General features: G+C 40.7%; 4 protein-coding genes and 1 long non-coding RNA gene across 12 annotated transcripts in view; 3 read left to right on the top strand and 2 right to left on the bottom strand.

Moving 5' to 3' along the window:
• lnx1 (ligand of numb-protein X 1) overlaps positions 1 to 77,047 on the top strand; it is a 220,510-nt gene extending 143,463 nt beyond the window's left edge. For all 6 annotated transcript variants that reach the window (XM_072569430.1, XM_072569412.1, XM_072569388.1 and 3 more), the window contains 9 exons: positions 4,296 to 4,570; positions 7,093 to 7,239; positions 15,222 to 15,424; positions 22,516 to 22,875; positions 29,964 to 30,092; positions 45,077 to 45,254; positions 47,451 to 47,682; positions 61,767 to 61,925; positions 76,549 to 77,047. In XM_072569430.1, coding sequence (XP_072425531.1) covers positions 4,296 to 4,570; positions 7,093 to 7,239; positions 15,222 to 15,424; positions 22,516 to 22,875; positions 29,964 to 30,092; positions 45,077 to 45,254; positions 47,451 to 47,682; positions 61,767 to 61,925; positions 76,549 to 76,684 — 1,819 coding nt within the window. In that variant the 3' untranslated portion in view covers positions 76,685 to 77,047. The remainder of the gene's footprint in view (positions 1 to 4,295; positions 4,571 to 7,092; positions 7,240 to 15,221; positions 15,425 to 22,515; positions 22,876 to 29,963; positions 30,093 to 45,076; positions 45,255 to 47,450; positions 47,683 to 61,766; positions 61,926 to 76,548) is intronic.
• Positions 77,048 to 77,331: 284 nt separating this feature from the next.
• Positions 77,332 to 186,760, bottom strand: fip1l1a (FIP1 like 1a (S. cerevisiae)). Of its 3 annotated transcripts, none has more exons than XM_072569454.1 (16): positions 186,543 to 186,760; positions 186,374 to 186,419; positions 166,259 to 166,319; positions 158,905 to 159,011; positions 155,007 to 155,065; positions 148,651 to 148,761; positions 148,243 to 148,373; positions 143,031 to 143,140; positions 141,305 to 141,410; positions 131,331 to 131,496; positions 125,001 to 125,027; positions 124,273 to 124,324; positions 103,142 to 103,197; positions 101,514 to 101,757; positions 80,631 to 80,786; positions 77,332 to 77,947 (listed from the first exon to the last, which is right to left on the bottom strand). In XM_072569454.1, the coding sequence occupies exons 1-16, from the start codon at positions 186,628 to 186,630 to the stop codon at positions 77,803 to 77,805; spliced, it is 1,665 nt and encodes a 554-aa protein (XP_072425555.1). In that variant the 5' UTR covers positions 186,631 to 186,760; the 3' UTR covers positions 77,332 to 77,802. The 3 variants fall into 3 exon arrangements, with proteins under 3 accessions (XP_072425555.1, XP_072425563.1, XP_072425545.1); XM_072569462.1 differs by having other exon boundaries at positions 77,332 to 77,950; positions 141,305 to 141,407; XM_072569444.1 differs by having other exon boundaries at positions 77,332 to 77,950; positions 186,543 to 186,759.
• An 8,052-nt stretch (positions 186,761 to 194,812) lies between these two features.
• scfd2 (sec1 family domain containing 2) lies at positions 194,813 to 517,758 on the top strand. The gene is made up of 9 exons (XM_072569353.1): positions 194,813 to 195,707; positions 204,097 to 204,265; positions 253,220 to 253,347; positions 262,699 to 262,874; positions 338,298 to 338,547; positions 482,289 to 482,434; positions 503,953 to 504,087; positions 507,184 to 507,303; positions 517,262 to 517,758. Exons 1-9 carry the CDS (start codon positions 194,873 to 194,875, stop codon positions 517,352 to 517,354), a joined length of 2,052 nt encoding a protein of 683 aa, XP_072425454.1. The 5' UTR covers positions 194,813 to 194,872; the 3' UTR covers positions 517,355 to 517,758.
• A 3,994-nt stretch (positions 517,759 to 521,752) lies between these two features.
• rasl11b (RAS-like, family 11, member B) lies at positions 521,753 to 527,443 on the bottom strand. The gene is made up of 4 exons (XM_072569367.1): positions 527,300 to 527,443; positions 526,882 to 526,938; positions 526,658 to 526,734; positions 521,753 to 523,400 (listed from the first exon to the last, which is right to left on the bottom strand). The coding sequence occupies exons 1-4, from the start codon at positions 527,412 to 527,414 to the stop codon at positions 522,933 to 522,935; spliced, it is 717 nt and encodes a 238-aa protein (XP_072425468.1). The 5' UTR covers positions 527,415 to 527,443; the 3' UTR covers positions 521,753 to 522,932.
• Positions 527,287 to 564,805, top strand: LOC140476570 (uncharacterized). Its single transcript, XR_011960515.1, has 2 exons — positions 527,287 to 527,427; positions 564,208 to 564,805. It is a non-coding gene; the product is annotated as an uncharacterized lncRNA (long non-coding RNA).
• The last annotated feature ends 11,911 nt before the right edge of the window (positions 564,806 to 576,716 follow it).

Here is a 576,716-nt window from a genome sequence, read left to right as displayed (position 1 = left end):
TGGTCTGGTCTGCGTGTGACTCCAGAACCACAGCAATGTGGCTGATTTTTAACTGCCTTCTAGCCAATTAGGGATAGGCAATAAATACTGGCCTAGCCAGAAACGCCCACAACCGAATAATTTATTCAATTGAATAAATGTTTCTGAGCCAGATTCCCACCCCCAGCAGCACAGCTAGTGCTCACTACTTCCGGGGTCACAGCCAGAACCGGAAAGATACCAATCAGTCAGGGGTACGAGAGACTTAACAATCAGCCTCCGCAAGGAATTGGCAACAATTTGCACCCAGTAGTCGCTGGGAACTATCGCATTCCTGGAAGTGATCACATGGTTTGATACCAGTTGTCCATCCAGCAGACAGTCCAACACTATGATGACTGCATTCATCCCCAGGTATCAGTTGTAGAAGTGGCACAATTCAGTGAAGCATTTCTTAGTGAAGGACAATCACCTCCATACATACTGATGGTCTGGCTGAATAATATCCCTTGAACACCTGTGGGGGGGGCTTTGTGTCCTACTGGCCTCTGCCAACTCCCTTTTTCAGCAGTTTGTCTGTGTATCCTCTGTTTATTCTGTTAACCATATTATATCCTAAGGAATGCCTATCAGTACACCATGACTGGGAGCAGTGGGTTTGTGCAGAAGTCTTCAAGTTAGGACCAGCTCCATTAGTACCTGTCACAGCACCCCCTGTAGGTTTTAGCAACTTTTAAGGAACATTAACCAGGGTCCTAGAATTTTCCCTGATCTTTGGATTAGCAGTCTAGCCATAATGTCACAAGGCCATCATCTCCCCCTTCATTAGAGAGAGATATCTGGTTTAACCTGATGGTCACCATACATCAGACAAGGGGAGAGGTTGAGAAGGACAGGCCTTCACAGTAATCTCAGTTGGTGTAGGAATTGAAACCAAACTGTTCGTATTTCTCTGCGTCGTTGCCAGCCATCCAGCCAACTGAGCTAATTAATCCCCTTAGTGCGCAGAATACAGACAAATCATCAAAGCTGATTTGTGCGCCTAAAGAATGAACTGTCTTGATAATCACCATGATTCATTTAGCCTCTGGGCACTTTCCCAATTACAAATGGCAATGATAGTTCGGCCAAATGCTAAATTAGCAACAGATCCTTCTTATGGGTAGGTGTTACTATTGACAGCGCAGTAAGAAGCTAAAATGTGCAGGTAGAATTTTAGTGTAGTTGCCATTTACAGCATGCAGTTTGAGTGCTAAGTTTCAGAATTTACTGAATGATAAGAGGGAGAAACTGCAGGAGCATTTAATTTTTAAATAATCATGAAATGAATCAGTCCCACACCACTGCACTTTCCCATTGCTAGGTAATTTTTCTCCAAGTATTCATCCACTTTCCCTTAAATGTTTTAGTCTGTTTGCACCACCCTTTCACCTTTGTTTTTTTTTCCCCCATCGTGCCGTCTTTGATTCATTTTCCAATGATCTTAAATCTGTGTCCTTAGCCATTGGAAACAGTTTCCTCTTATAAACTCTGTCAAAATCATTTATAATTTTTATCAACTCTATTATATTGCCTTAACTTGTTCAGCTCTGAAGAAAGCAATGCCAGATTCTCTTGACTTTGCACAAAACAGCACTTTGCAGGAGGTAGTGAGTGATGAAGATGATGGATGGAGTACCAGTCAAACAGGCTGCTTTTGTCCTGGATGGCATTGAGTTTCTGCTGACTGTTGTTGGTGGTGTGCTTATCCAGGCAACTGGAATCAGTTCCATCACTCTCCTGACTTTGTGCCATGTAGATGGCTGAGAGACTTTGTCAGGAGATGAGATAGTTGCTGCAGGATTCCTAGCTCAGGACCTGCTCTTATTGTCGCATTTATATGTCATGTCTAGTTCAGCTCTGGTCAATCATAATCTTGATATGTTCATGTTGGGGGACTCAGCAATGATAATGCTGTGGAATGTTAAGAGAGGGACTTCTTTCATTGGAGTGTAGGAGATTGAGAGGTGACCTTAAAGAAGCTTATAAAATCATGAGGGATATAGGTAGGATTAGTGGTAGCTGTCTTTTCCCTGGAATGGGAAATTTCAGAACTGGGGGGGGGGGAACATCTTTTAAGGTGAGAGGAGAGACAAACTTTTTACACCAAGGGTTGTTTGTGTACGGGATGAACCTTTGGAGGAAGTAGTGGTTGTGGGTATAATTACAAGACAACTGGATTAGTAAATGAATAGGAAAGATTTGGAGGGATATGAGCCAGGAGCAGGCAAGTGGGACTAGTTTAGTTTGGGATTATGTTTGACATGGATTGGTTGGAACCAAGACTCTGATTCCATGCTGTACGACTCTGAGATGATTAGATTCTGTCATAAGAGATGATCATTGCCTGGGTCTTGTATGGCTTAGATATGATTTACCAATGATCAGTGCTTCTAATAATACTTCATCTGAAGCCTAATCAATGTTGTTCAAAAGGTTTCATGGAATTTCCTTGCTTTTGTTCTCTCCACATCTATTAATAATGTTAAGGCTCTCATGCTTTTTAACATCTCATCCATTTGTCATGCTATCAAAGATTTGTATTGATTCCCCACAGAACTTTCTGTTCCTGTATGCTTTTAGATTGCAGTACATATGTTGTACATGATATATTTTGTATTTTCTGGGTTTTACTGTTTCAGCCCCACTGCCTGCCTTTATTGTTCTAACCAAAATGTATCACTTCACGGGGATTCAAAATGTATCACTCCATATTGGTCTCACTGGCTATTCTTTCTGGAATTCCTTACTTTTGTTAAGATTCTCACATGGGATGTCTCCTAAGATAGCAAGTAATAAAAGGAAAGATTCATCACAAAAAGACAGAGTACACAATCAAAATGTTTCCTGGAGAACATACATTGTAGTTTATTCTCCTTTTTTATTGTTTATTGTCATTTTATTCTCCACAGGGATCCCTTAAATGTGGTCACTAAAGAAAAATGGCTCAAGTGAATGAAGTATAGGCTGATTGACAAATGATGCATGAAGCTAGTGGTGTTTCCTGGTAGCTGTGCATAGGAACCAAGCACCAGAATGTTCACCAACAATTGGTGGAGATGATGAGGAAGAATAGAATGATCAAAGAAAGAGTACAAATAACTGAAAGTAAGAGTTAATGATGAGACAAAGTAACAGTGGAAAGAAGTCATAAAGAAATTAATCTCAAAGCTACCAGCCACAAGGGAAGGGGTTATTCAAACAAACACAGAGAAACATTAATATATTTGATAATATGTTCATGTTCTGTAAGTATTTGCATCTTTTCTGTGCCACCATGTATGAACTGTTTAAAAATCAGATTAAGGTGTAGATTTTGTTGTTTGTTACTCGTTCTTTAGCTCCATTTGTTTTTTGGATCTGAAATTTTCTGGCAACTTACTGCTCAGAATACTTAATGATTTTGTTCTTTAGTAAACCATTAGCAAGTGTACAATCCATTATAAAAGTAATGATCTTCTGAGATTTTAATCTTCTATACTTCACAAGTCCAATAAGTATGTATTAATATTGTCTGGCTGTCTGTGTGCATGCATGTATGTATCTGATTGTGACGTCATATTGATAGAGTTTAAATTTGATATCGCAAATAGACACGAAACATCCATCGAGTATAATAGTCATACTCTGTTTCTTCATATTTCATAATTTTACTGTTAAAGGTACTTACCTTTTTTTTAGTTCTATTTTCCATTTAGAACTATATTTCTTTTATGTACTTCACATTAGCCTCTGATAGGTTTCTTGAAATTTGTTTTGTGTCACACTCCTTGGTGTTTTAACCAGGATGTGAATATCTCATATTAATGATGAAAATTACTAAATGCCCTCCTGGAAGATAGTTTTGAGTCATGAACTTTGGTAACAACTAAAGCATTTGCATAATTTGGAAGTTATTCTGATGGCTATGGGATAAGACCGCCTTACTGAATTGCCGGAATTGCCACAATCAAGATAGGAATCCCTGCAACCAAAGTTTAAATGTACTAATGCCCACATCAGAATGGCAACATGATTACATATTCCTGAGCTATCAATCTGCTTGTAAATTGAATTAAATCACTTGTTAGGATAAGTTTTGTGAGATTTAATAAAGTGCACAATTTGAGTGGGAGCTCAGAATTTGGTGCACAAGCTGACAGATAACTTATGAATCATATAAAGGAAATAGACATTTCAGAAGCAAATCAAAGTATCTGTTTTGTTTAAGTTATTTTTCAAGTGTGACAAGTTTGCCATTATTTTACCTGTTTATGAAAATCTGAGTTTTATTTCAGGTGCAAAGGAGCAATCCAATGTGGGCTGTTAGGAGTATGCAAGAGACATTCACGAGAAGATTCTTCAACAAGTGAGACAGACTTCGACCCTGGGGCTGCTGCGGATCACAATGACATGGCCACACCAGTGCTTTCTCCACAACTGTCAGCATCTGCAGCTGTAGTCTTAAAGACGAATGACCCAGTTCCAATAAATCCAGAATCTGTTGCAAATACAGAGGACAGCCAGTCAGAAAGCAATTCCAGTATCCACAGCAAGAATAGTGTCAAAAAACGTAAGTATACTTTTAAACATTGCAATGGTTTTTGGGGGTTTGTGAAATGAACAAAACAAAAAGTGGGTTGAAAGATGGGGGTGAGTTAACGTGTTGGGTGTGGACCAATGAGAAAGGCTGGCTGGCCGATTGACTCGCCGAGTTACTTGCCTTTCAGAGGGAATAAGAAAGACAATTATAATTGGCACCAGGATCGCTGAAACCCCAATCATCAAGTTTCTTGGTGTTACCAATGACCAGAAACTGACCTGGGCCAGCATTATAAATACTGTGGTTTACAAAAGCAAGTCATAAGACCATTAGACTCACAACCCTCTGTGAGAAAAAAATCCTCCTCATCTCAGACTTAAATTTGCAGCACTTTACTCTGAGACAATGCACTCTGGCCCTAGATTCTCACACAAGGTAAACATCCTCTCAGAATTTACTCCGTGAAGGCTAATCCTATCTGGTTCAATGAAACCACCTCTCATTCTTGTAAACTCTAGTGAGTAGAGTCAGTGTCTAGGAATTCTGTGAAGTATAATTCACCACCTGACTCCACAAAGCCTGCTTACCATCCACAAGGCACAAGTCAGCAGTGCAGTGAAATGCAGCCCATTTGCCTGCATGAGTGCAACTCCAAGAGGAATGACACCATTCAGGAAAAGCAGCCTGCTTGATTGGCATCTTCCCTACCATCTTTAACATTCACACCCTTCACCATATAGTGACAGCAGTGCGTACCAGCTCCAAGATGCATCACAGTAACATATCAAGGCTTCTCTGACAGCACCTTCCAAATCCACAATCTTTACCACTTCCAAGGCCAGGGGCAGCAGGTACCTTTGAACCCCACCATGTGGACTTTCCCCTTCAGGTTACTCACCATCCTGACATGGAAACCTATCATTATTCCTTCACTGTTGCTGAGGATAAATCCTGGATTTCCCTCCCTGAGGGCATTGTGTGTCTACCTGCAGCAAATGGATTGCAGCAGTTCAAGAAGAGACCTTACCATCACATTTTTAGGGGCAATTTGGGGTGGGTAATAAATGCTGGCCCAACCACTAATTCTCACATCCATGACTGATTTTAAAAAGTATAGGTTGGCCTTATTCTAAAATTGGGACATTATTCTCAATTTACGCAAGTAAAAGAAGACAAAGTATATATTTTGTGCACCTACCTTTTTTTAATATATTATTTCATTTCATCTATTAGGATGCCTATATGACATCCAAAAAGCAAAGCATGTCATTCAGCTCAAACTGATGAATGAGATTGATATATCTTAACCTTCTCCTCATGTACCCAGCATCACAAATGTTAATTTTCAGCTGGTAGTGAGAAATGGCTGAAGGAGCTGGCTTACAAAGCTGACAATATTCCAGTAGTTGTACTGAAGAGGTATCCAGGAACAATCCATGCCCTGAGCCAAAATGTTCCAGAACAGATACAATACTAACCCGATAATGTAGACAATTTTCCAGATACTTCCTGTCACAAAAAGTAGGACAGATCTAATCTAGTCTATTACTGCCCCACCAGCCTTCTCTGATCATCAGAAAGTGTTGGTGTCCACCTCAGTCAGAGCTGTTGAGGGAGCAATCCACCGCAGCTGCCTCCTGAGTTCCACAGCACCTCAGATGTCAGTTTTTGGCCAATTTGCTTCATTCCATGTGAAATCAAGTAAAGGCTAGTTGCCATGAAGGCCATGAGCCCTTGCAATATCCTGGCAATAGTATTCAAGATATAGTCCAGAGTGAGCCAAGGTCCCAGCCGGGTTATTCCTGTACAGCTACAATGCTGTCGTTTACCAAATGATGTAGAAAACTGTCTTGTACCTCCTGTACATGAAAAGTAGGGCCATTGAACCAGACAGTAACTGACCTAATAATGGGAGAGGTCATTACTAGTATTATTTAGCTGCATTGATCAGCAATAACCTACTCACTGATGCTCAGGGTGACTCAGGGCCTGATGTCATTACAGCCTTGGGTCAGACATAGACATAAACACTAAATTCCAGATGTGAGGGAAGAGTGACAGCCCTTGACGTCAACACAACTTTGGATTGACTGTGGAATCAAGGAGGTCTATTGTAAACTGGAGAGAATGGGCATCAGGGGCAAAAGTGTCTGCTTCTTGGAGTAATACCTGCACACAGGAAGATGGTTGTGGTTGTTGGAAATCAGTCAATTCAGCTCCAAGACACACTGAGAAACTCCTGCAGAGATATGTCCTAGGCTCAATCATCCTCAGCTGCTTCATCAATGACCCCCTCCACTACCCTCCCCCTGCTACCCACACCTACACACCCCCCCACCTAAAATATTATGTAACTGCATGAAACCACATTCTGTCTAAGTTAGTCTTTATTAAAACACATGTCCATATCATAGGTATGTAATATATAATTTGCTGATTATACAACAACCAAAGTAATGTTTATTTATCTTTTTGTAACCTGCATGTTCTGTCCTTTGTTGGTTTACAATATAATGAATTATATAATGTCCTAAATTTCCATTTTCTCCCAGGCCAACCTTTAGAACGCACTCCTTTGAGAAGCAGATCCTTTAAAAAGCTGAATCGTGCTTTCAGCTACCTCCGTAGAGCCAATGGTCCAAATCCAGTTGAGAGTGATCCTAGAGAGGATATTCAGACTGCTGTATTTCATGAGGAAGGTAAAAGAAAGACTTTCGATTTGATTCCTTCATGCCAGTGATGGTGGACAGAAAGGCAGAGGTGCATGTTAAATCATCTCGAGAAACAACTTAATATTAGTAAATAGAGTAGAAATCCACGGCACAAATGGAGACTCAGCAGTAAAATGAAAAAAACTTGCATTTCAAGAAGTATTAGAAAGTTACCAAGTATTTACCGTGCAGAGACAAGCCTGTGGACACAACAGGTAACTGCCTGTGTTTATGCCCTACACAGACTTGCCCCTTCTTCATCGACAGCTTATCCTCCTCCTCCTTTCTTCCTGATGAACCCCTCCACCTTCCCCTTAGGGACATCTTTGCTATTTCTCTCTCTTGGTCTTTGTGGTAATGAGATCTACATTCTAAACATTCTGAGTAAAAGCATTTCTTCTAAATGTTTTGTTATGTCTCACAGTCAGTACATGCTTGTCGTATCAACATTGTATCATAGTATGTGACCTGATGGTATAAAGGTCTCAGATCCCTCTTAATTCAGGGCACTTGGAGCATGGCGCTCTGTTGAAAACACACTGTTATCTTCAACCCAACAGTTTCATGCTGGCCCAGACAGTAAGGGCTGGATTTTCCCATTTTTAAAAAACTAATAGAGTCATAGAGATGTACACCAACTCGTCCATGATGACCGGATATTCCAACCCAATCTAATTCTACCTGCCAGCACCTGGCCCATATCCCTCCAAACCCTTCCTATTCATATACCCATCCAGATGCCTTTTAAATGTTGCAGTTGTACCAGCCTCCTCCACTTCCACTGGCAGCTCATTCCATACACATACCAACCTCTGCGTGAAAAAGTTGCCCCTTACGTCTCTTTTTATATCTTTCACCCTAAACCTATGTCCTCCAATTCTGGACTCCCAAATCCCAAGGAAAAGACTTTGCCTATTTACCCTATCTATGCCTCTCATGATTTTATAAACCTCCATGAGGTCACCCCTCAGCCTCCAACGCTCCAGGGATTCATTTCTCCAATTCAATAAGATGCATGATTCACGGTCCATCATGGCTGCTGTCAATTATTTTTCTCCTACAGTCTTCCAGGTGTCGTCTTGTTAATTAGGCAGGCAGTCTGTTAGGGACCCATCTGGTGAGATTGTACAGCAGGGAAGGTGAGCATTCGTGCTCTCTGCAATGTTCAATATTTAAACCCCAGACACCCCTTCCTTGCCAAACCAACCCCGCCCACCTCCCCCGTCCTTCATGCCCTCTTCTGTGGTGTCCCTCTCAAATGACCTTTCAGCCTCACCCCATTTCCATTTAACCCCTTTAGATATTTTGTAATATCCTCAATTTATCCCGAGTCCAGGATTTGTAAACTGCAATTTGGTTATTCCCCAGGCATCATCTTGTGCAAGGGTGGGATTCATAGTGACTTGTGTAACACCATGACTACTACCAAACCACCACCCCCCCCCCCCCCCCCCCCCAACTACCCTCCCATTGCCCCACACCCCACAGCTCCCTGTCGCCTACTATCTTGTACCACAACACCCAAGCCTCCATCTACACTTGCCCCTATTCCCTGCAATCATTCCCTCAGTGGCCAGTCCAGACTTGAGCTTCTACGTTCCTAAGGACTACATGAAATACATCCTGATGAGTCCAAACCATTCCACCCTCGCTCCCAGGACTGATGTGACCCAACAGGGCAAAAGCGAGGACTGCAGATGCTGGAGATCAGAGTCTAGATTAATGTGGTGATGGAAAAGCACAGCAGGTCAGACAGCATCCAAGGAACAGGAAAATTGAAGTTTCGGGCAAAAGCCTTTTCCTGATGAAGGGCTTTTGCCCGAAACTTCAATTTTCCTGTTCCTCGGATGCTGTCTGACCTGCTGTGCTTTTCCATCACCACATTAATCTAGAAACTATTATGTGACCCAACAACAGACTGACTTGGCAGAGCAGTCCCATAGGAAAGCATCCCAACTTCCAGACCGATATCTCCACATCATCCCAAATGATCAACCTGTAATCCTCAAACTAGTTATACTTGACCTGCAGGACTGACTCGGACTGAACTCCAGGACTGCAAGAATGCTCATCTATGGACTCTGCTTGAAGCAAGTGCCTGAATGACTGTAGCTAACCCTGTGGACTGGAATCCGATAAGCCATTAACTGACTGCAATGATATCCCTGATTGACTGTAGACTCCTCAGCCTGACTAAGGATTGCTCCCTTTGACTCTCTTGCACAGCCTTTTAGTTGAATCATATGCATGGTGTTTGCTACATAAGCACGTGCTGTAGATGTGTCTTTAATGTACTGTGGAGCCATGCCAAAACATAAGGCTCTAGTCAGACCACATTTGGAGTATTGTGTGCAGTTTTGGGCCCCATATCTCAGGAAGGATGTACTGGCCCTGGAACATGTTCAGAGGAGGTTCACAAGAATGGTCTCAGGAATGAAAAGCTTAACATATGAGGACTCTGTGTCTATGCTTGATGGAGTTTAGAAGGATATGGGGTGATCTAATTGAAGCATACAGAATACTGAATGGCCTGGACAGAGTGGATGCTGGGAAGATGTTTCCATTGATAGGAGAGACTAGGACCCCAGGGCACAGTCTCGGAGTAAAGGGGAGACCTTTTAGAACAGAGATAAGGAAAGATTTGTTCAGCTAGGGAGTGGTGAATCTGTGGAATTCATTGCCACAGAAGGCTGTGGAGGCCAGGTCATTGAGACTGAGATAGATAGATTCTTGAGTATCAAGGGGATCAAGGGTTACAGGGAGAAAGCGAGAGAATGGAGCTGAGAAACATATCAGTCATGATTGAATGGTGGAGCAGACTCAATGGGCTGAAAGGCCTAATTTCTGCTCCTAAGTCTTATGGTCTTACATCTTTGCCCTTGAGTGTTCAGGGCTTCAGTATGTGATAAGCTGCCTACCCTTCCCTCTGTGCTTAAAAGCAATGCGAGCTACAGTCTGGCCGCCTTTAAATCAGCTCAAAGTGTGTGAGCGCTAAGCAATGAAGTTAAGAACTTTAAATTGTCGATACATGGTATATGTGTCTGTGTCCCTGCACATAAAGTGACCTGGCATTAATATACAAGTCATAAGTGACTCTCTCCTAAAGGTCTAGCAATTGGGCTAAAAGAAGCTGTGGTGATATGGTGAGGCTGGTGGTTTGTCAGTTCAGCTTACATTGATGCAGGTGGAAAGGATGGTGTCCAGGGTGCATGCAGTGACATTGTAATGAAGACTGAGTTGATTGAAGGTAGAGAGAAGCAACTGGTGAACTGTTGCTGCCTCCAGGTATCTGCTGTGTTGGGAATTGGCACCCTTCGATCTTCGATGCAGAGGAGAACTGGGGACTGTGTAAAAATAGGTGAGCTGCTAATAAGGTATAAATGTATGGAAATGACATAGTCAGCACTCATTAATAAGATTCTGAACTTTTTAAAAACTTAAGGAAAAAATTATAAATATTTTCTCAATCTTTTTCATTTTTGCCCATGATTTTGCAACAACCTCATCTTGTGGATATGGAAGTTCTCATCCTTTGTGACTGTGAATCTAATGTTTGTATATAACGAAGAGCCAGTATAAATGTTCTGTTGGATTCTTCAATACCACATTTCCTGTGTCTACATTCTTATGTTATCAGAGATAAATACAGCATTGCCGCATCAGGTAAAGATACCCTGCTGGTGGGAAACCACGTAAATTCCCTGTTGGATGTATCTGTGATTGTTTTCTATTTTGTAGCCTGGTATACTACACTGCCACCAAAGCTCACTTACCTCCAATTGTTCCATCACTGAGGAACAATGGCATTGGATCCCTGTCCAATGAACATTTCCATTCAGCTAGTGAGATAAGGAAGACAGAGGTAAAAACAATGACTGCAGATGCTGGAAACCAGATTCTGGATTAGTGGTGCTGGAAGAGCACAGCAGTACAGGCAGCATCCAAGGATCAGCGAAATCGACATTTTGGGCAAAAGCCCTTCATCAGGAATAAAGGCAGTGAGCCTGAAGCGTGGAGAGATAAGCTAAAGGAGGGTGGGGGTGGGGAGAAAGTAGCATAGAGTACAATGGGTGAGTGGGGGAGGGGATGAAGGTGCATATCATTTATTGTATCCGTTGCTCCCGATGCGGTCTCCTCTACATTGGGGAGACTGGACGCCTCCTAGCAGAGCGCTTTAGGGAACATCTCTGGGACACTCGCACCAATCAACCACACCGCCCCTTGGCCCAACATTTCAAATCCCCCTCCCACTCTGCTGAGGACATGGAGGTCCTGGGCCTCCTTCACCGCCACTCTCTCACCACCAGACGCCTGGAGGAAGAACGCCTCATCTTCCGCCTCAGAACACTTCAGCCCCAGGGCATCGATGTGGACTTCAACAGTTTCCTCATTTCCCCTTCCCTCACCTCACCCTAGTTCCAAACTTCCAGCTCAGCACTGTCCCCATGACTCGTCCGGACGTGTCCAACCTGCCTATCTCCTTTTCCACCTATCCACTCCACCCTCTTCTCCCTGACCTATTACCTTCATCCCCTCCCCCACTCACCCATTGTACTCTATGCTACTTTCTCCACATCCCCACCCTCCTTTAGCTTATCTCTCCACGCTTCAGGCTCCCTGCCTTTATTCCTGATGAAGAGCTTTTGCCCGAAACGTCGATTTCGCTGCTCCATGGATGCTGCCTGAACTGCTGTGCTCTTCCAGCACCACTAATCCAGATAATGAAGACATCCATGCCTGCATGTTGTAAGATCTGAACACAGACTAGATATGTAGCAGATAGAATTGTGTAAGTCAAGTGTTAACTGTTATCCATCCCCAACTGGGAAGAATCTAACCACCTCCCCTGGCCAGTCAATGACATTCACTGATATGCCCACTATCAACATTCTGGAAGCTTTCATTGACCAGAAAGCTAAGTGGACCTGCCTCCCACAAGCGGTGACTATAAGATCAGGTCAGAAGCCAGAAGTCCTGAGTTGAGAAATGCATGTTCTGACTCCTCAAACCTGTTCACCATCTACAAAGCACAAGTCAGGAGGGTGATGGAATACTCTCCATGCTCCGCAACTCCAAAAAGACTTGGTGTGCCATGCTCCAGGACAAAGCAGCACTTACTTGATGCCCCATCAACCAAACTAAGCATTCACTCCGTTCCTACTGGATAGTGGCTGAATTGTGTACCATCCACATGATACAATGCAGCAACTCATCACAGCTCCTTCAACAGCAACATTCACATTTTTAACTTTAATTCCCTGGACGAACAAGGGCAGCAGATCCATGGGAGCCCACTATCTGCAAATTGACCTGCAACTCATGCACTTGCTACTTGGAAAGATATTGTCATTCTTTCATGGCTGAGTTGAAATCCTAAAACTTCCAAGCTAACAATGTGTTGGTGTACCTACTCTGCACGGATTGGTGTGATTCAAGAAGACAGCCCAGCATTACCTTGTTCAGAACAAATAGAAAGTGGTAATATACACTGAACTAGTCAGTGATCCCTGTTTCCCAGGAGCAAATAAGACAAAACATACATAGTTTGGATCTCACTAGCAACTGGGAAATTCTCCTTTTATTACCTTTTTCAACTCTCATCACATATTTCATACGCCTGAAAACCCCTCTCAGTTCTTCTCTGGAGAAAAGTGTCCTAATTTGTTCAGTCTTTCCAATTATTGTACCCTCTTCATTGCAGTATCATTCTATTAATTGGTTTTGTACCTTCTCCAAACCTTTATTCAACTATTTAAACATAGAAACCAGATCTGTTGTCAGTACTCCAACTGTTGTCAATCCAGTGTTCTATACAAATTTAACAACTTCTCTGTTTTCAACTTGATTCTTTAGAATTGAAACCTCATGCCTTTTATAAATGGTCTTGACATACCTCATACCTTTAACCATTTCTGTGTTACTACCCATTGTGTTCCTCCACCACATTTCAACCTTTATTTTCCAAGCAGAGTGTATGTATCCTTCCAACCTCCCACTTGTTTGTTTTGAAGGTCATTTGCCATTTTGCAATTAACTCTCCCTCACCCCCATACTAAGTACCTTCCACATGTTTTGAAATCTTGACTTCTGAGTCTAAACTCGTGTAACTATTAAGCAACTGTGCTTGTTTCACTGTTGTGGAACACAGCTGACCTACATAGCATCATTCATAACCTCATGCTGTTGCAAACAACATTACAGCTAATTAAATACTTCAGAGGTCCAGACACTGTCATGTAAGAGATTTGACAGCCTCTTTGCATTAGCCAGCTTCCACAAACAGCAGTGAGTTTTTAAAGATGTTGGTTACAGGATAAATATTGTCAAAGATGTTGCCAGGACTGTAGGGTTTGAGCTATAGGCAGAGGCTGAATGGACAGGGCTATTTTCCCTGTTGCGTCAGAGGCTGAGGGATGACCTCATAGAGGTTTATACAATCATGAGGAGCATGGATAGGGTAAATAGACATGGTCTTTTCCCAGGGGTGGGGAAGTTTAAAACTAGAGGGCATAGGTTGAGGGTGAGAGCAGTAAAAGGAACCAAAGGGGCAACTTTTTCACAGAGGGTGGTGCGGATATAGAATAAGCTGCCAGAGGAAGTGGTGGCGGCTTACAAAATTTAAAAGGCATCTGGATGAGTGTATGAATAGGAAGGGTTGAGAAGGATATGGGCCAAATGCTGGTAAATGGGACTAGATTAATTTAGGATATCTGGTCGGCATAGACAAGTTGGACCAAAGGGTCTATTTCTGTGCTGTGTATCTCTATAACTCTATAACTCCTCTGCTTCTCTTTTAAAATAATGGAATAATTGCTCAAGAAGTTGGATAGAGCCTTGGTTTTATATCTGAAAGGTAGCTCCTCTTCCAATGCAGCATTTCCTTGGCACTGCAGTGGGATATCAGTTAGGATTGTCACGCTTGAGTTTCTCGAATCTAACTTGAATGTGCTACCTTCTGATTCCGGTGTGAGATTACTGCTGACTGAATTGGTATGATGCCCAATTCCATCTTGCATTTCGTATATTTTTATTTAATTAATGGTTCAAGGTCAAGTTGGCTCCTGGGCAAACTGCTCCAGAGGGAGCTTCTCACTATCCACATCTGTCTATGGCCATCTGCTGCCATCTGTTACTCTTCCTGCACCTAAAGCATCTCTTCTTCTGTTTCAGTTCTCCTCATTCTAATACCAGATGCATGGTAGTCCAAATGTCAAGTTATTAGTTTAAACTATTAGTTTAAATGTCTATGTTATGAGACTTAACATCATATTCAGTTGGTTTTCAATTATCTAGCATATCTTTGTTGGACTGATAACAGCCTCTCTCTTCCTTATTTATGGAGATCAATACGTTGCACAGTTCTCTTGGTGTGGTCTCACAAAAGCTGTATAAAATTATAGAAAGGCTGCTTTGTTCTTTTATTCCAATCCCTTGAAATAAATATTTCATCCAGTCACCCAAAGTTAGGTTGTCCTGCCCAAGCAGCCAAGTTTGCAGTGTGGGTAGTGAAGCATGAACAGAGATGTCCAACAGAGACCTGCTGGGTTCCTGTGGAGTCAAATTGTAATAATCATTTGATTCTCTCCAATTCAGGTGGTGCGTGATGAGAGGAGTCTTGTGTAGAGCGTAAACTCTGGCATGGAGCTATTGAACCAAAGGCTCGTTTCTGTGGGCCAGTTGCTTGGTCATTGCTGAATTGAGGGTCTATTGCGTGATGACCTTACCACACGCAGTTGGTTAATCCAGTCTTGCATATTTAATGTTACATACCTCCAAACAATAAACCCATTTTTGTAGAAAATGCAAAATTTGTGACAGTCCTATGGTTTAGCTTAGTCACAACACTGATATTTCACTCAAACATATTGTGAACTAGTGTGCTGAAGGTCATGTTCGCGATGCAAGATAATAAATGAGATAAAACAAAGGCAGACTGAGACGCTCAATCTTGTTTGTTCTTATGCTTCCAGTATTTCCCAGACGACATCATTTAATTCCCGATGGTGAAGTTACAAGTATCAAGATTAATCGTTGTAATGCAAATGAAAGCCTTGGCATTGCTATAGTGGGAGGATGTGAAACTCCTTTGGACAATATTATCATTCAAGACATTTATCGAGATGGTGTCATTGCTAAAGACGGCAGACTTTTACCAGGGGACATGATTCTTGAGGTACTGCACATTGTGACTCTAAGAATCAATTGGATACTCCTTTCTTTAGGTTCTTTGTAGTATGTGTTTTGCAAACCAGAGAATGACATTCGTCGAACTGTCTGTTCATCCCCTGATTTCCAATGTTCGGTAAACTGGCTGGACTTGGGATGACTAGTGTTTATAGTGCGACTGACTTCCTGTTTGAAATCATTTTTTGTTTACCCTTCTCATTTCCTGATGATCCAGTTAACACTAGGATCTTACCGAAGAAAAATACTTTGGATGCTGGAAATAAGAAAAAATAGAAAATGCTGGAAATATTCATCCAGTTAGGATGCATTTGTGGTGAAGTAAAGTAAGTTAACATTTGAGACTGATGACATTTCATCAGAATTGCAGCTTTTCAGCAGCGAAGATGTGGGAGAGAGTGAGGAAAGATTCAAAGGGGTTAAATTTTGTATAAATTTTGTTAAATTTTGCAGGCTGATGGTCAAAGACCAGATGAGTAGTAATAGAAAAAGTAAAGAAACAAAAATGTATCCAGACAAGGTATAAATGAGACAATCCAATGCACTGACAGCTGCCATCCCAAAACAGAATGGGGGAGAAAGGTTGCAAACTGAAATTGTTGAATTCATTTGAGTCTATTAAGCTGTAAAGTGCCTAATTAAAAGCTAGCTGACTGGATTTTCAATGCAGGGTAAGGGACCCAAAGCCTGGATAGTTTCCAGGCTCTGACCCTGCCCTCAAGTAGCACTGTGCTCGTGAAACAAACTTGGAATTCAGATGACACTATTGGCCAAGAGGTGAAATGGCATCCAATCAGAGGTGACAACTGCCTCGGAGAGGCGGGACTGCCTGCTTGATGTCACAGCAAAGTAGATAGGCGCCATGATAAGAGCTTTCACTGCATTGCCAGTTATAGCAGACAACTCCTGGGAAGGCCATTAGGGAGTTCAGATGAATGAGGAGGGATCTCATAGAGACTTATACAACTCTAACAGGACTAGACAGAGTAGATGCAGGGAGGATATTCCCGATGGTAGTTACATCCAGAGCTTGGGGTCACAGTCTGAGGATTTGGGGTGAACTGTTTAGGATGAAGATGAGGAGACATTTCTTCACCCAAAGAGTGGTGAACCTGTGGAATTCATTACCACGGGAAGTAGTTGATGCCCAAACATTGAATGTGTTCAAGAGGCGACTAGATATAGCACTCGGGGCGAATGGGATCAAAGGTTACCGGGAGAAAAGCAGGATTAGGCAATTGAGTTGGATGATCAGCCATGATCGTGATGATGAATGGCGGAGCAGGCTCGAAGAGCCAAATGGCTTCCTGCTGTTCTGATCTTTTATGTTTCTATAAAATGGAGGAACAAAAGTAGGCAATTTGGCAGTCGAGTCTGCACTGCCATTCAATAAAATCATGGCTGATCTGAAAACCTTCACTGAAACCTTCACTGAAAACCTTCCTGCCTTTTCTTGATAATCTTTGATTCCATGTCGGGATACCAACAATTCTGTTAGGAAGGGAAATCCAGGATTTTGACGTAACAGCAGTGATGGCGTATCTTAGAAAAATTTTCAGGTTGTGCTGTTCCCACATATCTGCAGCTCTTGTTGTTGTTGGAGGAGCCTTGGTGCATTCCTGCAGTGTATCCTGTAAATGGTACTCATTTCTTAGGGGTATTGGGTGGCTGTCAGTCAAATGTTGTTCGGGCCTTATCCGTTCAGGCAATTGGAGAGTATTCCATCACACTCATGCCTTGTGCAATGTAGGTGATGGACAAGCATTGAGAAGATGGGATAATTGCTTCAGAATTCCCAATTTTTGATTTGTGTGTTGCATCTCCAAAGGTATATACAAAGATACTGTTCATCAAATTACAGAAACCCTACAGTGTGAAAAGAGACCATTCGGACCTTCGAGTTCTGCAATGACCTTTGGAAGGGCATCCCACCCAGATGTAGACCCCCAGCCTATCCCCATAACACCACATATTCCATGGCTAATCCAGTTTAGCTTGCACATCCTGGGTAACTTATCATAGCCAATCCAGCTAACTACATCTTTGGACTGTGGGAAGAAACCAGAGCACCTGGAAGAAACCTGGGGACAGACACGTGGAGGATGTGCAAACTCCCCACAGACAGTCACCCAAGCCTAGAATCGATCCTGGATCCTTGCTATCGTGCTGCCCCTATTGGGAAGGAGATGGCTTGGAATGCTCAGTGCAGTTGAGGAGCAAACCAGGATGTTGTGGAAGGTAAAGCCCAATGGAACAGAACAAAGATAAATTGGGAAAATGGAATATAGTTCTTTCAGGAAATGGGGAGAGAAGAGTGTAATCAGAGTCACTAGATTTATAATATTGAATGGTAATCTATCTATGAAAATGGCCATAGAGATGTTGAGAAAGAAAGGGCAAAATTGGAGACGGACTGTGTGAAGATGATGGAGGTTTGGAAGTTGACAACTTCTGAATTGGATTAGTAGTGCTGGAAGAGCACAGCAGTTCAGGCAGCATCCGAGGAGCAGTAAAATCAACATTTCGGGCAAAAGCCTTTCATCAGGAATACAGGCAGAGAGCCCAGGGCATCAATGTGGACTTCAACAGTTTCCTCATTTCCCCTTCTCCCACCTCACCCCAGTTCCAAACTTACAGCTCTGCACTGTCCCCATGACTTGTCCTACCTGCCTATCTTCTTTTCCACCTATCCACTCCACCCTCTTTCCCTCCCCCACCTGACCTATCACCTTCATCCCCTCCCCCACTCACCTATTGTACTCTATGCTACTTTCTCCCTACCCCCACCCTCCTCTTACTTATTTCTCCACCCCTCAGGCTCTCTGCCTGTATTCCTGATGAAGGGCTTTTGCCCGAAACGTCGATTTTACTGCTCCTCGGATGCTGCCTGAACCTGAACTGCTGTCCTCTTCCAGCACCACTAATCCAGAATCTGGTTTCCAGCATCTGCAGTCATTGTTTTTACCTAACTTCTGTATTGGATATTTCAGAAATTTCCCTTCCAAAGCTATCTTCATTCAATATTTTCTTCAATATTGTCTATCACCAGCCTTAACAAATGCAATGTGGGCATCAGTAATAAAGGTCTTGGGTACATCACCTCCTAAGCCACTATCCTATTGCATCTCCCTGCTGCTGGAAGACAACTTCAGTTTCATGCTCCAGCACCAGAATTTTGTTTGGTCAACATCTGTAACATACATGGGCAGCAAAATCCTCTGAGGTCAAACTAACGTATCTGTACAGTAGAGAAAGAATGTGAGTCTGGCCTCTAAATGCAGCGCAGTCAAAACATTTGGATATACAACACCTACAGTTGGGCAAAAGTGAGGATTGCAGATGCTGCAGATTAGAGTCGAGAGAGTGATGCTGGAAAAGCACAGCAGGTCAGGCAGCATCCAAGGGAGCAGGAGAATCAATGTTTTGAGCAAAAGCCCTTGATCAGGATTACCAGTTCTCCTGCTCCTCGGATGCTGCCTGACCTGCTGTGCTTTTCCAGCACCATACCATCTACAGTTGTACAATCCATGAAATCCGCATCCGGATTTTGTTTTAGCATAATGCAAATTTTCAAAATCCATTTCGGGTCAAGATTCTTCCTGGCACTTTTTAAATTTGTTAAGCATCTGTTTGGCCTTGAAGATTTACAAATTCTTGACCTTGAGGTGGCTGGGCATTGCTGGTGCCTGTAGTAAGTTTAACATTAGGCAGCAAAGAAAGTTGGCAGAGATCCAGTGTGTAGGAGAATAGACAGGATTGTAAAAGGTACCTTCGTGTTTCAGACCAAAACAGTCTTTTGGTACAATCTCACTTTGTTAGACATCTTAACAAAATCCAAAGCCATAGTTGAGGGTCATGAGGACAACTACAGTCCCAGGCTGAATGCGTAATTGTAATGAATTTTTTTAATCCTCCAGGGAGCAATGAGTAAGAAGGAAAATCTTTACTGAACGTTACCATTTCCTGAAAGCAGATATGAAACCAAGGAGCAACACTAATATTTCACTGACAGTGAACATTATTTTAATTTCTTCTACTCTCCAATAAACATTTCTCTTTGTACGTCCCTTCCTGCAGTTCATAAAATAGTAATTTTCTTTAGGGGTCAGTCAGAGCATAGTCCTACTCTTGATGGATATTGCACTTGGATATGTGGGACCTCATTTCTTAATTTGTGGATGACTTAACATTTGGAAATAGTGTAAGGAGAATGATAGACATAGGCAGGCTGATAAAATGGGTTAACAACTAGAAAGGTCAAACTATAGAACTGTGGGGAAAGGGCAGTGGAGTGGGACTAGCAAAAGTTATTCTTGCATTCATTCAATAGACTAAAATGACCTCTGCTTGTCCTGTCAGCATTCCATGACACTGTTGTTTGATTCTTTGTGTTTTGTGGGATGTAGCACATCATTAATGTGTTATTTACTCCAGGCCGTATTATAGCACAAAAAAAGTTGAGAGGAAGCAGGCTTACTAGGACATGACTGAAGACAGTCCTCATGTTCAATTAGACTTTTTGTTTGAATAAACATTCTCTCTAACTACTGTTCATTGAAGAAACACTCACTTCAGAAGGAAGTCAGTGTCTGAAAAGTTTTAATGTGATACATTGTTTCTTTGTTGAAAATAACAATGGAAATGTTGAATATGTTTTTAAAATCGTTTTTCACATGTGCCTTCCCCTTCTTCATATACTCCTGCAAATGATTTCTCTACTGTGCTACTCCCCCATGCTGTATAATTGGAAGGAGTAAATGTGGAGACTTCCTAAAGTGAAGGACTTGTTCTTGTGATTAAGCTGGGTCGTATCTTGACATGTTCCAGACCTAAACAGTTTTGCTTTTGTGCCAGGAGTAATTCATTCTCTTCCTGCTTGCATTGCTAGGCAGATAACAGTCAAGAAATGAAAGGGGCGTTGAGAGCTGTACAATTACTGTACTCACATTTCTATGCACAAATCTTCTAAGAATGCCACTGAAATGGATTACTTAGCTGGTTGTTCATCCCATTGATATTTTTGGGATCTCGCTGAGGGTAAATTGGATTGTGTAGCCAGCTTTGCAACGAGAGTAACTCTAGGATGAATCTTCATCCGGGCTTCAGAAAACCTGACCTGTACATGAGTGATTTCACATGCCATTTTAATCTTTACACACAAAGGACAGACTAAAACCACACTTTACAATCTGCAGTGAAGTGTGGGTGTGAGCATGTATGTGAGGGTGCAACAGTTAGAAGGTCCACCTCAGTTGTCCAGCACATGGGCCATGCACCCAATATTGTTTAAAGGCAGGTCTGGCAGCGTCTGTGGAAAGTGAAGCAGTGTTAAAGTTTGGAGTCCACTGAATCTTCTTTGGATGTCTGCTGTACTGAATTTGAAACGTTAACTCTGTTTCTGTCTCCACATGTGCTGCTAAACCTGCGGAATTTCTCCAGCACTTCGTTTTTATTTTAGATTTCCAGCTTCCAAAGTATTTTGTTTTTAATTGTTTCAAGGTCCTTTAACCTCCCCTCTCACCTCCCTCAATCCTGCTGTCTACCCCCATACTTACTCTGTACTGCTTCAATATCCTCCATAAAAGGAAAAAGGAGTTTGTGATCCTGTAAGTGCCAGTTGGGTTTATAAACAAACAAGAAACTTTGTCCAAGGCTCATTCTGATTCTTATGTGCTCCTAAAGATTTCAATAGTTTCAAGACCACCTGTTGAGCCGAAGCTTTTGAAACCAAGGCAGGCATTCATTTTACAGCAACTACCATAACAAAAGCTTCAGTGATAAAAGAGGCATCTACAAGGGAACGGGAGAGAAATGTTTTATATGTAGCTTTCAGAATGCTCCAAATTCCAAAGCAGACTTTCCATTTCTTGCCCAAAATCTAAAACCTGACATGCTTTTAATGGACTTTCAAAGCCAGATAAAAAATAGTATGAGAGTAGCAATTAATTTTTATTCCTACTTTCAAATTGAGACTGACCTCAGTGGAGTGGGGGGAGAGGGGTGTATTTTCAAGCCACAAAAAGAGATGGCATGCCGGGAGAATACGGAGAATATGGAGGGAATCTGATTTCCTCCCAAAAAATATCAAAGTGTGGCCATTCACACAGCAATCTGTGCATCTGCGCCCAGGTGAATATTCGGGCCTATATGTAAAAAGTAATCAACTGGCTGGGAAATACTTAGGAATAACCTGAGGAAGCTAAATGTATAATCACCCAGAATTTCTGCTATAGTTATCCTGCCTGGCTATTGTCAAATTGGTGGAAGGTCAACAGAAACCATCAAAATGACAAACCACTGTTGCTACTATTTCTGTAGGCTTCCTCTTAAAGTTAATACTAAGAGTTTAGGGCCACCTACAGATATCTATATAAGCAGTATATTTCATTCTTATGAGAGAACGAGATCATAGCCTCATTTTGGTTCTGCCGTACCACAGAGTTCTCTGAATAGGTCCCCCGAGGGAATTTTAACTGAGTTGGACCCACTTGTAAGATGCCAGTTTCTTGAACATATTTAGTCTTGATTAGAATATTGTTGTGGTGAATGTTGTATTTATTTAATGTCACGTGTTGACAATGCTTCTTACCCCTTCCCTTTCCATCTCTGCGTATTTCTTTGTGGGTCATAATTGTGAAAAAATTATGAAATGTTTCTAATGCAACACTGGAAGGCTGTTGGATTTTGAAGGATATTCCTTCCATTGCTGATCTAGTCAGGGGCTTGATCCCAGCACCTCTGCCCCTGGCCTTTTCCATATGGGACTGCTTTCAGGCTGCATAGTGCAGCTCGAAGCAAAAAGCCAAAGGCAAGCTTGGACTTGTGATTAGTAATGCACACTTCTACCAAGGTGCTGACTGGGAGACCAGCACCCCTGTTACAGTTGGTACATTTTCTCAATGTGTATATTTGAATGCACATCCTGTTAATTTTACATACAGCTTTTGAAACACTTCCTACACATTTTATTACTATCACTCCATTTATACATTAGCTCCAGCTTGCCACCAATGTGCTGTAGATAACATTTTCTCAGGTTTCCACATCTTAATTGATTTTTCCCCTTTTTTTTTCCACCAGGTAAATGGTACTGACTTGAGCAACGTCCCTCACAACTATGCCCTCGCGATATTAAAACAGCCCTGCCATATCCTGCTGCTGAGTGTGCTCAGGGAACAGCTTTTTAAGTGCAGAAGCATCATTGATCGTAACTGCTCTCGAGACGACAGCTTCCACGTTATTCTCCATAAGAGTGCTGATCAACCTCTGGGAATAAAGCTGGTCCGCAGGGCTGACGAAGCTGGGGTTTTTATCTGTAGCTTACTTGACGGAGGTCTAGCAGCCCAAGATGGCCAGCTCCAGGTGAACGACAGAGTGCTGGCTGTCAATGGACATGATCTCCGCCGTGTGTCTCCAGAAGTTGCAGCACATTACATACAGGTTAGTTTAATTAACACAATTATTTATAGCTGCTGTGACCGATCGTTTACTGCAAAGCTAGGAATGTCATCCAGGATAGTAGAAGGTGAACTAGCTGGACCTTGCTCGGTTTTGCATGGTAATAGTCAATAACTCACATGAAAGGTTGGTTTGTAGTTGCTAATTCAACACGTTTTTTTTTAAATGTCCTAAGATTTGTCTGTAATAAGTCATTCTGATTTAAGTGAGATGATTTGGATGAACTTGGGAATAACATGGTCTTGCATCTGATTCGTGGTTAGCATTCTTTGTGTGAATCTGAAGGCCATGGTTTCAGTTTCAAAGATGATACTGAGGCTGTGCTGCACTATCAGAGGTACTTTCTTTTAGATGAATCATTTCAAGTGTTGACCTCATAGGTGAATGGAAAATGTCCTGTGTTTGTTTTTGAAGGTGGTCTAGTAAGTTCCCCTGAATATCTTGACTTGCTGCAAGTAAAACCATTTGAAACAAATAGATTATTTGTCAACTTATCTGAATCCTGTTGTTGGCCTTTGAGATTTATAAATCAACTGTTGTTTTTGCCCTTGGTTACAGCAGTGACTAAACTTAAAAAGTAGTGCATTTCCTGTTTGGTCTTTTGGGAAGTCCTAATGTAATGAAGCACACTACATAAGGCTAATGTCTCCGTAATTAATGATTTGATAAGAGAGCCAACAGTTGCAATAAGTAATAAATTGAGGAGCTAATAAAACCTGGAAATCTTGGAAATATTGGACAGATTAGGTAGCGTCAGTGGAAAGGGTAAGGTAGGATTAAAGCCGCTAATCTTTTATTGAAAGTATAAGACATTACAGTTGAACAATTTAAAACAAGGATCAAAACCAATGTAAAGAGATTCTTTGTCTGTGATTAGATTGCAAAGAACAGAACCAGATGAAATCAGTACCTGACAATTGGATGCCAGAGTTGTTGGGTAAGGAAGGTGTGATCAACCATGTCCTTGGCTGCAGAATAGTCAAGATGGATGAGGACATAACATTTAGACTTTGATGTGAGGGTTTTCCATACTGTGGCAGCAGGAAACCTGATCAGAGAGAATCAATGAAGAGTTCCAGGAAAATTGGACATGCAATAGTTTGCAAGGATGATGCAATCAGAGGTTGCATTTTTGAGGAGAGCGATGAAAATGGCAGATGACCGGAGAGAAGGGTTGGAATCAAAACCGATTTAATCATTCAAATATTGACAGTATTGTTGATGAATGGACAGCTGTCAACACTATTTAGCTTTCTCCTGAACATCAGTCTCCTTGTTACACTTAACCATAAACATTGCATATATTATGCGAATGTCTTTCCTGTTGAAATTGGGCAATTAACCTTCATATTGACTAGGCAGCAGAGATTTCAGTGAGATAATAAGAAAGGGCAGATGGATCTACAGCTGTTAGACCACAATGTAATGGTTTTGATACTTCTGCAGGTATCAATATCAGAGACCTGAACAAGACTGCCACCTGCTTAGACCTTGAAATTAGGACAAAACATTTGGTCCTGAAAACAGTTGCATGTATACAGTCTTAGATTTAAATTTAGATTTTAGATTTTATTGTCACAGGTACTCAAGTACAGGAGTACAGTGAAAAGTGTATTAGGTTGCCACACACGGAACCATCTTAGGCACCTAGATACAAAAACACTTGGGTACAATGTTGTAAGAGAAACAAGAGTTAAAAAGGTAAGCATTATTTCGTAGAATATTTAAAATAAAGAAATATGGTAATAGCTAACATTAAAGTCTTTCTTAGTTTAACCTAGGAGAATAAAGGAATAAGTTAAAAATTCAACAATCTTTGATCAGTCCTCTGCTTATCTTGCTGTTTGGGAGACCTCAGCTGTCTGTTCCTGTCACTGCTGCTGGAACTGCCATCTCTCTGATCTCCCCCAGTACCTCAGAAACACGCCCGGGCATGATCCACTCACACGCCGAAACACTGCCAGGAGCCGCTAAGAGACCAGGCTGACATACTGGCAAGAGATCAGGGTGAGAGCCACAGAGAGATCGGACCGGGCTCTGCCACGTGCCATGGAGAGACCGAGCCGGGCTCCGCCACGAACCATGGAGAGACCGGGCCGGGCTCCGCCACGAACCATGGAGAGACCGGGCCGGGCTCCGCCACGAACCATGGAGAGACCGGGCCGGGCTCCGCCACGTGTCATGGAGAGACCGGGTCGGGCTCCGCCACGCGCCATGGAGAGACTGGGTCGGGCTCCGCCACGTGCCATGGAGAGACCGGGCCGGGCTCCGCCACGCACCATGGAGAGACCGGGCCGGGCGGGGCTCCGCCATGTGCCATGGAGAGACCGGGCCGGGCGGGGCTCCGCCATGTGCCATGGAGAGGCCGGGCCAGGCTCCGCCACGCGCCATGGAGAGACCGGGCCGGGCCGGGCTCCACCACGTGTCATGGAGAGACCGGGCCGGGACCCATCCACGAGCCGCAGGAGTCCAGGCTGGGACCCACCAAGGAGGAGCTGAACACCAAGAAGTGGCAGAAAAAGAGAAGGAAATGAGAAATAAATAGAAGGAGTAGAGGAGCTCCAGTTGTAGCACCTTATTAAGCACAGTCAAAACAGCAGAAAGTCACTGGCTTTCTGTAGGAATGACAGTTATTTTTGGAGAGACTTAGCATTGAAATAGGTACCTGCTGTAGGTGAATATAGACATTCAGGATAAATTGCACATCTTCTTTGGATGAGCTTTTTAATTTTTATGGACTCCCAGAAATTTAGAGCACAGAGGAGGCCATTTGGCCTATTGTGCTCGCATTGGTCAACAAAGATCTAACTACAGTAATCCCATGTTCCAGCTTTTGGCCCATAGTGCTGGAGACTATAGCAACACAGGTAAATACGTAAATGTTGCCTAAATCTGATGAGAGTTTCTGCCTTAACCATACTTTCAGGCAGTAAGTTCCAGACCCTCAGACCCATCTGAATGAAAATAATTTGTATCTTGAATCTATGTTTGCTGGTTGTTGACTCTCTCTACTAATCGAAAAAAGAGCCTTCCTATTCATGCCCTTCATAATCTTATTCACCTCCATCAGGTTCCCCCTCAACCTTCATTGCTCCAAATAAAACAACACCAGTTTTGCAATCTTTCCGCGTAACTCAGACCCTCCAGCCCAGGTAGCATCCTGGCAAATCTCTTCTGCACCCTCCTTTAGTACAATCACATCCAATAATGTGGTGACCAGAACTACACACAGTACCCCAGTTTGAACCTTACCAGCATCCACTCCAACATAACTTTCTTGCTCTTATATTCTGTGAATCAGCCCTTAAAGGCATGTATTCCATATGACTACTTATCTACCTGCCCTGCTACTTCAGGAATTGATGGATATGCAGACCCAGGTCCCTCTGATCTTCAGTACTTTCCATGGTCCTCCTGTTCAGAGCGTAATCTTTTGCTTTGTTAGCCATCCACAAGTACATTACCTCACACTTCTCTTGTTTGAATTCCATTCATCACTGCTGTGCCTCCCTGACTAATCTGTCGATATCCTCCTCACTATTTACCACAAACTGTGTCACCTGCCAATGATCATGCCCCCTTCATTTGTGTCCAAATTATTAATGTACACCATAAACAGCAAGGGCCCCAACTCTGAGCCCTATGGAATGCTAACAGAAACAGACTTTCACTCTCTGCTTTGTGCCTCAGCCAGTTTTGGATACAGCGTACCACTTTGTTTTGTGACCCATGGGCTCTTATTTTCTTCACCTGTCTGTCATGAAGGAAACCTAGATGGTGTACTATAAACTGGCTCCTTAATTAGGCAAATTGCGTTATAATCAAATTTAATCTTCAAAACTGTTCATAACCGCTATCTGAGCCTTCATATTAAGCTATTCCAAGCCAGTCAACAATTATCCAAAAAGAAAACCTCTTTAAAGTTTTGATACTGAACAGACTCAAAACAGATGCTGTCATTTTAATTATTGAGATTAGCTTTGCAATATAAACACATACTGCCCAAGTCCACGTATTAATCTGCACAGTTCCAATTTTTTCTTGTTTGCAATTTTGTTTATTTGGCAAGTTAAGTTAGGCTGCAATGCTTTTTTTTATATAAAAAGCTCAAATTGTAAGAGTTGTTAACTTTTACCCACCTCTACTCAAGTAACTGCACAGCAAAGAAAATCATTGACCTGACATAGATCTGCTTTACAGCTCCTGAGTCTAGCCATCAATTCAATTTTATTATACTCTTGTTACATTACTCAGTAGTAATTCATTTGTCTGAACCATCAGGATCTATTTAAAAGGTAGGAATGGATTACTTTAGAAAGTGGTTTTAGAAATTGGGGATTTGTTGGTAATTGATCTATTGAAGCAGATAAAATCCTTTTAAAGTTTAACAACAGAAAATTTAAAACAGAATTTATGATGCGCAATATTTTTAAAAATATAATGTTTAATGGCTTTTTTCAGAAGTATCTCATCTACCAGATTGATTGATTGTTCAAAAGACTTATAAATGATAGTTTCACTGATTTCTGATTAAAATAGAACATAGAACATAGAACATAGAACAATACAGCGCAGTACAGGCCCTTCGGCCCTCGATGTTGCGCCGATCAAAGCCCACCTAACCTACACTAACCCACTATCCTCCATATACCTATCCAATGCCCGCTTAAATACCCATAAAGAGGGAGAGTCCACTACTGCTACTGGCAGGGCATTCCATGATCTTACGACTCGCTGAGTGAAGAACCTACCCCTAACATCAGTCCTATATCTACCCCCCCTTAATTTAAAGCTATGCCCCCTTGTAATAGCTGACTCCATACGCGGAAAAAGGTTCTCACTGTCAACCCTATCTAACCCCCTAATCATCTTGTACACCTCTATCAAATCACCCCTAAACCTTCTTTTCTCCAAAGAAAACAACCCCAAGTGCCTCAGCCTTTCCTCATAGGATCTTCCTACCATACCAGGCAACATCCTGGTAAACTTCCTCTGCACCCGTTCCAGTGCCTCCACATCCTTCCTATAGTATGGCGACCAAAACTGCACACAATATTCCAGAAGCGGCCGCACCAGAGTCTTATACAACTGCAGCATGACCTCAGGACTCCGGAACTCAATTCCTCTACCAATAAAAGCCAGTACGCCATATGCCTTCTTCACTGCACTATTTACCTGGGTGGCAACTTTCAGAGATCTGTGTACATGGACACCAAGATCCCTCTGCTCTTCCACACTACCAAGTAGTCTACCATTAGCCCAGTAATCCATCTTTTTATTACTCTTACCAAAGTGAATCACTTCACACTTAGCTACATTGAACTCCATTTGCCACCTTTCTGCCCAGCTCTGCAGCTTCTCTATATCCCGCTGTAACCTGCCATATCCTTCCTCACTGTCTACAACTCCTCCGACTTTCGTATCATCCGCAAACTTGCTCACCCAACCTTCTAACCCTTCCTCCAGGTCATTTATAAAAATGACAAACAGCAATGGTCCCAAAACAGATCCTTGCGGAACACCACTAGTGACGGCACTCCAAGATGAATCTTTGCCATCAACTACTACCCTCTGTCTTCTTCCAGAGAGCCAATTCCTAATCCAAACCTCCAACTCACCCTCAATGCCATATCTCTGTATTTTCTGCAGTAGCCTACCATGGGGGACCTTATCAAACGCCTTACTAAAATCCATATATACTACATCTACCGCTTTCCCCTCATCTACCTCCTTCGTCACCTTCTCAAAGAATTCAATAAGGTTTGTGAGGCACGACCTGCCCTTCACAAAACCATGCTGACTATCCTTGATCACATCATTCTTATCCAGATGTGCATAAATCCTATCCCTTATAATTCTCTCTAAGACTTTGCCCACAACAGAAGTGAGACTCACTGGCCTATAGTTACTAGGATTATCCCTACTCCCCTTCTTGAACAAGGGAACCACGTTTGCTAGCCTCCAGTCCTCTGGCACTACTCCTGTAGACAAAGAGGACACAAAAATCAAGGCCAATGGCTCTGCAATCTCCTCCCTTGCTTCCCAGAGAATCCTAGGATAAATGCAATCAGGCCCAGGGGACTTATCTATTTTCACCCTTGCCAGAATTTCCAACACCTCTTCTCTACATATCTCAAAGCCATCCATTCTACTTATTCGTGCCTCAGTATTCATATCGACAACAATGTCCTGTTCCTGAGTGAATACTGACGAAAAGTATTCATTCAGCGCCTCCCCAATCTCTTCAGCCTCCACACGCAACTTCCCATTACTATCCTTGATTGGACCTATTCCTTCCCTAGTCATTCTTTTATTCCTAACATACCTATAGAAAGCCTTAGGGTTTTCCCTAATCCTACCAACTAAGGACCTTTCATGTCCCCTCCTTGCTGCTCTTAGCTCTCTCTTCAGGTCCTTCCGGGCTACCTTATAACTCTCAATCGCCCCTATTGAACCTTCACGCCTCATCTTAACAAAGGCCGCCCTCTTCCATTTAACAAGGGATTCCAACTCCTTATTAAACCACGGCTCCTTCACACGACCCTTTCCTCCCTGCCTGATAGGTACGTACTTATCAAGGACACTCAATAGTTGCTCCTTGAACAAGTTCCACATATCAATGTGGAGATGCTTCATATGTTCAGACTCTCTGTAAATAATTTTGTTTTCTTGTGAGGTCTGAGCTATCTTGCCCACCTTCTGATTAATTTTTGGTATTCATTTTATAATTATTATTTTTAAATCAAATATATCAATTACAGCATGGTTCAATTATTTTGGCTTTTATCAAGTAATTTGGGCTGACATCCAAATGTGGAAACAGCAGTAAATCACCATATTGTAACTATAGTTTTCAAGTGAAATAGCACAATAAATTTGCTGTGGGCAGTGTGTCGGAGCAAATATATTTAAATTTTTGCACATGTAAATAGAACTCGAGCAATCCCATTTTATACTGATGTTCGGTAAGTTCTATTTCTTTACTTGAAGGTGATACATGGAAATTTTGGTGTAGAATTTGTTTGCTAATTCCCATTCCATTTGATTTGTATTTGCACATTATAATTTAGGTAAGCGAGGATCGAGTTCATTTTGTTGTATCACGAAAGACCCGGGAACAGACCCCTGATATCTTGCAAGAGAGTGCCTGGAACAGCAGCATTCAAGTCAGCCCTGCAGTAAGAAACAGACACAACAAGGTAAGGGCAGGGATATCTTATAGCACATCGTGATAATGTTGAAATCATTGAATTGACTTGTTACTATACTGTATAATGGCAACTGAAATATACCTTGCATCATCAAATCAAATAGGTTATATATTGAGAAGAAAGCATTAGTAATGGAACCAGTGCCATCTAGGACAAAGGATCAGATTTTTTTTTCAGTGTTTGGAGATAAAGCCATGTTTGGCAGGATGTAGGTGGCACCCTTGGGCAGGATTGTACATCTGTAACAGAATCTGGTTTTCCATTTAAGTCAATGGATCGACAACTGGAGAAGCTGTGTTCCAGAAAGGTCATCAAGTTTCCTCCTTATGAGCTGCCAATGTAATGCATTGTGCCAAATGTTATTCCAGATAGATGATTGGTTCGGTGACATTGAATGCACAATCATTCAGACACCCACGCCAATGTTTTGGGGAGGGGTGTTCAAATCCCAGTAAAATAGCTGGTGGAATTTAATTGACAGTATCAGTATTTGAAAGACTCAGTAATGTTGACCATGATGACTATCTTCAATTGTCATAAAAACCCATCTGGTTCACCAACACTTTATAGAAATCTGCTATCATTACCCAGTTTGGTGTACATGTAACTCCAGACCCACAGCGATGTGTTCACTTTTACCATGCCCTGTGAAATGCCTTATCAAGACACTCAGTTAAAAAGCAGCTTGAAATGGGCAACAGATGGTGGCCTCATCACCAACCCCCCACTTTCCACGATAGAGAAGTGCTGTTGAGGATGTTTTGCATCATGATATTCTATTATACTGCACCTACTGAGGTGTTGCAGAACAAAAGAGCAAGAATAAACCATCTGACCCTTGACCCTGTTTCACCATTCAATATGATCAAGATTTATCTTCTGCTTGAACACCATTTTCCCTCTGTCTCAGATCTGTTAATTTATCCACAGATCAAAAATCTCTCCATTCCAGACTTGAATATATTCAGTGAGTATTCACAAACCTCTGGGATATAGAATTTCAAAGGGTTCACCATAACTTAGCTCATCTCAATCCTAACTAAATCCATATCCTGAGAGAGTGCCCCAGTGTTCTAAATGTCCAGCTTAGAGTGAGTGTGCTGTCAAGTCACTTCAGAATGTTACATAGTGAGCCTTAGTACATCCTATATTTTAATATTAGTAATACTGGAACAGACATTATTCTTCCCTGTTTTCATCGGGGCCAGAAAAGTACTCTCATTGGACTTGTAACGGTCCATTTCTCTTCTATTCCCACTTACAAGGATACAACTGAGAATGAAGCTAAATATAAAATCGTCAGAGGAAGATGAAAGCAAGTAAGAGTAGCAAAGAGGGATAGTGAAAAGATCTGTGCTTAACTCAGCAAGTTTAAGGACAGCATCAAACTGAAGGAATGAGCACCAAGGTACAAAGAATGGTAGAGAATGACTAAAAGTTTAATTAAGACAAATAAATTATAACACAAGAGGAAACTAATGAAAAATGTAAAATCAGATAGCATGAGTTTCTATAGATGCTTAAAAAATAACACAGTAAGTAAAGTGAGTGTTGGTTTTCGAGAAGGGGAGAATGGTGAATTAATAATAGATAAATAAAGAAATGACAGGTATAACTAATGAATATTTTGTTTTAGTGTTCATTTTAGAGGATAGAAAATATTTCCAGTAACAACTGCAAATTAGGAGTTGGAAAGGGGGGAGAAACTTAATGAAATTTCAATCACCAGATACTGAATAAACTGATGGAGCTGAGGGCATAGAAGCCTCCAAGACCAGATAGGGTCATAAAAGAGATGGCAAATGAAGTAGAATATATGTTGATAATTTTGCAAAATTTGTTAGATTCTAGCAAAATTCCAACAGACTGGAAATGAGGAGATATAATTATTCTATTCAAGAAGAGAAGCAGCAAACTCTAGGCCAGTTAATTTGACATCTGTCATGGGGGAGGTGTTAGAATTGATCATTAAGCAGATTTTGACTGGGCACTTGGAATAGCTCAAGAAAATCAGGATGGTACAAATGGTTTTGTAAAAGGGAAATAATGTTTAAACAATTTTTTGGAATTTGTTGAAGGAATAATACGTTCTGTGGATAAAGTGGAGCCTGTATATAATGTACTTTGATGTCCAAAAGGCATTTGATGTGGTTCCACATGAAAGGTTATTGTGTGGAGTAGAAACTCGTGATGTAGAAGGTAGTATACTAATGTGGATAGAGAATTGGTTGGCTAGCATTAAACAGAATGTATGTATAAGTGGGTGTTTGAATGGATCCTTCAGGAGTCTGTGATGGTCCCAACTTCTTATTAATTTTATAATTGATTTAATGATATGGTTTGCGAAATTGGCAGATGATATAGATAGGTAGGAAAATATATTGTGAGGGTGGCATGATAAAGATGCAGATGGATATAGATATGTTTAGTAAGTGGGCAAAAATCTGACAGATGGAGTATAATGAGAAGATGTGGGGAAATGTGAAGTTCTTTGCTTTGGCAGGAAGAATTTTAAAAACCATTATTTAATCAGAGATTGACTGCAGATTTCCAAGCTGTAGAGCCATTTAGGTATTTTAGTACATAAGTCCCAAGCAGTTAGTAAGCAGCTACAGCAAGTGATTAAGAAAGCGAGTGGAATGCTTTCTTTTAATATGAAAAGAGTTGAACTTAAAGATGGTATGACTCAATATACAATGCATTGATGAGACCACATCTCTCATACTGAGCACAGTTTCAGTCTCCATATTCAATGAGGGATTTAATTGGTTTGGAGGTGAATCAGAGGAGATTTACCAGATTGAGACATGGAATGAGCAGGTTGTCTTTATGGGAAATATTGGACAGGCAACTTAGAAGCAAGAGGGGGGTTTTGTAGTTTTGAAGTTTGTAATGATCTTGACAAGGTGAACATGACAAGGATGTTCACTGTCATGAATGACCCACCGCATCTCCTCCACTTCCCGCTCCTCCGCCCTTGAACCCCGCCCCTCCAATCGCCACCAGGACAGAACCCCACTAGTCCTCACCTACCACCCCACAACCTCCAGATACATCGTATCATCCTTCATCATTTCCGCCACCTCCAAACAGACCCCACCACCAAGGATATATTTCCCTCCCCTCCCCTATCAACATTCCGGAAGGACCACTCCTTCCGATACTCCCTCGTCAGGTCCACACCCCCCACCAACCCAACCTCCACTTCTGGCACCTTCCCCTGCAACCGCAAGAAATGCAAAACCTGCACCCACACCTTCCCCCTTACTTCCCTTCAAGGCCCCAAGGGATCCTTCCATAACCCTCACGACTTCACCTGCACCTCCACACACATCATTTACTGCATCTGCTGCATCCGGTGTGGCCTCCTCTACATTGGGGAGACAGGCCGCCTACTTGCGGAACGTTTCAGAGAACACCTCAGGGACACCCGCATCAACCAACCCAACTGCCCCGTGGCTGAACACTTTAACTCCCCCTCCCACTCCGCCAAGGACATGCAGGTCCTTCGCCTCCTCCATTGCCAGACCATGGCAACACGACACCTGGAGGAAGAGCACCTCATCTTCCGCCTAGGAACCCTCCAACCACAAGAGATGAATGCAGATATCTCCAGCTTCCTCATTTCCCCTCCCCCCACCTTATCTCAGTCCCAACCCTCAGACTCAGCACCGCCTTCTTGACCTGTAATCTTCTTCCCGAATTCTCCGCCCCCACCCCCTCTCCGGCCTATCGCCCTCACTCTCACCTCCTTCCACCTATCGCATTCCCAATGCTCCTCCCTACCTTTTATCTTAGCCTGCTTAGCACACTTTCCTCATTCCTGAAGAAGGGCTTATGCCCGAAACGTCGATTCTCCTCCTTTGATGCTGCCTGACCTGCTGCGCTTTTCCAGCAACACATTTTTAAGCTCTGATCTCCAGCATCTGCAGTCCTCATTTTCTCCCTGTCATGAGTGATTGCAAATCCAGGAGAGACAGTTTCCAAATTAGGACCATCCTTTTAGGACAGAGAAGAGGTTTTGTTTTAAGTGAGTTGTAAGAGTTTGGAACTCTCTGCCTCAGAAGATGGTGGAGGTGGTGTCAATGAATGTTTTTAAGACAAAGTTGAATAAATTCTTGTTGAACAGCGGACTCGGTGGTTATCTGGATAGATGGGAATGTGGAACTCAGAACAGGAGCAGATCAACTGTGATCTTATTAAATAGTGGAGCAGGTTGAAAGCCCAAATGGCCTATATCTGTTCCAGGTTTGTATGTTTGTAAGACTGGCAGTTAACAAAAGAGGGAGTCTACAGGATTTCTATAGGCACTTAAATAGTTAAAAGGTAGTGAAAGGAGGAGAGGGACTGATTAGGGACCAAAAAGGGAATTTACAAATGGTGGCAGGGAGCAGAGTTGAGATAGTAAATGAATATTTGGTATCTATCTTTACCAAGAAACAGATGTTACCCATACCATGGTGTGAAAGAAAAGAAATCATATGGTGGTGATTTGGAGATGGTATTGGCTCAACTCTTGCTGCTTAGAGTTGGCAAGGCACTTGAGCTACCTGGGATACATCAAAGAATACTGAAGGAAAGGAGAGTGAAAATTGCTGAGGCAATAGCAATAATCTGTCAATCTTCCTGAGAGTCTGGGATAGAACCAGAGGACTGGAAGATTGCAATTGTGCACTCGTTCAGAACAGTTGTAAAGATAACCCTAACAATTACAGACGAGTCAGATTAGCTTCTCCAGGGGTGAAACTTTTAGAAACAATCATTTGGGAAAGAATCACATCAAGGGCAAAAATAACTTCACATGTTAATTAGGGAGAGCCAGCATGGATTTTGTGAGGGAACAATTATGTTTAACTAACTTGATGTAGTTTATTTTTGACAAACAGAGAGGGCTGATGATGCTGATGTTGCTGATGTGATGTACATTAGCTTGTGAAAGATGTTTAATGCCACACAACAGGCTTATAGAATAAATGGGTAAAGCAACTTGGGCAATGTAGTGATTAGTGCAGTGTCAGCCAGGTGGATCTCATAGAATCTGAGTTCCCTGACCGAGGCTGTTAACCCAGTCCAATTGGGGAGTCCTAGCTGATAGATAAAAACAGGTTCTGTTCACTCTAGAAGCTGGCTCTGAGCTAGCTGGGTCAGTGTCTTGTCCTATACGTGTGCAAATAAAGGGTGACTTGGTGACTGGATATTGTTATTTCAGTGGTGATGAGAGGAAAACATGCCCCTAAAGAGATTATGGATAAAACTAGATTAGTGATATATATCAGTTGTCACTTCCAAAAGTACAATGGATTTCTGAATATCTGGTCTGCTTTGCGACAAACTAATAGAATGGAGATCCAACCCCTGAAGGTCCTGACCTTTTTTTTAACAAAAAGGGTTAAATTCCCATTTATCTGTCGGGGCAGTGCCCCACACTGAGCATCTTGGATTGAATTATGTTTGGCTTCTCTCACAAAATCTGTGATAATGGAGTAGCAGTGGCAGATCCTGGGAGGAGTCTTTCCAGTGACGCTGAGTTATACTTTCCTGGAATTCCTTTTTTGAGTTGTGTGCGAATTTCCACAAGCTTGGGAATAATAGATACGTTTCCCCAGATGGTTTTGTTTCAATTATGCAATTCTGTGGGCTACATTGTTCCTGTTAGAGACATTAGGAAAATTACACTTCATTCACAACAGAATAATCCCTGGTACAAGAGGACCTATAAAAACAAAAAAACAAAGAAAAAAGACTGCTAAATTTAATTTTAATTTGAAAATCTATGAAGGGATTTTTATTCTGTAATTGCTATGCTTCTAACCAAAGACAACACAAAATAAATATTCAGAACGTGGGGCAACTGGGGGATAATACAGTAATGAAGTGCTTATTAGACTAAATATCTGCAAATATTTATCTCCTAGAGAACAAGTAGGTCAGTTAAAGCTGATGTCTATCGTAGGAAAGTACTTACCGAGGTTAGAGTTGCCGGAAAAGTGATTTAGGCAGTGATATAAAAACGTCAGTGAAGAGTAGCGGAGTGTACTCGGATGTATTTCAGAATAAACAATGTCTGCTGTGGGCCTGGGTTTTATCAGTGATTATTCAACTTTCAACTGAATGTTTACAAAATGATTTTCACATTTCCATTCCATTTGATTCTGGAGATAAAATAGTCGGTGCTCAGTAATATCCGCAATAAGTGCGAGGTCATGAAAACGTCTAAACCACTGACTTTATAAAATGTCCACCAACTTGAAGGATGCCTGGGGAAATTGTTCAGTCTTTTGATTTTGAGTACACATGAAGCCTAAGCATTTGCAGATCGATACAGTATTGTAATAAAACAAAGAACTGCAAATGCCCTTTAGAACATTAATTGTTTTTTCTCCACAGATGCTGCCAGACTTGCTGAATTTCTCCAGCACTTTCTGTTTTTGCAGCAAGACAGCATTGATGTTGATTCTGAATCAGAAGCTTATGAGTTCATATTCCCCAAAACAGGGATGAATACATAATCTAGGCTGACACTACAGTAGTTAACTAAGTAGTGCTGGATGTTGAATGTTAAACTTATAGGGGTAGATGCTAAGACTATGTACTTTAACTACATCTTCAGTTATCAGGATCTAAATGGAATTTCCTCTATTTGTGATCCCTGCAGTTCTATTGATATACTGTACCTTGTTACAAAGTTGTGGACAGTTTTAGCTGTCCACTAAGAGCTTTTCTTAAAAAAAAATTTCATGGGATGTGGGTGTCACTAGCAAGGCCAGTGCTTGTCACCCATTCATAAGTGCAGAAGCTCATATTGATCACATTGCTGCCATCTGATAATAAAAATGTAGATCAGACCAGCTAAAGAAGGCAGATTTCCTTCCCTAAAGGAATTTAGTGAACGAGATGGACTTTTACAATAAATAATGATAGTTTCCTGATCACAGTTACCAAGTTTAGCTTTTAATTCTAGATTTATTAGATGAATTGAAGATTCACCAGACTGGAATCAAGTCCCAAAAGTATTCACCTCAGCCTCTACATTCCTAGTCTATTAACTTTACCATTATGACACTGTCTTCTTTTGAATTGACATGATTCAAATCTCTAAGCTGCAAGGTTCATTTCCAGACGTTTTGTTACCCTACTAGGTAACATCTTCAGTGGGCCTCAGGTGAAGCAATGCTGAAAATTCCTGCTTTCTATTTATACGTTTGGGTTTGTTTAGGGGTTGGTGATGTTATTTCCTGTGGTGAAGTCACTTCCTGTTCCTTTTCTCAGGGGGTGGTAGATGGGGTCTAACACTGTTGATAGAGTTCAGGTTGGAATGTCATGCTTCTAGGAATCCTCATGCGTGTCTTTGTTTGGCTTGCCCTAGGATGGGTGTGTTGTCCCAGTCAAAGTGGTGTCCTTCCTCATCTGTATCTATCAACAAACACATCGAGTTAGACCCCATCTACCACCCTCTGAGAAATCTCCCCACAGAGATGGTGGATTTTATCTATACAAGTTGGAAGGCTAATATTTGGCCCAAGCCTCTGTATTTTCATATTCTTTTGAACAGGTCAGAATGCCAACTACCAAAACATCATTTCTCATTTTAAAGGCCTGCACTTTTCTTTGTAAAGATAGACAGCCCCTCAATCATTCTGAAAATGACAGCAGAGACCTAATTCCAGATGCCCAGCCCTCTGAGCATAGCACCTATCATTTTCACAGGAGGGTGAGTGAGGGCAGGTTATGGTTTGCATGGAATGATTTATAGAATGATCTAACGGTGTATCTGCCTCAGGTTGTTCTGCTCTTCACTTGTTTCAATCACCACATCGACAACGTGACACATTGAGCCAAGCCTTCTGCCCAGCCAGGCCCCAAGAGCCAGCAGTTGTAACATTGTTTGCAGCTTCTCCCACCAGGAGTCAATAAGATTCATGTGTGTACATGCACGCACATGCACACACACCAAATAAACGTCCAAAATCTACCCGTATCAGATTTGTAGAGTTAGGAATTGTCCTGACTCTGCGGTCCTGACTCAAAAACAAAAATTCAGAGTATAGTATCAGCTAGATAGACATTCAGATATAAACTAATTTTATTGCAGAGATTGTGTTTCAATACAGAGATAGATGTTTATTTCTCTGGACTGTGAGGAACTTGCATGGTGTGTTTGGGGAATCTAAACAGTTTCTGATTGGTCTGTTCATAGCACAGAATTTAGTGGAAACTGAACACAAATTGGGTTTAATTGAATAATTAAGAAGGATTATAGCTTGTGGGGAATGAAACAAAAATAATTGTGTTGGTTAGTCTTCTGAAGTTGGAATTTCAATTTTCTTTTTGCTTGGCATGGCGCTATGAACTGTCCCTAACAGATGTTTATACAACATATTAAACACATCTACTTTGAAATTAGCACGTATCTCAAGTTAGGAATGGTTCTGGAGCATGAAAGCTTCATATTGTGGGAACCTTCAGTTCTGCAGAGAGGGTTGTACTTATTCAGAAACCCACTCCAATGCACGTCACAACTGAATGGCAGGCTGTTTCGTGAGGCAGGAACATTGAAGATGGATAATTTCAGACCCATGCCCAATTGGGCATTTACTCCTGTAAATGCAGATCCAAGGTCATGTTCAGGATGGGTAAAATGGCCAATGTATCATTATAGTGTTTGGTGAAACACACCCTGCCCCCCAAACTCCCAGCACTCTTAGAGAGGTCTCTTTACCCTTGAAACAGCAACATGTATAGCCCAGTGTCAAGAATCAAATGTAAAGTCACCATAGTTCCAGAGGACCATAGGATTGATGACTGGTGGTGAATTTAAACTGAATGTCACCCATGCCTCAGGTGAGGGGCAGGATTGAGAAGGGGAGACCTTCATGATCACCTCAGCTGGTGCAGGAATTGAACCTGCGCTGTTAGCTTCACTCTGCATTACAAACCAGCCATCCAGCCAACTGAGCTAGCCCCAGAAAATTGCAATGTTAAATACTGGTAGCAAACAGAAACAAAAATATTAAGTGTTCCAAACAAAAAGAACAGACGCATAGTAAGCATCAGTCAGAGTGGAAGCATTCAGTCAAAATGTAACAAAAATCACAAAATCTGATGACTGTAATGACCATAATTCCTATTTACCTTTCCGAGGACATGCCCCACGACCCCTGCTCCAACTGTGCACCTGTCAATCCCTCACATTCCTGTTTTAAATTTAGGTGAATTACAGTTTTTTGGCTTGAAACTTTATTTTTAATGTGCATTTTAATGATTTGATTAGGTAGGGTACAAGTTTAAATTCTGAAATGACATGACAGCTGAAAATACAGTGAAGAGTGAGGAGGATAGTAACTGAACTCAGGAGGACATGGGCAGACAGCAACTGAAAAAGAGAAAGTGAAGTAATAGATTTGGGCACGGGATATAGGTGATCAATATAAACTGTAAAATCATACAGGTTTAAAGGGTTACAGGAATAGAGTGACAAATCTCTGAAACTGACAGGACAAGTTGAGAAGGTTGTTTGAAAAAAAATATGGGATCTTGTTTTTATTATAAGAAATGACGTATACAAAAACAAGAAGGCCATGCTGAAGCTTCTTGAAACACTAGTTAGACCTGAGCAGGACTATTATGTCCAATATTATGTCCAGTTCTGGATATCACAGTTTAGTACATTGAGGCCTAGGAAAGGGTAGAAAAGAGATTTTTAAGAGTGGTATGGTAATGACAGACTTCAAAAATTATGTTCAGAGACTGGAGAAGCCAGAGTTGTTCTTAGCACAGAGAAAGGTTAAGGGTTAATTTAATTTAGTAATTCAAAATAAGCTTACAAGAAGTGCTGTATGAGGTGGCCACAAAATCTAACTGCCGACTGACTAGTTCCACACAGAGGCAGTCTTACAGATACTAATGAGTGAAGTCTGACAGGAGCTAACTGTTAACCTGTTTGTGGTATATACCTTCTAACACGGAGAAACTATTTCCAGTGGTATAAGTGTCATTAACCAGAGAGAACAGGTTTAATGTAAATTGCCAAAAGAACCAGAGGGCCATGAAACCTTTTTCTTTCCAAAGTGATCAGTGGTGATCTAGAATGCACTACCAGAAAGCATGGTGGAAATGGATTCAGCAGCAACTTTCAAAGGAGAAATTATAAATACTTGGAGAAGATGTAGAGCTATGGGGAAATACAGAGCTGTTTGGATAGTGTGTGGGACTGTTTGGATAGTTCCACTGAAGATCTGGTACAGGCACAATGGGCTAAAAGGCCACCTTTGGTGTTGTACCATTCCATCATTGAGTGAACAGCTTTCTTTGATGCTTTCGGTTGAGTGAAGAATGCTGAATCAGTCCAGTTTAACAGAATAATTCAAGAAGTGGGAGTAACCTGCTATGCACCACCAGTGACTGCTTCAGGGTGCTAAACTTGATTCATCATTTACATTCATCAGCAGTTAAGTTCCTTTGTCAGATTTGTGGGTATGACTCAGTTTTGGATGTAATCAATCTCACATGTACAAACCTCATGAGGACTGACGTTATGTGATGGGCATTCCTCCATACCACGGCTGTCAGAGGCAGCACTGTGAAGGCTCAGCTAGGTTATTGGGATTACTGTCTTAACAGGATTAAAGTATTGCCTTTTTTTTGTCTAGTTATGTATATTTATAAATATTGATAGCAGTGAGCTTTTTCTGATATGATTTATAGCTTGGGTTGCACATCTGTATTAAACTACTCCAATATCGTCAGTCTTTTGGGAGAATGTCTATTGCGAGTTGGTATCTGTACTTTCTTCATATATGGATGAGGTTACTTACTTCCCAATTTTCTATTACTTTTTCTCCCCACTTTTCCTGAGGGTCTCCAACAATTACTGCTATTCCAGTAGCTCTGGAAACCATTCCCAAATGGCTGGTGTTGATGTATAAACCTTGACATCTGTTGGAATTGTTTGTGTAAGTGACCAGTGATTTTCTTCGACATCCTCTCGGCACAGCTCCATCGTTTATTATTGGATAATAACCAGCAAAGGGATCTAGGTTTGATTTATTTTTCAATATTCTAGTCTAGCAGTGCTGAGGCTATTTGTAGAGCCCAAGGATCGGATTTTCTGCTTGGGATTGGGGACCAAAGGTAAGGATGAGATCTGACCATGGACGAGTTGGACCGAAGGGTCTGTTTCCTTGCTGTATGATTCTATGACTGTATGTCGGGAAAAGTCACTTGATTTATGTTTTTGGAGAGTTACACAATTAATGGCCAGTGGGTGGGCTTGCTATATAATTAAGGATGGAAAACTCCCAAGACAGTAGAGCCGCCATTGATGGCACATTGGCATTCCAAGGTGGAGCTACCAAAACCAGTGGAGGGAAAGGGCATCTCCGAATGGCTGTTTCCCAATTAGAGTTAACCTCCTCTCCCTGGCTTAGTCTCGGCTGCCAGATTGGATCTTGCCCTCTGACTGGGAAATTCCAGTCAAATGGGAGAAAGACTCTTGTAGGCCTGATAATTCCTTCAGTTGGCTATACACTGCTTACAGGCAGGCAGCTTTTTCGCACAAACTTCTTGGAAATGGCTTGGAGGGGTTCTTTAGAGCTGGTAATCAGCAAGCTGGCTGGTGATGTGGAATTTCAAAACCTCCCCCATATCAGTCCTTTTCCCCAGTGACCTTTGGAAATCTTGTCCCAAGTGTGAGGTCTTATGATCTCTGTGACATTGTTCAGTACCAAATAGTGCATCTGTTCACTAGCTTATAGGAAGCTGTTCCAGTAATTTAATGATTTAAAATCTATCAGTCATTATGATATGACATGCAACTTGAATAGCTGATCTTTAAAAGACAATATTCATTATTAAACATTTTCCCTGTGTTCTACACTGGTCATGTCAGCAGTTTTGGCTTAATCTGCTCTGCAGCTCTCCAGGAACTTTCATAGAAAGACAAATGGACGACACAAACATTGCATACTGATGAGAAAGAGACTGAGGGCAGAATCTTAGGCTTTTTTTGGAGTTATGTCAAGTTTTTTTGGAGGGATTTCTGCTTCAAGGCTGCGCGAGCTATATCTCACCAAACTCTCCTCATTAACTAACTATCCTGCTGCTATGGTATCTCTCTCGTTCGATTCGAGACCCCTTTTATGATATGTTGTTCCCGGAATACCTCGCCACTCAGTATTCCCTGATCCTTGTCTTATTTTGAAAAGATCGTTTGGGCCCTGAATGACCACTGGCATTCCGAAGCTGTGCTGATTGGTGACAGATACAGTGCAGAGATGTTGGAGAAAGGGGAAGATGGCACTGTGATTCTCCCACAGGAATTTGTAGTTCCTGGTGGAGAAGCTGGTGCTGTGGTGGGGCCCCCTCTTCCCGGAGGACCGGCAGACGAGGCCACACCAGACTGGTCCCACAGTCACCACTCGGGTCAGTGCAGCCTCAGTGCTGTGGAGGAATGACCTGGAGTGCCCCAAAACTGTCCATGCCCACCTCCACTCTGCCAGGATAAGTGCCCCACTCTTCTATCTGCCACTCACACTCACTCCATCTCTGATACTGCGCCCACCTCTTGTCAAGGCTGAAGCCAATACTTACAATATCTTTCCTCACTTGTTCTCATTTGCCCCAAGCTTCCCAGGCAACTAACCCTTCATACCCTTTACACTGTCTACTCACTATCTGGGTACACCTCACCACTTATGACTACCTGCATCAGCATTAACGTCCATGCTACCCTCTTTCATAGGATTCTTGGAATGCCCGATACCATGCTCCTGACCAGCTCCAAGCAGGAGGAGACCCGGTGGTGTCAGCAGGCAGGGAGCAGGAACAGGCAGCTCTGGGAGATGCTGTGGCCTTGGTTCCCCAGAGACTGTAGCAGTGCAACTAAGTTTGGGAGACCCTGCTACTGCCTCGAACATGTCACCATCGTGCCCTGCACCACCCCCTCCCACGCGCATGCACCCACACACACACACGCACGCACCCACACACACACGTACACCCACACACCAGATTGGCAGTTGCAGTGAGAGTCAGGTCTCTCACCTTTGGGTCCACTGGAGGAGAACACAGACCTGCACTCCATTGTCCCAGCTATTGGTCTTCACAAGGTACCAAAGGCACAAGGGGACAGAGAAGCTACTGCAGGAGGCACCCATCTGAAGGTCCTTGCAAGGACATTTCTCAGGGCATTGCAGTCGTGGCTGAACTGGGTTCACTTGTATCTGGTGAGAAGGCCCTCAGCATGTCAGGGCTGTCCTGATACACCCTCCCGCCCCCAGGCATTGCTCCAATGAACCTTCATGGATAATGGGCTTCCCAGCTCAGTAGCCCCTCCCCACCTCATCCAGGGAAGCCTGTACAACATAGAGACACAGTGGAGGGAAAGGAAAAGAAAACTTATTGAGGATACTTTAGGAGCACACATACAATGTGCTGTCACATTTATATAATTGTGATTTATTTTTGTACTCCAGCTGTTTGACTCTGTGTAGCCCCCAAAATAGTGTAGTACCAGGATGATGCCTAACTACACATCCATATAGGATGTACCATGAGTCAATAGTAGAGCCTACTGCACTACGTGGATGCAAAATGAACAAGGCATATCTATAGGGCTGTATGTTCTACTGATCCCATTGCTTCTCATCCTGAAACATTTTCCTGACCTTTGTGTGTGAAGGTGTTGCTGCAAGTGAAGTGGTCAGCAATGTCTGGGGAAGTAGGTGGACAGCGCTGCACACAGTCAATGCATTAGGATGGCCAGCTGTGAGTGACCCCTCAGGTCTGGGTCCTGTATAGTGTTCCCTCCCTCACCATGTCCACACAGAGTCTGCCCACAGCTATTTTCCTTCCCATTGCAACTTCTGAATCCCAGCACAATGGAAGAAGACAATGAGTGCTCTTGACCCCCACCCCTGTGTATTGGTGAGGACATACGATCCACCACACATTCAAGGGGCTGGCCAGGAGGCTGGGGGCTTGGCTGGTGAAGGGTCATGTAGTCAACTTGGGTGGGGACCTAGGGAGTTCACATGAAGGGTTACCAGGAAGGGGATCCGGATCAGGTGTGTTTATACACTGTTTCCTGCTTGAAATCAGGGTGTGGCTGACTCAGGACAAAACCCCCTCCCACATTGTCCTGTCCTTTTTCCATGCTTTACTCTCACTTCCCTTTACAAGGCTCTATCTTTCACATTTGGCTTCCCTCTCTTGCCTCTATCCTGCAGCCTTCAACCCTTAGGAATAGATTCCTGAGTCTGCTTTCAACAGCACTGGCTATGTTTCCACCCTCTTTCCTCTTCCTCCTTTGGGATGTATGGGACTGATTGATCACGGTCCACCCCCTTGAGTGAAGAAAGTAGACATCCCTGGACAAGAAGTGGCCTGAGCCCAGTCCATCTCCCCGACGGTGTCAGTGCTACACCCGGACCATCAGATATGGAACCATTGCCTGCCTGCAAAGGCACAGACCTCACCAGGTATCTGCTCTGACTTTTGAGATCTTGCTTGTGAACACATATGGTAAGCTAGGGAGCTTAATAGTAAGAAGGTGAGTTGTGTTAATAAAGTGTTAAACGAGCCCTTAATTGGCAGCCCACTTCTGTCCAGTATGAAACCACCCTCCCTGCTCCGAACAGGCATAAAAGATGTCGCAAGTTGCTCCTGAGATCGATACAGACTTCGTGAGACATCTCATGCAATTTTACCACAAATCTCACCATTGCCCACATCATTCAGGCTCATACAAGATATTGCCCAGATGTGTTACATTGAATAAGTGCAGAAAAAATATATTTACATGTGTAATATGCAAAAAGAAGTAAGTATATTAAAGTAATTATTCCTAAACTAATATTTTTTTAAAAAAGAATAAGGACGTAAGATCGGGTTAAGTTAAAACTGCTACTCCTGGAAGCAACCTAGACATTTTAGCACAATACATAACAGCATTTTGTCTGTGATTTTATTCCTAGAATTTTGTTCATGCCTTCACGTGCCATGAAAAGATCATCAGTGTTAGCAAGGGAGCTCACGAGACCTTGGGGATGACAGTATCAGGAGGTCTACTGAGCAAAGGCTGGGATCTCCCGATCTATGTTGCAAATGTACATCCTGATGGCTGCTTGGGGAATGATGGCAGAATAAAGAAGGGTAACTAAGAGCCTGTTGTAAATTATTTATACAGTCAAATGTTTTATACCATTCAGGAATTGTGTGCTCAATTAGTATTTTCTATACAGCAATAAATATGTGGCTGCTACATTCTTGACACTATGGTTTAAATGAATTGTTTTACATTTCCTTTAAAATCACCAAAGTTTTCCTTCAATACAATTTTGATAACAGCAGGGTTTCAGTCCAGCTAGTACTTTGCCCTTCCCCATCCCCCTCCCCGTCCCCCTCACCCAAAGTGAACCTGTCCATTTTGAGAACAGGAGCTTTACACCATTGCGATCTTCTATCCCCATTGGGAACTTGGAAGGAATCAATCTATCTTAAAATTTTCAGGAATGATGTGACTAAATTGAACTGCTCCCAAAATGCTGTTAGAATATGACTGAGGAAGAGTAGAAATTGCAACCTGTTCCTAAAATGTATGCATTAAATTACATTGGCTGGAATTTCGGATCTCTGTCCCTAAATCTGACCCCTAACTATGACCTTGCTATGGTATTTTGAGGCTTATTCATCTCAGTGTCACCAATTTCTTAAAAGCATAAGAAATATGAGAAGAAGCAGACCATTTGGCCCAATGAGTCTCCATTGCCATTCAATAAGATGTGATGTAATTATGGCCTTAACATTCCTTACCCACCTATCTCTCTGTACTCCCCTTGCCAATTAAAAATCTGCTTAACTTAGCCTTAAATATATTCAATGACCCAGCCTCCACTGTAGTCTGTGTCAGACAATTCAAAAGACTGATAATGCCGGAGAGACATAATTTTTTCTGACATTCAACTTATGTGGGAGATCCATAACTTTTAAATTGTGCCTCCTGGTTCAAGATTTCCCCAGTGCATCTTTTCACATCCAACCTGTCAAGCCCCTCAGAAATTTCCAAGTGTAAGAATCTTCCAATAAAATTACTTCTCATTCTGTAATGTGTACACGAGGAGAAAGGACTGCAGATGCTGGAAAAATGTGACACTGGAAAAGCACAGCGGGTCAGGCAACATCTGAGGAGCAGGAGAATCGATGGTTCGGGAATGATGAAGGGCTTATACCCAAAGCATCGATTCTCCTGCTTCTCGGATGCTCCCTGACCTGCTATGCTTTTCCAGCGCCACATTTTTGACTGTAATGAGTTCATGCCTAACGTGTCCTCCTGAGACAACCCCTTCACCCCAGGAATCAGCCTGAACCGCTCCTAATGTGAGAATGCCCCTTCTGAAGTAAGGAAGACAAACTATTCATAGAACTCCAGGTGTGGTCTCACCATTGCCCTGTCCAATCGTAGCAAGATATTCCCATTTTTATACCCTATCTCCCAGATTTATCAGCATGTCCATTAGTTGGAGAAATACAAAGTAATCAACTTTGCATTGGATAGACCTAACATTTGTGTTTAGATTAGCATAAGAAGTTCAAATTCCAAACATGCAAATTTATGTTTATGTTCTGTGACATCGTCAGAAGGACTATGGTTGCTTTGTTCATCTCTTAGGGAATGAATCTATTCTTGTATTTTGCTTGTTGATGGAAGGACCACAATAGAGGCCGTCCAGTGAACAAGTCGAGGTTGAACAGTATTTAGCACTGCTGCCTCACAGAGCCAGAGACTCGGGTTCAATTCCCGCCTCAGGCAACTGTGTGGAGTTTGCACATTCTCCCCGTGTCTGCGTGGGTTTCCTCTGGGTGCTCTGGTTTCCTCCCACAGTCCAAAAATGTGCAGGTTAGGTGAATTGGCCCGTAGTGTGAGGTGCAGGGGTAAATGTAAGGGAATGGGTCTTGATGGGTTGCGCTTCATTGGGTCGGTGTGGACTTGTTGGGCCGAAGGGCCTGTTTCCACACTGTAACTAAGTAATCTAATCTAATCAGAATGCTGCAGTTCACTTTCTGATGATAGGATCAAGAGTGGGTCAACTGCCCACCTTCAGTAAGGTCCAAGTAACCAGGAAAGGGAAGAAATATGGTGTTTAGTTATTACTGGTTTACTGTTGAAAAGACCACCTTAACAAGAATGGTAAAGTTTGGAATTTTGCTGGGCATTGCTGAGCAAACTATGCAACATTAAATGTAAAGAGTTATTAGCCTCATAAAGAATGTATTATTGAAGCAGATGTAATGTCATTTGAAAGGTATAAAATGAATTTCAAGATTATTTTTTATTTTGTTTGCTCATAGGTGACATTCTGATGGACATCAATGGCATTGAGCTAACTGGCTTGACACAAAGTGAAGCTGTGTCCATAATAAAGAATAGTGCTGCCTCCTCTTCGGTTGTTTTCAAAGCTTTAGAACTTAGGGTGGCAGAAAAAGACAATGTCCACAGTCAAATGCCTCGCAACACCAATCAAGACACACACTCTGAAGATGACTGGTCACCATCATGGAATATGTGGCTCGGACTGCCTCGGTAAGCTTATCTTGTGATATTTGTGCAAACTTCCACCACTCATTGTCAGGCCAAATGCTTTACCCAAAGAAACGCATGGGCCTGGATTTTCATTTTCGAAATGAGTAGTTTCGAATTGGGAAATTCCTGGTTTTATTGGATCTACATTGGTAGAAAGACCTCTGAATGGAACATAATTCACTCCAGTACAAGGAGGATGATGTGAGGAGGATAGAGTTAGGGCTACCATCCTCCCGTACGGAAGGCAGGTTGGAGGTGGCTACGGTGCTGGGGGAGTTAAGTATTGAATCAAAAAAATGCAGCACTGGAAAAGCACAGCAGGTGCAGCATCCAAAGTACAAGAGAATCGACATTTCGGGCATAAGCTCTTCGTCAGGAATGGAGGAGGGGTGCCAAAGGGGGCTGAGAGATAAATGGGCAGGGTGGGGGTGGGGCTGGGGAAAGGTAGCTTGGAAGGCAATAGGTAGACGCAGGTGGGGTTAATGATGATAGGTCAGAGCGGGGGGTGGAGTGGATAGGTGGGAAGGAAGGTGGACAATTGGGAGAAGTTCAAGAGGATGCTGTAAAGTTGGGGGGGTTGGATCTGGGATAAGATGGGGGGAGGAAAAATTGTGGATACTGGTGAAATCAACATTGATGCTGTATGGTTGAAGAGTTAAGTATTGAGGCAGGCCAGTTAAAAGGTGCACCTTAGCTCTATGGGACCTTATTCAGTTTTGTCAAAGACTATTAGACTCTCTGCTCCCCCAGTGCTAACACCCTTGATACACCCCCTCCCTTACCTCATTAACTCTTCGAAGTTACATGCCTGCATCGCCGCACCCCCAAAATGCTCTCATTCACACAGTACTATAATAAGGCTTGGATCTTGAACCTTTAAAAACGTCATGTGGGTCCTGGTTGCAGAGGTTCTGCCCCATTTCAAAAGATGCAATTTTTGGTAGTAGGGGAAAGAAATTTTTGCATTGAATTGAATTTAGATAGCTGTGCAAAGTTCAAGCTGAGTCAATTTTGTCTGTTGTATGGGCGTTAACCCTTGATGTTGGAAACGTGACTTGATGGAACAGACATAAACAGTTGGAAGGGCTGATAAGATTGTATTAATGTCATGATCTGAAATTGTCTAAGTGCCCTGTTGCTTAAACTTTAAAGGAAGTTTGAGTTCAGCTGTAATGCTTCACTGCAAACATTGAGTCAGTGATTTGAGTCATTTGTCGGCGGAAGATGCTTTGGGGAGATGCCGATCTTGACGAACACTGACTCACTGCTGTCTCAGCCAGTTTTCTTCACTAAATCATCCGTGTTTCAAATTAAAGGAACAATTATCAAGCTCTACCCACAAGGCAGTGCTACAAGAACAAATATCAGAAATGATAGGAAGAGAGGGAAGCAACTAAATTGAAATTAAGTTTGAGGGGGAAATAAAGCCCACCAACCCCTGCAGTACCCATGCCTCTCTAACGGCTTTGCTGTTGTTGGTGGATAGTGCATACTCCCTCTCCAAGGACCTCTGAGTGCGAACCTAGCTGCTGAAGAGGGGCAGGCAATTAGGAACTGCAATTTTGGTAAAACAAACCAGGAGCAGGAGTTATATAATTTAAGATAGGGTCCTGGATAGTGTTGTGGAACAGAGAGATCAAGGGATTCAGGTACATAATTCTTTGAAATGTGTGTCACAGGTAGACAGGGTGGTTCAGATGGTGTTTACCATGCTTACCTTCATTGCTCAAACACTTGAGTAGAGGAGTTGAGACTACATGTTGAAGTTGTACAGGATGCTGGTGAGGCCTTCACTGTATGGAGGTCTGGTCGCCTTGCTATAGGGAGAATATTATTAAATTGGAGAGGAATAGAAATGGTTTTGAGGGATATGGCCCAAACACAGGCAAATGGGGCTAGTCTAGTTTGGGAACATGTTCAGCATGAACTAGTTGGACAACAGATCTGCTTCCATGCTGAATTACTCTGACTTTAATCCCCTCCACAGTCCACCCTGGACCTATTGATTCTCCTTTGATCAAGTCCAGGAGCAGGTCAACAAGAATTCTCCTTGACTTGACCCCTTCCACACTGGCATTGAATTGAATTGAATTTATTGTCGCATGTACTGAGACACAGTGAAAAGCTTTGTCTTGCGAGCAATACAGGCAGATCACAGAGTTAAGTAGCATAGATGAGTAAATAATAAGTAAACAGCGGCAAAAACATAAATACAGGCGAATGTTAGGAGTTTGTGAGTCCATTCAGTATTCTAAGAACAGTAGGGTAGAAACTGTTTCGAGACTGGCTGGTGCGTGTGTTCAGGCTTCTGTACCTTCTCCCCGATGACAGAGGTTGTAGAAAAACATTGCCAGGGTGAGATAGATCTTTGAGAATGCTGGTGGCCTTTCCTCGACAGCGGGCCTGGTAGATAGATTCGATACATGGGAGGCTGGCCTTTATGATTGTCCAGGCCGAGTTCACCACTCTTTGTAACTGTCTCCAATCTTACATACAGACAGAAATGCCCAAAGATTTATAAATACATGAAGGACAAAGTGGTAACTACAGAGAGATTAGAGCCCATTAAAGATCAGCAAGCCACTTATGTGTGGAACTGCAGGAGATGGGCGAGATACTAAACAAGTATGTTGCGTCAGTGTTCACTATGAAGAAGGATATAGAAGATAGAGGACGTGGGGAAATAAATAGGGACATCTTGAAAAATGTCCATATTACAGAGGAGGAGGTGCTTGACATCTTAAAATGCATAAAGGTGGATAAATCCCCAAGACCTGATCAGGTGTACCCTAGAATTCTGTGGGAAGCTAGGGAAATTATTGTTGGGCTCCTTGCTGAGATGTTTGTATCATTGGTAGCCACAGGTGAAGTGCCAGAAGACTGGAGGTTGGCAAACGTGTTGCCAGTTACTTAAGAACAGTGGGAAGGAAAAGCCAGGAAACTATAGACCAGTGGGCAAGTTGTTGCAGGGAATCCTGAGGGACAGGATGTACTTGTATTTGAAAAGGCAAGGACTGATTAGGGATAGTCAACATGGCTTTGTGCATGGGAAATCATGTCTCACAAACTTGATTGTGGTTTTTGAAGAAGTAACAAAGAGGATTGATGAGAGAAGAGCAGAGCGGTGGATGTGAACTATATAGACATGACGTTCAACAAGGTTCCTCATAGTAGACTAGTTAGCAAGGTTAGATCACATGGAATACAGGGAGAACTAGCTACTTGGATACAGAATTGGCTCGACAGTGGTGGAGGAAGGTTGCTTTTCAGACAGGCGGCCTGTGACCAGAGTTGTGCTACAAGCATCAGTGCTGCGTCCACTGTTTTTCAAGGATTTGGATGTGAACATAGGAGATATAGTTACCAAGTTTGCAGGTGACACCAAAATTGGAGGTATAGTGGACAGAGAAGAAAGTTATCTCAGAGTACAATAGGATTTTGATCAGATGGGCCAATGGGCCGAGAAGTGGCTGATGCAGTTTATGTTAGATAAATGCGAGATGCTGCAGTTTGGAAAGGCAAATCAGGCAAACTAACTTAATGGGAAGGCCGTAGGGAGTGTTGCTGAACAAAGAGATCTTAGAGTGCAGGTTCATAACTCCTTGAAAGTAGATCGCAGGTAGATAGGACAGTGAAGAAGGTGTTTGGTATGCTTTCTTTTATTGGTCAGAGTATTGAGCAGAGGAGTTGGGAGGTCATGTTGTGGCTGTGCAGGACATTGGTTAGACCACTTTTGGAATATTGTATGCAATAATGGTCTCCCTCCTATAGGAAGCATGTTGTGAAACTTGAAAGGGTTCAGAAATGATTTACAAGGATATTGCCAGGGTTGGAGGACTTGAGCTAAAGGGAGAGGCTGAATAGGTTTGGGCTGTTTTATCTGGAGCGTCGGAGGCTGAGGGGTGACCTTTTAGAGGTTTACAAAATCATGAGGGGCATGGATAGGGTAAATAAATGATGTCTTTTCCCTGGGGTAGGGGAGTCCAGAACTAGAGGGCATAGGTTTGAGGTGAGAGGGGAAAGATTTAAAATGGGCAACGTTTTCATACATAGGGTGGTACATGAATGGAATGAACTGCCAGAGGCTGGTACAATTACAACATTTAAAAGACATCTGGATGGGTAAATGAATAGGAAGGGTTCAGAGGGATATGGGCCAAATGCTGACAAATGAGATTAGATTATTTTAGGATTTATTCACCTTTTAGGTCAGCATGGATGAATTAGACCAAAGGATCTGTTTCCGTGCAGTATACTTCTATGGTTCTATTAGAAGTGTGGGGCTGAACTGCAACCAAAAGAACAAAATATTTTTCAAATAACTAAAAAGGGATAGTCTCAGTCAGTAAAATCAAATATTATCTTAATCACTTAATGATTGTAAGTTAGGGGATTGTCATCCATTCGATAGGATAGTGAAAAAGGCGTTTGGTATGCTTTCCTTTATTGGTCAGAGTATTGAGTACAGGAGTTGGGAGGTCAAGTTGCGGCTGTACAGGACATTGGTTAGGCCACTTTTGGAATATTGCGTGCAATTCTGGTCTCCATCTTATCGGAAAGGTGTTGTGAAACTTGAAAGGGTTCAGATAAGATTTACGAGGAAGTTGCCACGGTTGGAGGATTTGACCTATAGGGAGAGGTTGAATAGGCTGGGGCTGCTTTCCCTGGAGGCTGAGTGGTGACGTTATAGAGGTTTATGAAATCGTGAGGGGCAAGTCTATTTTGGAGTCCAGAACTAGAGGGCATAGGTTTAGGGTGAGAGGGGAAAGATATAAAAGAGACCTAAGGGGCAACTTTTTCACACAGAGGGTGGTACTTGTATGGAATGAGCTGCTAGAGGAAGTGATGGAGGCTGGTACAATTGCAACATTTAAGAGGTATTTGGATGGGTGTATGAATAGGACTGGTTTGGAGGGATATGGGTCAGGTGCTGGCAGGTGGGACTAGATTGGGTTGGGATATCTGGTCGGCATGGACAGGTTGGACCAAACGGTTTGTTTCCATTCTGTATATCTCTATGAGTCTAATAAGATATGAAAGCAAGAAAACTGTAGAAACAGAAATCTTTGTATAGAGCTCATGCTAAATTTCCTTCCTTAAATGTTGACTTTGAACATTTTCATTTTTGTGCAAGCTCCCCAATTGATTCAGATTAGTCTTTAAATATTTTAGCAGCACCTTGGTGATTGTAGTCACTATTTAATATTTGCTGTTTACTGCATAGCATTCTACATTCCAATAAATGTTTACACAAATAAATAACTTCTAATCTCTCTTGCAGGAAGATGACTGTCACAATTTTGTTTGAACTCCACTCTGAAGGCAGATAAAATCCCTCGTTTTTTTTGTTAATAAACACTTGCTTCATCAAGTATGAGTTAGTCATAAAGCAAACAATCTGCACAAGGATAACAAACACTCTTTACTACTATCACAGTTGTAAAGGTGCTTCAAAGTGAAATACATTTGGAACTGCTTCTATTCTTTTGTACCCTCCATACATTCTGATTTGTGTACAGGTAGTTCTTTTACAACACAATGGCTGTGTTTTTTTTAGATTAGATTATCTACAGTGTGGAAACAGGCCCTTCGGCCCAACAAGTCCACACCGACCCTCCGAAGAGTGACCCTCCCAGACCCATTTCCCTCTGACTAATGCACCTAACACTATGGGCAATTTAGCATGGCTAATTCATCTGACCTACACATCTTTGGATTGTGGGAGGAAACCCACGCAGACATAGACAGTGTGCAAACTCCACACAGACAGTTGCCCGAGGCTGGAATCGAACCTGGTGCTGTGAGGCAACAGTGCTAACCACTGAGCCACCGTGCCACCGTAACACAGCTGTTCTTGTACAGCCCCACATTATAGAAAAATTGCACTTTAGAAACACCGCTTAAAGTTTTGGTGATGTAATCGCACTGCAGCTAATGCATGTTTTAAAAGGTCACACTTTAGAAACAATGTCCCCAATTTGTCAATTGCATTTCAATGAATTTGCATTAATGAAATGTGTGTTATAGTAGAACGACCTGTAATTGAATGTGAGCCAAATACAATAATTAAAATGCAAATATGAACAAATTACAATGAAACAAATAACCCATTCATTGTCAGCATACATCTTTCATGCTCAATTTTCAGAGCACTTAAATAAGCTTTGGGTATGTTTACAAAGTTTCCCATAATTTTAAAAGATCAATTTAGCATTTTGTAAATCTGGTTTAACATCATGTTTAGTCAAGACCCAAGCAGTGGCAGATTGCCTGTCCAATATTATCCCCTGATGGATTCTGCAGTTACTGTAATGTTACGGTAGAAATTCTGACAGTTCTTGTGGAGCGATGGTAATATCCCTACCTCTGGGCCAGAAGGTCTGTGTTAAGTCCCACCTCCTCCACAGGTATGTAATAATATCTCTAAACAGGTTGATTAGCAAATATCTACAATAGAAATTTAGGTGCTCAAAGGCACAATTTAAATCTATGCATGTGATCATGCACTTAAATTTTAATTGAAACTACCGTTTTTGTAAACTTAGTCTGTAATTCACAGTCAAAGTTTTAAAATAAGCAGCTGAGTCATCTAATTGCAGTTTAAAGTCTAAAAATATCGGAGTGTGTGCAGTTGGTAAAATGTTCCTTTCTTTCACTAAACCCGCAAGATAATTAGAACTTAGTGAATTAAACAATTTTCTGGAAATGACTTTGTTGTTTTCAGTTTACTTGATACTTGGTTTTGTCACCTTATCTAGCATTATTTTCAACCTTTCAAACCAACATGATTCAACAGCATGCTGATGTTCTAAGAATTTATGCCAATGTGATGGAAGCCATATTTTATCTGGGAATTCAAGACACTCATGAAACAGACTGGTTCTTCTGTCTAACTCTTAACAAAGGAGGCATTAAGAATGGCTAGCTCCAGGCAACAATATGGCTGTTGAAAATAAAATAAATCTTTTGAGGTTAATGATGTGTTAACTGGAAACTCTATGAAAATATTTTTAGAAAAATAAATGACACATGTTAAACTATAGTAACAATCTAATATATTTAAAGAAAAGGGGCCTGCCACCCTTGCCCTACTTGGCCTATATATGACTCAAATCCTCAGAATGCCCGAAGGGAAACCAGGAATGGGCCATAAATGCTGTCTTGCTGGTGTCAGCTACATTTGGAAAACAAATTAAGAAAACAAAAATGTTGTTTTGTAGGATGCTGAGTGCCATTCTGATTTTTATGGCAAACATTAATGTAAAATATTGCAACCTCATTTAACAGTTGACAAGCTCCAAGTGAAATGTTTTAGATGCACATTCTTAATCTACACCTAGATTGAAGTGATCCATGATATAGAGATAAGAAACATGTAAAAGTCAAGACTCAGATGCGCTAAATGTTGTTTCATAGAAAGAGTTATTACCCTATTAACCAAAAAGATGTGGAAAATAGAAGGATGGTGTGCAAGGATCATTTGAATAATGCAGTTAAACATCTGCACTGATAATGTGGACAATATAGGTGGCAACAACTCGGATGTAATTATTTTTCAGTGAGGACTTGGGCTAATGTTGATGGTATATTTATTTGCACAAATATATACCTTGACATGTCAGATTAAATCTGTACGTTTTACAGTTCCTCTGTAGACATTCATGATCTTTGTGAACTTCTGCAGCAAGACCTGCTAACACCTTCAGCAATGGAGAAGGCTTTGTCAGTTATAATTTCAACCATAAACATTTATGTAACACAGTTCCACGTTACAACAACAGGGAGTTGTTAAATTTCTCAACCTGTAGTTCAAACCCAAATGATAAATACCTTTTCACTTGGGCTCTTTATCATCAGTTATCCTTAAAGAAGCGTCAAGGAAAGACTTGTTTTCTAATTCATGGATACCCTATTATTAATCACAAACATGTAGCCACAGTGTACAATGTCACCCCTTTCAAGAACTTAAGTGTGTTCCATTCCATGTGTAACTTTTACTTGACTAAATTTGTCAAATGTAAGTAACAGAACCTGTCATGCTGGCAATTGCCTGGACACGTGTGGTTCCATTGTTGATTACAGGAACTGCAGCTGTGTTAATGAAGTGAAGAATGATATATGAAAGCAGATAGTGTCACCAAGTTCTTGACTAAGCACAGCATTATTATCTTTAATTGTTAGTTCAGAAGTGTGGGATTGTTCAAGTGAAGCTCTCCAGGGCAGCAAAGATGTCCAAAATTACATATCATGACACAGTAGGGGACACTCAGTCACGTGATTATGATGTTGCATTGCATACTGATCTGCCATTGGAACCTTACCATGGAGTGAACAGTAAGACCACATCAATCAATGACCCATGATTACCCAGGCAACATATCCACCCAATCTGCCAGAATGATAAAGGCAGTCTGTAATATAATACATTTACTTAAATGCACAATTAAACTAAAATAGGTAAAGCAAAGTTGTTTCCAAGTTTTAATAACCAGGTCAAATAAATAATTCAATAAAAACTGAAAGAACTGTGGATGCTGGAAATCAGAAACAAAAACAAAGTTGCTGGAAATGCTCAGCAGGTCTTGCAGAATCTGTGCAGAGAAATCAGAGTTAACATTTTGGGTCCATTGACCCTTCCTCTGAATTGAACCCAAAACATTAACTCTGATTTCTCTCCACAGATGCTGCCAAACCTGCTGAGCTTTTCTATCAATTTATTTTTGTTTCAAATAAAGCATTATCTTCTTTGTCTTCTGCTTGTAACATGGCTTCGCAGAAATTTCAAGCAACCTGTATTATTTATTGACCTAAAAAATTAGACCCAATACTTAAGTTGGGCCTGAGTTAGTTTAGGATAACCTCCTTGTTTTTAACTTGATGGACTGGAACTTGCAAGCCACTCAGGTAGGAAAGCAGATAAGCAAACCAGTAAAACAGGCTAAATAAACATAGAGACCTGCAGATGGTGTAAATCTGAAACAAATGGAGAGTGCTGGAAAATCCTATATGTACTATGTTAACCAGTTGTCTCACCTTCAAATATTTGTGCACAAGCAATATCTGATCTATATATTAATACATTAGAAAGAAGTGCAGTTCCTGGAAATCTGAAATGAACAAGAACAGAAATTGTTGGAGAAACTCAACAGGTCTGGCAACATTTGTGGGCAGAAAGCAGTGTTAACATTTCGAGTCCAGTGGCCCTTCTTCAGAACATCTTTTATGTTCTCGCACCCATTTTAAAAATGATTCCACATGTATTGTTTCTCCTCATTCTTCCTACCAAAATGTATCAACATTTATTTTCCTGCATCGAGCTTAGTTTGCCATGTATTCACCCATGCTGCCAGTCACCTGTATCCTTATGCTCTTTACTTCCAGTAATTAACATCCACCAAAGAAGTTGTGATGCTAACGCTGTTTCTTGGAGAAGTGCACTTTTCTCCAATTCAATAAAATGGCCATTCTAATCCTGAACCTATTTTGTATTCTTGTATGTTGAAGAAGTCAAATGCTAATGTTGCCCCCTTAGTCCCTGGCTTTAGTTTTGTTAACAAGCCTAATGAGTGGTACATTCTAAAACACCTTTGGGAAGTCCATATAAATAGCAAGAACAGCATCACCCTCGCCCATCTTCCCTGTTAGCTCATCGATTATTTCAGTACATTTAGTCAAACATGGTTTACCCTTATCAAATCAGCACTTTCCTTTATTAGCCCATCTTTATTCACATGGCTGATAATTATATCTTAAATTATCATTTGTAAAACCTTCCCCTACCACTAATGTTAAATTGACTGGCCCGTAATTGCTAGGTTTATCCTTCTCCTCTTCTTTGAATTGGAGTATAACATTTGTAATTTTCCAGGCATTGGGACAATCTATGTATCTCAGAAGGATTTGAAAGTTGTTGCCTCCAAATTTACTTCATTTCTCTCAGCATATCATCTGAAATGGGTGGCCTATTTCCATTTTAGTACTTCCTAACTAACTTCCTGGTACTTCCTCTATCTATTTTCAACTCATCTCATATCCTTAAAAACATTAATCTTTGTTTACTGTAGCTTTAACAAAGTCCTCTCCCTTAATAAAGATAAAATTAAAGTTACTACGGTCCTACCAGACCATGCGACTGCTGTCTCAGTAGAGAGAGAGGTGACTGATGGTGGGTCATCACCCCTGAGGAGAGTTCTTCACAGTAACCTCAGGTGGTGCAGGAATTGAACCCACACTTTGGCATCACATTGCTTTGGTAATGCTGATGTAACAGATATATTTGGTATTCCAACCATGCATTCTGCTCCTCTGGCAAACCTTCAATATTCAAGGAGCAGGAAAATCGACGTTTCGGGCAGGCACCCTTCATCAGGAATCCTGCCCGAAATGTCGATTTTTCTGCTCCTCCGATGCTGCCTGACCTGCTGTGCTTTTCCAGCACCACTCTAATCTTGTCTCTGATCTCCAGCATCTGCAGTCCTCACTTTCACTAAACCTTTAATATGTCTAAAGATGATCTGAAGTCACACTTTTATTTTTGCCACATCCCAAGCAAACAGTCCATATTGGTGCATGTAAAACTGCTCTCTCCATTCATCATTTAAATCAATGCTTTATTCAGTGAAGATCCTATCCTGTGCTCATTTTGAGAGCAGCTCTATCTTATGGCTAGCTTTCACAAGAAATTCGTTTGAGGTTTCTGGCTGACTTTTAGTGATAAATCTAATTTCATATCATGGTTCCCATTCTGGATCTATGTTTAGCTTTACTTTTGACTTTGTTTAAGTTAAAGATAAACCATCATCAGGAATTAATCCAAGCCAGAAAACGAGACTAGTTCAAGCTCATTGGATCACTATCAACTAGTTTATCTTCCCTGGTGTTTCATGTCATGTGTAAGACTATGGACTGGATTTGGTCACCATGTAAGGGACAAATCCACATCAACGGTCAAATATGCTGATTGGGGGAGCATGGATTCCCATTTTCTCACCTGAGTTCTCCTGATGCAGGAAACATAGTAGCTGATGACCCAAAATTCACTCAAAGGTTCAGATTTTTAAATATTCGTCAGAATTTTGAATTTTCCTGATGGTGGGATCATCAATGAGGGAGGAGGGTTCCTCAAGGCAGTAAGAAATATGTCAGACTAAAATATTTCAATCAAATGCTGCCTTGGTATCAAGGGGCAGTCACTTTCATCTCATCTGGAGTTCAGCTCTTTTGTCCATGTTTGAACCATAGTTATAATGAGGTCAAGAGCAAGGTGTCCCTGTCAGAATCTACACTTGGAAAGTTGGTACTTGATGAACCCTTCCAATACTTTACTCATGATTGATAATATGTTTTTTTTGTTTTTGTTCAATCTGCATCATCATCTGCCTGGACTGTCATGTCAGTGAGTGATAGATACTGACACTGATGACAGAGTGAGTACACCCTCTGCACCAGCAATCATGGCTAAAAATTAATTTGATTATCTGAAGAAGGGTCACTAGACTCAATATTAATTTGGTGCAGAGGGTGTACTCACTCTGTCATCAGTGTCAGTATCTATCACTCACTGACATGACAGTTCAGGCAAATGATGATGCAGATGCTGTCAGACCTGTTAAGTTTCGCCAGCAGTTTGTTTATATTTGATTCAGACCTTCAGCGTCCATAGTCCTTTGCTTTATTTTATCGATTAATATTTAGAGATTAGCAATTGATAAGTACTTCACAACATCTGTTTTTAACAGGCTTTCTATCTGTGAACAAAAGACCGCAGAACAACAAAAGTCATGTCAAAAAGGCTTAGGGGTCGGTGAGATTTTTTTAAGGGGGAATTTGTCTAGGTGCAGAATGCAGGAAATTCACCATTAACATCACCTACTGATGTGCAGATGGTGGTGTGTTCATTATTAGTATTATTATGTACAGATGAATGTAAACTAAATAGGTTTATTCACAATGACCTCTCACTGTGTTCATTTTATGTGAATTAGAGTTGTTTTAATTATTTGTATCAAATGTTTCCTTGGTTGCTTCAAAAAGAATGGAAGCAAATGAATAATAAATGAACATTCACTTCTCATTACAAAAGGATACTACTGTTATAACATTGGATTATGCCACTGTATAATTCAATATTGTTACAAAGATTCATATGATATTATTTGAGATCTTTGTTCAAAAGTGGAGGAAAATGGATTTTAGTTCTCAGTTGTGCTAAAATCTGACCAGTCTTTTTCACGGTCAAAAAGTAATTTTAAACATTGAGAGTTCAAACAGCATTTACAAGAAGTAATGTGATTTAAGTTAAATGATTATTAAGCCACCTGGGGAGATAATTGTTAAGATATTTGCTGACTTGAGTTTTACAACACATAGGGAGAGAGAGAGAGGCCAGAAGCAGATTCAGTCAGGGAAAAGTTGTGCATAACAGCAGAGATAGTGGTGACAAGTACTGATTTGTTGAGAAGTCAGCGAGGAGATAGCTTCTGAAACAGAAGGCTAAGGAAGTGTCAGAGAGGATGAACCCCTACAAGGCTGTTGAAGACCATGAGTATGGGGAACCCATGTTAAATAATGTGAGCTAATAGTTCGTTTTAATAGCCTAGGGAGGCTAAAGAAATTAGCATTGAATGAATGCAGAAATATGCCAGAAGGAAGCGTATTATTACCAGGCCAGCTGAGCAAGAAGCTTTAACATGTACATATTGGTATGAAGGTGTACCTTTAAAAGAGAGTAGAAGCTGGCACAGACCTAGAGAGGCACAGAGTGTGCTACAAAATTTAAAAATGTAACATTTGGTTGTGAAACAAATACTCCAACTGTGTTGCCACGGTACACAACAAATTTGGATTTAGCCAATCAATTTAACTTATTTCTCAAGTCACCAAAATCCAACCAGATTTGAATTTTAATGTTTTGATGATATTAAATCAATGAGACGATATGATGTTTTGGAGTATATAAAATTGGAGGTATTTTGAACAGTTAGCTAGAGTGGCAAGGAGCACCATTGAAAGTACGGTCTGCACAGCCTCTCTGTGAAAGGTACCTTTTCATATGAAATTTGTGAAGCAGAAGACCAAAGAAAAGACCCAGGAAAGTACAGACAAAGATATCAAGGCAACAGTGAACTGGCTGGTTTTGAAATTTGATTTTTTTTGTGTAAACTTAATCGGGGGGGGGGGGGGTTCTATTGGATAAGTACATTGTTGTAGAGTGGGAGGTAGACAAAGGGGAATTACTGTGCAGTTGTTATTTAATGTTCTTGTGCTTCTTGGAGTTAAAGAATAAATTGTTAATTTTTTTTACACAGAAGAATTTTTGTAGTCCTTGGTCACTCATACTTTAACAGATTACGAGGTGAGGTTGATCTTCAGCATCTACAGTCCTCACTTTTTGCCAAGCTTTTCTGTAGGTCTGGTTCAAATGAGCAGACAGGTTTACCCTGTGTGGTAACAATATTTGTGGTTCTTCACTGATGTTTGAATGCCTGCTGGGGTAAAAGGGATCAATTTTTCATTTTACTGTTTGTAATGCGATGGTTTTCTGCAGTTTTTATTTCTTTTCACTAATAAACTTTTATGTACTTTATTGAAAGGACATTTCAGAGACTGAGCTCATAGTAGAGAAAAATAAAACTTGTCAAATTTATATTATACTAGGTTTCAATCTGGAGTCTGACTTGTGCACGGTTGCCATAGACTGGAACCATAAAGTGTGTACTGTATACCCCAAATGGAAGTTGCTCAGAAGGAACAGTCAGCCCCATTTTGCTCAAGCGAATGCCTAAAAAAATTCAACATCTGTAGCAAAGAATTAATAAACATAATTATTCAAAGATACTTTTCCATTAACCTTGTAAATTAACATCGTTATTAGAGTTAACCTGTTAATGGATTCAACAGGGCACTGGGACTAGATTGGGTTGGGATATCTGGTTGGCGTGGACCACAGGGTCTGTTTCCGTACTGTACATCTCTATGACTCTATGAAAGGCTGTACAATTGACCAAGGAATTGGAGTTACATTTTAACTTAATTTCAACTTATTTAATTTAAATTTCAGTTAATTTCATTTTGTGACATTCTAGGTACCTTTTTTGGTGCAAAGACATTGGACTAAGGAGAAATACATCGGGCAGTCTGGGATTGAGCATCGTAGGTGGATACGAGGAAAACCATGGCAGCCAACCATTTTTCATAAAGTCCATTGTTGATGGAATGCCAGCTTACAATGATGGAAGACTAAGGTATCAAACAGGAGTTGTTGGTCATTATGCACTTAATAGTAGTTTCTGAACTTTAGCTACTGGTTGTATATCATATCTGGAAAAGATTGGCAGTTCTGATTCTATTGAATTTGAGCATGTTTTAATTGACTTGATTGCTGATCTGTTAGCAAAAAAGGAGTTTTAAAACGTACATAGATCTCAAAAATCAGCATGGATTCATTGAAGAATGAAGTATCAATTCTGTAAATAATTACAAAGCATAGCCACCCAGAAAAATAAATGAACAACATTGAGTAATAGAAATAGTGTAATGTTTTGTGTTTGAGAATCACAGATATCCAGGCTTTATTGTAGCCAGGATGGAGAGCCTCTCCACTGTGGCAAATATGCTGGAAATTGCCAGGACCCACAAATTCCATTCCCAAATATTGCTCTTCTTAGTTCTATAGGGTTGGGTTGTTGTCCACAGCAAATTTAAATGACCACTTGCATCCAATGAAATGGAGATTTTGTGTAGAATCTGGAATGTGGCTATTAGAGCTGGTCAAAGCAGGTTTGCTCCCAGTGCTCTTGTTTTGGTTGGTCATGGTAACCCTTTTGGAGAGCTTGGATATCTCAATGAATATGGTCTCTTTTTTGGGGGGTGTGGTGGAAATCTTTACTTTTGCAGAAAGTAAGTAAAAGTTGTGAATGACAGCAACGCACCCTCTTATTTTGATTTCTTCCACACAGACTGCTCAGGTCTGTGTGTGGCAGGGACTTCTGAAATCAGAAGTCAATGCTGGAAAATGCCAGTCACTGTGTACAGACTCGCAGAACAGCTCCGTAGCTTTGAGGAAACATTGAATTACAGTTATTTATTTCTCAACAGTCATTTCCAATACAGAAGTTTAAGTAACAGACCCTTCTTTAAAACATATTTCTTATTGTTTTATATTCATTCTCCTATATGTCTGGGTAATGTGGATTTTTAAAATTCATTCTTGGAATCCTAACATCAGTCTTTATACCCTGACGGGCAGAGTTTATCTTGTGATTTTTAAAAAAAAAGTAATAATAGCCTAAGCCAATAACAACTACATTGTCAAGGGGAAATTAGGGATGGACAATAAATGCTGACAATAAATTCTCAACGTCCACATCCCATGAACAAATAAAAACAAAATGGTCACTTTTCTGACTGTAAAGTGCACTCTCAAACTGTTGATGAGGTAAGGCAACTTCAGTCATTCTGGTACATGCAAGCAAATGTACATTTCAACCAAAGGGAGATGTGGATTGGGTTTTAAATCAACCAAATCTGATGTATATGATAGAATCCCTACTATGTGGAAGCAGGCCATTCAGCTCATCGAGTCCACACCAAAGTGCATCCCAACCAGATATCCCTATAACCCCACATTTCCCATGGATAACCTACCTAACCTACACATCCCTGGTCACTGTGGGCAATTTAGCATGGCCAATCCACCTAACCTGCATGTCCTTAGATTGTGGGAGGAAACTGAAGCACCTGGAGGAAACCCACACAGACACAGGGAGAATGTGCAAACTCCACACAAACTCCTGAGGCTGGAATCAAACCTGCTGTGAGGCAGCAGTGCTAACCACTGAGCTACTGGGCCACTGTATCTTGATTAACAGTTAATAATAGATTTGGTACAGGCATCATTGTCTTGCATTATTTCATTGCCAAACACTTCTTTATGAAACTTGGTCATATTTATGACACCAGTCTAGTAATGTGATATATTAAGTATGTAATTTTACATGATCACTCTTAAATTGGCTGTCTCTTCAGGATCATACTTTTTCTCCCCAGGGAAAGAGAACATAAAAGTTAAGAAGCCTCAAGTTAAATAGGAAAACAAACCTGAATGTAGTTGATAATTTAACTAAGTGTTATGTACTTATGCAGCACAGGATACATTGGTACACTTGATTCTGAACTCTGCACTTGTATTAATTTATGTAAATAAAAAGGTAGGAAATGGACAAGGGGAGAATATAACCACCCTTACACTGTGACTACCTGTCCTGTATTCAATAGTTAGAAAGGTTTAAACACTTGATAGATATAAGGTAAACTGCCAGTCCATAGAAGTAAAGTATGTTAACACATATTTGTAGACAGGGGACAGGCAGCTGCTCTCTTCAAATGGAAAGTGGTCTTCCATTATTGTTTGTCCAAAGTGAAGACTTACCCAACATTTCAACTAGCGAGCAGAATGTTGCCATCACAAGCAGAGACCAATGTACTCTGTACCAACTATCCATTCATACTCTGGTATCAATGAACTGTACTCAACTGACATGGATTTTATGTTTTTCTCTGTCCATTTCTACTGTTCATCTCTCAGTGGTTGCTTTTAATAAACTCTTTGGGTCCCAAATTCCTCTGTGCTGCAGTTTCTGCAGTCTTTCTCCGTCTAAATGATATAAATTTCTTCTATTCTTTTGACCAAAGTGCATAACCTAACAATTTCCCACATTATATTCCATCTGCCAAATTGTTGTCCTCTCATTTAACCTGTCTATATCACTTTGTAGAACTGTGTCATCATCAGCATTTGCCTTCTCACTTATTTTTCTGTGAGCTGCAAATTCAATGGTTCATTTGGTTCTGTCATTCAAGCCATTGATAAATACTGTAACTAATTGTGGACCCAGCATCATTCCTTTGGCATGCCAGTAGTTGCACCTTGCCATCCTAAAAGTGCCCCCTTTACACCAACTCTACCTTCTATTAGCCAAGCATCTGTCCATCTAGATACAAAACTCCCTACACCACCTTATTTCGTAGCCTTACGTGTAGTACCTTATCAAATGCCTTTTGATATAATACATTTGGATTTCCAACTGGTTCCCCTTTAACTATCCACCTTGTACCCTCCTCAAATAATTCATAAATTTGTCAGGCATTATTTCCCCATAATGAAGCCATGTGTATTCTGCTTGATTATATTACATATTTCTAAATTCTCTGCTATTACATTCTTTATAATGTTAAGATCTTCTCACTAACAGATGTTAAGCTAACTGGCCTTTAGGCATCTCTTTTTGTCTCCCTTCCTTTTTGAATAAGAGTGTTACATTGACAGTTTTCATTTCTCCAGGACTTTTCCAGATTTTCAGGATTCTTGGCAGATTACTGCTTCCTGGAAATTCCTTTAAAATTAAGCTCATCAGATTGAGGTGATTTATTGGCTTTTCACCCTATTAGTTTCTCCAGTACTATTACGATGTTTATCCCCCCCCCCCCCCCCACTTTAGTCCCTTGTTGTAATATTTCTGGAATGCTATTAATGTCCTTTACCATGAAGATTGATACAAAATATTTGTTCAACTCCTCTGCTACATTCCAGCTTTATTTCCTCAGCCTCATTGTCAAAGGGGCCTATATTTACTTTAGCCTCTCTCTTCCTTTTATATACTTAAAGGCACTCTACTGTCCATTTTTATATTACTTGCTGGTTTCCCTTTGTTTTCTCCTCTTTGTTAATGTAACATCATCTTTCGTTGGCTTTTTGAACTATCCCAGCCTTTTGGCTTAACAATAATCTCTGCAACATTCCATTTTTTTTAGATTTGATATTATTCATGACTTCCCTGGTTAACCATGGTTGGTTTATCCTCTTCCTAGAATAATTGTTCCTCATTGGAATATAGCTTTGCAGTGATTCATGAACTATTTTCTTAGACATTTGACATTTTGTCAGTCATCTTTACTGTTGAACTCCTTTCCCAGTCCACTCCAGTTCTACTCTTGCCCCTATATAATTTTACATTTGTTGCGTTCAATAGAGGCTCCCAGCTTCATTCCTGATGAAGGGCTTTTACCTGAAATGTCAATTTCCTGCTCCTCGGATACTGCTAACCTGCTGTGCTTTTCCAGCACTCTTGACTCTAATCTCCAGCTTCTGCAGTACTCACTTTCGCACAGTTGTTTCTTACTCAAGTTTCTCACTCTCAAACTGAAATGATAAATTATACCATATTATGGTCATTGTTTCCAAAGAGATTGTTTATTTAACATGCCTGATTACACATTACCAGGTTCAAAATAGCTTGATCCCTGATTAGATCGGCAACATATTGTGCGTGGAACTGGCCCAAGTAAACTCTGAATTCTCTCGGTGGCTATCTTTGCCAATTTGATTTTTGAAATCTCCATTAAGATGAAAGTCACCTATGATTAGTGTACTGCCTTTATTTTCTTAAACGTGGCCTCATTATCTCCTGATTGATTTTCTGTCCCACCATATAATTACCATGAGGGATCTATAGACTTCTGCTACCAGTGTCGTCATCTTGTTGTTTGTAGACGAATGTATTAATATTTTAGTAAGAATCTAATGCTAAGAACCATCTAGTTACCTATAAATTAATTTAGTAGAAATGTATTTTTAATTAAGTAGTTGCTGGGGGTAAAAATGGCAGTCAGTGGGGTAGTGTGCTTCTCCTGTGGAGTGTGGGAAACGTCTGCAGGAAGTGTGTCCAATTCCAGCGCTGTCAGACTACATGGATCAGTTGGAGCGGCAGTTGGACACACTTAGAAGCATGCAAGAGGTGGAAAGCAACATAGATAGGGGTTGGGGTTGGGGGCGGGGAGGGTCACACCTAAGGACGTTCTTGAAAGAGAGGGCCAGAGGTTGTGGTACACATTGGTACTAACAACATGGGCAGGAAGAGGGGGACAAGGTCCTGCAAAGGGACTTCAGCGAGTTAAGTTGTAAGTTGAAAATCAGGAACTCGAGGGTTGTTATCATGGGAATACTCCTTGTGCCACATGACAGTGAGGCGAGGAATAGGAAGGTAGTACAGTTTAATACTTAGCAGAAGCCCTCCTCCTTGTATCAGCTTTTTAGCTATGTGGATTGTTGGGATGTGCTGGGCAGGTGGGACCTGTGCAAGAGGACTGGTTGGAGGAGCACCAATATGCTGGTGTTACTCGGGAGGGTTTAAACTAGTGTGCCAGTAGTACAGGAACCAAAGCACTATGTCGGCAAGTGAAATGACTGAGGAGGAGTTAGAGACTAAGGCCAGAAATGCCAAAAGGAATAATAAACAGGGAGAGGTTACTGAACACAACAGGATTGGCAGTCTGAAGTCTATTTGTTTTTAACTTGAGGAGGATAACGTAAGGCAGGTGAACATAGCTATATTTATTAATCCAAGCTCTGTGTTGTTGTAGTTTTTACAGAGACTTGGTTGAGAGAGGAATAAGTAGAAAGTGAGGACTGCAGATGCTGGAAAGTTGGTGTTGAAAAGTGTGGTGCTGGAAAAGCACAGCAGATCAGGTGGCATTCCAAGAAGCAGGACAGTCGACGTATCAGGATGAAAGACCTATGTCCAAAATGACAACTTTCCTGCTCTTCGGATGCTGCCTGCCCTGCTGTGCTTTTCCAGTGTCACACTTTTCAACTGAGAGGGACAAGTCTGGCAGCTTAACATTCTGGGATTTAGGTATTTCAGACGAGCTGGATAGGAGTTGCATTATTGATTAGGCAGAATATCACAGCTGTATTGAGGAAAGGACAACTTGGAGGGCTCAGCCAGGAAGGCATCTTGTCTCTGATAGGATTATACTGCAGGCCTCCAAACAGCCACAGGTAAATAGAGGAACAGGTACGTGGACAGGTTTTGGAAAAATGTGAAAATGACAGGGCGTTGTGTTGGATGATTGTAACTTCCTCTACATTGACTGGGACTCGCTTAGCACCAGGGACTTGGAGGGAGCCGGGGTGGGGAAGCTGTTCGTTAGGCAAGACCAAGAGGGTTTCTTGAAGCAATATGTAAATGTCCAACCGGGGAAGGGGGCCATACAAGAGCCGGTATTCAGGAATAAGCCTGCCAGGTGATCCATGTTGTTGGGGGAGCTTTTTGAGATTAATGACCATAATTCCATAAATTTTAAATTACCTATGATAAGAGTAGTCTTCAAGTGATGCAGTTTGGAAGGTAAAATGCAAGAGGAAGAATACAGTAAATGCCGAACCTTCAAAAACGGGGATCGAGAGCATACAGGTCCACAGTTCCCTGAAGGTGGCAACAGAAGATAAGGTGGTCAAGAAGGCGTATGACATGCTTACCTTCATCAGTTGGGGTATGAAGTATATTGGCAAGTCATATGACCTAACTGACAGCGATGACTAGAGGCCCGACGGAAAGGTAAATTTTAAAAGATGTAAAAGCTTACTTCAGGAGGTCAGCGTTCTTCACTTTTTATCAGAGACAGTTGGAGTGGAAGGAGCAAGGACCAGAGGCCTGACAGGAAAGTAAATTTTTGAAAGATATAAAGGTTTACCTTGTAAATAAGCAGAGCGCACACTGAGCAGGAGCAGGCACAGGAGTGCTGGATGAGTGAGCCTTTTATATTTGGGTAATTGTTTTACCCGAAACACTATTCAGGTAGTGTCCCCCACCTGTCGTCCTCCTTCTCCTCTAACCAAAAAATGTTTCTATATGCCAATTGGTAAGGTGACTGGTTTCTTTATTTCTTTTTTATTTAATTTTTCAGTAGTATCGTTGGGAATTTAGAATAGTGGGAATGAAGGTTAGGGCAGTTGAATGTTCCTCCTGCAGAATTTGGGAGGTAAGGGTCACTAGTAGTGTCCCTGCTGACTGCATCTGTGGGAAGTGCACCCAACTCCAGCTCTTCGAAAATAGCGCTAGGGAACTGGAGCTGGAGTTGGATGAACATCAGACATTCAGGAGGTGGAGGGGGCTATTGAGAGGAGTTACAAGGAGGTAGTCACACCTCAGGTACAAGAAGAAGGTAGATGGGTTACCATCAGGTGATGGAAAGGGAACGGGCAGGCAGCGCAGGAAAGCCGTTTTAAATACTGTTCGGGGGGAATGACTTACCAGGGATAAGCAATGGGGCACAGGTCTCTGGAACAGTCTATCCCTGTTGCTTAGAAGGGAAGAGGAAGAGGAGCAGAGCATTAGGCACTGGGGATTCCATAGTTAGGGGGACATATAGGAGGTTCTGTGGGAATGAGAGAGACTCACGGTTGGTGTGTTGCCTGCCAGGTGCCAGGGTTCGTGATGACTCTGATCGTGTTTTTGGGATCCTTGAGGGGGAGGGGGAACAGCCCCAAGTCATGGTCCAAATAGGTAGGAAGAGAGATGGGGATTTAAAGCAGAAAGTCAGGGAGCGAGGGTGGAAATTTCGAGCTAGAACAAACAAAGTAGTTATCTCTGGTTTGTTGCCCGTGCCTTGTGCTAACGAAGCAAGGAATAGGGAGAGAGGAGTTGAACATGTGGCTACAGGGATGGTGCAGGAAAGAGGGTTTTGGACTCCTGGATAATTGGGGCTCTTTCTGGGATACGGGGGACCACTACAAACAGGATGATTTTCACTTGAACCAGATGGGTGAATGCTCTTTGGGTGGGTTTAAATTAATTCAGCAGGGGAGTGGGAACAGACATTGTAGCTCAAGTATACGGGAGGATGATAGTAGTGAAGTCAGAACTAAGATTTCAAGATCGCAAGAAGGTGGTTTAAATTGTGTCTATTTCAACACTAGAGGCATCTGGAATAAGGTGGGTGACCTTGCAGCATGGGTTGGTACCTGGGATTTTGATGCTGTGGCCATTTGAGAGACATGGGTAGAACAGGGACAGGAATGGTTATTGCAGGTTCCAGGATTTAGATGTTTTAGTAAAAACAGAGAAAACGGTAAAAGAGGGGGTGTTGTGGCATTGTTAGTCAAGGACAGTATTACAGTTGCAGAAAGGATGTTTGAGGACTCGTCTACCGAGGTAGTATGGGCTGAGATTAGAAACAGGAAAGGAGAGGTTACCCTGTTGGGAGTTTTCTATAGACCTCCAAATAATATGTAGAGGATAGGATAGCAAAGATGATCCTCAATAGGAGCAAGAGTGACAGAGTAGTTGTTATGGGGTCTTTAACTTTCCAAATATTGACTGGGAATTTTATAGTTCAGGTACTTCAGATGGGTCAGTTTTTGTCCAGTGGGTACAGCAGGGTTTCCTGACACAGTATGTATACAGGCCAACAAGGGGCGAGGCCGCATTAGATTTGGTACTGAGTAATGAACCCAGCCAGGTGTTAGATTTGGAAGTAGGTGAGCACTTTGGTGATAGTGACCACAATTCAGTTGTGGTTACTTTAGTGATGGAAAGGGATAGATATATACCGCAGAGCAAGAGTTACAGCTGGAGGAAAGACAATTATGATGCAATTAATGCTGAAAATGTGTTGCTGGAAAAGCGCAGCAGGTCAGGCAGCATCCAAGGAACAGGAGAATCGACATTTCGGACATCAGCCCTTCTTCAGGATGCAATTAGGCAAGATTTAGGATACATAGGATGGGGAAGGAAACTGCAAGGGATGGGCACAATTGAAATGTGGAGTTTATTCAAGGCCCAGCTACTGGGGTCCTTGATAAGTAGGTACCGGTCAGGCAGGGAAGAAGTTGTCGAGCGTGGGGGCCGTGGTTTACTAAGGAAGGTGAATCTCTCTTCAAGAGGAAAAACAAGGCTTATGTTAGGATGAGGTGTGATGGCTCAGTTCGGGCGCTTGAAAGTTACAGATTAATCAGGAAAAACCTAAAGAGATAGCTAAGAAAATCCAGGAGGGGACATGAGAAATCATTGGCGGATAGGATCAAGGAAGACCATAATGGTGTTCCATAGCTGTATCAGGAATAATAGAATGCTTGATTGGCTCTAATCTTACTCTAGTCATAGTAGTGGGAAGTTGTGTGTAGAGTCAGAGGAGATAGGGGAAGTGCTAAATACTTTTTCCAGTGTGAATACTGTCAAAAAGACAATATGGTTGAGGACAATTTTGAGAATCAGGCTACTTGACTAGATGAGATTAAGGTGCATAAGGAGGAGGTGATAAGAATTCTGGATTATGTAAAAATAGATAAGTCCCCTGGGCTGGATGAGTTTTATCCCAGGATTCTCTAGGAAATTTTAGATCAGCGAGCCTTACTTCGGTTGTGGGTAATGTGTTGAAAAGGATTATAACAGATAGGAATTATAAATATCAAGAGAAGAATAAGTTGATTAGGGATAGTCAGCACGGTTTTGTGAAGGGTAGGTTGTGCCTCACAAACCTTAGAGTTCTTTGAGAAGGTGACCAAACTGGTAGATGAGGGTAAAGCTGTTGATGTGGTGTATATGGATTTCAGTAAGGCGTTTGATAAGGTTCCCCACGGTAGGCTATTGTACAAAATACTGAGATATGGGATTGATGATGATTTAGCTGTTTGACTAGCTGAAAGAAAACAGAGGGTGACCGTTGATGGGAAGTATTCATCCTGGAGTTCATTTACTAGTGGGGTACACAAGAATCTATTTTGGGTCCATTGTTGTTTGTCATTTTTATAAATGACCTGGATGAGGGCATAAAAGGATGGGTTAGTAAATTTGTGGATGACACGAAGGTCAGTAGAGTTGTGGATAGTGAGAAGGATGCTGTAGATTACAGGGAGACTGCAGAGCTGGACTGAGAGGTAGCAAATGGAGAAAAGTGTGAGGCGATTCACTTTGGATGGACCAACAGGAATGCAGAGTAATGGTAAGATCCTTGGTGTCCCGGTACATAGATCACTGAAAGTTGCTACCCAGGTTTATAGGCTGTTAAGAAGGCATAGAGTGTGTTAGGTTTTATTAGTAGAGGGATTGAGTTTCAGAACCATGAGGTCATTCTGCAGCTGTACAAAACTCTGCTGGGGCCACATTTGGAGTATTGCATACAGTTCTGGTCACTGCATTATAGGAAGGATGTGGAAGCTTTGGAAAGGGTTCAGAGGAGAGTTACTAGGATGTTGCCTGGTATGGAGGTACGGTCTTATGAGGAAAGGCTGAGGGACTTAAGGCTGTTTTTGTTAGATAGAAGGTTGAGAGGCAACTTAATTGAGACACAAGATAATCACAGGGTTAAATAGGTTGGACAGTGAGAGCCTTTTTCCTCGGATGGCGATGGTTAGCACGAGGGGACATAGCTTTATATCGAGGGGTGATAGATATGGGTCAGACGTCAGAAGTAGTTTCTTTACTCAGTAGTAGTGGCATGGAACGCACTGCCTGCAAGAGTAACAGACTTGCCAACATTAAGTGCATTTAAATGGTCATTGGATAGGCATATGGACAAGAATGGAATAGTGAAGGTTAAATGGGCTTCAGATTGGTTCCACAGGTCAATGCAACATTTGGAATATTGTAGACAGTTCTGGTCACCACACTACGAGGATGTGGAGGCTTTGGAGCAGGTACAGAAAAGGTTTACCAGGATGTTGCGTGGCTTTCAAGATATTAGCTACAAAGAAAGATCGGACAAACTTGGTTTACTGAAGGATGAGAGGCGACTTGATAGAAGTTTACAAAATTATCAGAGCGATAGAATGGTTTGTCAGAATCTTTTTTCCAGGGGAGAAATGTCAAATACCAGAGATGGGTTTTAAGGGAAAGGGGGAAAATTCAAAGGGGATGTGAGAGGTATGCTTTCTTTTTGAACTCAGAAGGTGGTAAGTGCCTGGAATGCACTGGCAGAAGAGATTGTAGAAGCAGATATGTTTAAAAGGCATCTTGGTAGGTACATGAACAGACAGGGAATAGAGGGGTATGGACTGCATTAAGGTAACAGTTTTTTACTTGATGTCTTTATAAAGAGATGGCTCAGGCTTGGTGGGCTGAAGGGCCTGTCCCTACGCTATACTGTTTTTTTTCTGTTATTTTTTACCTTGATCCATATGGATGCAATATCATCCAATGCCTGTTTATTTCTTGCAATCACAGACTCTATCTTGTATTAACATCTACCTCACTAACCTTCTTTGCTGCTACTCCTTTTGAAAAGTCAATACAATAGAATATTTTGGTCCTAGCTTTGATCTCCTTCTATATCTCCTATAACTTTGATTACATGGTCATAGTCACGAGCCTGTATTTGTGCTGATAATTCACTTACTTATTTTGTTCTAAATACTATCTGCATTTAAGAGATATTCCTTTTGTATTTTTAAATTTCTGAGCATTGTCCCTTGTTTCCCCAAACCTGTCTCACCTACAATTCAGACTCCTATCCTTGATCACAGTTTGAAGTTTCTAATTCAAAGGGGTGTGGCCGCCTATTGAATCAATGTCCAGGTAACTTTCCCCACCGTGAAGTGGTGCAGTGTCAGCAGCTTGGAGCAGAAGTTGTTTTAGCTGCAAGTGATGTGTTGACTGTCAAACACCTTGGAGGCCAGCAGCTTCCCATATGATGCAGCATCACTCGACTTGTCATCCCTATTTTGTTAATTAAATCACTCTAGGATTCCTGCTCTATGTACTTGAATAATACCAATTCTGAACACTTGATTGTACTTTTTCCTGTTCGTTCCACACTAATATCAGTATCAAACCTAGCAAGCCCTTCTTAAAAAAAACTGAACCCAAGCACAAACTGAAGACTCTTATTTTCAGACTTCAGCAGAAAAGTGTCATAAATTCTACTCATCAGGCAAAACAGCCAAAACCCCTCTCTTTCTACTCCTGAAGATGCTCAACTCCAACACAATGGTGAAGGTTACATTCCAGTGCTAAATTGCAGTAAGTTGCCTAATAATTATATGTACCTGACATATGGCAGGAAGGCAATGGCCTAGTGGTGATACAGTTAGACCACTAATCCAGAAACTCCTTAAAAGGCATCGGTTCAAATTCAGCCACTGTAGATGGAATTAAGAATCTATTGATGACCATGTATCCCATCTAGGAAGGAAATCTGCTGTCTTCGCCTGGTCTGGATTCCATGTGACTTCACACCCACAGTAATGTGATTTACTCTCAACTGCAGTCTTGAAAGACAGAGCAAGCCGTTCAGGCACTACAAAGTCTCAACAAAGCAATAAAACCAGATAGACCACTGGCATTCACCTTGGAAATAGAAAAAAAAAGCACTGTAACCCTGCAAAGTCCTCTTTACTAACATGTGGGGGCTAGTACCAGAATTGGGAGAACTGTCCAATCCCTCCAATCGCAACAAGGACAGAACCCCCCCCACCCCACCAGTCCTCACCTTCCAACCTACTAACCTTCGTATAAACCGTATCATCCGCTGACATTTCTGCCACCTCCAAATGGAACCCACCACCAGGGATATATTTCCCTCCCCACCCCCTTCCGCAAAGGCTATTCCCTCTGTGACTATCTGGTCGTGGCATTGCCCCCCAACAACCCACCCTCCCCTCTTGGTACCTTCCCCTGCCACTGCAGGAATTGCAAAATCTGTGTCCACACCTCGCCCGTCACCTCCATCCAAGGCCCCAAAGGAGCCTTCCACATCCATCAAAGTTCCACCTGCACATCCACCAATATCATTTATTGTATCCGTTGCTCCCGATGCGGTCTCCTCTACATTGGGGAGACTGGATGCCTTCTTGCAGAGCGATTTAGGGAACATCTCCAGGAGACCCGCACCAATTAGCCCACTGCCTTGTGGCTTAACATTTCAACTCCCCCTCCCACTCTGACGAGGACATGCAGGTCCTGGGCCTCCTCCACCACTGCTCCCTCACCACCTGACGCCTGGAGGAAGAACACCTCATCTTCCGCCTCGGAACACTTCAACCCCAGGGCATCAATGTGGACTTCACCAATTTCCTCATTTCTTCTCCCCCCACCTTACCCCTGTTACAATCTTCCAGCTCAGCACCATCCTCATGACCCGTCCTACCTGTTAATCTTCCTTCCCACCTATCCACTCCACCCTCCTCTCTAACATATCACCTTCATCCCCACCCCCATCTACCTATTGTACTCTTTGCTACCTTGTCCCCAGCCGCATCCCCTTCACATTTATCTCTCCACCCTGAAGGCTCCCTGCCTTCAGCCCTGCTGAAGGGTTTTTGCCTGAAATGTCGTTTTTCCTGCTCCTCAGATGCTGCCTGGCCTGCTGTGCTTTTCCAGCACCATTCTAATCCAAACCCTGTCTCACAGACTAGTCAGGCAATAGCCTGACATAGTCATACTCATGGAATGATACCTTACAGACAGCTCACCACCACCTTTGCAATGACAAGTAGGGACAGGTAATAAATGCTGGTCAGCCAGCAATGTCCACATCCCAATGGTGAATTTTTAAAAAACCTACTTACATATCCCTCTGCAGACTGTGTCAACTTCACCACTTGCCTTCCCATCTATTCGTCATTGACAAATTTGGCTATTGTACATTCACTTTCCTCAGCCAAGTTATTAATATATACTAGGTATAATTGTGGCACACCATTCATTTTCATATGAATGGGTGAGATATTTGGAAGAAACTGAAATGTTTAAAAGTTAAGACTCAATGGAGCTGTTTTAGATACAAGGCTATGAAGTGTACAGTGGGAGAGTAATTTCTTCTGCACAGATTTGTATCTAAGGTGTAGACTAGTTTTCTAGGTCTTTAAGAAAAAATATTGTCATAAATACCATACAAACGCAAAGGTACTGGAGATGTCATCTGACATTGCTTATTTAGAGAAGGATAAGTTCTGTCAGGTAAAAGGAAAACAAAATAAATTAACACCCTTCATACTCACAGAACATTCCAAAGTGTTTCACAGCAAATATATTAAATTTAAAAAAATACAATGGCCATTCAGAAGGAAAAAGTTGGAAGGAAATGTTAAATTTGTATCTAAAATGAGGTAATTAATCTAACTCAGCAGCATCCATACTTAACCTTAATTCAGCTTAACAGCACTCAGCACCTTTGAGAAATTGAATGTGTGCATTTATTAACATGATCACCACGTGATTTTATAGTTGGAATTTTAATCATCACTATTTACACCCCTTTACTAAACCTCATGAGTTTAGACTGGCAACATTCCAAATATCCATGCAACGCCTCACAGAATGGAAACTATAATCATGATTAAGTCCAAGCGGCCTGTCTAACAATTAGAACAGTGAAATGCTGAAATGAAAGAGGGGTACACAGTAGAACGTAGATGGATTCTCAACACTGTTGTAGTACCTCCAGCACTGAAGGTGTAAAGTAGTAATATCTTCCCCCTTGCCTGTTATTCTATTTATCCATAAACAAAGCATCTCAACATATAATAGATGGATTTCAACTAAACTTAGTAGACAGAGAGACTCAAGGAAGATTGATGTATTTTTAAGCAGCATGCAGATCTAAATCCTGGAACTATTTAAAAGATCCGTTAACATTATGAAATAGGGTAAATTGCTTTATATTGAAGATTATATTGTGGGTTGTATTATCTAGAATGTTGTCTCAACCGCTGTGCCAGATATTGTCATTGCTCTCAAAATAATATGTTGTTGGAAAGACCTTGTCACAGAGATGGAAATGGAAATGGAAGAATATTTTTTTAAACACAAGTTACAGAGCATCAGCCAAACCAGGACAATGTTTAAGGACTAGCTACATAATAAAGAATTAATGGTGTGGTAGAGATATGCACGAGTGCTCTCTTCAAGCATTTGCTTTAAGGCACATACACCTAATTTGACAACCTAGAAAATTTACCTCCTTATCAGAACTGGAAACATATGTACTATGGGGAAACAATATCCACTGAAATTGTTGGTTTGTGACTGATTTGGTTAATTACTATAAATTTATTTAAAGTGCATGACTCATACTGTTTTGTCATTACAGGTGTGGAGATATGATTTTGGCCATCAATGGAAAGAGTACGTCAGGAATTAGTCATCCATGTCTAGTGAAGATGCTCAAGGAAGCGAGAGGAAAGGTTATACTCACCGTGGTGTCCTGGCCTGGCAGCCACCTATAGATTAGGTTATACCAACTTGTCATGAAAAGAACTACATAAAAGGCTACTAATTCAGCATAGAAGCAAAAACACTGAAATGGCTTTATATATCTCTGATAAGTTATAAAGCTTACTTCGCATTTTCTGAAGTTGCTTTGATATTTAAATTATATTTTCTGAAAAAAAAAAGTCTTAGTTTAAGCACTCATAGGCGTTGGATATTTAAAATTGATTAAGGAACTCAAATGCATCTTGTTCATCCAATTTTAATCGAGTTGAAAAGGGATTGAAATATACACAAGTTTTGGTGAATAGATTTTCTTAAACGGATACTTCAAATGTTATAGCAAACTTTCAGTAAAATCAGATGTCAATGACCAATAATGAGTATGTTTCTTATTTACAAAAAAAAAGTTGAAAGAATACCTTGAGTAAATCGTACCACATCTTAATTAACTTTTTAGAAATATCTGAAGTACCTGTGCTGCAAATATGGTGGCTATAATCAACTTGTACTTTCAGGAAACAAGTTCAGATATTCATTGATGCTTATTTAGTACTGACTCCTCAGTTCAACAGAACAGGTGCATTACATACATTAAGTCAGAGAGATTTCAGATACATACTGAACTAATGGAGGTAAAAGAAGTGTGCCCAAAAACAGGAAGTGCAATATCTTCATATTTACTTAATCAGCTTGCATGAAATAAAAAAAATACTATTATGACTAGATACAGACCCCACACAAATATATCTGGAGAAAATAAGAATCCAGCAAGGACAAATAACAAGTATACTTAATAACTGGTACTGTAAAAGAGAAGTGTCCTGTGTAGAATCTTCAGGAATACTAAGTCTCCTATTTACAGTTGTTAAAAGTACAACGACCAGCTTTTAAACAAAAAAACAAATTTTATTAATCTTCAATAAACTAATACAAGCATTGTAATTATGTTTTAATAACATAGTAGATGCTAAAAAGCACCAACACTTCAACAGTCCTTTGAAATAATTATGAATTTCTGACTTCTGCAGAAATTCTATTTAGTAGATCACCATTACCTGAATGAATTTCAAGCATTTCCAATATTTTCCATTCCAATCTCAGCATTATAACCAATAGGTAAGAAACCAGAGATTTAATTACTGCTAGCAGCCTCACTGGGCTCTGGTTCCTGGGAAATTTCCTCACTGGCTTCTTTATCTTCCTTGCTTCGTTTAGATTTCTTGTGTTTATGTCGTTTATGGCCATCCACCTCTTCACTATCATGGCGTCGTCTGCTGCTGCTATGGAAGAGCAATTGTTACTGTCACTGGTCTGTTATAAGCAACATCTATTTCCCAAATCACTTTTCACAGATCAAAATCTCTCCAAGATGTTAGGATAGCTTTTCAAATCCACAGATTTCAGATTACAAACAAAAAAATTTAGAACTGGACGGTGTGGAACATGGTTCAAACTAAGTAATTGATTGAATAAAATACAAATTCAAGCTACAAGTCAGGAAAATTTTCACAGGTTTACAAGCAATTAGAAAATCTTGTCATATTGCCTACGATTTTCTCAGACATACTACACAACTTTGGGGAATTAATCAATGTAATGGAGTATAAGTGGCCTTTTGATGGGGAACCTGGATTCAAATTTAGCTCTCGCAAACAGTTGAAAGGCACTCTTGCTGCTTAAATTCATCTTCACTGCAGTGAGCTTGGGCACTCTGTGATCCAATTCTTCTTGAAGAATCCATCAACCATGTAGAATTAATTTTGAAAACTACCACTTTATTCATTAGTTTTGGTAGGAAATGAAGAAATGGTGCAATTTTATAGTTGTGTGCTTTAGCAAGGCTCGGACTCAGCCAGGATGTTTGGTTCAGACAAACATATGAACCTACAAAAAGAAACAATTAGGAGCAGAAGTAGGCTATTTGGTCCCTCTAACCTATTCCTCCATTGAACAAGCTGTTTGAGGCCACAAACCAATGCCACATTCCCAATTACCCCAAAAACCTTAGGTTCCCCTAGTAGTCAAAAATCTTCCTCTTCCTTAAAAATATCAACTCACCCTGCTATCTGGGGTAAAAGAATTTCCAAAGACTCAAGACTCTCAGAAAATACTTTTCTCAATCTCAGTTTCAAAACTGTATTCCCTAGTCTGTCTCTCCCACAAGGGTAAACATCCTTTCAGCATCCACCCTGTCAAGTGCTCTCAAGACCTGTAGGTCTCAATAAGATCACCTCCTATTCATTTAATCTCCACTAGATACAGCCTAACCTGTCCAACATTTCCTCAATGTAATCCCTATCCTAGACATCAATCAAGTAAATCTTCCCCAAATTGCTTTCAATAAATCTGCATCCTTTTTTCAAATAAGGAATATAAACTGTGAATATGGCTTAACCAATGCTCTGTACAAGTGTAGCAAAACATCTATATTCTAATATTCCATAATATTCTATTCCTCCAGCGAAAGTGGACAAGCTCACATTTTCCTCTTATATTTCATCTACCAAATTTCCTCTGATGACCTAACGTATCTGTAAGTACCCTTTGCAGACTTTAGACCCTGTTCATATTGATCTTTCTTACCTATCTTTGCATCAAATAGCAAATTTAGTGACATATATTTGGTTTCTTATCCAAGTCATTTATATCCAAGATATAAATGCGGCGGGGGGAGGGGGGGGGGGGGGGGGGGGGGGGTGTGTGCATTTATTGGGACAAAATATAATTGGGGTGGCACGGTGGCTCAGTGGTTGGCAATGCAGCCTCACAGCACCAGGGACCCAGGTTCAATTCCAGCTTCAGGTGACTGTGTGGAGTTTGCACATTCTCCCTGCGTCTGCGTGGCTTTCCTCCGGGTGCTCCGGTTTCCTGCTACAGTCCAAAGATGTGTAGGTCAGGTGAATTAGCCATGCTAAATTGCCCATAGTGTTAGGTGCATTAGTCAGAGGGAAATGGATCTGAGTTTGTTACTCTTCAGAGGGTCAGCATGGACTTGTTGGGCCAAATGGCCTATTTCCACACAGTAGAGAATCTAATTTAATAAGTTGTAAGTGGTGGAGGCCCAAAGACTGATCCCTAGCACTCCAATCTAAAAACTAACCTGTGCTTCCTTTAAGCCAATTAATCCTTTCTACACATCCTCTTAATTTACTCCTTAAGATCATGAACACTTGCAATGCAGCCTCACAGCACCAGGGACCCAGGTTCAATTCCAGCTTCAGGTGACTGTGTGGAGTTTGCACATTCTCCCTGCGTCTGCGTGGCTCTGATGTGACACTACCTTCAATACCTTCAAGACATAAGGGCAATATTACTATGGGTTCCTCTTTGTCTATGCTGCTTATAACTTTCTCAAACAACTCCAACAAATTGGTCAAACATACCTTCCGTTTCCCAAAACTGTACTAGTTCTGCATTAAGATTTTCTAAGTGCTTTGCTATAACCTCATTACTAATAGATTCTAGCATTTTTGCATAACACATTTTAGAAAGCATAAAACTACAAAGGTAGCTAAACTGTTTCCATCCTTTCTTGAATGGGGGAGTAACATTTGCCTTGTACCAATCTGGTGGTGCATTTCTGGAATTTGAAAAATTAAAACCAATGCACATACATTCTCAGTAGCCCCCTCTTCTGATTCTCTGAATTGTTTTAATTCTAACAATTTTCTTCGTGTCTTTCCCTGGTAACTGTCATTATAATAAGTTCATTTTCACCTTCTGGTATTGTGACTGGTTTAACAATCCTTCAAGTGGGAAGGGTTTAGCTTTGTCACCAACATCCCTCGCCTTTATCAGCACAAAAATAATGGTAGGCCAGATGTGAATCTGTATTTTAGCATCATGGTTGCTGTTTCATCCCTTGATGCATCATAACACAGTGGTGTAAAAGGAGTATGGCTTTATTTTAAAGAAAATAAAAATATACGTAGCTTTACTAGAAACAATAAATTTTGTCACCTTCGGGAAGATTTGTGTCTCCCTTCTTCTTTGTCCCGGTGTCGGCGCTCTTTATGCCGATCCTCTTTGTCCCTGCTGACCTTGTCCCGATGATGGTAATCACGATCATAGCTTTTATCAGATGAATAATCTCTGTGCCTATATCGACCTTCATCACTGTGGGTGGAGGAATGAACAAAGATTAAAATCTTGATATAATTACTATTTTCTTGATATAATTACAATGATGACAAGATTCTTCCTCTTAAATATATTAGATGTACCTCCCTATTCATCGAACATTGTACAAATGTCCCTATTGAAGTATCTTCCGATTTCTATCAAACATATTTACTATTCATTCCACAACTGGCTAAATTACATCTCTACTTTTATTGTGCAGAAATACTTTGTATTCATCAAAATTTGCACAGACAGGAAAGACCATCAGTGAAGGGTTAGATTCAAAGTTTGCAGATGACATGAAACTCGGAAGAATTATAAACTGAGGCCAACAGTGTAAAACTCGGAAAGGACATTGACAAGGTTGGTGGAGTAGATGGAAAAGTGACAGATGAGGTCTAAGCAGAGAAGTGTGAGGCTACACACTTAGATTGGAAGAACATGGAGATAATATGTGGTACCATTCTAAAGGGGGTGCAGGAGCAGAGGGATCTGAGTGTATACGTACACAGATTATTGAAGATGGCAGGATAGGTGGACAGCATAGAGTATCCTCAGTTTTATTAATGAAGGCACAGCGCACAATACCAAGGGGGTGATGTTGAACTTGTTTCAGACCCTTGCTACAGAGTAGATAGGTCAGTAAAAGGAACAAGAATAGATTTAAAGTGATGTACAAAAAGGTAATAAGGGTGAGGTAAGTAAACACATTTCCACACAGCAAATGGTTAGGGATTGGAATGCACTGCTTGGAAACGTGGTAAAAGCTGATTCGGTAGACGCATTCGAGAGAGAATTGGATGATTATTTGGAGAAAAAGTGTGCAAGAATTTGGGGATAAAGCAGAAGACTGACACTAAGTAATGATGATTGTTTTAAAAGCTGGTACAGGTACAGTGACCTAAATGGACGTTTTCTGCATCATAACAATTCTGTGATTCACAATTCAGGCTTTTAGGAGGACCAAAAATTATTTGCTGATGTGATAAAAACATTTCAGGTGGATTAAGCTATTCTTGAGAGTAATTCAAACAATTATTTGTAGTAGAGTTAATGGGAAATAACAAAAGGTAAGAAAGTCACACATTGTGTGTTACATTGGAAGACAACACCCACCTTTGCAAAATTCCACCAACTCGTCATAACCACTCTTTCAATTACCAAGCAATTTAGATCCAGTCCATTAAACCCATTTGTAACTTCACAATTTTTGTTAAAGAGAGAAAAATCTGTTGGGCTGCACCTTGTGCCTTTTTCCTAAAAGGCAAAAGGTACGGGGTCTTCTCTAAAACTTATTTTTGGGTTACCTTAAGTCTTTTTCATCATTTTAATGTATGATAATTTGGTGATTCAAAACTAAGTTACTGAAGCCAATAGAGAAACAAAATGAAGCACATTTCCACTACATGCTAACAGTACTACTGCACTGCAAATAACAAAAACATAAATACAATGAACAAAAGGAGTAAATGGTAAAGCCTGAATTTCAGATGGGGATGCAACATTTTGAAAGTAATAAATGCATTTAAAAAAATTTTTAAAATAACAATGAAATATAGCATTCCCTAGAGTCCTGATGGGCAACTCTGGTCAAAGTGCTTCAATTCCAGAAACAGTCCAGAGACTATGATTCATAGAAAGTAAAACATGTTTCAGACATCAAGAATGTTGAGTGTTTGAAGGAAACGAACTTGTAAGAGCTGACTCTTACATGTGGCTGAGAGCATTCACAAGCATGTAAAGCTGCCAGAAAGCTTTAAGAATGCCAGAAGTAGTAAACAGCATTGACACTCAATGAAAAGGCATATTCTCACAATTAGCAAAATTGAAGCCTACATACATTTCCTATTAGAAATGCTTTGGCTAAAATGTAGTCATTAATTCATTTATCAAACATTAGATCATCACTGCTGAAAGGAAACCAAAAATTTACTGATTATGGAACATCTTAATGCTGGCAACAGAACAACATTTCAACTTTCTCTGGAGGAATATAAACTCACTTAGTATGGTTTTACAAAGTAGGCAGAAGAAAATATTTAAATCATTCACAGGGACAGAAAATCTCAGAACACAACGTCAAATTATAATAGTCTAAGTTTAGTTTAAAAAAAAATTTTTTTTTAAAACTAAATGGTCTCAGGCTATTATCATTCCTGATTTAATATGCATAATGAAGGAAGATTAGAGATTGTGAACCATAGAACCTATTCTATATGCATCTACTTGCAATAAATGGTAATGGAAGAATTCTGATCAAAAATATTTTGTGGATAGATTACTTTCATGTCATGACCTAAACAAACTGTTTTTTGATGTCAGAGATTTTCAAAAACTACTATTTTTGCAGTCAGAAGTAAAGCAAAATATGTGGAAGCTGAAAATCTGAGGGGAAAGATTTAAAAGAGACCAAAGAGGCAACTTTTTCCATGCAGATGGTGGTGCTTGTATGGAACGAGCTGCCAGAAGAAATGCTGGAGGCTGGTACAATTATAACATTTAAAAGGCATCTGGCTGGGTACATGAATAGGAAGGGTTTAGAGGAATATGGGTCAAATACTGGTAAATGGGACTAGATTTATTTAGGATATCTGGTTGGCATGGACGAGTTGGACCGAAGGATCTGTTTCTGTGCTGCACATCTCTATGACCATCTCAGAGATGCAAAGACACAAACAAGAGAGAGGTAAAAGCTGAAGTGAACACAAGTTAAAAGTAAGCAGGAAGAGAGAAGCAAAGTTTTATTTCTGTCTTGTATTGATGAGTAGCAATTTGCAATTGGTTTTTCACCTACAGTGATAGTACACTCAAAAGTTTGAGAACCTTGTTTTACAAGTGTACTTTTTGTTCAGTTGACTGGTATCAGGCAAGGCCCCCAGTGAAACTACAAGGACCTCCTCTCAACCACCAACTGCACAAATTAAAGGACAGACCATTCCTATCCAAAAGTTAACAGCTGGTAAATTTCAGAAACTGTAAACACAGTGCCACCAGTTGCAGAGAGGTTCAAGCAACTGTCATTCTCCATGGTAACATGGGTTTGTGCTAAAGATTTAAGGATGAGGAAGCAATGGGAGACTGCTGAGCTAACCTTCTGTGACTATAAGATGGAGATGCTAACTGGACAATGTGGTAGCATGATACCACTTTGGAGCTTTACCACTTCTGTAATCTAAAAAGACACAAGTTTATTAATTGTCTTAATAATCCATTGAAGTACATAAAGGTAAAGGTAAAGTCACTATAGTACCCAGAGGAACACAGGACTGCTGTCTCAGTAGAAAGAGATGACTGGTGATGGTTTAACCCGAAGGCCACAGTGTGTTAGGCAAGATTTAAGATTGAGAAGATGACCTCATGGTGACCTCAGTCAATATAGGAATTGAACGTGCGCTGCTGGTGTCATTCTGCATCACAAACCTGCTGTCCAGATAACTGAACTAACCAACGTACAACTGCACTGAAGCAACTTACTGTATGACATATAAAATAAAAATATTGCACATATCGAAACATAGGTTTGTACCTACCCTTACTTTCACCTATTTCAAATGGATTTTCAGAATACAAATAGTAAACTTATCTTTTTAGGTTACGGAACAGGGAAACTACTGCTCAGAAGTGTTTGCAGCAGTACTTCCTCTGACATAATTGCTTAAGATGCAAATAACTTACCAAAATTGCAATATGTTTAAATAATACTAGTGATATTTTCAGCTGAACTCAAGTTCTTCTTTTTTGTTTAACCTTTTCATCCTTTTCCAAATCTTTTCTCAATTTATTTACATGTATGTCAACAAGATGTTTTCCTTCTTCCCACTATGGTTTCTGAAGCTGTTATCAAGGATTTAATCAGTATCTTGATCAAGTTACCACTCCTTGGTTTGGACCTAGGTGACAGACACTAGTTAGTTCAGCACCAATGCAATGGTATAAACTGCTCTTTCCAATGTGACGGTATCAGCTCTACCTTCAGTGAGAGGGATACATTTTCATTTAAACTCAATTCTCTCAGTTTAGAATTTTTATTTAATGCCTTAACATTCTGCAAGGCAATTAGGGATAAGCAAGAAAATGTTGGCCCAGCTCGTGACACCCAATTCATATAAACAAATAAAAAAGTTAACTGGCTAAGACATGGCTATATATACAGTAATTTCTGTGGGATGCAACTTGGTGACTGACAGCAGTTTGAAAATGATTGAGCAATTTGACTTTGAGAATTTCTCTTATCACTTATGCATCATGAGCTCTGGAATACCCCAGTGACCTATCCTTTGGCCTCTATTTCTTATCTACATGCTGTCCTTCCATAATAACACCTGAAACTCTGTCAGGGTACACATTAAGATAGACAACACAAAGTTCTTCTCATTACCTCCAGTATCAAATTTGTCATGCTCTTTATCAATGAGCAGAAATTTTCTCCAACTAAATGATGGGAAGAACAAAGCAATTAACTTCAATACCAACCATAACATCTAGCCACCAACACTAGACTGTTTGCACCCTGGTACCCTATAATGTATTCACTCCATCACCCAGGTTGCCTATATTCAAAACTGTAGCATCGCCTTTGTTCATTCCCGTTCACTTTCCTGCTGCTGAAATTTTGTCCATAGTTCTGCTTCCCTTACCAGCCTTGCAAACTTACGTCTAGAAACTGGAGACCGTTGAGTTGCAAAACTGTCAGCAGAGCTTCTCAGGAAAAACTTAAATGTGGAGAGAAAGCACCATTAACATTTCAGGTCCAGTGATCCTTCTTCAGAACTTCTCTGGACCTTAAATGTTAATTCTGCTTTCTCTCCGCACATGTTGCCAGACCTGCTGAGTTTATCCAGCAATTTCTGTTATTTCTCATTTCCAGCATTTGCAGTTTTTTTTTAAGCAGAGGTTTTTCAGTGTTATTCACCCAACACTCATGTGCTTGCTGATCTACATTGGTTTCAAATCAGGCAATGCCTCAATTTTAAAATGTTTATTCTGGTTTTTAAATGCTTCATGGCCACAAATCATTTGACATCTGTAACCGCCATTAGTATTACAACCCTCAGATCTCTGCACTCGTTCTTCCGGCCACTGCACCTCAGACATTTTTCTTCCGCGATGGTTTCACCATTCAAGATATCAAAGGGTATGGTATAGGGATAAAGCAGAAATGGGGTACGGAGTTGAATGATCAGCCACGATCATGTTGAATGGTGAAGCAGGCTTGATGGGCTGAATGGTCTACTCCTGATCCTATTTTCCATGTTTCGATGAGCTTGGAATAAACTACACCACTCCTCCTCCTTTGAGACACTCGTTAAAATCAAGTTTTAGTGACCTGTTTGAATATCCCTTCTTGTTGCTCATTACCAAACTGCGTTTGTAAATTACTCCCATGAAATGCTTTGAATGGTTTAATATAAAAAGTGCCATACAATTATAGGTTATGATGTTGACGTTTTTGTGACTTTATAACACCTGTGGCGAGACTATTGTCGCAAAATAACCAAATTTACTGAATGCTTCCTCTGGAACAAATTGCAAGAACAAAAGCAGAAATTGAAAAATGTTCTGAAAGAGGATCAATGGACCCAAAATGTTAACTCTGATTTCTATCCTCTGCCAGACCTGCTGAGATTTTACAGCAATTTCCATCTTTGTTTCAGCTTTCCAGCATCCACAGTTCTTCTGGTTTTAAAAAAAGATTAACAGCAAGATTTCACTTTGTGTAACTTCTTTAATACAATCAGAACCAGCGCATAAGAATGAACAACAAATGGATGAACAACAGAATCAATAAATTTCCCATTAAATAGAATCATAGAGACGTATAGCACGGAAACAGATCCTTTTGGTCCAACTCGTCCATGCCGACCAAATATCCTAACCTAACCTCGTCCCATTTGCCAGCACTTGGCCCATATCCCTCTAAACCCTTTCTATTCACATACCCATCCAGATGCCTTTTAAATGTTGTATTTGTACCAGCCTCCACCACTTCCTCTGGCAGCTCATTCCATACACGTACCATTCTCTGTGTGAAAAAGTTGTCCCTTAGGTCTCTTATATTTTTCTCCCTCTCATTCTATGCCCTCTAGTTCTGGACTCCCCCAACCTAGGGAAAAGACTTTGTCTATTTATCCTATTCATGCCCCTCATGATTTTATAAACGTCTATGAGGTCACCCCTCAGCATCCGATGCTCCAGGGAAAACAGGTGAAAGTGAGGACTGCAGATGCTGGAGATCAGATTCCTGAAATGTTGATGTTCCTGCTCTTTGGATGCTGTCTGACCTGCTGTGCTTTTCCAGCACCACTCTAATCTTGACTCCAGGGAAAACAGCCCTAGCCTGTTCATCCTATAGCTCAAATCCTCCAACCCTGGCAACATCCTTGTAAATCTTTTCTGTACCCTTTCAAGTTTCACAACATCTTTCTAATAAGAAGGAGACCAGAATTGCACGCAATATTCCAACAGTGGCCTAACCAATATCCTGTACACTACCTCCCAACTCCTGTACTCAATACTCTGACCAATAAAGGAAAGCATAACAAACGCCTTTTTCACTATCCTATCTACATGCAACTCCACTTTCAAGGAGCTATGAACCTGCACTCCAAGGTCTCTTTGTTCAGCAACACTCCCTCGGACCTTACCATTAAATGTATAGGTCCTGCTAAGATTTGCTTTCCCAAACTGCAGCACCTCACATTTATCTAAATTAAACTCCATCTGACACTCCTCGGCCCATTGGCCCATCTGATCAAGATCCCGTTGTAATTGGAGGTAACCTTCTTCATTGTCCACTACACCTCCAATTTTGGTGTCATCTGCAAACTTTGTAACTATACTTCTTATGCTCGCATCCAAATCATTTATATAAATGAAGAATAGTGGTGGACCCAGTACGAATCCTTTTGGCACTCCACTAGTCACAAGCCTCCAGTCTGAAAAACAACTGTTCTCCACCACCCTCTGCCTTCTACCTTTGAGCCAGTTCTGTATCCAAAATGGCGAGTTCTCCCTGCTAACCAGTCTCCCATTGAGAACCTTGTCGAACACTTTACTGAAGTCCATATGGATCTTATCAACTGCTCTGCCCTCATCAATCTTCTTTGTTACTTTTTAAAAAAAAGTCAATCAATTTTGTGGGACATGATTTCCCATGCATGAAGCCATGTTGACTATCCTGAATCAGTCCTTGCCTTTCCAAATACATGTGCATCCTGTCCCTCAGGATTCCCTCCAACAACTTGCCCACCATCGACGTCAGGCTTACTGGTCTATAATTCCCTGGCTTGTCCTTACCACCTTTCTTAAATAGTGGCATCACATTAGCCAATCTCCAGTCTTCCAGCACCTCACCTGTGACTATCAATGAAACAAATATCTCAGCAAAGGGCCCAGCTATCACTTCCCTAGCTTCCCACAGAGTTCTAGGGTACACCTGAGCAGGTCCTGGGGATTTATCCACTTTTATGCGTTTCAAGACATCCAGCACTTCCTCCTCTGTAATCTGGACATTTTTCAAGATGTCACCATTTATTTCCCTACACTCTATATCTTCCAAGATATGCAAAGTAATGAATGCTAAACAAGATTCCAATGGAAGAAGCCAGGAAATCTGATTTTCCCGAATATTTCTGAGAATGTAACTGCAAAACTTGAACTCTCAATTGGGAAACTGAAGTTTTGCCTGTGCCCAACTAAGTTCCCCTGTGCACCGTTCTAAAAGCTCGAAGTAGGCCTGGAAGATTCTGATCCCTCATTCATACTTTCATTATTTCCAGCCTCTATTCATACATGTCCATGCACCTCTGGACCCATTAGGAATTGCAGTCAAGCAATGTCTTGATATAAACTTCTAATACTGGTCTTCAAATCACTCCGAAGCTCTCTAATTTCCTCAAACTGTACCCTTTCCACCGTATGTATGCTCCTGAATTTTGATTTCTTGTGAACTCCAATTTTACGAGCTCCATCACTGGTTGGTATGTCTTCAACTGCCTAGGGCCCAAACTCTGTCATACCCTCCCTTTGCCTCTCTATCTCCCTTTACTCCTTCAAAACCTTTTTGATCAAGATTTTGGTCATTAATCTTATGTACCTCAATGTCATATTAGATTTTTAGTGCCCTGTGGAGTGTTTAAAAATGTTCATTACATTAAAGGTGTTATATAAATATAAGCTGTTTTGATGATGAACCGCAGTGATTTTGCTGCCAATCAATAATGGAAAGTAATTTCAATAAAGTACTAAAATATTGTGGTGGAGAAAATTAAGTACACACAGTCCTTGTTATCGGTGGGGGTTAGGGGTGTGGACTTCCTGAGAATAACAAAAATATTCAAAACCACTCCGATGTACCAAAGAGAACTGGGCAATGTTTTTTGGGACAGAGCAAGACAGGGAAACAGAGAGAAAAAAGGCACATGGGGCTGACCTTGCAAATACACTGATCGTCAGGTAGAAACTCAGCACATAATAAATGTAACTAAAAAGATCTCACCTTCATCTTGGAATTAATTACATTGAATGCATACTAGAATACAGACAATAGCTTTTTTTTTGAAAAAAGCAATATTTTGAGAAATATTTAGAAAACACTCACTGGTTTTCTTAGCTGGAATATCAATATACTGCGAGGACAATTGTCTTAGTATCTCTTAACTCTGCTAACGGAATTGAACATGCAGGAACAGTCCAAATTGGGAGACTCTTTTCGTTGCAAAGTGTGTAATAGGAAGTTTACCTTGTGTATTCAGTTATGCTTTCACAAACAATACACAAAGAAATGTTATGTGCAACACTGATTCTATTTCCCAGCATTTCTAGGTTGCAAAACACAATTTTGACAGAACTGTCTGAAGGGATAATTGGGGCTGCTTTTGTAATCCATTAACTTGAAGCACCAACAGCCACACAGAACAGGACTGCATTACAACATTTAGTCTTTTTGCTGCAATGTTGGAGAATGAAGCGAAGTTCAAACCTTATTGTGCCTCAGAAATAAGACATCAATGTCTATGAGAAGCCCTCAACTCTCACTGTCCAACTATTTTCTCACCTACCCCTCTCTGTCCCCCATTGCGTCTTGCTACAATTTCAAAAAGCCAGTACTGTGAAATGAGCAGGGTGCACGCACAAGGCAATAATGTCCAAAATTTTAACAGGTCAAAGTGAAGTCGAAGTTCCTGGGAATATTCTCGATGAATGCATCTGTTCTGACAGCAGCTCAATGTGGGCTCTGAATTAACCTGTTCCAAAAAACAACTAAGTCTGCCGTCTTCGCAGCTTGCAAACAGACCATTTGCAGCTCAGTGCTATGAATCAGTCACATTAATACCATGCATATGGGGTGAAGGTATGTAAAGTGTACATATCAGTCAGGACCACAATGCACCTCCACCATTCACACTTTCATTGCCTATAGGCAGAAAATTTCAAACGGTACATACTCCATCTAAGTGCTGTCGCTACCTTCATGAACAAGAAAGCACTGGGGTATGGAGTGATTCACAGAAAACTTTAATCTTTCACATTGAAATAAATGATATGCGGTATAATTAATTTGAACTCATTATAAGTGTTATAATTTATATATGAAAATGTAGCATCTAGACCCATCAACTCTGAATTTCCGCTTCCAGTTTAAAGGTAATCCCTTTTTCTCCAGAGAACCTGACCCCCCTCAGTTAACAGGAGCACTTAACACACTAGATGCCATCTCAGCCCAAAGAACAGTGTTCCCTTGCTCGTATCTCCTTAATACCAATTCCAATTGTATTTACTGCCTAACATTCACTTTACACAGAATCAAGCTCTATGATATAGCTCAACGGGAAAATCATAGTTTGGTACAAGATCAGTAATTCTAAAGTTGCAGCATGTAACATGAAGTCAACAACATTTTGCAGCTTCCTATCTTCACACTTGCACTGTAAGCCAGAGGCTTAGCTCATTTTTAAATGGCTTATTGTGGGCCTTTCAAATGTTCTTAGAAATTGCTGTGAGAAACCATCAGTGTTCAGTTAATAAAAGAGCATTATGCCACTTCAAAAATATTTTTTGATAAAATAAGGTAAGTTTTTTTTTGCCATGGGATATGGTCATCATGAGGAAGGCCAGCATTTGTTCTCCAACTACCCTTGAACTGAGTGACCTTGCTTCACCATTTCAGAGAAGAACCAAGAGTCAAACTTCATTGCTGTAGGTCTGGAGTCACATTTAGACTAGACCAGATAAGAATGGACTTTTCTTTCCTGAATCAGACAAGTTTTACAACTGATGGCAGTAATAGTGCCCATGAAACTGAGCTAGCTTCCAAACCCAGATTTATTAACAGAGTTAAAATTCTAATCAATGCTGTGGTGGGATTTGAACCTAATTCCCCATAGAATTTGTCTGGACCTCTGTGTTATGGGTCCAATGATATTACCACTCAAACCTGACCCCCTCCCCTCTTAAGTCTACCACAGTCTTCATTAAAAACAAAATTATCTGTACTTCAAATTCATGTTACTCACCTTTGTTCTGCATCCCTTGATGCATTTATAAAATAAAACCCAGATTTTTAAAAGAAAATTGACACCACATCCACAATCTTGAGTGTGAACAGCTGCTAGATTTTTTGAAACTTCCCTTTGTATGAAAAATGTCTAATGATTTCAATACTGAACAATCTAGTTCCAACTTTAAGGTTATGTCCCTTTGTCTTGGATTCTTCCACCAAGAAAATAACTATTTTATTGACCTTCATTGAATCACCTTATGGAGGCTCAAATATTCTGATCAGCATTACTGCATGTGACACTGATAGGTCAGAGATCTGCACTTTGATATGGCAATGTTTAAAGGGATCTGACTTCCACTATATCATGCAGAAGAATTGCCACAGTGCAATAATTGATGTACAGATCCACAAAGAGGATCAGTGTAGAAAATACAAATACTTTATACTGCTGCAGCTGCTGTACAGTAAGTTTAAAAGGTCAGTTTCTGAAAGTTAGTGAATGGATAGACAGATGGGTGGATAAGGGGGAGGTAGTTGAGCTTGAGTTGAAGAAGTGGAGGGGGGGTCAGAGGAGGGTGATAGTTAGGCCAACTTTGGCCTTGTGGGACAGTGGAGGAAGATTGGGATAGTCTGATTGGGTAGGGGGCACAGAGTTGTGTAGTTATCCACATGTCATGCTAGGTTTTAATTTATCCAATCTTTCTCAGGAAGCTATCCAGATAATTGCACAAAACTGTCCAAAGTTTCCAACTTTGTTTCAGAATCATGAACATTTGCGGAGGGTCTTAGGCAGCAGGAGCACTGCCCATTGGAATGTGAAACCTCCAGGGCAATTCTCACATATGTCCCTGCACCAAGGCTTCCACAGGTTCCCAATGCACATCTTCAGACATACATTCAGAATCCCAACTCCCATACTCAATGTTCTCAGCAATGAAAGTTTTAAGGCAAGAGGGGAATAATTTAAAAATAACCCAAGGGGTAGCTTCTTCCACACAAAGGCTGGTGCCTGTATGGGAATGAGCTGCAAGAGGAAAGTTGTGCCAGGTACAATTACAACATTTAAAATGCATTTGAATGGATATATGAATAGGAAGGGATTAGAGGGATTTGGGCCAAATGCTGGCAAACAAACTATGTCAGAGCTGACGAGTTGGACCAAAGGATCTGTTTCTGTGCTGTATGATTCTATAATACAGGAACAGCCTGTATTAATACCACCATAACAAGTTTCTTTGTCAATGATTGCACAGTGCCATCACCAGTAACCGCACCATTAAAAGATCATATGACTACTGAGCATAGTACCTGTTGATATAAAATCCTGTTGGACAAGTCTTGCAAATGTAAACACTTCCTGATGTCATACTTCAGTAATGACACATGAGGAATCAATTACTTTGACGTTTTCTCACAGTTGAGAATCCACTTTACTTCAAGGCTTCTGTTTGCCTTGTTTCAGCTTGGTTTTTCTTCCGGCACATCAGTTCTCCCAAATATAATGCTGAATTTTCAAACTCTGTCAGTACTGCTGAAGCCATGTGCATTCTGCTTTCAAGCATAAAACTCTCAATTTTTGTGTGTTGAAAACAGTGTAATTCTTTTCCTTAGAAAGTTTGTTAGAACTTTGCTTGGATGAGAATAATGCTTTACACTTCTCTTTTTAGATATTTAGCCACACTAAAGCTTTTTCATCACTTGGCTGAAGCTTCAGGTTACCAGCCCAGGTAAAGAAATGGTATTTAAATTTTATCAACACAGCAGATAAAGAAAGGAAATGTTAATAGATTGGTTCAATAAAAATTCTAGAAGAATGAGAAATAGAAGAGAGAGAGAGAGAAATGAAACAGGAGCACATTTGGGATAAAGAACAAAAAACATTATAAAATAATGTAGTCCACATCTCCCACCAACTAAATTACAGCAGCAGTCTCTTAAGCCAAACATAAAGTGATTAATATCTGAACTCACTGACTGTATTCCCCTTTGGCGCCCCCCACAAGAGTGCTGTGCATCTCAAACTTTCCCACTTGTATTTTGAACACTGCTGTGTCAAACCCCAATTGTGTGTAATGTGACAGGATAACCACAAGTTCATAAAAAGCCAACATTGCTTTTGGTGTTCAGTAGTAATTTTAACTGCTTACTTTGAATTAGAGTTTTCCTAAAATAGTTGAGAAACACAAAATCAATTTTGGTTTTACTCCAAAAACAAACTGTTCAATTTGAGATTTAAACATTTTATCATCAACTGCGGGGCTGGATTTTGCCATGGACTTCAGGGCCACTACACTGAGAGCAAACACGGCCTCACAATGATACATGCTAGCACACTGTACCCCTAATTCCATCCTGGGCGATGCAAACTGTCCCACCTGTCCTGATGCAACTCCCTCTATTTTCGTCACCACATTGTTACCCATCCTGCCATCACAGCAAGGGGAAAATTCAGCAGTATGGTATGGAAAACTAGTGTTTTGTCAGGCAGTAATCCTAATAGACCATTTGTGAACATTATTGAGGTTTCTAAACATTATGCCTTAGAAAAAAGTAAATCTGACCATAATCCAATAAAAAAAATCAGAAAAAGTCAGAAAAACACCTTTGGGCCATTAATGTAGTCATCTAAAGGCAGAAATAAACTTGCTTGAGACGGGATCTGTTTTCTAAGATTTTGAATACCTACCAAAAAAAATTACAGAGCCTCAAGTCTGTATCATGAATCTCATGTATTATCCTTAAAATGCCTTGAATCCTGTGCTCTTTTTCCTAGTGTGCTCTCTTCAGTAGAAGTAGATGATATCCTGAAGTTTTTAATATTAATCTTCCTATTTTACCTGACATCTGGAGCTCTTTTCCACCTTTTCTCTTATTTCCAACTCAGCTTTTACAAATTAAGGGCCTCTTACGTTTCTTCCCCAAGACATGTGGCAGCAGCTCTGGCACAGATGGTAAATAATTCAACTTCATCCAAATTGAGCCCTCCTCCCCCATTTAGAATAATTTTGGCATCAGCACAGAGACTTTTTCTGGGCTGGTAGTCATTAAAATTCATTTTGGCCAGCTATCAGTGACCAGCCCTCCTCCTGGCCCCTGCAAGTTACCCGACAAGCAGATGTCCTACATGCTCTAGTTCATTATGCTTTCACAGTATAATTTGTAACACACGCATACACAAACACACACACACACACACACACACAGAGCAGCTTTCTTTATGGCTCCACAGTAAAAATTACAAAATGCCCTCACACACTATCTGTATACCCAAAAAACACACCTAACGGCTGCAACCATTCAAATCAAACTGTATAGACGTGTAAATGTTTATTCTGAATCTAAACCAGACCAGATTCCCTGCGAATTTTCTGCATATTCTTCAAGTTCCTGATACAGGAAATGATATAATGATAGTATTCTGCTCATATATCCCACAATTACATATACAAAACTGTGAAAAACAAAATGAGAATTAAAAAGCCCAAGCGTAGGGAGAGGAGTAAACAAGTCTGTAATCAAAATGAGTTTTAATAATGTGAACATTCACAGATGCCAGCACCTCTATGTATATAACACAATAACAATTCTGGAAGTTGAATGGAAACACATTGCACCAGATGGCTGAAGACTTTGAGTCATAGGGCTGTATATTTCTCCATCACCTCTGACACTGTTTAAAAATTGTCCCAACATTGGTTGCTGGACAGAATACTCCATTTCAGGTGAGAAGTAAAAGAAGTGCTACGTTACTGCATACCCGGCAAGTCCATCTCTTCATTAACAGCACCATCTGAATTCATTATTTTATGACTGCAATATCATGAAACAGTTCTTTTTAAAAAAAAGAATGAGAAATACTGTTGATAAAAAGATTTCAATAGGATAAATTGAAAAAAAATTCCTATGGTCATAGACACTGGTACAAGGAGCAATAATCATAAAAAAAATTATAAGTAGGCTATTATTGGGAGCGAAATCAGGCAGCAAGTCTCAGAGTAAACAATACTGAAAATCAGGAACTCTCTTCTCAGCAAAGATTGTGGATGCTAAGTCTACTGAAAGTTTTCAGTCACGTTTTTGTTTGGTATGTTCATGAAAAAAGTATTGAATAAGATTAAACTAAACAGAACTGAAAAGTTACTTGGTAGTAAAGAAGTTCAATTTTAGTGAAAAACAGTCCTGTTGGAAACTTTTCATCTTGAATTTATCAAGGCAGACACAATAATGCCAAAGGGGAAGGAGCTTCATTCCAAAAGATTACAATATTTGAACATGTTCTTTGAGCTTGAAGAATGGGTACAATTGTCTTCTCATACAATCTCTGTGGCAACATCTTAACTAGCATCAATGTGCCAAGCAATCAATACCCTTTCTTTGTAAAGCATATGATGTTGCTCCTTTTGAGAGCTGGTATTCTTGCAACTAACCTGATCTGATAAATGCAAGATGAAATGTTTTGACCGTATGAATCTGTTTTCAGGAGTAATGATAGAATGGAAGAACAGACTTGCGTGATTGAATGATATACATCTTTTCATACACTTAGCACGAATTGAATTCTATCCATAAAGTAGTTGTATTCAATTTCAGGAGTTAGGTGCTCATATCAAGAACTTGAGCAAATATTAAGCATATGAGGGAGCATGGCACTATTCGAGGTGCAGTGAGACAATAAAGCTGAGAGTCAGTCTGCTTGCTCAGGTGAATACACAAGATTCCATGGTATTATTTTAAAGAATAGTGGAGTTCTCCTGGTCTCCAGCCAAAGTTTGTCCCTCAATACCAAAAACAGATGATTTGGTCATCATAAAATTGCTGTTTATGGGAGCATGCCTCGTGCAAATCTGCTACCACATTTACACATAACAGCGACTACAGTCTTTTAAAAAAAAAAGATTGGCTGCCAATGGTTTCGGGACATCTGTGGTTGTGAAAAGCATTTTTTATATTTATTCATGGGACATGGGTGTCACTGTCAGATCATCATTTATTGCCCATCCCTATTGCCCTTGAAGGTCGGGGTGAAATGCCTTTTTGAACTAGAGCAGTCCATTTGGTGCAGACTTGCAATGCTGGGAGAAAGTGAGGACTGCGGATGCTGGAGATCAGAGTCAAGAGTGTGGTGCTGGAAAAGCACAGCAGGTCAGGCAGCATCTGAGGAGCAGGAGAATCGACATTTCAGGCACAAGCCTTTCATACTGTTGTGGATGGAGTTCCAGGATTTTAATCCAATACATGAAAGGGTTTCTTTCAAGGATGCTCTGATTCACTTGAAAATTTGAAATGTTAAAACAAATGCACATTGATTTCGTACCCAGTAATGATTAGGTCAATATACTTGGGGACATTAGAATAGGGCTTGGAGATGTCATGGCAGTGCTCCTATCTCTGGGCCAGAAGGTCCAGCTTCAATTCCCAGGATGCGATGGGCATGGACTAAGTCATAACACATCCAACCAGATTGATTTAATAAAAAAACAGCAAACATATGTTAAAGATTCATATATTACTTAACTACCTCAAGTAGGAAAATCATCTTCAGTGTAAATATATCATTTTTATACCAACATCTCTCCCTAATTTGTTGTTTTTAAAACAAACAAGTATTTCCTCAGCTATCCAATTACATTTATAAATTAATTACCCCCAGAAACAAAAGTAGTTAGCTCGAAATTGTGCAGAAATGGAGCAGCAATTAAACTACAGATACAAGTCTTACTTTCAAAAGATTTGTTCGTGGCATGTCAGTGTTACTGCTAAAACTATTATGTATTATCTCTTCTTAATGGCTGCAAGAAGAGTCGCAGAATCATAGAGATGTATAGCACGTAAACAGACCCTTGGGTCCAACTTGTCCATGCTGACCAGATATCCAACCTAATCTAGTCCCATTTGCCAGCATGTGGCCCATATCCCTCTAACCTCTGACTATTCATATACCCATCCAGATGCCTTTTAAATGCTGTAATTGTACCAGCCTCCACCACTTCCTCTGGCAGCTCATTTCACACACACACCACCCTTTGTGTGAAAACATTGCCCCTTAGGTCCTTTTTATATCTTTCCCCTCTCACCATATCCCTCTAGTTCTTGACTCCCGCATCTCAGGGAAAAAGACCTTGTCTATTTACCCTATCCATGCCCCTCATGATTTTATAAACCTCTATAAAAGGTCACCCCTCAGCCTCTCCCTATAGCTCAAACCCTCCAACCTTGGCAACATCTTTGTAAATCTTTTCTGAACCCTACCAAGTTTCACAACATTCTTCCGACAAGAAAGAGACTAGACCACACAATATTACAAAAGTGGCCTAACCAACATCCTGTACAGCCACAACATGACCTCCCAACTCCTATACTCAATGCTCTGACCAATAAAGGAAAGCGCCTTCTTCACTATCCTATCTACCTGCGACTCCACTTTCAAGGAACTATAACCTGCACTCCAAGGTCTCTTTGTTCAGCAACACTCCCTAGGATCTTACCATTAAGTGTATATGTCCTACTAAGATTTCCTTTTCCAAAATGCAGCACCTCACATTTATCTAAATTAAACTCCATCTGCCACTCCTCAGCCCATTGGACAAACTGATCAAGATCCAATTGTACACTCAGGTAACCTTCTTCACTGTCCACTACACCTCCAATTTTGGTGTCATCTGCAAACTTACTAACTATACTTCCTATGTTCACATCCAAATCATTTATAGAGATGATGAAAAGCAGTGGACCCAGCACCGATCCTTGTGGCACACTGCCGGTCATATACCTCCAGTCTGAACAGCAACCCTCCACCACCATCCCGTGTCTGTATCTAAATGGGTAGTTCTCCCTGTATTCCAAGAAATCTAACCTTGCTAACCAGTCTCCCATGAGGAACCTTGTTGAATACCTTACTGAAGTCCATATAGATAATATCAACTGCTCTGCCCTCATCAATTCTTTTTGTTATTTCTTCAAAAAACACAATCAAGTTTGTGAGACATGATTTCCCACGCACAAAGCCATGTTGACTATCCCTAATGAGTCCTTGCCTTTCCAAACACATGTAAATCCTGTTCCTCAGGGTTCCCTCCAACAACCTATCCACCATCCATGTCAGGCTTACCGGTCTATAGCTCCCCGGCCTTTCCTTACCACCTTTCTTAAACAGTGGCACTACATCAGCCAACCTTCAGTCTTCCGGCACCTCACCTGTGACTATCAATGAACCAAATATCTCAGCAAGGGGCCCCAAGCAATCACATCCCTAGCTTCCCACAGGGTTCTAGGGTACACCTGGTCAGGCCCGGGGGATTAATCCACCTTTATGTGTTTCAAGACAATTTGCACCACCTTCTCTGCCATATAGATATTTTACAAGGTGTCACCATTGGTTTCCCCACATTCTATATCTTCCATGTCCTTTTCCACAGTAAGCACTGATGCAAAATGCTCGTTTAGCATTTCCCCTATCGCTTGTGGCTCCACACTTCGGCTGCCTTACTGATCTTTGATGGGCCCTATTCTCTCCCTAGTTATCCTATCATCCTTACTGTATTCGTAAAAACCCTTTGGATTCTCTTTAACGCGATTTGCCAAAGCTATCTGATGTTCCCTTTTTTATCCTCCTGATTTCATTCTTAAGTATACGCCTACTCCCTTTTCTGCTCTCATGATTCATTCAATCCCTCCCGTTTATACCTGACATATGCTTCCTTCATTTTCTTAACCAAAACCTCAATTTCCTGAGTTATCCAGCATTCCCTAAACCTACCAGCCTTTCATTTCACCCTAACAAGAATATACTGTCTCTGGCCTCTAGTTATCTCATTTCTGAAGACTTCCCATTTTCCAGTTGTCCCTTTACCTGGGAACATCTGCACCCAATCAGCTTTTGAAAGTTCCTGCCTAATACCGTCAAAATTAGCTTTCCTCCAACTTACAACTTCAACTTTTAGATCTGGTCAATCCTTTTCCATCACTATTTTAAAACTAATAGAATTATGGTTGCTGGCCCCAAAGTGCTCCCCCACTGACACCTCAGTCACCTGCCCTACCTTATTCCCCAACAGTACATCAAGTTTTGCACCTTCGCTAGTAGGTAGAAGGGTAGTGATCATCTTGTGAAAATACATCATTCATTCACCTTTTAATTTTGATCTTCCCCTCTAATTTTCTGCCTGTAATCTTAACAGAAATTGTTTAATTTAATACATCATGTCTGTATCAGCGAAAAGTAGGTCATTTAATCTCTCAAACTGGTTCTTCTGCCATTCTAAATCAGAATATAGCTGACATATACAGTGACTTGGCTGCTTGGATTCAGAATTGGTTTGCCCATCGCAGGCAGAGGGTAGTGGCAGAAGGGTGTTTTTCTGGCTGGAGGTCTCTGACTAGCACAGGGATCCATACTGGGACCTCAGCTGTCTATAATATATATAAATGACTTGGATGAAAATGTCGATGGATAGGTTAGTAGGTTACCAGATGATACAAAGATCAGTAGATTTGTGGATAGTATAGAAGTTTGTCAAAGGATACGGCAGAGAAATGACAGATGGAGTTTAATCTGGGTAACTGTGAGGTGCTGCACTTTGGGAGTTCAAATGTTAAGGAAAATTATACTGTTAATGGCAGGACCCTGAACAGCAGTGATGTACAGAAAGATCTTGGGATTCAGGTCTGTAGCTCCCTGAAAGTGGCCACACAAGTAGATGGGGGTGGTAACAAAAGTGTATGGTATGCTTGTCTTTATTGGGTGGGAAATTGAATACAAGAGTCAGGGATATCATGTTGCAGCTTTATAAGACTTTAGTTCAATTCTACTTGCCAAATTACAGGAAGGATGTGGAGACTTTGGAGAAGGTGCAGAAGAAGTTTACTAGGATGCTATAAAAACAGAAGTCACTGGAAAAGCTCAACAGGTCTAGCAGCATCTGTGGAGTGAAATCAGAGTTAATGTTTCGGAAAGGGTCAGCAGACCCAAAATGTTAATTCTGATTCCTCTTCACAAATGCTCCCAGACTTACTGATCTTTTCCAGCAACATCTGTTTTAGTTTCTGATTTACACCATCCGCAGTTCTTTTATTTACTAGGATGCTGCCTGGATTAGAGGCTATGAGCTATAAGGAGAGACCAGAAGAAGTCAGCTGTTGTCTCTGGAGTGACAGAGGCTGAGGGGAGACTTAATAAGTCTACAAAATTATAAGATGTGTAGATAGGGTTGACGGTCAGAAACTACATCCCAGAGTTGAAATGTTTAATACTAGGGGGCATACATTTAAGTTTCCAGAGAGAGGGCAAGTTCAAAGCAGATCTGAGGGGCAAATTTTTTCCCCTCTACACAGAATGGTAGGAGTCTGGAACATGCTGCCAGGGATGCTGGTCAAGGCAGATATGATAGGGGAGTTTAAGAGAATATGCAAGAAGTAGAGGCACATGGAGCAAGGGCAGGCAGAAGGGATTAGTTTAATTTGACATCATGTTTGGCACAACATCGTGGGCAGAAGGGTCTGTTCTTGTGCTGCACTGTTCTATGTACTCCTACTCTAGTTCGTCTTCCACTGCTCATCATCTTCTAGTACTCTTATCTAACCAAAAAGCCTCCTAAAGGTATTATTGATGCCAATCCATGAGCAGTGAAATATAATGGTGCAGCCAAATAAAACAGGATCTGTCAGCTTGACACTTCAGTGGAATAAGAATTCTACTGTTGAACCATCTCAGTGAAATCTATATTTTAACCATACATTCACTAGGAGCTTCGGTGCTATTTTAATTATATTGTTGCATCTGCATTTATCTTATTAAATACCAAGACCTTTTAAGAAGTGGGTGCATTTCACATGCCAATGTTAGTTATTTGTGACATAAAATAGTACTACTTCATTGGACGCTGTAGCCTAATCATAAGTGTAGAGCATCAACACCCCTACTCTATACCAATCAACAGCTTCCTACAAGCCATTAGGTCAGGTCTGATGTTTAGCAGTGAATACTTTTCTAAAAAGTCCAAGTAAAACTACTCATTTACTAGCATGCCCAAACTAAATTGGAATGAAGTACAATTTAACAAAATCATACTAAAACTGTATATTAAAAAAAAATTCTCTTTCCTTAGTAACAAACATGCAAGTTAGAAGCTAACAATGTGTACGTTAATGGTACACAGTAAATAGTTACACTATAAAACAATATAGCCACAAACGTTCCAACTTTTTCTTTTGAAGTAACTCACCCATTATAAACACTTGAACTCGGACTGCGGTCACGCTCTCGGTCATGGTCCCGTTCTCTGTCCCGATCTCGTTCTCTCTCCCTTGTGCGCTCTCGTTCCCGATCACGATCCCTGTCCCTCTCTCTCCGTGGGTAATAATCCCAATGCGATTGCTGTTGCTGTGATGGTTGCTTGTTGTTGTTATCAATTAAAGTACTCCAGGAGGATGAAACTGGGATATTGGGATACGTCAGATTAGCATAATCTGAAGGGCAGAGGTGTGAAATAAGAAATATGGTGCAATATTACTACTTTCCACTGTCTATCAAACAATATGAAATGACATATTGACAAAGATAATAACCACAAAACTGTGCCAAATTTATTGACCCAATGCTTGCATTAGTGGTACAGCTATCAAAAAAGCTAAAAGCTTGCCTATTTCACTCTGTAGATTTTGAATTGTCTGGTGAATGTTAATTGCTTATAATCTCTATGGCTTGTAAAATTAATTTTAAAACAAGTGTAGAATTCTTTTGCCTCAGACTTTAATTTTTTGAAAATTAACCTAGAATTACAATGGATATTCAGTCTGAGCTGATACTAAAGCTCCATTTAAACCTCCTGCATCATTGCTCATCTAAACCCAACAGTACCATATTCTCCACGTTTGTCCATCTTTTCCTTAAATGCATTGAATATTATCTACTTCACCAACTCCATGTGATCACACCTTCTACATGTCTCTACAGGTTGCCACTCTGTATAGGTGACTTTGAATGATCATATGGAAACCAAAGCATATTATTTTTGCTTAATAATTATTCTAAATTTCAGTGTAAAAGCCTGTACACATAGTACATCCACTCAATGAATAGCTTGCATTGTTTGTCTGCTCTTGCCTGCAAAATTTGGACCAACAAATCCAATAATATGTGGGTTAGCACTATGGTAAATGAAGATCATGTTTGTAAAAGTTCAATTATAAATTAACGTCCTTAAGGGAAAGAAAACTGCCATCTCCATCTGTTTGTATTTATATGTATGACCTCTGAAGTAGCCGAGAAAACCACTGTAGAAAAGGTCAGCTAAACTCGTCATTACATTCACAGGCAAAGAGTGAATATGAATAGACAATAGATACAGCCTTGCCATCAACACCCATTTCCAGCAAACAATTTTATAGTCTACATGTAATAACAAAGCCATTAAGCAAAAGATGGTGCAGATCCTAAAATGTAAACAGTCAGTTTTCAATATACTTTGTCCACTTCCCTTAAATCAATCCTTCATCTAATTTGTTGTGATGAAAATAATGCTGATTTTAAAATTTTACGTATCACAACAGGTATCGTGACTAACCATTAATGAAAGGAAAAATTAGCAACAAACAAGTGTAAATTTTTGGATCGTTTTAATAGGTCTTCTAAGCCAACAGTTACATCATCGCCATTTCGCACTGAAACTAAGAAAAATACGTCAATGAAAAAAATTTTGGATCAAATGAAAAAAAATATAGAAAGATGTCACATCTGCATTCACTAATTTGCAAAAGAAAAATATCTAAACATAAATGACTGGAATGTTCAGAAGTATTTTCTTTAACTAACTCAAAATGTTTACAAGGCAAAGTAACAGGCAACACTTACCATTGCTTGCATAACCAAATGCAGCAGTAGTACGGTTGTTGTATGTTGGAGGTCCACTAGAAGTCACAAGACATAAATATTTTAATGACTGAAGTGTCACCTATGCCACAAGAAAATAGAGATGCAACTGAACATTCAAAACAGCGATAGATTAATCACTGGATAAAATGCCATCCTTACTAAAAGTACTGACATGGGAACTCAGTCGCAGAATCAGACGAACAAACCTCTCACCTTGAGTGTGGTCAAAAACCTGCTTTGTAAATGGCCATATGAAACATGCTTAAGTAGTATTAACTTAGCTTCTAATGGGCACAACCTAACCCACCACATTCCCCACAATTTGGCATCAGTTATGACATTGGAAATTTCTTCTGGGAGATACAGTGGTGCATGTTGCATAGGCATGAGTCAGTCCTATCTGAAGTTACACGTCACAACCATTGCTACAGCACAGTGAGGGAGTCTCAGGGGAGAGAAAGTTACTGATCAACTCTCTCAGTATTCACTTTGACTGGTGAAGTACAGTTGCCCACGTGTTATGTTGAAAGATGAGATGCTATTTATAATGGTTTTGTAGTTTGCATTTGGCTATGTAGTCTTGATCTCAAAGCATTCAAACAGTAATTGAGAGATAAAAACAAGAAGGACCCAATTTCAACTTAAATTGCGGACAGGTTTTAAATGAGTAAAATTCTTGTTCAAAGTCAAAACGTTGAATGGAGATCCAGGATATTCAACCAGCCTTGGGTTCGGCAAGAGCAACTCAGCTAGTTCCACTTTCACAATAGCCCAATTTACTCTTGTTCAATTCCATTTTGAAACACACAAATGAATCTGATTACTTCACATCACAGATCCTAGCTATTGCTGTTTGATAAAACTTTATCATGTTGCTATCAATTTTCTCGTCATGCAACTTATTATGAGTATTTGACTTTTAAAATCAATGGAATGTGTTTCTCTACCTTGTTAGCACTCAGCATTTCTCTCACCACTTACCATCAGATCTTTGTTTGCCTATCCCTTTTTTCTCTCCCTGGGCTCTCTCTTCATGTACTGGATTAGTGGTGCTGGAAGAGCACAGCAGTTCAGGCAGCATCCAACGAGCAGCGAAATCGACGTTTTATTCCTGATGAAGGGCTTTTGCCCGAAACGTCGATTTCGCTGCTCGTTGGATGCTGCCTGAACTGCTGTGCTCTTCCAGCACCACTAATTCAGTATTTGGTTTTCAGCATCTGCAGTCATTGTTTTTACCTTCTCTCTTCATGTATTCTACTCAACAGTTCACCACTCTCCCTGACCATCATCAGTACAAACACTCTTTCCAATCCATTTTCTCTTTTTATGAAGAGTCATCTGACTCAAAACTTTAAATTTGTTATTCATTCCACAGATGCTGCAAGACCTGCTGAGTTTTAGATTTCCAGCGTCCATTGTTCTTTGTTTTTGTCCAGATCCCTAAATGATTTTGAACAGCTTTGTCAAACTTTATCCCAACTTCTCCAAGGAGAAAAAAACCCACCAGTTCCACGAATGTATTCACTTAAATGACATGCTCTTAGTCCCTAGGATATTCCTGTTAAGATTTTCCACTCCATCTCTAAAGTCTTCACATTCTTCCGAAAATGTGCTGCCCACAATTGCATAAAATCCTCTAGTTGAGGTAAACCATTACTCCAGATGAGTTCATAGTAATTTCTTTACTTTTGTACTAGATGCTGCTATGTTGAAACCACTTTCCATAATCTGTGCACATATACACACACTCTAAAATTTTAATTTTTCAACTCTAATCCTCTTTCCTACCAAAACGTCCCACTTCAGATTTCTCTTCATTGAACTTCATTTACACATGCCCATCTTTCTACCAGTCTATTCTCTGTTGAGATCTATTATCCTCCTCTCAATTCACTATGTTTCAGGCCATATGAAAAATTTGAAATTACATGCTGTATATGCAAGATTAAAATATTAACAGATCAAGAAAAGCATGACCTCTGAAGAACGGCGATGAATGGGGGGAGGGGGCTACATGGTCTACTCTGGCACTCTGGCTCCTATGAACCTTACTTTACATCCTAAAGTAAATTATTGACTATTATTCTGTTTTCTGCCATTCAGCCAATCTTGCTCCTGCAGCTTTATTCCAGTAGCTTCAATTTTTAAAATCATTTGACACTTTCCCATAGACTCTTATAAATCATGTATATCACATCAACAGCACAACACTTACTCAAGAAAAGCTCATGATAGATATTGCCCATTTCTGTGGTATAGATGCTAGGCAATCCTAATGCAAACAAAATCTCTACCGTTATCCAATCTGTTTCCTACCTGCAAATTACTTGCATGGAGTTGTATGTAATAGGAAACCATTGAATCATTTCAAATAATGGAATCAATATCACAGTAAAATAAAATATGGAAGTAAGTAATGAGTGAACCATGATGTGAACAAGTTACAAGCAGTTAATTTTAGCACTGTTTTGGAAATGGGGAAGGTTTTATAAAATGCAAACCACTTAACATAGCAACAAGATAGTTTGTTTCTTTGAAAGAAATTCTGCCAAATTTTGCTCTTCCTCCAGGCAGCATGGTGTACTTCAACAGCCTCGGGTCACTATCTGACAGTGCAACTGTGCTTTGACATCCACACATACGGTCTTCCAGAAAGAGCTCGATTATCATGAAGGATGGGAACCCTGGATCATATTCTCTTTCCTGAACTAAGAGTATTGATAGCAATTATTGAGTCCTGACATCTCAACTGAGGCAAAGACCACACGTCAAACCTGAGGCATTCCTGTTGTGTATGACTGGATATTATTGGGAGAGTAAGCAAGATTCTACCTTATGAGCTCAATGATGTTACCCAGCATTTCAATCTCCATCATTAGTTACTTAAAAGGACTCTCCAATGAAAAGAACAGCTAGCACATATATCACACCTTTCACTCTCAGTACAGCCAATGAAATACTTTTGAAGTCTAAGTACGATTATGACATTGGAAGACAAAGATTTGAAAAATGTTTCTTTGAAAGAAAGAAAGTGGGGAAATTGGCTTTTTAAATACACCTTTTTATAAATATCTGCAATTAAAAGGTGGGCTCATAAGTTAAAATAAATTCAATTTTAGGGACAATTGACTTTTAGTATAAATAGGTTTTAGGTGTGTAACAGGCAAAGATTCCTTACCAGAGCAGTATTTTTCTGGACCGTTTGATGTGACTGGCTTTAATTTAGAACTCAAGGTGCAGTTGGACTTAGAAACCCACGCACTGAAGAATTGGCAGGTTACCTTGCTCACTGCCTAACGGGTTGGCAAAATGCCAACTGTTCATTGAATACTTCCATATATCCTTCCGGTAGAATATTTATGTAGGTAAACTCATCCAAGAAATTCAAGTTTTAAACAGGTGGACCATTAATCCATTGTTCTATAAATATACTGTTAAATCAGATTCACATTTACTAGAGTCTGCACTCCAGCAGTAGCCAACATATGAGGATGGCACATGCATGAAAAGCAGCAAACAGGCTAGACATGAGTGATAGTTTTATTCTTGTTTCTAATGAAAGACAAAAGGATTCGCCATGACCAAGCTTCTAAATGCAGGAGTGCAAGATAAATTTCTTCATAAATGGCTCACTCATTTTGATACTGATTATAGCAATAATAGTGAATTAAATTTAAATTTAATTTGTTTCACTGTTTTGTTATCTTCTGTGCGTGTCAATCATGAGGTAATCCAGTTTCTCAATAGCTTTTACAATCAACAGCTCTGGGTTATTTCTGCTAACAAAGAACAATGTGGGTAGTAAGGGTGCAGTTAGGTATGGAGTAGTGTTTCAAACCCCATCACCTCAATCTGAAGCAAATACCCAGCTGGATGGCAACCCAGTATTCAGAGGTCTCTTCGATTCACTTGCTAGGGCTATCTAGAGTGGACTCAGAATCATACATTTGACTCAGAAGTGGAAGTTTTCCAACTGAGCCAACTCTCACTTCCAAATCAGTAACCTGCAAGCACAAATTTAGCATTACTAAAAGAATGAATGAAATAATTCAGTAAACTATCTTGGTGCAAAGACTTAGGACATGAAACACTATTAGAAACAGAGTTGAAATACATAAAAAAGGTAAATAAACATTTAAAGGGGAAGTGCAAAATATATATCTAAAGCACAAGAACACTCAATCAAATAACTCCTTCAGAGAGCTAATATGAGTATGTTAAACTGAATGGTCATTTCCTGTGTTGTATAATACTATGATTTTAAAGTACTCCATTAAAAAAAAGAGAAGTATGCATAAACACATGAGAATCATTTGCTCCGATATCACCAAAACAGAATCTAACACGTTCCATGAGGAAGGGGTAAGTAGTACTTGGGTCAGAGAATGTGGCAGTGCATTGGTCGTGAAGAAAATATCATAACCAAGAGGTGAAAATCATATTAGCTTTCCATTGGTCCCTGAATAATTTCAAATGGAGAAATTTGGCCAACAAAACAAAAGATTAGTGGCAGAGAAGACAGGAACATAAAAATACAGTGGAGATTAAAATTAAAAACTAAACCAGTGGGGAAAACAATGGTAGATGCATTTCAGTGGAGGTATGATTCAGCTTCAAGGAAATTTAGGGATTTGTGCAAACACATCATTGAAAAGTAGAAGTCAGGTATGAAAATAATCAAAAAAGTTCATGAAATGTTAGTCTTTACAACTAGTGGGTTAAAATGTAAATTTAAAAAAGGAGGGAGTATTGGTTCAGCTGTACAAAGCCCTAAATTGAACAAATCTCGCGCACAGTGTAGAGTTCTGGACACTGTACCTTAAAAATGATCGACTGTCCTTAAATTCGGAATAAAGTACATACGTTTCAAGTCAGAGCCATGCCATTTGGAGGTGTAATGAAATAAAGTTGTGCAAAGTGAACAGGAAAGTGGAACTCGCTTCCATAAATGCAGATGCTAGCTCAGAGATCAATAAACTTTTAGTCATGACCAAGGGTATTAAGGAACATGGATGAAGTTAGGATATGGATCAGCCATGATCTCACCTGAATTGCAGACCAGACCTGAGAAGTTGAATGGTATACTCCTGTTCCTATGAAGGAAGGTTTGCGCCTTACGGTATTTTACCATTTGGCAGACTGAGCATGATGTGCAAAAACATGGCACAAAGACTGAAAAAGCAATTCAGCATTTAAATTAAGAGAGACTGCAGAGCTTAGTGGTGCAGAGGAATCTGGTGTCATGGAACATGAAACTAAAACTTAATATACAGGTACAGCAGGTGATTAAAAAGGCAAATAAATAAATATTATTTATTGTAAGGGAAATCACAGAATCATGGAATCCCTGCAGGCCATATTCAGCCCACTAAGTCCACACTGACCCTTCAAAGAGTATCCCACCCAGATCCACTCCCCTACCCTATCCCTGCAACCCTGCATTTTCCATGGCTAGGGTTTAGATCAGAGTAGTGCTGGAAAAGCACAGGTCAGGCAGCATCCGAGGAGCAGGAAAATCGACGTTTCGGGCAAAAGCCCTTCTTCAGATATAGAGGCAGGAAGCCTCCAGGGTGGAGAGATAATTGGGGGGGGGGGGGGGTGCTGGGGAGAAGGTAGCAAAGAGTACAATAGGTGAATGGGGATGGGGATGGGGATGGAGGGGATAGGTCAGAGGGGAAGATGGAGCGGATAGATGGGAAGGAGGGTTGGCTGGTAGGACAGGTCATGAGGACAGTGTTGAGCTGGAATAGGTGAATGGGGGTGACGTCACCGCCCCACTGCCCGTGGCCCAACATTTCAACTCCCTCTGCCACTCTGCTGAGAACATGCAGGTCCTGGGCTTCCTCCACCGCCACTCCCTCACCACCCGATGCCTGGAAGAAGAATGCCTTATCTTCTGCCTTGGAACTTCAACCCACGGGCATCAATACGGACTTCGCCAGTTTCCTCATTTACCCTCCCCCCATCTTACCCCAGTTAGCCCCTCCCAGGACTACAGGACATTCTATTGCAGTTTACCATGAATTAAGTACTTCTGAAATGTATTCATTATTAAAATACAGGAAAAGGAGCAGTGAAAAACATATAGTAAGTTCCCACAAATAGCAACATGATAACGATCAGGTAATGTCATTCTAGTGATGCTGATTGAGGGATAAACACTGGCCAGGGATAGTTCCCTTGCACTTATTTCTGTAAACCTTTTCTGCAAAGAAGATCCAAATGCAGTAAATCATAGTAATTACGAGTGAAATACAGAAAAACTAAGTGCATGCTCTGGGAATGTGAAGCAAATTGGGAATTCAGTGCAGAGGCAAAGAGGTGCTTTTTACTTTTTGTTATGCGGTTTATGGTTTGCAAAACTATATTTTATAATAATTAGGATGAGGGAATAAGGGCCCTCGAGTAATTGATGTTAAACATCTCACAGGCAAGCCATGACAGGAGAGCTTAAAACCATGATATACTCTTTTCCTGCTTTACATAGGAAGCTGGCAACCTTTCCAGTGCCCAGGACCAGCATGTGAGTAGGCAATGTCTGCAGGAACAGCTCCTGGAAGACCAGGTTTCTGAGCTGGAGCAGCAGCTGGGGTGACTGTGGAACTTCAGCAAAGTGGAGCGTATCAAGGACAGTACATGTGGTCACACTGCAGACAAAGACTTTGAAGGCAGAAAGGTGACCATCGGGCAGAGTAAGATGACTCAGCAGGCAGTGCAGGAATCTCCTGTGACTATTCCATGCAGAACAGGTGTACCACTTTGATACTTTTGAGGGGAATGACCTCTCGGGGAAGCAGCAGCAGCCAAATTTGTTGCACCTCTGTTGGTTTTGTTGCACAAGAGAGGAGTAAAAGTTGTGGGAATGGAATAGTTATAGGGGATTCGACCATACAGGAAACAGACAGGAGCTTTTGGGGCTCCAAACAAGACTTCAGGATATTCAGGAAGGAGAAAGTGAACAGCTAGTGGTTATGGGACACACTGGTATAACAATATAGTTTAAAAGAAAGGATTAAGTTCTATAAGCAGAACATAGGAAGGAAGTTGAAAAGGTAGGACCTTAAAAGTAACGATCTTAGGATTACACCAAGTGCCAAGTTCTAAGCAGAGCAGAAACAGCAGGAACATATCTGATAGAATCATAACTGACAAGATGGTGTGAGGGGAGTGTTTCAGATTCCTGGGGCATTGGAACAGATTCTGCGGGAAGGTGGAACCTGTAAAAACTGGACAGGTTACAAGTGAACAGGACAGTATTAGGCAAGAACTTTCAAAAGCTGACTGGGGGCAGATATTTGCAGGCAAAGAGATGGCTGGAAAATGGGAAGCCTTCAGAAAAGAGATAATGAGAGTCCAGAGAAAGTATATCCCTGTTCGGGTGAAAGGAAAGGCTGGTAGGTGGAGCGAATGGTGGATGACTAGAGAAATTGAGGAGGAGAAAGTGAGGGCTGCAGATGCTGGAGACCAGAGTTGAAAAGTGTGGTGCTGGAAAAGCGCAGCAGGTCAGTCAGCATCCGAGGAGCAGGAAAATCGACATTTTGGGCATAAGCCCTGCTTCAGGAAGAAGGGCTTACACCCGGAACGTCGATTTTTCCTGCTACTCAGATGCTGACTGACCTGCTGCGCTTTTCCAGCGCCACACTTTTCAACTCTAGAGAAATTGAGGGCTTGGTTAAGAAAAAGAAGGAAGCATACATCAGGTATAGGCAGGAGAAATTGAGTGAATCCTTAGAAGAGTATAAAGGCAGTAGGGGTATACCTAAGAGGGAAATCAGGAAGGCAAAAAGGGGACATGATATAGCTTTGGCAAATAGGGTTAAGGAGAATCCAAAGGGTTTTTACAAATATATTAAGGACAAAAGGGTAACTAGGGACAGAATAGGGCCCCTCAAAGATTTGCAAGGCAACCTTTGTGTGGAACCGCAGGAGATGGGGGAAGATACTAAACGAGTATTTTGCACTAGAGGGCATAGGTTTAGGGTGAGAGGGGAAAGATATAAAAGAGACTAGGGGCAAATTTTTCATACAAAGAGTGGTACATGTATGGAATGAGCTGTCAGAGGAAGTGGTGGAGGCTGGTACAATTCCAACATTTAAAAGGCATCTGGATGGGTATATGAATAGGAAGGGTTTGGAGGGATATGGGCCGGGTGCTGGCAGGTGCGACTAGATTAGGTTGGGATATCTGGTCGGCATGGATGGGTTGAACCGAAGGGTCTGTTTCCATGCTACACATCTCTATGACAATGGGATCTTGATCAGATGGTCAATGGACTGAGGAGTGGCAGATGGAGGTTAATTTAGATAAATGCGAGGTGCTGCATTTTGGGAAAGCAAATCTTAGCAGGACATATACACTTAATAAAAGCAAATTACTGCGGATGCTGGAATCTGAAACCAAAAGAGAAAATGCTGGAAAATCTCAGCAGGTCTGGCAGCATCTGTAAGGAGAGAAAAGAGCTGATGTTTCAAGTCTAACTGACCCTTTGTCAAAGCTAAAAAAAGGGGGAAATAGGGAGGTATTTATACTAGGCTGAGAGAAGGTGAGTCATGGCTCCAGAAGCAAAGGTAGCAATAAAGAGGTGATAATGACAGTGCAGAGAGAGATTATAGGGAGATTAGGAGCTGTGAATGACCAAGTCTGAAGCCAGTGCTATGTGACAAAATATGTGGGGGATGGGTGAAGCAGAGGCAAAATGGAAAACAGGGGACAAGGATAGCAAAGGGGGAAAGAGGAGAGGAAAAGGGTGACAAGAGAGTGGGGAGCGAGAGAAAGAGAGACAATCAAGAAATAAGAGGTACAGAACAGTGAAAAAAAATATAAAAAATAAAATAAATGAAATAAAATTACGGAGCAGAATGAAAACAGAGGGGTCGAGAGGGAATAATCATCTGAAGTTGTTGAATTTGATGTTGAGGCCGGCAGGCTGTAACATGCTTAGTTGGAAGATGAGAGGCTGTTCCTCCAGTTTGCATTGAGCTTCACTGGAACAGTGCAGCAGGCCAAGGACAGACATGTGGGCATGGGAGCAGGATTGCGTGTTGACGTGGCAAGCCACATGAAGGTGCAGGGCCTGACTGGATGCAGACGTTGCTCCCAATGTGGTCTCCTCTATATCGGAGAGACAAAACGCCGACTGGGTGATCGCTTTGCTGACCTTAGAGTGCAGGTTCATAGCTCCTTGAAAGTGGAGTCACAGGTAGATAGGATAGTGAAGAAGGCATTTAGTATGCTTTCCTTTATTGGTCAGAGCATTAAGTATAGGATTTGGGAGGTCATGTTGCGGCTGCACAGGATGTTGCTTAATCCGCTTTTGAAAGATTGCGTGAAATTCCGGTGTCCTTCATATCAGAAGGAGGTTGTGAAGCTTGCAAGGGTTCAGAAAAGATTTACAAGGATGTTGCCAGGGTTGGAGGATTTGAGCTATAGGGGAGCCTGAATAGACTGGGGCTGTTTTCCCTGGAGCGAAGGCTGAGAGGTGACCTCAGAAGTTTATTAAATCATGAGGGGCATGGATAGGATAAATAGACAAAGTCTTTTATTTGGGGTGGGTGAGTCCAGAACTAGAGGGCTTAGGTTTAGGATGAGAGAGAAAAGATATAAACGGGACCTAAGGGGTAACTTTTTCATGCAGAGGGTGGTGAGTATATGGAATGAGCTGTTCGAGGAATAGTGGAGGCTGGCACAATTGCAATATTTAAAAGGCATTTGGATAGGGTTATAAATAGGAAGGGTTTAGAGGCATATGGGTCAAGTGCTGGCAAACGAGACTGGATTCGGTTGGGATATCTGGTTAGCATGGACGAGTTGGACCAAAGGGTCTGTTTCCACGCTGTACATCTCTGTGACTGTGACTGGGACTGATATCCTGGGATGAGTATTTGCTAGAGTAGTTGAGGAGGCTTTCAACTAAAATGATAGGGGATTGGAACCTATGCAAGGAGTCAAAGGAAGGGGTATCAAGGACAAGAACGAAAGACAGAAAAAAGACAATAATACAAGTAATAGGCAGAGAAATCAAGGGCCAGGATCAAACAAGGACATAGTGAAAACTAATGTGAATGGATCAAGTAATGTTAAAAAGACAAGTTTTCACTTAATTGTGAATACTTTGTGCTTTATGGCACCACACTTAAATAGCGACTAATGAATCTAAAGGACCCATTAGATACCACCAGCAAAACTAACGTTATTTACAATATGCCATGCAAGAACTGTAAAAAAACACTACATCGGACAAACTAGCAGGAAACTTGCCACCATGATACATGAATACCAACTGCCTACTAAATAACACAATCCACTATCACTAGTTTCCATACATACAGACAAAGGAGGACACCACTTTGACTGGGACAACACACACATCGTCGGACAGGAGATACAAAGACACGCACGAGAATTCTTAGAGGCATGGCATTCTACCCAGAACTCAATCAATAAAAACATCTACCTTCCCTTGAAAAAAAAAGAACCAGAAATGACATCACCCACCTTAAGAAATCAAGACCTGTAAATAGAGAGGTGGGACATACCATCAGCTCTTCAGTGGAGACTCTCACTGATGATGTTACCTAGTGTGGTGACGACACATCTGAAAACAAACCTTCCAGCTCAGCAAGCTAACTTACTTAGTTCTTATAGACTGGAGGGTAATTAATCTAATCCCTCTATGTAAGAAGGGAGACAGAGAGAGAAAAACCAGGAATTGTAGACCAGTCAGCCTGACACTGATAGTGGGAAAAATGCGAGAGTCAAGATTAGAGTGGTGCTGGAAAAGCACAGCAGGTCAGGCAGAATCTGAGGAGCAGGAAAACCAATGTTTCAGGCAAAAGCCTTTCATCAGGAGGCTTTTGCCAGAAACGTTGATTTTCCTGCTCCTCAGATGCTGCCTGACCTGCTGCGCTTTTTCAGCACTGCTCTAATCTTGACTCTAATTACAAGCATCTGCAGTACCCACTTCTGCCTGGAAAAATGCTAGAGTCCATTATAAAAGAATGAATAACTGACCATTTGGAAAGCATTGGCAGGATCAAACAAGAGAATAGATTTACAAAAGGGAAATCATGTTTGAAAAATCTACTGGAATTCTTCGAGGATGTAATCCATAGAGATGATGAGGGAGAGTCAGTGGATGTGGTTGATTATTCAGACTTTCAAAGGGCTTTTGATGAAGTCCCACAGAAGAGATTAATGTATAAAATTAAAGCACATGGGAATGGGAGTAATGGACTGAGATGGATAGAAAATTGGTTGAGACAGGAAAAGAAAATAGGAATAAACAGGTCTTTTTCCAAATGGTTTTGCCAGTGACAAGAGGAGTACAGCATGGAGCTCTCCGACCCCAGCTATTCACAATATACATTAATGATTTGGTTGATGGAACTAAACACCATATCTTCAAATTTGCAGATGAGGCAAAGCTGAGTGGGAGTATGAATTGTGAGGAGGGTGCAGAGATGTTTCAGTATGATTTGGACAAGCTGAATGAGTGGGCAAACATATTGTGGATACATAAATGTGAGGTTATCCACATGGGAGTAAAAACAGGAAGGTAAATTATTATTTGAATGTCTGTAAATAGCAAAAGGAGAATTTGCAACAAGACCAGAGCCAGTCACTGAAGGTATATGTACAGCAGGCAGTCAAGATGGTAAATGGAAGTTGGCCTTCAGAGTGACAGGATTTACGTATGGAGCAGAGATGTCTTGCTGCAAATATACAGAGCCTTGGTGAGACCATAGTCCTGGAATACATTGTGCAGGTTTGGTCACCTTATCTGAGGAAGAATGTTCTTGCTATAGAGGGAGTGCAGTGAAGGTTAATAAGACTGATTCCTGGGATGGCAGAATTTACGTAGGAGAAGTTGAAATGGTTAGGATTACATTCACTGCAGTTCAGAAGAAGGGGATCTCATGGAAACCCTATAAAATTCTAACAAGACTAGACAGGGTAGATGCAGAGGAGTCCAGAAATATGGCACATAATCTAAGGATACTTGGAAAACCATTTAGGACTGAGATGAGGAAAGATTTCTTCAGCCAGAGAGTGGTGAGCCAGTGAAATTCACTACCACAGAATGCAGTTGAGGCCAACATTGTATGATTTCAAGGAAGAGTTAGATATAGCACCTGGAAGTGAAGGAGTGAAAGGATATTGGGGGGGGGGGGGGGGGGGGGTGGTAGAAAACCGGAAAAGGCGGAGTTGGATAATCAGCCAATATCATAATGAATAGCAGAGCAGACCCAGAGGAGATTGGCTACTTCTGTCTCCATAGTCTATATTTCTATGATATAAAAACAGGCCTGTGTGTTTCTTGCTTCACGAAATTTTTGGATAACTGCAAGAATATAAATCGCCAACAATGCATTTTGACAGAAATTGAGGTTAATGTCATGTAGTGTCAAAGTCTGATTTTTGCTTTTTCATAGTCATTACAATTGTTTGCAAAAGTGCAACAGTGTCGGCAGGTTATGAACACCCAATAGCTTTAAATTATGTATTTCTAGGGTCAGTATGTAGATGGTGAGAAAAGTACTTTATTCTGACCAGCAGTTAAAATAATTTGTACGCTTCAAAATTTTTCTATTTGTTCAAAGGCATAGTTGATCGAAATTTCCTTGCTGATGCTACATATTTCTGATCTTAGCAGCAATTTTGAAATTCTGGTTTTAAAAAAAACTGCTGACTGCACAGTGGCATAATCTGATGTTGAAAAACTACATTCAACAAAGAAGACATTTATTGAAATCTGGCTCAACCATATCAATGTAAATTTTACATGTACAAACACGGAACTCAGTAGCTTTTATAAGAGATACTCAACACTTTGGCATCACATTATGTGCATTGAAGAAATGTGATCTAAAATCGTTCCCCCTTGAAGGACAGGAAACCTACTCAGTATGAACAACTGAGGTTTAAATTTAAATTGTCTGGAAAGAAAAAGTCAAATATAATTTTCCTAACTACTAGGTTGAGAGGTTTGGATCTTATTTAGAAAAATACAAGTTTAAGATTAGCTTGTTTACATAAGTGATTCACGTAATGCCTTCTGTTCTGAATCACACGATTAAAATATGTAGTCTTTTAGGAGCTGTGACATTTAATCTTGTACAAATATCAAAGATGAAAACAATGCTGGAATGTGTAACAAAAACAGTCAAATTAAAATTGACTTAGGAGAAGATTTGATGAGTCCCTTGGTAAGGTGCTTGAACTATGAAAAATATACCACATTATACTAAAGATATAGAGCTACAAAGCTAAAATTATATCTAGGGAACAGAAAACTAACAGAATTGATGTTTTCTGCACAGGACAATAGTGTATCCATGACTCTTTCATTTTCCATTTGCAAGTGGGCGTGATTTTAAAAAGTCTGATGAAACCAAGTTAGAGCATGGGATTGTAGGCTTGTGGAAGAAGCAGAATTTTGAGAAAAAGAATAGTGAAAGAAAGCATATCAAACAAATCTATATCAAAGCATAGTGCAATCCTTAATCTGGAGGGAAAGAGACACCCAAGTTGTCAATCAAATAAAAAAGATTCTGACTGTTATCACATTGTTGTTTGTGGGGATTTGTTGTGTGAAACATGGCTGCTGTTTTTCTGACACTATAACAAAGAAAACATTTCAAAGTTGTTAATTTACTGTAAATCATACAGATTGGTCTGTAGTCCTGAAGGGAAAGATATAACTGCAAGTCTGTGTCTCATAATGTAAATAAAATAAAGTTTAAAGACAATTTGCACTTCTGTAATTATTAATAATCTTGAGTGAGAAATTAGTGCAATAGACTCTTAGAATGTGGAATTTAGCTTCAGTGAGCATTGCTGATGGGAAAAATAAGATTGTCCATCTGAATTAATAAAGGATGTCAGTTTTTAGTAGAATTAGGGTGTAGAGTTGAGCAGGGCAGTGTAGGTTTTCACACTATTATTAAGGAACCGAGTCAGTGTATTTTTAATGGGTGAGGAAGTGAGAGATTTGATCATCAGACATCCCTACACATTTCCATCAAACAGAACAAAAGAAAATTGTAGAGGTTTCAAATGAACATTGAAGTGGGGTGGCACGAGCAAGGAGATAAAAAGTGCACAAAGGGTTGAGAGAGCCATAATGTTTGTTAGGTTTAGAATGCAGATACGTAAGCACAGAGCATGATAAATAAAGTTGCTGAGCTGCAGCTGTGAATAACCACAAGGGAATATGATGTGGCATTAACTTTCTTGTTAAAAGACAGTACACGTAAGCCATCACTCGAAGTTAGCTTTAGGAAACAGAAATGAGCAAGTGAAGGGATATCAGTGGGAGAACATTTGGGAGGTAGTGATTACAGTTCAGCTGGACCAAGACAAACCAAGAATATTTATTTTTTAAAAATTATGCAAAGACCAATTAAACTCTTTTTAAACAAAAATGTGCATAGCTGGCTGGATCAGTATTTACTGCCTACCTGTAATTGACCAGAAGGCAGCTGACAGCCTGTCTCTTTGTTGGCTACGTAGAACAGTCCATCTTCCGTAGTTACACCAGCACCACTCCCCACCTCTTCCTCCGCTACACTGATGACTGCATCGGCACAATCTCGTGCTCCCGCGAGGAGGTTAGCAGTTTATCAACTTCACCAACACATTCCACCCCGACCTTAAATTCACCTGGACCATATCTGATGCCTCCCTCCCTTCTTGGGCCTCTCCATCTCCATTAATGATGACCGACTTGACACTGACCTTTTTTTTTACAAACCCACTGACTCCCACAGCTACCTGGATTACACCTCTTCCCACCCTACCTCCTGCAAAAATGCCATCCTCTATTCCCAATTCCTCTGCCATATCTGCTCCCAGGAAGACCAGTTCCACCACAGAACACACCATAGATAGTTTTACATAGAACATTACAGCGCAGTACAGGCCCTTCGGCCCTCGATGTTGCGCCAACCTGTCATACCAATCTGAAGCCCATCTAACCTACACTATTCCATTTACGTCCATATGCTTGTCCAATGGCGACTTAAATGTACTTAAACTTGGCGAATCTACTACCATTGCAGGCAAAGCATTCCGTACCCTTACTACTCTCTGAGTAAAGAAACTACCTCTGACATCTGTCTTATACCTATCTCGCTTCAATTTAAAGCTATGCCCCCACGTGCTCACGGTCACCATACTTGGAAAAAGGCTCTCCCTGTCCACCCTATCTAACCCTCTGATTATCTTGTATGTCTCTATTAAGTCACCTCTCAACCTTCTTCTCTCTAACGAAAACAGCCTCAAGTCCTTCAGCCTTTCCTCGTAAGACCTTCCATCCATACCAGGCAACATCCTAGTAAATCTCCATTGCACCCTTTCCAAAGCTTCCACATCCTTCTTATAATGCGGTGACTAGAACTGCATACAATACTCCAAGTGCAGCCGCACCAGAGTTTTGTACAGCGGTAGCATAACCCCATGGTTCCGGAACTCGATCCCTCTATTAATAAAAGCTAAAACACTGTATGCCTTCTTAACAACCCTGTCAACCTGGGTGGCAACTTTCAAGGATCTGTGTACCTGGACACAGAGATCTCTCTGCTCATCTACACTACCAAGAATCTTACCATTAGCCCAGTAGTTTGCATTCCGGTTACTCCGACCAAAGTGAATCACCTCACACTTGTCCGCATTAAACTCCATTTGCCACCTCTCAGCCCAGCTCTGCAGCTTATCTATGTCTCTCTGTAACCTAAAACATCCACAACTCCACTGACCTTAGTGTCGTCTGCAAATTTACTAACCCACCCTTCTACGCCCTCATCCAGGTCATTTATAAAAATGACGAACAGCAGTGGACCCAACACCGACCCTTGTGGTACACCACTGGTAACTGGACTCCAGGATGAACATTTCCCATCAACCACCACCCTGTCTTCTTTCAGTAAGTCAATTACTGACCCAAACTGCTATATCTCCCACAATCTCATTCTTACGCATTTTGTACAAACCTTATTGAACGCCTTGCTGAAATCCATATAACCACATCAATTGGTTTATACTCATCTACCTGTTCGGTCACCTTCTCAAAGAACTCAATAGGGTTTGTGAGGCACGACCTACCAGATGACCTCCTTCTTTAGAGATCTCAATTTCCCTTCTCACGTGGTTGAAGATGCCCTCCAACGCATCTCATCCACACCCCGCACCTCCGCCTTCAAACCCACCCCTCCAACCGTAACAAGGACAGAACCCCCCGGTCCTCACCTTCCACCCTACCAACCTTCGCATTAACTGCGTCATCCGCCGACATTTCCGCCACCTCCAAACGGACCCCACAACCAGGGATAGATTTCCCTCCCCACCCCTTTCCAGTTTCCACAAAGACCGTTCCCTCCATAACTACCTGGTCAGGTCCACACCCCCCAACAACCCACCCTCCCTTCCTAACACTTTCCCCTGCCACCGCAGGAATTGCAAAACCTGCGCCCACACCTCCTCCCCCCACCACTATCCAAGGCCACAAAGGAGCCTTTCACATCCAGAGTTTCACCTGCACATCCACTAATGTCATTTATTGTATCTGTTGCTCCCTATGCGGTCTCCTCTACATTGGGGAGACTGGATGCCTCCTGGCAGAGAGCTTCAGGGAACATTTCTGGGACACCTGCACCAATCAACCCCACTGCCCTGTGACCCAACATTTCAACTCCCCCTCCCATTCTGCCAAGGACATGCAGGTCCTGGGCCTCCTCCACCGCTGCTCCTTCACCACCTGATGCCTGGAGGAAGAATGCCTCATCTTCTGCCTCGGAACGCTTCAACCCCAGGGCATCAATGTGGACTTCACCAGTTTCCTCATTTCCCCTCCCCCTACCTTACCCCAGTTACAACCTTCCAGCTCAGCAATGTCCTCATGACCTGTCCTACCTGCCTATCTCCCTTCCCACCTATCTGCTCCACCCTCCCCTCTGACCTATCACCTCCATCCCCACCCCCATTCACCTACTGTACTCTATGCTACCTTCTTCCCAGCTCCTCCTCCCACCCCCCTTTCCCCCCACCATTTATCTCTCCACCCTGGAGGCTTCCTGCCTCTATTCCTGATGAAGGACTTTTGCCTGAAACATCGATTTTCCTGCTCCCCAGATGCTGCCTGACCTGCTGTGCACTTCCGGCACCACTCTGATCTAAACTCTGGTTTCCAGCATCTGCAGTCCTCACTTTTGTCTAATCAACTACATTGCTGAGAGTCTGAAATCACACAGGCCAGACAAGCTAAGGAAAGCAGTTTCCTTCCCTAAAAGGATATTAGTGAACCAGGTGGGTATTTTTCACAACAATGGGAAGGCAATGGTCTAGTGGTACTATTGCTAGATTATTAATCCAGTAACATTAGCATTATGCCACCACTGCCCCAATGAAGCATTTGATAAATGTGCCACACAACAGATTTGAGTGTAACAGGAGACAAAGAGTACTTATATATTTTTTTTAAAAATGGAGGATGATTTGTAATGAAGTTCATCAGATGTTCCGACCATATTCTTCTTGATATAAATTCACAACCTATACCTTTTATCACAATCTGAAGGTAATACTAAGCTTATAAATAATGTTAACCATGAGGAGGGCAATGTACAGTTTCAAACCTAGGCTAATGCTCTGAGGACATCAGGTTCAGATCCTGCCATGGCAGATGGTGAAGTTTGAATGCAATAAAATCTGGAATAATTTAGAGATCAAAGAAGTGTAAAACAAAATGAGAATCAGCAAGTGAGAGTATGGAAGGGGAAAAAAAAACAAAAGCCACACTTTGCAGTAGATATGCAGATGACGCTAAATGACTAAAGGAGTAATGATGCAAGGAAAAAAGAAAATAGAGGAGTTGAAAATGACATCAATAACTGCTAGCGAAAAAAAATACAGGAGCAAATATCATGGTCTGTAACTGTTGAATGAAGTCTGGAGTCTAAATCGCTGTAAGCCATGAAGTACCTAACTGAAGAATGAAGTGCTGTTCCTCAAGCTTCCTTTGAGCTTCATTATACCATTTCAGAGATTGATAGAGTGCAGAGAATAAAATGATAAGCAACCAGAAACTGGATATCTGTAGTATGGACTATATGGATGAGTGTGCAAAACGATCATCCCATGTGATGGTTTTCAGTAAGTTTCTCATGACTTGTGTCTATCTCCCTCAAACACGTTGAACAGCAATCTAACATTTGCAACCCTCCAGCCACACAGTCTCAGAGCTTTACAGCATGAAAACAGGTCGTTTGGCCCAACTTGTTCAGGCTTCCCAGTTTTCACAATTAAACTAGTCCCATTAGTCTGTATTTAGGCCATATCCATCCACGTACCTGTCCAAATATTTCTTAAATGACAAAACTGTACTAGCCTCCACCATTACCTCTGGCAGCTGTTCCAGACATTCACCATCCTGTGTGTGAAAAAATTGCAACCCCTCCCTCCCTCCACCAACCCACAGACCCTTTTGTATCTCTCTGTTCTCACCTTAAACCTATTTCTTCCAGTTTTAGTCTCCCTGACCATGGGAAAAAGTTGTTGGCTTTCTAGCTTATCTGCACCTTTCATGATTTTATAGATCTCTAAAAGGTCACCCCTCAGTCTGCTATGCTCCAGGGAAAAAAAGTCTCACCCTATCCAGCCTCTTTTTATAACTCAAACCTTCCAGTCCAAGTTGCATTCTCGTAAGTCTTTTCTGCATCTTTCTATTTTCATAATATCCTTTCTATAATAGGGTGACCACAACTGCACACACCACTCCAAAATGTGGCCTCAGCAACATCTAGTACAGCAGCAACAAGATGCTCCAACTCCTATAGTTAATGCTCTGACTGATGAAAGCAAGCACGCTAAAAGCCTTCTTCACCATCTTGTCTGTTTATGACTCCACATTCAAGGAGCTATGAACCTGTACCTGCAAATCTCTTTGTTCTCTAACACTCTCCAGAGATTGTGTAAGACCCAACAAAATGCAATTTATCTAAATTAAACTCCATTTCCCATTTCTCAGCCCACTGGGCCAGTTGACTAAGATCTCACTGCATTCCCAGATAATCATCTTCACTGCCCACTATTCCACCAATCTTGGTGTCATCCACAAAGTTACTAAGCATACCTCCTAAGTTCTCATCCAAATTACTTGCATAAATGAAGAATAACACCGATCCCTGTGGCACACCGCTGGTGATAGGCCTTCAGTTTGAAAAACAATCCTGGACCAGCACCCTCGGCCTTCTACCGTCAAACCAAATTTGTATCCAATTGGCTAGTTCTCCCTGGAACCCGAGAGATTTAACCTTACTCAACAGCCCACCATGCTGTAACTTGTCAAAGGCCTTGCTAAAGTCCACGGAAACAACAATGCCTTCTACTTTTTTAGTCACCCTTTTAAAAAACTCAATCAAATTTGTGAGATACGATTTCCCAAAAAGCCATGGTGATTGTCCCAAATGTATTCTTGCCTCCAAATGCCTGTAGATCTGGCTCTCAGAATGCCCTCTAACAACTTACCCACCACAGATGTTAGGCTCACCAATCTGTAGCTTGCAAACATTTCTTTTCTGCAACATTTCTTATACAGTGGCACAACATAAGCAACTGTCCAATCTTCCGGCACTTCACCCATGGCTGTTAATGTTACAAATATCTCTGCTAGCCTCCCACAAAGTCCTGGGATACACTTCATCAGGTCCAGAGCATTTAGTGATGTTAAAATGCATTTTAAGACTTCTAGCACTTCTTCTTCAAGATATTATTATTTATCTCCCCAAGCTCCCAAGCATCCATGCCTTTCTTGATGGTAAATACTGATGAGAAAGATTCATTTAGGATCTTGCCCATTTCTTGTGGTTTTGCACATAGAAGACTTTATTGATATTTAAGAGGCCCTATTCTGTCACTAGTTACTCTTTTGCCCTTCATGTACTTGTATAACTTAACTGGATTCTCCTTTACCTTATATGACAAACTATCTCATGCCCCCTTTTAGCCATTCTGATTTCTCTCTCAAGTGTACTCTGACACCCTCTATATTCCGCAAGGAATTCAGTCGAGCCCAGCTACCTATACATATCACATGGTGCTTTTTCTTGACCAGGACCTCAATAACTCGAGTCATAATGAGTTGTAATTCACTAGGAGGTGGGGGTAGAATAAAAGCCAAATTAACTCTGACAAAAAATCTAAAATAAACTTGCGATGCAAACCCAGCCACTATCATGTTGTTTTACCTTATCTCCACTTGTTTCTTCTGAGTAGACTATAAGTTCATGCATAGGGACTTGGTTTATTCATTTGATTATTTTATACTGAAGTCTATTTTACACTCATCAATTTGACCTTTGCACACTGTGTGACCAAGCAAAATATTCATATTTGAAAATTAGCTTTCCACGAATGGTCACAGATCATGGAAAATGATGCAAGTATTATGGTCTTTTTTAAAATTAAAGTAGCCCTGTCACACTGTTTCAATATCCAATGTAGATGAAAAGTCTGCGATTGTTGCTTCTGCTTTTTCAATTATTTCTTTCAGCAACCTTGAATCCATTCCTCTAGACCAAGCTACTTACTAATTTCCTTTTATGTCACTAACTTTAACACACTTTCGGTATGAATTTCTACCTAACTGACAATCTATCACACCCCTCTTTCAGCATATAATCCATTTCATTTCTGAGGACATGCAAAGTATTCATTTTACACTTTAGCTCTGCCCTTTGCCTCTACTTGAAGATTTGCTTTTGAAATCTTAACAGGCCCAGGTAACAGGACAGTTATGAACTGTGACCAATGAATGTATCTTTCGGACTGTGACAGTATAAACATTGGTGACCCCCAAGAGTGACTATGTGTTTTTATTTCCCTCATATCCATTTGTAAACGATGCAAAATACAAACAGGATTGTAAACAACTTCGTAAGGATAGATGAAGATTTTGAAGCAATAAACTGAGCAAATACTTCCTAGGTATTACAAAATTGGTAACATGGGAGACAGGACTCAAAAGCAGAAAAGAAGCAGTCAATTATTTGTAAAATGTATGTGCAAAGCAAAATGGTACTTAAATTTGCTCAAAATTATCGTTTTATAATGTTACCTTTCTAATGGCACAAGTGAAGGTGGTGGAGCGCCAGGTGGAGGCAGGAAGCCTGAAACAAACATTTAATTCTTAAGTATATTCTTAAGCATTCCAATTTACAAGCAAGTTATAACACCAGCTCCACAAATGTACCACTTGCCTATTTAATGGCAAAAAAGCTTTGGATTTTCAATATTCCATGATTTTAGTAGAATCCTTGAATAAAGAAATATTGGACTTGTACTGACGGTTTTCCATTGGCTTTATTTTCACAGTCATAACTATTGCTTGAAATTAGACCATAAAACAATTAAACTTCGGAGCAGAATTAGGCCATTTAGCCCATCATGGCTGCTCTACCTTTCGATCATGGCAGATTTGTTTCTAAACCCCAATCTCCTGCTTTCGCCCAGTAACCCTTGATCCCCTTACTAATCAAGAATCAGTCCGTCTTAAATTCACTCAATGACTTGGCCTCCACAGCCCTCTGCAGCAATGAGTTCCACAGATTCACCACCCTCTGGCTGAAGAAATTCTTCATCCCAGTTCTAATCAGAACCATTTGTCAAATACCAATATGGACATAATGCACTGAATTAAAGCCCAATTGCTTCCTGAAGTTTCCATGCCAACACAAAATGGTGTAAATATAATTACAGTTGGCATGGGTACTATTATATTCTATATTCTACTTTTATACACAAACTTAACGATAAAACTACTATTTATAGTAATATGAAGCATACCTGGTGGTGGTGTCGTTAAAGGCATTCCTAGAAAGAAATATATTAAGTTAGTAACTCCATAAAGCACATCATTAGGTTTTATTTTGTACAGTACATCTAAAAGCTGGGTGCAGGTGGCAAATTGGATTTCTTGTTCTTTCAAATCCAGCCTAAACTGATGAGACCAAGATCATCTTCAACTAAATTCAATGGGCACGAAAACAAAAAAACACATTTAAAATGTCAAGCATTGGTAAACTAACTCAGTCATCAACATGGACTGAACTTTAAATGGTAACAGCAAGCTCTCTTCCAAGATCAAATTCAAGGCACATTGTTGGACAGTGCAGAGGAGGCATTGCTCTGTTTTTAATCTGTGCCACACTTTGGGAATGCTAATAAATCTTAGAAATTCACAGTGTGTAAAGAGGTCACTTGGCCCATTATGACCAGGCTACTGGAAAGTAGCTAGGTAAAAACAATGACTGCAGATGCTGGAAACCAGATTCTGGATTAGTGGTGCTGGAAGAGCACAGCAGTTCAGGCAGCATCCAAGTAGCTTCGAAATCGACGTTTCGGGCATGAGCCTGAAGCGTGGGGAGATAAGATAGAGGAGGGTGGGGGTGGGGAGAGAGTAGCATAGAGTACGATGGGTGAGTGGGGGAGGGGATGAAGGTGATAGGTCAGGGAGGAGAGGGTGGAGTGGATAGGTGGAAAAAGGAGATAGGCAGGTAGGACAAGTCCGGACGAGTCATGGGGACAGTGCTGAGCTGGAAGTTTAGAACTAGGGTGAGGTGGGGGAAGGGGAAAATGAGGAAACTGTTGAAATCCACATTGATGCCCTGGGGTTGAAGTGCTCCAAGGCGGAAGATGAGGCGTTCTTCCTCCAGGCGTCTGGTGGTGGGGGAGCGGCGGTGAAGGAGGCCCAGGACCTCCATGTCCTTGGCAGAGTGGGAGGGGGAGTTGAAATGTTGGGCCACGGGGCGGTGTGGTTGATTGGTGCGGGTGTCCCGGAGATGTTCCCTAAAGCGCTCTGCTAGGAGGCGCCCAGTCTCCCCAATGTAGAGGAGACCGCATCGGGAGCAACAGATACAATAAATGATATTAGTGGATGTGCAAGTAAAACTTTGATGGATGTGGAAGGCTCCTTTAGGGCCTTGGATAGAGGTGAGGGAGGAGGTGTGGGCGCAGGTGTTACACGCCCCCCCCCCCCCTACAACCCACCGTCCCATCCTGGCACTTTCCCCTGCCACCACAGGAACTGTAAAACCTGCGCCCACACCTCCTCCCTCACCTCTATCCAAGGCCCTAAAGGAGCCTTCCACATCCAAAGTTTTACTTGCACATCCACTAATATCATTTATTGTATCCGTTGCTCCCGATGTGGTCTCCTCTACATTGGGGAGACTGGGCGCCTCCTAGCAGAGTGCTTTACGGAACATCTCCGGGACACCCGCTCCAATCAACCACACCGCCCCGTGGCCCAACATTTCAACTCCCCCTCCCACTCTGCCGAGGACATGGAGGTCCTGGGCCTCCTTCACCGCCACTCCCTCACCACCCGACGCCTGGAGGAAGAACGCCTCATCTTCCGCCTCGGAACACTTCAACCCCAGGGCATCAATGTGGACTTCAACAGTTTCCTCATTTCCCCTTCCCCCACCTCACCCTAGTTCTAAACTTCCAGCTCAGCACTGTCCCCATGACTTGTCCAGACTTGTCCTACCTGCCTATCTCCTTTTCCACCCTCTCCTCCCTGACCTATCACCTTCATCCCCTCTCCCACTGTACTCTGTCTACTTTCTCCCCACGCCCACCCTCCTCTAGCTTATTTCTCCACGCTTCAGGCTCACTGCCTTTATTCCTGATGAAGGGCTTTTGCCCGAAACGTCTACTTCGAAGCTACTTGGATGCTGCCTGAACTGCTGTGCTCTTCCAGCACCACTAATCCAGATACTGAAAGTAGCTACTCTACTTTGCAACATCTTGGTGTGCAGCCATGTAGGTTTAGGCACTTCAAGTGCACATCCAAAAAAAAAAAGTGTTACTGATAGAGAAACAAACGTCTTTCAGGCAGTGAGTTCTGGTTCCGGCTCCTTTCGGGTATGAAAAAAATCTCCTCGAATCTCATCTGAACCCCTTAACCTGAATTGATGTGCCGTGGTTTTGGGGCCCTCGCACTCAAGATATCTAGGACTTCCCATCCACTGACAGATTTGTGGGGGACGGAGGGAAGAGAGGTTTGGGAGAGAGAAAGAGGTGGGGGGAGGGGGGGGAAAAAGAGAGAGAGAGGGACAGAGGGAGAGAGAGAGAGCGCGTGAGAAAAAGAAAGAGATGGGGGGGGAGTGAGAGAGAGGAAGAGGTGGGGGCGAGCGGTAAAGAGGTTGGGGGAGCGCGAAAGAGGTGGGTGGGGGGGAGCGCGAAAGAGGTGGGGGGGGAGCGTGAAAGAGGTGGGGGGGGTGAGAAAGAGGTGTGGGTGGGTGCGAGGTGGAAGAAGAGTGAGACACTGAGACAAGCGCTCACATACCTTTCCTAAAAATAGCTTTTGTGATGCAAGTATCACTGGCACATATCGCTCACCCTTAATTATCCCGAAGGTGGTGGTACTGAGCCATCCTTTTCACCTTTTTCACAGTTTGTGATGAATAAACCTGCAGTCTGTCAAACCACTATAGAGAATGGTTTCAGAGGGCGCCTAGGGGTCAACCACATTACTGTGCGAATGGAGTCAAGTGTAGACCAGACTGGATGAAGGTTGCAGGTTTGGTACCCCAAAAGACATTGGTGAACCACAGAGATCATCATGGCAATCTGGCAGTTTTATGACCATATTAATGAGACTAGTGTTTTATTTCAGATTTATTTTCATTAATTATTTGAATTTAATTCCCCCTGGAGTTGATGCAGTAGGATTCAGATCCCCACAGCATTAGTCCGGACCTCTGGATTACTACCACTATGTTTATAATTTTTGCCTGCCATCTGAAGAGTTGGTGGAAAATACTTCAGTGATAATATGTGAAGAGCATTAATAGGCTGGAGGTGGGACTTCTGCACCTTGCTTGGGATGTGGTCCTTCCTCAGGGAGCTGCTGGTCAGCCTAATTGCCCAGTAATTCTGTCGTCCGAGCAAGGCCCAGACTCCAAAAGGGTCCTGACAGTCCAGGACCAGGTAAACATGAGGTCTTATCATGGGGAGGACAGTAGGAAACAGCTGCAGGTGGGGAGGACCTGATGTGCAAAAGGGTTCCTTAGTGGAGATGTTAACCCCTTTCTGCCAGATGCCTGAGTACGGTCACCTACCTAAGACCATTCGGAATGTTTTTTGTTAAACATACCTCAATAACCACATGCAAAATGGTTAGTAAGAGTCGGTCCCAAGTTATTGTTCCTCTTGGAACCAGAAAGCCACTCTGCATATTAGTAGGAAGCCTACTGTTACTGAAGCTCTGTGATGTTTTTGCCATCGTAAGACAGCTAGCCAATATCACCACCTCGGTTGACATTACAGATGTCACTTAGGCAAGTAGTAGATGATTGCCTGGTGTTCACTGTACAACTCCTCAAGGGCACAAAAGTTGAGGCAGAAGGTAGATGTACACACAAAATATGAATAACAAGACATTGTTTGAGACATAGACATGCTCTTCCTTTAACAACGTACTGTAAATACACGGACTAGCTACAGTTATTCTGAAACTCAACATCACAAATGCTTAAAAATAATAAAAGAAAGAAATACCACAAGCAACACAAACATACGTGCTTTTCCAAAGCAGCTTGTGTCACTATTCAAAACTTAACCTTTATGGATCAATGGAACTAAAATACTGTTTGAAATATGAAATTGCAATCAGTTTCAAATGTTCAGCATCAGAGGCCAGCCATCTGTGAACAATTTATTATTTCTTTCAAAGGGTGCCAGATGTGCATCTTTCATACTGTAGCAGCAGGTACAAAAACTTTTATTAAAGGGCTCTACTCTCAAAACTATTTACTTGACCTTTTCTCGGATTCAGAAATGAAGCAGATTATTAGTTACTGAAATCTTCAATTTAACTAATTTCTTAGAAAGAAAAATATCGGTTAAAATAGTAGTAAAAAATATATAATTGTACTGCGGCACAGTGCATTCTGTTTAAAGGTTGAGAAAGCTTTAGCTTGAGATGTGAAGGAGACTAACTTTGTGCTCACGAAGATACATTTTTTTTCCTGTCTGGATACACTTAATGCAATTTCCAGGTTGGCGTTTGTGTTAATAAGCAACTTTTTTTTTTAAAAGCCTTGAAACAAATTGTTTCAATAACCCCTTTCAACGCAGCCAATCAAAACTGATTTTTATGGCCAACAATCATGTGTTATCTTTCACTTTAACTGTGCAGCATGCACTTAAAACCAATATTCAGTGAAGAACTAAAGGGGGAAAGTCCCCACGCTTGCTCAACTCCCCAAAAACCTCAAGTGACACAGGCTTTCCTGAGTACTTTAAAAATGGGCCAATGCTTCAATGGAAGATTGGACAAGTAAAATAAGTGCACATATTCTTTTGTAGCTGAAGTTCAGAATATTGTACTATGTATCCAAATTAAGTTGGCATAAATTCCATGACTGTGAAAATGAACTTCATTCATGAACTTATTCCTATTAATTTATTCAGTAAACACAGACTAATTGGATTTTACAATTTGGTGGAATTAAGAGGGCATAACATTTTCAAAGACATTCAGTACTGATGCGCTCTGCACCCGCAGTCCTCAACCAGACTAAGCATTACTGAGATAAAAGACAAATATCGGCAACAAGTCATTGTAGAAATATTGCAACCCAAACTGGGATGGATTTACTCAACAGAATCCATATAATGCAATAAACTTGCAGAAATATCCACTCCTGATGGTTTTGAAGTTGAAAGCTTGCAATAGAGAAGATCAATGTAATATCTTTAAATTTAGGGAAAGGGACACTACTTGCAAAGTTACAGAAATTCAACTTACACAACAGCAAAACAGAACAGTACAACATAATAAAACAATCCAATATGGTTGAAAAATACAATTCTTTCTTGAAAAATTGTAAAACATACACAAAATCAAAACAAGTACATTAAAATACTTGCTAAAACTGGGACAAACTATAAAGTTAATAAAATAAAAAGTTTGATTAAGTGGTGCTGTATTTAATATAGATTTCAAAGAGTGTTCCACAGGATGTTTTATATTTGTAGTGATTTAAAGATTTTGGCATGGGAATACTATTCATAGGTAACAGCAGTCTTTTTCATTGAACCCAACAGATTGTAAGTTCTATTTTAGAAACTGCTTTGAAGATGAAGCGTTGGAAAGAGCACAATTAAAATACAACTAGGCATAAGCCAAATCTACACAACTTAACGACAGATGCCAATTTGGAGCGTCAGGTTCCTAAGTTTGACTAAATATAGGGTGCATTAAATTAAGGTGCACTTTTTCCTTTGAAAAATGCAATCTTAGCATTCTTCCTACCTTTTATGTTTCCAAGGTTATTAAAAAGGAAATAACCTATTTCTTGCCTTAGGTCAATAAACAGTACATGTGCAATCATAAAAATCACATTCTCTATTGCTCTTTCGGTTGAAGTTCAAGAAAATCTATAATCAAAAACAATGCTATAAAAATACTGGCTAAAATTGTAGAGAGTTCACGAAGTCTGCATAGCACCATACATTTGCTCTTATTGAGTACAACAATTATCAACAAACATTGTCAAATTATGAACCTTTTCTTGAAGGAGAAAATAAGTAAAAAGAAGGTGCAAAGTGCTTTCCATATAAAATTAGTTGGCATATCATAGTGACGCAAAATGGTTTTTAACTTATTCCTTTTGTTTTGGAATGATATTATTCAATTTTTTTTAAAAGCAAGATACTGAAATCATATAAAAGACAAAAGAAGAATTTTGACCACCCACTCCCATCCATATTCTTTGGATACCAGATTGTCATGAAACTGGGCTAGGAACCCCAGTCATTTTTTTCCCACCCAGTATGAAGACCATTTTTGGACTGGAGACTAGCTGAATTGGAAGTAAGTAAAATTAGAGTATATTAACCAAATAGCATGGGGAGATCAAGCAGGTTACATCATAAATACTTTTCTTTTTTTGCCTTGAAGCATTAAAAAGGACTTTCACCAGTGTTGCATCACAATTATTTTTGATTCAAACTAATACTGAGGTTAAATCCCACATACAATACTCATGGCAAAATTAAGATCCAAAAAGTTCAGACTTCAGAGTTATATGCAGAAAAGAAACAAAGTAAACACTAAACTGAAAATGCCTATTTCCATGTGAAAAAGAACAGCTGAATTCTGACCTGGTGGATGAAGAATTGGAGGCCCAGTATTGACAGGAGGTGGTGGTGGCAAGAATGGAGGAGGTGGCCCAGTCAGATGAGGTGGAGGTGCTCCTGGAGGTATAAACGGAGGACGTTTTGAAGAGGTATTGTTATTAAATTCGGATACTGGATGGTCTCCAAGAACCTTTTGGAGAAAAGAAAACAACAAAATTCAGAAATAGATGCAACAGGGTTATGGTAAGCCCAGAAGTAAGCCATTGGTATTATTGTCAACTATTTGATTAAACAAATTTGACTAAGCTAGTTGGTTAGTTATCAAGGCGAGCTGAAGGGATCGAACTGAAGAGTTCAGTGAAGCATGCTTCAATTTTGACACCTCTTGTTATTTTGAAAGTACAAGATTTTTAATTGAAGCTCCCATATTGATGCTGCAACTCTGTGAAGTGCCTTGATTACCAACTTAATTTAGCTACAAAATACAGTCAGCTCTATACTATTTTTAGCATTTTATTAAAAATTAAACTGATAAGGGTAATGAATGATGTGGTTAGAAGTAAAATCACTCGGAAGGACAGAATTTAATAGGTTAATATCACTAATGACTGCTACTATCAGGGAGAAAAATGGCAAGTAGTTAAAACCCACAAATTATTCATGGATGAATTACTAGTATGAGATAATGATTACATTAGTTCAAAAGGAGAGGCTGTTAAAGTTACCAATAAAGTAGAAAGCCTCAGAATTGGTGTATTTTAGAATTTAGCAAAGAAAGGCCAAGAAACTATTAAGAAAAAAAAAATGAAATTGACTACAAAGAACAATCAAAACGGACAGTAAAGGTTTCTAATGGGATGTTAAAAAAGGAAAGAGATTAGCAAGGACAAATTTGTTTCAACTACAGGCAGAATCATGTGACTTAATAAAAGAAATAGCAGAGAATCTAAACTAAAACTTTATTTTTGTCTTCAGAGGAAGACACAACCTCACAGGAATACTAGAAATCAAAGGGTATGCAAGAACGAGGAATTGAAAGAAATCAATATTAATAAAATGAAGTAGTACTGGAGAAAATAACGGGATTAAAGGTTGAAAATATCCCCTGAACTTGGAGTGTTGAAAGATGCAACTACACACAGAAGATGATCACCAGAAGGATTCTATAGAATTGTGAATAGTTTTGACAGCAACATATTTTGGAAAGGAGAGAGAAGGAAAGTGGAATTAAAGACCTTTATGCTTGATATCAGCAGCAGGGAAAATACTAAAAACCTATTATGAAGGATGTGATAACTGGACACTTTGAAAATAATGGTAGGTTTGGGTAGAATCAATGTGGATTTATGAAAACAATCACATTGTAATGATTGTAATGAAGTCAGCCAGATGGACATCAAAATATCAACACCCTGATTGGGGCTGTTAATCTTGTCCAATCAGGGAGTCCTAGAGGACAGACATAAATAAAAGAGAATGTCAGAAATGCTGCTCACTCAGAATTGGTTGTGGAAAGAACTGGATCAGTGTCAAGGAGTAAATAAAGAGTGACTTGGTGACAGGATACCAGCCTCTGTGGAGTTATTTCAATATTTAACTCGACTGTTGACTTTTTGGGGGATGTAACTAGCAAAATAGACGAGGGGGAGCCAACAGGTGTGGCTGTAAACATGCATGGTCAATATGAGGCAGTGTTCGCCTGAGTGAGCCAGGGAGTGAGTATATTTAGGCATTTTGTTCAAAGTTAGAATTCAGTGCACAGCATGAAAGATGTGGTTCAGATAAGATTTACAGCAAGAAGTAAAGTGTGTTGAGTGGGGACTTTAGTGAAGGTGGGAAGGAGATAATTTAACATTCCAGTCTTTGCTTTATTAAGTTCATTGGTTGGCAAAAAACTATTAGGGACTGTCTTTTAACAGCTGTAAATTAGAACACCACATTACTAGGAGTAAAGGTAGGTCAGGGTCAATAAAATAAAATAGTATAAATAAGCCAAAGCAGAATAAAGTTAAGAAGGAAATAAAGTTAACACATGGTATGCAACTTGGTCAATGGGAATGCATAGCCTGTATTATGTGGAAATCATAGCATCAGAAGATACAGAAGAGGTCCTTTGGCCCACGGAGTCTGCACTGACTACTCCAAATCGACACTAATCAGCAGTTGGCCCATAGCCTTGAATGTCACGACACTTCAAATACTTTTTAAAAGGTTGTGAGGTTTCCCGCCTCAACTATGCTCGCAGGCAGTATCCAAGACGACCATGTGCTTGCCAGCTGCAGGAACCTGAAGTCAAGATTTCAGAAGTCAAACCTGGCAAGTGTGCTGGTCCCTTAAGGGAGTATAGTCAAAGTCATTTTTTTGTTACACAATAAGTAGCCTGGCTGCACAGGAAAGGAGGTCAAAGAAATGAATTACAATAATGATAGAGTATCCTTCGGTTGGGGAAACAGGCATTTGTGTGGCCACAGAGATAACACTAGAATAATATGTTGCCTCTCTGGTGCCAGGGTCAAAAGGTGTCAGAGAGTGGCTGCAGGTCATTCTTCTGGAAGACGATGTGTGGACGATCAATGTCCACACATATACGAATCAATAAAGTAGAGGTTATACTCATGCAGTCAGAAATTTGATTTTAGAAAAATCAATCAGGACCTCAAAAGCAGTAATATCCAGACTACTCCCAATGCCATGTACAAATGACAACAAAAACAGATGAATGCATTGATGGAAAGGTGGTGTGGAAGTGGGGAGTTTTAGATTCCTCAAATACTGGGTCTGGCTCTGGGGAAGATAGCAAACTTATTTGAGAAATAAAGAGGACCTATGATGGTTGTTAACATAAAGAGATTCCCAATGTCTTGTACCATTTGAATGTCTACAGAAGATTAGCAAAAAACAAATTAAGACTGATGAGGGATCAAAAAGGGAATAGTTTATAGATGCAAGGAACATGGCAAACATATTAAAGGAATAGTTTGCATTTGTCTTCACCAAGGAGATATATGCTACCCAAGCCATGATTAAAGGAGGAAACTCTGTTACTACAAAGGCTCAAAATTGATAAAGTAGCAGTGCTTGTTACAAGGAAATTGTGGGGGCATGAACCACCAAACTTTCAATCTTATCTAAATTCAGGGAAAGTGTCAGAAGACTACAGGATGACAAACATTATGCTCCTGTTCATGAAAGGTTGTAAGGATTGGTCCAGTATTACAGACTAGTTTAACTAGTGGTTAGGATGTTTCTAGAAACAATTAATATGGGGCTATATGATAGCATTGTCAATGACCCCTTTCAACACTTTGCTAATGATCGAGAGTACATGGATAGGCGGAAACTGGCTAGGTGAGTTTATCCTTTTTTGTGCACAGGATATTTTAATTTGGGTAATCTATCACTGTCAAGTAGATGTCAGTTTCAGAGCTTTACTGGAACAACTTGCTAGAGGCCTGGCTAGCTCTGGATCAAAATCTTCAGTACTACTGCAAGAATGCTGTTAGCACCCACAGCCGTTACAGTATCCAGTGCCTTCAGCCATTTCTCAATATCACATGGAGTGAATCAAATTTGTTGAAGACTAGCATCTGGTTATCAGGGATCACTTCTGGCTGTGATGAGTAATACAGTAATTATGGGCAACTTCAATTTACATATGGACTGAGTGAATCTAATTAGTAGTAATTCTGTGGAGAATGAATTGTTAGCATTTGTACAAGATGGGTTTCTGCAGCCGTACATAGAGGAATTGAGATATTGGGTTATTTTACATTTACTGTTATAACTAGATTAGATTAGATTTCCTACAGAATGGATACAGGCCCAAGCCCACATAGACTCTCCAAATAGTTACCCACCCAGACCATTCCCCTCCCCTATATTTACCCCTGAAGAAGGGCTGATGCCCAAAACGTCGATTCTCCTGTTCCTTGGATGCTGCCTGACCTGCTGCGCTTTTCCAGCAACACATTTTCAGCTCAGTACACAGTTCACCCAGGTTACCCTGTCTGGAGCTTTCTCAGCTTACATGATGATGAATAATTGGGGAGGTATTGAATCAAAACCCGTTGAGTAGCTGTTAACTAACACTTAAGGGCCTTAATTGCTGGTAAGTCAAAATTATCTGCAATGGAACTTCTTGCCCAGCCCTTATTCAGTGTGGAGGAGAGAAGAAAGGGGGTTGCAGCCATACAGGATTAAATCACCCAAATTATTCTTATTTTCAACACTTCTCTTGCCACATCCAGGAAGCAGTAGCTTTACTGTTTCTGTCAGTTTTTATAGAGGAAGACAGAAAATCTTTCAAAAGTATTTGGGAACAAAGGAACTTAAGATAAGGAGGAAGGGAAAGACATTTAGTAGATATTTAGTTAAATAGATTGAAGTCTGATAAATTTCCTGAAACCTGCTACATTCTAGAGTGTTGAAGGAGGTGACCATTGAGATAATGGATGGATTTGTCGTCTTCAAACAAAATGCTCAGAAATTGCAACATAACCCTGCTATTTAAGCAGGGAAGAGTTGATAGGGAGAGAAAAAAACAGGTCTGAGTGGAGTCAACATTGATTTTTTTTATAGAATCCCTTAAGCGTGGAAATAGGTCCTTTGGCCCAACAAGTCCACACCAACCTTCCAAAGAGTAATCCACCCAGACCCATTCCCCTACCCTATTATCCTATATTTACCCCTGACTAATGCACCTAACACTATGGGCAATTTAGCTTGGCCAATTCACCTAACCTGCACATCTTTGGATTGGGGGGGGGGGGGGGGGGGGGGTGGGAGACTTTAAATATCTGGAGGAACCCCACACAGATACGGGGAAAATGTGCAAACTCCACACAGACAGTTGCTGGAGGCTGGAATCGAACCAGAGTCCCTCTCCCTTTGAAGCGCCATTGCTAACCACTGAGCCACCATGCCACTCCTTCTGAAAGGGGTATCATGGTGGTCTAACCTGTTGGAATTTATTGAGGATGTTTCTTGTTGGATAGACAAGAGGAAGATTAGAAGATGAGGTGTTTTCAGATTGTTATAAAGCCTTCTTCAAAAGGTCCCACACCAGGAGCCTAGTAACCAAAATTGGAACAGGTGGAATGGAGGAATATACTGCTACAGATTTGGTTAACAGAGAAAGTAGGAGCAGATGGGTCATTTTCAAGATGACAAGCTGGTAAAAGTGGGGTACTGCAAAAATAAATCAGTGCTTAGTCTACATATGTTCACAATCTATTAAAATGATTTTGATGTGGGTATCAAATGTAATATTTCCAAAATTGTTGTTGACACAAAACTAGATGGAAATGAGAGTTGTGAGGACAATGCAAGGCAGCTTCAAGGGAATTTATTCAGTCTAAGTGAATGGGCAAGAACATGGCAGGTGGAATATAAATGTGAATGAGTGCAAGGTTATATACTTTGAGAGAAAGAAAACTGGTATTTCTTAGATGGAGACGGGTTTGAAATGTCCAAAGGGCCCGAGATGTTGTTTTTCCTAATCAACCTATTCAGACATGTAATTACACACCCCTGGAGCAGCTGAGACTTGAACCCAGGCCACCTGGTTCAAAAGTAGGGACATTAACACTGCACCACAAGAGCCCCATCCCTGGGTGTCCTTCCTTTCATTTAACCTATTTTTCTAATCAACCTGTTCAGCAATGTTATTATACACCGTTGGAGCAAGTGGGACTTAAACTGGGTCCTCCTGGTCCAGGAGTAGTGACTCTACCACTGCACCACAAGAGCTCCTTCTCTGGGTGTTCTTGTTCATGAGTCACTATGAGCTGCAGGGGCAGCGAGCAATTAGGAATGCAAATTGTTCTTTGGTGTTCATCACAAGGGAATTTCGGTACACAAGTAAAATGCTTTGCTGTTTTTGTATGGAGCCCTGGTGATACAGCACCTAGAATATTGCACATAGTTTTGGTCTCTTATCAAAGAAGGGATACACTTGCCGTAGAGGGATTGCAGCAGAGGTGTATCAGGCTAATTCCTGGGATTGTCTTATAAAGGAAGATTGAGGAATTTAGATCAGTATTCCCTAAAGTTTTAAAGAATCAAGAGGTCGGCTAAGATTACATTTTTTTCCTCTGATAAAAGTCTACATCCCAGGACAGAGTCTCAGATTAAGGGACAAGTCATCTAAAACAGACGAGTGTGGAGTTCTTCACTCACAGCATAATGACTTATTAGACTTCTCTATCTCAGAGGGCTGTGGAAGCTCCGTCATTGAACAGGCTCAAAATTGAGATCGACAGATTTCTAGAACTAGTGACATTAAGGGACAGTGGGGAATAGTGGCACAGCAGCAGATGATGATCAGCCATGATCTGGTTCAATGGCCAGGCAGGCTCAACAGATTGACTGGTCTATTTCCACTCCTATTTCTCTGTTCTTCTATCAATGATTTGGATAGTGAGACCAAATATAGCAATTACAAGTTTGCTGATAGGAACTGTTGGAATGCAAGTGGTGAGAAGGATGCAAGGAGGCTTCAAGAGAATTTAGACAAGCTAAGCAAGTGGGTAAGAATATGACACTCGAATCATGCAGGAAAATGTTAAGCTATTCCTTTTGGTAGGAAATTCAAAAATGAAAGGTAATTCTTAAATAAAAACAGATTGCAAAGTTTTGACATCCAAAAGGGATCGGATTGTCCTTGTTCATAAGTCACTGAAAACATACATGCAAATACAGCAAACAATTAGAAAGGTAACTGTTAGGCTTCGGTGAGACTGCACCTGGGATACTGCGTACAGTTTTGGTTTTGTTACCCCAGCTAGGATACAATTGCCTAATAGGAGAGCAAGAAAGTCTCAGACAAACAAAAACAGAAGCGGCTGGAAAAGCTCAGCAGGTCTGGCACCATCGGTGAAGAGAAATCACAGTTAAAGTTTCAAGTCCAGTGACCCTTCCTAAGAATTGGGTGGAATAGAAAAGAAAATTGGAACAGAAATCCCGGAGAGAGGAGCAGAACTTCTTCAAGGTGGGCATGCCTACAAGGGAAATGGCAGTGAATTAAATACTAATTAAAAACTGAAAGAACTGCAGATGCTGTAAAGCACAAACAAAAACATGAATTGTTGGAAAATCTCAGCAGTTCTGAGTAAGGGTCGCTGGACCTGAAGCTTTAACTCTGATTTCTCTTCACAGAAGCTGCGAGACCTGCTGAGCTTTTCCATCAACTTCTGTTTTAGCTTGACTTACAACATCTGCAGTTCTTTTGGTTTTTAGTTCAGCTCAGACTAACCCCTGGGATGATGGATTATCCTAGGAGGAGAGATTATGTGAACAGGGCATACATTCCTAGCATGAAGAATTAGTGATGACCTCACTGAAGCATACTTTTTTTTTCCCCCCCAACAAGGCTCAACAGAGTCGATGGAGATACGATATTTCCTCTAGCTGTGAGGGCAGCGCAGTGTAGAATGGGGGTGGAAGGGTGGGAATCACACAGTCTTAGTAGTAGAGCATTTAGGATTGAGGAGAGGAGGAATTTCTACACTTCAAGTTATTTGTGAATCTCTGGAATTTGCTATCTCAGAGGATGATTCAGTCAGTGAGTCTGCTCAAGATTGAGATGGATAGAATTTTAGATACTATTGACATTAAGGGACATTGGGACAACACAGGAAAATAGCATTGAGGTTGAAGATCAGCCATAATCTTATTGAATGGTGGAGGAAGCTCGGGGGGCAAATAGCCTCCTCCTATTTTCTATACTCCTATAAATAGAGATAAATAGATTTGATCTATTAGCAATTATTGTCATACGGTAGGATAGTGACAAAGCTTTGAATTTAAATATTCAACAGTACATGAATTTTAGAAAAGGTGGACAAATGGACAAGGAAGTGGCGCAGTCCTGGCAATAAAACAGGAGGTAAAACACAGTAGTGAATAAAAAAGGACATTGGCCCAGAAAATCAGGATATAGAACCTATTTGTTTAGAGCTAAGAAGTAGCTACTGGGATGCCTTGAGCAACAAACAATGAGTGCTTGTCAGTGTAACAAGAAATTAGAGGTCTTAAATCTTCAATTAGAACATAGACAAGATAAATTGACAAAGTCGCCTGACAGACAAGTTTCATGGAATGCGGTCGAGACAGCTCCTTGAAATATAATTCCAGAACACTACCCAGGACCATTTTAGACTCAGAACTTTATGATGGGATAGAGTTTAGTAATTTTCTGCAATCCTCTTGGGAAAGAAAGGATCCTAACAACAGGATAGATCTCTACATTAAGTCCAAGAAAGATGTAAAGTACAAATCTACAGTTGATATCAATTACAGATCTTGAAAACACAACCCACAATTTTCAAAATGGGAGAAGTAACGACTAAAGCTCAATTCGCCTGACCACACAAAACCTGGAGCAGAAGTAGATTACTCAGCCCTTGAGCTTGTTTCACCACGCAATAAAGATCATGGCAGTTTGTGGGGAAGACACAAGCAGCTTGCAAAGGTATATGGACTGGTTAACTGGTTGAGCAAGTGGCAGCAGAGGGAGTACACTGTGGGAAATTTTAAATTACTCACTTTGGCAAGAGGACTGGAAAAACAAATTGTTTTCCAACAAGGTGAAACTAATAAATGTTAGCATATAAAAGGCTTGGTACCCATATGGGCATTTCACAGAATTAGCAGAGAATCCCTAAGCAATTAGGCCAACATATCAGTTATCTTTCCATCGTAAGACAGCTGAAGTACAAGGCAAGGAAATCTTGCTCTAATTGGTCAATACTGAGATCACACATGGAGTACTGCATATAGTTTTAATTTTCGCACCCAAGGAAGAACATACTTTCCTTTGCCAGGTACAATGAAGGATCAATATATTGATTCCTTGGAGGAGAGCTGTTTTGTGAATCAAGACTGGGCAGAATATCCTTATATTCTCTCAGAGCTACCAGCTCTGAGGAGGAGTCATTGGATTCAAAACATTAATTCCATTTTCCTATCCACAGATAGGACTGAGTTGAGGAGGAACATTGTTTACTGAGGCTTGTGAACTGTCCACCAAGGCTCAGTCATTTAAAAAACCTAAAAGATTCTTGGACACAAGGAAAATTAAGTGGTAATGAGATGGAATAGGCACTTGCAAGTGATGTAGAAAGTCAGTCAAGATCCACTGATTAGGAGAGCAGACTCAAGGGGTGGTATTGCCTATTGCTGTTGCTATTTCTTGTAAAATTTCTGTAACCCACTACATCTATCATATTTAACTAGATTCAGATTTGATCCCTTGATAGTGTCAGCTAAAGTAAGGTGGAAGGAAGCTCATAAAAAGGAGCATAAATACCAGCACAGACTAGTTGGATTCGATGGAATTTCCCACCCCCATCTCCAAATGCTGTGAAATTGTAGCTAACATGTTGAGCGGAGTTGCAGTTGCGATATTTCTGAAATTTAATAAGATTTAATAATAATCCCTACCCAAACTCTGCATCAAATTACTCCAAAACCTGCCTCTTCTCACTCTTCATCTCATTTACCCCACTCCAATACAAAAACTATACTTCCAAGTTTCAACTTGATAGCAAATAGTATCAAACATAGACTCCTTGCTTGCTCTACTTCAGCAGACTTTTAAAAAATCTTTTGTATAATTGTTAAGAAGTTATTGCATGAAGTTACAAGGTTAAGTATACTAAAGAATCAAATTACAATCAGGAGACCTACAGAACTGTGTCCATTAAACTCCATTCCAGAGACTTGCAACAAATTGCAAACTTTCCTATTTGTTATCACCAACAATACCATCAGCATCTACCACTTATAACAAAAATAATCAAATAAAACAACATTCAATTTTGTTGAAACGTTTTACAAATTTGACTGTTGACATAGCAAAATTTTGAACAGCTTCATCCATTGCATTATGAAAATTCAACATCGCCTCCACCCCATCATCAGAAATAAGTTTCACTAACACTATAAAATAGTTCAAGTGGCTCGATTGCTGGATTATATGTGCAAACTACTTGACAAACCTGAATGGCATTTTCATCTGCTCCACCCCTGTCTCGACGTCGGCCCTCCACACGAGCAATGGTAATTAACTGACCTCCAATTACCTCTATGGACCCAGACAACCTTCTGAAAAACAGATTATAGTTTAAAGTAGTGCAACAAATATATCCTAGTTGTTTCCTAAACAATCAAATACTGGTAACTTAAAATTTTATCCAAAACAATTACCCCAAACATATGATCAAGGAAAATAAACGCTTGATTTGAGGCTCATAACAAATTCAAGAGTTATTAAAAGATAAGCTACACTAAATATTTTTATCAGTAAAGTTCATTCAATCAAAACATGAAAGGAGAAAGAATGTATTTCCAAACATAATAAATATTACATTCACCAGAAGTAATCCAGCTTTCTACAAACCACTGAAATTGCCTTTTGCAATGGTATCACTAACATTTATTGCAGATATTAATTACCTTTTCAAAATTATTTTCTGATCACTAATTTCCTGATCACTGTTAGTGCAATAACTTGCAATGATAGTGATGTTAATATGGTAAAACATCTCAAGGTGCTACACAAGCATCAAACAACAAATAAGTTGCTATTCAATAAACTGTTGCACAATAACAAAAACTCCTAGATAAGGCATATAGAGGGGAAGGAAATAGAAATACTCAGACAAATTAGTCATGTTTTAGAGAACCTTACTTTCTTTCAGCAACATTGAAATTTCCATTTACATTATAAATTAAATTTTATGTTGAGTGAAGGATACCCATGAATTACAGTAACATTTTCTAATAGAAAAAGATCACCAATTCAAAAGATGAATAAAAGCAATGGTTCAGCAAGAAATGGTTGAAAGAAATCTACAATAATTAATTTTTAAAATTCAGGAACAATTGTTTTGCCGGTTGTGGTGTAGGAAGCCTATACTCCAAATGGTGAGTTAAGTAGCCCCAAATATTGGACCTCAGATGTCACTGCAATATTGAAAAAGTGTTGTGAAAAAAAGAAGCCAAGGATTTTGACGCAACAGGGAAACATACACCTAAGTCAACTATATTCCACTATCCTAATTTGTCTATCTTTGTTCTGTTCCATTAGACTTTACCTCTCCTAACATCCAGGTTCACTTGTCAACTACATTGAACATCCCAAGCCACTTCCTTTTCAATAGGGGCAGCATGGTGGCTCACTAGTTGGCACTGCTACCTCACAGCGCCAGGGTCTTGGGGTTGATTCCATGATTCTGTCTGGAGTTTGCACATTCTTCTATTGTCTGAGAGTGTTTCCTCGGGGTAATCCGGTTTCCTCCCACAGTCCAAAAACGTGTAGGTTAGGTGGACTGGCTACCATTACCCATACTGTCTAGGCTAGATGCAATAGTCTTGGGAAATGCAGGGTTTCATGGGACAGGGTGGGATGCTCGTTGGAGGATTAGTGTGACCTTGACAGGCCAAATGGTCTGCCACATTGTAGGGATTCTATAATTCTAAGGATGTCTCTAACAGTTGAAATTCACCCCCTCAAAAACAGTAGGGCTCATTCTTAACCACAAATATGTCACCTTAAGAGCCTGCAGTTCAAAATGTTTTCTCCAGACCCAATCCAAATTTTGAAACACATTTCAAGGAGTTATTGTCCTAAAGTTTTATATTGGTTATCCTTTACATATTGAAAATAACTGCTAAATGGAAAAGTGAAACGTCTACTAGATCTGCCTTTGGTTAAATTCTGACCTGTTGGGTGGAGGTCCTGCCCGGAAACGATTTGGTGGAGAAGGGAAATCCATCTTAGGGGGTGGCACCTCTGGTTCTTTCTCAGGATTTCCTGTTCTGCCCTGTTGTACCTGAAAAATTTTAAAAAGTTGCACCATTATTGACATTGTAAAGAAGTCCCCAACATCCATATCAAGCAAGATGGAGAAAGTTATTTAAAAAAAAATGTATGCAGAATAAAATATGAAATGTTTGGCAGATAAAGTTCATTATGACAACTCTGAGACCATAATTTCTAAATCTGAGAAAGATAAGCAAAGTATTTCATAGGCAAGAAACACATCAGCTTTGGAGAAGCAAAAGAACTTCAATATCCATATGAACCAACCTCAAAACGTTTGCACAAACACAAGTATAAACAAAGCTAATTAAATATTGATCTTGAACTTTTAATATACAAAATAAAGGGAGGAATTGATGCTTCATTTATTGTCCTTGTCAAAACTCATTCAAATAAGTGCATTCAATTCTGGGCACTGAACATAGCAAAGTGCTATTGATCATGGAGAGACACTGAGCAAATAGACATACAGGTTGTCCTGCTATAACGCGCATTTCATCAACGCAAATTGGCTGTAACATGATTGACAAATAGGGGATGTTGTTTCTAAAGCATGAACTTTTAAAACAAGAGTTGTCTATAATGCGATTGCCTCACCAACATGAAGTGCTATTTTTATTGTGCGATTTTATATAGTACTCTGTCACACAAGAACAAAACCATAGATATGATTGTATAAAAAAAATTTCCTCTGTCAGGAGTCCCACAACTTACAAAATAGAGAAATAAGCCATTCTTCCCCTTGAGCCAACACTACTATTAAAGATCATGGATCATCTTCTGCCTCAGTTAGGTCTTCCTGCACTGTTCCCCTTAACTTCTACTCCCTTAGTATCCAAACATCTATTACCTCAGTCTTGAACATACTCAGTAACTGAGCACCCACAATTTGAGAATCCTGAAGATCAGCAACCATTCGAATGAAGATATTTCTTGTCATCTCCATCCTAACTGGATGATTTACGAGTCTGAAATTATGGCCTCTCATTCTAGATTCAGTCAAGGAAGCATCCTCCCAGTATCTATTGTGTCAAGTCTCTGAAAAAGTGTTAGATCTTTCAAAGAGATAATTTTTCATTCTCCTAAAGTTCAATGCATACAAGCCTTGTCTATTCAAACTGTCCCAGAAAAATATAAATATTCATGCTGGGAATCAGGCAAATGAATCTTCACTGTACGCCATCGTCAGGAAGGAGACTAAACCTGCATACATACCACATCATGGGATAGGGCTGTATAAAATTTGCGGCAAGATTTTGTTACTTTTATATTCCACCTCCTTTGCAATGAAGACTAAAATACCATTTGTTTGTGATTTGTATACCAGGCGATGCAAACTCTTGTCAAATATTACATTCTTCAGTCTCTCACCTCTTAAGGGATAGTCAGCATGGCTTTGTGTGTGGGAAATCGTGTCTCACAAATTTGACTGAGTTTTTTTTTGAGGACATAACCACTAAGATAGATGAGGGCAGAACAGCAAACATTGTCTACATGGACTTTAGTAAAGCCTTTGACAAGGTTCTGCATGATAGATTGGTTTGGAAAGTTAGATCATATGGAATTCAGGGAGAGATTGCCAATTGGATACAAAATGAACTTGATGGTAGGAGACAGAGATTAGTTTATATTCCTTATAGAATGGAAACAGGCCCTTTGGCCCAACAAATCCACACCAACCCAGAGTAACCCACCCAGACCCATTACCCTACCCTATACTTATCTCCTGACTAATGCATCTAACACCAAGGGCAATTTAGCATGGTGGATGTAGTGGTGATAGAAAGTTATTTTTTGGACTGGAGACCTGTAACTAATGGTGTTCTGTAAGAATTGGTGCTGACTCCACCTTTGTTTGTAATTCATATAAAAAAACTTGGACAAGAATTTAGGAGGCATGGTTATTAAGTTTCCAGATGACACCAAAATTGGTGGTATAGTTGACAGTGAAGAAGTCTCTCCAAGAATACAAATGGATCTTGATCAATTGGGCCAATGGACTGAGGAATGACAGATGGAACTTAATTTAGATAAATGCTAGGTATTGCATTTTGGTACAACAAAAAAGGGTAGATTGGGCCCTGGGTAGTGTTGTCGAACAGACCTCGAGGTTCTGGTACATAATTCTTTGTAGGTTGTGTCACAGACAGACAGGTTAGTTAAGATGTTTAGCATGCTTGCCATCATTGCTCAGGCCACTGAGTCGAGGAGTCTGGAGGTTATGCTCAGGCTGTACAGGACACTGGTGAGGTCACTTTTGGAGTACTGTGTTCAGTTCTGATCACCTTGTGATAGGAAGGAAAGATTTATCAAGATGTTGCCAGGACTGGAGGGTTTGAGTCGTAAGGGAAAGCTGGATAGGCCGGGACTTTCATCGCTGGAGTGTAGGAGGTGGAGGGTTGACCTTCATAGAATCATAGAACCCCTACAGTGTGGGTGCATGCCATTCGTCCCATCAAGTTCAGACTGACTCTCCAAAAAGTATCCCAGCCAGACCCACATTCCCCCTACATTATCCCTGCAACCCTGCATTTCCTGTGGCCAATCCACCTCACCTGCACACTTTTGGACTGTAGAGGAAGCCAAAGCACCCAGAGAAAACTCGCACAGACATGGGAAGAACGTCTGTGTAGAGTTTGCACAGTCACCGAGGCTGGAATCGGACTTGGCGCAGTGAAGCAGCAGTGCTAACTACTGAGCCATGATGCGAACCTTATAGAGGTTTCTAAAATCATGAGGGGCATAGATAAGGTGAATAGCAAAGGTCTTTTCACGAGGGAGGGGAAGTTCAAAAGTAGGAGGCATATTTTTAAGGTGAGAGAAGAAAGGTGAGGAGCAACGTTTTCCACATAGAGGATGGTTTTGAGGTGGAATGAACTGCCAAAGGGAGTGGTAAATGCAGGTTTAGTTACAATATTGAGAAGACATTTGGACAGGTGCATAAATAGGAAAAGGTTTAGAGGGATATGGACCAAATGTAGGCAAGTGCAACTACTTCAGTTTGGAAATCTTGGTCGGGGTCTGTTTCCAGGCTCTGTGACTATATGAGCCATAAAATATACCCTGCTTCACAATCTGTCTGATCAGATAGGTAACTTCACATTTCCTCACATTACATTTCATTTGACATTTTTGCCCACTCACTTAACCTGACAAGTCCTTTTGCAGTCCGTCTTCCTTATAGATTAGGTGAAGTGCAATTTTGTATCTTTGCAAAATTGGATTTTTACATTCAGCATCCTCACTGAAGTGACTGATAAAAATTGTAAGTAGATGATTATAAATAGATCACCAAATTACTCACTCAACCAGCTGGTTAGCCAATCCCAAAAAGATTGTTATTCTAGTCCAATAACCAATCCTCAATCCATACTAGTGTTATGCCTATTCCCAAGATCCCTAACTTTGTATAATAAACTCATCATATGTTTTCCAAAAGTCCAATACTTCTTGAAAATCAAGATCTTACCCACATTAACTACATCCAAAAAAAAGCTAACAGCTTTGTCAAACGATTTCCCTTTAATAAATATAGGTGTTGACTCTGTCAATTCATATTATGAGTTTCACCTGACCTGTTACGATTCTCTTAATAGATTATAACATTTTTCTGACAACGGATGTCAGGCCAACAAACACACAGATTCTAATTTCCTCTCTGCTTCAGTCTCTTTCCCCCTTTAAATGGGTGATTCTTTCGATATTTTGCTTTGGTTCCACCTTCCCACTTTTCTGGCTCTAGCTACTGTCTATTCATGGTGAATGTGCACAAGTCCCTTTAGACTGGTCTCTTTGTAGGGTATGTGAAACATTCTTTGTTCCGATTCTACTCTGGGCTCCCTCCCGTAAATCCTTCTCTAATAGATGATGATGTCATTGGTGCGACTCCCTGCTCTCCTCCCGAGTTGGAAAATTAAATCAGTTTTGTTTCCAACGTCTATCCTTCTCTTGCCTTTACCTGGTCCCGTTTAGACCCTGCCTTTCCCTTCCCGACTTTTCAATATCCATTTCAGGGAACAGACTGTCCATCGATATCCATTACAAACCCACTGACTCTCACCGTCACCTCGACTACATTTCCTCACTCCTATTTCCTGCAAGAATTCCATTCTCCCAGTTTCATCGTTGCATCTCTTCCACTGCAATGCTTCCATCATGTTATCTATTCCACTCCCTCCTCATCCACCTTATCAACTGATAACAACAGCATTTACTAGCTTCTTTCAGCTCTGAAGCAGTGTCTTGAAAGCAAAAAATGCTGCAGATCACAGGCGGGTCAGCAGCATCCATGGAGAGACAGCAAGCTAATGTTTCGAGTCTAGTTGACTCTTTATGGATGCTGCTTGACCTGCTGTGACCTCCAGCATTTTTTGTTTTCAGTACAGATTCCAGCATCTGCAGTAATTTGCTCCTGAAGCAGTGTCTTATTGAACTGGAAATGATAATTGTGTTCCCCTCTCCACAGATGCAGTCAAGAGTGTTGGATTTCTCCTGCACTCTAGTAAAAACAGAGAAATTTTCCTTCCCCATCAAATCTGTCGGTTGACTTTTCAGTTCCAGTCAGGTGAGCTGAAAAGTCTTTTTCTTTGACTCTCACCTGTTCGACTTTCTCAGCTTTGAATAACAAAGGTGAAACCCCATCACAGAGGTAATCTATTCCCTGAAGTGCTCCGAACAAACTCCCTTTTCTAGGAGAAACTATCCTTCGAACTTCAGTCAGGTGTTTTGATAACTGAATTCAAAAGCTTTTAATTAAATCTTACAAAACAACTTGCTCATCCTAGCTCTTGGATTTTTTTTCCCTTTCTGGACATAAACCCCACAATATAAACAAACTTCCTGTAAGACTCTAGGGGGCATTTAGTGCTCTGCTCTCTGACACATTATGGTTTAAAATCATGGTTCTGAAAGGACCTAATTAATTATTTAATCCCATCACAAAAATAGACCAAACACATATGCCCTGTGGGGGAGGCAGTGAAGGGCTGTGGGGCAGTGCTGGGATGAGGATGACAGAACGATTTTTTTAATGTGTGGTGAACAGTATTTTAACTGTTTGTCATGCACATTTTTCACGCACACTTCAGAATTGTAATCTCAGTGAATACTAACTGTAATTCTGTTTGTAGTTGAGGCAAGAGGAAGGGGTTCAAGACCCATTCTCAGTCGCTTCTGTTTCTCACAATAAGCTTTCCAAGTCTCCTCATTGAACCCATAATTGAAGTAATCAGAAAGATCAGCACCTTAAACAGAGGGAAAACACTGCATGAGCAAATAGCACTATAATTACAATAATTACTTATTGTCAACTATTTTCTTTCATATGCACAGATTTTGAACTAAATGAACATAAACAATACTTTTTGTATGTTAACAATTTAATAACAAATTTCCAAATTCTTACAAATTTGAAACAATAATAATAGCATCAATACTTTGAGAACAAAGACATCTGGTTTTAATACATATATTTAAATATTAGGTTGACGAGAGAATCACTTGGTAATAACAATGCCATACCTGGTTTCCTCCAAGGTTTATCTTCAAAAGAATCCAAGTCTATTTCCAAAGCTGGCATTCCATTGATGTCACCAGGGGCATCAAGGTCAACACCCTTTCCAGCTTTTGTCCCTAGGAAATAACATTTTAAAGCTTGACATAAGTAACATTAACAAAGTTGAAAACAAAAAACATTTCAATAATGAGACCATTTTTCCCATCTGCTATTGAATTCTAAATCAGTTGCAGTTTTTTTCCAGTCTAAAGAATGCAGAGAAAAATCAAATTAAAAAAAAATTCAAAAAGGAACTACTTTATTTACTCACTAACTATCAAGTGATTTGGATATTGTTCACTCAAATAGCTTAAAAATGTCATAAAATAAATACTTCATAGCTTTCAACTCTCTGCAATTGATAAAAAACAAAAACATTCCAAAGCACTAGAGTTATAGTATGGAAATAGATCCTTTGGTCCAACTCATCCACGCTGGTCACACATCCCTATGTGACCCAGTCTCATTTGCCAGCATGTGGCCCATATCCCTCTAAACTCTTCCTATTCATATATCCACGCAGGCGCCTTGCAAATGTTGTAACTGGACCCACCTCAACAACTTCCTCTGGCAGCTCATTGTACACACGCACCACCCTCTGCGTGAAAAAGTTACCCCTCGAGTTTTTTGTAAATCTTCCCCCCCTTACTTTAAACCTATGCCCTCTAGTTTTGGATTCCACCACCCTAGGAAAAAGACCTTAGCTATTTGCCCTATCCTGGCTCATGATTGCATGAACCTCTATAAAGTCACCCCTCAGCTTCTGATATTCCAGGGGGAAAAAAAAAGTCCCAGCCTATTCAGCCTCTCCCTATAGCTTAAACCTTCCGGTCCTAGCAACATCCCTGGAAATCTGCATTGCACCCTCTCAGGTTTAACTACTTTCCTATGAAGGGCAACCATGATTGAACACAGTATTCTAAAAGTGGCCTCATAAATGTCCTGTACAGCCTTAAAAGTGACATCCCAACTCCTTTAATCCATGTTCTGACATATGAAGGCAAGTGTGTCATATGCCTCTTCACCACCCTGTCCACCTGCAATTCCCCTTTCAAGGAATTATGCACCTGCATCCTAGGTCTCTTTGTTCAACCACATTCCCAGGGCACTTCCATTAAATGTATGAGTCCTGCCCTGGTTTGCCTTAGCAAAATGCAACACCTCACTTTCATCTAAATTAAATTCCATCTGTCACTCTTCAGCCCATTGGCTGATCAAGATCCTATTGTACTTGGGAGATATTGTGTTATAGGTTATTTTTACTAACTCACTCACCAGCTCACTATATTCATTAACACTAGGTTCCCATTCATTCAAAACTCTTTACCAACTAGTTGTTTACTATAACACAGTTTCATTCATAAACTGTGTTTTGTAGTATATTATTACAACATTGACTAAAATTAAAATTAAAGTATCCCTTTCAACCCATTCACCTTAAACCTTTATCAGGCCTATTACCACATCAAAAGCGATGTCTAAATAGGTGTCAATATCATAAACAATACCATCTCCATCAAGTCTCCACAAAACATCACAATATTAATCAGCCAATTAATTAATGCCTCTCTGACCTAAATAGGATTACACAACACCGTACAGTTTCCCCAATTAGTATGAACTTGTTGAAAACCTTTTAACAGGGCCACTATCCCCTTAACTAACAATTATTTGGAGGTGCCGGTGCTAGACTGGTGTGGACAGTTAAAAAAAAATCACACAACGCCAGGTTAAAGTTCAACAGGTTTATTTGGAAGCAGTAGCTTTCAAGGCACTGCCTCTTCATCAGATGATTGTTCTGATGAAGAGGCAGTGCCGCGAAAGCGACTGCTTCCAAATAAACCTGTTGGACTATTACCTGGCGTTAAGATTTTTAACCTTAACTAACAAAACAGCGCTTCCATGGAACTGCATGAATGAATTAAACTCACACCGGCAAATAGTAAACAAATCTCACAACCCAGCTGCACTCGTCAGTTTGATATACTTTATTCTTTTATTAACTACATGTACAATTTCTAACTTATTTACAGTACATAGGCCTCATATTTTTACTAACATTTACTGACTTGGACAAAAGGACCGACACCTTTTAATTACGCAAGCAGACCAGACAGAACTCTTCATTAATCCTATCAGGAGTAACAGCTAGCATTGAGCAAGTGTTTAGGCCATCTCCTGTTTCCTCAAACCTTTGTCACTACAGATAAAACAATGTAACACCATAGTGATGGAACTTTAATATATGTAAGAACTGGTTATAAAGAGGCTACTGTGAGAACCGTATTTTGGGATTGTATTGCCACCTTGAACTTGTGCTACTGCGGTCGCTGAATAAAGAAGCTATTTTCACCAGTTAGCGATTTCGGACATTATTTCAACTTGATCCCACAACGGACATAATCTTCTTCACTGTCATCAATTATTTTGGTGTTTTCTGCAAACTTACTAACCATGTCTCCTATATTCAGATCCAAATAGTTTATATACATGACAAAAAGCTGTGAACCTAGCACCAATCCTGTGGCACACTACTGGTCATAGGGTTCCAGTCCAAAAGTTAACCCTCTATCACCTCTGACTCTTACCTTGAAGCCATTTTCGTATTTAATTGGCTAGCTCCCCCTGGAGCCCATGTGATTGAACCTTACTGACCAGTCTTCCAATCAGGACCTTATCAAACACTTTGCTGAAGTCCATCTAGGCCATGTTTCCCACGGTACCTTCAATCTTCTTTGCCACCTCTTCAAAAAGAACCTCACTCAAGTTAGTGAGATGCCACTTCCCATGCACAAATCCATGCTGACTACCCATCATTGGTCCTTGCCTTTCCAAATGCAGGTAAATCCTGTTCTTTAGAATCCCTCCAACAACTTACCCACCACTGATCTAAGGCTCACTGGTCTATAGTTCCCTGGCTTTTCCTTACAGCCTTCCTTAAATAATGGGACTTAAATAATGGGACCACATTAGCAAACCTCTAGCTTTCTGGCACCACATATATGTCTATTAATGATAAAAGTATCTCAGCCAGGGACCCATCAATCTCTTCCCTAGCTTCCAACAATGTTCTGGGAAACACCTGATCACTTCCCAGGGATTTATCTACCTTTATCTGTTATAAGACTGCCAGCACCTCCTCTTGTGTAATTTGATGTCTTTTCCCCAATTTAGTTCAACAAGATCCCAAGTCATTCTCTGCAGTAAATATTAATGCAAAATATTTGTTTAGTATCTCACCCAACTCCTGGACTTCCACACAGAGAAAGCCACATTGACCTTTAAGGAACCCTAGTCTCTCTCCAGTCACGTTTTTGTGCTTAAGGTATTTATAAAATCTCTTTGGAATTTTGTTAATTCTATTGGACGAAGCTATCTCATGGCCCCCTTGTGCCTTCCTGATTTCCATCTCAAGTATACTCCTACTGCCCTTATACTGCTCTAGCTATTCACTCTATTCCAGCAGCTTATAGCTGCTTTTTGCCTCTCTTTTTGTGACCAGGACCTCAGTTTCTCTAGTCATCCAGCATTCACTACACCTACCAGCCTTACCCTCCACACTAACAGGAACGTAATGCCTCTGAACTCTCATTTTTAAAAGGTCTCCCAATTCCCAATCATCCTTTTGCCTGTGAATAACCTCCCCCAACCAACTTTTGAAAGCTCTTATCTAATAGCATGAGAATTAGCCTTACTCCAATTTAGAACTTTAACTTATTGGTCAGTTCGACCCTTTTCCATAATTGTATTAGTCTTAAAATAATTATGATCATAAACCCCAAAGTTCTCCCCTACTGATACTTCAGTCACTTGCCCAAAAGAAGGTCAAGTATTGCTTTTCCTCGAGTAGGTACATCTACAAGCTGAAGAAGAAAGTTTTCTTGTTCACACTTAAATTCATCTCCACCCAAGTCTGTAACACTATGACAGTCCCAGACTATGTTTAGAAAGTTAACATTCCCTTTCATTACGACCCTATTTTCCTTATAGATAGATATTGGAAATCTCCTTACATCTTGTTTCCCAAATTTCCCACTGACTAATGAAGGGAGCATATAATGCAATCCCAAAAAAGGTGATCATCTCTTCCTTATTTTCAAGTTTCACTCATTTAACTTCACTGGATGATCCCCGAGAAATATCCTCCCCAAGATAGTCATAATGTTCTCCCTAATCAAAATCGCTACTGGCCCTCCTCTCTTGCCTCCCTTTCTATCCTTCCTTTGGCATCTATACCCTGGAATGTTTAACTGCCTGTCCTGACCATCCCCGAGTCACGTTACTGTAATAGCTATGACATTCCAGTCACATATTCCAAACCATGCCACAATCGCTATCACTTGGGTTCCCACCCACCTCCCCACCACTTGACTAGTTTAAAAACTCCTGACTGGCCCTTGCAAATTTCCCATTGAGGATACTGGTCCTGCTCCAATTCAGGTAGAATTCATCCCTCTTATTCAGGTCACTTCAATCCCTGAAGAGATCCCAATGGTCAAAAAATGTGAATCCGTGCCCACTGCACCAACTCCTCAGTCACTAATTCATCCGCTCTGTTCTCCTATTCCCACTCTTGATAGCACATGGCACCAGTACTGGCCCAGATGTTACTACTCTCAAGGTCCTACTTTTTAACCTCTTGCCTTGTTTTCTATATTTTCTCTGCACAACATTTTGCCTTTCCCTACCTATGCCAGTGGTATCAATGTGTGCAATGACCTCCTGCTGGTCTCCCCTTCCAGAATATTCTGCACCCTCTCAAGAGACATCCTTGACTCAGACACCCAGGGAGGCAACACAAAATCCTGATGTTTCACTGACAGCCACCCAAACATCTGTCTGTGCCCCAGACAAGAGAGTTCACTATTATAATTGATCACTTGGAAGGTGACATACCCCTCATTACAGTAGAGCCAGTCACGGTACCAGAAACTTGGCCATCAGTACTATACTCCTCTGACAGGCTAGCCTCCTCTACAGTATCCAAAATAGGATGTCTGTTTGAAATGGGGACACCCACAGGGGACTTCTACAGTACCAGATTACCTCTCCTAGCAGTCAACCATTTATCTGACCGTATCTGCCGTGTCTCCACCTTCCTGAAAGGGCAATTCATACCTCCTTGTTCTCAAACTCCTCACTACCTCTAAATGCCATTCCAACCAATCCATGTGATCCGATAGGATTCACAATCGAACATGTCCTGCAGACATAGTCTCCAGGAACATTCAAAATCTCTCTCATCTCCCACATCTGACAGGAACAGCATATTAAAAGCCATTGCTGTCCCTTTTAACAATCTACAGACCCAGAAATTACCTAAAAACAAACAACTGCTTTGCTCAAAACACATCAGCATTAGCACAATATAAATCTGGTCTTTTATGAGAAGGACACACACAAAGAAAAACAGCTTGTGGTAAGTGACGAGTGAAGGTAGTTGCACAGGCTTTAAAGTTATTTGTTGTTTTGACAAGTTCTATCAGTGATGTAAAAGAATACTGGAAAAGCTGCAATGTATAAGACTTGGGCTACGTCCTGACCAGTACAATTTGAAAAACTAATCTTCAGGTGAAGTACTAAATGTATAAAATATTTTTAGTGATATCCAATCACTGTGTTCACAAATTAGAAGTGCACCAATCAGAATATTGCACAAAATTAACCTGGTGTCCAAACTGGCATTTAGTACCAACTCACTTTAGTCTCTATCAAGCAAATTACAACAAAGATAGTAGAGAACTACATGCTGCATGGGGGCCCAAATGGAAACTGTGAACCAGGTAATGAAAAATATACAGTTAAAATAAATTCACACCAAGGAGAAGATTTTTTGTCCTTATAACTTAGGTAACAATTTTTTTTGGTCAAAATACTCTGATATATTAATGACCTCACTGGCTTTTTTCTTTTTATGATTAATTTGACCTCAGCATCACTAAATACTTTGTCATTATGCTCACGGGACTACATAAGTTGTTCGTTTTCAAATGCCACACTGTAATGTTCGCGAAATCAACAAAGATAACTTATTTACATCAGGATTTACAAGTTCAACACTAAAGTAAATCAACTTAAATCCAAAAAATCCAGAATTCAAATGTGGAATATAGTGTTGATTTTCAAGAAGCAACCACAATTCTGAAAAATGACCAACTGAGGTTATGTACTTCTCCACTGGGTGGAAAGAGGACAGGAAAGAATAAGGATCTTTGCCAAGCCACTCTTAATAACTGCTTAGCTGACAGTTTATGCTGTTACTCTTTCACTTGGCTGCAATTTAGAGTAACTCATGGACAAAAAAGTAGATAATGTTTCTTACCTGACCCATAAAGTCTTCCTGAGGACTTAATATTAAGATTTACAGGTGTTACTCCATAGCTATTGGACAGAAAATATATTTCAGTTAGGACTTCACATGCTTGCTTAATATTCTTTACTTGAATTTGATTCAAAATTTTTGTTTAGTTTAGCAAATATTCAATTTCAGATTTTACATTGCATTAATTATTCATGTAAATAAGCATTAAAGTTCCTGTTTATGAATTTCAATATAAAGTTTTTAATGAATGTGACACACAAAGGAACCACAATTATTTGCAGCCTTTCTGAGCATGTTTCCAAGTAAACACCAGCTGTGATGGCCTTGCTGCATATCAATAAGTATTTATTTGTAGAATAGGTCACACTGAGTCAGAACTTTGGCTTACAAAGTGAAGGGAAAAGATTTTGTCAGTTCCATCTGGAAATGAGCCTAAAATTCAAATCAGGCCTGAAACATTACCACTGGTTTTAAAATGGAATTTGAAAGGTGGCCCAAGAACATGATTTGACCACTATTTTGATTTGGGTATTGCTGAAAAGATGATCCATTTTGTTGAAGGTTTTAATCTTAAAATGCAAGACAAAAATCCACAGTTATTCAACTCAACAAGAGGTGACAACCATTCACCGTTTCATTACCAAGTGTCCTGACCAGAATCAACCTGCCTGGTTTGAAATTTAAACAAAGCCTGGCTGTAACTGTCAATCAGCATTAATGGTACATTCTCTCTCCATATCAATGAACCTATGATGGTCCACTTGCCAATGAATCAGGATGTTACTTCATACAGTATAACTGTTGGTTTTCTTCTAGAATGGGTATCCTTATGAAATGTACTGTTGCAAAGCTCTCACTCAACATGTTAAATAAGAGCAAAGCAAATCAGTTATCCTTGAACTACCCTTACCAAGTTCATTATCAACATCTTGGAGGTTTACTGAGGTTTCACTGCACTTCTTATGAGCACAATGGCAACTAGCACATTTCTTGATCTTTTATCTTATCTTTTAGCTATAAGGTTCACATCAAGTTTGTGATGAAAGAGTCATTAATCGTTGTGTAGGTGTACACGCTCATCATGAGCCAGGAGAGAACAGCTTTCCGAAATAGGTGCCCGAGCAATGAATTCAACACGGAGCCCTGATACACTGTTAGAATTAGCAATTCAGCAGCTCACCAAAGTAAGGAAAGATTACTCATTTCCATCTTAAATAGGTTACCACTTATTCAGAGATAATACCTTCTGGTCCTAGGCTCTCCAGCGAGGGGAGACAACCTTGTTGCACCTACCTTGTCAAGCTCCCCAAGCTTTTTATGTTTCAATAAATATCTCCTCTCATTCTTCTAAGCTCCATTGAGTACAAGCAAAATTACATACCCAGAATCTTCCTAGTGAATCTTTTCTGGATTGCTTCCAATCCCAGTATAGGGAGCCCTCGACTTACAAAAACTCACACTCTCAAACTCGATATCCTACAGGGGTAAAATTTTAAGATCCAACATATGAACATATCCTGTACTTAAAAATGCCCTGCATGGTGTCCATTCTTGCTGACAAATCGGACCCAACAAAGGGATTGCCTGTATATATTTCCTTAGTCTTCTTGAAACTCTGTAGTCCTTGGGGTGTAAGAACATTCACAATGTTCTTCGAATGAAATTCAAAGATTTTGACCCACCCACAGAGAAGGAACAGCAATATAACTCCAAGTCAGGAAAATGTGGCTTGGAGGAAAACTTTCAAGTGATAACTTCCCATGCATCTGCTCAGCTTATCCTTCTAGATAGTAGGTTTGGGGCATACTGACAAATAAGGTTAGTGAGTTACTACAATGCATCTTATTAATGATGCACACGGCAATCACTGTGCATTGGTGTCAAAGGATTGAACATTGAATGGACTGCCAATTGAGCAGGTTGCTTTGTCTGGGTTAGTACTAAGCTTCTTCAGTATCATTGGTGCTGCACTGATCCTAGTAAGTGGGGAGCATTCCATCATTCTCCAAAGGCTTTAGTGAGTTAGGAAGCAACTTATCATTTGATTTCCCAATCTCCGCCTTGCTGCTATAACCATAGTTTTAAAATTGCTGTTCCAGTTCAGTTTCTGGTCAATGATAACCCCCAACATATTGACAGTGAGGATTCAATAATGGACAGTAATACCAGTGAATGTCAAGTGGACAATGATTAGATTCTTTTGTTGTGAACAGTCATTGCCTATCTTGGATAGTATATTGACATGGAACTCGGCTGATTGAAATTCAGAAGAGGGATAGGCGATTGTCATTCTTCAGAAGAATGGGAGGTGATGTTTCCCCTGATGGGAGATTCTAGAAACAGGCAACATTGTCTCAGAATCAGAGGGTGCCAATTTTAGACTGAGATGAGGAGGAATTTCTTCTCTTAGAACAGTCTTTAGAATGTCTTGCCACAAAGAGCTGTGGGGCAGAGATGTGACACATATTTAGGGCTGAGGTTCAGAGATTCTTCATCAGGAGAGGAATCAGGAATTAGGGGGAAGGAGCAGGAATGTAGATGCAAAGAGTGTCAGATCAGCTCTACTTTTAATGAATGGAAGAGCAGGCTCAAGGGGTGAATGGCCTATTCTGTTCCTATTTCTTATGGTATTAAATCAAAGCCCAAATGTTTTAAGATTAAGATTAGATTCCCTCTAGTGTGGAAACAGGTCCTTCAGCCCAACAAGTCCACACCAACCCTCTGAAGTAACCCACCCAGACCCATTTCCCTCTGACTAATGCACCTAACACTATGGGCAATTTAGCATGGCCAATTCACCTGACCTGCACATCTTTGGATTGTGGGAGGAAACCAGAGGACCTGGAGGAAACCCATACAGACATGGTGAGAATGTGAAAACTCCACACAGACAGTCGTCCAAGGCTGGAATTGAACCTGGGACCCTGGCACTGTGCTAAACACTGAGCCACCATGCCGCCCTTGTGACTATTATTTCTAGACTGCCCCAGAAGAGGAAACATCTGTTCAAAGTCTTCCTTATCAATCCCATTTAACATTTTGTAGACCTAAATCAAACCCCCCTCATTTTTCTGAACTCTAGTTTCTTGTACGACAGCCCTTTCATGTCTGGAATCAATCTGGTGAACCTCCTCAGATCTGCCTCTACTGACCCTAATATAAAATAGACAACATCCACCCTGACCCCAATATGGAAGAGTAGACAACATCCCTCCCAGACCCCAATATATAACAGGAGAGAGTATCCCTCCAGATAAAGGAAGGATGTGGTCCATGCTTTGCTGCATAGGGACACGAAACTTCATTCTGAAGAGTCACGAATGGTACTGAAAATTGTACAATCATCAGCAAACATCCCCACTTCTGACCTTATGATGGAGGGAAGGTCATTGATGAAGCAGCGGAAGATGGTTGGGTCAAGGACACCACCCTGAGTAACTCCAGCAGAGATATCCTGGAGCTAACAGATGACTGACCTCTAACAAACATTACTGTTTCTTTCTGCCAACTATGACTCCAACCAGCGTAGGGTGTTCTTCTGATTCCAGTTTCTCAAGGGTTTCTTGATGCAATTGGGTCCAATGCCATCTTGATTTCAAAAGAGGGGTTCAAAGCCACTGACCTCTCAGAGAAATTTAGAAAGGGCAATAAATGAGGATTTATCAATGTCACACATCTAAAGATAAATGTCCTGGTCACCACTATAAACTGAAATAAGAATTCTAAAGGGCTAGATTGTGTGAAATAAACATGATTTCTTTTAAAACTGCTCTCGTAGTTCCTGCTCAGAATTGTAAATAGAACAAATCCTATAAAGTAATCAAAAGCAGATTTACTCATCCCAAGGTACAAAGACTGTAAAATATTTACACTGAAATGATTAAACATAGGAACCTACGTATACTGTGGTGCTCCAGTTTTAATATCACCAATGGTTACTTGAACGTCATCATCATCGTCATCACTATCACTGTCACTTTCATCCTCCCCTTCAGCTGCAGGATTCTAAAACACAAAGATTTGAATTGCTTACAAAACCATACTCAATGTCAAGCATAGCATTACCAAACTTCCTTTCTCCGACTGCAAACATAAGTGGGCAATAGAAAAACATATCCATTGTTAAAGCTAAAGGTTCTACTTACTTATGGAGGGAAGGTGTGTTGCGTAGGCTGAAGGATATTAAGGTGGACAAATCCCCAGGACCGATTGGGATCTATCCCAGGTTGCTGAGGGAAGCGAGAGAAGAAATAGCTCGGGCCCTGACAGATTTCTTTGTAGCATCCTTAAACACAGGTAGAGTGCCGGAGGACTGGAGGGTTGCTCACGTTGCACTCCCTGCACAAAAAGGGTAGTAGGGATATTCCGGGTAACTACAGACCAGTGAGCCTGATGTCAGTGGTGGGAAAGTTGCTGGAGAAGGTACTAAGGGATAAAATCTATCTATAGTTGGAAAAGAATGGGCTTATCAGTGATAGGCAACATGGTTTTGTGTGGGGGAAATTATGCCGTACCAACTTTATAAAGTTCTTTGAGGAAGTGACCAAGTTGATAAAGGAAGGAAGGGCTGTAGATGTCATGTACATGGACTTTAGTGAGGTGTTTGATCAGGTTCCCCATAGTTAACTAATGGAGAAAGTGAAGTCACATGATGTGCAGGGTGTTCTAGCTAGGTGGATAAAGAACTGGTTGAACAACTGGAGACAGAAAGTAGTAGTTGAAGCGAGTTTCTCGAAATGGAGAAAGGTGACCAGTGATGTTCCACAGAAATCAGTGCTGGGGCCACTTTTGTTTCTAATATATATATAAAATCTGGAAGAGGGCATTGGTGGTCTGATCAGTAAGTTTTCAGATGACACAAAGATTGGTGGAGTAGCAGAAAGCATAGGAGACTGTCTAAGAATACATGAGAATATAGATAAACTAGAGAGTTGGGCAGAGAAGTGGCAGAGTTCAATCCAGCCAAATGTGAGGTGATGCATTTTGGGAAGTCTAATTCTACAGCAAACTATACAGTAAATGGAAGAGCTTTGGGAAAAGTTGATGAGCAGAGAGATCTGGGAGTGCAGGTCCATTGTACCCTGAAGGAGGCTGCACAGGTGGATAGAGTGGTCAAGGCGGCATACGGTATGCTTGCCTTTATCGGACGGGGTGTAGAGTATAAGAGCTGGCAGGTCATGTTAAAATTGTACAAGACTTTGGTTCGGCCGCATTTAGAATACATTTCTGGTCGCCACGTTACCAAATGAATGTGGACGCTTTGGAGAGGGTGCAGAGAAGGTTTATGAGGATGTTGCCTGTTATGGAAGGTGCTAGCTATGAACACAGGTTGAGTAGGTTAGGATTGTTTTCATTAGAAAAAAGGAGATTGAGGTGGACCTGATTGACATCTACAGAATCATGAAGGACATAGACAGGGTGGGTAGAGATAAACTTTTTCCCAGGGTGAGGGATTCAATAACGAGAGGTCACGCGTTCAAGGTGAGAGGAGAAAAGTTTAGAGGGATATATACACACTGAAAGTACTTTACACAGAGGGTGGTAGGTGCCTGGAATATGTTGCCAGCAGAGGTAGGAGAGACAGGCAAGGTAGATTCATTTAAGGTGCGTCTGGACAGATGCATGAGTAGGTGGGGAGCAGAGGGATATAGATCCTTAGGAATTGGGCAATAGGTTTATACAGTGGATTCAGATCAGCACAGGCTTGGAGGGCCGAAGGGCCTGCTCCTGGGCTGTAAATTTTCTTCGTTCTTTTTTTAATTTCAAAACATCAGTCACAATGTTAACTTTGTAACTACAGTAATTCAACAGGTCGACTGGTACATTACTGAAGAATGAAGATAGGACTAAGAGCTCCCTAACTCAGTCGTTTTCAACCAGTGTGGTATGTCATAAGGACTGCCCTCAGTGTGTCTTGAAACTTGTTGCAAAGGTAATGAAAACCTTAAACAATATTCAATCCATGAAATCATGGTCATTGAAATTACCTTTGTTCATTATCGCGTGTGCAGAGATAGGAGCTGAACACCAGAGTTTGCTCTAACTCACGAGTTGCAATGGTTCTTGCAGGGGGAAGGTGATATCCCACATTTACAAGCTCCAAAGAAATCTGACAGAGTTTTTTTATCAATGCACAAATGACTTACAAAAAGAGTTAATATCTAATGACTACTGCCTGTCTAAGCTGGCATATCTCACAGATGTTTTCAGCCATCTGAAAGAAGTAAATACTAAAATGAAGGGGAAGAACAAGATGATCCTGTCCATATAAACATCAAAGGTTTCAGGTCAAAACTAGGCCTTCAGCAAGAGACCATGGCAGGGGATTCACTGGAAACGTTTCCACGAGCACCATCAGTTACAGAACCAGATTCTAAAATTATTCCAAGGTCCTATGCATGGAGATTGATGTTGACTTCTGCTTCTGGAAGTAGCTGCTGCTCAAGGACCTCAGATTCAACGAAAATGTTTAAAAACAGTGCACAGAGCCTATGGATGGCCCACCTAATGCAGTTAAACTTTAGAGAGACTTTCTTTACGTGTTTTGGTTGACTGGGGTATCAGAGGGTCTCTGATCATGCTTTTGCTGCACTGTTGCCATTTTAGCTAAAATACCTCTGGGAGGCACTCATGAAACAAAGTAACAGAACCGATGCTTGTTCGGTGGAGCAAGGTTTACTGGTGGCCCTCTTATAAATTCCTCCCTGGATCAAACAGCTCTGTGCAGATCTGAAAGCCTAGGATTCCCAATAACCCAGGAAATTTCAACTTATTCTACTTCTCTCTGATCCTTTACATATATGTTCAATTATTTAATAAAAAAAAAGGACTTCTAAAAATATTGTTAGAAATATGAAATGTCATCTGCAAAATTCTGTGGAACAGATTTAGGGTTGTGAATAGGTAGAAATAGTAGGAGTTCAACAGATTTTGAATATTCGCAGTCAATGACAACTTGTTTTTGGTGGATTTAAACCATTTAAACATTTGATCCTTTCGCTTTGTGCACTATGTTGTAAACCTCTCTACTAAGTCTGTAGCCATCGTAAATGCAACTAAACGCGACTCTTATGAGCAGGAATCAACTCAGCTGAAAAAAGGTAGATATGCTGTGGAACTGTTTGTTGAATTAAAATGTTTCAGCACCACTGCCCAAACCTGACAACTATTTTATGCAAATAAATGCAAAATAAAAGTTAAAAATCTGAAATAAAAATTGAAGGATAGTGTTTGGTCAAGAAATGTCAACCTGTTTCTCTCTGTACAGATGCCAGACTGGCAGAGTTTCTGCAGAATTTTCTGTTTACGTAGCAATTTTATGCAAATCACTGAACAGTTAACTTTTAACCCCCCCACACACTACACAAAATATCCAAACTTTTAGAGATACAAAGAAATATCTTCACTGGGGCAGGGTCTTCAACTGTTAGCCAATTCTAGGTTTTCCGAATGAGAATAATTTCCTTTTTTGTATTGAACTACCTCAGCAACATGGAACACTAGACATAAACTTAAGCCTGTTGTACATTTTAAAACAAAGCACAATAAATCAAATTATTTTAGAATATGATGTGACTGAAGTCTATCAACTAGAAGCATAATATTGCTTTTCAACTTTAAGAACCTGGGACTAAATACATCCCAAACTAATAGAATAAATATTTCCTCTCACTGCACAGGAGTTTTACCGAAATGAGTTTCAGACATCTCAAGTTAACTCAATGAGAGTGTCAAACCTAAATTAATTATTCATAACTTGTTTAAGGAAGCTGGATAATAGCTAGTCAAACAGAAACACAGTCGCATCAACTTACAAATATTAAATGTCTTTCAAATGGAAAAGTCACAAGATGCTTCACAAATTTAAAGGTAGCATAATGGCCAAAAGTTTTTTTTAAATTCTCTCGAGTCATGGATATGACTTGCTGGCATTTATTGTCCATCCCTCATTTGCCCTTGAACAACTGGTTTGCTGGGCCATTTCAGCGGGCAGTTGAAAGTGAACCACACACTGTTGTCGGCCAGACCAGGTGAGGATGGCAGATTTCTTTCCCTGAACGGAATTGCAATGGTTTCTCTGACAATTGCAATGGCTTCATAGCTGTCATTAGATTTCTAATTCCAGACATTTTGTTGAATTCAAATTCTACTATCTGCCACAGCGCATTCAAACTCAGATTCCCAGAACATTCGCCGAGTTTCTGGATTTTTAGTTTAGCAAGAATATCACTGAGCTATCGCTTCCCCTTGGGTTAGAACATGAAATGTTAAGGAGCATGTCAAAAAATGAAAAAAAAAGTGAAGAAATAAATGGAAGGAATTCCACAGCTTAAGTAGCTGAAGGCACAGTCCTGAGGTCAAGGAATTAAAACCAGAGAAGCCAATGCAGGATTCTGGAGGAGGTGACAGATTTAGGGAGAGATGGGCCAAGCTAAAAGAAGAGAATGAAAATAAAAAGCAGAATGTTGAAGTCTAGGCATTGCTAAGCCAAAAATCAATGTAAAGAGAGGAAAGGGGTGATGGGCAAACAGGATCTGTAAAAGCTAAAACATGTAGCAGAGATTTTAATTTCGTTAAATTTACAAAGGTTGCAAGGCAGAAATCTCGCAACAAGAGAGCATGGAATGGTCGACTCTACACATGATAAAGGCATGAATGAGAAATTTAGCAGATGATCTGAGCAGCAGTTCAGGTGGACAATGTTACCAAGGTTGAGGTTGGCTGTGTTGGTGAAGTCACATGCTCTGAGGTAAATCTAAAAGTGTTTTTTAAGAAAATCCCCGGTCATCCTACCATAGCCTTCAAATATATAGGCTGTACAGGATGTTGGTTAGGCCATTTTTAGAATTCTGCGAGCAAATCTGGCCTCTTGAAAGGGTTCAGAAAAGATTTACAAAAAGGCTGTTGCCAGGGTTGGAAGGGTTTGAGCTAAAAGGGAGAGGCTGAATAGGCTGCGGCTATTTTCCCTGAGGCATCAGAGGCTGAGGGGTGACCTTTTAGAGGTCTATAAAATCATGAGAGGTATGGATAGGGTAAATAAATATGTTCCCTGGGGTGGGAAGTCCAAAGCTAGAGGGCATAGGTTTAAGGTGAGAGGGGAAGATTTAAAAGAGGGCAGCTTTTTCACGTAAAGGGTAGTGTGTGTATGGACTAAGCTGCCAGAGGAAGTGGTAGAGGCTGGTACAATTACAACATTTAAAGGCATCTTGATGGGTTTAGAATGGAAAGGGTTGAGATGAATATGTGGCAAATAGGACCAGATTAATTTAGAATATCTGGTCAGCATAGACAAGTTGGACCGACCCGAAACATTAACTCTGATTTCTCTCCACAAATGCTGCCAGACCTGCTGAGCTTTCCCAGCAACTTCTGTTTTTGTGATTGCTAATGAGAGCAGTTTGTCAGATTCATCAGAAACATCATAAATCATGAAATTTAAGCAGTAAAGAGAAATCAATAATGTCTGAAGCCTTTTAGAAGTCTAAAAGGTATGCCTCTGACAGGTTCTTTTTCTACAAATTAGCAGAGACAATTTGTATCCATATAGCACCATTAATGTAATAAAACATTCCATGGCATTAGACAGGAGACAATATGAAATGAAAAGTATAGCAATAAGCAACATAATTAGTTGCTTATTGCAACAAAGATTTGGTCAAAGCAGGCAGTTTTAAGGTGTATCGTCAAAAAGAAGAGGGCAGTAGAGGGATTTAAGGAGGGAATTCCAGAGATTAAGACATTGACAGATGAAGCAATATTCACCAGTGATGGAGTGATTCAAACCAGGAATGCACAAGAGGCCAACATTAGTGCAGTGCAGCTGTCTCAGAGGATTATAGGGCGGAGGAGATTTTAAAGATAGGAATGGGTATGGTGAGGCAAAATTTGAAAATCCTAAAGACTGCAGCAGTCCAATAAAGCAGCTCTTTCTCAATGGATGATCAATAAACACTGGAGAGAGCAAGATGACGAGCGAGTGAGATGGAGATTACCAGGAAGTTGTTAAAATTAACATATCTTGTCCCTTGTCAAATTGCAACTGACACTACAACCTTGCGCCATGCCTCTGTAGTATTTTCAAAAGCCGATTATAAAAAGAAAGAAAAGCTTTTGTATTTCAAATAAAGAGGTTGAGCTTACTCAAGATTTTAAACCAGGCAAAAGTTCAACAGGCTTTCATTAATAAAATGAATTTGTTATTAATAGAATAATATTAACAATAAAGAAAAACTGCAGACAATGCAACTGGGACTTTGGAATTACTTTCCTACAATCTGCAAAGTCCTGATCATAAAAGATTTTTAGAAAGTCCCGCCCACAGTAGTAATGCCAAATTGAACGGCACTCCTAGCAAAGACAGTAATCAACATAAAATGAATACTTATGCTACTGGGGTTTCTAGCACTCACCAACTGACTGTGATCAAGGGAGGTCCAACTGAAGCACTCAAGAAGGGCTTATATTATTACTTGTAAAGGTTAAATGTATAGGTCTCCAGGGGAAAACATGGAGAATAACATCAGATTAAATTGCTCATTTGGACAGCCAGCAAAGACAGAATAGACTGCACATACGTCCAACTATGTTGAAGCTGTTTTGTGATTCCATCCTATTCCATGTAAACATTTGCAGAATAAATTTGTTGAATTCTAAAACCTTGATTCTACACAATAAACAATAAAACTAAAAAGTTACACAATCATACATTGCCTTAAGAAAATTAGTTCTTTGTTTCTGATTCTGTACTTCCAGGGCAGAATGTCCTTTCCTTACACTTGCCATACAACTTATCCTAACCAGAATATACCAATCTAGAATAACAATGATCTCTGATGAATTCACTTGAATCGGATTGCCATGGCAGCAAGTATGATGTTTGCTGACCTGAATAAACAATCCTTCAATATAAAGATGCCAGTTCAGACACTCGAAAACTTAATACGTTGTGACAACATAGTCCGCCTATGTGTTTAACACATTAGCTTGAATTTAACAACACAATGTGATCCATGTAAATACAGCAAAAAAAGTCTAGAAAACATGACATATCATACAGACAGGAATGAAGTAAGGTACAAAACCCAAAAATATTCTCATTCAAGTGTTATATTCCTCACAGCAGTCAACTGATAGCTGAAAAAACAGTTGCTTTAAACAGACCAACAACTGGTGTTTCTCATTTCTTCAAAACCAATATTTTCTTGAGCCCATTATATCATCTACTTTGATATTCCCAAGTCAACTGCACTCACCGCTCTCATCACTCCATTCCCCCGAGTTTCTTCCATCGAGTCTGGAGCAGGTGCATCGACACTAAAGAGAGATAAATTATTAATATTTTAAGATATGTTACAAGTGAAAGAGCAGAACCTTTCAAACTCGACAAAGCACTAAAGTAAAAAGAAATGGACACCATTTTACAACCATGAACATAGATCAGATGGATAATTTTCATTCAGAAAATAACACTTTTGATGAAACAAAGATTAAAAATTGGTAAAATGTCTGAACCGAGTGTGTCAAAATACATGCTTTTCAAAAGGTATACTTTGATTTTTGAAGGAACATATGCTATAAATGAGTGCACCTGCTCATCTATCACTCACAAGTCAGAAAATTGTGTAACCTAGACGTTGTAATGTTAATACACGAGCTATCAAGGCTGACCAAGAGCTGTTTTGTAGAAGATGACGTTTCTTTAAGAGGAAACAGTCGAGAGTTTCACTGTCACGACCACCGCAAAATATCAGTATTCATTATTACTCTACTGAAACTAACAGCCACTTTGACAGTAATTTCTAGGCTTCTGCAAATGCCCAAATTTCTGTAGAGAAAATGAAACTTTCATAGGGTGCACCGATAGAGGAATCGAACGATGGCAATAACCCATAATCATCAATTGGCAAAAACCTCCAGTTTTACACAATTAGCCTCACTGTGAAATACTTTCAGAAAGTTACAATCCATGAATGAGGTGTAAGTTAGTTTTCAATGGCACATCAACTGCATAATTACCTCCCTAAATACCCTGACAGTCCTGAAAAGCAAACATCATATATTCATCGAGAGTCAAATTTCTCCCTGATGTTAAAAAATTAGACAGTTCAATTTGTCTTTAAACAAGCCTGTTTATTTTAGCTTCTTTCTTCAATTATTTCATTTTCTGAAATTTTAATTTGCAGTATAAGACTTTAAATACTTGTAACTTCCTTGCAATGTATAAAAACCTTGAGTCGATGGAAGCATACCTGCTTATTGACATGATTCCTGCTGCTCGCCAAGGCATCCCTTTGATTGGATACTAGATTTAAACTGTTGTTAGGAAAGGGGTAATTCTCATCAGAGGGATTGCTAGATCCTTGTGGACAGTTTTCTTCAAGGTCAGCAGTGAGACCCTTGGCTTTGTTGCCAATCACAAGATCAGGTCATTAAGCAAAAGCTCTCACCACCTATTCAGGCAGACAGAGAAGATCCTATATCATTATTTGAAGTGGTACCTTGACCAATGTTTCTCCTTTGAATGATGCGAGTAGAAAAAGATGAACTGGTTCTTTATCCAGGCTCACCGAATAAGCATCATATTGGACTCCAAACCTTAATCCTACTTCTCTCTGCACAGATACTGCCAAACTGATGGTGTTTTCCAATACTTTGCTTTTATAACTAGTTATTTATTTTCTTTGCTGCCTTTTGGGATCTGGTTATATTGTTATTGCGCATGAGAACAGCAAATGCATTTTGAAATAATTCACTAACATAGAACACCTCAGACCATCCCCAAGGACACGATAACACACAAATTCTGGTCTGTCTTTGTTTTGTTACTCAAGGAAAGAGCAGGTGCCAGCTTTTGAATCCCAACTCCCCACAACAGATAGATCTTGCCTTTTAAAGCAGCTGACATTTCAAAGTAGGTTGCTGCAGTGCACTCCCTTGATAACCTAATGCCTAGTGGAATATAGAAATAAAACAAACAAGCTAGTAAGCCCCCAGTTCAGTTCCCACTCTGTGCTATGTTAGCCAGTCTCAGCTATGTTTGGCATACCAAAGAGGTGATGGTGAGGAGAGAAATTATTAAGAGGTTTTAGACTGCTATTTTATAACCCAACACCGATAACTGAGTCAAGTACAATGCTGCCACTCAATGTCTCGGTTCACAATTCCGTACAGAGGAGAAAATAGATTTCCGAAATGGACAAATTAAAAAGAGAGAGAAATTGTTGAGAAATGTAGAGAAATACAAACACTGGTGTAAGTACAAGTAGGGTGGTGTAGTAGCTCAGCGGTTAGCATCACAGCCTCAGTGTTAGCAATCCGGGTTCGATTCCACCCTTGGCAACTGTCTGTGTGGAGTTTGCACAATCTCCCAGTGTCTGGCGAGGGTTGCCTCTGGGTAGTCCAGTTTCCTCCCACAGTCCAAAGATTGGACAGCACGGTGGCTCAGGGGTTAGCAATGCTGCCTCACAGCGCCAGGGTCCCAGGTTTGATTCCAGCCTTGGGCGACTGTCTGTGCGGAGATTGCACATTATCCCTGTGTCTGCGTTTCCCCCGGATAAGTGGTGCTGGAAGAGCACAGCAGTTCAGGCAGCATCCAAGGAGCTTCGAAATCGACGTTTCGGGCAAAAGCCCTTCATCAGGAATAAAGGCAGTGAGCCTGAAGCATGGAGAGATAAGCTGGAGGAGGGTGGGGGTGGGGGTGGGGAGAAAGTAGCATAGAGCACAATGGGTGAGTGGGGGAAGGGATGAAGATGATAGGTCAGGGAGAGGGTGGAGTGGATAGATGGAAAAGGAGATAGGCAGGTAGGACAAGTCTGGACAAGTCATGGGGGCAGTGCTGAGCTGGAAGTTTAGAACTAGGGTGAGGTGGGGGAAGGGGAAATGAGGAAACTGTTGAAGTCCACATTGATGCCCTGGGGTGAAGTGTTCTGAGGCGGAAGATGAGGCGTTTTTCCTCCAGGCGGCTGGTGGTGAGGGAGCGGCGGTGAAGGAGGCCCAGGACCTCCATGTCCTCGGCAGAGTGGGAGGGGGAGTTGAAATGTTGGGCCACAGGGCGGTGTGGTTGATTGGTGCGGGTGTCGCGGAGATGTTCCCTAAAGCGCTCTGCTAGGAGGTGCCCAGTCTCCCCAATGTAGAGGAGACGCATAGGGAGCAACGGATACAATAAATGATATTAGTGGATGTGCAAGTAAAACTTTGATGGATGTGGAAGGCTCCTTTAGGGCCTTGGATAGAGGAGGTGGTGTGGGCGCAGGTTTTACAGTTCCTGCAGTGGCAGGGGAAAGTGCCAGGATGGGCCTCCTTCACTGCCGCTCCCTCACCACCAGACGCCTGGAGGAAGAACGCCTCAACTTCCGCCTCGGAACACTTCACCCCAGGGCATCAATGAGGACTTCAACAGTTTCCTCATTTCCCCTTCCCCCACCTCACCCTTGTTCCAAACTTCCAGCTCAGCACTGTCCCCATGACTTGTCCAGACCTGTCCTACCTGCCTATCTCCTTTTCCACCTATCCACTCCATCCTCTCCTCCCTGACCTATCACCTTCATCCCCTCCCCCACTCACCCATTGTACTCTATGCTACTTTCTCCCCACCCCCACCCTCCTCTAGCTTATCTCTCCACGCTTCAGGCTCACTGCCTTTATTCCTGATGAAGGGCTTTTGCCCGAAACGTCGATTTCGAAGCTCCTCGGATGCTGCCTGAACTGCTGTGCTCTTTCAGCACCACTAATCTGATTTCCAGCATCTGTAGTCATTGTTTTTACCTCGTTTCCTCCGGATACTCCAGTTTCCTCCCAGATTCCAAAGATGTGCAGGTCAGGTGAATTGGCTATGCTAAATTGTGGATTAGTGGTGCTGGATGAGCACAGCAGTTCAGGTAGCATCCAAGTAGCTTCGAAATCGACGTTTCGGGCAAAAGCCCTTCATGCTAAATTGTCCATAGTTGTTCGGTGCATTAGTCAGAAAAGGGTGGGTTACTCTTCGGAGGGTTGGTGTGGACTTATTGGGCCAAAGGGCCTGTTTCCACACTGTAGGGAATCTAATGCAATGTGCGAGTTAGGTGGATTGGCCACGCTAAATTGCCCATAGTGTCCAGGGGTGTGCAGGTTAGATGGACTGGCCAGGGTTATGGGGGAGGGGGGGTGGGGATCTAGGAGGGAGGCTTTTCAGAGAGATGGTGCAGACTTGATAGAATCTCTACAGTGTGAAAGCCTATGATTCTAAAGTACACACAAATAAGAAACGCCAAATATTCCACATTAGAAAGTGAATTAAGATTCTGACAAGAGTGGTGTTGTGGATGAACAATATCCAAAGAAATATGGATATTCTGGACTTTCTTTTGCAACCAGAAAAAAAACAGCTTCAAAAACTTTTATTCCTTTAAACAAAATAAAATTCATTAGTAATTGACTCTTGTCCTGTACTTGGAACAATTAGCCAGATTTTATTCATCTAAATTTTATAAAATTGAAGTCATGTAATAAGTATTCAAGATAGCATTGGAGTGTGGCAACATTTTGCGAGCTACCCACAGCAGATGTTATTCTTATATATCTCAATCACCCTGCTCTTCGAAAACCCAATTCTAAGTCTCTCTGAGTACCTTCTCTGCAGCCATAACATTGTATTCTTCGCTCTGTTCTATTACCCTATGCACTCTGTATGGCATGATCTGCCTGTACTGCATGCAAAACGAAACTTTTCATTGTACTTAGGTATGTGACAATGATAAATCAAAACAAATAGTTGAACCTCCATTCCTATATCACTGAACTATTAAGTGCTTACTCTTCATCTGCACTGATTTCATGATTTTCTCTTCAAAAATACTGATCCACTTTTTATTACAAATTTTGCTTCAAATCAGGTTCTGGCAGATCATTCAATATTCTCAGAACCTGAGTACTTTTTGCTAAATCTCTTTTTTTTAGGGATGATTTAAATTTATGCCCTTGAATTAACTCACTGTCCACTGGAGATGGTTCGTAAATGGACAAGTACTATTTAAACTTGCCCATTCAGAATGCTTAAATCTCCCCTGCTCCAGTTAAAAGTTCCCAATTTCTATGGTCATTCCTAACTATTAAGAGTTCTCATTCCAGTATCTTTATTGGATACAAAATTGGCTTCATCATTGAAGACAGAAGGTAGTTGTTGTGGTTCTGTTCGCCGAGCTGGGAATTTGTCTTGCAGACGTTTCGTCCCCTGTCTAGGTGACATCCTCAGTGCTTGGGACCCTCCTGTGAAGCGCTTCTGTGCTGTTTCCTCCGGCATTTATAGTGGCCTGTCTCTGCCGCTTCCGGGTGTCAGTTCGAGCTGTCTGCTGTAGTGGCCGGTATATTGGGTCCAGGTCGATGTGTTTGTTGACAGAATCTGTGGATGAGTGCCATGCCTCTAGGAATTCCCTGGCTGTTCTCTGTTTGGCTTGCCCTATAATGGTAGTGTTGTCCCAGTCGAATTAATGTTGCTTGTCGTCTGCGTGTGTGGCTACTAAGGATAGCTGGTCGTGTCGTTTCGTGGCTAGTTGGTGTTCGTGTATATGGATCGTTAACTGTCTTCCTGTTTGTCCGATGTCGTGTTTTGCGCAGTCCTTGCATGGGATTTTGTACACTACATTAATTTTGCTCATGTTGGATATCGGGTCCTTCGTTCTGGTGAGTTGTTGTCTGAGCGTGGCTGTTGGTTTGTGTGCTGTTATGAGTCCTAGTGGTCGCAGTAGTCTGGCTGTCAGTTCAGAAATGCTCCTGATGTATGGTAGTGTGGCTAGTCCTTTGGGTTGCGGCATGTCCTCGTTCCGTTGTCTCTCCCTTAGGCATCTGTTGATAAAATTGTGAGGGTATCCGTTTTTGGCGAATACCTTGTATAGGTGTTCCTCTTCTTCTTTTTGTAGTTCTGGTGTGCTGCAGTGTGTTGTGGTCCTTTTGAATAGTGTCCTGATGCAACTTCGTTTGTGTGTGGTGGGGTGGTTGCTTTCATAGTTTAGGACTTGGTCTGTGTGTGTGTGGCTTTCCTGTAAACCTTTGTGGTGAATTCTCCGTTCGGTGTTCTCTGTACCATCACATCTAGGAATGGGAGTTGGTTGTCCTTTTCTTCTTCTCTAGTGAATCGGATTCCTGGGAGTGTGGCGTTGATGATCTGGTGTGTGTTCTCTATTTCTGTGTTTAATTATTACAAAGGTGTCATCCACGTATCTGACCCAGAGTTTGGGCTGAATTTGTGGTAAGACTGTTTGTTCTAACCTTTGCATTACCGCTTCTGCTATGAGTCCAGAGATGGGTGAGCCCATGGGTGTTCCGTTGATTTGTTCGTATATTTGGTTGTTGAATGTGAAGTGTGTTGTGAGGCACAAGTCCAGTAGTTTAAGTATGCCGTCTTTGTTGATAGGTTCAACATCTTGTTGTCTGTTATGTCTGTCCAGCAGGTTGGCTATTGTTTCTTTGGCTAGGGTTTTGTCGATGGAGGTGAACAGTGCCGTTACATCGAATGAGACCATAGTTTCTTCCTTGTCTATGTGTATATATTTCTGATGACGTCCAAGAATTCCTGTGTCGATTGTATAGATTGTCTGGATCCGCTGATCAGGTGTTTCAGTTTCTCCTGAGGTTCTTTGGCCAGTTTGTGTAATGGTGTCCCTGGTAGTGATACTATGGGTCTGGGTGGGATGTCTGGTTTGTGCACTTTGGGTAGTCCATAGAATCTGGGGGTGTTGTTGCTTTCAGGTTTCATTCTTTGTAGGTCAGACTCGGTTATCTGTCCGTTTTTTTGTAGATTCCTCAGTGTGTTTTTTATCCTATTGGTGAGCTGTGGGGTGGGGTCAAACTCCCTCTTTTGGTAGGTGTTGGTATCTGCAAGTAGCTGTTGTGCTTTTTGGATGTACTCTGCTTTGGTCTGCTCAGACAACAACTCACCAGAACGAAGGACCCGATACCCAACATGAGCAAAACCAATGTAGTGTACAAAATCCCATGCAAGGACTGCACAAAACACGACATCGGACAAACAGGAAGACAGTTAACGATCCATATACACGAACACCAACTAGCCACGAAACGACACAACCAGCTATCCTTAGTAGCCACACACACAGACGACAAGCAACATGAATTCGACTGGGACAACATTACCATTATAGGGCAAGCCAAACAGAGAACAGCCAGGGAATTCCTAGAGGCATGGCACTCATCCACAGATTCTGTCAACAAACACATCGACCTGGACCCAATATACCGGCCACTACAGCAGACAGCTCGAACTGACAACCGAAAGCGGCAGAGACAGGCCAGTATAAATGCCGGAGGAAACAGTACAGAAGCGCTTCACAGGAGGCTCCCAAGCACTGAGGATGTCACCTAGACAGGGGACGAAACATCTGCAAGACAAATTCTCAGCTTGGCGAACAGAACCACAACAACGAGCATTCGAGCTACAAATCTTCTCCCAAACTTTGAACAGAAGGTAGTTATGGAGGGGTATTTTTCTGACTGGAAGTCTGAGACCAGTGATATTCTGCAAGGATCACTGATGGGACCTGTGCTGTTATATTCATAAATAAAATTATACATATTAAAACGATTTGGATGAAATGTGTAGACTGTCTGATTAACAAATCTGCAGACAAAAATTGGTGGAGTTGTGGATAATGAGGAAAGTTGTCAAAGAATGCAGCAGGATACAGATCAGTTGGTGCGTTGGGCAAACGGCACATGGAGTTTAATTCTGACAAGTATGACTTGCTGCATTTTGAGGAAATATAACAGGAAAGTAAATGGCAGCTCCCTTAGGAGCATTAATATGCAGAGGTAATTTGTAAACCAAGTCCATAGCTCCCTTAAAGTGGCAAAGTAAGTGGAGAAGGTGGTAAAAGACGGCACATGGCACATTTGCCTTAATTGTAAGGGGTAGAGGATAAATGTTGGCAAGTTATGTTGCAGCTGTCTAAAACTTTAGTTAGGCCGTATTTAGAGTGCAGTTCTGGTCACCACACTACAGGGAGGATGTGGAAGCTTTGGAGAAGGTGCAAAAGGGTCAGAGATGTACGGCACAGAAACAGACCCGTCGGTCCAACTTGTCCATGCTGACCAGATATCCCAACCTAATCTAGTCCCATTTGACAGCATTTGGCCCATATCCCTCTTACCTGTGCCTATTCATATACCCATCCAGATGCCTTTGAAATGCTGTAATTGTACCAGCCTCCACCACTTCCTCTGGCAGCTCATTCCATACATGCACCATGCTCTGCGTGAAAAAGTTGTCCCTTAGGTCCCTTTTATATCTTTCCCCTCTCACCTTAAACCTGTGCCCTCTAGTTCTGGACTCCCCCGTCCCAGGGAAAAGACCTTGTCTATTTACCCAATCCATGCCCCTCATGATTTTATAAACCTCTATAAAGGTCACCCTTCAGCCTTAGATGCTCCAGGGAAAACAGCCCCAGCCTATTCAGCCTTTTCCCATAGCTCAAATCCTCCAACCTTGACAACATCTTTGTAAATCTTTTCTGAACCCTTTCAAGTTTCACAACATCCTTCCGATAGGCTCATGTTGAGCTGACAGCCGCAACATAGCATCCCAACTCCTGTATTCAATGCTCTGACCAATAAAGGAAAGCATACCAAACAGCTCCTTCACTATCCGATCTGCTGTGACTCTACTTTCAAGGAGTTATGAACGTGCACTCCAAGGTCTTTTTGTTCAACAACAGTCCCGAGGACCTTACCATTAAGTGTATAAGTCCTGCTCTGATTTCCTTTTCCAAAATGTAGCACCTCACATTTGTCTAAATTAAACTCCATCTGCCACTCCTCAGCCCATTGGACAAACTGATCAAGATCCCGTTGTAATCGGAGGTAACCTTCTTCGCTGCCCACTACATGTCCAATGTTAGTATCATCTGCAAACTCACTAACTATACTTCCTATGTTCACATCCAAATCATTTATATAAATGAAAAAAAGTATTGGACCCAGCACCGATCCTTGTGGAACACAGCTGGGCACAGACCTCAGTCTGAAAAGCAACCCTCCACCACCATCCTGCGTCTTCTACTTTTGAGCCAGTTCTGTATCTAAATGGGCAGTTCTCCTTTTATTCCATGAGATCTAACCTTGCTAATCAGTCTCCCATAAGGAATCTTGTCAAATACCTGATTGAAGTCTATATAGATCACGTCAAAGGCTCTGCCCTCATCAATCCTCTTTGTTACTTCTTCAAAAAACTCATTCAAGTTTATGAGACATAATTTCCCATGCACAAAGCCATGCTGAATATGCCTGATCAGTCCTTGCCTTTCCAAATACATGTAAATCCATTCCCTCCAACAACCTACCCACCATCCATGTCAGGTTTACTGGTCTATAGCTCTCAGCTTTTCCTTACCATCTTTCTTAAACAGTGACACTACGTCAGCCAACCTTCAGTTTTCCGGCACCTCACCTGTGACTATCAATGATCCAAATATCTCAGCAAGGGGCCCAGTTTCCCTAGCTTCCCACAGAGTTCTAGGGTACAGCTGATCAGGCCCTGGGCACTTATCCACCTTTATGCGTTTCAAGACATCCAGCACCTCCTTCTCTGTAATATGGACATTTTTCTCACAATTATCCAGATTAAACTCCATCTGCTATTTCTCTGCCCCTTTCATGTGACAATCTTCTACATATCCACAAATCTACTGATCTTTGTATCATCTGCTAACTTACTAACCTCCATTTTCATCCAAGTCATTTATACATATTATAGACAGCTGAGGTCCCAGTATAGATTCCTGTGCTAGTCAGAGACCTCCAGCCAGAAAAACATCCTACTGCCACTACCCTCTGCCTGCGATGGGCAAACCAATTCTGAATCCAAGCATCCAAGTCACTGTATATGTCAGCTATATTCTGATTTAGAATGGAAGAAGAACCAGTTTGAGAGATTAAATGACCTACTTTTCGCTGATACAGACATGATGTGTTAAATTAAACAATTTCTGTGAAGATTACAGGCAGAAAATTAGAGGGGAAATTCGAAATTAACAGGTGAATGAATGATGTATTTTCACAAGATGATCACTACCCTTCTACCTACTAAAGAAGGTGCAAAACTTGACCTACTGTTGGGGAATAAGGTAGGGCAGGTGACTGAGGTGTCAGTGGGGGAGCACTTTGGGGCCAGCGACCATAATTCTATTAGTTTTAAAATAGTGATGGAAAAGGATAGACCAGATCTAAAAGTTGAAGTTCTAAATTGGAGGAAAGCTAATTTTGACGGTATTAGGCAGGAACTTTCAAAAGCTGATTGGGTGCAGATGTTCCCAGGTAAAGGGACAACTGGAAAATGGGAAGTCTTCAGAAATGAGATAACTAGAGGCCAGAGACAGTATATTCTTGTTAGGGTGAAAGGAAAGGCTGGTAGGTTTAGGGAATGCTGGATAGCTCAGGAAATTGAGGTTTTGGTTAAGAAAACGAAGGAAGCATATGTTAGGTATAAACGGGAGGGATTGAATGAATCATGAGAGCAGAAAAAGCCATGAGAGCACGGTGGTACAGTGATTAGCACTGCTGCCTCACAGCACCAGAGACCCGGGTTCAATTCCCGCTTCAGGCGACTGACTGTGTGGAGTTTGCACGTTCTCCCCGTGTCTGCGTGGGTTTCCTCCGGGTGCTCCGGTTTCCTCCCACAGTCCAAAGGTGTGCAGGTCAGGTGAATTGGCCATGCTAAATTGCCCATAGTGTTAGGTAAGGGGTAGATGTAGGGGTATAGGTGGGTTGCGCTTCGGCGGGGCGGTGCGGACTTGTTGGGCCGAAGGGCCTGTTTCCACACTGTAAGTAATCTAATCTAATCTAATCTAATCTAATCTAATCTAATCTAATCTAATCTAATCTAAAAGGGAGTAGGAGTATACTTAAGAATGAAATCAGGAGGATAAAAAAGGGGACATCAGATAGCTTTGGCAAAGCGCGTTAAAGAGAATCCAAAGGGTTTTACGAGTACAGTAAGGATGATAAGATAACTAGGGAGAGAATAGGGCCCATCAAAGATCAGAAAGGCAGCCGAAGTGTGGAGCCACAAGAGATAGGGGAAATGCTAAATGAGTATTTTGCATCAGTGTTTACTGGGGAGAAGGACATGGCAGATATAGAGACTTACCAGGATTTTGCCTGAATTAGAGGGTATTAGCTATAAGGACAGGTTGGACAAACTTAGATTATTTTTACTACAGCAGAGGCTCAGGGATGCCCTGATAGAAATATACAAAATTAAAAGAAGCATGAATAGGCTGCATAGTTGAAGTCTTTTTCCTAGGATATAAATGTCAAACACTATGGAATATAGTCAAGTTGTGGAGGTGCCGGTGTTAGACTGGGATGGCTAAAGTTTAAATCAGACTTGAAAAGTGTGGCACTGGAGAAGCGCAACAGGTCAGGCAGCATCTGAGGAGTAGCAGAGTCGGTGTTTCGGGCATCAGCCCTTCATCAGGAATGTGACATTCCTGATGAAGGGCTGATGCCTGAAACACCGACTCTCCTGCTCCTCGGACGCTGCCTGACCTGCTGTGCTTTTCCAGTGCCACACTTTTCGACTCTGACTCTCCAGCACCTGCAGTCCTCACTTTCTCCTGGATAACAGTTAAAAATCACACAACACCAAGTTATTGTCCAACAGGTTTATTTGGAAGTACGTACAAGCTTTTGGAGTGCTGCTCCTTCATCAGGTAACTAGTGGGGCAGGAGCATAGTACACAGAATTTATAGCAAAAGATCAAAGTATCATACAACTGATGTGATGTATTGAACAAACCTAGACTGCTGTTAAGTCTTTAATCATTTAGAATGGGGATCCAGGTTTCGATTGATTAATATGTAAATTTAGATTAGATTAGATTAGATTCGATTCGATTCCCTACAGTGTGGAAACAGGCCCTTCAGCCCAACAAGTCCACACCGACCCTCCGAAGAGTAACCCACTCAGACCTATTTCCCTCTGACTGATGCACCTAACACTGTGGGCAATTTTGCATGGCCAATTCGCCTGACCTGCACATCTTTGTGACTGTGGGAGCAAACTGGAGCATCTGGAGGAAACCCACGCAGACACAGGGAGAATGTGCAAACTCCACACAGACAGTCATTCGAGGCTGGAATTGGACCTGGGACCCTGGTGCTGTGAGGCAGTGCTAACCACTGAGGGCATAGTCCCGAGATAATTTTAGGTTTCATTAAAAAAAGGTGACCCTTCAGCTCAGACAATGCATTATATTGCGTGCAATTCTGGTCTCCTCCCTCTTGGAAGGATTTTGTGAAACTTTAAAGGATTCAGAAAAGATTTAAAAGGATGTTGCCAGGGTTGGAGGATTTGAGCTATTGGGAAAGGCTGAATAGGTTGGCGCTGTTTTCACTGGAGCGAAGGCTGAGGGGTAACCTTAGAGGTTTATAAAATCATGAGGGGCCTGGATAGGGTAAATAGACAAAGTCTTTTCCATGGGTTAGCGGAGTCCAAAGCCACAGGGCATAGGTTTAGGGTGAGAGGAGAAAGATATAAAAGGGACCTAAAGGGCAACTTTTTCACGCAGAGGGTGGTGCATGTATGGAATGAGCTGCCAGAGGAAGTGATGGAGGCTGCTGAAGTTACAACATTTAAAAGGCATCTGGATGGGTATATGAATAGGAAGGGTTTAGAGGGATATGGTCCAAGTATTGGCAAATGGGACTAGAGGAGATATTAGATTCTCCACAGTATGGAAACAGGCCCTTTGGCCCAACAAGTCCACACCGACCCTCTGAACAGTAACCCATCCAGTCCCATTCCCCTACCATATATTTACCCCTGACTAATGCACCTAACACTATGGGCAATTTAGCGTGGCCAATTCACCTGACCTGCACATCTTTTGGATTGTTGGGATATCTGGTAGGCATGGACTGACGGGTCTGTTTCCGTGTTGTACGTCTCTATGACTCTGAGGTTAGAATCTGTCTGTATTTCAACCTTTAGTCAGCTGGTTCTATTTCCAAAGTAGGAATTAAATAAAATGTCACATTAACTGACAGCCTACAGATTGTGCTTTTTAAACAAAATAGAATGTACCCGCAAACACAAATCAGCAAATGCAAATTCACCCCATAGACTTATGGGAGTGTGAGAGAGAGCATGAAAGAGAGGAGTGGGAGGGAAAATGTGTGCATGCTTGATAGAATGTGTGCATAGGTGTGACAGAATATATGACCATGAGGGGGTGTGCATAAGTGGGAGTGTGGGATGGCGTGCATGTGTCCGAGAGACAGCATGTGTGCATGAGAGAGAGTCTGTGTGATCGTGTGAGAACAGGAGCATGCTTGATAGAATGTGCACAGGTGTGACAGAATATATGCCTGGAGGGGGTGTGCACATGATTGGGAGTGATGTGTGTGCGCGCGCGAGAGAGAGTGTATAGTGTAGTGGGGTCACCTGCAGCGTGACATGAACCCAAGACCTCAGTTGAGGCTGTTTTTATGGGTACCGAACTTGGCTTTCAGCCCCTGCTCGGCTGAGATGTCACTTTTTTAAAAATATAAAACCTTAAGTTCTCTTGGAACTGTGACTTAAAAGAAGTTTTGGGATTTACATATTTCTCAATCGAAACCTGCATCCCCATTCTATGTGATCAAAAACTGAATAGCAATCTAGGTTTATTCAATATATCGAATTAGTTGTATGACACTTTGCCCTCTTACTATAAATTCTGTGTCCTATGATCCTACCTCACTAGCTATCTGATGAAGGAGCAGCGCTCCAAAAACTTGTACTTCCAAGTATTGCGTCATTTTTAACCAGGAACTCTAGGTTTAAGGTGAGCGGGAGGAATTTTGAAGGAAATAAAGTTGTAGACTCATTAGGCACAGAATCAGACCTTTCAGTCCAACTCGTCCATACAAACCAAGTTTCCTAATCTAACCTAGTCCCACTCACCTGCATTTGATCCATATCCCTCTAAATCATTCCTATTCATGTATTTGTCCAAATGTCTTTTAAATGTTCTAATTGTACCTGCCTTTACCATTTCCTCTGGCAGTTCATTCCACATACGAACCACACACTGAAAAAGTTACCCATCAGGTCCCTTTTCAATCTTTCTCCTTTCACTTCAAAAATCTGCCCCCTTATTTTGAACTCCCCAAGCCTAAGGAAAAGACCTTTGCTGTTCACCTGATCAACGCCCATCATGATTTTATAACCCTCTATAAAAGGTCAACCCTCAATCCCTTTCACTCCAATGAAAAATGTTCCAGTCCAGTCTCTCCTTATAACTCAAACCCTCCAGTCCCGGCAGCAACCTGGTAAATCTTTTCTTCACTCTGTCCAATTTGATAGCAGGGACAACCAGAACTGTACACATTACTCCAAAAGTGGACCCACCCACATTCTGTACAATCTTATCATGACATCCAAACTCCTATATTCAATGGTCTGAGCAAAGAAGGCAAGTGTGCTAAATGCCTTCTTAACATGAGTGGCCTAATTCTGCTCCAAAATACTATGGTTCCATGGTGAGGGAACCAGCGAGAGAGAAACATCTACTTAATCGAATCCTCAATCTGACTGTCAGAGATGCTTTAGTTATTGACAGGATGGACAGGAGTGATTACTGCACAGTCTTTGTGGACATCATGTCTTCACATTGAGAATACCCTTCAGCGTATTGTGGGGTAAAACTGTGGCATTCCATAGGACAGATGTCAAACAGATCTAACAAGTGAAAACCGGGTAGTCATGAAGTGCTGTGGGCTTTCAATCACAATCTGTGCCTCATGGGCTGCAATATCCTCCACTTGACTAGTGCCATCAGATCAACTTTGGTTCAACACACAGTGCAGGAAGGAATACCAGGATCAGCATCAGGTGCACTTAAAAATGAGATGACAACCTAGTAAAGCTTTACAAGATTACTTGAGAGCCAAATATAAAAAATAATATTAAGTAAAAACAGAAATTGCTGGAAAAACTCAGGTCTGGCAGTAACTGTAGGGAAAAAAAAAGAGTACAGTCAACATCTCAAGTCCAATGATCCTTCATCAGAAGATTCATTATGAAGAGAGTCACTGGACTAGGAACATCAACCCTGCCTTCCTACCAAAGAGGATGTGAGACCTGGTGAGTTTCTCCAGCAATTGTGACCTTTGTTTCAAGTTTTTTCATAAAAAAACAAAGCACTGAGGTTGGTAGGTGCCTGAAACATGCTGTCAAGGTGGCAGATACAGATCTAATAGCAACAGTTAAGGTGTATTTAAATAGACAGATGAACAGGTGGGATACAGACCAGGAGAAAAGTAGATGGGATGAGTTTTGAATGGCATCATGGTCAGCATAGGCATGGTGAGCCAAAGGGCCTGTTCCTATGTTGGACTGTTCAATGCTCATGTTTAAAGCTTTACTCTGTTTTTAATGAAGTTGTTCAAAATTGAACAAATAATTTTAACAGTGACATAACGCATTGTTTGTATAGATTTAAATATTCTTCTTTGCCTCTACCAATAGAGCAGACTTTCACTTTCTTGCTGAAATGTTTTTAATTAGATGACAAGTGCTGATAAAGTTCTCCATCTAATTCCTTTCAAAGTTTAACTATTTAGCATAAAGACACTAAAAAAAACTTAAAATATATGCTCACTCCAAAAACGTACTACCTCTCATTTTTCTGCATTAGAGTTCATTTGACACAAAAACAGGATTGCTGCACAAGGTTAGCAGGTCTGATGTCAACTTTGAATTCTTGCCACAGATGCTGCCAGTCCTGCTGAGCTTTTCTAGCAATTTCTGTTTTAGTTCCTAATTTCCAACATCTGCAGTTCTTTTGGCTTTTATTTAGAATTCATTTGCCTTTTCATTGACCAACGTATTAAACTATCTTTAACCTCCCTCTTGCAATTTAAGGTGTAGTGCATATATATATATATGTTGGGATTTGGATTTTAAAATTAAAACAGTAAGATGTTGGTCAGTTCTATGAAGTTAAATGTTTTTTAAATAAAAGGTCAGAAAATAATTGAGAGCAATGTTGGCACCAGGCCTTCATCTTTCCACATTAAAAGGGCAATATAAATGCATTTACAAACTGACATTGAACTGCTTTATTTATGCTTCACTCTGTGACGTCACAATTAAATATATCTTCACAGCGATTAAAATGACTACTTTTCATGATTACTCAGTCGGCAAATGAGCTACGCAAAATTTAACAGAGCCACACCATTCAATTCACACTTATCATCTAATCTCAATTGAAACTCCCGGAAATATTAAACAAATTGGCCTTAACAGCCCTGGGTTAACTTCAAAAATATTACTCAGGTTCCAACTATTAATCACAAAGCAAGCAGGTACATGTGATTGCTGAGATTTGGAAGGGGATAGCTATTATATTGGACACCAATAGTCATTGCAAATTAAACACTGGTGCAAGGGTGGCCAGAATTACAGAACTGTAAACCAGCACAATTGAAAAACAAAAGACAATTAGGAAAGAAACTACTTGAAATTGTGATTAATCTGAGATCTATAGATTGTGGAAACTGGAAAGCAATTTGGCATAATGGAATCACATACAATTGTTTACCAACATTTTATGCCTGGGAATTTCAGAATTTCATGTTTCTCTATTGTTTCATTTAACAACTACATATTGTCCACTGATTAAGAGGTAATAAGAAGCCATTATACAAGAAGCTCACCAGTATTAGGCAGAGTGGCTGTCGACTCAGTACAATTGGGACTTTGGATTGAAGAAAAGGAAAACATAATCACCAGATTGTTCATTACTGCTAAGTGATTGTGGGCATCACAAAAAGATGAAACAAGCTTTTGTGCATTGTTTCATGGTGAAAATCCTGTGCACAGTCCCCAGGTGGACTCACAAAAGGTGAAGTACCAGAACACAATTATTCTTAGAATACCTACAAGGTTGAGGCTTTAAAAGATAGAAAATTAAATCACAACAACACAAGCTCATTCAAAATAGACAAGGAAGGATAACCTACCAGTTGATAATATTAAGGATAATACGTAACCTTTGCAACTTGCCTGCAACTTTGATATACAATCCACCTCCAACGCCTCAATCCAGCTGGGTGGGATTATTCTCACCCGGTTTCTTCTTATCTACCCAAATCACCGTCAGAAAATCATCTGTAACAGCTCCAGCATCATTACCTCTAATAACCACCAAGAACCATTCCTTGGTTCCGTCTAGCTTATCTACATGTTGTCCCTCAGTAACATCATCCAAAAGCATTGCATTAGTTTTCAAATGTCTTTTCCCTGGGTTGGGGGTATCCAGAACTAGAGGGTATAGGTTTCAGGTGAGAGGGGAAAGATTTAAAAGGGACCTAAGGGCAACTTCTTCATGCAAATGGTGGTGCGTATATGGACTGAGCTGCCAGAGGAAGTGGTGGAGGCTGGTACATATACAATGTTTAAAAGGCATCTGGATGTGTACATGAATAGGCAGGGTTCGAAGGATATGGGCTAATTGATGGCAAATGGGATTAGATTAATTTAGGATATCTGGTCTGCATGGACGAATTGGACCCAAGGGTCTGTTGCCGTGCTGCAAGTCTCTGTCACTCGAAATAAAAAAAGACTCTGACGACATTAACTCTCTTGACCCCTCTACTGTTAGTACAATATCAGCAGTTTATTTACGGGTAGAAATGTCCTCTAGTTAAACATTGGAAAAACTGGAACTATTGCCTTTGGACCCTGCTCCAAATTCTGTTCCATTGTTGCCAACTCTATTCCTACCACTCTGAAGAAGTGTCACTGTACCGAAATGGTAACTCTGCTTTGTCTCCACAGATGCTGCCATACCTGCAGCGTTTTTTCAACAATTTCTATTTTTGTCCATCTCTCTCCCTGGCAAGTCTGAAATTAAGGCAATTTGTTTGCAACATGAGTGTCATATTCAATTCAAAATGAACTCCCAATCTCTCATTCATACCATTGCCAAGACAGGGTACTTCCATCTCCAACTTCACCACTCAGGCAATGTTGTAACCTGCATTCATGCCTTCTATACTTCTAGATTCAACTACAGAACACATCTCTAACTGTTCTCCCACATTCTATCCTTCCTAAGCTCAAGGTTATCCAGAACTCTATTAGGGTGAGAGGGGAAAGATATAAGGGCGGCATGGTGGTTCACTGGTTAGCACTGCTGCCTCACAGCTTCAGGGACTCAGGTTTGAGCCCAGTCTCGGGTGACTGCGTGTGGAGTTTGCACACTCTCCTTGGGTCTACGTAGGCTTCCTCTGGCTGCTCCAGTTTCCTCCCACAATCCAAAGATGTGCAGGTTAGGTGAATTGGTGATGCTAAATTGCCCATACTGTTCAGGGATGTGTAGGTTAAGTGCATTAGTCAGGGTAAATGTAGAGTAATCGGGTAGGGGAATGGGTCTGAGTAGATTATTCTTTAGAGGGTTGTTGTGGACTTGTTGGGCCGAAGGGACAGTTTCCATACTGTCAAGATCCTGATTCTTATAAATGGGACCTAAGGGGCAACTTTTTGATGCAGACGGTTGTGCATGTATGGAATGAGCTGCCAGTGGAAGTGGCAGAGGCTAGTACAACTGCAGCTTTTAAAAGGTTCTGGATGGGTATATGTGTAGGAAGGGTTTACAGAGATCTGGGTCTAGTGCTGGAAAATGGGACTAGAATAGGTTACGATAGGATAGATGAGTTGGACTGAAGGGTCTGTTTCTATACTGTACTTCTCTATGAGGAGAAAGTAAGGACTGCAAATGCTGGAGATCAGAGTCAAGAGTGTGTTGCTAGAAAAGCACAGCAGGTCAGGCAGCATCCAAGGAGCAATAGAATCGATGTTTCAGGCATAAGCCCTTCATCAGGAAGGCCTTCTCTATGACTCAACTTGCACCATCTAATTTTTCTATCATCTTTGCTTACCATTCATTTGTCATCAAGTAATGTTTGATTGAAAGGTTTTCATACTTGTTTTCAGATTCCTTCATGTCCCTACCTATATCCTCCAAAACATTTGCATTCCTGTAACGGTGACCTCTTATTCAAACACAATTTTAATCTCTTCACTATTCATCTCTGCTCCTTCAGCTGCCAAAGCCCCAAGCTCTAGAGTACAGAGGATGAGACAAACCTTGGTGTGCATGTCCAAAGATCCTTGAAGGCAGCAGGACAGGTAGCCATGAAGGTTAAGACAACATAGAGATATTGGCCTTTATTAATTAAGGCAATGAGCACAACAGCAAGGATGCAATCACGGATCTGTATGTAATATTAGTTAGGCCACAGTGGAGTTCTGTGTGCAGTTCTGATGGCCAATATACCATCTGAAAGATGTGATTATATTGGAGAGGAACAGATGACATTCACAAGGATATTGGCTGGGTTGGAGCAAGTGAGTTATGACAAGAATCTAGATAGGGACAAAACCCACTCTTTAAGCAGAGAAGGTTGTTGTGGTGGTGGTGCTTATTGACCTATACACAATTATAAGGGTCATAGTTCAGGTAGATAGGGAGAATATTTTTCCCCTTAGTAAAAGGATCAATACCAGGATGGTGGGTACCTGAAATTAACTGCATAAAAGGATGGTAGAGACAGAAGACCTCAAGATATTTAAGTATTTTGATGAGCACTTGAATTGCCAAAATAAGGTTATTGAACAAGTGCTGAAAATTGGGATTAGAGCAAATACGTACTTTCTGACCAGCATGAAAGGCCTTCTTCCATGCTGAAAAAACTGTCACTTGAGATACGATGACATTAACATCAATATTTGTGACTCTGCTCCAAGACCCTACAATAAAAAAAACTACTTTACAGTCAAGCATTTCATTTGGACAGAAATCTTGATACAAATACAAAAAGCCACAAAACCTGAGAGCAGAAGTAGACCATTTGTTGCACTGATCCCAACTCCATTTCCCTACTTTTCTACATAACTTTTAATTCCCTCACTAATCAAAACGTTATCCTTCACAGATTTGAATACACTTAACAACCCAGCCACCTACAGTGAAGAATTCGACTACATGGAGTGAAAAATCGTCATCTGTTTACGGAGGTGATCCCTGAGATTATGTCCTCTGGTCCCTGACTCTCTCACAGTAGGACACAATCGCTCAGTATCTATCCTACCAAACCTTCTGAGAATCTCTCATCACCCCGAGCTGGTAAAAAAACATGCCTTGAATTCTGTACAAACTGATCAACCAAATCACAGACTGAAAGCAGGGGAACTTTATCAATGATCTGAAAGCAGTATTGAAGGGTAAAGGACCTCATCAAAATGTAAATAACCCACAGAGTGGGAGCGAGGAGAAGGCAGGCCAGGCGGCTGAGAGCTTGAGAACCCTCACTGACATGAAATCGCTCACCTGTCAACCGGCGCGGCCTCTTCCTGTTTGTTTGGGTCGTTTTCATCTGAAATCAAAACGGAACATCGGTTGAGAAAGCAGACCGAGGTAAAGACGGTGAGCAGCGGCCGGGCTGACTGACAGTGACATACCGGAGCCAGCTGTGTTACCCCTGGGCCCACACACTCACCTCCGTACAGCCAGTGCTCTTCATCCTCCCCGAGCCCTGCACTGCCCGAGCCGGCCTCCTTCGGCATGTTCTCCGCATCCGCTGACATGCTGCTAACCGCCCGCCCGCCTGCCTGTCCGGGGAAAGGGATTTGATGTCACCGTACACTGGGCCCAACTCCTGATGCGCACATTCACTCCCTGACCTGACCTTTAACCCAGGAAATAACCCCGGAGCCGCTACCTCTGACCCGGAAACCGGCGTCTGGCACTAACCCCTCAGTCTTGCTGCTGCTTGGAGTTAAGGGAAGAGAAGGTCAGCAGAGGAGTGAGACACACTGCGTACAAGCAATATTCAGAACTCTTACAACGGTTCAACACGTTTTGGTTTGTGACTCATTAGAAATTTGGACTTTAAAAATACGTTCCAAAAACAAAATACTCCGAATATGAAATAAAAACAGAAAATGCTCAGGTCTGGCACTATCTATGGGGAGAGAAACAAATCGCTTTCCAGACTTGCTGAGTGTTCCCTACATTTTCTGTTCTTTTCTTAAAATACGTTGTTGGATAACGGACACAAGTTGTAGAACAGATTATGCCGGAAGGACTGGTTATTTAGGCACCACACATAACATATTTAAAAATCTTATTATTTTGCACCTTTCACATTCGTGTTGTGAAAGCTTTATACTGAGAGAAAAACCTTTGTTGCACATCACTGTTGCAGTGTAGGAAACATAGACAAGTTATACAGTTTTTTGATTAGATTAGATTCCCTACAGTGTGGAAACAGGCCCTTCAGCCCAACCAGTCCACACTGACCTTCCAGAGAGTAACCCACCCAGTCCCATTTCCCTCTGACTAATACACCTAACACTATGGACAATTTAGCATGACCAATCCACCCTAACCTGCACATCTTTGGACTGTGGGAGGAAACCCTCGCAGACACTGGGAGAATGTGCAAACTCCACACAGACAGTCACCTGAGGCTGGAATCGAACCTGGGACCCTGGTGCTGTGAGGCTACCCTGATTAAAGACTTGCCTGGAATAGTGATTTTGGTTCAAGGATGTACAATAAATAGACACCTGAGAATTGCAATGCTTTAGTGTCTTGAACCTTTTCTGTCCACCTAACTGAACAGACAAGGCCTCAGTTTTGCATCCCATTGAAAAAATGTCACCTCCAACAGCATTGTATTTACTTTCATTTAAAATTATGATCTCAAATGGTGTTTGAAAATAAAGACTCAGGCAAGAATACAAGGAAAGGTTTATAAAGATTTTAGTGTGTGTTAATCTAAAGCATGATAACATATATCTTTCACAGCCCCTTGCAGACTAATGATTTCTATCATCTAGAAAGACAAGAGCAGTGGATGCATGTGACTATCACTTGCAATTTCCTCTCTAAACTACAATCTATCCTGATGTGAAATTATATCTCCATCCCTTCACCTGTGCACTAACCTTCACCTGTGCACTAACCTACACCAAACGAACTGTAGTGGTACAAAAAGGCAGCTTTCCTTCATTTCAAAAGCGATTGTGCTTGACTTGTTTGTAACATTAATGCTCCGTGAGATAATTGAAAAATTCATTTCACAACTTTGTTACACATAATTGAAGTAACTTATGAAACTCAACATAGAAACAAGAAAAAATATTATTTATATATTTGAACATTATAGAACAGTACAGCACAGAACAGGCCCTTCAGCCCACTATGTTGTGCTGACCATTGATCCTCATGTAAAGTAAACCTAATGTACGAACCCTCAAATTTCTGTGACCATATGCATGTCCAGCAGTCTCTTAAATATCCCCAATGACCTCGCTTCCACAACTGCTGCTGACAACGCATTCCATGTTCCCACAACTCTCTGCAAAAAGAACCCACCTCTGACATCCCCTCTATACTTTCCGCCAAACAGCTTAAAACTATGACCCCTTGTTTTAACAATTTCTGCCCTGGGAAAAAGTCTCTGGCTATCAACTCTATCTATGCCTCTCATTATCTTGTATACCTCAATTAGGTCCCCTCTCTTCCTTTTTTTCCCAATGAAAAAAGTCCAAGCTCAGATTCTGGATTAGTGGTGCTGGAAGAGCACAGCAGTTCAGGCAGCATCCAAGTAGCTTCGAAATCGACGTTTCGGGCAAAAGCCAAGCTCAGTCAACCTCTCTTCGTAAGATTAGCCCTCCATTCCAGCAGCATCCTGGTAAACCTCCTCTGAACCCTCTCCAAAGCATCCACATCTTTCCTATAATAGGGCGACCAGACCTGGACGCAGTATTCCAAGTGCGGTCTCACCAAAGTTTTATAGAGCTGCAACAAAATCTCACGGCTCTTAAATTCAATCCCCCTGTTAATGAAAGCCAAAACACCATATGCTTTCTTAACAACCCTGTCCACTTGGGTGGCAATTGTAAGGGATCTATGTACCTGCACACCAAGATCCCACTGTTCCTCCACACTGCCAAGAATCCTGTCTTTAATCCTGTACTCAACTTTCAAGTTCGACCTTCCAGAATGTATCACTTCGCATTTATCCAGGTTGAACTCCATCTGCCACCTCTCAGCCCATCTCTGCATCCTGTCAATGTCACGCTGCAGCCTACAACAGCCCTCTATACTGTCAACGACACCTCCAACCTTTGTGTCATCTGCAAATTTGCTTACTCATCCTTCAATCTCCTCATCCAAGTCATTAATAAAAATTACAAAGAGTAGAGGCCCAAGAACAGAGCTCTGTGGGACACCACTCACCACTGACTTCCAGGCAGAATATTTTCCTTCCACTACCACTCGCTGTCTTCTGTCGACCAGCCAATTCTGTATCCAGACAGCTAAATTTCCCTGTATCTCATTCCCCCTGACCTTCTGAATGAGCCTATCATGGGAAACCTTATCAAATGCCTTACTGAAGTCCATATACACCACATCCTTTGCTTGGCCCTCATCAACTTGTCTAGTAACATCCTCAAAGAACTCAGTAAGATTTGTGAGGCATGACCTGCCCCTCACAAAGCCGTGCTGACTGTATTTAATCAAGCCATGCTCTTCCAGATGGTCATAAATCCTATCCCTCAGAACCCTTTCTAACACCTTGCATTATCTGCATCACTGATTCCAGTTTTGTGCTAGGTAAATTAGAATCAAAGATTGTTGGTCACATTGAGCAAATGGCTGTCCTTAAAGACTAGATCATCCATGATCTTATTGACTGGTGGAGCAGGCTTGAAGGACAGAATGGTTTGCCTCTGCTCCTATTTTATATGTGCATTGATAGTTCAGGTAGAGTGGAGATGCATTTATTCCCATAGAGGAAAAAGGCAGAGGAAACAAAACCAGAGTTCCCTGGATAATGGAAATAAAAAAGCAAGATGAAACAAAAATTGCAGAGGCATTAACTATGGTCTTTCAATCTTCTTTAAGTATGGGGATGGTTCCAGACGACAGAAGAGTAGTGACCCCTTTGAAAAGAAGACGCAAGAATAAATTCTGCTAGTTACAGTCTAGTCAGTTTAAGCTCAGGGTTGAGAAACCTTCTCATTAAGAAATATCAGCATAATTTTTAAAGTTGTTTTAAACTGAGTTTTGTGATAAGATAACATCATATCTTTCTTGATGGGGATTATGTAGTTTGTGTGTGCATTATATACAACCTTACAAAAGTGCCACATAATAAGCTTGTCTGGAAAGTTAAACTCATGGAATAATCGGCACAAAGTGGTTTCATAGATACAAAATTGGAGGATAGTAGGGATTAGTTGTTTGTCGGAATGAAGGCGGATATGTAATGGAGGGTCCCCAGGGATTGACTTTAGGACAATTGATTTTCTTGATCTGTATTAATGACTTAGCTGTTTGCAGAAGCCCTCAACCTGGAATGATAGTGAACTGTGAGGATGGCGACAGTGATTGTTCTCAAGTGTCTTCAAACCACCATTGTGTAAGGCATCTGAATAACTGTGGTACTATAATTAAAACAAAGATGGTTTTGCAAGCTATTTTCTGACCATATTAAATGGCTTTGCATCCTACTCAGTGATACAGAAACATCATTTTCCAAAACATGTCAAATAGATAATGTGACAATGGTGACAAGATGGTCACTCGAGAGGAAACGGCATTTCAGCTCCAGAGCATGTTAGTTCATTTAACAATAGAAATAATGTGTAAGACCCTTTTTAGTTGTGCAAGCATATGACTCACCTCCTGACTCCCTAGAGCCTGTCCACCATTGATAAGACACAAATTCGTTCTGTGACAGAAACTTCCCACTTGCCTCATGAATGCATCTCCAAAGACACTGAAGAAGCTTGCTAGGAGTAAGCGGCCCACTTGGTTGGCATCTCGTCTACAAACTTTCCCATCATCACTATGCTCAATAGCAACAGTGTGTACTATCTATAACATGTGTTGCAGAAATTTATCAAGAATCCTTTGATAGCACTTTCCAAACCTTCTAACAGATAGAAAGGGCAGCAGATCCATGGAAACACCAACACCAGCACGTTCCCTTCCAGGCCACTCACTATCCTGACTTGGAACGATTTCACCACTTCTTAAGTGTCACTGCATCAAAAACCTGGAAGACCCAATCTAACAGTGTGAGGGTGTAACAACCAAATGGATTGCAGAAATACATCACCTTCTCCAGGACAACTCGTGATGGGTAATAAATGCTGGCAGAGCCAGCGATGCGCACATCCAATGAATGAATAAAAAAAATTCTAAAAATATTGATGGTGTTTTTATATTGTATTGTAACATTGTTCAATGATGAATGAGAAGGGCTGTTTTGTATTAAGCAAAGCAGACATCAGCAGCATCACTTAATGGGCTAAAGTGGAGCTTCCCAAATCTTTTCTGCCAGCCATCTATTTGGAGGACTGAAATTCGTCAAGACTCCAAATCAGAGTTGTGAGAATGAGGTGAGTCATCAGTTTGTGGGCACATGTTGGCATCAAAATAAGTTCTTCAGAACGCCAGGTTAGCACACGTTTATTTATAAAGTGGAAAAGTATAATAAAGCACTTTCAGTGCTCTCCAGAGTGTTAAATCAAAATAGCAATCCAACAACCTTTTATAGTGTACTTCTTGTTAAAATCACATGAATATGACATTAAAAAATAACCTTTACTGCAGTAATCCATGTTAAAGAGAACAAAATAGTTGCACAATATTTCTCACTACTGTGTTCCACGTCAGAACTAAACAAAATAGCAGAATAGGTTAAAATAAAGCAAAATAACAGCATAAAAATTGGGAAAGAAACCAAATTCAACCAAGTGCATTGGGGAGTGTTGCCCAAGTGGGTGTAAGAGCTACTTGCAGACAGGTTCCATCAGGGAGCTGATGTCAGGCATCAAGAATAGTGCAAGGAGTCAGCTGCAACCAGGCTGCATTGAGGATTGGGAAAAGTAGCTTGATGTAGTTACTAGGAGTCTCTGACAAAACTGTTAAAGCAGCAGGAAAGAAATAAATAAAGAAATAAAGAAAACTCACTGATTCTGGAACATTCCTGATAGGTTAGTGATGGCTATTGTTCAGAATACAGTAGTGCCTCGACATACGAATGACCCCATTCACGAACAAATCGGTTTATGAACAGGATTGTATGTAAAATTTTGCTTCAATGTACATATGAAATTCAAGGTACAAACGAAGGTACGAATGCAAAAAGCCCGTGTGCGACCGCGTGGTTTCATTGTTCTGCTTTGCTATGCGCTTGTTGAACGCAAAAGCTCTCGGGCCCCACGTGATTTCTTTCAGTTTGTCTTTGGCGCGCGCACTGTGAACAGCGTTCGTTGCTACGTCCAAGCATTCTTATGCTCTCCGAACAATGGGAAAGATTGATTCAGTTCGCAAACGTTTTGGTTCGCGAACCGGGTCCTGGAACGGATTAAGCTCATAAGTCGAGGCACTACTGTAATAGCAGTTATTGGCTTATGAGCCTGTCAATGGCGATGGTCTGCATAGATTGCCTGCTCTGGGTAGTGACCGTTGGGGCAATGGTTCACAGCGCCAGGGACCTGGGTTTGATTCCTGCCTCGGGTGACTGTGTGGACTTTGCACATTCTCCCTGTGTTTGCGTGGGTTTCCTCTGGGTGCTCCGGTTTCTTCCCACAATCCAAAGATGCGCAGGTCAGGTGAATTGCCCATGCTAAGTTGCCCATAGTGTTAGGTGCATTAGTCAGGGGTAAATGTAGGGGAATGGTTCTGAGTGGATTACTGTTTGGAGGGTCGGTGTGGACTTATTGGGCCAAATGGCCTGTTTCCACACTGTAGGGAATCTAACCTAATCTAATCTAATCCCATCTGACAGCCAACAAGCCAAGCTCAAATAGTTTGTGCTTCTACAACTGCTGTACCCCAGCTGCACTCCAATCTGCCTTTAGAGATTACAAGGTCTTGACCTCCAAATTTCATCAACCAATCTCACTGGCAGACACAATGCATGATTTGGGAAGCCTTGGATTAAGTGGAATTAGTTCCTCTACAGACCAATTGTGAAGTTGTTCAACAGCAGCTGGAAAGCAGAATTCAGGGCGAATACCATGTTTTTTTGGAACTTCAGGATGTTGTCATATTTAAAATTAAATTCCACTGTCAATGTTTCTTCAGCTGCCATTGACAATCACAGCCAGAAATATGATGGCACCTTAGCAACTCTAGCATGCACGCACATGCAGTCAGAAACCTCACCAGCAATCTTGACACATTGTTTACAATTTGACCTGAGGTTCCATGTCCAGGAAAAAAAATAATTAATCCTGTTTTGTGGAAAACTTGAGATGCCATTTGTGTGATCAAACACATGTGGGAAATCTGATGTATTTGTGTGCTTATGAGGTGTGTTCTGGATATTGGTAAGGCAGAATAAAGTTGACATGGTCTTGATATTTCCCAACTGAGGAAAAGCTGTGGTACACTGCTCCTCCCATGAATGAGGGAGCTCATGAACAGGAGATGCTCTGCAATCATCAGAGAATCCCAACAGAGTGAAGCAGGCTATTCATACCATACTGAATCCATACCAACCTCCAAAGGGCATCTTACCCAGACCCAACCTCCACCCTATCCCCACATTTCCACTGGCCAATCCACCCAGCCTGCAAATCCCCAGGTCACAAGGGGGCAATTTAGCATGACCAATCCACCTAACCTACACATCCTTGGAGTATGGAAGGAAACCAGAGCACCTGCAGAATGTCCAAACTCCACAGTCACCAGAGGCTGGAATTGAACATAGGTCCTTGGTGCTGTGAGGTAGCAGTGCTAACCACTGCGCCATCCCAATACAGAAGAGTTCAGTGGTAGTAAACCATCTCTAAAAGAGCCAAAGTGGAACATTGGTGAAGTTGATCACAAAGCCACTACAGATGCAAAATATGTTTCAACTCCTCTTTCATGATGACTTTGGTAACATTACCTTCGATGCAAAGGTAGATGTAAAATACTCATTTAGTACTTCAGCCAGATCTTCAGGCATAAATCCTCCCACTTTCCTTTTGATAGTCCTTTCAACATAATATGAGGTAAAAACAATAACTGCAGATGCTGGAAACCAAATACTGGATTAGTGGTGCTGGAAGAGCACAGCAGTTCAGGCAGCATCCAACGAGCAGTGAAATCGACGTTTCGGGCAAAAGCCCTTCATCAGGAAACGTCGATTTCACTGCTCGTTGGATGCTGCCTGAACTGCTGTGCTCTTCCAGCACCACTAATCCAGTATTTGCTTTCAACATAATATGCCTACTGAAAACCTATGGTTTCCTTTTCATGTTCAATGCCTGTTCCTTTGCTTCTTTTTCTCTACATCTAAAATAATGAATATCATTCTGTGTAAAACAGCTCACAACACGTCAATAATGTTACTCGCCTTATTTCACAGTGTGAGTGGATTCTTTAAGATTATTCCAGATTCAGATATGCATATTTGCCAAAAACCTAACAATTTCTTCTTTTGGCCATACCCTAATGTTTCATTGAAATCCATTCATTGGTATTCTTTAATGAGTTGTTTACAAATAGGGATGAAAACATTAATTCCTCCTCCCACCTTCACCACAGATTCAACAGCAAGTAACACATGTTTAGAAGGTAATGAACCAGAAGTGTTGACATGAAGAGCACTTCTACCTGCCACAGGTAACACTCACCCCGCCCCTCGGAATAGACAAGATCGAAATAACACATGCGCACTAAGATACACCCTGTCCAGGGAGCTCACATTGGATAAGACGTCATAATCGGGCGTCTAAAGCTGTGAACGTCATCTTTAAGCGACCGGTTTGTGGCTGGTCGAAAGTTTCATGTTGTTGTGACCAGAGGGTTAACATGAGTGATGGAGCCAACGCGGACACGGGCATGGGGCCAGGGCTGGCTCTCGCCGACCGCAGCTGGGGAAAGGTGTGCACCAAAGTCAAGAAGGCGGTGGTGTTTATGGACGCGGCGTGTGCCGAGAGTTTACACTGGGCTGGCGGAATGGACAGGCTGCTCCAAGCTGGAGCCCTGAACGTCAAAGAGTTCAGCAGCTTCGAAGCGGGGGCTTCGGGTCAGCTCAAAGCCGTATTCGTGGTGAGCACTTTGCTGAGGGGACGCACAGCCGACGTGATCCGCGACATTGTAACCCTCAGCTCCTTCCAGTATTGTGTGGTGATTACTGCGGTTAGTCACTCTGTCCATCTGTTTGCCAACAATATGATGGTCGATATGGAGCAGGAACTGGTCTTCGAAGAATTCGGGGACCTGCTGTCCCAGTGGATGGGTAACATGAATTACACTGGCGAAGTCATGCACCTGCCCATACTAATCGCGCCCATTGCTCCCCACCTTTGCATCACTGCAGCCTATTCGTCTTTGTTTTCGTTCGTGCCTCAGGATCTGAAGCTGATCAACAAAAACAGACCCGACAAGAAGAAGTTCGGGAGCCTGAACGACATCGACTTTCAGTCTTTGCCCTTTGAACTTCAGATTCAAATCCGATCACTGGTTTCAACTTTGAATTCTATGTTAGAACTTTTGCAACTCAAGGAAGACTGCTTTGCAGTTGGTCCTACCAGCAGAATAATTGCAGGGGAACTTGCCAATTGTCCACAAGCAAAACACAGAAGAAAAACTGCTCAACATAAAGCATCTATCGTTTTTTTAGATCGTACACTTGATCTCTCAGGTACGCTATCCATTTGTTTACCTACAGTATGGGTGTGATATCTCTCATTTCAAGAAATCGTACAGTGTATTGTTTGCAACCTGGATTGAATATTTATTGGTTATTTATTGCCCTGGATTGGTTATTTATTGCCAATAACTTTTTAGTTGTGAATTTCTTTGTCATTTATTCACAGAATGTGGGTATCACTGACCAGACAGCATTTAGTACGCATCTCAAGGGGCAGTTAAGAGTCACCCACATTACTGTTGTCTGACAATTGCCAATGGTTTAATGGTCATCATTAGTCTTGAATTTGTCACATAACACTGTAGCTAAGGGTAGTAGTGTGACTGTAGTAATTATGTAAGAAATAATTAAACTTTATACTTGGGTAAATTTGAAAAAAGCATATTAATCAGTCATCTAATTTTTCTTTCTTCCATCATTCTGTATTATTTTCCACATTTAACGAGACTGTGTAAGGCTGTGTATTTTTCTGAAGTAATCATGGTGAATGTAGGAGTATTATTTGCTGCTGGGCACATACTTAATATTGTTATAATATATCCAGATGCCCAAATATTTCTATGAATTGTAATCATTAATTAGTGGTAATGATCCTTATGTCATCTTTGTGAAATGTGTGTTGCTCAGTTTTGGGAAGAAGTTTGTACTTCTGTACTGTTATGTTAGCTTTCATTTATGTAGTGCCTTTGATGTAATAAATTGCCCCATGCAATCTTTTTGCTAAGCTGTATGCATATGCAGCCACTTGGCAAACAGAAAGCTAGCATGGAAGACATTGCCTGGAGGATTTTGTACTGAACAAATTCAGAAATTGCTGCAAGGTTCAGCAGGTCTGGCAGCATTTGTGGCTTCTGGTCATGAACTTAAAGCACCATGCATAGCAACACATTTTCAAAGGAGTAATTGGTTCGGAGGGGGTTCACAAGGGCATTGAAAAGCAAAACAAGAGACAAAGCCACAAAAGCAGATTATGTAGATGGCCAATAGCTTCATTAAGAGGTATGTCTGAGTCTCTTAAAGCAAACAAGGGCAGGACTTGTGCAATTAAAAGCAGGATATTGGGTGTGTTGTGGAACAGAGGTTCAGGTACATTATTCTTTGAGATTTGCATCACAACGATGGGGTGGCTAAGAAGGCATTTAGCACGCTTGCTGTCATTGTTCAGACCATTGAGTATCAGAGTTGAGATAAGATGTTGAGATTGTACTGTGTCCAGTTCTGGTCCTCTGTTATAGAAAGGATATTGTTAAGCTGGAGAGAGTTCAGAAGAGATTTACCAGGATATTGCCAGGAATGGTGGGTTTGGGTTATAAGGAGAGGCTGGATAGGTAAGGACATTTTTTTTCACTGATGCATAGGAGATTGAAGGGTAACCTTATAGAGATTTAGAAAATCCTGAGGGGCATTGATAAGGTGACTGGTAGGGGGCTTTTCCCTAGGGGGGAGATTTCAAGACTAGGGGACATATTTTTAAGGTGAGTGGACAAACTTTTTAAAACAGACAAGGAGCAACTATTTTGCAGAGAGAGTGGTTTGTTTGTGGAATGAACTTCCAGAGGAAGTGGTAGATGTGGGTACAGATACAGTATTTAAGAGACATTTGGATAAGTAAATGAGTAAGAAATGTTTGAAGATTTATGGGCCAAGTGCAGGCAGGTGGGATGAATTTAGTTTGGGATTGTGGTCGGCATGTGCTGGTCAGACTGAATAGTCTGTTTCTGTGCTGTATGCCTCAATGACTCTTAAAGAAAAAAGTGAAAATCAGACAGTTCAGCATTGAAATTCTAGCTATCAGAAAGATGTTGTGAAACTTGAAAGGGTTCAGGAAAGATTTACAAGGAAGTTGCCAGGGTTGGAGGATTTGAGCTACAAGAAGAGGCTGGGGCTGTTTTCCCTGGAGCGTCGGAGGCTGAGGGGTGACCTTATAGAGGTTTACAAAATTGAGGGGCATGGATAGGATAAATAGGCAAAACCTTTTCCCTGGGGTCGGGGAGTCCAGAACTGGAGGGCATAGGTTTAGGGTGAGAGGGAAAAGATATAAAAGGGACCTAACGGGCAGCGTTTTCACGCAGAGGGTGGTACGTGTATGGAATAAGCTGCCAGAGGATGTGGTGGAGGCTGGTATAATTGCAACATTTAAGAGGCATTTGGATGGGTATATGAATAGGAAGGGTTTGGAGGGATATGGGCCAGGTGCTGGCAGGTGAGACTAGATTGGGTTGGGATATCTGGTCGGCATGAACAGGTTGGACCGAAGGGTCTGTTTCCATGCTGTACATCTCTATGACCTAGGGTCGCAGGCATCTAAAGGCACAGACACCAATAATGGAGCAATTGCAATTGAGTGCAGAATTCAATGACTTTATAAATCTTTAAAGGGTTGTGGGCCTGGGGTAGCTTACAGAGATAGGGAGAGACCAAACAGTAAATGAGATTTAAAACCAGATCAGAATTTAGAAATAAAGGCGTTGCTTACCTGGAAGCTATTACAGATCAGTGAGCACAAACATGGTGAATAATTAAGACATGGTGTAAATAAGGATGCAGGCAGCAAAGTCTAGATAGGGTAGAATTTGGGAGATCACTAGGAATGTGTTGAAAAATCAAGTCTGGGGGAAACAAAGGCATGGAGGATGCTTCGGTAGCAGATAAGCTGTGACAGGCTGAAGTTCTACAAGGATTCCAAAGAGGTAATGGATGGTTTCAGTGATGGTGCAGATAGGCATTGAACCTTTATTCAAGTCAGCTATGGCTTTGAACTTGCAAGCAATCTAGATCCATTTGTAGTACGTGTACAGCATGTAGGATGCTATTTGACCCACTATATCTGTAATGGTTCTGTTCAATGGCAACTCAGCTATCCATACCTCTCACTCTTGCTCTCTCTCTTTATCCAGATGTCTCATACAGTTGTCACCAGAGAGGGATAAACCAGACGTGATGGAGTAGAGTTTGTGGAAGTTTAGAGATCTGAGAAAGGAGATGTTGAGCTAAAGCTTGCAGCCGTTAAAGCCCATGAGAAAACCATTGCTGGATTTTCAGATGAGGTGGGATGGGGGGGAAGCAAGAAGATTCCTCTATTATGATGAAATAAATTTGAACAGATTTGTATTTGCTGTCCTCCCACGCTGAGTGATGATGAAGCAGTGTTTGAGGAGCATGGTCTGATCAACTGTGTCAAAGGTTGAAGAGGGTCAGTAAGAATGATGTCTTTGACAACAATCACCTGATGAAGGAGCTTTGCTCCGAAAGCTAGTGTGCTTCCAATTAAACTTGTTGGTCTATAACCTGGTGTTGTGATTTTTAACTTTGACAACAAAGGATGTCTTTGTCTCAGACATAGGGTGTCATTTTTAACTTGGAACAGTTTTAATATTGAGCAGGGATCGAACCCTAGTTGGAAGAATTCAGCTGTGGAGATCTGTGGAAGATGGGCCTCCATTTTGGAGGTGACAAAACGTTCAAGGGCATTTGAAGGAATGTTAGAAATGAGTCTGTAGTTTGTATGGGTAGTGGATTAAGTGAGGGGAGACAGATGCTAGCTTGGGGTAAAGCAAGGGCTTCAGAGGAAGATCAGTCAGGTGGCTGGGAGAAGGGAAGCAGTAGAACTGCTAGGATATTTGGTTAAGAATAATCAGCGATAACCATTTCTCATGAAATTTCAAATGCTATCCTTCTGCTTTCAGAACTGTCGACAGTATGAGCATTTGAATGAGGAGCAGAAGTGGGCTATTTGGATCCTCAAACCTGCTCTGCTATAAGTAAGGTCATGGCTGATCAGTTTGTGTTTTGAATTCCACATTCACATCTAATTCCTTGCCCAATAAAAGTACATCGACCTCAGCAGTAAAATATCCAGTGACTCTGCCTTCTGAGGCAGAGCTCCAAAATGGCATGACATTCTGAGAGAAAAAAGTCTCCTCATCTTTGTTCTATAGGTATGCCACCTAATTTTTCAACAGTGCCTTTTAGTTCTGCTCTCATTTACAAATGGAAACACTTGGTTTTTCAACATCCGTCTTGTCAAAACCATTTAGGACATTGTACATTTTAATCAAATTACCCCTCACTCTTCTGAATGCCATTGAAAAAAAGCTTAATCTGTCCAGCCTTTCATTGAATATTATGTAAAAGGATGATATGGCAAACATTGAAGGAGCGTTCATTCCTTTCTGTGCAAAAGTGAAACAGGAAGGGTGACCAAACCATGGCTTACAAGGGAAATTACCCTTAATATTGAATGCATGGAAGTGGCATACAAGTTGATTTGGGGAAAAAAAAGCAACAGACCTGGAAGAGGGTGTTGATGGATGGTTGTTTATTGGAATGGAGGCTTGTGACCAGCAATGTTCTGCAGGGATCAGTGCTGAGTCCTCTATTGTTTGTCAGTTAGATAAATGATTTGGATGAGAATTTAGGAAGCATGGTTAGTAAGTTTGTGGATGAGTAGTAAAATGAAGAAGGTTATCTAAGATTACAAAGGGATCTTGTTCAATTGGGCCAGTGGGCTGAGGAATGGCAGATGAAGTTTAATTTAGGTAAATGTGAGGTGTTACGTTTTGCAGGACATACAGGGTCAGGACTTAGACAGTTCATGGGAGGGCCCTCGGTGGTGGTGTGGAACAGAGAGACTAAGGGGTTCAGATACATAGCTCAATGAAAGTTGCATCATGGGTAGACGATGTAAAGAAGGCATTTGACACGCTTGCCTTCATTGTTCAGACATTGAGTATCGGAGTTGGGACGTCAAGCTGCAGTTATACAGAATGTTGGTGAGGCCACTTTTGCAGGGATGTGAGCCAAACACACACTGTGATAAACTGCTGCACTCCTCCATCACTTGTTACACTTCCTTACTCCTCCATGACACCTTCCCTTTTACCTTCTACCTTCTCACTGTCCAAGGTCCCAAATGCACCTTCCAGATGAAGTAACATTTTATTTATACTTATTAAATCTAAACTACTGTGGCATGGTGGCTCAATGGTTAGCACTGCTCCCGCACAGCGCCAGGGAGCCAGGTTTGATTCCAACCTTGGGTGACTGTCTATGTGGAGTTTGCATGTCCTCTCCGTGTCTGCGTGGGTTTCCTTCGGGTGCTCTGGTTTCCTCCCACAGTCCAAAGATGTGCAGGTCAGGTGAATAGGCCATTCTAAATTGCCCGTAGTGTTAGGTACATTAGTCAGAGGGAAATGGGTCTGGGTGAGTTACTCTTCAGAGGGCCGGTGTGGACTTGTTGGGCTGAAGGGCCTGTTTCCACACTGTAGGGAATCTAATCTACTGTTTTCATTGCTGACAACGTGGTTTCCTTTTGCATTGGTGAGTCCAAAAATAGATTGGCTGACCCTTTGGTACTTCTCCACTCTGTCCTTGGGAATGACTCTGACTTTTTGGTTTTTTGCCATTTTATTAAACCATCTTGCTCTCATGCTATCATTAATAATCCCTTTGTCTAGATGTAGGTTTGCTCACTGAGCTGGAAGTTCATTTTCAGACGTTTCGTCACCATATTAGGTAACATCTTCAGTGGACCTCAGACGAAGCAGTGTACATGATTCCTGCTCTCTATTTATATGTTTGGGTTTCTTTGGGTTGGTGATGTCATTTCCTATGGTGATGTCATTTCCTGTTCTTTTTCTCAATGGGTGGTAAATCAGGTCCACGTCAATGAGTTTGTTGATAGAGTTTTGGTTGGAATGGCATGCTTCTAGGAATTCTTGTGCGTGTCTCTGTTTGGCTTGACCTACAATGGATTCCAACGAGCCACCACACACTGCAGCACAGAGGAACTAAGCAGAGCAGAGGAATATCACCTATACAGTGTATTCAAAAGGAATGGGTACCCAATGAACGCAGTCCGCAGATTTCTTAGCAACAAACCCAATAAGCAGACAAAATGCATCCAGAAACCCTCACTACTCTCTCCTACATCAAAGACATCTCGGAAATGACTGCCAAACTACTCAGACCCCTTGGCATCATGGTAGCCCACAAACCCACCAACACACTAAAACAGCAGATAATGAACTTGAAAGACCCTATACAGACAACAAGCAAACCTGATGTCATGTACAAAATACCATGCAAGGACTGTAACAAACACTATATTGGACAAACAGGCAGAAAACTAGCCACCAGGATACATGAACATCAATTAGCCACAAAAAGATATGATTCACTTTCACTAGTATCCTTACTTATGGATGAGGAAGGACATCACTTCAACTGGCACAATACATCCATCCTAGGACAAGCCAAACGGAGACACGCACGAGAAGTCCTAGAAGCATGGCATTCCAACCTGAACTGTATCAACAAACACATTGACTTGGACCCGATTTATCACCCCCGAGGGGGAAAAAAAACAGGAAATGACATCATAGGAAATGACATCCCCAATGCAAAGAAACCCAAACATATAAATAGAAAGCAGGAATCATCTACAGTGCTTCGTCTGGAGGCTCATTGAAAATGTTACCTAGTATGGTGATGAAACATCTGAAAATGAACCTTCCAGCTCAGCGAGCAAGCCTAGATCCAGAACCTCTACCTGAGCTACAAATCTTCTCAAAGCTCGCTAATCCCTTTTGTCTTTTTCACCGGGCCTCCCTACTATCTGCTCCCTTCACTCTTCTCTGACCTGTCTAAAATGTCTTTTTAAAAAAAAACAATTTTCTAACCTTCATGTTCTGAAGAAGAGGTATACTGAATTAAAAACATTTATTCCATTGTGAAACTTGAAAGGGTTCAGAAAAGATTTACAAGGATATTGCTAGGGTTGGAGGATTTGAGATACAGAGAGAGGCTGAATAGGCTGGGGCTGTTTTCCCTGGACCGCCGGAGGCCGAGGGGTGACCTTATGGAGGTTTACAAAATTATGAGGGGCTTGGATAGGATAAATAGACAAAGTCTTTTCCCTGGGGTCAGGGAGTCCAGAACTGGAGGGCATAGGTTTAGGGTGAGAGGGGAAAGATATAAAAGAGACCTAAGGGGCAACTTTTTCACGCAGAGGGTGGTACGTGTCTGGATTGAGCTGCCAGAGGATGTGGTGGAGGCTGGTACAATTGCAACATTTAAGAGGCATTTGGATGGGTATATGAATAGGAAGGGTTTAGAGGGATACGGGCCAGGTGCTGGCAGGTGGGACTAGATTGGGTTGGGATATCTGGTCGGCATGAACAGGTTGGACCGAAGGGTCTGTTTCCATGCTGTACATCTCTATGACTCTGTGACTCTCCATGTTGCCACCTCCAGCATTTTGTGCTTGTTTTAGATTTCCAGCGTCTACAGTATTTTGCTTTTAAAGTTGTCCGTTTTTTTTGGTTTCTATACTCAATCAACACGATAGACGTCTAGGTTTTTACTTGATCTGTGATATTTTGGAGTAAGGAATGCACTTACGTAATTAATAATATCTGAAATCCTCAGTTTAGTAAAGCTGCTTCACATCGCTTTTCTTTGCAGTTCTTAATTCTCAAGCTTGAGTTTATGCTTGAATGTGTATTAGCTTGTTTTAAATCTTGCTATTAAGTATCTGTCCTAGGTTAGTCAAAGTACTGACATGCCTATTTGAGAATAGGTGGCATTTTCTGATCTTTAGATTGGATGAAAACTACTTCTTATTTTATGTTGTTAAGAACAAAGGACTAAAATTATATAGTTATTTCATTTTGTTGATTGCGTTATCTTATGGAAAACTTGTCCAGCACACCTAGAATAAACAGATTCCAATGTATTTTCTTTGAAATGGCATTAATAGACATATTTTGTAGAAGCTAAAGTTTTGTTGCTCAAAATAAAGTTTAATAGTTACAAATGCTTTTATCTACTTTTTAGGTTAAACTTTTTAAGGCAACTGTCTTTCTGTGTTATATTACAGCTATTTTACACACTGCCCACCCCCAATGTTCTTGCATAACCATGGGGCCATGAAGCTGTTCCAATTTTTCTTTAGTCTCTCCAATATCTTGAGCCATTAGTTGCAACCTTGTGGTTACCTGGCTGATATTGTCATGCAACTCAGAACAGAAATCAAATCTTGATTGTTCCTCGTCTGTACTACTCAACCACTTGCTGAACCATTTGATATAATGTAAATTATTTGCTTGTTAATTCTTCGTGTTGTAATCTTCCCAATTAATAACTGGGTTGGTGGAGCTTCTAACTGAATCTAGAATGTCACAAAGCATTTAAAGGCACTTTTGAGATTCTAGTGATTTGCATTAATGAATTATCTTACTCTAAGTGGTTTCTGCAATTGTTGACAGGGAATGGATACTTAATAAAGATCAAAAATTTGGCTTAATACTTTCCTACTTGTCTCTGTGGGAAACAGAATTAAGTTTTATAAAGACAACTAAACAATCTTATTTTTCTACAGGTTCTGTCGCTCATCATGGTGACTGTTTAGTTGAGAAAATACTTGGCCTACTGCCTAAATTTCCAGGGCTCACCAGTGATGTGAAAGTGAATATGATGGATCTAACATCTGTCCAAAGTAATGAAGATACCCAGAATATGATTGCTCCAGGATGCTTAGCTCAACCCAAGTAAGACGTTTTTTTAAAAACACATACTGGAGTTCTATGCTGCAGAAATATTTTGAATGTCAGTGTCAAAACATTGCATCTTATCATTTGAATGTGTTCTAGTTCTCAATGATAATAGATTTCCTTGCCAAGCAAAGCTGTAAATAATTTACTAAATTATCAAGTCCATTTTACTATTGTTTCTGCCTTTATTTTTATTTTTATACAGTGTAGTTTCCATGATAAAATTAAGATTGAATGTTGAAATCAAAGATTTTGGAATATTTTCAACTGCATTTGAAACTTGTGAACTATTAATGCTTACAATATATTCTGTATTTGGTTTGGTTATTATTCTTGGTGGCAAAAGGAAAAGTAATGAAGTTAATTGCACATGAGCTAACCTAAAACTAATAAAAAGAATGTAACTTGTGAATCATGTGATGGGCCAATAACATAGTTTATGATTTGTGGTATAAATGAGAGTATACATAGAGAAAATTGGACTAGCATTGTTAATTTGAGTGGTAATGGGGGATAGTCCCAGTTCATAGAGGACTTTAGCATAGAAAAAGATGCTTCCCATCCATCAAGTCTGTACTTGTCAAAAAAAACCCACCTGACTATTCTAATCCAGTCTTCCAGCACTTGGCCCCTAGCCTTGTATGCTTAGGCTTTGGAGGTGTACATCTAAATGCTTAGAGTCATAGAGATGTACAGCACAGAAACAGACCTTTCTGTACAACCTGTCCGTGCCGACCAGATATCTTGAATTACTCGAGTCCTATTTGCCAGCACTTGGCCCATTTCCCTCTTAAACCCTTCCAATTCATATTCCCATCCAGATGCCTTTTAAATGTTGTAATTGTACTAGCCTCCACCACTTCCTCCATAAAGCTAACAAATAGGAGAGGATGGCTTCTTGAATATTTCTGCCTCTACCACCCTGACAGGGGGTGAGTTCTAGCCTAAGCATACAAGGCTAGGGGCCAAGTGCTGGAAGACTGGATTAGAATAGTCAGGTGGGTTTTTTTTTGACAAGTACAGACTTGATGGATGGGAAGCATCTTTTTCTATGCTGAAGACCTCTGAGTGAAAATGTTTTCCCCTCAGATCTCTGAATTTCCAACCCCTTACCTTAAATCTATGCCCCAGTCATTGATCTGTTCTCTAAGGGGAAAAGTTTCTTCCTGTCTATGCTCCTCCTAATTAGAATATATCTCAATCATGTCCCCCCCCCTCGGTCATCTTTACTTGAGGAAAACATCCCCAATCTGTGCAATCCTATCTTATAACTAAAACTCACCAACTCAGGCAACATCTTGGTAAGTCTTGCCTGCGTCCTTCTTATAATGTTGATTCCAGAACTACACACAAGACTTTAGTTGTTGCCAAACCAACTTTTTCGTACAATTCCAGCAAAATCTCTTTGCTCTTAGACAGTTTGCCTCAACTAATAAGGGCAAGTATGCCATATGCCACCTTTAACCACTTTATCTATGTGTCTGGCTATCTGTAGGGAACAGTGAACATGCATGTCAAGGTCCTGCTGATAGTCAGTCCTACCATTAGATTAGATTAGATTAGATTAGATTAGATTACTTACAGTGTGGAAACAGGCCCTTCGGCCCAACAAGTCCACACTGCCCCACCGAAGCGTAACCCACCCATACCCCTACATCTACATCTACCCCTTACCTAACACTACGGGCAATTTAGCATGGCCAATTCACCTGATCTGCACATCTTTGGACTGTGGGAGGAAACCGGAGCACCCGGAGGAAACCCACGCAGACACTGGGAGAACGTGCAAACTCCACACAGTCAGTCGCCTGAGGTGGGAATTGAACCCGGGTTTCCGGCGCTGTGAGGCAGCAGTGCTAACCACTGTGCCACCGTGCCGCCCACTATTTATTTATATATTCACTTGCCTTGTTTGAGCTGCCCAAGTGCATCAACTCTTACTTATCTGGATTGAATTCCATTTTCCATTGATCAGCCTGTCAATATTCTCCGATAAACTAATGCTATCCTCCTCACTACTTATCATCCCATCAATTTTTGTATCATGTACAAACTTACTGATTAATCTTTCTAGTTCAAGTCTAAATCATTTGTGTATACAACAGCAAGGGCTCCAACCCTGATCCATGTGGGACCTAACTGGACACAGGCTTCTAGTCACAAAAACATGCCTCAATTATCACCCTGTGCTTTCTGCCAATTGGCACACGCTGGGTCAAACTTGCCAAATTTCCTTGGATTCCAAGAGCTTTTATCTCCACAATCAGTCTCTCACGTGGGCCTTTATCAAAGCCTTGCTGAACTCCAAGTAGTTTATGTCGAATGCGTTGCCCTCATTGACATACCTACTTACCTCTTTGAAAAGTTCAATCAAGTTGTTCAGAGATGATCTCTCTTTAGTAAAGCAATGCTGACTGTTCTTGATTAATCCCCACTTCTCCAAGTGCAGATTAATTCTGTCCTTCAAAATTGCTTCGAACAGTTTGCCAACAATTGGCATCAGACTGGTCTGTAGTTTATCTTTTACTTCTTGAATAATGGTACCACATTGGCTGTCTTCCATCCTCTGGCACCTGTCCTGTGATCAGGGAATAAGTGAAAGTTATTGTCAGTGCCCCTGGTATTTCCAGTCTTGCTTCACTTAATAGCTCGACAGTTGAATTTGTTCTTATTGGCTGATGGAGTCAGGTTGTTTTTTATTTTCCAGTTGAGGGATTTCCTTCCTGAATCATTTGGGTAAGTTGCACAAGTGGCTTTGGTATGAGACTGGCAAATGATTGATGATTAGTGGAATCAACAGAATAAATCTATTGTCAGAGATTTGAACTTAAATAGAGTCAGAAAGTCCTAGAGATGCACAGCATGGAAACAGACCCTTCAGTCCAACTCGTACATGTCGACCAGATATCCAAAGTTAATTGAGTCCCATTTGCCAGCACTTGGTTCATATTCCTCTAAACCCTTTCTATTCATATACCCATCCAGGTGCCTTTTTAAATGTTGTAATTGTACCAGTCTCCATTACTTCCTCTGACAGCTCATTCCATACCTGCACCACCATTTGAATGAAAAAGTTGCCCCTTAAGTCCCTTCTCAAATCTTTCCTCTCTCACCATAAACCTATGCCCTCTAGTTCTGGACTCCCCCAGCCCAGGGACAAGACTTTGTCTATCTACCCTATCCATGCCCCTCACACAATACACACAATACAGAACAACCTCTGTTAACCAAACAGCAATTATCCGAATTTCGGATTATCTGAACAAGATCTCAAGGTCCCATAAAAACGTTACATCAAAGAGGTGTTACCGACACCACCTCCAGTTGCCATTAATGAAGCTATTGACAGTTTTACAACTATTCGTGGAGTGATAGATACATAACAATAATACTAATAGTATTCACCTTGGTTGCTGTTGTGAGCAATTGTTGGTGGGTAACAGTCGCCAGGACTAGGGTGCTTTATTCACAAGGTAACAGTTGCCATAACTAAAGCTGCTGACGCCCACTCGGGTGCACACATGCTCTCCCACCTGCACTCCATCCGTGAGCCATCCAACTGCCTGATGGTAAGACATGGGCCGTCAGCATCATCACACATAGCACTGTGGCTGCGTGGCACTCTTTGATTACCTTTTGATCCTTGCACAATTTCAGAAGGCCTTGAATGTGAATCCTGCTTCGTACCTACTTTTGTTTTGTTTCCTGACATTAATTATCTTGATCTGTCTTCTCAACCTTTCTCTGTCCTTTATCTCTACCTTTGCAGCACAATCCGTTATCCAAATAAAAAAACTCCCTGCCTGACTCATTCAGATAATAAAGATTGTTCTGTATTCCAAAAGTGGCTGAACCACTATGCCCTGTATAGCCACAACGTGATCTCTCAACTCCTATACTCAATGCTCTGACCAATAAAGGAGAGCATACTATATGCCTCCTTCAACCTATCTATCTGTGACTCCACTTTCAAGGAGCTATGAACCTGCACTCCATGGTCTCTTTGTTTAGCAAAACTCCCTAGAACCTTACCATTAAATGTGTAAGCCCTGCCCTGATTTGCCTTTCCAAAAGCACCTTACCTTTGCCTAAATTAAACTCCATCTGCCACTCCTCAGTCCATTGGTCCATCTGATCAACATCCCATTGTACTCTGAGGTAACTTTCGTTGTCCACTACTTTGAGCCAGTTCTGTATCCAAATGGCTAGTTCTTCCTGTATTCCATGTGATCTGACCTTGCTAACTAGTGTCCCACGAGGAACCTTGTCGAACGTCTTACTAACGACCGTGTAGATCATGTCAACCACTCTGCCCTCATCAATGCTTTTTGTTACTCAATCAAGTTAGTGAGACATGATTTCCCACGCACAAAGCCATGCTGACTATCCCTAAACAGTCCTTGCCTTTCCAAATCCATGTACATTCTGTCCCTCAGGATTCCCTACAACAACACACTCACCATTGATGTCTGGCTTTTCCTTACTACCTTTCTTGAACAGTGGCACCACGTTAGCCAACCTCCAGTCTTCCGACACCTCTCCTGTGACTATCAATGATCCAAATATCTCAGCAAGGGGCCCAGCAATCACTTCCCTAGCTTTCCACAGAGTTCTAGGGTACACCTGATCAGGCCCTGGGGATTTATCCACCTTTAATGTGTTTCAAGGCATCCAGCACCACCACCTCTGTAATATGGACATTTTTCAAGATGTCACCATCTATTTCTCCATATTTTAGATCTTCCATGCCCTTCTCCATAGTAAATACTGATGCAAAATACTCGTTTAACATCTTCTGCGGTCCCACACATAGACAGCCTTGCTGATCTTTGAGGGAGCCTATTCTTTCTCTAGTTCCACTTTGTCCATAATGATTATATCAAATCCTTTTGGATTCTCCATAACCCTATATCTCATGTCCCCTTTTTATCCTCCTGAATTCCCTCTTAAGTATGCACCTACTGCCTTTATACTCTAATGATTCACTCGATCTATACTGTCTGTTCCTGACATGTGCTTTCTTCTTTTTCTTGACCACAACCTCTATTTCTCTAGTCATGCACGTTCCCTACACCTATCAGCCTTGCCTTTCAACCTAACAGGAACATACTATCTCTAGACTCTTGTTATCTCATTTTTGAAGGCTTCCCATTTTCCAGTCATCCCTTTACCTGCAAATATCCATATCCAATTAACTTTTGAAAGTTCTTACCCAACACTGTCAAAGTTGGTCTTTCTCCAGTTTAGAACTTTAACTTTTAGATCTGGTCCATCCTTTTCCATCACTATTTTAAAACTAATCGAATTATGTTCACTAACCCCAAAGTGCTCCCCCACTGTCACCTCAATCACCTGTCCAGCCTTATTTCCCAAGATTAGGTCAAGTTTTGGACTTTCTCCAGTAGGTACATTCACATACGGTTGTCAGTTCCAGCTGTCCGCTGCAGTGGCCGGTATATTGGGTCCAGGTCGATGTGTTTGTTGATATGCTGGACTCTTAGCAGAAGCGGTAATGCAAAGATTAGAACAAACAGTCTTACCGCAAATTCAACCCAAACTCTGGGTCAGATATGTGGATGACACCTTTGTAATAATTAAAAACACAGAAATAGAGAACACACACCGGATCATCAACGCCACACTCACAGGAACCAGATTCACTAGAGAGGAAGAAAAGGACAACCAACTCCCATTCCTAGACGTGATGGTACAGAGAACACCGAACGGAGAATTCACCACAAAGGTCTACAGGAAAGCCACACACACAGACCAAGTCTACGAAACTACTAAACTACGAAAGCAACCACCCCAACACACACAAAAGAAGTTGCATCAAAAGGGCCACAACACACTGCAGTACGCCAGAACACCTCTATTCGCCAAAATAGGATACCCCTGCATTTTCATCAACAGATGCCTAAGGGAAAGACAACGGAATGCGGACATGCCAAAACCCAAAGGACTAGCCACACTACCATACATCAAGAACATTTCTGAACTGACAGCCAGACTACTGCGACCACTAGGACCCATAACAGCACACAAACCAACAGCCACTCTCAGACAACAACTCACCAGGACGAAGGACCCGATATCCAGCATGAGCAAAACCACGTAGTGTACAAAATCCCATGCAAAGACTGCACAAGACACTACATAGGACAAACAGGAAGACAGCTAATGATCCATATCCATGAACACCAACTAGCCACGAAATGACACGACCAGCTATCCTTAGTAGCCACACACGCAGATGACAAGCAACATGAGTTCGACTGGGACAACACTACTATTATAGGACAAGCTAAACAGAGAACAGCCAGGGAATTCTTAGAGGCATGGCACTCATCCACAGATTCTGTCAACAAACACATCGACCTGGACCTAATATACCGGCCACTGCAGTGGACAACTGGTAGTGGCAAAGACAAACCATTACAAATGCCGGAGGAAACAGCACAGAAGCGCTTTACAGGAGGCTCCCATGCCTCCTGAGGATGTCACCTATACAGGGGACAAAACGTCTGCAACACTAATTCCCGGCTCAGCGAACAGAACCACAACTCTCCCTAATCTCCCACATCTGACAGGAAGAGTACTTTACTCCACTAAAGGCCATCTTTGCACCTTAACAATCTATAGAAAATAGCACCGTCTTACTGCTCTAAAGAAATACTGCTCCAGGCTAACTGAGTACCTATGTTTTATGTTTTTAAAATTTAATCAAGAGACAAATCTCAATAAAACATAACAAAAAAAGCTCACTATTTTTAAAACAAAAGACAGCAAGGTTACACTTCAAGACCATGCACTTATCTACACCTGTGCTGTGAGCTCTTTCACACAGGGTCCTCCAAGGTCAGCTAAATTTCACTGTTTGTTCATTTTTCTTAGACACACTTTGATATCCAGCAATACTTGAACTCAAACAGCAAAGGCAGGCACTTGCGCTCTGTCTGGTAAAAACAATGACTGCAGATGCTCTAAACCAAATACTGGATTAGTGGTGCTGGAAGAGCACAGCAGTTCAGGCAGCATCCAACGAGCAGTGAAATCGACGTTTCGGACAAAAGCCCTTCATCGGGAATAAAGCTGATGAAGGGCTTTTGTCCGAAACGTCGATTTCGCTGCTCGTTGGATGCTGCCTGAACTGCTGTGCTCTTCCAGCACCACTAATCCAGTACTTGCGCTCTGTCTGTCTGTCTGTCTCTTTTTTTTTTCTCTGTCTTTTTCTTTCTCTCTTTTTCTTTCTCTCTCTGATATGGTCACAGCCTTTGTTCTCTTTCTCAACTGCCATTGTTTTGATCTTTTTTACCACAAATTTCCAAACCAACACTTATAAAACAGTAATTATTGTTCCTAGAATTCAAGGAAATCACTTCCAACACTGAAATACTTCAAAAACAAAAGGAGCAGCTCTTAAGTCACAATTTTTCCCATCCTCCATTTTGGATTACCCAGAATCCATGTTTTAAAAGTCCAACTACCTCAGGGATATCTATCAAGGGGATAGTAACTTGTCTGTTCATGGACAATATGAGCAAGTGTAGGCCATGTGGCCCATCAACCCTGCTCGGCATTATAAAGATCAAGACCAATCCTCTTTGGTGGTGGTGGAGTAGGGTTCCTGAGCTAGGGCTTTTTCTTTTCTCTTTTTTTTGTTTTTTGTTTCTACTTAGCTCTTGTCTTGAGCTTGGATGGCATCTGTGAGAAACTCCAACATGGATTCAAATGAGCCCAGCGTGTAAATCATGATGAGTGAGCCCTTACTTAGTTTTCGACAATGGGACCTGGGCATTTGAATTGGCAGCTGCTACATTGGCAGAGGTGATGGTTAGCAAGGTAGACTCAGCAGCAAAAGATGGTGCCTGAGGGTCAGTGACTTTGCTGTTGTTGTTTGGATCCACCACCTGTGGCAGCAGAAGGGCATCAAAGCGATATTGAAATGGACACAATGATGAGAGATATGACTCTGATGTTAGTTGGTCTGGTGCAGGTGATCGGGAGGCAGTGGCGGAGCAGAATTGGCCCAGTGGCAAAAGATGGCGCCTGAAGAATGGTGACTTCAATATTAGTTCATTCTGGTCTGGATGGTGGCTTTGGCAGTGGAAAAGGGATGGGGCGCAGACATTGGTGACGATGAACTGGTTCAGGACTGATGGACTCTCTTTAAGTTATATCTTTCATTATTTTCTTGTCCTTAAAACTCTTCCAATATGGCACCTGATTGTGGTGATAATGAGAAAACCTTTTCACGGTATTTTACTGTTTTTCTCACTGTAAAATACACTTAACATAAAATCATGCATTTAAAATCATTCATTCGTTCATACTCCCGCTCTATGCACACCCATTGACAACTTTATTGTGTTGAAATCTCTCTCTATTTATTTTCTGATTATATCCAGTGAATTGGCCAACCAAAATTGTCTTTGTTTGCCTTTGGCCAACCCTACACTGTGTGAGTAGCACTTAATGGCTAGTGCTCTCTCGTAAGTTGATCACTTGTACAAACAGTGACTACGAGAATAGGTAATAGGTAATGCATTTTCCAGTCAACGACATCATAAGAACAAATAAATCAATGTATTGTTTTCAGCTTTGTCACTCAGTGTCAGCATTTCCAGTTTAAGATTCTGCCATAATAGTCACTTAAATATTTCAAAACTTATTCCAGATTTTAGAAAAAAAATCAGAAAATGATCTGAGTAGAAGTGCAATTCATTCTCTGTACTGTGCACTACAAAGCAACAAAGATCAAGAATCTTCATGATCTTTTCACTTTTTATTGTCTCTGTCGTTTTCCTGAAATGAAACTCCGTCACATGTTGCTATTTGACTGACTTGAAAAGTATCACTGTCATCCTTGCAGTTCACAAATACTTCCAACTTTGGTGTCATTTCAAAATTTTTAAATCCAATCTACTCATTCAAGCCTGGATTATTGATGTAGATTGAAAGAAGCAATTATTCTAGCCTTGACTCTTTGGAAACCCCAGTAATGCTGTCTTTCAGTTGAAAAACAGCCTTTTGCCACCATTATCTGTTCCTTTTCCTTTTCTTTCAGTCAATTTTGTTTCTGCACTTCTGTTGTCCATTTTATTCCATGCACTTCAACTGTTCTAACAAACCTGTGTGTGGAACTTCATCAAGTGCCTTTTGGAAGACCATGTATACCACATCACCTTTGTATTCATGTCTTCTATGTATTTATAGCCCTAGATTCAAGTCTGATGTCCAAAGTTTAATGTATGAAGAAATATTAGAAAAATTAGAATTATATTTCTTGTAATTTAAACAATTTGGTACTATTTTGATTAAATTTTCAATTTATAGGAACAACAGTGTTGTGATCAATGGTACAAGAGTCGGTTAGCTCAGTTAGCTGGGTTGCTGGTTTGTGATACAGAGTAGTGCTAACAGCATGGGTTCAATTTCCACACTGAATGATGTTACCATAAACGACACTCAACCTTTTCCCCTCACCCTCAGGTTGTGGTGACCCTCAGGTTGAACAACCGCCAGTGGCCTCTCTCCAATGAGAGGGCAGCCTTATGGTCTAGTAAGACGATGATGACTTTACATTTGAGAGACAGTTGACCCTGAGGCCTTAACATGTGCTCTGGAGACAGAAGATCAAAGTTCCCCAATGTCGATATTGTAGCTTAAATAAGGTCATTAATAAGTCTGGAATTAAAAGCTGGTCTCCATAATGATGATCCTAAGCCGATCATATTGTTGTAAAACCCCATCTGTTTCATGATTGTCCTTTTTAAGACAAATACATTTATTATCTTTACCTGTTATGACCATCATCAGCCAAGACAGTGTAAATGAAAAAGGCATCCCCTGTACAGCTGATCTCCAAAGTCGTCCTGTATGGTGTCCAGTAGCCCAATGATCCACTTTAACAACTACCTTCTGTCATTTTATTTTGCGGGTTCCTATCTTTTAGCAGTTGCCCCAAATATTTTCTTGGTCAATCAGAAAGACAGACCTACTAGAGGTGGGAACACAGTGGTATGTTGTCAGGAAGGAGTGGCCCTGGGAGTCCTTGACATTGTCTATATGTGCCATGACGTCTAATCGCATCCAGTCAAGTAAGTGTAAAACAAATCTCATGTTTCCACCTTCCCTTAACTGAAGAATCCATTCTCCTTCATGTTAAACACAATTTGGAAGAAGCACTAAAAGTAACAAGGATGGAAGATGGACTTTGGGTGTGTAACTTCAACATCCATCACGAGTGATTTGGCAAAACGATCACTGGCTGAGCAGGCTAAGTCCTGTAGGGCACTTCTGTCAGTGGCAGGTGGTGAGAAAACCAGCATGAAGGAAAATACTTACATTACCTCAAACTCACCAAATTACCTTTTAAATATGTATCTGCCCTTAACAGAATTAGAAGAAGTGAACCCGATATATTGCGGAGACAAAGTCTCTATTCTTACACACCACTCTTCTCCTCTAAACCTCTTGAAATAAAGACCAACATGCCTTTAGCCAGTTCTGAGGAATAGTCACTTGACCCAAAACATTAACTCTGATTTTTCTCCACAGATGCTATCAGACCTGTTCAGCTTTCCCAGCAAATCTGGTTTTGTTCCGTTAGTCTTCCTGATTACCTGCTGCAGCTGGGTGCTAGGTTTGTGTTGCAACTTTCTACGGTTTTTCTCCATTTAAATAATGCTCTGAGCTTTTAATCTCCCTTCCAAAATGAACAACTTCACATATTCCATCATTATACACCATTGCAAACTTTTTGCCCATTTAGTTAAACTAAAAAAAAATCACTGTGTAAACTGTTTGTACGAGTCGGATGTGTTTTTAAACAACATTTGGCAGTGGGTACATGATTGACTTTTAAGTTAGCATTTCCAATTTTTTTCTATTTAATTCAAATTTTACCACCTTACACGGTGGCATTCTGAATAAACAATCCAGTGACATTATCATTACCAACTCCCATATTTCACCACAGGAGCACATCCTGTCTCAGGGCCAATGTTTTCTTATGGACAAGTCAATAACTGATATCCAAGTCTCCAATCATCGAACTACACTGTCAACAACTTAGACTGCCCCTTGGAAATAATGGCAATTCAATGACAATTGCCTTTTTCTTTAATTTGGATGTTGGCATCATTGGCTAGGTCAGCATTTATTGCCATTCTTAATTGTGCAGACGGCAGTTAAGAGTCAGCCACGTTGCTGGGGGTTTGGAGTCACATGTAGACCAGAACATGTAAGGATGGCCAACTTCCTTTCCTGAAGGACATCAGTGAAGCAGGTGGGTTTTCCAGACAATTGGCAATGAATTCTTAGTCATCATTAGGCTCTTAATTTCTGATCAACTTTTTAAATTGAATCCAAATTCAATTGGATTGGATTAATTGGTGGCTAGGTGGTTAGAACTGCTGCCCCACAACACCAGGGGCCTGAGTTAGATTCTAGCCTTTGGTTATGTTTGGAGTGGAGTTTGTGTGTTCTCCCATGAGTTTCTACTGGGTGCTCTCCAAAGTTGTGCAGGTTAAGGGGATTGGCCATGGGAAGTGGAGGGTTGTGGGGGTGGGTCTGGTTGGGATGCTTTACAGAAAGTTAATGTGGACTTGATGGGCTGAATGGCCTGTTTCCGCACTGTAGGGATTCAATGCAAGCCCCATCTCACACTGAGCTTACCTTTAGTTTCTTGTATCCAAGAGATCCCGATCTTTCTGGACAAGACCTTCAGCGAGGTTATTACACCATTCGTACCAGAAGAGAGCAGACGATGAGGAAGGCAGCAGGGAGACAGGTGCAAGAGACCCCGGGGGAAGTACCTGTCAGGAACAAGTTGAATCTTTTGGAAACAGTAGAGACAGATTACACTGCCAGTCCGTGAGGCGGCCAGGTCTGTCAATCAAAAGTTGGCGTGGAGATAGAGCGGAAGAGTTGGACATCACACAGAGCTGTGGTAATAGGGCACTCCATAGTGACAGGAACTGACCGGGGTTTTTGTGGCAGCAGATGGGATTTAAGGATGGTGTGTTGCCTTCCTGGTGCCAGGGTTAAAGACATCACAGACGGAGTGCAGGAAATCCTCAAGGACGAAGGTGAAGAGCCAGAGGTGGTGGTACATGTCGGCACAAATGATGTCGGGAAGAAGAGGAGGAACATACTACAGCGCGACTTCGGAGAACTAGGAAGAAGGATGAAAAGCAGGACGTCCAAGGTGGTTATCTCCAGTTTGCTTCCAGTTCCTCAGGCTGGTGAGGCCAGAAACAGGGAGATAATGGACTTGAACGTGTGGCTGGGGAACTGGTGCAGGAAGCAAGGATTTAAATTCTTGGATCACTAGAGTATGTTTTGTGGTAAGCATAAATTCTACAAGAGAGACGGTTTGCACCTTAATGGGTTAGGGGCCAGCATTCTGGCAGGCAGGCTTGCTACTGCAACACAGCTACGTTTAAACTAAGTAGCGGGGGGAGGGAGGGGACAAACTGGATGTTTAAGAAGGAAATTGGAGGGAAAGTTAGAACAAGGGAAGTCCAGAAAGACAACTGTATCAATGAGGCAGAAAACTCAGAAAGGGATCATGCTGTAAGGTTGAGTGAAATAGGCGTTGATGGGAAGGGTGAGCGCAGTAACAAATCAAAAATACTATACATGAATGCATGAAGCATTAGAAATAAAATGGATGATCTTGAGGCTCTTTTGGAAATTGACAGATACGATATTGTGGGGATAACGGAGACATGGCTTCAAGTGGACAGGGCGTGGGAAATGAATATTCAGGGCTACACGTGCTATCGTAAGGACAGACTGATGGGCAGAGGGGGTGGGGTGGCCATGTTGGTAAGGGATGATATTCAGTCCCTTGCACGGGGGTACCTAGAATCAGGGGATGTAGAGTCAGTGTGGATAGAGCTGAGAAATACTAAGGGTAAAAAGACCCTCTTGGGAGTTATCTACAGGCCACAAAAAAGTGGTCTGGATGTCGGATGTAAGTTAAATCAGGAGCTGAAATTGGCCTGTCGCAAAGATGTTACTACAGTTGTTATGGGGGATTTCAACATGCAGGTAGACTGGGAGAATCAGGGTGGTATTGGACCTCAAGAAAGAGACTTTGTGGAGTGCCTCAGAGATGGATTCTTAGAACAGCTGGTGCTGGAGCCGACCAGGGAGAAGGCAATTCTGGATCTGGTATTGTGTACCGAACCAGAATTGGTCAGGGACCTCGAAGTGCAGGAGCCATTGGGAAGTTTTGACCATAGTACAATAAGCTTCAGTCTGCAATTTGAGAGGGAGAGGGTACAATTGGAAGTGACGATATTTCTGTGTAATAAAGGGAACTATGGAGCTATGAGGGAGGAGCTGGCCAAAGTTCAATGCTGCAATACCTTAGCAGGGATGATGTTGGAGGAACAATGGCAGATATTTCTGTGTATAATGCAGAAGATGCAGGATCAGTTCATTCCAAAAAGGAAGAAAGATCCTAGGAGGAGGCATGGGTGGCTGTGGCTGACGAGGGAAGTTAAGAAACATATAAAGTTAAAAGGGAAAAAATATAGCATAGCAAAGATACGTGGGAAATCGGAAGACTGGGAAGCTTTTAAAGAACAACAGAGGATTACTAAGAAGGAAATACGCAGAGAAAAAATGAGGTATGAAGGTAAACTGGCCAATAATATAAAGGAGGATAGTAAAAGTGTTTTTAGGTATGTGAAAGGCAAAAAAAATGGTTAAGACTAAAATTGGGCCCTTGAAGACAGAAACAGGGGAATATATTACGGGGAACAAAGAAATGGCAGAAGAATTGAATTGATACTTCAGATCTGTGTTCACTGGGGAAGACACAAGCAATCTCCCTGAGGTAACAGTGGCTGAAGGACCTGAACTGAAGGGAATTTATATTTGCCAGGAATTGGTGTTGGAGAGACTGTTAGGTCTGAAGGTTGATAAGTCCCCGGGGCCTGATGGTCTACATCACAGGGTACTGAAGGAGGTGGCTTGAGAAATTGTGGATGCGTTGGTGATTATTTTCCAGAGTTCAATAGATTCGGGGTCGGTTCCTGAGGATTGGAGGATGGCTAATGTTGTACCACTTTTAAAGAAAGGTGGGAGAGAGAAAGCAGGAAATTACAGACCAGTTAGTCTGACCTCCGTGGTGGGAAAGATGCTGGAGTCTATTATAAAGGATGAAATTACAACACATCTGGATAGTAGTAACAGGATAGGACAGAGTCAGCATGGATTTATGAAGGGGAAATCATGCTTGACTAACCTTCTGGAAGTTTTTGAGAATGTAACTCTGAAGATGGACGAGGGAGATCCAGTGGATGTAGTGTACCTGGACTTTCAGAAAGCTTTTGATAAAGTCCCACATAGGAGGTTAGTGAGTAAAATTAGGGCGCATGGTATTGGGGGAAAAGTACTAACTTGGATTGAAAGTTGGTTGGCTGACAGGAAACAAAGAGGAGTGATAAATTGCTCCATTTCGGAATGGCAGGCAGTGACCTGTGGGGTACCGCAGGGACCAATGCTGGGACCGCAGCTTTTTACAATCTGTTAATGATATAGAAGATGGTATTAGTAATAACATTAGCAAATTTGCTGATGATACTAAGCTGGGTGGCAGGGTGAAATTTGAGGAGGATGTTAGGAGATTACAGGGTGACCTGGACAGGTTAAGTGAGTGGTCAGATGTGTGGCAGATGCAGTTTAATGTGGATAAATGTATGGTTATCCACTTTGGTGGCAAGAACAGGAAGGTGGATTACTACCTAAAAGGAATCAATTTAGGTAAAGGGGTAGTACAGAGAGATCTGGGTGTTCTTGTACACCAGTCAATGAAGGTAAGCATGCAGGTACAGCAGGTAGTGAAGAAGGCTAATAGCATGCTGGCCTTCATAACAAGAGGGATTGAGTATAGAAGCAAAGAGGTTCTTCTGAAGCTGTACAGGGTCCTGGTGAGACCACACCTGGAGTACTGTGTGCAGTTCTGGTCTCCAAATTTGAGGAAAGACATTCTGGCTTTAAAGGGAGTGCAGCGTAGGTTCACGAGGTCAATTCCTGGAATGGTGGGATTACCTTACACTGAAAGACTGGAGTGACTGGGCTTGTATACCCTTGAGTTTAGAAGACTGAGAGGGGATCTAATTGAGACATATAAGATTATTAAAGGATTGGACACTCTGGAGGCAGGAAACATGTTTCCTCTGGGTGAGTGCTGAACCAGAGGACACAGCTTAAAAATACGGGGTAGACCATTTAGGACGGAGATGAGGAGAAACGTCTTCACCCAGAGAGTGGTGGCTGTGTGGAATGCTCTGCCCCAGAGGGCAGTGGAGGCCCAGTCTCTGGATTCATTTAAGAAAGTTGGATAGGGCTCTCGAAGATTGTGGAATCAAGGGTTATGGAGATACGGCAGGAACAGGGTACTGATTAAGGATAATCAGCCGTGATCATCTTGAATGGTGGTGCAGACTCGAAGGGCAGAATGGCCTACTCCTGCACCTATTTCTATTATCTATTGTCTATTGTATGGCATTTCCACCATACTAAATTCAGAATGTTGGCAATATATCTAGCATTCCAAACTGGGTGTCAATAAGCATCAGTGTATTAGCTAGAGCATTACTTCTTTTCAAGTACAATATTTTATTTTCATTATTGAATATATCCCTCATTCTATCATTATCGTGAAGCCAAGGAATCAATCCTATTTCAATGCGAAGTGCAAATAAATCGGTCAGGAGCCGCACAACCACTCTTAAAACCATGAGGTACCAAACTGGTGAAGCTACAACACAGAACTACAGGCATGCTGTTCTGAAAATTTGAAGTATTACAAATATCTTGGGTCACCGTTTGCATGTTTTGGTATAACTTTTAATTTAGGGTGTTAAACTGTTAACTGTAAGATAAATGGAAAATTCTAATTGAGAAATTGATAATCCTGTAGTGAACTTAATTCAAACAAGCTCGCAATTAACTGTCCAGTTACTGTGTTTACCTTACACGGTCAGAAGGAGCTGCGAAGATACTTGAAGACTGAGTTTCGTATTTCTCGTTATCTGGGTTGCAACCCAGTTATTTCCCATTCCCAAGTTCAGTGGTAAAGCCAAATGCATTGTGTTCATTTAATGCTTGAATCATGACCACTGCTTCTGTGTAAATCCTTTTGTACTCTAATTGGCTCTCACCACCTTTTTTATGCTTTTTTTTTCTATTTACATGACTATTAAAGACTTTGGGATTCTCTTAGCTGCTCGTGTCTTTTCATACTCATTCTTTGTTTCAGGTAAAACCATCACCAGCCATTTCGCTGTAATCCAGTCTCTGGATTCATTTAAGAAAGAATTGGATAGAGCTCTTAAAGATAGTGGAGTCAAGGGTTATGGAGATCAGGCTGGAACAGGATACTGATTGGGAAAGATCAGCCATGATCATATTGAATGGTGGTGCAGGCTCGAAGGGCTGAATGGCCTACTCCTGCATCTATTGTCTATTGTCTATTGTAATGAGAGTGCAGCCATATGGTCTGGTAGAAATATAGCATCTTTACTTTGTATTTTCTATCCCCTTTTTTAATGACATTTTTTCCTCCAAATTTCTAGATCTCTTGTCATCCAGCATGCTTTGGATTTTTTGGGTTTGCACATTGAGGATTTGCTCTGTCTTTCCCGTTTTTTTTGAAGTAATATGCTGTGACTGAACTCCTCTTAGATGTTGGTGAAAGTGAGAACTGGAGATCAGAGTCAAGAGTGTGCATCCGAGGAGCAGGAATTGAATCCTCTTTGATATTACCCATTGTTCACCTACCATTTTTGTACCAACTTTAGACTCCTGTTTATTTGTCCTGCATCCATTCTTAGCTTATTGAAGTTGACTTCCTCATTCTTTGGGTTATTCATTTATCCATTTCCTAGTCACCCTAAGCCTCATGAGGAATTGAAGCATTCAAAAGGATTGTTTGGATAGAGATAATTGTAAGGATATGTGAAAAAAACAGGAGATTGGCAGTAGGTAATGATGGTCATTTCAAGAACTAATGCAGATACAATGGGCTGAATGGTCTTTTTCTGTGCCATGATATGGTTATCAGCTTCCCTAAATTTTCTATCAATTTTTGGCCTACCGCGTACTCATTGTTAGCTTTCTCAATGAATGTGAAACATTCAGTTGTAGAGAATTCTCCTGAATATGGTCTAGGAAGTGTTGTCCCCCTCTACCTTTACACAACTACTATCTCAGGCTACATTTGGGTAAATAAATTCCCCCATTACAATTTCTCTTTAATTTTTAAATCTCTCTGTATTTTGTTGCAAATTTGTTGCTGTGTATTGTTACCACTGGTTGCTGACCTGTTGGCTACACTTGGCTTTGGAATTCTACCTTTTTTTCGCCTGTGGCTCAACCCATATTGATTCTGTCCTTGACCTCCATGATACATACATCCATTTTCTCCAGCACAGCAATGCGGTCCTTAATTATGCCACTTGTATCCACTTTGTCCCTTTCCATATTTCTTGAACACCTTGTATCTAGGAATATTTAAATCTAGGAATATTTAACATCTAGTCCTCCCTTCCTTTGCACAGGTCTCTGTTATAGCCACAACATCATATTTCCATATGGCAATCTGCGCCTGTAATCCCCAATCTTTCTTACTATACTCTGTGTGAATTTGCATCCATACATGATAATGCTGGTTGAGACTTTGTACCCTTCCTTTAGTCTGACCCCACCTATTACCTGACTGTTTTCTCGTGCTATCGCGCTCCTAGTATAGTGTCCAACTTTGATATTCCTCTCTGATATTGTATCCTTGTTACCACATTCCTTTTGAAAATTTCAGGTTAAATTGGCTTTAACTTTCCCCAGACCATTAGAAACCACCTTACAACGAACCAAGTCTCAGTTCTGATCAGGAAACTGTCTGGCTTTCTATCTCTCCAGGGGAAGCCCCTGTGTCCTGAGAATCTAGTGCCCTTCTATTTACTATAAATATTTAGCCACATGTTTATCTGTCTTATCCTCCAATTTTTAACTCCCCTCTGTATGGTACTGGGAGTAATCTAGTGATTACAGTGGTGGGTGAATTTTCAACTAAGAACCCTAAATTCTGACTGCAGAAACATCCCCTTCTTTCAATCTACCTCACTGGTCATACAAGTTGACCACTGGCGGTTGTTCACCATTTTCACTTCAGGGTGCTCTGCAATCACTCACTGACATCCTTGATTTTGGCACTACGGAGACAATGCACCATACGGGACTTATGTCTGTGCCCACAAACATGCCTCCTTTTCTGAGAACATGTCATCTTTCACGATTGGTCTTCCAAACTTCTTTGTTTCCCACCAGCACACCAACCTAATGCTGCTGAGCCACTTGTGGGTGATGTCAACTTGGCTCTAGTCATTCTCCTCAATGGTTGGAGAGTGAGGTATAGTCTGGAGACTGTACAACGTGACTAGCGTCTTTGACTGTATAGTGGTCACATAATTTGTCTATCCCTGCATTTCCTTAAGCTGCAGTGTGACCACTTATATAAACATACCATCCACGTGTCACAAATGCCCATAACAATGCCAACTGCAACTTGAGTTCCAAATCTGTGAACTCGAGCTGCTACAACAGAAGGCACTTGCTGCATAATTGGTTATCCAGTAGGAAGTGTCCTGGGGTTCCCAAAATGAGCCCTATGGAATTTGGAGCAGCCTTGATACTTTTGCTACTATGTTTATTTAAATATCTAGTTACTGCTAATAAACCTTTTTACAGCTAGGACCAAAATGCTTGACCAAAACTAGTATGCCTTGCTATCCATAAATCCAACTAATATTGATAAATTTTGCTACACTTGATACAAATTACTATTGGTAATAAAGCTTATGTAAAAATACAAAATATGACCTACCGCCTATTCTGTTGATATTGATATTATGATTTTGATTTTTTAAAAAAAATCTGTTTGTTTATACTCCATTGCTAAACAGCAATACTCACCACCTCCCTTCTGGTGTCACTGCGATTATCTTTCAAAATGCCTCTTCTGCCTGGTCCCTGGTAGCACCAATAATTCTTGCTGCTGAAGGACTGAGTGCTCACTGCCTGATGCAGCTTTTTATCTTTACCACTGGTCTTGCTATTTCTTGCTTCTCACTGACCATAGTCTGCCAAAAAGAAAGCCTTTTAGGCTCTTGTTAGAGTCTTTTCAGAAAATTATAATTGAACCTGCCTCTGCCATGTCATTGAGGAGAAAGTGAGGACTGCAGATGCTGGAGATCAGAGCTGAAAATGTGTTGCTGGAAAAGCGCAGCAGGTCAGGCAGCATCCAAGGAACAGGAGAATCGACGTTTCGGGTATCAGCCCTTCAGGAAAGAAGAAGGGCTGATGCCCGAAACGTCAATTCTCCTGTTCCTTGGATGTTGCCTGACCTGCTGCGCTTTTCCAGCAACACATTTTCAGCTCTGCCATGTCATTCCCTTGTCAGGCAGTGCATTCCAAATTGCAGCTTATAGCTTGCAATTTGGGTTTTTCTTCATGATACCTTCTTAACAAGCTCTTCTGTCCTAGCCATTCGAACAAGCCTATTGTCAATTACATTGCTTTTCCATTACAATTAATGTTTCATATTTATCTATTTGAGATATTTTGTTTAAGTCTTGTTTCAATGGCTACTTTGGAAAAAGTGCTAATTCTAATACCAATTTATTTTGGAAATTGGCTGAAATGTTTCTTTTGATCTTTTTCTTTTCATTTTCATTTTTCAATATTGTTATCATAGAATCCCTGTTATGTGCAGTTGTGTCTAAATTCCAGGGATTTGATTTGACTGCATTGACTAGTTTCTTGGACTGTGTACAGTGATCACATATTTTGTCTATCCCTGCATTTCCTTAAGCTGCATTCAGTTAGTGACTGTGGGATAGACTGATAAAATATTGTACATCAGATGTTTCAGGAGTGTGCATTGTAACTTAGTGCTGCCTTGGATATGTCTGACACTGAAGTTTGGTCCGTGATAAAATATATTTATCCGGAGAATGCTAGAAAGTATAGTAATCTTATATCTTTATAACAAAGAGAGCAATTACATTTGTTTTTAAATGTTTCATGAAGGTTATGAAAATCAGTAGGATATATTTTGATCAATTAATTTTGATTTCCTTTCTCCCATGTGCAATTTATACAGTGATCAGAGTTGTAATGCTCAAATAGTCATATTGTAAATGCAGCCTATTCCTAAACCGCAGGTCTTGCCAGAGGAATGTACTTCCTGTTATTTTCCTAAATATCAAGATCTGACCCATTGAGTGTTTTGTGACTTATCTAGTGAAATAACCCAGAGTCCCATATACAAAATAACAAAAACATTCTTTTCAACAGAACTTAATACTAGTTTTAGTGCAAATACTTGACACAGTTGATTGGCATTTCTCCAAAATAACTTAACTGAGTGAGGGGGAGGAAAGGAGGTTTCTGGCATGTTTTTCTTTGCAGTCCTACACTGGCTCTCAACTTGTCTCCTCTTATATCCTCGTGGCTCCGATGCTTTCTTTGCATTTGTTCCTGGGTGTCATTAGAATGCAGGTACAAGTCGACCTTGTATATAAGTGTTGTTACCAAGATACCCAGTATACATGGAAAAGTGGTCATAATGAGATTAAACCTTTTCTGCAGCAGGAATCAACTTCCAGAGGCCTTCAGTTTTAAGGATATTGATTTTACTCAAAAGGTAGCTGTATATTAGAACCATCTGTAAAAGCAAGTTAGTGAGTGAAACTGTGGAATTTATTAGCACGCAGTGTATTGTGAAAGGAGTCTTGACATGCTGAGAGTTATCCTTCCATTTGACAACCAAATTCATAATAAGTTAGGGAGATCCAAAGGGAAAATAGTTGCTTGTGTAAAAAGACTGTAAGCGCTTTGCTTGGGCACTGTCTGTTTGGATTTCTACCTGGCTTTAAAAGAATAATAGGCAAAAGGGACTGAGTTTGACTACGGTGCCTGGATTGGTTAAGTAGATGAGTTAGTCAAAGGTTGACAGTGACTAAGTAGAAAGTGACGACTGGAGATCAGAGTTGAGAGTGTGGTGCTGGAAAAGCACAGCAGGCCAGGCAGCATCCTGATGAAGGGCTTATACCTGAAGTGTCGATTCCCCTGCTTCTTGGATGCTGCCTGACATGCTGTGCTTTTCCAGCACCATGTTTGCAACTAAGATTTGTTTGAACTGAAGTAAATGGCACCTTCAATCTCTTTCACTGAAACCCATTTTTTTAAGTGGATTTTAGTGGATGATTTAAATTTTTATCAGTTATGGCACATCTTAAGTGCAAAGGAGAGGTAATTTTGCTTCTGCAAAGCTTGAACAAAATACTGTTATTGAAATGTTGTTGTGTCTAGATTGTGTGGGCTTGATTTGGCTTGACTGATGAGTCAATTCAATTGGTGGATAAATGATATGAATTAACACATTTCTCAATACTTTTAAAGATTGTTGAAACTGAAACATGTCTTCATAAAATTCACCGAATTTGTATCCATTTCCACATGATGGAAAAGAGATGGAAGAAAAAGTACGTGCTATTGGGAGTGTTTACATATATTTCAGGATTGCACAGCTTCATGTGTAGTGAATCTAAGAACAGGATAACTGATCAATAAGTGATTCAAAAACATCACCAAACAAATGCAGAAAATGTCATCTCTAAGTCTGTGTGCGTTTTCACTTCTGTGATATTATTCAACTGTTTCAACTCCTCCATTGCTGAAATCCTCATTCATGCATTAATTACCTTGTGACTTGACTATTCCAACACACTCTTCGCTGTTTTCCCACATCATACAGTTCTTTTCTCCAAAGCCCGTTCACCTGTCATTGGTGAAGAGTATGATAGAACAGTCTCTACTTGTCTGGATGAGTGCAGCTCCAATAACACTCAAGAAGCTTGATACCATCCAGGACAAAGCTCGATTGGGACTACATTGGTAAACATTCACTCCCTTCCCCAAATTGTTGGTTTTAATGTTCTCATCCTTGTTTTTGTATCTCATCATGGTCTTATTCTCCCTTTTTTCTGCAATTTCCTCGAACCTCACAACCCTCTGAGCTGTCTGTATTCTAACTTAGGCCTTTATGCTTTTCAAATTACAACTGCTCCATCATTAAAGGGTGTGCCTTTAGTTGCCTGAACTCTAAGCTTTGAATTTCACTTCATCTCTTTATCCCACTTTTCTTCTTCTTTTCTTGCACTTATTGCAGATTATTGACAACACTTTTGGTCATCAGATTTAATATCTCCTTCAATTCTTCTGAAGAACCTCTGGACTCAAAACATTAAGTCTGCCTCTCTCTCGAGTAAAGTATATATACTGGTTTGTTTTCCTATGGACCACCTAGGTCATCAATTTCAAATCATTTTGAAATCTTTTAGTTTGAAGATTATTTTGAGAAGTAAAATTGTTCCCATTTCCCCTCTTGGTTTATTCCACAAAGAAAAAGAAGTAAAACATTGTCATGAAAATGTTCTAATTGATAAATTGTTTTGGGGAGGAGGCAGTGACTTAAAAACCAAAATTATTCTGTTTTTCCACTTAGTTTCTTTCTTTATATAGCTATGATTTTGTTTTTACAAATGGCCTAAGTCTCTTGAATATCAAAACATGGATCTTTCTTTTCTGCTGTGAATAAGCTAAAGTAGCCCAAAGGACACAGGTAGGCTTGAATTGTTATTGAATGGGAGAATATGTTGAATACGCACATTCTCCTCCCATCCCCTCAAAATGGAGCAATGCATGAGAGCTAAAACTAATGATGTGGAATTATATAGAAATAAAACAATATACAGCAGTGAAGTGCAATGTAGTACTTTTGTATACTCTTGTTTAGAAAGCTTCTACTTTGATTCTCTTGACAATTAGAATCTTATTTGGGTGAAAGTCAAGTGTCTCTTCACATCTTGTGATGACAATAAGACCAAAAGACACAGGATTGGAAGTAAGGCCATTCGGTCCATCGAGTCCACTCCTCCATTCAATCATAGCTCGGCATTTCAATGCCACTTAACTGCACTCTCCCCATATCCCTTAATTCCTTGCGAGATTACATTCCAACCCTCTTGAGGTAAATGCAGCTAAAACATCAGACTTTCGCATAGTTGTACAGATTCTTTAGATAGAGTTAAAAGTACAAAAGGAGGCCATTTGGCCCTCCTTGTCTATGATGGCTCTTTCAAAGAGCCATTCCATTTATCCCATGCCCCCATGGTTTCCTATGGTTCTGTAATTTTCTTTCTCTAGTAACTTATCCAATTCCAATTTTGAAATTTATTATTGAATCCACTTCAATTTCTTGTTTAATTAAATTTATTTTAGATTAGAACAGCTCACTGTGCAACAAAAATAAAGTACTGCAGTTGCTGGAAATCTGAAATAAAAATAAGTCTGACAGCAACTATGGCGAGAGAAGCAGTTATTGTTTCGAGTCCAAAATCACTACTTCTGAGCCTATATTTTCTGTGACCGCACAATAGCACACTTCGATTTCATGGAAACCAATAAATCAGGCAATTCTCTTTGTCTGGTCCTCATCTCCACTCCAAGTGTCACAGACTTCTGAAGAAGAGTCACATAAGACTTGAAACATTAACTCTGTGTTTCTTCCCCCACAGATTCTGCCAGGCTAACTGAATTTCTCCAGCATTTTCTATTTTTAACACAATATCTCAATATATTCAACTCTTTTATCTCTTACTCATTGTTTCTTGCTTTGTCGTTGAGTCTTTCCTCCACTGGAAGCGTTTCTTCCTGATGTACTTTATTGAAACTGTCCACATCCAGACTGATCTAGTGATGGGTAAGAAATAGAAGGGGACAGTTAGTAAGTAAATTTGGGGTAACACCAAAATTGGTAGTAGAGTGGACAGTAAGGAGGTTATCTAACAGCACCATGGGATCTTGATCAACTGGGCCAGTGGGCTGAAGAATGGCAAGTGGAGTTTAATTCAGACATATGTGAGGTGTTGCATTTTGGTAAGACAAAGCAGTGCAAGACTTGGGTAATTAATGGTAGGACCCTGGGGATGTTATAGAACAAAGACTTAGGAGTGCAGGTACATCACTCCTTGAAAGTGGTGTGACAGGTTGTTGGTCATGAAGACGACATTTGGCACGCTTGCCTTCATTGGTCAGAGTATTGAACACATGGGTTGGGATGTCATATGGCTGTACAAGGCATTGGTAAGTCTATATTTTGAGTACTGTATATAACTCTGGTCGTCCTACTATAGGAAGGATGTTCGTAAATTGGGAAGGGTGCAGAAAAGATTTACAAGGCATGTTACTGAGACTGAAAGGTTTGAGTTACGAGAAAAGGCTGGATAGAGTCTGAGAGATGTACAGCATAGAAACAGACCCTTTGGTCCAACTTTTCTATGCAGACCAGATATCCTAAATTAATCTATTCCCATTTTCCAGCACTTGGCCCATATCCCTCCAAACCTTTCCTATTCATATACCCATCCAGACACTTTTTAAAAATGCTTTAATTGTACCAGCCTCCACCATGTCCTCTGGCAGCTCATTACATACAGGCACTACCCTCTGCATGAAAAAGTTGCCCCTTAGGTCCCTTTTTAAATCTTTCCCCTCTCTCACCCTAAACCTATTCCCACTAGTTCTGGTCTCCCCCAGTCCCCCACCCCAAGGAAAGGGCCATGTCTATTTACCTTATCCATACTGCTCATGATTTCATAAACCTCTATAAGGTCACCCCTCAGCCTCAGGCACTCCAGCAAAAAATAGCCCCAGCCTGTTCAGCCTCTCCTTATCGTTCAAATCCTCCAACCCTGGCAACATCCTTGTTAATGTTTTCTGAATCCTTTGAAGTTTCACAACATTGTATCTATAGGAGAGAGACCAGAATTTCTGTGATTTTGTTTTCCCTGGAGTGCTTGAGACTGAGTGGTGACCTTATAGAGGTTTTATAAAATCATGAGGGACGCAGATAGGGTGAATAGTCAAGGTCTGTTCAACAGGATAGGGGAGTCCCAAACTAGTGGATATAGCTTTAAGGTGAGAAGGGAAACATTTAAAAGGGACTTGAGGAGCAATGTTTTCAGACACAGGGTGATACACATATGTAATGAGCTGCAGAGGATGTGTTGAGACTGATACATTTACAATATAAAAAGAGATTTGGTACATGATACATTGATAGAAAAGTTTTGGAGGGATATGAGCCAATTGCAGGAAAATGGGACTGGTTGAGTTTAGGAAACTGGATCGGCATGGGCAAGTGGGGCTGAAGGGTCGGTTTCCATGCCATATGGATCTATGACTCTAGTTTTGCAGTTCCTGACTTGTGATTCGTGTATGATATAGCAAAGAGGTATCAACAGTCCTTGGAAATTTTAATTGTTAGGAGTGGGGAATGTTTGAAAGTTCAGACACTGAGATAATTTGCTGCTGCTTCACTAATTAACCATAATCATCAAATGCAGCAAAGATCGTGGATTGTAGAAAGGTTCACAATAATCTGTATGCTTTACCAGTGCTTGATAATTTATCATCTGACTAATCCAACAATTGTGTTGATATATTCAAGATTTATCACACTGGAAACAATGCCCTGTTTGGTCTCTGATGTGTACTGAATTTAATTTATTTGAGGTGGATTAAAAGGTTTGAAACTTTACAAAACTGCTTCTATGCTACGTGGAATAAGTGTGACCATTATGTCAGTTTATTATCATTTGATGTTCACACTTCAGACATCAGTCCCGTGCCTGCAGAATAAAATAAATCCACATTCCTGAATTCCTTGTTCACGATTGAGCAGAATATCTTGCCCCAACTTCCTGCCAGATACTGTGCTTAATATCTCTTCCTGATGGGGTCTCAGTTGCTGCAGAACTCGTGGAACCAGACTAGTTTTAGTTATTTGAAAACGGGCAACGTGGTAGCTCTGCTGCCTCACACTGCCAGGGACACTGTTCACTTCCAGCCCTGGGGTGCCTATTTGGGAGTTTGCACATTCTCTCTGTGTCTGCTATGGTTTCCTATGCAAAAATGTATAGGTATAGTGGAATGGCCATGCAAAATTTCTCCGTAGTATCTAGCAATGTTAAGAACATGTGGATTAGCCACTATAAATGCAGGTTTACAGGGATGGGGTGGAGAGGTGGGTCTGGGTGAGATGCTTTTCAGTGAGTCGGTGCAGACTCGAGGCCAAATGACCTCTTTCTGCACTGTAGGGATTCTATGATTCTAACATATTATGTGGACAGAAATGTGTGGGTTTTCAGTACTTTGAACTGAAGCAACTGAAAAAGCCCTAGAGACCATGTTAAATTATGTAAACAGAGAACCAGCCTATTTTAATGCCACTATAATGTAGGAAATAATATTGTTTAACTTTAGTAAACAATAGTTTGTTCATTGTAGCTCATGATATAAACTTCTGCAAGAAGTCTGTTTAGCCGAAGTGATTTTTCAGAATACAAAAAAGGCAATTGGCAATTTTAGTATTATAGTTTAATAAAACCAAAGTGATATCCCAAGCGGTTACATTTCATAAGTGGGCTTTTCGAAAAAATTTGTTCAAGTTACTAATTCCAGTGTTTTATCCAAAATTTAAGTACAAGAGTTTGAAGATATTTCTATTCAATGTAGCTTTATGCTGACATTGATTTGTAGGTGTTGGAGTTATTTTGCAAAACACTTAGCCTGGGATGCCAAACAGCAATACAAAATGCCTTCACTTAAACATGCGTAAGGGCGATTTTACTGAAACTCTGTGATTGAGCTAATTTAGAGTATAATTCTATTTAAAATAATTTTTCACTGGAAATGATAGTTTTCACTGGACATGCACAGTTCAGTGCTGAAGGAAATAACAAAAGACATATATGTTAATTGTATAAGATGTTGTTTCTTCTTTCCAGGTTGAATTCTCACTGAGCTGGGAGAGATTCTAGTCATGTAAGATTATCCAAAATAATTTGTATTCAGACTAAATTCAAAGATTTTTTTTCGAAACTTGCAGTGGTTTTTGATAATTTTTTTTCTCATCTATTCACATTTCTGTTTACTGAACAAAAACTAAAAATTACAATTGCCTTGTTTTGTGTCGTTTTATCCAAGAGCTTGATTTCAATCGACTGTCATGTATTTGGTATTGGTGTTGGGGAATGATTCCACAACTTGAAGTAGTTAACACCTAATTTAAATCATTCTTTACATTTTGTTCTATCCTTTTATTGTAATTTGGTTTACTTGCATGAATTCTATGTAGCTTCTTTTTTTCCCTAATACAAATTTTCCTGTTGTTCCAACGTTGTTAGCCTGCTCTTAAATAGGATTGCTTACGTTATTTTGGACAGAACCAGGCTATTGAAACCAAGCAGTTCGTAATAGTTGTGTTTATGCCCTACCGGAAGCTTCTGCTACCTTTTTTCCATCTAAATCAGCTGTCATAACCATATATGTGAGGAAGGAGTACATGTCTAGTTTCCACATAATTATGTTTTTATTTACTTTGTTCTGAATTCCTCACGAGATTATTTTGCTGACTATCTGTATTGATACTGTCTAGTTATGTTCATCCCTACAAGGGAAATCATTCTCTCTGTATCAACTCTCTTATCAGAGCCTTATAATTTTAGATGCCTCTATTTGGTGATTCCTCAGCTCTATTTTCAATACTCTGCCCTTTAATCTTTCCCTGATATGGATACCTACACATTTCTGGTGTTATCCCTGGAAACCTTCTCTGCCCCCTGTCTCAAATTATTTTTAGAATGTAGTGACCAGAACTGCATGTTGTATTCTAAAGTGTGGTCTAAACCACAGATTTAGCTTAACTTCCCTTCATTTAAGTATTTATTTAAATATAAGTTTTAAAACACGAGAACCAAGTGCTTTTTTTCCAGGGCAGTGTCCATGAAAATGTGTGACTTGGGGGGTGGTCACTGAGCTGGGAGAGAGTACTTTCTACTTGTAACCAAGAATGTGCTGAATACATGTTTGAAAACTGAGCTTGGAACAGAAGAAGATCTGATTTTGGATGTTTAACTGAATTAGGGCTTCTGGGGGATTGCTGATACCTTTTGAGAAATTGTAAAGAACTTCTCACATTTCCTGAATTGACTAAGGGTGTTTCAAGTGTTTCCTTTGCTCTTCTAGGAAATGGGGCAGAGAGAAAAGACAGGATGAGGATAATTAAATGAGTCCAATGAGAATAGGACAAGTGCTATGGGCTCATGACCTACACTTCACCAAAGTACACAACATGACATTATTTCACGATACATACAATGAAAAAGGGTTAGAAACCTTCTTTCAGCTATCCAGTTTGATGTTCAGTTAAGCCCCAATTCTGATTTTTGCTTTGTTTATTTTCCAACTGCAGCAAGGATGGCAAATAAACCTGCATCACGCCACTCTGTGGGCAGTAGTGAGAGTTAGTAAAGTTAGACTACTGACTTCCCTTTTCTTCAGGTGTTCCTTAGACTGGAAATTTTACAAATCAAAATGCTGTGAGTAAATAATGTTTTTCTTTAAAAATAGATTAATAATGCTGTCAATTTCTTTTGCAAGGTTGTGGCAGATTATTCTGCCAATAGGAAAAGGCTGTTGCCATTCACCTCATGCACATTCGTTCCGTGGTTTTCACAATAGATTTCCATTAATTCATGTGTTTTGAACAAGATTAGCATCTGTTACAAGGAACTTGTGGTATCTGCAGAGGTAAAGCAGCAAAGATCTCTTGAACAAATCATACCAAAGAATCTTAAGACATGAGGAGTGAAGATGATAACAATATATTTCAGTTGTCGTTCAAGGTGAAATTACAGTTTGCTGTATCCAGAAGGTGCTAAAGGTAAAGAAAGGAAGAGACGTACCAAGAATGCACAATGGAAAAGACGAACTTCTTCTTTTTCACAAATCTGCAATGTTAATTATTTTAGTGAAGGAGATTTTTTTCATGTCAATTTTTCATGGTCAGAGTTTATTCAGAAATTACCCTCATTTTCACTATTTCCAAACTCGCTACTTCTGAATGTACTAGCCTGAATATTTCCAACTTTAAATGCAGAATTAAACCAGTGGGCAAGCTGTTATAATGTTTCAGTGGTGAATCTGTGAACAAAGGCCACCAAGAACATACTGTAATGGAGCAGGGTATTCTGACAGCAACTTATGCATTTCCGCATTGAATTGTCCATATTTTGTCGTCATACGTTGCTGTCAGATTTATCCTAAATTAGTGGCAAATGCAATTAATCCTGCCTTTTTTTAATGCAGGATAATGAGCGCCAGGAAAAATATATTGCACAGTTTTTCAGGAACTGTCACCTGTCAAATGCTAATAATTTCAGCAGAGGTGACAGCTGTGTTTCAAGTGATGAAAAGATAGGATGATAGAATCCTTTAGAATCTACAGCACACAGTGCTGTCACACTGGGTTAATTCTGCTGACTGTAATGCATGTAAACCTCCATCCCTTTTACTTCATCTAAACCTATTCACATATCCTTCTTTATCTTCTTTGTCATGTATTTATCGAGCTTCACTTTTTCTTAATAAAAATATATTATAAAGAAAAAAATAGATTTTTAAATATTACAACAAATACAAAACAATGCAATTCAAAACAGTACAAAACTAAACCCAAATAATAAAAAAAATTCCCTGACCCACCCTCCTATATGAATGTATAAACATATATAGAGAAGTATAAAATTTAAAAAAAACCTAAACTAGCTATTTAACTAACTAAATAAATACCTAACAACAAACAAATAGTAATAACTCAGCCCAGCCAAACAAAACACTCATATATTCACCGTTCCTCCTCCCTGAATATTGGACACATGAAACACAATCGTTACGGCTATATAAAAGCCCTTGTTAGTGTGGCAGATAAATCTGTGTCCAGGTATTTCAAAAAGGGTAGCCATGTCTTGTAAAAATTCTCAGTTTTGTGGTGTACCATATTTGTGAGAAAATCCAGGGGAACATGCTCCATAACAATCTTCCGCCAACCCGACAGGCCTGGGGGGTTCTCTGATATCCAACCTAGCAAGATATTCTTCCTTGCACAGAATGTAAGAATATTGAAAAGGTTTTTCCTTTTGCAAGTCTGCAGGAAATGCAATGGGTAGGCCCAAAAGGAGTGAAATAGGGTCCTTCTCCGCCCCTACACCTAAAATCCTCTCCATTGCACCCACCACAGCGCTCCAATATGTTTGAAGCCTGTCACAAGACCAAAGACAATGGGTAAGAGTACCCGTACTGACCTTGCATTACAGTCAGCAGAATTAACCCAGTGTGACAGCACTTGGGTGCTGTAGATTCTAAAGGATTGTATCATCCTATCTTTTTATCATTTGTAAACAGCAAACTGATAAGTTGAATATCCCCCTGGTTTAAATTTTGACAAACTGTCTGGGGCTAAGTGGACCCTGTGGAGAATCTTCAACTGTAAAGCATGGGTCCTATTGCAAACTGATATCTTCCTTGCATTCTCCCAAATATCTTCCCATGCCTCTGAAGAAACTTCAACACCCAGGTCTCTTTCCCACATCTTGCAGAGTCGATCAGACTCCTCTGAGGTGGCACCCCCCAACTGGTGAAATAGAGTACTGACAGAGAGTGTACTCTTAGCCCTTAGTACCCCTCTTTCTATGTCAGATTTGTAGGGATCAGTTAAAAGTGTGGTCTTTTTTTGAATAAAATCCCTAACTTGAAAAAAACGAAAGAGGTCTCTATTAGGTAACTTGTACTTCTGTACTAACCGATCGAAGGACATCATTACATCTCCCGCAAATAAATCACCCATGCAAGATATACCCCTAGCTGCCCAGCGTTTAAATCCTGAATTTATCATACCTGGTGGAAAACTCGGCATACCCACTAAAGGTGTAAACAAAGATGTTTTGCCAATATTACCTTCCCTCTGCCGAATTGCCCTCCATGCTTTAACAGTATTGATGACTTGGGTTATGGCAATATTCCCTAACTGTCCTCACCTTGTCCAAAAACAGCAAACCGGTAAGGGGGCACCTTGCCTGGGAGACTTTGATATCTAGCCATAGTGAAAGAGGGTCCCCACAAACCCAATCACTTACGTAGGTCAAAAGCGAGCTAAATTGGTAATTTTTAATGTCCGGAAGGTCTACTCCCCCCCCCCCCCCCCCCCCCCCCCCCCAATCTGTGAGGCAACTGCAGTTTGGCTAATTTAATGAGGGGCCGTTTACGGTGCCAGATAAAGGAGCTGAACCAACTGTTCAGTTTCCTGAGTGTTTGTTTATTAAAAATCAAGGGGAGCATCTGTATAGGGTACAGCAAACGAGGGAGAATATTCATCTTTATAAGCGCTATCTGACTCAACCATGAGACTGGAAGTGCCTCACATCTTCGGAGATCTTGTTTAATTTTTTCAAATAATTGAGTACAATTGGCTTTGAACAGCAAATCCAGAACTGAAGTAATGAATATGACCAAATACACACAACCCCCCGTGACCACCTAAATGGGAATCTATAGTCACTCTCAAGACCTAACTCTTTCGTAAGACCACCCATAGGCATAGCCTGTGATTTAGCAAAATTAATCTTATACCCTGAAAAAGCGCCAAATGTGTGAATGCATTGGATCAGGCAAGGCACTGAGACTGCTGGATTTGTCAAGAAAATTAGAACATCATCTGCATACAGCGAGATCTTATGTAATTTTGACCCCACTTCTGGAGCTGATATATTGAGATCCCCATGCCTCTGCCAATGGTTCAATCACCAACGTAAAAAGTAATGGTGAAAGGGGACAGCCCTGCCGGCTGCCCCTAGAAATATTAAAATTGCTTGATCGTACCCTGTTGGTAAAGACTGCAGCGAGAGGTACACTGTAGAGAACCTTTATTCATCATATGAAAACTTCGCCCAGACCAAACCGGTCTAGAGTATAGGACTCCACTTGGCCAAATGCCTTCTCTGCATCTAAAGAAATCACCAATCCCTGTATTGACTGCTGTTGGCATGCTTGAAATACGTTAAGCAGCCTCCTAACGTTATTGGAGGATCTGCGACCCTTTATGAAGCCCGTCTGATCCTCTTTAATAATAGAGGGGAACACAGTCTCCAGCCTTAACGCAAGAGCCTTAGAGAGGATCTTAAAGTCCACATTTAAGAGCGAGATGGGCCTGTATGATGCACAGTCTTCCGGATCCTTTCCTTTTTTAAGGAGAAGTGAAATATTGGCCTCTCTGAGATGATGAGAGGCAAACATGACTATATGAATCGTTAAACATATTTAGCATTGGGCCTGACAGTATACTTATAAATTCCTTATAGAATTCACTGGGAAGTCCATCAGGACCGGGAACCTTTCCACTCTGAAGCTGCCTCACAGCTTCCTGCACTTCTTGCTCTGATAATGGGGCATTGAGAAAGGACTGTTGTTTGGGAGTCACACCCGGGAGCTTCAGATCTCTAAAAACGGATTCCATTTTGGCCTGCCCCTCCTCACAATTCTCAGACTGATATAACTTAGAGTCGAATCTCTGGGACACCACATTAATCTTTTTAGAATCACATATTAGGTTCCCAGACCCTTCCCTAATCGTTGTAATGGTTTGTGGGGCACTTCTCTTTCTGGCAAGGTATGCGAAGTATTTGCCTGGCTTGTCACCATGTATAACCTTTGCTTTGCAAAAGCCAGCTCCTTCGTTGCCGTCTGTGTGAGCACAGAATTTAGTGTAGACCGCAGTGCCGTAATCCTCTGTAGTTTGACCAACGAGGGTCTGTCAAAATGGATCTTCTCAGCTGCCTTCAACCGTGCTTCAAGAAGACGTTGCTGCTCACCCTTCTGCTGCTTCCTACTGGTGGAATATGAAATAACTAACCCTCTGGCATAAGCTTTGGCAGTTTCCCAGAGAACAGATGAGCTATCAACCGAGTTGATGTCTAGGAATGCCTGAAATTCCCTAGAGAAATACTCCACAAACTTGCTGTCCATGAGAATAAAGGGGTCCATTTGCCAGTACCTGGAATCCACTGTAACATCCTTAATTTTAACCATGAGGTACAGTGGAGCATGATCAGAGATGGCAATATTACCAATTGTACAGGATGCCACCAGATCCAGGGTTACCGAAGGGGTCAGAAAAAAAAAATCAATCCTCGTGTGACATCTATGCGGATTGGAGAAAAACGTGAAATCCCTACCTGTAGGGTGGAGACACCTCCAAATGTCCACCAACCCTAATTCCCCACACAGACCCAATAACTGTTTAGTTTGTGCAGAGGGTATCGAGGGACCTTTACGCAACCTGTCTACTGTGGGGTCCATGAGGCAGTTAAAATCTCCCCCTATAATGATGTGCCAAGACTTGAGACTTATAAGTTTTTAGAAAAAGCATCTACCAAAGATTTAAGAGGATGAGCTGGGGGAAAATAAACATTTAACATGCCATATTCTTCCCCATTTATCAAGGCTTTAAGAATTACAAACCTCCTGTATGTGTCTTTAACACATTCCAACTATTTAAATGAGAGATTTTTCCTGACCAATATAGCCACTCCCCTACTTCTGGTATTAAATGATGAAAAATAAACTTGGTCAAAGCCATTCTGCTGTAATTTTAGATGCTCCTTGTCATCCAAATGTGTCTCCTGTAACAAAGCAATATCCACCTTCTCCTTTCCTAAGACTCAAGAGTACCTTCTTCCTCTTAATTGGTGAGTGACTTCCCTTGATAATCCAGGTACACCATTTAATCAAATCATTAGCCATAATCTTCTACAATTACATTTACATTCCAGAGAGGAGGAACCCGAACCACAAATTGCTGAGCCTTAGTGTCGCATGGTCCACCAAATATAAAAACTACATAAACTAAAACCACTACATTAACAAACATACGAAATTATTAAAAATAAAAAAAACAACAAAAGCCACAAAACAAACCAACATATAAAGCACCAATAGCGCTGAATAGGAGAACTCACCCCCTGCCTGGAGGGGGGTAACTACCTGCCCCGAACTGCCCATAAATAGGCATCTAACCATCTCAACCACCTTCACTTCTCCCAGGTAGAGCCGCATTGCAAGCACAAGCTAAAAAGAATAAACACCCTATAGAATATCAATATGAATAAAAAAAATTCTTTCATTTAAAAAAAGGGGAAATAAATGCCCCACCCATCCTTTGGTATGTCCTAACTTAGAAATTTAAAATGTGCATCTTAACCACATCTTTAAATGTTTCTTGGGGCTCCACAATCTTTCCAACGCCCCAAGAAATCTGATGACCTGGGTTGGGTGGGTTAAAGGACCGTCCTGTTCCTGCTGCGATGCGAAGCTCTGCAGTGTGATCTTCTCAGATCACCACCATCTTAGATCCCCCATCAAGCTTCACTTTTAAGATATTTATGCTGTTTGCCTTAACTACTTGGCAAATCTAAACACTCAGTCCAGTAAGTTTACCCTAAATTCTTTAATGGATTAGCAACAACCTTGTGGTTGTCATCCCTTTTGATTTGGATTCCACATGTGGAAACATATTCTTTCTGCCAATCCTTCATAATTTAAATGATTGGAATTTAATCACTTTGCAGCCTTACATTTACTGAAGATCCAAACAGAGAAACTATTTCAAAGGATCCAAATACACAGAATAGAGGCATCATCTTAAAGTTAGAGCTGAATCATTTAAGAGTTAAATAAGGAGGCATTTATTTCTATAAAGGGTAGAGTAAATCCAGAATATATGCCCTGAAAAGACGGTGTAATTTTAAATGTTCACTTTTAAGACTTATGGAGAAGAATATGTGGGCGGCACGGTGGCCCAGTGGTTAGCACTGCTGCCTCACAGCGCCACTGACCCGGGTTCATTTCCCACCTCGGGCAACTGTCTGTGTGGAGTTTGCACAGTCTTCCCATGTCTGTGTGGGTTTCCTCCGGGTGCTCAGGTTTCCTCGCACAGTCCAAAGATGTGCAGGTTCGGTGAATTGGCCATGCGAAATTGCCCGTAGTGTAAGAGGAATGGGTCTGGGTGGGTTGCTCTTCAGAGGGTCGGTGTGGACTTGTTGGGCCGAAGGGCCTGTCTCCACACTCTAAGTAATCTAATCTAAGTAATATTATGAGATATGGTCTAAAGATGGCTGAATGGAATTGATGTTCAGATCAGCTATTAGAATAGAATTGTGGGACGGATTCTATACTGAATGGTTCTCTCCTGTTCTAATGTCACCTTAGTCCACGATGCCAGTAATGTACTTCCTTTTGAATAATGTCACATTTGCAAACATAACTTCCATTGTGGGCATAAAATACAGCATTCTGCTTTAAAAAGGTTAGACTATCATATCATACTATGCACAATGTCCCAATGCTGATTTTTCTAGCTAAAAGAGAAAAAAAATTGTCTCTACTGAGTGAATGTCTAAACGAAGCTGGCACTGCAGTATTTAGACATTTTTCTTAAAATAAATTAATGAACAAGTGTAATGAATATTTACAATTGATCCTAAAATCTGGACCAGAAATTATGCTCTCAGTGCGAGAGATCAAGCAGTATTTCATAAAGGATGCTTTACTCAGGTGTATAACATTAGCTAATAATGAGTAATGCGACACAAATGTAATTACTCCATTATTCCCCATGGAGTACAGTAGAGCAACACATTCTAATTGAATTTGCTGAATTCTTCGTCCCATTGTGAGTTCTGTATTCCCCACCTGCGAGGAAGAGGTGTTAACCAGCCATCCCAGCTTGAGTGGTATTTTTGGAAGTATTCCTACCCTCTTGTTCAAATGGAGCAAAGAACCATTCAAGAGCCAGAGACCAGGTCCTTTTTCTAATGCTGTATAGTAATGCCATAATTTTACAGCTATGATAAATGAGCATCGTCAAAATTCGTTTAATTGTCAGGCCACAGTGTTAGTGTATCAGAAGCTCGTTATTTTTAAATCCTTTTATTCTGTGCTGGAATTGCTTCAAATTGAGATTGTCTCAGAATGTTTGAGTCAAATAAATTTAGCAGCCCAACGTAGAAAAAATAACTTACATTTCTACTGACAGCAAACATTTTCAAATAATACAGTAATAAAGTTTTTATTCAGTAAACTCATCTGTTCACCAAACTAAATGCTATTGCACTGCTAATGCAGAGAAATGCAGCCTCTCTGTGCGAAACTGAATGGGAGATGTTCTTTTTGCTTAGAGTAGCCTTTCAGTGAAGTAGTCAGGATGAGGAAATTATCACCAACTTTACATATCTGGGCCCCTTTCGTGCATGTAAATCAACTAGGAGATATTTGAAAACTTCAGTTACTGCCAAAATATGCAGACTGAGTTGAGTCTGCAGTCGACTGCTGCTCTGCTATAGTGTCCCAAGGTATTGAAAGAGAAACAATAAATAGTTGTTTTAACTTGGATGTCACATTTGCTATTGCAAATAAAAAGTGTTCTTGTGTTAGTCTAAGGTGATGAAACACTGCTAGATAATTACAAGAAGGCATTATATGTCTGCACATCTATATAATCTTATAGAGAATGTCTTTATTGAACATCTGTGAAGCTAACTTTTGAACACATTTCAGTGTCCAGTTGAGTAAATCTTTTTTTTACTCAACATTTAACTTCTTTGTTGGAAACTCCAGGAACATGCAGATTTAATGTAACATAAGCAAGTGAACCTCTGAACACATAGACCATTCAAGTTGAGTGGCGTCATGCATAATATTTTTCAGCTGTTTACCTGGATTTGCAAGAGAGAGTAATCCTATGTTGTACACTGGAGGATTCAGAAAATTAATCCTTTTGATTACCTAGGAATTTGACTTGCTTGACCAATTGCAAACAATGGCACTATGAAATGAAAATATATAGCAGATCTGCCCTGATCTGAATTAAGAAAGACTGGTCAACATTACATACTTAAAAAAAACACTCTTTCCCAAAGAGTTAACTCTTCAAATGTACATAATCTTGAGTTTCAGTGTAGTTCCTGTGCATTTTATTCGTGTTTCTGTTTATTACTGTATCACTGACTAGCATTTTAAATGAGAAAGAACAGAAAGACTTGCATTTATATCGTCCTTTTCGAGACAATTGGATATCTGCGCGTTACAGGTCATGATGTACTTTATGAATTCTGTTGAAGTGTGCAAATCATGCCAGCTAATTTATGCTCAGTAAACTCTCAAGTAGAAAGGTGATAACGATCAGCTAATCTGCTCCTTGGCATTTTGACAAAGAGATAAATATTGATATAATAAACTTTTGGTCAGGGTTTCAGGGCAACTCCCCTCCTGTTCATCAGAATTATGCCATGAGAACTTTCACATGTATGTACACAGGCAACAGAGGTCTTGGAAATAGTCAATAAGTGTGGAGCTGGAAAAGCACAGCCAATCAGGCAGCATCCGAGGAACAGGAGAGTCGATGTTTCGAGTATAAACTCTTCATCTGGAAGGGCTGGAGTGGAAGGTCGCCAGGAACGCTATTGGTAGATGGAGGTGGAGGATGATGATAGGTTGGAGCAGATGGGAGACCAACTAGGTGGGAAGGAAACTGGTGAAATAGACGTTGATCTCCCTTCCCCCACCTTTTTTTTATCCCAAATCCAAACTTCCGACTCAGCACCACCCTCTTGAATTGTCCTACCTGCTCCACCCTCTGCTCAAACCTATTGCCATCACCCTTCCACACCTCCATCTACCAATCGTGTTCCTAGATACCAGCCTCCTCCCAGTAATCTCTCAGCCCCTTTAGGTACCCCACCACCACTACAACATTCCAGATGAAGAGCTTATTGCTTGAAACATTGGCTCTCTTGCTCCTCAGATGTTGCCCTAGCCTTGCTGTGCTTTTCCAGCACCATATTTTTGACTCTGGTCTCCAGCACCTGCAGTCCTCACTTTCATCTAATACTTAACAAATATATTGGTCTGGATTTTCAGTCAGCAGTGAATGACTGACTCACTCATTCATCATAAAGCTTAGAACTTCCTGCAGAATATGTATGGTCCTTTACACAGTGATTTGTGATTTTCAAATACAAATTACAATACGGTGCCCTCTATATGAGATCCAGATCCTGTATTATTATGGCAAGCAATAATATGTCTATTCAACTAATGAGATTGAAGAATTCTTACTGATAATTCCTGATTTCAACTCTTGGTGTATGCCAGGATAATCGATGTAAAATATTTAACAGAAAACTAAATGAAGAGAATTGAAAAAAAATGACATCAAGTCAGAAAAATTGCATGCAAAGAAAAACACAACTAAATTAATTAAAACATTTTAATAAATTTCCAATGATAATGAAGATAAGAAGGAGCGAGATGCAACACTTAGAAAAGTGGAAATCTGATGCCAGAGATTTTTTTCGTGAGTAAATAAGACTTATTCCTGTCTCCTTTCAAGTAACATATCCCTAAGAGGGTGAAGGTAATCATTAGATTTATGTTCACATGATTATGTTTGACAAGTTACTTCATTGGTTTGCCATTACATTTTGCTAGCTGAACAGGAAACTATCCTACTCTGCTATTATGTGCATTGCAAGAATTTACAGGCTGATCAGTTTGGTTAGCTATGTTATGAATGCATTTTTTGTGACCATCAAGTCCTAAAGTAGGACTTGAACCCAGAGCTTCTGGTCCAGAGGTAGTGATGCTGTCACTGTGCCACAAGATCTCTCTTAAGACTTCCCACACCATTAAAAATTAATTTGTACTTGACTAGAAAGGTTCTAATCTTTTCTGGGATGTCAACTGGGTATCTGGCAGGCAGGAACAAATTCAGGTCCTTCTGTGTAGTTGACTGTCCTCTGTCTTTGAGAGATAATATTAGATCAAAGCTTGTGGAGAAGCAGAATAACTCACATAGCGACTTGCTGATTTGTATGTTGAAACTTTATTTTTAAAAAAATTCTTGGGTTACAAGTGTTGCTGTGGGGCAAGTGGTCATTACCAGTTACTAATTAGCCTTGAGAAGGTATGGCACAATGGCATAGTGGTTAGCCTGATGCCTCACAGCGTGAGGAACCCAGGTTCAGTTCCTGGGTGACTGAATGGTGTTTGCAAGGTCGCCCTGTGTCTCTGTGGGTTTCATCCAGGTGCTTCAGTTTCCTCCCACAGTACAAAAATGTGCGGGTTAAGTGAATTGGCCTTGTTAAATTGCCCATCGTGTCCAGGGATGTGCAGGCCTGGTGGATTAGTCATGAGAAATGCAAGGCGACTGGGATAGAGTAGGGAACTTGGGTGGGATGCTGTTCAGAGGGTTGGTGCAGACTCTATGGGCCAAATGGCCTACTTCCACATTGTCTGGTTCTATGATGAAGATGGTGCTGAACTGTGTGTTCTTGAACTGCTGCAGTACATGTAGTGTACCAAGTAGGTGTATCCATGTACTGTTAAGGCAGAAGATGCAGAATTTTATCCACTATCAACAAATTAATTATGATATAGTTCCAAGGAAGGATGTTGAGATACTTCAAGGAAAACTTGCGAATATAGTGTTCCCACATATTTGCTGCCCTAATCTTTTTCTTGGTGTGAGAAGTCAAGGATTTGGAAGATGCTGTTGAAGAAGCTTTGCTAAGTTGCCACAGTGCACCTTGAGGACTGTAGTAGGTGTACATATGCGTTTTGTCTGATCTACTCCTTAACAGTGAAGAATTCTGATAATCTGACCATTATTCTTGCTGCAAAATCTGAGCCAAGAGCAAAAGATTTTCTGTAGTGTTTAATTAATTTCTATAGAGGTAAAAATGATATTTGGTTTAGTGAATGACAGAAATGGCCCTTTGATGCTGCTGACTTATTCACTGAGTAAGGCAACAGTTATTTTCACAGCTGGTTTCCTGTAGATTTTGAATATATGAGATCCGAGTCATTTCCATAAACCTTTGGCCTACACTTAATGTATGTGTGTTGTTGCCATAATGCAGGCCTGACTGTCTTATCTACATAAACTGCTTTGACCATGGCCAAGACCAGAATCCATGTCCTGTGGAAAATTCCACATTGAGTTGTAAGCAAAGTAGATAACTATTGCATGCAGGCCAATGTTTTTTCTTATAGCATTTCCAGGCCTTTCAGTTATCTTGGTGCTGGATAGAGTGATATTTTATTGCTGATAACACACAAACCTCAAATTAATTGTTCATACAACCATGTCTGTACATCTAAGCTTCATATTGCATTACTTTGATACCTCCGGAGTCTCATTAGAGTTAATTCCAGAAATGTGTTTGGGATGAGCATTTACACTCTAGAGAACCTGCAATTGTACAATTAGAAACCACACTGGTGGAGGGGTTGTAGAGCAGAACAGTATCCTGATGACAGAATTATGAATGAGTCAAAGTTACTAACTTGAAATTTGCATTCCCTTTAATCTCTTGAATTCTATGCTTTTTGTGTCATAGCTGTATTGAATGTGTTTGCCACAAGCCACATGTACCTAATTGGGAATTCAGATGGGAATAAATATATATTTTTTGGTTGCTAAATATAAAATGAGTAATGGACGTAGTCACTGAGCTTGTGATCGCAATACTCCTCAATGGATGCAGATGTTCTTTAATCATATTGTGGATTAGCTGATGATAATTATTGCATAAAAAGTAATTTGTGCATGTTGTGTGCTTTTACATTTAATCACCTCAACTCCTTTTTGCTTGTGCATCCCACATTCTTGCCACTCTAAATCAAGACATTTCTGTTGAGCTACTTGGTGGATTTACTGTATTAGGTATATATTTGCCTATTAGAAAGTCATGGTACCACAAGATCCCACTAGCTCCTTACTGCATTGTTCATCATTTGATCAATACAAAATACACTTAAACCAATTACAAATTGATTTGAATGTAAATCTAAAAATAATTATTTTTTAAAACATTGGTTGATCTCTCAAATTCTAGCTGTAGTCTCCTTTTTAATGAATATTAACAACCTTTTTTGACATATTTAACCAGTGTCCCAGTTACTGTGCAAAATGCAAGTTTACTATGACTTGGATAGAATCCCTATGGTGCGGAAACTGTCCATTTGGCCCATCAAGCCTACACTGCCCCTCCAAAAGGCATCCCACCCAGACCCACACCTTATCCTATCCCTACAATCCTGTATTTCCCGCGGCTAATTCACTTAGCCTACACATCCCTGGACATGATGGATAATTTAGCATGGCCAATCCACCAAATATGCACATCTTTGGAATGTGAGAGGAAACCAGAGCGCCCGGAGGAAACCCACACAGACATGGGGAGAATGTGCCAATTCAACACAGACAGTCGCCTAGGGGTAGAATCAAACTCGGGTGCTTGGTGCTGTGAGGCCGCAGTGTTAACCACTGCCCACAGCATTGTTTCTGAAAATTTAATTCGTCTGTTTTGGTCTATTCTGTCAACAGTTCTGAGATTAACTTGAAGTAGAGTTTTTGAAAAAAAATTAAAATTAACAACTAATTGCAAACAAATTTTTAATGGTATGATCACTTCAAACTTGCAATTTTACTGATTCAAAAGGTGTTGTAAGAGTTAGACAGTCATGTCCATAAATTGCTCAAATGTGTGATAATTGGAGGGAAAGTAAGTATTTCTAGTACTACATATACTGAGAATGGAATGCATTTTTGAAGTTGGATAAAGATGAGTTAGTTTAAGCAGAAGTGAATTTGATTTATCTTCGAGACTTGTATTGAAAAGAAGGAAACCAGGTTATACTTGAACTGTTTGATATGGATTAGGATGGGGTATTATGTTCCATTGTACTTGCCTACTTGATTTGATTGGCTCATAAATATTTGTAAAACTGTATCCCTTTTCAATTCATAAGGAACATTGTTCCCAAAGCAATAAAAGCTAATGATTGCAGCTGCAAACTGCTGGAATTTCTTTTATTGCTGTTAAAATTTCCTGAAGATGAATGTTTTTTTGAATGAATGAATTGGAAAGTATAGAACCTATTTTAAATTGGAATTGCAATCTTAAGTGGACTAGATGGGTGCTTTGATCATCTTGTTATACTAGAATATTAGTGTCTGATTTAGATGTAGTGGAATAAATACCCAAGAACAAAGCAGAACACCATTTGCTTTTCAGCAATGCCTCCAATAGTAGAAACACCATCTGTTGTCAGCTCGTGTATCAAAATTGTAATAATCTTTGGATCAAATTCCATAATTCCCTTTTGGAAAGTATTATGGCCTTGTTGGGCTCAAAGCAAAGATAATATATAACTTGAGTATTGCTGGGAAAAAACACATTGTGTTGAAGCTTTTTGTCTTGCACTTATCAGGGCCTTTAGCAAGAATACCAGTTCAAAAATAAAATCAATACTTATGCTGCTTGGGAGGAGAGTGCTGCTTGGTTAGCCGTTTAGCTTTAGTAAAGGCATTGGCGTGGAGAATGCACTAATTGGCGCTTAATGATGTCAACAATCTTAAACATGGTTGACTCTGGTCAGGGCATTACCCTGAGACACAAGCCAGTGAATGGCACCTACATTAAGTCAAAACAGACACAGTGCGTGTAAACTTTCTTTCTGTCTGCAAAAAGCATTCTGTGGATTTGTACACAGTCTATATGCAGCAAGAAATAATCTGCTCTAGGTAACAATGATCCCACAGGGGATGTGCCATATTTCAGCATCAGGTCAGAAGAGTGAACAAGTGGCTCAGGTTCGACTTGAGGTTGCTGATGAGGCCAATTTGTTTCTTGCTTGGAACTGTAGGACTGCCAGTGTGTATACTGAACAGTGAAGCAAAGTATGTGGTAGACAGTTCGTGGGAACCCCTCTGGCTGATTTCTCAATGAGGACATCAACTGTTTCCTTTCAAGCATGAATTTGAGCACCATTAAGACATGTAGGTTATTCTCACATCAGATTGAGAAAAAAGTTTTAAGGAGATTTCAGTTATCTATAAGAATAATAGGGTGGTTGTGGTAGGGGATTTTAACTTTCCAAACATCAACAGGGACTGCCATAGTGCTAAGGGTTTAGATGGAGAGAAATTTAAGTGTGTACAAGAAATTTTTCTGAGTCAGTATGTAGGTGTACCTAGTAGAGAAGGTGCAAAATGTAACCTACTCTTAGGAAATAAGGCAGGGTGGGTGACTGAGGTGTCAGTGGGGGAGCACTTTCGGGCCAGCAACCATAATTCTATTAGTTTCAAAATAGTAATGGAAAAGGACAGACCAGATCTAACAGTTGACATTCTAAATTGGAGGAAGGCTAATTCTGGGCAAAGGTATTCAGCAAGAACTTTCAAAAGCTGATTGGTGGCAAATTTTCGCAGATAAACGGATGGCTAGAAAATGGGAAGCCTTCAGAAATGAGATAACTAGAGTCCAGAGAGAGTGTATTCCTATTAGGGTGAAAGGAAAGGATGCTAGGTGTAGGGAATGCTGGATGACGAGAAGTTGAGGGTTTGGTTAAGAAAAAGAACGAACCTTGTGTCAGGTATAGAAGGAGAGATCGAGTGAATCCTTAGAGTATAATGGCAATGGGAGTATACTTAAGAGGGCAAAAAGGGGATATGAGATAGCTTTGGCAAATAGGCTCATGGAGAATCCAAAGGGTTTTTACAAATACATTAAGAACAAAAGGGTAACTCAGGAGCAAATAGGGTCCCTCATGAATCAGCAAGACAGCCTTTGTGCAGAGCAGCAGGTAGAAAGAGCAAAGAAAATTTACAGCCTCGGAACAAGCCCTTCGGCCCTCCAAGCCTAAGCCAATCCAAATGTACTGTCTAAACCTGTCGGTCAATTCCTCAGCATCTGTATTCCTCTGCTCCGCACCTACTCATGCATCTGTCCAAACTCATCTTAAATGAATCTACCGTGCCTGCCTGTACCACTTCTGCTGGCAATGCATTCCAAACGCCCACCACCCTCTGTGTGAAGTACTTGCCGTGTGTATCCCCCTTAAACCTTCCACCTCTCACCTTGAAAGCGTGATCTCTTGTTATTGATTCCTTCACCCTTGAAAAAGTTTCTCTCTATCCACCCTGTTTATACCCTTCATGATTTTGTAAACCTCAATCAGGTCCCCCCTCAATCTCCTTTTTTCTAATGAAAATAAACCTAACCTATTCAACCTCTCTTCATAGTTAGCATCTTCCACACCAGGCAACATCCTCATAAACTTTCTCTGCACCCTCTCCAAAGCGTCCACATCCTTTTGGTAATGGAGATGGGGAGATACTAAAGGAGTATTTTGCATCAGTGTTTACTTTAGAGAAGGACATGGAAGATATAAAATGTGGTGAAATCTTGAAAAATGTCCAGGTTACAGAGGAGGAAGTGTTGAATGTCTTGACACGCATAAAGGTGGATAGATCCACAGGACTTGATCAGGTGTACCCTAGAACTCTGTGGGAAGCTAGGGAAGTGATTGTAGGGACCCTTGCTGAGATATTTGTATCATCGATAGTCACAGGTGAGGTGCCAGAAAACTGGAGGTTGGCTAATGTGGCAGTATTATTTAACAAAGGTGATAAGAACAAGCCAGGAACTATAAACCGGTGAGCGTGATGAAGGTGGTGGGAAAGTTGTTGGAGGGAATCCTGATGGACAGGATTTACACTTATTAGGATAGGCAAGGACAGATTAGGGATAGGCTTTGTGCGTGGAAAATCATGTCTCAAGAACTTGAGTTTTTTTAAGAAGTAACAATGAGGATTGATGAGGGCAGAGTGGTGGACATGATCTATATGGACTTCAGTAAGGCGTTAGACATGGGAGACTGGTTAGCAAGGTTAGGTCTCGTGGAATACAGGTAGAGCTAGCCATTTGGATAAAGAACTGGCTCGAAGGTAGAAGACAGAGGGTGGTGGTGGAGGGTTGTTTTTAAGGCTGGAGGCTTGTGACCATGGAGTAGTGGAGTGCCACAAGGATCAGTGCTGGGTGCACTACTGTTCTTCATTTATATAAATGATTTGGATGTGAGCATAGGAGGTATAGTTAGTAAGCTTGCGGATGACATCAAAATTGGAGGTGTCGTGGACAGCGAAGAGGGTTACCTCAGATTACAACGGGATCTTGACCAGATGGGCCAATGGGCTGAGAAGTGGCAGATGGAGTTTAATTTAGATAAATGTGAGATGCTGCATTTTGGGAAAGCAAATCTTAGCAGCACTTTACACTTAATGGTAAGGTCGTAGGGAGTGTTGCTGAACAAAGAGACCTGGGAGTGCAGGTTCACAGCTCCTTGAAAGTGGAGTCGCAGGTAGTTAGGATAGTGAAGAAAGTGTTTGGTATGCTTTCCTTTATTGGTCAGAGTATTGAGTACAGGAGTTGGGAGGTCATGTTGCAATTGTACAGGACATTGGTTAGATCACAGTTGGAATATTGTGTGCAATTCTGGTCTCCTTCCTCTCGGAAAGATGTTGTGAAACTTGAAAGGGTTCAGAAAAGATTTACAAGGATGTTGCCAGGATTGGAGGATTTGAGCTATAGGGAGAGGCTGAACAGGCTGGGGCTGTTTTCCCTGGAGTGTCGGAGGCTGAAGGGTGACCTTATAGAGGTTTACAAAATTATGAGGGGCAAGGATAGGATAAATAGACAAATTCTTTTCCTTGGGGTGGGAGAGTCCAGAACTAGAAGGCACAAGTTTAGGGTGAGAGGGGAAAGATATAAAAGAGACCTAAGGGGCAACATTTTCACACAGAGGAAGGTGCGTGTATGTAATGAGCTGCCAGAGGAAGTGGTGGAGGCTAGTGCAATTGCAACATTTAAAAGGCATTCTGGATGGGTATATGAATAGTCAGGGTTTGGAGGGAAATCGGCCAAGTGCTGGCAGGTGGGACTAGATTGGGTTGGGATATCTGGTCGGCATGGATGACTTGGACTGAAGGGTCTGTTTCTGTGCTGTACATCTCTATGAACTGTGGAATCAAACATAGCTAATTAGTGATACAAATATTGGAAATATGCAAGGAATAGGAGTCGCGATGCCATTCCATTAAGAACATGCTTGTCATGGAAACAATGAAGATATTTGAAAGAGCTTAGCCTTGTGGGGTCCCATGACACTACCATCTGTTCAGGCATACATGGTGTTTTTAAAACAGAACTCAGATTTGTGACTTGCTGAGTTCACTGGTTCAACAAATACTGATTCACACAATGGTGGCAGGTTTGGATCACCATGATATAGTGCAGCAGTGCAAATGCTGATAGTTTCTTTGAACAATATATTGGTGAATAGGCTAGCAAAGTCAAATGAGCATATGGAAACTACATGACTATTAATAGATAAGTCCTGTATGCTCTTTGTAAATGTGAAATAATCCTTCAACATCTAAATGGGTAAATTTGTTAACATTATTTGTAGCAATTCACCTAACAATCTGGCCAGTCCAGGATGCTAAGTGAAGTAAAAACAGTTCCACAATCTTCAACTCTTATTGAAGATGGTGATGGTTTGGAGAATTGCAAATGCTTCAACCTAGTTCAAAAGGTCATGTAAGTATCAGTAACCTCGTAACTTCAGACTGTTAGGCACCAGAGTTTCAAAACGTTGGTTAATCAGCATTGCCTTAAACCCAATTTTCCCTTGGCACGTAGCCATCACTATTTGCCAAGCTCCATTAGAGCTCAAGCATTCCCACCAAGCCCTACTTAACACAAGTCAGTCCGGTTTTTAAGAAGGAATTTACTCATGATGTGGATGGCACTGGCTGGCCAGCACTTATTGGCCATCCCTAGCTGTCCTTGAATTGAGTGGTATGCTGGGTCATTTGAGAATCAACCTCAGTGCTGGGTCATTTAACTTTAGGGATTGGAAAGCTGTTAGATACAATAACCTGGGACAAAATTCAAGGTGAACTTGGACAAATGTGTACTAACTAAGAATAAAGGCAAATCATATTTAATGACCTTGAGGGCTGATTAGAGAAAAAAACAAGAAAAATCCTGGAATAACTCAGCAAATCTGGCAGCATTTTGGAGAGAAAGCAGAGTTAATGTTTCAGGTCCAGTCACCCTTCTTCAGAACTGATTGTAGCTACATAAATGTCATCATATATGCTGAAGAAGGGGTGGGGAAGGGTGAAGGACTCAATACAGTGTAATAGATGGAGATGGAGCCCAGAGAGAGAGAACAGCAATTGGGCAGACAAAAGAATGGGTAAATGTCAGCCTGGGGAATCATAAGCTGCTAATGGGGACCATTAGTGGCTGACAATGGGTTGATTACAGCCCATATAATGACGAGGAGGCTGTGGTGTGGGAATTAGGGTAAAGAAACAGGAGAAGGTGCTCGGGCCCTAAAATTATTGAACTCGATATTGAGTCCTGAAAGCTACAGAGTACCCAAGTGGAGAATAAGATGCTGTTCTTCCAGCTTGCTCTGAGCTTTGCTGGAGCACTGCAGCAAGCCCAAGATGTTGGGCCAGGGAATATGGTGGTGTGTTGAAGTGACAGATAACAGGAAACTCAGGGGACATTATATACAGTGGACAATTTTGCATTTCTGCCATGTTATTTTCCATTTGCTAGACCTTTGTGTACTCACTTAATCTAACTCGTCTATTTTTCATCATCAGCAATCAATCTCTAATGAGTATGATTATCCACCGAAGAAATTCCATGTCACTGGCCTAAGGTTCTATTGGTGATTGCATCGCTGTTGAACCTAATCCTAGAGCTGCATCTCCACGCATTTGGCAGGTGTTTATGGGAGGTGGTAGTCATCCTTGGCTTTGAGATTACTGGCATTCCTGCATCCAGTTCTTTTTCTGTAATTCTTTTTGCTGATGGATGTTCTTGAAGAATTTTGTCCCTTCATATAGGAGGTTCCTCAAAGTCAGTTTGTTCTGAATGTGGATCTCCACGTGTTGACATCTATATTGCATTTCTCGGGGGAAACCTTCAGACTTCCTTGGTCCTCCTCTCATTTGTGTGCCATCATTGCACTAGATGGTAGTGCAACAATACCAAATTCTCCAGTTTATCTAGGAATACAGGTTTTCAATTTTTACTCTGTTTTGTGTCTATTACCAAATCACCATATTACTCAAATTCAATGAGCTCCCAGTTTGTGGCTAAGTTTGCTACTCTACATAGAGTCATACAGCATGAATTTAGATTCTTTGGTTCAACTTGTCAGCACCAACTAGATACCCCAATCTAACCTCGTCCCATTTGCCAGCATTTGTCCCATAATCCCTCTTATACCCTTCCTATTCATATACCCATCCAGATGATTTTTAACCATTGTAATTGTACCACCTCCACCTCTTCCTCTAGCAGCTTGTTCCATACACGTATCACCCTCTGCATGAAAACGTTGACTTGTAAATTAACCTCCATGTATTAATCAAATAGATTTGCTGTAAGAGCACTGTGTTATTTTACAGAGTTTCTTAAAGCAGTGACTCTATGAAATAAACAGATTGAGGTCCACCAAATGGCTGAACTCACTGGAATAGTTTTGTCTTTTCAGTTAACAGTTGCAAATGATAACATTCTAGAATGTGGTGAATGTAAAATGGGTGGAGGCTTTGACCATCACATTTCAGCAGAAAGCTGGAAAAGGTCTTAGTGTCCTCTGTCTTTAATTATGGCAGGATTTGAATTCAAACTCCCAGTTTCCCCACCTGGCATATTCCTAATCTTTGCCAAGATTAAATATGGAGTCAAGGTGCTTTTCCACGAAGTGAAAAATGCCTTGTGTTGCCTTTGAGCAGCTCTGTCTGTGAGTTGAAGTGGTGTTGCCAGAGCCCTGTGGGCATTTCATCTGCCAGCTGGCTTTTAATAAAGTCATAAGGGACAAGAAATGACTGAGTGAAAACATTTCTTTTCACATAATAGAAATAGGTAGAGCAGAAATAACAGTTGCAATACGTATGAAAATATATTTGTGTCTTCTAATTTTTCTACTTCATGTACTTTGCGCAGATATTTCATTTTAACTTTTGTTATTTTACTGCAGTGACCCTTCAGCCAAAGCTCTATGGGAGTCCATGCTAAACATGAAACAAAAAGAGGCTGTGATGGAAGTGCGGAGGCACCTAGTGGAAGCAGCTAGCAAGGAGAATCTCCCCATAAAGATGAGCTTGGGTAATGCAAGCAACTAATTTATTCTTTTTTCCTTCAGCTGAATTGTCTAGTAGCCTCATTATCTTTCTATTTCTGAACTTGGACACCACACCTACCTTATTGTTTTTATCCCACACTTGTTTGCAAATTACGTTCAAATGGATGAGGTTCATTTTGAATAGCTATCAACCGAAAATTATGTTGCCTTTCTTGTAAATTGGGTTTATGTGTTTGTCAATTTAAATATGTAGATACATTTTCTGTGGAACCAAATTCAAACATTTGACTGACAACTAATGTTTATGTCAGCGCTCTTCTGCTAAAGTAGAACATAACTTCCCGCAGTTGCAATGCAACACTACAATGGGGATGTTCTCCTTTTGCACCTTGATCCTCGATCCCATTCCTCTTCAACAATTGATTTTGTGAATATTCTTTTCATCCCTTTTGATGTATTCACATATTTGCAATGCACATCAGCTGATACTCCCATTACAAATATAGTGGCATTGAAAATAAGCAGATTTAATTGGAATGGTTTCAGTTTCACTTGAGATATTCTTTAGATTGGAATGTACCTTTTTATTGTCACACTATTCTAATTGGAAATCATGTCATTGTTGTCTTTTGTCTTTGTCTCTGTAAATAGCCCAGCAAAACATCTTTTAAGTTTGTGTTTAGTGGTTTGATTCTCTGCTAACATTTTAGCTTCATGAATACACACTGCCCTCTTGAGGAAGCTGGAGATAAAATTATGAGAAAGGGAAAAAAAATGACAAGTTGTTTGTATATGTGGCAAGGAAGTAATCAAAAGCATGTGTGAGATATCTATGACTGTTTGTGATTCAATGCACTGTATAGCGTTTGGTATTCATAGAACATTCTGTTGCTTTTCATTTTTTTGTTATGACCCATTAACCTTCTTATTATGTCATAGCTGATATGAATAAATAAGAAAGCACTAATAATATGCTGATGTTTTTGAGGTCGAGCTGAAGAAGCCCCTGGGATTGGCCCAACAAGGAGCCTTAATGTCTCGCTCCCACGGTGGCTTCATATGACTGTGCTCAAAAACAAAGAATACGTTTTAAAATAGTGCATTTAAGATAAGTTTAGCAAAGTTTTCATCAAGTTTGTTCCTTGCAGGAGAGCTGACAATAAGTTTTCTGATAATACCAAAGGAATTATGAATCACTATAGAACTGCTTTTTTCAACAGAATTTCTCCGCATTTAATGCAAAATGCTGCTAGTCAGCTGCTTAAGTTTAAAATCTGCTGTTTATTGATAAATGATTCAATCTTTTGCAACCCGCACATGATCAGTTTGCTTACCAAGTTCAATAAAATCTGCGTGTTTTCTTTCTGACATTGCTGGTATTCAGCTACAGTGATTTATTACGTGACGTCTTTTCACAATTTTAATGAATATTTGGTATTTGTTCCATTTTGATGAGGACTGGTGTTACTGTACTGATATGTGACCTTTACATATATTGCAACATTTTAGGGAGAGACAGGGGTTGGGAAAACAGTTTTGAGTCCTGGAGTTTAGCTCTCTATCCTTTTTGGCATTTGTGTAATCATTCCTTAAAAAAAATCTATTATCGTTTATACATGTGCAATGTAGTAACTCAATATGCCAAACATGACTCATGCAAGATTTCTAGTTTTGGTTAAAATGTGATCTTTTTTGCTTTTTGTATAAATATATAGCTTCATATATTTGAATTGACTTATAATCTGTATGATTGTTATTCTTCATATCAGTCCAAGTATGTAATAAACTTTGAAGTGAAATATCAGCCATGCAGCTGGATGCTATTTTAAAAGTCATTTTAAACACTTGTTTTTCCAAGTCCTTACTTCACTACATTCATAAAACCTTAGCCAATATTGGAAGCAGGGTGTCTTTTTAGGTTATGGATTGAGTTTCTCATTTACACGTTATGATCATCATCCTGTTAGAAACATTTTGTGTTGCAGAAAAGCAATTATTCTCTTTCACTCTCTCTTCACTGAGTCTTTTTTCACCCAGAAGTGCAGCTAATAGATGGTAAGAATATATAACTGATGTACAGAAATTTGGCCTAGAATAAGGCCAAGCGATGCCTTTTCCCAATCTGATTGTTGGCTCCCCTATCAGCTAATTCTGATGCTAAATCCTTGTCCTTTACCTGTGCCATTATTTTCGTATTTATCTAATCATTCTTTGAATATTATTATTGGCTCTGTTCCAGCAACCATTTGTGGTGAAGCATTTCAGATTCCATATATATGAAAATATTCCTTCAAACTCTGCTTTATGCAACGACTACTCATGCTGTTTATGCAACTGACCTACGATCTGCCAACCCACAAAAATCAGATTTTGTAATTTACCACCTCAAATTCTTGTTATTTCAACAGTTCTCCTATTTTCCCACACCCTGCTGCCCAGCTTGTTCTTTTTTTCTGGTGAATACAACCCTTTTTAGTTCTCCTTGTAACTTGATCCCTGCATCTCCAGTTTTGCACTGTACCTTTCTCCATGGTTTCAGTCCTCTTTGATTCAGTGACCAAAACTGCAGAAGGTACTTTGAGGCTAAACAAGTACTCGTATGTTATTAATGTATCACTTTTATATTTAGTGCTACTAAAAGTAACTTCAATTTTGCCTTTTGTGATTTAATTTACTGTCTGAAATTCTGTTTTTGAAGTTGTATGTATTTGTTTGATATGTTCATATTCCTCAACGGTTGTACATTTTGCTACTTGAACATATTTCCATTGGGTTTTATTTTTAAAGAAATTATTTTATATTCATGAATGTTTCTGTTCCTGCTTCATTCCTACTGTATGCCATGCAATTAGTTGGCATGATGAGAAAATATTGGTGAAAATTCCTTAACTGTTCAGATTATTTTACACATAGATATTAAACAACAGTTCCCGGGTTATGTCACTTTATTCATGCTAATTAATGAACTATCCATTAATTCTGTTTTTAGCCATCAGTCTACCTCTTGTCTATACCCAAAGGCCTGTCAATTGTTTTAGTCTTTGCAACAGATATCTTATATTTATGTAGCTCAAAAGCATTCATATATCAGATATTGTACACTTTTTTTTCTCAATTTTAATTTATTTGTAATAATAGTGAGAGCGGAAGTATCATATTTAGTCACTTGAATTCAGTCACTGTTCCTTCATTCTCTAAAATTATGGCTAATCTGTACTTCACCTCCATTCATCTGTTTTTACTCCATAGTTCTTCACATGACAGAAATCTGTCAACTTTCCGTTGAAAATTTAAGTTGACTCAGACACAGCTCACTTTTTCTGGGAGTCATGTACCAGATTTCCACCATCATTTTAGTTGAGAAGCATTTACTGATTTCACTCCTAAATGGCTTAATTCTAATTTTAACATTATCCTTCTCTAGATTCCCTCAGAGGAAAATCTTTCTCTGGGTGTGGCATGTTGAATTCCATATTCATTTTAGACACCGAATAGATCAGCCTTCAACACACTGAACTGGAAGGGATAAAAACCACATTTATACAACTTGGTGTCACCCTACAGATGTTAGCTTGAATAATTCAAATGTAGATGGAATAGCTTTATAAAATTACATTTTGGATTGTGATTGCTAGCACTAGTTAACAACTCCACTATCACATCTTGCCATCACCATAATGCAAGAAAAATGATTAAGTGAAACAAACAGAAAATGCCAGGTAAACTCAGGAGGTCTGGCAGCATCTGTGGAGAGACAGAGTTAACATTGAAGAATAAACAAAGCCGTTCTTTTGTCCTCAGCCAGCAGCATCTCTGCCCCTACATAAAGCAATAATTTAATTAGGGTTAAACAAAAAAATTGGAAGATTTCTGCCTTACCATGACGAGGAAGGAGTTCAGAGAAGGTTTACTCGGCTAATACCTGGAATGAGCCTTTCAAGGGGAAAGGCTGGACAGTCTAGGCATGTAACCTCTGGACTTTACAAGTATCAGAGGGAGTGGACAGCTGCATGTTGCGATTGGAGGGGGTGAGGAGGGTGGACAGGTTGAGGTGGTTAAGCTGTGGTGTCATTCCGCTAAGTCTGTATTGTATCCCAGGGTCTGTACTCTTTTCTGAGACACACAGGTGCTATGAATGGTGCCTAAACAAGGGTCGAACTTGGTTTGTCCCTAAACTCTTTCCTGAGTGTTCGCCATCATCCAAAATCATGTAATTAATCTCTTTGCCTTCTACTTGTAAAAAGGCCAATTAATCTATCTCTTTCGCACAATCTGTGCACACAAAGAATTCTGTATGCCATTAATCCTTTTAATAGTGTTCTTTTTCACACTTTTTAAATATTGTTGGCTCCTAATTTGCTGATGTTTTCCTTTGGCATAAATACAAAATTTGCATTTATTCAGCACATGTAGAGTAGAAAGTGTTCCTGGTTTCTACACCGAGCATTTGAAGAAAAAGATAAAATCAATGAAAGGTATTGCAGAGCAAACGCTGAGACATGATGCAAGAACTGGGAGCAGTGACAAAAACTTAAGTAAACTGGGGTAGTTTGGGAAGATGGGAAAGAGAATCGAAGGCTAGAGGAAAATGTAGAAATTGAGCAGAGTGAGGCTGTCAGGGCAAAAGAAGATTGCAAGAAATTTTAAAATATTTAAAATGATTAGAGGGGCAAGAGTGGACATGATGGTGCTGTTGGGGTAGGAGTGGCCCCTTCTCTCACCTCCAACATGCTCCATCTACCTGGACACCTCGTGCTGACTTGTTACCCTCCCTGAACCTATTCATTCCTAACTGCCGCAGTGATATAAACCACCTCAACCTGTCCACCCTCCTCACCCCCTCCAATCGCAACATGCAGCTGTCCACTCCCTCTGATACTTGTAAAGTCCAGAGGTTACATGCCTAGACTGTCCAGCCTTTCCCCTTGAAAGGCTCATTCCAGGTATTAGCCGAGTAAACCTTCTCTGAACTCCTTCCTCGTCATGGTAAGGCAGAAATCTTCCAATTTTTTTGTTTAACCCTAATTAAATTATTGCTTTATGTAGGGGCAGAGATGCTGCTGGCTGAGGACAAAAGAACGGCTTTGTTTATTCTTCAATGTTAACTCTGTCTCTCCACAGATGCTGCCAGACCTCCTGAGTTTACCTGGCATTTTCTGTTTGTTTCACTTAATCATTTTTCTTGCATTATGGTGATGGCAAGATGTGATAGTGGAGTTGTTAACTAGTGCTAGCAATCACAATCCAAAATGTAATTTTATAAAGCTATTCCATCTACATTTGAATTATTCAAGCTAACATCTGTAGGGTGACTGGTGAGCTCCAAATTCTTATTCCAAAGGATTAAAGCCTTAATGATCAGTGAGTTTAGCATTGCTGGTGTACTCTGGAGCTACTGCCCTATGAGTATGTGAGCCATGCCATCTTTATTACAAGTAGTTGTCATTCAGTGTCATAGCCCTGCAATGCACTGGTGGTAGCATTTGCCTTAAATATTATAAACTGAGGGCAGATGAATTAGCTGTCATTTTGCCTGCAGACTACAGCAGGATGTCTTCACTGCTGCAGCTAAAGAAACTGGCTCACCACCATATTCTCAGGGATACTGACCTTGCCCGTGATGATCAAATGCTGTGAGATTAGAATTTTGTTAAAAACCTCTTTTCTCACAAAGATGAGCATTTTGTGTTTGCAGCCAGCAGACACAGACCTGTAGTTTCTAATGTGTTGTGTCACTGGGCTGGAAGTCGAGCTCGGCTATTACTGAAGCCACCACAAATGTGAAAATTTGATTTAAAGCATCCAAATTGCGCAATTCTACCTAACTCTCATTCGGGTTAAAAGAATATGTATATCAGGTTCTTCATTAATAAGAATTTGACAATTGTAATTAACTGTTTCTAATCAATGCCATGAAAGAAATATGAATTGCTCATTTATAACTCTGTTTCTTACAAACTCTATACCTTTCTTTAAAATTGCCATACATGTGTCAAAATGAGAAGACAAAACGCTGATATTGTGGGTGGGGAGGACAGTTGTCAAGCACAGTCCTGGTTCCAGTCTAGATCACAGATATCAATGAGTTGTTTTCTTTCGGATTTCTTTTGACTCCTCCAAATGTTTTGTTAATTATGTGATGTTGATCTTGATCTTTCATTCACTGGCTGTGGATTTGCCTTTTCACTGCTTCTGCAGGTAGTTGTACACCTTTTTCCTTTCAACATCAGAATTCACAGGGAAATGGTGATTTAGAACAGCTACCAGATGATTTTCTGTTACTTCTCCAAACTGGAGGGAGTAAAGATTTAGGTGCTTTTTCTTCACAGCATGGAAGCTTCTGCTTATTTGACTACACTCCCTCTCATGCAGGCTATGGTCACATGTCTAGAAACAGGTTAAGTAATTGTTAGTATGCTAAGCCCACAAGTTCTAGTTTGGATTGTTTTTCCATCAAAAGACTGTTTCTGGTCAAAAGCGCCCTGAGCACGCACACCGTCATTCACACAGTCACAAAGTCTTGTACATGCAGGACTTTCTCTCTCTCACACAGACACCGACACAGACACAGACACACACACCTATGAGTCAGTCACACAGAGTCACCCTTTCTCTCACATACACATGCATATAGTCTCACAAACACTCACAGAAAAACACATGATGCCATTTAATCTAGAATGCTCCGTCACTGTGACTCCTAAGCCAACATTGTCAATAAAAGTCACAATAACAAGTTTTTAAACAGTGAACAATTTCTTCTAGTTTCCTTCATTTGAGGCGGTATCGTTTCCCGTTTTTCTTTCCAATGCAGAAAAGAAATCTTTATTGCAATGTAGATGGACCTAGCAGGTTGAGACCCTGCAGAATCCCCAATGTAGCAAACTCTGAGGGGATTGCCTAGGAAATTAAAAATTCTGATAGGCAGTTCCCATGTCTTTATAGTATCAATTTATGCATTTACATGCTGCTGAACATGTAAATCACAGAATACAGCAACAACTGTGAAATTGGGGCATCATGTCGCATTTCCGAAGAAGTTGTAATCGGAATTACCTGTCAGAAATTTGGAGCTTTATGTGAATAGAAAACGTAGGAGCATGTATAAAATCCATCTTATGCTGTCTTTAAAGATTCCATTTTAAAGGGACACTGCAGGTGCCAAATCCTTCAGTAAAAATCATAATCTACTTATGCACATATTGGGAAATTGTTTTAATGTCGTTTGGAATAAATTGGGTCAATGATTGGACTTAATGTGCAACAGTTGTCATTTGAGGATGAAGTAAGGATCAATTCAGGATAATTAGAATTGAACAATAATTAGATTTGGAATATATCACTCTTCAATTTTATCTTCCTCCACTATCCTTTAACTAACAAACATTTTGCTCTATAACTTGGAACCTGCAGTTAGCAACAAAGAACTGTGCCGAGGGAACAATGCAACATTAAAAAGGTGAAAGTTACAGAGTCATACAGCATGGAAACAGACTCTTTGGTCCAACTCGTCTGTGCCAATCAGACTTCCCAAGCTGACCTAGTCTCATTTGCCAGCATTTGGCCTAAATCTCTGTAAACCCTTTCTATTCATATACCCATCCAGATGCCTTTTTCAATGTTGTAATTGTACCAGCTCCCACTACTTCCTCCGGCAGCTCAGTCTGTACCTGCAGCATCCTCTGCTTGAAAAAGCTATCCTTTTAAATCTTTTCCCCTCTCACCTTAAACCTATGTTCTCTCGTTTTGGATTTCTGCACCCTGGGAAAAAGACCTTCACTATTCACCTCCATGCCCCTCATGATTCCATAAACCTCTAAGGCTACCCCTCATGCTCTGACAGTCCAAGAGAAAAAGTCTCAGCCTACTGAGCATCTCCCTATAGTTCAAACCCTCTAAACCTGGCAACATCCTTGTAAATCAGTTTTGCATCCTCTTGCAGTTAGAAGGGCAACCAGAATTGAATGCAGTATTCTAAACGTGGCCTTGCTAATTGTCTTGTATGGCTGCAATGTGACGTCCCAATCGTACACTCTGTTCTGACCAATGAAGTCAAGTGTGTCAAACATAGTCTTCACCACCCTCTCTGTAGCTTCATTTTCAAGGAAATGCACACCACTCCTTGGTCTCTTTGTTCACCAACACTCCCCAGGGCCCTACCATTAACTAAGTCCTGTCTTGGTTTGCCTTACCAAAATGCAATACCTCACAGTGATCTAAATTAACTTCATCTGCCATTCTTCACCCAATTGCCCATCTGATCAAGGTCCCATTGTACTCTGACATAATCTTCTTCATTGTCCACTGCTATTTTGATGTCATCTGGAAACTTATATTCACATCCAAATCATTTATATAAATTACAAACAACACCAGACCTCGCACCAAATCTTGTGCCACGTTGCTGGTCCAGTCTGAAAAGCAACACTGTACTCTCTTCTCCTACCTTCAAGCCAATTTTGCATCCACTTGGTTAGCTCCCCGGCTCCCTTACTAACCATACTAACCAGTCTACCGTGCATGGAAAATTCTTGTTAAACAAGGGAATCTGGGGTAGGTAGTAACGCAAACCAATCAGCCATGATCTTATTGGTGCAGCAGGCTGAAGAAGCCAAAAGGCCTACTTATGCTCTTAATTCACTCTTATTTTAGTTGAAGGTGCATTGGTTTAGCTCAGTTGGCTGGATCGTTGATTTACAGAGCAGTGTGATGCCAACAGCGTGGGTTCAGTTCCCATCACTGGTTTGAGGTTACCATGAAGGACTCTCCTTCTCAACCTCTTCCCTCGCCTGGAGGCCTAAATCACCACCAGTCACTTCTCTATAATGAGAGAGCAGCCTCTTTGGTCTGGTAAGACGATTTTAGTTCATCACCCATTTGCCTTTTTCTAAGATGGATGTTAAAGTTTCCATGACACTATTTGAAGAAGAACCTGACATTTTTCAAATGTCCTGGCAAACAATTGTACTTGCGACAGCAGATTGGGTTCATTTAATATTTTTATGTGACAGCTTGCTGCGTCTACAAAATAAGTGATACTCTTCAAAAAGTAGCACACTTTGTCCAGATGAGGAAATAACTTGTTCTTCTGCATCCTCAGCACATCATAGCCTTTGCATTTTGTTTGACCATGTATGATGATAGTATTTCCAGTAAATTTGCCAAGGTATTGTGGTTGCGCAAATGGTATTCTAGCTTTTACAGTTAGGTATTGGAAATCACAGGATATTCACAGTTTTAAGTACTTAAATTCTTGATCTAAGTTTTTTAATTCTATTATAGGCATCATTTCAATGGAGGCCAACTGACTAAAGATGTGCCAAATTAACTTTAAATTTACCTTTGATTGTTTCCATGCATTTATTTTTCTCCAGGTAGAGTCACACCTGAACAGCTTAACTCCTATGTCCAGTTATTTAAAATAAATTTGAAAGCTTTGGAAAATCACTGTGAACTCTTGCAACTTACCATGGCAACAGTGCAGACTTTGGGACATCCAAGCTACTCAAAATGGGACAATTTCCTTGCTTTTGAAAGGCTGCTGTTACAGGTATGTTGTTGTTCACACTTTTTTTTTCTTTCATGCCTGTTTCAATGTTTCCTACACCATGAAATTAAATTGAAAAGATGAGTCTGGTATGCAATTTAGAAAGGTCTTGGCATAGGATGGAAAACTTTGGCTCAAGAATATCCAGCGACTTCACCATTTGAGGTTTATGGCTGAGAATTTAATTAGACTACAGGTCTTTCTGGTATAATGCATGTTTTGTTAGCACAAATTGGCCATAACACAATTGACGAATTATGAACCATGTTTGGGTAACGTGAACTTTCTACTGAACGAGTGTAGCAATCTTCTACAGTGTAATTTGTGTAGCAGTTTTCCACAGCACGATTTTCTCTAGCATGGGGTTTCAAAGGGATGCAACTGTTGTGTTATAGCAGAATGACTTGTATGGTTATTTCATAATCAGACCTTGTATATGCATAATGGACACCCAATACAGAGCCAACTCCTTCAACTGAATAACAAAAAAATAGTTGTAAGAGTTTGAAGCTACTGCATTGATCTGGTGTACCAATATTACAATATTTCACAATTTATATTCAGTGATCAAATCGATGGTTATCCACTCCCAGAGTCCCATCTGTGCTTTGTTAATATAAATGTAATGGGATAGTTACACGAAAGAAGAAAATTTAGTTGGAAAGTGAAAGCAAAGTATGTGTTTAATAGATAGCTTTGATTGAGTGGTGACAGTGTGATCTCTTTCAGAAGTGCTAACGCAAGTGTTACAAAACAGTGGTGAACCTCTTTTGTAATTAAACTAAACACCCAGCAATACTCACCTCCCCTCGTAATTTGTTAAAATATCAATGACCGAGAACTCCCAAATTCTACTATTTAACAAAAATAATATCAATTTATTCTTTAACTCTAAAATCGAACATTGAACAACAACTATTCACAACTCCAAGCCCTTCCTTTCCCTTACTCTTATTATAGAGTTGGAAGTATATAATAATATACTGTTCCAATGAGACACTTATTAAAATTACATCAGCTTAATTTTAAAACTATACAGCAGCTATCGTCGTCTGTGTCTTTCTTCTGGCTGAAGATCTCAGAGGGTCATCGTCTTTCTTTTTATTGTGAAGATGTTTGATATGAAAAGGCATCTTTTGATTGAGAATGTTTCAACCTTTTTGGGTTTCTCTCTCTCGCTCGGTCTCTGGCAATTACTCTATGACTTTCAAACTGTCTGCCTTTTTTTTATACCTCCAACATCGGATTGTCTCTTTGGTTCGACGTCGTCAAAAACAATAAATTCAAACTCTTGGGTTTTAGAAATCCAAGACAAAATTTAAACTGATTTAATTCAAATTGTTGTCAAAACAACAACAAAGTCAGTTATCTATTTCACAGCCATACGTTACAAATTTTTAATTTTCCAGTAGACTCTGACACTGCTAGCTGGTCATATGACAGGTGCTTGTAAGCTGTCAGTGCAAACCAGCATTCACTCTCTCTTAAAGGTACAGTACACTCCTTCAATTTCACAACAAGTGGAAGATTTTCCTCGTTTGTTGGGTGCAGAGAAGGAATAAACTGATTTGTCTTGATTTTTTGCAAAAGAATTACTGTTCGGGTAACAACAATGTGACTGAAATAATTGAGTAGGAGCAATTAACCAAATTACATTTAAAATATTTGTGTATGTAATTTTATATTTATGGTAAATATTCTATTCTCTTATTTCTCATTGACTTGACTGCCAAACTTGTGTGGGCTTAGGCTTGAAAATGGCCACCCTTATTTGGAATAAACTGGAGAAATGATTGGACTTTGTTGCACTTTGTCACATAACAATGTGACAGCCTTAGAATACATCACAATAAAGAGTAATTGAGAAGGTCCTGCAATTTGAATAATTATTCAAATGGGGATATACTGCCACTTGCCTCCTGACTACAGCAAGATCCCTTAGCGGTAGCAGTTCAAGTCAGTGCCTTCCCACCATATTCATGAGGGTGATTAGCAATTAACCAGAAATGCTGACCTTGCCAATGATGCTCAAATCCCATGATGTCCTCTTTTGTTTTGACCACTTTCAACTAGAAGGAACAAGGGCAGCAGATGCCTGGGAACTCCAGCACCTCCAAGCTTCCAGTCATTCTGACTTGGAAATATATTGCTATTCCTTCAGTATCGATGTGTTAAAATCCTGGAATACTCTCCCTGAGGGCATTGTGCTTTTATGCACAGCATATGGACTACAGGATTCAAGAAGACAGCTCACCACCATCTTCACAATGGCAACTAGAGGCAAGCAATAGATGTTGGCCAGCGATGCCCATGTCCTACAAGTGAATAAATTTTAAAAAGATATAAGTCATTGGCATCTAACATTACAAACTAAAATTTTAATTCCCTTATAAACACCCCTGTGAACACTCACTGTCTCTCTTCTGCGCACAGACAAATGGGGGCAAATGGAAGAAAGTGAGCACTGCAGATGCTGGAGGTCAGAATTGAAGAGTGTGGTGCTGGTAAAGCGCAGCCGGTCAGGCAGCATCCGAGGAGCAGGAGAATCGACATTTTGGGCATAAGTTCTTCAGGAATGAAGGGGTGGACCAAGAGGGCTGAGAGATAAATGGGAAGGAGGTGGGACGGGGGGGAAGGTAGCTAAGAATGCGATAGGTAGATGCAGTAGGGGGTGAAGATGACGGGTCGCAGAGGAGTGTGGAGCAGATAGATGGGAAGGAAGATGGACATGTCAAGAGGGCGGTGCCAAGTCGGATGTTTGGATCTGGGATAAGGTGGGGACAGGGGAAATGAGGGAACTGGTGAAATCCACATTGATTCCGTGTAGTTGGTAAATGGCTTATTGACAAGAGGCAGAGAAAGATTGGCAAGTCAATCCAATTGTCTTTGTTTTCTGATTTTGATGTTGTGATGATCCTTCTTTGGCAAACTAGGCCCTTTAGTTCTCAGTTGACTTCAGAAGCTTCTACTGATTTTGCAAGAAGTACAGAGTGATTGATTGATTCACTTGGAAAATATCTATGATGAATTCACAGCTCACAAACTACTGATGGATAAAAGTTTACTGGTTTTCTTCAAGTTTAAACTAAGATTTCTTTCTCCAGAGAACAAGCAACTTCTGCTGAGGAGGAGAACAACAATGCATCCTTTTGTACTTTCTCTTTCTGTGTGTCTATACCTCTGTAATTTATTTCCAGTTCCAACCTACTCAGTTATCTGAGAACTAATCAGCTTCACTTGTAAACAACTCTTCAACTCTTGATCAGTTACATATCACAGGAACACACAGCTTCAGAAAATAGAGTTTGCAATTGGTATCGAATTCCTTCTTGTGAAATTATGTAACCATCCTGACAAATCCAACAACAGTTCTTTCTCCTTGCAGTTTTCAAGACACAAAAATTGAAAGACACATTTCTTACAATGCACCTGTTGCCAAACCCTTTGAGCCCATCTGCAATGGTGGCATCCACTAGTGTCCAAGGCCCCAACCAATTCCTCTATTAAGGCCTGGCCTTTGATCAAAAGATCAGGAAAGGGGATGTTTTCCTCAGGAAATGGTTAAAATGCAGAACATGCAGGAAGAGGCAAATAATATAGATGCATTTCAGAAGAATCTTGATGAGCATATAAGGGAGAAAGGAATCTAAGTTAATTTTGCTGATACAGTTTGAAGAGAAAGCACGGAAGAAAATTTGCTTAATGCTGACAAGGCTGATTCAGTTATTTTCCCGTGAATTTAGCATACTAAGTCGTCACCAGTATCATCCAACATGGTTTATGTTGAAATAAACTAATGTAAAATATGTGCAAAAAAGTTACAACAATGAAAAATTGGCAATGATTTTTCTCCTTTTTAGCATTTAGATGCCAAACTAGTTCTGTCAGAAAAAAAGATGTGAATTGAGGAATTGGGTTGGCTCCTTCTCTGAATATTCTTTAACTTTAGAAATGTACCTACTTTGCATTTATTACTTCCTATTCATTCGACTCGTAAGTTTCACAGTCATCCTAAGTCATACTGTCATGGTACTGCAGCTGAATTCCTATTTATTTTAGTAATCACAATCACTTCTTGGTTTCTTGCTTAGTAGCTTTTTTTCTCTCATTTTTTTGATTTAATATTTCTGACCTTTTGTTCTTTGTGTGACAGATTTGTTCCTACTGACAAATTGACAGTTGAGAGAGTGCATGCTTTGCTGACTTTTTTTTTTGCTGGGCACTTGTCTCAGTTGACAAATTTTCATTTCTGCTCATCTCTTTCAATGCCTTCCAAACAGTCAGTCTTCAGAAATTATGGCAATTGTCTCTGAATTTTACCATCAAATTCCACATGTTCTTGTTGCAGCGAATGTCGAGATGACAAAGAAGTTTTTACCAATAACCAGTTCATCTACAGTAGTTCTTTGGTATGTACCTATAATCTGTCTGATGACCATGGCCAAGCTGTGAAGACATAACTGGCTGCGTGAAGAGTGCATGCTCTTGGAATTAGCACACTCCAGGACCTCTGAGCTGGTGACCTTAACCTGCTAAGAGTCTGAGATAACAAAAATGATAATTGTTCAACATTTTTTCTTGCCTAGTTTATATGATTCCAGTCTTCCCATTTGTTCTGGAACTGGCACATTAACAACCAAGTACATATTGCCTGAATTTCAAAGGAAACTTGTCTGGTCATTGTGACCAAGATAATTCAAGCAGACCAGTACAATGAAGACAATCAAAATAAATACATTTTTTTTTCAATATATCATTGCAAACTACATTTAGTTAACTAAAGTTCAGATTGTGCATATTGTGTGATGATGAAGAAAAACAATCTAAGGTTTGAATGAAGCCTGAATATTTGCACACCATGGTTGGACTGAATGCTTTGTTTTTGTACTTTGCATCCTAAACAATCCAATGCATAAAAAACAGTTAATGTTCCTAATTTGAAGAAGAGCATTATCGGACTCAACGTTAACCCTCTTTCTCTCCCAACAAATGCTGCCGAACGTGCTGAGTTTCTCAAATATCTTCAGTTATTATTTCAGTTCATTTCTTGATTAATTTATTTTTAAAATAATTGTAACTTTTCAAACTTCAGCAAAGACCACCTGGGAAACATGCTTGTAAGCTACAGATCACTTTCATTTGTTGCATGTCTTTTAAAAATGATGGATCAGAAACTTTTCAAACATGGTCTTCTAGAATTATAATGAGAATATATAAGCTATATGTTGTTTACCTTTTTCAAAATTTCTGTTTTAAAATTGCATGAAGATCCTTGAGTTAATTTCCAAATAAACATTTTCTTTAACATTTCATTTATTTTTAAGTCCTTATACTATGTATCTGTAAACAAAAAAAAAGCAAAAAATTGCGGATGCTGGAAATCAGAGACAAACCACCTTGATCCATTCCTCCTCCACTCCAACATATCCCCACAGCCCCACCGCACCTTCCGCTGCAATCGCCGAAGATGTAACTCCTGCCAATTTAATTCCTTGCTGCTCCTCATTCACTATACAAGGCCCCAGACACCCCCTCCAGGTGGAGCAGTGATTTACCTGCACTTTACTCAATTTTGTCTGCAGTATTCGCTGCTCACAATGTAGTCTCTTGTACGCTGGGAAGTCACAATGCAGACTGCTTTGCAGAAGGCCCAAGTTCTGTTCTCAAAAATGACCGAGCTTCATGTTTTCTTCATGTTCTCTAGCCAACATCTCTGTGTCAGACTTGCTGCAGTGCTCCAAAAAAATTCATTGAAAGTTGGAAGAACAACACCTTATTTTCAGCTTTACATCCTGCAACCTTAGGTACTCAATATTAAGTTCAGTAATTTTTGGGCCTAAGCACCACCTCCAATGGCCTTATCCCAACCCCTACACATACAGCCTTGTCGTCATATGGGCTGCTGCCATAAACAACCCATTGTCAACCACGAGCAGCTATTTATTCCCCTAGGCTGACTGTTACCCATTCCTTTGTCTGCCCAACTGTGCTTTTCTCACTCTGGGTTCCATCTCCACTTAGAGCTTCCTCCTCTACCTCATCCCTTCTCCAGCATGTGTACAAATCTTTTCTGAGCTACAATCAATTCTGAAGAAGAGTCACTGCACCTGAAATGTTAACTCTGCTTTCTTTCCTCAGACCTGCTAAGTTTTTCCAGCAATTGTTGATTTATTTCTGTACATCTGTGTTGCTTTTTCAAATCTTGACTGTGAACAATTTTTTTAAAATTCGGCCCAACAAGACCACACCAACCCGCCGAAGCGCAACCCACCCATTCCCCTACATTTACTCCTTTACCTAACACTAAAGGCAATTTAGCATGGCCAATTCACCTGACCTGCACATCTTTGGACTGTGGGAGGAAACCGGAGCACCCGGAGGAAACCCACGCAGACACTGGGAGAATGTGCAAACTCCACACAGTCAGTCGCCTGAGGCGGGAATTGAACCCGGGTCTCTGGCGCTGTGAGACAGCAGTGCTAACCACTGTGCCACCATGCCACCCACAAATCAACGTGAGTGGCAGGAATCTTCTATGTTCCCCTCAAAGAAGATAGTATTTGTTATGAAGTAAAATTTATGTAACTTAATGGAGATTCTATAGAACTTTTAAAAAAAATTGGATTTTGATTAATGCAAACTGTAAAAAACATAGAGTAAGAGGCAGTTGCAGAAAACTAATCTTATTAAAATTGCTGTAAAAATGAAAAAAAGGTTCTGGTCACCTGTAAAAGTGGTGGCAAAGGTTTTTATTTAAAACTGAAGCCCTGAAATGAGGATTGTTTGTATCTTATGAGAGATTTGGCTGATTAAGCTTGTTGACCCAAGTTATGGATATAATAATAAAATGGTAATATGCTTCTGCTTTCACTATCAATGAGGATGTTCACATAGTTGTGGGTAGGGTTATTCTGAAAATTGCTATAACTTCCAAAATGTGGTATCTGGACCTCATGCTGCATAGCCACTTTGTTGATTGAAATGGCAGTGGTTTGTGAAATATTCACTTGTATTTAGTTGACCGTTGATCTGTGGAATGTTATTTGCAGTGGATGGAGCAATAGTTGTGTGGACTATATTTAAAGGGAAGAAATTGGTGCCTTAGAATTATCAACTTGTTCCTCTAAAATCATTTGCTGAGAAGAAACAAGAAGGGTTCTGATAAGGATACTGAGAGGAGACAAAATTTGTGCATGATAGCAGTCTTTCAGGCTCAATACTGATTTTCTGAAACCTTCCCATAACCAGCAATGTAACTATTCATAAATAGTTTCAAGGTGTGATATTGGCTGTCAAAAGTTATTCTGAAGAGGAAATTGATGACACTTCTGTCAGGAAGCTGCTATAAATTGGGCCAGGTCACAAATGTAATCCTGCAGCCTCTATGCTGAAATTATTGGCCCACATCATATTAGCATTGGAGTTAGGCGTTTAGTTCTAAATTGACCTGGATCTCATAGTTGGTAATTAAAATTTAGGTTTGTGGGTGGCAGTTCTAGGATAAGTGTGATGTGATGAAGGGAAGGGGAAACTCTGAACTTTTATATGCAATGCCAAGGTATCTATCAAATATTAGATCTGGAGAATGAATATTAGCTGATAAGTCATTAAAGGTCCAAAAGTACTAGCATAGCAAGTTTGATTTAGGTTATATTGCTCTTCTTTACTTGAGCAATGCAATACCTAGATATAGGTGTATACAAGTGTACAGTGTTGTCCCACACACGTTGTGAAAACAAAGCAGTTTGCTTGATTACATCACACCAATCAACTTCATCATTCACTCCCTACACCACCAATGCAGCATGGCAGTAGTGCTTATAGTTTACAAGGTGCTCTGTAGTTAACCAAGTTCCTTTGTCACTGTGTAAACACTGGACCTCTACCCATCTGGAAGGACAAGGTTGGCAGATGCTTAGGAACCTATCACCTACAAATTCCACTTCAAACTAAACACCATCCTGATTTGGAATTATCAGCCTTCACTATTGCTGGGGTCACAATCCTGGAACTGCCTAGTTGTACTCTGGGTGTCTCTATGCAGTCTTTAAGAAGGCAGCTCACTGGCTACCTTCTGCAGGGGAATTAAGAATGGCCAATAAATGCTGACTGAATTGTCAACAGCCGTGATGAATCATTTTAAAAAAAAGAACTTCTAAATTAGTTTGAGAAGAGGACAATCAAAATGATTGTTCAGTTTTAATGAATTAGCATGACAGGCTTGGAATTTGTTATTTTCATGAAAAAAATACAGGCTTAGGAGAAAAATGATTGATTGAAGAATTTAGTGATGCAAGACTTGGATTCTACTAAATTTGATCACCAATTTGAAGTGGATATGGATGGATAATGTGGTGATATGTCCATAAAACCTTTGTGAAAATTGGGTTGTATGTTGTTGTGGTTCTGTTCACCGGGAGTTTGTGTTGCAGACGTTTTGTCCCCTGTCTAGGTGACATCCTCAGTACTTGGGAGCCTCCTGTGAAGCGCTTCAGTGATGTTTCCTCTGGCATTTGTAGTGGTTTGTCTCTGCCACTTCTGGTTGTCAGTTCCAGCTGTCCGCTGCAGTGGTCGGTATATTGGGTCCAGGTCGATGTGTTTGTTGACAGAATCTGTGGATGAGTGCCATGTTTCAAGGAATTCCCTGGCTGTTCTCTGTCTAATAGTAGTGTTGTCCCAGTCAAACTCATGTTGCTTGTCATCCGCGTGTGTGGCTACTAAGGATAGCTGATCGTGTCGTTTCGTGGCTAGTTGGTGTTTGTGGATGCGGATCGTTAGCTGTCTTCCTGTTTGTCCTATGTAGGGTTTTGTGCAGCCCTTGCATGGGATTTTGTACACTACGTGGTTTTGCTCATGCTGGATATCGGGTCTTTCATCCTGGTGAGTTGTTGCCTGAGAGTGGCTGTTATTAGTCCTAGTGGTCGCAGTAGTCTGGCTGTCAGTTCAGAAATGTTCTTGATGTATGCTAACGTGGCTAGTCCTTTGGATTGTGGCATGTCCTCGTTCCGTTGTCTTTCCCTTAGGCATCTGTTGATGAAATTGCAGGGGTATCCGTTTTTGGCGAATACATTGTATAGGTGTTCTTCTTCCTCTTTTTGCAGTTCTAGTGTACTGCAGTGTGTTGTGGCCCTTTTGAATAGTGTCTTGATGCAACTTCTTTTGTGTGTGTTGGGGTGGTTGCTTTCGTAGTTCAGGACTTGGTCTATGTAAGTGGCTTTCCTGTATACCTTTGTGGTGAATTCTCTGTTCGGTATTCTCTGTACCATCACGTCTAGGAATGGGAGTTAGTTGTCCTTTTCTTACTCTCTAGTGAATCTGATTCCTGTGAGTGTGGCGTTGATGATCTGGTGTGTGTTCTCTATTTCTGTGTTTTTAATGATTACAAAGGTTTCATCCACATATCTGACCCAGAGTTTGGGTTGAATTTGCAGTAAGACTGTTTGTTCTAATCTTTGCATTACAGCTTCTGCTAGGAGTCCAGAGATGGGTGTGCCGTTGATTTGTTCATATATTTGGTTGTTGAATGTGGAGTATGTTGTGAGGCACAGGTCCAGTAGTTTGACCATGCAGTTTTTGTTGATAGGTTCCCTGTCTTGTTGTCTGTTCTGTATGTCCAGCAGGTTGGCTATTTCTCTGGCTAGGGTTTTGTCAATCGAGGTGAACAGTGCCATTACATCGAATGAGACCATAGTTTCATGTGTATATTTCTGATGATGTCCAAGAATTTCCGTGTTGACTGTATAGAGTCAGTGTTTCAGTTTCTGTTGTAGTTCTTTAGCCAGTTTGTGTGATGGTGTCCTTGGTAGGTTGTATGTTGCCAAGTATTTATTTTGAGTGGTGTCATCCTTTGGAGCAGATAGCCAAAAATAAAAAAAGCAACATAAATTTACTGCACCCAAAAAAAGCAAAGAACTACGGATGCTAGAAATCAGAAATTGAAATTGCTGAAAAATCTCAGGTCTGGCAGCATCTGTGGAGGGAAAGCAGTGTTAATGTTTCAGGCCCAGTGACCCTGCTTCAGAATGCTTTTGTGGATCTCCGAATCAGTGGGAGTAGCTGTCTGAGGAGCATTGTACACTATGGAGATACTTGTGATTTTGGGTCGACTCAAAACACAATGGACTAAACTTCAATTGGGATTGAAGGAGGCAGTCACTGCGGAACGTGATGTGGCTGTGGAAGTGAGTTTTGGCAAATACCTTGTCAATCTGTAGGAGTGACAATAAAATTAATGACAGTGAATAAGAAAAATGATTAGAGTGGAAATCCTGTCAGAGAGAGAGAGGGACAGAACATCTTCAAGGTGGACATACCTGGAAGAGATGTGGCAATGAGTAACAACTGAACAAAAAAATAAAGAAATGCGAATACTGGAAAGCTGAAACAAAAACAGAAATTGCTGAAAAATCTCAGCAGGTCGGCAGGATCTGTGGAGAGAAAACAGTTAACGTTTCAGAAGTTCTGAAGAAGGATTACTGGACTCAAAATGTTGATTCTGTTTTCTCTCCACAGACACTGCCCAACTTGCTGTGTTTTTTTCAACAATTTATCTTTGTGTTTGTATATTTACTGCAGGCTTCCAAGTGGTAGCTGAAGAAGTTTCAAATAAAGAAGGATTTTCCACGCTTGAGAGTTGACTAGAGTAACTGTGCTTCCAGAATTATCATACTTGCTTGATTGCTTTGGACAGACTGAAGGTTGTAGGGGGATGACGGATGGCAAACATTGAAGGGGCAATTTTATGGAGTTAAATGACTTTGTTTTTACTGAGATTTTGCTTTCCTAAAAACTGTTTATTTTACTGACTAATGGAGTGGACCAATAATATGCAGACTGTGCCTTGTATAATGGAATGAACTAGATTGACCAGATTGTCTTTTTCATGTTAATTACAGGAAGCCATTTCTAAAAAAAAATCTTAAACCTTTTTGTATTGAGCTCCAATGTATGAAGTAGTATGTGCATAAAGTAAATAACTAGAATAAAATCAGATTTATTATGTCAGATGAAGATTAATATGTAATGCTTCTTTCAAATCTTTTAATTGTGTCTCATTCGAAACAAAGGTGACCCAACACTTGCTTCAAAAATAGCCAATGTCCGCACTTCCTATGAAAGAAAAGTTATAACAATTAAAACTTTAGTGGCCTGCACTGCAAAATTTGCACGATTTGCTAGTTAATGGTTGATTCTTGATGAGGACGTAATAGTTATTTTTCCTCAGTACTTGATAAATTATTGTAGACTTGAGATGAAATTCCATGAAATTGTACTCTTACACTATTCTTGCCCCCCTTCCCAATCTGATTAATATGAAAAGTCTTAGAATTATTATGTAATAAAAACAAGTGAAGAGTTGTCTGCATCCTGTTTATACTAAGATCAATTCAGAATTATTTTGAATCTCTGCCATGGAAATGCATCATGTACCTACTGACCTATGATATAGCTAACTATTTCACTTAACATTTTGGAGTTCTCTCATCAAACTTCAGTAATGTTACTCACCATGTTCATCTGAAATGATTTCAAAATTCAACATGTTTGCTAAAGAAAGTAACCTTCTGTGCCATATAATGAGTTAGTGATTTGTGTATCTGTGCCCTTTGGATGATTTGTATCTGTATCCTTTTTAAACAGTTCCAAGATTTTGACTCAACAACCATGAAGGAAAAGTGATATACAGTAATTCTGTGTCAGGATGGTGTGTAGATTGGGGAGTCGGGGGGCAACTTGCACGTGATGGTGTTGACAAACTGGTTCATTCCCTTCCCCTCTCCAAGTCATTAATATAATTTGCAGTTAATCATTGCCTGTGGCACTTCACTACTTACAAGCTGCCATCGTGAATATGACCACCCCTTATTCCAATTGTGTCTTCTATTAATTAGCCAATCTTCTATCCATGTTAATATACTACACCTCACCTTCCTGGGCAGCCTACAGCCTGGAGGACTCAACATTTGAGTTCTCCAATTTCAAATAACCGCCCTTCCCTTCCCCTGACTCCCTTCCCAGCCCCTCACTCTCCCTTCCACTGATCCCTGCCACCAACCGGATTCATTCCTCCCATTTAACCAACCAGGTCATACCCTCTATCTGTCTCCATGTATCCCCACTTCACCACCCTACTCCCGCACCCCCCCCCCCCCCCCCCCCCCCCATTTTCTGCAGGTCCCCTTACACCCACCCCCAGCCCTGGAGAAGGGTTACATTTAATGTCAACTTCTCCAGCTCCTGATGCTGCCTGGCTTGCTGTGTTCTTCCAATCTCCTGCATGTCTTCCTTGCTTGGCCTGGCCTACATGTGTTTTCTGATACTGATAGATGCAGTTGACTGTTAACAGCCCTCCAGTCAATTAGGGGTTGACCTAGCCAATGACATCCATATCTCGTGAATGTTAATTTTATTTTTGTTTTAATACAATAGAAACTGGAATGGTTTAAATCAATAGTTTGGAGCAGTATTCATAAATTGAGCTCTATCTCGTCCTTTCTGAGAAGTTATATCTTTAACAGTAACGCTTATCCTTATTCAAAGTGAATCTGGCAAGGTTTCATTGAAATATTTAGATAAAATTATGCATTTTGAGATTGTAATTTATGTTGAAATACATCACTATCTCCTTTTCAAATTATGAAGTAATACAAAATTTAATGGAGTAATTCATCAACATTTTGATAAGCCTTATAATTTTTCTGTCAGTAGGGCAAGAAGGTCTGAAGGTTTGATTTTTGCTTTGTGTTGAGTCAGCAAATATTACACAGGAGTATTTTGGTATTGCAGTTAGTCTCAGGTACCTGTTAGAGAGAGAAAAAAGTGATGAGTGTTTTATCCCTTGTTTGCAATCCCTTGTTCACAATCTGTGATCATGTTTTTTTCCAAATTTATCTCCACAGTAGCACTCTGATTTCTCAGTTCACAAGTCATGGGTTCCAATTCTATCCAGAAACTGAGTTTGTAGTCCTGATTGACATTAACTTTACAGTGCTGAGGGAATCGTCATGCCGCTGCAGTCTTTTCAATTAGATCTTGAACAGATCTGTTCCATCAGGTTTATTTGGAAGTACAAACTTTCATGTGCTGCTCCTTTGTCAGGTAGCTTGCATGACTAGTTACCTGACGAAGGAGCAGTGCTTCAAAAGCTTGTACTTCAAAACAAACATGTTCGACTATAACCTGATGTTGTGTGATTTTTTTTTAACTTCAAGAAATAAGAGCAGAGGTTCAACAAACATATAGTTAAAAAGTATCTGTCAGCCAACAGATTATCTAGTAAATTGGCCTGTTGTGGGTTCATGCTGTGCACACAATGACATTTCTTGAGGTTACAGTAGTGGTTGCACTTTAAAAGTATTCAATTGGTTGTAAATGGCTCTCCCTCACAGAAATGTTCTGTATTAAGGCAGTACTATAGCAGCTTGAGCTAACTGAAGGCAAAATTAAGAGGAACAGGCCCAGTTCTGGAATCAATAGGTTATTGCTCCATTATAATGCTATTATAGAAATTAATCTGTGTTTCATAACTAAAGAGATTAGGATAGCTAAGTCTATTGGATCAATTCCTTTGAACACATGTGACCTGCTATATCTTGGGCTGCTTATTTGGTGAGGTCATGTTCTACAAAATGTAATCCCTGACAATCTATATGGTCATCAACTACAGGCTCCACTATTCAATTCGAATTATTTGCTTTCCCAAAATTATATTTCAGTGATCCAAACTGAACAGTGGTCAATATGGTGAATAAAACAGAAAGTGATGATAGAAGTAATGATGGAATGATTAGAATAAATGACATTCACTAAGTTAAACTGGTACATAAGTGTTATGAAGTTGAAGGCGTGTACTATACCTTTGAGAGTGTGGATGTTGTTTTGCACTGAGAGCTTACAAGCACCTGTCATATGACTATCAAGCAATCTTGAAGTGCACTGGAAAATTGAAAATATGTAACACTTTGGCTATGAAATGGATACCAGAGTTTGTTGCTGTTTTAGCAACAATTTGAATTTAACCAATCAGTTTAAATTATGTCTCAGGATGCTAAAACCCATTCGAGTTTGAGTTTATTGTTTTGCCAACCTCGAACCAATGAGACAGTCTGATGTTGGGGGTACAAAAAAAACAGGCATTTTGAAAGTCAAACAGAGTAACTGCCATTGTGTGAGAGAGAGAGAGAGACCCAAAATATTGTAACACTCTATCAAAGGTACCTTTTTCAAATGAAACATGTTCACAGTTAAAAGAAAGAAGACAACCCAGGAAAATCTTCAACAGGAAGAAGGAAGACACCGATGACTGGCGCTGTGTGGTTTTGAAATTAAGTTGATGTAATTTTTAGTAAGTATTTTATTGGAACAGTATATAGAGTTGGAGGCAGAAAATAAGCAGTTAAGGGAAAGGGAGGGCTTAGAGATGTGTATAATTGTTTAATGTTCACTTTTAGAGTTAAAGAATAATTTTTTAAAAATAGTCGAATTTGGGAGTTCTCTGTCACTCATATATTTGAACAGAATACGAGGCATGATGAGCTTTCTAGGTGTTTAGTTTAATTAACAGAGGGGTTCACTGCCATGTCATAACAATAGTGGACTATTTCTGAAAACCAGAACCTGTCAAGGATGGGTAACAAGTGGAGGCAGAGTGGTAATGTTACTGCACTCGGAATCCACAGCTCCAGGCAAATGTTCTGGAGACACAGGACATGGGACAGCAGTAAAGTTGAATTCAGTGAAAATCTGGGTTTTTTTTTTAGAAAAATTGCTGGTCCAATGCTAACTGCTGTCATAAAAACTATTGGTTCACTTACATCCTTTTGGGAAGGAAATCTGTTATCTTTACCTGGTCTGACCTCCAGACCCACAGCAAGATTGTTGACTCTTAACTGCCCTCTGAAGTGGCCTAGAGAGCCCACCCTGACCCAAGCAAAAAAAAGTCATAGGCCCCAATTACAGGATCCTGATATACCTATCTGCCCAGGGCCCTGCCAGAAATTGCTTTCTTTACTTAATGGTCCTACACAACAATTCCCTTTCTGGTGTCACTTACTGCAAGCAAATGACAAAATGTAAGCAGCCACACAACCATTGACTCCCGCTGGACCTGATTGCACAAATGTTGGCAGTATCTAGTATCTCATCCAGTGGCTTTTTAGTAAGTAATTCTAGACATGATCGAGAGTTGCTTGTGAGGGAGTAAAGGAGCTTCACATCAGAACCTGATGCCCTCGCAAAAGGGCCACACATATTTTTTCAATAGTACTAGAAACTTTTACAAATAATATGCTCATCAGGGTATCAACTGGCAGCTGAAATTTACACTTGGTGTGAATTTTTTCTAAAATGTTACCTGCAAGTTCATGTTTCTATAGAAACTGTAATGTGTTTTCGGCTAATCATATACAAATGTATTAAACAATGAGAATAATTGGATCACATTTTACAGTTGCATTGCTATTCAGCAGAATACTTTTCCCACATCTGGAGTTATGTATATAATCGCTGTGTATAAGTAGTAATTTAATAAAAATGAAATTCTTCATTTTTGTTTAGAATTGAATTTGAATCAGAATAATTCTTACCTGGAGTCAAATGTATTGCATCCTTAAACAATATATTTACTGAAGAATGGAAGATTAATTCCTCTTTTCAAACTGTAGTTGTGGAGATGTTTTCCATTAGAGTGTTATTGGTGGCAGACATAGTGACGACTTTTCAATCTGTAGTGCAAGTGCCTTGTGGTTTGAATACTTTATTTTACTTGTGATGGAATTTATTTATAAGCATGATATTCAGTTTGGGTGCATCTGTATATAATTAATAACATTTGTGTTTATACACATAAGGTATTGATGCAAGTAAACAGTACAGATGTGTACAGATGATATCATGTTACACTTCTTTAAGAAAGCTTGGAATGTTATCTGTTCAAAAATAACCCATTTGTTTGTAGTCCTGGTTTTTAAAAAAATGCAGAAATATACAAAGAAACCAAAACATCTTGTTGAATTATGTTTTTCCTTAAAAATGTTATTCTACTTTATCATCCTCGAATTTTCTTCTATAACTGCTGGTTATTTTTGAACATTGTCTCTCTCTGCACAGAGCCAGAGGGCGTTGGTAGGGTTCTAAATGAATACTTTGTATAGATGTTCACGAGAGAGAAGATGGTATGGGTATAGAAATCAGGGAGAAGGGCTGCGATATACTTAAGGAAATTAACATAGAGAGGAGGTTCTGAGTGGGTTGACAGACTGCACAGTAGATAAATCTCAAATGAAATGTATCCCAGGCTGTTGAATAAAACAAGAGGGGAAATAGTAAGGGTGCTGGCAATAATTTTCCGTCCCTCCCTCTTCACAGGAGAGGTGCCAGAGGTCTGGAGGACAGCCAGTGTGGTACCATTATTAAAGAAGGGATCAAGGGGCATACCCAGAGACTACAGTCAGTCTAACATCTGTGGTGGGGAAGCTATGTTGTAAGTAATTCTGAGGGGCAAAATTAATCTGAGTTGGAGGGCAGGGAATTTAAGTTGGAATTGTATCGAAAGTTAGCTAGATTACAGCTAGAGTATCGTGTGCATTTGTGGAAACCACGTTGTAGGAGGGATGTGATTGCACTGGAGAGGCAGTGATTAATCAAGAATAACATTGTTTTGTTAAAGGGAGGCCATGTCTGACCAGCTGATCAAGTTTTTCGAAGAGGTAACCGAATGTATTGATGAGGGCAATGAATTTAATATAGTCTACTTAGACTTCAGCAGGTCTATTGATAAGATTCTGTTTGAGAGACTGATAACGAAGCTGGAAACCTATGGGATCCAAGAAAATTTAGGTAATTGGCTCCAGAATTGGCTGGGTGTGGACTCTTTGTCCATTGTGATTTTGCAGGGATCAGTATTGGGGCCCTTGCTGATTTAGACTTGAATGTAGGAGGGTTGATCAGCCAGTTTGTGAATGATACAAAAATTGATGGTGTAATAAATAGTGAGGAGAATAGTCTCAGACTACACAAAGATATAGATGGGCTGGTCAGATGGGCTGATCAATGACAATTGGAATTCAATCCAGATAAGTGTGAGGTAATGCACGAGCAGGATGAACAAGGCTAGGTGATGAACGGCAGGACCCTCTGACATACTGAGCATCAGAGGGACCTTGGGTGCATGTCCATTGGTCCCTTAAGATAGCAGAACAGGAAGATAAAGTGTTTGAGAAAGCATAAGGGAAACTTGCCTTTATTAGCTGAAGTAAAGAGATTAAAGCAGGGAGCTTAAGCTGGAACTGTATAAAACATTGGCTCGGCCACAGCTAGATTATTGTATGTAGTTGTGGAATCCCTATTATAGAAGAGGAGATGTGATTGTGCCGGACACGCTGCAGAGGAGAACTTTAATCTTGAAGAGAGATTGGATGCACAGGCTGTTTTCCTGAGAGCCTGAGAGGGGTTGGAGAGGCATGATTGAGATGTGTAAAATTATAAGGGACACAGATGGGGAAGAAAGGAAAGAACTTGGTGGAGGGATTCATGATGAGGGGTGTAGATTTAAGGTAAAGGGCAGAAGGTTTAGCAAGGAATTGAGAAAAATGTATTTCACAGAATGTGGTAGGAATCCAGAACTCAGTACCTTCTAAGTGTGATCGAGGTAGAAACCCTCATAAGAAGTACTAAGAAGTATTTTGATGCTAAAGTATATGAGCTATTGGCCAAGTGCTGGAAAATGGGATTAGAATCATTAGGTGGTTTTGTTTTTGATGGGCATGAATTCGATGAGCTGAAGGGCCTTTTTCTGTGCTGTAGACCTCATACAACATCAGTGCTGTCCTCTAACCTATGAGAGACTTTGTCTTTAACATTTTGCATCGAAATGAAAAGTAGTTTGCTTTCTCTCCAAGGAGGCTGCCTGACCAGCTGAGACCTCCAGCATAGTTTATTTTCCGTCATGGTTAGGCCATTTTATTTATTGCATTTTTGGAAAGAAAGTCTATAAAAGTCCAAGTTTTAAAATCTGATTCTGGAATTCAAAAATCAACAGTTCATATTTTATCATTGTCTTTATAATTAGATCATGAATTCTTAACAAAAATATGGAGTCAAAGAACACTGAAATCTTCTAACATAGCAACACCCCTTCCCATTAAACCTGTTTCTAGTTATCAGCTCCAGTTGCAGGTTTCTTGATGTTATTCAGAATTGACTTGCAGTTTTTTTTGCCTGCCCAACAAAATATTTATCTGTTTGGGTCATGATTCTGTGATCCATGACAGTTTGTCATTTTCATCAAAAGCCTTATCAAGTAACAGTGACACTGATAAAATATAAGTAATGACAAAGAAATGCACCCAACAATTGAATGAATTTGGAAAGGGAAGTACAATTTTCAATAATGGTTTTTCTGAGATACTCTGAAATAGAAAAAAACGTTCTGTCCATCAAAGAGCATGTTAAAAATCGCAAAGTAACTAAAGTAAATAAGCTTGTGTGTGTTTCCAGACAAGTTTACAATGCCAAGCTGCCTTGAAGGCTCTATTTCATTTCAGGTGATAAATTTCATTTGAAATGCAGTCACTATTGTCTTGTCAAATAAGCATATCCAAATCCCATGAGCAATGGGTTAGTTAATCTCAATTAATCACTTGATATTTCATCTTGTTCACTTCCGTTTTGTCAGTTTAACTTCCAAGGTGAGAAAGTTTTTAGAAATAATAATTTGGTTTGAAATTAAGTCACTTGGGCAAATGTGGGTTAACTAAGAAAAGCCAGCACGAATTTATTCACCGTAAATCATGTTTTCACAAACTTAGTTGAGACCTTTTGATATGACAGCAGGGTGAATTGGTGAGGGTAACGATGTTAATGTAGTGTATGTGGCCTTATGAAAGACATTTGAGAAAATGTCTCATTACAGTCTTGAGAACAAAGCCTGATCTTGTGGATTTCAAGGACAATAACAACATTGATACGGACTTTGCTGAATAACTGGATACAGACACCTTGGGGAATAGTTTTTTGAACAGCAGGAAGGTTATCACTCGAATTTGCGAAGGGTGCTGTGTTAGAACTCCTGCTTGAGCTGATATATATTAATGACTGAGACCATGTTGCGCAGGGCACAATTTTCTATACTTGCAGCTAATTCAAAACTTTAAAAAAATTTTGAGCACTATTGTGGATTTCGGAAGAACATAGGTTAAAATGATGGAATGGGTGGGTAAGTGGCAGATGCAGTTTAACATTGAGAAGTGTGAGGTTATACATTTTGATAGGAAAAACACAGACAATTTTAAGTAGAAAAGGGAAGATTTGGTAGAGGTGTTCAAATCTTGAGGGGTCTGGACAGAGTAGATAGGATAAAACTGTATCTATTGATAGAAGGATGAGAACTGAAAGCATCGAATTCAGGTAATTGACACCGTAGCAGAGATAACATTCTTCTTGCAGTGGCGCAATTATGCAATCATGGAAGTATTACACACTGAACTTTGATAATGACATTGTTTTAATACCAGGAAGGAATAAATTTCAGTTGGGTGATTTAGAAGTAATCTGATGTGTAATCTGAGTTGCATTTTTTATAAGTTAACATTTTATAAGTTGCTTTTTGTAGAAAATACATTGTAAAGTTAAACCAACTAATGAAGAAGCAATGAAGTAGTGTTAACATCACTGGATTAGTAATCTAGATCCCCATTAAAATCCAACCATGGCAGATTGTGAAATTTGATTTCAATTATAAGATAGCCCAATGATGACCAAATAACCACTGCTGATGGTTTTAAAAACCCATCTGGTTCATTAATGCCCTTGAGTGGAGGAAATCTGCCATCTTTACCTGATCGGTAACGTCAACTCACTGGAAATATGGTTGGTTTTCTCCTGCCCTTTGTACTGTTGTATCTGACTGGTGGTCCAGTTGTGCGTATCATCATCCTTGGTTGTTCAGTAAGGAAACTATATAAAATATTTTTCTGTAGCTAATCAGATCATGTTCTATGTGGATGTTACAAGGATATTCAGGAAACTACGTGTCTACTCTTAGTCATGATCATAATAGTCTTGTGGCCTAAGATGCAGTTTGCGATTTGAGATGGCCCATAGATCGACAAGTTTAGAAAAAATATCTGGTCATCTTAAGATGAAATAAATCTTGCAGTAAATTTAAAATTGAAATACTAAATTCCTATCTCTTCAGTGGGATATTCATTCACTGTAAATGTATTCATTCTCCACATATATTCAGAGGTCTGTACTCTGGCAGCCATCCTGAGAATTAAGAAAATCATTTGGAATGCTGCCACTTCAATTAAATTATGTTATTAGAGTCCTATGGTTACTTCTTGACTTTCCACACTTGATTTGAAGTAGACCATCAAGTTCTTTTCCTAAGCATCTGCAACAGATATGCTGCATTTCTTCACCTAATAGTTAAATTAATTCCTCAAAAAGCTTTGTTAGATCTCTCATAGGAAGTTAGTAGGTAATATTAAAGCACATGGGATGATGATAATATATTGGTATGGATTGAGAGTTGAGTGACAGGCAGGAGCATTGACTAGATGAATTGGGATGTCATGTTGCAGCTGTACAGGACATTGGTTAGGCCACCTTCAGAATAATGCATTTGATTCTGGTCTCCGTGCCAAAAGAAAGAGGTTGTGAAACTTTGAGTTTAGAAGAGATTTACAAGGATGTTGCTGGGTTTGGAGGGTATGAGCTTACGAGGAGAGGGTGAATAGGCTGGAGCTATTTTCACTGGAGTGTCAGAGACTGAGGGGTGACCCCTGTATAAAGGTTTACAAAATGATGGTTGGGAGGGTGCATAGTCAAGGTCTTTTCCCCAGGGTAGGGGAGTCCAAAACTAGAGGGCATAGGTTTAATGTGAGGAGGGTGGGGGTGTGATAAGATTTAAAAGGGACCTAAATGACAACTTTTTCATGCAGAGAATGGTGAGTGTATGGAATGACCTGCCCGAAGAAATGGTGGAGGCTGGTACAATTACAACATTTAAAAGGCATTTAGATGGGTACGTGCATAGGAAGAGTTGAGTGTGATATGGGCCAAATGCTGGCAAATGGGACTAGATCAGTTTAGGAAATCTGGTCAGCATGGACAAGTTGAATCAAAGAGTCTGTGTTTCCATGCTTCACAGCTCCATGACGCGATGACAAAAAGAGAGAGTGGGAATTAAATGAGTCTTTTTCCAAGTGGCTGACTCTGACCAGTCAGATATTGTAAGGATCAGTGCTTAGACCCTAGCTACTCAAAATAGAGATGTAAGTGACCTGTACAAGGGAACCAAGTGCAACATTTCCAAGTTTGCTGGTGAAACCAAACTAGATGGAATTGAGAGTTAGGAAGATATAGGGAGGCTTCAAGGTGCTTTAGACAAGTTGAATGAGTTGGCAAACACATAGCCACATTGTACAGCATCTGCTATCTGTGAAGTTAGACACCTCAGTGTGAAAAACAAAGAAAGGAACAGTGTTATTTAAATTGAGGTTTATTGGGAATTGTGGATGTACAAAGTGTGTATTTGTGCACAAACCAATGAAAGCAAGCAATTAGGAAGACAAATGGTATATTGGCCTTCACTTAGTGAGTTTTGAGAAGATTTGTAGGACAGGTTGAGGTTTTGGATGTAGGTTTGCATGCTTAGCTGGAAGGTTCATTTCCAGACGTTTTGTTACCCTACTAGGTAACATCTTCAGTGGGCCTCAGGTGAAGCAATGCTGAAAAATCCTGCTTTGTATTTATATGTTTGGGTTTCTTTGGATTGGTGATGCCATTTCCTGTGGTGAAGTCACTTCCTGTTCCTTTTCTCGGAGTGGTAGATGGGGTCTAACTCGATGTGTTTGTTGATAGAGTTCTGGTTTCTGGAACTGTGTTGCTGGAAAAGTGCAGCAGGTCAGGCAGCATCAAAGGAGCAGGAGAATCCTGAAGAAGGGCTCATGCCCGAAACGTCAATTCTCCTGCTCCTTGGATGCTGCCTGACCTGCGCTTTTCCAGCAACATATTTTCAGCTCTGATACTGGGTAATGCAGGACTACCCATGAGGAGAGCCTGTTTTGACTGAGCCTATATTTGCTAGAGTTTAGAAGGATGAGAGGAATTTGATTAAAGCAGGAACAATTCTGATGGTGCTGGACAGGCTACATGCAGGGAGGATGTTTTCTATGGTTGGGAAGCCTAAAACCAGGATACAAGGTTTACCATTTAGGACTGAGATGAAGAAACATTTCTTGCCAAAAAGGGCAGTGAACTTGTGGAGTTCTCCACCACACAAGGCTTAAAGCCACAATGTCTTCAAGTTAGAGATTTTAAAGACATCAAAAGGTAAGGGACAAAAATGAAATATGGCATTCATTCAGCCATGATCACACTGAATGGTGTAGGCAGGCTCCAAGGGTGAAATGGCTTAGTCCAGTTCCATGTTTGTATGTCTGAGTAATTATATCTGTGGAATGTCAACCCAAACATAATTGATTCAGTGTTTATTTTCTTTGCCATAACTATACTATGATTCTGTGATGATGATGATGATGTTGTTGACTAAGAGATGAAAGTTGACTGGGATTGGGAGGATTTTCTGCTCTTCAAGCAGGAAATTATCTTGGAGTGTCTTGTGTCCAACTGGACAAGTAGATGGGGCTTCGGTTCAGCATTTCATCTCAAAGGCATTATCTCTGACAGTATTGGACTCCTTCATTAATGTACTCAAAATATCATCCAGGTTTATATGCTCAAATCCTGGAGTTGAACTTGCTTTTCAAGTCAAAAAGTCATGGGTATACCAGTGGGGCAACTGAACACTAAAGAAATTATGAATGCATGTTGTAGATTCTCAACAATTAGGAGGCAATTCCTGGAAGTAAACTTGCTCGCTTGGTTAATTTGAAGGGATAATTGTGTATTGCTTGCACCTGCCTTCTACCACCATGGGAACCATCCTTTCTATTGGCAGAAATGAGGTGGATGTATGTTCACCAAAAATAGTCTGCCCTACCATCATTTACAAGCAATAAGATAGGCAGCTGATTAAGCTTCTCCCTTTTCTCCAAACTTGATTTACAACATTCATATTTGTGTTGTAAATGCAGAACATTAGTCTTAAAATGCAATGGCACTATAACAAATTCTGGAAAAGGCATGATCACAACCAGATGCCAGAAGGTTCGGTTATTAAAAGAATAAAGTTCGGAGGAAGTACAATGTAATGGTGGTGATAATGGGAGCTCTTTAGGGGAATGGAACAGTTGCATATTTTGGAATTTCTGGTTCATGTAGGAATCATGAGTTTGTACAGAAAGGGTTTTGATCTGCTAGTGGCCTGTTCTGGTACAGTACAAGGATTGCCACAGTTTGTCAGTGATGGTATGGATTTTGGAAGGGCCAGAGCAATTAATTGGTATTGAGGCAAATCCTGAATTGCTAAGTTCTTGAGTTTTGTTTTTCAGACGGCTGTTGGGATAGTATTAATTAGAACTTAGAATAGCACAGCATAGGAACAGGCTCTTTGGCCCACCTTGACTTTGCTCATTGTTTCCATAGAATCCCTCCTTTGGCCCAACATATCCACGCTGACCCTCCAAAGAGTAACCCATCCAGACCCATTCCCCTATCCATTTATCCTGTATTTACCCCTGACCACATGTTGCCATTTTAAACTAATCCCATCTGCCTGCATGTGGTTCATATCCCTCTATTTCCTGTATGTTCATATGTCTGTCTCAATCCTTCTTGAATGTTGCTATCTCATCTACAAATTGCCCTGGCAGTGCATTCTAGGCACCTACAACCTTCTGTGTCAAAAAACAAAACACTTGGCTTGCACTGTTTAAAAATTCATTTGTAGGATATGGGCAACGATGCCTGACTAGCATTTATTGCCCATCCCTGGTTGCCCTTGAGAAGGTGGTGGCAAACTGCCTTCTTGAACCGCTGCAGTCAAAATGCTATGGGTTGACCCTCAATGCAGTTGGGAGGTTGTTTCAGGATTTTGATCCAGCGACAATGAAGGAATGGTGATATGTTTCCAAGTCAGGATGGTGAGTGGCTTGGAGGGAACTCGCAAGTGGTGGTGTTCCCATGTAACTACTGCCCAACATTGTTTAATATGGAAGTAGTCATGAGTTTGGAAAATGCTATGTAAGGATCTTTAGTGAACTTTTGCAGTGCACCTTGTAGATAGTCCATGCTACTGCGTGAGTGCCTGAGATCAAGGGAATGGATGCTTCTGGATGTGGTGCCAATCAAGCAGGCTGTTTTGTCCTGTGGATGGTGTCAAGCTTCTTCACTCTTGTTGGAACTGCACCCATTCAGGCAAGTGGAGAATATTCCATAATACTCCTGATTGGTCCCTTGTAGATGATGGATAGGCTATAGGGAGTCAGAGGGTGAACTATTTGCTGCAGTATTCCAAGCTGTAACCTGCTCTTATAACCAGGTGGCTCCAGTTGAGGTTCTGGTCAATGGTAACTCTCAGGATGTTGATCGTGGTGGATTCAATGATGGTAACACCATTGAAGATCAAGGGACAGTGGTTAGATTCTGTCTCTTGTTGAAGATGATCATTGCCTGGTATTTTGTGGTGCAAATGTTACTTGCTATTGTCATTTAAGCCTGGATATTGTCCAGATCTTGTTGCATTTGAACATCGTTTGCATCAGTATCTGAGAAGTCACAAACTTGTGCAATCACCAGTGAACATCCCCTCTTCTGACCTTATGCTGGAAGGAAAATGTGTCCTGTATGACTCCAATCAGTACGGAGTTTGCCCCCAATACCTATTGATTCTAGTTTTGCGAAAACTTCTTGATGCCACAATCAGTTGAATGCAATCTTGATATCAGGGCTGTCATACTCTCCTCACTTCTGGAATTCAACTCTTTAGTCCATGTTTGAACCAAGGCTGTTATGAGATCAGAAGCTGAGTGACACTGGAGGAACTCAACCTGGGCATCACTGAGTAAGTTAGTGCTGCTTGATAGCACCGTTGATGACATCTTCTATTGTTTTACTGATGATCAAGAGTAGACTGATGGGCCTATAATTGGCTGGGTTGGATTTGACCTACTTTTTTGTGTACAGGACATACCTGGGCAATTTTCCACATTGTTGATGGATACCAGTGTTGTAACTGTACTGGAAGAACTTGGCTAGGAGAATGGCAAGTTCTGTTGCTGGAACATTGTCAGAACCCATAGCCTTTGCAGTATCTAGGACCTCCAACCATTTCTTGATATCATGTGGAATGGGGTGAATTGAATTGACTGAAGACTGGTATTTGTAACGCTGGGGATCACTGGAGAGGTCTCAGATGGATCATCCACTTGTCACTTCTAGCTGAAGATTGTTGAGTGCTCCAGCCTTCTATTTTGTACTGATGTGCTGAACTCTTCCATCATTAAGGATGGGAATATTCTTGGAACCACCTCCTCCAGTAAGTTGTTAAAATGTCCATCACCATTCACAACTGGATGTGGTAGGACTGCAGAGCTTGGATCTGATCCATTGGTTGTGGGATCGCTTAGCTTTATCATTTGCTGCTTTAGCTGTTTGATATGCAAGTACTTCACCAGGTTGACTCGTAGGTTTTAGGTATGCCTGGTGCTGCTCCTAGCATACCTTCCTGCACTCTCCTTTGATCCGGGGTTGATTTCCCTGGCTTAATTGTAATTGTTGAATAGGAAATGTCGACCAATGAGATTGCAGGTTGTGTTGGAGTACAATTCTGCAGTTGATAGTTCTTAGTTCTCATGGATGTGCAGTACTGAGTTGCTAAATCTGTTCAAAGTCTTTCCCATTTAACACATTTCATTTAAACTCTTCTCACTCACCTTAAACCTATGTGCCCTGGTATTTGACATTTACTCTGTATGGAAAAAGGTTTTGATTGTCCATCCTATCTATGCTTCTCATAATTTTATATACTTCTATCAGCTTGCCCCTCAGCTTCCAGTGCCACAGCAAAAACAATCCAAGTTTGTCCAATCACTCCTCTTAGCTTATACACTCCAATCCATACAACATCTGGTAAACCTCTTGCACCCTTCTCCAAAGCCTCCACAATCTTCCTATAGTTTGGTGACTAGAACTGCACGCAATTCTCCAAATATGGCTTGACTAAAGTTTTCTTCAACTGGAACATGACTTGTTCATTTTTATACTCAGTGTCCTGACCAAAGAAGGCAATAATTATGTATGCCTTCTTTACCGTCTTATCCACTTGTGTTTTTTCACTTTCAGGAAGTTATGATCCTGCACCCCAAGGCACCTTTGTATGCCAGTGCTCCTAAAGGTACTGCCATTTACTGTGTACTTTCCTCTTGTATTTGACCTCCTAAAATGAATCATCTCACACTTGCCCAGATTAAACTCCATCTGCCATTTTTCCACTCTGTTTTCCAACTAACATTATCCTGCTGTATCCTTTGACAAGCTTCCTCATTATCCAAAAATCCACCATATTTTGTGTAGTCTGCAAGCTTACTAATTGGGCTACCTTAGTTTTCATGCAAATCAATATTACAAATAGATCCCAGCACCAATTCTTGTTGAACCAATGATCACAGACCTCAAGTCATAAAAGTACCCCTGCACAACTACTCTTTATCTTCTGTGATTTGAGCCAATTTTGTATCCAACTTTCCGACTTGCCATAGATCCCATGTGACAAAATGTTCTGTATCCCTACCATCAGGGATTTTATCAAATACCTTAGTAAGGTCCATGTAGACTACATTCACTGCCCTACCCTCGTGATCACCTTTGTCACTTCCTCAAAAAAAATCAATCTAACTTGTAGGACAAGTCCTCCCTCATACAAAGCCATGCTGCCTATCACTAATAAGTCCATTCCTTTCCAAATGTGAGTAAATTTGGAACTAAACTTACAAGATCCTTAAGAATCTTCTCCAATAATTTCAATACCACTGATGTAAGGCTCACCAGGCCCTATAAATTCCTGGATTATCCCTTTTGCCCTTCATAAACAAATGAACTACATTGGCTATTCTCTAGTCTTCTGTGACCATGCCTGTAGCTAAAGAGGATCCAAAAATTTCAGTCAAGGCTCCAGCAATCTCCTCCCTTTGCTCCCTCAGCATTCTGGGATAGATCCCAGTAGGTCCCAGGCTTTATTGACCTTTAATGTTTTTCAAGATATTACCTATGTAATCTTCAAAAGGAATATTAATATAAAGGAGATCAAAAACAAGCTATAGTTTGTTTAGGGGAGATGCAATAAAAGTAATGTTTTAAATAACATGCAGTCATCATTCTCATGACTGTATAGTACAGTAAATGATATCATCAGACTTTCTTTCACTTGTTTCTCATGGCTTTGTGGTGATGATTCTGTCTTTCTTTTGTATGTTTGTTTCTCTTTCTTTTGTTTATTCTCTTTTTTTCTTGATCAGCAGGGTCAATGGGCTGAAGAGTGGCAGACAGTTTAATTTGGATAAATGTGGGCTATTGCATTTTGGTAATTCAAACGAGGGCATGACTTACACAATTAAAAATAGGCCTTGGGTAGTGCTATAAAACAGAGACACCTAGGGGTTTGGCTACGTAATTCTTTTGAAATTTGCATCACATATGGATCTGTGATTAAGAAGGCATTCTGCATGCTTGCCTTCATTGCTCAGAACTTTTAAGTATAGGAGTTGGAAAATCATATTGAGGTTGTACAGGAATTTGGTGAGGCCTCTGCTGGAATACTGTGTCCAGTTCTGGTCGCCCTGTTATAGGAAGGATATTATTAATTTGAAGAGGGTTCAGAAAAGATTTACCACGATGTTGTCCGGAATGGAAAGTTTGAGTTAAAGGGAGAGGTTAGATAGGCTGCAATGTTTTTGCTGGAGCATTGGTTAAGGGATACATGTTATAGTGATTTTTTAAAAATCATGACAAGTATGGATAAGGTGAATAGCTGATGTCTTTTCCCCTATGGTGGGGAATTTCAACACTAGAGGGTACATTTTTAAGGTGAGCAGAGGAGGATTTAAAATGAATGTCTGGGGCAATTTTGTTTTTTTACACACAGCTTGGTTCATAAGTGAAATGAACTTTGAGAGGAAGTAGTGGATATGTGCACAGTAACAACGTTTAAAAGACATTTGGATAAGTACATGAATAAGAATTTTTTGGACCGATATGGGCCAAGTGCAGGCAGGTGGAAGCAGTTTAGATTGGGTTTATGATTGACATGGAATGGTTTGTTTGCATGCTGTATGACTTTGTGACTCTTTCATTCTTTTTCTCTCCCCTCTCATTTTGTCCATACGAGCTTTCAAGACGTAATAAGGAAGCAACTCACATAGGGTAGTGTGCCAAGTATAGTTAACTTCCTGTGGCAATATTTCATGCTCAGCATATCCCAGACTTATTCATTTTTGTATATCCTCTGCTCTGTGTTGTAAATATCTAGAGTCCTCGTCCACATGTTTTATTTTGTGACTTCATGTTAAAGTGTAAAAGATGGATAAAGTGCAATTAAAACAAATGTTATGACTCTAACAGGAAGAATGCACTGGTAATCAAGCAGAACTACTCCACAAGATATACAAAAAATGCAGGGTTTTTTTCTATGTTTAGTTACTAAAATGGTCAATTTGCTTCTCGTTCGTATTACCACCATCCCCCAACCCTGTCCTCTGCCACCACGCACTTGATCCAGTAACAATCTTAGACCATGGGTGGATACCATACCAATAGAAGCCATCACCTTTGATTTCCAGAAGCCCTCAGCCTGTGGGACTTTTGCATCCGGTCTCTAATCCCATGGGAAAGCCTCCTGTCAGTACCCTGTCAATGGCACAAGATGCAAGTAGCCTTCCTGAAAATAGATGACATGTAACTCTCACCACACTCCAGTCTAAGGTCAAAACCCTGTCATCTTCATTAACTGTTACTCACTGTTTGTATTTGCTATATTCTATTATGTAATCTATGATAAACTCAATAAACATTTTTATTTGTCAAAAGCAAATTACTGCGGATGCTGGAGTCTGAAACCAAAAGAGTTTTGACAAAGGGTCAGTTAGACTCGAAATGTCAGCTCTTTTCTCTCCTTACAGATGCTGCCAGACCTGCTGAGATTTTCCACCATTTTCTCTTTTGATTTTTATTTGTCATTCTGTTTCCTCAATGAAGCCAATATATGGGAGTTATGATATAAAAATAGGAGCAGTAAAGGACTACATGATCAGACTATGGTCAATCTTTTTCAATTCAATTTTCCTGTCTGCTCCCTACTGGCCTTGATTCCCTGTGATCAACAGTTTGTGTACTTTGGCTTTAAACATGTGCAATTATGGAGCATGCAGAACTACTGGGAGAGAGAATAGCACTCCCTCTTACATGACCGCTCTCTGGACCTGAGGCTATGCCATTGTGTTTTAGATTTCACAGACTGGAGAAATAAAGCCTCATTGTCTAAATCTTGTATCTTTCACCCCTCATTCTTCTAAGCTCCAGAGAAGGTAAATCCAGTTTATAAAACTTCTCATCATAGGACAATCCCTTCATTGCAAGATCCAATTGAATGAATTGTTGTCTACTAGATACACTGTATAAACATCAAATCCAGTGGGTTCTTAACATACTGGATGATTTCACTTCGATTTGATATACTTGTTTAAATACTTAATTCAGACACTGAGGTTTATTTTTCTTCCTTTTGTATATCACCCCTGCCCCAAACATGAATGGTTTTTGAAGTAATTAGCCAGATCTTATACCACACCTGCACCAACACCAAATTGACTGATTATTATTGCTTTTTATATACTTCTCTTATTCTTTTGTAGAATGTGGGTATTACTGGCAAGGCCAACATTTATAGCTCATCCCTAATTGCCCTTAAATTCTGGCCCACATTAGAGGGCAGTTAGGAATCAATCACAATTCTGTGGTTCTGGATTCACAGTCAGGCCAGACTGAATAACAGTGGTTTCCTTCCTGAAGGACATGAGTAAGCCAGATTTTTTGTTTTGCAATTGATACTTTCATGGTCACTTTCATGAGATGAGCATTCTATTCCAGATTTTAATTCGTCAAATTTAAATTCCACAAGTTGACAAGATGTCATTTGTACCCATGTTCTGAAAGAGGAGGCCTCTGGATAACTCGCCTCGTGACATTGTCACTGTTTATTATTGTTGTTTTTGTAGCACCTTGCTGCTCAACAATTGATTGGTGAATTGCAGCCATAATAATATTACTATGCCTTAAAAGTACTTTATTTTAGCTGTGTGAGGAAGTGGAAGGCACTACATAAATGCTCATCTTCCTTCCTTTCTGAAAATGGTAAGAAGCAACTTGGGGTCTTTGCATTCTAACTTCCTGGTAACACGAGTATGGCCATTGCCTCATAGAGAACGGAAACTCATTGGGAAATTGTTTAGGATTGCTTTTGTAACCTCATTTCTAACCTTTTCAAAGCAAACTGACAAAGTCACTCATCTACCTCGATGTGTATCTCACACAGGGATCTAAGCAACAGGTAAAATACTATACCACACACTGTTGCCCTTAGAAAAATTGAATAAGGTGAAATGAAGTTAGTTCTATTGGATTGGCATGATTTAAAAATAATGATCAGGTTCCTCATATAAACAGGATTCTGGAATATCTATCATAACTAAGTGGAGAGGGTCTGAAATTGCACCAGTAACGAATGTGATTTGGTTCCATTTTATGTCACGGGAGCATCCATGAATAATATTTTGTTATACTGAATGTCAAAGGGTTAATGTTCGATATAAATGACTCTCTTCTCCTGGTATAACAGAAATATTTATTTCAAAGACACTACTTTACAGTATTGACTTTGCCTAGGCCCACATGAGGTTGTGTGTTTGAACTCTTCAACTTGATGGGTTTCTGTCGAAGAGTTCCTTTACATAGCCTAATTAAAACCAGACTGATGTCGGGGCCCACGCTCTGGTTCTTATTTGGCCCACTCCTTGTGTCAGAAGTCAGGTCCCAGGAGAAATGTGAAGTTCATTATGGAGTCATAGTTTTTTTTTTACCTTTTTTGCTTTCAATCTGAATAAGTGTGATTTAGTTTTTTTTTGGCTGGCATTTTATCTGAATAAGATCCTTGGCAGACTCCCAAGGATCAAAATGGCTTGAAATGATATGAATCCGAAACCTCAAAACATTCATCTAAACAATGAAATCAAATGAGTAAACCACACTGGTAGAAAAGCTGCATTTCCCTTAATGAGCAATGTGCTCGTCGGTACAACAGAGTTCACATTTTAAACACCATGAGGCCTACAAACTATGTTCTGCGCTTTGCCATAATTAATGTCTGTTTAGCTGCTGACAGTTTTCAAAGTAGTGTAATTTTTTTGCTTCGCTGTTTCATTTTTATCCTACCACCCTTCTCATATTGTTAAATTTATATTTCTTTAAAAGTCTAGTCATGTGTTAGAGATTGTACGTGAGTTCAGTACATACTGAGAAGATTTGTGTGTTTGCGAGGGACATGGAAATAGATGTAGTTTGATAACAACTTTGGATAAATACGTTCATGTTAAAATATTTTCCGAATTGTGTCACTTCTGCCCTTGCTTCTAAATGTTCTTGAAGAATCCATTTTGTTGTATTTGGTGTTCTCCATATGGCTCTACCCATCTCTGTGTGAAATAAAGTGGATTGTATTTCCATCAGAAAACAGAGGAATTTTCCATGTAACAAGTTCACTTAAATTCAGTTGAATTGTTCACATCTTGCACAATGTCAGCAAAATCTCAACTTTGCAGATGTTCCCATCTTTGGCCTTACTCTGCTAACATTCTGCAGTGACGCCCACGGCTTCCATTGCTGAGTCATTAATCATTCAGCCCTCAACATTTTGACTGACCTGAGGATATTTAAAACTGACTAACCAGTGCTGTGGACTGGTTACTCCATAGACATTTAGGAGGGAGAGAAAAACTAGCCTTGATGATTTGAGGCCCTTTGTCCCTATGGTTCACCTTCTGTTGGTGTAAAAATCTCTGTGTAGTTGAATCAGGATTTAGCAAGGTATGCATTGATCCCCAAGTTATGCGTGTTTTTTTTTAAAATAACACAGTGGGATGAGTTGAGTCCTGTAGGGGTCTGTGCTGGGGCCTCAACTTTTTAAAATTGGTAACAATGGCTTGAAGGGAACAAAGACGAATTAACTGCAGAACTGAGGTTGACGATCTAGATATACTCGCACATGAGTCACAAAAAGTTAGTATACACTTCGAGCAAGTAAATAAGAAAGCTAATAGAATGCTATCTTGTTTATGAGAGGATTTGAACACAACAGGATATTTATTGAGTAAGGATGTTACATATGAGCATAGGAACTGGAGTAGGCCACTCAGCCCTTCAAGCTTTTTCCAGCATTCATGGCTGATCTGTGGCCGAACTCCATATACCTGCCTTTGGCCCATGTCCCTTAATACCTTTTGTTTAACAAAAAATTATGTAATCTCAAATTTAAAATTAATTTGTGGAAGAGAGTTTCAAACATCTGCCACCCTTTGTGTGTACAACTGCTTCCTAACAACTGAACCGTCTGGCCCTAATTCTCAGACTATGTCTCCTAGTTATAGAATCCCTAACCAATGGAAATAGCTTATCTTATCAACTTTTTTTTTCTATTACTATTTTGAAGACTTCAATCAGTTCACTCTTTAATCTTCTAAATTCTAGAGAAAGCAGGTAAGATTTTATAATCTCTCCTTATAATTGAACCCCTGAGCCTAGAAGTTGTAGACCTATGTTGTACTCCCACCAAGGCCAACATTCTTCCTAAGAATGGTGCCCAGATCTGCTCACACTATTCCAAGAGGGGTTTAACCAGGGTTTTCTGTAACTGCAGCTTAACTTGTGCATCCTTGTTCTCCAGTCCTAGAGATAAGGGCGGCATGATGGCTCAGTGGTTAGCACTGCTGCCTCACAGCGCCAGGGCCCCAGGTTCGATTCCAGCCTTGGGTGACTGTCTGTGTGGAGTTTGCACATTCTCCCCGTGTCTGCGTGGGTTTCCTCCGGGTGCTCCGGTTTCCTCCCACAGTCCAAAGATGTGCAGGTCAGGTGAATTGGCCATGCTAAATTGCCCATAGTATTAGGTAAGGGGTAAATGTAGGGGTATGGGTGGGTTGCGCTTCGGTGGGGCGGTGTGGACTTGTTGGGCCGAAGGGCCTGTTTCCACACTGTAAGTAATCTAATCTAATCTAATCTAATCTAATCTAATATAGAGGCCAACATTCCATTAGCTTTCTTAATTATTTTCTGCACCTGTTTGTGACATTTCAAAGATCTTTGCACCTAAGCCCCCAAATCTCTTTAGACAGTAAATGGTTTTAACTTCATAGAAAGTACATTATGCTTCAGTTAAAAAGCGCTTTGATGAGACCACATCTTGAATACTCTATGTGGAAGAACCAAGAACGTTACAGCACAGAAACAGGTCTTTCAGCCCTCCAAGACTGCGCCAATCCATATCCTCTATCTCAATCTGCCGTCTGTTTTCTGAGGACCTATACCCCTTTGCTCCCTGCCCTTTTATGTATCTGATGTATCTGTCTAGAAACGTCTTAAATGACACTATCATTCCCACCGCTGCCGCCTCTGCTGGCAATGCATTCCAGACACACACCACCCCCCTGCGTGAAGAACTTTCCACATATATTTCCTCTAAACTTCTCCCCTCTCACTTTGAACTCAGGACCCCTAGTAATTGAGTACTCCACTCTGGGAAAGTGTTTTTGCTGATCACCCTGTCCACACCTCTCAGGACTTTGTAGGCCTCAATCAGGTCCCCACTCAACCTCCTCCTTTCCAATGAAAATAAGCCTAACCTACCCAACCTCTCCTCCATAGCTAGCACCCTCCATACCAGGCAACATCCTGGTGAACCTCCTCTCCATCCTCTCCAAAGCATCCACATCCTTTCGGTAATGTGGCGACCAGAACTGTGCGCAGTATTCCAAATGTGGCTGAACCAAAGTCTTATACAACTGTAACATGACCTGCCAAGTCTTGTACTCAATACCCCGTCCGATGAAGGAAAGCATGCAGTAGGCCTTCTTGACCACTCTACTGACCTGCGTTGCCACCTTCAGGGAATAATGGACCTGAACACCCTGCAGTCTCTGTACATCAATTTTCCCCAGGATTTTTCCGTTTACTTTATAGTTCGCTCTGGAATTGCATCTTCCAAATGCATCACCTTGCATTTGTTTGGATTGAACTCCATCTGCCATTTCTTTGCCCAATCTATCTGTATTCTGCTGTATTCTCTGATAGTCCCCTTCACTACCTACTCATCCACCAATCTTAGTGTAATCCTTAAACTTGCGAATGAGGCATCCTACACCTTCCTCAATCATTTATGTATATCACAAATAACAGTGGTCTCAGCACGGATCCCTGTCGGACACCACTGGTCACAGGTCTCCATTTTGAGAAGCTCCCTTCCACTACTACTCTCTGTCCCGTGTTTCCCAATCAGTTCTCTATCTATCTAGCTAGAACACCTTGGATCCCATGAGACTTCACCTTCTTCATCAGCCTACCATGGGGAACCTGATCAAACGCCTTACGTCCATGTATATGACATCTACATCCCTTCCCTCATCAATCAACTTTGTCACCTCTTCAAAGAATTTTATTAGGTTTGTAAAATATGACCTTCCCTGCACGAAACCATGCTGCCTGTCATTGATAAGCCATTTTCTTCCTGATGGGCATCTATCCTATCTCTCAGTATCGTCTCTGGAAGCTTCCTTACCACTGACGTCAGGCTCACAGGTCTGTAATTATCTAGATTATCCCTGCTGCCCTTCTTAAACAGGGGGATAACATTAGCAATACTTCAGTCCTCTGGGATGTCTCCTATGTTCAAGTTTGCTGCACAAATATCTGTTAAAGCCCCAAATATTTTCTCTCTCACTTCCCTCAATAACCTGGGATAGATCCTATTTGGTCCTGGGGACTTGTCTACCTTAATGCCTTTTAGCATATACAACATTTCTTCCTTTTTATGCTGACTTGACCAAAAGCAATCAAACATCTATCCCTAACCTGAAAATCCACCATGTCTGTCTCCTCAGTGAATACTGATGCAAAATACTCATGAAGAATCTCACCCATTTTCTCTGACTCCGCGCATATCTTTCCTCCTCTGTCCTTGAGTAGGCCAAACCTTTCCCTTGTTACCCTCTTGCTCCTGATATGTGAATAAAAGTTTTGGGGTTTTCCTTAACCCCTCACGACTTCCTTTAGCCCTCTTAATTACTCTTTTCAGATTGGTCCGACATTCTTGATATTCTTCCAAAGCTTTGTCTGACTTCAGTTTCTTAGAGCTTATGTACGCATCCTTTTTCCTCTTAACTAGTCTCACAATTTCACCTGTCATCCATGGTTCCCTAATCTTGCCATTTCTATCCCTCATTTTCACAGGAACATCTCTCTCCTAAACTCTAATTAACCTCCCTTTAAAAGCCTCCCACATATCGAATGTGGATTTCCCTTCAAGCAGTTGGTCCCAATCTACATTCCCCAGCTCCTGCCGAATTTTGGTATAGTTGGCCTACCCCCCAGTTTAGCACTCTTCCTTTAGGACCACTCTCATCTTTGTCCATGAGTATCCTAAAACTTATGGAATTGTGATCACTGATCCCAAAGTAATCCCCCACTGAAACTTCAACCACCTGGCCAGGCTCTTTTCCTAACACCAGGTCCAGTATGGCCCCTTCACGAGTTGGACGACATAGATACTGCTCTAGAAAACCCTCCTGGATGCTCAAATTCTGTTCAATCCAATCCTCTAACACTAAGTGAATGTTGGGAAAATTAAAAAGTAATTTTGGTCTTTTGTCAAAGCAAGGATATAAATACATTGGAATTGAATTTAATTGAATTGAATCGAATTTATTATCACATGTGCCGCGGCGCAATGAAAAGCTTTGTCTTGTGAGCAATATAGGCAGCTCACATAGTTGAGTAGCATAGATAGTAAATAATAGGTAAACAGCGGCAAAGATTAAAACACAGGTACGGGCGAATGCTAAGCATTTGAGAGTCCATTCAGTGTTCTCACAATAGTACGATAGAAACTGTTTTGAAACTGGCTGGTGCGTGTGTTCAGGCTTCTGTACCTTCTCCCCGATGGTAGAGGTTGTAGAAAAACATTGCCAGGGTGGGATGGATCTTTGAGAATGCTGGTGGCCTTTCCTTGACAGCGAGCCTGGTAGATGAATTCTATAGATGGGAGGTTGGCCTTTGTGATTGTATGGGCTGAATTCACCACTCTCGGTAACCGTCTCCCATCTTGAACGATACAGTTGCCATACCAAGTAATGATGCATCTAGACAGAATGCTTACGATGGCGAACCTATAAAAGTTTCCAAGGCTATTTGCCATCATGCCAAATTTCCTCAGCTGCATGAGGAAGAAGAGATGTTGTTGGGCCTTTGTAACCAGTGCATCCACATGAAGAGTCTATGAAAACTCATTGTAGATGACCACTCCTCGGAGCTTGACGCTCTCCACTCATTTCAACTTTGTGCTGTTAATGTGTAGGGGGGCATGAGTAACATCCTGCTGAAAGTCAATAATGAATTCCTTGGTTTTGCAAGCATTGAGAGCTAGGTTATTCTCAGTGCACCATTTTTCCAAGTCTTCCACCTCCCATCTGTAATCTGTTTCGTCATCTGAGATTCAATTGACTATGGTGGTGTCACCAGTGAACTTGTAAACTGCATTAGTCTGGTGTTTGGCAACACAGTAATGGGCATGCAGTGAGTACAGTAGGAGGCTGAGTATGCAGCCCTGGGGGGCTCCAGTGTTGCGTGTTAGTGAGGATGAAATATTGTCCCCAATCTTCATTGTTGTGGTGCTATTTTAATTTATATGTGAAAAGTCTTATAACTATTCTGTTACGTTGTCCATTTTTTGTGGTTTTTTTTCCTATATCACCTGTGCAATAACTTCTGTGTATATACCTTGTTGGTTGTATATGCTAATTGTCATGGTAGAACTGTAATGCTTAAATCAAGTGGTCCTTTATATTTCACAGAGTGAAATTGGAAACAGCTGAGTTTGGTACCATGACCAACAGCCAGTTTGTCAGTTGAAACCATTGGCTTGGACTCAGAATAGACGCAATATATGTTACTACTTTGATATTTGTGTATTGGGACTCCGTGAGATGAATTTTTTGGCACTTTTGTTTGTTACTTCTAAATGTTCATGTAGCACCAGAGCGTCTTCTCTACTTGGGAAATTCGGTTGTGGAAAAAATACATCTCCAGCTTTGAAATTTTTCATCACATGCAAAGTGTTAACTTTTATAACATGAGCTTTGTAATAGTAATTTGTTTTTACGCTTTGGGAGAAAGGGCATGCCAGGATAATCCATGCAGTCATCCTGTTCATAACAGGGTCAATTTCATTGTTTTCCTTTTTAATCTAGTTCCAGTTTCAAATGCCAAAATGTTTGAGAAGGCCTGATTAAATAGTTCCATCTATCAGACCTCTTGAGTTTAGCAAAGTATATCGCACTCATTATTGCAGCAGCAACGAAGTTATGCTGCAGTGTTTATAAAGCTGACAGAATGTACAAGAACAATCACTGATACAGTATTCTATGCTAATCATTTCATCTCCCACCCCCAACCCTCTGCCACTCCAAAGTAAATTCTGAAACGGAGAACTGAATCTTGTGAAAGCTGCTGTCAGAAGCAATGTGAGTTTTCTAATGTCTTTAGAGAAGAGAACCTGCTTGTACTATGCAAGTATGACTTGTATGTGACTTGCCTCCCACAGTGTGATTCAGTGCTCTAAAAACAGTCAGTTTGTCAATGTAATCAGGGATTGGCAATAACTGCAGCCTTGTTATTTCATCTGACAACAAAATCTCTAGAGCATCTGCCATGAGATCCAATGCCATTATATAATCTGGCATTGACATAATTTCCTTTCACTTCATTTGTGAAGTCTGAAATCCAAACTTTTTTTCTATTCATTGAATGTGGGTGTTGCTGCTTGAGCCATCATTTATTGCTCATCCCTCATTGATCTTGAGAAGGTGGTGGTGAGCTGCTGCAGTTCACTTGATCTAGATAGACTCCCATATTTCATTCCTTTGCGGTTGATACACTGAGTGACTCAGTAAACAATTTCAGTGGGCATTTCGGATCTAATTGTATTGCTTTAAGTCTGGAGTCACATGTAGGCCAGACCAGGTAAAGATGGCAATTTTTTTTCCTTTAAAACAACCATATAGGTTTATACAACTTAGACATTTTGATGGTCATAATTACACTTTTAATGTCAGATTTTTATTGAATTCCAATTCCATCATCTGCTATGATGGGAATTGAATCCAGGGCCCCAGAACATGGCCTGTGGCCTGGCTAGCTGGGTTACCTATTTCATGAAAGTATCACTATGCTACATACTCTCCCACAATATTTTATTTAGCCACCAAGTAGAAAACTAAGATATTCATGAGATTTCTTTTTATCGGTTTTCTGGATGCAGTCAAAAGTGATTTATTCTCTGTCAAATTGCTCTGCCTCTGCTTAAGTATGATGTGGAGGTGCCAGTGTTGAACTGGGGTGGACAAAGTTAAAAGTCAAGACGGTGGTGCTGGAAAAGCATAGTAGGTAAGGCAGCATCCGAGGAGCAGGAAAATCACCGTTTCGGGCAAAAGCCCTTCATCAGGAATGAGGCTGGGAGCCTTGGGGGGTGGAGAGAGAAAAGCTAAAAATCACACAACACCAGGTGATAGTCCAACAGGTTTATTTGGAAGCACTAGCTTTCGGAGCACTGCTCCTTCATCGGGTAGCTGTGGAGCAGGATTTTTAACTCTGCTGAAGTAGGCATTTCACAACATTTATTTTAACCATGGCTTGTGTACTTGCAGAAATGTATAATTTTAGCCAGCTTGCTACATATTCTGCTATTTCACCCTGACTCTGCATACTCTGACTATAATCATTAGACTACTCTGCAATACCTTTCCAAAGGCCTTTTGAAAGTCCAAAGATATTGCATCCACTTCCTTACCCTTGTCCTTTTGTTGCATTACTTTTGCAAAAAGATTTTAAGGTTGGTTGAATATGACCTTTTAATGAAATTCTTCTCAACTCTAATGAATGAATATAACCTAGTCAACTCAAAATATTCCCATATTACAATCTCTGAATCCCAGGAATCAGTATAGTGAATTTTTGTTGCACTTCATTGACTAAGTCATTGATAAAGATTATAAAGAGCTAAAACCACAGCACTGATCTTTATAGTATATACCTTATTACTGGTCATTACCTTGAAAATGTCCTGGTTATTCCTACTGTTTTTCGTCCATTTACCATCTTCAATCCATGTTAATATATTGCCCCAATCTCATTACCCCAAATGTTTTTGTAATCTCTTATGTGGCATTGAATACTTTTTGAAAATCCAGTCACCCCGCTTACACTGATCTTCCATAGCATCCTTTTGGTTATAATCTCAAGAAATGTTGATAGAATTGTCAAGCATGTAAGCTTTTGTTGCCTCTTCCCAATCGTATTATGATTTTGTCACTGCACAATTATCATGCCCTTAGTTGATTCCCGCAATTTCCTCTAATAGTGTTAAACTATCTGGCCTATAACTCCTATTTCATCTTTCCTTTTCGAACAGTGTGCTTCAACCCACAAAGAATGTTCGAGGTTCTTATGAATTTTGGAATATCAAAACCAGTGCATTCATTATCTTGGTCAACCTCTCCTAAAATTTTAGGATACCAACTACCAGTGCTTTGTCACTTTTCAGTACTATTAATTTCTCCAGTTATTTTACAAATTTCTCATTGCAAAGTCTGTTTGCAGAATATTTTGTGCCTTCTACCATAAAGACAGGTGCAAAGTATATAATCAGTGTATCTGCCATGATAATCAGCAGGAACATTCCATTAGGCCATCGCCTCCCTTTTGTTTCCTGTCACTGAAACAACAATTTTGAATCCATCTCACCCCATTTCCCCTGCGTTCTTTGTGCTTTTTTTTTGTGAAAAAGATGAGAGGGAAGGTGAACTTTGAGGAATCTGCAGAGATGCTTCTGTGTGATTTGGACAAGTTGGATAAATGGGCTTCAACCCACAAAGATGAAGTATAATTTGAATAAATATGAGATTTTCCACTTCTGTTGCAAAAATAAGAGGGCAAGTTATTGTCTGCATCTGGATTTGATTGGGAAAGGCAGAAGTGTATTGAGACCTGGGTGGCCTTTTCCACCATTTGCTGTCAGTAAACACCCAGGTGCAGCTGGCAGTGAAGAAGGTAAAAATGGTATGTTGGCCTTCATAGCGAGAGGACTGAATACAAGAGCAAGCACATCTTGCTGCAGGGCCTTAGAGAGACCACACCTCCAGTATTGTGTGCAGTGTTGGTCTCCTTGGAGGAAGGATGTTCTGGCTCTGGAAGGAGTACAGCCAATTTAATATCTTTATTTTAAAAAGGGTAGGAGACAAAAACATAGGTGTCTGTAAGTTCAAAGTCTGTTATTGGGAAAATGTTAGGCTATTATAACGAATGTGATAGCAGAGTATTTATTATTACATAATATAAACAAGCAGGGTGACCAAGGCTTCATGAGGGGCAAATCATGCCTGACAAATGTATTTGAAGTCTTTGAGAAGGTAACAAGCAGGATAGATAAGCAGGAAGCAGTGTAATATATTTGGATTTTCAAAAGGCATTTGATAAGGTGTGTCACATTATCCTACTTGATAAAAGCCCATGGGGTTGAAGGCAGTATATTAGCATGGATAGAAGGTTGGAGAATAAACAGAAGACAGAGTTGGGACAAACTGGGCTGGGAGGTGGGTGGTGGTGGAAGGTGGTGTGATTTTAGGATGGCAATCTGTAATTAGTGGTGTGCCACATGGATCAGTGCTGAGGTCACAATTATTTAGAGCTTTTTTTATTATTGACTTAGATGAAGAAAGTGAATGTCCTATAGCCATGTTTGTGAATGACTCAAAAATAGAGGGAAGGCAAGTGGTGAGGATGATAGAGTTTGCAAAGGCATATACACAGGTTAAGCAAAAGGGAGGAAGCTTGGCAGATAGAATATAATGTGGGGACCTGAGAAGTTACGTACTCTGGCAGGAAGAATAGAGGCAAAAAAACTGCAGATGCTGGAATCCAGTAGATAAGCAGGAGGCTGGAAGAACACAGCAAACCAAGCAGCATCATGAGGTAGAGAAGGTGACGTTTTGGGTTTAACCCTTCAGGACTCCTGGGGAAGAATAGAGGAGCTGAATCATTTAAATTGTTGCTGCATCAGAAAAAGCAAGCATTTAAATTCAGTAGGAAATAGAGAAGGCAAATGGAATGCTGACCTTTATTTCAAAGGGCCTGGAGTTTAAACATGGTGAAGGTTTTCTTGAACAGTGTAAGACATTGGTCACCCGACAGCTGGAATAATATGAACAGTTTTGAGCTCTTTACCAAGACCACTGGAGATAGTCCTGAGAAGGTTCACTAAGCTAATACCACATTTGGAAGGACTGCCTTACGAGGGGAGGTTGAATAGATTGGGCCTGCACTCATTGAAATATAAAAGAATGAGGTGACCTTATTGAAACAGCCAAGATCCTTAAGGGACTTGATAGGGTACATGCAGAAAGGTTGGTGGGAGAGGTCATAATCCTAGAGTAAGGAGTCGCACATTAAAATTGAGATGAGGAAGAATTTCTTCTCTGCGAATAGTGAATTCTTTATCTCCGAGGTTGTTGAGGCTGAATCATTAGGTATGTTCAAGGCTGAGGTAGACAGATTTTTGATCAGTAATGAAATCAGAGGTCATGGGGAAAGGCAGGAAAGTGGAGTTGTGGATTATCAGATCACCATGATCACATTGAATATTTGAGCAGACTCGATGAGCTGAATGAGTACTTCTGCTCCGATGTCTTGTGTCCCTATGAACAAACGTTTACCAGCCTTATTCCTGGCATGGCAGAGCTGATGTAAGAAGAGAGAGACTGTCTTGGTTAGAACTATATTTGCTGGAGTTGTGAAGAATGAAGGAGGGATTGCATAGAAATCTGTGAAATTCTAACACTGCTAGACAGGGCAAATACAGGAAGGATGTTTCTGATGACAATGGCCACAGTCTATGAGATGGGTGATTTTGGATTGAGATGAGGAGAGATTTCTACACCCAGATTGGTGAGCCTGGGGAATTCTCTGCCACAGAAAGTTGAGGCGAAATCATTGAACGTTTTCAAGAAGGCATTAGCTATAACCTTGGAGCTAAAGGGATTAGTGGGTTCTGGGAGAAGGAGGAACAGAGTCTTGGGTTGGATCATATTGAATAGCTCAAATTTCTCATAGCCGACTCCTGCTTGGATTTTTAAAAAATGTTTCTTTATTAACAGTCTGCCAAATGGAATCTTGTCTAATTTCTTATGAAAATCTGTGCAGACAATATCCGCGTTAGTACTCTCACCAACACTCCTGGTTATTTCCTTTAAAAAATGAAACTCTTTTTGTAAGTTCGTAAGACATAACCTATCCTTACCAAAACCATACTGATAATCCCTGATTGATCCATGCCTGTCCAACTAATAGTTAATCCTGTCTCTCAATATTGATTCCATTAATTGCCCATCACCAAGTTTAATTTGACTGACGTATAATTATTTGGCCTATTGTTCGCAACCTATTTGAAAATTGGTACAATATTTGCATATTTCCATGCCTCTGATACCTCAACTGTATGCATTGGGAATTGGAATGTGATTCTGAAAACATCTGCTCCTTTTGATTTGATCTGATTAATTGTCACGTGTACCTAAGTACAGTGAAAACTTTTGTTTGTGAGCAGTCCACGCAGATCATAGTAAGCAAGGGCAAACAGATCATAGGATGAGACAAACTTAAGCGGAGTGAGGCATACAGGTTACACCATATAGGGCATACATGAGGCAAGATTAACACTAACATGTTTCAATGAGGTCACCTCTCCCTGGTCATCAGAGTCCATTCATCAGAATCCAATAATGGCAAAGAAGAAGCTGTTCTTTAACCTGCTGCTGCATGTGTGCAAGCTTCTGCACCTTCTGCCTGACAGAAGCGGTAGTAGGAGAGCATTACCAGGGTGAGAGAGGTCTTTGATGTTGGCAGCCTTTCTGCAGTAACAAGGTGTAAATGGAGTCCATGGATGGGAGGTTGGCTTCTGTCATGGTCTGGGCTGTACACACCACCTTCTGTAATTGCTTACAGTCCTTGGTGGAGCAGTTGCCATACCAGGCCAGCATGCACCTGGACAGTATGATTTCTGTCTGTAAAAGTTGGTGAGGGTCCAAAGTTTGTGAGAAGATTCGTGGCTCGGGTGCTCGTTGTTGTGGTTCTGTTATCCGAGCTGGGAATTTGCGTTGCAGACATTTCGTCCCCTGTCTAGTGCTTGGGAGCCTCCTGTGAAGCGCTTCTGTGATCTTTCCTCCGGCATTTGTAGTGGTTTGAATCTACCGCTTCCGGTTGTCAGTTCCAGCTGTCCGTTGCAGTGGTTGGTATATTGGGTCCAGGTCGATGTGCTTATTGATTGAATCTGTGGATGAGTGCTATGCCTCTAGGAATTCCCTTAGTATCCTTAGTAGCCACACACGCAGATGACAAGTAACATGAATTCGACTGGGACAACACTACTATTATAGGACAAGCCAAACAGAGAACAGCTAAGGAATTCCTAGAGGCATGGCACTCATCCACAGATTCAATCAATAAGCACATCAACCTGGGCCCAATATACCGACCACTGCAACGGACAGCTGGAACTGACAACCGGAAGCAGTAGATTCAAACCACTACAAATGCCGGAGGAAAGATCACAGAAGCGCTTCACAGGAGGCTCCCAAGCACTGAGGATGTCACCTAGACGAGGGTCCTTATGGACATGCCAAATTTCCAGAGCTACCTGAGGAAGAAGAGGTGTTGTTATACCCCCTTGACCGTCGCACCTACATGGGAAATCCAGGACAGGTTGTCCGTTATCGTCACTCTGAGGAACTTGACTCTCTCAATCCTCTCAACCTCCGCTCCATTGAGGTAGATGGGGGTGTGTTCTCGTACTTTCTTTCTGAAGTTAATGGATCAGTTCTTTTTTTTGCTGACCTTGAGAGAGAGGCTGCACCAAGCCCTCTATCTCCTTTCTGTACTTTGACTCTTCATTGTTTGATATTTGTCCTACAGTGCTGGTGTCGTCAGCAAACTTGTAGATGGCATTCATTTGGAATTGGCTGCACAGTTGTGGCTGTATAGGGAATACTGTAAGGGGCTCTAACGCATTCTCAGGGGATTCCAGTGTTGAGTGTTATCATGGAGGAGATACAGTTCTCTATCTTCACTGGCAGTCTGTGGTCCGGAAGCTGAGGATCCAGGTGTAGAGGGCTGAGCCGAGATCTTGGTCATAGAGTCATAGAGATGTACAGCATGGAAACAGACCCTTCGGTCCAACCTGTCCATGCCGACCAGATATCCCAACCCAATTTAGTCCCACCTGCCAGCACCCTGCGGATATCCCTCCAAACCCTTCCTATTCATATACACATCCAAATGCCTCTTAAATGTTGCAATTGTACCAGCCTCCACCACATCCTCTGGCAGCTCATTCCATACATGTACCACCAACTGCGTGAAAAAGTTGCCCCTTAGGTCTTTTTTATATCTTTCCCCTCTCAACCTAAACCTATGCCTTCTAGTTCTGCACTCCCCGATCCTAGGGAAAAGACTTTGTCTATTTATCCTATCCATGCCCCTCATAATTTTGTAAACCTCTAGAAGGTCACCCCTCAGGCTCTGACGCTCCAGGGAAAACAGCCCCAGAGTGTTTAGCCTCTCCCTATGGCTCAAATCCTCCAACCCTGAGCAACATCCTTGTAAATCTTTTCTGAACCTTTTCAAGTTTTACAACATCTTTCCGATAGGAAGGAGACCAGAATTGCATGCAATATTTTAACAGTGGCCTAACCAATGTCCTGTACAGCCGCAACATGACCTCCCAACTCCTGTACTCAATACTCTGACCAATAAAGGAAAGCATACCAAACACTTTCTTCACTATTCTATCTACCTACAACTCCACTTTCAAGGAGCTATGAACCTGCACTCCAACGTCTCCTTGTTCAGCTACACTCCCTAGGACCTTACCATAAGTCCTGCTAAGATTTGCTTTCCCAAAATGCAGCGTCCCGCATTTATCTGAATTAAACTCCATCTGCCACTTCTCAGCCCATTGGCCCATCTGGTCCGGATCCTGTTGTAATCTGAGGTAACCCTCTTTGCGGTCCACTACACATCCAATTTTGGTGTCATCTGCAAACTTACTAACTGTACCTCTTATGCTCGCATCCAAATCATTTATGTAAATGACAAAAAGTAGAGGACCCAGCACCGATTCTTGTGGTCACAGGCCTCCAGTCTGAAAAACAACCCTCCTCCACCACCACCCTCTGTCTTCCACCTTTTGAGCCAGTTCTGTATCCAAATGGCTAGTTCTCCCTGTATTCCATGAGATCTAACCTTGCTAAGCAGTCTCCCATGGGGAACCTTGTCAAACACCTTACTGACGTCCATATAGATCACATCCACTGCTCTGCCCTCATCAAACTTCTTTGTTACTTCTTCAAAAAACTCAATCAAGTTTGTGAGACATGATTTCCCACGCACAAAGCCATGTTGACCATTCTCAATCAGTCCTTGCCTTTCCAAATACTTGTACATCCTGTTCCTCAGGATTCCCTCCAACAACTTGCCCACCACTGAGGTCAGGCTCACCGGTCTATAGTTCCCTGGCTTGTCTTTACCGCCCTTTTTAAACAGTGGCACCACGTTTGCCAACCTCCAGTCTTCAGGCACCTCACCTGTGACTATCAATGATACAAATATCTCTGCAAGAGGCCCAGCAATCATTTCTCTAGCTTTCCACAGAGTTCTCGGGTACACCTGATCAGGTCCTGGGGATTTATCCACCTTTAACCGTTTCAAGACATCCAGCACTTCCTCCTCTGTCATCTGGACATTTTGCAAGATGTCACCATCTATTTCCCTACAGTTTATATCTTCCATATCCTTTTTCACAGTAAATACTGATGCAGAATATTCATTTAGTAGCTCCCCTATTTTCTGTGGCTCCACACAAAGGCCGTCTTGCTCATCTTTGAGGGGTCCTATTCTCTCCCTAGTTACCCTTTTGTCCTTAATATATTTGTAAAACCCCTTTGGATTCTCCTTAATTCTATTTGCTAAAGCTATCTCATGCCCCGTTTTTGCCTTCCTGATTTCCCTCTTAAGAAGTATACTCCTACTTCCTTTATACTCTTCTAAGGATTCACTCGATCTATCCTGTCTATACCTGACATATGCTTCCTTCTTTTTCTTAACCAAACCCTCAATTTCTTTAGTCATCCAGCGTTCCCTATACCTACCAGCCTTCCCCTTCACCCTGACAGGAATATACTTCCTCTGGATTCTTGTTATCTCATTTCTGAAGGCTTCCCATAGTCGAGCCATCCCTTTACCTGCGAACATCTGCCTCCAATCAGCTTTTGAAAGTTCTTGCCTAATACCGTCAAAATTGGCCTTTCTCCAATTTAGAAGTTCAACTTTTAGATCTGGTCTATCCTTTTCCATCACTATTTTAAAACAAATAGAATTATGGTCACTGGCCCCAAAGTGCTCCCCCACTGACACCTCAGTCATCTGCCCTGCCTTATTTCCCAAGAGTAGGTCAAGTTTTGCACCTTCTCTAGTAGGTACATCCACATACTGAATCCGAAAATTGTCTTGTACACACTTAACAAATTCATCTCCATCTAAACCCTTAACACTATGGCAGTCCCAGTCTATGTTTGGAAAGTTAAAATCCCTGACCATAACTACCCTATTATTCTTCCAGATAGCTAAGATCTCCTTACAAGTTTGTTTCTCAATTTCCCTCTGACTGTTAGAGGATCTATAATACAATCCCAATAAGGTGATCATCCCTTTCTTATTTCTCAGTTCCACCCAAATAACTCCCCTGGATGTATTTCCGGGAATATCCACCCTCAGCACAGCTATAATGCTGTCCCTTATCAAAAATGCCACTCTCCCTCCTCTCTTGCCTCCCTTTCTATCCTTCCTGTAGCATTTGTATCCTGGAACATTAAGCTGCCAGTCCTGTCTATCCGTGAGCCATGTTTCTGTAATTGCTATAATATCCCAGTCCCATGTTCCTAACCATGCCCTGAGTTCATCTGCCTTCCCTGTTAGGCCCCTTCCATTGAAATAAATGCAGTTTAATTTATTAGTCCTACCTTGTCCCTGGCTGCCCTGACTGTTTGATTCACCTATGTTCTCAACTGTACCAGTCTCAGATTGATCTCTTTCCTCACTATCTCCCTGGGTCCCATCCCCCCCACCTTACTAGTTTAAATCCTCCCAAGCAATTCTAGCAAATCTCCCTGCCAGTATATTAGTCCCTTTCCAATTTAGGTGCAATCCGTCCTTCTTGTACAGGTCTCTTCTACCCCAAAAGAGATTCCAATGATCCACGGTCTTGGAGCTTTGAGATCAGTCTTGAGGGGGTAATTATGTTGAAAATGGAGCTGTAATCAATGAAAGAAGTCTGACTTTAGTGTTTTTGTCATCCAGATGTTCCAGGGATTGGTGTAGGGCTAGGGAAATGGCATCTACTGTGGACTTGTTACATCGTAGGCAAATTACAGGGGATTGAGGCAGGCAGGAACACGAGTTGATGTGGGCCATGACTCTCCTCTCGAAGCACTTCATGATTTTGGAGGTCAGGGCTACTGGGCGGTCGTCATTAAGGCATGTTGCATGTGCTTTCTTAGGTACTGGTATAATGGTGGTCTTCCTGAAACTGGTGCCGACTGCTTGTATAAGGGAGAGGTTGAAGATGTCAGTGAATACCTCTACCAACTGGTCTATACCAGTGCATGGCCAGGGACTTCCTCCTGACTTTGCTTTAACAGTTCTGGATTCAACTTAATTTTTCCTGGTAGTTTATCCACTTTCAAAAGGGTCAGTTCTTCTCTTAATTCCCTTTGCGTATTTTACCTGATACTTCACACTCCTCCTCTTCGACTAGAATGCTTACATCATCCCTCTCTTTTGTGAAAACAAGAGATTAAAATACTCATTTAGAATCGTGCCCACATCTACTGCATCCATGCGCAAATTACCCGTGTATATTTCTGATAGGTCCCAGTTTCCTTCATTAACCTTTTGCTCTTAATATACTGATGAAACTTTAAATTTTTCTCAATTTTACTGACCAGTATTTTTTCTTCTTCTATCCTTGCTTTCCTAACTTTCTTTTTCGCTTCACCGCTGTATCTTCTATACTCCTCTAAGCTTCCTAAAGTGTCACAATTTCATAAGAAGCTGTATTCTAGATTTGGCAGTATTTACCTTTTACTTTATGGAGACATGTCTACACTGTGCTCACAGAATCTTCCCATTAAATGCCTTCCACTGATTTCCCACTGACTTGCCTTCACGTTGCTATTTCCAGTCCAGATTACTTTTGTCAGATCGTCTCTCAGATTTATAAAGTTTGCCTTCACCAATTTAGAAATTTTATTCCAGTTCTATCTTTGTCCTTTTCCATCGTGATGCTAAATTTTACTGCATTGTGGTGACATGCTCCAAAATAATTACCCACGTCCAGCTCCCGTTCCTAAGATTAAATTTAGAATTGTGCCCTTTCTTGACAGATTTATGACATGTTGGTTTAAAACAAAATTTCTTGAATACAGTTCAAGAATTTTGTGACCTCTTGCGCATTTCACACTATTTAAATCCTAAATGATAGTTGGATCATTCAAGGCCCCAAGTGTAACTGTCCTTTTGCTTTTCCACTCAAAGTTGCCGACATATTTGCTCCTCCAACTCTCTCCTGTTACTTATGTGACTGGTGGTGTGCACATAGTAGTGTGGCTGTCCTTTTTTGTTTCTTAACCCAAATGATCTGATTTGCTGCTTCATTTAATGTATTATCTCTCTTCAACGTTGTAATTGAATCCTGCAATAATACAATGACCCCACTTCCTTTTCTATCCTCCCTGAAAATTCTATATCCAGGGATGTTGTTCTGCCATCTTTACCCCTCTGTGAGCAAAGTTTCCACTATATAATGTTGCCATATGTTTATCTGTGCCCTCCATTCATTGATTTTATGCACTTTGCTCTTCACATTTGCAGATATACCTTTTTAACAATGCCTATTTTCTGTGCTCTATACTTTTTAGTTTCTGCTTCCTCCTTAATTTAAGTTGTCCATTAAGTTTTTGTCTCCTGTTCACTGCTCAGAATTTGTTGTCAGGTTTCCATATTCTTACTAGAATCCTGCAAAAACTATTTATCCCAAACTGTTTAGGCATAGACTATACAGGTTTTATTTTCCCCAGGAATAGTCCCAATAACCCAGAAATCTACATAATCTTTCCGGTCACATGTTTAATCACTCAATCTTCCTATTCCTATGCTCACTTTACACATGGAGCCAGGAGTATTCCTTAAAGCACTGCTTCAGAGGTCCTGCCTTCAATCTCAGACTGAGCTCTCTGAAATCTGTTCTCAAGACTTCATCCCCAATATTATTAGCGTCATTGGAACCGATATTAACCATGACCTCAGGCCAATCACTGTCTCTGAGAAGAATGTTCAACAGCAGGCAGGCAACATAGCATACGGGAATCATGTTGACACCTGCGGAAAAGCTTACCGGATTGTGTGCCTTTTGAAATCCTGTCATTACTGCTGTTTCATTATACATCCCTGCTTCCCTACCTCATCTCTATACTGCTGGTGCCACCATCTTGGTTCTATTGCCTTCATCAGCATCCCAAATAGAATACTGATTAATAAGTACAAAGGATCTAGGGAACTCCTGCACTGCCTGCTAGTTCTGTTAGATTGTCTGATGGTCCCCCATTCCCTCGCTGCCTGTATATGTGGTGTGACCACTTTCCAAACTCGCTATCCACATTGAACTCTGCTTCTTGGATAAACAGCAATGACCTGAGACACCCTTCTACTTCCAAAACAGCTTGTGCAGCCATGACACTTCATGTAGATTTATTTGTCTGGGGCAGTCAATGTGCTCACAGCTTCATAAATACAGCAGGATATACTCTTCATGCGACCAAGCTGAACTGCCATTCCACAATATTAAAACTATTTATTACAATAAGAATCTTTGAACAACTTACCAGTACTCACCAATTAGCTCCTCGCACACACTTAAGTACAAACCAAGTACAGGAGGTATCTCTCAGTAAAGAGTCTCCATGCTGTTTTCAACTTCTCAGACTACTTCCTTCTCTGTAATTCTGATTGTCTGCCTTTGGGACCTCACCTCACCTGCTCTTCCTTTTTGATCACTTGCCTTGATGTTCCCCTGCACTTCCTCTTAGCTATTATGGCTCATTTTAACATTGGATCTAAAAGTGACCCTTCTCCTAATAGTTTTTATGTATACCGAGGAATTGGTCAGTATAAAGTCTCCATGCCCTTTGCCCCTTTCCCTGCTTTCTTGCCACTTCACTTGGGAGTGGTTAAAACCTTCTGTGAACATTGGACATTTTCTGATTTTGTTTTGCTCACGTCGGTCTTCATTCATTTCTCTTCACTTGGTATTTTGTAGATTAGCTCGATTGACATCCTCTGTCACACTTCTCACTCTTCTTCCTTACGGATTCTGTGGAGTTGGAAGAGGTCCGTGGCTCTGATAGCTCAGGTGCTGCCGGTCCTGTTTTTGTCCAGCTATGTTTGAGTTATTTCGACTCCATCTGGCTCCTTACTATGAATTATTGCCATCATTTTGTAATTACTTTACAAAATGCCAACGCACAGATGTTTAATGACTTGCAAGTTTTTTTTAAAAAAGACTCTTATTACATTTTGGTTTATGTCCGGTTCAGCTTGGTAAAGGAGGCAAACTGGTAGCAGAAAGCAAATTAAGAGTTGGTTCAGATTCTCCTTTACATTGCTCTTGGAGTTTATTGGCAGCTGCAATTATTCATTCTTCCTTTGTTGTTTTCTTATTTTAGTGGTTCCTCATTAGTAGTTTATTAGCCAATTTCCTGGGAATGTATGATTCATATCTGCTAAATTCTAGTTTGATACTGTTTTACAATTCCAGTGAATCAAAGCAATATGGGCGTACACATGTTTAAATCTGAAATATGACAAAAAAAGTTTGGTATGGTTGAAAAATGATACTAGAAGTGTTTTTGCATTTATTACATATATAGTTACCTTTTTATTAATTTCAAATGAAACTGATTCTTAATAAAGAAATATTTTCTTCCATTTATGTTCAATGTTAGTTCTGTCTATTATATCTTGGCCCTAATAAAGCAACATTCCTGTCACTCTTATCATCGTTTTCACAGCTAAAAGATTCATTCTTTCTCATTTTCACCGAATTATGTCTGATCTTATTGTGGTACCAATTCAACAACATTGGACTTGAACTATTGAAATTTATTTCATTTAATTTTTTGCAAGTGGCAGATAAAATACATGTTCTTTAGTTTCATTTTAATTCCAACCTAATGAAGCAGAAGCCCATTCATCTTAAATGAAAACCGAAAGAACTACAGATGTAAATCAGAAGCAAAAACAGAAGTTGGTAGAATAGCTCAACAGAACTGAGGAAGGGTCACCAGACCCAAAACATTAACTCTGATTTCTCTTCACAGGTGCTGCCAGACCTGCTGAGCTATTCCAGAAATTTCTGTTTTTGCAGCTAATAATCTTCCCAGCCAGCCACTTCACATGGATGAAGAATTGATTTTAAAATAATCAAGTGGGAAAAATAAGTGAGAGGCAAATACGTGTATGTCTTTTTTTTCTCTAATTTTGTTTGGAAAAATTCTTAGTACGTAAAACAAATATAAATGGGAGCAGGAGACAGATGCTAAGCAAAGAGCTGAAGTACATGTATTAATTAATTCAAACATTTATTTCAGTTTTTCAGCATCCACAATATTTTGCTGTTACATTAGCATCACTGACTACATTTCTAAACATTTGTCAGTGGAATCTCCCCAGTCCATTTTATTTGAAGTGGTCATTAATTATTAAGTAATATATTATTAATAATTGAGCGCTGTAAGGTTGAAACTTTTCCTAATATATTGAACAGTACCAAACAACACACTTTGAGAATCTACTGTGTATTTGAGTCTGCAGTGCTACATATGCAAAAAAAGACATGAAGCTATTTGATACCAACAGCTTGTCAGAGGATACAACAATATTCACACGTGCACATTTTTTAAAGAAAGGCTTGTTTTGCAAAATGTTGCTATGTAACATGCATTACTACAATAAATTCCATCACTTTACAGTTGAATCTGAAGAAGAATATTTCTTGTGAAGACCTATTGATCTCTTGAAAGTCTGTATACCTTTTGTGTATGAAAAATCACATTTTCCGGAGATGCTATTTTGATAATTCTCCCCTACTCTCAATTCCCACTGTCAAAATATTCTCTGTTGCAAAAGTAATTAATCACGTGACATGTTAATCAGAGATGATTGATTAGAGGGGTGGATGTTCGCAGGTAAAGGGACGGCTGGATAATAGGAAGCCTTCAAAAATGAGGTAAGAGTCCAGAGACAGTATGTTCCTGTTAGGGTAAAAATCTAAGTGGTTAGCTGCAGGGAATGCTGGATGGCTAGAGAAATTGAAGTTTTGGTTAAGGAAAAGAAGGAAGCATATGTCAGGCACAGACAGGAGAGATCGAGTGAATCCTTAAAGTATAAGGAAGTAGGTGTATACTTAAGAGGGAAATCAGAAGAGAAAAAAGGGGACATAAGAAAGCCTTGGCAAATAGGCTTAAGGAGAATCCAAGAGCATTTTATATAATACATTAAGAATAAAAGGATAACTAGGGAGAGAACAGGATCCCTCAAAGATCAGCAAGACAGTCTATGTGTGAAACTGCAGGAGATGGGGAGATACTAAATAAGTATTTTGCATCAGTGTTTACTGTGGAGAAGAACATGGAAGATACGTAATGTGGGGAAATAGGTGGTGACATTTTGAAAAATGTCCATATTACAGAGGAGGTGGGGCTGGATGTATTAAAATTAAAGTTGGATAAATCCCCAGAACCTGATCGGTGTACCTGAGAACACTGTGGGAAGCTAGGGAAGTGATTGCTGGGCCCTTTGCTGAGATATTTGGATCATTGATAGTCACGGGTGAGGTGCCAGGGCACTATCTGTATTTGGAAAAGCAAGGACTGATTAGGGATAGCCAACGTGGCTTTGTGTGTGGGAAATAATGTCTCACTAACTTGACTGAGTTTTTTTTTGAAGAAGTAACAAAGAGTATTGATGAGGGCAGAGCAGTGAACCTGATCTATATGAACTTCAATAAGGAGTTCAACAAGCTTGCCTGTGGTAGACTGGTTAGCAAGGTTAGATCACATGGAATACAGGGAGAACTAGCCATTTCGATACAGAACTGGCTTGAAGGTGGAAGACGGAGGGTGGTGGAGGGTAGCTTTTCAGACCAGAGGCCTGTGACTGCCGATGTGTCACAAGGATCGGTGTTGGCTCCACTGTTTTTCGTCATTTTATATAAATGATTTGGATGTGAACATAGATATAGTTAGTAAGTTTGCAAATAACATCAAAATTGGAGGTGTAATGGACAGCGAATAAGGTTACCTCAAAGTACAGTGGGATTTTGATCAGATGGGCCTGTGCACCAAGGAGAGGCGGGTGGAGTTTAATTTACGTAAGTGTGAGGTGCTATGTTTTGGAAAAGCAAATCTTAACAGGACTTACATAGATTAGATTAGATTAGATTACTTAGTGTGGAAACAGGCCCTTCGGCCCAACAAGTCCACACCGACCCGCCGAAGCGCAACCCACCCATACCCCTTACCTAACACTATGGGCAATTTAGCATGGCCAATTCACCTGACTTGCACATTTTTGGACTGTGGGAGGAAACCGGAGCACCTGGAGGAAACCCACGCAGACATGGGGAGAATGTGCAAACTCCACACAGTCAGTCGCCTGAGGCGGGAATTGAACCCAGGTCTGTGGCGCTGTGAGGCAGCAGTGCTAACCACTGTGCCACACCGTGCCGCCCAAACTTAATGGTAAGGTCCTCGGGAGTGTTGCTGAACAAAGAGACCTTGGAGTGCAGGTCCATAGCTCCTTGTAAGTGGAGTCACAGCTAGATGTGATAGTGAGGCATTTGGTATGCTTTCTTTTATTAATCAGAGCATTGAGTATAGGAGCTGATAGGTCATTTTGTGGCTGTACAGGACTTTAATTAGGCCACCTTTGGAATATTGTGTACCATTCTGGTCTCCCTGTTACAGGAAGGATGTCGTGAAACTTGAAAGGATTCGGAAAAGATTTACAAGGGTGTTGCCAGGGTTGAAGGATTTGAGATATAAGAAGAGGCTGAATAGGCTTGGGCCTGTTTTCCCCGGAGCGTTGGAGGCTGAGGGGTAACCTTAGAGGTTTATAAAATTGTGAGAGGCATGGATAGGGTAAATAGACAAGGTGTTTTCCCTACAGTGGGGGTGTCCCTACATTAGAGGGTATACATTTAGGGTGAGAGGAGAGAAACTTAAAATGGACCTAAGGGGCAATCTTTTCCATGCAAAGGTTGGTGAGTGTATGGAGTGAGCTGCCAAAGGAGGGTACAATTACAACATTTAAAAGTCTTCTGGATGGGTATATGAATAGGAGGGCTTAGAGGGATGTGGGCCAAGTGGTGCCAATTGATTTAGGACATCTGGTCGGCACAGACGAGTTGGACCAAAGGATCTGTTTCTATGCTGTACATCTCTATGACACACTCTTTTCTTGAATGATTTGACCGAAATTATTTCTGCTACCATTTTTTTCCCAATACATACACGATCTATCAAACTGTACATTTTAGGCATTTAACAAAAATCAAGAACTGTGGATGCTGGAAATCAGAAAACAATTCAAAAATTGATGGAAAAGCTCAATAGGTCTGGCAGCATCTGTGGAGAGAAAGCAAAGTTAATATTTCAGTTAACAGTGACCCTTCTAAGAAATTGTTTCGACTTGCATCACATCTGTAGCATATGAATTGTTATAATCATTCCTTCTTGGAATATGGGTATTGGTGGCAATACAGCATTTATTGCCCATGTATTGAATTGAGCCAGAACATGTATGGATGTCAGAATTTTTTTGATCTTTTGGAAAGTATCATTCAACTGCACATCCCAACACTATTTCTGCTCTTCGTCAGGATTTGCCTCAGGATTCGTTGTAGTTGCCAAGCCAGTGAAAACTTTTGCCAATTGATTGACCATACCTCACACATCTCTTACTCATGAATAGATTTTGGAATGGGAAAGTCTTTTACAGCCTTTGTTTCTTGTGGATCTGACATTATTCCATCATTGTGAATCATGGGTCTGCAAAAAGCAAATAGATTCCTTGAAAAATTCATACTGTCCTTTTGGCCTCTAGGAGTTTTAAAGTTGCAAGAACCTTCTGGCCAAGTTCTTCAACCATCTCCCTATTTTGAATAGTGGGACTGTCCTTCAAGGAATCAATGTCTGTATTCTTCAGAGTTTAGAAAGCAACATCATGGAAACATACAGAATTCTTCTAGGGATAGACCATGTAGATGCAGAATGGGCATTTCCTTCAATGGTCTTCTCTTTGATCCTCTGCCTAATCAAAATGGTGTTGACTTTGCTGCCAATTGCGTACAAGACACTAATCTGAACTTTGTCAGGTTTCTCCAAGTTCCAATATGGGATGGTATTGATTGAAATTGTAATGCCAGTGATATCCTATGTGTTGCTACAGTTGAGGCCCTCCAAATCCAGAGGATCTGGAAGTGGCAAGTCTTTCTGCATCATTTTGTGTACTTCCAGTCAGCGGCTCTGGAAATCTGGAACAAATAATTGCTTGGATTACTGTGGTGAGCATTTAGTCCATTGTGTTCTGACAGGTCGTTGACATTTCACTTTCCAGCCTATATGAGCACTGGTTGTGAACCTCTATATTCGATTCACAGACCCTTGCCACAGTGTAAATTTCACATCATCTATGGATTGTTTTTTTAGATTAGATTACTTACATTAGATTAGATTAGATTATTTACAATGTGGAAACAGGCCCTTCAGCCCAACAAGTCCACACCGACCCGCCAAAGCACGACCCACCCAGACCCATTCCCCTACATTTACCTCGTCACCTAACACTATATGGGCAATTTAGCATGGCCAATTCACCTAACTTGCACATTTTTGGGTTTTGGGAGGAAACCGGAGCACCCGGAGGAAACCCACACCAGACACGGGGAGAATGTGCAAACTCCACACAGTCAGTCGCCTGAGGCGGGAATTGAACCCGGGTCTCTGGCACTGTGAGGCAGCAGTGCCTCCTCTTATAGCTCAAATCCTTCAACTCTGGCAACACCCTTGTAAATCTTTTCCGAATCCTTTCAAGTTTCACGACATCCTGATGATGTACTGTAACTATTAGCATAGCAACTCTTAACCCTTTCTACTCCACATGAGTCAGTTTCATGCCAGATGTAAAGCATTTTCTTGTGTTGTGACTGAATAACACCGTTTGGATTTGCTCTGTGATTATTTTACAGAAATTGAGTTAGTAGAATTGCTAGTGTGGAAACGGGCCATTCGGCCCATCGAATCCACATCAACCCTCTGAAGAGCATGCCACCACCCCTACCCTCCTATCCTAGCCCTGTAACCCTGCATTTCCCGTGGCTAATCCACCTAGCCTGCACATCCCTGGACGCTATGGGCAATTTAGCATGGCCAATCCACCTAAACTGCATGTCTTTGGTTTGTGGGAAGAAACTGGAGCACCCGGAGGAAACCCGTGCAGACATGTCACTGGAGGTTGGGATCGAACCTTGGTCCCTGGTGCTGTGAGGCGCAGTGCTAACCACTGAGCCACTGTGCCACCCTTCGTTACTTTCAGACAGTGTCAGCACTTGGTTGGAGCTGTAAATACAGGTGATAGGCGAACCACTTCAGCCTTTAAATTGGGCTTTATAGTTATAAAATTGAACATGAAAATATATCTAATGTAGCCTGAGCGGTTCATGAGCAGTTTCTATGTTTCATAAGGATTTTTTTTATAATGTTGTATCTTAATTAGTAAATGAAATAAAATGCAATAGTGATGGCAGACAGGCAATGTGTTGCTGCTGTGTTTTGTGAAAGAAGCTGGACACCAAGGCCGTAGAGGTCCACAGCACAGAAAAAAGTCCCTCGGATTGCCACATCTGCACCAGTCAAAAGCAGCCACCTAACTATTTCTATCCCATTTGCCAGCGTTTGGCCCATAGCCTTGTATGCCTTGGCATTGCAAATGCAAATCTCCATGGTGGAAAGCACTAACAATCTTCCTAAAATATCAAGTAAGAAAGGGGGAAAAAAGAGGATTAGAAACTAATACAATAGATGTCACCAAAGAAAAAGTTCAAGAGGAGATGATGGGGCTCAAGACCAATAAGTCCCTGGACTTGATGAGTTGTGAAAGTGAGTACTGCTGATGCTGAATATTAGAGTCAAGATTAGAGTGGTGCTAGAAAAGCACAGCAAGTCAGGCAGCATCCTGATGAAGGGCTTTTGCCCAAAACATCAATTTTCCTGCTCCTCAGATGCTGCCTGACCTGCTTCTTTTCGAGCACCAATCTAATTTTAACCCTGATGAGTTGCATCAGAGGATATTGAAGGAAGTAGCCAGAGAGACCATGGATGCACTGGTGGTAATCTCCTTGAAAGACTGAAAGGCTCAATGGTTCGAGGCGCAAGTTCAGAGTAGGGTTTGTCCATTTGAGACAGATGAGGAGGAGTATTTCTTATCTTGGAGAACAATGAACCTGTCGAACTCGTTATGACAGAGAGCTGTCGACGCTAATTATGGTCAAAGCTGGGATAGACAGATTTCTAATCAATAAGGAAATCCAAGGGTTATGGGAATAAAGCTGCTGTTAGCAGGTTTGATGATAGTACTAGCATTAGACCTCAGAAAATGTTGTGCAGGATGTTTAGAGAAAGGCACGTTAGAGTGAGTGAAAGATGCAGAGAAATTGACATTGTGATGTAAAACATTGTGGATGCTGGGAATCTAAGATAAGAACAAAAAATTCAGGAAATGCTCAGCAGGTAAAGCACCATCTTTGGAGAGAGACAGTTAAATTTCAGGTCAATATCCTTTGAACTGTTCTAATGAAATATCATCACCTTTAAACAGTGGCTAGAGTCCTTTTGAGGTGTTGGTAATCTCATCAACTTGACCCATATGCCAGTCAGGACATGGAAAGGCCACCAGTGGACCTTCACCTGAAATCAAGACTCCAAGATATAAGCCCCTTCTTAGTGATGGCTACTGGCCAGTTAGAGCCTATTATCTCATGTACTCAGTAGCACATAGAGGAGTCTATGGCTGCTGGTGGAAGAGCCCCTGGATGAGAGCCCAGCATAGAGATAAAAGATTCGTGGAGGAGGTGTGTCCCTTTGGATGGAGGTTACAGAGAAATGGAGGAAAAGAGGTTGGAAGCAAAGTAAGGGGAACAGCTCCCATCAAGGATAGCATTACAGCTGTGCTGAGGGAAGATATTCCTGGTAATACATCCAGGGATGTTTTTTGGGTGGAACTGAGAAATAAGAAAGGGATGATCACCTTATTGAGATTGTATTATAGATCCACCAATAGTCAGAGGGAAACTGAGAAACAAACTTGTAAGGAGATCTCAGCTATCTGGAAGAGTAATAGGGTGGGTATGGTAGGGGATTTTAACTTTCCAAACATCGACTGGGACTGCCATAGTGTTAAAGGTTTAGGTGGAGAGGAATTTAAGTATGTACAAGACAATTTACTGATTCAGTATGTAGATGTACCTCGTAGAGAAGGTGCAAAACTTGAGCTAATCTTGGGAAATAAGGCAGGGCAGGTGACTGAGGTGTCAGTGGGGTGAGCACTTTGGGGCCAGCGACCATAATTCTATTCGTTTTAAAATCGTGATGAAAAAGGATAGACCAGCTCTAAATGTTGAAGTTCTAAATTGGAGGAAAGCTAATTTTGATGGTATTAGGCAGGAACTTTCCAAAGCTGATTGGGTGCAGATGTTCGCAGGTAAAGGGACGACTGGAAAATGGGAAGCCTTCAGAAATGAGGTAGCAAGAATCCAGAGAAAGTATATTCCTGTCAGGGTGAAAGGAAAGGCTGGTAGGTATAGGGAATGCTGGATGACTAAAGAAATTAAGGGTTTGGTTCAGAAAAAGAAGGAAGCATATGAAAGGTATAGACAGGATAGATTGAGTGAATCCTTCGAAGAGTATAAAGGCAGTAGGAATATACTTAAGAGGGAATTCAGGATGGCAAAACAGGGACATGAGATAGCTTTGGCAAATAGAATTAAGGAGAATCCAAAGGGTTTTTACAAATATATTAAGGATAAAAGGGTAACTAGGGAGAGAATAGATCCCTCAAAGATCAGCAAGGCGGCTTTTGTGTGGAGCCACAGAAAATGGGGGAGATACTAAATGAATATTTTGCATTAGTATTTACTGTGGAAGAGGATATGGAAGATTTAGACTTTAGATTAGATTACTTAGTGTGGAAACAGGCCCTTCAGCCCAACAAATCCACACCGACCCGCCAAAGCGCAACCCACCCAGACCCATTCCCCTACATTTACCCCTTCACCTAACACTACAGGCAATTTAGCATGGCCAATTCACCTAGCCTGCACATCTTTGGACTGTGGGAGGAAACCGGAGCACCCAGAGCAAACCCACGCAGACACTGGGAGAATGTGCAAACTCCACACAGTCAGTCGCCTGAGACGGGAATTGAACCCAGGTCTCTGGCTCTGTGAGGCAGCAGTGCTAACCACCGTGCCGCCCACTTTAGGGAAATAGATGGTGACACCTTGCAAAATGTCCTGATTCCAAAGGAGGAAGTGCTGGATGTCTTGAAACGCATAAAGGTGGCTAAATCTCCAGCACCTGATCAGATGTACCCGAGAACTCTGTGGGAAGATAGAGAAGTGATTGCTGGGCCTCTTGCTGAGATATTTGTATCATCGATAGTCACAGGTGAGGTGCCTGAAGAATGGAGTTTGGCTAACGTGGTGCCAGTGTTTAAGAAGGGTGATAAGGACAAGCCAGGGAACTATAGACTGGTGAGCCTGACCTCAGTGGTGAGCAAGTTGTTGGAGGGAATCTTGAGGGACAGTATGTACATGTATTTGGAAAGGCAAGGACTGATTAGGGATAGTCAACATGGCTTTGTGCATGGGAAGTCATGTCTCACAAACTTGATTGAGTTTTTTGAAGAAGTAACAAAGAAGATTGATGAGGGCAGAGCGGTAGATGTGATCTATATGGACTTCAGTAAGGCGTTCAACAAGGTTCCCATGGGAGATTGGTTAGCAAGGTTAGTTCTCATGGAATACAGGGAGAAATAGCCATTTGGATACAGAACTGGCTCAAAGGTAGAAGACAGAGGGTGGTGGTGGAGGGTTTGTTTCAGGGTGGAGGCCTGTGACCAGTGGAGTGCCACAAGAATTGATGCTGGGTCCCCTACTTTTTATCATTTACATAAATGATTTGGATGTCAGCATAAGAGGTACAGGGAGTAAGTTTGCAGATGACACCAAAATTGGAGGTGTAGTGGACAGCAAAGAGGGTTACCTCAGATTACAACAGGATCTTGACCAGATGGGCCAATGGGCTGAGAAGTGGCAGATAGAGTTTAATTCAGATAAATGTGAGGTGCTGCATTTTGGGAAAGCAAATCTTAGCAGGACGTATACACTTAATGGTGAGGTCCTAGGGAGTGTTGCTGAACAAAGGACCTTGGAGTGCAGGTTCATAGCTCCTTGAAAGTGGAGTTGCAGGTAGATAGGATAGTAAAGAAGGCGTTTGGTATGCTTTTCTTTATCGGTCAGAGTACTGAGTACAGGAGTTGAGAGGTCATGTTGCGGCTGTACAGGACATTGGTTAGGCCACTAAACTATAGGGCATAGAGGGGAAAGATATAAAAGAGACCTAAGGGGCAACTTTTTCACACAGTGGGTGATATGGGTATGGAATGAGCTGCCAGAGGAAGTGGTGGAGGCTGGTACAATTGCAACATTTAAGAAGCTTTTGGATGGGTATATGAATAGGAAGGGTTTGGAGGGATATGGGCCAGGTGCTGGCAGGTGGGACTAGATTGGGTTGGGATATCTGGACGGCCTGGATGGGTCTGTTTCCATGCTGTACATCCCTATAACTCTCTGACTCTAAATCATATGTCTAATCTTTCAATCAGGTTGTGGTTGCCTTTGATTAAGCCCCTCTGAAATGGGAAGCTCCCTATCAGTAATGCCTCAAAGCAACAGGTCACTTGTAGCTGGATTAGTCCTGACGGCATTGGGCTGAGACCCTTGAGTAGTCCTCAATTCTGGTGGAGGACAGGGTTCAGATTTGTCACTTACCCACTCTCATTAAGTACTGTTCCTGCTTTCCATCTCATGACCTCTGAGACAGAAGGTTCCACCCATCAACTTTATTTCTCTCCACAGATGGTGCCTGATCTGCTGAGATTTCCCAGCATTTTCTTTTGTGATTTATGATTATTCTGGAGTTCAGTAGTGTGGAATTGAATTTGAAAGATTTCCATAATACGTCATCTTGGAAGTTACCCAGTGTCCCTCTTCAGCAGTAAATGGTGGCTGGAATATTTCTTTAAAGATAGTTGAATTACTGAGTAGCATCATTTATTGGGAAGAATTGTATAGTCGTTTACAGCAAAAACTTTGACTGCAAGAAGTGAGTCGAAATGATAATTTAAAATAGTAATGTTTTTAGCAGTGAGAAAATAAATATGGTTATGGTTGAGTATTCTTTTTAAATGTTATTTCACTTGAATTGAAACAGTATAGAATATAATATCCATCATGCTGCTGACGCACTTTTAGTCATAATTTGGATACTGAAAGTCTTTTTTTCAGATTTTAAACTTGTGTATTATTTCATTTTGCAATAATCATTATTGTTCCTTGTAAAATTTTAGTAACATATATTTTGGTTAATTCTCTGTTTTGCCCCTGTAAAGTTCTTAACTTTCTGTAATTTCTTGTATTTGAATATAATTTCTCACTCAATTAGTCATTTTCCAGTATGAGACTAGCTAACTTTGGCATTAAGGTGGATTTTTCTTTCCAATATGAGAATGGTTGCACATGCACATGAGAGCTTTTCTTTGAGAATGGCAAAGCCTTGGGTTTACTAATAGGTAAACTGCCAAGTATAAGCTTTCTTCTTTTGCTGTAGGAGTTATTTCCCTGTGTTAATTGGGTACAGATATTCTGAAACAAATATGTTTCACTTTTAGTTTTAACTTCAGAAATGAGAATTATTGATCCAAACTGCAGCCCAGCACATCAAAAATATTAGATATCTGAAAGGGTGCTGACAGACTGACATGCAATCAGGGGATTAAAATGAAATCCTGAACTACAACTGATGGTTTTTATGGTTTGTAAAATTGTTAAGCATTGAAATTCACTTACAAATATATATAATACTGCACTGCAATTTTTTATATGAATTTGTGCACATTTTCCTGTTATATCATTGCTTTCCCATAAAGATAGCCAATACAAATACCTTTTAATAAGGTAAAAGATTGCTTTGCATTCTTTCATACTGTTTTGCAATGGCACCAGCAATGCACCGCACAGTGCATAATGCATTATTTCAATGGGCGACCAATGCTAAAACTTTACCTGGAACATCATTTTCCTTCTCAGACCCTTCGTTTGCCAAGGCTTTAAATTTAGTCAATAATAGCCCTAATCCACTGTTCCCCTGACAATTGATGGGATGTTTCAAACCTTGATCTGCAAATATGTCTCCAACTATGGAGTCTTAAAGCAAGTCTGCTATTCTTAATTGGATGTTTATGCAGCAGGTAATATTAGATACCGTAATAGGTAGTGTTATATTAAAACCTGGTTCAACATCTGGTCAACAACACTGTCGATCATGTCTGATCACCATCCCCATGAATGATCCTGACTACCCCAAACCCTCCATCCAAATTCAGGCCACTCGCTCAACGATCCCAGACCACTCAATTAGCCCATAATCTAACTTTACCCCCAACCAGGTCTAACTAAGTACCTACTTCCCGGCAGCCCACTCACCCACCTAGCTTTTCCACCACCTCTATCTCACTGTTTCACCCACCTACCCACCTCACCACTTCACTCATCCATTAAGTAACTCATTTGTTAAGAAATTAGGCCTTTAAGTATTTCCCAGAAAGCAATAGCTAATGACATAGAAAGCGAGTAAGTCTTGTAGAAACGGAAAAATGCATAGAAAATAGGAGCAGGAGTCAGCCATTCATCCCTTCAAACCTGCTTTGCCATTCGTTATAATCATGGTTGATGATCCACCCAATACCCTGTTCCTGCTTTTTCCCTGTATACTTTGATCCCTTTAGTTGCAAGTGCTATAGTCAGCTCTTTGAAATTATACAATGTTTTAGTCTAGAAGGATGGGGGGAGAGGGTGGATTTGAATGAAATTTAGAGAATACTGAACAGTCGAGACAGAGTGGATATTGGGAAGATGTTTCCATTGGCAGGAGAGATGAGGACTCGAGTCACAGCCTCAATACAGGGAAAACCCTTTAGAGTGGAGATAAGGAGAAACTTCTTTCACCAAAGAGTGGTGAATCTGTGTAATTCATTGCCAGAGAAGGCTGTCGAGGCTAGGTCATTGAGTATAGTTAAAACAGAGATAGATAAGTTCTTGATTGCCAGGAGGATCAAAGGTTATGGGGAGAAAGGTTCCTCAACTCCATTTTCCCACTATCAGCCATGATTGTATGGCAGAGCAAACTTGATGGGCTGAAAGACCTAATTTCTGCTCCTTTGTTTTATGGTCTTATTGCTTTCTGTGTTAGTAAATTCCACAGGCTCACCGCTCTTTGGGTGAACCTTTGTTCTGTGCTGATCCTCTTCACAGTTCTGTGAATGGATACTTGCATTGAAGGAGTTCTGCTTCATTGATTGCAAGTCTGCAACCAGGCAAATATGTAGTTTTATGTTAGATCAGCATTTAATGCAGAGGTTCTGACTTTGATTGAAAGATTTTAGGCCATTGATTTCTGAATTGGTGATATTCTGCTCAAATCTGTCAGAGTGAAAGACCAGCTGGTTTTTACAATAGATAAGCATGCAATTAGTTACACTCCATTTAGCAATGTTTTTAATCTCACTGTGAGTGAAGTGCATGCTAACTTCAGTGTCTTAATTGGCCCATAGTTGAATGGCAAACTGATAGAGATACCATTTGTCGACATATAAAGGTATTTAACAGAAAGCTATTGTTGCATTATTCATATAATGAAAAAAGCAGTGTACTGTAAGGATAGGAACAACACATTAAACATTGCTAAATTTAAAGTGTGAAAAACCTAATAAGAACAACTGAGCTAGGTCTTACAAGTTAGTGGAGAATTTATCTGTATATTCAAAATGTCTGCCTTTGTTTCTTCCTACTTAATATACCCCCAGTACAGCACAGGCATTCAAAACATAATGGCACAAAGTGCATGACACACAATTTTTATAACATTAGGAATAGATATGTTTGGCATTGCTTACAGGTAATAGATTTATAATTAGAAAGGAGTTGCAGCATATCATGGTCATGAATGTAGTAAAATATGGACTATTAAATTTTAATTTGACAACATCTGATTTTAATATCTGATCCCTTCATGGACTAAAATGGTTTTAAAAATAAAGAAACATGGACCCAAAATGGCTACAGTGACAGATTGATTCCCATGAAGGTCATCTCAATGTGGAATGAACAAAAGTATCTGAAATGAAACTAACTTTTCATCCAAAGCTATTGAAACCAGTCAACCATGTCGGGCATGAAGAAACTCACTTTCCCTGTTTCATTTGACAGTTGCCTGTTAAGTTCTGCATATTGAACATGAAAATTGTGTGCAACTATCCAGCTTGGAAAGCCAATGAAACCAGACTCTGGAATACCATGTTTATGGTATGGTCCATAAACTGTGTTTCAGTACCTCTGCTCCAAGAGCAGCAGATGAGGAGAAATAAATTGCCTTGGTAACAACAAGAAATGGAAGACTGTCTCCCTCTCAGTCTCCTCCTTGACATTAGAAACTAATACCAATGATGAAACAAATTGGAGAAACATCTCTTCATCAAGAACTTAAGGATTCTTTGAATTCTGCTATTGGGTAAGGATGCAATCCATCAACTAAACAGCCGTTATTTCAGGGTGAACTCTTATAAATCAGAGACTTTTAAGAATTTTTAAAACAGCATATTCTTTTATTTTCCTGTTGTGTTTGAAATGTTTCTCTTTTAAAACCGAATGCCTCTGTGTGAGTTGGGGTGAGTAAGTATTAGAATTCTACTTTCACTCAAGAAAGCCTTCCCTAAATTTTGACTAATAGTACATTTTAAATAAATTGTGATGTGACTATGTGCTAAAAAACAAACGACTGACTGAAAGAGCCTAAAAGATTTGCCAACTCACCCATTGTCAGCTAGCCACAATATAATGCATGTTGTATATATTTCCTCCTTCAGTTTTGACATAACTTCTGGATGTTGTATTTTCCTTAAAACATCCATCAGGACATGCTTGACTTCCTTAATATTATCTTAAGAAAGGAAATAAAATTAAAATAAAGGAAATCAAAACAGACATTCAGAATAGTTTTCACAAGATTGCAGTCAAGCCAGAAGCCTGTGGGTTCAAGTTGTACTTGCATAAAATCTAGGTTGACACTCCAGTACGCTATTGAGGGAATGCTCGGCTGAAGGAAATGAGATCCTATTGTCCCCTTCAGATGGAAGTAAAAGGTCTTGTTATCCTATCTGAAGATCAGGGGACTTCTCTCCAGTGCCCTGGCCAAAGATTGTGTCTCAACCATCATCTCTAAAACAAATGATTTGATTGCATGATTTGGAGATGCCGACGTTGAACTGGGGTGCACAAAGTTAAAAATCACACAACACCAGTTTATAGTCCAACAGGTGTAATTGGAAGCACTAGCTTTTGGAGCGCTGCTCCTTCATCAGGTGGTTGTGGAGTCCACAATTGTAAGACACAGAATTTATAGCAAAAGTTTACAGTGTGTTGAAATTATACATTGAAAAATACCTTGATTGTTTGTTGAGTTTTTCATCTGTTTGGATACCATGATCGTTTCACTTCTTTCATGTATAAATCACAAAACTTTTTTTTTTAAAGTTACATTCTCAGGTTAACTGTAACAATTGGTGTTAGCCAGATAATATGTTGAAGGCGTTAGCCCCCTGTGTTCTGTCTGTGCCAAAATGTTTAGACCGATTCTTATCGAAAAAGTGAGTTAACAGAGTCTTACATAAAATCATGTAGTTTTTGAGCAAAATACAAATTCATCCTACAAACGTATATGTATATTTGTGCATGTGGGTCTTTGTGTGTGTGTCTCTGTCTGTCCGGGTTAGGGGGTTGTGATTGTGAGAGAGTGTATATGTGTGTGTAGAATGTCTTAGTCTGTGAGGGGGTGCATATGAAAGTGAGTGTGTGTGTGTGTATCTGGAGTGGGGGTGTTGTGAGTGTCTGAGAGAGAGTGTAGAGTGGTCTAAGTCTGTGAGAGGATGCATGTGAAAGTGTGTGTGTGTGTGAGAGAGATTGCAGTCATACTATTTTTGTGAGATTTGGTTGCAAAAGCATTTTGGGAAAATCCTGAGGTCACGAAATATGGTCTACAAATAAAAGGTTTTCTTCTTTCTTTTTGGAAGAGCTATCTTTTCGAAAATTCAAAAATACAGATTTGCAGATTCTTATTCTTGTTTCACAATACTTAGGTAGAAATCGGGAGTCCCTGTGAAAGTTTCCCAAAGCTTTGCTGATACTTCTATACTAAACAACACACATCTAATTTTTACAATCTCTCTCATGGGGCAACAATTTAGTTCCAATTTTGTCAATATTTCTTTTCCACAGTTTAGTTTCTCAATATATAAGAAGCAAAATAGCATCACTTATCAATAAAAATAAATGCGCCTGTTCTCACCCTCGACTACTTTTCAAGTCTTTCTTTGATTCTTATGCCATTATAAATTGGCAATTACAATTGAAGCTTTTTGAGTTGCCTCCATCAAGTTATCGTCACTTCTGAGTAAGAATTGTGCTGATACACATGAACAGCTTGTCGCAGATTTGTCATCATTATTGGTATATAGAGTAATTTTTGAGGGGGATGAGATTGTAATACTAATCAGTCCAGATTCCTTTCAGAAAACTATATAAATAACACAAGCAGTTATGTTTTGGTTATAACCTGCATTTTGGTTATCATTCCAGAAATTAAGAACCTTAATCCAATCGTGGTAACTTCAGAATTTGCAATTCTGTAAATATGGTAATTTGTCACTTGGAAGCAGCCAAAAATAACAATGAAAGATGTTGGTTGTGTCATCCCAAATAATTTGCTGACGTCGTTTAAAGAAGAGAATCTTTCACCCCTACTAGGTATAACCTTTATGTGACTCCTGTTTCACATCATGTTAATAATTGTGATTGATTGTTAATAATCTCTGAACTGGTCAATTATGTTGTTCAAACAGAAACAGAGTCATTAAAAAAAAGTAGATTTGTCAGTATTACCTGCATTCTGTAAAAAAAGCGAGAAAAAGATTTCAAACAATAGCTGCATTTCAGCTGCAAGAATTCCTATATTTAGTTGGCAGAGCATGTTTTACAGCTGTTTTAAATGTAAAACCACCTTTACCTACGTCTCTATAACTGAAGGTGGATAACAACTTTCATTTTTGTTACTTTTTATTAGTTTTCTTTTCATAGGTTGAAACAGGAAATCTGTCTTGTGTTACACCAAACAACAAGCTTCCACCAGGCAGTTTATCTTGACTCTTGTGTTTTGTCATACATTTTAACCAGCAAAAGTCTAGTACATTTAAGACTTCAACTAAGTTCCTGTCAACTAATGTATATTTCTTCTCAAGAGAATGACATACTGTCCTTAGTTGTGTGAAACATCTATGTTTTTTATGACCGTAACTAATGTTTATTTTCGCAACACTGGGTCATACTAAACAGCTAATTTCCTCACTTGGCGCCAACTTAGTGAAATGAAGTTTTATAGTGTATTTGAACTGACCTGCTTTTATTTTGTTTTATTGAATCCCCTGATGTTAGACAAATAAGACCATTAATAGGCTTCTTTATCTAACAGGAAGTATTATTCAGCGGAAGCTACATTTTCTCTACCTGCAGTGTGAAAGAAAAGTTCATTTCTCATAATTATGAGCAGCTGATCAGTTGTGAATCAGTGTGAGAGAGCAGGAGCATTACATCGGTTGTTTACTCGTTAACCACACAGTTACAATTGTCCAGCTTGGATTCTCACCTTCCTAACCAATGATTCTACAGGCCTATCTTGCATTCTGCTAGTTTGGATTCCACAACAGTACTTTCAAAATAAAAGTTACTATGGAGTTGGCAGTAACTGGAACTCAAACCCACAGGGCATTTTTGTAATGTAGGATTTGAATTTGGAAACTGCTTTTGAGAAGATTCTTTCTAAGGCTCAACATATTAATACTCAGCACATTGATGATGCCAAGGGAAGATTTGTTCAGGCTCTGACAAATTCCCTATAATTTTACTGTATTTGTTTTTCCTGCACAATTAGTTGTATAAGTGAAACATGTTGCTGAATCAAAATATTGCCGTGGAAAGCTCTCATGACCTTTCCATACTCCTAAAAGAATGATGAGAAAAATTATGTAATGGATATGTTAAGAGCCTTGATTTGTGCTTATTAAAAATATTTTTTTTGAATAAGCAATCTAACTTGACATTCTTAGGAACAAGTTAGTGAACTCAAAATAATAAAGCCACTATATTTGAGACACAATTCCATTTCATTTATAATCACAATAGATTACTGATCATTTCTTGACCTAAGAATCAATTCTCATTTTCATGATGTACACCTCTCCTTATCCTGCTTCAATTCCAAATAAGTAAAATTCCCAACCTGAGTTTCACCAATATTCAAGAATTTAGTTAATAGCTTTCTAAGTTACCATTTATATTTTGCACTGCAGCTAATTACACGTTTTGCTATTTTGAAAGATTCTTGCCCCACCCTCTTTCGTGTTATTCATTAGCTCCAAATATTGCATAATGTGAAGTCTTTGATCTATCTATAAGTACATCAAACCTATGAGTCTTTGTTTTCCCCTGTGTAAGACTGCATTCTGTCATGTTTTGCTGCACATTTTCCATTACGTTAAATGAATTTGTTGCTTTAGTTTGAAATCTTTTGCATATTGAGAGTGACCATTATCTTTTGGCGTTCATTTCCTGAATTAGTGGTGAAGGCAGAAACTTGATTTGTGTCAACGTATCTAGATATGAAGGAGAGAGTGAGGACTGCAGTTGCTGGAGATCAGAGTTGAGTGTGTGGTGCTGGAAAAACACAGCAGGTCAGGCAGCATCCAAAGAGCAGGAGAATCGATGTTTTGGGTATAAGCCCTTCACCAGGAAGGAGCAGGAGAATCATCGTTTCAAAGGGCTTATGCCCGAAACGTCGATTCTCCTGCTCCTCGGATGCTGCCTGACCTGTGCTTTTCCAGCACCACACATTTGATACCTGGGTAGGAAGTGCTGTAACCAGGTCTTGGTAGGTGGAATTAAACCAAGTGACTAGTTAATTTGTTTTTGACTGGTTTATAAATGATCAAATGGTCTCTTGCTCCGTTACAGCTTTCTATGAATCTATATTCTATTGCTGATATTCACTATTAGCAGCAAGCAAAAACTAACTTTTAATTAGTCCGGAACAATGCTAAGTGCAAGATTTGAAGAGAAAATAAGCTGGACAAGATCCCAATGCACTGAGCTAGCCAGCATCTTGAGTACAAATAATGAGATATTCTGACAATATATAAGGTACAATATCCTCTTTTAGGTGGTACTCTATGCTCACTCTCAGAAGGAAGGCTGGCTGATCTTCTGCCCTTACGACACTTAAGTGAAAGTCGATGGTCCTTCCTTTTGACTGAAGACCCCACATTAAAAAGTACAGTCAGCCACTCAGAGGCTGGTAGTTTGACCATTTGATAAGATGAGACCTGTCCCCGATACTCCCAGGCTTGAGGAATGAGCCAGTGTAGATAGTGTTAGAATTGTACAGTACAGAAAAGGTCCTTCAGCCCATCAAGTCTGTACCACCAAATATATACTACTTACACTAGCCCCACTTTCCAGCACTAGACCCAAAACCTAGAACATAATGGAACTTCATGTGCTCATCTTAAGTTCTTTTTAAAAGTTGTGAAGTTTCCTGCCTCAACTCACCTTCCAGGTAGTGCATCCCAGACCCCCATCACCCTCTGGGTGAAAAACATTTTCCTCGCACTCCATCTAAACCTTTTTGCCTTTCATTTTAAATTTGTGCCCCCCCCCCCCCCCAACACTTTTAATGGCCCTTTGACTAAGGGGAGCAGTTGCTTTCTATTTATCCTGTCCATTCCCTTTATAATCTTATACACCTCTAACAGGTCCTCCCTCAAACTTGAATGCTCTAAAGGAGACCACCTGAGCTTATCCTTTCTCTCTTCAAAGCTAAAATGCTCTATCCCAGGCAACATCCTGATGAATCTCCTTTGTACCCCCTCCAGGGGAATCAAAGACCAGGTCTTGGTAGGGTCGTGACCAGAACTGTGTACAGCACTGCAGCTCTGGTCTAACAACAGTTCTGTAGAACTCCGTGCTCTTATAATCTATGTCACAATTGATAAAGGCAGCAGTATACCACTTTAACTACCTTTTATGCCACTTTCAGTTTCTGTGAGCATCCTACCCATTTTTGCTATCGAATACTCCCTTGTCTTATTCCTTCTTCTGAAGTACATCATCTCACATTTATCCGGGTTAAATTCCGTCTGCCACTGATCTGCTTATCTGACCAATCCGTTGAAAGAAACCAATCGTAGTCTCCAAAATATTTTTCAAAGCACAGTTTACTGCTATTTTTAGTTTTTATTTAAAAGAGGATGAACTGATGCAGCTTTGAACTTGAGTGCATGTTGAGTACATGAAAGAGAGGAATATGTCTAAGGTCACAAAATTAGAATCCTGCTTGGATAGAAATCATATTTTAAGCCTCTCTAAGCTAATTTAAAATTCAAATAATTTTTGCATTGAAAAGCAAACAATCTAATAAAGGTAAAAATGATGAGTTTAAAGCAATAAGATTTCTTATCACACATTCATTTTCACCTTTCTGCATTTGAAAAGCCTGAATTATACTTGTGAATAATCAATCGATTTAGAAATTGCCTGTCTGATAGTTTTCTTTCTGCTAGTTAATGTTGTACAGTACTTGTATGAAAGGATATCAATGAAGGCAGAAATGAATGTTGGTTACATTGAGTACTATGGTCAACATTTGGACTATTTTAATGGATGTAAACATTAAACATTAAAAAAAATTGAACAGTGAAATTTACACTATTGCCAGACTAAAGTGGGAACTCTAACTTTCTGTTTAGCTTTGTTCAATACAGAAGAACTATTTCTTTTTGACAAAAAATATTTAAATTGTCTCAATATTTTTTGGACCTTTATAACAAGCCCTTCCAAAGGAGCCCAACATTTGGAGGTTAATAATATTGGTAGTAAGTTTGGGGCAGTGATTGAGCTCTAAACTGCAATGCGTACGCTTCAAATGATGTTGTCATGTCTGCTATGTTGGGGGTGTTATTAGGCAGACCTTCCAGTAACTTTTGTTGCAGTGTGTGCAAGTGTGGATGGTATTCAAGGAACTGGGTAGGATTAACATACTAATTAGCATGCTGGCCTTGACTGCTTAGGTTTACAAATGAACAATGGATGATTTGCAATGAGAGCTTGTTGCCATTAGAACAGTCCTTCAGTTTGCTCCTTCAGCAGACAGAAATGATGTTTTCATGATTTTGTTGAAAAAAATCAAATAAAAACACAATACACTTGATAATCATCAACCTAGGACTGAGGGGATTCAGCACAGAAGTCTTCTCGATCAAGAATGAGAGAACTGATTTCTCTCCAAAACAACAAATGGAGAAATATATACAGTGTTGACCAAACCATGGCTGCATATTTATGCCACAAGGTTTCTACCTCTCAGCTTTCTGGGATTAGGCATTATTTTATTTTTGTACAGAACTATGACAGTGCAAGCTGGTTTCAGTGCATGAGCAATAAGCATAATTTATCAAGACAATGTTGGCGACTTGTCCTACCTGCCTATCTCCTTTTCCACCTATCCACTCCACCCTCTCCTCCCTGACCTATCACCTTCATCCCCTCCCCCACTCACCCATTGTACTCTATGCTACTCTCTCCCCACCCCCACCCTCCTCTAGCTTATCTCTCCACGCTTCAGGCTCTCTGCCTTTATTCCTGATGAAGGGCTTTTGCCCGAAACGTCGATTTCGCTGCTCCTTGGTGCTGCCTGAACTGCTGTGCTCTTCCAGCACCACTAATCCAACATTTAGCCAGTCAGTTCGTAGATTGCATCCCTGATATGGCCTCCACTTCTTTTTCCTTCAGGAATCAGTCAGTGAGCCAAACTGCATTTCCAACCTCAATTCTGCTGAATCTCTGGTTCACTGACCAAAATGATGTTGAATGAACTGAACCTGAAGCCATTCTACACTGCTATTAAACCAGGCTACGTATCCAATCCTACCAAATACCAGATATACAACTTAATTTAGTGTATCTTGCACAGCATCTTGATATTTATTTGAAGGTTTAAAACTGGTAAGGATAAAAGTTAAATTGATAAATATAAAAATGGTAATATAAAAATGTTGCTTATGATGTGAAAAGCTTAATATTAATGATTTAATATGGCTGTGTGATCACCTTTGTAACACTCTGTTCCAGGAAGTAAAGTTTAAGTTTCTCCATTCATCCATACAATATGAAGTTTTGTTTTGTGGCTCTCTTCTGCACTTTCACCTGCATTTAAAAATTGCTTATTGTCATTGTGCTTACAACTGGACTGATCAAAATACCCCAGAGTTTGACCAGGATTTCCTCTGGCATATATTTGATTGATCAGTCTATGGAATTGAATATTCTTTTGAATTTACATTAGATTACTTACAGTGTGGAAACAGGCCCTTCGGCTCAACAAGCCCACGCCGAACCGCCGAAGCGCAACCCACCCAGACCCATTCCCTTACATTTACCTCTGCCCCTAACACTACGGGCAATTTTAGCATGGTCAATTCACCTAACCTGCACATTTTTAGACTGTGGGAGAAAACCGGAGCACCCGGAGGAAACCTCACACGGACTCTGGGAGAATGTGCAAACTCCACACAGACAGTTGCCTGAGGTGGGAATTGAATCCAGGTCTCTGGAGCTGTGAGGCAGCAGTGCTAACCACTGTGCCACCGTGCCGCCCATGTTGCTTTCTACTTTGTATTGCTACAATGTTGAATATTGAGTCTGATAAGATTGTTCGATTCAAAAGATTTCAGCACCTTCGTGTGAGTAAGAAAGCCACTTACTTTCTCTTCTTTTTTGCATTTCTTCACATTTGTATGAATTATTTTTATCTGTTTACTCTATTTAAGCATTCTATCCAACTCTTACTGTAACTGTCTGAGCTTCTTCCTCGAAATCTATATTTTCTCCTTTGGTATCATCTGCAAATTCTAATAATGTTTCATTTAATTTTTAAATTTCTTTATGTAAACTAAAAATAATGATCCAAAGAGAGATTAAGGGCATCCAATTCAGTAGCTTTTTTTGTAGTTCATTTGTGAGATGTGTGTGTTCACTTATTGCCCATTCCCTAATTAGTCTTGAGAAGATGGTTGTGAGTTGCCTTCTTGAACGGCTGAAATCCATGTCATGTAGATGTACATACTGTGCTATAAGGGATGGATTTCCAGGAGTTTTACTTATCCCAACGTAACTCCTGTATTACATACTTTGTCTTTACATGAAATCTCTGACATATGAGTAAAATCTAACCCGTAACCTTTAGTTTAACCACAACCCTTTTGAAGGTCAGCACATTCTGGGAAGTTTGAGAGTGTCATGCCTTTGGGCTTTCTATAGTTAACTTGGATAGTAAATTCGTCAGATGTTGAGGAGGTTGCATGTGCGTGATCTTCTCTACTGAATCTATTCTGACTACTTTTTGTTCAGTTATACTTATTCAAATAGTGCACAACTCCAGTACATACACTCCGATGTATTATTTTACAAGTAAGGCAAGTGAACTTTTTTGTCTGTTGCGTCACTGTTTCCAGTGCTTCCTAGTGTGTTCCCACTCCCCAGTCCTATTTCACAACTTCTATAGTCAATTGCTTTTCCATTCTGCCTTGATCATTTGGGGTTCGATTACAGAGTTGCTCATTCATAATTTCTTTAAAAGTATAAATTCTGAGAAAGCATCGAAGAGAAGAGATTCCTGTTCAGGCAGTCTTGATGTGGAGTGACATTGTTCAAACTATAACCAGTTGTTTTTCAAGAGAGAGATGCATACACTTCCTTGTGGACAGTGGCTAAAAAGAGTCAGAAAGAAATTAAAACTAAATTGCTCCAGAACGCATGTTCAAAATATTTAATATAAACAATCTTTAAAGTCTATTTTTTCTGAAAAGATTGAATGTTGCTGAACTTGTATACAGCATGAAGAAAAGAGAAATTTGTCTGAAACAAAGCTTTGACAGTTAAATTTCTTGTTTCCGAGTACATTGGAAAAAAATGAAAAAACTCTTAAGTCGTGATTTTTCTGGCACAAGAAAGTGATGTTCATCTGAGTCAAAATGTTGCTTCGCTTCTCTGCTAAATAGAAATATGTGTGCTTTTGATGCTCTGACATAATCCTGGATAACTGAAACAGTGCTTCTTCATTATGCAGGCTTGCAACTTAGAGTTAAGTACAGCATTTAGTGTTTAGTTAGTGACTTGTCATTTATGGTTGTAGTTCGGGAATTTTTAAAAATATCTTGGATATCATAGGAAATCCAACCCCATGCCTGTAATTTATGATTTACTAATTTTACAAAATATTTTTACTGGTAGTCAGTTTCATTTTATTTGAAACATAAATAAATACTTCATTTTTCTTCACAGCTGTTTTCTAGATCTTTATTGTTGTTGATACTGAATGGCATTAAAAATCTAGATTTGTGGGAATAGTGAAAAAGGAAATTTATTCCAGCTTGAAAAAATATTTGAATTTCGTTGCTTTTCTTTTGCAGTAAAATTGAAAACATATTTTCTGTTTTTAGGCACTTGGAGATTGTGATTTGTCAAGAGTTTTGACTCAATTTCTGCCTATGATTAAGTCCTATGAGGAGAGAGACAATTCTGATTACAACCTCGAAGAAATTCTTGTATTATTGGTTTACATCTATTCTGTCGTTGGAGAGCTCAAGGTAGACAACGTGGTGGATAAAGCTGAATGTGACGTTAAGAAAGCTTTGCTGCAAACATTATGCGATGAACCTAATTTATCTGACCTACTTCAGGAAATAACAGGTTGGTCTGAAATATACTGCCTTAACCTTAACCACAACCCTTTTGAATGTCATTACACTTTGGGAAGTTAAAGAATGTCATGCCTTAGGGCAATATGTGTGAACTTTTGAAATGTGTATTGGCTATAAAGGATTCCAGCTGAAAAATGTGTTGCTGGAAAAGTGCAGCAGGTCAGGCAGCATCCAAGGGGCAGGAGAATTGACGTTTTGGGCATAAGCCTTTCTTTAGGATTCCAGCCCCATCAGTTTAAATGGTGCTGCTATGATGCAATTGTCTCATAACACAGGATTGCAGTAGAACGGAACTAACACGTTATTCTACCACTGTATTCTTTTCTTTTAAAAAAAAGATTGAAGTGATTGTTTGAAGTGTGACCACACAACTTTTACAAAGTTGGATGATCTCCTTTATATTTGAATTATGAACATGTCAAGGGGTGGCACAGTTGCTCAGTGGTTAGCACTACTGCCTCACAGCACCAGGGACCCAGATTCGATTCCCACTCGGGCAACTGTATGTGTGGAGTTTGCACATTCTCCCCATGTCTGAGTGGGTTTCCTCCGGGTGCTCCAGTTTCCTCCACAATCCAAGATGTGCAGGTTAGGTGAATTGACCATGCTAAATTGCCCGTAGTGTTAGCTGCATTAGTGAGGGGGAAATATAGGGTAGGGAATAGGTCTGGGTGGGTTATTCTCCGGAGGGTTGGTGTGGACTTGTTGGGCCTAAGGGCCTGTTTCCGCACCGTAGGGAATCTAATCTAGACAAGATAGCTAAAATATTTCACCTTTACACCTTTACACAATACAATCTATTCATGAACCTTGAAAAGGGCACTTAATAGGGATTGAGTATGGTATTTTGTTTTTTTTAAAATTATATTTCTGTTCTGGAATTAAAAGATGAATTAGTTAATTGATTGTAGTGTGTCTTAAACTATCCACCATGACAAGGTTTTTCTCACATTCTTATGTAGAACTATGACCTCATAATTAGACAAGCTGTTCCTTTTCATTGTTTTCATGATCCTACTCAGATACTAAGGATGGTATGGAGAGAGAGATGTTAAACAGAAGTGTGAGAAAAGTTTGGTGAAGTGCCTAAAGGTTAAGGGATGGGTTTCAGAAAAATAATTCCAGACTAAAAAGGCATAATTGCTGCAAATTTAAATATCTGAAATGAAGAACATCAAAAATCTTTTTCTTATTTTAAAAAATAAATTTAAACATTGTCACTAATAGATAGTAAGGAGAGGTATATTCTGTTGAAATTATCCAAGAAACCTGGAAGTTATAATGGATGTTCTGTGTGTATGTTTATAATACAAGGCAGGAATATGCCCTTCAGTCCACTTAATTCTCATTTAGACCTTCTACTTGTTGCCCATACACGGCTTCTATCCCTCTGTTCGCCTCCCACTTGTGTCCATCAAATACACCTTAAATATTGCTAATGTGCCTGCTTCTACCACCTCCATTGGCTGTGTGTTCCAAGCACCACCATCCTTTGTTTGAAAATTTTTTTCCCCACACTTCTTCCTTAAAATTTCTCCTCTCACCTTGAATCTGTGCTGTCTTGTAGTTGACCTGTTCAACCTGGGAAAAAGCTTTGAATTATCCACCCTCATTATTTTGTATGACTCTGTCTGGGTGCCCCTCAGCCTTCATCTTTCCAGTGAAAACAATCCGAGTTTATCCAACTTCTCAAAGAAAACTCTCCAGACCAGGCAACATCTTAGAATAGAATAGAATTGAATTCCTACAGTGTGGAAGCAGGCCCTTCAACTCAACAAGTCCACACCAACCCTCCGAAGAGTAACCCACCCAGGCCTATTCCCCTCCCCTATATTTACCCTTGATAAAGGCACCTAACCTAAACATCCCTGAACACTATGGGCAATTTAGCGTGGCTAATTTACCCAACCTGCACATCTTTGGACTGTGGGAGGAAACCCAGAGCATCACGCAGACACTGGGAGAATGTGCAAACTCCACACAGACGGTCGCCCAAGGCTGGAATCGAAACTGGATCCTTGGGCGCTGTAAGGCAGCAGTGCGAACCACTGAACCACCATGCTGCCCCTTGGTAAACACCCTGGTAAACTTTCCCTGCACCCTCTCCAAAACATCCACATTCTACTGGTAGTGTGATGAAGGGAATCACACCCAATATTCCAAACATGGCCTAACTGAAATTTTGTACAGTTGTAACATAACTTGCCAACTTCTGTATTCAATGCCCAATTGATGAAGATAAGTGTGCGATACACTGTAGGGAATCTCATCTAACCCTGGAGACTTGTCTAACTTAATACATTTCAAGATACCCAACACTTCCTCCTTCAATATGTTGACCTGCCTGAGAGCATTTACACAACGTTCCCTAACCTCAATGTCCCTCTCTTTGGTGGATACCAATGTAAAGTACTCATTAAGGATTTCCTCTGGCTCCTTATATAACCTCCCTGCTTTATCCTTGAATGGGCCTGCTTTTTCCCTAGCTACCCTTTTTGCTCCGAATATACCTATAAAATGCCTTGAGATCCTCCTTAATCCTGCTGGCCAAGGACATTTCATAGCCCTTTTTAGCCCTCTTCACTCCCCGTTTGAGCTCCTTCCTATTTTCTCTAATAGGGTGACCTCTAATTTTAAAGCTTTTTTTACATAATGAGTACGAAAGTTTTGCTTACCACAGATCATATCACTGTAAACTTGATATGATCATGATAGACTTCACAGCCAGTGTCAGGACTATCCAGGAATCACCAGGTATAAAACATTAATCCACATGTTACTGTAAGTGGTTAGAGAAAATTCAGACAAACCTTGAACCAGTTTTTAATTTTCATTTAAGGTTTCTGATGATGGATTCTAAAGAATTTAGAGACTGGCAATCAGACATAGAACTGGTTCCAGTTCTATTTGCTGGAAATAGACCATAGAGGATTTATTGATGAAAAAGAAAGATCAGGGAATTGGGAGTTGTGGAAGTATTGGATGGGATCAGGGGAGTCATTATTTTTCTCCAATGCTAACATTGCTGAGACCATTGAACTTAGAAGTTGGGACATCATGTTGTGGTAGTAAAATACATTAGTGAGGCCACTTTTGGAGTACTGTGTACAGTTCTGGTTGTCATGCTGTAGGAAGGATATTATTAAATTGAAGATGATGCAGAAAAGATTTACCAGGATGTCAGCAGAACTGGAGTTTGAGTTTTAAGGATCTGCTGGGACTTCTGTCACATGGGAGGTTGAGGACCTTGTAGAGGTTTATAGTATCATGAGGGGCATAGATAAAGTGAATAGCAAAGGTCTTTTCCCTACAATTGGGGAGTGCAAAACTAGAAGGCATAGTTTTAAAGTGAAAGGAGGAAGATTTTAAAGGAACCTAAAGAATAACTTTATCACACAGAGGTGGTTTATATAGAGTCATAGAGATGTACAGTACAGAAACAGAACCTTTGGTCCAACCCGTCCATTCCAACCAGATATCCTAAATTAATCTAGTCCCTGTAGTTGTGGGTATTTACGCAACCTTTTGTCAGCACTTGCCCCATATCTCTCTAAACCCTTCCTATTCATATACCCATCCAGATGCCTTTTAAATGTTGCAATTGCACCAGCCTTCACCACTTCCTCTGGCAGCTTATTCCATACACACTCCACCCTCTGTGTGAAAACATTGCCCCTTAGATCCCTTTTAAATATTTCCCATCTCATCCTAAACCTATCCCCTTTAGTAGTGGAATCCTCCCCCCATCCCAGGGAAAAGACCTTGTCCATTCACCCTATCCATGCGACTCATGATTTTATAAACCTCTGTAAGGTCACTCCTCAACCTCCTATGGAATGAACTGCCAAAGGAAGTGAGAGATGCAGTTACATTTATAACATTTAAACGACACTTGGATAGGTAAATGAATAGGAAAGGTTGAGAGGGACATGATCGGCATGGAAAGTTGAACTATAGAGTCTGTTTCCATTCTGTATGACTCCATGGAAAATAACATTTTTTAAAATATTCTGAAAATGCTGTTACTTAAAATAAGGATTAATATTAGCAATATTATTTGATTGAAATCATCTGTATATAAGAGTGGCTGTATGCTGATTATCAAAAAATACATCAGCTGATGATGTATATTTTACTGTGTTCACAGCTTTTAACTGGGGGGCTAAGCTGATGATCCTTAAGCTTTGCTCTCTAACAACAGGTTTCTTTCATTTCAAAAACTACTTTTTCTGCACAAAGACAACTGTTTTGATGTGAATGTTGCTCCCATCAGAGAACAATCTTTCGTCTGCTTGTCGCCAAATGGGAACTCTTCAGTTTTAGTTGCATATTGTTTCACATCTTAGTGTTACCACACTCACCTTCAGGACCCATTCTTTGTTGAGGATAGCTTCATGAGCCAACAGTCCATTTTTTAAGCTAATTTCAGTAAGCAGCAGAAACAAGCTTATGACAGCATTGAACAAAGAACATTTGAATACTTGGCTGCTCTGCCAATTTAGGCTTAAGAGTTCATCAATTGAGGTGCTGGAAGCACAGGGGTGGGATAGTGGGCTGGGTGCTAAGCCAGTTCTTCCTGCAATGAGATATAAGGAGGGATTGTGTATAGTGGAAACGAGTGGAAGAGCTGTTAGTGATGATGCATGAGCAGGAGAGTCATAGAGAGGTACAGCTTTGGTCCAACTTGTCTATGCCGACCAGATATCCTGAATTAATCTAGTTCCATTTGCCAGCATTTGGACTATATCCCTCTAAACCCTACCTATTCCAAGATCCATCCAGATGCCTTTTGAATATTGTAATTGACCCAGCCTCTACCACTTCCTCTGGTAACTCATTCCATACAGGGACCACCCTCTGCCTGAAGAGGTTCCCCCTTTGATCCCTTTTAAATCTTGCCCCTCTCGCCCTAAACGTATGCTCTCTAGTTTTGGACTCCCCCCAACCTAGGCCAAAGACATTGGCTATTCACCGTATTCATGCCTCTCATGATTTTATAAACCTCTATTAGATCACCCCTCGGCTCCAGGGAAAAGAGCCCCAGCCTATTCACCCTCTCCCGATAGCTCATGCCCTCCAATCCCAGTAACATCCTTGTTAAATCTGGTCAAGGTTAGCAACATTCCTCCACTAGCAGAATTGAATGCTGTACCCTAGTGCCAAAATTGAGACAGCTGCCAATCAGGCAAGTCAAGCAATACCCTAACCTTGTCTCTAAGGTAAGATGCAGTGCTTATGATGCCTTTGCTATGTCCTGCCCCACTGGCGAGACATGGCCAACAGGGTTGGTGGCACAGCAATAAACAGTTGGGAGGGAGTTGCCCTGGGAACCCTCAACATGGACTTCAGATCCCTGAAGTCTCATGTACCAGGTCAAATAGAGGCAAGGAAACCTCATGCTGATTACCATATACTGATTCCTCCTTGACTGATTAATGAGTGCTCCTCCGTATTGCAAAAATGGAGGAACTCTACTTCAGAGTCATGCCAGACTTGAAACATTAACTCTGTTTCTCTATCCACAGATGCAGCCAGACCTGCTGAGTTTCTCCAGTATTCTTGCAGTTGTACTATCACCAAGATTCACTACAGTAATTCATCAGCATCTTCTACATCCATGACCTTTATCACTAGAATGACAAGTGTAGCAGGTACACAGGAACATGCAAGTTTCCCTCCAAATCACACACCAACCCACCTTGGATCTGTACCACTGTTCCATCACTGGGTCAAAATCGTGAAATTCCCTCTCTAACTGCAATGTGGGTGTCCCTACACCAAAAGGACTGTGATGGTTCAAGAAGGCATGAACTCTCCACCACCTTTTCAAGGGCAATTTGGAATGGGGATAAATCTTGGGCTGGCCAAACACGCAATACCCATGATACATGAATGAATTTCAGCAAGTTTATTCTCCAAACAGTATAGACTGTTCTCTGATGTGTGTAACACAGGGTCTGTCATCTCCTTTTTGCACTAGCATTGAAGACCCATTTCATCCCCGCTGAATGTTTAATTTCCTTTTGAAAACAAGATTAATTGCATGCCAGGAGGAATAACTGTTAGTTTGCTTTGATGGAAGTCGGTCAGAAATACCAATCATATATGTCAACTGAGTAAATGTATGCTGGCCAACAAAACATTTCCAACTTATCACAGACTGAGTCATTAGAAATATCTTATAAGGTGTAAATATGCTGAATTTTGTCTTATTTAGAAGGCTGATGTAGAGAGAATGCCTTACATTAAATTCCATCTCTTCTGTCCCCTCTATTTGAGTTACCGATCTGAGCTAGCAAAGGCTGAAGCCTTGGTAAAGTACTCCTACTTCACCTTTACCCCTAAAACAGTTCCTTATACTGGGGAACTGATGCTTCACTGTCAGCAGTTAGCTTCAGATCAAGCTGACGCTGATATTTTAGCAGCATCCTTAAAACTCTGGATTTAAGAAAAAGGTTCCAATTGTACTTTTAGATATTGAAGAATCTCTTTTTTTGGGGGGGGGGTGAGATGGAGAGCCATAGCAATTTGCAAGTTCTATCATGTCAATGGGGTTTCTCTGAAAGCAATCTAAAACTATATCCTAAGCTGTTGTATCTTCATATAGCCAAATGTCTTTCAACTTTTTTACATATTTGTGATGCAATGAAAAATGTTCCAGCCGTCATGCGTATAGCAGTTTTGTCCAGCCTTACTATTTTCTCCCTCATTGACCATTTCACATTAATGACACAACACCCACACTCAAACCTCTGCCACCACCTCCAAACAGGGTCCCCTATCAGAAGTCTCCTCTTCCTCCTCCCTTATTCACCCGAACAAAATCGAGCATTATTTTAAAAAAAACTAAGTTTCCTGTTGACTTCTTTAGTTCCAATGGGAATAGCATGAGCTCTTCATTCAAAATATAGTTTCTCATTCTGATAAGTTTATGGTAATATGCATTCCACATTTTTACTGAATTCACCTAAGTTATACTGCTACCTTTGCATTAGATTGCTGTGGGACTGAAAGGTCTTCACACCCTCATGCTCATGATAATGCAGCTGCAATCTATGCAAGAAACAAATATCCCAACTAATTCTATCTGTGGGTGTTGGATGTTCCTATTTTATTAGTGGTGGAATACAAGTGGGAGTTGCTGTGCAATTCCTAATGGACTCTATCCAAATAAAAATGTCAAAAATGTGATTTAAATTGGGTTTGTTGGTCTGCAAAAGCAATTAGTTCTGCTGTTTATTGTTAAATAGTGGACAATAATTACCAGTGTGTGCTGAGACTCCTGTGTTATTTTTTCAAACCACTTGTGAGCAACCAATTAGTGCCCACTGACTGAGCAATATTCCCCTGTGTAGTTTAAGTGGGAGAGTTATGGGACAGTCTTCGAAAATAATGAGGTTTCTGCAGTGATTGACCCTTTCTTGTCCAGACATTGAAGCGAAGCACTTCCCCTGAGCCTAATGAATAACGATCCAAATGAATAACGATCCAGTTTTTAAACAATAGCAAACCAAATTCGAAGTTTACAAGGAAACATGACTGCATATGTCCCAGATTGTACATCTCAAATACATTTTTAAAATGTCTATTGTTTTAACACTACTTCAGAAAAGGTATTTCCTCAGCAAAATCAGCATTCTTCATCAGCAGAAAGGATCAATGTAGCCATTTTTATATAAAAAAAGTTGGACCTAAAGTTCAAAATGAATAAAATATTTTAAGCATATTGGTTATAGAGAATGTCAGAATGGAGAAATGTTATGTAAACTTTTAGTGCCCACACACAATGTTTATTGGATTTACGGCTTAAACCAGGAGGTAAATGACAGAATCTTCAGTGTTCTGATCTACAACTGATTGAAACGATAAGAGATAGTTTATGAACACACACTCTGGGAACAGAACATATGCTCTCTGTGGCAGGCAGTGTTCTGTGCTGGGTGCATAAGTTTCCAGAACTGCCTCTTAAGCCTTCATTTTCCAGCCTTTTCTGTTTTATAATATGGTCTCAGTTTAAAGTTTGCTGCAACTGTTCAATATAATCACCACTAATTTTGTGTAAGAAATTAGTTTATCTTTATTCAGACAGTGTTTATAGATGTCTATCTGTCACGTACTGCGGAATTGGTACATTGTTTAAAAGTCCATTTTAATATCACATTTCTTTTCACATATATTGCAGGTTAACTGTTTTGAAAACATGACTTGGTATGCTGATGTTCATGATCTTTTTAAAAAAAACATAATTTTAATATTTTAAATGATCCAAGTATCTTGTGTTGCACCCTTCCACAACAATGCTTCTGGGATGATGTCTTGTCTTTCTCACCTGAGTATTTCCCATAATGGTTGACAAGGCTGTCCACCATCTCCAATGTATTTCACCTAATTTTGCTTTCACTTCACCCCTTCCCTTCCCTTCACTTCCAGAACCATTTCTGATACCTTCAGTACCAAATACCTTTCCACCCCTCTCCTTCAGCATTCCAAAGGGACCACGTGTATTGTGTCAATGTTTGCGGATGACACCAAGATGAATGGTAGAGCAAAGTGCGCAGAGGACTATGAAACTTTGCAGAGGGACATAGATAGTTTAAGTGAGTGCGTAAAGGTCTTGCAAATTGAGTATAATGTTAATAAATGTGAAGTCATCCAATAATAGTACATTTTACTATTACTCATAGGAATAACAGTTGAAAAGTACTATTATTTAAACAGTAAAATCTTGTAGCACGCTGCTGTGCAGAGGGACCTGGGTGTCCTTGTGCATGAACCACAGAAGGTTGGTCTGCAGGTGCAACAGGTAGTTAAGAAGGCAAATAGAATTTTGTCCTTCAATGTTAAAGGCATTGAGTTTAAAAGCAGAGAGTTTATGTTGCAGCTGTAGAGGGTACTGGTGAGGCCACACCTGGAGTACTGCATGCAGTTTTGGTCTCCTTACTTGAGAAAGGATGTACTGGCACTAGAGGGGGTACAGAGGAGGTTCATTAGGTTGATTCCAGAGTTGAGGTGGTTGGTTTATGAGGAGCAACTGAGTAAACTGGGATTTGTTCATCGGAATTGAGAAGAAAGAGGGGGGGATCTTTAAGAAACATATAAAATTATGGAGGGAATAGATACACTACAAGCAGAGAGGATGTTTCCACTGGTGGGTGAAACTTGGACAAGAGGGCATAGCCTCAAAATTAGGGAGGCAGGTTTAGGATTGAATTGAGAAAGAACTTCTTCACCCAATGGGTTATGAATCTATGGAATTCCCTGCCCAGTGAAATAGTTGAGGCTTCCTCAGTAAATGTTTTTAAAGCTAAAATAGATAATTTTTTTGAACAGTAAAAGAATTAAGGGTTATGGTGAGAGGGCGGATAAGTGGAGCTGAGGCCATGAAAAGATCAGCCATGATCTTATTGAGTGGCGGAGCGGCAGGAAGGGCCAGACGGCCTACTCCTGCTCCGAGTTCTTATGCTCTTATGTTCTCCTTATTATCCTGGTCTACTTCCCAGTCATAACCAATACACTCTCCTTCCCATGGCAACTGTCCATTCAAACAGCTGACCTTCTGCATTTTCCTGCTTCACAGTTCCAAGGTCTTAAACACTCCTTCTTCCTGGTGAAGTGTTATTTACATGTATCTCTTTCAAATGAGTCTCCTAGATCAACTCTATTCACTGTTCACTGTGTGATAAAGTTGGAGAGACCTGCAGCACAGAAAAGGCTCTTCAGCCCTTCACATTTGCACTGGTCAAAATAACCATTTAACTACTTGAATCAGATTTTCCAGCACTTGCCACATAACCTTGAATGCTTTGGCACTGTAAGTGTACATCTAAAATCTTTTAAAATGTTATATGGTTGCAGTGATTGGAGCAAGGGCTAAGTGGATCTCATTGCCTATGAGATCCTTCATTGGGGTTGTTAAGCTGGGGCAATCAGGGAGCACTGGCTGACAGATATAAACATGGGATTCAGAGTCAGCTAATTCAAGGGACTGGCTTGGAGCTGGCTGTTCAGAGCCCATGCACTATGCATATGTCAATAAAGGATGATTTCTGGGATACCAACAGCCTCTATTCAGTTATTTCTGTAACCTCCTCTACATTGGGGAAACTAAGCATAATTTGGGGTGACCATTTGCAAAATACTATCCATGGAAGATGTCCTCTTTTCCAATGCCAGCCTAGTTTTCCCACTCACTGTAGCAGAAATATTCCTCACTTCCAGGAGATCCTGGAAACTCTGGCACTTTCCTGGCTCTTTAAAAGGCCATTGTGAATGTCATCAGGCACTGTCTGGAGCTGCTTTGCATGGTTCTTAATATTGACCTGGATATTGCAGATAAGGGAATATTGACATCCCAGTTTGTGGGCAGGGACCTCGTGTTCCTGGTGGAGAGAGCGGTGCAGAGGGATGTTATCCTTTTCTCACAGAGCAGGCAGAGAGAGACACCAGATCCTGCCAGCCTAGTCTGAGGTTGCCACCAGGGTCAGCATGGGCTCAGCTGTCTAGCACAATGGCCATTTCACTCCAGGAGAGTAAGTGCCACCAACTTTCCTCTGCTATCTCGCACTCACTGTATTGCTGCTGCACCTACTCCAATCTCCTTTCCAGCCTCATGTTCTACTCCTGTCACCATTGCATGTGACATCTGACCTTACTCGCTGTCACCCACCCATTCTCCGCACATGACTAAACCTATGTAGACCCTGCATTGCTTCCTCACTCATTTTTCCCCGGGTACAACAGAGTGTTACAAGGGGACATAAATTTAAGGTGAAGGGTGGAAGGTATAGGGGAGATGTCAGGGGTGGGTTCTTTACCCAGAGAGTGGTGGGGGCATGGAATGCGCTGCCCGTGGGAGTGGTAGAGTCAGAATCATTGGCGACCTTTAAGCGGCATTTGGATAGGTACATGGATGGGTGCTTAATCTAGGTTAGAAGTTCGGCACAACATCGTGGGCCGAAGGGCCTGTTCTGTGCTGTATTGTTCTATGTTCTATGTTCATCCAGAACACCTTACTACCTTTTCCCCACCTGTACCAACATCAACAGATGTGGGCGGCACGGTGGCACAGTGGTTAGCACTGCTGCCTCACAGCACCAGAGACCCGGGTTCAATTCCCACCTCAGGCGACTGTGTGGAGTTTGCACATTCTCCCCGTGTCTGCGTGGGTTTCCTCCGGGTGCTCCGGTTTCCTCCCACAGTCCAAAGATGTGCAGGGCAGGTGAATTGGCCATGCTAAATTGCCCGTAGTGTTAGGTTAGGGGTATGGGTGGGTTGCGCTTTGGCGGGTCGGTGTGGACTTGTTGGGCCGAAGGGCCCATTTCCACACTCTAAGTAATCTAATCTAATCAACAGCTGTGCCACCCACTTTCAACTCACTTGATCCATTCTATTCTCTTATTGTAGGAGAAAACAGACTAGAATAGGGCAAAAGAAAGCCGATTCAGGTGCCCGACATTCAACTTCTCACCCCTTACGTGGCAAGGGTTCTGACCCTGATAGCTCTGAGCAGCAAACTAACTGTGCTTAAGCTGCTAGAGCGATTTTAGGTGCTGCCCATGAGTTAGTGTGCTGGCTGAATGGTATCTCCATGGACGTGACTGAGGATTAGACTTTCAGACATGTAATGCATTGTAATGCATTGCATTGTGTGGCTTCATAGGTAACTAGCACAAGGTACAGGTGTGAGATTGTTGTTGCACTGTGCCCTGAAGCAACATATCCACTGATCGCTACTGACCAACATGACAAACTGCCTGGCTCTTACTGCGCTAAACACTAAGGCAAGATATACGTGCTATGAACTATTAAAGAGCAGCCAAAGGAACAAAACACTAAAAGGCAATGCAAGGCAGAGATGTGAGCATCCAGTTAAGCGCAGTGAGAGAGCACTAAGAGAGCAAGTGAGCAACCTGGAGATGCAGCCTGGTCCAATCAGTGAGCTGGGTCCGAGTTGCTGCACACAGCAGCATTCCAGTGATAGCTGTCGGTTCAGCACGACACTACAGCAATAGACTATATGTGGATCAGAGATGTGCAATGTTGGCATGGAGAAGTTGGCACATATTGGATGCCAGCATCCATGGATGCGAGTGCATGTGGCAACTGCCTATGGAGCATGCTCTGATATATTTGTGCTGGTTGTTCAAGATAGTGGTCCAAAGGAACAAGTGACCAGCTGGACTCACCAGTCAGATGAGTAATGTCATGTCAGGAATTCTCAGCAACTTGTTTTTAACGAGTGGGTGTTAGAATAGGAGAAAGCATGGTCATGATGGTGACAGCAAATGACGATCTCTATCAATTGGCATCTCGTCACTCACTAGTGAGAATCTCATCTTAATGTCCAGAACTGAGTAGGAAATTGTGACTTGTTGCTCCCTCGATCAATGAAGGTCTCACTCAACTTTGCACACAATTCTTCAAAATGTCTTGTTATAGCCCAAATCATTCAGGGTCTGGTGAGATTACACGCTATGTAACCACTGTCAGTTCAACCAGAATCCATCTGGTTCATTAATATCCTTTAGGAAAGGAAATCTGCTATCCTTATCTGGTCTGGCCTGAATGGCCTGATTCCTCCACAGAAATATGGTTGACTCTTACTCTACATTGCCAAGCAAGCCATTCAGTTCAAGACAAATAAGGATCGGTAACAAATGCTGGCCATGCCAGTGACATACACATCCAATGCAAAAATAAAAAGGGTATGATCCCAAACTTCTACTGGCCTGTCTTTATAATCAACCTGCTTTCACACTGACATTTTTCCCTTGGCCAACTGAACTGTTCCATTGAGGCTCACCTTTCAGTTAGGCACTTTATAGTCTTTAGTTCTCAATATTGAGTTCCACAATTTCAGACTAAACTTAGTTTTGGTTTCTTTCCTTGTTTCATTTATTCCCTTTTTAGGTGAGTAGCACACCTGCTCCATGCACATGTTTTGTTCCCTTTCTTGCCCTAGTTCTGTTCCCTGTGGCCCTGAGAGGTTAACATTTGTCATTCAATCTTTCCTGTCTTCCACCCTAACAGAGATCACCTTTTCTTTTGTTCCATCCATCCCTTGTTCAAAACCTATTGCATCTCTAATTTTTCCCAGTTCTGATAAAAAGGCACAAACCTATAATCATAACTGTTTCACTCTCTACCCATGACGCCTAACCTGCTGAGTTATTCTCTGGCATTTTTGCTTTATTTCTCATAACTTGTGAAGCTCAGATATTCTAACAGTGAACATAAACATATTTTACACACAGTCATTTGGTCATGCAGAATTTAAGTATTGCTGAAAATTGAAACATTTTGTTAAAGCCTTTGGTCTTGAACTCATCAAAACAATGTGCAAGAAGACCAACAAAAGTGTTTGAGAGGAGGGTGCTGATTGGTTGGCAAGAGGACTGTGATTGTTCGAGGAGTTGTCATGGAAGATATAACAGTTAATGCTCATTGACTGTTAACCACCAAGCTCTATTTAGATTTTAAGCCAAATAAGTTAACTCTGGCCAGGGCATTACCCGAAGAAATAAGGCAGCAAATAGCTGTTTCCTATTCTGTTGAGTTGGAACTGGTGGGGCTTGTACATGTTCGTTCTGTCTGCAAAGAGCAGAGCCTTGTGTATTAATATGTGTGGCTTCCACTGTATGTAAGTGTGCTACGCTGTGAGACTGACTGACTGACAGACAATCCTAAATAGGTGGCCATTATAATTCTTCACATGCTCAGTGTTACCCTGGAAATGTTGACATTGGAGAATCCTATCTATTGGAGAATCCTATTGAAACACTTTATTGCAAGATTGGAAAGCATGGGTTAGTTGGGTATGGCAAGTACCTTGTTATTGCAAACAGTTGAAAGGACATGCTGTTTGATGTAATCTTTAAGATGTATGTACAACCTACCCAGCTTCACACTGGCACTGAAGTGCATATACTAAATTATGAGGCTGTTGATAAGGTCAAACTTATAGCACATGAAATTGGCCTTATCAACAACATAATAAATAGCATCCAAACCATTTGTTGATTGTGCAGGTTTCATCTCAAATAGGGCACGTCAAAGCCATCCTGCGGTAATGGCAACCATTATCTGATCATTTCCTGCACTATATGGTGCAACCTCATGAAAAGCTCTGATGTGTTCACTCCTGGTTCTATAAAGTGCCCAGTCAATCTCCGATCACCCTGAAAGGGCGAGTTATCTCAAAAGCTTAAGCAACAGAAACTAGCTGCTGCAGTAGTATAAGTGGTGTTCAGTTCTAACAGAATGTTGTCATCAAGCCAGAAAGAAACTTTGTCTGTCACATAAATGAGTAATGCGGTATATGAAGTTCAGAGTCAATGTGATGTCAGGTAAATAGGTTGTACATCCCAGAAACTGTCGGATTGTATCAAACAGCAGATCCCTTCAGCTGTATGCAACAGCAAAATACTGAGCATACCCAATCAGTTCACACTTTACAAAAGCTGCATCACAGTGTCCAACATTAAATGTGATTCTACAATTGGACAATATTTTCTGAATAATTCTGTGTGTGAGATGAATTCTGGTAGACAGCCAATTTAAGATTGTCAGTCAGATGCAGAGTGTGGTACACTTGTATATACTAACGCTACATGTATTTATACAGGGCCCTGTTCTTTGTAGACAGACAGATCATGCACATTCACTGCATCTGTGACAGCCATTCTGTGGCTCATTTCTCAGTTTAATGCCCTGACCAATCAAAGTTAGACGAGTCTGTTTAAAATCTAAACAAACCCTGTCAATTGCCATTAACTTCTGCATTCTCCATGATAATGTTTCCACTAATCAATCTGCGATCTCCTATCGTGTAGTACTGCATACATGTTGGTATTCCCCTGGATGCATATTCTTGCAAATTATCCTGATGAGTATAAGACAAAAACATTTGACTAAATGTGTCTTTTCAGCAATACTCACATACATGTTACCTGACATTTGATTAAACTCTTGTTTAAAATTCCACTCTGGCCTTCGGAGTTAGCCCTACTGGTAGAGACCAACTAATGGCTACCTTGAAAAGTTTCTATGTAGTACAGCACAAAGGGAATGATTCCATTTACAGACAAAAAGCTGGGATAGGAGTAGATGTGACTGCTCTTTCAAAGAGCCAGCATAGGCAAGTCAGGTTGAATTAGCTCCTAAGTAGTAAGTTTCTATGAATATAATTATTATTTATTATGTAAATTTATACAAACTATATTAACCTTATTTAAGATATATTGTGAGGAGTGGTAGATTGATATTCCTTTTTGGCCACTCCTTATTTCATCATACCATTTTGAAATATTGTCTGTTCAGTCTTTATTTGATGGTATGTAGTTGTGTAACCAGTAAGTCAAATAGTTATTCTTGATTAAACAAATAAGTTACTTTTATTGTTAAAACCCACTTTGATAAAAGTATTAAATCATACTATTTCTTGTGAATGCATGCAAGTACAAACGCAAACTCCAAGCATGCATCAAGCTACAAATATACACACAATACAGACCAACTTGGCCAAGTAAAGACAATTCAATTAAGGGAAGTCAATAAATTCACTGGTTGTGTTGAATGTTTTGGTTGTCACTCAAATACTTGTTATGCAGCTGTTAAATGTCCTTCTCTTGGAATTGCTGTTGTTCAGTTGAAATCTTCCTTTTAAAATTCTGCATGTTTGTAGCAAGAGGTTTGTTTGGCAGAGTTCCTGCCACAAATTAGAGATCAAAGCTTTGAAAGAGATTTCTGAGAGAAAAAGGACCAGGTGTGTTGTCTCTGCAGCCCTGTATTAATCTTAGTCTGCAAATTCAAAGCCAGCATTCGCATACATATGTTGCTGGGTCACATGTTGTGGACTGTTAAAGGAAGATGATCAACTTTGCCAAAAGAGAACTGAGATGATGAATTTAAATTTTCTGATCATTAACTCCTTGAATAATGTATCCTCCATCTTGATGAGGTAAGAAGGAGTCCGAGGCAGATATTATTTCTGTCAAGATGTCTGCCTCAAACCCAGCAAAATGTTATGTGGCTACACAGTGAAGCAAATTAGTTTCAACAGTCTTTGATTTCAGGCAATGTCCTTAATTTCAGGTAAATTCGATCTTCTAAAAGAAATGCAAGCAGCAACCAATGAAATTACATTTTATATTCTATGGATCACACCTTCATGGTGTATATTTCTTTGACTCCTAACGTAAAGTGACTTATTTGATTGAGGGAGGCAAACTGTATTTAAGCTATGTTTTTTACAGTTCTCTTCATAATTATACATCCATAGTGAAGGATATCTATTTCTGAATTTCTGCTGCTACTGATTGTCGGTGGTGGAGGGAGTGAATGTTTGTGGATGTAGTGCCAATCAACCTGGCTGCTTTGTCATGGATGGTCTCAAGCTTCTTAAGTTTTTTTTGGTAGTGCTGAGCAAAGGATAAATGTTGGCAGGAAACCAGAAGAAATCTGTTGTACTTTAAGTAGTACGGTGAGAGGCTTGATAGGGCCTTGGTTTAATGTATCATCAGAAAAAAAAAATCTTGCATGTGCATTTTAACATTGATTAAATGAAGTTTACACAGGGGTACATCACAGAAATTTGTCACCTCTCCATGCTGATGTTACATACTCTTAAATTTTAATAAGGCAAACAAGACCTGGTCTTTATTGAAATCTTTAATCAAAAAAGTCTTGAAAGTCCAGGCAATAAACCTTTGCCTTTGACATTACGTTTAATGTCAATGTTTATCACAGGAAACCTATTTACAAACATACCCATTGTAGCTTCTTAATAAACTAATAAGATCACTCCAAATTACTATACAACTATGGATTTTTATGGCAGAGATGGAATTCATCGCATTGCTGTGGCACTTCATTAGAGAAATCCAAGCTAATTCCATTTTTCCTGCTCTCCTACCTCTGTCATTGATCTTTCAGGACATCTGCTGATGGTTTAAAATTATGTCAAGTTTTTGAGTTCTTCAAAAGGGTACTCCAGAATAGTAATGACAGGTACGTTTATGTGGCACTTTAAGCCAAACCCATGATATTTTAGAGATAAACATTAAGAAAACACATGTAGAATCAGGGAAGGAGAGATATTGAAAGTTGGCCAAGAGCTGAATCAGAGAGGTGGGTGCTTAATGAGCGCAAAACATTGAAATAACCAGAAAAAGGATGAAACAGGAAGTTGAATATTGAGAGTTACAATTACCTTTGTTTTGTTCACATATAAGCAAGGAATGCTTATTTGATTGGAAAAAGAAGAATATTTGTTATTCGACTAGGTAGCTGGTGGAGAAATGCGGTAATGCAATATTAATTGATTAAATGGCTTATTTCTGGGCTGTGACTTTTCTTATCGCCTACCCACCCAACCTTGTCTGGTTCTTTGGTAGTACAAATTTACTTTGCCATGTTATTGGTTTGAATATATATAATTACTTAACTTTGTTTTATTATTATGTGAAACTGAAAGATTTCCATTACTGTGGTGAATGAATTGATATCTGCTCATTTTCCATATTTTCTGCCAAAATCGCATTAGACAATCAAGAAAACCACTGTAGAAATCTCAGCCAAATATTCATAGTTAACGAAACTGAGCCATACTTTTAGAATGAGCTTATTTTCTTTGAACCCATAGTTACCATCGTTTTTTTTAAAATGACAATTTCATAAATTTGCTCTATGGACAAAAATAAGCTGCTTTTCTTTGCACTGTTGTTCTATTCTCTTGCATTGCACTTCCTTTTCAATAGCATTATGGAGCTTAATTTGTTGTATGTGTATGTGACAAATGTTAAAAGGAGTACTAAAGTGTACCAACACTTTATGGACATTTAGCATTACTCTAAAGAGGAAGTACAGCTCTACCCTGAGGACTCCATTAGTGGTTTAGTTTGAAACTAAACAGCAAGTGTATAGCAATCATTTGGAAATACACAGCTCAACTGTTTATATCTTGAGGTAAACAAGGTAAATAAATGTTTAATATGTTGGAGGCATGTATTTTAATTTTTCAACTGCCCGCACGTCCTGATTATATGACCATGTTTACATTGTAAGCCCAGTGTGCTTTTGTAAATTCTTTTTGTATTTACAAGATGCAGTTTGTTTTGATCTGACAGTTTATCTCTTCCTTACGCTGTTAGGAGAGGATTGATCTCTGTAAATATGAAGAATATTATATTTTTAAAAAGTCTTCCTGAGCCTCTTGCCATTCACTGAACTCTACACTTTCTCATTTGGGTATTGTCCCATTTTTATTCATGATTTTTTTTTTTCTGAACTATTAAAGGCACATATACTTCAAGTGTTAAGCATTGTGTTAACGTGGTACATTGCCCTACCTAGTTTCACAAAACAATTCATCATCTGCGTCTCCAAATATGTGAGGAAATCACAGTAAACAGAGTAGTGAACCATAAAGAAAATCTTATTGTTTCAAACTAACTTATTTTATAGGCTTTCATTTAAAAAAAAACAAAATTAGTAGTTTTATTTAAGGCTTTTTGTAAGTACTTCTATTAAATGTACCTTTTTAATACAAGGTAAGAAGTGCACAATTTATGTTCAAAATCTTAATTTCTTCTAAATTGCACTTTTGTATGGCAACAAAAAATGTTATGGATTTGTGACCTTTCCAATAGGAAATCAGTAAAGTAAAGCTGTTAAACGTAAGATTTGAGAACAGTTGCAAGCAGTTAATATTTTAGTAGGGTTTCTGGCGTACTTTAGCAAATATCTTCACATTTTTTTGAACATTGTGATATTTGTGTCACTGATCATATTTATACCTCATAAGATGTTAAAGGTTTACATAGTGTGAAACAAATCTTAAATGCTAACCTTCATTAACACAATTCAAGATGCATTGTTTGGTGGATATACATCAAATTTTTGTATTGCTGACAAAGTCATCTTGCTTTTCACACAGAGGGTGTTATGTGTATGGAATGAGCTGCCAGAGGAAGTGGTGGAGGCTGGTACAATTGCAACTTTTAAAAGGCATTTGGATGGGTATATGAATAGATTAGATTCCCTACAGTGTGGAAACAGGCCCTTCGGCCCAACAAGTCCACACCGCTCCAAAGAGTAACCCACCCAGACCCATTTCCCTCTCACTATTGCACTTAACACTATGGGCAATTTAGCATGGCCAATTCACCTGCCCTGCATATTTTTGGACTGTGGGAGGAAACTGGAGTACCCGGAGGAAACCCACGCAGACACTGGGAGAATGTGCAAACTCCACACAGACAGTCATCCAAGGCCTGAATTGAACCTGGGACCCTGGCGCTGTGAAGCAGCAGTAATAGGAAGGGTTTGGATGGCTATGGGCCGGGTGCTGGCAGGTGAGACTAGATTGGGTTGGGATATCTGGTCGGCATGGACAGGTTGGACCGAAGGGTCTGTTTCCGTGCTATACATCTCTGTGACTCTATGACTCTATGTTGCTTGGCCAAGTATATAAGACAGCACGTGGAAAGTACACAGTGGACAACAAAACTAAATGCAGGATGATTTTAACTCTATTTCTGGTGGAAACCAGGTGGGTGAGCAATTAAAATGCCTGTTGGAAGCTTCTTGGATCTCACCATTTGTGAATTTTACTTTGGCGAGTAAACAACCAATCCTGACAAATGTGTTACACTGGGAGGGCCTTATATTTTACCTGTAATTTGTGCTCGATTAGCAAAGCTCAAAGAGTGTGTTCAGGGCCTTTGTGTTTGTGCTTAAAGCCTGATGGTAAAAAGCATAAATACTCCAGGGTTCAAGAACTGAATATCAAGTGAGAACAAGATGATTCATCTGTAGTCAGATAACATGCTGACACTCAATATCCTACAAAGAGTGACCATTTGAGCTCTGATGTGGTGATGTCAGCAAATGATCAACCAGTAGCTGTACAAGTTGGAATTTTCAAAGTTTTCATCTTCTTACGCCAAATGTAAGGGAATGAATTGGACAGTAAAACAACTTGTAATATTTTGACAAATTGAAAGAATAATGATATTCACAGCAATGACAGCATTCTGTAATTTTTCTTTCCTATTATTAATTATGAAGCCTCTCCATTTCCTATTGAAAGTCTTTCTGCTGATAAGAAAATTCCAGTGTCAAAGTTGCTGACATATTTGAAGCCTTCTCACAGTTTATGGAGTTTTTGGTGAGGACCAAAGCAGTGCTTTATTTTCCTATATCTATCATATATATCTTCATATATATCCTCATATATATCCCTTCAACTCTTAAAATAATAATCATTATTACCAATAGCATTGATATTCCCTGCAATTTTCTCTCCTATTCCTTTTTCTGCCTCTGTATTTGTTGGTTTTTATAGCTCTTCCTGTCAGAGGATTTCAACTTTGCATTTGTACTTTTTTTATATTAGCTTGATACTGTATCTTCTGTTGGCTTTAGTTTAGTAGAACAATCTTCTACTGTTGGCTTTAGAAGATTGCTTAATTTCATAGGCAGGGCTTTTGCATTGGAAGCATCAATTCTATTCCACCACATTCCTTTGAATACCTCTACAATGTTGGTCTTTATTTTTTCCTGTTAACTGTCCTGCCCAGGTTGCACTAAAAGGGCAACTTTTAACTTTAGTTAGGCCGTGACACCTCACCTATCCTCACTTGAATTAAGTTCTGGGTTGGAAGGCCCATTGCCCACCTTCAGCTCCATTGCCCACCTTCAGCTCCATTGCTAGCTAAGGCTCATCAGTGGTCAGTTAAGGACTACTTGAGAGCCACAGCCAATTGATGGAGGTGGATCTGCTGACATACAACCGTCCCAGAGGGAAAATAAGGGGGTCAGTTTGTTGACTGGGGTGGAGTTGTGATCAAAGGCATTTGGTGATTTATTGAGAGCATGGACACATGGCAGAAGGTTGCCCACAGAGAGCCACACTGCAATCTATGCTTCCAAAGAGTTTACTTTCCTCTGCGTGTGATCCCTGCCCCCCACCATTGGCTCTCCTTGCTCCTAGATTCTTAGTTTCTGGAGTTGTTCTCTGGACAGCAGCCATGGCCTCCTGTATGGTACTGCCGAGTCCAGGACCTGCTGACCTCTGGCTTTCAACACCTGTCGGAAGGAACCTCTACCCCAGGGACATTACTTTTTTTTATTTATTCACAGGATGTAAGTGTCATTGGACAGCTAGTGTTTATTGCCCATGCCTAAATTCCCAGCAGGCAGTTACAATTCAACCATATTCCAGAGGAAGGCCCAGCTTTATCCTCAGAACTGCCCAACTGGCAGACAATCCAGTGGGCATTCAGAAGATCCAGCACGGGTTTCTTATCTACTTTGCAGCTGCCAGGTGTGAGACACACTTCCAATGGTAGATTCTGCTCTTTATATCAAACAGAAAGGGCTGATGGTTTAATGTCTCATCAAATGATGACAGTGCAGCAGCTCTTTGTACTGTTTGTCACCTTGTTTGTTTTGTGCTCAGTCTGTAAAATTGGATGGGACCTCAGAATCTTATCACCTGGAGGCAAGAGTGCTGCCACCTGAGCTACAGTGACATGGTGCCATGTTAGTGTCTAACCACATTACTAGTATCTGACATTCTGATTATTTTGGTTAGATTGGTATAAACATAGAAGTGGCCACCATTTTTAGTTATTTACATTGTTATTCAAATGGCAAATGTACACCTAATGGTGTGTCAGAAGGATCCGTTGTATAAATGAGGGTTAATATATTGAGTGGAATTAATAGCTGTTCTGTAGTGATGTGGAAGTGTATTTTTAAAAGAACTTTGTTGCAAAAGTTATTGAAGGTTGCAGCTAAAGAGACTCAACAGGGAACCATGAATTTTTGCATAAACTGGCCATTCCCTGGATGGGATCTATCCCAAGTTACTGAGGGAAGTGAGAGAGGAAATAGCTGGGACTTTAACAGATATCTTTGCAGCATCCTTGAAAATGGGAATTTCCAGAGGACTGGAGAATTGCTAATGCTGTCCCCTTGTTTAAGAAGGGTAGCAGGGATAATCCAGGGAAAGTGAGCCTGACGTCAGTGGTAGAGAAGATATTAAGGGATAGGATATATTCCAATTTGGAAGAAAATGGGCTTATCAATGATAGGCAGCATGGTTTTGTGCAGGGAAGGTCATTTCTTACAAACCTAATAGAATTCTTTGAAGAGATGACAAAGTTGATTGATGGGGGAAGGGATGTAGATGTCATACATGGACTTTAGTAAGTAGTTTGATAAAGTTCCCCAGGGTTGGCTGATAAGAAAGTGAAGTCACATGGAGTCCAGGGTGTTCTAGCTAGATGGATAGAGAACTGATTGGCCAACACGGGACAGAGATTAGTAGTGGAAGGGAGTTTCTCAAAGTGGAGACACCAGTGGTGTCCCACAGGGATCCGTGCTGAGACCACTGTTATTTGTGATATACATAAATGATTTGGAGAAAGGTGTAGGTTGCCTCATTAGCAAGTTTGCAGATGACACTAAGATTGGTGGAGTCGTAGATAGTGAAGGGGACTGTCAGAGAATACAGCAGAATATAAATAGATTGGAGAGTTGGGCAGAAAAATGACAGATGGAGTTCAATCCAGACAAATGCGAGGTGATGCATTTTGGAAGGTGCAATTCCAGAGCAAACTATAGAGTAAATGGAAAAGTCCTGGGGAAAATTCATGTACAGAGAAATCTGGAGTTCAGGTCCATTGTTTCCTGAAGGTGGCAACGCAGGTCAGTAGAGTGGTCAAGAAGGCATACGGTATGCTTTCCTTCATCGGATGGGGTATTGATTATAAGAGTTGGCAGATCATGTTACAGTTGTAGAAGACTTTGGTTCGGCCACGTTTGAAATACTGCATGCAGTTCTGGTCGCCACATTACCAAAAGGATGTGGATGCTTTGGAGAGGGTGCAGAGGAGGTTCACCTGGATGTTGCCTGGTGTGGAGGTTGCTAGCTTTGAGGAGAGATTGAGTAGATTAGGATTATTAGAAAGACAAAGGCTGAGTGGGGACCTGATTGAGGCCTACAAAATCGTGAGAGGTGTAGATAGGGTGGATAGCAAAAAATTTTTTTTTTCCTCCAGAGTGGAGGACTCGATTCCTAGGAGTCACAAGTTCAAAGTGAGAGGGGAAACAGTTAGGGGAGATATACATGGAAAGTTCTTCATGCAGAGGGTGGTGGACACCTGGAATGGGTTGACAGCTGGGGTGGTAGGGGCGGGAACCATAGCATCTTTTAAGGTGTATCTAGACAGATACATAAATGGGCAGGGAGCAAAGAAGTACAGATCCTTAGAAAATAGGCGGCAGATTTAGATAGAGGATTTGAAATGGTGCAGGCCTGGAGGGCCGAAGGGCCTGTTCCTGCATTGTAATGTTCTTTATTCCTTTTTTTTTATCCTGACACCTCTAATGAAAGATTAATCTGTCGCATTTTTTAAATAAAATTTTCATATAAAGCAATAGGCATGCTGAATAGGGCCACATTTCAATATTTTAAATTGTTGACATAATCTTGCACTCCCTTGGATCGGGTGAAAATCACAGAATATGTCCATTTTTAGGAGAAATACAGAATACATGAAGGGTTAATCTGGCAGTTTGTGTTATCAAGCGTAAGGAAAACAATGTTAGGATTGAGATCAAAGGGAAAAAAAAGCAGAAAACCAAGTGCATTGTATGTCTATCAGTGCAACATCAACCAGATGGCTACTTATCACCAAAACATCTAACTGATGTTCGTTTAACCAATCACCCATCTCCTAAAGCCTTAATGACTGGACAAAGTGTTCATATTCATTGCAAACTAGCCATTGCCATTTTTCTCAGCATCTTACAGAATATTGCATAATTCTTATTATGGCTACCATATATCAAGGTTGCTGTATGTGATTCATTAAAATAATTCAACCTGGCAATAAATTAGCATTACCTGTACATGACAATTACGTACAGGGAGTGACGCTTACTACTTTATTTACTCGAAAATAACACTGTGTATTAATTACTTGATCTATATGAGAGGCAGAGCTGAAAATGTGTTGCTGGAAAAGCGCAGCAGGTCAGGCAGCATCCAAGGAACAGGAGAATCGACGTTTCGGGCATATAAGCCCTTCTTCATCCTGATCTCCAGCATCTGCAGTTCTCACTTTCTCCTATATGAGAGGCAGCAAGACACAGACAGCACAAGAACATGTTTGAAATAAATATCTGCATTGAATAGCTTCAAATAGCTTCAAAAATAAATTAGATCGCAATCATGTTTGTTTGTGGGTGCTGATGGCATAGTGACAGTGTCTATACTTCTGAGCAGGAGACCCAGGTTCAAGTCCTACCTGCTCCAAAGGTGTTGAAAAGGTGACTGAAAACTATCTGCAATCAATTTCATTTACACTGTTTGCATGGACTAACAGCTCTATCCCATAGCTGGTAGATGGGAATTTTTAATATGAATTAAATGAATTTAAAATCATTTTTTAAACCAACCAAAGGGAAAATATCATTATTTATATTTAATCCTAATCTAAATTTTTGCAACGAAATCCATAAAATGTTAATCAGATCAGGGACATTACACTGACACAGAAAGAGAATTTACGCACTGCCCACTTGAGTCAGCAGGCAGTGCAGGAGACAATGTAGTGTTGCAAAAATTAATGTAAAAATCAATGTAAACTAATTTTGAGATTTTTACCATTTTCTTACGTTACTTTAGACTTGAGAAACTATTGTAGTGCTGAAATATTAGTATTCAGGCCAGAACTCTGATTCAGATTATTTACATGTAAAACAAAGTTTTGTGACTGGAACAAAATACAACTTTGACTTAGAGTCATAGTTATACAGCACGGAAATAGACCTTTCAGTCCAACTCATCCATTCCAGCCAGATATCCTATATAAATCCAATCCCATTTGTCAGCATTTGGCCCATATCATTCTAAACCATTTCTATTGATATACCCAGCCTTTTAAATGTTGTAATTGTACCAGTCGCCACCACTTCCTCTGGCAGCTCATTCTATACGTGTGCCACCCTCTATGACAAGGTTGCCCCTTAGGTCCCTTTTATATCTTTCCCTTCTCACCTGAAACCTATGCCCTCTAGTTTTGTACTTCCCCACCCCAGGGAAAGGATCTTGCCTATTTACAGTATCCATACCCTTCATGATTTTGTAAACCTCTATAAGGTCACTCCTCAGCCCCTAACACACCAGGAGAAAAAGCCCCAACCCAAATTAACTCCATCCGCCACTCCTCAGCCCATTGGCCCATCTGATCAAGATTCTGCTTTGCTCTGAGACAACCTTCTTTATTGTCCACTACACAACCAATTTTGGTGTGATCTGCAAACTTACTAACCATATCTCCCACATTTATGTTGAAATTGTTTATATGAATGACAAAAAGCAGTGAACTCAGCACCAATCCTTGTGGTATAGCGCAGGCTACATGCCTCCAGTCCGAAAAACAATCTTCCACCACCACCTGTCTCCTACCTTCAAGATTTGTTTTAAAATAAAATAATTCTGGATTAATTGTTAGACTTTGGCTATTTTAACCCAGATACTGGTGAGAATAAGAGAAAATATAAACACATGGACTTACATGCTAATTTCATTCCTGTAAATTACATATTAAGCTTTAAAAACAAGCCAAGACACACTCGAGAATGAGGTATTGTAAACTGGGATAATTTACTCATCAGAGTTCAGACAATATAGTGATTTAGATAAATCGAAAATTTTTTAAGTCAGGGAGTTCAGAAGATCATACTTATATGCTTAATCCTTAGCTCTGGCCAATCTCACGGATCACCTAACCTGGTTAGATAAATGATAAAATCTTTTTTGGGAGTAGTACATCTTTTGCTTTAACACCACAGTGACAATACCTCATTAATAATCATTAAAGGATTTCCCAGGCTGAAAGTTCAAAACTAAATGGTGCACATTAACTTTCTAAACCAAATTTTAGTATGTAAATATTTCTGAGAAACTGTGTATTTAAGTCAAGTGGGTACTTGTTTTGTGAATTCTTTTAAAAATCCTGTTGTCAGCTATGCTGTCATTTCAGCTCTCGGTACACTTAATTATCCTGATTTAAGCATCAACATAATGCGTGTTTGATTTCATAACACAGATGTTACAGTGGAACCTTGGCTATCGACTATAATGTAAAACTATTCAACAAATAATCAAGCATGCTATTTATTAAATTGATACAGTACATTTTAAACTTCTAATTGTTTTAGAATACTTCAGGTTTCAAATATTTTTAGATAAAATTCAAATTCTTTTACTTTAATAATGAGTTCTTCAAATAAATTGCTGGCCTTTGGATGCAGTATCTCCTGACTTTTGTTGATCTCCTGACCTGAAGTCAAAGATCAGCATTACATGGATTGTAAATCCTACTAGGTACCGAACATCCCGATAACAGCTACTTATCATGTTGGATCAAAGACCCCAGAGTCTTAAAAAAAAAGTTAAAATGCTCTGTTGCATTTTAACTGGTTAGTGTAAATCTAAGCCCCAGCCCTCACATGAATTCTTAGAGTTCATGGAAGTGCAGTTAATAGTGTTTCTCTTACAAATGTACCAATTTCAGCAATGATACATCAAGTGCAGCACTGTCTTGACTGTCTTCCACCCAATGCTATCTAAATGCTGGTTGCAAATATTTGCACTTTTACTATTTTCATACTTTCATAATTCTGTTCTTGTGGAAAAATGTTAATTGCACAGATTAGTTTTTAAGATCTTTGCAAGAATTCTTTGTTAATATGAAGTAGAAAATTCTGTTTTATGTAATTGGCAAGCTGAATACAAGGTTTTGTGGTGCAGTGTAAGATAGAGAATTAGGAATGTAAAATACCAATATCTTTTTAAAATGTCTTCCAAACTTCTCGTGCATAGCAAATGATCAGCCCACTTTACACAAATAATTTTCTTTTCCATTAATTTTGACTTAGTCTTGATCATGAAGAAGCTGAAGTAAATTGTTTGGAATTTGTTCAACGTGGGCCTCGTGTTGTCCTTAATCCTGTTCTAGCTGAATGGCACGGTCATCGATACTCCTTTGTTCAGGCCTTAGGTTAAAATAATGAATCAGGCTCTGCTGACCTCATTAGAATCTGAGGAACAAATTTAAAGTGGAGACCATCGCTTTGAGCATGTTTTTGTGCCAGTTGAAATTTAAAATTTCAGTCGCATTGGAATGGGAAAGCACTTCACTCCATTTCAACTACCTGCACATTTCTCCATTTTCACCAGATTGCAGGGGATGAGTTTGTGTTAAAAGTAAGGCATTATATTTTCTTTGGAAAAAATCGGTTTCAAGAAAATTAAACAGTATCCTCCAAGCACCTCCTAATGTTCTTAGCTTTGTATCTGAGGGATGGGTGGTGTTAGAGCACTGGAAACTGAGATAACAATGCTGGAAAACAAGCATCTGAAGCACCACCTACAATCCTCCATTCCCTCACACACAGACTCACTAAGATAGGTGATCTTCACTCTGGCTTGAGGCAAATTTCAGTCTTAATATTTAAATTATAGTAGTTGTGAATTTCTAAATTAATTTTTAAAATTCTTGTCACTTTTTGCCCCTCTTCTGTATGGCAACTGATTTATATTGAGTTTAGGTGTACTTTGGTAACCACTATTCTTGTGAATTTTGACACGTTACTTAGACCTGTAAAAACATTGAAGCTGTCCCTAATCCTGTCTCTTTCTTTCTTTTCATACTCATAACCTTCACACCAAGACTAAGCATATTTGCCAATTGTTTGAAATTGGTTAACTGGGCATAGACGAGGCAGAGAACTTGGGACTTTCCTCCTCAGTAGTGCATTTCAGCTTGACATTGTTTGAAGGTTCCAAAGAATTTTCATTTGAATTAGGTTTATTATTACATGTCATCACACGAGTACAGTGAAAAGTTTACAAGTCACCACTTATGGCACCATCTTAGGTACAAAAGTACCTAGGTACAGAAGCTTTGGTATAAAGCAAAAAAAAAGGAAAATAAATTAAAAGTAATCATTTTGGACTTGAAATTAACTTTGTTTCTATGTGCTGCAAGACCTGTTGAATTTCTTCAGCACTTTGTTTTTATTTCTGTCTTCCAGCATTCGCATTAGTTTTGCCAATTACAGGGGTGAGTCTGTGTGTGAAGGGACGGAGGGTTGTAGATGGTACTACAGATGCTTATTTTCCAGCATTATTATCTCAGTTTCCAGTGCCCCAACACCACCCATCACTCTGAAACAAAGCTGAGATAACTTGACACTGTTTATAGATGGTTCACTAACCTTTATTCCTTCACAGTTTCTCTTTTCCTTTTCTAAAGATTGAATTTTCCGAGGTGAATTTTCACTTGAATATTAGTAAGTTATTTCAGCTGCATAGGCATTTCGCAACTTGGCACATTAGTTAGTGGAGCAGGAACCGGATCACTTTTGATTCCATTCCATCACATAAATCAGGCCAAATGAGGTAACTGAGGAGCAGGCAAAAGAGGAACCTGAAGCAAGCAGTCAGCATTAGCTCGAGGAGCAGGCGAGGTGAGGGGCCCAACACAGACAGTCAGCATCACGTCGAAGAGTGTATGAAGTGAGGGCCATAGCACAGGAAGTCAACACATCTAGGGAACATCAAATGACTAAGCTATATTCTGAATGTTGGGGTTCTAGGTTTTATATAGAATTTAGGAAGTTGAGGGGTAATCTGATCAAAGTCTTCAAGATTCGATTAGATTCCCTACAATGTGGAAACAGGTCCTTCAGCCCAACAAGTTCACACCGACCCTCCGAAGAGTAACCCACCCAGACCCATTTCCCTCTGACTAGTGCACTTAACACTATGGGCAATTTACCATGGCCAATTCACCTGACCTGCACATCTTTTGGATTATGGAAGGAAATCCACACAGACACGGGGAGAAAATGTAAACTCCACACAGACAGTCGCCCGAGGCTGGAATTGAGTCCAGGTTCTGGCGCTGTGAGGCAGCTAACCACTGAGCCACCGTGATAATAACAGGAAAATACAGGGTATATAAGATAAGCTATTTCCATCGATTGATTGGCGATTCTAGAACTGGGGCATAATCCAAAAACTAAGGTCAGACCATCAGGAGACAACACATTTAAACAGTGACTAATTAACCAAAAGGATCCAATAGGTACCACCAGCAAAGCTAACATCATTTACAAGATACCATGCTAGAACTGTTTTAAAAAAAAAGTACATTGGACAAACTAGCAGGATACATGAACACCAACTGGCCATCAAAAGACATGACCCACTCTCACTAGTTTCAAAACATACAGACAAAGAAGGACACCACTTTGACTGGGACTACACATACAACCTAGAATGAGCGAAACAAAGTCACACACTCTTAGAGGCATGGTATTCTACCAGAACTCCATCAATAAACACATCGACTTAGATCCTATCTACCTTCCCTTGAAAAGAAAACTGGAAATGACATCACCCACCTTAAGAAACCAAGACCTATAAATAGAGAGGTGGGACATACCAGCAGCACTTCACCAGAGACTCTCACTGATGATGTTACCTCGTATGGTGACGAAACTTCTGAAAACAAACCTTCAAGCTCAGTGAGCTAACTTAGAGACTTACAATAGTTTTGTACTTAGATGTGAGAATTATAAATTGTTGAAAATGACGAGTGCAGTTGAAATGGAAAACTATTGGCAATAAAAAATGAACTAGCTTGTTTTGACGTTGCTTCGGTGTTAATGACGCATTTAATTCAGAGAGACTGAAAGGTCAGTTTTTGGAAGAAAAAATAATTTGTTGCTTTTTAAAAAGGAAATTCTGTAATTTTCAAAATCAGTGCCTTTGCATGTGGAACACATTCCTCCTCCTCCTCCTCCCCCCCCCCCCCCCACTTCCTCCAAAGATCTTTGCTGCCTCATCAAGTCTGCCTAAAGGATCTGCTTTAGTCAGCTTGAATAATGTCCAGAGAGCAATGCTGCTTCATAAATAATAGCCAATTCTTGTCAGCTGCTCCAGACACTGAAGTACAGTAACATGTTTTCAGGGCAGATGGAACAGCTCTTGTCTGCTGAGCTCTGGCTTATAAACTTCCTCTTTAGAGGTATGTTTTTCATCAACCTTCCTTCATTCAAGAATACCAACCCTATCCTGTCCTATACCAGTTAGCAGGAATGCTTAGATTTCATGATTTACTCGGCTACATGAAGAGGATTTTTTATCATAATGTGACTTTTGCAGGGTAAGAATCTGCACTGTTAACAAAAGGTCACAGTTCGAAGTACCAAGAAGTAGTAAGATTGTTCTTTTTCCCCTAAACAAGGACGAAAAGTAAATGATGAGCATGTACATACCTCAAATTATTTATCTATAAATCTGGGTGTGAAACTGGTCTAACACAATTCATATTTTTCTCTCACCTTATGTAAAATTGACATTTGATTAATAATCAATTACTGGCACATCAACTGAGATATTAATACAATTGGCAGACCACATATGGCTGATTCCAGTCAAGGGAATTAGAAAGCATTTTCTACCTTTAAACAAATAAACGTTGAACAGTCAATCTTGCTGAGCAGTGTGGGATTTTTTCAGTGAATTGAAGCGTATCAAGTATTATTGTTAGCTTTACAGCATTGGCAGCAGTTACTTTCCATTTCCCTCACCTGTTTTGCTGTTAGCTGAAATTTCATAGCACTGGGGAAGCTTCTTAACATGAATGTTCAGGGATGTCTTTTGCTTTATTCTGCAATGACATTCTGTGATTGCCAGGCCTCAATTCACTTGTGTACTCCATTCGAGCTTCATTTGAATTCAGATGTGTGGGTGCAGTTGTGCAACATCTAATGATTAGTTGGACCACTTGTGATTGAATTTGGAGTTTTTAAAATATAATATATATATATATAGAATGTAGGCATGTATTTAAAATTCATTTTTTTTTGTGTTTTGGAATCTTATATTGTACTTTGCAAGATTATTGCTAAATTAACAACCAATATCTTCCATCTGAATATGGAGAAACTATTGTCCAGCAATGTGGCAGCTAATTGATTACCGACGGGTTTTCGGCTGGAAATCAGACCCTTGACTGGAAGTCCTGGTCACTCACCAATCAAACATCTCCGACAAAATTTCTCAGGGTGAAAGGTAACTAGTGTTTAGGAGGTATGTCACAAGTGGTGCTAATGGGATAATGGAGACTGGAGATTAAGAAGCAATGATGGGCCTGGCCCTCAATGACCACATTGCTGCTCTTGGTTCAGTTTCTTAACAGTGCACAGATTGGTGGCAATGGAGGGCGCCAATCCCAACAAACCTACAGTCTCTGTGCACTGGGTTCATCAGTTTTCTTCACAGTAATAGTAATCTCTTGCAGAGAAAAAAAATGTATGACAGCCATATTGGAAGGTATATGGTGTTGGTGAGTTGCCAAACATAGTTTTCAGCTCAAACGCAAATCTATCTTTTTCTGATACAAAACCAGACTCATTGAGGAATGGGATGGATACAGAAGTTTGGTTTACCAATGTAATGAGACAAAAAGTGGTAAGATCTAGGGCAACATATTAATTTTAACATGCGAGTGACTTCATAACATCAGGAAACAGTGAGGAGAAATCTGATTTCTTAAACAAGATTTTCTGCAAGAAACGATTGGCTTTTGCATCACATAAGTGAGCGGTCTCCTGTATGTTTCTGTGTAGTTCAAATAGCCATTAGTGAGAAATTGTAGGCCCATTAAGTAATCTTAATGTTAAGGTTGAAAAACTTAAGCACCTGAAAAAAGGGGGAACATCTGCTTAAATTTTTAAAAAAATGGATGCTGGTTTTCAACTTAGAGTTTTTGATGAATAGCAGGATGAATGAACACTGCCTCATTGCATAAGGATCATTAAATGTTGCCTAATAAAGCAGCAATTATATTAGGCTTGTTAACAAGATTGAATCCTGTGAATAAAATGGGGAAGTAGCAACATGGGTATCATGGTTCAAGTTATGATTTTGTTACAGAAAAACATGCCTTGAAGTGAAATGACTTTAATTGAATCAATACTCCCCATAGGAATCAATGTTAAAGGCAGAATTGGGTTCTTTTGGATATGACTCCTCTGGAAAGAAAACAATGTACAAGCTGAAATACAGTACCGTAAATATTTAGTGCTGTGAATTCTTAGCTAAAATGATTTAAAAGATAATCTATGCCACTAAATATAGAAAGGAATATATTGTACAATAAAAAACATACACACACACACTACTTGATACTTGCAAGTTAGCCACGCTCCAGAGTCAGGTGTCAGTCAGTGCAGGGAGCAGCTGATATCAAAGGACATCCAACATTAACCAAGATCTGCCATTTGAGATGGAGCCCAGGATCCTAGTGTGAGTTCAGATGTGAAGGCAGGAAGGAACCTAGCATCTAAGAAATGGAGCAGTGGGTTGGAGGCAAGGCCCAAAGAAGAGGCAAAGCTGGCAACAAGCTGAAAATGTGTTGCTGGAAAAGCGCAGCAGGTCAGACAGCAGGAGAATCAACGTTTCGGGCATAAGCCCTTCTTCAGGAATCTGCTTATGCCCGAAACGTCGACTCTCCTGTTCCTTGGATGCTGCCTGACCTGCGCTTTTCCAGCAACACATTTTCAACTCTGATCTCCAGCATCTGCAGTCCTCATTTTCTCCTCAAAGCTGGCAGCAAGTCTTGGAGCAGAGACAAAGCAGAAGAGAGACAAAGCTGGGAATCCGGGTGACAGTCAGAAGGCAGAGTTAATGAAGATGAGAGCAGAAGTGCGTGCTGGAGGACAGATTGTGTGAAAAGGCAATCCACAGAAAGGCAGGTCTGTGGCAAATGATGCTAAACTAAAAACGACAACATTAAATGGATACTCTGATGTTATTAACAACATTAAAGTGAAACAATATTAAGTGAGTTAACAATAAGCTGGAATTTAGTATACAATACCAAATTACAGAGAAGGTGGTACTGGGCATTTTAGAATGCATAAAGGTGAATAAGTCCCTGGGATCTGATCAGGTGTACCCTAGAACTCTGTGGGATACTAGGGAAGTGATTTCTGGGCCCTTTGCTGAGATATTTGTATCACAGTAGTCACAGGTGAGGTGCCGGAGGACTGGAGCTTGACTCTCATGGTGCCATTATTTAAGAAAGATGGTAAGGAAAAGTCAGGGAATTATAGACCAGTGAGCCTGACAAGGTTGTGGCAAGTTGTTGGAAGGAGTCCTGAGGGACAAGATTTACATGTATTTGGAAAGGGAAGGACCGCTTAAGGATATTCAACATGGCTTTGTGCAGGGGAAATCCTATCTCACGAACTTGACTGACTTTATGAAGAAGTAACACTGAGAATTGATGAGAGCAGAGCAATGGATGTGATCTGTATGGGTCTCAGTAAGGTGTTCAACAAAGTTCCTAATGGTAAACTGGTTAGCAAGGTTAGATCACATGGAATGCAGGGCAAACTTGCTATTTGGATACAGAACTGGCTCAAAGGTAGAGGACAGAGGGTGGTCGTGGTGGAGGTTGCTATTCAGACTGGAGGTCTGTTACCAGGAGTGTGCCACATGGATTGGTGCTGCTTTTAGTCATTTATATAAAAGATTTGGCTGTGAACATAGGAGGTAAGATCAGTAAGTTTACAGACGACACCAAAACTGAAGGTGTAATGGACAGTGAAGGAAGTTACCTCAGAGTACAACGGGATCTTGATCAGATGGAGTTTAATTTAGATAAGTGTGTGGTGCTGTGTTTTGGGCAGGACTTGGACACTTAATGGAGTGTTGCTGAATAAAGAGACCTGTTAGTATACGTTCGTAGTTCCTTGAAAATGGAGACGCAGGTAGAAAGGATAGTGAAGAAGGCATTTGGTATTCTTGCCTTTATTGGTCAGAGCATTGAGTATAGAATTTGGGAGTTTAGATCAGAATGGTGCTGGAAAAGCACAGCAGGTCAGGCAGGTCATTCCTGATGGAAGGGCTTTTGCCCGAAACATCGATTTTCCTGCTCCTCGGATGCTGCCTGACCTGCTGTGCTTTTCCAGCACCAGTCTGATCTATGCTCTGGTTTCCAGCATCTGTAACCCTTCACTTTTGCCTAGGATTTGGGAGGTCATGTTGCAGCTATACAGGACATTTGTTAGACCACTTTTGGAATACTGCCTGCAATTCTGGTCTGTCTGCTACAGGAAGGATGTTGTGAAACTTGAAAGGGCTCAGAAAAGATTTACAAGGATGTTGACAGGGTTGGAGGGTTTGAGCTTCAGGAAGAGGATGATTAGGCTGGGACTATTTTCATTGGGGCGTCAAAAGTGAAGATTGACCTTATAGATGGTTTATAAAAGCATGAGGGGTATGGATAAGGCAAATAGCCAAGGTCTTTTCCTGGGTGTGGGGCAGTCCAGAACTGGAGGGTGATGGTTTAAGGTGAGAGGAGGAAAATTTAAAAGGGACCTAAGGGGCAACTTTTTAACACAGAGGGTGGTCCTGCCAGAGGAAGTGATGGAGGCTGGTACAATTACAACATTTTAAAAGGCATCTGGATGGGTATATGAATAGGAAGGGTTTAAGAGGGATATGGACTAAATATTGGCAAATGGGACTACATTTATTTAGGCTATCTGGTCAACATGGACCTAAGGGTATGTTTCCATGCTGTGCATCTCTGAGCAGACAGTGAGGTCTGCAGATGCTGGAGATCAGAGTTGAGTACGTGTTGCCGGAAAAGCACAGCAGGTCAGGCAGCATCCGAGGAGCAGGAAAATTGACGTTTCGGGCCAGAGCCCTTCATCAGGAATGAGCTCCAGCCGAAAAGTTGATTTTCCTGCTGCTCGGATGCTGCCTGATCTGCTGTGCTTTTCCAACAACACGCCCTCAACAAGTATGTCTCTATGACTCTATCAACAAAGAAATAGAAAATGGCATTGTTGTAAAAGAATGTTCTTTGGAAAGAGAATATACACAGGTGTTCCCCAAGATTCCTACTTGAACCACTGTTTTTGATTAAATAAATGACCTGGGCTTCCTTGTTTATTTTTGACCTTAACATTAAGGTTACTTCGTAGGCCTACAATTTCTCACAAGAGAGCAAAGCTTTGAATTCTGTAGATGGCACAACTCCTGGAACTGCAGCAACCAGTAAGGAAGACAATACTGCAAGATACTTCTAGAATAAATATGGCAATTAAAATTCAATGCCTGAAAGCACAGGATGATACTGTGGGAGGAAGAATGAGGAGAGTCAACCTGTGCTGAACAGTACAGTTTTAAAGGGGTGGGGGTGCAAGGGCAATAGGATATCTAGTGAAGATGGTTGGACACAAAACTTTTTAAGTGTCAGGTCTAGTATACAAAATAGTTAATTATGCATTTGGGATCCTGAGCTTTCTGAATAGGAGCACAAACAAAACACGAGTTATTCCCTCACTCAAACTCTGAGTACTACACTTTTGGACAGACTTGAAATCCTTGGCAAGGGTACTGTAGAGATATATTGGAATGGTTCTAATGAAAAGGGTTACAGGAAATGGATGAACAAGTGAAGATTCAGTTGTTCTCTTTGGAGCAGCAATATCAAGAGGAAATTTGATACATATTTAAAATCATAAATGGTCAAAATAGACAAAGAGAAAATATTCTGGATTAGTGGTGCTGGAAAAGCACAGCAGTTCAGGCAGCATCTGAGGAGCAGTAAAATCGAAGTTTCGGACAAAAGCCCTTCATCGGGAATACAGGCAGAATGCCTGAAGGTTGGAGAGATAAATGAGAGAAAATATTGGCTACTTGACCATTCAGTCATTTGAAGAGTGTACAGATTTAAGGTGATTGAAGAGGTGAACTGAGGTAAAATATATGTAATGTCTTGCTAGGATTTTTAACGTACCGCCTGATTAGTGGTGGATACAGATTCAATAGTAGCCTTTAAAAGGAAATTGGAAGAGTATTTGAATATGAAAAATCACAGATAAAGGGCAAAGTGTAGAAAGTGGAACTGACTGAATTGCTTTTCAAAAAGGTTAGCACAAAGCTGATAGGTTGAAAGAACCCCTTTTGATCATGACTATTCTATGATTCTAATCCTGAAGGAAACAAACAGCATGGTAAAACTCTCAGTCTTGTAATTTTGAGCCTGTGCCTGCTAGGCTTAACCATTAAATCACAAATCCCTCCCACTGCAACTCAGACTAGTGCAGCTGTCACTGCTTGCTGCAAAATGATGCATTCCACTGCTTCCCCCCCCCCCACCCCCCTCCCCCAACAGTGATAGAACATTATCCTGTCCACAACTAACATGCTTGGATCATCTGTGGAATGTTTTCCAGTCAAATGGGCTATGTTTGAACTCTGCCTGGAGCTTTAGAAATATCAAGCAGTCTGGAACCTATTCTGAGGAATCCTCACAAGTTAGACACCTCCCACAAAGTCCCAAGACCATCCATCAAGTAAATCAAAGGGCAGGGGGCCACTAAGTAGCAACAAACCTTCCTGTTCTCCACAGTGGCCAAGGCCTATCGTCATATTTGCAAGATCCAGCCAAACCTCATGGACTATTGACAGATTGCATTGGCCACCCCAAACAGTTCACTGCTCTATGTCTACAATATAATGAAAACTGTAGGCTACCATTGCATATACCATTAATTACCATGTACCAAATGTATAGCAAGTTCATAAACTATCTGGATGTAATAATTTGTTAAGGAAAATGGGGAAACCTTGTCATTCTTGCTTTCACAGCCCAACCCCTCAAGTTTATCCGATGCTGCATCTTCCAGTTACATGCTGTTTCATTTGTTTCATTTTTTGTCTTGTTCATTGCTCTCACCGCCATGCCACTGTTTTCTGGCAGTCCCTCGAGGACCCTCTACTTGGTTTCCTTTTTCCCAGCTTTAAAAGGTGTCCTGTTACAAAACTCCCAGACCTTATCTGCCAGCAGCCTTCCCTCTATTTTTCCATTTTCTCTTTGTTCCTTCCTGTTGAGCATCTGCCATTTGTCACCATCCTGTAAAGTGCCTTGCAGTGCATGTGTTACAACTGCAAGCTATTTGGTGGTGTTATGCAAATGAAATAGTATTTAAAGGACAGAAAGTGTTAGTTTGATAGATATATGTGAACCAGGGTGTGTATGTTGGATGACAGTATAATGTTTCCTTTAAAGTACAAGATTCAATATTGTGATTCTTTTAAGAAATACAACTGGGAAAAAACTCAGAACATTTTGATTTATTAGAAAAATGTTTTAAAGGTCACGATCAGTTGATGGTCTTGGAGCAGTCTGCTTATGGGTGAGGGGTTGAGTAGAAAATATGAACATGCAAAGGATATTATTAACACATGTATAGCTGAATGGTCGTCATTGCTGAAAAACTCAAATGATGATTGTGTTTCTTCTGATATGAATTTTGTATTCCAGCAAATATAGCCTCAGGAATGCTGATCAGACAAGTTCTCTAAAGTTCTTACTTGATCAACAAAAATGACCTCCTTTCATTGGAATGGTTTAATCTAAAGTAAATTGAAAAGTTATTGATGAAAAATTTATTCTTTAAACAAATCCAATTCTTCCAAGCTTTTTTGGGATTAAAATTCAAAGAAAAACAGAATTAAAATTTTGGTTGGATATAAGTTTATATGATGGATTAGTTCATTATGTAATGGAAATTGTTTTGATATATATATATATATATATATTTATATTCTAATAATACTTAAAATCTTGTGGAAGAGGTTTTGAAATGTTAAACAGTCTGGCATGATTCGATGCATTGCTTAATGAAGTAAGATAAATAATTCTGATATATTAATTTGTATTCATAATGTTTAATTTTTCTAAAATGGTTAAGCGTTGTGACTTTGAACTTGTTCCTTGAAGGAGACTACACATTCAATGTGCCTAATGGTTTGTGTCTAATTTCGAAACTAGCTTCCAAATCTCTTGCTGAGAAATACAGAAACATTTTTTTTGATGCAGTTCTCCATAAAGGACCCATCCCTACGAATGGGCAATAAATGCTGGCTTAGCCAGAGATCCCAATATCCCATGAAGGAATATATGCAAGCCTCAAATTCAATTGCAGAGACATGTTTTTATAGGCCAATTTGGAAGCTGTGTGTTTGCCAAAGTCCTTTTGTTACTCTCTGCGCATTTAATCCAAAGTCTACAGAGCTTCTATGTTTTCCTATGTTTGGTCTCTGCCATTAATGATGTAACTATAATGCAAAGCAAAGGTAGGAAGATACAGCTGCCAGAAACTATTCATCATGTAAATGGCTTTATATGTTCCACATCCGTTTGCAGTTAATTCTGGGTCAGAGCTATTCACTTTTTCCCAGTTTGCAAAATAATTTTGAACAGCCCATTTGCCACTTGTAAATGAGATTTTAAACATTTGAAGTGATAACACAGATTTTGTGGTCAACAACAAAGCAAGAGTGCTTGCCACTGATTTTATAGAAAGCTGCCCCTCGAAACAAATTGATCTCTGTGTTGTGGTTTTCTCTTTTCTCAATGAGGGTTTAAATCTGACCCCAGGTCATGCGGTGCCCTGGCATTCAGTAACAATTGGGAATTTATGGCAATTAATATTCTTCACTGTTAATTTAAATTTTCATATGGCAAACTGGATTATTATTGTGTACTGGTTGGATTAAGGTAGAGGTGAAATAAAAGTAAGCTACTATAAATAATAAATATGGAGTTTTTATCATTATAAGACATTTAATATTTCACACATAAGTATTTTTGTTATAGCCAGTGAGCGTTTTTAGCAGTAATTGTTAAGTTAGTAGAATCATGGAGTCATACAGCATTGAAACAGACCCTTCAGTCCAACTAGTCCATGCTGACCATGTTCCCAAACCAAACTAGTTGTACCTGCCTGCATTTAGCCCAGATCCCCTCAAGCCTTTCCTATTCATGTACTTCCCCAAATATCTTTTAAAGTTGTAACTGTACCTGCAACCACCACCTCCTCTGGCAGTTCATTCCACGTACAAACCACTCTCTGTGTAAAAAGGTTGCCCCTCATATCACTTTTAAATCTTTCTCCTCTCACCTTAAAAATATGTCCCCTAGTTTTGAACTCCCCCACCCTATGGAAAAGACCCTTGCTATTCGCCTTATCTATGCCCATCATGAATTTATAAACCTCAGTAAGGTTACCCCTCAACCGCCAACACTCAAGTGAGAAAAGTACCAGCCTATCTTGAAAATGCAAACCTTTCTGAACCCTTTCCAGTTTAATAACATCCTTTCAAGAGCTGGGTGACCAAAACTCTACACACGATTCTAGGAGTGATCTCTTCAACGTCCTGGATGCCATGAAAAATTCAGTTGCCTTACAAGGTTGATCTTTTCAAGCCACTTTACAGTTGGAAGTTCTCTCAGTTCTGAAATTTCTATAAGACAGTAAGACTTCGAGCAGGGACATTCAGCTCCTGACCTCGTTACAGCCCTCATTCAAGTATTGACAAATATTAAACTCCAGAAGTGAGCTGAGAGTGACTGCTCTTGACATCAAGGTTCCATTTCACAAAGTGTGACATCAAGAAGCTCTGGTAAACTGGTATCTATTAGAAATGGGGAAAACTCTCCACTGGTTGGAGTCATAGCTATCACAAAGGAAGGTAGTTGTTGTTGGAGGTCAGTGATCTCAGCTCCAGAACATCACTGCAGGGCTACCACAGGGCAGTGTCATGGGCCCAACCATTTCCAGCTACTTCAGTGACCTTCCTTCTATCATTAGTTAAGAAGTAAGGATGTTCATTGGTAGATTACACAACATTTGTGATTTTTTTTAGATGCTCAGACTCCTCAGTCTATATCCACCTGATGAAGCTACCAAACAGAGCTACTTGCATGCCAAACAACATAAGCAGCAAGTGATAGACAGAGCTAAACATTCTCACAACCAAAAGATCAGATCTAAGCTTTACAGACCTGCCACATCCAGTTGTGAATGTTGGTGGACAATTAAACAAGTCACTGAAGGATAGGCTGCACAAATATCCCCATCCTCAATGATGGAAGATGCTGGAAAAGCAGGAAAATCGACGTTTCGGGCAAAAGCCCTTCATCAGGAATAGAGGCATCAATGTGGACTTCACCAGTTTCCTCATTTCCCCTTCCCCCACCTCACCCCAGCTCCAAACTTCCAGCTCAACACTGTCCCCATGACTTGTCCTACCTGCCTATCTTCCTTCCCGCCTATCTTCCTTTTCACCAATCCACTCCACCCTCCTCTCTGACCTATCACCTTCATCCCCACCCCCATTCACCCATTGTACTCTTTGCTACCTCCTCCCTGACCTATTACCTCCATCCCCACCCCATTCACCTGTTATACTCTATGCTACTTTCTTCCCCCCCCCCCCCCCCCCAACCCATCTCTCATTTATCTCTCCACCCTGCAGGCACTCTGCCACTATTCCTGATGAAAGACTTTTGCCCAAAACGTTGATTTCCCTGCTCCTCAGATGCTGCCTGAACTGCTGTGCTTTTCCAGCACCACTCTAATCTAGAATCTGGTTTCCAGCATCTGCAGCTCTTGTTTTTATCTCAATGATGGAAGAGCCCAGCAGATCAGTGCAATCTTCAGTCAGAAGTGCGAAGTGAATGATCCATCATGGCCACCTCCAGTGGTCCCCAGCATTACAGATACCAGTCTTCAGCCAATTTGATTCACTCCACATGATATCTGGAAACTGTATACTGCAAAAGACTACGGACCCTGACAACATTCCAGCATGTGTATGGAAGATTTGTGCTCCAGAACTTGCAACTCCCCTAGCCAAGCTGTTCCAGTACACTTACAATACTGCATCTACTCAGAAATGTGGAAAATTGCCCAGGTACGTCGTGTACATAAACAGGAGGACTAATCCAATCCAGGTAATTACCACCCATCAGTCCACTCTGAATTATCAGCAACGTGATGGAAGGTGTCATCAACAGTGCTATCATGCAGCATCTGCTCAGTGATGCCCAGTTTGGGGTCTGCCAGGGCCGCTAGCTCCTGACATGATTACATAGACAAACATGGACAAAAGAGCTGAATTACGGAGGTGAGGTGCGATGACAGCCCTCGATGTCAAGGCTGCAATTAACCGAGTGTGGCATCAAGGAGCCCTAGCAAAACCGGAATCAATGGGTATCAGTGACAAACTCACCACTGCATGGAGTCATACCTGATTCATAGGAAATGTTTGTGGGTTGTTGGAGTCAGTCATCTCAGTTCCAGGTCATCTCTGCAGGCATTCCTCAGCGTAGCATCCTTGGCCCAACCATCTTCAGCTGCTTCATCAATGAACTTCACTCCATCTTCCAGTAAGAAATGGGGGGTGTTCACCAATATTTGCACAATGTCCAGCACCAATTCCAACTCCTTAGATACTGAAACAGTCCATGTTCAAATGCAAAAAAGTCTGGACAATTACCAGGCTGACAAGTGGCAAGTAACATTCGTGCTACACAAAAGCCAGGCTATGATCATCACCAGTAAGAGACTCATAATCTAACCAATGCCCCTTGATATTCAATGTTGTTACCATCACTGAATCGCCCACTGTCAATATCCTGGTGTTATCATTAACAAAAACTCATCTGGACTCACCACGTAAACACAGTGGCTATGAGAACAGATCAGAGGCTAGGAATACTGCAGCAAGTAACTCTCCTCCTGACTTATCAAAGCTTGTGCACCATCTACAATACACAAGTCAGGGGTGTGTTGAAATACTCCCCACTTGCCTGGATGAGTGCAGTCCCAAGAATGCTTCAGAAGTTCAACACCACCCAGCATAAAGTAGCCTGTTTGATTGACACCACATCCACAAGCATCCGCTCCCTCACTACAGACACTCAGTAGCAGCAATGTGTACTGTCTACAAGGTGCGCTGCACAAATTCACCAAAGATCCTCAGACAGCACCTTCTGCACCAATGACCAGTTCCATCTAGAGGGACAAGGGCAGCAGGTACAAGGGAACATCAGCACTGCAAATTCTCTTTCATTATCACTGGGTCAAAATCCTGGAATTCCCTCCTTAAGGGCATTGTGGGTCAACCAACAGCAGGTGGACTGCAGTGGTTCAAAAAGGCAGCTCACCACCACCTTCTTGAGGGTAGCTAGGGATGCCCACATCCCACAAATGAATAAATAATAAAAACAAGTTAAAAAAATAGTAAATGTTGGTCAGCCACCATGCCCACATCCCACAACAGAACAAACAAAGAAAATTTTAGTCTGTCCATGGTAATTCACAGTAATGATAAAATATGTTATTGTCAATAAAATAATGGAAAGCTGGATAGGCACTGGCTTGGGAGCACCAGTTAAATTCCTCCCAGCCAATATAGAATTTACAAAGGAGAAATTCCGCACTCTGTGTGACCATTTGAACATTATAGCAATACTCACAGCAGCAAGAAGTTTCTTTAGTAATATGTGTTGTAAGAGATACATGATTGACAAAAGAATCCAAAGATTGATTTATTTAAAGAGAGTCATAGAGATGTACAGCATGGAAACAGACGCTTCAGTCCAACTCGTCTCTGCCAACCAGATAATCTAGTCACATTTGCCAGCACTTGGCCCATATCCCTCTAAATCCTTCCTATTCATATACATATCCAGATGCCTTTTAAATGCTGTAATTGTGCCAGCCTCCACCACTTCCTCTGGCAGCTCATTCCATACACATACCACCCTCTGTATGAAAAGGTTGCCTCTTAGGTCTGAATTATATCTTGCCCCTCTCACCCTAAACCTATGATTTCCAGTTCTGTACTGTCCCACCTATTTAGCCTATCCACGTCCCTCATGATCTTATAAATCTCTAAAAGGACACCACTCATCCTCCAACGCTCCAGGGAAAACAGCCCCAGCCTATTCAACCTCTCCCTATAGTTCAAATACTCCAAACTTGGTGACATCCTTGTAAATCTTTTCTGAACCCTTTCAAGTTTCACAACGTCCTTCGGATAGGAAGGAATCCAGAATTGCATGCAATATTCCAAATGTGACCTAACCAATGTCCTGTACAGCCACAACATGACCTCCCAACTCCTGTACTCAATACTCTGACCAATAAAGGAGAGCATACCAAACACCTTCTTCACTATCCTATCTACCTGTGGCTCTACTTCCAAGGAACTATGGGCCTGCACTCCAAGGTCTCTTTGTTCAGCAACACTCCCCAGGATCTTACCATTAAGTGTATAAGTCCTGTTCTGATTTGCTTTTCAAAATTGCAGCACCTCGCATTTATCTAAATTAAACTCCTTTTGCTACCACTCATCCCATTGGCCCATCTAATCAAGATCCCATTGTACTCTGAGGTAATCTTCTTCATTGTCCACTTCGTTGTACATCTCCAATTTTGGTGTCATCTGCAAACTTGCTCACTATACTTCCTATGTTTACATCCAAATCATTTATATAAATGATGAAAAGTAGTGGACCCAGCGCCGATCCTTGTGACACTCCACTGGTCACAGGCATCCAGTCTAAAAAGAAACCCTCCACCACCAACCTCTGTCTTCTACTTTTGAGCCAGTTCTGTTTTTGAATGGCTAGTTCTCCCTGTATTCCATGAGATCTAACCTTGCTAACTCGTCTTCCATGAGGAACCTTGTCGAACACCTCCCTGAAGACCTTACAGATCATGTCTACTGCTCTGCCCTCATTAATCCTCTTTGTTAGTTCTTCAAAAAACTCAATCAAGTTTGTGCAACATGATTTCCCATGCATAAAGCCATATCCCTAATCAAACCTTGCCTTTCCAAATACATTTACATCTTGTTCCTCCTGATTCCCTCCAATAACTTGCTCACCACCGATGTCAGGTTCACTGGTCTATAGTTCCCTGGCTTTTCCTTAGCACATTTCTTAAATAGTGGCACCACGTTTGCCAATCTCCAGTCTTCTGGCACCTCACCGGTGACTATCGATGATACAAATATCTCAGCAAGAGGCCCAGCAATCACTTCTCTAGCTTCCCGCAGAGTTCTAGGGTACACCTGATCAAGTCCTAGGAGATTTATCCTCTTTTATGCATTTCAAGACATCCAGCATCACCACCTCTGTAATAAGAACATTTTTCAAGATGTCACCATCTATTTCCCCACATTGAACATCTTTCATGTCCTTCTCCACAGTAAACACTGATGCAAAATACTCGTTTAGTGTCTCCCCCATCTCCTCTTGCTCCACACAAAGGCCACCTTGCTGATCTTTGAGGGGCCCCTGTTCTCTGCCTAGGTACCCTTTTGTCCTTAATGTATTTGTAAAACCCTTTGGATTCTCCTTAACCCCGTTTGCCAAAGCTATCTTATGTCCCCTTTTTGCCCTCTTGATTTCCCTCTTAAGTATACTCCTACTGCCTTTATACACTTCCAATGATTCTCTTGATCTCTCCTGTCTATACCTGACATATGTTTTTCTTAACCGAAACCCCACCTTTTCTAGATATCCAGTATTCCCTACACTTACCAGCTTTTCCTTTCACCCTAACAGGAATAAACTGTCTTTGAGCTCTCATTATTTTTGAAGGCTTCCCATTTTCTAGCCTGCGAACATCTGCCCCCAATCAGCTTTTGTTAATTCTTGCCTAATACCGTCAAAATTAGCCTTTCCCCAATTTAGAACTTCAACTTTTAGGTCTGATCTATCCTTTTCCATCACTATTTTAAAACTAATAGAATTATGGTCGCTGGCCCCAAGGTACTCCCCCACTGTCACCTCAGTCATCTGCCCTGCCTTATTTCCCAAGAGTAGGTGCAAAACTTGACCTTCTCTAGTAGGTACATCCACATACTGAATCAGGAAATTTTCTTGTACACACTTAACAAATTCCTCTCCATCTAAACCCTTAATACTGTGGCAGTCCCAGTCGACGTTTGGAAAGTTAAAATCCCCAACCATAACCACCCTATTATTCTGACAGCTAACTGAAATCTCCTGACAAATTTGTTTCTTAATTTCTCTCTGACTATTAGGGGTCTATAATACAATCCCAATAAGGTGATCATCCCTTTCTTATTTCTCAGTTCCACCCAAATAACTTCCCTAGCTGTATTCCCAGGAATATCCTCCCTAAGTACAGCATTCATGCAATCCCTTATCAAAAACGTCACTCCCCCTCCTCTCTTGACTCCCTTTCTATCCTTCCTATCGCATTTCTGTCCTGGAACATTAAGCTGCCAATCCTTGCCATCCCTAAGCCATGTTTCTGTAAATGCTATGATATCCCAATCCCATCTCCCTAACCATCCTGAGTTCATCTGCCTTCCCTGTGAGGCCTCTTGCATTGAAGTAAATGCAGTTTAATTTATCAGCCCTACCTTGTTCTCTGCTGTGTTCCTTCCTGCCCTGACTGTTTGACTCACTCCTTTTCCCAACTGTACCAGTCTCAGATTGATCTCTTTCTTCACTATTTCCCTGGGTCCCACAACCCTCCCCCTTGGTTAAATCCTCCCGAGCATCTTTAGCAAATCTTCCTGCCAGTATATTAATCACCTTGCTATTCCGCTGCAATCCATCCTCCTTGTATAGGTCCTTCTATCCCAGAAGAGTTTCCAATGATCCAAAAATTTTAAACTTTCTCCCCGCACTTGCTCCTCAGCCAGACATTCATCTGCTCTGTCCTCCCATTCCTACCCTCACCTGCTCATAGCACCAGGAGCAATCCAGATTTTACTCCTTTTTAAACTCCTGCCTAATTTTCTATATTCTCCCTTTAGAATCTCATCCTTTTCCCTTCCTATGTCGTTAGTTCCAATGTGGACAATGACCTCCTGCTGGCCCCTCTCCCCCTTGTGAACATTCTGCACCCTCTCTGAGACATCCTTGGTCCTGGCACCAGGGAAGCAACACACAATTCTAATTTTTCTCTGCTGGCCACGGAAACATCTGTCTGTGCCTCTGACTAGAGAGTTGGCTAACATTAATTGATCTCTTGGAACCGACGTAGCTCTCATTACATTAGAGCCAGTCTTGATACCAGAAACTTGGCTGCTTGTGCTACATTCCCCTGTGGGTCCACCACCCCCTACATTTTCCAAAACAGCACACTTGTTTGAAATGGGGATAGTGCAGGAGTCTTCTGTGGCTATCTGCTTACCCCACTACTTTTCTTGAAGTTAACCCAACTACCTGACTGTATCTGTGGCTATTCTTCCTTCCTATAACTACCATTCATCACACCCTAGCTCTTGTAAATTTCTCATTGCCTCTAACTGCCACTCCAGCTGATCCATGCAATCCGATAGGATTCGCAACCAAAGACACTTCCTGCAGACATAATCATCAGTAACATGGAAACTGTCCTTAAACTCTCACATCCGACAGGAAGAACGCACATCAGTCTGCTAAAGGCCATCTTTGCTCCTTCACAATTTACCAACCCAGAAAATAGCACCGTCTTTTTGCTCTACAAAACAATGCCGCAGGCTAATTTAGTACTTATGGATCATACTTTTAAAAATTTAATCAAGAGGCAGATCTCAGTAAAATATTTAGTCAAGAAAGAACCCACTCTACTTGCTACTGTAGACTTATAGCAAAGTTACATGTTAAAAATTATGCACTTATCTATTCCTACGTTGAGCTCTCCCACACTGGTTTCTCCAAGGTCAGCTGTGAATTTTGCTATTTGTTAATTTTTCCTGGATGTACTCCAACGTCCAGAGCTACATGAACTCAAGCAGCGAAGGCAGTAAATGTGCAGATTCACTGCTCTGTCACTTAGCAGTATAGGTTTCTTTCTCTCTCTCCCTTACACACCATGTGGTCACTGCCTTTTATCCGTCTTCCGCCTTTTAAAAGTGGCGTTGTTTTGATTTTTTTTCCCCCAAAGTTCCAAAACAATGCAACAGCAAATAATTTGGATGAGAAGACAAGATGTATGGTTAGTAAGTTTGCAGATTACACCAAAATTTGGTGAAGAAAGTTTTCTAAGAGTACAATGGGATTTTGATCCACTGGGCCAGTGGGTCAAGGAATGGCAGATGGAGTTTAATTCCGATAAAGCCCAGGTGTTGCATTTTGGTAAGGCAAACCAGGGCTGGATTTTCACAGTTAATGGTAGGGTCTTGGAGAGTGTTGTTGGACAGCGAGGCTTAGTGCAGTTACATAGTTCCTTGAGAGTGACCTCACAGGTCGACAGGATGGTGAAGAAGGCGTTTGTCAGGCTTGCCTTCAACTGTCACAGTACTTAGTACAGGATTTGGGACTCATGTTACAGCTATACAAGACATTGATAAGGCCACATTTGGAGTACTGCCAACAGTTCTAGTTGCCGTTCTATAGGAAGGATGTTATTAAACTGGAAAGATTGGGATAAAAAGCTTTACAAGAATATAACCAAGACTGGAAGCCTTGAGTTAAAAAGAGAGAGACTGGATAGGCTGGGACTTGTTTCATTGGGGTATAGGAGGCTGAAGGGTAACCTTATAAAGATTTATAAAATCATAAGGGGGGAAAAAAGTTGGGTAGTAAAGGCCTTTTCCCCATGGTAGGGGATTCCAAAAATAGAGGGCACAAGTTTAAGGTGAGAGGAGAAAGATTCAAAAGGGACTTAACTGACAAATTTTTCTCACTGAGGTTGGTGTGTATATGGAACCAGCTGCCAGAGGAAGTGGTAGAGATGTCTACAATTATAGTACTTAAAGGACATCTGGACACATGTATGGATAGGAGACTTTTATAGAGACAAAGTGCAGGCAATTGGAACTAATTCAGTTTAGGAACCTGGTTGACATGGACAAATTGGGCCAAAGGGTTAGTTGCCATGATGTACGACTCTGTGACTCTTGACTATAAAAAGATAATCAAACCATGAGAGTTTATTCCAAATGCACATTGATCAAACCAAAACAGAGAAAACTGAGGGTGAAGCATCATGCACTTCACAAAAATATGTGTCAGATCTTAGCAGGCGACAGATTGTGGCAAATAATAGGCTAATGATAGTGGACCAAGTGATGATGATAAATCAGAGTAGGGCCATTTATCACGAAGATTAACTACTAAAAATTGGGACCACATTGACACTTATGCCAAAAGAGGCTGGTGTCTGGAGGGAAGTCAACATGGCCACAATGATAGGAAAGGTCACAAGGAAATACAAAAACTTGCTGAATATCCACTGAAAAGGCAGAATATCAGATCTATAAAGTCATAGAAGGGAGTAAAAGTGTGGAAAGCCGAAAATGTGTTATCTGTTCAGATAGTTGGCTTTATTCTGATCAAAGTTCAAGGAAACAATCAAAAATCTGAGAGATTAAGTCTCATTGCAGGAGGTAGAGGTCATGTAGTAGTAATCCACATGGGGATGGAAGACACTGTAATGGCCATAGCTTAACAAGGGCATTGAACAGATGAAGAGCGCCATGAAGTAGAAGCCTTTACAATAGTGAAGCCCTGGTAGCTACCAACAAGTCAGATAGAAAATTACCAAAAGAGGCAAAAAATTAACTTGACTGTTAGTGGGAGTTTTCTGTTTGTGTAGAGGTGCCAGGTAAAGGATGGTCAGCATTGTCCCATAGAATTCGGTAAGCAGGAAGTGAGAGTGGAATCCAAAACAGTGGGAAAAGTAAAGTTGATTGCATGCTTAGCAATACACTTATGAGAATTTAGATTCATTAATGGCAAAGCAGCATTTTTGCAAGGGAATCAACTTTATAAAGAATTAAGGTACAATGCAGAAGATGCTGGAACAAACACACATCATTGGAGAAACTCAGCAGGTCTGGCAACATCTGTTGAGAGAGAAATAGAGTTAATGCTTTGATACTGGTATGACATCTTTCGAACCCAGAATATTTCCAAAGTATTTTTAAATCTTCCAAAAGAAAATTGGCATATAGACAGGAAATTATGGGGATTAAACAGATGTGTCTATGAGCTAACTGATGCAGAAGAAAGTGAGGACTGCAGATGCTGGAGATCAGAGTTGAGAATGTGGTGCTGGTAAAGCACAGCAAGTCAGGCAGCATCCGAGGAGCAGGAGAATCGATGTTTCAGGCATAAGCCCTTCATCAGGAATGAGGCTTGTGGGTTGGGGCTGAGAGATAAATGGGAGGGGGGTGGGGTTGGGGGGAGGTAGCTGGGAAAGCGATAGGTGGATGCAGGTGAGGGAGGAGGTGATCGGTCAGAGGGGGCAGTGATGGATGGGTTCGGAGGGCGATGCCACATTGGAGGCTTGGGACTGGGATAATGTGGGGGAGGGGAAATGAGGAAGCTGTTGAAATCCTAATGCATCCGGGTGTGATATTTTTCATTTAAGACCATCCAAACAAAATCTGAAGCCTGAACCTGAAATTTGCAGTTGTGAAGAAACGTCAAATCAGACTCAAAACATTAACTCTGTTTCTCTCTCCATAGATGCTACCAGACCTGCTGAGCTTCTCTAGCATTTAGTTTTTATATCTCATAAACCTAGCTGTATTCTGCTAAAAGCACATCCTGTAATGTTGTATTCGAACTGTGAAGAAAAACCAGGAGACAATTTCTTGATGCATGTCGACAAATTTCCTGTTGAGTGAATCTGAGACATTTGGTAAATTTGTAATAGATCAAATTATTAAGTAAGTTGAAGTTGGGCTTGGGAAGCAGATAAATGTATAGGATTTGACATTAGACTGACTAAGTTGGGAAAAGCCGGGAAGAGCCAGCCAACACTATGAGGGGGCTATTTAGGGTGAAATGTGGAAAACAATCGACCAAAGCACTCTAGTTGTATTGTATCATTTACAAATAGGCTGGGTAGTCATCTAACACAGTCTCAAGTATTCTGTCCACTTCAGTGGAGTAATAACAGCAAATGCACTGTCCCATTGCGAGTGTAACTTCTGGGTCGATGCACCTTCACAACTGCATATATGGATTTTTTGTAGTCAGTGGATTTGTTATTTAACCCAATATGAATGTGATAAAACACTCATATGATGTAACACTTTATTACAACATATATTTGGGAATAGAACACAAAAGTCATCTTGGGATCATTGTACCTTGAATAGCAGAGCAGGAACCCAGTTTTTCTTAATTTTACTGAGATACAATGCTTGACCTTGCAGCCGTAGAGAAATGTTGATCAGATGCCAGATACTATCAAGTAAGGTGAAAAGAAAATCATATAAACAATTTATCCCCTGTCTGAACGCTCCCATGTCCAGCAGGTGATGGAACTTCAACAGGAAGTTCACCATCCACCCTCCTGATATTATTTGACTTGAGAAAATAAGAGTACTCATGGACAGTAATGAGTCCGAAATCAGCTAGGGTAAACTCAGGTTTGTGTTATAACTATGAACTATGTTTGAAATTTTCATCAACCACTTCAAACAAATTTAGTTTTGAATCAAACCCCAATTGTGCAGACTTAGGTTCCAAATGGACATCAAAACGGTTTTGCTGCCAGTTTGGTGCAATGTAACTGCAGTCAATTGAAGAATCCAGCAGAATTGAATTAAGTATTGTGACTTAACTTGTCACAGCATTGTTGAAGCTAATGAGGCTGATATTTACCATCTTAATTGCCTTTAATGGACATTGGACAGGAAAAACTTGCACTTAGATGTGCTAAGAATATCAGACCTTGTTTTTAGAATTAGAATCCCGACTGTGTGGAAACAGGCCCTTCGATCCAACAAGTCCACATGGACCCTCCATAGAATATCCCACCCAGACCAATTCCCCTACATTTATCTCTGTCTCATGCACTTAATCTATACATTCCTGAACACTATGGGCAATTTAGCATGGCCAAGTCACCTAACCTGCCCATCTTTGGATTGTGAGAGTAAACCAGAACATCCGGAGGAAACCCACGCAGACATTGGGAGAATGTGCAAACTCCACACAGACAGTCGCCCAAGGTTGGAATCAAACCCAGTTCCCTGATGATGTGAGGCAGCAGTGCTAACCACTGAGCCACCGTGCTGCCTCAAAAGTTATTGATGTGTAATTCTTCCTCAGTCATTTATCAGGAGTATCACCATGATTAGAATTCTACACACAGTTGAGTGATGGAAGCACTACACAAATTAGAATCTGACCCAGATCTCTTTTTCATGCGTTCAGTGGATCATTGGATAAATCATTGGACTGATGAAGTGCCACACTCTGGTTTTGTGCTAATGAATGAGTCAGAATCGCAGTTGTGCAGTGCTGTGCAGGGTTATTTTGGCAATAATTAACATTAGTTGGAAAGTAACTGCTCTTTCTTATCCTTATGTTACTGGCTCTCTTACATTTGTAATTGCAGTACTTCAAACAAGTTGTGTTGTTTACAAAGCAGGCTTTGAAGTTGTGTAAATTTTTGTATGGAAACTTTATCCTCTAATTGATTTCAAAATCACGGTAATCCAAAACATCCTTAGTTGATATTTTCAGTGATTTTTGTTTTGCTCTAGTTAACTTATTTCCTTTATCTGATTTCTTGTGGAATAACCATTTGAGGACTGAATTGCTCTTGCAGTTATATACCATGTTTTCCCTAGACTTTTAGGCGTAGCTCTGCTTTGAATCCTTTACTCATAATGTATCAGGTCAACAATCTGCGTTCAGCTTCTCCCAGCGATGCTCATTAACTGATCTCAAAGTGATCCATGAGATTAGATCTTTGATTTTAGGCTATTTCTTCATCGTTCTACCTTGTGCCAACCCACACCAGTGCATCAAAAACTGCTTCCAATTATCTAAATCTTCCAAACAGCAACAGCATGAGCATATTGGCTCTGTATGTGAAGATTCTTCAATTCGTAAAAATGATGCATGTTTCTTCAGAGATTTTCTGATCCCGATTATGACAGAGATATACAGTGTAGTATTGCTCAGGGAACTCCACTGCCTTAGAATAGAGACAGGGACAGACAAGGCACACCCCCTTTTGTAGCAGTAGTTGCTGTGTGGTAGGCTGTAATGATCCAGCCTCTGGGTGGGTGAATGTGTAGGTAGGCTGGAGGTAGTTACAGGCAGGATAGAGTAGTAAGGCTGATGATATGAGGGAGTGTCGTTTGTCAGTAAGTTGTTGTCAGAGCTCGGGATTATAGTTGGGGGTGTCAGTTTGGGGTGCAATTTAACTTTTCCACTTAAAGTTCCACATACATAGGAATTGTTCTTTAGAAGATCTGGTTTCCCGGGAAGTTCCCATAGTGTAGGCTATGTAAGGGATTCTCCGTGGTCCCAACATGCAACTCCAGTCCGGTGTTCCAGAAACTCTGACCATTAGAATTTCTGAGCCATTGTGTTCATGTGGGCTGTGCACTGTGTACCAGAAATGACACCCATTTAAAGATCAGAGGCACAAAATGCCACTTTCAAAAAAAACAACAAATTAAGTTGATTGTTTATTTTGTGTTGATTCTGGGAGTTTGCTTCAGGAGGTTTTAATGGAGTTAACTCAAAATACAAAATAGACAAAATGTCCTTTCTGTCTCGTTGAAACCTGCCACAGAACTGAAATCAATGTTGGCATTAGCTTACCTCCAGCTATCCATAGTACCAACCTGTTTCAGGCAGTAGGTCTCTCCTAGTAATACACTTAGATTCTTTTGACATATGCAGCATGCTGATTTTTGCTTGGGACTGTTGGACAGCTGTATAGCTGTTCCTTCCCAGCACCCCAAAGTCTTGGCATGCTGATGTTCCTTTGACCCTGACATTGATGCTAAAATCTTTGAGAATCTGCAATGGCACATTAACTACTATCCCACTGCAATCCCTTAAAATTAGATGGCTGTGTCTTGCCAGCCAGACAGTAAGTTTCAGGCATCAAAGTGTCATATCAAATTAAGAAATAGTGTAGTTAATATATCTTAGTTTCCTACACAGCAAGATGGTTAATCTTAGCTGATGAGAAGAGTGAGGTGCCTCAACAGAAATCAAAGGGCAAATCAACATAGTTTGCTTCTGTGTCCCCTTGTTAAAAAAAATCCAAATGGTGAACATTATTTTAAATAAATCTTTTGATTTTGCCAATAATGAATAGTACATTTATTTATCCAATAATTTATCACTCCAAACTACTAATTTCTTTTAAGTGGGTGGACAATTATTATGTCATAACTGTGCCAACAACATAATGAAAATGCCAATTTATGTAGAGTGAGGAGATCAATTTTAGGCAGAAGATTGCAAAGATAGTACAGCTCATTCTTTCAGAGTAACCCATCACAGCCATTATTACTTTAAAAATTTTCAATCCACCCCTAATTTGAACATTAATGCAAGTGTTGATTTCCACATTGTGTTTACTGGCATTAATTGTGAACTTGCTTTTATCAAATGATACCAGGGTCTCACATTCAGCACTTATTGTTTAATTTGAAATATTATTCAAGTGTTTTAATTGGTAAGCTGTATCTCATTATCCTGCTTTCAATATTATGCAAATCAATTTGTTCTCCGATTTGTACATAACTCTGCTGATGACCGTTTCAAAGGATGTTAGCTGTTATGTGCAGAATTCCTCATTTACACTCCAGGTTCTTTTTGTAGTCACGCAGGATATTTAGTGGCCACTTGAACCTTTGATAGGCAGGATTGCCTTGGTTAATCATCTCATCTAAGATGAATCCCTCACAATGCAATACTGCCTTAACATTCCACTGAAGCTTTGGGTTAGATTATGAGCTTAACCTATGAGTGGGACCCTGAACCACAAGCTTGGGATCTAGAGGTGCAAATAAACTGAGGCAAACTTGATACAATTTTCACTTCAAACCCCACGATGGAGGAATTTGGAAAGGCAAAAGGAAGCTTCATTTTTCTTAGTTTAATAGTACCTTGACAAAGCTTAGAAATATGTTGTGCTGACAAAGAATGCTGTGTATTGAACAGAAAATTAGAAATGCTATTAATGCACTTTTGAGGAAATTTCTTTAAGTTTTGCTTTAAAAATAACAGTTTAAAATTGTCGTCTTAATAATAAGCAGCATATCACTGTTGGACTTTGTAAAATTTTGTGCCGAAACTCAGACCAGTTAAAGTAGCATAATAACCTCGCCATCTGAAATTTATTATGTTCTTTCACAAGCAATCTTCAGTTATGTCCAAAGATCTTTGAATTATCAAATATGTCTCCAGACAATCCAACACAGACTGAGGATACAACACTAAGTAGAGTTTTGCAGTCAGACACAGTACCTCATTTTTATAAATTGACCACCACAGCAGGAGTTAAGAACATTGAATGTATTAAAAAAAATCAAAATAAAATTGCATCTTCTATAGCACTTGGAACAACCACATATACAATTCCTGTGTAGATATTATGACACAAGAGTCAGATTTTTCTTTATGGACAGCTTGTAGACATGTTTTTTTCACTCAGAGCTTGTAAACATCTCTGTATTGTTGCTGCATCATACAAATGAGGATTTTGCACTGTGAAATGAAATATGGAAGATGAAAACATAGATTTGTTTTCTGTATTATTGGTTGCTTGAATGATATAATGCAGCTTTAAATAAGGATCAAATGAACATCCAAAGCAGTAATATAGAAGGGGAAAATAAACTGTTGTGTTTGGCAATGCATTGCTCAAATTTTATTTTTACTCCTTTCACTCGACAGAGGAAAACTATTGATTGTTGTGAATTCTTTCCAGAAGTTTGTGTGCAAGATGACTTAATTCAATTTAGCACACTTTATCTAGTCTCCAGGAAAGATCTGCTTTTTTGAAGGAAAAGAGGCAGCATCAAATCAAGTATTAAATCTTCAACTGTGGAAACCAAGGCAATGTTTTGCCAAAACTCCTGGTTTGAAGTTGATCACCACCTCGGAGGTTTGGTGGGTGTGCAGTTTTACTTTGTAAGCAATTTGAATGTAATACTTCTGAACACTTGGATTCAGACCAGCCTCCAGATAGTGAGGTTTATCCCTATGCATCTGTGGAGTGCAGAAATGTGATCACGTGGTTGGACTGTGTTTTGTGATTGCAGAAAGATAATTATGTTGTGTATAGAGCAGATGTGTTTGTCCATGTGGAGCTAAGTCAGCCAGGATCCAGAGTGGAAACTGGTCTTTGTTCCAACAAAAATAGAGGGATACTAACCAACTGATATTTGCATGGTAGACATTACTGCTGACTTGATACTGGGTAATTTCTGTGGCAATACAGACTGACTATTTTATTTATGATGTTGTAAGGTGCATTTGTGCACAATGAAATGCTGCTCTCTCCCAAAAGCTCTGATCATAATTTGCATTTGATGCCTCACTGGCTTTATGCTCTTGAAAGTACTTTGACATTATCTGATGAAAGTTAGTCTCTCACAGTCCAGATCAAATGGACATATACATTCACATTTGTACATATGTGTGTAAACATACTGAGGAGAATTGGACTGTTCCCACACCAAGTCTTAAAGCACGTTAAGGATAACCTGTGCTGATTCTCAGGTCTCGGGAAAAGGTTTTGTTGACTACTTAGAGTTTTTGAAGAGTTTCAACTTAATTTCAGAATTCATTTAACTCCTAGCCCTATAAATTTGGCTGCAAAGAACTTGTTTTCCATTCCCTAACTGGCCTATCGAGCCCATAATGTGATGTGCAGGATGTGCATTTCCTATTAGAAATGTGATCCCCTCAAAACTGAGAGAAAAAAAGAAGTCAGCTCATAGTCATTTGCATGTACCAAATGACTACTGAACTCTACTTTGTGGCCTCCATATCAGATTGTTTTGCATGGCGGCAGCCAACTCTGGTTGTGTTATTAAATATTAAACAATATAATTATTCACTTCCTGTCTGTCACACTGCGGTACCATATTTTTCCACTGGCTGGAATAAAACTCTTAAATCATAACTCTAACTCACCTGGCCCCATGCAAGCCAATTGAAGTTTAAGAAACCAAACTTCAGCCAAAAGATCTCTTCAGCCCTCTGTTTTCTCAGATGCTAAAATGTCTAAAACTCAAGAATAACGTTTATAACAAAGACTAAATATTTCATTATGATTAAATTGGGTGTACAATTGTCTTTTTTATGACTTGTCTTTTTTTAAAAATTTGATAGCTGTTGCCTTTCTCAAGCCATGAGCTTGGTCTTGATCCGCTTTCATGAGCTATCATGTATGTGCAAAGAGTTATCAAGAATGTTCTGAAGAAGAGTCATACTGAACTCAAAACCTTAACTCTGTTTGTCTCTCCACAGATGCTGTCAGACTTGTTGAGATTCTCCAGCATTTTGTACATTTGTTTAAGAATGCCTCTTCAGTTCTAATAGCAATCCTACTGTTTGTACAGAGTATCACATAATTCTTCAACAGGAATTTGCCAATATAACTGAAAGAAATATTCCTCTTCATGTAGTTAGTACTTCACTCATTATAATTATCTATTAGATGAGTATGTTCACAAAACTAGTAGACTATAACGTGACACTGGAAATCAAAATTCAGATTCGTTCATGCAAAAGGTAAGAGTTTTGTTTCACAAACTCATAATTATAGCAGAAGAAAGAAAGAGAACAAATAAAGACAAATACCCATAAATCAACTTCAAAATTTGCAGTGGATATGTTAGAATCAAGCAACAGAACATTTGAAATACCATGGAGAAAATATGAATGCATGAAATTTTATTCATATGCTATTGTAATGAATGGAAATGTTATCAAAGGAATGGCCAGACACTCTACTTCAAAAGGGAAATAAGCAAGAACAGCAATGAATTCCCATTCACTTCTAGCCAATCCTGATAATATTAATTATGTTGTAGGAAATCAACCACAAAAATTGCTTCAATATTTTTGTTACTCTTGTATCTTGCTAATCATTTGTGACACATCTATAGCACTTTTAGATATCATGTGTTTGTGTCCTTTCCTTTTAGTTACTCATGGGGCATAGGTGCTATTGGTTAAGCCAACATTTTACCCAGTCCTAGTTGCCCTTGAGAAGGTAGTGGTGAGCTGCCATCTTAAACTGTTTCAGTCTACATACTGTAGGTAGATCCACACTGCCGGAGGGCAGGGAGTTCCAGGATTTTGACCCAGTAACAATGAAGGAACAGCGATGTATTTCCAAGTCAGGTTGGCTTGTGGCTTGAAAGCTGAAAATGTGTTGCTGGAAAAACGCAGCAGGTCAGGCAGCATCCAAGGAGCAGGAGAATCGACATTTCGGGCATGAGCCCTTCTTCAGGAACTTGAAAGGGGAACTTGCAAGCAGTAGTCTCCCCTTTTATTTGCTAACCTTATCCTTCTGTAGTAGGCATGGGTGTGGAAGTTGCCATTTAAGGAGCAAAAACAGGAAAGTCTGGCAACATCTGTGGAGAAAAATATCCATTAACACTTAGAGTCCAGTGACCCTTCCTCAGAACATTGGCAAATTACAGCTGTGCTTCTTGCAGATCATACATACTCCTGCTAGTAACATATAAAGCAATTCTAATGTCACTTAGTGCAATATTAGTCACTGATCAATTTCAAGCATAACTGCTAAATTTTCTCCCATACAAAAAATGCTCATTAAAAACCTTACACCTATGCAATGCCCTAATTGTCACAAGACTTCCTGTCTTTACATTTTTCCCCATTTTTGTGGCAGCGTTCTTTCCCCATTATAAATTCATCTGTTCTTTTTAAACTGAGTTTTGCTAATTTAAACTTGTAATATTATATTACACAATTGAGCTGTTTAATGATTTTATTCCCAATCTGTCCAAATGCTTAGACAGGGGCTCCACAAAATTTTAGCATCTGGAATCAAAACTTGATTTCTTAGATAAATTTAGCTTTGTATTTTTAGCCAGTGCATCACTTTTGTTTTCTAGACTAGTTTAAATTTTATTTATCTTATTCTAATGTTTTAATGGCTATTTACACTTAAGTATGCTTTTAGCCCTATATGTTTAGCAGAATTTGGCATCTTTCTTCTTCATCCTATGCAATGGTGATGCTTACATAAGCAGATGTGGACAAACTAAATGGAACAAATGCACTTAGGAGCCAATTTGGAAGACGTTTGTTTAGTAAGATTAACTCATATATATACGCTTTCTTTTCATTTCCTGCCACCTGTTCGTCAGGCAATTCTCTCTCCTTCACCCTCTACAGGCAAGTTGCCAACAAAAGTGACTTGAGAATGACTTATAAGAAAGAGTTGTTGTGGTTTGGAATGCGCTACCTGAAAGGGTGGTGGAAACAGTTTCAAAAGGAAATTGGATGTATGCTTGAAAGGGGAGATGGATGGACTATGGGGAACAAGCAAAGCTCAGGTAAAATTGGATAGCTCTCCCAAAGAGCTCTTGTAAGCAGGATAGACCAAATGGTTCATTGTAGTGCTACATAATTCCATGACACTATGTATGTACACAGCCATCACAAAACATCTGACTATCAGTCAAATTTACATAACATCTCAATTCTTGTTTCGGTGAAATTCTGTACCTTTCTGCAGTGGAATATGACAATTATGTGACTGTAATGGAAGGTCTTGGTGTGAAAAACATAACTTATAGCCTGTTATCGTTTAGTTATGTCACTGGATTAGCAACACCAAGATTAAGGGTACACTACAAAAATTAATTTCATCTACCTAGTAATTTGTGAACTGATACCAAAATAAAATGTTTCTAAAATTGTTAAAAAAAACCTCTAGTATCCATTAGAGAAGGAGACTTACTTTTAAACACCTTGTCAAAACCGTGCTCTTTGACCTACCACTCAGCTGTGTTTCATCAGATTTGTTGAACCTAGAAATCACAGGATGATTGTTTCACTTGAAGTCAGGGAGTAAGTTGAGGTGATCTTATGGAGGTCAAAATAAGCAGTCTTGGTGATGGATAGGCTGTGTGGTTTGAAGCCCCACTCAGGATCACAGTGTTTGTACATCATTGCCATCAATTTACATGCATTTCAAAAGTTCAGATCTAAGTTCACTAAATTCGATTGTAAAAATTGCAACTAAAAGACCTGGTTGAAACTGAACCTTTCTATTTATTGGAAGGAATTACAAATTGATTTCAATATTAATTGTGTTGAGGATGTGTTTATTCTCTATGTTAATGATTTTGAGTTGCAGAAAGGATGCAACTGTGATCCAGTTGTCTTTTAAAATGCTGCTCTCTAATGGAACATCAAAGAAAGCATCATTTCCTTTAGATCTTTTAAACATTCTCATTCAAGTTGCATTTGCAGGCATATCAGTGTGTTGACAAATATACACAAGATTTCAAGCTTCACATGTGGATCTCCCCAGAATAGGAAATTCAATTTTAGACAATTGCTGTTCAAGATAATTTCTCAGCCTGTTTTCCTCAATGATAAGATAACATTTGTGCATTTGTTGTGGAGACCATTTTTCTTTCTGTGCTGAAACTGAAGGTATTTGGCACAATCGACATTTATTTTTAAATCGGGCTGAATGAAGGCTAATTAGATAATCTTATTTTATTTTAAAGGCCATGATATTTGCATAATTTTCCATAATTTGTGACCATTAGTGGAAAGCTCGTTTTCAGGTATGATTTTTTTGTTCGGTAACAGTGTGCAAAACAAAGGTCAAACTGATGAGTGTAAAATAAACTTCGGTATTAACTAATCAAGTGAAGAAATCAAGTCCATGTGCATGAACATATCTGTACTTGTTTCTTCTGAGTATAAGGTAAAACCACATGATAGAAGCTTGGGTTTGCATTGCAAGTATTGTTTAGATTTTTCATCAGACTCTAGGTGGCTTTATTCTACCCCTACCCCATCTCGTAGTGAATTGTAACTCATTATGACTAGAGTTATTGAAGCTCTGGTCAAGAAGAAGAAATAGGCACGTAATATGCGTAGGCAGCTGGGATTAAGTGAATTCCTTGAGGAGTATAGAGGGTGTCAGAGTACACTTAAGAGAGAAATCAGGAGGACCTAAAAGTAGACACGAGATGGTTTTGTCAGATAAGGGAAAGGAGAATCCAAAGAGATTGTACAAGTACATGAAGGGCAAAAGAGTAACTAGGGAGAGAATAGGGCCTCTTAAAGATCAATAAAGTCTTCTATGTGCGAAGCCACAAGAAATGGGTGAAATCCTAAATGAATCTTTCTCATCAGGATTTACCATCAAGAAAGGCATGGTTGCTTGGGGAAATAAATAGCTGAAAATGTGTTGCTGGAAAAGTGCAGCAGGTCAGGCAGCATCCAAGGAGCAGGAGAATCGACGTTTCGGGCACGATCCCTTCTTCAGGAATCATGCCCGAAACGTCGATTCTCCTGCTCCTTGGATGCTGCCTGACCTGCTGTGCTTTTCCAGCAACACATTTTCAGCTCTGATCTCCAGCATCTGCAGTCCTCACTTTCCCCCTGGGGAAATAAATAGTAATGTCTTGAAAAAGAGAAGGTGCTAGACGTCTTAAAATACTTCAAAGTCAATAAATCCCCTGGACCTGATGAAATGTAACCCAGGACTTTGTGGAAGACTAGGGAGGAAATTGCAGGGCCCCTAGCAGAGATATTTCTGTCAGCGACAGCCACTGGTTGCAGAAAAGAAATGTCTGGAAACTGCATCTGTGGTGGGTAAGTTGTTAGAAGGGATTCTGAGAGACAAGATCTACAGGCATTCAGAGAGGAAAGGCACATTTTGGACAGACAACATGGCTTTGTGCATAGGAAACCATATCTCACGAATTTGATTGAGTTTTTTTTGAAGGGGGTGACCAAAAAAGTAGTTGAGGGCAGTGTGATAGGCGTTGTCTACATGGACTTTGCCAAGGCCTTTGACAAGGTACTGCATGATGGATTGTTGAATAAGGTTGAATCTCTCAGGATCCAGGGAGAGCAAGCCAACTGGATGCAAAATTGGCTTGGACGTAGAAGGCAGAGGGTAGTGGTAGAGGATTATTCTTCACACTGAAGGCCTATCAGGGTTGTGTCATAGAGATGTCCAGCATGGAAACAGACCCTTCGGTTCTACCCATCCATGCTGACCAGATATCTCAACCCAATGTAGTCCCACCTGCCAGCACCCAGCCCATATCCCTCCAAACCCCTCCTATTCATATACCCATCCAAATGCCTCTTAAATGTTGCAATTGTTTCAGCCTCCACCACATCCTCTGGCAGCTCATTCCATACACGTACCACCCTCTGTGTGAAAAAGTTGCCCAGTAGGTCTCTTTTATATCTTTCCCCTCTCACCCTAAATCTATGCCCTCTAGTTCTGGACTCCCTGACCCCAGTGAAAAGACTTTGCCTACTTACCCTATCCGTGCCATTCATAATTTTGTAAACCTCTAGGGATCGGTGCTGGACTCACTGTTATTCTTCATTTATGCAAGTGATTTGAATGAGAACTTAGGTGGTATGCCAGTAAGTTTGCAGATGACACTAAGATTGGTGGAATAGTGGACAGTGAAGATGATTATCTGGGAATGCAGTGAGACTTTAGTCAACTGGCCCAGTGGGCTGAGGAATGGGAGATGGAATTTAATTTAGCTAAGTTGCATTTTACTGGGTCTTACACAGTCTCTGGAGAGTGTTAGAGAACAGAGAGATCTACGGGTACAGGTTCATAGTTCCTTGAAAGTGGAGTCACAGGTAAATAGAGTGCTTACTTTCATCAATCAGAGCTTTGAGAAGTTGGGACGTCATGTTGCTGCTGTACAAGGTGTTGTTGAGGCTACATTTGCAGCAGTGCATGCACTTCAGGTTGCCCTATTACAGAAAGAATATTATTAAACTAGAAAAATGCAGAAAAGATTTACGAGCATGCTACCTGGACCAAAAGGTTTAAGAAGAGGCTAGATAGGCTGAGACTTTTTTCCTGGATCATTGGAGACTGAGGGGTGACGTTTAAAATCATGAGAGGCATACATAAGGGAGGATAGCCAACAGCTTTTCCCCATGGTAGGGGAGTCTGAAACGAGAGGACATAGATTTAAGGCGAGAGGAGAGAGATACAGAAGGGTCCAAACAGGTGTTTTTTTTTCCACACAGGATGGTGAGTGTCTGAAAAGGGCTGCCAGAGGTAGCAATGGAGGCAAGTTCAATTTCATTATTTAAGAAACATTTGAACAGTTACCTGAATGGAATAGGTATGGAGGTATATGGAGCAAATGCAGGCTAATAGGACTAATTTAATTTTTAAAACTGGGTGGCATGAACAAGTTGTGCCAAAAGGCCTGTTTCCATGATGTAAAACTGTATGACTATTATGAAATGCAGCAGATGGAGCTATGACGCATTTGACAGTTAACTTCAACAATGAGGAGCTGAAGTTTTCAAAGGAGCGCAAACTGAGGCTTAAGCCTTAATCGTCTGTCCGTTGAACAATGGTCAGATGATGTAATTAGCCTCCTAGTCCCAAGTATATTTTCCACTCTGATCATTGCCCAGTTAATTATGTTGCTGGAAGACAGATATGAGTTTACCAGTAGTATGCATGAATCCCACATCTCCTTTCTCTGCAGTTCAATAGACTGCCAAGCACTCATTTTCCATAAGCAGATATGAATGATGGGTTCTTTGCATGCGATTCTTGAGAATATCTGCTCAGCTGGATGTAGTACAGGGTAAGGCCACAAAGTAGATGGTGGGTCCAGACTTTCGCCTCTCACAAAAGGTGGGAATGAAGTTGGGTGAAAAAAGCCCACAGAGCCATTTCCATCCCACACTATCTTCCCCTTGTTGGGAGTTGGTGGCTGTCATTGTCTGACAGACACATCTGTGATGTTGGAGTCACCATTATAAATGGTTAGGGCAAATTTGATTTTCATTCTCACAGTACCTTTGTCAGGTCATGCACATTTCTGAAACTTGAGGAAACCCCACCAGGTTAAGAGATTTAAGAATTTTGATTTGATTGATTATTATCCCATATACTGAAATACAGTGAAAAATATTGTTTTGCATGTCATCTAGGCAAATCATACCTTGCAAATGTACGTCAGAATAATAGAACAGAGTGCAGAATATGGTGTGTTACAGCTGCAGAAAAATGCAGAGAAAGATCAATTCTAATGTATCAGAAATCTGTTCAAAAGTCTGATAATAGCTGGGAAGAAGCTATACTTCAATCTATTTGGTATGTGTTTTCAAATTTCTATATCTTCTGCCTGATGGAAGAGAGTGTAACGGGGGATGGGAGGGGTCTTGGATTATGCTGGCTGCTTTCGTGAGGCAGCGGGAAATATAGAGAGCCAATGGAAGGAAGGTTAGTTTTTGTGGTGGACAGGGCTGCATTCACAACTCTCTACTTTCTTGCAATCTTAGGTAGAGCAGTTGCCATACCAAGCTGTGATGCATCCAGACAGGATGCTTTCTGTGCTGCATGTATAAAAATTGCCAAGAATTATTGTGGACATGCCAAATTTCTTCTTCTGAGGTGTGCTTTTTTTGACTGTAGTGGTGACATGGATGGACGAGGATAGATTGTTAAGTGATATTTACTCCTAGGGAAATGATATAACTCTTTGAAGCTCTTAACCACCTCCACCTTAGCATCATTGATACAAACAGGGGCAGTGTCCTCCACTCCGCTTTCTGAAGTCCTCTGTTTTGCCGACATTAAGGGAGAGATTATTGTCTTTACACCATGCCACTAAGCTGTCTATCTGTTTCCTGTACTCTGTCTGATCATTGTTTAAGATCTGGTGTGTCATCATCAAACTTGTAAATGGAATTAGAGCTGGGTTTGGCCACAGAGTCATGAGTGTATACGGAGTGTAATAAGAGGCTGAGTATGCAGCGTTGCCAGGTACAAGTGTTGAGGATTATTGTGGAGGTATTGTGGCATATCCTTACTGATTGTGGGTGATGGGTTAGCAAGTTGAGCATCCAGTTGCATAGAGGTGAGCAAAGTTCTAGGTCTTGGAGTTTGGAGATGAGTATGGTTGGAATTATGGTGTTGAACTCGGAGCTCAAGTCAGTAAATAGGTGTCTAACATAGGTGACTTTGTTATCCAGATGTTACAGGGATGAGTGTAGGGCCAAAGAGAGAGCCACTGCCATGAACCTGTTGCAACAGTAGGTGAGTAGTAGGTCAAGGCACTTTGGAGGCTGGTGTTTGATGTGTGTGCCGGCATGAGCTTCACAAATTACTTCATAGTAATGGATGTCAGAGCCACTGGGTAGTTGTCATTAAGGCATGCTACCTGATGTTAATTCGGCACCAGGATGATTGTGATCTTCTTGAAGCAGTTGGAAACCTCACGTCAGAGTCAGGAGAGATTAAAGATGTCACTGAATACTCCTGCCAGCCTATCCACACATGATCTGAGTGCAAGGCAGGGGAATCCATCCAGGCCAGTCGCTTTCCATGTGATTGCCCTCAAAAAGGCCAATCTGATGTCTGTGGCATAGATGCATAGGTACACCTGCATCTGAGGCTTTTGGGGCAGGTGACATCATTTCCCTGACCTTCAGTTGAAAATGAACCTAGAATGCATTGAGCTCTTTGGGGAGGGATGCATCGTTTTCTGCAATTCTATTCGACTTCCCTTTGTAGCCCATTCTATTGTGTAAGCTTTGCCACAATCAACGTGTGTTCGTGTGACGTGTCCAGGACTCTTGTCTAGCATGGTAGTGTCTTTTGGCATCCCTGAAGGCTTTGCGAAGATCATACCTAGTTTTCTGTATCAGTCAGGGTGACCTGACTTGAACGCCTGAGACCTGGACTTCAATAAGGAGTGGGTCCCCAGTTGTTCCATGGTTTCTGGTTGGGGTGTACTCTGATTAACCTCTTTGGCATGCAAATTTCTCCACACTCACTGATGAAGTCTGTGTCGGTAGTGAGATTTTAGGTTGGCTGCTGAGTTCTTGAATATGGACCAATCCATCAATTCCAAGCTGTCACGGAGGAGCTTGTCAATCACCTCAGTCCAGCACTGTTTGACTTTGTGTTAGATCCTCCCAATTTAGCTTCTTCTTTAAGCCACAAGAGCTGTGAGGATTGTGAGAAAACTCAACAGCCACTTCCAATAAAGTGTTTCTTCAACTTTAGAGATATGCCACTGCTTGCAATACCCATACTCTCTATCAGTGTGAGGGTATGGGCTCATGGGAGTCATTTTTGGACACACCAAACCCAGCCACTTATTTACCAGCAACAAGGTATTAGCACTCCGAACTGTACTATCTAGAAGGGCAAGGACAGTAGGTGGATGGGAACAGCAATCTGTGAAAATTTCCTTCCAAGCAACAGTCCATCCTGACTTCGAACTACATATCCTTCACTGTCACTGGGTCAGAATTCTGCAAGTACCTGACATCACTATGGGTGTACCGACACCTGAAAGATTATAATGATACAAGAATATGGCTCAGCAGCATGTTCTCCGGCTCAGCAGCATGTTCTCCAGCTCAGTTAGAGATGGAAATAAATACTGGTTCAACCAGCAACACCCGCATACTATGTACAATTTATTTTAAAATCACACGAATGTTCTGGTGACAGCATTCTTGCAATTTGCATCATCCTTATTGCACTCTCACTGTTCCAGATTCTTACAGATCTACCTATCTGTGATGTGTGAGGTTCAGGATATTTTTAATAAAACCTGCAACCTGGTCCTTTAGTGGGTTTCTATGTACTTTTCCCTTCTCCATTTCCTTGGCAACATGAATCACATCTTCCAGATAGAAAATGATCTATTTTTACTATAATCAATTCTCTGCATCCACAACTCTCTTGTGTATAAATTAAATGGATATTTTCATTTATAACCATTTACAAGAATCAGGAGAAAGTGAGGACTGCAGATGGTGGAGATCAGAGTTGAAATGTGTGACACTGGAAAAGTACAGCAGGTCAGGCAGCATCCAAGGAGCAGGAGAGTTAACGCTTCGGGTATAAGCCCTTCCTCATTTCCAACAACTGACATTCCAAACACCTGTCTGGGATGGGGTGACTAGCAGTCCAACCTCGCAGCACTGCTGCTCAACTCATTGTTCATAGGTGGGAACATTTTACACACATTCTCAATAAAATATCCTTCTTTCCCCTTACCCCTTTAACTTTTAACAACCAAACAACCTGCACTACCTGTCGGTCAAATTTGAGAGCAGGTTTCATGAGCCTCTTCATTCCTCCATTTTGCCTAAATTCAAGAGACATTCTATTTGCAGCAAGACCTGGAGAGCATCCAGGCATAAGTTGATGAGTGGCAAGTAACATTTGCACATCACAAGTGTCAGGTGAGGACCCTCCCCAAAAAGAGAGCATCTCCCCATCATCCCTTGACACTCAATGCCATTACTATCACTAAATCTGTCAACATCATCCTGGAGGTTACCATTGATCAGAAACCGAACTAGATCAGCCATGTACATAAAAGGATTACAAGAGCAGGTTAGAAACTAAGAACTCTGCAGTGAATAGCTGCCTTCCTGAATCCACAAAACCTGTCCACCATCTGCAAGGCACAAGTCAGGAGTGTAATACATTATGCCCCATTTGCCTTGATGAGTGCAGTTCTAACAACACACAAGATCTGGACACTAGTTCACTGCTCCTTTCCAAACAGCACTGTGGGTGACCCTGCACATCAAGAAGGCAGCTCAGCACTAACTTCTCCAGAGCAATTAGGGATGGGCAATAAGCATGGTCTAGCCAGCAACATCCACATCCCATGAAAGAATGGTCAAAATCACTTGCACATTCTGATAAGCATTTTCACAATTTAGTTTGCCCTCTGTTGTGATAGGTGTGATATTTGTCAAAACGTGTGGTGCTGGAAAAGCACGGTATGTCAGGCAGCATCTGAGGAGCAGGAGAGTCAATGTTTCAGGCCTAAGCCCTACATCAGGAATTGTATCAGGATTCCTGATGAAGGGCTTGTGCCCAAAATGTTGACACTCCTGATCCTCAGATGCTGCCAGACATGCTGTGCTTTTCCAATGCCGGACTTTTTGACTCTGATCTCCAGCATCTGCAGTCCTCACTTTCTCCTGGGTGTGATATTTGTCTGAGATTGAATCTCTGTTTGGACGGCTTTGGGAAACAAGTTGAGTCTTTGTTTTGCTGTTTGTGTTAAAATTTATCTAACTGTCTTCTATATGTAGTTTCCTTTTTCACTTTCATATCATGAACATATATCCAGTCCTTTTAAAAAAAACAACTGTAGCCTCATTTGACCATGTTTCAGTAACTGCAAGAATTAAATAAATAATCTATCAAATCAGATTTCATTCTGGGTTTTGACTTGACTGGTATTGCCATCAGCTGGGATCATAACAGTTTTCCTAATCCACACAGTCATCTTGTCCTTCATAATTTCCTTTTTTCAGATTTAAGACCCTGCTTTTAGAATGAGTTGTATCACATATGAACAATGCAAAATTTAATCATATTATGCTCAGTGTTTCCCAGAGGCTCTTTGCAGCATTATTATTAATAAGCCTTTTGTCTTTACACAATTCTAAATCCAGTCCCTTGTTGGCTTCTCAATGTTCTGCTTTAGAAATCCATCTTGTATACACTCCAGGAATCTATCCTTAACAGCATTAATGTATTTTTCGTACCCAGAGTAAATTGAAGTTTTGAATTGCAATACTCATGCTGCATACAACTCTAATTTCCTGATTGATACCAAGCCCTATATTACTGCTGTGATTTGGTGGCTGATAAACAAATCCCATCAATGTTTGCTGCCCTGCCCTGTTGTGTACTTCACCTGAACTAATTCTACATCTTGACCTCAGATCCTCTCTTATTGGTATACTGATATCATCTCTTATTAAGAGAGTTATCCCACCTCATTTTCCTTTTTGCATATCCCTCTTAAATATTGAATATCTTTTAATCTCAGCCTTGTGAATCTGTAGCCCTATTCCATAATGACAATTAAATTGTACACATTTCCTTAATTTGTGTATTCACAGATGCTATGTTCATTCAGATTGAGTGCCTTTCATTCTGCTTTTGTGACATAATTATTTGTTCTGATGTTTTCCTATGCTTCAGTCTTCTAAGTTCGCTTTCTACTTTTCTTCTTCCTTTTAACAGTTTTGTTTCCTTCAAAGCTAAACTCCATTTCAGGTTTCCATACCATTGCCAGTCTAGTTTAAACCCTTCCCAACAGCGCTAGTAAATCTCCATGCAAGGATGTTAATCGTGGTCCTGCTAAAATGCAACCTGTCCATCTTGAACAGACCTCAACTGCTCAGAAACTAGTCCCCATGCCTCATAAATCTGAAAGCCACCTTCCTACACCAGTTCTCTCGCCATATATTCAATCTGTCAATTCTGTTCCAAAACTCACTGGCATATGGGACTGTGAGTGATCTTGAGATGACTGCTTTGCTAGACCTTTTCTCACTTTCCTTTCTAGCTCCCTGAAATCTTTTTTTCACAATATCATCCCCTTCCTAAGTCATTGGTACTAGCATAGACTATGGCTTCTAGTTGTTCACCCTTCCCCCAGAAGAACGTGCAGAGGTATTCAGGAGTCAGGTCTACAGCTGCAGAAACAGCATTCTGTTCTTCCAATTATAACAATACTGCTCTTCCTATTTTTTTGTATAATTCAAAAGCATTGAAATTTCATTGGAAAACATTGAGTACCTGATTTTCAGGAATTCAGTGTTGCAAATAAAATCTAAAGACCAAAGGAAGTGATAGTGTTATACTTAGGATTTTTAGCCTTGAGCTTACTAATATATTTTTAACAATCTCCTGACAGACATTGAATGCTGCACTAATGAATATTTGAGTTTCAGAATCTACCTAACTTGTTCAAGCCCTTTTCCTTGGCTTGAATGTCTGCATCTGTCAACTCAGGTACCTGTACTTTGTCATTGACACCCTGTAACAGTAATACACTTTATACTGAGAATTGGGAGGTGAACAGTTAATATATTTCACTCAGCTTATTGATGGTACAACTACAGTTGTAAAATATTAATGCAAGCCAGGAAATTGTAAGGTGAGCCACTTGGTCCCTTTGGTCAAAAATGCTCAGCAAGAGGTAGCATTGAATTCACCAGGTCATGTGTTTGCATTTGAAATTGTAGCTTTAGGACTGTTCACCAGAGAATTCCTTACTGTTATTTAGCTTACAAGCCAACAAAAGTCATTGAAATTTATGGCCACTGAGAAGCCAAGGTGACCTAAGAACTTTGAACAAACGCGGATTATAGATTGAAAACACCAAGTGAGCTCCATATGTAGCACCTGTATGAGATTATGCATTTGGGATCAGATTTAATAACTAAAGAGATGCCTTGGTACAGCAGTTTCAAAAAAGTATAGAGCTTGCAAATAATTAACTACTGTGACCACACCTGTCAACCATACTGGCTGGCAGACATAATAAAGGATTATTTTGCTGGTGTATTTACACGAGCAGAAGCCATTTAGAACATTCCGTTCATTGGAAATCACCCACACAAGAACCATGAAGCTGATCTTTGTCTTAATAATTCAGGCAAGCTGCTAGTACCTGTTCTACCTCCAGAAGCAGCGTTGTCTAGAGTTATAGAGATATACATCGTGGAATCAGACCCTTCAGTCCAACTCGTCCATGCTGACCAGATATCCCAACCCAATCTAGTCCCACCTGCCAACACCCGCCCCATATCCCTCCAAATCCTTCCTATTCATATACCCATCCAGATGCCTTTTAATGTTACAATTGTACCAGCCTGCACCACTTCCTCTGGCAGCCCATTCCATACCCGCAGCACCCTCTGCATGAAAAAGTTGCCCCTTAGGTCCCTTTTATATCTTTCCCCTCTCACCCTAAACCAAAGGCCTCTAGTTCTGGACTCACTCACTCCAGGGAAAAGATCTTGTCTATTTACATTATCAATGCCCCTCACGCTTTTATAAACCTCTATGAGGTCATCCCTCAGCCTCCGACGCTCCAGGGAAAACATCCCCAGCCTATTCAACATCTCCCTATAGCTTAAGCCATCCAACCCTGGCAACATCCTTGTGAATCTTTTCTGAACCCTTTCAAGCTTCACATCATCCTTCCAATAGGAAGGAGACCAGAATTTCATGCAATATTCCAAAAGTGGCCAAACTAATGACCTGTACAGCTGCAACATGACCTACTTCAGGGTTCTCCAATTTAGGTCAGACATCTTGTTGGCAGTGACCCTAAGTTAAGGCCTGGGTGGGAGGAAGGAGATGGGAGACCATTTAAGCAGAAACCTACAATGATTGGTAGTGGTGTAAGGAAACTCTTGCTCCATCTAGCTCCACTTTCAGGTCAGTATTTTTAAAACAGCTTACCTTTTGTCGGCAATCTCCATCAGTCACTTGAAACATTATTGATTAGAAGATCCTGAGCAGAGCTGCACTGGGCCCTTCATTTACATACTTCATGAGCCTAAAGTTTATTTTAGGCAGACATCAAGGATGTGTAGAAATACGTTCAAATAATATTGGGTTGAATGATTTTCAGGATTTTTTGGGGCACATGAAATAGCCCCAAGAAATTGGTATTTTACACTTCTTTTCAGATCATGAAATGAACACCAGTCCAATCTTGTTTCCTATGGAAATAGACAAAGAAGATCTAGAACAAGGAAATGTGCTTGCTTTTAACTGCCATGGGTAGCAGATAATGTATGAAGGATTCCTGACACTGATGGAATTTAACAAGCAATTTTACTGAAAATTCAATTTTCTGCTGCCAAACATTTAATCAATAGTGGAGGTGTCTGTGCAGTTTTGTGCTTTTGAGGAATGGGCTTGGTTATTGCAGGAAACCTGATCATTTTGCTTCTCAGTTTTCCACCATGTTCATCGATTTGGTCAAATGACAATATGAACAAGGCTTTATTAAAACATTTTGATCTTCTCTAATTATACAATGTGCTGAAGGTTGTCCATGCTTATATATGACTGAATGACTACCCAGTATTTCCATTATTTGGTGAGGGTAACTCCAGCTGTGTTATTTTAGTAATAATCAACTGGCAATACCTAAGGTTGGTTCCATGTAATTTCACAACATTATTATGACTTTCCACTTTTAAGCATTTGGAATACTTTATTAGATCATTGAGTGAATATGCCTTTAATGATTTTGTTCTTTTTTAAAATTCTTGACTGCTAGGCAATATATCATAGTGGGAGCAATTGGCACTTTATCAGGTCCTCCCTTTCATGCAGAGTAGACCGGCTGTCTGATTCTGACAATATAGTTACTGTTGGAAACTGGCTTGGGCACCCTAATGCGAGGAGCTGGCATTGCATCAGTCTCCTTTACATACAGAGTAGAGCTGCTGTTGACCCAATAGTATAACTGCATTGGTGTCAGAAACTTTATGACAGATACCTCACTAAAATAGACTAGTGTGCAGGCATCTGAGGGAAAGGAGAAACTAGCTTCTGCAAGCAGTTCTTTAAATAGATATAATCAACGTAACAGTGAATGGAAAGCTGCAGGGCACTACAGAGGATTTCCATCTTATCACCAACTTCCAGTAACATTTCTGATACAAATGTCTGCCTGTACTTCTCAACAAAAGCCTTCAAAGTTTTAAAATGTAAAAGAAAACTGATAATATAATGTCTGATTTTACATTTGCATTTCCTTTTGATTTTGGAGGACATTAAACCTGATCTTTACTGCAGAAAATTAAGATAGTTGCTGATAGGAAATATTTATCTAGCAACAAAGGAGCATTACATTTATGTTGCACCTAGCACATCTTCAGTCAATGAGGACAGCATGTGATGTAGGAAATATAACAGTCAGTTTTGGTCACAGCAAGGTCTCATGAACAACAGCAAATTTGCTTTGATGTAGCTGATAAATATTGTTTAGATATGATATTATGAGATCTTTTATGTTCACCCATGGATCCCTTGGATTAAGTCCTTTTCTAAAAGGCAGCCAAGCATTTCCTTAGGACTGCACTGACAAATGAGTCTGGGAATTAGACTTAAATCTTTGAGTGAGGCACTCTGAAAAGTAATTCACTTTCGTCTTTGCTGTAAGGTTTTTTGGTATTACTGTAGATTGTAGGCATTTGTAGAAGAAGTCTGCATGTGATTTTGCATTACACAAGCAAATATTAATACATATAAAATGTATATAGCACTTTAGTTACAGCCTTTCCCCTTCGGATATTGGTGGGTTTGCATGGGAGATTGGGGGTGGCAGGGTGGAGGTGCTGCTTTAAAATCAGCAAAGTTCCTGCTGAAGTTAATGACAGGAAATGAGTAGCATTTTTGTACTCTGCTCTCCATTGCAGCAAGGCAGACTGAGAGACTAGCTGACTGTCAATTAAGTAAGTTGTCAGAGACCTGGGAAGAGAAAGAAGGAGAGAGGTATTGGAAAGGCTGGAAATGAGTAAGTGTAGTGGAGGATCATTTGAAGAAGGACAAAGGGAAGATTAGAGTAAATGGCAAAAAGTGATGAGATCAGTGGTTAGAATAAACATCAGGGAGGTCAAGTTTAAGCAGAGATCAGAGTCATGGGTCAGGTTGGGGGGACAGAGCAGTAGAAAAGAGGCCTCTTGAGGGTGGTCGGTAATGTAGGTGGGTAGATGTCCAATTGTGCGAGGCAAACCAGGTATCCTGCATCATCAGTAAGCTCAAAAACCTTCTGGATCAAGCAGTCTGTTAATTTCTGGGGTTTCTGAGGCCCTGGAAATTCAGCCAGTTAACCACATTTTTAAACTTAACTCTAAACATGAAATATGTCAGTTATTACAATGTTTAAATTTTTCATTTTTATAAAAGAAATTCAGCGAATTGGAGATGGTGTGGAAAGGTGGAGTTGAGGGAAATGATCAGCTCTGATCTTGGTTGACTGGCAGCGCATGTTTTAAAAGGCTGACTAGCCGACTGCTGCACCAGCTTCTTAAGCTATTACACTGTTTGCATTTCCATCCCGTTTCCTGGGAGTGAACTGGTTTTCCATATCTTCATCATGCCACCACTAAAATCAAAAAGTTAGGAATTTGGGTTTTTTAATATTTTAATATTCAACCAAGTCAACTTTGCCTCACCCCATTTTGCAGGATTAAAATCTATCCTCAAATCACATAGGGCTAAATCTTATAAGAAATCAGCTTAGTGTCAATTTAGATGAGTTTCATGCAGCGATTCTCTCCGTGAATCCAAATGCGTTCTTTTTGTGTTGTCTTCCCAAACTTGCCTTGTTTTCTGTGCACCACACCTCTATGGAGTTCTACCCAGTGTCTGCTCCCACTCCCCACAAACAAAAGTATAGGCTACTGCCAGGACCTCCAAAACTCCTGGATCCGGCAACATTTTAAAAAACTCAGCTATGAACCAGTCAACAGCTCACTGCACAGTTTGTTTACTGTACCCTAGACATATCACACAGAGGATAATTAGCATCCAGCTTTGCAGATTGGAATCTAGAAGCCTTGCTGGACGGTGGTTACATGTGGTCACTGCCCACGGTGCATGCCCTGGGATGTTGATGACTGATGGACGTCTGGAGGGGCAAACAGTGAGCTGGAACCACCAGGTTACTGCTCTGACTTACATGTTGGGAATGGTCACTGTCTAGTTTCTGACCAGTGGTTAGCAGAATGAAAAGCTATGATGTAATAATGAAAATATTAATACTTGCTAACACATGCCAAAGGCTCCTTGCTGTGAGAATCTCATCTTACTGTTCACCCTTGCTTGTAAAATTGAACATTTTGTTCTCAACAGCAGAAAGCTGGCTATCTCTTGCACTCCCCAACTTGCTCACGAAAGCCCACATTAGAAGGGATTGGGAAGATTTTACCCTATGTGCTGTGTGGCTCAGTGTGGATCAGCTGAGAATATCATAGCACAGTCCATTTCAGCAACAGGAAATAAAATTGACCAGTTTGCTAATCTAGAGGAAGAAGTTCTCCTCTCTCTACAAGAATCTGAGAGTCTCCAATCTTCCTTCCCATCTATCGGCTCCACCCTCCTCTCTGACCAATCACCTTCATCCCCACCCCCATCCACCTATTGTGCTCTTTACTACCTCCTCCCCAGCCCCACCCCACTCCCCTTTATCTCTCCACCCTGGAGGCTCCCTGCCTTCATTCCTGATGAAGAGCTTTTGCCCGAAACTTCAGTTTTCCGGTTCCTCGGATGCTGCCTGACCTGCTGTGCTTTTCCAGCACCACTCTGATCTAGACTCTGATTTCCAGCATTTGCAGTCTCACTTTTGCCCAGGTTGCTAATCTGTTGTTTTAAAAAAATTAACCACATTGAAATATTGCACAAATATTAGGTACCTGACGGTTTACAAGACTGTAGTTTTATTTGGAAATATTTTAGATAATATTCTAAACCAATTGTGTTTCACTCTGAAGTGTGGAAAGTTCACTTGAAATTTGATGATGTTTCTGTCTTGTATTCAGTCAATCCATGATTGTTTACTCAGAAGTTTCATGATAGTTTTACTCAGGTTCTGATCAATGTTAAGCTCCTTTTGGGGTTTAGGGCAATTGCTTGAAACCTTCATATTGTCCATTGATGTTGTATGATAACCTGATGCTAAAAGATAGACAGTTGGAAGATGATTGGTGCAGGTTTATACAAAAATGAATTACAGTGCATTTCCAAGAGGTAATTGAGATTACAAAAATAAAATAGAACTGTCCTTTCTATTTGTTATAGGCCCTTTAAAATATTGCTCATTAAATACTGCAAAGAAAGGTCTGACCAGTTGCAACTGATACAGGAGTGCCTGATGTGCATGTAATGGCCTTTATACAAGGAAAACTGAAATGAGGTTTTTGCACCAAGCCAGCTTTCCTACACATCTGCTTCAGTAGCTTCTTTCAGATTAAACATGCATACCATTCCTTTAAATGCTTATTTATCAAAGCTTCTTCCTGTACTTGTTTTACTTTAGGTCTTTAGAATGAGTCAGTGATAGAACCTAAACATTTACTCATATGCATTGCTGTATGGAGGAGTTATAATATTTAATTTTGAAAACAGGTGGTTGTAGCTTGTTTTGAAAACATGTTAAAAATGACTTTTTGACTACCATCTGCTGTGCTGTGTTGATTGTTAATCTGAAGTCTGCAAAGATGCAATTCTCCTGCAATTGTTGTACTCTACTTGGTGGCCTTCAGGAAATTTCAGGACAATGAGCCAATAACAAAAGAATAGAAGTATAGTGGATCAGCATGGATGTGATGGGACAAATGAACCCCTTCTGTACAGTATCATTTCTGTGGTTTGGATTGTGAATAATTAGTATGTAATGGAGTTGGCAAGCATTGTTGCTGTTATCATTCTTGGTAGCAGAGTTCACTAATATCACTGGTGAATTGCTGTTGTGAACTACATGTATACAGGGGCAAAAGTACATTGATAGTAGAGGGAACAAATATTGAGATTAGTGGCATTCGTGCCAATTGGAAAGCTACTTTAACTTGGTTTCCTGTTTCTTCAGTGTTGTAGCCATTTCACCTATACTGGTGAATGTTTCAATGCTTGTAATTGATGAGGAGGCAATGACCCATTTACTGAACTGTGCATATTCTGTACCCTGCGATTATAGTCAAAGTGTTGCTATGGCCAGTCCAATGAAAAGATGACTGTATCCATCCCATCCCGTTGGCCCCACTCCAGGAGCCCCCTCCTAAAAATAGTGATGTCGGATTGCCACCACCAATGGTAGAGTCACTGCAGGTCAGAGGATAGATGGCTAGGATTTCCTTTGTTTGGGATGGTATTGGCCAATGAAATACATGGAGCAAATACTTTCTGCTGCTTGTCAAGTCTGGATGTTATGCAGGTTTTTCTGTCGAGCAACAATGACAGAATCAGTATCAGCAGATTTGAGTGGAGCTGAGAACTTTGTTAGTGAACGTCCCAACTTGTGACCTTATGATAGGTGGAAGCAGAAGGGTCATTGACAAAGCAGTTGAGGATAGTCACATGAGATATAGGGTGTGGGCTGGAGGAGTATGCTAAAAATATACATCTGTTTTGGTATCAAAGCTGCATTTATCTTTCTTCTGAGTTTAGTAAAACTCTTTGCAGTGTTCCATACTTTAGAAAGATATTTAGTTGAAGCAGCTTTTTCCAAAGGATTAGTTTTTTTTAAACGCAGTACTTTTTTTAAATTTCAAAGTCAGACTGTGTTGTGAAAGCTCCAATCTGTTTGTTTCTTCTGGCAGAGATTTTAAGACCCAGTGTTCTTTTCAGTTGTAAAGTATAAAATATACCATAGCATTCCCAGGAGACTGCTGGTTTCAGAAGCTGAGCTCTGTTTTCAGAATCTATTATTAAAAACAGTACTCAGACATTCAACAACACAGAGTAACTAAAATAAGTGACGCAGGCTTTATTCTGTTTAGATTTTCAATTGTTTGTGTTGTATTATACCTACAGTCATTGGTAAATATTGACAAATACGTTTTGCTTCATATCAAAGTGCTGAACTCAAGGTCTGTCTAAGAAAAACAACATTAAGAGTAAAGCTGAATATCATTCCTTTTGTGGAGATGATCTGGAGCAATGCTGCTTTCATGGTCAAACTAAGTTGCAAGCCAGAGGTCGTGGTAAGACCGCCACCATCTAAACAGAACTGCTCCAGTTCACTGGAGATTACTACCAGAACTCTTTCCACGTCTGATTCTTGCAGCTGCTGAAGTTACCTTGCATTTTAGTACGGCTGAACTCTAATTGTTTTTTTTCTGGAGTGAAGACCAATGTCTGAAATCACTGGCTTGGTTATTGCGCCATCTTTTGCTTCGAGGATACACTGTGGCGTGCAGTCAAAATTCTGGACAATGAAGTGCAATAATACAGCTTTAAATTCTTCAATCCTGTGTCTTTGTTGTTTTATTGGTGAAAAATCAGAATTGCTTTTCAAGATCACTATTATTAAATTTTAGTGTTATGTAGTAATGAAGGCAAAATAGGATCATTATTACAAAAAACACATAATTTCTTGAATACTTTAAGATTTTTTAAAATATGAAAATAAGATTTCTACATTTACTAGAACAAGCCCTCTGTTTTATAGCATTTTATAAAAGAGAAATCTTTTCAATTTTCGTTGATGTGTTTTTCGAGCACCTTGTCTTGACTAAAGGTGTTGACAATTGTCAGAAATTCATCTCAAAATTAAATTATTTAATTACGGTTTTGAGACTGTTATTGAACAAGAAGTAATAAAATCATGAGTCATAAAAACATTGTGGTAGAGTAAATATTGACACAATTAATATAGGATCTGGTGCTACTTAATACAGGAGATTTTTTTATGGTTAATGTTTGATTTCTGAAGGAAATATGCTTGCACTCATTGACTAACTGGTTGACGAATAATCAAACTATTTCCTGTTTATGCAGCATCTCATTCCAGTAAATGTCTGCTGCTTCTGATGCTTTTCACAAATTTCCGTCTGTGGTAAAAATTACTCAATGAATGAGATGCATCTGGAAGGCTGGGTAATCTAGTTATGTGTATGACTGGCTGACTAGGACTACAAAAAGTTAATATGCAGGTGCAGCAAGTGATTAGGAAGGCAAATGGGATGTAACTTATTGCAAGGGAAACAGAATATAAAAGTAGAGATATTTTGCGACACATGTACAAAGGGTTGATGAGAACGCATCTGGAGTACTATGTGCTCTTATTTGAGAATAAAAGTATTTCGATATTGGAGGCTATGCAAAAGAGGTTTGTTTGACTGTCTTCTCAGCTAAGAGTGTTGGTGGTTATCCACTGGAGTTTAAAAGAATAAGAAGTGGCCTCATTGAAACATCGAAGAATTCAAGGCCTTCCCATAAGAGAAGCTGATGGAATGTTTCAACTTGTGAGAGAGATTAGAGCAAAGTGACCCATAAAAAGAAGGGATCTCCTCTTTAAATGGTCATTAGGAAGCTTACAGATGTTTGGAAGTTTCTTCTCCGGAGAGCAGTAGAGGCAAGGTCATTGAATATTTTTAAAGCTGAGTTGATAAAATATCTAACTGATAAAGCGGTTAAAGAGAATTATGGCTAGATAGGAAAGAAGAGGCCACATTCCAATTACTCGTGATCCTGTCAAAAGGTGAGAGACTAAATGGTATTCTCCTGCTTCTAATTCTTATGTTTGAAAGACTATGTGCTTTTGTATAACTTCTATTCCTGTCAGAATGCTTCATCCTATAGTCGAGAATCAGGAGAGCTGGCTCTGAAATGGCCACTCTTGATTCATTCCCGAAGAAGTGAATAAAGAAAACTGCCAATCCAGATGATTTTGTTTCCAGTTTCTCTCCTTCCTTGTGGGTGAAGGTATACACTGCTCTTTGACTCCTGCTTATGGAACATATAGGATTCAGACATAATTATACAGGAAATTGCAGAACTGAATTCCGTGTTTGCACTCACTGTAAACTCTCAACATCGATACGAGTTCATAATTTTTGAGGATAATTTTCGTAATGATCTTAATAATTTTTTGCATCAGGTGCTGAATGTAGTTGTGAAATCACACCATGGAGACAGAGGAAGAAAAATGCACAAAGCCCCTCCTTGAACTGAACAGCTAACTTTAAAGGATTATCTTGGCACCATCTTAGGTACAAAGTACATAGGTACAGATCTTAGATACAAAATACAGAAATAAAGACAAAAAGAAAAGAAAAAACAGTTAGCTATAGTAGTTCATAGTACCTTAGAAAAATGAGCATATTCTATAAAGATAAACATTGCACCCTTTCTAGAAAGGGCCTGCAGTAGATGGGCACAGGAGGCTTCCACACGTGGCCTGCCCGAGCTCGCAAGTCGCTGACTGCCTGCACCGGTCCCCAGTCCAACAGCCATACCATTCTGCTCAAGGTGCGATGCTCCAGCCAGCTGCCATCCATGCCCCAAGCAAGCTCCCAGCCAACTGATCATCCCCACTCCTCTCGGGGGACACTGACCATCCCCACTCCCCTCAGGGCACACTAAACGTCCCCACTCCCCCCGGGGCACACTGACCGTCCCCACACCCCTCGGGGCACACTGACTATCTCCGCTGCGCGTGAGCCCTCCAGCCCACTGGCTGTCCCCTCTTTGCTCTATGTCTCCAGCAACTGTACCTCAGGAGAGAACACAAAGAAGGGGAAAAAGGGATAAAAAGGATAAGAAAACAGAAAATAAGCAGAAGGAGCGGAGGAGCTCCAGTTGGAACATCGTTCTCTGCCAGCATCTTGACCAGATGAACTGTACAAATACAAGAATTTCAACAGATAGTGACTTTCAAGCCCAAAACAAATGAAAAGTGGAGATGCTAGAAATCTGAAACAAAAACAGAAATTGCTGGAAAATCTCAGTTGGTCTGGCAGCATCCAGGGAGAGAAATAACATTAACATTTGAAGTCCAGTTACCCTTCTTCAGGACGACCACTTCCATCGAGAAGGAAAAGGGCAACAGATACATGGGAACACCACCACCTGCAAGTTCCCCTGCAAGCCATTCACTACCCTGACATGGAACTATATCACCATTCCTTCACTCTCACTGGGTCAAAATCCTGGAATTTGCATCCTAACAGCCAGCGACGTCCACATTCCACAAATTAATTTTAAAAATGCCACCTTTGTGACCTTTGAATAAAATGGCCAATTTAATATTAAAGTTTGTTGTAAAAAATGCAATGTGAAGGAGTCGCACAGGTCAACAACCAGAAATGCATTGAAATGCGGATTGGAAAAGATAAACAGTGACATCCAACTTCATGTAGTAAATTCCATATCCCCTGAAAACAGACATGGGGATTACAATACACTAATAACCTGTTGATGTTGCTTACCATACAATCAGCTTGCTCACTTCACATTCTCTGCTAATTTAAATGATAATGTTACCCAGCTCTGTGCTAAATCTACTGTTGTGTGGTTGCAAGTTTCAGCAGTTGTACAAAGTTAGCACCACTTAAAGTTTGCCTCTATCTTTTCAAGATGTGGCGTGCTACATTTGGAGCAGATGATGAATTTGCTTTCAGAAGGGAATCTAAGCAGGAATAGCAAGGAATTGTGATGGAACATTAGCATGTTCCAGAGTGATTTAATTTTTCACTGGATACCTTACTTTGTTTTATTTCAGCAAGTCAGTTGGTGAAGGATGGAACAGGAGCCAAACTTCACATTGATTTTTATTTACGATTACAAATTACAGTCACACATTCCTAATGCAACAACCACAGTTTATATCTTTGTCTGTTTGTTCTGCAGTTCATTAAAAGGAAGTAGTGAGCAGGAGACATGGGGCATTCAATGCCAGGAGTCAAGCTCTGAGCTGAGATTCAATGTCGCGACAAGATCACTGACCTACAGGTTTCCAAGATCAATAAAATGTGTCTGCGTACTTACTAATTACTCCTCTTGCATCACTTGCTCCAGCCACCCCACAACAGCTTGACTACCAGTAGTCTCTTATCAATCAAAGTTCACATCTACAAGTTGTAGTTCATCTCACCATCTTACATTTAGTACTGCCTCAAATCTCATACCCACCCTGACATAACCATCTTATACCTGACAGTTTGCACAGATTGTCAGCTTTTCAACCATGACACCCAAATACATTACACTACACACTCTTGCAGGGCAAGTTTGCACATAACATGGAGACAGCAAGGGTTAATGGTGGAGGATAGTCAAAACTGCCTATCCACAGACCATAGCAATTGCCATTGCTGAGGCCATAGGTGACGTGGCTGAAATCATTAAGAGATAATGGTATCCACATACCTATACTTTCTTCTTGTGTCCAACTTCTCTCGTGTCCCACACACTCTTCTGATTTCCATGCTGGTGATGATGTAAACATGTGTCTCTTGCTTTCCTGGAACCCCTGGTTTCAATGCCTCCTGATTGCAGCTTTCCTTTCCACTTTTCCATTATCAGATAACCAAGAACTGCAGCCCAGACACACAGCAGGGGCAGAACAAAAAGATGTTTTTGAAGAATATCATCACTCATTCTCACACTTGCAGCTATTAATTCAGACCCTAACACCATCGTAACACTGCAGCCAGATTAGGGGAAAAGGATACCATGGATATTCGGTCATGCACAAGTTCGACATTGGTCTGCCATTACTGACTACAGTGGCAGCAAGATTTCAGTGAGGGTGCTATTACTAGAACGTGGTTGTTGGACAGACTGAGATTTCAGGAGGTGAATTGATCCTTGAAGCCCCAAGAATGATAGACTCCCCTCAAGGGAATTTATCCTGCTCTCTCTGACCTCTGTTCATTGTCCCAGTCATGTTGTAGTCCAAGGAGCATGTATCCATATCTTGGAGAAAGTAATTTATGCCAAATCCTTGAAATCAGCAGAAAGTCCATGAGCATTACCAACACCAGTCTCTGTACAATAAGGCAGCTTTCCAGAACTTTAGAAATCACCAAGTACTTGCACCCCCCCCCCCCCAATCCCAGTATAAATCAATTTACAAATAGAAAGTAGCTGATGATTGCTGAAAATAGTTGGGAGTGCGGTCTTTCCTGCTGCTAAATGGATGTTCTGTTTGTTTAAGAAAATGGCAATAGCTGGAACATCTGACCCTCAGAAAGGCAGCTGACTGCTGTCATCATTTGTACACGTCCAGCAAATACTCCCTATGAGCGTGAACACCATCAGCAAAACAGTGACCTCTACAGCTCATCACTGAGTATAAGTGCACTACATTCACCATTTTGAAATTGAAACAGCTCTCAGCACCAAAAGAATGACTGCTAAGGAACCAAGTTCTGTGGCTACGATGTTTAAACTAAATACAAAGTGATCTTTATAAGAGCATGGTATTAAGAGGGTAAAGAGAGTAAATGGTCAACATTTTTTACGATACAACTTGCTGGTCTTCTGTGATATATTGGTAAATCCAATATAATATACAATATACTATGAATATCATTTATCCATGATGGAACAAGTGTATGGGATATTCCACAGTATTTTGGATTTCAAATTGCATAACTTACATCTCGATGTATATGGATATTGTAATTAATTTACCTTGGATTTACGTCATTTTGTAGCATTGAGAGTGGATTTGTTTACTATTAAACCAGAGGCATATGGTACTATGGAAAACAATATGAGTTGCCTTGGGGAAGCCACTGAATTTAATCATTGAGAGATAAAAATAATGCTTTAGTAGATTATAAAATGTAGTAACGTATTATATTATTTAAATATTATGTTTATAATAGGCATGTGCACGAGACTTTCAGTATCTTACTAGCAAGTGTCCCCTGCCACTGCTCCTGGTAAGTTGGGGAATATATTTTATAGAAGTAGGTGTGTTGTGTCATAGTGCACAACTTTATTATCAGGCAACTTTTCCTTCTGGGACTAAACAAAATTGAAATGCATTTTTTGGGGGGGTAAATTTGGAATTTTTACCAGTGATGGAAGAATTACATTTTGGTCCTGAGTGTTACCAGTTAAAAGTTATAGAAGCATGCATTATTTCTAGCTGTTATTATATTTACAAAAATATCATTGAAGTGCATTAATAGGTAACAGAGCAGACAAAGATGAAAAACTAGATGTTATTTAGCATATTTATGTTTTATCCATTTAGCTTTTCGAATTGCCAAGATAGAAAGCAAGGTGTTACTGTGCTTTTGATGAGCACCTGCGGTTTAATGGAGAAGGGGTGTTTGTGGGAACCAGGCAACAGGCACCAGCTTTAATAGAACTGAGGCGATAGCAACACTGTGGCTAAGGGATTTGATGTGGATTTTGGTTTATTGGTAGATTCTTGGGTTCTAGCAGCACTGGTGAAGTATTCTGTTCCAGGTACACCATGTCAGTTTGTTAGAGATTTCTGCAGACATTAAAATTGTATGTTTGGTTCCTAATACCCCTCTGTTTAAAGTCTGTTTTAGTATCAGGCTTTATTTTATGCAGGGAACCAATGGTAAGTTCTAGCTCACTGTAGGAAACTGTGAAAAAGATCAAAAGAACAAGAGGTGATGAGTGACCATCAGCTCAGTCATGGGGATGGGATCATGGCCTCGGATTTTGTGGGCTGGAAGGAAGAAGGATTATTGAGTCTTTTTAATGAGGTAATGTGTATGGTTGATAGGCACAATTTCAAAGTTTACAAATGTCAAAAACTCTCAATGAGGGGAATGTTGTAGACTTTAGGAGGGCAGAGATTGGTGCAGTAGAATTGGATGCAGAAATGTGTGACATATTTTGGTCTGAACCATGAAGAGGGGAGAAAAAAACAATAAACTATATGTACAATTTTAAGTGGGAGATTTGGGGAAGTTTGTGGACAAATATCTGAAGGCATTAAAACTGGTTAATGGAGTAAATAGAACCTGGGTAGGTTATATGTAGAAGCATACAGTACAGCCTCTGGACTCAATATCAAGTTCAATAACTTTAGGGCTTGAGTTCTCCCATGTTCTTACCCCAAACCCCAAGCACGATGCCTCGTTACCACAATTTCTGTTTTTGCTTCTAATTTACAGTATCCGAAGTTCTTGCAATTTTTATTTACCATAGAGTATAAAATGCAAGAAGCTGTGTTAAACCTAAATAAGGCATGAGGTTCAGTCCAGGGAAAGCATTTTCACTCTTTAGGGACAGCGTTTACTTTGGAGAAGAACATGGAAGATATAGAATGTGGGGAAATAGATGGTGACATCTTGAAAAAAATGTCCATATTGCAGAGGAGGAGGTGCTCGCTGTCTTAAAATGCATAAAAGTGGATAAATCTCCAGGACCTGATCAGGTGTACCATAGTAGTGTGGGAAGCTAGGGAAGTGATTGCTGGGCCCCTTGCTGAGATATTTACGTAGAACATAGAACAGTACAGCACAGATGTTGTGCCGACCACTGATCCTCATGTATGCACCCTCAAATTTCTGTGACCATATGCATGTCCAGTAGTCTCTTAAATGTCCCCAATGACCTTGCTTCCACAACTGCTGCTGACAATGCATTCCATGCAACTGCTGCTGGCAATGCAACTCTGTGTAAAGAACCCGCCTCTGACATCCCCTCTATACTTTCCTCCAACCAGCTTAAAACTATGACCCCTCGTGTTAGTCATTTCTGCCCTGGGAAATAGTCTCTGGCTATCGACTCTATTGATGCCTCTCATTATCTTGTACACCTCAATTAGGTCCCCTCTCCTCCTCCTTTTCTCCAATGAAAAAAGTCCGAGCTCAGTCAACCTCTCTTCATAAGATAAGCCCTCCAGTCCAGGCAGCATCCTGGTAAACCTCCTCTGAACCCTCTCCAAAGCATCCACATCTTTCCTATAATAGGGCAACCAGAACTGGACGCAGTATTCCAAGTGCGGTCTAACCAAAGTTTTATAGAGCTGCAACAGGATCTCACGACTCTTAAACTTAATCCCCCTGTTAATGAAAGCCAAAACACCATATGCTTTCTTAACAACCCTCTCCACTTAGGTAACCATTTTAAGAGATTTATGTACCTGCACACCAAGATCCCTCTGTTCCTCCACACTGCCAAGAATCCTATCCTTAATCCTGTACTCAGCTTTCAAATTCGACCTTCCAAAATGCATCACCTCGCATTTATCCAGGTTGAACTCCATCTGCCACCTCTCAGCCCATCTCTGCATCCTGTCAATGTCACGCTGCAGCCTACAACAGCCCTCTATACTGTCAACGACATCTCCAACCTTTGTGTCATCTGCAAACTTGCTGACCCATCCTTCAATCCCCTCATCCAAGTCATTAATAAAAATTACAAACAGTAGAGGCCCAAGGAGACAGAGCCCTGTGGAACACCAGTCACCACAGACTTCCAGGCAGAATGTTTTCCTTCTACTACCACTCGCTGTCTTCTGTTGGCCAGCCAATTCTGTATCCAGACAGCTAAGATCCCCTGTATCCCATTCCTCCTGACCTTCTGAATGAGCCTACCATGGGGAACCTTATCAAATGCCTTGCTAAAGTCCATATACACCACATCCACAGCTCGACCCTCATCAACTTTTCTAGTCACATCCTCAAAGAACTCGATAAGGTTTGTGAGGCATGACCTGCCCCTCGCAAAGCCGTGTTGACTGCATTTAATCAAGCCACGCTCTTCCAGATGGTCATAAATCCTATCCCTCAGAATCCTTTCTAACACCTTGCAGACGTGAGACTTACTGGTCTGTAATTGCCGGGGATTTCCCTATTTCCTTTCTTGAAGAGAGGAATTACATTTGCCTCTCTCCAGTCCTCAAGTGGCAAAGCAATTGCATTTCTCATTTCCCAAAACAGCCGAGGACAAATCTGGTCCAGGCCTGGCGACTTGTCAATCTTTATGTTTGACAAAATTTTCAGCACATCAACTTCCTCTATCTCCACCCATTCCAGCATGCATACCTGCTCTTCAAAGGTTTCATTCACTACAAAGTTCGTTTCTTTTGTAAAGACAGAAGCAAAAAACTCATTTAGGGCTTCCCTTACCTCTTAAGATCCCACACACAAATTCCCTATGCTATCCCTGATCGGCCCTACTCTTTCTTTGACCATTCTCTTATTCCTCACATAAGTGTAAAATGCCTTTGTGTTCTCCCTAATCCGTTCTGCCAAGCCTTTCTCGTGCCTCCTCCTGGCTCTCCTCAGACCATTTTTGAGCTCCTTCCTCGCCTGCCTGTAATCCTGTAGAGCTGAGCTTGACCCTAGCTTCCTCCACCTTATGTAAGCTACCTTTTTCCTTTTGACGAGAAGCTCCACCGCTCTCATCATTCAAGGTTCCTTTATCTTACCCCTTCTTGCCTGTCTCGGAGGGACATATTCATCACTTGCAACAACTGTTCCTTAAACTGTCTCCACATGTCTATAGTGCCTTTACCATGGAACAATTGCTCCCAATCCATGCTTCCTAACTCATGTCTAATCGCATCATAGTTTCCTCTTCCCAATTAAATATCCTCCCATTTTGCCTAATCCTCTCCTTCTCCATAGCTATGTAGAATGTGAGACGGTTGTGGTCACTATCACCAAAATGCTCTCCCACTACAAGATCTGATACCTGCCCCGGCTCGTTTCCGAGCACCAAGTCTAGAATGGCCTCTCCCCTCGTCGGCTTGTCAACGTAGATTAGATTAGATTAGATTAGATTACTTACAGTGTGGAAACAGGCCCTTCGGCCCAACAAGTCCACACCGCCCCGCCGAAGCGCAACCCAACCATACCCCTACATCTACCCCTTACCTAACACTACGGGCAATTTAGCATGGCCAATTCACCTGACCTGCACATCTTTGGACTGTGGGAGGAAACCGGAGCACCCGGAGGAAACCCACGCAGACACGGGGAGAATGTGCAAACTCCACACTGTCAGTCGCCTGAGGCGGGAATTGAACCTGGGTCTCTGGCACTGTGAGGCAGCAGTGCTAACCACTGTGCCACCGTGCCGCCCAAGATTTAATGGCAGCGGTGGGATTGAGTTAGGAAACCCTCCTGAACACACCTTACAAAAACAGCTCCATTCAAATCTTCTGCTCGAAGGAGGTTCCAATCAATATTGGGAAAGTTAAAGTCACCCATTACAACATCCCTACTACGTCCACGCTTTTCCAAAATCTGCCGACCTATGCTTTCTTCCATCTCCCTGCTGCTATTGGGGGGCCTGTAGTAAACCCCTAAAGAGGTGACTGCTCCCTTGCTGTTCCTAATTTCCACCCATACTGACTCGGTAGGCAGATTTTCCTCGACAATGGAAGCTTCTGTGGCTGTGATACCCTCTCTGTTTAGTAGTGCTACACCCCCTCCTTTTTTTTCCCCCCCCTCCCTATTCTTTTCAAATGCTCTAAACCCTGGAACATCCAGCAACCATTCCTGCCTCTGAGAAACCCATGTCTCTGTTATGGCCACAACATTATAGCACTAGGTAATGATCCATGCTCTAAGTTCATCACTTTTATTTCTGATACTCTTTGCGTTAAAGCGAACACACTTTAACTGATCCCTTTGTTCCTTCCCAGAAAAATCCTTCCCACTAGCTGGTCTACCTCTTGCTATTGCCTCATCTGCATCAACTCTCCCCTCCGGTATACAGCTCAGGTTCCCACCCCCCTGCCATACTAGTTTAAACCCTCTCGAACTACTCGAGCAAACCTTCCACCCAGGACATTGGTCCCCTTCCAGTTCAGATGCAACCCATTCTTCATGTATAGGTCCCACCTTCCCCAGAAGGCATCCCAATTATTTACATATCTGAAGCCCTCCCTCCTACACCAGCTGCGCAGCCATGTATTAAGCTGCGTCCGCTCCCTGTTCCTCGCCTCGCTATCTCGTGGCACCGGTAGTAAACTAGAGAACACTACTCTATTCGTCCTGCTTTGCAGCTTCCATCCTAACTCCCTGAAATCACTTTTTATATCCTCGATCCTTTTTCTGGCTATATCATCAGTGCCAATATGTAACAAGATTTCTGGCTGTTCGCCCTCCCCTTTTAGAACCTTATACACCCGATCGGAGATGTCCCAGACCCTGGCACCAGGGAGGCAACATACCTTCCGGGAATCCCGATCCTGACCACAAAATCTCCTGTCGATTCCCCTAACTATCGAGTCCCTTACCACGAGTACTTTTCTATTCTGCCCCCTTCCCTTCTTTGCCACAGTGTCAGGCTCAGTGCCAGAGAACTGACTGCTATGGCTTTCCTCTGGTAGGTCATCTCTTCCTCTTCCCCCCCACCCCTGCAGTATCCAAAACAGTACACTTATTGCTGAGGGGAACGTCCACAGGGGATGTCTGCACTGTCTGTCTGTCCCCTTTCCTCCCCCTAACTGTAACCCATCTATCCTTATCCTGAGCCTTAGGAATGACCAACTCCCAGTAACTCCTCTCAATTACCCTCTCAGCCTCCCGAATGATCCGTAGTTCATCCAGCTCCAGCTCCAATTCCCTAACACAGTTTTCAAGGAGCTGGAGTTAGTGCACTTCCCACAGATGTAGCCAACGGAGACGTGTGCCATGTCTCCCACCTGCCACATTCTGCAGGAGGAGCAAGCAACTGCCCTAGTATCCATATCCTACTTATCTGAACACCCACTCAGTACTAAAGTAGAAAGCTTAGTTCAAGTTGCTATAAAATTAATAACAAACTTATATTCAATAGAGGAAGTTTGGAATGAACCTTAGCTTATTAACCAGGTTAGAGGAGGAGGGTGGGTGGGAGACTCTACAGTTGTAGAGTCTTGGGTTTAGCCGCCTTGCTGATATATATGGTCACTGCTTTCCTTCCCGGCTGCCCCTCTGGTCCTCGTCACTTCCTCCGCTGCTCCCGCTCCTTCTGTGAAAGGGAAAACACCGCTGTCCGCTACCGGTAAGTATTTTTTAAAAACTGCCTTACCTTAGCTGCAGTCTTTCAGGTTTGTCTTACCTCCGCTGCTGCTCGCACCTCACCTGTGACTATCATCAATAGTCACAGGTGAGGTGCCCGAAGACTGGAGGTTGGCTAATGTGGTGCCACTATTTAAGAAAGGTGGTAAGGAAAAGCCAGGGAACTATCGACCAGCGAGCCTGACGTTGGTGGTGGCAAGTCGTTAGATGGAATCCTGAGGGACAGGGTGTACATGGATAGTCAACATGGCTTTGTGCATGGGAAATCATGTCTCACAAACTTGATTGACTTTTTTTGAAAAAGTAACAAAGAGGATTGATGAGGGCAGAGCAGTAGACGTGATCTATATGGACTTTAGTTAGGCGTTCGACAAGTCTCCCCATGGGAGACTGGTTAGCAAGGTTAGATTCCATGGAATACAAGGAGAACTAGCCATTTCGATACAGAACTGGCTCGATGGTAGAAGGCAGAGAGTGGTGGTGGAGGCCTGTGACCAGTGGCGTGCCTCAAGGATCGGAGCTGAATCGTCTACTTTTCATCATTTAATACAAATGACGTAGATGTGAACATAGGAGGTATAGTTCGTAAGTTTGCAGATGGCACCAAAATTGGAAGTGTATTGAACAGCAAAGAAGGCTACCTCAAAGTACAATGGGATCTTGATCAAATGGGCCAGTGGGCTGAGGGATGGCAGATGGAGTTTAATTTAGATAAATGCGAGGTACTGCATCTTGGGAAAGCAAATCTTAGCTTGACTTACACACTTAATGGTAAGGTCCTAGGGAGTGTTGCTGAACAAAAAGATCTTGGAGTGCAGGTTTATAGTTCCTTGAAAGGGGAGTCACAAGTAGATAGGATAGTGAAGAAGGCATTTCCTTTATTAGACAGAGCATTGAGTACAGGAGTTGGGAAGTCATGTTGCGGCTGTACAGGATGTTGGTTAGACCCCTTTTGTGCAATTCTGGTCTCCTTCCTAGTTGTGAAACTTGAAAGGGTTCAGAAAAGATTTATAAGGATGTTGCCAAGGTTGGAGGATTTGAACTATAAGGAGAGGCTGAATAGGCTAGGGGTGTTTTTCCTGGAGCGTCGGAGGCTGAGGGGTGACCTTATAGAGGTTTATACAGTCATGAGGGGCATGGATAGGATAAATAGACAAAGTCCTCTCCCTGGGGTGGGGGAGCTCAGAACTAGAGGGCATAGGTTTAGGGTGAGAGGGAAAAGATATAAAAGGGACCAAAGGGGCAACCTTTTCACACAGAGAGTGGTACGTGTATGGAATAAGCTGCCAGAGGAAGTGGTGGAGGTTGGTACAGTTACAGCATTTAGAGACATCTGAATGGGTATATGAATAGGAAAGGTTTAGAGGGATGTAGGCCAAGTACTGGCAAATGGGAGTAGATTAGATTAGGATATCTAGTCGGTATGAACAAGTTGGACTGAAGGGTCTGTTTCCGTGCTGTACATCTCTACTGTACATCTCTATGACTCTAACAGTGTGAACAGTTTAGAGAGTGAACAAAGAGGAGTTATTAGAATGATTCCATTAGTGTGGAATAATTGTTTAAGTGGAGAGACTGGAGAAGCTGCAGTTGTTCTTGGAGCAGAAACAGTTAAGAAATAGTTTGAACCTGGATAGTTTTAAAATCTAGGAGGAAGTGAGGACTGCAAATGCTGAAGATCAGAGTCGAAGAGTGTGGGGCTGGAAAAGCACAACCGGTCAGGGAGCATCCGAGGAGCAGGAGAAGCGATGTTTCAGGCATAAGCCCTTCATCAGGAATTCCTGAAGCGTCTATTCCCCTGCTCCTCGGATGCTGCCTGACTGGCTGTACTTTTCCACTCTTCGACTAGTTTTAAAATCTGTTTATTTTGTAGATTGTCGTCATTTTGCAGAACTGCATTACTGAAACTTGTCATGAGAGGGCACAGTGCATCACAGATATTTTTAATCACTGTTCACAAGTGTTTTCGCAATCTGTTATTTGGAAAAAATAAATTGCTGTAAGTTTTGGGTTCTAATGGTCCCAAAGTGCTGAATGAGCAGATTGTGAATATAGGTGGGTTCTGATTTTTGTGTTTGTTATGGGGCATATTTATTTATAAGAAATATCCTCACATTGTTTGTATATGTGTTCAAGTCAAAAAACACAGTACCCTGGAGTGGGTGAGGTGATGCACAACAATCCAAAGGTGTGAAAAAACACCTCTGGTCTTTGTACACCTATATCTTCACCTCACCAGGTTCATTTTTTTAATAAATATTTTTATTGAGAAAAAGATTTTGAATTTTTCACAAAAATATAAAATTACTACAAAATAATAGAACAATCTTGCAATATTACAATAATAACAGTAAACAAACTACTACTCTATTCCACAAACAATCTAGGTGGAAAAAAAACTCTACTCAAACTACAATTTAATAAATAACTGAATCAAAACAAAAAGAAACTAAATTAAACTGAGTTGAACCAAGGCAAAGTACATTAAATTACGTTAAGTTACAACACTCAGTATAATCCCACCAAAGCTCCCCCTCACCAGGAGCATCAGTTGGCATATCCATATTTGTTCAGAATTCTTTCTCCCTGGGGCCTCTGGGCCCCAGACATAGCCCTCACAGCTACACAAATGCCCTAACCAATGTAGCTGATAAGTCTGTGTCTGTATGGTTCAAAAAGGGCTGCCATGTCCTATAAAAATGTTCAGTTTTCTGGTATACCATACTTGTAAGAAAGTCCAAGGGGATGTGCTCCATGGGCACGGTGGCTCAGTGGTTAGCACTGCTGCCTCACAGCATTAGGGTCCCAGGTTCGATTCCAGCCTGTCTGTGTGGAGTTTGTACATTCTCCCCGTGTCTGCGTGGGTTTTCTCCTGGTGCTCCGGTTTCCTCCCACAGTCCAAAGATGTGCAGGTCAGGTGAATTGGCCATGCTAAATTGTCCGTAGTGTTAGGTGCATTAGTCAGAGGGGAAAAGGGTCTGGGTGGGTTGCTCTTCAGAGGGTCTGTGTGAACTGGTTGGGCCAAAGGGCCTGTTTCCGATACTCAGCTCTTCAGAATGTTCTTCCTCGCACAAAATGAAAGAATACTAAACAATTTCTTCCCATGCATGTCCAAAGAGGGGAGATTCAGCACACCCAAGAGGAGGGACACTGAATCTACCTTGACCTTTGTTCCCAAGACCCCTTCCAAAACACTTGCTAAAGCACCCCAATATGTATAAAGCTTATGGCATGACCACGAGCAGTGAGTAAGAGTACCAATATCTGTTTTATATTTGGGGCACATTAGGGACACCCCTGTCTTAAATTTCACAAGCTGCTCCAGTGCCAAATAAACCCTGTGGAGTACCTTCAGTTGCAAATCGAAATCTTCCTTACATTCTCACAAATATCCTCCCAATCCTGTGGTGGGATCTCCACCCCCAGTTCCTGAGCCCAGATTCCACACAACTGCTCCATGTCCTGCGAGACACTACCTCCTAATAAATGATAGAAAGAGTTTCTTAAGACTGAGGCACTCTCCTCTCCATATCCGACTTACAGGGATGAACCATTAATGTAGTCTATTTCTGTATAAAGTCCCTAATCTGAAAGTAACAAAAGAGGTCCCTCCTAGATAGCTCATATTTCTGGCACAGCTGCTCAAAAGACATCATTACCTCTCCGTTAAATAAATCTCCCAAACAGGAAACTCCTCTGGACTCCCAGAGCCTAAAGCCAGAATCCATCAATCCTGGCGGGAATCCTACTATGGGAGTAAAAGGGGAAGTTTTTTGTAAATTGCCCTCACTTTGTCACATTGTTTTTCATGCTTTAACAGTGTTAAATTTTCTGGATTTCTGCAATACTCCATAACAGCCCTCAGCTTGACCATGAACAACAGATTAATGAGGGGTCATTTTGCCTGGGAGGCCTCTATGTCCAGCCAAATTGACCGTGGGTCGTGGCAAGCCCAATCAGCCATGTAGGATAGCAGAGAACATCGTTGGTATTTCTTAAAGCCTGGAAAATCCACACGCATTCCCACCCCCTCCCCCCCCCCCCCACCCCGCCCCCTCCCCATCCCCTGCTGAAGCTACAGTTTGACAAGCTTAAAAAGAGGCCGCTTGTGACACCAGATCAAAGAGCCAAGCCAACTGTTAAGTCTCCGTATCGCTTGCCTGGGCTGCATCAAAAGGGGGAATTCACATGGAATGTAATAAATGAGGAATAATATTCATTTTAACCAGAGCTATTCTACCCAACCAGGATATCAAAAGATCCTCCCAGTGCTGAAGGACATATCGTATCTTCTCTAGCAACTGCACAAAGTTAGCTTTATATAACTGATCGAAGGCCAGAGTGATAAAAATGCCTAAATACAGGAAACCTCCCTGTGACCACCTGAAATGGAATTGATTTCACCCCCATGATTGGATATTCTAATAAGACCCCCACAGGTATGGCGTCCGATTTCATCTGGGCGTGAGAATAAGAGAAATATTTGCTTCTCTGAGAGGATGGGAGGCAGTCCTGACTGTACGAATGATTGTACATGCCTAACATTGGCTCGGCCAGCATGTCTATGGACTCCTCATAAAACTCCAAAATCCATCTGGGCTTTACCACTCTGGAGCTGCCTCACCATCTACTGTATCTCTTGGATTGCCAGAGGGGCATTCAAAAGAGATGTCTGCTCTGAAGTTACACCTGGGAGGGCCAAGGTCTTAAAAAAAGGGCTCCATCTTCACCAATCTATCCTCACAGCCCTCCGACCAGTATAACCCAGAGTAGAACTTCCTGAATGCTGCATTAATCTTTTGGGGATTGCAGGTGATAGTTCCAGCACGCTCTAATGGATGTGATAGATTGGGGGGCACTCTTCTTTCTGGCCAAGTATGCCAGATACCTACCTGGGTTATCACCATACTTGAATAACCTCTATTTTGCAAAGGAAATCTCCCTCTTTGCTGTCTGGATGAGCGCAACATTCAGAGCAGCCCAACGGGCTGTAATCTGCTGCAACTTAGTTACAGATGGTCTGTCAAAATATGTTGTCTCAATTGCCTTCAGCCGAGCCTTGAGCATACTCCCTTCTGCTGCTTCCGAGTCGCCGAGTAAGAAAGAAGCAAACCCCTTGCGTAGGCCTTGGCAGTCTCCCAGAGCACTGATGGATTATTGGCGGTACCTGAATTAATGTCCCAGAAAATTTTAAATGCCTGTGAAAAATACTGAATGAACTTGCTATCCTTCATGAGGAAAGGATCTGTGCGCCAAAGCCATGAGCCTGTCCCATCGGCACCAGCCTTAACCTGCATATACACTGCCGCATGATCAGAAATGGCTATGTTCCCAATTCTACAGGACAGCACCGGGTTCAAAAAGGCTGATGGGGCAAAAAGAAATCAATCCTAGTGTAACAATTGTGTGAGTTAGAAAAAAAGGTGACATTCCTACCCTCAGGTAGGAGTGACATCTCCACACATCCATTAACCCCAGCTTCCTGTACAGGTCCACCAGCTGCCTGGTTTGCAGGGATATACCCGTGAGACTCCCATGCATCCTACCCACCTCAGGGTCCATAAGTCGGTTAAAGTCTCCTCCTATAATTGTACGGTGTGCCCTGGAGAGCGCACCCGTTAAGTATTTGAGGGGGTGTGCCAGGGGGCAATATACATTCAAGATCTCATATTACTGGATGCAGGTTTGCTCGCTGAACTAGAAGGTTATTTTTCAGACGTGTTGTCACCAAACTAGGTAATATCTTCAGTGAGCCTCCGGATGAAGCACTGCTGATGATTCTGCTTTCTATTTATATGTTTGGGGTTTCTTTGGGGCGGTGATGTCATTTCCTGTTCTTTTTCTCAGGGGGTGGTAAATGGAGTCCAAGTCGATGTGTGTGTTGATAGAGTTCTGGTTGGAATGCCATGCTAGTTGATGTTCATGTAACCTGGTGGCTAGTTTTCTGCCTGTTTGTCCAATGTAGTGTTTGTTACACTTCTTGCACGGTATTTTGTAAATGACATTAGTTTTGCTTGTTGTTACCTAGTATGATGATGAAACATCTGAAAATGAACCTTCAGAACCTCAACCTGAGCTACAAATCTTCTCAAAACTCGCTAATCCCATGTTCCTCTCCATGTATTAAAGCTTTAAGAATCAGAAACCACCCACGTTCATCCTTAACTTGATCTAACAACTGAAGTAGTAATTCTTCTGAATGAATATAGCTGCTCCTCTACTTTTTGAATTAAAAGATGAAAAAATTATCCAGCCGAACCCTCCCTGCTGTAACCTGCTCCTCATCGGTTAGATGTGTTTCTTGCAGCAAGGCTACATCAACCCTTTCCTTTCTAAGGCTTGAAAGTATCTTTTTTCTCTTAATTGGTGAATGACTCCCCTTAATGTTCCAGGTGCACGATTCAAACAAGCGGTTAGCCATAGCCATTTGAAGCAACCTGTGAACTCCTGAGAGGAAGAGCGCGCCAAATGAAAACAGTAAACACGTTGTATAAACTTGAAAATACAACTACACAGCCTACCAAATCAAAACGTCTAACAACTACTTCTAAAATGAACCAACATATAACATAAAGAAAAGGAGACTTTCTCCCTTGCCCACAGGGGGCACCCATATTACCCACTAACCTCTCCATGGCTCCTTCTCGCTGAAGCCATGCCCCAAACCCAGACAAAACAAAGCATGTAAAAGTCACATGCGTCTTACAACAAGAAAGCTAAAAGTGGGCATTCAACCCATCCCATCCATACTTTGACCCTAGGCAGTCCTGGTTTAAAAAAAAATGAACCTCCCCAACTCCATACTAGAAAAAAGAGAAATGAAAAGGGAATGATTTTTAAAAAAAGGATAACAGGAGGGGAGAAAGAAGGGAGAGGAGAGAGAAAGAAAGAAAGAAAAAGGAAAGACCCCACGTATTAAAAAGACTAAACCAGGTAAACCTGGCAAATTACAGAAAAAACAAAGTGAGCACAATTGTCCATATTATTTGAGCCAGCCAGTCCAGGAATTCCTTTGCCTTTTCTGATGAATTAAAATTAAACATGGATCCTCCGTGGCTGAAGCATAATATTGCTGGATATCTTAGCGTACTGAATATTCAAGTCCCTCAGCCTCTGTTTTACCTCATCAAAGGCCTTCCTCTTATGGATCACAGCCACAGAAAAGTCTTGAAAGTACATAACTCTTGATCCTTTATGTATCAGAGCCTGTGGGTCCTTCTCATAGCTTCCAGCACCATTTGCTTGTCTCTATAATGTTGGAGTTGCACTAGGACTGGGCATTGTGACCCGGTGGGCCCGCTCGAACCACATCTACTAGGAGATCTACTTGGATGGGATATCTCTGTAGTTTTCCCCTGTCCACTCCCACCCTCCCTCCCCAGAAATGAGGGCATGTTCCAAGATTTGGTACTTTCCATGAGATAGGAGGCGAACATATAGATTGCCACTAATACATCAAACATTTCAATCAGTGTTACTGTATTCATCATCTATGTTACCAGGCATGAAATTATTGGATAAACTTTGTGTTCTTCCTTATTTTGATATAGAAATAGAATCCCTACAGTGTGGAAACAGGCCCTTCGGCCCACAAGTCCTCACCGACCCTCCGGAGAATAACCCACCCAGACCCATTCCCCTACTGCTCTCCATTTACCTCAGTGTAATAACCTAAACTACACATTTCTGAATATTATGGGCAATTTTAGCATAGCCAATTCACCTAACCTGCACATCTTTGGACTGTGGGAGGAAACCAGAGCACCCGGAGGAAAGCCATGCAGACACTGGGTGAATGTGCAAATTCCACACAGACAGTTGCCCAAGGGTGGAATTGAACCTGGGTCCCTGGTGCTGTGAGGCAATAGTGCTAACCACTGAGCCACCGTGCCGCCCTGAAGGCACTTGAGGAGAATTTTTACTTCTCTTTTACAGAAGGTCTGATTGTTTTGCCCATTACAGTGATGGGGTGGAAAATCACTGTTTGGGGAGCACAGAATGGAAAACACTAACCATTTTAACTGATTGCTGTTGTATATTTCCAGTGTTATTAGATAGACTGCATGTACAATTCTGTACAGAAAATCTTGGAGTAAATTCATTGGAAGAACATGTTAATAAAGGAAATGCATCTTAAATTACAAGGTTTCTAAATGGCAAAGAAAGGCAGAAGGTGCACAAGACATTAAAGGTGTTTATGATTTGGAGGTGTCAATGTTGGACTGGGGTGTACAAAGTTCAAAATCACACAGCACCAGGTTATAGTCTGACAGGTTATTTGAATCCAAATAAATCTGTTGCTCTATAACCTGGTGGTATGTGATTTTTAAAGATGTGTTTGCAAATAGAAAAGGCATAAAACATTAAGGAAGACAGTGTCATTGTGGTAATGTCACTGAATGAGTAATCCAGAGCTAGTGTCCTCGAGCTCAAATCCCACCTTAGCAGCTGGTACAATTTAAATTCAAGTAATACATTCAAACCTAATGTCAGTAATTACGTTCAAGAACTATAATTGTCAGAAAAACACCTCTCCAATTGATACTTTGCTTTAGGGAAGGAAATCTGCTGACCTTACCTGGTCTGGCCTACATGTGACTCCAGACCTTCAACAATGTTTAGCAGCCGTTTAACTGTCCCCTGAAATGCCCTAGCAAACTACTCAATTTAAGGGCAATTAGAAGTGGGGAACATATGCTTGCTTTGCCAGTAATACACCACAGCGCATAAAAGGCAAAAAGTTTAAGATCCTTTGCTTTATATATTCTCTGTCTCTAGAAGAAATAAGAGATAATGTTGAACTTTTAGAAAGGTTTTTACTAGTCATAACTTATTTTGAGACTGTGGGACAAGAGCTAATGCACTGAGAACACCAAACCACAAGTCTACTGCACCTGCATCTTCAGTTCACTGTTCAACAGTAGTGAGACCTGAACAACATATCCTTAGCAGAGAAAAGACTGAACAGTTTCCACCATCACCATCACTGATATATCCTTGGCATTTCTTGGCAAGACAAAGTCATCATCTCAAGTCCTGGACCATGCTTATTCCATCAGCACCAAGTCATTGTTAAATTAGCAGTATCTGCATTGATATGGATATGATAGCTACTTGGATTATGGCTGTATACCCAAACATCTTTTGTATAGTGGATTGGGTCAAGTCCCCATGGCTATTTGTTCCCCCCCTTACCTTCCTCTAGCACCCCTCATTCACTCCCCCTCCACCCCCTTATAACCCTCGTTCACACTCACATCCCTCACCCACCCTCACGTCTCTCCCTCACACCCCCTCCACCCTCTCACTCCTCTCCCTCATGCCTTCCTCCACACCCTCATGCCCTCCTTCACCCTTTCACACTCTACCTCCACTCCCTCACACCCCTTGTTCATCCCCCACACCATTCCTCCACTCCCCACACCTCTCCTCCACCCCCTCACACCACCTCCACCCCTCTTTCCACCTGTCTAAGCTCCAGCCTCTCACTCATATCCACTCACTTCTTACCCACTTCATAAGAATATTAAATCAAAATTCATATTATAAAAGCTGGATTGCTTTGAAACTGGAAATTTGAGCTTCTGTAGTAGGAACATTAAAGCAATACTTTGGCCTTTAAAATTGTTTCTGGCTGTATGCAGCTGTTGTAAAATTGGTCACCTGCTGAACCCCATCATCTTCACTCAAATCTGAACACATTTCACAAAGGATCTCTCCATCAGCCCTTGTCAATGTAACTTAGCTTTCACCAGTTTTCACTTGTTGACAAGTTGGTGACAACAGAGCACGAGAAATGAAGGAGAGATGTGGCCGAAATTCATAAGGGGACTTGGATTTAATTAGATGGTTCATTTTAAAGGAAAGTATTAGATATGGACTAGATGGGCAAAATAGTTATGATTCTGTAGGCATTTTTTTGATGCTTTAATTGTTACCCTGGGGTATCTAACCTAAGGGTCTATTAAATATAAATAAACCTTGAATATTGTTGTTGAAAGCTGTTTGACCACGAGATATCACATATCATATTGTTAGCAACTGGTACTCAACAGTGGTCAGGAATAGCTGAGGCCAGTCGCAATGTTCCTTCGTCTACCCTCACTGAAATTATTTAGCTCAGCACAGGCTAGGATCAGAAGCTTACGCATATGGTGCACATATTCATCAATAAACATGCTGAGTTATTCAGCAGCCACAGCTGGCTCATCTTGATCCAGCATGGTCACTTTGTCACAAGATATCAGTAAAAAGTCTATAAACCCATGTTAATTCATCCATCCAAAATATAAGGACTTTGATACTATTCCCATATGTTTGTAACTCAGTATGATATTTGACTTAACATCTGTCCTAATTAGTTGTTTCACCAGTACATGTAGGTCAGCCACCTCTATTTACTCTACAGATCAAATGTCCTCGTTTATCCATTCTTGCCTGGTAACTCAATCCAGACTTTAGCCTTTAGCTTTGAGTAGTTTTTTTTAAAATGTAAGAACCATCAAATTAAATTAAGAGACAGGTTTATTCAACTTATCTCGCATCTTAAGCATGCTGCGACCACAGCCAGAGAAAATGCTTATCAATCTGATTTGGATAGGTGATGCTGCAAACTTGCTCCAGGAGAGGGCAGCAGTTACATCTGTAAACTGCTCATCATTTGCTAAATTGTGTCCAGGCATTTGGAGGCCAGCACTTGTTTGTTGCACTGCCTCTAGTACAATAGCAGCAAAGATCACAACATGAAACGCTGTTTATGATTATAACGTGATTTAAACATAAAATTACATCATAGTATCTTCTTGATAGTCCAAGGACCTTAGTGCTTTGATATAAGGGGGTGGTTGAAAGTCAAGCATGTTAGTATACAACTGGTGTCACACATAGACTGGACTGTGTAAGATATAGTTTGTAGCACACACATGGAAGTCTGTTATAACATGAATTTTGGGATCCAAGAAATGAAATCATGTTTAAAAGCAAATTCCTGTTTTCTTCAATTTTTATATTATAAAATGAAGATTCGACTTTTTGGAGTCGTGTTCTCCCTCCCCACCCCCATTCAATTAACCAATTTCTGTTATATTAAACCATGTTGTAATGGATCTCAACTGTTTGAGGATTGTTTTTAACAAGCCAGAGTTCAAATTCTCAAAAATGATGGCATTTAGCTCACATTTGAATTGTTAGGATAAGGCTCTAGATACTAACCCAATAATATAACCATTACACTAATGTGTCTGGCTTCCTTTTGTGCATTTTATGGTGCATTTTAGTTTCAGACACAGACTACTAGGTAGATTTTAATACAAATTTGATCAATAGTTAGATCATCTAGCTGTTCTGTCATTATACCGTGATAATATCAACTCTCTCAAAGCAGCACCTGAACATCTATCTATACTAGGATACTTAATACTCAAACAGCTACAGCTGCTTTAGCCCTTTGACTCATATGTCTCCAACCAATGTTTTGAACATTTCACTGGATTTCTTTGAAGGGAGCTGCATTTTTTATTTGTAGCTGCTTCCTGCCACCTTGAATCACTGATGGGGAAACTACAACAAGACACCCCTGGCTTGCATTGAAAATTCTGCCTGTTTGGGGAATGGGACTTATAGAATCTGAGTCAAGATTAGAGTGGCACTGGAAAAGCAGAGCATGTCAGGCAGCATCCGAGGAGCAGGAAAATCGACGTTTCAGGCACAAGCCCTTCATCAGGAATGAGATTTGTGGGCAGGGGGTTGAGAGATAAATGGGAGGGGGTGGAGATGGGGGAAAGGTAGCTGAAGAAGGAATAGATGGATGAAGGTGAGGGAGAAGGTGGTAGGTCAGATGGGGGAGTGATTGACAAGTCCAGAGGGCAGTGCCGAGATGGGTGCTTGGGATTGGGATGGCGTGGTGGTGGTAGTGGTGGGTGGGTGGGGGGGGGAGGGGGAGGTGTGGGAATGAGGAAGCTGTTGAAATCCACATTTATCCTGTGTGGTTGCAGGGTCCGAAGGCAGAATGTGAGGTGTTCTTCCTCCAGGTGTTGGGTGGTAACGCTTTGGTGGTGGAGGAGGCCAGAACCTGCATGTCCTTGATGGAGTGGGAGGGGCAGTTGAAGTGTTCAGCCGCAGGGCAGTGGGGTTGGTGGGTGCGGGTGTCCTCTGAAACGATCTGTAAGAAGGCGTTCTGTCGTCCCAGTGTAGTGGAGACCACACCAGCTGCAACAGTTGCAGTAGATGACATTGGTAGAGGTACAGGTACATTTCTGATGGATGTGGAAGGATCCCTGAGGGCCTTGGACGAAGGTGAGGGGAGTGGTGTGGGCACAAGTTTTGTACTTCCTGCGGTGATGCAGGAAGTGAGCAATTGTAACACGATACAATTTTTTCTCAACATGGAGAATGAGTTGATTTGGAGACTAGGATGCTGAACTTAATAAAGGAAACTATGACGATATGAGATTCAGGAGAGTTATTTAAAGGGATGACAGTAGACAGGCAAACATTCAAGGAATGCATGGTAGGATTGCAGCGACTGTTTGTTCTTGTCTACCACAAAAGCAAAATGGGTAAAAGGGCCGTGAGGCCCCTTTTGGTCGTGGCTAACCGTGGGTTGCATCTTCGTTGTTCTAGCTTTCTGCTTCCCTGAAGCAACATTGTTTGTGAGTGAAGAGACCAATGCTGGAGTGACAGTCCCGGTCGCAGAGGTCACATCTGTATGTGGTCATTGATCTGCTAGAGCTGCTGCATTCCTTCCTGCGTGCCCGCTTGTCTGCTGCAGCACTCATCAGCTTCTCTCCCCTGTTTTGAGGTGTCGATTCAGGGCACTTCTCCATCTCATGCGGCCAGCTGCAAGCCTTTCCCAGGACTCCATAATGAAATCAAGCACCTTCATGTCCCTCATGCAGACCTCCTTGTAGCGCAGCAGGGGACACCCAGTGGATCTCTTCCAGGATGCGAGCTTTCCATAGAGGATATCCTTTGGGATGCAGCCATCCTCCATGTGGTGGATGTGGCCCAGCCAACACAATCTCCACTGCCTGAGCAGAGTGTACATGATGGGAAGGATAGGACTGCAGCACTGGACATTCTGTCTTGCCAGGATGCGGCAGATACTCCTCAAGTGGAAGGTGTTCAATCTTCTCTCTTGTCTGGCATATGTAGTCCACAATTCACTTCTGTACAGCAGTGTGCTTATGAAGCAGGCATTGTAGACTGACATTTTTGTCTTCACTGTCAGCTAGGGATTTGTCCATACTCGAACTGTGAGGTGAGCAGAGTTGAGGCTAATTTCCCGATGCTCTTGTCAATTTCTGTGTCCAAGGAGAGGTTGTCAGTGATGGTAGAACCAAGGTACGTAAACTGATGGACAAAGTTGAGTTCGAGTAAGAGGGCCAAGCCATGGCTTCCAAAGGAAATTAGAGGTAGTATCCCATCCAAGGAAGAAGCATACAGATTGGCCAAGAAAAAATAATAGGTGTGAGGATTGGGAGCAGTTTAGAATTCAACAGAGAATGACTCAGGGATTGATTAAGAAGGGGAAAGTACAGTACAAAGGTAAGCTTGCAGGGAACATAAAAAGTGACACTCAGAGTTTCTATAGGTACATGAAGAAAAAGAGATTGGTGAAAACAAATGGAGGTCCGCTACAGACAGAAATGAGGGAAAGAAATGACTGAGCAACTGAATACGTAGGTTCTGTCTTCACGAAAGAGGACACAAATCAGATATCAGAAATGTTGGAGAATGCAACACTTAGTGAGAGAGAAAAACTGAGGGAGATCAATATTAGTAGAGAAATGGTGCTGGGAAAATTGAGATTAAATGCGGATAAATCCTCAGGGCCTGATAATCTACATCTCAGTGTATGTAAGAAAGTGGCTGTAGAAATAATTGGTGCATTGGTGGTCATCTTCCAGGATTCTATAGACTCTGGAACAGTTCCTGCAGATTGGAAGACAGCTAATGCCACTTCAATATTTAAAAAGAGGAGTAGAGAGAAACCATGGAATTATAGACCAGTAAGTCTGACATCGGTAGCGGGGAAAATTCTCAAATCCATTATCAAGGACGTTATAGTGGAGCATTTAGAAAGCAGTGGCAGGATCAGATAGAGTCAGAATGAATTTATGAAGGGGAAATCATGCTAAACCAATCCGTGGGAATTCTATGAAGATGTAACTAGTAGAGTTAACAAGGGGAGCCAGTCGATGTAGTATATTTGGGCTTTCAGGAAGTGTTTGACAGAGTCCTGCATAAGACATTATTGTGCAACATTAATGCCCCAATCCTGTGCGCTATCGTAATGAGATGGATAGAAAACCTGGCAGAGAGGAAACAAAGAGTAGGAATTAATGGGTCCTTTTCAAATTGGCAGGCAGTATGTATATATATATTCACAATATATATTAATGATTTGGATGAGGGAATAAGAAGTAACATCTCAAAGTTTGCAGATGATACCAAGTTGGGTGGGAGGGTGAACTGTGACGAGGATGCAGATGTCTTTCAACAAGATCTGGACAGGTTAGGTGAGTGGGCAATTCAACGGCAGATGCAGTTTTAATTTGGATAAATGTGAGATTATTTACTTTGGAAGCAAAGACAAGGCAGACTACTATCTCACTGGCTGTAAATTGGGAGAAGGGAGTATGCAGCAGGATCTGGGCGTCCTTGAGCACCAATTGCTGAAGGTAAGCATGCAGGTGCAGCAGGTGGTCAAGAAGGCAAATGGTATGCTGGCCTTTATTGTGAGATGTTTTGAGTACAGAAACAAGGGTGTATTGTTACAGTTATGTAGGGCCTTGGTGAAGCCACGCGTATAATACTGTGTGCAGTTTTTGTTTCCTTTTCTGAGAAAGGATGTCCTTGCCCATGAGGGAATGCAACAAAGGCTTGCCAGGCTGATTCCAGGATGGCGGAATTGACGTATGAAGGGAGATTGACTAGGTCAGGATTATTTTCACTCTAGTTCAGACGAATGAGTGGGGAATCTTATAAAATAGAGACTTACCTGAACATTTCCAGTTCTGACTTAGACTCAGACACTTCTGGAGGTTCTGATTCACTTACTTAGATTGTTGCTCATGTAAGTTGGAGAGTTTAAATTTGCTATGTATTTCCCTAACCTCACCCTCACCCCAATCCCCTCACCCATTTACCTGCCACTCTACCCTATCCCCATACACACATCTACCACCATATCCTTTTCATCCATCTATCTACCACTTTACTCTCTCACTTGCTTACTTTACACATTTACCTTCTCTCTATTTCTTGACAAAATGCCTGTTAAACTGCAGAAATGGCAGTTAGTTGCGTGAAAGGCGAACGTGTCTTGGCCAACAATGATCCTGCACTGAAAATTAAGACTTCTAGAACAGGTACACGCTGCATTTCTTATGGTGCCTGCTTTAAAGGTGCAAGACAGAAATATTGCATCTGGGCAAGGGAAGAGGAAAAACTCAGCTCAGTAACTCAGCTTCAGAACCAAAGCCATGACTCTAGTTCAAGTTAAAGTCAGCCTCCACGCTCAGATTTGCATAGTTTCATGAAGAGCCAACTATCCTTTCGTTACAGTTTAGCCAACAAAAATTATCAAGTTAATTAACCAATGTACAATTAAGCTGTTTCATTTTACAGTAGTCTACAAAAAGTTTACAAAACTTCCTGGAATTTCAGCAATAATTTTTCTTTTAGCCTGTGTTTTTTTTCCTCATTTGAGCTGTCTATAAAAGGACAGATATGCCAATTACTAAATCCTGGTAAAGTAGCATTTCCAAGACACTTGATGTTCTGTATTGATATCATGCTGTTTTTGTATTGCACTTGCTACCTCCTGAACACAAAAGCTGCACTCATATTGGTAATAGATTTCTTATAATAATTTTCACAGTCCAGATTTGAAACATAGTCTTGAGCTTTAGTTATCACTATAGCTGGATAAACTCTGGCTTTCCTCTGCCAAATACTTGAGTGGTTGACGTCTAAAACCTTTTGAAACATTTGTGCTTCACGAAGTGACCTTAATAGGTTTGGCTGCAAGGCAGAAAGGCAAAATGAGCTGCTGTTAATGACAATAACCATTTGGATCATGTGGCAAACTGTTCTTTTGACATTGTGTTAGAAGGTAAAGTTGCAGTGTTGTAGCAAATTTTACATCAAAGAAAATGTGCTACTGAATGATCAAATACAGATTGATGACTGTAACATCTTCAATCCCCAAATCATGTATTTTCTAATCATAGACTAATTTTCTCTGACTATTTCCCTTCAAACCCATTTCAGCCTGGTTTTGTTCCAGTTACAAAGAAGCCATGGTCTTGTCTTTTGATGCTTCCAAATTTACCATCGACGATTGGCTGATTCATCTGCCACTCAAAACTGATGCCTCAAAATGGCAGTGTGTCTTCTCAGACCCTATCATTACAAACAGTGAGGAGATGCCATTCTGAGTTTCATCTTTCAAATGAGCTAATAAATATTGCTCTAACTGATATGGCGTGCAAAGAAGACAGTTCTAAAGAAGAAAAGCCAATAAATCAAATTTGCATTCCCAGATAGTTTGTGTGTGGTGTGGATTTAACCCCTTGTGAGTTAAATTTAACTAACCACTTTGTAATTGTAAAGCAAATTGTAAATATTTCCTAAGCCAAGCAGACAAAATATGTTTGAAACCTGGAAATGCACAAATCATAAAACTAAACCTTGCCTTATAACATATGTATTTAAGCAGAACATAAGACAAATAATGACCCAGGATTATTGAATTTTGTTATTTTCCATCCAAGCTGCACTCTCTTTAGCAGCTATATAATCATGCTCCTGCACTAAGGTTTCCTGTAACTATTGTCAGGATATTCTTGAAGCCAGCTGTTGAAAAGGTAATTAGTTTTTTGCCAAGTTTGCAATATGTACTTTGATTTATTTACTCCTTTGACACTAAATGTTTAATACAAAGCAAAGCTATAAAGCTATTTTAGCCACAAGTTTGTTTTTCTTTCTCAGCCTACAGAGTATGGTCTTATAGAATCATAGAGTCACTCAGCATGTGATTTGAAAAGGGTGCAGAGGATTTCTTAGTACAGTACCAAGGCTGAGAGACTTCAGTTCTACAGAGAGACGAGCAAAGCTGCAATTGCTCTTCAGATTTAGATTAACTTCAAGGTAATTAGAGAAATTGTTCCCACTGGCTATCTGGTGGGTCAGTGGAAAGCCTAATATAATTGATAACACATGAAGATTTGCTTGGCGTAATAATGTGTTCTATACACTTGTACATATTTTGGTGCTGTCTGCAAACCTGTGGATAATTTCCTGAGCACCAACATTTGGGTAATTAATGAAAAGAGTAAACACCTATAGCAAAACTCCTAACAAGAACACAGCAGGGCACCAATGGCAGGTTCAAATTCTTAGATAACTTTCATGTGTTCAACCAATTGTTAGTCTATTGGAGTAGATGACCATTTATCCCATGAGAGTCTATATTTTAGAATGGCTCAATGTAGAGTTCCTTATGAAAAGCTTTCTGAAATGAAAGTCACCTCATCTGCTATCTTGGTGTCTTTTTCCTTCCCAAGATAATTCAATGAAGTTCATAAAGCATGCTCTTTTTTCCCCAGAAATCTTTTTGGATTTTACTCCTGATTGCTTCTACATCTAAATGGCCTTGTAGAACACGCCTACAGATTCCTTTTGAGCAATTACCTATTCCTAAAGTCAAGCTAAAGTATTTATAGTTTTCTGGTTAAGCTTTATTGCCCTTTTCTACAAAAAAAAACATTTTTGGCACCCTCACAATCTGATTGAACAATGACTGACTCAAGTGACTTACTGAAGAAATGAGCAAGAAGCTCCTGTTGCTTCTATTCCAACTCTTTCAGCAGCCTCACATTGATACTTGAGGACTAACAGGCCAAACTGCTTTAACTTCTATATTCTATCAAAGATGATATTCTCATATTTTGATACTGCACATTGTATTGATAACATTGCCATATAATGCTACCAGTTGAGTATCCTTTTCATGAGCGCAAAGTACTCATTTAGTATTTCTCACATACATAGCTAATCCTTTCTAAACTGATCTTGAGTATCTTTCAGTAACCTAATACAATCTTTAATCCCCTTTTTAAATTTCCTATTACCCCACCATCAGAGTTGTTAATTATCCACTTTTCATAGAGTTATACAGCATGGAAACAGACCCTACGGTCCAACCAGTTCATACTGACCATAAATTAGTCTTACCTGACTGCACTTAGCCCATATCCCTCCAAACTTTTCTTATTAATGTACTTATTCAAATAGCTTGGAAAAATTGTGACATGAACCCACATCCATCACTTCCATTCTCTGTGTAAAAAAAAAATTGACCTACATGTCCTTTTTAAATCGTTCTCCTTTCACCTTAAAAATAAATCCCTGGTCTTGAAATCGCCCACCAGAGGGAAAAGACACCTGCCATTCACCTTATCTATATTTCTCATGATTTTACAAACCTTTATAAGGTCACCTCTCAATTTCCTGTGCTCCAGTGAACAAAGTCTTAGCCTATCTAGCATGAACCTATGACTAAAACCCTCCATTCCTGGCAATATCCTTGTAAATCTTTCCTGAATCCTCTCAAGCTGGATAATATCCTTCCTAGAACAGGGTGACCAGAATTGGACACAGTACTCAAGAAGAGGCCTCAACAATGTCCTGTGCAACCTCAGCATGATGTTCCCAACTCCTATACTCAAAGGTCTGAGCAATGAAAGCAAGTGTGCTAAAAGCCTTCTTCACCACCCAATCTACATGTGATGCAAACTTCAAAGAATTATATATTTGAACTCATGTTTCTCTGTTCTACAACACTACTCAAGGCCCTGCTTTTAATTGTACAAGTCCTGTCCTTGTTTGTTTTATCAAAATGCAAAACCTTGCATTAATCCAAATTAAGCTCCATCTGCCCATTTGGCCCAATTCATCAAGATCTCTTTGTAATCTTAGATAACAGTTTTCACTCTCTACTATGCCACAAATTTTGGTGTAATCTGCAGACTTGCTAACCATTCCTCATATATTGTCATCCAAATTTGTTATACAACTGACAAACAAAAGCCAGCCCAGCACTGATCCATTAAGCTTTTCTCTTAAATAGCAATGTTTAATTGTTCACAGTATTTGGCTTTTTTTTCTGGTACTGTGTACTTCTGCTTTATAGGATAGGTTTGTTTGTAGCCTTTGATGAAATTGAACAGACTGTCCTGTCAATTCCTCTAAATGAGCTGTCATTTCCTCTGGCAATTCATTCCATACATGCACTACTCTCTGCATGAAAAAGTTGTCCCTTAGGTCCCTTTTATATCTTTCCCCTCTCACCCTAAACCTATGCCCTCTAGTTTCGGACTCCCCACCCCAGGGAAAATACATTGTCTATTTACACCTCCAATTTTGGTGTCACCTGCAAACTTACTAACGATACCTCCTATGTTCACATCCAAATCATTTGTATAAATGACAAAAAGCAGTGGACCCAGCATCAATCCTTGTGGCACACCACTGGTCACAGGTGTCCGGTTTGAAAATCCACTCTGCACCACGACCCTGTCTTCTACCTTCAAGCAGTTCTGTATCTAAATGGCTAGTTCTCCCTGTATTCCATTTGATCTAACCTTGCTAACCAGTCTATCGTGAGGAACCTTGTTGAATGCCTTACTGAAGTCCATATCGATCACATCCACTGCTCTGCCTCATCAATTCTCTTCGTTGCTTCTTCAAAAAACTCAATTGAGTGAGTGATACGTGATTTCCCGTGCATGAAGCCATGTTGACGACCCCTAATCAGTCCTTGCCTTTCCAAATACATGTCTGGAGAAAAAATATAAATATGCTACAGTACCTGGTCTATGTTGCTTACTGCTTGTAGAGCGAAACGTCAGGCTATCTTAATCCATCAGCAGTGGTCACCTGTAAGGATGGAACCTGTAAGGATATCAAAATTATATTACATGCTTTATATGCAATTCATTCTCTCCTCAGACTGACACTTGGTATAGAACTTGCTAATGTCTTTCAATGAACCCAAGGTCCTCTGGACTTTGGAATAGGTCCATGCCAGCATTGAGGCGAGCAGTATCAGGAAGTAAACCGGTAACATAGCGATGGTCTGTTTTTCCTGCAAACAAGGAATCCCATACTATAATTTTGTTTTGGAAACCATCATCTCTGAAGCGTCTGTATCTTTGTTTTTTATATTTCAGTTTGCTTCTCAAAACTGGGCTTTAGTTACATCTGTCCAAGCATGGGCGTAAGCGTAATTGAAGATTACTCAACTGCATAGAATATTCAAGCATGGAACAATCATTGCATGCAGTAGGAGAAAGTGAGGAGTGCAGATGCTGGAGATCAGAGCTGAAACTGTGTTGCTGGAAAAGCGCAGCAGGTCAGGCAGCATCCAAGGAATAGGAGAATCGACGTTTCAGGCATAAGCCCTTCTTCAGGATACCTGAAGAAGGGCTTATGCCCGAAACATCGATTCTCCTGTTCCTTGGATGCAGCCTGACCTGCTGCGCTTTTCCAGCATCACATTTTCAGCATTGCATGCAGTACCCAACACCATCTCAGCAATGTACCTACTATGAGGGGGTGACAGGGTACCAATCAGAAGAAAATAATTCAAGTAGATTATGTTCCTGCACACTCTAGGGCAGACAGGCTGATTGTAGTTCTCAACACATTGTTCTGTCTGAGATGAGCTAATGAAATACAAATCAACTAATGGAGCACCAAAACTTCAGGTGTCCCTTCATATCTAACAACTTGACAGCAACTGGGCGTCTGGAACCAGTTCAAGCTCCAAAACGAGTTTAATCTTGGCTGAGTACCAAAGCTCTGCATTGTCACAGCTGTCACTCACGTAATATAAGACACACAAGGCCTCAAGCACATTTTGCTAGAACAGCCTGGCTTTATTTCTCAGAATCTGCCCTCTGCATTTATCCTAGGAAATTCTTGGATACTGCTGAAGACTTCAATTAAATTGACCATTCTCTGCGTCATTCTTTAAATAGAAGATGGTACTGGCCTGCAATGAGGAACCCTAAAATTCTAGGTCTTTACTCAAGGTAGTGAGTTCTTAGCAGTGCCATGGCCAACATTCCTCCCTCAACCACTATCCTAAAGAGATATTATCTCACTGATAATTGACAGCCATTACTTGTAAGAGAGTGGTTGCCACAGTGTACCAATGGACTGCACTTCGAGGCTTCATTATATAAAGCATTTTGAGATATTAAGACATGTGAAAGCACAACAGAAAATGCAAGAACTATCCTGAACTTAACTGCAGTGTCAACCGTTCCCCGATTTCCAGATGCACCCTTCCTCTCGCCATAACCGCTGAGAAACAGTTCGCATTCTCCCACTGCTCCTTTCCTTGCAAACCAAGTTGAAAATGCTTAGACAGGGTGGTGAGGTGGAGTGGGAATTTCTAACCTGTCATGCAAATCTTGCAGTACAAGGAAACTGCAGATGTAGTAAACTGATATTACACAAAAAAACACTCTCTATACAAGTGAACGACATTTGTAAAACGCCAACAATATTTCCAAGGTGAATCAGAATTGTGTGACATGACTCTATAATGAAGGTGTGCAGCTGAATGTTGATACAGATACTCAGCTCTTCCTTGAGTGGTGTATATCTGGGACACTAATTAAACTACTGTGAAACTTAACTCCCTTTTCTTACATCCTGAAGGCATAGTTCCAAATGTTCTGCCTAAGAAAGTAACTAAACCACTCAGAAGAAAAGGTCCTTTATCAAATAAATGGCAGACTATTATTAGCATTAAGGTTCCTAGACTATAGAGCATTAAAAACAAAATCTGTCAAAAACTTGAAGTAACATGATTCAATGATGGATACACCTTGACGTGGGTTGCTTGATAGACCAGCATCATCTCTTCAATATACATTTTAAAAAGATAAGATAGAAACATATAGCCAGCATATAAATCCATTGTGTGCTGTGATACCAAGTTTAAGTACAATGGGATAATCATTTATTGATACAGAGTACTCATTAACCAATACTATGTGGTGGCAGGTGGGGTGGGAGGGTGGGGGGGGGAGGGGGGATGGAATGCGGGGCGGTTTTGATTAGCTTATGGTACAAAGGATGTGAAAGCATTAACTCACAAGGATGATAACAGGGATAGGAAACAATGTTCATGAGATGCCATTTGAGACAATGAGACCAATTTCACTGGTGGAGAAGGCTATAAGACTTCATTTATTGGAGTGTGCTTTAGGAAGGTAAATAGGAAAAGTCTATTTCCTCTTGCTGGGGAGTTAACATCAAAGAGTCATTCATTTTAAATTGTCACTGGGGATTGAAGAGAGGAGTATGGAGAAACTTTACACGAGGAGGTTAGAACGTAGAATGGTTTCTCAAAAGAGAGTAGTTCAAATGGATAGCTCTTCCACTTTTGAGGAGCCATGACTTGGAAGTGCTTGTGTTGGATGGGGATGGACAAAGTTAAAAATCACACAACACCAGGTCACAGTCCAACAGGTCCACCTGGAAGCACCAGCCCTCAGAGTGGTGCTGCAAAAGCTAGTGCTTCCAAACAAACTTGCTGGACCACACCCTGATGTTGTGTGATTTTCAAATTTTGAGGACAGCATAAATATTTGAAGTGACTGAATGTTGAGAACCATTGCAGAACAGCATAGAATTAGCAATGGGTTGACCCAGAAAAGATCAAATATGAACACAACAGGCTGAGCAACCATCGTTCTATGCTGTAAAGTTTGTAGTTCTGTGGGCAAGAATGATGTCATGTACATCTCTACTTCTAAATATCCCAGAAAGTTCAACATATCTGAATCAAACCTGAAACACTCCAGGTCTCTTCAGCTCAATTGCATACCTTAACACCATACATGAAGATTGAAGGTTCAGAACATTCATTGCAAAATGTAAAAGACTGTACCAGTAGAATTTAAACGATTGAATAATCAGTGAAAAATCGACCAGCACACAGACAAGAAATCTTTGCTTGGTTTTAAGCAGAGAGCAGGCCAACACTGCTTTTGACAGATGGTCATCTATATCAACTTCGTCTATATCAACTCTCCAAAATAACATCTCCTTAAGCCCCTTGCCATTAATGTTCTTCAGACACCGATTAATTAATTTCCCAATTCCTTGTCCAAAGTTGTGACAAATTATATTAATTGCTTTTGACAGAACCTAAATCTGAACAGAGAAAAATAATTTAACTTCTCCTTTTGACAGAGATCATAAGTTGAACTTCCCCACATAAAGAATTGTATGATTTTTTTAATTCATGACTGAATATCTGAAAGTACTTTACGGCCAGTGAAATATTTGAAGTGTGATCGCTGTTAAAACCAATGTTTAATTTTTGCATTCTAAACTGTAGTAAGAGGGCCAGGTTAGCTCAGTTGGGTTGGACGGCTGATATGCGATTTAGAGTGACACCAATAGTGTGAGCTCAATTCCCGCACTAGTTCAAGTTACCACAATGGGCTCTCCTACTCAACCCTTCCCCTCGCCAAATGTGTGGTAACCCATACGTTAAATCACCAATTATCTCTTTCCAATGAGAGTGCAGCCCCTAAGGTCTGGTAAGACAATGGCGACTTTACCTTTTAGACTGCATTTGGAGGTGCTGGCGTTGGACTGGGGTGGACAAAGTTTAAAAAAGCACAACACCAGGTTATAGTCCAACAGGTTTATTCAGAAGCGCCAACTTTTGAGGCTAGTGCTTTCAAATAAACCTGCTGGACCACGACCCGGTGCAGTGATTTCCAACCTTTTAGACTGTAGATAAATCAAACCTAGCCCCATGCTCATCACATGAAAAGGTTCTTTGATACCAATCCTTGAAGATGCTCGTTCACTCGTGGTAAGTTACGTGGAGATCTACCAATCAGGTGCGCTACATGTAGAACTTGATATCCAGGCCAAGCTCTCATCATTCTTTACTTCATTTTCCAACATGTCACCAAGCTAATTCCACAATCTCTCAATACCTGAGCCTTGCCTTCTACTGCAGCACCAAGTATTAAGATCTTCACCTATCCTCTGGATACGTAAATCAATTTTGGTAGCAAGCATTCAGAGTTTGACATTTGGTTTACGAAGTCCCATCCCACGATAGACAAAATGACTGTGCATTTGCAAGGAAACATACAGAACAGGCTCCTAGGAATTTTCAACCAAAGCTGGAACTTAGCATCATAGAATCCATACAGTGCAGAAACAGGCCCTTTGGCCCAACAAGTCTACGCCAACCCCCCCCCGCCAAGAGTAACCCACCCAGATCCATTCCCCTAACCTATTAACCTATATTTACCCTGACTAATGCACCTAACCTACACATCCCTGAACACTATGGGCAATTTAGCAATTCACCTAACCTACACATCTTTGGACTGTGGGAGGAAACCAGAAAACCTAGAGGAAACCCACGCTGATATTGGAAGAATGTGCGAACTCCACACAGACAGTCACCCGAGGCTGGCACTGTGAGGCAGCAGTGCGAACCACTGAGCCAACATGCCACCCTTATGCCTTTCCTTTTCCAGCAGCGCAACAAGAGATGTGCACTTTTCATATCCCCAAAACCATGGTGATAAACACCACATTCAATTTGTGCAAAAGACCAGATCCACAAGTACAACAAACCTTTTATTAATCGCACCTCCAGAACCAGGAGTGTGTCAGTTAACCAAACATTCTGGTTAATCAAGTGGTACACCTAACCACAGTAAACCCGACCAAGCAAAGCTTCGAGAGAGCAACACCCCTCAAAAGAATCTATGTGAAAATATCGAAATACCTGCTAAAATCAATGTCAAAACACAGTAAGTAACAGAAGTGCAATGCAGTACACACATATTTACAAGCTTTTTTTAACTAAGCTTGTCAAATTATATTTGATTGTTTCATTAACAAACCATGCTGTACCTAGTGTTATGTGTTAATTAGGATCATTTTTACTGCAGGACAAGTATATTAAAACTGGTTACATCAGGGATAGTTGAACAACAGCGTAGATTCAACCAAACCAGTGGGAAATTCACTTTAAATCTAGTCTAAATCTAGCTTCAGGTAAGTCTCATATCAATTAATATTTGATGTGCGTGAGTACAATTAGTTTCTCGAGAGTCGACAGCTTAAGCCTGTTCTCAATGAAACTCTATTATATGCTGTGGCCTTATGACCATTATTTGTCATGACACTGAGATTATTTGGAATTCTTGCTTTCATAAATCAACTATGCATGTTTCACAGAACTATATTTTCTTGTTGTCAGAAAAAAAAGCATTAAAAATTATCTTTTTTTTCTGAATTAGAATGTTTATTTTAAGTGAAGCCTGTAAGACTGGCAGACCCAAGAATGCTAGTTTTACTACAATTGCAGTCAGTGCAAATGTACGTAGACTTTGTACAAATTTATAAGCAAGACCAAGTTGCCATATGGAAACTTCCCTTGACTAGGTTACTTAGATCTAACAAAGGCCAAGTTCCTTCCTGCTGATTTTGGAACTGTCTGGTTTTTGATAGATTTCTAACAATAGCGTGCACTGTCAATGTATTCAAAAATGTTTCGTGTAATTGTAAATGCTTTCTTGTGTGACAGATACAGATGTGTTTAAAAAAAAAACTATTGTGCATTATAAAATAATACAATACAATATAATACAGCACAGGTACAGTCCTTTCAACCCACCAAGTCTTATTTAGACCTGCGACTCATTGCCCATATGTGGTTTCTATCCCTCTGCTTGCCTCCTGTTCATGTGTCTATCATGATACACCTTAAACGTTGCTAACATGCCTGTTTCAACCACCTCCACTGGCAGTCCATTCCAGGCACCCATCAACCTCTGTGTAAAAGATGTTCCCTGCGCTTCTCCCTTAAACTTTCTCCCTCTCACCTTGAACCTGTGACCTTTTATAGTTGACCTTTCAACCCTCTGACTATCCTCCCCATCAATGCCTCTCATAATTTTGTGGACCTCTGTCAGGTTACCCTTCAGCCTCCATCTTTCCAGTGAAAACCATCCGCGTTTATCCGACCTCTCCTCATAACTAAAACCCTCCAGACCAGGCAACATCCTAATAAACCTTCCCTGCACCTTCTTCAAAGCTTCCACATCCTTCTAGTAGTGTGGTGATCTGAACTGCACACAGTATTCCAAATGTGGCCTAACTAAAGTTTTGTGCAGATGTAATATAACTTGCCAACTTCTGTATTCAATGTCCCAGCCAATGAAGGTAAGCATGTGGGTGGCATGGTGGCTCAGTAGTTAGCACTGCTGCCTCACAGCACCAGGGACCCTAGTTCGATTCTCGCCTCGGGTGACTGTCTGTGTGGAGTTTGCACATTCTCCCCGTGTCTGCGTGGGTTTCCTCAGGGTGCTCCAGTTTCCTCCCACAGTCCAAAGATGTGCAGGCTAGGTGAATTGGCCATGCTAAATTGCCCATAGTATTCATGGGCGTGAAGATTAGGTGCACTCGTCAGGGAAATGGGTCTGGGTGGGTTACTCTTCGGAGAGTCGATGTGGACTTGTTAGGATGAAGGGCCTGTTTCCACACTGAAGGGATTCTATTCCATTCTGTAATTATGCTGTGTGCCTTCTTGGCCATCTTATCCATCCGTGTTGCCACTTTCAAGGATCTGTGGACTTGTGTACCCAGGTTCCTCTGTATGTCAGTGTCGTAAAGGTTCTGTCATTTACTGTATAATTTGCAACTGAATTTAATCTTCCAAAATGCATCACCTTGCATTTGTCCAGATTAAACTCCATCTGCCATTTCTCTGCACTAATTTGCAATCTATCCATATTGCACTGTATCCTTTGACAATCCTCCTCACAATCTGTGACTCTACCAATTTGTCATCAGACCACCTACATTTTCCTCCAGATCATTTTAAATATGTTACAAACAACAAAGGTCCCAGCACTGATCCCTGCAGAACACCACTGGTTACTCATCTCAATTCTGAAAAGCACTTTTCCTCTGCTACAGTCTGTTTTCTATGACCAAGTAAGTTTTGTATTCTTCTCGCCAGCTCATCCCAGATCCCATGAGGTACCTTATCAAGTGTCTTTCTAAAGTCCATATAGACAACATCCACTGCCCTTCCCTCACCCATCATTCTTGTCACCTCCACAAAAAACTCAATCAAGTTGGTGACAGATGACCTTCCCCACCCAAACACATGATGCCTATCACTAACAAGTCAATTCGCTTCCAAATATTAATAAATGCTGTTTCTCAGTATCTTCTTCAACAGCTTCTCCATCATTGACATCAAGCTCAACTGCCTGTAATTACCTGCATTAACTTGGTTTCCCTTCTTAAACATAGGAATAACATTAGGCATTCTCCAGTAGTTTGGAATGTTGTTTGGGACCAAAGTGGATGCAAGTGTACCTGTTAAGGCCCCAGCTATTTCCTCCCTTGCCTCCCATATTGTCCCGGGATAGATCCCATCTGGCCCTGGGGACTTTTTAATACATTTCAAGACATCCAACACTTCCTCCTTCATTATGTTGACCTGCCTAAGAATATTCCCACATCTTTCCTTGACCTCAATGTCCCTCATGTCCCTCTCTTTGGTGAATACCGATGTAAAGTTAAGGATCTCATCCATTTCCTCTGGCTCCACATATAAAACTCCCTCCTTTATCCTTGAACGTGCCTACACTTTCCTTAGCTCCTAATATGTGTATAAGGGATTCTCCTTAACCCTGCTGGCCAAGGACATTTCATAACCCCTTTTAGCCCTTTTAATTCCCCGTTTGAACTCCTTACTGGTGTTTGCCTGTTTTTAGTTGCCTAGACCTTAAGTATGCTTTTTTTTTTGACTAAGCTGAAAATTTGCCTCATCCAAAATTTCTGAATCCTGCCATTCCTGTCCATTATTTTCACAGATACATGCCCGGCCTGCACTCTAGTCAACTAGTCTTTAAAAGACTCCCAAATGTCAGATGTGAATTTACCCTCAAACAGCCGCTTCAAATCCACATTCTCCAATTATGGTCTAATTTGGTTACAGTTGGCCTTTCCCAGTTTACCACCTTCATCCAAGGTCCACTCTTCTCCTTATCCAGAAGTATCCAAACACGTGTGGGATTATGCCCATTATTCGCAAAAAGCTCCCTCCCCCATTGAAACATTCATCATTTCCCCTGTCTTGTTGCACTATCCACATACTGTTTCAAAAACCCTCCTGGACACATCTAACAAGTTGATCTCCATCCAATACCCTGGCAGTACGGGAGTCCCAATCAGTATGGGGGAAGTTAAAATCACCCACCGCAACAATCCTGTTATTTTCACATCTTTGCAAAATCTGACCACATACCATAGAATCATAAAATCCCTGCAGTGTGGAAAGAGGCCATTCAAAACATCTTGTCTGCACTGACCCTCTGAACAACATCCCACCCGGACCCAGACCTCCCACCCGGACCCAGACCTCCCTCCACCCCCCCATCCCCGTAACCTTGCGTTTCCCATGGGTAACCCACTAGCTTGCATGCCCTTGGCTACTAGGAGCAACTTAGCATGGCCATTCCACCTAAACTGCACATGTTTGGCAAATCTCTTCCTCTATCTCCTGCTGGCAGTTTGGAGATCTGTAGTACAATCCCAGCATTGTGATTGCACCCTTCCTATTCCTGAGCTCTACCCATAATGCCTTGCTGCAAGATTGCTGCAGGATGTCCTCCCTCAACACAGCTGCGATAAACTTGCTAACCAGTAATTCAACTTCCCCACCTCTTTTGCTTCCTCCTCTGTCTCATTTAAAACATCAGTATCCCAGAAGATTAAGCTGCCAATCCTGTCCTTCTTTCAACCATGTCTCTGTGAGACCAACAGCAACAACACAACTGCATGCATTAATCCAGGTTCTAAGTTTATCCGTTTTACTTTCTTGTAGACTTCTTGCATTGAAGCAAACCCAGTCCAAGCCTCCAGTTCTGCTGAGGTCAGCAACCTCTCTCTCACCACTCTTCCTCTTAGCTATATTTGAATTAGTCTCAAGCTCATCCCCAGTCTCTAGACTTACTGATCTGTAGCTCTGGTTCCCACCCTCCTCTTCCCCACGTCTCCCCCCACCCCCGCCACACTAGCTTAAACCCTCTCGAATGACACTATCAAACTTCCCTGTCAGGCTATTGATGCCCCTCCAGTTCAAGTGCAATCAGTCCTTCTTGTACAGGTATCACCTTACCTGGAAGACATCCCAATGTTCGCACATCTAAAGCCCTCCCCACTACACCAGCTTTTTAGCCATGTGTTCAATTGTACTCTGTTTCTGTTCCTCAGTGGCACATGGAGTAATCCTGCTTTTTAGTTTATTGTCTAACTCCCTGAACTGTTTTTGCATGACCTTATCTCTCGTCTTACCTATACCATTAACGCTCCTATCTCCTGCTGGCAGTTGACAATGACTTCTGTCTGGTTACCCTCTCATTTCAGAATGCCCTGTACCCACTCAGATGCATCCAGGATCCTGGCACCAGGGAGGCAATATGCCATCCTGGAGTCTCTCTCGTGGCCATAGAAGTACTTAACTGTGCCCCTGACTCTTACTATTGCTGTACTATGCTTTGTCCCTCCCCTCTGTACAGCTGGTCCAGCTGTGGTGCCACTGCTCTGGCTGCTGCAACCGCTGTCACCTGATAGGCCATTGCCCTTATCAGTATCCAAAACAGAGAACTCGTTTGACAGGGGGACAGCTGTAGGGGTCTCCTGCACTGATGGCCTGCCCTATCTAGCAGTCATCTGTCTACGTTCCTGTACCTTCGGTGTGACCACGTTTGTGTAACTTCTAGCTATGACATTTTCTGTGATTTGTGTGCTCCGTACTGTCTCTAACTGCCACTCAAGCCAATATATTCATTCAGTGATCAGCTAAAGCTGGGTACACTTCCTGCTGATTGCCCACATCTCACAGGTGGAACAGAAAAGCCCAAAAACTGATATGACCATTGAGGAAACACTCCTGGGGTTTGTACGTTCAGTGTACTTTCCATTATCAATATAAAAGTGAACTTCCTATAGATGTATTCATAATTATCACAATAGAAAAGAAATGATTAATGATTGAAAGCTACTTTTACTTTTCTCTCAGACCTTTCACCTTTTCATTCTCTCTCTCTCTCTCTCTCTCGTATATTTCATCCCTCAGGCTGTAGGCAATTTGTAACTCATCTGCTCTGTTTCCTTTCTCTCAACAATAACAACCAGGCCTCAAGACCACAATTAGGTTTTATTATCACACGTATTCAAGTACAGGGATACAGGAGTACAGTGAAAATTTCATGTCGCCATTCACAGCACCATCTTAGGTACAAGGTACCTCAGGACAACATCTTAGATAAAAAGTAGAAAAATAAAGAAATAAGTTGAAGTTCAGCAGCAGTTCTTGTCAGTATAAAAGATCCAAATTATAGTCCGGGGCTTGATCTCTCGTCTGCGCTGCATTTGATCTCTTGATCCTTGCACTGGTATCTTGCCACCAACTGCCATCAAGGTTCACCAGCCACCTCACCAGAGGCCCACTGTGGTGCCGCTCCTCGCCACTTACACAATGCTGCTGACAGCCAAAGTTCTGCCAGACACACCAACCACCTCGTGGCCAACTGGCAAAGTCCCCGTTCTGGACACCCAGCCGTCACCATCGCTGCGTTCACAACCAAGCTCCCTCCGGAAAGTAAGTAGAGGAAGCAAATCTTCAAAAAAAAAGCTTAAAGAAACAGAGAAAATAGCGAGAAAGTTAGAAAGAAAAGCGGCCAGAGCGAATGGGCTTTACTCTACCACCATCTTGATCTAAGGCTCACACTTTACCATTGTGACCTAACTTCCACTGCTAGATTGGCATTCTATGTATGAACTGCCTTCCCAGTTTTGTAACTTCATAGCTTGTTAGTAACAGTTGGACTTGGTGATTCCTGGCCCACTGACCTGTGCACACAGTAACCTTACCTGCACGTTTAGACAAATGTGAGCGCGGAGAAAGTGAACCCACCCCCCCCACCCCCCACCCCCTGCCGAAACCTGAGCCATTTTAACTCTGAGACTAAATTGAAATAGCTGAGGAAGTTCTTCCATTGAAACGAGTGTGAGTGATGTTTGTTGGGTTGGAGGACCAAGGTCACCAGGATTCTAAGGCAATGGTCCTTGGCATTAGGTAAGGGCTGTGATGGTTACGGTCACGACATGTGGCAAACCCGAGACTCTGGAATCCCAAGCATCCTTGTAAAGATGTGATAGCGATGGAGCGAACAATTCATCTCTTGCTAGCTCATTAGGATTGCATTACTTTACTAAGAAATATTTTGGACACTGAACCTAATAGCCTGTTTTGGCACTCAGCATCTCACACTATGGTTCAGTGCTCTGGGGTGACCCTGAGCAGGCACAAAGTTAAAAGACTGATGAGGAGCCTGTGGTCAAGGATAGTGTAACCTTTATTGTTTTCAGTAGATGGAGAGGGATAAGGACTGTCTTGTATAATATCTAAAAGTATACGTGGATAAATTTATTTTTTCTACTATCTTTGGATATGATTTGACTGTTATCCATGGCTAGAATCATATGATCAGAGTAAAGGGTTATTAAACCAACTTGTGTTTCAACGCTTGATTGAATATAGAAACTAGCTATCTATATCTATATAGCATCCAAAAGGTGTGGAAGTAATGTGTTTGCTTTCACGTACAGCTCTGAATTTTCTATAAAAACTTGAAAAGGTTTGCTTTACCTTTGAAAGGAAATCTGATATTTGTAAATAGTTCATCTGAATCAATTCATCTGGAGTAAGTAAGACAGAAAATTGAATTGAAATAGTTAGCTTTCTTATTTAATACCTGAATATTTATGGACACACTTGAAGAAAGCTGCTTGAAAACTTTGTGATTAAATGAAGATTGAAGATTCATTACAGTTCCATAACTGCAGTAAGTAGCTGAGCCCAAACAGTTATTGAATATAGTTATGTAATTTATCTTGTCAAAGCTATGCCAGATAACGTTCATGTTTTCTTGTTTGTCAGAGCAAATCAATGGTGTCAAAGTATTCAGTGATTCTCTCAGACCATTGGGCAAGAGCTTGGGACTTAAAAAAGTTAATTCCTGCCACACTTTGTTCATTAGACTGATTATTCACAATCATGCAAAATTCTGGTCAATTATGCTCCCTTTATCCAAAACATTACATAGTACATAATATTCAGAAGATAATCAGCTGCATGTTGCCCTCTGGAATTTGTAATGCACAGATTACTTATGCAGTGACACAGATGATCTGTGTTCATCTAAGTGTCACCTCTGGGAAGTACTATAAACTATACCAGAAAGTTTAATAGATCATCAAAGGGATGTGTGGTTTGGCACATTTCTAGACATTTTCTTTTAAATGTTGTTGGATTTTATATCTTTAATATATTGGAATTCTTTTATTTTAAGTCTCTAATTGTTCTTTGAGTTTGAAAGTAAGATGACCAATAAAAGTACATGATTGTTTTCAGCGGCTACCTTTCCATCATTGCATTAACAGATAACTACTCATTCTTGTTTAGATGTTTTAAACACTTTTGATGTATGGGTTTTATCCTAATTACTATCTTTTTGATTCATTCCCCACATCGAAGGTGTAATGTATTCTTTTATAATTATGACATTTGCGCAAATCATATTGTATTTCGCATTTCAGGTATGATAAGTATAAATGTAGGTTTGGAGATCTGCATCTACCATCATTCATGGTATTGCTTACAATGAATTAGATCATAAACTTTATGGTTATGATCCTAGATGATGTAATTACTAGATGAGTGAAATTCCAGGCTGAAATCTGGCTTGATAGTTCATTTTCTTTTGTTTAAACAAATGCTCTTTCACTGAGATACAAGCACACAGTGCTGCAGATTTAATTTTAATATCAAAACAAAAGTTTATTATGTAAAAGCAATGAAATAGAAAGTAGTATGAATCAACTATTTACCTATATTCACATAATATTTACACCAGTTTAAACGTTTTGAAGCACACTATAAAATGCAATCCCAATAATCGCAACCACACTACTTTGTGTTACTCGTCTAGAGAGAATTCCCTTCTCTATCCCATCTATAGGGCCTAACTTTTGCTTCAATCCTCAGTCTTGAAAATCTGCAAGTCTCTTCCCTGACACTTCATACAACTGATTTGTGACTTGCTCAGTATCAAATAACAATACACTTCGGATCTGGAGATTTTGAATACTTACACTGAAGCAACCTATTTCCTAGCAGTTCTAAATGATCTCCTTTCCTCAGAAGAAACTGTTTTATACGTCTAACTTTAACCAGGACTTCTGCAAAATGAAGACAAAAGAGGAACAAAAGCTAAATGAAACCAAATACCAAGCTGTGCATGTTTCCCCTAAGCCAAAAGAAACACAATTCCAGATCCTTCTGAATGAAGTCTAATGTACTATATTATTTGTTTGTCTGTAAAAACTCTCCCAATGTAAACAGTTTCTCATTAGCTCAAATAACTATATTTCTAACCTTTTTTTAAGCAAACCATGACTTTGGAAGGCCTTACAAGTTAATCATTAAACCCTTTATATATACAGACTAAAGTCCACATGCACCTAATACAATATTAAAACTAAACTAAACGATATTACAATGCTCACCTGGGGGAATCCAAGATAAAGGCAACCTAGGAGGATCACGTTTGCCTGGCGCCAGGACAGAACTAGAACCCATCCCATCCATGCTACTGTGAGTTTAAAAAAAAGTAAAAGAGCTACAGAACCTGAAAATTTTACTTACCCTTGCTTTTGCTGCGGGAGAATGCCGAATAAAGGAGGAAGTTCGCCCGGGGCCAGGGCTGTGGCTCAATCCACCCAGGCGGTGGTCTTGCTTACTCACTAGGCCTTGTTTGAGGAGCTTGCCAACTCTTGCGAGGTCCTCAGGAAGTAGATTGAAGAAAAATGTCGAGGAAAATCTGAACCTGGTCTCTGCTGTGCTGCAAGACTTGGAGAAAAGGACCTACGAGCACAAGCGCAGGGCCATAGGGGTGGAGGCAGAGGCTGTTTCATCCAGGAGTTAGATTGATGCCCTGGAAACACAGGTCGGTGGTTTGCTAGATCGGGTGGATGACCTTGAGAACAGGGGCAGAAGAAAGAACCTTTGCATTGTTGGCATGCCGGTGGGAATGGAAGGTGAGTGGCCAGTGGAATTCTTTGAGATGTGGTTCCCAGAATTCCTTTGTTTGGAGGCTGAAAAGGGAAGCATAAAGATTGAGAGAGCCTACCGGGTCGCGACACGAAGGCCAGGAATGGACCAGCGCCCTTGCCCTCTCCTGGTATAATTGGATCAGTACAAAGACAAACAGGATCATGGAAGCTTTCAGAGCCCAAGGGAAGGATCTGAGGGTGTTGGTGTGCAAGGGCTCCAGGGTCATGTTTTTCCAAGACTTTCCAACGGTGGTGATTTGGAAAAGGAAGTCCTGCAACGGCATCAATAAGAGACAAAGAGCTTGGGATCCAGTATTCTGTAAGATATCCAGCGGTGCTTCGGATTAATTATAATGGATCTATACATTTATTTGACTCACCAGAGAAAGCGAGGAACTTTCTGGACATGCTTACTTAATCGGTACAGTTGAAAGGGCACAGATATCAGAGTTGTTTGGATTTGTCCTTCTTGAGAGAAGACTTGGTGGAGTCTCCTTTCGGTGATAATAAGTTGCGTTAAATTATGCTTGGGGTGGATAGAGTATTTACTTTTAATTTCTAAGTTAAGTTAAGCCAAAGGATGAGTGACGTATTTATTTTTAATCTACCTGTGTATATTACTAATCCTGTCTTGTCCTACCGGGTTGCCTGTGTTTGTGGCAACACCCTAGCTGGTACGAGTTAAGGGGGTAGTTGGGATGGTTAGTAGGGTTTTGGGATGTGTAGGTGCCCCCGTTGAATGGGGGATAAGTTCCTCAAGTCAGTGCCTTTGGTGCTTGTTTATTTTTCCTTTTTTGGTGTACATAGTTTTTGCAAGTTTTGTAGGTTTGTGGGTTGTCACTGATTTAGTTTATGTAGATTTTGTGTTTTATGGACTTGTACTGAAACTCCGTGATTCAAAGTTCAAGTTCTTCATCTCTGGAGTCTAAATGCTGCTATAGAAGGTTATGGCTTAGGATGTGTTCAAGTGGTGTACCTGGAGCATTAAGGGGAACCACTTGCTGGTCAAGAGGAAGAAGGTACTTTCCAGTCTTAAAAGAAAGAGGGTGGCTGTTGCCTTGGTGCAAGAAACACACCTAAATGACACAGAGCCTCTGAAACTGCAATGGGTATGACTGGGTTTATTTCTTATCTTTCAATACTAGGAGTAGGGGACAGGTAATACTTGTTAGAAAGAATTCCCATTTAAGTTGTTAAAGTGTATTAAAGTCACACACAGGAGATTTGTAATCCTTAAAGCTTTGATAAATGGGGAAGAATACAAGATCTTAAATGTTTACTGTCCCCAGCACATCCCTTCAAGTTCTTGATAGATGCCCTTTCTAAACTAGCTAACCTCACATCTCAGCATATTATCGAAGGGGAGGATTTTAATTGTCTAATAGACCCTACAATAGACAGATTGCACAAAGGCCCCCCAATATTTTCACAATCTAAGCAATTAAGGGATTTGTGTGTTGAACTAGGATTGGTAGCTGTTTGGAGGCACCTTCATCTACTGGCAGGGATTTTACCTTTTTCTTGAATCTGCACAAATGCCTTACCAGGATAAATCTGTTTTGGACTACAGAGCGCATTTGGGCTCGATGGTATCATATACAATTGGCAATATCACTATTTCTGATCAGACTCCAGTGTATCTAATGGTCAAGAGTAAGGATACTATGGTAGGTTAGACCATAAGACAAAGGAGTGGAAGTAAGGCCATTCGGCCCATCGAGTCCACTTTGCCATATAATCATGACTGATGGGCATTTCAACGCCACTTACCCACACTCTCCCATATCCCTTAATTCTTTGCGAGATTAAGAATTTATTAATCTCTGCCTTGAAGATCTTTAACATCCCAGCTTCCACTGCATTCCGTGGCAATGAATTCCACAGGCCCGTCACTCTCTGGCTAAAGATGAGGCGCTGGCGACTGGACTCCTTCATTCTTAAGGATAGCAAGTTTACTGAATTCTTTTTACTGAATTCAGGGCTTTTTAGATATTAATTCAGGCTCAGCCAGCAACCCATCCATTCTCTGGAAAACTGCAAAAGCCTATATTAGGAAGTTAGTTATTTCCTATTCTGCCAGTAAGAAACAGCAGAAGGATAAGCAGCAACGCTGGCTTGAGACACGTCTGAAGGCAACTGAAAAGGCATACTTTGATAGGCCCTCATTGGCTAAACTGCAGAGGATCCCAGTACTTGAGTCCACACTGAACCCCATGCTCTCATCGACAGCTAAACAGGAGGTTACGTTTACAAGCCAGAGGCTGTCTGAGCAGGGAGATAAGCCAGGCAAGTACTTAGCATACCTCGCCAGGAAAAGGAGTGCTCCCCAAACCATTACCTTGATCAGGGAAGGTTCTCAACATTTAATATTTTAAAAGGATTAAAGCAGCATTTCGGAAATTTTACTCCAAACTATACTAGTCTGAAAGTTGTGAGGATGGGCAGATTAGGATGGAGTTTTTTTTTTAAGAATTTGGACCTCCTGGGAGTGACCTCTGAGCAAACGTCTCCTTAATGCCCTGTTGTCGGTGCAGGAGGCTATGAGGCAGCTTCAGAATGGAAAGGCACCTTGTCCCGAAAGACTTCCCAGTGAGTTTTATAAGGAATTTATAAGTATGCTATCAGGTCGATGCTTAGTATGTTTAACGATTCTCACAGTCATGGCCTCCTCCCGCCATTTTTAAGGGAGGCAGACATATCTCTTATCCTTAAAAAAGGAAAGGCCCCAGAGGACTGTGCTTCCTACAGGCCCATCTCACTCCTGAATGTTGATTTCAAAATCCTATCTTGCGCTAAGGCTAGAAACTATGCTGCCCTTCATCATTAAGGAGGATCAGACGGGTTTTATAAAAGGTCGCAGATTGTCGAATAATGTCAGGAAGTTACTTAATATATGATCCAAGTATGTCAACAACGATGGTACAGGGATTACTGATCTGTTTAGATGAGGAGAAGGCATTTGACTGAGTTAAGTGGCTTTTTTTAATACTTTAAAGCTGTTTGGCTTGGGAGAGGTCTTTATCCGATGGGTAGAGGTTTTGTCCAGTGACCCTCTTGCCGTGGTCCTCACCAATTGTGTGCGGTCAAGCAGTGTCAATATTCTTAGGAGCAGTCGCCAGGGCTGTCCCTCATCACCGTTGGGTTTTACATTGGTGATTGAACCGTTGGCAGAAGCAATACGTAGGGATCCCAATAGATCAGCTCCAGAAATGGGGACAAATAAGATTGCATTGTATGCAGATGATGTTCTTGTCTGTTTATCAAACCCAACAGTTTTGGTGCCTCTTCTGATGCAATGCATTAATTCGTTTGTGGCTTTTCGGATTACAAGATCAATTTTGCGAAATTAGGAGCTATGCCCATGGGTGGTCTCCCGAAAATATGTGGTCCTGAGGACGAATCTCTATTTCTCTTTAGGTGGTCACAGGAGGGCTTTCTCTACTTAGGTATGTTCATTACTCCCATCTTTGCGATGATCAAGGGCTATTATTTTGTTTCGTTGAGCTGTATTATTATTATTACTGTCATTATTTATTAGTTGTTAGTTATTATTTATTTATGTAATTAGTGGGTTTCTTTGTATTGTTTCGAATTGTTTAGTATTTGCCGTAATAGCCAAAAAAATTTAATTTTTTCCTTAAAAATTTTTAAAAAGCCCACCTCACATTGCAGTTTTAGGAAGACTAAAGCATAATGACATGTAACAGCAGTATTCCTTACTGTAACAAAGTTGTGTCTGTTTAATACCACAAAGTATAATTTCTATTGAATGTTAGCTACATTTATTCAGGGGTTTTTTTTGCATTTTATACCCTGAGCCAGTGTTCTGACTTTGTTTCCCATGGTAAATTTGTGATTGTAAGTAGCATTCTCAATTCTAAGAGTCACACAGCACAGAAGAGGTCCATCCGTCCATCATGTCTGTGTTAACCTATCTACATTCATCCCACTTTCCAGCACTCAGCCCATGGCCTTGAATGTATGATATTTCAATTGTTCATCCAAGTATTTTTTAATGGTTGTGAGGTTTCTCTCTTCTGCCCTCTCAGGCAGTGCATTCCAGATTCTCACCACCCTCTGAGTAAAAAAAAATGTCTTCAAATTCCCTCTCAACCCCCGCTCTTTACTTTGAAATAATGCATTCTTGGGGCAAATGCTGTTTCCTCTCCACCCTGTCCATACACCTGCTATTCTCACATACCTTAATTAGGTACCCCCTCAGGCTTCTTTGCTCTAAGAAAAACAAACGCAAGCCTATCCAGTTTCTCTTCATAGCTAAAATACTCCAGCTCAGGCAACATGCTGGTGAATCTACTCTGCACCCCCTCGCTAATGTATGGAGTTTTTACATTACAAATTACCATGTTTTTTAGGGTTTTTTTTAGTTTATGATACAAATTTAAATGAGATACCCAAAGTGGATTTCTGGGAGAATAGCTAGTCACATGTGAGAATACTTTATAAGATAAGGTGTTCTGCCTTACTCTGCGCAATGTGTTATTTTGCTGATACAAAGTGAATTCCATAGCATAATTGTTAAGTAAGCGTTAAGGTTATTCAATATTTAATTATTAGTTGGTTGTGGATTTTCACAGGACTCTGTCATTTTCATATTGGAAGTCATAAGTAGGCATTATTTTAAGATTGTTTAGTAAAACTTTTAGCTGCAAGTGCCTGCAACAGAACATGTTCAAAATGTAAACTCCTTTTTAGGTATTCTGTTTGACTTGAGTGAAAAATTGCACCCATTTTCAAAAGCTGACAGTTACTTTATTCAATCTAAATGAGTATTTGAACTTGGTGATTGTAAATGTTTGAGGAACGTTTAACCTGTAGGTCAGGAAAATTGACTTGACTGATTATGTCTTTGTGGCACTTCTCACAGAGCAGTGAATTGAAAGCTGTTCAAGAAAAATCAAATCCCTTGCTGCACAATTTAAAACTTTCTGTATATAACTTAATCTACCAGATTCAATTTAAACCGTCATATGATAGATCAGAACTTCAGTTTTGTTAAAGAAAGATACATTTTGTTGAAGCTTCTTGACCTGCATTCAGGGGAAAGCCACCATTTCCGAGAGGAGATTGCTAATTAGTAGAGGTTTGCTATGGAAATGCAGCAGTTATTGATAATTGATTGTTAATTACCAGGCTTGTTTAGATTTCAAAGTTAATGTGAGTCAAAGCTGCCACAGTTTCGAAGGACCATGAGCTACTCTCAATGTAAAGAGATGGCCGATGGTAAGTTTAACCTGAGGGTCACCACACCTCAAACAAGGAGAAAGGTTAAGAAGGCAGACTCTTCATGGTCACCTCAGCCGATTTATTGGTTGAGCCTGCACTGTTCGCATCATAATTCTAGGAAATGAATAAGCCAACCATAGTTAACCAGGAAAGTTAAGGATAGCATGAATTTGAAAGAAAGTGTATACAATGTGGCAAAACTTGTGGTAAAGCAGAGGATTAGGAAGGTTTTGAAACCAACAAAAGATAATCAAAAAAAACAAAAGGGAGAGAAAACAAACTGTGAAGGTAAACTTGTAAATATTATGCTGAGGAGCAACATAAGCTGCTTTAAATATATGAAAAGAAAGAGGAGGCCAAAGTGAATGTAGGGCACTGAGAGAATGTGGCTGGGGAAATTAGAATGGGGAATAGAGAAATAGCACAGAAGTTAAATACATATTTTGTATCAGTCTTCACAGTAGAAGACAGGAATAGCAAATTAATTTTTTTTAAAAAAGCTAAAGAATCAAGGAGCAAAAGGAAATAAACACAGTAATTGTCACTGGACAAAATGTCCTCCAGAAACTTATGGGACTGTGATGACCTGATGGGATGCATCCCAGAAAACTAAAGGAAGTAGTTACAGGGATAGTGGATGCACTGATAGTAAACTTACAAGAATCCTTAGATTCTGGAAATGTCATAATGATGTACAGCATGGAAACAGACCCTTCGGTCCAACTCATCCATGCTGACCAGGTATCCCAACACAATCTAGTCCCACCTGCCAGCAACCAGCCCATATCCCTCCACACCCTTCATATTCATATACCCATCCACATGCCTCTTAAATGTTGCAATTGTACCAGCCTCCACCACTTCCTCTGGAAGCTCATTCCATACACGTACCACCCTCTGTGTGAAAAAGTTGCCCCTTAGGTCTCTTTTATATAATTCCCCTCTCACTCTAAACCTATGCCCTCTAGTTCTAGACTCCCCCAGCCCAGGGAAAAGACATTGTCTCTTTATCCTATCCATGCCCCTCATGATTTTATAAACCTCTATAACGTCACTGCTCAGCCTCTGACGCTCCAGGGAAGACAGCCCCAGCCTGTTCAGTCTCTCCCTATCGCTCAAATCCTCCAACCCTGGCAACATCCTTGTAAATCTTTTCTGAACCCTTTCAAGTTTCACAACATCTTTCTAATAAGAAGGAGACCAGAATTGCACGCAATATTCTAAAAGTGGTCTAAGCAATGTCCTGTACAGTCACAACATGATCTCCCAACTCTTATACTCAATGCTCTAACCAATAAAGGAAAGCATACCAAATGCCTTCTTAACTATCCTATCTACAAGCAACTCTACTTGCAAGGAGCTATGAACCTGCACTCCAAGGTCTCTTTGTTCAGCAACATTCCCTAGGACCTTACCATTAAGTGTATAAGTAATGCGAAGATTTGCTTTCCCAAAATGCAGCACCTCGCATTTATCTAAATTAACTCCAGCTGCCACTTCTCAGCCCATTGGCTCAACTGATCAAGATCCCGTAGTAATATAAGGTAACCTTTTTTCGCTGTTCACTACACCTCTAATTTTGGTGTCATCTGCAAATTTACTAACAATGCCTGTTATGCTCACATCCAAGTCATTTATATAAATGGCGAAAAGCAGTGAATCCAGCACCGATCCTTGTGGCACTCCACTGGTCACAGGCCTCCAGTCTGAAAAACAACCCTCCACCACCACCCTCTGTTTTCTACCTTTGAGCCAGTTCTGTATCCAAGTGACTAGTTCTCCTTGTATTCTGAGAGATCTAACCTTGCTAACCAATTTCCCATGGGGAACCTTGTCGAATGCCTTACTGAAGTCTATATAGATCACATCTACTGCTCTGCTCTCATCAATCCTCTTTGTTAGTTCTTCAAAAATTCAATCAAGTTTGTGAAACATTATTTCCCACGCACAAAGCCATGTTGACTATCCCTAATCAGTCCTTGCCTTTCCAAATACATGTACAGCCTGTCCCTCAGGATTCCCTCCAACAACTTGCCCACCACCAACGTCAGGCTCACTGGTCTATAGTTCCCTGGCTTGTCCTTACCACCCTTCTTAAATAGCAGCACCACGTTAGCCAACCTCCTGTCTTCTGGCACCTCACCTGTGACTATTGATGATACAAATATCTTAGCAAGAGGCAAAGTAATCACTTCCCTAGCTTCCCTCAGAGTTATAGGGTATACCTGATCAGGTCCTGGGGATTTATCCATCTTTATGCGTTTCAAGACATCCAGCACTTCCTCCTCTGTAATATGACCATTTTTCAAGATGTCACCATCTATTTCCTTGCATTCTATATCTTCCATGTCCTTTTCCACAGCAAATACTGATGCAAAATACTCGTTTAGTATCTCCCCCCCATTTTCTGTGGCTAAAAAGGCCGCCTTGCTGACCTTTGAGGGGCCTTATTCTCTCCCTCGTTACCCTTTTGTCCTTAATGTATTTGTAAAAACCCTATGGATTCTTCTTTGTTCTGTTTGCTAAAGCTATCTCATGTCCCCTTTTTGCCCTTCTGATTTCCCTCTTAAGTATATTCCTACTGCCTTTATATTCTTCTAAGGATTCACTCAATTTATCCTGTCTGCCAGAGGAGTGGAACATGCTGACAAATTGACTGTAATTCTTTGAGGAGGTGTACTGGTCTAAAGTGGCAATCTGAGTGGATAGAGTGGTTAAGAAGGCATATGGCATGCTTGCCTTCATCAGTCGGAGCATAGAGTATAAAAATGCTGCAGCTGTATGGAAGTTTAGTTCGGGCTCATATGGAATATTGTGTGCAGTTCTGGTCGCCATGCTACCAAAAGAATCTGGAGGCTTTGGAGAGATTTACCAGAATGTTGCCTGGTTTGGAGGGTATTAGCTATGAGTGGATTGTTAAAGTGACCAGATAGAAGTTTACAGAATTATGAGAGGCATGGATAGATGGAATTTTTTTCCAGGGTAGAAATGTCAATTACTAGTGGGCCTAGGTTTAAGGTAAAAAGGGAAAAATTCAAAGGAGATGCGATAGACAAGTTTTGACACACACAGAATGGTAAATGCCTGGAATGCACTACCTGAGGAGATGATGGAGGCAGATACAATAGCAACCTTTGAGAGGCAGCTTGACAGGTCCATGCATAAGCAGAGAATGGAGGAATATGGACTGCAAAGATGTAAAAGGTTTAGAAAGGAATCGTGTCAGTTCAGTCTTGGTGGGCCGAAGGCCTGTGCCTGTGCTGTACTGTTCTTTGTTTTTTGAAGTACCAATAGCTAAAGGGGAAGCAGTAATGTCTCTGGATTTCCAGAAGGTATTTTGTAATGTACCAAACATTACGCTACTTAATAAGGTAAGAGCCCAAAATATTGGAAGTAGTATAAAAACATGAATAGAAGATTGGCAAACTAGTAGAGAACAAAATATTGGAAGAAGAGGGGCATTTTCAGGATGACAACGTATAACTAGTGGACTGTCATAGGGATTACTGTGGGGGCCACAATTATTTACAATATTGATTAATGACTTGGATGTGGAAACCGGAACGCAGTCCAAATCACAAGGTTGATCCCGAGTATGGAGAGATTTTCTTCTGAGGAAGGTTGAGTAGGCTGGGTTTGTGCTCATTGGAATTTTGAAGAATGGGAGATGACCTTATTAAAATACACAAGATTATGAGGAACCTGAACAGGGTAAATGTGGAAAGTTGTTTCCACTGAAGTCTAAGGCTAGAGGATATAATCTCAGAATAAGGGATTATCCATTTAAGGCAGTGATTTGAGGGTAGTGAATTTGTGGAATTCTTTCTGCAGAGGCCTGTAGAAGCTGGCTGATCCAGAATATTCAAGGCTGTGATGGAGTTTTAATCTATGAGGGCGTCAAGGTTTAGAGTTAGGAAAATAGAGTTCAGGATTATCAGATCAGTTATGATCAGACTTGGTGGGCTGAATGGCCTATTCCTGCTTCTATGTCATCTGGTCACTCAGCATCACAAACCAACTGTCCAGCCAAGGGAGCTAACTGACCAACATGCAATTCAAACCAAACAGGTTTACTCTGATTGGTCAGGGCATTGCCCTCATAAATTAACTTGCAAATAACTTCCATCAATTTTGTTGAGTTGAAGCAGACACAGAGCATGTCCATGTCCCTCACATCTGCAAGATACAGAATCTTGCAATTAATAGGTGTAGCTATAAATCACACTGTGTTCCCAACTGACGATCTTAAATCGGTTGCCAGTGTAATTATTTACATGATTCATCTCCAAGACTGGCAGATCGTATCAAGCAGCATATCCTTTCAGCTGTTCACAACTAGCATGATCCTGATTGAGCACAACCATTTCAGTCTTGCAAAACTTAAGAGTACAATGTCCAACATCAGATGTGACTCTGTTGGACAACATTTGCTAGATAATCCTGAGTGTGTGAATAATTACACTGATAACCAATTTAAGATTGTCAGTCAAACATAGTGTGTACAGTTGCAAACACTGGAAGCTACATACGCTAATACACAGGGCCCTGTTCTTTGCAGACAAACAGAACATGTACTTGGCACTGCACCTGTTTCAACTAAACAACATAGTCATGAACATAAACAAGACAGGCATTTAATGGTCCATTTCTCAAAGCACTGCTTTGACTAATCAGAGTCCATCTGCCTGATTCAAAGTTTAAACTGAGTTTGGCAGTCAATAATTAATCATCCTTATTAACTGCTGTAGCTTTCACTGAAATGCCTCTATCAATCAGATTTTATTTGCAAATCAATCAGCACTCTATTTATACAGTGTAAATGTTAATAATCTTGTGAATTGCACTGATGTGTGCTAGACAAAAAGCTTTGACAACATGTCTTTTCTCATTGATATTTATTCAATTCTGATGTGCAATGAGGAACTGTTTAAAAACCCCATAAAGATCATCCTAGGAGACCCAAACTAAAGCTTGTTTGTTCTTTCTGTAATGAAAATCATCTTCAGTAATACTAAAGGTTTTTTAAAATTTGATGTCTTAGTTTTAGTATGTATGCAAGTGAGTATCAAGCGTAGGAACCCTATTGTCAACTACGAAATTTTATAGTCTTATAATGTAGGAGCAGAATTAGGCCATTCAGCCAGTTTAGTCTGCTCTGCCAATCAATGAGATCATGGGTGATCTAATAATTCTCAACTCCACTTTCTTGTCTTTTCCTCAGAACTGTTGACTCCGTAGCTGATTAAAAATCTGTCTACCTCAGCCTAATATATACTTAATAGCCCTGCGTCAAATACTTTACCACAGGAAAGTATTCCACAGATTCTGCATCCCCTGAGAGAAGACATTCTCCTCCTCTCTGTCATAAATGTGTGATCCCTTCTTCCGAGATTGTGCCGTCTGGCTCTAGACTCTCCCACGATCAGAAACAACCTTTTCACATGCACGCTGTCAAGCTCCAAAGAATCTTGTACATTTCAATAACAATTAGGTCACCAATCATTCTTCTAAATTCTGATGAGTACAGGCCCAGTGAAAAATGAAATGAACATTGCAGGCTTTTTGCTTAAGAAAAGCATGTTTCCATATGCCAATAATATTCCTTATCTTCAGCTTCTGAACTATATTAGTGTGACCTGAATTCCCGTTGTCCAATTCATCGTTGCTCTTCTGAGGTAGAAACTAATTATGAACTGGGCAAAATTCCACTTTGTTCTTGTAGAGCATTTTGAATATCGAAAAAATTTCAAGGTGATTCATAGGAGGATAATCAAGTGTTGACACTGAGCCAAAGCAGGATGTATTGGAGTAGATGATTAAAGCCTAGATCAGAGGTAGGTTTGAAGAAGAATCTTAAAGGAATAGAAAGTTGGAGAACAGCAAACCTTATAAAGGGGTCTTGATAGTTGAAGCACGGTGATGAGAAAAAAGGAGTGAGAAAAGAACCCCTTGCCAGAGTTAGAAGAGCATGATATCACATGATGACAACACTTCAGCAGCTTCCAGAGCTGGAAGATCTTCTGGAGGAAGGGGTGAGGCCATGGAGTGATTTTAACATAAATTTAAGGGGACATAAATTTAAGGTGAAGGGTGGAAGGTATAGGGGAGATGTCAGGGGTGGGTTCTTTACCCAGAGAGTGGTGGGGGCATGGAATGCGCTGCCCGTGGGAGTGGTAGAGTCAGATTCATTGGCGACCTTTAAGCGGCATTTGGATAGGTACATGGATGGGTGCTTAATCTAGGATAGAAGTTCGGCACAACATCGTGGGCCGAAGGGCCTGTTCTGTGCTGTATTGTTCTATGTTCTATGTTCTATATTGAAAATTTGAAAATGAAACATTGAAGCATCAGAAGCCAGTGTAGGTCACAACTATGGATTAACTCATGAAAGATGAGCTTTAATGTGTTTGATTCTGGATTAGTGGTGCTGGAAGAGCACAGCAGTTCAGGCAGCATCCAAGGAGCTTCGAAATCGACGTTTCGGGCAAAAGCCCTTCATCAGGAATAAAGGCAGAGAGCCTGAAGCGTGGAGAGATAAGCTAGAGGAGGGTGGGGGGTGGGGAGAAAGTAGCATAGAGTACAATGGGTGAGTGGGGGAGGGGATGAAGGTGATAGGTCAGGGAGGAGAGGGTGGAGTGGATAGGTGGAAAAGGAGATAGGCAGGTAGGACAAGTCCGGACAGGTCATGGGGACAGTTACTGAGCTGGAAGTTTGGAACTAGGGTGAGGTGGGGGAAGGAGAAATGAGGAAACTGTTGAAGTCCACATTGATGCCCTGGGGTTGAAGTGTTCCGAGGCGGAAGATGAGGCGTTCTTCCTGCAGGCGTCTGGTGGTGAGGGAGCGGCGGTGAAGGAGGCCCAGGACCTCCATGTCCTCGGCAGAGTGGGAGGGGGAGTTGAAATGTTGGGCCACGGGGCGGTGTGGTTGATTGGTGCGGGTGTCCCGGAGATGTTCCCTAAAGCGCTTTGCTAGGAGGCGCCCAGTCTCCCCAATGTAGAGGAGACCCCATTGGGAGAAACGGATACAATAAATTATATTAGTGGATGTGCAAGTAAAAATGCTGTGCTCTTCAAGCACCACTAATCCAGAATCTGGTTTCCAGCATCTGCAGTCATTGCTTTTACCTCTTTAATGTGTTTGACACAGGTTCAGCACACTAGTTGGAGAACCAGCGGGAACCCCATGTCACTTCTGAGTGGGAAGCCTGACCACATCAGCAGGCACAACTTAATAATTGCAGGCTTTACCTGGGATTTGAGACCCAAGGCACAATATGCTGCTGGCAAATCATAAGCTGGCAGCATTCTGTTACAAGCAGTACCACTATAATGTGGTCTGCCAACTCAGTTAGCTGTGCATCCAGGGAGAGGCCCGGGCCACAAGTGTGTGAGGGTGAGATGGAGATCACAGAAGAGGGTGCTTCAGAGGCAATTACAAGGGGAATTGTTTTCAACAATCGGGCACTTGTGCCAGTGAAAGCAAGACCTGGTTTGCCTGACCGTCTTTTGAAAAGTGGGAAGGTCTTAATGTTCACATTTGCCATAATGTTCACTTGAGAATAATTGCCATCATGTAGCCCAATAATAATGAGCTTGTTTGGCAACTTGCTACATGTAGGCACATTTCCCCTTTGGGCACATTCCTGCCTCTTACTGAACTGATGGAGGTTTTCTGACCACTCGGACACTAACACGTGGCCACTCCTGCAATTAGGTGAATCTGTATGGATTTTCCAACATATCAGGCTGCACTCAATCTTTAGTGAGTTAGGCTATGAATGGGAGAACTTGGGTGAGCTAAAATTTAACCCGAGAGATTGGCCAGGAGAGTAGTTTAATACTTGAATCTTCAAGCAAAAAAAGAATGATGAGGTCTTCGACATTGAATGGGTGAACAATATTAGAAATGTGCAAAGTTGCAGAGATGGCATTAAGCATTGCGAAACAAAAATTCATCACTGGCCCCTTGTAGCTGGGTGTTGTTCCCACAGACAGTAGAATGTAATCAAGCCAATCTGATCCCACTTGAAATACCAAAAAAAGTCAAAACTGTCTCCATTATACAAGGCTGTCATTGAAATTGTAATCCAATTACTTTGTCATCTTTGTCAATTGCTGCTTTTCATAAGTAATATTACCCACTTCCACTGCAGTATTAGCTAAAAATGTAATTTCAAAAATGAAGCACTCTTGACAGTTATGCTTTGGAGAAACAAAGGGAGGTTCCCAACACGGGAATGACAGAAGCCTGAATGGTATTTTAAGAATGCATTGTGATTCCATTAATCTGATTCTATGCTAGGGAAATTAATTTGAAAGTGCTTTTAAGTATCATCTATCATTCAGCTGAATGTCAAACACTCAGCATGAGTGCTCATTAACCTAGTCAACCACAAGACAGCTTACCAGGTAGTCTACCTACTGACTGTTTAAATATTTAGTACTTTTCAGAACAACTAACTCTTCAATGCCTCAGTGGCACAATGATGATAACAACTACAGACAGGCTTCACAATCCATCCTGACTGCAAACCCAGGCTGCGGTTACATGAATGACAGATATGAAGTACATGGTGAAATCTGTTATAAAGCAACAGCATCTGTTTCAAAGGACTTTTACGTTGCCACTTCTTTAGTTTGTAAAATTGTAGCCTCCTTGCATTCCACAGTCTGAATCATAAAATCATCTGAAGAGTTTCAGATTTATAAATGGAAGACACTGCGCTTGCTCTGTTATTTTGTGCAGTTCCATAGAATGGTGTGTCTTCATTATTTCTCCATGATAATCTTACTTTTTTTTTGTTATTAACATTCTGTGTTTATTTCTATCATTGTACTGTTTGGGAGTGTGTGTTTGCAAAATCGTTTTTATTTCTTTACAAGTATAGGCCAATTTTGTTTAATATAGTTTTTGTTCTTTCTACCTGCAGCTTCTATAATATTCATTGGTGTTTAGTTCAGATAAGTGTGAGGTGCTGCATTTTGGGAAAGCAAATCTTAGCAGGACTTACACACTTCATGGTAAGGTCCTAGGGAATGTTGCTGAACAAAGAGACCTTGGAGTGCAGGTTCATAGCTCCTTGCAAGTAGAGTCACTCGTAGATAGGATAGTGAAGAAGGCATTTGGTATGCTTTCCTTTATTGGTTAGAGCATTGGGTATAAGAGTTGGGAGGTCATGTTGTGACTGTACAGGACATTGCTTAGACCACTTTTAGAATATTGCGTGCAATTCTGGTCTCCTTCCTTTCAGAAGGATGTTCTAAAACTTGAAAGGGTTCAGAAAAGATTTACAGGGATGTTGCCAGGGTTGGTGGATTTGAGCTGTAGGAAGAGGTTGAACAGGCTGAGGCTGTTTTCCATGGAATGTCGAAGGCTATGGGGTGACCTCATAGAGGTTTATAAAATCATGAGGTGCATGGATAGGGTAAATAGACAAAGCCTTTTCCATGGGGTGGGGGTGTCCAGAACTAGGGGGCATAGGTTTAGAGTGAGAGGGGAAAGATATAAAAGAGACCTAAAGGGCAACTCTTTCATGCAGAGGGTGGTATGTGTATGGAATGAACTGCCAGAGGAAGTGGTGGAGGCTAGTACAATTGCAACATTTAAAAGGCATGTGGATGGGTATATGAATAGGAAGGGTTTAGATGGATATGGGCCAAATGCTGGCATATGGGGCTAGATTGGATTGGGATATTTGGTCAGCATGGATGAGTTAGACCGAAGGGTCTGTTTGCGTGCTGTACGCCTCTATGATTCTACGTGGCTAGTCCAGTTCAGCTTCTGTTCAATGATAAACCAGAGGATGTTGATAGTGGGGGATTCAAAGATGGTAATGCCACTGAATGTCAAGAATGTCTCTTTTTGGTGATGGTCTTTGTCTTAGACTTTATGGCATGAATTTTACTTGACACTTGTCCGCCCAAACCTGGATATTGTCCAGCCCTTGTTGGACTGCTGGATATAGTGCAATTGTCAGTGAACAACTCCACTTGAAGGGAAGTAACAGCCATGTGGTCCTATTGCTGGACTGTTAATCCAAAGACACAGGAAATGTTCTGTGGACCTGCCTTAAAATCCCTTCGCAGAAGATGGTAGAATTTGAATTCAATAAAAATCTAGAAATAAGAATCTAATAATAACTACAAAAAATCATCTTCAATTGTTGGAAAACCCCATCTGGTTTGCTAATATCTCTCAGTGAAGGAAACAGCTCTCCTTACCTGGTCTGGCCTACATGACTGCAGACCCACTTAAATGTGGTTGACTCTTAATTGGCCTTTAGGCAATAAATGCTAGCCTTACCAGTGACACCCTCATCCTGTGAATAAAATAAAATTTCTGACCTTATGATGAAATGAAGGTCATTGATGAAGCAGCAAAAGACAGTTGGCTCTAAGACACTACACTGGGGAACTGCAAAATTGTCCTGGAGCTGAGATGGTGGAATACTAACAGCTATCTTCCTTAATGTCAGGTCTGACACCAATTAAATGAGAGGTACCCTGATTCTCATTGTCTCCATTTTTGCTAGAGCTCCTTGGATGCCACATTTGCTCAAATGATGTCAAGGGTAGTCACTTCTTGGCAGTGCACAGGTGCATAGAAAACAGATGAGTTATTGAACCACGACTCTTATGTAGAACATTTGAGAAAATAAAATTCAAAACATCAAAACTTGGTCTAGTAACTACTCCAATGAAATTATTCCATATATTGGACTTAAATATTTCATGTTATCAGTACTTAATACAATGGTATGTGTTTTGACATGAACGTAAGTTGTTTCTTGTACTAATCTGTGTCACTCGGTCACTCCAGGAATAGAATCTCGATTTAGATTTTATATGAACTCTGCGCCAGTGAGCTTGACTGTGACAGAACCAATTTGCTTTCCTAGTTTATATGCAAATTATTTTGGCCAGATAATTATGTGATTTTGAAACTGCTCTCCTACATTTCTGGGAGTGACTGAAAGGCATTGAAAATCATTTTAATTGAACAAAATTGTAATCTGTTAACAACAAATTATTACATTTATACATCTATATAAACTTTAGATTAGTTACTACTATAATATTAGATTCCACAAGTGATATATAGGCAAAAACATTTTTGGGGCAGTGGTTGTTGAATGTTCATGGTAAGTAACTTAATTATTAGCATAATGCATTTTTGAAACGATGAGCATGAATTGTTTTGAGCATGAATTATGTAGTTTCTGTATGGCATGATTGAGTCACTGTCAGGAAATCCACAGAGGAGCTAATGGCCTAGTAGGATTTTTGTTAGATGATTAATCCAAAGACCCAGGTTCAAATCTCACCATGGCAGATACCTGGAAATAAGCATCTCATGATTGCTATGAAACCATTGCCAGTTGTTGGAAAAAAATATCTGGTTCAATAATGTCTTTTAGGGAAGGAAGCTGCCCTGCCTGGAAGGAAACTGGTCTGACCTACATGTGACGCTCAGTAATGTAGTTGTCTCCTAGCTGCCCTCTGGGTAATTAATGGGCAATGAATGCTGCCCTAACCATGACACCTATATCCTGTGAATGAATAAAAGGAATCACTAGATGGGAGAAGTCAGTGTCAGGAATTAGAATGCATTTCCATTTTTGACACCCAGTCTCAATTAGAACTTTTGAGTAATGTGTCACACAGAACAAATGCTTTTCCCTCACTACACTCTTGATGTGCTTTTCCAGCACCGCACTCTTGACCTCTCATTCCTGATGAAGGGCTTATGCCCGAAACGTCAATTCTCCTGCTCCTCGGATGCTGCCTGACCTGTTGTGCTTTTTCAGCACCACACTCTTGACTGTGATCTCCAGCATCTGCGGTCCTCACTTTCTCCACAGAACAAATGCAGTCAAGATTCATATTGCCTAAGCATCAAATTCAAATAGTGTATCTAATATTGTACACTGTGAATATTTTCACGTCTGGCATCAACCATAATTTGTATTAGATTTCCTTTGCTATTGCTCACAGCAAAGTATGCATTGTCATAATGTGATTTATGCTCTTTGTTAAAACCAGTGTTGGAATTTTCAGATTCAACTTGTGTGAATTTCAAGGTTTTTATGTAATTCATTTCTATTATGTCTAGTTATATATTTAGTGAATTTATATCTTCAGTTTTTTGAAGTTAAGAATCTGAAAAGGGTGGTAGCATAAATGCCCCAGGTGGTTGAATAGATGAAAGATTTTTAGAAGGGAAATCATAAAGGGAATCAGTAGATCTGGGAGCCAAGAATGGTGTGTTGGGAAGAGACACCTTAATCCTGGAACATAGGAGAGATATGATTTTTGGAAGTAACATGATGGAAAAGGGTACCAGTGGTGTGAAAGAATGGACCATAATTTAGTGTTAGGTGTAGATACACTTGATGTGGGTTGGGAAGTAGTTGGATAAGTGAAAGACAGGCTAAACATTATGAGAGGTAGATAATGATTAGGAGCAATTTTATGTAAATGTAAATGTCCACGGGATACGGACATTGCTAGCCATGCCAGCATTTATTGGCCATGTCTAGTTGTCCTTGAGAAGGTGGTAGTGAGTGACTATCTTGAACTACTGAAGTCCCTTTGGTGTAGTTAACACACACACACACACACACACACACACACACACACACACACACACACACTCTCACTCTCACACACACACTCTCACTCTCACACACACGCACGTGAACACGCACACACTCACTCACACTCTGTTCAGACGAGAATTGCAGGACTTTGACCCCAGTGACAGTAAGGGAGCAGTGATGTTGTTCCCAGTCAGCATTGTGTGTGACCTGGAGGGGAACTTGCAGGTGGTGGTGTTCCCCTTGTGGGTCTGTCTAAGGAGCAGTCTTAAGTTACTGCAGTGCATCTTGTACGTGTGTCTCAATGGTTGAGGAAGTAAATGCATACAGATGTGGTGCCAATCAAGCGGCTACTTTGTCCTGTATGGTGTCAAACTTCTTGACCATTGTTGGAGCTGCAGTCATTGAATGGGGAGTATTCCATCACACTCCGAACTTGTGCCTTCTAGGTGGTGGACAGATATTGAAGAGATGGGAGATGAGTTACTTGCTGCAGAATTTACCGATCTTTGACCTGGTCTTGCAGCCACGGTGTTTATATGGCTGGTCCAGTTCAGTTTATGGTCAGTGTTAATCCCCAGAATTAATTTTGGGGAATTGATGATAATGCATTAAATGTCAAAGGAAGGTGCTTAGATTCTACCTCATTGGAAATGGTAAATTGCCTTTACTTGTGTGGTATGTATGTTAATTACCATTTGTCAGTCCAGAACTGAATGTTGTCCAGGTCTTCTTGCATTTGAATAGGAATTGTCTCAATATCTGGGAAGTTGCAAGTCATGTTTAATATTGTGAGGTGATTATAAAAGATAGGATAGGATTTATGGACATTTAGAGAGGTATAAATTGATTAAGGTTCGTCAGCATGGTTTTGTGTAAGGAGAATCATATCTGTCAAACTTGATTGAGTGTTTTGAGGAAGTTACCAAAAAGGGTGAAGATGGCAGAGCAGTAGACATTGTTTATTTGAATTTTAGTAAAACCTGTGTCATGATTCCGCATGGTAGACTAGTAAAGTTAGCTCACATGAGATTCAGGGTGAGCTCGCAAATTGAATACAGAATTGGCTTAATGGCAGGAGACAGTGAGTAATGGTGGAAAGTTGCTTTTCAGACTAGAGCTCTGTCACCAGAGGTGTTCCACTGGGATCGGTTCTGGGTCTTCTTTTGTTTGTCAGTTATATAAATGATTTGGATGAGAATATAAAATGCATGGTTAATAAGTTTGCGGACGACACCAAAATTGATGGCACAGTAGACAGTGAAGAAGGTTTTACAAGATTACAAAGGGATCTTGATCAAGTGTGTCAATGGACTGAAAAATGGCAGATGGAGTTCCATCTGGATAAATACGAGGTATTGCATTTTGGTACAACAAACAAGGGTAAGACTTGTACAATTAATGGTAGGGCCCTGGGTAATGTTATGTAACAGAGGGCCCTGGGAGTGTCAGTACATAATTCTTGAAGTTTGCATCACATATAGACCGGGTGGTTAAAAAGACATTTGTCAGGCTTGCCTTCAATGCTTAGTTTTGCATATCTGAGTTGGGAAGTCATGTGGCAGTTATACAGGACATTGGTGAGGCATCTTCCAGAATACTGTGTCCAGTTCTGGTCGCCCAGTTATAGGAAGGATCTTATCAAGCTGGAGAGGGTTCAGAAGAAATTTACCAGGATTTTGCCAGGTGTGAAAGACTTGAGTTATAACAAAAGGTTGGATAGGCTGGGACTTTTTTCACTGGAGCATAGATGTTTGAGAGGCAATCTGATAAAAGTTTATAAGATAATGAGAAATATAGATAGAGTTAGTTGCATTTGTCTTTTCCCTCGGATGGGGGTTTTCAAGACTAAGGGGCACATTTTTAAGGCGAGAGGAGAGAGATCTTAAAAAAACTTAAGAGGCAAATTATTTACACAGAGGATGGCTCGCGTGTGGCATGAACTTCCTGTGAAAATGGTGGATGTGGGTACAATTGCAACGTTTAAAAGATATTTGGATAGATACATGAATAGGATATGGGCCAGGAGCAGGCAGATGGGACTTAGTATAGTTTGGAATTGCGTTCGGCATGGACTGGTTGGACCAAAGGGTCTGTTTCAGTGCTGTATGACTCTATCAGTGAGCATTCCCCCTTCTGACCACATGATGAAGGGAAAGTGATTTATGGAACAGTTGAAGAGGGTTCATGTTATTGAGTTGATTGATCTCCAACAACTCACCTTGTGTTGGGTATGACTCGTACTGACTCCAGTTTTGTTTGGGCTCCTTGACACTGCTGTTGGTCAAATGCTGCCTTGATGTCAAGGGCATTTACCCTCACCTTAACTCTTTTGTCCATGTTTAGGCCAATTTTCTAATGATATCAAGAACCTGTTGGTTCTGAGCATTAGTGATTATAGATGTTTATTAGGTTATGGCATCACTGGGTACTTGATCAGGGAAAGGAGTTGAACGATTTGTATCATCAGTAGAAACCTCACAAAATTTGGAAGAAAGGTAATGTGTATGTGCAAATACCAGGAAGGAGGATGTGGCCATCAGGGTGATTTGGGAGAAAGTTCTTGGAGTCCAGAGGAACACTAGGATCTAATAGTTTTGCAAGTGTTCTGCTGATATTTGGGGGGAGAAGAGTGTTAAAGACATTAAATGTTCATAAATCTTCATAAGCATCCCACCTCTCCTGCAACCCATGACCAATGAGGTTTCCCAGCGGTAAACTGAGAAATCGGCCATCTTTAAATGAGACTGGCTAACTAAATATTGAACAGCAATTAAATCTTAGGTCTTTGTAACCTGTAAACATTAGGATTCCATTATACAATACATCTTCAAACTCAACCATTGGAGTGCTTTTTGTTATAATCCTGCAACACAAATACAGTCAAGACGGAAAGAGTGCACATTTTAAATCTTTTAAAATTCAAGCATGGGATGTGGGCGTCGCTGGTTGTGCCAGAATTTATTACCCATCCCTAATTGCCCAGGGGGCTGTTAAGAGTCAACCACATTACTGTGGGTCTGGATTCACATGTAGGCCAGACCTGGTAAGCATGACAGATTTCTATCCTAAAGGACATTAGTGAACCAGATAGGTTTGTCCAAACAATCAACAGTGGTTTCATGGTCATCATTAGACTGTTTATTCCAGATTCTTTATTGAATTAAAATTCAACCATCTGCCATGGCAAACTTTGAACCGAGGTCCCCACAACATTACCTGGTTCTCTGGATTATTGGATTAGTGGTGCTGGAAGAGCACAGCAGTTCAGGCAGCATCCAACGAGCAGCGAAATCAACGTTTCGGGCAAAAGCCCTTCATCAGGAATAAAGGCAGTGAGCCTAGTGATAATAACACTAAGCCATTTGTCTCCTGTTGGGCTACAAAGGTGTGAAATTATTGAACGATATCATGTATACTTTCTTTCAGGTTGTTCCTCAGCATCTGCGTTAACATTTGACAAAGCCGCTAGTGTTGTGGATCAAGCGTTTGAAACACTTCGGAGCTTAACAAGAGCACGGGCGCACATGAAGCAGTTCAAGGCAGTGTATAGCCCCAGTGATGACATCCACCAGGTAAGGATATTAAATTTAAGCAAATAGTCCCTTTTATGTCTTTAATGTTTGGTGAAGCATTTCTACTTCTCAGGATGAAAGATGTCACAAATACAAAATGAAGCATTCACTCTTCTCTTGATGAAGCACTACCAGGTCATATCTACCATATTGCAGATTTAATCATCCCCACTTCCCCCGAGCACATAAGCAGAGGCCAGTCAGTGAATTGATATTTTTGGCAAGTTAATCTCTCACCAGACCCTTTCCTACCCATGGGTGGTTGAGAGGAGGTCGTTGGTTGGTTGGTTGGTCAAGTTGAAAAACATTAACCCAAAATTTCCAAAATCCAAATCTTTGGATATTGGAAATTCAAATGAATTGAGATATGTGTGTCAGGACCCTGCTGAGGTCTGAATGTACACATGTGGGACAATTGCCCAGGAAGTTGAACCTTCCATAAGGGTGATTTCTGCTGCCTGGAACCTTCTGTGGATTTGTCAAACACTGCACTGAGTGTTAGAAACTTGAGCAAGATATATGTGGGATTTACTGTAGATGAATCTACAGCACATTGACTTCAAGAAGGAGACTCGCTAACACCTTTTCAAGGCCAAGTAAGGATGGGTAGTAAATTCTAAAATGAATATGTAACCAGTAGCCTCCAAATACCAAAAACAAATAAATTAATTAAAAATAATTACCCTGGAAATGTTACACTGAGTACCATCATCAAACCCATTTGACTGCACCCTTCACCTACTCCCTCCCCACTGAAAGACTTGGACCTGTAAACACTTAGGAGAAAGTGAGGACTACAGATATTGGAGATCTGTCTAAAACCGTGGTGCTGGAAAAACACAACTGGTGAGGCAGTATCCAAGGAGCAGGAGAGTCAACATTTCGGGCATAAGCCTTTCATCAGAAACCTTTCCTGATGAAGGGCTTATGTCTGAAACGTAAGCCATTCGAAAAACAGAGCTCCAGCAGCAAGATAGAGCCACTTTGTGCAGAGTCTTTTGCTGGAAAGATTGAAAGCAAACTTATAAAGATGGTTGCTGGAGAGATATCTAAAGAATCACTCCATATTCTCGAACAGATTGGTACCATCAAACCTAAAGCTAAGAAAACAATATGGAACATTTGGAATGATGTCTGCAGAAGAACAGCTTCAAGTTAATGTAAAGTGTTTGATAGACATTGGTATTACATGTGACATCATGACCTTTGTAGATCTGTGTGAAATTGTTGAAAATGGTGACCTGAAAATGGATCTGTTGAGGTTAAATTTGACGCTAAATAATGGAACAATACTCATCCTAAAATTGCAAACTAAGCTGACAGACCAACACAATGGGATGAAAGAAACTCTGCAGATCAGCTGAAATGATTCAAACTCTTGGACCGGTAACCATCCACATACCACAAAACATTTGCAGCATTTTATAAGCCATTGAATGCTGAACAGATCCTGACAGATTTTAAGTTGTTTGCTCAAGTTTTGACTGTCTTCCTGCTGACTATCATCTCCAAGTAAATGGGTGTATGAGATCAATTCAGTATCAGCTGAGATGTCCATCAACCCTCAAACCATGCTTGAGAAACAAAACAAAGGATTTGGAAAAAAAGAGAGTTCTCAAAAATCTGATGATTGCTACATACTGGACTAGCAGCATGGAGCAGTGAAAAAAGTCTGGAAAACTTTGAAGAGATTTCACTATCTCATGTAAATCTTGCAACTATTTGCCAAAGCGAAGCTCTTTATTATACTTGATGCAAAGGATGGTTACTGTTAAATGAATTACAAAAGCAGCAATTTCTGCTGCTCCAGAACAATACTTTCGCAGACCACATGAGATAATAAATATCTTCCAGGAGTGTAAGCAAGTACAGATGATCTGCTCATTGGATGTAGAGACACAATGGAGAAGCCATCACAGAATTGGATCAGAACCTACTGAAACTTCTAGACAGAGGTGGCAGCTGACTCTGAAGCTGAGCAAGAAAAACGCTCCAACTGAAGATGACTGAAGTCAAGTAAGTTAAATGCTGACACCCAAAGGACATTGCCCTAATACTGGTAAGTGGGACCTTTGGTAGAGATGCCACAACAGTAGATGTGAAGGCATTTTCTAAGACTGGTGAACTATCTAGCCAAGTTCTTATCTCATTTATTCATATGAACCTCTTTGCAAGCTCACTGCAAAGGATGTTCATTGATATTGGGGCATTGATGAGAAGCAGCTTTCACTTCATCAAACAGTGGATAATGATGATACAACCCCTAAGGGACTGTGCTGGCAACAATGAAGTTATCCTGCACTGTAATGCAAGCAAGAAGGAACTTAGAGTAATCCTCATGCAGCACGGAAAAGCAATTGCTTTTGCATCCAAAGCAATGCATCGCTGCTACACAAAGATTAAGAAAGGATGCCTCCCTCCTTGCTTGTGAGCATTTTCATCAGTGTCTGTCTGGGAGAGAGTCTAAGAGATGGAATACTGACTACAAGCCACTTCAAAATATACTTCTCTGGTCACATCTATCTCCTCTGAAATGTAAGAAATGATGTTACTTTGCTTTTAGAGATATCATTTGGAGGTGAAATGCCAGCAAGAAAAGTAAGTATAATCACCAATATGCTGTCAATGGTAGTGCTCCTTTTGAGGGAAGTTGTGACAGAGTGTGATATCTTATAAATTCAATGAGAAGTAACAGTATAATGTACTTTGGAAATCTGTTATGACCCCAGCTGATGGTAATGCTGAATAAGTCAGATCCCAAAATGCAACCTAGCTTGAGTTTTACCATTTGTTTACTGTTGGTCACTGAACATAATCATGAAACTGCCAATATACTGTTAGCAAAAGAACATCAAAGTTTATTCACACAAAAGGAAAAAAAAATGAAGTATTTGACACTCTGCAGGAATTAGCTGAAATGGTTTTATTACAAATATCGAAAAAATTCTTTTACTGTCAGTAATAACCATACAATATTCAAGCCTAAGTGAAGAGTCACCCTGTCTCCATTTTTAAAGTTTCTTGTTATCAGCACAACTGTAAATCCTTTATTTTCAGCAAATTTCTGCATTCGCAGAATGTCCTTTCTTTTGTTAATGTTTCTTCTTGACACCTTGAAGCAAGCAGTTAATACAGCTCTCAAACAGAAACAGAAATTGCTGAAAAAGCTCAGCAGGTCTGGCAGCATCTGTGGAGAGAAATCAGAGTTAACGTTTCAGGTTGAGTGACCCTTCCTCTGAATATGTTCGGAAGTAAACCTGCATATTGCCTTTCTAAATAGTCTTGTTTCTGTGGCTGTTCCTCTGTGTCATCGGTCACCTTATTGATATGCAATAGCCCAATTTGATTCCTCTCTTCTATCTTTGTTTCTAATGCACTGAATTATTCACTTCTAGGCTTCACCACGAGCTTTCATTCACTGAATAACCTTTGATGCGACATATATTCAAATGCCTTCTGGACATGTTACCTCCCTAGAGAGCTCTAGTAAATTGGGAAAACTAATCGCTTGTACCTACAATGATTTCCCTTTTTCAAAACTTTGCCGGATTATCATGAGTTTATCTAAATACCCTGCAATAACTTTTTTTAAAAACAGTAAAGGTTCTAATATTTTCCAAATAACTGTGGATAATCCAAGATTGAGGTCAGGAAAAAATTGTGGCGATAAGATCTCCTTTTTTGAGGTATTTTCAGTGTTAGAGCTGATTTCCTCGAATTCTAGGAATAGTAATTATTGTTTTATAATTGCACCATTTAAAAGACATCTGATTGGTTATATGAATAAGAAGGCTTCAGAGGGATAAGAGCCAAATGTATATCTCTAACTTGTCTATAGTTCCCTAATTTCTGCCTTGCTCCCTTTTTGAATAAAGGAGCTACATTTACTATGTTCCAATCTAAAGGAGTCTTCCCGGAATCTAAAGAGGTTTAGAAATTTAAAACCAACATGCAAACTATATAGCTAGCTACTTCTTTTAAACCCTATGATAACATCTGTCAGACTCCAGTGACTTGTCAGCTCGTGTTCCAATAATTTATAGTATTGAATTGAGTTGAATGATTTGTTGTCACTTGCATTTTCTAATGAATAAAATAGTAAATGATAGTGAAAAGTTTTAACTGTCGCCAACTGTCTACTGTCAATCCGGCACCATTTTGAAAAGCTTAAGAAGAAAAAGAGTAACTGAAAGAGAGTCTGTCTCCACCATGAGTTCTGAGCAAGCTCACCAGCCACACCTGCACCAGCCCTCCTGCACTGCCTCACTGCTGCCTGCACTGATCTCACCAACATAGGAGTCACTGTTCTTTAGACGCCATCTCTTCACTACTGGGCCCACCTAAACCAAGTCACATGCTGCCCCCACACTCACCCCGCAAACAAGAGTCTCAGGCTCCGCTGCCACCGCCACCTCGCCGTTAACTAGGACTCCCAGCTCCAGGCGTCCTGACACAACCAGGGGTCTGTGGCTTTGCTGTTGCCTCGATGATGCCAGGAGTTTCTGCTCCAGGCATATCACGCTGCCACCGCTGCAGCCACCACCAGGAGTCCCTGCTGTGGGCCCACTGCAACCAGGAGTCCCTGAGTCTGCTGCCAGGCCTGGCCACCATCAGGTCAAGAGTCCTGCTCTGGCTGCCACCCTCCAAAATGTCACCTTGACAGCGCCACCACCTTGAGTCCGCTGTCACTGCCTCCGATCACTGGAGGAGCTTTGTTGCCACCTGCCCCGAACACCGGGAGGATGTCCTTACCGCTGCCACGACAGCCTGCTCTCGCTGCCGCTCTGGTACTGCCATCTAACCTGGCCAAAGAAAACAAAGCAAAAGTGAAAGAGAAAGCGCAGAAGTAACAAGAAAAAGAAGAAAGAAAACAAATGAGAGTGGATGAACTCCAGGCAAGAGCCCTCCTATTCCACCCCCACCTTGGATCCAATTTACTCAGTATTACTTAATTTGTATTTGGAAATATCTCAAGTTTCCCATTCTCTTTCAATTCCTGATTTACAGCTACTTCCAGGATGCTACATGTATCCTCTCTAGTGAAGACTGACATATTGTCTGCCATCTCTGTATCCTAGATATTGGACAGTAAATATACTCAATTACCTGACCTGCACAGCTTTCTGTAGCAATGAATTCCACAAATTCACCACTCTCTGGCTAACAAAGTTTCTTCTTATCGCCGTTCTAAAAAATCTTCCCTTTACTCTAAGGTAGTGGTCTTGGATCCTCATCTCTCTTGCCAATGGAAACATCTTCCCTCTCTGTTGAGGCCATTCAGTATTCTGAAAGTTCCAATCAGATCCCCCTTATCCTTCTAAACTCGACCAACTGTCGTCCCATAGTCCTCAAACATTCCTCATACGTTAAGCCTTTCATTCCTGGGATCATTCTCACAAACCTCCTCTGGACCCACTCCATGGCCAATACACCTTACCCAAAATATGGGGCCCAGAATTGCTCACACTATTCTAAATGTGGTCTGACCAATGCTTTATAAAGCCTCAGAAGTACATCCATGCGTTTATATTTATCACGAGCTGAATGACAACCTTGTATTTGCTTTCCTAACTACCGACTCAACCTGCAGGTTTACCTTAAGAGAATTCTATACTAGGACTCCCAATGTTCATTTGCACTTCCGATTTCTGAATTTTCTCCCCATTTAGAAAATAGTCCATGCCTCTCTTCTGCCTACCAAAGTTCATGACCTCACACTTTCCCATGTTGTATTCCATCTGCCACTTTTTTTGCCCACTCTCCTAACCTGTCGAGATCTTTCTGCAGTCTCCCCGCCTCTTCAATACTACCTGCCCCTCCACCTATCTTCGTATCATCTGCAAACGTAACCAAAATGCCCTCAGTTCCTTCATCCAGATCATTAATGTGTAAAGTGAAAAGTTGTGATCCAACACCAACCTTTGTGGAACACCACTAGTCACTGGCTTCCATCCTGAGAAGGACCTGAACTCCTAGGTCTCTCTGTTTGACAATAGGGCCCTGTCATTAATGATATAAATCCTGCCTTTGTTTGTCTTAACAAAATGCAACGTCTCACAATTATCCAAATTAAATTCTATCTGCCCCTCCTTAGCCCATTGACCCAAGTGATCAAGATTCCTTTGTAATCCAAGATAATCTTCTTCACTGTCCAGTATATCACCAGTTTTGGTACCATCTGCAAACTTACTAACCATGCATCCGAAGTTTTCATCCAAATCTTTTATATAAGTGACAGGCAACAGTGGACCCAGCACCAGTCCCTGAGGAACACTACTTGTCACAGGCCTCCAGTCTGAAAAACAACCCTCCACCACCATCCTCTGTCACTGACCATCAAGCTAATTTGTATCAATTGGCAAGCCCTCCCTGAATCCCATCTGATCTAACTTTACTAATCCGTCTACCTTGTGGAACCTTGTCATAGGCTTTACTAGAGCCCATGTAGAACACATCTACTGCTCTGCCCTCATCTATCTTTTCAGTCACGTCCTCAAAAAACTCAAATCAAGTTTGTGAGAAATAATTTCCCATGCTCAAAGCCATGCTGACTCTACCTAATCAGTCCTTGTCTCTCCAAATGCATGTAAATCCCTTCTTTCAGAATCACTTCCAGCAACTTACCCACCACTGACGTCAATCTCCCAGTTCTTGTATCGTGAACAAATTGGACTGTGTAACAACACTTAGAAGATATTTATTGGCTGAAATGTGTGATAAAAATGCAATTATTTTTCTTTAGATTTGAAAGATTCCATATAATATATGGTGTATGAATCTTGTGCTCATTCCTGGATTTTCTTTCATTCACTCAGACACTCACATTGTTGCTTTCTCTCAGTCTTTGTAGTCTTCCTCTCGGTCTTTTTTCTCGCTTTCCCAGTTACTCATTTCTGTCTCCCCTATGAAATTCTAATGTGTGCAAATCCAGTTAAGAACAACAAGATTAACATACCTCAACATGTATAATTAGAAGGATGCTGTAGTTAAAATATATTAACCTTCATATCTCAAATTTTACATTTAGTTGCATGCATAAATTTATTCAAAATTCTATCGAAAAGTAATATAGTGTTGTCTTGAACCATTTTTAGAAAGGAACTGCTGCAGAAGATCTACTTTAAGCGGGAAAAAACATTTGATAATTTTAATCAAATTGGAATACAGTGCCAAGGGGAGCAAATATGTAATTATCTATAGTTTTGTCATTGTTCTTCAACAAAGGCTTTGGCCTCACCCAAGACTTAATTCTAAATGTATTTCAGTTTTGAAGTGTTTGATTGTGGCTGGATATTATTAAACAGATGGTCCATGTTTAACAGAGAGCCGTTGACTGCTATTAACGACACTTGGGTTTTGCGTGACTAGAAGCTGACAAGAGCTCTGGAATTTGGTACAACTCCCCATCCTCCCCCATCCCCTTGAACATTACAACTACTGCTAAAGTTGCCTCACTCAGAGGTGGGATTGCAAGGCCTCAGGGTGGGGATTAACTGAATTGCTTCTGAATTCCCTAAAACTTTGTTTGAGCTTTGCAGTGTACTGGACTGATAAACAAAGATAATGTCTGGCAACTCTGACAAATCAGAGTGGGGATCAAATGTAATAAAATACAGAAAAACAGCTTTAATGTTATTCGCCTCTGCTCAAGGCTAAACCACTGAGTAAAATAAAACTCTGTAATAGTAGACTGCGCTCATTTGCTAGCCTCAGCATTTTCTACACTTGGATGTTGGTGCCCCAGGCAGGTAGACAGTCACAGCAGACATTTGAACAATGTTTTTGAACCACAGTACAGATTGTGTTTTCATTTCTCCTTCAAGTTGATTTTCAGAGGAATGTTTGTGCTATTGTACCTATTTATTATTAATAATGTTGGAACAATATGTGATACATCTCTTTACAAATTGCACAGGCTACAAGGGAAATAGATACAATAAGTTCATAATTAAAATACCAGACTCCTTTTAATGTATAAGCACAAAAGATATTCACTTCAGTCCTAATCCAAGCTCTTCTATAACTTCAAGTTTGAATAAATTTTGATAATCCTGCCCGGTCTTCAAATTTATCCTAAATGAACAGATCATTTGCTTACAAGATGGGAGAGAACTGTTTAAAAATCAACACAGTTGGTTGCTGTGTCTTCCTGTTTCGTTCCAATTAGCCCGCCCATAGTGCCGATATTCGTTTACATGTGGAAATGCTCCCTTCCTTTGGACTTGCTTTCATCTTGATGTAGGTCAAAAATGTGTCTTGTTTAGTAATTATCAAAATTGCCTTTGAAGCAAGTTTACCTTTGGCTGTGAAGCTAGAATGAAATCCATGTCGAGTGATGGAGTAACTGGCATTATTAATGTTATGGAACAGAGCCATTGAGCTCTGCACTGCCAATGATCTTTGTGTGAAGTAGAATTCATGGCCTTTTCGCAACATCTTTGCAATTTTAATGCAGGTCAGATCCAAATAGATTGGTGAACTGTAATATTGTACCTGCTATATTTGTCCCAGTAATGAAAATATTTTCTGATTCTTATTTCTAAAATATGGACCAAAATGTTATCAGCCTCTGGAAATAAACTAATAAAATGGCTGTGGAAGAATACCTGTTGTCATCCCACTGCTGTACAGATTTTGAGAGTACACAGGCAGAAGGCTGGAAGAACACAGGCAAGCCCAGCAGCATCAGGAGGTGCAGATGTCCTAGGATGTGTGTGTTGTCCCAGTCAAAGTGGTGTCCTTCTTTGTGTGTATGTATGGAAACTCGTGATGGTGGGTCATATTATTTGGTGGCTAGATATTCATTTCAGTCCTAATCCAAGCTCTTCTATAACTTCAAGTTTGAACAATAAACTCCATCAATAAACACATCAACTTAGATCCCATCTACCTTCCCTTGAAAAAAGAACAGGAAATGACATCACCCACCTTAAGAAACCAAGACCTATAAATAGAGAGGTGGGACATACCAGCAGTGCTTCACCAGAGACTCTCTCTGACAATGTTACCTAGTCATGGTGATGAAACAACTGAAAACAAGCCTTAAGCTAACTTACAGACTTATCATCAACCTGAGCTACAAATCTTCTCAAAAATCGCAAAGGACATTAGCCTCAGTCCAATGCTTTTTCCTTTCAGGGGGGCACATTGGTGCCAGCAGGCACATACAGGGAGGAGGAGCCACACATATCCTTCTCAGAAATTTGTATCAGGACAGTCCAGACTTGCGTAGTCCCTCCCCCCCCCGCTGCCTGTGCTCCCAAATCCTGTAGCAGTTCACGCCAAGGAAGTTTAACCTGCAGCTGGGCAGAAGACTTTCAGCAGACCTGAGCTCTCTAGGCCCAAAGATATCAAGAAATGACTGCCCAAGACTTACAATCCAACATGGCCAAACATAGAACAGGGTCCCTGCTCCCCAGCTGCTGGACTGAATGTAAACATTGTGGAAGGCAGAGGAAGAAGAAACCTTAGGGCACGTGGGTGGCATGAGGTGATTCTTCATTGTAAATAAACTTTCGTTTTTGTAAATACATGTTCACACATGTTGTTAAAATGTCAGCTGTAGTGTAATTTTCAAACGTGTTGAAGTCATATCTTTGTGAGAGATGAACAGTCTCTTTAGACATCCCAAAGGTAGCCAAGCATTGCCCAACCTTAACAAACAACCAACTCCCTGTCAGTAGATAGCCTCAGATATAATGAATCCTTGACCATTAATGAAGACTGCAGCCAAGTTGTTGCATGTAAATGTAGACTGGAATGAGGTTGAACACAGTTTGCAGGGAACATGCTAGGGCTCAATCTGTACACATCATTGCACAGTTGCACCCACCCCATGAGCGAGAATACACATCTCTGCAGAGAGAGATTAATTATTTGTCTCAACTTTTCAAGGGAGTACACTGCAATTGAAGGCTGGGAGATATACAATGGGCAGCTGACATGTTCATTCTACCTCATAACACATTGGTTCCAAGAAAAGCTGCTGAAGTGCTGCCATTGGCAAGTTCAACATTGTCCCAGAGGATGCATAAACATTTCAGGGCAACTTCGCAGACTTACGCACTCTGAAACTTGGAAGGATTACAAGTGATGTAAGGCTCCAGAGAGATTCCTCTGGATTCCTGTCAACATGCTGGCTACCATGAGTGACCTCATGACATGACCTTTGGATATGAAATCCCAATGATTGCCTTAAGACCTCCATGCAATGTTAGCAACCTGTCTAGCTCAGTGCTGTTCTTTTTCCTTAATGGCCTGTAGGCCATTTAACGTGTAGATACTTTAATGCGAAATTGCCCAAAGATATCATGCATTCTATGATGTATATAATGAGACACTTATTTTATAATGCAACTGGAAACTAGGTCCATATCTGTACTGAGCAGGACTGATCATCAAATGTAATGGTAAAGTCACCATAGTCTTACCAGACCATAGGGCTGCCCTCTCATTAGAAAGGGAGACAACTGGTTGTGGTTTAACCTGAGGATCACCTGACCTCAGGTGTGGGGAGAGGCTGAAAAGGAGAGTCCTTCATGGTAACCTCAGCTGTTCTGAGATTTGCACCCATGGCATCACTCTGCTTTACAAATCAGCTGTCCAGACAACTGAGCTATTTATTACCAACAAAATCTTGCCATGTTACCAACAGAATCTTAAACAATTAAAGTCCAAATAAGCTCATTGATGCTGGAATTGAATTTCAATGAGCTTGTCACTGGCCTCTTGGCCTCAATGGTACATTGTTCTGTTGTGGTCTCTTTGACAGTCCTCTTGGTCAGTGACCTGATTCTCAGCCTCATCTTCATTCTCAGAAGAGTACTGTTGTTCCCTGCATTTTGTCTGCATTCCAGACATTCCCTCATTGTCAAATCCATTGTCAAAAACCGGGAAGTATTTTTAGAAGAGAGTAAGTGGTTTCCGGTTTATGATATTATTACTTCTAAGAAGTGCTTTTGTGTTTGCTATGATGTGGGGATGAATTTGAGCAAAATATAAATGCAAAGCTAATTGCAGTGGTGTTGGGTTCCAGCCTGTGTTGTGGTGGGTAGTTCAAACATAGAATACATGTTAAGGGAGCAAGCCAAGCTCTCTACAAATAGGCGGTTTTTCTGATTAGCAGTAAGAATGAAATACTATCCAAATGTTCTCAATGAGGTGATGGGTGTAATTGTCCCTCAGAACAAGAATGATACTTGTTCATCGCAAGATCTTGAGCATGCAGTCTTTTAATTGGGGAACGTTGCTGAACGACAACTACTGTGTGGTTTGGCTGATCAGGAAACTCTCCCACCCTTGCTTTGTGCCATACTATAGGCATGTTGGAAAACCTTAACAGAGTGATAGTCAACTTGTTTGGCCGCAATAAGGCACACCTTTTCTAACCATCTAGTCCTGAGCTGGGTCTTAAACAGTCGGATTAGTTTTGAGAGAGTAGCTAAGAGTGAAAATGAATTGGTTGTGAGAGCAACAAAATTGTGACTTTGATCTTCCCAATTCCGAGGAAGTTAACGGCCAGTCCAGAAGTAGAAATTGGACAACCCTCTGATTATATACCGACTACCAAAAGAACCTGAACTTGCATGAGGAAAGCGTTTTGCACACTGAGTGGTTGGGATTTGGAATTCACTGCCTGACAGGATGGTTGTTAGATTTATTAATAGCCTTCATGGGGAATTGAATAAGTACTAAAAAAAAAGAACATGGAGGGAGAGCAGGAGAGTGAAAATTAATTAGAATGCTCTTCAAAGAAGTCAGTGCACTATCAATGGGTCACATGGACTCCTGGATATTTTCTGATTTGCTACATGACCTCCTTCTATACTGTACTTTTCTATGAAACCATGAATGGTTGAGAGGTCAAGTTGGATGTAATCATTGTACAGACTGAAGCTGAAGTTTAACTCCATGACTGTAACTCATAGGCCAAGGTGCAACTTGTAAATGAGGAAAAGGAGGCAGCCAAAGGATGCACACATGCAACTGCTCAGAGGTCAGAAGAAAACTCGTCTGTGCAGATGCTATGGCTATGTTGCGGTGATGAGAGTCTAAAATATTTTAAACGGTGGTATATTGAAACCAAAGATGGTTAGGATCGTGATTGAAAGCATGAAGCCCTGTTAATTTGTCCTCACCTTAGCCCAAGAATGCTAATGTAACAATCTATTACAGTATCAATTGAGAGCACCTGGCACAAATGGATCAACTTAGCTTTACAGCTTGAAACATGACTCAGTTTGTAGCACTCTTGCCTTTAAATCACAACATTTTGAGACCAAGTCTCTTTCCATTGCTTGAGCAGAAGAATCAAGGTTATTCCTCCATGAAACACTGCATTGTCAGATTTGCTGTAATTCGAATGAAACATTAAACTCAGGTGTCACCTACCTGCTTGGGTGGGTGTAAAAGATCCAATGGCACATTTCAGAGAAGAGCAGTGGAGTTATACATGTGGTTGTACAATCAGAATAACCCATAACCCCATATTTACCTGGCTAATCCACCTAACTGACACATTCCTAGACTCTGCAGGCAACTCAACATTGCCAATCCACTGAATCTGCATATCTTTGGATTGTGGGAGGAAACCAGAGCACCCATAGGAAACCCACACAGACACGGGATGAATGTGCAAATTTCACACAGTCAGCCAAAGATAGAATCAAACTCAAGTCCCTGACGCTGTGAGACAGTAGTACTAACCACTGAGCCACCATACTGCCCTGCTTTCTGGGCAAGAGAATTCCACTTGCCAAAAACCCTGAAATAAAAATATTCTTCATAGTGCTATCTTAAAAGGGAGACCTTTTAGTATAAACTATATTCATTAGTACTAGTCTCCCTGTGAAAGGAAACATCTTCCTGTTATCTACTCTATTAAATCCCCTCAGGATCTTCTATGTTTCAGTCAGGTCAACACACATTTTTATCAAGTCCAGTGTATAAAGGCCCTACCTGTGCAACCATCTTTCATAAGATAAGCTCTTTCACTCAGAAATAAGTCAAGTGAATCTTATTTGAACTGCTTCTATGCAATTATAACTTTTCAAATAGAGACCAGAGCTGTTCACAGTATTCCAGATGTGGTCTTGCCTTTGTCCACTGTGCTTGTTACGTGTAGGTGTTTGCTGAACACCTATTGGCTCCCACTGAGGATTCAAGAAATACTTCATTAGCTTTGAGATGTCTGATGGCCATGAAAAGTACTGACACAAACTTTATAAACTGCATTTGTTTTTTTTTCCAATATCACTGGGGGAGAATGTGAGAAAAGAAGAGAGTTTGGATAAAATCTGGGTTGACTATCTTTAGTAGTCCACCACTTTATTTAAATTGTATTAGATTAGTCAGACCATGGAGATAACTTGTGGGGTCATAGTTACAGAATTAAACTCATGACCACAGGACCAGCTATACATATATGTGATGTAGTTAGAGGCATTTATAATGACATGGGCTTCACACCTGCCTCAGCTTTTTAAAATGTACCCAGCCTGACATCTTGCACAGCTGGAGTGTTTGTCTCAGCAGACTTGGACATTATCCTTGCTTCTCTAAACTGCAAGACCAAAGTAAATAGTCACATCATTTTACCTGCTAACTTATTTGTTACCTCTAATTCTGTCATTGGACCTTTCTCTATTTGACTTCCTGTGGTAAATTACAGCTAAGGTAAGAGAATTTAACTCACTTAATTTTAGCTGTTCTACGCAGTTAAACATAGAGTCATAGAGATGTACAGCATGGAAACAGACCCTTCAGTCCAACCCGTCCATGCCGACCAGATATCCCAACCCAATCTAGTCCCACCTGCCAGCACCTGGCCCATATCTCTCCAAACCCTTCCTATTCATATACCCATCCAAGTGCCTTTTGCAATTATACCAGCCTCCACCACTTCCTCTGGCAGCTTATTCCATACACATACCACCCTCTGTGTGAAAAGGTTGCCCCTTAGGTCTCTTTTATATCTTTCCCCTCTCACCCTAAACCAATGCCCTCTAGTTCTGGACTCCCCCACCCCAGGGAAAATACTTTGTCTATTTCTCCTATCCATGCCCCTCATAATTTTGTAAACCTCTATAAGGTCACCCCTCAGCCTCCAACGCTCCAGGGAAAACAGCCCCAGCCTATTCAGCCTCTCCCTATGGCTCAAATCCTCCAACCCTGGCAACATCCTTGTAAATCTTTTCTGAACCCTTTCAAGTTTCACAACATCTTTCCGATAGGAAGGAGACTAGAATTGTACGCAATATTCCAACAGTGGCCTAACCAATATCCTGTACAGCCGCAACATGACCTCCCAACTCCTGTACTCAATACTCTGGCCAATAAAGAAAAGCATACCAAACGCCTTCTTCACTATCCTATCTACCTGCGACCCCACTTTCAAAGAGCTATGAACCTGCACTCCAAGGTCTCTTTGTTCAGCAACACTCCCTAGGACCTTACCATTAAGTGTATACATCCTGCTAAGATTTGCTTTCCCAAAATGCAGCACCTTGCATTTATCTAAATTAAACTCCATCTGCCATTCCTCATCCTATTGGCCCATCTGATCAAGATCCTGTTGTAATCTGAGGTAACCTTCTTCACTGTCCACCACACCTCCAATTTTGGTGTCGTCTGCAAACTTACTAACTGTACCTCTTATGCTCGCATCCAAATCATTTATATAAATGATGAAAAGCAGAGGACCCAGCACTGATCTTTGTGGCACTCCACTGGTTGCAGGCCTCCGCTCTGAAAAACAACCCTCCACCATCACCCTCTGGTTTCTACCTTTGAGCCAGTTCTGTATAGGCTTGTTCTCCCTATATTCCATGACATCTAACCTTGCTAACCAATCTCTCATGGGGACCCTTGTCGAACGCCTTACTGAAATCCATATAGATCATGTCTACCGCTCTACCCTCATCAATCCTCTTTTTTACTTCTTCAAAAAACTCATTCAAGTTTGTGAGACATGAGTTCCCACGCACAAAGCCATGTTGATTATCCCTAATCAGTCCTTGCCTTTCCAAGTACATGTACATCCTGTCCCTCAGGATTCCCTTCAACAACTTGCCCACCACCAACGTCAGGCTCACTGGTCTATAGTTCCCTGGCTGGTCCTTACCACCTTTCTTAAATAGTGGCACCACGTTAGCCAACCTCCAGTTTTCCGGCACCTCATCTGTGGCTATCGATGATGCAAATATCTCAGCAAGAGGCCCATCAATCACTTCCACAGCTTCCCACAGAGTTCTAGCTGTCAACTGTAGCTCAACAACTGACTAAATGATCTGGAGGAAGGTGTAGATGGTCTGATTAGCAAGTTTGAAAATGACACTAAAATTGGTGGAGTAGCAGACAGTGAAGGTGACTGTCAGAGAATGCAGCAGGATCTGAATAAATTGGAGAGTTGGGCAGAGAAATGACAGATGGAGTTCAGTCCAGGCAAATGCAAGGTGATGCATTTTGGAAGATCCAACTCAAGAGCAAACTATACAGTAAATACAAAAACACAGGGGAAAAATTGATGTACAGAGAGATCTAGGTATTCAGGTCCACTGTACCCTGAAGATAACAACGCAGGTCGATAAAGTGGTCAAGAAGGCATACGGCATGTTTTCCTTCATGGGAAGGAATATTGAGTATGAGAGTTGGCAGGTCATGTTACGATTGTACAAGACTTTAGTTCAGCCGCATTTGGAATACTGCGTACAATTCTGGTCGAAAGGATGTGGATGCTTTGGAGAGGGTGCAGAGGAGGTTCACCAGGATGTTGTCTGGTATGGAGGGTGCTAGGTATGAAGAGAGATTGAGTAGATTAGGATTATTCTAATTAGAAAGACAGCGGTTGAGGGGGAACCTGATTGAGGTCTACAAAATTAGGAAAGGTATAGACAGGGTGGATAGCAAGAAGCTTTTTCCCAGAATGGGGGACTCAATTACTAGGGGTCATGAGTTCAAAGTGTGAGGGGAAAAGTTTAAGGGAGACATGCATGGTAAATTCTTTACCCAGAGGGTGGTGGCTGCCTGGAATGCATTGCCAGCAGATATGGTAAAGGCAGGCACAATAGCATTATTTAAGATATATCTAGACAGATACATGAATGGGCAGGGAACAGAGGGACTCAGACCCTTAGGAAATAGGCGACAGGTTCAGATAGCGGATCTGGATCAGTAAAGGCTTGGAGGGCCGAAGGGCCTATTCCTGTGCTGTAACTTGCTTTGTTCTTCTTGTTCTATGAATTCTAAATGGTTACAACCCAGAAAAAGAGTTCAACCCAATGCATCATGTTGTGCCAGCTCTTGGGAATAGCTACTCAGTTGGTCCCATTCCATTTTTGGATTGTTTTTAAGTTGTAAACTTCTGTCGCTCTTCAAAATCCTATTCCATTCAAAATCTGTTGTGCCTGTCAGTGAAGAGACATTTCAGTAAAATTAGTTTAATGCTTGTGCATGGAGATGCATTCTTGCCAATAAACAATCCTGAATAATTTTTAGCCTTTTTCTCCCTTCCCCACATCCTCCTTTTCTCCACTCCCCTTCCATTTTGTTTTTACATTACTTCCCCCCCCTCTCCTTTTCAGATTTCCTTCTCTCCCCCATTTCCCTCTCCTCCTCATTTCTCCTTGTCCATAACTCAACCGCCCTCCACATTTTCACATGAAAACTTTTATTTCTCCTGTTCTTTAGATTCCTCACCTGTCTTGCTGTCCTATCACCACTCTCTCCCATCCCTACCCACCCTCCCATCTTAATCATGGATCTGCATATTAATCCAGTTTTTTTTAATCCATACTTCTAGCATTTTCAGATGTTACCTTTTTCTATGAATTCCTAGAATGAAACACATTCCAAACCAAATTGTAATTGTCATTAATCTTCCTGTAGGAGTGACTATAATATTTACATCTCAATGTCAACCGTCAGCTGCAACATCATCAATTTGTCAACAGTACATTAAGTGATTACATCACTGGTTGAGTAATCATTGACACTGTCATTTGGGTCAACTTGTTGGAGATTAATGAACCATTTCTCCTCTAAAATTGTCACAGAACGCTTACTGAATTTTTTTTATATATATTTCAAACTCCAAAGAGGGGAGAAAAAAAGAGACTTCAGACCCTGTCTTCACTTCTGAGTTATATGAGTGTTGGTCTGTTGAAAGAAGTTTGAAGCAGAACTTAATAGCTTAAATAGTGTGTGGCATGTTAGTTGTTCTGCAATTTGTTATTTAAGTTGCTGTTTAGATTATTACAATTTTTCTAATCCTGGGATAATGAATAACATTGTCTTCTGGAAAAGTTACAAATTCTGTTACATTTTGAACGACAGCTTCCTCAAAATTCACAAAACACATCATGACCTACAATCTTTTTACATTATTTCTTTTTTCGCTTGGAGCCACTGCATAACTAATAAAAATATGTCATTTTTGTTTTATATTTTTGTTTATATTGTGTCAGCCATGGTAGCACTCTCTTCTGAGTTGTGTTTCAGGGTTGTAGTCCTGTGACAATAAAAGGTATTCTATTCTATTCAGTCTCAGCTTTGAGCAGTGTTGAGGGTTCACAGCAATGTCAACAATGACACATTTCAAATTAGATATTAATGAAGCTGCTGTGATAGATGTCAAAGATCCCATGGGAAATGAAGAGCAACTGACCTACCCAGATGTCCTAGCCAATATTTATTTCTCAATCAAAGTCACATTATTGAGCACAGCTCTAGAATTCGCATTATAGGAGGGATGTGTTTGCACTGAAGAGAGTGCAGAGGGGATTAACCAGGGTATTGCCAAAACTGAAGAGTGTAAGTTATGAAGAGAGATTGGTTAGGCTGTCGTTGTTTTCCTTGGAGACTAAAGGGAGGACACAATTGAGTTGTAGAAAAAAACTAAAGGGCACAAACAGGGTAGACAGGAAGGAACTTGCCCCTTAGTGGAAGGATCAGTGACCAAGGTGCACAGATTTAAAGGACAGGATGTTTAGACAGTGGTGAGAATCTGGAATGCACTGCCTGTCAGGGTGGTTGAGGCAGAAACTCTCATAACATTGAAGAAGTATTTAAATGTACACTTGCAATGCTAAGGCATTCAAGGCTATGGGCAAAAGGCTGGAAAATGGGACCAGCATGGTTATCGGTTTGTTTTTGACTGGTGCTGAAGGATCTTTTTCTGTACTGTAGACCTCTAAGACTATGACTAAACTGATCATTTGATCACTGACATATTTTTGTTTGTAGGAGCTGACTATGCAGAAATTGACTGTTACATGTCATTCATAATAGCAGTTACTACATTTCAAAAAGTAAATCATTGTCTGTAAAGCACTTTGAAATGGCTAATGATCATGTAAAGTGCAATAAAATGTAAGTTTTCCATTTGTTTTTATTGCAGCCTTTCTAAATCTATTAATTGCTCATCAACATCTTCTGACCACATACATATATCTATCTGCACTGTCATTAAGACCACTTATTTACACTTCTGTAACATACTTGACTCCGCTTCATTTAATCTCACCTACTGCTAAAACCTTCAACCATGCTCCAATTTCTAATTAAGTATGGAATGCAATGGTCTTGCATTACTCACATGATAAGCCCAAAAATTTCCTAATTCTGAGACCTTTGCAATGCTTAAATTTTAAGTATCAGCAATTAGGTTTTAAAGAGAGTCTTTGGTAGTTAACAAAAACTGCATAAACTTTGTGGAAGAATCTCAATGATCTTTTTAAACTTTTATTGCCAGAGGCAATTTTTTTAAAGAAACTTCATCACTTACGAATATTTTATTTCATGCAGATGTGAAGCACTTTGGAGTGAAGTTGCCTGTTTAGATTGAGCTCTTACAATGGAGAGTCTTTAAATAATCATTTGTTGGTTATCTAGTCCAGGTTCAAAACAAAATCCTTTTCAGTTGGCAACAGCATATTGTTTTTAAGACATGGGACCATGTCCTAATTTTATCACCACTGTGTTTCTCTGATAGGAGCAGTGGTCGTAACATGGCAGAAAAATCTTAAATTTTGTTTCTGTCAGCCATATTTCCATTATGAAAGAGGAAGATGATGGCCTCGTGGTATTATTGCGGAATTGTTACACTAGCGAGCCCAGTAATGTTCTCGGGACCTACGTTCAAATCCTGCAATGGCAAATAGTGGAATTTGAATTCAATACAAATCTAGAATTAAAACTCCAATGATGACCATCAATCCATTCTCGGCAGAAAAACTCATCTGGTTCACTGATGTCCTTTAGGGAAGGAAACTGCCATCCTTACCTGGTCTGACCTCCATTATTTATTATTCAAGGCTTCATAAATAGGGGCATAAAATACAAGAGAGGAAGATCATAAAGAACGTTAATGACAAATAGTTGGACTATTGTGTACAGTTCTGAGTGCCATATTATAGGAAGGATGTGAATGTGTTGAAGATAGTGCAGAAGAGGTTTATGAGAATGGTTCCAGGGATGAGGCACTTTAGTACTGAGCAAGTTAGGAGAAACTGGGACTGCTTTCCTTGAAGAGGAGAGATCTGATAGAAGTTTCAAGATTATAAGTGTTCTGGACAGACTGGATCAGGAGAAACTCTTCATTTGTAAACAGATTGCTAACCAAACGACACAGTTTTAAAATATTTTGAAAAAGCAAGGTGAAGAAAGTAATTTTTTCACACAGCAATTCATTTAGGTTTTGGAATGGATTTCCTGGAAGTGTCAGGGAGGCAAATTCTGTTGAAATGTTCAAGAGGATGTTACTTGATTATTTAAATTAACAATGTGGTGGGTCATGGGAAAAAGGCAGGATATTAAAATGCTTAGAGAATCATGCAGACTCATTAGGCTAAATGGCTGCCTCCTGCATGAGAACAATTCTGCAGTTCTGTGAACTTGCTGTTCTCGTGTAAAATATGATTGAATAGCACAGAAGACTGGCAAGTCAACCCCTGCAGAAGCATGAAATCAATCATTGAATTAAGTTAAATTGAATTGAATTAGCTTGATTGTCACATGTACTCAAATGAATACAGGGCAAAGTTTATAAGTTTCCACTTACAGTGCCATCTTAGGTACAAAGGTACCTGGGTTCAGCTTCTTCACTTAGAGAATTAGTAACAATATCATCAACACATGGCACCATCTTAGGTACAGAGTACCTAGTTATAATCCTTAGTTAAGGAATAGAGAAATGAAGAAAAAAAGAAGTTGCATTACTGCTATATCTAGTTATAACCGTAGGTCAGAAAAGCAAGAAACAAAGAAAAAGACAAACATCAATCTCTCTGCAAGGGCTCTGTTCTGCAGACCAGCACAGGGGACTTCCACGTGGTCTGATCGCTGGCTGCCGTCACAATCCACACCGGATCACTGTCCTTGCACCAGGCCCCACTGCCCTGTTCCTTGCACCAGGCCCCACTGCCCCTGTCCCTGTCCTTGCACCAGGCCCCACTGCCCTGTTCCTGCACCAGGCCCCACTGCCCCTGTTCCTGCACCAGGCCCCACTGCCCTGTTCCTGCACCAGGCCCCACTGCCCCTGTTCCTGCACCAGGCCACTGTCCCTGTCCCTGTCCCTGCACCAGGCCCCACTGCCCCTGTTCCTGCACCAGGCCACTGTCCCTGTCCCTGTCCCTGTCCCTGCACCAGGCCCCACTGCCCTGTTCCTGCACCAGGCCCCACTGCCCCTGTTCCTGCACCAGGCCCCACTGCCCTGTTCCTGCACCAGGCCCCACTGCCCCTGTTCCTGCACCAGGCCACTGTCCCTGTCCCTGTCCCTGCACCAGGCCCCACTGCCCCTGTTCCTGCACCAGGCCACTGTCCCTGTCCCTGTCCCTGCACCAGGCCCCACTGCCCCTGTTCCTGCACCAGGCCACTGTCCCTGTCCCTGTCCCTGTCCCTGCACCAGGCCCCACTGCCCCTGTTCCTGCACCAGGCCACTGTCCCTGTCCCTGTCCCTGCACCAGGCCCCACTGCCCCTGTTCCTGCACCAGGCCACTGCCCCTGTCCTCGCTCCAGTGTGTCTCCCAGAGATATTCTCTGAAACATTCTGGAAGTTGGCATCCTGTCTCCACAATGTTGAGGAGACCACAGTGAGAGAATTGGGGACAATAGATGACGTAAGTGGAAGTACAAATAAATCTCTGCCGGTTGTGGAAGGACCCTTTGGAGCCTTGGATGGAGGTGAGAGGGTGAGATATGGGCACAGGTTTTACAGCTCTTGCGAGGGCAGGGGAAGGTACCAGGAGTGGAAGCTGGTTTGTTAAGTATATTCAAAGTTGAGATAGACAACTTTTAATCAAAAAAGGAATCAAGGGTTATAGGGAAAAGGCAGGAAATTGAAGTTGAAAATTGTCAGATCAGCCACGATCTAGTTGATTGGTGAAACAGCTTCTATCGCTTATTATAAGCTATTCAGCCCAGGCCTGGCAACAACTTATAACAAGTAATGAACTTCATTCAAATTATTCTTCATCCACCAATTTCTGAAAGAAACAATTATTTGAACACTTCCATTTTTGTAGGCAACCTACAAGCCTTTGGTGAAGCAGGTGATAGAGGGGATCTTCCATCCAGATCGATCTGACATTGTGGATATTGAGTACATGTCTGGTGGCTTAACAGAACTTCTCAAAACTGGATTCAGCATGTTCATGAAGGTTAGTTACAATGCAGTGAAGAATTTGGCAATTATTGTCATTATGGTCCATTTCTTACTATGTAAAGTACTTTACAGTACTTACATCATTGTGTATGCACAATCATAAAAGTGTGCCAAGAAAAAATCTTGTTACAGTTACAACTTCTGGAAAAAAATGTTGAATTTGTACTTTATAAATCTCTGGCTATGTTGCTCATGTGCTTCTGATGTGGCTGGAATCCATTGTCCATCCCCTAGTGTCCTTTAAAAAATTAATGGTAGATTGCCTGTGGAGACCCAGACCGATGCACTAGTGCTGCTGGGGTGACTGAGTTGCCCACCAATTTGATTGTCCAGCTATTCTGAGTGACTTGACTTTAACACTTCCACCCACCCCTTCCTGGGATTCCAATCCTCTCCAGTCCTCTGAGTTAGATACAGATCCTCAGAATCTGATTGGATCAAGTGCTAAACTGACTATGCTCAACCTCTGAAGTGGAATTAGATAAGCCTCTTGACTGACTGTAAGGGCATCTCCTGACTGACCATAGTTCCCATTGATACCATCAGGGTTCCCTTTGACCTTCAGACTTGGCCAATTGTTTGAAACACATGCAGTGTTTGCTGGATGAGCTGCTGGCACATGCTGTAGGTGTGTCATTATTATGCACATTCCTGATGAAGGGCTTATGCCCGAAACATTGACTCTCCTGCTCCTCAGGTGCTGTCTGACCTGCTGTGCTTTTCCAGCACTGCACCTTTCGATGACTGTCATTATTGTAGCCAAGTGGCGTATAACAATATATCCACCCTTGCCTATTCAGTGCTATGATAAGTTGCTCCCTCTACCTCTGCTAAAAACACACAGCTAGGATGCATCTCAAGGTCAATTTGCCTGAAAATGCTTGCCATCAAGGCTTAACCATGATTAGTGACCTGTTGACAAAGAATTAAAGGGCACTCAGCTCCTGTGCAAACTGAGGTGTCAACACCTGGAGAACTGGAGAGAAATACTAATCAGAGAAAGAAACACGTTCAACAACAATATTATATCTCCAACAATCACAAACAATACTGTCCAATTACTCAAGAAAATGTTAGCAGTCCTGAGAAACCTAAACTATAACTGCCTAAATAATCAGAAATGAGAAACAGATTGTGTAGGGTAAAATTGAAAACAGAATAATCAGTTTTGTTACAAGCTAATAATGTTTGAGGTCACAGACTGAATGCTTTCTAAACAGTTAAGGTTTATAGAACTACTCGTCTTCACCTTAATCTTGAAAAGAAATCTTTTCCCATTTACTAAATTATAACTTGAGGGATTCCCAGAGTGAACACAGTGACCAATGAGTCATAACTTAGTGAAGCTTTCTATCTTTTCTATATATCCAGTCCTGTAATAAACGAACAGAGCATAAATTAATTTCTGTGCTGTGTTCTAGCCTGTTCACACACCAAATGTTTGTTTTTGCTTAAAAAGTAATCACTTTCATCAGCAAAATTGATGAGTGAGCTAATTTGTGTCCCTTGGTATAAGTTTGTGATTTTGCCTTCTACTTGAGGGGAATTAAGTAACAGCCCGTTTGGATATTATGGAATAGTATACAAGCAAAGTAACTTTTTTTAAAATAATGAATCAAATTGCCTTCTTTTCCAAAATCATAATTTGCAACAGGGGTTATATAATGCTTGTAGATGTGTGGACTATTTTCAGTTAATTCCAATTCTAACTTCAACACAAATTTTTAATTATTTGTCTAAATAAACAGTAACTAACATTCCTCCACCACCAATGACTATTTTATAATGATATAGATGACCTGATCCTTGGAATTATTTCTTCAGCTTTTTGTTCACCATATTGTATATCTTTCCTGTGGAATTCCTGTCTGTTAAATGAAAAGTTCTTAACATTCTGCTTTAGGCTCCTGCTGATTTGGAAGGGGCAAGCAGTATGTATACTTGAAGTGCTTTACAAAACTATAGTCAAATACAATTAAGTTGAAAGGAGACTTAGTGTGGTCCATGCTTCAGAATAACGTAGTGGTTTCACAGCTCTGTGTATTGGGTCACTAAATTACTAGCTTCATTATAAACTGAATTGCTGAATTTTGAACAGTTGAATTTAATGGGTAATTGGTAACTAAATATTTCTGGAATTTCTTTTACATTCTTTGTATTGTGTTTATAAAACTTTCTTTATGACACTTATGAAAAGGCATTTTTAGACTGATGACTGAAGGGGGTTTCCTTGCTAGGGGATATTTCTGATGTGCTGTGAAAACAACTTCTCGAATTGTATCCCACCTTCTATAGCTGTATCAGCCTCCCAGCATGTCATATTTAATGCAAAGTCTACATTTAGCACCATGTAACATTCAGCCATGTGTGGCTTAAGGAAACTTGTTTTTAAGTTAGAGCTGCCGTTCAAAAAACATTTTCACATTTAAAATTAAAATTATTTACATAATACAGTTGTGCATATTTCCATTGCATTTGTAGGAACTTCATTAGTATCATATTTCTGTTGCAATGGTCTGTGCATATTATTTTTGTACAGGTTTATAGTTTATAATAACATGCTGGCAGTGACCATGAGTAAGGTTTGCATGTGGCAGCAACATGTGGGCTGCCTTGCTTGTTGTGTTCTCACTATTTTAATGGATCCAGAAATTATGCTAGGTATTCCTACTCCTCTAAAAGTTCTCTCTCTCTCTATCTCTCTCTAGGCATACAGAATAACAATGAGATTTTATGGTCTTATCAGCATGAATGGATGTTACAATAATCACGATTAACTCCTCAAGCACTCAGCATATTGTTTTCTATGTTAAAACTGACAGAAGTAACAGATTTTAACTTCACACTTCATGTGGTGTGTGTGTGTGTGTGTGTGTGTGTGTGTGTGTGTGTGTGTGTGTGTGTGTGTTGTGATAAACTCATTAAACAAAAATGCAGCAGATAATCAAATTATCCGCTTCTTAAACTAGTGAAAATAGCACAAAATCTTTGATGAAGAATTGTGAGCCTGTGTTTGAAAGGGGTAGTGAGATATCATTTTCTTCCAGATTTATCTCTGAAGCATTATTCTTACATATTATTAACCTGACAGGTGAGTCGTCCCCATCCCAGTGACCACCCTCTGCTTATTTTATTCCTTGTGGGTGGAGTCACAGCTTCAGAAGTTCGAATGATAAAGGAGTCAGTTTCAATGCACAAACCTAGTTGCCAGGTTAGTAGCATTTTCATTTAACTAATGTGATAAGGTAGCATTGCACAACCTACAAATGATTGTACTGTAAAAATGCTATGTAAGGTTATGCTGAGTGAGCTGACTGAATCGTGTTCCAAGGAAGAGTCGTATCAGACTTGAAGCATGAACTTTGTTTCCATCTCCACAGATGCTGCTGGAGCTGTTGAGGTTCTCCTGCATCTTTTTTTTCAGATCTCCAGCATCCACAGTATTGGGTTTGGTACTCCAGGGTTAGTGAGGAGATAAATCGACAGGATATGCTCTTTCAACCGTGGACTGTCTCAAAAGTGTATTGATCTTATGTTAGGGTAATATTGGAATTTACTAAAGTCCTCCACATTAGAATAGCCTGCACACATTGACCACCTACACACAAACATTGACTGCTTTGGCAAGTTACTAAACAGCTGCTGGTGTCGTGTACCTTGTTTTGATTTTAAAATGCTCATCTTTGTTTTCAATACTTCATTGCTTCCAATCTCTGTAATCTCCTCCAGCCCTTTAGATATCTGCACTTGTAATTGTGATCTTTGAAGCATCCCCAGTTTTATTGCTCTGCCATGGAAAGACAATGCACTAAGCTCTGTCTTTCCTTCCCTATACCTCCCTGTTTCATTACTTCTCAGTCAGAAGTGACACAACACCAGGTTATAATCTAATAGGCTTATTTGAAGTCACAAGCGTTCGGACCGTGGTCCCTTTGTCAGGTGAAGGGAAGAGAAGCACACAGGCACAGAATTTATAGGCAGAGAGATCAAAAGATCACACAAATGGTATGAGTGGAGTGTCGAATAATAAGTCTTTGCAAGTGATCAAAAGTGTCAAGTGTCAATGGTGTGAGTAAAGTGCCAACAGTTGACTAACAAGCAAAGGGATGGTCTATATTCTGATTCAATGTGGTAGAGAAATAATTACAAAAAATTACAAATAAGTTTGTGCTAGAGGCTAACACAACAGGTATAAGAGTTGCATGCTGAGGGTCCAACCAAAATAATAAAGTAATCCAAAGCTGTACAACCTAATTAAGGTAGAGAGATCTTAACCATTTATCAAGGTGATAGTGTCCAAAAAGGACAGTCAGGAAGATTTTACAGATGCAAAGCAGTGTGATGGGGTTACATGTATTGCTATATGAACCCAAGATCACGGTTGAGTCTTCATAGGTATGGAACTTGGTAAATCAGTTTCTGTTCAGTGATTCGGTGTTGTTAAGTATCTCAAGGGCCGCCTTGGAGGAAGCTTAACTGAAGATCAGAGGCTGAATGTCCACTGAAGATTTTGAAGGATGCCCTCATAACAACACAGAACACTGTATAACAACATGTGACCTCACGACACTGTTGTATGTGTAAAATCCTCTTTACTGTCCTATTTGGCACCATCGCTTTGATAAATTGTTAAGATTTCTCTATCTTAATTTGTACAATTTTGGATTACTTATTACTTTGGTTAGACTCTTGTTTCCATTATGGTTATTCCAGCCATTTGGTTTGTCTCCAGCACCACCTTATTTTTAATTTTTTGTAATTATTCAGCTGTTGACATTCCACTCACACCATTTGTATGATCTTTTGATCTCTCTGCCTATAAGTTCTGTAAAAAATCATATGACATCAGGTATAGTCCAACAGTTTTATTTGAAATTACCTGGGGTTTCGAATAAACCTGTTGGTGTTGTGAGATTTTTTGATTTTGTCCACCAGCGCAACGCCAGCACCTCCACATCATCATTCCTTCTCTCTCACTTTACCTGATGAAGGGGCTAAGCTCCAAAAGCTTGTGATTTAAATAGACCTGTTGGACTATAACCTAGTGTCATGTGACTTCTGACTTGGTCCACCGCAGTCCAACACTGGCACTTCCACATCATCATTCCTTCTCTTTCTTTTAGTAAGAAACACGTTAAAATCTTTCAGTCTATGCTTTTCGTCAACCTATGGTAATATTGTATCATGTGGCTCAGTCTAATTTTACTTCAGGGATGCCTTGAAGACATCACAGAAGCATTTCTACTGTCCTATGTGCCTTCAGCAACAACCAAGTCCTGAGTAAAGCAGTTGCTTCGGGAGTCATAGGCCGTGCATACTAACAACACCCTGTCAGTTAGTAATGTGTCGGTGCTGGGCAAGTTAGCTTGGGAGAGGGGTTTAGAGTTGACTACTTTCTTTCCATTAGATTTAGAGGATCATGTGACAATGCCTTTGGTGGAACATCGCCAGTGATTTGATGTGCCAACTGTAGGTTGTCCAATTCTCCAAAGGACGTAGGAGCCAGGTGATCACTGGTTCAACTATGGTTTAAGCTTCAGTTTAATTTTCTGATGTTTTAGTTCAGAATGATAAACCAGGCAGCTGTGGGTGCCCATGTCACAATACTCAATTAGGAGCGGTCACCTTCATGTGAAGGTAACAAATAAAGAAAATATCTTCAACTAAAACACAAGAACACAAGGTAATTACAGAATAGGAAGCCTTTGGCCCAGCACGCTTTGTCCGTGTACGAAAACCAAATAACTCACCGTCGCACTCTTTTGATAAATAGCTCACCATCAATCTCTTGACAACTAACTCATCATCAATCTGTTGATAACTCACTCGCCATCAATCACTTGCTAAATAATTCCAGGTTTTTTCTTATCTTCATCAATTTATGTCAGGAGGTCTGTTCCATATGTTGATAATTCTGTGAAATAAACTTCCTGATTGGAGCCTAACATTTCCTTTTCTAATTTAAACCTTTGTTACTTTGTTCTGCTTTCATAATTTAAGATTGATTTTCCAGAACATTTTTAATGTCACTAACTGAAATAGATCATCACCTTTCAGTCCCCTTTTTTAAAGCTCTGTAGTTCCTCATTTCTCAATGATCTAGTGCCAAGGTTTATTCTCATTGATCTTTTGTACCTCCCTCTCCTCCTATCAATGATTCAAGTTTTTGGATGTAAGTGAGGTTTCTGACATATTCCAAGGAATATCCCAGACTTTTGATCAAATTAGACTTGGTACAAGGCTTTAGCTGGATGTTAAGCTCTCTAAGCACGGTGACTGAAGAGACAGAATCAAAACTTAAATTTTAAAAAATCAAACTTTCCTTAACCTGATAATTTATGGAGTAGTTCACTGAAAATATATTAGCAGTTTCTCTTGCAAAAATGATAGTTTTCTAGCTGTACAGTTCATCAGCAAACTAAAAGCACTCCAATTTCTTGCTTCCCAGAAAAAAATGCTATTTGACTGCATCCAAGTGGAGTTCTCGTTTCTGCTAAAGGGGGCTAGTTTGGAAAACTTTAGATTACATAATTGCTGGAAAAAAATGCTATAAATGTCCAGTATTTTGATGACTATCTAAAACAAAATTCATGCTACCATTTCAGGTGGGACCTTAGTGAAAGTTTAATTAACAAATTCTCTGCAAAACATTAACAATGCTGGCATGCCTTTCTCTTTCAAATGATCTACGTGATGTGAATTGCATTATTTCAAGTTTTTCAAATTACTAACATTCCAGCACTCATAGCATCTTTTATTTGTTTGTAGGGGGTGCAAAAAAGCAGGAACAACATACTCTCAATAGCTGAAAGCATGTAACCTCTGGGGCCAATTGTCACTGCAGTAGAAACTGTGTCAGTAACTGTGTATAGGCAATCAGTTAATCTCCGATTTTGCTAAACTTTTTAAAATTGGTGAAGGGTGATATGATCATTCATCCAATAAGTTTGTTTCACCTTTGATGGAATTGAGCGCCACTCGCCAAACCTGCTAAAGAAGTTTGCAAGCTATTTTACTAAAGCTTCTTTTAATAGCATTATATTGGATTGTTGATCTTAAGTGAATTGGGATTTAAAAACCATTTTTTCATCCTGATCCACGTGCTAGTCTAATAAACTGTGCTTTTCCATTGTGCTTTTACAAAGCCATAGAACATCAGTACATAGTAATGCAAATCTGATCATTTCATAAAGGCAGACACATAGATCTAAAGGCACCCCCAATTCAATCAGCTTTCAGTACTGATTATAACTGGAGCATTTTTAGAGCACCTGTGCCTCTGCCTCAGTTCGGGGTCACTGTCATCCAGGGTTTCCATTCTTGATCGTTTTTCACTGACCTCTACAATTTGCGGAGGGCAGTTCTGATGCATTGACAGTCAAAGAGTCAACTTACATCCTGTGAGGGCCCCATTCACTAAAAATGGCAGAACATGAACTCCATTATCTGTGGAATTAAGTTGGAGCAAGGAAGCAGAGAAAACTGGGAAAAATGAATCTGGCAATATCGTTGCTTCACGCTAATCTTCAGTACATTCTTTGAATATGATTTAAAATATATATAATTTATTCAAAATATTCCAGAAACTATGGAGATCCTGGAAAGAGAACTTTTAAAGTGATGTTATAGCTCCATGAAGGATTTTAATCTAGTCTCAAATTCAGTCTGACATTAGATTAACACCTCCTGCTCCAAGGAGATAATCCTCCTATTTTCCTCGAAAACAACTGGGTCTCAGCTTTGCATTGAAGTCAGCATCTCTATAAGGGATCACTAGCCAAGGCGAATGTTACAAAGAAGAAAGCCACAACTGAAATCATGTTACCTGTCTTGTGAGGCACAAGATACATGTTTTGTTCCAAAACCCTTCAGAGGCTTTGTTTAGTTCTTTGCTTCCTGTGACAAGTTCTCTTTCATTCCATTAACTCTCTAATTAGATAACACAATCACATAACTTTCTGTGTTTGGGTTGTGTTTGGGGCTATTTCGACTTGCGTAGAAGCAGCTTAGAATATATCATTACGCTCAATAATTACTAACCTCTAGTAAATTTAAACATTCAAGGAAAATATTAATTTCCTAGATACCACAGTATTTAAATTGGCACAATACAACATGCATAAGTTAGTAACAAAAGTTTTGTTCCTTCATTGCTGCACACAAAAAGCCTTTAGTCCAATTAATTATGTCACAGCTAATGTGTTTCAGTCACATGATCACAAAGCTGGAATATTTTAACCAGGCAATTTACATCCTTTTTCACTGAATCTCAGATTTGTATTTAAAAATTGACACATTGTACATTACTAGAGCATCCACTTCCTTTTTCCCACATAGTCGCTCCTGAATATATGCAGCATTAATGTAGAGATTCCATATACATTTACAAGTAAATAATACCTCAGTGATTTCAAGTTTTCCGAACTCCTAGTTTGATATGCGTTCCTGTGTGGGCAGGTTTGGAACTGTTCTGTCTTTGCAGCCCCCTTTCCTCTTTCCTACCTTTGTAGCCTTCCTGTCTTTCCCTTCCACCCAGAACACCCCTCCTGCCCTTGCTGCGTCCTCCTCCCTGACTCCATCTTGCAAACTTCTTATCTCTCCTTTGCAGCCTTCATCCATCACCCACACACCCCTGACGGCCTCCCTCTTTCTCTTATGTCCCTCTTGTAATGTCTTTGTCCCCAGACCCGGTGGGAACACAGCCATCTCTGCAAAATGGTGGCTCCCAATTTCCCCTCTGGCATAACAGCAGCCTGCTCCAGGCCCAGGTCTCAGGGGCTTCTGGACTTTGCCACTTGTTCTCAGCCTCATGTCCCCAACACCCCATTGTCAACCACTTCCTCAATACTGACACTAACTGTGCACTCTGATCCTTTAATTTGGGGTTGTTTCTCTATCATTCTTATCTCTCGTTAATGAATCTATCAGCAGCAAGCACATGGGAGAATGAAACTGTGATTGAAAGAGCAGTTCCTTACCATTTCCAACTATTACATTCACATGGAGCAGCTTCTCTCTGATTGGTCATCTCCATGAATATGTTTTCCTGGATGATTTAGGAATTTCAGGATCAGAACTGCCCACCAGCCTACATATTTTGAGTTTTGCTGTCTTGACACTCACCAAATGACTTAGAACATAGAACATTACAGCGCAGTACAGGCCCTTTGGTCCTTGATGTTGTATCGACCTGTGGAATCAGTCTGATGCTCATCTATCCTATACTATTCCATTGTCATCCATATATTTATTCAATGACCATTTAAATGCCCATAAAGTTGGCGAATCTACTACTGTTGCAGGCAGTGTGTTCCACGTCCCAACTACTCTCTGAGTAAAGAAACTATCTCTGACATCTTGTCCTAGATCTATCTCCCCTCAATTTAAAAATATGTCCCCTCATACTAGCCATCACCATCCAATGAAAAAGCTCTCACTGTCCACCCTATCTAACCCTCTGATTATCATATATGTCTCAATTAAGTCACCTCTTAATCGTCTTCTCTCTAATGAAAACAGCCTCAAGTCCCTCAGTCTTTCCTCGTAAGACCTTCCCTCCATTCCAGGCATCATCCTAGTAAATCTCCTCTGAACCCTTTCCAAAGCTTCCACATCCTTCCTATAATGCGGTGACCAGAACTGTACGCAATGCTCCAGTTGCGGCCGCACCAAAGTTTTGCACAGCTGCAGCATGATCTTGTGGCTCCGAAACTCAAACCCTCTACCAATAAAAGCTAACACACCATATGCCTTCTTAATAGCCCTATCAACCTGGGTGGCAACTTTGAGGGATCTGTATACGTGGACACCGAGATCTCTCTGCTCATTTCCACTCTCAAGAATCTTACCCTTAGCCCAGTATCCTGCATTTCTGTTACTTCTTTAAACGTGAACTACCTCACCCTTTTCTGCATTATACTCCATTTGTCACCTCACAGCCCAGCTCTGCAACTTACCTATGTCCCTCTGTAACCTGCGAAATCCTTCAGCACTATCCACAACTCCACTGATCTTAGTGTCATCTGCAAATTTACTAACCCATCCTTCTATGCCCTCATCTAGGTCATGTATAAAAATGACAAACGGCAGTGGCCCCAAAACCGATCCTTGCAGTATACCATTAGGAACTGAACTCCAGGATGAATATTTCCCATCGACCACCATCCTGTGTCTTCTTTCAGCTAGCCAATTTCTGATCCAAACCGCTAAATCCCTCTCAATGCCTCCATATTTTGTGCAATAGCCTACCGTGGAGAAACTTGTCAAAACTTGTCAAATACCTTACTGAAATCCATATACACCACATCAACTGTTTTACTCTCATCCACCTGTTTGGTCACCATCTCAAAGAACTCAATAAGGTTTGTGAGGCACGGCCTACCCTTCACAAAACTATGTTGACTATCCCTAATTAACTTATTCCTCTCTAGATAATAATAAATCCTATCTCTTATAATCTGTTCCAACCCTTCACACACAATCGAAATAAGGGTCACTGGACTATAATTTTCAAGGTTGTCTCTACTCCCCTTCTTGAACAAGGGAACAACTTTTGCTATCCTCCAGTCTTCTGCCACTATACCTGTAGACGATGACAACATTAAGATCAAAGCCAAATGCTTGGCATTCTATTCCCTGGCTTCCCAGAGAATCCTCGGATAAATCCCATCCAGCCCAGGAGATTTATCTATTTTCACACTTTTCAGAATTATTAACACATCCTTGTGAACCTCTAGTCTAGTAGCCTGTATCTCAGCATTCTCCTTGACAACCTTCCAGTGTGAATACCAAAGTATTAAATGAATATATATATATTCATTTAATACTTTCCCTATCTCCTTGGACTCCACGCACAACTTCCCACTACTGTCCTTGATTGGCCCTAATCTTTCTCTAGACATTCTTTTATTCCTAATATACCTATAGAAAGCTTTAGGGTTTTCCTTGATCCTATCCGCCAACGACTTCTCATGTCCCCTCCTGGCTCTTCTTAGCTCTCTCGTTAGGTCTTTCCTGGCAAACTTGTAACTCTCAGAGGAGGAAGAGAGCTGAAGAAGATCATTTTGGTGACAAAGAGAAGTTAGTGGTGCCTTGTGTTACACCTTTGAGACTGACAGTCTGAGTACTGAACTAATTATGAATTTGATGGAACCTACCAACTTTGCCTAAGTTTTGCAAAGTTCCGAAGGATGCCTTTATACAGGCTACTTAGAATTTTTTAAATAATGTCAATTGTAAATTGATTGTACAGTTTTCAGATCACAAAATCTGTGCCACAAAGCAGTGCTCCCTAAACATGTCCTCCTGTGACCCCATTGTAATGTCTCAGAGTCATTACCACAATGAAAGATGAAGAAGTGCATGTTCAAATGGAACAAGATCTGGACAATAGCCATGCTTAGGCTGACAGGTGGCAAATAACGTTTGTGCCATACAAATGCCAGGCAGTGACCATTACCAATAAGAGACTATCTAACCACCACCTTTGACATTCAGTGGTGTTACCATCACTGAATCTCCCCATTAGCAACATCCTGGGGGTTACCATTGACCAGAAACTCAACTGGACTCACCATATAAATACAATGGCTAAAAGAGCAGATCAGAGGTTAGGAATACTGGAACAAGTAACTAACCCCGTGTCTAGATTAGAGTGGTGCTGGAAAAGCACAGCAGGTCAGGCAGCATCCGAGGAGCAGGAAAATCGACGTTTCGGGCAAAAGCCCCTCCAACTAACCTCCTGACTCGCCAAAGACTGTCCACCATGTACAAGGCACAAGTTAGAAGCGTGATGGAATACTCCCCACCTGTGAGTTTGGGTGCAGCTCCAACAACACTCCAAAAAACATAGTTTCTCCAGAAATAAAAAAAACACAAACACCTACCTCTTTACAGGCTTTTTTTACAGCTGAAATCAGGTCTCAAAGAGTAGTCCATGAAGCCACACTCATGAACAAACTAATTGTGCACATTTAAAGGGGCTTCACAGCTGCCAGGATTAAGTCCAAACTCCATGGTAGCCATTGCCACCTCAAAGCTATAACCCAGTGGGCTGTGACCCACGGTTTGGGAAGTCCTGTCATTAGGGTTGGCTTTCTTCATGTGATATTTAGTACAACCTCAATTGCCTACATCTCACTTCATTGAAAATAATGAGGAATTCAAATAACATACTTAGACCATAAGACATAGGAGCAGAAATTAAGCCATTCAGCCCATCAAGTCTGTTCCACCATTCAATCAAGGCTGATGAGTTTCTCAACCCCGTTCTCCTGCTTTCTTCCCATAACCCTTGATACTCAACCTTTCTATCTCAGTCTTAAATATACTCAATGATCTGACCTCCATAGCTTTCTGTGGCAGTGAATCCCATAGACTTACCACTCTCTGGCTGAAGAAGTTTCTCCTTATCTCCATTCTAAAAGGTCTTCCCTTTAAGGCTGTGTCTTCTGGTCCTAGTCTCTCCTACCAACGGAAGCATCTTCCCAACTTCACTCTGTACAGGCCCTTCAGTATTCAGATCCTCCCTTAGCCTTTTAACCTTTATCGAGTATAGACCCAGATTGCTCAAATGTTCCTCATTTGTTAAGTTTTCATTTCTGGGACGATTCTGATGAATGTCCTCTGAACACCTTCTAAGGCCAGTACATCCTTCCTGAGATATGAGCCCAAAACTGCGCACAATATCTCAAGATTAATTTTCAGGAACTGGGATATTCTGTCCCTTCTTCCTCCTTTTGAAGTCGTGTTTTCTCACTGGGTGCAAACTGACCCAAATAACTATTATTCAAGTAGGAGTGTATATAAAGAACATGACAACCGAGCCAAGTCTTACCTCATATGTGCACTTGCTGTATAGCAACCAGGAGCAAAATCCCTTGCTAACTTCCCAAATTTAGTCTGAGGGTGTTTTAGATTGTTGCAGCACTCCTCTCATTGACACTGAGATCAGTGAACTCAACACAATTCTAGGATCAAATTTAGCATCAGGAATAGAGTTAAGTCACAATTAATACCAGCATTGTTCATGAATATTTTGTGTTCAAGTCTCACTTGCAAGGTAAGTGATTAGTCTTTTCTATTGTCAGGGACAGGAAATCATTAAATCAATTGCTAAATATTCAGCTAAGATCAGAAATAACCTTTTAAAAACTTTTAATGCTTTGTAGGTGATTGTGTTGGCTACCAGACTATTAAATCCACTTGATGTAACTCGACTCATCTTTGCAACTGACCGACTGCATCCTGATATTGGAATATAACAATTGCGTAATAGCTCACCAGAAACTTGGACTAACCAAGACACAAAACATACAGATATCGAGGACAAGCAATCTTTCAAGAGAACAGCAGATATGTATATGAGGAAGAGGTAGCTAAATGCCTAGCTGTTATACAGGTACCTATCAATGTCTGATTGCAAGCTCAAGCCCACGTCTTGTCTAACATGATGTTTCTGGGTTGTATTAATGTGATTTTTTTTCCATTTTCCCACTTCAGGTTTTACTTTTCTATATCACTGACAATAAAACTTTTCTAATCTGCTCATCAAGGCATTCCCAAAAACTGATTTAAGAATCAAACTGAATTGTGCAGCAATGTGTACAATACTGAAAATGTCATTTCTAAAAATAAATAGTTTGTTAGTGATTCTATAGGTGCAGAACTTGTCTGTAGTCAATAATTTCTTAATAAATCTCTAATAATTACATTGCAAAGTATCAGCAAATTTTATGAACAAACATCAAGGACAAGAACCTCACTGACGGTAACAGCTATTGCTCAAGTTGTGTCACATTTCTGAATCTGCTTGTATATTATTGCACAGCACTCCATACTTCTACCAGTCGGGAACGTTTCTCTAATATTTAGGTGGAATTGTGAAACACAAAGAATCAAACTCATAACTACTTAGAAATGTCACTATGTCTGCGACAGAAAACTTAATGGAAACTCCACATCTGCATCAATTGGACACATCTACCAAATGTTACAACAGCCAAACAGGCCAATCCAATGAAAATTCTTGATTTTATACAAGTATAATTGAAAAACTATTTAAATCTTGACTGCTGAGAATGTTTAACACCGTTATTAGTGTAGCTTCTTCCCAGGGAGGAAACTCAAGTGTGTAAATCTCACAGATACATACATACAAACCAGCTTAATCATAGTGAATATTCTAAGTAACAAAGTTAAAATGGCAGCAAGCATCATACAGCCAAACCAGCCCTGACTGATAAGAACTACAGAAAAAAATCTACTAGGTATTTTCATGAATTGATTTATTTTGTATAAATTGTTTTGTAAATTTAGAAAAAACTAGAGCTACTCACTAAATCAATTTACTTAGTTGTAATTGTCCTAGAAAACACCTGGGTAACATGAATTACAGGAGTGGAAATAGGAAATGATAGAGTAACTGTCATTTGAAAGATAACTGTTAAACTTTTGAAATTAAAACTTAATTCTGTAATTTTGGAAGCTGAGGGATGTGTTGACAAAACTCAACTTTATTTTCGTCCCTCTTTCCTAAATGCCTCTGAAACCTCAACAATACATAAAGGACTGTAAAAGGAAATAGTTCCCTCTGAAATGTGAATGCTGTGATGTATGCTTAGCATTCCATGGATCAACAAAATGAAAAGGGGCTTGAAGTTTGCAAAACAAAAAGTGATATCCAGAACAGTACATCAGTATTTCAATTATTTAATCAAGGCTGTAAAGCTAGAGCAAAGTGAAGGACAGTAGGAAGAAAGGTCGAGATAGATATATTTGGATGATGAATATCATAGAATAGTTGCAAATGAGCAAGAGTGGATGTGAGGGTGGTTCAGGACAGATATGTCCATATAATTGCAATAGATCTCCACGTGGGAATAACAACAGCAACTTTCTTTTGATTAAATTACTTTGATAAATTTACTTAGAATGCAATTTATTAAACACTGGGAGTTATTCTAAAATGGTAGCATAATGAGAATAAACTGGGATTGTTGAATAACATCAACTCAAAAATGTGCATTATGCAACTCAATGTTTCTTTCACCTCAAGATGCTGCCAGACTTGCTAGGTTTTCCAGCACTTTATTTCAATTCAACATTTTATTTGGAGATCTTTTGTTTAAATCAACATGTTCAGGTGTGTTATGACTGAAATCCTTGACCACCTTGGAGGTAGAGATACTACCACTATGTTACAAGAGGTATTTGTTTTATGTTTTTGAATCAATCTGTTCAAAGATGTTACTACACATCTCCCGGAACAGGTGGGACTTCAACCTAGGTCTCCTGACTTCGAGGTAGGAACATTACCACTTGGACCTAGAGCCCTACAGAAGTTTTTTATATTATCACCCAGGCGTGCTATCATGCACAGCTGAACAACATTCCTAACACCAAATCACTAAGACTTTTTAAAATTTTTTAAAACTACTGACTGCCATCAGTAATCACCTGTGTAGCCAATTAGATATTAACAAGCAAAACCCATTATGAGCAATGCAAACCATCAATAGCGAAGGGGGAGAGAGGGAAGGGACAGGGAAAATAAAGTACTCTATTCCCCACGGTGTCTACTTTAAAAGCATCGCAATCAGTGATGGACCGCACATGCTCCCTCTCCAAGGACACCCAGGTATGAACATAACTACAGAAAGGCGGACAAGAGATATTTGTGTCACACAGGTTAGATTCCATACAGCTGCACTAAACTTTAGTGTACTAAATAGTTGATAATTTTTTTAATGGTGTGCATTTGCTATATTTATTAATAAAACTCTTCCAATTGAGGCTTATTCTTCGTAATGCTTTAAAATCCGATGCAGTCAAATAAAAGCTGGCAGATTCATTTATTCCATCTACTAAACACCCCTTCTCCCAACAATTCGTTTTTTGCATTGAATAATAAAGCCATTCCAACTACAAAAGCCCTAGTTTGATCCTATTTCCATAGCAGGAGAATATACTGATTTCCCTCCTCATCTGGATGGGAATGTGGGAGGGTGGTGAAGACAAGGGTCTCCATTCAACTAATAACCACTGGTGTGTAGATGTTCAATTATAGTACCCTATAGGGTCAAATAGCCTGGCTAACACTTACTGTTGAGACTTTTAGATTAGATTAGATTACTTACAATGTGGAAACAGGCCCTTCGGCCCAACAAGTCCACACCGCCCCGCCGAAGCGTAACCCACCCATACCCCTACATCTACATCTACCCCTTACCTAACACTACGGGCAATTTAGCATGGCCAATTCACCTAACCTGCACATCTTTGGACTGTGGGAGGAAACCGGAGCACCCGGAGGAAACCCACGCAGACACGGGGAGAACGTGCAAACTCCACACAGTCAGTCGCCTGAGGCGGGAATTGAACCCGGGTCTCCGGCTCTGAGCAGAGTACAAAGAACAATTAGCATCTGTAAAAACCAGACATATTTTGTCAGAGTTAATAGCGATAGGAAATGGGGAGACTCATTGTAGGAAAAGTGAAATATACAAACTGCATTTTAAAAAGACTACATTATAGGACAGGTGTAAAAATAAATGAACAGTTGAGTCCACTGGTTCTGCTGTTCATCAAAAAATAAGCTAAGCATTATGCAGTTCTCAGATTGCGTTGAACTCAAAGTTTTCTTTTTATCATGGACATGGGAAACAACATACTGCAAGGAAAGGGAAAGGAAGGAAACTAAATTAGCTCATTATTATTTAATGCAAAATTGTCACGCTGCAGGCATCTTTGAATACTACATAAATATTAGTCTTCGATTTACTGTTGTTTTCAGATTGTATGGTTTTATTACCCATGATTTAAAACATGTATTGGTTGTGGACCCAGGGTCTACACTTAAGCCATAAACATTTATCCACACACACAATTTAATCATAGTCTCAATTTTCCTAGATTAGATTAAATTAAGTCTGGAAACTTTCAAAGCTGTGTGTAAATATTGTTCTGCATCTTATTAAAAATTTAAACAATCCAATCCTATGTGCATGAGTATACATCTTGTTTCAATTTACCAATTGCAGAGACAATTTATATTATGTAGATATGTAGCACAGATTACTGTTGTAGTCAGTGATTGAGTTAGTCCACAACTGAAGTATAAGCTAATGTGATTAACTTCTATTTAACTAAAAACAGATTTTACTGCATTGAATGGCTAATAGAGGAAGAGGGTTAAAGTTTGAAAGGATTTAAATTTAAGAGCCCACTCATCACTTCCACTTATTGGCAAAACACTGAATATACTTGGATATATCTACCTTATAAAACTGCATAGTTTGACTTCATTTGATGTTTAAAGTGAACCGTTTGACTAGTTTAGTGGAAGGAACATGGTTGGATATTTCAGCAAAAATCAATAGTTGACAACCCTAACTAACCCAAACCCCAGCAGAACAAAACACATGGCTCTGTGCAAAAAGGACACATTTGGGAATAAATTGCAATGGTTAGATCAGATATGTGAAAGTACTTTGTTATTGAAGTATGCTTAGAAACTAGTAGACACTGCAAGGACAAAACACAAGGTGACAAAACTGTAAATCAGTAAATGGACTGAGTGACAATAAACACATGTCTAGGCTTGATAAGGACAAGTTGTACTGTGAGAGTAAATAATCAAAAGTATTTCATGAAACAGCATACTTGGTTTAAAAGTTTATTTGTCAAAATATTGGAAAATCCATTGTCCTCTGGAGAGGAATCATTGCTGTAAACAGATTAAAGCAAAAGCACAAGTGGCTTTTATAAAGTGCATTTAGAAGCTGGCTTCCATTCCCTTTGCACTTAGCACATGAGGAAAGCTTTCCCACTTAACACAGAGGTCAGGTGTCAGTGCTCAGTTTAGAATGTCTCTCTGGACGGTATTTGCCTGTTTTTATTTAACAAGCTTCAATTGAATTCCTGTGGTCTTATATCATTGATTAGAGCAGGGGTGATTCAATTGTAGGCCATTATGCTATATTTTCTTTACACAATCAAGATTGCTGTGTGGTGGGGGGAGAATGTGGAGGTCAGAAGGTCTTAAATAATTTGAGAAGGCACAGAGGCCCGGTTTTACTGGAATGGAATGCAAATAGACTAGTATGGCCTGTGTTGGGTGATAGATGTGTTTACTTAAATCAGGATAGCTTACTGAAAAGCTGCAAAGACTGAGACTGTATCAAGCTTATTGAAATACTTGCACAGCAGTCCATTATGTAATGTAGCAGAGGCAACCATGAGGCCAATTCTATGCTCCTCACTACTTCCAGGGGGAAGCAGCTCTCAAACAAGGCAACATCAGGTATGCACTTGTGATTTTCTACCATGCACTATCCACAGCGTAGGACCATCACCACCTCATTGTTCGTCCTGCTGGAATGCAAGTCACTTTACTAGAAAAAATGGAAAGCAATTGGTGTAAGCACAGAACAATTCAAGTGATAAATACAATCTTTCTAGATTGAACAATTGGAGTTACAACAAACAAAGAAACATGTACTGTTTTAAAGAACAGAGTTTTGTCCCAATTAGTTATCCATCACCACTGCATCTTCTTCATCATTTTATACAAAGATGTATTAACAAATTCTATGAAGCCCTCAACAGAAGTTGAGTCAGGGATTTCTGACAGTTCAACAGTCTACTCCCACCATTTGCCATGAATACGATGTTCATAAAATTCATAGATTTACGAACGGAGCAATGATCAAAGGCACAGATGACTGAGTATTGTACTGTCTTTCCAGATCTTCTCATGCTCAGGTTGACTTGTCCTCATCTCTTACACGCATGATGAAACATAAGTTTTAATTTAGAATATCAATACCTTCAGCTGCTACCTCAGACAGATGTTGCAGTCCGTACTTTAGCAGAAAGAGCTTGCTTAAACCGTCTCCTCAAATCTAGCATGTTTGGTGATTTTGGTCGCGGTATAATGGATGTTTTTCTCTTTTCAGTATTGCTGCTCATTTGTTGTTTGCTAATCTCTTTGCAAAGCACATGAAAAGCATTATGCACATCATTATAGTTTTCACTGGCAGACACCTCATAGAAGGTGCATCCTAGTATGTTTGCTAACTGAAGGCCATGGTGAGGTTCCACTTGTTTAGCATGAAGGAGGTCAGCCTTGTTTCCTACAACTATGACCGGAACTCTGCTCTCGGAATGCACACGGCAGACATGTTGATGGAGGTGACTGATCAGTTCATAGCTTTTGTAGTCTGTGATTGAATAAACCAGTACAATTGCATCAGCCCACTGTATGAATCTGTTAAGTTGGTCATTGCAGCTCAGACTTGGTCCACTTATCTAGAAACAAAAATAACTATTAATGATATTCACACTGATTAGGTAAAGTTTTATCTAATGCATATGTAGTTTTTAAAAAGAGGTGATAATCAAGCAAAATCACAAAATTCACTTTTCTTTTTAGTTTAAATACGAATAGGTTTATTTTGTAAACAAGAACAGAGCGTACATACAAAGTCAGTTGTCCTAGTGTGCTGTGCTGTGGTTCTCCATCAGTTAGTTTTGTCTGAGCTATATAATAGTTCTACTAGGGCAGGACTGTGTTGATTCAGCTGTGCAGCAAAGTAACAACAGGCAGTTTGATTGTGGAGACAACCTGTTCCCCACTTAGTGTTGACCATTACTTATAAATCTAAATAGATCTATGGAGAAAATTATGAATTCAACCCAGTTAGCTTAAATCCAGTACTTTGATTTCAAGTCTGGGCTAAACAGTGTAATAGTATTTTTGCCTTAAATCAAAATCAAAATGGGCAGTCATATGGTTCAAACAGCTAGAAGCCCATAATGTCACAGGAGCACCACCGCCAGAAACTAATTGATGCTCTCCGCCATTAGTTAAAATTCCATCTGTGTATGTCAGCTAAATGGCATTCCAAATATGAAGGATGTCCCACAGCTCAACATCACACAAGGAAAGGAATTTGCCAGAGAGTGAGGTTCTGCTGAAAAATAAGGAATAGCACCTAGATTGCACAAGGAGCAAGAAGAAAAGTGAAAACAAGACCATAACTGATAATTTACGGAAGGTAAGGTTGCATAACTGGAGCATTTTTTTCTTCTTTGATAGGGTGAAGTGGGAGTTTGAATCTAAAGGAATCTCCACCAGGGAAAAAAAAAAGAGTTAAAGAATGCATAAACAGCATATGACCTGAGAATTATTGAGGAGAGGTCACCATGACAGTCAAAAAACAGGTGAATATTAGAATGGATTAGTTAGGAAGTTAGAAATTATGGAAACAGTCACAAAGTTTTATTAATGTGGATGGATATTGGTGCCTTAAATATATGGATTAATTCGTTAATATTTGAACTATTGAACACATTAGAATACAGGAGCTATTCTACAACAGCTGTTACCCATCCAAGCATGAATGGGAATTACATCCTTTGTGGAACTGCAGAACAGATGATGGATTTAGTTGGGATAATTTGAATTCTGCTCCTGTCCATGTAGGGACATCGGTGATAGGAATTTCCCACAAGTGCAGGGTGTTAGTTTAAGTGAATACTTTCCCCAATCGAGTTGGGTGCTTTGCCTCTATTTTGCTGATCCTTAAATACCTGATTTACAGATATAACTTTCAGAACAAAGTATATGTAAGTTTTTTTTACTTACTGTGAACGAAATTATTTCTAAGTTTTGAATGGGGTTGTTGGTGTTAAGAGGAATGGGAAGCAATTTGAAATGATGAGTTATGCTAGAGGAAGGAGGAGGAGTTGTGGTCATGTCACTGGACTAATCCAGAACCCAGATGAATGTTCTGGGGACATGGCAGATGATGACATTTGAATTTAAAAATAATCTGGAATTAAAGGAAGACAAAGCCTAATTTAACCAGTCATAAAAATCCTTCTGGTTCATTAATCTCTTAGGGAAAGAAATGTGTTATCTTTACCTGGTGTGGCCTACATGTGACTCCAGACCCACAGCAATGGGATTGACTCTTAACTGCCCTCCAAGCAATTAATGATGGATGATAAATGCTGACCTAGGCAATGATGCTGACATCTTATGAGTAATTTTTGTTTTAAAATGCAAAGCAGCTGAAATGGTAGATGTAGCTTTATAATCCCTACTCACCACCCAACTGTTCATAAATCTTTGGCAAAATGTTGCATATTTTGTACCAAAAAGGGCTTTTCTGAGGAAAACAATTCTGCAGTTCATATACTCAAATAATCACCTTGTGTGAAGTAGGTTCAAAGTGTCAGTGCTAGTATTCATGTACTGGATTTAACTGTAGTAAGATGAAACACATTGACTTGACAGGTGTCTAACAGCTTTACCACAGAATGCAGATTAATGGACCGTGAAGCTGTAGAACAGCTCAGTTTGGACAATGGCAGGGTTACAGTGCTTCAGGAATGTGGCTACATCTGCTAAAGCACACCAACTGGTTCAGCAACTAGGGATTTTCTGCAATGTCTGCTTACAACAGAACTATTTACGGTGTAAAGAAAGTCAATAATAGTGATACAGGAACCATTCTGTATAACAGCTGTTGTTTAGTGCCTACTCCCTCCCCACCAATCTTAGAATGGGAATGACCATTAAAGTGAATGGATCCTTGCTGCACAATGAATCTTGAGTTCCATTTTTAAGGTCTAGTTTTTGAAATCCACATTAATAATCCATGTTATTATGCCACAGCAAAAGATAAAGCAGCTCTTAATTTAAGAAAATAGTAAAACACTACACATTAGAATTCTGAAATAAAAATCAGAAAACACTGGAACTAGTCAGCTGTAGCAAAATCTATAAATATAGGAACAGTTTGTGTTAGAGGTCAAGGACTTCTGAAGAAAGGCTCTTGGATAACAAGAAAGTAGTGTTAAAGCACCCCTGCAATCTACACCTATCACAGACATCGTTTGGTACCTTCTCCAAGTGACTGGATTCAAGGATGATACATGAACAAAGTGTCAGGATGTTTTATGTAGTCTGAGTTCATAACCTAACTAAAAGTTGTATTTTCAATAGGAAACTGTACCTCTGCTATTCCTCTAACCTAGATAGAGAGAGTAGGCACTAAACTGCTAGCTTGGTTGAAATCAGCTAACTCAGCACAAAGGATCACATCTAGTGCAATCTTATTCTGCTTGACTTGACTCAGCTACCCACTGGATAAATTAGTGGGTTACCAGAGGATTTTGCAGCATGTATTTAGCAAACACGTAGGAGAGACATCTCATGTAAAAGCCACACAATGTACATTTTCCCTGTCCTTGGGTTAGTGTGAAGAGAGATTTGTCTAAAAAAAACAATGAAGTACAGGAAACTAATTTGAATAAAAATTATCCTGGGGGTCGGAGTCTGATTAGTTTTAGCACCATACCACATAGCCAATTATCACTCCTTCAAAAGGATTCAGGTGAATTGACCCAAGTACCATACATTGGTGGAATAATCCAACAAGGAGAGCCCTGGTGTCAGCCAGGACTCTCCATCTCACGGGGCCTTCTGTTGTTATGTGAAGTATAATTGAAAAGATGAAAAGGAGGGAGGGGGAGGCTAAGACATGCAAAAATCTCACCTGAACACCTGGTGTGTCCTGAACTTGTAGTGCAATCTGCTCTCTATCTACTTGGACTTGTCTGGAGTATAAAGCACCTGAAATATTAAAGTTAGTCATTTCAGAAGAGAAACTCAAATTACATTGCCAAGACAGTAAAAGAAATATTATGTGGACAAAAAGGAAACATACGAAATGAGAATTTCAGAGTTTTCAAAAGCATGCAAAACTCCTGGACCCGTTACCTGCGTTTCTTTCATAGTCTCCAATGAATCTTCTGGTCAGAAATCGCACCACCAAAGCTGAGGGAAGAAACAGACGGGAAGGTGATAAAGCTGCTCGTCAGTTCAGGACCCCCCACCATCCCCAAACAGGGAGGGCGATAAACACAATACTGCAGCTGGCAACCAAGTTTCTCCGGATTGCTTTCCCCCCACTCCAAAGGGGGGGGGGGGGGGGGGGAACAGAACTCTTCCCCATAGATCGGGGAGCTGTCTGCATACAGCAGCAAACTTTCTGCTCTCACTCACTTCAAAAAGCCAGGTATCGGCAGCCGTGACACAGTGCCTGGCACCACCCCGGACTCCAAGCGCCTGGCACCGTGCTGCAGGGGGCAGAGAGCGGCTCCTGGAGACCGCGTACACACGGCGCTGTGTTTCTTACCGGTTTTCCCGACGGCGCTGCCGCCGATCACTGCGATCTTGACCACCCGGTTGTTGGCGGTATATTCCAGCGGGCCGTACTCCTGGATGGTCGACATGTTCTGGATCAGGCGCATGTCAAATAACAAGGTAGGAGGCTGCAGCCTGCTCCCAATCCTGCTTCTTGGATTCTCTCCGACTACTCCTGCGCTCTCTCTCTCTCTCTCTCTGTTGTATTGTTTGGATTTTCTGTGTCCTCCTTCAGAGCTCTGCAACTTCTCCACTCTGGCTATGACTCTACTTCGTCCTGTATTGCTAGTCTTTGCTCTGTCTGCTGTTCCCTCTCTCCTCCCTGTCCTGTCTGCTGTTCCCTCTCTCCTCCCTGTCCTGTCTGCTGTTCCCTCTCTCCTCCCTGTCCTGTCTGCTGTTCCCCCTCTTCACTGTCCTGTCCTGTCTGCTGTTCCCTCTCCTCACTGCCCTGCCCTGTCCTGTCCTGTCTGCTGTTCCCTCTCCTCCCTGTCCTGTCTGCTGTTCCCTCTCCTCACTGCCCTGTCTTGTCTGCTGTTCCCTCTCCTCACTGCCCTGTCTTGTCTGCTGTTCCCTCTCCTCACTGCCCTGTCTTGTCTGCTGTTCCCTCTCCTCACTGCCCTGTCCTGTCTGCTGTTCCCCCTCTTCACTGACCTGTCCTGTCTGCTGTTCCCCCTCTTCACTGACCTGTCCTGTCTGCTGTTCCCCCTCTTCACTGCCCTGCCCTGTCCTGTCTGCTGTTCCCTCTCCTCACTGCCCTGTCTTGTCTGCTGTTCCCTCTCCTCCCTGTCCTGTCTTGTCTTGTCTTGTCTGCTGTTCCCTCTCCTCCCTGTCCTGTCTTGTCTGCTGTTCCCTCTCCTCACTGCCCTGTCTGCTGTACTTTCTTTCTCTCTGTCTCCGGCTGTTGTCTCCTCCCCCAGCCCACTTTATAGCGATCGTGCCCGCGCTCTCTGATTGGTCACTGGAGGCTCTACTGGATGGATACTTGCAATGGGAATGTATTTTACCTGAATTCATTTCCGAAACTCCGTGCTGTCACTTGATACTGGGCAGAGGCTGCAACTGGACAGAGTTTGAACTGTGCAATTGGATAGAGTTGGCAACTGGACAAAGGCTACAGTTAGAACTTAAAACTGGACCGATAACAATCTGCAGCTGGATAGTGTTAGCTGGACAGAATCTACAGCAGGACGCATTGTATTCACCCATTTCTACAATGTGCTTTACCACAAGAACTGCACTTAATCATCACTCATTAATTTAGACACTCATTAATTACAGGCGTAAATTCTAATGGATTGACAGTTGCAACATTGACAATGAAACCTAAATATACGAATAAACGGGTGTACTGTACATTGAAAGGCATGAGTTTTTTTCCGACGTGTGCAATACCAGTACAGACACCTATATCTCTACATTCCCTACTACCCTCAACTCTGGTTAAAAAAAGTATTGTAGTAATTTTAAGAAATCAAACTTCTTAGTTCGAATTGTTAGCACCTGATTTGGAAACCGGAAATTTTCTCTGTCAAGCAATTCGGTAATTGTTCTAAACGACTATTTCTGAGAGATTCAGGATGCGATTTTCTGATGAACAACCTAAGGGAATGTGCCAGGTCTGGAGTTGATGAAGAATGCAATTATTTATACTGTTTACGTTATCCCTTATCAGAAGTGTTTATAATATTTAACTAGGAAAAACTTAAACATTTTCAACAAAGATGTAAAGTATAAATGGCAAAAATATTTGCCTCCACAATTTTGTCAGGGCTTTATTTCCCTCATAGCATAAAGAACGTCCTGATGTTTGTTATTAATTTGCAGCTGTAGCTTCTTGCACTATCCTCAATGTAAAAATCACCAACTTTCTGCATCTTTAAGTATAATTTTTCACCAAAGTGGTAACCACCAATCCTGGGACTGAAACTCTTTTTTTCAAAATATCAACTTTAACTACTTGCAGGTCAGTTCTGTGTGACAGCTGCTAACTACATCAATGTTACTTTGTCCCAGTAATATTCCTAATACCTAATACCAAAAGTGTATTCCCCAATGCACCCTTGTGTTTGTTTCTAATTCTTTTACCAGCCATCCTGTGGCCAGTCTGATTCCAGCTTTTTTTTACCTTGTGTGTAGTTCAAATGAATTGCATTGGTTTTGAGTGTTTGGTTTTGCAGCTTATATGAGTTCTGAGTTTGTTAGCCTGTAAGCCAGTGTCATACCTGCTTTTTTTCCAAGTCTCTGCCACCAATCAGGACTATCTCAGTTTACACATTCCCCACTGGCAATGCCTTAAATCCAATAGGTTGGCTAAATTTTCACAAGACAATCCTGACCCTTCCTGACTACCTTTGAGATTTTCCGAGCGCCTCACTATAACCTTCTTAATGAGAGATTCTAACATCTTGCCCCATGACAGATGTAAAGTTAACCAGACTAGAGGTTCCTGTTTTCTGCCTCCCTTCTTGAATAGGAATTATATTTGCTACTTTCCAGTCTGATAGACCTCACCAGAATCTAGTGAAATTTGGAAAGTTAATTTGCTACCTTATTAGCCCCCTCTATTAAGTCTCTAGGATGAAGCCGATCAGATTCCTTGTCTGCTAATGGGTTTTCATTTATCCCCATGCTTTTGCCTCAGATCCGTTGATGTCTAAACAAGCCTGAGGAAAGGATATGTTCACTAGCATCGAATTTTAGTATATCTAAAAAGCCTGTCAGTACAGTCAGCAGCTCTCTGCTAAAATCAAAAATGTTCACAGACAAGGGGAATCTTTTCAAACTTTTCTTTGCATTGAAGGTGTCCTAACAGCCAAGCCAAAGGGGATTGCAACTATAGTCTGAAGTGTGGTGTCTTACGTAACATCTGCTTGTTTGTTTCAAGTAATCTTGCACCCAGATTACACTGGACAATTTCGTCCGTGCAAAGCTCAAACTGCTGACCTGGAACAAATTAATAACTAAATTACAATTCCAGTCCTTTCTCTCTCTTTCCCCTGCTTGTTACTTTACATCCAACATATCTTTGCAATTTCTGCACCTATAAGATTAATTAGTTTCAAAATTCCGAAGGGTTAGTAGAGCATGAACCCAGCTGATCTCTCTGAAAGAGATTAGAATTTGCAAAGGAGAGATAATCTGCTGGTTTTACATCCCTTTCAAGCCATTCCTTAAATTCTCCAAGAAACCAGGAACGTGCAGACATGTTGTATGACAGGTTTAAGTGAGAATAACCAGAATAAATTAAAATTCCCTACTTTTTAACTTGTGTTGCCTGGTATTTCAATGCTTAATCAAAATGAACAATGTGACTACAAGTCACAATGAAAAAACTCATGCAAGACAACAATGGTTATACTCCATCAGGATCCAATTGGGACTTGATTAAAAAAAACACAAATTGATTAAATTATATCAGGAATGCGATTACAACATGCACAAAGCCTCTGATTTTCCTGTATCAAATAGCCCCAAACTGATAACATTTTAATTTGAATCACCTGGTACAGGCATATGTGCTTTGTTACCAACTCTAGGGACTTACTGTTCAGATCATTGCCTCAGGATTCTTCACTATATATATTTGCATTCTTCCCTTGATGGCCGAGACAGTTTATCCAGTAACTAACTGAGCTATATAAACCAGGCCAGTCTCGGAATTGATCACTGATCTATGCTGTGTTAATTGACTTTATTAGTATCTGTGTGGCTCTGTATTAGGGAGGTGAGATTTGCTCAAAAACTCTTCACTATATCCAGTTTTCACTGCTGAACGTTTATATCGCATGGGGTAAGGATGTGGGTAATTGAGCACCCAAACAACCTTATCAAGATTCCCTCCATGTGGTGGATACATAAGTGAGAGAAACCATCAAAAACTAAACAGTGGCCTCATAAATCAGTACCTTAAAGAAAGAGGAGGAGGGAGAAACCTGGAAAGATAAACAAGTAGTACTGTTTTAAATGTGCCATTTGGAAGATACTTCCCTGCAAGCTTCAGGAACCTACCAGCAGCCTCACCTGGGGACGAGAAACCCAGTGTAGGTTACACATGATTTTCTCCCATCAGTCAGCAGTCCTCTAAGCTTGAAGGCAGTGGCAGCACATCAGGGCCAGTCAGTGGGAGACAGAACAAAAGAGAGAAGCTGCCTCCATGATATACCATGTTTCTCACTCTTTAGCTTTTTATTTCAAATAAAAAGTTCAGCAGTCTGACTGCCATTGGTTGGCTGATGATTCTGGTTGCAGAAGAGGGGGATTTGGTGAGATGTTGGGCAGCAGAGCAGCCTGCAGCTGTTGCTGACAAAAGGCAGGCAGAGTGGGCCGGTAGGCCTGAGTGGAGCATTGGCCCATGGACTGGTATTGACTGAGTTTAGGGACTGCTTCGAGATAGCAGAACTGATGCTTCTTCCCCATCGTGGGGTTGGTGGGAGAGTCTGTATTCTGAGCAGAAAGTTCCAGTCAGCCAATGGCACTTGAACTCACTAGGTTACTGATGAGTCCTGCTGCTCTTACCCATCTCCCCCATCACCACCTTCAGCAAAATGGGGAAGAGCTGACCCAGCAATTTGCAACTTAAATCCAGTTTCCCACATCTTTCCTGACATTGGTGGGTGCTAAAAATTCAGCCCAAGGAAAATAATAAAATTATGGGCATAGAATAAAACCAAAGAATTGTGTGTCAGAGATCTGAAACAAACAAAACAAATTGTTAGAAAAACTCAGCAGGTCTGGCAGCATCTGAAAACAGAAATAATGTTTCCAGTCCAGTGACCCTTCTTCAGTAATCCCTATTTCAGATACATGGACATGTCTGTAAAGAAAGGAGTATACCTTTGAGAGGATAAATTAATACATTTCTGCCAAAACTTAATAGATGCAATAGTTTATAAGAGGCAAAGTACAAAAGTTGCAAATATCTAATGCTAGACTTTTACAACCTTTGGTTCCATTTAACTAACATGTTCAGTCCAGTTTTAGACAACACTGAGTATGATTTAATGATCCAGGAAATTCTCAAATATTGTACAAGAGGCAACATGCACCATTTCAATAGAACAGAGAAGGTTGGGGTCAAAATAGAAATGTTGTGGTTCTGTTCACCGAGCTGGGAATTTGTATTGCAGACATTTCGTCCCCTGTCTAGGTGACATCCTCAGTGCTTGGGAGCCTCCTGTGAAGCGCTTCTGTGATCTTTCCTCTGGCATTTGTAGTGGTTTGAATCTGCCGCTTCCGGTTGTCAGTTCCAGCTGTCCGTTGCAGTGGTCGGTATATTGGGTCCAGATCGATGTGCTTATTGATTGAATCTGTGGATGAGTGCCATGCCTCTAGGAATTCCTTGGCTGTTCTCTGTTTGACTTGTACTATAATAGTAGTGTTGTACCAGGCAAATTCATGTTGCTTGTCATCTGCGTGTGTGGCTACTAAGGATAGCTGGTCGTGTCGTTTCGTGGCTAGTTGGTGTTCATGGATGCGGATCGTTAGCTGTCTTCCTGTTTGTCCTATGTGGTGTTTGTGCAGTCCTTGCAAGGGATTTTGTACACTACATTGGTTTTGCTCATGCTGGGTATTGGGTCCTTCGTTCTCGTGAGTCGTTGTCTGAGAGTGGCTGTTCATGAACTACGAAAGCAACCACCCCAACACACACAAAAGAAGTTGCATCAAGACACTATTCAAAAGGGCCACAACACACTACAGTACACCAGAACTGCAAAAAGAAGAAGAACACCTATACAATTATTCGCCAAAAATGGATACCCCCTCAATTTCATCAACAGATGCCTAAGGGAGAGACAATGGAACGAGGACATGCCGCAACCCAAAGGACTAGCCACACTACCATACATCAGGAGCATTTCCAAACTGACAGCCAGACTACAGCGATCACTAGGACTCATAACAGCACACAAACCAACAGCCACGCTCAGACAACAACTCACCAGAACGAAGGACCCGATACCCAGCATGAGCAAAACCAATGTAGTGTACAAAATCCCATGCAAGGACTGCACAAAACACTACATCGGACAAACAGGGGACGAAACGTCTGCAACACAAATTCCCAGCTCAGCGAACAAATCCACAACAACAAGCACCAGAGCTACAAATCTTTTCACAAACATCAAATAGAAATGTTTAAGTCACAACACAGATCAGCTATTTTCACTAGCTGGTAAATAGAGGGCATAAATTTTAAGATATCGTCAAAAGATAGAAGAGAAAAGGTTTAGGATTTGTTTTTCTCCTCAGTGAGATGTTCAGATAAAGATTCAACTTTTAGAAGAAAAATGTGGGGCCAGACCTCATAAGAAATCAATGATTGTTTGAAAAATAAAACAGAAGTATTGGATATGAAAAAAGGGCAGGCAATGTGATTAGGCAGCTAACCTGTCAATCAGTCAGCACAGACAGAATACAGTAAACAGATAGATCTCTTTCTCTGCTCCATCAGACGAAACTGCTTTATTGAGCTTCAATTTATGACTCTCTTATCATTACACATTGTAATGCTGCCTTGTAACATATTCCTTTTGGTTTGCAAAGTTGCAGCATTTGTCTATAGATGCATCTCAATGTAATCTCCAAAATCAGGGATGCGCCATGGACTCTTGCTCCCAGTGGAGAGGGCTGCATTTGAGACAGAGGTAATATTGGCATTTTATTTCCAATTCTTGGTTGCTCTGAGATGGTGGTAGGAGAACACTTTTTTGAGCCACTTCTAGCTGTTTTATGCCACTGGCTAGGCCATATCAGAGGGTAGTTAAAAATCGACCGCAATGGTGTGAAACTGGAGTCTATATGTGGGATGGAAAAGAACAAGGACTTTCCTTCCTTAAAAACATTAGTGAACCAGTGGGTTTTTCTGACAGTTTCATGGTAAATTGAACAGATACAGGTTTGATTGAATTCAAATTCACAACTGACTGGAATGAGATTTTAACTGTCTTAACTGAATCTTAAGTTATTTGGCTAAGTTTTTTGTAGGGTTTTTCACTGTGATGCCTAGCAGGTATCTTACCAAACTTGCTTAATCCCTATTTACCCCACCCCTATGATGTCTCTCCCATCCAATGCTAGCCCCAACTTTCCATGGACCATTCCTGCAACAATCATCACTCAGTGAATCTCTTAGAATTCACCAGCATTCCCAGCACCTACATGATCTTTAAAAGCCCATTGTGCACCCAGACAAGCACTGTCAGTAGGATCTTCCCTACATGCTTCCTGAGATTTGCCCTGGAAATGGCAGACAAGGGGAAATTGGTGCCCACTTCATGGTGGTGCCATGACAGGTGGGCATCCTCTTCCTCCAGGACCAGCATTGGAGGCCACAACAGAGACCATGCCAACTTGCCACACTGAAGTCAGAAAGCACACAGTATCTCTTCTCCCTCCGCTATCTCAATTGCTTTCTCTGCTTGAGCAATACAAAACCATGGGAGTGCAGGCAGGCAGAACTAGGAAGAAGATAATTTGAGATGCTCAGTGCAAAAGTAAATAAAGTTATTCCAACCAAAGAAAAGTGCACTTGAGAAGTACTGCAATGGGAATGATGGCAAAGAAGTACCCGAGGAAGTACAGAGCATCAGAGGGCCCTTGGTCTGTATATTCATCAATCTTTAAAGGCAGCAGGACAGGGTAGATAAGGTGGTTAAAAAGGCATATGGGATACTTGCCTTTATTAGTCAAGGCATTAAATACAAGAGCAAGAAAGCTACAATGAAGCAGAGTGCCTCAATATGAAGAAAGATTAAAAAGACTGAGAGCTGTGGTTTCTGGAAATCACTGACTGAAAGGATAGTAGAGCTGCAAATTCTCAAGACATTTTAGAATTATTTAGGTAAGTACTTGAAATGCCGTAGCATGCCAGGCCACTGGTCAAGTACTGGAAAATGGGATTAGGCTAGATAGATGTTTTATGACAAGCACAGACACTATGGGCCAAAGGAGCTCTTTCCATGCTGTAAAACCTCGATCACCTTCTATGGCAACAATTTTGTTCCAAGACAGACCAATTTGGGAAACCATGCTCTTTATGTTCAGTTTATATGGAAGAGGTAAATGCTGTTTACAGCTTCATCCAATTTTACAAAATTTGGCTTGAAAACAAATTTAAATAGTAACACCTCAAGTCAATCAAGTCATGCACATTGTTATCATAGTTACTCAAACCTAGTTCTAATTTTATGTCATTGCTCATCAGACATAAAGAACTACAGTGTCCCAGGGTTTCAGTTTACAATAGAATTCAACATGGTAAGTAAACTTGCTGTAGGTGAGAGGAGTGAAGCTATCACTGTGTTGCAGTGAGCATGTTATGCAGGCAGGCAGGTGGCTAAAGGTGATGATAGAGCTCTGTTTTGTTTTACAAGAGAGTACGCTCTCGGGCTTTTAAAATTATTTGTATATGTTGTAAAATGACAGGTGACTGGCCAGCACAATGAGAAAGTAAAAGAAAGAGATTTACATTCCACTTGCGAATGGAAACAAAATTGCTGCGGCATAAGGGTAAAACTGTGAGGATTTCCTCCTAATTATGGATATAAACCGGAAACGAGAATCAACAACTTGCTACATAATATGTTATGAAGTTACGTATTTGGGACCAATAATTATTTACCATGAGAAAAGCCAAACTAAAATATCTTTTTTCACAGAAAGAATGCCATAATGTAACAGAAATCTGAACAACTTGGTGGAAAATACGTTACATTGAGATTTGGCACAGAAGAAAAAATTATTTTGAGAGTCACATTTTTACATCACATTCTGAGTAATCTGAATCTGAAGACATTTCCAAACACAGGAATAGCAGTTGATAATATCCACTTTGTTTTTGGAAAGTTTGCAAATACTATTTGAGATCAGTCCAAAATACACCAGCAAGATCCCCTTAAAAGACAAGGATGAGTGAGCAAAGGCACATAGGCTGTGCAACAAGTGATAAAGCTGTCACATAAAACAGATTTTGGATTTATTTTTAGAAGGAATTGAGTAACTATTCCCTGTCACAAATTTCTGGCAGTGAAATTAATTGCTTTTATTAATAGAATATAAATTATTAGTCTTGTGTTTTATCTCTCCACCCCCACACCCCCCACAGCAAACCATAGTTACAGTATCTATAAACTGAACGTATTAATAGGAAAACAAAGACTTTAACCCTTGCAGTAGTGTTCTGCTATTCGGTGTCTAGGGTTTTAGGGTTTCCTGTCAGACCAGTCAGGATGTCATGCAGAAGTGCTGAATGAATTCAAGTTATTCCCTCACCCCCACTGCCATATCCCGCAAAAGAAGGGACTTAGAATTGAAATAAATTAGGAAGTTGCTCACCTCCACTGGGCCTAGTGGGATCTACGTAAACTGATGAGCTCTCTATTATGTGATGCAAAAACTGTTACGCTGTGGGGAGAGGGGACACCACATTGATGTGACAGCAGCAGATACTCACAGCCTGATGGATACAACTCGAGCTGCCAAAGTAGGGGAGAATGCTGCTGGGCCAGCACCCAAATTTCCACTTGCTGCTTATCCAATCTCACCATCACTTCACCTGATGCTCCGAAAGCTTGTGATTTCACAGAAATCTCTTGGACTATAACCTGGAGTCGTGTCACTTCTGACTTTGCCCACCCCAGTCCAACACCGGCACCTCCATATCATCCAATATCACTGGCAGATACGGTACATGGAGGCAGTGACTTGGAGAGAAAAAAACATTAGGAAGTCCTGCATTTATGTAGTTTTCTCATCATCACATATGGGCCCAAAGTCATTTATAGAAAAAGAAATATCACACAAACATGTCAGCCTTTTTGTGTTGCAAGCTCTCACAGATAGTATTGTCAGAGAAGCCAGGGAACTTACTTTGGTGATTTTTTTTTGCGAATAAGCATCAGCCATTATACCAAAGAGAATTCTGCTGCTTTACCTCAAATTATTATCTGTTACCTCCACCAGAGAGGGTTATGGGGCTCTGTTTTAATATGTCATCAGTAAGAATTGACCTCTTTGTAACAAAGCAGTATTTTCTCAGCGTGATAGCGGAGCATCCACATAAATATGGTCAAGCCTAAGGAGTAGGCCTAGAAGCCAGAATCTGACTCAGAGACAAGACCAAAATGAATTGTTTGTGTGTTTGGAATTTTCCATGGGAGAAAAAGGTAAAGTTGTGATATTATTTGGTTTGATTTCCCTATTGTCACGTGTATTTTGTTAAAAAAAAATACAATGAAGAAGTGTTGTCACCACTCTGCGGTACAATCTTAAAACACAGAAAAATAAATGAAAACATAGAATCTAAAGACAGAAAAACAAAGAAATAAGGAAAAAAATGTTCAGCTATACAATCCTTGTTGTCAACTGCTCCATCATGGGCCATGCACCTGCTGGTCAAGCTCAAGTCCCCTCCCCCACCCCTGCACCGCTGCCATGGGAACGAAAGTCACCACTCTCTGTGCCATCTCGCTTCCACCCTTGCCACTATGAGTCCTCACTGGACCTTGCCAATGCCACAGGACACCGCACCAGCCCAAACCCAACTCAACCACCCACGTGAATCCACTTGAGGCCCACCTCGCCAATGTAGCTGAAGAATCTTCCAGCTAATGACCAGTCAGATGTGCTGTGACCTGAACACTCCTTCCGTGGTCATCACTTATCAAATAGTGACTAATGTGACATATTGGAAAATGTAAACAAGCAAAAATGTTTTGTATATTCTTGGAATATCAATATTCTGATTTTGTAATAACAGAGTTATTCATTATTATTTGATCGTGAGATGTAGGGATTGGTGGCCAAGCCTGCATTCCCTGTCTGTCCCCAGCTGCCCTGAAACCAAGTGGCTGTCTAGATAATTTCAGAGGACAGTTAAGAATCAACCACATTGCTGTGGTTTGGAGTCTTTTAAATGTAGATTTTAATGAATTCAAATTTCACAGTTGTGGCAAGATTCAAGACATTCCACAGAGCACAAGAAACTTATCAGCCGTGATTGAATGGCGGAGCAGACACAATGGGTTGAGAGGCCTATGTCTTAACTACTTCAACTTCTATGTCTTAAGTTCTTATGGTCTTAGGAGGCTGGGTTTCTCAATTACTCCTGCACCTATTGTCTATTGTCTATTATTCATCAAATGACATTACCACCACACCATCACTCCCCACTACATGAACCCAACCCAGAGAGCAGTGGTAATCTTGCACATCCAAAAGACAGATTTCCTCAGTACAATACTGTCGAGATTAAGGGCTTACGTTTATAGAGTGGGAAGGTGAGAATGCTACCATCAAGCCTCAGTTACCCATCATGGAATCATTGATATCATTGGTCTTTTTGTTAAAATGATGGAAGCAGTGACAACAGCCAGGACTCTTGTTGAGAGGAGTTGCTAAGATGAATAGTCATTAATCAACATGTTTCAGCATGTTATTTCAAACGAGGCCTCTCCTCTGTAGCTGTGCCAATTTATTTCAAAACTTTCTGCACCTGGACAGATCTGGCTGTTGGGGACACCTAAAACTGTCTATTTGCGTTGAGACAGGAGTCAGATGAAAAAAAGGAGTACAAACTGCATAATTAAGAAAGGAAATATTCTCTTAAGTCCCTTTGTTGCAGAGGCAAAGTTAGCAAGGTTGCCAAATGTGCAGTGGGCGTGGATGGAACACTAAGTGAAGAGTTTTAGAGTTGTTTCAGGTTTTGCAAAATAAAATTCTATAGGTGTCTACTTCTACGATACCCAGTTACTGGCTTTACAATTGCAGTGGTTAGGTCATTGTTAACAATGTACGTTCTCCCCTTGCAACAAAAATGATAGCACATTGGTCAGTTAATGGAAGAAATGTTTTTCATGACTGTGACTTATTTTGCAGTGCAGAGATTTCCAGCCTTGCTTTTAGTGGTTTTTTTGTGAAAAATGAAGAGAGTTGCGAAATAATGTATATTTGAATAACATTCTTAACATGTTGTGAGGGTGTCTCAATCCCACTTCATAGCTATTTATTGGTTGTCACTGCTCTCATGTAGGCAAACAGAGCAACCAGTTTACAGACAGCAAATTCCAACAGCCAAAAAACGAGATGAATGATCAGTTCAGCTAGTTTCTGTGGCAGTTGAGGCCTGACTATTGGTTAGAACAGAAAATGTGCAGTACCTTTCAATGGAGGTTGTCTGCCATAACTTTAGGTTTCCATGAAGATTGAATCCATGAGCTCTTTTAACCAAATGTCACCACTGTGGAAATTTGGATTGAGCTTCAATGTCACATCGTGATCTTCATTTGTTTGGATGCTATAAGTTAATTTTCTGTCATGCTTTATTTACTGAAACGAATAAATCACTGTTGCAACACTAGACATCCCAATGTTTTGTCTAAGAGTTTTTTAAATCAATATTGGCCCTAACAGTGACCAAATAGCATAAATCGAGAGAAAAACAGGATTGGAGCTCATGTGGATTGATGTTATCTGAACTAGTCAGATACATAATGCAGCAGGAGAGAGTGATTGTTCATGACGGACAATAGGCCTGAGATGAATCATGGTGGAAACTCATTGAGACTTTTCCTTGGGTTATCTTGAAAGGATAAAGGTTTTTATGCAGAGTCAAAATCCTAAAGCTCCCTCCCTCTTGGCATTGTGAGTCCACCCACACCAAATAGACTGTAGCAGTTCAAGAAGGCAGCTTACCACTTCCTTCCCAAGGGTAACTAGGGACAGCAATAAATGCTGGCCCTGCCAACAATGCCCCACATCCCACAAATTAATAAAAGTGTTCCCTCAGTCCTCAGTTAAAATGGTGATGCTTCTAACTGCCCAAATTCAGGAACAATCAGAAGCACAGATGGGGAGCAAGGGTGTGGCCATGTCCCACCACCCCCACCGCACAACATGAAGATAAAAACCTCTTACCACTAGATTCCTCCAAGAAGTAGTTTTGACTCCCAATCCTCAAGATCCAGAGGACAGACCAGCAGCTTGTGGCGGGCTGTCAATGTTGAGGCCTGCATCGGGTCAAGAAACCTGTTCAAGTTTCTCTGCCAGGTCTTACTGAGCTGATTGGTGTGAGAATGGAGAAGTTATCTCAGCACTGGCAGTGGGGTCTTCATTATACATCCACTTTGATTAAAGATGAGACAAACGTACCCACCGTCAGCCTCTTGGAATGATACTTTCTTTCTAAGTGACCAGGCAGACACATATTGTCGAAGGTCAGCAAGGTGGCTCGCACTGGAAGACCAACGTAGCTTCCACGTCAACACCCACCTCAACATAGAGCTGAAAGTGTGAGAAATGGATTGTATTAAAAGAATGGGAGCACAACGTTTGTGGAGAGTGAGACCAAAGGACTGGATGTGAGGGTGGGCAGGAGTGATGGGTATTCAGATGGGTTGTGAGGAAGTGCATGGACAGAGGGGAATGAGTGGAGGTGCAATCTGCACTGGTGTGAGGGTTGTATGGGGAAATCAGTATGTAGGGATTGTTACCTGAAAGTGTTCTGTGACATTTTCCATTATCTTGAGCTCCTGGAACCTCAAGAGAGCTGTCTCCAAATTCAAGGGACCACATCCTTGCTACCTATCTTTCCCAGCCACTTCCATGCATTGCTGTTTGGTTTGAGAGACTGGCCTCTTTCTCCTGTGCTTATGAAGGTGCACTTCACTTCAGACTCCAGGTCAGAGTCAGACCAATGGGGCAGCCGTCCTGTGGTTTCTGTGGAAGCCTAAAGAATCAATGTGCAGTTCTGCCATTTTGACCTCTACCAAGATCCTTTTGGCTAAAACTTTCTTCTTGGACAGAATTGGCACATTACCTGCCATACATTGTGTTTTAACTCATCTATCTAGCAAAGAAACTGTGAGTTGACTCTTGATAATAATAAAAACAGATAATATTTATTTATTTAACACAATTCATATTATAAACTAACAATTTACACTACAAATCCATCTCGTGCTTTAATATAACTCTGGATGACCATATACCACCATACTAGATCTTGGCCTTGATGCACATGGTGACAATCGTCTGGTCTGGTCTTCGCCCAATGATCCCAGGAGTTGCTTCTCTTCTCAAGGATTGGTCTCGAGTTACCACACTGAAGGTGGTTTTGCAACAATTCTTATACTCAGTAGTTGTTTGCAACGTTTTTGGATGGTCTTAAATATCTCCAACAGATTGATCAGGGCTCAGTCATCCTGACCATTTGGACCCAACCAGGCGTAGGCATGTCAATGGTAGGGTGGTCCTTAGGCATCCATTCCTGGAGGTGTTGGGCACACATAGCCCCTTCCAAATAAGGCTGTGAGGCACCCCATATCTGCTACACACCCCAATGTTTCCGATTGCCCTGAAGAAGGCATTCTGGTTGACTGTTTTCAAACCTAAATTCAGGTGTGTATTGTATGGTCTGCAGCTACCAGGTCGATTGCATACTAGGTGTTTGAAGCTGTAGATTGTCTGGATCTGCAGCTTGTTTATTAACACACTCACTTTGGTCAAGGTTTGCCTCAGTTTCCCAGCATGCTTCAGTTATTGTCCAATCATTGTAAATCCATCAGAAATTCATCATTAAGAGTGGCTCATCCAGCCACACCCTCCTGTCCACTGTGAACAACTGGGAACTCCAGAAACACAAAGCTGTGCCTAAGCTAAAGAAACCTTGCAATGCCCCCTCAAACAGACCAAATAGGTTCCTGACCACTTTCCAGCCTCCATGCTGTGGGTTTCTGGATCTATTGAGGCAAAAGTATGACCAGTGCTTCCTTTACCCTCATGGAATTCTCTCCTTAGTTTTCTGTAAATACTACTGTGTTACTACAAGCTTTAAGCATCTTATCTCATTTGTAAAAAGCACATTAACAACACAATAGAACTGTAAGTTATTGTTGTTATGAGATACTTATTAGGTCAACATATACGTCTGAGGCTGGGTGCATAGTCAGCTTAATGACTTCCTTGCCAATTTCCCACATAGATCTGCTCTTTTTAATTATTATCTGTTGTCCTAAACAGGCAACAAGTACTGGAGTTAACTGTTTCTATCTCGACAGATGCTGCCTGACCTGCTGAGCATTTCCAGCAATTTTCTCCCTTGTGCTTAGGCAAGATTTTGGTTTAGGAATCATATTTTAGGGTATTCCCAGGCCGCCCAGAGAATTCCACCAAATCTATTGCTTGATAAATTGAGTTGATCCAAGTCAAGTCCCAACTGCTTTCAGGGTTTGAGAAAAATGGGCCCAATGATCGGTCTAAGTTGCCCAGGTATGTGACCATACAGCAATCCAGCAGTTACTACATGGTTGTAACAAACAAGCAACTCATAACAGAGAAAATTTAAAGGGTTAAGTTGATGTTTGTTAATGTGATACAAAATGCATTTCTGGCATTAAGTGTGAATGTGCACAGAACTTATTGGGCCCATTGTATGTCTGATAAATCAGCACAGAGTCAACACGTTTATCAGATAGTTACCCAATCCTTGATATCCTATGCTAAGTGGAGTGGACCCATCTCCAATAGGCTCAAATATTAATTTTCAGTGTTTGGCTTTACTGATTCTTCAGGGTCCCTGCACTTCCCTTCTGCAAGAGATACTTGAAACCATTCACCAAACCCTTTTCCTAAAATTCCTCCCCCCTCCCACACCGAGTGATAACACTCAGGCTTCAACACTAGTTTATTTCTTTTTACTTTGCAGGATATGTTCCCTTGGCTTTGTAATTTGAAACGGGAGTTGGCGATAATGGACAGGTGTCTGTGCTGTAAAGTGTGTAGAAATATCTGCTCCATTGCGCCATCTCTGATAGGTCGTCTTTGACCATGATGATCTCAGGCTAAATTTCAAGAGATGTGGCTTCCCTCCTTGTCATATTGCACAAAGTGGCTTGTTACGAGTTTCTGGTCACGGTTTGCTCTTTTCAGGCTGTGAACTATTCAGTTGGCTGGGGATGTTAAATGTTTGCCTCATGTTGAGTGCTATTGATGCGGCTTTTTGCAGTATCTTATCCTGAGCCATTACAACAACAAATTTTATTTATATACTGCCTTCAAAAAAAAACAAGCTAGGAGCCATATGATGTATCTTGTGTCAATGCATGTGTGTCCCTTTGTGCAAAGTTACCTGGCAGAAGCGCACAAGGTGTAAGTATCCCTAAGCTGCAAAGTAAAGTGCTAAAGGGCTGAAGTGATACAGGAGTTGGTCCAACAGCAAGCATGATGACACAATGAAGCTGGGGTTTGATAATGCCGATTTGTTTGAATGTAGGCTGGAGGAAGATGGTCAGCATGTAGGAATGTTGTGATGAAAACAGAGTTTTCTGAAGGTCCAGAGAAGGAATTGACAAGCTACTGCCACCAGTTAACCACTCTGACTTTCACTTCAGGAATGGCGTCATCAGATTTCTCAGGAAAGGAGGGAAATTGGAAGCTGCATTGAAATGAGGCGAATTAAGCCATTAATGAGATTTTTAAAATGCATCAAATGCACAGAAATAAGGTATTTGTCACTCATTAGTGATACTCTGAACTCATCTTTTAAACCTTACTTGGAAAATCAGAAATTTTACCTCAAGGTCAAGAATCTGATTTTTCACCATGTTTTCTAACATTTCTTGCCGTTGCTCACACCACTCATTGGAGCACAAAGTTCTTCTCAAGTCACGCCAGGAGATATTAGGGCAGATTTTAGAATCAAGGCAATATTTAACAGTGTTACTGGATGTGAAAGCGAACATCAGTTGGTGTGAAGTAGGATTTAGACAGCAGAGATTTGACTAACCTCAAGTTTATATGGATAGAATGTGGGAGACTGACTGGAAGTGCGTGCAAAATTCAAATCTAGAGGTACCAAAGGCATGAATGAGGGTTTCAGCAGCAGTTAGAAATAATGAAAAATAGGAGCAGGAGTTGTCCATTCGGCCCTTCAAGTTTGCTCTGCCATTCAACATAATCATGGTTGATCATCCAACTGAGTACACTTTTCCTGCTTTCATCCCATAATCCCTTTAGCCCTAAGCAATATACTTAACTCTTTCTTGACAATCTTCAATGTTTTGCCTCAACCAAATTTTTTGGCAGAGAATTCCACAAGTTCGCCATTCTCTGGGTGAAGACATTTCTCCTCATCTCAGTCCTAGATGGTTTACCGCGTATCTTTAAACTAACCTCTGGTTCTGGATTCAGTAGTTATCGGGAACATCCTTCTTGTGTTTCCTCCATCTCGTTCTGTTAGAATTTTAGAGCTTTTCTATGAGATCGCTCCCTCATGCTTCTAAATTCCAGTGCATGTAGTCCATATATAATATAAATGTATATATAATCATATATATTTTATGTATAAATATATCAGTGAATATGTATATGTAACCAATCTTATGTCAGTCCTGCTATCCCAGGAATCAGTTTGGTATATCATTGTTACACTCTGTCCGTGACCAGAACATCCTTTCTCAGAAAAGAAGATCAAAACCATAACAGTATTCCAGGTATGCTCTTACCAAAGCCCTACACAACTGCATCAAGACCTTCCTGTTCCTGTACTTGAATCCTCTCTTTATGAAGGCCAACATAGCATTTACTGTCTTAACTGCCTGCTGCACCTGCATGCTTACTTTCAGCGACTGTTGTGCATGTCTCATTGCATCACCCCCTTTCTCGACCTATCGCCAATCAGATAGTAATCTGCCATCCTGTTTTTGCTTTTAAAGTGAATAACCTCACATTTATCCACTTTATACTTCATCTGCAATGTATTTGCCCACTCCCTCAGTTTGTCCAAATCACATACTCCTCACAGTTAACCCTCCCACCCAGCTTTGTGTTGACTGTAAACTTGGAGTTATTCTATTTAGTTCCCTCATCACAATAATGATAATTATTGTATAGCTGGGGTCCAGCACTGATCCCTACAGTATCCCAATGGTCACTGCCTGCCTCTCAGAAAGTGACTTTTTTATTCCTACTCTTTTGTTTCCTATCTGCCAAACAGTGGCTGTACATTACCCCAACCCCACATGCTTTAATTCATGGTAATTTCTTATGTGCAATCTTTTCGAAAGCTTTCTGAAAATCCAAGTAAACCATATCCACTGGCTTCCACTTAACCACTCTACCAGTTACATCATCAAGAAATTCCAACAGATTTGTCAAGCACGATTTTTCTTTCATAAATCCATATTGGCTTTGTCTAATCCAGGTGCACTGCTTTTAAATCTTTTATAATGGACTCTCACACATTCCTGCTTCTGATGTCAGGCCAACTGATCTATAATTCCATGTTTTCTCCCTACTTCCTTTTGGAATTGTTCCAAAGTCTTGGAAGAAGACCAACAATGCATCCACTATTTGTAGGACTACTTCCTTAACTACTATGGAATGTAGATTATCAGACTCAAGGATTTACCAACCTTTAATCCCATCAATTTCCCCAAAACCATTTTCCTACTATTACTGATTTCATTCAATTCCTCCCTCTCATTAGACTGAGTTCTCCAACATTTTTGGATGTAATTTGTGTCTTCCTTTATGATACAGAATATGTATTTAATTGATCTGCCATCTCTTTATTCCCCATTATAACTACTCCTGTTCCTGACTGTAAGAGACCTACATTTGTCTTCACATTTTCTTTTCACAGACTTAAAATGTAAATGTGAGGAGGGAGATGTGGACAGGTAGTGTTACAAAAGCAGCTGGTGTTAGTGACAATGTGGATATATGGTCATGAACTCACTTCAGGGTCAAATACGACACTAAGATTTACAGAAGCCTGACTCTGCTATTATGTGTAAAAGGACCCCATCAGAACCCTACCATTGTTCATCTCTGTTCTCAGTCTGGCATCCTTTCCTTATCTCCCCACATCTGGTGGCTGTGCTTCATCTACTTTAAATCCATTTTCTAGAAATCCTTTCCAGTCTTTCCATCATTCATTCTCCTTTTTAAAGACCTTCCCTAAAATCCACATCTCTAACTCACTGCTTGTTTGTCCATCCTAATCTCGCCTCTCTTGGATAACTGTCCATTTACTTCACATACCTGTGAAGCCTGTGAAGTCTGTTGGAACATTTTTCAATATAAAAAGGGCTTTATGACTCCAGGTTGTCGATTTTTCATTTCTTTTACTCAGATTCTTGTAGTTCTCTTTACCCAGCTGTAGCTTTTAATTTTGCATTGTTTTGTCTTGGCAGCCTCGAGGCAAAAATGATCTTGGCAGTCTATCCCTGTCTTATGACATTACAGGATACACTTATTAAAAACAATTTCCTTGTGGGGTTAGAAGTGTAGTTCTTAATCTCAAATTTGTTTGGTACTTTTTGAGTCTTGTAATAACAAAGTCGTAGTCAGAATCCATAAAATCTCTTTGAACTCCTCTTCCTTTTCCCCTTAGTTCTGTTATCTTTGATTTCCGCCTCTTCTGTGATCCATAAATCAGTGGCACATTTTCATAGCATCACCAAGCCAGCATTCTTCTTCAGATACAAATTTGAAAAAAGTACAATTTGAGTTGATTGCAAAATGAAAATATTAAGTGCCCAAGGCACAAAAGTAACTGAATGTTGTACCAATAAGCACAGAACTTACTTGCCTCCATATTTTCTGTTGCTTTAAAAAGTTGAAAATTCATATACTTGTATACATGATTTTCAATAAGTGAAAGTTCACAAATATTGAGGCAGGTAGAAGTTAAATAAATGGATAGTCTGTATAAATCCGGATAGGAAAATGCAGCTCATTGTGTGAAGATTCCTGGACAGCATATAGATTACATAAAGGGCACATGATTTTCACATTAAACAAACATAGTGGAATTCACTTACTAATATATCCATTTCATATTCCTATCCTTAATTAACCTCGATTCAAAACTGGTGAAAAGATATCTTTTGGTTAACAATGTTCAGATAGTCTTGGATAGTTCCCAAGTGCATTTGTTCCATTGCCAGAATTTCTAGACTTTGTACTTCCGTTCCTTCTCCTCAAGGGAGAAATGCCAGACACAGAAAGAGCTCTGTGGAGACAGACATGATATAAAGACTGTTAAGAAAGGATGCTGAATAAATAGGATTTGAGATCACTCCGTATCGAATGGTCTTTAGATGGTGATAATAGTTTCTCTTCTCAATTATTCATATTTATATGATACATTTGATTATTTGCATCTCTCCAAACGCACTGACCATATATACTCCATCTGGTCTCCTGGCCAACATTCTGTTCCTTAGCCAGCATCATTTAGCAGATTATCTCATAATTTCTCTCATCACTGCAAATGAGACCTTGCTGTATTCAAATCAACTGCCTCATTTTTGATTATTGCAATAGTGACTACAAATTAAAAGCACTTATGTGGTTGTAGAGCACGATGAGACATCCTAATGTCATATTAGGCCCTTTATATAAGTGCAAGTTCTTTCTTTGAATTGTTAGTACTCTGCATTTTAATAATCAAATCCTATGATAAATAAATGCATATTCAAAATATCAGCTTCGAAACTTGTGTCAATCACTTCATCTAGCTCATTATTTTCCTTTTGTTCTGATTGATTGGTCATTTAGTAGGCATAAAATGGCATGCATTTCAATAGCATGTGCCAAACACCACTTTAAAGAAGATAGAATAAACCTAACGAGCTCTTGTTCAGTTTCCAAAGCTCTGCACATGTATGTGCTTAGCTGGTCCTTATAAAATGGAAGTTAATTTCTGCTGTTGAAGTTATGAAAATGGTCTTGACAGTCGGTGATTGATTTCTCTGATTCTGAAAGTTCAACACAAGGTTTGTCTTCACCAGACTTTGACATTTTATAAACTGGACTGCAGAGTGAAAAAATATTACTCGCAATGAAGGGTATTAAAGGAACAAAAGGAGCAGGCTGGACCATTTTCTCTTGAAAAGTGAAAGCTGAGGGGTGATCCAATGGAGGCCTACAAAGTGCATAATATATTAATTTAATGGATAGAAAGCAAAACTTGCTACAAATGAAAGATAGAAGAAACCCAGTAGAGAATTCTGAAGAAACTTCTTTGCTCAGAGAATAAGTGTGGAACTTGCCACCGCATGTAGTATTTGATGTGGATAGTAAATATGTAATTAAGAGGAGGCTATGAAAGTGTGGGAGAGAAAGTGAATGGATGTTAATAAAGTTGGATGAGGGAAGATGGTGGAAGCTTGAGCGAAGTCTAAACACTGGGTTGCACTGGCTGAATAACTCACTCGATACTCTATAATTCTATGAAGACTGCTCATAATCTTGCAACCATCCATCAGTTTATTTACTAAACTACTTTAAGGCCTAAGTGCAACAATCTGGGATCATCAATGGAGAATTTGTTTATAAGGTAAAGCTGACTTAAGAAACAGTAGTGAAGCTATACCATTTGTTACAGCTGGCTTACAGAAGCATGTAGACTTAGCTCACTGGGTGTTTTTTGGCAAATGCAATAACTTTCTTGAAGAGTTACACTAAACCCATTAAATGAGCCTTTCTTCCAGAAGCCATTGAACTTACTGTTCATTTTAATACATTTTGTTTTTAGTTCATGTGCTTGGGAACTATATTTTCCCATTTTGAATGCACAATAACACTGGTCCTATTCTGAACATACGAATAAAATTGAATAATTATTTTTAACGTACTTTAATAACACATTTTAGATGAATTGATAATAAATATTGCAGCCTAGCGCCTGGCTTTTCATTGCCCAGGTAGTGTTTGTCTTCAGCAAGGTTTCTGTGGCACAGATACGTATTTATGATTCTAGTGGGCCTTACTCAATTTTAGTATGTTAGTACCTCACAGGGAGCAAGTGCTAGAAGCATGCAGAGTAGTTTGCTATTTTGAGATCAACTCTCCAGCTAATAACTTTTGACCTCATACAATTAAACGCATGTTCAGTGCTGGAAATACTTAGGAGGCCAGACAGCACTTGTGGAAAGAAATAGACATTTAAGAGCACGATGATCCTTTAGAACTGAGAAAACTAAAATTGTGATAAGTTTTGAGCAAGTGAACTTAGGGAGGTTGTGAAAGGACAAAACGGTAGACCTGTGATAGGGTAGGAGACATGAAATGACAGCAGGATTCCTTCTTTATTTGACTTTTCACCCAGATTCTGAATCACAGAAAATGCTTATTAAGCTATTGTGTCCCCATGAGTCCAGCAGACATGCTCAAGTTTATTGCTTGGACTGTGCTGTGTGCAGCGATATTATCTTACATTTCCCATTGATTACAGTATATTATCACTGGCAGTAATCCAATGCTCGCTGTAATTACCGCTGCTCCACATTACCATTAAAAAAAAGCTGTAATGGAATACTCCTTGTGTTCATCTGGTAATACTAGTATACTTTAATTATGAATGTATTAGATAATTAACAAGAACGACAGATGAAATTATATTTTTATGCAAAAGGGACTGGATTTAATTGTAAATTAAGTGCTCAAGAGTCAGTAAGTCATTATGGTCGTAATCATTAGTTCTCTGTCTAAACCCCAGGGTAATTGCCAGGCATCGGAGATAATTGAACAATCTTCATGATTGTTATCTGGAAATTATTTAATGATGTGAGAAAGGCAGTCACATAGAATAATACACTTGACTACTAACCAACAAACCATCTTGTACAGCTACAGAAACTAAGTCTTTGAACACAATAAACTGAAACTTAAGGAAGAAATTCGTATACTATGGAATATGGGGGCTAACCGAGGGACTTGGCTTACTTGTTGTTCTGAAAAATGTGAACTATTCCATGACGAGTAATTTAATGACCATGAGGAATAATTACAGCAATAATTGGATTATGGACATTGGTGACCTACTTTAGACAATGGTAATTGTAAAACAATATTATTATATTTTAGGGATCAAAGAAGGGAATTGTATTCATGTAATACTCTACCTCAAAACAGTTTAGAAGTAGATTTTTGTTGAAAGGCAGCCACCTCAAGGTCCAGTTGGTCTCTGTTCCTCCACAACATCTCTTTACTGTTTTCCAGCTCTGTAGTAGTATTTCCTATCTAGTTATAGCCCTAGGTATACCTGGCCCTCAGTAGTAAAAAGATTTATGGGGTTTTCACCTTTGCCTCAATGTGGTGAGAGCTACTACTTTAAAGCTGTAAAAATTCAAAGAATTTCAAAAATAAGCTCCAAACTTTAATAATAGAAGAACTGAAATTCTAAATTATTTTAATTCACACTGTGACATATTGAGGACCTCGGGTTAGAATTTCCATACGGTTCCACTGATCTTCAGTTCAGGGTTAACAGGAATTCTGGAGTAATGCTGTAAATAGCTGCCGCTTCAATATTTTGCTGATCCACACATCTCCCTTCACCGTGAACAGTTTACCTCCCAGATATCTCCACTAAACAAGTTTTCCAGCCAAGCCCTTATCCCAGTGAGATACTCTGCTTGCATTTTCTCCATTATTCACTGGCCCCTGGTGTTTTAGAATTTTATTCTGTACGGACGTTACAAACAAGAAAGTAAGAACATCACAATTCTGCAATACTTAAACTTGCAATGCTTTTAGGGTATCAGGGCAATGATGGAAATCAGAGCTGGTAAAATTACATCGGCAATGTCCTATTCAACCGACTGCAATTTAGGGTATATGGGAGTAGGTACTTACTGTATTCTCCTCTTTTCAGAGATGCAGATAAGGGGAGTTGCACTGAGAGAATGCATCAGCAACTGAAAATCCTGCCTACTATGTCACCAATTATGTGTAGAATAGGAGCAAAAGACTGTTAGCCATCCATAGATGAATATCCACCCGTGATGTATTTAAGAATAGTTTCCTTACAGCAGCCATAATGCAAACCTTTCAGAGGCTGTAACAAAAATGGCTTTTGTAGAACAGGGCTGATCTTTTCCTCTTCACCTTCCTGCTGTCAGACCTGATGGCATTATCCCCAAATGGCTTGTCAACACTTCAGTTTGCAGGCTTCCTCCAGCCCAGCTCTGCCAATACTGGGCACTCACTCAGTAAAGGTCAATTGGCTGGTGCTGGTAATTGGGACAGGACCAGATATACTGAAGTCTGCTCCAACAGTGAGAAGCTATGAGGAGTGGATAATGGGTTTTTGGGGTTGAAATGATCTTTCAGCAGCTGATGTGATCAAATTGAGAATTGTCACAAATAATTTAATGTCCACAGAACTTTTTTTAAAAATTTCTGAATGGCTTTGTTTCTAGGAACTATAACTTTCAGGTTCTCTACATTTTGATTCTGTGACGTATGGTTATCCAAGTAATGTATCTTGTAAAATTATATTATTGAAAATGCACAATACTCAGGGGTAAAACAAAGCTCTTACTATGAACTGCCAGATAACCAAAGTGCAACTCCACGCCTGTCTTTATCAATGCTGACAAAAGTACAGTATGTTCTTGGTTTTGGTGATAAACTACTTTGACGCAGGAGGGTTTGAACATGCTGGTAATTGCCATATTCATATCCTGTAGTGAAATAAAGGTTATATGTGGCCAATTGGATGAGTCAAACTGAAGCATTTATTGTGCAAAATAAAATGCTACTCCAGCATGCAGCGACTTTATTCAATAGGGAACGGAGCAGGAGATTTTCTAAGTTTGTTCCCTCGAAACTGAGAAACTGATTGAGTAAATGAATCTCCATTTTCATTTTCCATTTTCTATCACCTTCTAATAAAAAGATAGAAATGCCTCATTCCAGAATTGAAATGTAGTGAGAAAAACTCTTGCAGTTAATCTGCTTGAATATAAAATTTCACAAAAACTAATCCTGAAAACTTTACATCTCACAAACCCAAGGTCCACTTAAAGACACAAAGCTGGGTGGCAGGGTGAAATGTGAGGAGGATGTTAGGAGATTACAGGGTGACCTGGACAGGCTAGGTGAGTGGACGGATGCATGGCAGATGCAGTTTAATGCGGGTAAATGTGTGGTTATCCACTTTGGTGGCAACAGCAGGAAGGCAGATTACTATCTAAATGGAGTCAAGTTAGGTAAAGGGGCAGTACAATGAGATCTAGGTGTTTTTATACATCAGTAAATGAAAGCAAGCATGCAGGTACAGCAGGTAGTGAAGAAAGCCAATAGCATGCTGGCCTTCATAACAAGAGGAATTGAGTACAGAAGCAAAGAGGTCCTTCTGCAGCTGTACAGGGCCCTGGTGAGACCGCACTTGGAATATTGTGCGCAGTTAGGTCTCCAAATTTGAGGAAAGACATTCTGGCTACTGAGGGAGTGCAGCATAGGTTCACAAGGTCAATTCCCGGAATGGCAGGACTTTCTTACGCTGAAAGATTGGAGTGACTGGGCTTGTATACGCTTGAGTTTAGAAGGCTCAGAGGGGATCTGATTGAGACGGATAAGATTATTAAAGGATTGGACACTCTGGAGGCAGGAAACATGTTTCCGCTGATGGGTGAGTCCTGAACTAGAGGACACAGTTTAAAAATAAGGGGTAGGCCACTTAGAACAGAGTTGAGGAGAAACTTCTTCACCCAGAGAGTGGTGGGTGTATGGAATGCTCTGCCCCAGAAGGCTGTGGAGGCCAAGTCTCTGGATACTTTCATGAAAGATGGATAGAGCTCTTAAAGATAGTGGAATCAAGGGTTATAGAGATAAGGCAGGAACAGGATACTGATTGAGGATGATCAGCCATGATCATAATGAATGGTGGTGCTGGCTCAAAGGGCAGAATGGCCTACTCTTGCACCTATTGTCTATTGTCTATTAATGTTGTTGGAATTGGGAAAATGACCAACCTTTCATTAAAAACTGAGTTCAATCAACACCTATTCCTCACCACATAATTTTTTCCTCTTGTTATTCCTGTTAACAGCGAAAACCAAGATGTCATAATACTTTTATACATTTAATTATTTTTGGTGCATTAGGATTACTGAAGCATAGGAACAAACAGGATGCCATCAAAGCTTTGTCCTACAAAATACCTCCTCCAACTTTACACTGACCTTTCATATTCTCACCTTTATACTAAGTACATCAGTTTCTTTATCTATAAGATTTGTGAAACTGTCTCAGTTATTAACTTCCAATGCTCTTCCTATTACATCTGATATCATTCCTGATCCCATCCATTTTTCCTGGTTAATCACTCCACCTCTGACTCTGTTTCTGCCACCTTTGCTTTTATTCGCTCTGCAATTTTCTCCAATCTCCCCTTGCACCATGCTCCCCCTACACCTCATTTTTTTCTCATGCTACTTTTATGATTTCCTCTTTACACATCATGCAATCTCACCATGCTTTCCGTCGTGGTAAATGATTCATTTTGCTCTTCCTACTGAATACATTGTTGACATCTTTTAAGTGACTACTGTCAACTAACTAATTGTCTGTGAGGTATGGTTTCACAATTGTTATGATGTTAGGTTGTGCTTGACTAATCTGTGATACAGGTATCCAATTTTAGCTACGAGGCCCCAGGTGTTAGTAAGCAGAATTTGCAGGGTGACATGGTTGAGTTTGTCATTGCCTTTTCCAGTGTCTAGGTCAATGCCAGATAGTCTGTCTGATATAATTCCTTTTGTTCGCCTTGATAGCAGTTAGAAACAATGAAATACAACTACATGGCTTACTCGGCTAGTTCAGAGGGCATTTAAGAGTCAGTCATATTGCTGTGTGTTTGGAGCCATACGTACGCCAGACCAGGAAAAGACAACAATTTCCCTCAGGAAATTGTGCCAGATGGGTTTTCACAACAATTGTCTATCATTTTATGGTCACCATCACACTAGCTTTAAGCTCCAGTTTGATTAACTGGTTCTAAATTCCACCAGTTACCATGGTGGGAATTTAGCCTGTGGCCAGATCATTAGACTGGGTCTCTGGATTGCTGGGTTCAGTGGTGTTACCAATGAGGTAATGATAATTCTGTCACTGATAGTGTATCAGTGAGATTTGCAGACAACATTCGATCCCAGGGAAGGGAGACTGCTGGTGAAAATGGGTTACAGCTGCACGTCGTCCAGGTGTTGCAGTAACAGCATCAAACGACACAAGACAGGATCCCTCAGCAGCAAGAGAACAAACGTCAGGAATGAAGGCGAAGGCAGAGAACCTGAGACTACTCAAAGTACTGCGTGTAATGCAGCAAAATAACCTGCCTGAAAATATCTGAGACCCAGTGCAAGAGGATACGGTGACAGTCTGGGTACTGATCGTCATAGAGACCAATACATTTTAGAAAGAATTACAAACTCACAGCAGAAAGAAGCACAAATCAAGAGTTCATGTTTTAAAACTTTCATTGGCTCAATTGATTAAAAATACTATTAACTGAACATTACTTTCTTTTATAGGAAACTTCTACTTTAAATTGTGGAGTAAACAAATTCCTTTTTACTTTCTACATATCACACAGTTCTTACCACAAACAGTTGCTCCCAGCTCCTAATGGGTTGGTTTGTTCTTATTTTCCCAGGTGGGTACTTGTCAACACAAGTTCCCAGAACTATCATTCATTGAAAGGGTGACAATGTGGATTACTTCCCCAAGCTGTAAGCTTGGCAAATCTTCCAGTACACATTCAGTGCTACCAGTTGCAAGAGAGTGCAGAGACAGATTCGTCCAGCTATCCCTTAGGTCTGTGTGTTTGAGGCAGGATCTCAGGGGAGCTTCCAATAGGTTGGGAGTTACTGAGGGTTTCTTCATACAGGGTCAACTTGCGACTGATCAGAAGTCACAGAAACAGTGCCATTCACAGTTTAAAGTTTAACAGCCTTTCCAAATAAACTTCATAGATCCCAAAATACTTGCAGCAGAGGCAGACATTTTGTCAGATCTGTGTTGGGATTGGCCCCCTCCGCTTATGCTTCCTTTCAAGCCCATGCCCACTCCAACAACATCTCCACCCGATGGAAACCCCAGAGGCCAGCACTGCCAAGACAGAGGCAGGATCACAATGTTGGGAAATTTCCCAACACCAATCCGCACCTTCAATATGAAAAATCTTGTCCAATATTTCAGTTAAGGATGAAGCAGTGTTTTGTTACAGTTCATTAAAATGTCCTTGCTTTTGTATTCTATGCTTCTATTTATAAAGGTCAGATTCATTTGCCTTTTTAACTTTTTAATCTGACCTGCCACATTCCAAGATTAGCCATGATCATATTAAACAGCGGAGGAAGCTTGAGGGGCCATTTGGTCTATTTCTGCTCCAATTTCCTATGATGTTCTTCAAAGATATTTGCACATGTATCTTCCCTATTGTCTCATTGTTCCCATTTCTGTAGATTTAGTCTTGTCTCCTCTCATTTATATTGTCTGTCCTTTTCAGATTTGCCAAAATATATCAGTGAATCCACACTTCACCACCTTGAATTTCATCCACCAAATGTTCACCCACCACAGTCTCTGACCACTTGAAGATTACCATGATCTTCCTCACAGTTTACAATGTTTCCAAGTTTTGTGTTATCTGCAAATTCAGAAATCATGTCTTGTACCCCAAGTCTAGATCATTGATATGGAGTAAGAGAAGCAGTGGTTCTCGTACAGACCAACATGCTTATCTTTCTCTAGTCTGGAAAACAACTGTTCACTATGATTTTCTGTCTACTGTCACTTGGCCAACTTCATATCAATGCTACCACTGTAAATCTCTTCCATGTGCTTTGACTTCACTGACAAGCCTGTTATGTGACAACTTACCAGTGCCTTTTGAAAGTCCAAGTCCACATAAATTGCAATGAAAACGGAAATTGCTGCAGAAACTCAGCATATCTGGAAGCAGCTGTGGAGAGAAAGCAGAGTTAATATTTCAAGTTCAGTGGAATCGATGGTTCGGGCCTAAGCCCTTCTTCAGGACCTTATGCCTGAAACATTGATTCTTCTGTTCCTTTGATGCTGCCTGACCTGCCACGCTTTTCCAGCAACACATTTTTAAGCTCTGATGTCCAGCATCTGCAGTCCTCACTTTCTCCTATTTCAAGTTCAGTGACCCTTTTCCAGAACCAGACACACAAACTGCATTACCCTCAGCAAAAACCTCCATTACCTCATTTAAAAACTTAATCAAATTGGATAAACACAATTTGCCTTTAATAAATCAGCTTGGCTTTGCTCAAGGTGAGAAGGAGACAACTTAGGGTCAGCATTTTATAAGAAGGATTATTTTTCAAGTTGGTTCTGCTGGAAATCTAAGTCCTTTGTCATCTAATTGATTGCTAGTTCTCTTCACTTTTTGGTTCAATTTGTTCATTCTTAACCAGTTGATGTTTTAAAAATTCTCACAAGGAGACAGTTGTTCATTAAGAGGAAATGTATTACAAGTTTCCAAATGTAAGTATGCTTGTTTACTTTTGAAATATTTGTCTTAACCAATTGATAAGACAGCATTCTTCCATATTATTGTTTGCAGATGGTGGCTGTCAAAGCTTTTCAGTATCAAATACATGTTATAAGGGTTGTGTCCGCATTCCAGGAATGCATAACTGTCAGCCAAAACAATAATTCTCCAATGTGTTCTGCTCCATTTCTTTTTTTATCCCTTGTTAACTTTTCCCACTCCCCACACTTGGCTATAGTTCAACAGCTCTGCTCTGGTCCCTTACCCAATCATTTATCTGTAATTTGACTGTGAATATTAATAAGTTGCTTGTATAATGGGAGAACTACAGCAGAGTTCAGTGCTGTTCCATTGTTGTTTCATTGAGAAGAAAATGGAACTGAAACTCTGATTGATTTTCCTCTCTCCAACCCAGGAGCAATAAAGCCAATTGTTGCTCCCTTACTGCTGCCACACTTGACACTATTAACGTAGCCACAGACCAGGGACTGAATTTCCAAGACTTCAGGTCTGGAATGCCTCAGATACTGCTGGATGTGCACTTTCTTGCTGCACTCACCAAGCACTTGAAAGGACCTGCAGTATGGCTAATGGGGAAAAGGTTTCATATAGGATGCAGTGACACTGGCACCATTGAACTCCATGGAACGATGAGTTTGGTTGAATGAATTCTCTCATATATACGTACCTTTGAAAGCACACATTCCTCATAATTTAAAAAATTGTTGCTAATGTTTACAGTCAGTAACATGGTTGCATAAGGCTGCTAGACAAAACAGTTGGACAATTAATATGTATATTTGATTCATTTGGACCATACAAAAACCCTTTCTAGGCTTTAGTTTGTCTACATATTGTCAAATATACAGTTAATGAAAACTCTGGGTCAATTGAAAAGTCTTTATGTGCTACCCTTGATCTTAGCTATTTTCAATTAGACCTATTCCAGTCAGTTAATACTATTTCATTCGTCCAAATATTTGTGAGTTTAATATGTGCCTTCAATACAAACAGTATGAAAATGAGCATGAGTCTGTTCATATTTTAATTAATGAACGCTTTTATGATTTCAGATTATTTTTCTTGCGTGTCCACTGCTAAAGAGTCTGCATGAATGTTCTTTGTAAAGCAAGGAAAGTTTGGAGAGATTGTGGTAACTTTGTAGAGTAGTAATCCAGAGGCTGTGGCTAATGCTTAGTGGATGTGGGTTCAAATCCCACTGCAGCAAGTTTGTGGAATTTACAATATGGAATATAAAACAATTCTCAGTAATAGTGACCATGAAACTGTCATCAATTGTAAAAACCTACTGTGTTCACTAAAGTCCTTTAGGAAAGAAAATCTACGCTTACTATGATCTACTTACAGACCCACAGCAATATAGTTTACTTTTTATTATTTTGTTGTTTGTTTAGCAAGCCACTCAGTTCAAGGGTAGATAGGGGTAGGTAATAAATCTTGACCTGTGAGTTTGTGAGAACTTAGACATTCCTGCTCCATTTCAAGGACCGGATGCCTTACAGGATAGTTATTGGGAGATAAGAGTTATCCCTTGAAGACACTGTTACCCAAATGCCAAACTGGGTTAAGCATAGATACAACATAGCCTGTTCTTACACTAGGGCCATCATGGATCATACCATTGATGAGGTTCTGGTATGGATTAATTTGGAAAAGGCAGCGTGGATTTGTTAGGGGGAGATTGTATCCAACTAAAGTGCTCAAGGTTTTTTGGAGAGGTAACAGAGAGTTGATTAAGGAAAGACTTTGATACAAAGCCGCACAGCAGACTTGCGAGGAAAGTTAATAAGTCATGGAATAAAAGAGACAGTAGCAATTTGGATACAGAATTGGTTAATTGGTTAGAAGAAGGTTTGTAATTGAGATATATTAATAATTTAGATCTTGATGTACAGGGGATAATTATCAGAGTTTGCAGACAACACAAAGCTTAGGAATTTTTTAATCTGTGAGGAGGATAGCCAATAGGACTCTGACACTTAGTGGACTGGGCAGATAAGTGATAAGAATTTCAGTGCAGAGAATTGTGAGGTAATGCACCTAGATATAAAAATTCCATGGAAGGTCCTGTCAGAGGTGAATACTTCCACTGTCACTGATCACAAGATAATGCAAGTGTAGTGCCATACAGGATAGTTAAACAATGAGGTGAGTAGCGGAGAATTGAATGAGAGAACTTGTTAAGACTCGCCAAGAGAAATCCTCCATGCAACCCCCCGAACTTGACATTTAGACAATATTTGGTCAAAATTAGCTTTAAGTGTTGGCTCTCTCTTTAAATGTAAACAATCTCAAACAGGATCATAGCAACAGAAATGCTGTGGCCTCATGGAAGTTTTGCCAATTGCTGACCTGATGAATCAGTGAACAGTATAGAGATATTGATAACTTTATCATCCAACTAAAGGGATGATTCAATGCTGAAGTTTTGAAAAGCAGCAAACAAGTCTCTTCAGAAAGGTTATTAAAGGTTATAAGTGTCCTCTGACATACATGTGGGGAATGGACATCTCCATGATGATTGTCATTTCTGATATACAAACATTCAAAAAGTAAGGATCAAATCAAGACACAAAGTTTAGCCCTTGTACCACCCACTAAGGGAACAGCTTTTACTTATCCATTTTATATCAACTTGTCATACCCTTGGATACCTGTATTGAATCTCCAAAGATCCAAAGAGACAACACTGCCAGCTTCTCCAAGGAGATATTTGGGCCAAGCAGGTTTCTGAATTCCAGAGATTACCAGCTTACCTATTCTACTCCGTTAAATGGGATATTTATCAATAAAGGGGAGTTCACTGTGGCAGCAAGAATGAAAACAAATATAGCTTGTTCAAATAGCTCAAAAGTTCAAAGTAGCAACAAGCTTCCCACGTTTTGGTCAAGTGTCATTTTCATTGCGATTTGTAGAGAGTTTCACTCTGCAAGGCCTCATGAGTGTTCTCACCCAACCATTCCAAACTCACTTCATTAACGACTTACCACACCCAACGGTATCCAATAACCTGTTTCTCCTGCTCACCATAGCCAGAAATACTCATCACAGCAAGGATGTACTGGGATACACTGCTATCCCTAGCCATCATATTTAAAAGGCCATTACATATCTGATCAGGCCCTGGCACTCTGCAGCTGTCCTGCACAGTTGTAGACATTTATCCCAGACAAGGAGAAAATAGTGCCCCATTTGAGGACAGAGTCCTAGAGATTTGGGTGGATGGGATGGTGTGCAGTAGGCAGGTCCTCTTGCTCAAGGATTTGGCAGAGGAAGAACCAGTCAACCAAGTCTGGGTCATGACCTGGGTCAGTATGGTCTCATGATCTGAGAAACACCCAGCAATGCTGACAGTTCAATGGCCTTCTCCACTCCACTAAGGTAAATGCCACCATCTTCTCTTTGCTACCTCATACTCACATTCTTTCTGTGCAACAATTCGCACCTCCAACCGAGTCTCCTGGTCTAAGACTCTCACTATCGTACACAATATGTTGCCTTCATTCATTGTCACACTCCCCAATCCCAACGACACTAACACTGCACGCCCTCTGCACTATCTACTTCCCCACTTGGGCTGCCTCTGCCTGTGGTCCCTGATCCTAACTGTTTCAACCAGCCACCTGACCATGACCAAACCCCTGACCTGATATCGGAGGCTACCCTTCATTTACTGTGCTGGCACCCACTGACTAAATGGTGTCTCCCTGGATTTAACAGAGTTACTCCCTGCAGACTTTGGTCGATACAGGGCAATGTTTTTGCCAAGACATGGCTGGCATATGTTGCAGGTCTGAGATTAACATAGGACTGTGGCATTGAACAGAACATCCATCCTCTTGACTGCTGACAAATGTACCAAGTTGCCTGGCTTTGTGTATACACTAAACTTGCAGGACATGGCAGAAGCACACTCAGCTTTTAAGTTGCAGCTGAGGGGGCAAAGCACTGAAACACAATGCAAAGTAAGGCAGTAAATATGTTTAAAGGAACAGCAAACAGCCCTGAAATACAACCTGGTCCAGTCCAGGAACTAGTTTTTTGTCCCTGTCCTTGCAGCAGCATTGCAATGAGAGGTACCAGTGTTCTCCAGTGTTGTCAGGCCGTGGAAAGGTAGTGCCCTAGATAGCTTCCTTTTATAATTTGAAGACAAATAATTAGCAAATATGTCCAGGGCTGGCTTGGTCTTACACAATCAAATGTAATCTATAGCCTGTATCCTGAAATCACTGGTAATTGCCTCATGGGTTCTCTGAACTGACCCCCATAACTTACTGTATAAATGCATTATGCTGGAAGTTCATAGAATAGAATCCCATCCAGACCCACCCCATAACCCTGCACTTTCCCATGGCTAATCCATCTAACCTGCACATCCCTGGACACGATGGGCAATGTGATGTTGCCAATCTACCTAATCTGCATATCTTTGGACCGTGGGTGGAAAGCAGAGCACCTGGAGGACCATAAGACATAGGAGTGGAAGTAACGCCATTCGGCCCATCAGGTCCACTCCACCATTCAATCATGGCTGATGGGCATTTCAACTCCACTTACCCGCATTCTCCCCGTAGCCTGTAATTCCTTGTGACATCAATAATTTATCAATCTCTGCCTTGAAGACATTTAGCGTCCCGGCCTCCACTGCACTCTGCAGCAATGAATTCCACAGGCCCACCACTCTCTGGCTGAAGAAATGACTCCGCATTTCTGTTGTGAATTTACCCCCTCTAATTCTAAGGCTGTGTCCACGGGTCCTAGTCTCCTCTCCTAACGGAAACAATTTCCTAGCGTCCACCCTTTCCAAGCCATGTATTATCTTGTAAGTTTCTATTAGATCTCCCCTTAATCTTCTAAACTCCAATGAATACAATCCCAGGATCCTCAGCCATTCCTCGTATGTTAGACCTACCATTCCGTGTAACTCTCCGCTGGACATGCTCCAGTGCCAGTATGTCCTTCCTGAGGTGTGGGGACCAAAATTGGACACAGTACTCCAAATGGGGCCTAACCAGAGCTTTATAAAGTCTCAGTAGCACAACAGTGCTTTTATATTCCAACCCTACGCAGACGCAAGGCGAATGTACAAACTGCGCACAGACAGTTGTCCAAGGCTGGAATCGAACCTGGGTCCCTGGTGCTGTGAAGCAGCCGTGCTATCCATTGAGCCAATATGCCACCCAAAGATATGGACGTTTCGGGCATGAGCCCTTCTTCAGGAATGAGGAAAGTGTGCCAAGCAGGCTAAGATAAAAGGTAGGGAGGAGGGACTTGGGGGAGGGGCATTGGAAATGCAATAGGTGGAAAGAGGTTAAGGTGAGGGTGATAGGCCGGGGTGGGGGTGGGGGCGAGGAGGTCAGGAAGAAGATTGCAGGTTAGGAAGATGGTGCTGAGTTCGAGGGTTGGGACTGAGACAAGGTGGGGGGGAGGGGAAATGAGGAAACTGGAGAAATCTGAGTTCATCCCTTGTGGTTGGAGGGTTCCTAGGCGGAAGCTGAGGCGCTCTTCCTCCAGCCGTCATGTTGCTATGGTCTGGCGATGGAGGAGTCCAAGGACGTGCATGTCCTTTGTGGAGTGGGAGGGGGAGTTGAAGTGTTAAGCCACGGGGTGGGTGGGTTGGTTGGTCCAGGTGTCCCTCTGGGTTGTTCGGTATTGGAACGGGTCCTCATGGGAGCAGATGCGGCGGACACGAAGGAATTGGGAATATGGGATGGCGTTTTTACAGAGGGTAGGGTGGGAGGAGGTGTAGTCTAGCTAGTTGTGGGAGTTGGACGGTTTATAGTAAATGTCCGTGTTGGTTCAGTCACCCGAGATAGAAATGGAAAGGTCTAGGAAGGGGAAGGAGGAGTCTGAGACAGTCCAGGTGAATTTGAGGTCGGGGTGGAAGGTGTTGGTAAAGTGGATGAACTGTTCAACCTCCTCGTGGGAGCACGACGCAGTGCTGACCAGTTCCAATACCGAACCCAGATGGCCTCCATCTTCAAAGACCGCAATTTCCCCCCAGACGTGATCGACGATGCCCTCCACCGCATCTCCTCCACTTCCCGCTCCTCCGCCCTTGAGCCCCACCCCTCCAATCGCCACCAGGACAGAACCCCACTGGTCCTCACCTACCACCCCACCAACCTCCATGTACATCGTATCATCCATTGCCATTTCCGCCACCTCCAAACGGACCCCACCACCAGGGATATATTTCCCTCCCCTCCCCTATCAGCGTTCTGAAAAGACCACTCCCTCCGTGACTCCCTCGTCAGGTCTACACCCCCCACCAACCCAACCTCCACTCCCGGCACCTTCCCCTGCAACCACAAGAAATGCAAAACTTGCGCCCACATCTCCCCCCTTACTTCCCTCCAAGGCCCCAAGGGGTCCTTCCATATCCGCCACAAATTCACCTGCACCTCCACACACATTATTTACTGCATCCGCTGCACCCGATGTGGCCTCCTCTATATTGGGGAGACAGGCCGTTTCAGAGAACACCTCTGGGACACCCAGACCAACCAACCCAACCACCCCATGGCTCAACACTTCAACTCCCCCTCCCACTCCACCAAGGACATGCAGGTCCTTGGACTCCTCCATCACCAGACCATAGCAACACGACAGCTGGAGGAAGAGTGCCTCATCTTCCGCCTAGGAACCCTCCAACCACAAGGGATGAACTCAGATTTCTCCAGTTTCCTCATTCCCCCTCCCCCTACCTTGTCTCAGTCCCGACCCACGAACTCAGCACCACCTTCCTAACCTGCAATCTTCTTCCTGACCTCTCCGCCCCCACCCCACTCTGGCCTATCCCTCTCACCTTAACTTCCTTCCACCTATCGCATTTCCAGCGCCCCTCCCCCAAGTCCCTCCTCCCTACCTTTTATCTTAGCCTGCTTGGCACACTTTCCTCATTCCTGAAGAAGGGCTCATGCCCGAAACGTCGATTCTCCTGCTCCTTGGATGCTGCCTGACCTGCTGCGCTTTTCTAGCAACACATTTTCAGCTCTGATCTCCAGCATCTGCAGTCCTCACTTTCTCCTACCCAAAGATATGGCAAACAGTTGGAAATTCATCACTTTATAAACTAAATGTTTTGTGAGTCCTATATTATATGTGATCTGGAGATGCTGGTGTTGGACTGGGGTGGGCAAAGTCAGAAGTCACATGACACCAGGGTTATAGTCCAACAGGCTATTTGAAATCACAAGCTTTCAGAGTGCTCCAAAAACTTGTGATCTAAAATAATCCTGTTAGACTATAACTCTGGTATCGTGTGACGTACAGTTACTGGCACATGTAACCATGACTTAAGGGGCTAAAGATTTGTTTGCCTCATTGTTTAACCTGAAGGTTGTGATTTGGAATCTGTCTGCACCAGTTCTGTTGGAAATGGACAGATTTCTAACTTGTAACTCTCACTTCATTTGTCTGATTAATGCGTGCTCCTTTTGGAATGATGATGGCAGAGTAAGATACTCCAGCTGGAGCTCCTCTGTTCTGCCCTTTTTTTTCTTATCTTTTCTCTGTTTTTCCTCCTTTTCTGTATTTTTTTCAACTTCTGGCTTGGACTTACTCAGAGTGGAATGGAGGAGCTAGCTATACCTGGCAGCAAATTCTGGAGCTGAGACCAGCACGGAGAAGCAACCCAGAGCAGAGGCCGATGAGGGGAAGCGAGTCCCGGAGCAGAGTCTGGCACAGGGAAGCAGTCCCGGAGCAGAGACTGGCATAGGAAACAGTCCCCAGAGTGGAGACCGGCATGGGGGAGGCAGGTGGGTCCCGATGAAAACTTACCTTGAAGGAGCTGAGAGCCTGTGTGGAATGCACTGGCCTGCATCATACTGGGGATGGTTGTTGGACTGGGGTCTGGTGCAGGCAGTCAGACAGCATGTGGAAGGCCCTGTGCTGAGCTACTGCAATGTAATGTTTATTTGTAATTTGTGTATCTGATTGTAATATCAATCCTTTTAACTATGTCTTATTTCTAACTTATACTGTGAATCACTGTAAAGTAATGTAACTACTTTTCTTTTTCATTCCTCTTTTTGTATCTAAGATCTGTACCAGGTACTTTATACCTAAGATGGTGCCATAAGAAGCAACATTGTAAAAGTTTTCACTGTACTCTTGCACCAATGCACTTGATTGTAATAAAGGATATTGTAGTTTTAATTTTAACTCTGTATGGCCAGTTTCCTCTATACAGTACTCTGCTGGCTGGCCTTGCTCTGAACACTATTGTACTGAGGTCACATGATGCAGCCAGCCTTGCTCATAGAGCTAATTTGTCCTTGAAGAGAAGCAGCGCTGAGTAATGTTTTATGAACTTAAAAGGTGAGTAATGGAACGGTGATAGAGAAGATTCATTAGTGTTGAAGGTGCAGAAGATGAAATATGCCATAATTCTGCAAGGCTTGATTAGATTGTCTACTGTGTGGAAACAAGCCCTTCGGTGCAACCAGCCCACACCAACCCTCCAAAGAATAACCCACCCAGACCTCTGACTAAAGCACCTAGCACTACGGACAATTTAGCATGGCCAATTCACCTGACCTGCACATCTTTGGATTGTGGGAGGAAACCGGAGCACCCGGAGGAAACCCACACAGACACAGGGAGAATGTGCAAACTCCACACAGACAGTTGCCCAACGGTGGAATCAAACCTGGACCATGAATCAGCAGTGCTAACCACTGTGCCACCATGCCACCCCTAAAATTGAATTCAAATTTCACCATCTGCTGTGAAAGGATTGGGACCTGGGTCCCCAGGACATTATCTGGGTCTCTAGATTAATAGGAGAAAGTGAGGACTGCAGATGCTGGAGATCAGAGCTGAAAATGTGTTGCTGGAAAAGCGCAGCAGGTCAGGCAGCATCCAAGGAACAGGAGAATCGATGTTTCGGGCATAAGCCCTTCTCTGGATTAATAGTCCAATGACAGTACCACTAGGCCATCACTTCCCATTCAAGAGGTGAGTGTGGGGTTGGGCAGCATGAGGAAGTCGTGTAAAGATTCACTCACTGACTTTGACCGCCCATGTGAGTGTGAGACTTCTTTGTGACACTGGTTAGGTTCTGGCCAGGTGTTGATTTCCCTGGTTCCCTACTCCCCCTCTGTTGTTCTTAGACTGTTTGGTTTCCAACAAAATAAGATTCTCCCCCCAACCCAATCCGTTTAGGAGGAAACCACGTCCCCCATTTCTTTTTTATTGGTTTGATGGTTGACTCTTTGCATTTAAATTCCTGCAATAGTTTGCTACAATTTTACTAAGATGTTTAAGTTCTTATGTAAATTGCTTTGAGGTCTGAAATGGTCCATGAACAAAAAAGTAGACTTTCATATCTTAACACATTTGTATTGTGGTCAACAAAACTTTTGTGGCCAAAGTGTTATTTTCAAAATTATTTCTAACAGCCCATGCTGTGTATTTTTATAAATGACTTTTTTCATGTTGGTAACATTTTAAATTCTCAGCTCCAGAAAATAGTGGGTGACCTTGCATTTTTTTCTTTTACCAGTTGAAATGAAGAGCATGGAGATGTTGTTCTGCAGTCAGAAAATGGTCATCTGTCAAATGATAATGAAAACATTTTTATCAATAAATCAGTCATCAGTTGCAAATGCTGCTGAATGACATGCATTACCACACATAATTATATTTCAGCAACTGAACAAAAATACTTAGATAGCAAACAAAAACCTAATTTCATGAAAAGTTTTGTCAGTTAAGCATAGCATCACAAATTGGTCTCCTTCCACTTTTACCCCTAGGGGTTATTTCTACATTTGAAATCTATGAAGTCAAAGCCGCAAAATGGCGGAGATGAGTTACTGAAGTGAGAATTTGGTGAATGTCTCTATTTTTAGTCTGTTGAGAACCTTAGAAATGATTGAAGAGGCATTTTCTGTTTGCACCTTCGTCAACTAAACTATAATAGGTACAATGTTCAACATTGGCAACTAGCGAAAAATGGGAAAATTGCCCAGACATGCCCTGTCAATAGAAAATAGGACAAAACCCAATCCAGCCAAAGCCATTCCATTCAGCCTAATATCAGTAAATACAGCAAAACCCGGACAACTCAGCTTGGAATGATAATTAGCAATAATATATGTGCTAAACAAATGCCAGGCAATGACCATTCACCAATACCAAGTATCAATTTCTTGGATGTTACCATTAACCAGAAACTGAACTGAATCAGTCATATAAATACAGTGGCTATTAAAGCAGGTCAAAGGCAAGGAATCCTGCAGCCAGTAATTCACTTCCTGACTCCCCAAAGTCTGTCTAACATCTGTAAGGCACAAATCAGGAGTATGATGGAATACTTCCCACTTGCCTGGATGGATGCAGTTTCAACAATACTCAAGAGGTTTGACATTATTGAGGCCAAAGCATCATTGACACTCTATCCACTATCTTCAACGTTCACTCCCTCCACCTCCAATGGACAGTAGCAGCACCATATACTATCCACAAGATAGATCCACTGCAAAAACTCAGCAAGGCCCCCTTTTTTAGATTAGATTACAGTGTGGAAACAGGCCCTTTGGCCCAACAAGTCCACATCGACCCTCTGAAGAGCAACCCACCCAGACCCATTCCCTTACATTTACCCCTTCACCTAACACTACATACAATTTAGCATGGCCAATTTACCTAAACTACACATCTTTGGACTGTGGGAGGAAACCGGAGCACCCAGAGGAAACCCACGCAGACATGGGGAGAATGTGCAAACTCCACACAGACAGTTGCCCGAGGCGGGAATTGAACCCGGGTCCCTGGCGCTGTGAGGCAGCAGTGCTAACCACTGTGCTACCGTGACACCCAAAATTGGTTCGAAGGGCCTGTTTCCATACCGTGGGGAATCTAATCTAATCTAAAAAAATGGGCAGCACAGTGACTCAGTGGTTAGCACCGCTGCCTCACAACACCAGGGGCCCAGGTTCGATTCCAGCCCCTTAGTCCATACTTTCCAAACCTGTGATCTGTACTGTCTAGACGGACAAATACAGCAGATACATGAGAACAAAACACCTTCAAGATCCCATTCCAGTGACCACAATATCACCACACCTTTACTATTGCTTGTTTAATGTCATAGAGTCATAGAGATGTACAGCATGGAAACAGACCCTTCGATCAAACCCATCCATGATGACCAGATAGCCCAACCCAATCTAGTCCCACTTGCCATCACCCAGCTCATATCCCTCCAAACCCTTCCTATTCATATATCCATCCAAATGCCTCTAAAATGTTGCAGTTGTACCAGCCTCCACCACTTCCTCTGGCAGCTCATTCCATACTTGTATTCAGCCTCTCCCTGTAACTCAAATCCTCCAACCCTGGCAACATCCTTGTAAATCTTTTCTGAACCCTTTCAAGTTTCACAACATCTTTCCAATAGGAAGGAGACCAGAATTGCACACAATATTCTAACAGTGGCCTAACCAATGTCCTGTACAGTCGCAATATGACCTCCTAATATGACCTCCTAACTCCTGTACTCAATACTCTGACCAATAAAGGAAAGCATACCAAACGACTTCTTCACTATCCTATCTACCTGGGACTCCACTTTCAAGGAGCTATGAACCTGCACTCCAAGGTCTCTTTGTTCAGCAACACTCCCTAGGACCTTACCATTAAGTGTATAAGTCCTGCTAAGATTTGCTTTCCCAAAATGAAGCATCTCGCATTTATATAAATTAAAATCCATCTGCCACTTCTCATGCCATTGGCCCATCTGGTCAAGATCCTGTGGTAACCTGTGGTAACCCTCTTCGCTGTCCACTATACCTCCAATTTTGGTGTCATCTGCAAACTTACTAGCTATACCTCTTATGCTTACATCCGAATCATTTATGTAAATGACAAAAAGTAGAGGACCCAGCACTGAATGTACTGGAACTCCTTTCATAGCAGAATTGTTGATGAACCTAGATGCTAAGGACTATAGTGATTCAAAACACAGTTCATCAACATCTTCTCAAAAGCAACGAGGGATGGACAGTACTCCTGGCCTAGACAGTGACACAGACATCCCATGAACTAATAAAGGGTAAAGTTAGAGTATGGGAGTAAAGTAGTTGGTAATATAAAAACAGATTGCAAAATTTTTTTCAAGTGCCTGAATACAAGTTTAGCTGAAATAACCATTGGTTCTCCATGTAGGTAGAGTTCTGAGAAGTAATCATGAGAATGACGAAATGGCAGAGAGGTGGACCACAAGAAACAGGAGCTGCTGTAGAACATATAACCCTCAACCTGCTCCACATGCGCTACAATCGTGGCTAACCTTCTACCTTAATTCCACCTTTCTGCCCACTTCCTACTTCCTTTGATTTCACGAGTGACCAAAAATCGTGGTCACTCATAGAGTCATAGAGATACACAGCGTGGAAACAGATCCTTTGGTCCAACTTGTCCATGCCAACCAGATATTCTAACCTAATCTAGTCCCATTTGCCAGCATTTGGCCCATATTCCTCTAAACCCTTCCTATTCACGTACCTACCCAGATGCCTTTTAAATGTTCTAATTGTACCAGCCTCCACCACTTCATCTGGCAGCTCACTCCGCACACACACCACTCGCTGTGTGGAAAGGATGCCCCTCAAGTCCCTTTTATATCTTTCCCCTCTCACCCTAAACCTATGCCCTCTAGTTCTAGAGTTCCCCATCCCAGAGAAAAGACCTTGTCTCTTTAACCTATTCATGCATCTCATGATTTTATAAACCTCTATAAGGTCAGCCCTCAGCCTCTGACCCTCCAGGGAAAACAACCCCAGCCTGTTTAGCCTCTCCTTATGGCTCAAACCCTCCAACTCTGGCAACATCCTTGTAAATCTTTTCTGAACACTTTCAAGTTTCACAACATCCTTCCGATAGGAAGGAGACCAGAATTGCACACAATATTCCAAAAGCGGCCTAACCAATGTCCTGTTTAGCTGCAACATGACACCCTAACTCCAATACTCAACGCTCTGACCAATAAAGGAAAGCATACCAAATGCCTTCTTCACTATTCTATCTACCTGCAACTCCAGTTTCAAGGAACCTGCACTCCCAGGTCTCTTTGTTCAGTAACACTCTGTAGGACCTTACCATTAAGTGTGTAAGTCGTGCTCTGATTTGCTTTTCCAAATGCAGCACCTCACATTTATCTAAATTAAACTCCATCCGCCACTTCTCACGCAATTTGCCCATCTGATCAAGATCTGAGGTAACCTTCTTCGCTGTCCACTACATTTCCAATTTTGGTGTCATCTGCAAACTTACTAACTACACCTCCTATGTTCATGTCCAGATCATTTACATAAATGACAAAAAGTAGTGGACCCAGAACCGATCCTTGTGGTACACCTCTGGTCACAGGCCTCAGTCTTAAATATATTCAGCAAAGAAATGTCCAGAACAACATAAGGCAGAGGCTTCCCATTATTCACAACTCTTTGAGTGGAGAAATGTCTTAAATCAACTCAACATTATGCACTCCTTATCCTGAGGGCACATCCCTTTATTCTAGAATTCCCAATCATGGAAAATAACCTCTCAGTCTCTAATCTGTCAACCCCCTTCAAATTTTGGAATGTGTCAAGGCAGGCACCACTTATTCTTTTAAGCTGCAGAGAGTATATTTTAGTTTGCTCAGCTCTCATCATAGTATAAGTATCTCATGCTAGGGATCAATCTAGTGAAACTTTGTTATATCATCTTCATGCAAATATATTCTTCTTTCAGTAGGGAGACCAAAATTGCACACAGTACCAGCTATGACTTCACCAAAGCCCCGTACAATTTTCACAAGATTTCATTATTTGTGTAGTTAATTCCATTCAATAAAGGCCTACATGAAATTTGCCTTCTGAATTGTTTGCTGTAGATGCATGATACTTTTGTGCATTTCTCTATGAGTATATCCAAATTCCTCTGAACATTAACACTTAGTCAAATAGTGTGGTGCTGGAAAAGCACAGCCAGTAAGGCAGCATCCAAGGAACAGGACAATCAATGTTTCAGGCATAAGCCCTCCATCAGGAATGAGGCTTGTGGGCCAAGGGGGCTGAGAGATAAATGGGAGGGAGGTGGTTTTAGGGGGAAGAAAGCTGGGAATACAACAGGTAGATGAAGGTGGGGATAAAACTTTCAGCCTCACCTTTATCTACCTATAACCTATCACTTTCGCCCACACCTTCATCTACCTATTGCATTTCCAGCTACCTTCCCCCCAGCCCCACCCCCTCCCATTTATCTCTCTGCTCCCTTGGCCCACAAGCCTCACTCCTGATACATGAAACATCAATTCTCCTGCTCCTTGGATGCTGCCTGACCAGCTCTGCTTTTCCAGCACCACACTCTTCAACTCTTATCTCCAGCAACTGCTGCCATCAACAGTTAGTCTCAGGCCTTTTAAAAATATTCAGTGTTTCTATTCATACTATCAAATTGACGAACCTCACACTTTCTCATATTATTCTCCATTTATTATCCTGTTGCCCATTCATTTCACATCTGTTTACCTCTGCAATATCTTCATGTCTTTGTCATAGCTTACATTCCCATTTATCTTTGTATTGTCAGTAAATGCAAATACAGTATTCTTAGTCTGTTTGTCTAAGTCATTAAAATAGATTGTAAATAGTTGAGGCCTAGCACTGGTCCTTGCAGCACTCCACTAGACATAACTCCTCAAATTGGATATACCTCAATTGTTTCTCTTTGCTTCATATCCATTAAGTAACTTGTCTCCATGCTTGTATATTACCCTTGGTTCCATGCATCCTTTTTGTGCTAAATTTGTTGTATAGCGCTTTCCTGTGTAACATTTCAAAATCCAAGTAGGCTACATCTACTTGTTTCTCTTTATCTACTATACTCATTTCATCTTCAAAAAAACTCTAATAGGTTTGTCAAGCAGGATTTCCCTTTCACAAAATCATAAGCACATTGGAGAACCCAGATGTTTGACCATATGTTTCTACTGAATCAGTTCCTTGATAGATTCTTTGTGAACCTTGATTGCACTTCAAGACTCATAAATGCATTAACTCACCTTCTGTTTTGGAAACTGAAGTGGAACGTTTCCTTTGCTTGATTGATATCTCTGTGGGATTATAATAAATTATGCTACCTGCAACCTCTTTTGTCAATATGTAAATGTTTGTTTGGACAGGTTTAAGAGGTGTAAATTGGTTAAAGCTTCTATAATTGATTGTATAATTGACATTTTTATAGGAAATCATAGGAATGGCAATTTCTTTTGGTTTTGTAAAGGGTATTTTTCTAAGCATTTCAAAACTTGCCATGTTATTCCATGCCTCATTGGTTTTGTACATAGTGCACACTGGGTGAAAGGACAGCTGATGGAGGGGTCATGGTGGTGACAGGGAGAGTGAATTGTGGTAGTGGGGTGTGAGTAGTGAGAGTTAGGAGGTTTAACTGGTTTTAATATAACGGGGCTGAATTGCCTGCACCCCCGCCTTGCCAAAGTAACAGTTGGCTGTTAATGGGCCCTTTAAATAGTGTAAATAATTCAGATAATTTCTAGACTCAGGCTTTTTCAGGCAGAGGGTGGTATGTGTATGGAATGGGCTGCCAGAGGAAGTGGTGGAGGTTAGTACAATTGCAACATTTAAAAGGAATCTGGATGGGTATATAGGAAGGTCTTGGGGTGATACGGTCCAGGTGCTGGCAGGTGGGACTAGGTTGGGTTTGGATATCTGGTCGGCATGGATGAGTTGGATCGAAGGGTCTGTTTCTGTGCTGTACATCTCTATGGCTCTATCCACCTCAGTAGTGAAAATCCAATCCTCACTGTGAAGGCTTGTCCGTGAATATAGGCCAACTGGATTAAGTACCAGATGGTAGCTGTTAAGCCTGGAAATGTATCACTGCAATCATCAAACTCTTTCAGGGTAGAAGAAAAGCAATGGAATTAAAGCAGCAGAATTAAAGCTGTGTTTGTATTAGTCTTAAAGGGGTGATTATGTGGCAGGTCCTGGCGTGTGGATGTCACACACCCAGCAACAATCTCAAAGTAGGTTTAATGGATTTGCTAAGACTGTCTGCCACTAAGTTAAAGTAAAACTAAACCATATAAGGCAAAGATAAAAGCAGATAAAAGCTGGAGAGAATATCTTCCGGTAAATCAACATTTTGAATTCTTTACCTTCAAAATGAACCTTTCTAAAATTTGTCATAAGATTGGCAAAAGATGAATCAGACTCAAAATAATATATGCTATAACCTGCCAATCAATAAGATTACTTTTTTACAGATCTGAGCCAAGTATTGGAATTGAGCTATATAAACAGCCTTAGTGTTCAAACCCAATAATAAATTGTTATCTTAAGTCAATGAACATTGTCTAAAGTAATGTTGGCTTAGTGGTGAAGTCAAGAGGGAAGTTTTCTTTAGGCATTTGTCAATAACAAAAGAATTTGTCTAAAATAGATAATCCAATAATGAAGATAATTAAATTGTCAGAATGTCCCAATTGAAATGTCTGAATTATACTTTTTATCTGCTATTTTAGCATTTCTGTCAGTTTGTAGGAAGTCATAAGGAAAACAGTTTTAAAAAGCTCAATTAATTTGGATCCATAGATTCCACCCTCTGCTTTGATGACTAAAGATGAAAATGTAGTGCTTGGATGATCATTATCTCTAGAGCATAAATGCATTTTTCATTCAAGAGTTTAGAAAGCTTTTAATGGAGATTAAAAGCAAAATAATTGTACTCGGTAATATTTCCATATTTAAACCTAAGTGCTTATCATGCACAACTTCCATCTAGTTTGGTCAGTTATATTTATTCAGTCATTTTCCTATTTTTCTGAAGCTTTTTTTTAAAAATAGCAAGTCTTCCACTCTCAACTGTTATGCTGTTGCAAGAAAGTCCTGGTTGATAGGAACGTCCAAGTAGGGGACAGATTGGTGCTGGGTCTACTTGTTTTTGTCATTTATACAATTGATTTGGATGTGAATATAGCAGGTTAGTAAGTTAGTGGTGTAGTAGACAGCAAAGAAGGTTACCTCAGAGTACAGCAGGACTTTGATCAGATGGGCCAAGGAGTAGCTAATCGAGTTAAATGTAGATAATTGTGCAGCTAACTCAAACAATTAGTGGTATAGTGGACAGCGAAGAAGGCTATATCAGAGTACAGCAGGACTTTGATCAGATGCTGCCAATGGGCCAAGGAGTAGCTAGTTTAGATAATTGTGCAGTGCTGCATTTGGAAAGGCAGATCAGGGCAGGACTTACAAACTTAATGGTAAAGTCCTGAGGATGTTGCTGAATAAAGGCACCTTTGGAGTGCAAGTTCATAGTTCCTTGAAAGTGAGGTCACAGGTAGACAGGATACTGAAGGTGGTGCATGGTATGCTTGCCTTTGTTGGTCAGTGTATTGAATATAGGAATTGGGAGGTCACATTGCAGCTGTACAGAACATTGTTTCGGCCACTTTTGGAATATTGCGTGCAATTCTGGTCTCCTTCCTATCGGAAAGATGTTGTGAAACTTGAAAGGGTATAGAAAAGGTTTACAAGGATGTTGCCAGGGTTGATGGGTTTGAGCCATAGGGAGAGGCTTAGTAGGCTGGAGCTGTTTTTCCTGGAGCATCAGAGGCTGAGGCATGACCCAAAAGAAGTTTGGAAAATCACGAGGATCCTGGATAGGGTGAATATCCAAGGTCTTTTCCCTGGGGTGGGGGGAGTCCAAAACTCGAAGGCATAGGTTTAAGGTGCGAGGAGGAAGATTTAAAAGGTACCGATGGGGCAACTTCTTTATGAAATGGGTGGAATGTATGGAATGAGCTGCAAGAGGAAGTGGTGGATGCTGGTACAATTACAACATTTAAAGGGCATCTGGAGGTTATATGAATAGGAAGGGTTTAGAGGACTTGGCAAATGGGACTCGATTAATTTAGGATATCTGGTCAGCATGGATGAGTTGGACCAAGGGGTCTATTTCCATGCTGTACAGTTCTATGATTATATGCATTTCTACTGAAGGAAGAGGCCTTAGAGACTTTGCAGAACATAAATAAGTAGGATTTCCCTTATCCACATAAATAAACAAATGGACATATACAGGAGGTGTTATGTTGCAATGAGTAGTATCTCTGCCTCTGAGATGGAGCTCCAGTTTCAAGTGTTACTATAAGATTGGATGGCCAAGGAAGGTATGTTCATTACATGGTCAAACAGGCTGGGCATCAACTTATACCAATGACAGGAGAGTTTCCTGGTCAACCATGTGATAGAAAAAGTATTGGAGCTGCTACCATCACTATCCACAGCTCTGGCTACAGTATGCATGTAAAAGTGCATGTTGACAGAGCAACTCAGAATCTGTGGGGACTGCTGGTGTGGGTCAGTTTGTACAGAAGGAAGCGAGCATAACGGGGTGAAAATTTCAGTCAATTAAAGTACTCAGGTCAAAGGTCCCCTGTACATGGATGATGGCACTGTCTTTTGCTCCACTCCGCTGTTGGCATGCAGACTGGCTGGCATCTGTGACCAGTTTCAGTGAACCTCAGGAACCACAATTAATCAAGGCAATAATGAAACCATGCAATTGTCTAACTGATCCTTTGTACCCTTCACCACCTGGTCAGCTTACCTGAAGGTGCTGGTGAAGTGGTTCCGAGGGACCAAGACTAACACTAAAAACTGGAAGAAGTGAGTAGCAATGGTAAACCCAAAACTGGGCATGTAGGAGCAATGTTCCCTCTTCATTGTGGATAAGAATCTGGTCATCAATATGAAGCACTCTTGGTTTTATTAAACATTTTTTCCTCACTCCTGCACTGTGTCAATCACCAAACCATTTTTCACTTTATCTGAAGGTTGATAATAGATCATGTTTGCAGGGACACGGTGCACAAACCTCTAAATAAAGGGAGCTAAATGTATTCAGCATTGCCCTCATTCTGGAGGCTACATTTGTCTGCAGTGGCTTCAAACTGTGTTGACCCTCAGTATGCAAACACTAAGCATCATTTTATTGACGTTCTACCCATTCTTGGTGCTGTGAAGGATGGGCCTGCTCACCCTGCTGTGGAACATTTCAAGTAGTGCTATGTCCCTTCTCCCTCCAGGACCTGAAGAAGGGATACACCCGAAATGTCGACTTCTGCACCTCCTGATGTTGCCTGGCTTGCTGTGTTCTTCCAGACTCCTGACTATCTACTTTGGATTCCAGCATCTGCAGTTTTTTTTTTGTCTACAACATGAGGCCATGCCAGCCTGCTGTGAAGGAATGGGTAGCACGATAGGAAAAAAGTCAATGATCTTCTTCATTTCCCCAGCATAAGTGCTGCCATCTTCTCTCCAAAATCACACACTCACTGTGTCTCTACTATTGCACCTCCCTCTCACAAAGTATCATGCTCATTACTTTCATTATTGCCTGTAACATCTTTCCTCACTCACTGATACTCACCCCATCCTCTGACACCACCAACCCTGCAAACAGAGGTGCTGCCTAGGGTAAAATCCATTCCAATCCCTCTGCTACTCCTCTGTTAATCCAACTCCAAATCCCTAATGCCCACAAGAAAATAATTGCTTTCCAGAGTATATTTAATGGCAAGTCCAGAGCAAAGGAGAAGCAGGAAGTATCTGTTGCCAGAAACGAAAGCATCCCCCCATTGAAGTGGCAGAGACGGAAAAGAAATTTGGGACATCACCTCAACCTGTACCAAAAGTAACAGCTGTGCCACCCCTGTCATCTCCCTTAATATCTGCATCTCTCACATTCCAGGAGGTAAACAGCCATGACAGGGCAGAAGGAGTCAGGATGGCTGATGGGTTATCTGACAATTGGCTTCTCACCCCTCAACCAAATGGCCATATCTCAAAGTCTAAGGGGAGCAATCCTTAGCCAAGTCAAGGGAGACTGTCATTAGTCATAGGGTCCTGCTATAGTCAGTCAAAGGCATCGTCTGATCTCAGTCAAGGGGCTTGGTTACAATCAATTGGGATGATCAGGATCAGAGTTCCGTACTATTATAGACTGGGGAATGGGCCATGGTCAGCCCTGAAGGTCCAGGAGAACTAGTCAGGGGATTAGA

Source organism: Chiloscyllium punctatum, chromosome 1, assembly GCF_047496795.1.
Source record: "Chiloscyllium punctatum isolate Juve2018m chromosome 1, sChiPun1.3, whole genome shotgun sequence".
NCBI lineage: Eukaryota > Metazoa > Chordata > Chondrichthyes > Orectolobiformes > Hemiscylliidae > Chiloscyllium > Chiloscyllium punctatum.
This window is presented reverse-complemented; position numbering and strand designations above follow the sequence as displayed.

Excerpts from the sequence above, each read along its gene's own strand:
- rasl11b (XM_072569367.1), bottom strand. The coding sequence starts at position 527,414 with ATGCGCCTGATCCAGAACATGTCGACCATCCAGGAGTACGGCCCGCTG. Across the intron at positions 526,735-526,881 it reads AGACTATGAAAGAAACGCAG|GTGCTTTATACTCCAGACAA; the intron begins GTAACGGGTCCA and ends TTAATATTTCAG. Across the intron at positions 523,401-526,657 it reads AGGACACACCAGGTGTTCAG|ATAAGTGGACCAAGTCTGAG; the intron begins GTGAGATTTTTG and ends TTTTGTTTCTAG.
- fip1l1a (XM_072569444.1), bottom strand. The coding sequence starts at position 186,630 with ATGTCAGCGGATGCGGAGAACATGCCGAAGGAGGCCGGCTCGGGCAGT. Across the intron at positions 148,762-155,006 it reads AGGAAGACTTTATGGGTCAG|GGACAAAAGCTGGAAAGGGT; the intron begins GTAAGAAACATT and ends GTTATTTCCTAG. Across the intron at positions 148,374-148,650 it reads TAAACCTTGGAGGAAACCAG|GTGCTGATCTTTCTGATTAC; the intron begins GTATGGCATTGT and ends CCTCTGTTTAAG.
- scfd2 (XM_072569353.1), top strand. The coding sequence starts at position 194,873 with ATGAGTGATGGAGCCAACGCGGACACGGGCATGGGGCCAGGGCTGGCT. Across the intron at positions 262,875-338,297 it reads TTGAAAGGCTGCTGTTACAG|GCACTTGGAGATTGTGATTT; the intron begins GTATGTTGTTGT and ends TTCTGTTTTTAG. Across the intron at positions 504,088-507,183 it reads GATTCAGCATGTTCATGAAG|GTGAGTCGTCCCCATCCCAG; the intron begins GTTAGTTACAAT and ends TTAACCTGACAG.